The sequence below is a fragment of the Lepidochelys olivacea genome, assembly GCF_965140295.1.
Source record: "Lepidochelys olivacea isolate rLepOli2 genome assembly, chromosome: 6".
NCBI classification, from domain to species: Eukaryota; Metazoa; Chordata; order Testudines; family Cheloniidae; genus Lepidochelys; species Lepidochelys olivacea.
Genome location: NC_140416.1, coordinates 6,030,940 through 6,605,752, shown reverse-complemented (window position 1 = coordinate 6,605,752; position 574,813 = coordinate 6,030,940). Strand labels below are relative to the sequence as shown.

General features: G+C 46.4%; 11 protein-coding genes and 2 long non-coding RNA genes across 25 annotated transcripts; 6 read left to right on the top strand and 7 right to left on the bottom strand.

Annotated features, from left to right (window-relative positions):
• Positions 1 to 10,446: 10,446 nt before the first annotated feature.
• On the bottom strand, positions 10,447 to 29,208 carry LOC311522463 (uncharacterized protein). Its single transcript, XM_084631831.1, has 4 exons — positions 28,719 to 29,208; positions 27,377 to 27,503; positions 25,780 to 25,896; positions 10,447 to 13,439 (listed from the first exon to the last, which is right to left on the bottom strand). Exons 1-4 carry the CDS (start codon positions 28,740 to 28,742, stop codon positions 12,073 to 12,075), a joined length of 1,635 nt encoding a protein of 544 aa, XP_084487957.1. The 5' UTR covers positions 28,743 to 29,208; the 3' UTR covers positions 10,447 to 12,072.
• On the top strand, positions 28,960 to 45,721 carry TACO1 (translational activator of cytochrome c oxidase I). 3 transcript variants are annotated; one of them, XM_084631883.1, is made up of 6 exons: positions 28,960 to 29,072; positions 29,492 to 29,750; positions 30,491 to 30,597; positions 36,536 to 36,669; positions 43,600 to 43,777; positions 44,707 to 45,721. In XM_084631883.1, exons 2-6 carry the CDS (start codon positions 29,504 to 29,506, stop codon positions 44,905 to 44,907), a joined length of 867 nt encoding a protein of 288 aa, XP_084488009.1. In that variant the 5' UTR covers positions 28,960 to 29,072; positions 29,492 to 29,503; the 3' UTR covers positions 44,908 to 45,721. The 3 variants fall into 3 exon arrangements, with proteins under 3 accessions (XP_084488009.1, XP_084488008.1, XP_084488007.1); XM_084631882.1 differs by having other exon boundaries at positions 29,001 to 29,213; XM_084631881.1 differs by having other exon boundaries at positions 29,002 to 29,217.
• Positions 45,722 to 48,218: 2,497 nt separating this feature from the next.
• Positions 48,219 to 73,795, bottom strand: LOC311522461 (uncharacterized protein). Its single transcript, XM_084631829.1, has 3 exons — positions 73,713 to 73,795; positions 53,640 to 53,905; positions 48,219 to 53,017 (listed from the first exon to the last, which is right to left on the bottom strand). Exons 2-3 carry the CDS (start codon positions 53,893 to 53,895, stop codon positions 51,729 to 51,731), a joined length of 1,545 nt encoding a protein of 514 aa, XP_084487955.1. The 5' UTR covers positions 53,896 to 53,905; positions 73,713 to 73,795; the 3' UTR covers positions 48,219 to 51,728.
• LOC311522464 (uncharacterized protein) lies at positions 57,823 to 63,748 on the top strand. Of its 4 annotated transcripts, none has more exons than XM_084631832.1 (3): positions 57,823 to 57,977; positions 58,643 to 58,754; positions 61,018 to 63,748. In XM_084631832.1, exons 2-3 carry the CDS (start codon positions 58,682 to 58,684, stop codon positions 62,385 to 62,387), a joined length of 1,443 nt encoding a protein of 480 aa, XP_084487958.1. In that variant the 5' UTR covers positions 57,823 to 57,977; positions 58,643 to 58,681; the 3' UTR covers positions 62,388 to 63,748. The 4 variants fall into 4 exon arrangements, with proteins under 4 accessions (XP_084487958.1, XP_084487960.1, XP_084487959.1 ...); XM_084631834.1 differs by lacking the exon at positions 57,823 to 57,977 and adding an exon at positions 58,971 to 59,049 and having other exon boundaries at positions 58,655 to 58,754; XM_084631833.1 differs by lacking the exon at positions 57,823 to 57,977 and having other exon boundaries at positions 58,655 to 58,754; positions 58,971 to 63,748.
• On the bottom strand, positions 63,946 to 71,157 carry LOC311522481 (uncharacterized protein). Its single transcript, XM_084631874.1, has 2 exons — positions 71,080 to 71,157; positions 63,946 to 70,502 (listed from the first exon to the last, which is right to left on the bottom strand). Exon 2 carries the CDS (start codon positions 70,291 to 70,293, stop codon positions 69,325 to 69,327), a length of 969 nt encoding a protein of 322 aa, XP_084488000.1. The 5' UTR covers positions 70,294 to 70,502; positions 71,080 to 71,157; the 3' UTR covers positions 63,946 to 69,324.
• Positions 73,796 to 74,755: 960 nt separating the features above from the next.
• Positions 74,756 to 77,675, bottom strand: TBRG1 (transforming growth factor beta regulator 1). 8 transcript variants are annotated; one of them, XM_084631864.1, is made up of 3 exons: positions 77,544 to 77,675; positions 76,408 to 76,480; positions 74,756 to 76,321 (listed from the first exon to the last, which is right to left on the bottom strand). In XM_084631864.1, the coding sequence occupies exon 3, from the start codon at positions 76,276 to 76,278 to the stop codon at positions 75,193 to 75,195; it is 1,086 nt and encodes a 361-aa protein (XP_084487990.1). In that variant the 5' UTR covers positions 76,279 to 76,321; positions 76,408 to 76,480; positions 77,544 to 77,675; the 3' UTR covers positions 74,756 to 75,192. The 8 variants fall into 8 exon arrangements, with proteins under 8 accessions (XP_084487990.1, XP_084487991.1, XP_084487987.1 ...); XM_084631865.1 differs by having other exon boundaries at positions 74,756 to 76,318; XM_084631861.1 differs by having other exon boundaries at positions 77,426 to 77,674.
• Positions 77,676 to 79,315: 1,640 nt separating this feature from the next.
• LOC311522470 (uncharacterized protein) lies at positions 79,316 to 85,948 on the bottom strand. Its single transcript, XM_084631845.1, has 2 exons — positions 85,820 to 85,948; positions 79,316 to 84,386 (listed from the first exon to the last, which is right to left on the bottom strand). The coding sequence occupies exon 2, from the start codon at positions 84,325 to 84,327 to the stop codon at positions 82,963 to 82,965; it is 1,365 nt and encodes a 454-aa protein (XP_084487971.1). The 5' UTR covers positions 84,328 to 84,386; positions 85,820 to 85,948; the 3' UTR covers positions 79,316 to 82,962.
• LOC311522499 lies at positions 85,947 to 88,250 on the top strand. The gene is made up of 2 exons (XR_014712143.1): positions 85,947 to 86,296; positions 87,514 to 88,250. It is a non-coding gene; the product is annotated as an uncharacterized lncRNA (long non-coding RNA).
• A 20,030-nt stretch (positions 88,251 to 108,280) lies between these two features.
• LOC311522443 (E3 ubiquitin-protein ligase rnf213-alpha-like) lies at positions 108,281 to 286,937 on the top strand. Its single transcript, XM_084631781.1, has 74 exons — positions 108,281 to 108,360; positions 110,752 to 110,884; positions 113,046 to 113,188; positions 114,450 to 114,531; positions 116,896 to 117,032; positions 119,555 to 119,660; positions 124,567 to 124,644; positions 126,796 to 126,905; positions 129,077 to 129,253; positions 132,157 to 132,223; positions 143,284 to 143,393; positions 151,477 to 151,543; positions 154,563 to 154,602; positions 156,511 to 156,690; positions 158,317 to 158,537; positions 160,274 to 160,539; positions 163,562 to 163,782; positions 164,886 to 165,080; positions 167,028 to 167,226; positions 168,521 to 168,585; positions 172,232 to 172,427; positions 175,384 to 175,506; positions 175,588 to 175,686; positions 180,339 to 180,467; positions 181,738 to 181,942; positions 182,708 to 182,887; positions 183,505 to 183,636; positions 186,862 to 187,445; positions 188,725 to 188,890; positions 190,564 to 190,781; positions 197,834 to 197,971; positions 199,260 to 199,451; positions 203,568 to 205,038; positions 207,035 to 207,228; positions 207,923 to 208,078; positions 209,227 to 212,856; positions 218,061 to 218,194; positions 218,315 to 218,410; positions 219,614 to 219,729; positions 220,984 to 221,112; positions 221,874 to 221,938; positions 222,633 to 222,783; positions 227,488 to 227,629; positions 228,232 to 228,405; positions 229,574 to 229,707; positions 231,101 to 231,258; positions 231,903 to 232,106; positions 236,260 to 236,453; positions 238,801 to 238,921; positions 240,975 to 241,075; positions 242,187 to 242,360; positions 244,464 to 244,639; positions 244,937 to 245,033; positions 245,133 to 245,247; positions 246,474 to 246,657; positions 249,438 to 249,649; positions 250,705 to 250,806; positions 254,091 to 254,306; positions 256,845 to 256,926; positions 257,550 to 257,584; positions 259,946 to 260,040; positions 260,323 to 260,473; positions 260,671 to 260,836; positions 261,375 to 261,466; positions 262,411 to 262,659; positions 267,061 to 267,202; positions 269,428 to 269,511; positions 270,169 to 270,337; positions 274,881 to 275,076; positions 276,576 to 276,653; positions 278,620 to 278,820; positions 281,631 to 281,720; positions 283,412 to 283,572; positions 284,951 to 286,937. The coding sequence occupies exons 2-74, from the start codon at positions 110,779 to 110,781 to the stop codon at positions 285,120 to 285,122; spliced, it is 15,741 nt and encodes a 5,246-aa protein (XP_084487907.1). The 5' UTR covers positions 108,281 to 108,360; positions 110,752 to 110,778; the 3' UTR covers positions 285,123 to 286,937.
• Positions 286,938 to 302,107: 15,170 nt separating this feature from the next.
• On the bottom strand, positions 302,108 to 336,539 carry LOC311522715 (uncharacterized protein). Its single transcript, XM_084632202.1, has 10 exons — positions 336,350 to 336,539; positions 335,655 to 335,736; positions 334,374 to 335,309; positions 332,517 to 332,739; positions 322,647 to 322,697; positions 318,258 to 318,915; positions 314,337 to 314,523; positions 312,678 to 312,760; positions 306,690 to 306,793; positions 302,108 to 305,819 (listed from the first exon to the last, which is right to left on the bottom strand). The coding sequence occupies exons 3-10, from the start codon at positions 335,196 to 335,198 to the stop codon at positions 304,114 to 304,116; spliced, it is 3,837 nt and encodes a 1,278-aa protein (XP_084488328.1). The 5' UTR covers positions 335,199 to 335,309; positions 335,655 to 335,736; positions 336,350 to 336,539; the 3' UTR covers positions 302,108 to 304,113.
• Positions 336,540 to 351,363: 14,824 nt separating this feature from the next.
• On the bottom strand, positions 351,364 to 526,636 carry LOC311522489 (E3 ubiquitin-protein ligase rnf213-alpha-like). The gene is given in 71 exon segments (XM_084631886.1): positions 351,364 to 352,875; positions 354,237 to 354,397; positions 356,088 to 356,174; positions 357,257 to 357,457; positions 363,445 to 363,519; positions 365,064 to 365,259; positions 370,304 to 370,472; positions 371,086 to 371,169; positions 374,541 to 374,682; positions 376,899 to 377,147; positions 378,393 to 378,484; positions 380,386 to 380,551; positions 380,746 to 380,896; positions 381,169 to 381,263; positions 383,659 to 383,693; positions 384,315 to 384,342; positions 384,346 to 384,396; positions 387,468 to 387,683; positions 388,107 to 388,208; positions 389,667 to 389,878; positions 393,369 to 393,552; positions 395,525 to 395,639; positions 395,749 to 395,845; positions 396,244 to 396,419; positions 397,038 to 397,211; positions 398,602 to 398,702; positions 400,068 to 400,188; positions 402,143 to 402,336; positions 406,045 to 406,248; positions 406,797 to 406,954; positions 408,793 to 408,926; positions 410,199 to 410,372; positions 411,153 to 411,294; positions 413,549 to 413,699; positions 414,396 to 414,460; positions 415,222 to 415,350; positions 416,596 to 416,711; positions 418,043 to 418,138; positions 418,257 to 418,390; positions 420,459 to 423,911; positions 423,915 to 424,076; positions 425,218 to 425,373; positions 426,035 to 426,225; positions 427,297 to 428,767; positions 432,500 to 432,691; positions 433,611 to 433,748; positions 438,218 to 438,435; positions 439,477 to 439,642; positions 440,919 to 441,505; positions 442,259 to 442,390; positions 442,992 to 443,171; positions 443,841 to 444,045; positions 444,898 to 445,020; positions 446,580 to 446,678; positions 446,758 to 446,880; positions 462,037 to 462,232; positions 463,995 to 464,059; positions 465,845 to 466,043; positions 468,010 to 468,204; positions 469,854 to 470,074; positions 482,107 to 482,372; positions 484,195 to 484,415; positions 487,895 to 488,074; positions 489,838 to 489,877; positions 495,437 to 495,503; positions 501,350 to 501,444; positions 506,101 to 506,206; positions 509,142 to 509,260; positions 516,229 to 516,313; positions 517,437 to 517,570; positions 526,542 to 526,636. Coding segments are annotated over 71 exon segments (15,156 nt in total). The 5' UTR covers positions 526,564 to 526,636; the 3' UTR covers positions 351,364 to 352,703.
• Positions 520,343 to 522,084, top strand: LOC311522498. The gene is made up of 3 exons (XR_014712142.1): positions 520,343 to 520,411; positions 520,641 to 520,855; positions 520,965 to 522,084. It is a non-coding gene; the product is annotated as an uncharacterized lncRNA (long non-coding RNA).
• Positions 526,637 to 541,056: 14,420 nt separating the features above from the next.
• Positions 541,057 to 543,123, top strand: LOC311522714 (uncharacterized protein; the record flags this gene model as incomplete). Its single annotated transcript, XM_084632201.1, has 1 exon — positions 541,057 to 543,123. One exon carries the CDS (start codon positions 541,057 to 541,059, stop codon positions 543,097 to 543,099), a length of 2,043 nt encoding a protein of 680 aa, XP_084488327.1. The 3' UTR covers positions 543,100 to 543,123.
• Between the last annotated feature and the right edge of the window lie 31,690 nt (positions 543,124 to 574,813).

The window sequence follows — 574,813 nt, the reverse complement described above, 5'->3', positions numbered from 1 at the left end:
TGCCCCTGTCCTCCCGCCCATTGGGCCAGGCCTTCCGCCCCCGCTGGCCACAACAAATGGTCCAAAATAAAACGCATCAAGGGCCCGCAGGATGCCGAGCACAGCCGGTGTAGTGTAGGAAACTGCTCTCTGTAGGAATATGCTATTTAGGGTGCACTCAGCAGGCTCACACAAACAGAGCATGCTCACTAACATCTGCTGAAGCCACTGCCCTTCACCCTGCCCTTATTAGCCATAAGATTCTGCTGACTGCTTTTAACGGGAGTTAAAAAGGGGCAAAGGGGGGCAAATCGGAGGAAGGGGGTGGCCAGGGTCTGAGCAGGGGGTGAAACTTGACTGGTCAGGGGGGTCAAGCAGCTGGAGGCAGGGTTAGGGTAGGGGCTGAAGGCAAAATCAGGGATGGGGTGGAGAGGTGACAAGTTAAGCCCAGGGGTGAGGAGGTGCCAGAGGGTGTCAGAGGGCAAAACCCCGGCACAGGCAGAGGCAGAGGGGGTAACAGTTACCCCGGTGGACTGAGACACCAGTGTTTGCAAAAATAGGGTGGGGGGAACAGAGGGGCTTTTCTATTTCCCCTCCCACAGACTGGGCTTCCCAGGGCTGGGTTCTTAAAGGCACGGGCATTCCAATGTCTTTTCTTAAAGGCACGGGCATCCGAATGCCAGGTCACTGCAGCTCCTCTTTGACGTAACCTACTGAGGTGCTGCAGCAGGAGACTTAATTCAATGAAACCGGGCCTTCCCTACCCCCCAGAGGGCTGTACACCCCCCCTCAATTTCCCCAACAGCCCCCCCCTCCCCGCCAGTGGTCAACTAGTTACATGCAGTGTTGCCAGTTTAGTCATTGGCTCGAAACTTGAATTGAAATTGAAACATGAATACACACTTTAAAAAAAAGTCAATAAGGCTTTCTGCATGTTGATGCAATCCAGAGGATTGGAGTTTTGCAGCCTTTTCGCAGTTTGTCATTCTGCATTGGCTTTGCTGATGAAGCTGGCAAACCAAGCTCCTCCACATTTACTATATAAATCCATGGTATGCTCACATCTTGAATACCATGTGCAGTTCTGGTCATCCCATCTCAAAAATGATATACTGGAGTTGGAAAAGGTACAGAGAAGGGCAACAAAAATGATTAGGCTTATGGAACAGCTTCTATATGAGGAGAGATTAAAAAGACTGGGGGACTTTTCGGCTTGGAAAAGAGACTATGGAGCCGGGGGGGGGGCGGGGGGTCTATAAAATCTTGACTGGTGTGGAGAAAGTGAAAAGCTCCCTCACATAACACAAGAACTAGGGGTCACCCAATGACGTTAATAGACAGCAGGTTTAAAACAAACAAAAGGAAGTACTTCTTCACACAACATACAGTCAATCTGTGGAACATTTTGCCAGGGGCTGTTGTGAAAGCCAAATCTAGAACAGGATTCAAAAAAGAACTAGATAAGTTAATCAAGGATATGTCCATCAATGGCTATTCGCCAGGATGGGCAGGGATGCAACACCATGCTCTGAGAGCCTCTGTTTCCCCAAAGCCGGGAGTGGATGACCAGGGATGGATCACTCAATAATTGCCCTGTTCTGTTAATTCCCCTTGAAGCACCTGACATTGGCCATTGTCGGAAGACAGAGTATCGGGCTAGATGTTCTGACCCAATATGGCCGTTCTTATGTAAAAAATTATAATATAATAAAAATGTTTGGTACAGAAACTCCCAACACCAGCCAAAATCGATCACTTGGGCAACACAGCTCTGTCTGCTGGATACCTAGGCAGAGTAGGTGAGTTCATGTAAATACAGTCTGGTCCTGAAGCCTTCCCCCCACCCCTGGCTCATCACTAGCTGTCAGGGGAGAGCTCACTCAGACCTTGCTTACAAACCATCATTTTAAATTATAAGGTTGGCCAACATTGCCAAAACCAATGCGCCAACATTGTCAGCAAAAACAGCTGTGTGAGGAAGCTAGTCTTTGTTCAGACTTTTCAAACCTATTATACTTTTTCAGGTACAAGTATTTTATCATCCATTGTATCTGCTTTTAAAGTGTGTATTCACGTTTCAATTTCAATTCAAGTTTCCAACCAATGACTAAACTGGCAACACTGCACGTAACTAGTTGACCACTGGTGGGGGGGGGGGCCTGTTGGGGAAATTGAGGGAGGGGTGTACAGCCCCCTGGGGGGGTAGGGAAGTCATAGATGAGATTTTCTCCATTAGGATCATAGACTATCAGGGTTGTCCCGGTTTTACTGAATTAAGTCTCCTGCTGCAGCACCTCAGTAGGTTACATCAAAGAGGAGCTGCAGTGACCTGGCATTCAGATGCCTGTGCCTTTAAGAACCCAGCCCTGGGAAGCCCAGTCTGTGGGAGGGGAAATAGAAAAGCCCCTCTGCTCCCCCAACCCCATTTTTGCAAACAGTGGTGTCTCAGTCCACGAGGGTAACTGTTACCCGTTCTGTCCCTGCCTGTGCCGGGATTTTGCCCTCACCCTGGGGTTAACTCATCTCCTCCCCCACCCCCATCCCATCAGCCCCTACCCTAACCCTGCCTCCAATGGCTTGATCCCCCTGTACCTTGTGCATGGGCAGTAGGAGCCTGCTAGAGGGCAGCCAGCTCCTTGTCCTTGGGCTGTGGGGCCTCGCTGCGCCTTGGGGAGCTGGCTAGAGCAGGGCGCTGGGAGCCCAGATTCCTGGGTCCGCCCCTGGCTCTGGGAGGGGAGCAGGGACTAGTGGGTACAAGAGGGCCCAGGCCAGGCTGTGCAGTGTGTGTGTCACAGTAAGGGACAGGTCGGGCTGTGTGGTGTGTTTGTTGCTCGGCTGTGTGATGTTGGTGTGTGTGTTACAGGAGATCACACCCCAGCTGTGTAATGTGTGTTGGAGGAGCTCCCACCCAGCAGGGTGCCGTGTGTGTGTGTATATATGTGTTTGTTTCAGGAGCTCTCACCCAGTGCCCATGGCACTGCCCGGATCCATGGGGATCCCCATACAGATGCCATGTTCTGTCCTTGGTGTTGGTGCCCTCGCTGACTGCCCAGCCCCCCGTCCGGCCGCCCCTTTCCCCACCCATTGGGCCAGGCCCTGCACACCCTGGGTGCTACCCTCGCGGGCCACAACAAATGGTCAAGGTCAAAAACACCAAGGGCACCCTGGGGCCTGCGGGATGCCGAGCGCAGCCGGCTCTTCCAGAAGCTCGCCATGCTGCTGCACTTTGTGGTGAAAGACATGCAGAGGGGAGGGGGAGATGGATCCTGTGTGTTGCAAAGCCCCAGCCAGATGGGGGTGCTACAGAGCCCTGCCAGCCCAGCCTTGACCACTAGCACTGACCTTGTTGCCCATAACCCCAGCACCCCCTAACCTCTGTTAACCCAAGGCCAGCATCCTCCCTGGCTGCTGGAGAAGAGGATACTGGTCTGTGGGGTAATGTCTCTCCCATTCTCATCCTTCCTCCACTGGACCTTTCCTCTGTCTCACACCTCCCCTAAAGTGGCTGGGTCTGTGCCCCACTCTAGCAGCTGCTTCACGTAAGAGGGGGGCAGCCCAGTCCCTGTGGTTCAGGTGTCCTGAGGTAACAGCTAACAGAGATGAAGAGAAGGACAGGTGGTTTGGGGCAGGGAGGGTCACCAGGGGCCTCAGGACTGCTGGGTTCCATCCCCAGCTCTGCAAGGGAGATAGTGGGTTATAGCAGGGGGGTCTCAGAATCAGGATGCCTGGATTCTATCCCTGGCTTTGGGAGGGGAGTGGAGGCTAGTGGGTTAAAGCAGTGGGGGCTGGGAGCCAGGACTGCCCTGGAATGGGATCTCAGCCACTTTTCCCTTGTGATGCTCTTTCTGTCCTGTTGCAGAGCGGGGACCCAACCCTGATCTCAACACCAGCCTAGCCAATATCAACAAGCAGTGCCGGAGCAAGAGCATCCATTGAGGCGGCTATCAAGGGAGGGGTACGTAGCCGGGTCCTGCCAGCCCAGCTCAGGGGGCACAGGGGCTCATGGGCTGCAGCCTTGCTGCATTCTCTGGGTCAGGCCATGCCATGTCGATGGGCATTGGGAGCCTTGAATGAGGGAATGAAGCTGGCCTGGTGGCTACAGTGCTGAGCTGGGCTACAGGACTCCTGGTTTCTAATCCTAGCTCTGCACTTGCCACTCTGTGACCTTGGGCAAATCACTTAGGTAACAGGGAATTGCCAGATTGGATCAGAGCAGAGGTCTGTCCACTTCTGTGTCCAGTACCAGAGGCTGCAGAGGCAGGTTTAAGAACACTGCAGTAGCAGCTGTGGGGGATAATAATCCTATGCCAGGACACATCTTGGTCTGTAATAGTAACAATCAGCTCGAGCCCTGAAGCAGAAGGTTTAATATCCCTGCCAGAATTTGGTTACATTAACTATTCCAGCTCTGGATGTTCTTGTGGTCCATAGAAATATCCAGTCCCTCTTTGAATCTTGCTAAATTCTTGCCCTCTGTGACATCCTGTGGCAGTGAGTTACACAGGATAACCACCCATTGTGTGAAAAAGTATTTCCTATCATCAGCTTTGAATTTCCCACGTTTTATTTCACTTAACATCCTCTAGTCATTGTATTATGAGGAGAGATGATTGGGAAATAGAATGTCCATCCCGTGGGAAATTCTGACACTTCTAAATTTGTTTTCCTTCTGAATCGGATCAAAAATTGAAATGTCAACATTTTTAGTGGAAAGAAAATTCAGAAAAAAACCCAATTCAGAAACATTGAATTATTTCCTTTCACTAATGTCAAAACCTTCTAATTTAATAGAAAACATTGACTCTGCATTAAAATGAATAAAATGGAAAATTGGAATGAACTGGAACAATAGTCAAAATAAAATGTTACATTAGCAAAACAATTCTTTTAGATCATTGAAATAAACTGAGGAAATTGAAACCTCTTGATGCCACCTGGCAAAGAGGGGGTGCATAGGGATTAAAGGCATCCCCATGGTCTGATATTTACATAATGGTGTGACAGAATATACTCCTGTAGTCACACCTTACTCATTATTGTGATAAACTTTGTACAAGGCATGTCTTCGGAAGTATCATTTGAAAACTCATTCCTTGCTGAGCAGTAATACAGTATCATGGTAAAATGCATGTAGCAACGTTATAGTTAAAGTTCTGAACATAAGCTGAGAGCATGACTGACGTGTGTTTCCCAGATAAGTCTGGGGAATGGCTAAGCCAGGTTCTCAGACACAAAGGGCAAACTGAGGCCCCAGCTGGGTGCCAACAAAGCTGACGGGCAGGGCCGGTGCAACCACTAGGCAAACTAGGCGGTCACCGAGGGCGCCAAGCGGTTGTGGGCGGTGGTGGAGTGGAGGTGAGCTGGGGCAGGGGGTGCGGGGAGGGCCGACTGCAGCAAGTAACAGGGGGGCGGTGCACAGGAGAACCGCTCCCCGCCCCAGCTCATCTCTGCTCCGCCTCCTCCCCTGATATCGCTGCCCCGCTCTGCTTCTCTCCCTCCCAGGCTTGTGTGCCAAACAGCTGATTGGCGCTGCAAGCCTGGGAGGTGGGAGAAGCGGTGGTGTGCTCGGGGAGGAGGTGGAGCAAAGGTGAGCTAGGGCAGGGAGTTGCCCCACGGCTCCCCGGGCCAGGGGAGCTGCTGCACGGCGGGGAGTTGCCGCATGCGGCTTCCCGGGCCGAGGGGGGGACGGCCATGGGGAGTTGCCGCATGGCTCCCTGGCCGAGGGGAGGGAGGGAGAGAGGGGGTGGCGGGGAGTTGCCACACGGCTCCCCGGGCCGAGGGGACAGTGGGGCACCTCAGGGCGAGGGGGGTGGGTGGAGCTGCCACAGGACTGGGGGCGGGTGCAAGGTGGAAGTTTCGCCTAGGGCACGAAACATCCTTGCACCGGCCCTGCTGACGGGCCATTACCTGCCAAGAGGCCATTCTTTGGCCAGAAAGGGGGGCAGGGACAAAGAGATCTGCATTTTAACAAAGAAATACTATGAAGTCTCTTTCCTCCACCAGGCCCCCGTCTCTTGGTTCTGTCCGGTCAGACAGCCCCTGCACTGTTAAGGAGGATAAAAGGCTCAGGGAAGGAGAGCAGTCAACAGGAGCAGAGGGAAACCTTACCATAGTTGGGACCCTCCTTCCAGATGATATTGGGGTAACTCCAGTCATTAGGAAAAGACAGGTGTTAGTAATTGGAGCGTCGATCACTAGAAATATAGATAGCTGGGTTTGTGATGACCGGGAAAACCATATGGTGACTTGTCTGCCTGTTGCAAAGGTTGTGGATCTCCTTCTGCCACCAGATCCCCTGTCTCTTGGTTCTCAGCTGGAAAAGCTTTCCAAAGAGGAACTGCAAGTATAAAAAGGAGGGGCAAACACTCCAAGACACCCCTTCTCTCTCTTCCTGCCCATCTCACTCTCTGCATCTGAGAAGACAAAGGAAACAGCCATTGGATGCTGGAGGAGGGGTCCTGACCTACATGTTTGGTCAGCAATGCTGCTGGGAGCATGTGGTGAGAAACTTTCCTTTGAATCTAATATAGTTTGTTAGTAGGCACTAGACAGCATTTTATCTTTATTATTCTTGTAACATTTTCTGACTGTAATGCCTCATTGCTTGTACTCACTTAACATTTCTCTTTGTTGGTAATAAACTGCCCTTGACCCTGCTGACTCCCTAGGCTCCAGACCATTCCTTGCATTGCCCATGGCCATCACTGCCTCTCTGGGGCTCCAGTGTGTTTCAAGTGTCAGGGTAACTCCATTTATGGTAGTAAACTAGTGTATATTATTTCCTTAAAGGAATAATGGATTTCATATTTCTGGACTGTCTGGCAGAGGGTTGGGCATGGCTGGACGTACATTTCTGCAGGCAAACCAGGGATTGGAAGTGTGTTGGGGTCACCCTGCGATAATAATCCAGGCTGGTGAGAGCCAAGGAGTGGCTAGCTGGCTGGCTGCAGCACACACAGACGTAGCTGGGAGGGACCTGCATGCTGGTGGCGGCTTGTGAGCAGTCCAGGTTGGAGGCTAGAGCAGCAAAGCAGTGTAAAGGGCACCCAGGTTACAGGGCAGGGGTGACACAGCCCCCCACTTCCTGGTCTGGATTTGTACCCCGGTGTGTCACAAATGGTTCACCTGAGGGTGGCATGTAAGATTTCTAATGAAAGCTTGTGTTGCAATGAGCATCGTAATCATTGTGAAATGCTTGTACAGAGACAATGTAAGGAGTTAGATATCGATACTGCAAAAAATGTTCTTAAGGTCTGCAACTTGGGTAGCTGGTCACCAGAAAAGATGAAAACAAGGTTTTCTTGGGACAAAAGATGTTTATCGTTCTACCTGTTTACATGTGAATTGATGGGTGGGGAGCCCCAGGGAGGCAACGGGAGTCTGGGGAAATGGCTGGGGAGCCCCAAGGAGGCAGCACTGGCCTGGGGGATGGGTGGGGAGCCCCAAGGAGGCAGTGGTGGCCAGGGGCAATGCAGGGAATGGGTATGAAGCCCAGGGAGGCAGCAGGGTCAAGGGAAAAGGGGAGGTGGGGTGGGAGGAACTGGGGGAGGCAGTAGGAGCCAGGGGAAATGGGAAGATGAGGGGAATACAAGTGCAGTTCCCCTGAAACTGACAGTATTGTATTTCATTTTTTCTAAAGGCCCTCACCCGGCAGAGTACTTCAGTGGGCTTAAATCCAAGCACTTGAGCACTACCATTGATTTCATTGGGACTAATCACATGCTTATAATTGACCATATGCTTAAGAGTTTGCTGGACTGGGGCCTTAATGTTGGAATATATTGAGTAATAATTATGAACTGGAAAGTCACACTTTGTAACGTTAACGTTAATAACGTTAATAGCAAAAGGAGGTCCGTTGTGAAGCTTTGATCCAAATTCAAGTTCCTAAACTTCAGATCCAAACCCAAGTCACTTCACAAGAGTGTTGGGATTTGAGTTCTGAAATGGCCCCTCATAAAAATAAACCTGAGCTGTGAAGTTGAAATCTGCACCTAGATCTGACTTTTCTCATGTTTCGGAGCGGTCTGGATTCTGTGCCCTAGTTTGGGGTCCATCTCTAGTTAAAAGTGAACTGTAAAGAGAAAATAGAATTGTAGGCAAGCTCAGATAGGTGACTGGAACGTCCCTGCTAATGTCCCACCTTCCTGGAAAGCCTTCCTGTGGACCCAGCAAACAGACTTTCAGCTGTGGCTGTGGCGTCATGTGATCACGTCACCTGATATGGGACTCCATGATAAAATTAGTACTTTTCCACTGACCGTAGATTGGGGTGGGGATCATACTGGAAAACAAAGGATTCCAGCCATATGTAAAATCTATTTAAGGCAGGGGAGTGACATAATCAGTGTTTGTTCTTCACTGAATCCCCGCCCAAGATGTTTGCTGTGAACATTTAAGAAACAAAGATGCAGGGGGGGGAGGGGGGGAGAAGAGCTGGAAAGCGGTCTAGCCTTCGAAAGAAACATCTCAAGTTTTAAACTGCAAGCAAGAGCAGCTTTCCTTCAAGAACCTCTGCAATCTGCCCAAAATAACATTTAGGGTGAGAAATTGATGCATATAACCAGTTTCTTTAGCACATTGAGCTTAGCTTGCATGTTTGTTTTATTTGCTAGGTAATCTGCTTTGATTTCTGTGTTATCCCTTATAATAACTGAAAATTGATCTTTTGTAGTTAATAAACTTGTTTTCTCTAAAACCAGTTTGTGAAATTCATAACTGGGGGGCAAAAGCCATGCATATCTTCCTCCACATTGAGGGAGGGGGTGAATTTCATGAGCTTATGCCAGGGGTTCTCAAACTGGGAGTCAGGAGGTTATTACAGGGGGGGTTGCAAGCTGTCAGCCTCCACCCCAAACCCCCCTTTGCCTCCAGCTTTTATATATTTAACACCCTTATAAATAAGTGTTTTTAATTTATAAGAGGGGTCACACTCAGAGGCTTGCTGTGTGAAAGGGGTCACCAGTACAAAAGTTTGAGAACCACTGGCTTATGCCATATAGTTCACGCCATATAGTTCTCTATGCAGTGCAAGACTATGTAATTTTGGGTTTACACTCCAGAGGGGTTGTGCACTTGAGTGCTGAGCAATTCCTTAGTTGAAGCCTTCCCCTGCAGTGCTGGTTTCAGTGTCGGTGTCTTTCTGCAGCTGGGTGTAGCCCTATCGGTGTGTGCTGAAGGAGGCTTGAGGGCCTGGCTCAGCAGGACAGAGTAAGGGAGCCCAGGCTGGTGGAGCAGGTGGGCTCAGTGGTTCCCCAGTACATCAGGTGGCACCCGGGGGTAGGGGGAGAACCCGACACAATGACATCAAAAGTAGGTCTAGAAATCAAAACTCCTTTGGCGCTTGAGTACCTGCCCTGAACCTGCAGCGGAGCACCAGAGCCTTTACATTGTGCCCCCCGCACTGCCAGCTATTACCACTCGCCTCTGCGCATCAGACATTTTAGGCGCCCAGAGGGTGTTAACTCAGATATGAAGCAGTTCACTTAACACAACCACGCTGTCAATTCATTAACCAGTGTGTAAATATGGTTCATTAACACATATGTAAATATACAAAATGACTTTTTTTTTCCCCTACATATCTGTTGGAGCTGGCATGCAGGTGACTTCTCTAGCTCAGTTTCACCGTTGCAGTGGCTGGTTCTAGAGACGGAGAGGGAGTTCATTCAGGCGATTCACGCAAGGTGCTGTGACAGCCAGACGCCTGTTCTCTGGGTGGATTTCTCAGCAGTTGCCCAACACTTGACTTTAAAAGATGGCGTTAGTAGGGTGCTTTTCAGCAATCAGAGTGCAGTTGTTACCCAGCAGGGGGTGCTCTCCCTGGCCAGGCCATGATGGTCACACTCACCATCTTGTTCATGCAGACATTTTGACTTCAGGAAGCAACACTTTGAACAACATGGGACATTTTATACCATTTCTGCTGAGTGGTGCAGCCTGGTCACTCTGCTGGGCAAAGCTGGCCTGGACCAATCAGGAAATGACCCATACTCATGGCAAAAGCTTGGAACATCCAACCAGGATATGAGTTGTGTCCATTCTCATTGTCCAATGGGGCAATCACAATCCAAAGTGTAATCCAGACCAGTGGGGAGCAGTGTCACCGCCCGCCCTGTAACCTGGGGGGCCCAGTAACGCTTTGCTGCTGTAGCTCCCAACCCGGCCCACTCACAAATAGCCTCCAGCATTCCAGTTGTACCCCGAGTGTCTGTGTGTAGCTGCTGCCTGCCAGCCACGCTCAGCTCACACTCTGGTTTTCACAGCCTTGGTTATTACTCCAGGGTGACCCCAAAACACTCACAGTCACAGATTTCCTACCCAAAATGTGTGGCCTGTATTGTCCAGCCTTTTCGTGGACAGTCCTGATACAATAGGTCCATTGCCTCTCCCAGGGGATCAAGATATAACAGTTTCCCACCCCAAATGGAGATAGCCGCAGAGTTCACAATACTGGATTCATTTCAATTAAAAGAAGAAAAATTTATTTAATCACAAAGGTAGATTTCAAGTGAGTACAATGATGAAGCATCAAAGTCAGAAATGGTTGCAAGAAAAAAAAAAGAAAAACACTTCTTAGTACCAAACTGAACAAACTAGACTTGGGGCGAAGTGAAGTCCCTTAGAATAGGTTTCCAGGAGCATTGCTGACCAAATTTTCAGGTCAGGATCAGTTCCTGAGGTCCAAGAGCTGCTTTTCTTTTCTTTTGTTTGTCCTCTTAGGTGATAAGGAGAGATGAACAGGGAGAAATAACAAGAGCTGTTTTTGCCCCTCTCTTTTATAGTTCCATCTCCCTTTAAAATGCATTTTTCTCCAAGCAACCCCTAGATAAAGTTCACAGCTGAGTGGGGAGACGAATTTTGGTGGGGAAGAGGTTTCATGCTGTTGTTTTCTAAAATGCAGGTTTGTTTGTTCCTGATTGCCTTCCTTTCCAAACAATGGCTACCTGATAGGTGATGACCCATCAGCTTTGATGATACCTTGGCCAGAAGTGTTAACTTCTTTGTTTTTGAGAAACGGTTTTACCCACTCCCCAGACGTGTCTGGTAAACACACTTCAGTTGCGATTTCAGCTTAGACACAGTTGCTGATAGGTAGTTTGAAATGAATCACCAAAATAATTGGAACTGTGATTATATTGTGTTATTTTGACAAATAAAATATGCAGAATTTTAAAATATGGTGTGCAGAATGTTAAATTTTTTAGCACAGAATTCCCCAAGGAGTAATGCAAAAGTCTCTGTGTGCACCTGCCAGTCACATAGTTCATCAGGCCTCATAACATTTTGATTGGTTTATTTTAAAGATTTACACTTCACGTTGGCTTTTCCTATGCCATCCGAATGCATCAGCTCCTTTAATAGCGAAGAAACACCTGGTTAGACAGACCTTTGTTACAGATTAGGTATGTAGTTCTTCTTCATCACATTTGAATTTAAAGTAGACTAGCATGAGCAGTTCCTGAGTCTTCTTTCAATCTCACACACCAGGCTGTCCTACCCCCCCCCCGCCTCCTCAGACCAATCCATGCGGAGGCAGGACTGCAATCCCATCTCCAGATGTCCCCTAAGAGTCAGCCCCTGCTTGGAACCAAGGTAGGAGTGGGGGGAAGTTCCTGACACGGTCGCATCTAGATGGGGGAGGGTTGTCCTGGCTGCCTCACAGCTAGATATGTGGGGAGGGGGGGCAGAGGGGGACACAGACACCTGGGTGGACCCCAGGTAGATGCAGGGGGGCCCTAATGGAGTAGGCTGTGACCATCTGCTCTAACATCCCCCCACCTGTCTGCTCTTCCCCACACTGCTTGGCCAAGTCCCCTTCCCTGCCCCACACAGTCTCTCTGTGGGGCATCATGGGGACAGGATCGCTCCCTGGCCTCCACCAGCTGCCGCTGTGCCAGTTCCACGGGCTGCCAGAAGCCCCTCAGGCCCTGGCGGTGGCAGAGGGGCATTGGTGAGCCAACTGGTGCTGGGTGAGGTTGCCCAATTGAGCAAAGCGTTTGCCAACCAGCACAGCTGCACGGCCGCTCCCCGGTGTCCGTGCGCGGCTGGTTTGTCAGCGTCCTGGCATTGCTGAAGCTCTTGCAGCAATCGTCACAGCGAGGCGGCCGCTCCCGTGTGCGTACGCTGGTGTTTCCTCAGGTGTCCAATCTGTGCAAAGCCCTTGCCGCATTCGTCACAGCGGTAGGGCCGCTCCCCGGTGTGGGTGCGCTGGTGTATTCTCAGGCTTGAGCTCTCTGCAAAGCCCTTGCCGCAGTCAGCGCAGCAGTAGGGCCGCTCCCCGGTGTGCGTGCGCTGGTGTATTCTCAGTTTTGAGTTCTCGGCAAAGCTCTTCCCACAGTCGATGCAGCGGTAGGGCCGCTCCCCGCTGTGCGTGCGCTGGTGTGTTCTCAGGTGTGCGATCTGGGCAAAGCCCTTGCCGCAGTCAGCGCAGCGGTACGGCCGCTCCCCGGTGTGCGTGCGCTGGTGTATTCTCAGATAGGCAATCTGTGCAAAGCCCTTGCCGCAGTCAGCGCAGTGGTGTGGCAACTCCCCGGTGTGCGTGCGCTGGTGTCTTCTCAGGTGTGCAATCTGGGCAAAGCTCTTGTCGCAGTTGGCGCAGCGGTGCGGCCGCTCCCCGCTGTGCGTGCGCTGGTGTATTCTCAGGTGTGCAATCTCTGCAAAGTCCTTGTCACAGTCGGCGCAGCGGTGCGGCCGCTCCCTGGTGTGCGTGCGCTGGTGTGTTCTCAGGCTTGAGCTCTCTACAAAGCCCTTGCCGCAGTCAGCGCAGCAGTAGGGCCGCTCCCCGGTGTGCGTGCGCTGGTGTATTCTCAGTTTTGAGTTCTCGGCAAAGCTCTTCCCACAGTCGATGCAGCGGTAGGGCCGCTCCCCGCTGTGCGTGCGCTGGTGTGTTCTCAGGTGTGCGATCTGGGCAAAGCCCTTGCCGCAGTCAGCGCAGCGGTACGGCCGCTCCCCGGTGTGCGTGCGCTGGTGTATTCTCAGATAGGCAATCTGTGCAAAGCCCTTGCCGCAGTCAGCGCAGTGGTGTGGCAACTCCCCGGTGTGCGTGCGCTGGTGTCTTCTCAGGTGTGCAATCTGGGCAAAGCTCTTGTCGCAGTTGGCGCAGCGGTGCGGCCGCTCCCCGTTGTGCGTGCGCTGGTGTATTCTCAGGTGTGCAATCTCTGCAAAGTCCTTGTCACAGTCGGCGCAGCGGTGCGGCCGCTCCCCGGTGTGCGTGCACTGGTGCTGGTTCAGCGCGGACGGGTTGCTGAACCTCTTGCCGCAGTCGATGCAGCGGTGGGGACGCTGGCCCACGGGGAGTCTCTGGTGTGTAGTCACATCTGGTCTCTGGCTGAGTTTACCCCAGGGATGGACTGCGTCCTGTGCATGGATCCCTCTGTGGGATGTGGGATCCTGCTTTCCTGCCGCGCTCTCCCCACATTCAGGCTGTGCCCTCGTTCCTCCCGGGATCCTGTGCCCTGCTGGAGAGAGCAGAGGCAATCCAGGCGTTAGTTCATGGTTAAAGCTACACCTTCAACAAAGACGGAAAAATGTCACGGATGGAGCGATTTCCCCATTCCTCCATGACTGTTTTTGGGATGGGTGCCTCACTCTGCAATGGCAGCTCCTCTCCCACGGGCCTGGACCCAACACCTCACTCCGGGCACTGAGACCTGGCCTGTGGAGTTCCAGTGCCACTCAGATTTTCCCCCGCCCCCAGTCATGATGGTGGGGGAGGTGGGCCAAACTTCAGTGAAGAGCCTTGCCACCCAGATCCACTGTAGCTCACCCCTACCCCTCTACACCAGGCTGGGGTTAGGGTTGCAGCGCTAGGGGGAAGGTGCTTCTTTGGGTGGCTGGTGCCCCTTGGGCAGGGCGAGGAGGTGGGCAGGTTTTATTAAAAATCATGGAACAGTCACAGTAAATTTAAGGACTTGTGACTTTTACTAAACTTATTATAACTGCTCTGTAATTTCTCATACAAAACGCTGTGACAAATCTGCAGCCTGACTCAGGGTGATTCTACCCAATGTTGTTTGTGCAGCGCCTAGCGCCTGCTCCCTCATGCGCCATGCACCTCTTGGGTCTCGTTTTATGCTTAAATTGTAGCCTGCCCAGGATACAGGCAGTGCGTGGCACAACGCAGCCCTGGTTTTGTTTTCAAACTGATTCTCTTGTTATTTTAATCAGAGGGGTTTATTTACATGGTGCTGGTTCTTCACTTTCTTCTGTTTTACAGCGTGAGGCCTGTTCCCCAGTTTCCGTACTGTTTTAATTATATTGGTTTGAAACTAGTTTCGTTGAGGGGCTGCAATCCCCTCATGTGGACGCAGTGAGACTGGTTTAAAGCTGCTTAGAACAACGTAGTTTATTCCTGTGGGAGAGAGTCCTTTTTTGGAATTCCTTCTAAAGAAGTCATTTACCCTGCGCCTGATGTTTAGTTTTAGTTTTGCACAAAGACTGAAACTAAAATCCGCAAGAGGGTAGGGGGTTTTGGGGGGTGGGAAGTCACTCAGGGTTTGTGTGATGTAACCTGAAAAACAGGTCTGTATTGTGTCACAACCCGCTCCCTGGCACTGCTGAGCTGGAGGGGGATAATGGCTGCCACCCAGCAGGCCTCTGATCTACAGCCAGTCACAGACGAGTTCAGGCTGAGGGCTGTGCTAAGCCCGGACACTGAAGTAACGTAGGTGACAACGATTTCATACCACCAAGAGAGCAGGGGGTAGGTGACAAAGGCCATCCCACCCCCTCTCCCTCACACCCAGCCCATACACCAGGGTACTCCAAGTCATGGCCCACAAGAGCCTTTTGCCTGGCCCCCAAACATGTTCACTCTCCCCATAGCAGCAGCCTGGAACGCGGGGCAGTTTTAGAGCATTACAGTGAAACGCTGCAAGTGCCTGAAACCTGCTCTACAAAATTGCGTCCTCTACCTGGCGTGACCTCGCACTCATCATATGTGACGGATCTTGCCCGGCCCTGAGTCATTCCCAGCTTTCTCCTTGCTCGCTGGGGCAGGTTTCTGCACTCTGAGAGGTCATGTGCGAAGTGAAATGGCAGAGAGGGGGTGGGGTGGAAACCTGGAGAGGACAGCGCCTTCTCTGCCAAGGGTCAGTCACTCAGGGATGCTCTCCCAGGCTGCGAGCAGGTTTTTGCCCCTCTCTGAGCTATGTCTGGATCCAGATGTCCCAGGGCCATAAGACACCAGCACACAACTTGAGACAGGAGGGGCAGAGGCATGAAGCCCATTTGAAAAATCTCTAGGGCACCCCTGCCTTGGTATGATTTTCTGAAGTGTGGGAAGCCTAGAAGGCGGTGGTGTGGTCTATGGAACGACAGGTGTGTCTTTCCAGCCAGGTGCTTGTCTGACCCCCAGTGCCAGATCCACTGACACACACAAAAGGATTTTATCCTCACAACCCCAATGTCCTCTCCATTACAGAGCTGGGGAATCTGAGGCATGTAGTGACTCGCTTCTAGAACTGAACCAAGGTCTTCTGAATTCTACTGCATGTCCTACCCACTAGGTAAATGCAGCCCCCCTATGCTCCCCCACACCACGGAGACCTCTCTTTACTTTAGCACCCCGCAAATCCACCACCCCAGATTGTCCCATATCACAATTCCATCCCTCTTCCCATTTCATCGCAGCCCCATCTCCGATCCATTTCTTTGTTGTGGCTTAGAGACCCCGTCATTTTTAGGTCACATCCTAGAGCCAAAGATTAGCAATGTGTAGGAGAGATAGGAAGTATTGTAAGAGGCCTCCCCGGCTTAACCAGGAGATCTTCAATGACCTGAAACTCAAAAAAAAGAGTCATACAAGAAGTGGAAACTAGGTCAAATTACAAAGATGAGTATTACAAAAAAAAAACCAACACAAGCATGTAGGGACAAAATTAGAAAGGCCAAGGCAAAAAACAAAACTAAACTAGCTAGGGATATAAAGGGTAACAAGAAAGCATTTTACAAATATATGGGAAGCAAGAGGAAGACTAATGTAGTGCCCATCTTTAAAAAAGGGAAGGAGGAGGATCCTGAGAACTACAGGCCAGTTAGCCTCACCTCAATCCCTAAAAAAATCATGGAGCAGGTCCTCAAGGAATCAATTCTGAAGCACTTACACGAGAGAAAAGTGATCAGGAACAGTCAGCATAGATTCACCAAGGGCAAGTCATGCCTGACTAATCTAATTGCCTTCTATGATGAGATAATTGGCTCTGTGGATGAGGGGAAAGCAGTGAACGTGTTATTCCTTGACTTTAGCAAAGCTTTTGATATGGTCTCCCACAGTATTCTTGCCAGCTAGTTAAAGAAGTATGGGCTGGATAAATGCACTATAAGGTGGCTAGAAAGCTGGCTAGATTGTCAGGCTCAACGGGTAGTGATCAACGGCTCCATGTCTAGTTGGCAGCTGGTGTCAAGTGGAGTGCCCCAAGGGTCGGTCCTGGGGCTGGTTTTGTTCAATATCTTCATTAATGATCTGGAGGAGGGCGTGGATTGCACCCTCAGCAAGTTTGCAGAGGACACTAAACTGGGAGGAGTGGTAGATACGCTGGAGGGGAGGGATAGGATACAGAGGGACCTAGATAAATTGGAGGATTGGGCCAAAAGAAATCTGATGAGGTTCAACAAGGATAAGTGCAGAGTTCTGCACTTAGGACTGAAGAATCCCAAGCACTGCTACAGACTAGGGACCGAATGGCTAGGCAGCAGTTCTGCAGAAAAGGACCTAGGGGTGACAGTGGATGAGAAGCTGGATAGGAGTCAACAGTGTGCCGTTGTTGGCAAAAAGGCTAACGGCATTTTGGGCTGTATAAGTAGGGGCATTGCCAGCAGATCGAGGGACATGATCGTTCCCCTCTATTCGACATTGGTGAGGCCTCATCTGGAGTACTGTGTCCAGTTTTGGGCCCCACACTACAAGAAGGATATGGATAAATTGGAGAGAGTCCAGCGAAGGGCAACAAAAATGATGAGGGGACTGGAACACATGACTTATGAGGAGAGGTTGAGGGAACTGGGATTGTTTAGTCTGCGGAAGAGAAGAATGAGGGGGGATTTGATAGCTGCTTTCAACTACCTGAAAGGGGGTTCCAAAGAGGATGCATCTAGACTGTTCTCAGTGGTAGCAGATGACAGAACAAGGAGTAATGGTCTCAAGTTGCAGTGGGGTGGAGGGGAGGTTAGGTTGGATATTAAGAAAAACTTTTTCACTAGGAGGGTGGTGAAGCACTGGAATGGGTTACCTAGGGAAGTGGTGGAATCTCCCACCTTTGAGGTTTTTAAGGTCAGGCTTGACAAAGCCCTGGCTGGGATGATTTAGTTGGGGATTAGTCCTGCTTTGAGCAGGGGGCTGGACTAGATGACCTCCTGAGGTGCTTTCCAACCCTGATATTCTATGATAAGACCAAGGACAGGATAGACCCATTACTAAATGAGGAGGGAAAGACAATAAGAGAAAACACAGCAATGGCCAAACTGGTAAATGCCTCTTTTGTTTCAGTTTTCAACAAAAAGTTAGCAGTGATTGGTCGACTAACATAGTGAACATCAGTGTCAATGGAGTAGGATCTGAGCCTAAAATAGGAAAGGAAAATAGTTATGAATTACTTAGACAAGTTAGAGGTCTTCAAGTCGGCAGGGCGTGATGAAATACGTCCTAGAATACTTAAGGAACTGGATGAAGAGATCTCTGAGCCATTTGCGATTATCTCTGAGAACTTGTGGAGGATGGTAGAGAGACCCAAGGACTGGAAAAGGGCAAATATAGTACCTAGCTATAGACAGGGGAATAAGGACAACTCAGGGAATTATAGATCAGTCAGCTTAACTTCAGTACCTGGAAAGATAATGGACCAAGTAATCAAACATTCTATTTGTGAGCACCTAGAAGGAAATAAAGGGATAACTAACAGTCAGCATGGATTTGTCAATAACAAATTATGTCAAACCAACCCAATATCCTTAGACAGGTAACAAGCCTTGTGGATAGGGGAGAAGTAGATGTCACATATCTTGACTTTAGTAAAGCTTTTGATACTGTCTTACATGACCTTCTAGTAAACCAACTAGAGAAATATAGGGTAGGCAAAGTTACTATTGTTGGGAGATTATATATCTCCATGTAATACCTTATAGGCTTGTGACGAAGTGGGGATTTCCCCTTTGTCATAAACATACAGCTAAGGGTAGCATAAAATCCCTCCTTTACCTGGAAGGGGTTAAGAAGCTCAGATAACCTGGTTGACACCTGACCAAAAGGACCAATAAGGAAAGAAGATACTTTCAAATGGGGGGGGGGGGGTTGTTTGTGCTCTCTTTGTTGGTTCCCTCTCGGGACAAAGAGAGAGACTAAGCAGGTAACCCAGCTCCTACGAAATGATACTTACAATTTCTGAAATTTTAGATGTAATAGCAAGGAAATGGTTAGATTATCTTTTGTTTTAGCATGTGAATTTTCCCTATGCTAAGAGGGAGGTTTATTCCTGTTTTTGTAACTTTGAAGTTGAGCCTAGAGGGGAATCCTCTGTGTTTTAAATCTTTTTATTACCCTGTAAAATTACCTTCCATCCTGATTTTACAGAGGTGCTTCTTTTACTTTTTTTCTTTATAATAAAGTTCTTCTTTTAAGAACCTGATTGATTTTAGTGTCCTAAACATAAAGGGTCTGGTTTGTACTTTTATTAAAGGTAATTGGTTGGTATATTAGCCTCAAGCATCCCCAGGAAAGGGGGTGAAAGGGGCTTGGGGGGATATTTTGGGGAAATAGGAACTCCAAGTGGTCCTTTTTCCTGAATCTTTGTCTAAATCACTTGGTGTTGGCAGAAATACCATCCAAAGACAAGGAAAGGATTTGTGCCTTGGGGAAGTTTTAACCTAAGCTGGTAGAAATAAGCTTAGGGGTCTTTCATGCGGGTCCCCATATCTGCACCCCAGAGTTCAGAGTGGGGAGGGAAACCTGACACCCTTGTTATGTTGTACGTGAGTCTTACTGTTGAGCCTATGTGAGTTTTACTGTTTTGCATGAATAATATGTGCCTCAGTTTCCCTGTGTGCTGCACCAATATCTCAGTGGTGGGAATAGGGGTGTGTGACTTTGGCTGAGACCTCTGGGGCAGGTGAGGCTGCTCCAGCTGTCTGCATGTATGCTATAACCGGGGCCCTTTGTAACCTGAGACCCAAGAGGGGGATGCAGCCAGGTGAGGACCAGGTGACACTCTGCCCAGGAAGTGAGACAAAGACAAGGAGGAGGAGCAACAGGGGGGTGTTGGAGGTCCGGTCACTCCGGGAGTCTGCTTGGGGGGGACTGGAAGAGGGGGAGTCCAGGGCTTCTGGCCCATGACTCCCCAGGATGGACTTGGCTGAAAGTCAACGATTTCTGTGCCAACAAGACCTGAAACTCAAAAAAGTCAAAGCCAAAGCTTTGACTTTGACTTAGTGGGGCTGGTGTAAATGGAAGTTGTGATTTGACTCGATACGTGTCAGAGATTATTATAGCAGCCTCCTGTATTGGGGAAGGAGTGACAGGAAAAATGTATCATTCAGTAGAAATAGCTATACCCAGAGAGCGGGGGATGTTCGTTGTAAAGAACAAATGCTTCAGATAGATCAGGCGGCTGAGCCAGTGATATTGGGGACTCCTTTTTTGAAGAGGAATCGGTTCGTTTTGGATTTAACGAACGGAGTTCTGGGGCGTGTGCCCGGCTGGACGGAAAGCGTCCCGACAGCAGGGGACATTCCACGAATACGGGCTGCAGAAGCAGTGGAGGAGATTATGCTAGATCAACAGGATGGGGGTAAAGGAGTTTCCCAGTGTATGGATTAAGAATAAAGCAGAATATAATAAAATCAAAGCACGTGTTAAAATTGTGGGGGACAAAGCGTCACCACAGATACAATATAAATATCCTGCGCAAGCAGAGGCAGGAATTGAGAAAATAGTCGAATCATTAGAACAGGGAGTGATTGAAAAGGGGAATTCCACACACAATAGCCCAGTTTGGCCTGTATTAAAAGCCTCAGGAGATTGACAGTGGATTTTAGACAAATTAATAAAGCTACCCCGCCCATGTCACCGATAATAGCAGATCTGCTTCAGGTGACGGCAAGAATACAGGGGCCCCCTAAATGGTTCTCTGTCATAGATTTGGCAAATTGTTTGTTTACCATCCTGTTGCATCCCGATTCTTGGGCCTGCTTTGCGTTTATGTTTAAGGGACAACAGTACTTGTTTAAAAGAATTCCCCAGGGCCTAAGCTGCACTCTGGCTATTGCACACTAATATGTGGTGTGCTTGCTGGATCAGTTATCCAAAGAGGATCAGGAGAACGTCACCTCAAATGTAGATGACATATTAGCGTGGGCAGACACTGAAGAAGAGGTGGCTGAGCGGACTAAAAAAGAGTCATCCAGGAAACGGGTTTCAAGGCTAATAAAGAGAAAGCCCGACTAGTGCAAAGGAGAGTGATTTATTTGGGGGTGACCCCCAGGGAACAAGGAATTCAGGCGGATCAACAAAAGGTGAAATCATTAGTGAATTTACCAAGGCCAGAGGATTCTCATGCATTGAGGGTGATGGTAGGAGGGTTTAACTATTTAAGGAAACGTATGGAATTTTGCCACTATAACTGGACCCTTGTGGCGTTTACTAAAAAAGAAAGGAGAATGGGAGTGGGGGGCCTGAACAAGAAAAAGCTCTCTGTCATTTAAAACAAGCATTGATGCAAGCTCCAGCATTGAAATTCCCAGAGATAAACAAGCCGTTTGTGATTAAGTTGGCAGCACCCAACAAAGTCTAGCATTGGAACTAATGCAGGAAATTGACGGAAAGTTAATACCGGTAGCATACAAGTCTAGAAGATTAACCCCTATGGAGCAGTAGTTTGGGATCTGTGAAAGAGAATATTTAGCTGCTGTGTGGGCCAGCGAAGCTTTTGCTTTGAATACTGGCACAGCCCCTGTTATAATACAAACACCTCACTTTCCACTGAAGTATATTTTATCAGGTAAACTGCAGGGGAAAGGAGTATTGAATTGCAGAATGGCCCAAGGTACCTTGATGTTAACTAACACAGATGTTACTTATGAGAACAACAAACTAGCCATGATGTTACCATATGCCCTCCATACTGCAGAGACCACTTCCAGAAACCGAACCTAAGTTAGTTGAAGCAGCACCCCTGGTAGACGTTAAGTCTCGGAGAAAAAGAGGTTTGGTTTATAGATGGTAGTTCGTGCCATTGGAACTCTAAGAAACATATGGGATATGCTGCTGTACAAATTGACGGGGAAACTATTTCTGGTTCTATGAGTATGACTGCAGCTCAGGGAGCAGAGGTCAGAGCTCTTAGTGACCTGCTTAAATAGAAAAATAATGTTACGGATTGTCTTTATGTCTAAATGGATTCAGACTTTGTGGTACAAAGACTGGGATACTGGATTGAGATTTGGAAAAAGAATCCTTGGCAAACAGTCGAGGGGAAAAATTTGGTCCAAAAGGAGGATTGGAAATCTAATGGATTGGTTGAAAAAACACCCAGGAAAATTAAGAGTAAGACATATTAAAGGTCATCAAAAGAGAGAAGGGAATGAAAAATATTGGAATGATAAAGCGGATGCTTTAGCTAAATTAACAGCAAAGGAACCTTTGGGAGTTATGGAAGTTACTAGAGCTCAAGCCATAAAACAGGGAGGTTAAACCTGAGGAAAGAAGGGGAAATTGGAATATACAAGGTAACTATGCGGTGAATAAAAAAAAACAGGAGAGGTAAAGTGGACACCTGACAAACTTCAAAGAGAAGAGATTATTAACCTGTGTCACTCTATGGTGCATCAAGGAATAGAGAATACTCTCTTTAAGGTAAAACAAATTGGAATATGGCTCAGGTGCGAAATGACGTAGACAATTTTGTTAAAAACTGCATAAGGTGTGCAGCAGACGGGAATACACCAGTGAATTTGAGACCCTTGTGACACCAAAGAATTGTGGAGCCATGGAATAGAATACAGGTTGATTATACTGATAAATTGCCTAAGACTCAAAGGAGGAATCGGTATTTATTAGTGATAGTAGATTCCTTTTCTGGATGGGGGGAGGCAATTCCCACCAGAAATCATACTGCAGAGACCACTGCCAAAAAGCTGTGGGAAGTAGTGCTTAGTAGATATGGACTATTATGTGGGGGAGGTCTAGGTTGGATATTAGGAAACACTGTTTCACTCGGAGGGTGGTGAAGCACTGGAAGGGGTTACTTAGGGAGGTGGTGGAATCTCCATCCTTTGAGGTTTTTAAGGCCCGGCTTGACAAAGCCCTGGCTAGGATGATTTAGTTGGTGTTGGTCCTGCTTTGAGCAGGGGGCTGGACTAGATGACCTCCTGAGGTCTCTTCCAACCCTAATCTTCTATGATTCTATGAACTCCAAAAGTAATTGATTCAGATAATGGGCCACATTTTGTAGGAGGAGTAATTAAAAGTTTATTAAAAGCTTTAGGAATAAAGCAACAACTACATATCCCCTATCATCCTCAATCGTTAGGGACAGTAGAAAGGATGAATCAAACTATTCAACAAGCTTTACGCAAAGTAGTGCAAGAAACTGGCAAAGATTGGGACGATAAATTGCCAATTTGTTGGAGGTCATCCGAAGTAGTGATCTATTGGGTACTGGCTACCAGGCTTATCAAATTCTCTTTGGAAGGCCTATGAGATAGTGGAGCCCTTTATTGTACCCCGAAGAAGAAGAGGAGGTATCAGTTATGCAATGGGTAAGGGTGTTACCAATAGAACTTAAGAAAATGGAATTTAAACTGACTGATGCCATTGAAAAAGCAAGAGACACTGGATTCTCATGTGGCTCAGGACAGTAAATTATGGAAAATCGGAGATAGAGTAATGTATTTGAAATTATCGAAAAATCACGTCCTGGAGTCTAGATGGGTTGGACCATTTCCCATCATGAATAAAATTTCACTTACTGTAGTGCAGATTAACAAGGGGGAAAAGGGAAAGTGGATCCACACATCACAATTAAAGTTATGGCCTAAAGATTAAATAATGTTCCTTTCTTTTTCTTTTAGTTTATCTTACAGAGAGAAAGGAATGCCCAATTGCACAGGAGATTATCCTGTACGAACCTTGGATCTGGAGTGTGGATACGGTGCTACAATTTTTGTAATTGGTTTATTGCTTATGCTTGCTTTGCTTTGCATTTTGTGCTTAGTAGAAGAATTGTGTTGTGGGTGTTATATTTTAGGAAGAAAAAAAATAATACCAGAGCTCGAGTAAAGATAGAAGAGGGTTAGAGTAAGTATTTAGAATAATACGGCTGGAAGCATTGGACATTATTCCTATGGAATAATGGCCATGACTTCAATATTGAGGCTCCTAATAATTCAAAAAGGGTGGAAATATAGTTTTTGGCTTTTATGTTTTTTGAATATTTGGGGAAATGTAGGGGTACATGGATATACATATGGGAGCACCTCTAGGATGGAGGTAAGGATCAAAGGTCAAAATACATTAGACTATTCGCGGGACAGAATGGAAAAAACAGGACCAAACAAAACCAGATGTAAAAAAAACCTTTTGAGGTAAAATTTGAAATATGGCGGGAAGATGGCAAAAATGTGACACGGGAATATCTAAAGCCAAAAGATTTGATATTGAGACATTACAAGGGAAAATGTCAGCTTTGGGTAAGATTTTGGGGGTTATACAGACACATGTGAACAAAATTTTGGTGCATTATCGGAACAAGGAATAAGTAGTGTGGAACTCCAGTTGAAACAAGCCCAACCCTTCAAAATGTCTCTAAATGTAAATCTATTTGTTGTGTCTGAGATGGACAATAAAACTGTACAAGCAATAGAGGCGTACAGAGGCAAACTTATGGGATACAACAGATAGAGAGAATGGTTAATCTGTTAAGTAACGGACAATGGCCTTTTGAGTGGTTCAAAGATCCTCATATATGGCATCAGCAAATTGCAGGATGGAAGAAATATATGGCATTTAATTGGGATCAAGCCACTCTGAAGGTGGAGTGTGGAAAGGCAGAATGCTGTTACACAACACAGGGAAGCAAAGGAACGCAGCAATGGCATTGGTGCTGCCAAAAATTATGAACGAAGAGTTATGGCAAATAGAAATAAGTGGGACACACCTGATTCAAGAAGAAGGGGATTATAAATTAGTAACATTAACGAAACATTGTGAAGAGTGGGGATGAAGTAAATGGGTGTGCCCACAACTAACTTGGTCCCTAGAGGCATGTCATTTGAACCATTCAAGCAGACAATGTACCATGCAATACTTAGCCTCTCATGGCACAAGAGTGTTTGATTTAGGCAACGGTTGTATTTGTGTGGTAACCACTGAAAAACATGTATTTTGGGGAAGTATGACAGAAAAAGGCCCAATTAAGTCATGTAAATGTAATGTAATAGAGATCATTATTAATGGAATTATTTACCGAGGTCCTCTATTTTTAAAAAAGGAAATTGTTTGGGAACCAAAAGATGTGGACTGGTACTTTGATTTGAGGATACATTGGGAACAATGGGAAAAATTTATTGATGAAAGAGAAAAAATCAGGCAATATGCAAAAGATGTATCTAAGTCTGCTCAGCTAGGAAAAATAAACATTTTGAGCCACAAAGGTCAAATATTAAAATTGGGGAAAGAAGAAGAAGAATTGGCAATTTCTCATTGGTATGATATTTTCAAAGGATGGTCTCCCAGTGCCACAGCTCTTCTAAATTTAATGCTATATCCTATTGTGATATTATTTGCATGAATTATTTTGTTAACCTTTATTATGCTATGTTTATACTGCCGAATAAGAAAGCGACAAGAAGTTTTGGAGCAAGCGATATATAAAATTGAATTGCTTGTGAAATTATAAAGTGATACAATAATTAATGGCATTAATCATGTATTGAGGGGGGAAATGTTGGGAGATGTATATATATTACACACACACACATTGTGATTCATCTCTAACATATTACATGGATATGTCATTGAGGCCTGGTATGAATGACGCATACTTGACATGAATATGTGCATTGCAAGTTGGCAACCGAAGCAAGATCTTATGGTCAAGGACTGTTAGAACTATCTGTGCAAAAACAATCTTGTTATGTTCAGAGAAAAATACGGAAAATGAGCAGAAAAGGAAACTGTCAGCTGGACTGATATAAAATTGTATAAGAATTGGAGGAAATGGCACGCCTTGAACCATGGCAGCCTGCCCAGGATTGTCTCTTTGGAATTGTGTGGGTAGAAGGCCTAGTAAACAAAGGCAAAGAACCAATGACATGACAGAATGGACTAAAAATAGTTGCCTATGACTTCTGCAAATCGAAGTTATTTATTGATCCAGAGCCCCATGTGGATATAGATGTGGTTTTCGCCGGCTCCCCATATCTTATGATCGGAAGGAATCTCTACTGGCCATCGAGCCCATTCTGACCTTTGGTCTCTGGGATAGTATGTTTGGGATGTGAACGTGGAGTGACTAAGGTTTGTTTTGTAATCAATAAAGAGCATTTAGATTATTATATACCAACACTGTGTCCATTATCTATCTGCTCCCCATCCCGTAAGGGAGACTTCTACTGAGGGTCTAATACTCTTAGTGATGGAGAATCATTGTGTCCTGAGGGAAGCTCTCCCAGTGGTTCATTTCCATTAAGATAAATACGGGCCCCTAATTCCCAGCCTCAATTTGTCTCTCTTCAGCTCATTTGCCTTTGTCAAGGAGCCCTTCATTAGCACGTGTGTAAATCAGAAGGGACCGGATTATGACGACTCACCTGAGGAGGGGCTCTCAGGCCCGGAGCTTTCCCTGGAGCCCTCGGCATCCCAGATCCAGAGCTCTGCCTCCCCTACCTCGATCCGGTGGATTAAGTCTGGTTTGGAACCTGAATAGCCTGTTTTGGGGGGGAAGTTTTATTACTAAAGTTTTGGCTGCAGGGGCTCAATTATATGTTGGTGCAGCCCAGCACAACAGGGCCCCGACCTCGGTCAGAGTGTGTCTGCACAGCACCTGGCACAACGGGACACTGCTCTCGGTCGCTGCTTCAGAGGAAAGCACAAGAGATCCCAAGCAGGAGAATAATGAAATAAACCTTCCTTAGAGGAGATTTCTTCCCGTCTCCCACCAGGCAAGTTCAGTTCATACTCTGAAGCAGCAACGTCTATGACCCATCTCAATTTGCAGTGGGGGCTGAGTTTTAAATCCTTACTAGGGTAACTCCAGATGTTCCATAGAAATATCCCATGCTGCTAACACCTTGGCCTCTATGCTATCTTGTGGCACTACGTTCCATAGGACAAGTGTGTGACACAGATTTTCTTTAACGAGTTGAAACACCATTGAACACCCATTACTCTCAGATTAAGAGACAGGGTGAGTAGAAAGTCCTCAAACACCTTCTCTTTGGTCATTCACTTACCCACCTGAAAAATTTATCATGGGGGAAGATTTTGGAAGAAGGGAACTTTGCTCCTTTGCCATCTTATAGCTGTTGAAAACAGTTTGCAGTAGGTCATTATAAGGCACTGGCCACAACGTGTCATGGCAAGTGTTGCCAGGTGGCGCCGTTCAGAGCTACCAGTTCTTTCACATAGGGTGCAAGCATTGTTCAGCTGTACAGTTGTTAAATTTACTATGTTCATTCTTTGTGGGGAGGTGGGGAGCTGTTGTAACAGCAACATTTTTCCCCTGCCTTATTTAACAGGAGTCAGTTCCTGCGTGAGCTGTAGTTCACGAAAGCTTATGCTCTAATAAATTGGTTAGTCTCTAAGGTGCCACAAGTACTCCTTTTCTTTTTGCAAATACAGACTAACACGGCTGTTACTCTGAAACCTGTCATGAGGCACACTTGTTACTCATGTGACTGTTGGCTACCACTTTTGTGCCAGGACTGAGGTAGGGAATGCAAATAAACAAGTCCCACTAAGGGCTTGTCTACACTACCCGCTGGATCGGCAGGCAGCGATCGATCCAGTGGGGGTCGATTTATCGCATCTAGCCTAGACGCAATAAATTGACCGCTGAGTGCTCTCCCGTCGACTCCAATACTCCACCGGAACGAGCAGCGCAAGCGGAGTCGACGGGAGAGTATCAGCTGTCGACTTACTGCAGTGAAGGCAGGTAAGTAGATCTAAGTACGTTGACTTCAGCTACGCTAGTCACATAGCTGAAATTGCGTATCTTCGATCGACCCCGCGCGGAAGTGTAGACAAGCCCTAAGATTAGCCCCAGGCTTTATAGCCCTGATTTCTGCTCCAACAGGAAGCCGGCCTGAAAGAGGCTGGCATTTGCCACCACTCAGCCCAGGGTTGCACATGGCATCGAGGAACCCAGACATTTCACAGCTGTTAAAAAGAAGATAAATTGGTCCTTACCCAGGGAAATGAGGGCCCAATAATTCCTCAGCATCTGGTCCCGGTACAGATGCTTCTCTCGCTGGGATAAGAGCTCCCACTCCTCCCGGGTGAAATACAGAGCCACGTCCTCAAACGCCACCTGGACCTGTGGGCACAAGCGTTACAGCACCTTCCACTCCAGCCCCAGCCTGGAGTCTCAGTGGGGGATGAGGTTTCTAGGGGAGCGACTCCCAGGGAAACCCCCAGTCCAGCAGCTGTGACCCACGGAGACTCTCCCCTCCCAACCCCGCACAGCCCCCCAAGGACTTGGGGCCCTGCTGGCCGGGGACAGGAGTCACCCTTGGCTTCCTATGGGGATATGGGGTGGGACGCTGGGAAGGGCCCCAATCCCAGGGCAGGGAACAGGCTCCGCTCCTCTCCCCTCCCCAGCCGGAGTCCCCGCCTCCGCCCCAGGCCTGTGCTCAGCCCAGCTCCCACTCCTAGCTCAGGAGCCAAGAAGGCTAATGGCATATTGGGCTACATTAGTAGGAGTATTGCAAACAGATCGAGGGACGTGATTATTCCCCTCTATTCGGCACTGGTGAGGCCGCAGCTGGAGTACTGTGTCCAGTTTTGGTCCCCCCACTACAGAAAGGATGTAGACAAATTGGAGAGAGTCCAGCGGACGGCAACGAAAATTATCAGGGGGCTGGGGCACATGACTTACGAGGTGAGGCTGAGGGAACCGGGGTTATTTAGTCTCTAGAAAAGAAAAGTGAGGGGGGATTTGCTAGCAGCCTTCAACTACCTGAAAGGGGGTTCCAGAGAGGATGGATCTAGACTGTTCTCAGTGGTAGCAGATGACAGAACGAGGAGCAATGGTCTCAAGTTGCAGTGGGGGAGGTCTAGGTTGGATATTAGGAAACACTGTTTCACTAGGAGGGTGCGGAAGCACTGGAATGGGTTCCCTAGGGAGATGGTGGAATCTCCTTCCTTCAGGTTTTTAAATCCCGGCTTGACAGAGCCCTGGCTGGGATGATTTAGTTGGGGATTGGTCCTGCTTTGAGCAGGGGGTTGGACTAGATGACCTTCTGGGGTCCCTTCCAACCCTGATATTCTGTGATTCTATGAAGGGGCCGCGCCCGGCTCTGCATGTCCGCCGGGCCAGGCCCCCCCAGCCCTGGGGGCCCCAAAGCAGCTCCCCGACTCCAGCGGCCCCGGGCTGCGCTGGTGCAAAGCGGGGCCCCGGGCTCTGCCTGGCCGCGCTGAGCCGCTCCCAGCCCCGGGGTCACTAGCGCGGAAGGGACCCGGTCCCGGCCCCCCTCGGCCCCAGCCGGGACCAGCCAGTGCCCGGCCGGGGAGTCCCCGCCCCGCGTCCTACCTGCGCCGGCCCCGCTGCAGCCATCGCCGGGCTCGGCTCCGGCCCCGGCCGCTTCCTCCGCCCGGGCAGCGACTTCTCTGCCCGCTCCCCGCCCTGGGGCTGCAGCCGCGACCCGCCCTGCGCACGGGCAGGTCCGGGCTGGGACCCAGGGGGCCGGGCTGGCCCGGGAAGGCCCCGCCCCGCTCCAGCCCCGCTGCGCTCCCCGCCCCCCGGCTCAAGGGCCCCGCGCCTGCGCCGCCAGCTCCAGCAGCCCGGGGAGGCCCCAGCGCAGCGACCTTCCGGCCCAGAGCCCCGCCGGATGCCTGGGTCCCGGGTCCGGCCGCTGGAGCGCTCGCGGCACCCGGTCCCCGGGCGGTAGGAGCCCCTTGCAGGGCAGCCCGGTCCCCGCCCCTGGGCTGTGCGCGGGGCCCCGCTGCGCCCTGGGGAGCCCCGCTGCGCCCTGGGGAGCCCGGACTCCTGGGTTCTCTCCCGGCTCTGGGCGGGGAGCGGGGACTAGTAGGTACAAGAGGGCCCAGGCCCGGCTGTGCAGCGTGGGAGTGTCACGGAAAGAGACGGGTCGGGCTGTGTGACGGTGTGTGTGTGTTACAGCGGCTCGCACCCCCGGCTGCTGTGTAATGTGTGTGTGTGTGTGTTAGAGGAGGCCAGTGTATGGGTGAGCGTGACAGGAGCTCACACTTGCCTGTAGTGTGTATGTGTGCTTCAGGGGGGCTGAGCAGTGTGTGTGTGTGTGTGTGTGACAAGAGGTCCCACCCAGCTGTCTGTGTGCGTTTCAGGAGCTCACACCCATGTCCCTGCCCAGCGCCATGGGGAGGGCAGCTGCCCCATACAGATGCCGTGTTCTGGCCTCGGTGCTGGCGCCCAGGCTGGCTGCCCCTGCCCCCCGCTCATCGTGCCGGGCCCTGCACACCACAGGTGCCACCCCCGCCGGCCACAACAAATGGTCCAAGGTGAAGCACATCAAGGGCCCGCGGGACGCCGAGCGCAGCCGGCTCTTCCAGAAACTCACCATGCTGCTGCGCTTTGCTGTGAAAGGTACCGAGCGGGAGAGACCGTTCCTGTGCGTGACACAGCCCCAGCCAGAGGGAGTGCTACGGAGCCCTGCCAGCTTCCCCGTGCCCCACAGGCCCCGCTGCAGCCAGAGGGGGCATTACAGAGACTTCCTGGCCTCCCGGCACTTGATGGGGCCCAGCCTTCGCCAGAGGCTGTGGCTACAGAGCCCTGCCAGCCCAGCCTTGACCACTAGCACGACCCTAACCCCCACACCCCCTAACCTCTGTTAGCCCGAAGCCAGCAACCTCCCTGGCTGCTGGAGCAGAGGATGCTGGTCTGAGGGGTAGTGTCTCCCCTTCTCATCCTTTCTCCACTCGATCTTTCCTTTGTCCCACAGCACCTCCCCTACGGTGGCTGGGTCTGTGCTCCACTCTAGCAGCTGTTTCACATAAGAGGGGGGCAGCCCAGTCCCTGTGGTTCAGGCAGCCGGAGGTAACAGCTAACGGTGGCTGAAGAGAGGAGGGGCCTTGGGACAGGTGGTTTGGGGCAGGGAGGGTCACCAGGGACCTCAGGACTCCTGGGTCCCATCCCCAGCTCTGGAGGGGGGATAGTGGGTTAGAGCAGGGGGGTCTCAGAGTCAGGACACCTGGATTCTATCCCTGGCTCTTGGAGAGGAGTGGAGACTGGTGGGTTATAGCAGTGGGGGCGGGGAGTCAGGACTGCCCTGGAATGGGATCCCAGCCATGTTTCCCTTGTGATGCCCCCTTTCTCTCCCGTTGCAGAGGGGGGACCCAACCCTGATCTCAACACCAACCTGGCCAACATCATCGAGCAGTGCCGGAGCAAGAGCATGCCCAAAGCATCCATTGAGGCGGCTATCAAGGGAGGGGTATGTAGCCGGGTCCTGCCAGCCCGGCTCATGGGCTGCAGCCTTTCTGTATTCTCTGGGCCAGGCCAGGCTATGCAAAGGGGCATTGCGAGCCTTGAATGAGAGAGTGAGGCTGGGCTTTTGGCTATGGTCCTGGACTGGGCTACAGGACTTGTGGTTTCCATTCCTAGCTCTGCCACTTGTTCCCTCTGACTTTGGGAAGATCACTTGGGTCATAGCGAATTGCCAGACGGGATCAGAGCAGAGGTGTGTCCACTCCAGTATCCTGTTTCCAGCACCAGAGGCTGCAGAGGCAGGTGTAAGAATTCTGCAGTAGCAGATGTGGAGATAAGTTAGGTCTCAGTTTGGTCTGTAATAGTTACAGTCAGCTCAAGCCCTGAAGCAGGAGGTTTAATATCCCTGCCAGAAGTTGTTTACATTAATTATTCCAAGTCTGGATGTTCTTATGGTTCATAGAAATATACAGTCCCTCTTTGAATCTTGCTAAGTTCTTGCCCCCTGTGACATCATGTGGCAGTGAGTTCCACAGGATAATCACCCATTGTGTGAAAAAGTATTTTCTATGATCAGCTTTGAATTTCCCACCTTTTATTTTGCTGAACATCCTCTCATCCTTGTGTTACGAATAGAGATGATTGGGAAAAGGAATGTCCATCCCACAGGAAATTCTGACACTTCTAAATTTGTTTTCATTCTGAATCAGATTAGAAAATTTAGATTTTAAAATGTTTAGTGGAAAGAAAGTTCAGACACACTGAATTATTTCCTTTCACTAATGCCATAACCTTGTAATTTAATACAAAATATTAAACCTACATTGAAATTAACATAATATAATGTAAAATTGGAATGAACTGGAACAATACAGTCAAAATGAAGTGTTACCTTAGCAAAACACATTTTTTGTATTCTTGAACTGAGAAAATTGAAGTGATTCATTTTCACATCAAATTTCATTGAAATTTACAAGCTCCTGTGAAATGTTTAGATTCTAACAAAATTACCTTTTCTAATGGAAGACTGTTTTGCTACCAGTGTTTTGACCATCTGTGGTTATAGGGTGGGGAGAGCAGATGCTCTCAATCTCCTTTCTCTATCCTAACCTTCAGTTAGCTCAAGAGCATCCCTGACTTCAAGCTGCCCCATCTTGGGATTGTATAAAGGGACTTGGTTCTCAGGAACTGCCGAGGTCCCAGTCTCTGGAAGTCGTACTCCTTCATGCCCTCTCAAATTGGGGCCCCAACCCTGTTTGGGCCCAAAAATAAGTGGCCTGCCTCCATTTCCCCCTGAGTCTATTCAGCCCTAGAGTTAGGGTTGAAACATATCTGTCATAGACGCAGGACAGCCCAACAGCGAACATGTAATAAATGTGGCTTTGGTTTGTCTGTGCCTCAGTTTTCCCATTTGCAAATAGGGTCTGAGCTAATAAACCCATTCGTATTTGCCCAATCAAAAGTCACCCAGTTGCAAAACACACACACATGCACAGGGGTGAAGACTGCAAAATGAACTAGAGCAAATGGAAAAATCCCCCACCCTGCCCCGGTATTGCTACCAGTACCTTTTGATTGGTTAGTTTGGGCACACAGTACTGTTATGTTTTTCTGGGGGCTGAGGGGAATGTGCATCTAATCTTCTTCTCTTGTAAATTCATTTTTGAAAATGTCCTGGTTCAAAAAATGTGTCGGGGGGGGGGCTTCTTTCAGAGGGCGGGAAAAAGAATAGCAAAAATAATTGTGAAAGATTTAGTGAAAACTCAAGTACTATTGCACAGGAATAGTCTGTGGTGCCCATTTTCTCCACCCTGCGTCCTGTCTATTTAGATTATACGTTCTTTGAGGCAGGGACTGTCAACTACTTGGTGTATCTGTGCAGCACTTGTTGCGATGGGGGACCTGATCTTGGTCGCCGTGTATCTGTACACGCCCGGTCTGACGGGGACTTTTTCTCAGTCACCATGTGTCAGAACAGCGCCCGGCACAATGGGGACCAAATCTCAGGTCCGAGATGTCTCTGCCGTGCCCAGTGGGCCAGGGCTACGCTCTTAGTCATGGTGTGTCTGGGCTGCGTCCAGCCTCGTTCACCATGAGTCTAAGTTCCCCGTAAGCTGTGCAGCCATGCAGCAGTCTATTTAGTGCCGTGCAGGCGCTGAGGGAAGCAGCCTGGGGACCTACAGGAGGAGGGGTGCCCCTTCCCCAGCCCCAATTCACCCTGCGGCCCTGACCCGGCTGCAGCCGGATCAGGCCCAGGTGCGGGCGGGGCGGCACAGACCCAGCTGAAGCTGGATCAGGCGCGGGCAGGGTGGCACAGACCCAGCTGCAGCCAGATCGGGCCCAGGCGTGGCCTGACCCGGCCCTGTTGGGGCCGGGGGGAGGGATGCCTATCCTCCAGCCCCAGAGCTCCCGCGGCGGGGAGAGGCGCCTCTCCCCCTGGCCTCGCCCAGGTGTTGCTGTGGGGAGAGAGCACTGGGGGCGGGGGGGAGTCCTCTCTCCCCGCAGTAGCCCTGGAGCACCCTCCTGTACCCCAAACCCCTCAGCTCCACCCCAGAGCCTGCACCCCCAGCCAGAGCCCTCACCCCCTGCACCCAACCCTCTGTCCCAGCCCTGAGCCCCTCATCCCTGGCCCCACCCCAGAGCCTGCACCACCAGCCAGAGCCCTCACACCCCTGCACCCCAACCCTCTGCCCCAGCCCTCAGCTGCCTCCCACAAGAACCCCTCAGCCCCACTTCCACCACATGGATTTTGTTACGTGCACCAATATGAAGATGATGTGTCACACATCACCTCCATTTTGGTGCCCGTAACAAAATTCATTCCGCACGCTGGTGGGAAAAATTAGAGGGGCCACTGCCATGGGTACGTCTACACAGCAATGAAATATGTGGCTGGGCTCGGTCAGCTGACTTGAACTCATGGGGCTTGGGCTGCAAGGCTATAAAATTGCCACGTAGACATTTGGGCTTGGGCTGAAGTCTAGGCTCTGGGTGCTGTCAGTGATAGGAGACTGGGCTAGATGGGCCTAGATCGTCGGGCTCAATGAGTAGTGATCAACGGCTTGACGTCTAGTTGGCAGCCGGTATCAAGCAGAGTGCCCCAGGGGGTCTGTCCTGGGGCCAGTTTTGTTCAACATCTTCATTAATGATCTGGATGATGGGGTGGACTGCGCCCTCAGCAAGTTTACAGATGACACTAAGCCGGGGGTAGGGGTAGATATGCTGGAGGGTAGGGATAGGGTCCAGAGTGACCTAGACAAATTGGAGGATTGGGCTAAAAGAAATCTGATGATGTTCAACAAGGACAAGTGCGGAGTCCTGCACTTAGGATGTAAGAATCCCATCCACTGCTACAGGCTGGGGACTGAGTGGCTAAGCAGCAGTTCTGCAGAAAAGGACCTGGGGATTACAGTGGACAGACAGCTGGATATGAGTCAACAATGTGCCCTTGTTGCCAAGAAGGCTAATGGCATATTGGGCTGCATTAGTAGAAGCATTGCCAGCAGATCGAGGGACGTGATTGTTCCGCTCTATTTGGCACTGGTGAGGCCACATCTGGAGTATTGCGTCCAGTTTTGGGCCCCCCCCCCCCACTACAGAAAGGATGTGGACAAATTGGAGAGTCCAGCGGAGGGAAACGAAAATGATTAGGGGGCTGGGGCACATGACTTATGAGGAGAGGCTGAGGGAACCGGGGTTATTTAGTCTGCAGAAGAGAAGAATGAGGTGGGATTTGATAGCAGCCTTCAGTTACCTGAAGGGGGGTTCCAAAGAGGATGGAGCTTGGCTGTTCTCAGTGGTGGCAGTTGACAGAACAAGGAGCAATGGTCTCAAGTTGCAATGGGGGAGGTGTAGATTGGATATTAGGAAACACTATTTCACTAGGAGGGTGGTGAAGCACTGGAATGGGTTACCTAGGGAGGTGGTGGAATCTCCATCCTTAGAGGTTTTTGCCCATCCTTGACAAAGCCCTGGCTGGGATGATTTAGTTGGGGATTGGTCCTGCTTTGAGCAGGGGGTTGGACTAGATGACCTCCTGAGGTCTCTTCCAACCCTAATCTTCTAGGATTCTATGATCTTGGTGTTGATCCCATATGGCAAAGCCTACAATCTATTGCTCCAGAGGGCCCCCTCCTTTACCCCAGTTTCCAGGTCTGACCGGTGCTCCACTCCATACCATAAAAATTCAGAGTGTTTCTATGGCTCCAGTTTGCGGTTGTGTCCCTCATGCATGTGTGTCCAGAGAGGAAGCAGGAGCCATTCCTGGGTAGTGCAGGAGCCACCAGTAACGTATATCTGGGGCCTGCTGATGGATGGAGACTTGGCCTTTATTGTTTAACCCCAGGCCTTCCTGTTAGTATATGGGCCTGTTTGTTAGCCTGGGGCAGAATTTTGGGCTTGACTTCTGATGTTCTTATATCCTTACTAATAATTGTGAACAAAGACACTGTGTGTTACTTCTACCCAGCCAGATGGGCTTGTTAGTATAATGAGAAGAAAGAGAGTTAAAAGGGTTATTGGGTATGGTGAGGAGTATAACATACGAGCATATCCTGGATTGCCTGGCACTTCTCTCAAGCCAAGTTCAAGCAACCAGCTAGGAGGGGCAAGAGGGGATTGAGGGGAGACATAAGAAACACTGAAGGCCAAAGAAAGGCCTGGCGGTGGCCAGAACACAACACCACTCCTTATCCCTCCCATGGGATACAAAAGAGGTGATACCATGACCCCAGACTCACGACCCTCTGAAAAGGAACATGACCATACATTGTAAGGGGTAGGACCAGGGGTGTGCACTGTCGATATATTTGGGCCTGCTAAGGAGGTGGGAATAGGGAACGGGGATACAGGTAAAGGATCTGTGGCATCAGAGCCATGGATATGCTTGCTTGAAACTAACCCCAATAAACAATGCATTGCCTGCAATGTTCCCTCTAATTTTTTCCATCCATGTGCGGAATAAATTTTGTTATGTGCACCGAGGTATGTGCGGATGTGCACCACCAGTGGAAACAAAAACCCTAGATATTATATATTTTTAACAGTTACCAGGGCTAATTACTCCAGCCTGGACCGGTTAGGCATTTTAGAACTCACTACTCAAAGAATTAAATTTAAATGTAAGAGAGAAATAAAAATTATTAAATGCATAGACCACTCAAAACACTAAAATAACACACTTTGAAAGAATAAAATTACAGAGAATATATGCGAATTGCGGGAAGTACCAAGAAGTACCAACAACAATAATACAAGTATGTGTTGGGAGGTGAGTGTGAATGAGACTGTGCGTGTATATGAGAGAGAGAGACACACACACAGCATCTTTGTGTGTGTGTGTGTGACAGACTCTGGGTGTGTGCTGGCTGCTGGAGAAAGCCATGCACTGTCTCTTTAAGACACTCACTGAAAGCTCTCCTGCTCTGTCCTGAGCCCTGTTTCGCCTCCCCTGCTCTGCGGAGATGGGCTACAGGGGGAGAGGGAGAGAGAGAGAGACTGAGACTGTGAGCTGGCTGCTGGGGAAATCTCAGGAACCGTGCACTGTCTCTTTAAGAAAGGTGCCCAGACACTCACCATTCAGACCTCAGACTGCAGCAGCTCTGAGTCCTGAGCCAGGCTGTCCCCTCTGCTCTGTGGAGATGGGGTACTGGGGGGGGGGGACACCCTGACATCAGTATCCTCCTCCCTCCACCCCTAGTCTGCATAGGCAGCAGGAGGGTCTCGGGAGCAGCTGCAGGACAGAGCAATGGGAGGGGAGGGGCACCTGAACACACGTTGCTGGCTGCGCGGAGAACACAGATTGCCTGCACTTTGGACTTCCAGTCTTCTGCTTTCTGTCTGCATGGCAAGAACTGGGGGTGGGGTATGTGTGAAGGGAAAGCCCCCTAACACCTCCCAAGACATAAGCCCAGCTGCAGAGCTGAATCTGCCCCTTCTCGCTGCAGGACAAAGGGAAGAGCTCCTCGTACCTGCTCTACGAAGCCAGAGGCCCTGGGGGATCTGCGCTGCTCATTGAGGTGCTGACGAACAATGCAAAGCGAGCCTACCAGGATATCCGGCTCATCCTGAGCCGCAATGGGTCAGTCCTTCCCTGCCGAGCCCGAGAATCCTGCATTTCATTGCACAAAGGCCCTTCCCGTGCTCCATGCAATGACCAAATCCGACGCTTCTGGGTCTTAAAACATGATTGTCTCGTGGTTGAGATAAACCCAATGCATGAGTTCAAGGGCAATAGTTAGCTAATGCTCTCTACAGCCTGGCCACAAGTGGGAGACATGGAACATACAGTCTACATGGGGATCAGGGCTGGTCTGTACATGAGGTTGTAATAAGCAAGGCCTTGGGTTGAATTATCAAAAGCACCTAAGTGATTTAGGAGCCATAGTCCCATTTTCAAAAGTGACTTTTGGCCTTTAGGAGCCCAAGTCTTAGCAAATCAATGGGATTCAGGTTCCTAAGTCATGTAGGTTGTTTGGAAAATGTTACCACTGGTTAACTAGAACAGGTGCACCGGGTTAATTTAAATGGGTTTAATTAAACTGGTGCACATCTGTGGCATTAATTTAGATGGAATAAATGGGCCAAAGGTGTTAACCTAACAACATCACTGTCCAACACAAAAAAGTGTTAAACAAGGTTCGGGGTTTGATATACAGAGACCTTATGCTGCTTAGCTGCACAGCAAATACTCCACTAAAAATCCTTTTGTTAAAGATTCAGAAAAGAAGGCAAAACAGTTAAAGCCTTTGAGATGTAAAGTAGTGAGTAAGGCTTTCATTTTAACAGCTTCCCTTCTAGTTGGAGAGAGTCTTTAGACGTCAAACAAGGGTTTCTCCAGTCTCTTAGATGGTCACAAAGATGGTGATTACTGGTCTTTGTGCTAAAAGATAAGTTAGTTGAGATGAGCTGAAGCTGTTACTGCTGCTGCTAAAGTCTGATCGCATTTTATCTCATGTTTGGGGCTTTGTCTGCACTGCAAAGAGACACACCAGCCGGCTTGGGCTAAGAGGCTGTTTAACTGTGGTGTAGACATTCAGGCTCAGGCTGGAGCCCGAGTTCCGGGACCCCATGAGGGGGGAAGGTCCCAGAGCTCGGGCTCGGATGTCTACACTGCAATTAAACAGCCCCTTAGCGCGAGCCCGAGTCAACTGGCACGGGCCAGACACAGGGGTCCAATTGCAGTGTAGACATAACCTGGGATTCAGGTTGAGCTGGTAGGGGTGGTGATGTCATCTGAATCCCTATCTTTGGCCCGGTCTGGTCAGGACATCCCCGAGGATTAGGATGAAAGGGGTCTGGGTCCAATAGTCTCCATCTGTTCTTCCCATATTTTCCCCTAAATTGCTTTAAGGACCCCAGAATGTACTGATGCGTGGAATAGCCCAGCCCCTTGTTATCCTGTTCAGCAATTAGGCCTAATTTCCAATTCACCAATTTTGGTTCATTAATTTCTAGTTGTACATCTTTGGTGTTTAGCAAGGATGATTTCAATATAGCCCTTGAGTTATACTAGTCTGACTTTTTTGTTTTAAACTACTTCATTCTTTCTGTCTTTTTCATACCTTTTCCCATCAGCATTTGTTATTAGGGCAAATATAGTGCCAATCTATAAAAAGGGAAATAAGGAAAACCCAGGGAATTACAGACCAGTCACCTTAACTTCAGTACCTGGAGAGATAATAGAAAAACGAATTAAGCAATCAGTTTGCAAACACCTAGAAGATAAGAAGGTGATAACAGTCAGCATGGATTTGTCAAGAACAGATCATGTCAAACCAACTTAATAGCTTTCTCTGACAGGGTAACAAGCCATGTGGATAGTGGGGGAGCGGTAGATGTGGTATATCTTGACTTTAGTAAGGATTTTGATACTGTCTTCGATGACCTTTTCATAAACAAACTAGGGAAATACCACCTAGATGGAGCTAGGTGAGTGCATAACTGGTTGGAAAACCGTTCCCAGAGTAGTTATCACTGGTTCATAGTCAATCTGGAAGGGCATATCAAGGGAGGGTTCTACAGGGATAACTTCTGAGTTTGGTTCTGTTCCATATCTTCATCAATGATTTAAATAATGGCATAGAAGAGTACACTTATAAAGTTTGCAGATGATACCAAGCTGAGAGGGGTTGCAAGTGCTTTGGAGGGTAGGATTAATATTCAAAATGATCTGGACCTACTGGAGAAATGGTCTGAAGTAAATAGGATGAAATTCAATAAGGACAAATGCAAAGTACTCCATTTAGGAAGGAACAATCAGTTGCACACATACAAAATGGGAAATGACTGCCTAGGAAAGAGTACTGCAGGAAGGGATCTGGGGGGGTCAGAGTGGACCACAAGCTAAATATGACTCAACAGTGTAACACGGCTGGGGGGAGAGGTAGATACGCTGGAGGGTAGGGATAGGGTTCAGAGTGACCTAGACAAATTGGAGGATTGGGCCAAAAGAAATCTGATGATGTTCAACAAGGACAAGTGCGGAGTCCTTAGGATGGAAGAATCCCATCCACTGCTACAGGCTGGGGACTGACTGGCAAGCAGCAGTTCTGCAGAAAAGGACCTGGGGATTACAGTGGACAGGAAGCTGGATATGAGTCAACAATGTGCCCTTGTTGCCAAGAAGGCTAACGGCATATTGGGCTGCATTAGTAGAAGCATTGCCAGCAGATCGAGGGAAGTGATTATTCCCCTCTATTTGGCACTGGTGAGGCCACATCTGGAGTATTGCGTCCAGTTTTGGGCCCCCCCACTACAGAAAGGATGTGGACAAATTGGAGAGAGTCCAGCGGAGGGAAACGAAAATGATTAGGGGTCGGGGCACATGACTTATGAGGAGAGGCTGAGGGAACTCGGCTTGTTTAGTCTGCAGATGAGTGAGGGTGGATTTGATAGCAGCCTTCAACTACCTGAAAGAGGGTTCCAGAGAGAATGGAGCTTGGCTGTTCTCAGTGATGGCAGATAACAGAACAAGGAGCAATGGTCTCAAGTTGTAGTGAGGGAGGTCTAGGTTGGATATTAGGAAACACTATTTCACTAGGAGGGTGGTGAAGCACTGGAATGGGTGACCTAGGGAGGTGGTGGAATCTCCTTCCTTAGAGGTTTTTAAGTCCTGGCTTGAAAAAGCCCTGGCTGGGATGATTTAGTTGGTGTTGGCCCTGATTTGAGGAGGGGATTGGACTATATGACCTCCTGAGGTCTCTTCCAACCCTAATCTTCTTTGATTCTGTGACTGCTGCAAAAAAAGGGGACATTGTTCTGGGATGTAGTAGCAGGAGTGTTGTAAGCAAGACACGAGAAGTAATTCTTCCACTCTACTCTGGTGCTGATTAGGCCTCAACTGGAGTATTGTGTCCAGTTCTGGGCGCCACATTTCAGGAAGGATGTGGACAAATTGGAGAAAGTCCAGAGAAGAGTGACAAAAATGATTAAAGATCTAGAAAACGTGACCAATGAGGGAAGACTGAAAAAACTGGGTTTGTTTAGTCTGCAGAAGAGAAAACAGAGAGAGGACATAACAGTTTTCAAGTATATAACAGGTTGTCACAAGGAGAAGGGAGAAAAATTGTTCTCTGAGGACAGGACTATCACTGTGCCTCAGTGGGTCATAACTGAGAATACCAAATTCAGGACAAACTGCTGAGAAATAGAGCAGAATCACTCCAAAACTTGTGGTTATTCTTCCATAAGATAAACCGAACCAGCAACAAAATTAAACTTCTGTCTCACCACACTGGCTAACGAGAAGTTAGAACTGCAGCCTCCTTAGGCATTCCAGTCCTTTTTTCAACACCCAGACGCTCGACTTAATGAGGAGTGGTTATTTAAAACCAATTTTATCAACCAAAGGATTATTCTGAGCCCAAAGAAGGAGCCACATACCCAGGTCAATATATAACTCAGATTTTACCCAATAATCACACTCTTGCCAATCCTTTAGTATCTACTATCTAAAAGTTTATTTATAAGAGAAAAGAAAACTCTATATGAGAGTTAAAATTGGTTAAAGGAATCAAATACATACACATGTTGCAAAGTTCTTGTGTCAGGCTTGAAATAAACCGTTGGCCTGTTAAGTCTCTGGTTGCTTCCAAATGATTGGAAGGTCCTCAGTCCTTTGGATGCTCCCGTTAGTATAAGTCCATAGTCCAGAGATCACAGCAGGAAAGAGACAAAATTGAGATGTTTCCAGGGCCTTTTATAGCTTCTGCCCTATGGAGGGAAATCCATTGTTCCAAGCAAAGCCCTCAGCACAATCTGTTTAAAAGTACAGGCCGAGATGGAGTTCAGCACCACATGATCTAGTCCAGGGGTTCTCAAACTGGGGGTCGGGACCCCTCAGGAGGTCGCAAGGTTATTACATGGGGGGTCACAAGCTTCAGCCTCCACCCCAAACCCTGCTTTGCCTCTAGCATTTATAATGGTGTTAAATATATATAAAAAGTGTTTTTAATTTATAAGGGGAGTCACACTCAGAGGCTTGCTGTGTGAAAGGGGTCACCGGTACAAAAGTTCGAGAACCACTGATCTAGTCATATGCCCTTGCATGCTTCAATGAGTCATAGCAGGGGCCATGAGCAATATTCTGGCTGGAAAGTCCATCAGGTGGGGATAAGCTTCTGCTATGGCCCATTGTATTTGTTGATGGGTCATCAACTTGAATACTCCATTCACAATGTGCTGGCTAGACTGGATGTAAATACCTTGTGGGTGTTACCACAGGAGCGAACACATTTGAAATACAGGTACATAGTCAATATTCATAACTTCAGGTACTAAAACGATATATGCATACAAATAGGGTAATCATAGTCAGCAAACCATAACCTTTCCTTTGACCCCTTACATGACATACTTGTATAAGATTTATTGCAATTGTATAACCGTGGTAGCAACAATAATATACCTGATCATATTTTAATCAGATAATGTCACAAGGATAAGAAACAACGGGCATAAATTGCAGCAAGGGCAGTTTAGGTTGGATATTAGGAAAAACTTGGTAACTGTCAGGCTGGTAAACCACTGGAATAAATTACCTGGGAATGTTGTGGAATCTGCATCATTGGAGATTTTCAAGAGCAGGTTAGATAAACACCTGTCAGGTATGGTCTAGATCAGCGTTTCTCAAACGGGGGTCCCCGAGGGTACCCCTGGGTGTCCGCAGGCCCCGCTGATCAACTTCTCCCCGTCCCTCCCAAAACTCCTCCCCCTTCGTCCCAGCACCTCCTGCACGCTAAAGATCCGGGGGTGCAGTGGGGCTAAGGCAGGCTTCCTACATGCCCTGGCTCCACATCACTCCTGGATGCTGCTGGCAAGTCCCTGTGGCCCCTGGGGGGGCCAAGGGGTCTCGGCACACTGCCCCAGCCCTGAGCGCCAACTCTGCAGCTCCCATTGGCTGGGAACTGCGGCCAATGGGAGCTGTGGGGGCGGTGTCTGTGAGCAGGGGCAGCTCGCAGAGATCCCCTGGCCCCCCAACCTAGGAGCCGCTGCCAGAGGGATGTGCCGGTCGCTTTCGGGAGCCGCCCGAGGTAAGTGCCTCCCGGACAGAGCCCGTACCCCCAGCCCAGAGCCCACACCCCACATCCAAAATCCGTCCCAGAGCCCGCACCCCAAACTCCCTTGTGCACCCCAACACCCTACCCCAGCCTGGTGAAAGTAGGTGAGGGTAGGAGAGAGCGAGCGACGGAAGGAGGGGGTGGAGTGAGCTGGGGGTGGAATGAGCGAGGGGCAGGGCCTCCAAGAAGGAGCAGGGCGGGGCATGGCCTCAGGGAAGTGGGCAGAGTGTGGGGACTTGGGGATTCCTGAAAATGTTTAAATCAAAATGGGGGTTCTTGGGTTGCTAAAATTTGAGAACCGCTGGTCTAGGTAATACTTAGTCTTGCATTGAGTGCAGGGCACTGGACTAGCTGACCTCTCAAGGTCCCTTCCAGTTCTATGATTATATAGAGTACTGTGACATCTTATGAATTTTTACATTTTTTTTACAGTTGATCTCACAATTAGGGTAAATTTGCCAGCCCACTTATCACAACACATCTCTGGGTGGACTCTCTTATATCCGTGCAAGAAAGGCTTAATTGGAGGTAGCTTAAACCTCTTCCCAAACCATTTACATTGTTATGGATTCAGAGAAGAGCTGCAAGAGCAATCTGAGGGCTGGAAAACCTGCCTCATAGCCAAGGACTGAAGGAGCTCGATCAATGTAGTTTATCTCAGAGAAGGTTAAGACGTCATGTGATCCTGCAAAAAGAAAAGGAGGACTTGTGGCACCTTAGAGACTAACCCATTTATTTGAGCATGAGCTTTCGTGAGCTACAGCTCACTTCATCGGATGCTGTAGCTCACGAAAGCTTATGCTCAAATAAATGGGTTAGTCTCTAAGGTGCCACAAGTCCTCCTTTTCTTTTTGCGAATACAGACTAACACGGCTGTTACTCTGAAACCTGTCATGTGATCCTGGTCTATAAGCACCGACATGGGGAGGGGTTTTCTGAGACCAGAGGGTTCTTCAACCTTCAGACAAAAGCAGAGCGAGATCCACTGGCTGGGAGCTGAAGGGAGACAAATTCAGGCTGGAACAAGGAGCCCAAGGTTACCAGGGAGGGGAATGAACCATTGGAACAGCTCCCCAAGGGACGAGGTGGATTCTCCATCACAGGGAGTCTGTCAGTGGAGATGAGATGTCTTTTTCTCAAAGCCCTGCTCTAGCTCAGCCAGGAGTTACTGGGCTGGAGGCAGGAATCACTGGAGGAGATTCTCTGGCCTGGGTTAGGCAGGATGGGCACAATGGGCCTTTGACATCTCTGAGATAAATTCAGTACACTGGGAGCCTTCAAGCTCTCTCTGTGAGGCAGGTGATTCATTCTTGTGGCTCTTCTCTGAGCCTTTCCTCGCTCGTCTCTATCCTGTGCGAAGCACGAACCCCCTGGACCAGCATCCAGGAATGGTCTCTCATGCTGTATTGAAGTGACTCCCTGTCCCTTGATGTCCCCCTGTTCCCATGCAGGGCACAGATGTCCGAGGGGGCCCGGCACAGCTTTGACAAGAAGGGGGTGATCACAGTCAGTGGGCAGGACTGTCAGCAGAGGCCAGTGGCCCTGGAGCAGGCCCTGGAGCTGGCGATCGAGGCCGGGGCCCAGGACGTGTGGGAAGAAGATGAGGAGGAGGAGCGAGCAGTTTTGAAGGTGTGTGTGTGTTAGCCAGGGTGCCCCCGTCATAGTGGCAAGTCCATTGTGGCCCTTGCCACAGGGCCCTCCCACTGCTGCAGGGCAGATTGCTGGGAGAACGTGGGACTCCGGAGTGGGAGATACCATCAGCCAATGGGGGGCAGCGGCTGTTGTAATTGCTCAGGCACCAATCGGGGCCCACCTGGTGCTAATCTGCCTCGGGGGACAGGTGTGGAGATATGTGGGGATCTGGCTGGTTCTGATCCAGCCCAGGTGACAGGGGAGATACATGAGGGTCTGGTTGCTGCTGATATGGCCGGGGAAGGGGAGGAATCGTGGGGATCTGGCATTGCTCCGGCCCAGGGGAGGGGAGAGATGTGGGGGTCTGGCTGGCGTGGCTCTGGCTCAGGCGTATTATACACGGGATCCGTGGGAGGCATTGGGAGGGTATGCTTTGCATTTACCCTCGAGAATGCTATGGGAGCATAAGGAGGTTGTAAACCCGCCCTCCCCAGGGTCTTCCCTGGCTGGCATGGGCATCGCATGCTGCCCTCTGTCCCATTCCCTGCTTCCCCAGGGGGCCTGTGTATGAGTGAGAGCTGCCCCAAGGCTGCTCTAGCATACACCTAGGGGCTCGTCCTGTACGCCCTGTCCCACCGGAGTGACTGCATGGGCCCCCCTTTGCTGCCGTTATTCCTCGGGTGGGCGGGTTAAATCCCCTGGAGCCGCAGTGCAGGGACAGGGTGAATGTGGGTCAGACGGCGAGTTAGATGGTGGCCAGCACCAGGCATTGAACTGGCAACAGCCTGGTCTGAAGAGGCAGGCTCTACAAATCAAGCCCCGTGGGGGTGGCATGGTCTGTTCAGCGGGCACCTATGCTGCAGCCCAGGGGGCCAGCGGGCAGGTTTGCAGCCCCTCACAGCCCCTGTCCTGTCCTCTCCCCTCAGTTTGTGTGTGAGGTGCCATCTCTGCACCGGGTGCGGGAGAAGCTGGACTCACGGGGGCTACAGTCGCTCTCCACTGCCCTGGAGTTCATCCCCAATGCCAGGATGCGGCTGTCAGATGAGGAGATGGAGCGGGCATCCCAGCTGCTGGCCACGCTGGGCGACTGCCAGGAGGTGATCCGGGTTTACGACAACATCGAGTAGGGGCCAGCGCAGGGGGGTAGCAGATGGAAATCCGCCCAGATAGATGGTGACCAGGCATGTCGTTCCCAGCTTGACCTAGTCCTGGCCTAAGATCAGCCCATATGGAGGGCAACGGTTGACAGCCTGAGATCCTCTCGTATGGACGGCAACCTGTGTGTGGTTCACAACTTGGCCTAGTCCATTGGATCAGGAGGCCCTGGGGCAACCAGTTCAGGACTCTGCCTCATCCTGCCCTGGGATTGGACCCCTGAACTTCACGTGGTTTAGGGCTCAGCCCAAGATCGGGCTTAATTTGAGATTTCTTCCCAGGTTGAACCATCCCCATGGCTGTCAGGCCATTAGTAACAGGTGCAGTTCTCTAGGTGCCAGCACTGGGTGCAGTCTGGCGGCCCTCTCAGGAGCAGAAGTCCTTGCTCCTGAGGATGGGGCGTGTTCTCTGAGGCACCTTATGGCTCTTAACTCCGTCCCCTGGGATTCGTGACCTGAATGCCTCGGCTCCCCTCTTGAATCTGATCCAGCAGGCCTTCTGCAGTAAGCATGATGTTCTGGCACGTCCCCCACCCCTTGCCTCTCTCCCACCATGGTGGGTGGAGGGAGCTTCCTCTGCACCCATGCAGCACCGAATGCTCTGTGGATAAAGAGTAACAGTGTGCCAAGGCAATGACAACCTACGGACTTAACACCTCCCTGTTGTGTGACCCCCTGTTCGCACCCCCAGCAGGAGAACAATAGGGAGTGCATCCCACCCTCCAAATGTACTGTCCAGGGCGGGCTGCCTTTCCCATACACTGCTTAATAAATGGTTTGCTTGTCAGTGCTGGGGAGACTTTGTCCATAACTTGGTTCTCACTAAAGTGTTGGTATGTCCATCCAAATGCAAATGCACCAGGAAGGGCAGAGGGTGCAGCATTAGGAGAAGGGGGCCTTTTGGGGGTCACAGAGTATGGGTGTTGAATGAGCAGTTGACTGGCAGGTAAACGGGATGGTGACAAACTGTTAATGGTTCAAAAGAACCACAAGAATGATTTGAGGTCTGGAAAATCTGCTGTATAGTGAGAGAGTGGAGGAGCATGATCTATTTAGTGAAGAGAAGGTTAAGAGGTGACATGGTCTGTAAGCACCTAAATGAGGAGGGAATTGCTGACAGCAGAAGGCTGTTTAATTCCCAGACAAAGGCAGAGCAAAATCCACAGGATGGGAGCTGAAGGGAGAAAAATTCATGCTGGGAACAAGGGGCCAGTGTTTCTCAGAGAGGGGACTTCACCATTGGAACAGCTTCCCTATGAGGGGGTGGATTTTCCATCACTGGGAGTCTGTCAGTGGAGATGGGGTGTCTCTTTTTCAAAGCCCCAGTCTAGCTCAGCCAGGAGTTATTGCGTCAGAGGTGATACCGCAAAGATTCCCCAGACTTCATTTTGTGTCCCTAGCTTCCATTTTGAATAGGCAAAAGTCACTCCACCATTAGAAGCTGCAGTTCACATGGTACTTCACTGCTGAAAGTAGGCCAAAAGGTCGAAAGTTCAGCGGGGGGAGGGAAGTGTGGAATAGAATTGGTAGAAAGCCGAAAAGGTGCAGAATAACTCAGTGATAAACAACTAGCAATAAATATGCACCCTAAAGATCTGATAGCTGACAGGACAGTATAAAAGGCAAATGGTTAAGACTATTCAAACAGTTAGGAGTGGAGTGAATGAAAAGATCGAGCAGAGAGGTGACCTGAAAGGGTGGAGCCAAATGGAGTGAAGCAACCTGAAAAACCAGCAGCAGAGTCAACTCAGCAAAATCAGCAGATAAGGTGAGTCTGTTAGTTACAATTCTAGTATAGCACAGTACAGTGTAGTATTAATATGTGTGTGCGTGAGGATGTATGAGTGTTAATTTTGCTTTATATATGTAAAACTCAAAGTACATTTTAAGATTGCTGTGAGTGATCTGTTGCAGACTGGCCATCTGTAATGGAGCGCAACCACTTAGAATCATTTAAACTGTATACTGTTGCAGTTTAAATGCTCTTTAACTTGTGTTAATAAGGGATTTGTGCCTTTAGATATTAGTATATAAGGGATTATTATTTTCACCAATAAAAAGGAGCCTAGTTTTGGAAAGAATACTGCTTGTGTCAATCATTTTATCAGAAAGTTATATCTGTGTTGGCCAAGTTTTTCCCTAACTACTTTGGAGACCCAGACCGCGGGAAGGATAGATTAAGAGGGCGATAGGCAGGTTATTTAAGGGTGCCCCAACACCAGTTTCTCGGAATAACAAACTGGTGAGCCATCCAGGAGTTGTTAAGGAAAGAAGGACGATTGAAAGAGTCAGTTTAACACAAGGCAGTTAGTGGTATAGATAAATTTGTGGGACAATTGAGAGTGGCACATGACCTTGTGGACAAGGACTGTCTCAATAAAGACTTGGGGCTACTATAATCCCATGTGCGTGGCCTTGTGGATGGGGATGGTCTTGTAAGGACCAGGCACTGACACAGTCCCGTATGTATGACCTTGTGAATAAGGATCTTCCTATTAGGACCAGGCATGCATGACTGAGGAGTCCTGTGAAACTTTTATCTGTTGTTGTTACAGCATAGGTCGGGGAGGTGCAGAACTATGAGAGACAATCCCATAAGCAAGCAAGAGGGTAGGAACTAGGGGCATAAACTATGTTTCTGCTATAGTCCACTCAGGAAACTTAAGACTCTGGTATTATTACCTGGCTACGTGTGTAAAAATATCAGAATGACAGCAAAGAAAGTAGAATTAAGTACTATTAAAGACATGGTATTAGGAAAAGAGCTAAAGGATTTTGTTTTAAAATATGGAGACAGTCCTTCGAAGTGTGGTGCTTTTATCCGTCCTGATGCATATCAACTATGGAAGCAATGGGATCAGTGAGTTAAGCCTGAGAGAAAAAGAATCTTTTCAAGAGCTCCAGACAGGTTTGCAAATGGTAGCTGCAGTATTAAATAAAGAAGTAAGTAGTCTGAGGATAAGGATGCAGGAATTACAGGAGAAAGAAATAGCGAGAGAAAAGAAGTATGGTTTAAAATTACAGAAGCTAGAGGAAGACAAGGTAGCAAGGGACAAGGAATTGGCTAGTCTAAGAGTGGAGGCTGATGTGCTGAGAGTTACTATGTTAACACAAAAAGAAAAGGAGGACTTGTGGCACCTTAGCGACTAACCAATTTATTTGAGCATAAGCTTTCGTGAGCTACAGCTCACTTCATCGGTGAAGTGAGCTGTAGTGAGCTGTAGCTCACGAAAGCTTATGCTCAAATAAATTGGTTAGTCTCTAGGGTGCCACAAGTCCTCCTTTTCTTTTTTGCGAATACAGACTAACACGGCTGTTACTCTGAAACCTGTCATTATGTTAACACAGACCATAGGTGCCGACTCCATGTGTGCTCCGGGGCTGGATCACCCATAGGGGAAAATTAGTGGGTGTTCTGCACCCCTTGGCAGCCAGCAAGGTAGACAGAATGGGGGGAAGCGAGATAAAGAGGACAATAAAGGTAGAAATTTTAGTAGGAGACAGTGGAGAACCCCTGACTCATTGAAGAGTTTAGTTTGGAAACTATTGTTGAAGTATGAGAACAGGGACCAAACTGACAGGCCACCCACTGCAGAACTGCTTCAAAGGCTGGCATACCACGAAAAAGCTGCACCTACAGCTCCCCTGCCTGCCAAGAAAATAGCATAGGGAGGCTGGATACCCCTGTTTTCGCAGTATCAGCACAAGATCCTGCTGGCTTGGTGGCACATTTAGATCAGGGTACCTGATCGATTTTTTAAAAGTAGGTCTTTTCACAGATTCTGAGTGGGTACTAAGAGCTATAGTAGACTGGATGTCCCAGTGGCAAAAAGAGAAATGAGATCAGCAGGTAACAAGCCTGTTGCCCATGCCAAGAAATTGTCTTACCTTTGGAATTTAGCACAGCAGAGAGAACAGCTGGTACAAATGGGAAAGGTAAGGGGTCATAAGAAAGAGACTGAGGAGGCTCAGTGGAATAACAGTGCAGATGCGGAGGCTAAGGAAGGCGCTAACGAGGGGACATTGTGGCAACCGTAATTCCAGTTAGTTCCAGTAGCAGTAGAAGGGGATAAAACAGAACAAATAGGTCTAATATCCCTACAGGAAAAAAAGATCCAGCAATAAAAAGGCTTGTAGCTAAAGGGGAATATCAAGGGTGGAAAATTTGGCTGCATAATACAGGATTCATTTTAGCTACCAAAATGGGGAAAATGTGCCAGTAAGGGTTGTCCCAACTGAAACAAGATCTGAAGTGATAACCCTAGTCCATAATAATGGACATCTAGACATGGAGAAAACACTCAGCAGGCTGCAAGCAGCAGCTGGTGGCCAAATATGAGAACTGATATGGAGCAGTATGTAAATAATTGCTTGCCTTGTGCTGCCAATAATGAAGATATTGGACTGGTAGAAGGACCCCCCCCCCCGAGTCATCAAAGGATAGAGGGTCCCTGGACCAGAATACAAATTGATTGTATTCTTCCATTACCTTAAACCGAAAAAGGAAACCAATGTTGTCTGGTAATAATTCAGTGTGAGACAAAAGGAAAGAGTGAAGTGAAAAATGGTGTTTCTCTCCTGTCACTCGCCCCTGGGGGGTGTCTCAGCCAGATGGAGCTTTGGGACGGGCACTGAAGATGAATCCTGCATCCAAATAGGGGCCACAGGAATCAGAGAAGTCCCAGAATTGGGAAAGCGTAAGAGGACCCTGCCCTGCTCCCTGCATCATGATGCCCACTACAGAGCCCCCCCTTCCCGCTCCCTGCAGCACAGCCCCCCCTACTGAGCCCCCACTCCACTCCTTGCATCACAGTGCCCCCTACTGAGCACCCATCCCACTCTCTGCAGTGCTCCCTAGCACCACGCTGGGTTACTGGGCTAAGCAGCACTCCCATTGCCCTCCAGGCTGTGTATTGTGAGGGCCCCTGAAAGTAGGCCAGGCTCAAGGGTCGGGCAACCATGCTGGGGTGGCTGCATCGGCCGCCTTTCCCGATTCATTCCACTGCAAGTGCTCCTGGACCCTGCCCGCGGGCCAAGTTAGGGTCAGCATGGCATGCGGGGTCCCATAGCAACAGTCACCCGCACAGCAGGGGCCCACCGAGGAGCAACAGGTGGTGCCCTTCCCAAGCATCACCTACAACACAAGGTTGGACCTGAAGACAAACAATAAGCCCCGCCTTTTCCGCCATTGAACATGTGGGTTATTGTTCATAGGCGGAAATTCACTGGACTTTAACCTAACTTTGCGTGTTTGTACCACTGTGTTTTACTTAATAAAACGTATGTGATTTGGGATTTCATTTCATGTCAATATTCCTTGACCCTGGGCACTTTACAAAGTTGAGAAGTTGATTACAATGACAAACCATGACAATGCTATAGAAAAACTGGTATTTTGTTCTGAGTTTTTCCTTCAATTTATTTGAAAGTTCCAGAAAAAACAACCACCTCACAAAACAAATGTTAAAAGTACAAATATTGGGAATGCAACATTTCCATCACAGCCAGTCATCTCAATACAGCCTCCACAGCTGAGAGCATGGTAGAGGTTAACCGATTTGTTATCCACAACACAAATACGGGACGTGTGACTCTAACTCACAGCCTCCTTCACATCCCAGTGAGTGTTCAAATCTCCAAGCAGCCTGACAAGATCTCCCCAGTGGAGCTATGGCCAACTTACTCCAGCTGGGGATCTGGGCCATTGACTCTAATGAAGCTACAGACAATTGACACCAGCTGGGGATCTGGCCCCATTGACTCTGTTGGGGCTATACCTGATTTATGCCAGCTGGGAATCTAGTTTAGCAGACTATACTCCTTGTCTAGTTAGATCTGCAAGCTGAGATCTCAGAGACATAGGCTGTTACTAGTGACCCAAACTCAGTGACTGAATAGTTTAAATGTTTTGATTCCAGCCTTTCAATCTTCCCCTGGATGAAAAGTTTTTGCTCTCCCAATGCAGTTCTGCCTGGGGAAGCTCCCAGCCAGCAGATCTCTTTCTGCCTTTGTCTGTGAGATCAAAGACCCCTCAGAAATCGAGAGAAATGAATCTAGTTGGGGAGTGAGTTCTAAGTGGATTGTGGGACAAGTCAGCACAAGAAGATCTGTTTGATGTTCCCAGTGCACATCTGCCTGGGTGCAACCACAGGTTGTGTTGGCAGGGCAATGTATAGCCTTTATTGAAAAGAGCCGGTTGGAACTTTTGTGATGCCATATGTCTCCCTCAGCAAATGCCATTTCATTGAGTGGAAATACATCGATTTCAATGAAATTTCATTTAGGAAAAAAACTGGAACAAAATGCTTTGACCTTTAGCGGAACATTTTGATTTCCCATTTCCAGATGATGTTTCTTTTCAATTTTTTAAATTGCGTATTACATATATTTTAAAAATTGTATATTATGGTATATAATAAAGAATGAGAGAGTCTAACCCAGAACAAATTGTTTTTGCTAACACTAGATGTTCCCTCCCCCTCCCCCACAGATTTTGTTTTAGGGGAAGTTCTGAATTTGTTTCTTTTCATTCTGTTTTGGAATGGATATTTCCCCCCCAAAAAATCACAGAATTTCCCATAAAATGGAAAACCCATGTTCAGTCCAGATCCATCTATGAGTCCACTGTGTCGCTGCTTTAGCCCTATCAGGAGAGGCAGTTGCATGTCCAACTGTGTGTAACCCTCTGCTGCCCAGGCAGCATATTGTGGTTTGTAATTCCCACCATGTCTCTGAGTTAGCACAAACATTGGAGGCTTGTGATGTTAGACCCATAGTCCCCATGGCGAGCACCATTATGTGGGTGTGGTGGAGGGCTGCAAGGCTGTGTGGGTCCTTTGGTGCTGCAGATAGCCTGAGCTCTGCCGGAAGCTCTTGCCGCATTGGTGGCAGCGGTAAGGTTTTTCACCGGTGTGGATGCGCTGGTGGGTGAGCAGGTTGGAGTTCTGGCTGAAGGCCTTGCCACACTGTGGGCACTTGTATGGGCGTTCACCGGTGTGGGTGGTCTGGTGCTGGATGTAGGTGGAGCTCTGGCTGAAGCCCTTGCCGCATTGGTGACAGCGGTAGGGTCGCTCCCCAGTGTGGGTGCGCTGGTGGGTAACCAGATGGGCGCTGCGCCCAAAGGCGCGCCCGCAGTCCGGGCACTTGTAGGGCCGCTCACCGGTGTGTGAGGCCTGGTGAGTGATGAGGTTGGAGCTCTGGCTGAAGGCTTTGCCGCATTGGTGGCAGTGGTAGGATCTCTCACCTGTGTGGGCCCGGCGGTGCTGGGCCAGGGCCGAGCTCTGCCCAAAGCACTTCCCGCACTCACCGCATTGGTATGGTTTCTCGCCGGTGTGGATGCGAAGGTGCTGGGCCAGTGTGGAGCCCTGTGTGAAGCTGCGCCCGCACTCGGGGCACTGGTACGGCTTCTCCGCCAGGTGCACGCCTTGGTGCTTGAGCAGGGACGAGCGCTCCACGAAGACCCGTCCACACTGGGGGCACTCGTGGCGCTTGACCCCCGCGTGCACCCGCTGGTGGGTCAGCAGGTTGGCATTCTGGCTGAATCCGCGGCCGCACTGTGGGCAGCGGTAGGGCTTCTCGCCCGTGTGGGTGCGCCGGTGGGTGGTCAGGTTGGAGCTCTGGGCGAAGCGCTTGCCGCAGTCAGGGCACTGGTAGGGGCGCTCCCCGCGGTGAATGCGCTGGTGTTGGCACAGGGCTGAGCTCCAGCTGAAGCGCTTGCCGCAGTCAGGGCACTGGTAGGGGCGCTCCCCGGTGTGCGTGATCTGGTGCTGCAGCAGGTGGGAGCTCTGCCCAAAGGTCTTGTCGCACTCGCTGCACCTGAATGGCTTCTCGGCTGGCTGGGGGGCAGAGGTGAGATCTCCAAGTGCCCCATCCAGCTGAGGGGCAAGGGTGGGATCCTCAAACACCTCTTCTTTGTTGCACCGGAAGGGCTTGTCCTGCTGGGGGTTAGCAGTGGGATCCCTGGGTACTTCGTCCCCACAGCCAGTGGAGTCTGCCAGGTTCTCCCAGAGGGAGAATGGGCACAGGGAGCTGAGGGCAGAGGGGGCAGTGTTGGTACCTTCCTTGCTCAGCTTCCTGTCAACAGCTGGAATGAAGAGACAATCCAGATGAGAGTCAGTCTGTTGTTATAACATCTACGGCAGGGGCACCTATGAATGGGGATGGTGCAGGGCTTAGGGCACTGGACCGGGAGTCAGGAGATCTGGGTTCAATTTCCTGCTCTGAAACGAACTTCCTGAGTGATGCTGGGTGAACCTCTCTGGGCCTCACCTTTAGCCTGATCCTTCCTAGCCTCACAGGGGCTGCGTGTGGCTAAACTCACAAATGACTGTGAGATGCTCAGACCTGGCACCGGTGAGGCCAGATAAATAACACGGATAGATACATGTGCCAAATAAGAGCAGGGCCCCGTTGGGCCGGGCACTGCACAGACAGAGTGACGGAGAGTGGGGCCCTGTCATGCTGGGCGCTGCACAGACACCCAGTGACCGAGATCAGGGACCCATCAGGCCGGGCGATGCACAGACACCCAGTGACCGAGATCAGGGACCCATCAGGCCGGGCGATGCCCAGACACAGTGACTGAGATCAGGGACCCATCAGGCCGGGCGCTGCACAGACACCCAGTGACTGAGATCAGGGCCCCGTCATGCTGGGCGATGCACAGATACGCAGTAAGGGCGGGGGATGGAGAAGTGATTTGTTACCCGTTTCCAGGGGTTCCTCCTTTATGTCACAAAGAAGCTCACGTTGGTGTCCTGTTTCCGGGAGAGCTTGGGGCTTCTCTTTGGGGATAGAAAGCAGCTCATAGTGGGGTCTTGCAGGTTTACCCTTTCCCTCCTCCTTCTGGGATAGACATTCTGGCTGGAGCTGCGGCTGGTCCAGCTGGGAACCGGGAGATTCCCATAATGCCCCAGGGGATGCCATCTTCTCCCGGGCCACTTGTTCAACCTTCACCGGCATGCACCCTGACCTGGGGAGGAGCCGAACAGGTCACCATGGAGCCAGGGCCTGGGAGGACCCACGGGGGAGAGGGGAGACTGCAGGGAATGTGCCCCAGAGCCGGGGGAGGGGAGCACAGACCCGCGCTCAATCCCCAGAGCCAGCAGGGGGCGCTGTGGGGGCTGGAGAGGCCGGTAGCCTTGGCTGGAGCCAGGCTGGGTCTGTCGGAGCCTCCCCCAGGCACAGCTCAGCCGATGCTCCCCGGCCCCCAGCCCGCCCCCACTACCCCAGCCCCGTTCCCAGCCCATACTGCCCCGGAGCTGGCTGGGGGAGCGGGGGTCTCTCCAGGCCGGTCCCCTCCTCCCGGCAGCGGCTTCTCCCGGGCAGCGATTTCCTGCCTCCCTCCCCGGGTGCCGCCTCTCGCGGCCGCCCGGCGCCCCGCACTCACCGCCCGGCTGGGGCGATCCCCCCAGACCCCGCTGCTCACGCGCGGGCCAGACCTGGGGACCCGGGGACCGCGCGGTCAGGAAGGTCCCTCCGCTATCCTGTCCCCGTCCCAGCCGTCTGCTCTGTGAAGTGGCAGACCCAGGAGTCACTGGGCTTAACCCTTCCCACCCCAGCCATGACTCTGCATGAGCCGCTCAATGCATTGTGAGAAATGTGGCAGATCCCCCACGGGTGTAAACTGGGCTCAATGGGGGCTAGGGTGACCAGAGAGCAAGTGTGAAAAATTGGGATAAAGGGTGCAGGGTAATAGGCACCTATATAAGAAAAAGGCTCTGAAGTTTGGGACTGTCCCTATAAAATCGGCACATCTGGTCACCCTAATGGGGGCAGATCCCCAACTGATGTAAATCGGCAACACTCCATTGAGGTGACACTGATTTACACCAGCGAAGGATCTGACCCTGGGGCATCTTTGACATCTCTGTGTTAGGCAAAAATTCCCCAGAATTATCTTGCCACCCTTCAGGCCTTCTCTCTGTCCTAGCCTTTCAGCCTATTGTCTGTCTTTCCGCTATTCCTCTGGCCAAATGTCATTGCAGCCTCCACACGTGGCCTGGAAGTTTCTCCCTCAACACCTGAGAGACTAGACTCCCTCTTATACTGCTGGTGTATTCTGTGGGCAACCTCTGCCTCCTGCCCTACAGTTGTTTATAACAGCTTGGATTTAGAGTCATGGAGCTCATGGCCAGAAGGGCCCATTGTGCCCATCTGGGTCAGGCTCCTGCCTCACCCAGGCCAGAGAATCTCCCCCAGGATTCCTGCCTCTGGCCCAGTAACTCCTGGCTGAGCTAGAGCAGAGCTTTGAGAGAGAGACGCCCCACCTCCACTGACAGACTCCCAGGGATGGAGAATTCACCCCATCCTAAGGGGAGCTCTCCCAATGGTTCATTCCCCTCCCAGATAAACACTGCCCCCTAATTCCCAGCCTCCATTTGTCTCCCTTCTGCTCCCAGCCAGTGGATCATGCTCTGCAAAGACTGGAGGATAAAGAGCCCTCTGCTCTCAGCCATCCCCTTCATGTCAGTGCTTACACTGGGATCACGTCACCTCTTAACCTTTTCTCGAATAAACGAAACCCATTGAAGTCCTTTGGTACCTCACTATTGGCAGGTGTGGCAGGATTTTATTTTTTAAAATAACGTCGATGTATCACATCAGTTTGGTGTGAAGCAATTTTTTCAAAATTTATATAAATTTTCACAGTTGTGGGAAATTATAGAAGGTCCAACAAGGTGTGTGGGGGCGAGATGTCAGACAATAATTATTTAATGATGGTAGACCTCGAGATTAAAAAAGTTAAAGTTTTATAGTTACTAAAACACTAATGGTCAATGTCACATGTCAAAATAAAACAAGGCATGTAGCCTTAAATCAAACTCTAGTTCTCAAGCAGCATGTTTCTTGCTTTACCTATCTGTAAATTTTTATTATTACAGCGGAAATTGTTTTTCATCTATGGGTGTGTGTGGATGGTGAAATTGACATTTATCGGCAGTTACCAATAAAAATATAATCTTAACTATAGAGCAGGTTTTCCAGACCTCAAATAGCTCCTGTAGCTCGTCTCTGAAACCCTTCTCCAATGGTGGGAGAGCTGTGCTTTGCCATCAAAGGCCCAAATGCTGCTCTCACTTCCCTGGGATTTCCCCCGATAGACCTTTGTGAGAACAGTGCTGTGACACCAATAGACAAGGTGCCAGCTCATGCCAAGGCCCCTAGGCCTCACTGAATACTGACAGATGCATAGCTGGAAACCAGACCGGTTCGCCTGTGTGTTAGCATTGTTAAAATATATATTAGCTTCATAGAAATGTGTTCTGTGTTTGGGGACTTTATAAAATGCTTGTGAGTTGCTGCAGGCATTGATCTCAATTATAATATCTGAATCTTCTATTATAAGGTAATATTTAAGTGTTTGCTCTGTAACTATTAAAGTGTTTGCTTTGAAACTGGAAACCCTTACAGTCAGGAGACAAGCATTACCACGTGTGCGATACTCGTTTACCACGAGAGGTGTCACCTCCTGCCCAACAAAAGAAGGCCCATAGACACCAGACAAACCATTGTGGAGTGGAACCAAAATACTTTGTTGATTGTTTTCCCCACAAAAAGGGGACATGCGCTTGTCCCAGCAGGGTTTGAACTCTGGGGGAAGGGAATCAAATCCCCCTCAAGAAGAAATTGTCATCACTCTGCTGCTTGGAATGCAGAGAGGGCGATATTACTGAGTTGAAGCAAGCTGCTTAGCTCCAGAGGATTTATAGTGCTTGCACATTACAACAGATTTTTATCACCTTTTGGAACCTAAGACTGTAACTCATTTGTGTGTGTAAGTTACCGGCTTCAACTTTGTGATGTCAAAGTCAGATTCAGGACTCACATAATTTGTCAGCCCACTCTGTTTATTAGCAAAGCGCTTTGCCAATGCACCCAGATATGTGAGCCCCGCTCTGAGGTTCAAGCTAACTTATTTATACAGGTAAGCCAAAGCCAATTTAACATAAGAGACAAAAGGAAGCAAAAACTGACAAATATACATGCATATCTTATTTGCATACTAACCTTTACCAATCTCCTAGCTCAGTAGAAGCTCTAAGTTAATTAGCTTGAGGACCCATTGTCTCACACTCCTTAATGTTTCTCTTCCTGACAACTATATTTCAACAAACCCTTCAAGTAGCATTTCTTTAATGAATTATAATTTCAATATAATTCATTCTACTTTCACAGTGAACAACTCTCCTGTTTCCTTTTTTTAGTTAATAAATCTTTAGTTAATTAAAGGATTGGCTACAAGTGTTATCTTTGGGGGAAGATCTAAGGTGCAACTGACCTGGGGTAAGTGACTGGTCCTTTGGGACTGCCAGTAGCCTGAATATTGTTAAAAGGAAAGGAGGACTTCTGGCACCTTAGAGACTAACCAATTTATTTGAGCATAAGCTTTCCTGAGCTGCAGCTCAGGGCTGTAGCTCACGAAAGCTTATGCTCAAATAAATTGGTTAGTCTCTAAGGTGCCACAAATACTCCTTTTCTTTTTGCGAACACAGACTGACACGGCTGCTACTCTGAAACCTGAATATTGTTGTGATTTTTGGGGTAAGGGACCCTCTCGCACAAAAGCAGGTTTGCCCGGGGTGGCAGGCTAGCCAGAGTGCCCAGGGCAACTGCCAGTGACGCCAGTTATTCTAGGGCTTGAGGAGTTCACCTCTGACACTTGCTTGGTGACATCTGAGGTACAGAACACACAACCGGTCTGGGGTCTGGGCCCGGGCCTGCGTCCCTCTGCCCTGGGGTTGGCACCCACGTTGATGAGCCACGTGACACCCTGTGCGGACCCAGCCGCTCGCTCCCGCAGGCAGCCAGAGGCCCGAGAGGGAGAGACACCCGCCCCCTTGCCGCCTGGGGAGGGATGGGTTAAACCCACCGAGTTCCTCATCCCAGCTCAGAGCCGGAGAAGCCGGCCCGGCAGGGGGACGTAATAACTAGAGGGACCTTCCTGTGCCAGCCCCGGCTGACACTTGGGTCCCCAGCCCGGCTCCCGGCCTGTGTGTGCGCAGGGCGAGTCCCCGGCTGCAGCCCCGGGCCCCGGCAGGGCGGTGAGCGGGGCGCGGCGGAGACGCGGCTCCGGGGCGGGAGGGAGGAAATCGCTGCCCGGAGGAAGCGGCCGCAGGGCCGGGGGGGGCGGAGCTGCCCTGTGGCTGGGACCAGGCAGATTCCCGGCTCCCAGCCAGCTGGTCCCAAGGAAGCTCCAAGCTCCCCCGCTCCCGGGGCCCTCTGCTGAGCCCCCGGGGCCGCGCGCAGGGTCCCCGCTCGAGGCGTCTCCGTTCCAGCCCCTGCGGCGGAGTGTGGCTGCGCTCGGGGCACGTCCACACTGCAGGGGCACAGGGACCGCGCTGTCCTGGGAACTCCGGAGCAGAGGCGCTTCCTGCAGCGCTGGAAGGGATGTCGCTTATGCACCTCTCCCAGAGGCAGTAGCTGGGCCCAGGGAGGACTTCTCTCCTTTGAGCTGGCCACATCTGTTTTGGGCCTAACTACAGCAGGCAGCCAAGATCCCTCCTTTGATCCCCATTGCCTGTCACATTAGCGCTTCTTCCACCCAGACGTTTTGTCTTCAGGACCCCCCCCTGCTGTGCCCACGGGTCCCCTGACCCTTTTTGCCATGTCCCGCCATCATATGTCCCTCCAGTCCCTCAAACTCACAGAGCGTCCTTTGTAACAGCTGTTTAACCCAGCCCTGGTCTCCCCTCTTTTCTGTCCTCAGGGCCGGATTCCCAACCCCCAGACCAGCCGTGAGTCCCAGATGGAGCCAGAGGTAGAGCCGTGCACGCTGGATCCCCGGTGCTCCAGTGACAGCCCTGTCCCTGCAGGCACAGGTGAGAGACACTTCCTAACTAACCCTGGCTCCCCAGGACACAGTGAGCCTATCCACTCCTGCCTCATCTCGTCCAGTTCAGCACGGGAACCAAGAGCTGCCACATCAATGTGACGGGGTCAGTTGTGACTCCAGCTGGATAAGTAATCTGAGACATACTGGATGGATTTGTTTTTTCAGACACACTTTATATAGCGATTCTGTTTATAAATGACAGGTAAAGTGTTAATCACCGAGGCCCAGCTGTTGAAAGCATGGAACAGGCACGTGTGGTGGATGATTATAAGCGCTGGAAGGTGTGTAGATGGTTTTGTTCGGTGTTTGTATAGTGCCTAGGACAAGGAGGTCTTGGTCCACCACTTGGGCTCCTAAGTGCTACAGTAATACAAATAAATCAGACTAATAGTAATAATAATTATACCCCATGGGTTTCAGGAGCGTATTGAGCTGCTGGGCACTCTATCTATTCAGTCACCGTTCTTTAAGACATCGAGGAATCATTTATAGATGGAGCCTTATGATAAAGTGGAACCAACTTTTTGGGCCTTGTGAATTCTCAGATTTGTCAAACAAAATGTTTCTCAGATTTCTCCAGTTAAATAGGCACGTGTCACTCAGCCAGGAGTTACTGGGTGGAGGAAGGAATCGCTGGGGAGTTAGGTGAGGCAGGAGAACACAACAATGGCCAGACTGGTCAGACCAATGGTCAATGTTGCCCAGTATCCTGTCTTCTGACAGTGGCAGATGCCAGATGCTTCAGAGGGAATGAACAGAACAGGGCAACTTATTGAGTGATCCATCCCCTGTTGTCCAGTCCCAGCTTCTGTCAGCCAGAGGTTTAGGGACACCCAGAGCATGGGGTTGTATCTCTAACTATCTTGGCTAATAGCCATTGGAGGGTGGACTGGATGGTTATGATGGGCCCTGCTGGCCTTAAATTAATTCTTGGTTGGCAGATCATGCTAACAGTGATTGCTATAGAAGTGTACACAACTCACAAACTGGGCTACATTGGCGAGTTACAGAACCCTGTCAGGCTATCTCCATCCACGTTCATCTCTCTGCCCATCTACCCCAGGTGTACTCATCTTTTGGAGAATCCTAGGGGTTAATTCCCCTCTAGTAAACATTGGCTGTGGCCAAAGGGGCTAGTGCAATCCTTGGATGCATACACAAGGGAATCTCTAAGAGAAGCAGAGAGGTTATTGTATCTCTGTATTTGTCATTGATCCATCTGCTCTTAGAATTCTGTGTCCAGTTCTGGTGTCCACAATCCAAGAAGGATGCTTAAAAATTGGAGAGGGTTTCAGAGAAGAGCCACAAGAATGATTAAATGATTAGGAAACCTGCCTTATAGTGAGAGACTCCAGAAGCTCAATCTATTTAATTTAGTAAAGAGACGGTTAAGGAGTGACTTGACCACAGTCTATAAGTCTACACTGGGATAGAGAAAGGTCTAACACAATCCAGTGGTTGGGAGTTGAAGCTTAGACAAATTCAGGCTGGAAGGAAGGTGTAAATTTTTACCATTGAGAGTAATGAACCATTGGAACAATTTACTAAGGGTCATGGTGGATTCTCTATCCCTGACCGTTTTAAAATCAAGTTTAGATGCTTTTCTAAAAGCTCTGCCCAAGGAATGATTTGGGGGCAGGTCTTTGGCCTGTGTTACACAGAAGGTCAGACTAGATGATCACAATGGTCTCTTGTGGCCTTGGAATCTATGAAGTTATACAGCCAAGGATCTTGATACTGGTTGAAGTTCTCTGGCCTGGGTTCTCAGGCTGGACTGGATGGGCACAATGGGCTCTTCTGGCCTTGACATCCACAGGTGAAGTCCTGACCCCATTGTAGCCCATGGAATCATGGATTCCAAGGCCAGAAGGGACCACTGTGATTATCTAGTCTCTGCTGTATCACACAGGCCAGAGAATTTCCCTGAGTTAATTCCTGTTTGAACTAGGCCTGATCTTTTAGAAAAACCGCCACACTTGCTTTAAATCTTGTCATGGAGAATCCGCCACAACCCTTGGTAGGTTGTCCCTATGGTTGATTACACTCATTGTTAAAAAAAGCATGCCTCATAAGCCCTATGGGAGCTGCACTCTGGACTCCAGCACATCCTGGATTTCAGCCCACAATCCCTCTCCTAGCCTGCGTGTCATGCTGGGACACGGGCTCCCAGCCAGCTCCATCTCTAGAGGGTGGGTTGGGAGACGGTTTTTCAGCCCCGTGAGTGGTGATCTGTTTCCATGTTGTTCCAGCTGGCGACGAGGTGCAGAGCAGAGACAAGGAGGGGAGTCCTGGCCCGGAGGACGGGGCGCTGTCAAGCGGGTCCGAGTGGGAGTTGTCCCCCAGCCCCGACCAGGAATGGCCACCAATGACGCTCCCCGCTGCCAACTCAGGGAAACCCTACAAATGTGCCGACTGCGGCAAAGCCTTCACCTGGCCCTCTCACCTGGTGCAGCATCGGCGCATGCACACGGGTGAGCGCCCTTACCGCTGTGTCGACTGCGGCAAAGGCTTCGCCGACAGCTCGTCCCTAGTTAAGCACGGCAGGACCCACACGGGAGAGCGCCCCTACACCTGCCCCCAGTGTGGCAAAGGCTTTGTGGACAGCTCGTCGCTCACCAAGCATGCCCGTACCCACACAGGCGAACGCCCCTACTGTTGCCCCAGCTGTGGGCGCAGCTTCGCCGACAGCTCCCGGCTGGCCCAGCACCGACGCACCCATGCTGGGGAGCGACCTTACCGCTGCCCCGACTGTGGGAGGGCATTCGGCCGTCGGGCACACCTGATTGAGCACCGGTACACGCACACTGGCGAGAAACCCCACCGCTGCCACCAGTGTGGCAAAGGGTTCAGCCAGAGCTCCAACCTGACGCAGCACCAGAAGACCCACCTGGCGGAGAAGCCTTTCATCTGCCCACAGTGCGGGAAGGGGTTCTGTCTGCACTCCCAGTTGGCCAAACACCAGCGGCTCCATAGCCCTGACAACCCCCACCGCTGTCCCCAGTGCCACAAGGGCTTTGTGGACCGATCGCCGCTCCTTAAGCACCTGAGGATCCACACCGGGGAGCGGCCCTTCCGGTGCACTGAGTGTGGGAAGACTTTCAGCATGAGTTCACACCTCACACAGCATCAGCGAGTCCACACTGGTGAGAAACCCCACCGCTGCCACCAATGCGGCAAGGCGTTTGCCCAGAGCTCCAACCTGACACAGCACCTGCGCACCCATACTGGGGAGCGCCCATACAAGTGCCCGAAATGTGGCCGGGCCTTCAGTGATAGCTCCAGCTTCTTGAGGCACCAGCGGCTGCACAGTGGGGAGCGGCCCTACTGCTGCCACCAATGCGGCAAGGGCTTCGCTGATGGCAAGGTGCTGCGCAAGCACCAACTGACCCATAGTGGTGAGCGGCCCTTTGCCTGTGGGCAGTGTGGCCGCACCTTTGCCCAGAGCTCCAACCTGGTGCAACACCAGGCCATCCACACCGGGGAGCGGCCTCACCGCTGCCACCAATGCGGCAAAGGGTTCTGCTTTCCCTCGCAGCTGGCGCAGCATCAGAAGTTCCATGCCACTGTTATTGTGGTGGACGATGGTGATAATGAACTCCCCTCCCCACCTGCCAACTAAGCCCCTCCATTCCCTGGCTGCCCTGGGTGGGGATTGAACCCGGGACTCCTCTGTTACTTGAGTTACCAGGCCAAGAGGGTGATACAGACTTGTAATCCTTTATCCAGCCACTAGAGAGGGACAGGGAGCAGGTGTAGTGCTAGAGCTGATCAAGGGACAGAAAGAAAAACAGTTTCACTAAGTCAATTTGGTTCTGGAACAAGACACCTTTTTTCTTTTAATCAAAATTGTTGGTGATATTTTCCCCCCAAAAGTCTTGTGACTATAGGAAAATCTCAGCTTTTTAAAAAAGTCATTTTCTGATCCTCATGGTTGGGGAGAAAGATCTGATTTCTGAATTTTCTGATCCTCATGGTTGGGACAGACCCTTACATTTATGATTTTCAACATCTCATGATGTTTTTAAGCCATGATTATTCTGGGGGCTGACTCATGATTTGTGAATGCTTAGAGTGGCCAGGCTGGTGGGGTTAAATTTTGGAGGCATTTGTGAACCTGCTCCAATCCCAATGGAGTTGGTGGAATTTGTTCATGTGTCTCACAGTTGTGAAGGGTTTAGGAATCCACCAGAGGCTGAATTTATAGCCAGGATTCTAAGGCTCAGGTGTAATTCGTGGGCTTAATGCCTGTGGCCATGTCTCCCTCTAGTGCACAGCCCTGGCTACTACAACATCCCACTGCTCACTCACAGCTGGGGGAGTTACCCCTTTAGCTCAGGGTAGCATGGGATCATGCATTTGGGTTGGGATTGGGTCTAACGGATAAGAGCTGGTCAGGAAATGATTTGTGTGTCCCCATAAATTTTTTAATGAAAACAAGGTTGGGAAAAATGTGTTTCCTTGAAATTTTTCATCTAAACGTTTGTGGAAAATGTTCAGGGTTTTTGTCAACAAACCTAAAGGTGAGAAAATTTGGGTTCATAGAATATCAGGGTGGGAAGGGACCTCAGGAGGTCATCTAGTCCAACCCCCTGGTCAAAGCAGGACCAATCCCCAATTTTTGCCCCTGATCCCTAAATGGCCCCCCTCAAGGATTGAACTCACAAGCCTGGGTTTAGCAGGCCAATGCTCAAACCACTGAGCTATCCCTCCCCCTTAAAACCCAAACAGTTTCCAGGTATTTTTCAATGAATCCCATCAACCTTTCCGTGGAATGGAAATTTCTAGGGGGGGAAAATATCTGTTTTGTCCAAAAAAAAAAAAAAAAAAGGGGGTGGGGACGGGGACGGGACAGACCAGCATTTGATCAGCTTTGGAAGAGAGTCATGTGCCCAAATTCCTTCAGATCCTGTAACAATCACCTTTGGGGGCTGAGACCCCATGAGTTGGATATACAAGAATAAACAACACATCACAATGGAATTGGCTCCTTGCTTTTCAAGACTTTTTGGAAGTGTCACTCCTATTTGCTTAACCTCCCTGGTTTTATATATATTATGTATATATATTTGTAATATGAAAATTAACATTTTCCTCCATTCTTTTCCCAAAACTTTTATGTATTTAATTTTTTAGAAAACTAACACTTAAAAATAGTACTTAGGGAAGATTAGAAATAACAACGTACACTTTTTGTTTTATTTGTTAAAACACAAAACAAAAAATGAACAATAAAAACCAAGGAAAGGTTTGTTTTCCACAGGCAAAAAACTTTGTTAACTGCAGGATTCTAAGAATAGTATCACAAATTAAGGGATCATAGAATCATAGAATATCAGGCTTGGAAGGGACCTCAGGAGGTCACCTACTCCAACCCCCTGTTCAAAGCAGGACCAACCCCCAATTTTTGCCCCAGATCCCTAATGGATAGCCATTAATAACCTTAACTCCGCCTTTCAGGAAGTGTTTTGTTAAAGACTGAGCTACTGTTGTTAGGACTCCACCACTTGGATTTGGATGTTAGGAGTTAGCCTTCCCAGCTGGGATTTTTCAAAGGAGTTGAAGAGAATTTGGTTTCTAAATTCAATGGGATTAAATTAATCAGAGTGAATTGATATTTTGTAAGCAAAACATATTCCTGGCAAAAAATGAAGTTTAGTGAAAAATGGAGTTTTTCTCATGAAAACGTTATTTTCAACAAAAAATTTTGACTGGTGATCACAAAATGCACATTTTTGTTTAATTTCAAATTGGATTTTTTTTGCTTTGCTCTCCTCTCATCAAGCACGCTTTCTGTCTCACTTCTACTTTCACCCATCATTTGCAGTGAGGAAAAAAGGAGGGGAGAGAAAAATAACTCAAAAGTCCCCAAATTGAAAACTTTTTTCTTTGAAAATCCAGACCGAAATTGTGATTTGAAAATAAAATGTTTTTACATTTCTTTCTTTCTTTTCTTTCTCAAAAAAATGAAATTTTTCATGGTGAAAAATTTCGTTATTTTAACAAGTTCTAGATCAGATTTCCTGAGGGGATTTCAAGATCTTTTGTATGCTGGAAATCTGCCCCAATTCAAGACATCCCCTGCACCAATAGAAGTAATGATTTCCATAGTCTTCCTTAGGGGTTTACATTGGGACAGATACATGACGAGCAGCTGGAATCAGCACAAATCCCAATTTAGACAATGTTTGGGTTAAACTCTTCTTTCCTGAATCCTCCATAACCATATTTATTAGGTGCCACTTTAGAGGCACCTAAGAATCTCTTCGCAGATGCATCCAGGACCTGGCTGCTTCTTGTGAAGTGTTGATAGAAGCCGTAATTGCTATGATCCTTTCAGGATTGGACCTCTGTAGCCTAAAAGGTTTGGGACATCTTTAAAAGGGCTTGATTCTGAATAAAGGGTTGAGCACTTTTCTTCCCAAAATCAGGCCCCCTTTAAGGTATTGAGCTGGGGCACACACAGCCTCAAAATCTCTAGTCACTTCTGAAAATCTTGGCAGAAGGTATTAAGTCCGAACTCCCAAATATCTGCGGTATTTGTTCACTTTTAGCTACAGCATTCTAACAGTGCCATCAGAAATGGAGGGATGTGCACTCATGACCTTAACTCTGCCCTAGAGGTTGAATTTTGCTTTTAACTCAAGGACTCTAACAATGATGCAGTAAATTAAGGGATATTTGTTATTAACCTCACCTGTGCCCGTCATAGGTTATATTTATCTGTGGGTTTAGCAACAACTGCTAGCATCTGATGTAGGGTTGCCATTCTTCCAGGATTGTCCTGGAGTCTCCAGGAATTAAAGATTCATCTTTAATTAAAGATTATGTCATGATGAAACCTCCCGGAATAAGTCGAAACAAAATTGGCAACCCTAATCTCATGAGGAGGTGGGACTTGGATGTTACCAAGCTGCATTTGGAGGCTTTAATGTTTTCTACTTGCCAAACCCTCTTCCAAACTTTTTTCCTTTGGAATATCTTTTTCAGTCCCTCTTTTGTTTGCACCTTGCCCTAAATCCTGTCTGGGTCAGTTACATGTGGGTTCCTATTTTTCTCTCTTTATTCAATTAATAAGACTTGCCATTTCCATAAGCAGTTCCCTGCATTTTTGTCCTGGTTCTGGGTCGAGTTTTTATTTGTTTCTTTCTTTCTTTGGTGGTTTTTGTTGTTGTTTAACAATTTTAACTCAGACATCTTTCCTCCAAACTGCTGCTCAGTCACTTGATTTCCCAAAAGAACAAAAAAGAAGTAAACAGGTGTAAAAAGGTGTAAACAGTCCGATTCACAATCCCTCAGCAGGTTTAATTCCCAGGCCAGTGTCCTTGCGGCTAGACCACGCTGTCAAAGCTACTGAGAGAATGTGGAGCTGGTGAGGGTGCAGAGTCTGAACTCTTGGGTTCTATTCCCAGTCTAGGGATGGGAGTAAGCAGTACAGGAATGTCTGTGCAGTTGTGATCCATGCAGTGAGCTGTCAGATGCTGTGAATTCTCAGGGCATCTCCAGCTCAGGTTCCCAACACATCATAACTGGTCTCCTGGGTCTGACACGTGGGCAGCTCGTCCCCGCCCCCTAGCAGCATCGTGGCATTCAGCCAGACTGGATTCAGCTGCTCCCTTCCAACCTCAGCACAAACAGATCCTTCCCACATCGGAATGGGGCTCAGACCCAGATCTCCCCCACACGCACCACTGCTGTTCAGAGTGAATGTGCCAGAGCTATGTGCCAGCCAGACCTCACCCGCACCCCGGAGACCCCCGGAGCCAGCTCCCCACCCCCTCTATAACACTGTGCCTTCCTGCTATACTGACATTGTCTCCCTGAAAGAGCAACCCCCCAGAAATGCTCCCTGTCAGAGCATCCATTTCAGGAGCAGACCCCATCTCCATTGATCCAATTATTCCCAGCTCTGGGAAGGAAATGGGGTCTAGTGAGTTAGAGGTGGGAGCCAGGATTCCTGGTTTCTATCCCCAGCTCTGCGAAGGGAGTGGGGTCTAGTGGGTTAAGTAGGGATGCAGGAAGTCAGGACTCCTGGTTCTAGGCCTAGGTCTGCAAAGGGAGTGGCGTCTAGGGGATTAGAGTTGGGGGAGATAGGGTGGTCACTCACACCTCCCCAGAGTACTGGATATTCCAGTACTTCCAGGAATGGTGTGCACTCTCCCTGCCAGCATGACCTGGGGGGGAATTCATTCCTGACCACAAATTTGGTGAGCAGTTATACCATGAGCATGCAAACAAGGCACATCAGCTCTGAGCACTGGTCCACCCTCCGGTGTCCTACCTCCAGATGTGGTCAATCCCTAATGATACAGAGAAAGGTGAATAAAACAAATAACCCAGAATCCATTGCCCAATTGTGCCGCTGGGGGGAAAACGTCATGCCTGACCCCTGCAGGCCACTGGCGGAAGTATAAGATTGGATTACTGCCCTTGTCTTCATGCAGACCTGAGTGTTATGAGCATGCAGAGGGCAATACAGGTGACCCTGCTTGGACAGCAGTCCGGAAGGGACCACCCCAACCATCACAGAATCAAAGAACTGGAAGGGACCTCAAGAGGTCAACTAGTCCAGTCCCCTGCACTTGAGGCAGGACTAATTGTCCAGACCATCCCTGACAGGTTTGTCTAACCTGTTCTTAAAAATCTCCAATGATGGAGATTCCACAACCTCCCTAGGCAATTTATTCCAGTGCCTAACCACCCTGACAGTTAGGAAGTTTTTGCTAATGTCCAACCTAAACTTCCCTTGCTGCAATTGAAGCCCATTGCTTCTTGTCCTAGCCTCAGTGGTTAAGAAAAAACAATTTTTCTTCCTCCTCCTGGTAACCACCTTTTACATACTTGAAAACGGTTATCATGTCCCCTCTCAGTCTTCTCTTTTCCAGACTAAACAAACCCAATTTTTTCAATCTTCCCTCGTAGGTCATATTTTATAGACCTTTAATCATTTTTGTTGATCTTCTCTGGACTCTCCCCAAATTGTCCACGTCCTTCCTGAAATGTGGTGCCCAGACCTGGACACAAGTTGAGGCCTAATTAGAGTGGCAGAATTACTTCTCGTGTCTTGTTTACAACACTCCTGCTAATACATCCCAGAATGATGTTCGCTTTTTTTGCAACAGCATTATTGACTCATATTTAGTTTGTGGTCCACTATGACCCCCAGATCCCTTCTCGCAGTACTCCTTCCTAGGCAGTCATTTCCCATTTTGTATGTGTGCAACTGATTGTTCCTTCCTAAGTGGAGTACTTTGCATTTGTCCTTATTGAATTTCATCCTATTTACTTCAGACCATTTCTCCAGTTTGTCCAGATCGTTTTGAATTTTAATCCGGTCCTCCAAAGCACTTGCAATCCTTCCTAGTTTAGTACCATCCGCAAACTTTATAAGTGTACTCTCTATGCCATTATCTAAATCATTGATGAAGAACCGGACCCAGAACTGATCCCTGTGGGACCCCACTCGTTAGGACCTTCCAGCATGACTGTGAACCGCTGATAACTACTCTCTGGGAATGGTTTTCCAACCAGTTTTGCACCCACCTTATAGTAGCTCCATCTAGGTTGTATTTCCCGTTTATTTATAAGATCATGCAGGACAGTATCAAAAGCTTTACTAAAATCAAGATATACCACGTCCCCCCATCCACGAGACTTGGTACCCTGTCGAAGAAAGCTATTTGGGTTGGTTTGACAAGTGCAACGAGGATGAGCATGGCTCAGCAGGCAGCTCCGGGGCTCAGTGTGTCGGCCGACCCCACGTTTCACCTGGGAACCACGGGCTTTTGTTTTTAATATCAAGAAACCTGCTGCGGCTCAAGCGGCATTGGCTCGGGGCGGGGGGTGGCACACAACCCACGGAGACCTGCGGCACTGTGGGCAGGGCCCAGCCTGCCTGATGCCGGTCCATACAGCAAAGACGGGCAGCTCTCCTAGGGCAGGATTGCCCCTGGGGCACATCTGAGTTTGTCGCCATGGCGCAGCCCTGTGAGCAGCAGACTGGAGCCAGGGGCCAACACTAGCCCTTTCTTCCTTGGGGGGATGAAAGGAGAGAGCTCTGCCCCAGCAGGCCCGGCCTAAGTTGGCGGTAATGGTAGGAGGAGGGTTTAGGAGGCAGCGCTTCCTACTGGACGGAGAGTTCAGCACCATGGCAGGGAAGAGAGGGCTGGTGCGGCAAGATGGAGGAGCCACCTTCCCTGAGGCCATCTGATCCTGCTCCATGGGGTGTTGCTTGGCTCAGGGCTGCAGAGAATCCAGCCACTTGCTCCTGCCTTGTGCTCTGACCATCGCAGCTTACGCCTGCCATGGCCCCAGCCCCAACCCACACCCCTGGCCTTTGGTTCCACCTCAGCCTACACTTGACATGGCCCAGCCCCAACCAACCCCCCCAGCCTTTGGCTCCACCTCGGCCTATGCCCGCCATGGCCCAGCCCCAGCCAGCCCCCGCCCGGCCTTCAGCTCCACCTCAGCCTACACCTGCAATGGCCCAGCCCTGTCCAGCTCCCCTGGCCTTTGGCTTGCCCCCAGTGGCCCTAGCTTGGCCCATGCCCCCAGTGGCCCTAGCTCTGTCCTGCCTGTCCCAGCAAGGGAGTATCTCCACACTCAGTGGCCACCAGCCCCTGGTGGTGAGTCCTCTGGTGCCTGGCCAGGTTGGAGCTGACCCGGAAGGTGCGGCCGCAGCCCTGGCACTGGTAGGGCCGCTCCCCGGTGTGGACTCTCTGGTGCCGGATGAAGTTGGAGCTGCCGGCGAAGGCGCGGCCGCACTCCAGGCAGCGGTAGGGGCGCTCCCCGGTGTGGGTGCGGCAGTGCTCAGCGAAGGCAGTGCTCTGCCCGAACCTCTTGCCACAGTCAGGGCAGCAGTGGGGCTTCTCGCCGGCGTGGCTCCGGCGGTGCCGAGCCAGGGAGGAGACACTGGCGAAGACCGCCCCACACTCAGCACACTTATAGGGTCGCTCTCCTGTGTGGCTCCGCACGTGCTTGACTAACGCAGCCCGGAGCCGGAAGCGCCGGCCACACTCCGGGCAGCCGTGAGGTCGCTCGCCACGGTGGATTAGCTGGTGCCGGCTGAGGTGGGTGGCGCGGGTGAAGCCCTGGCTGCATTGGTGGCAGCGGTAGGGGCGCTCCCCAGTGTGGGTGCGCTGGTGCTCCACCAGTAGGGAGCTGCGGTCAAAGCTGCGCCCGCACTGGGCACATGAGAATGGCCGTTCCCCCGAGTGGCTGCGCCGGTGGATGGTCAGGAGTGAGTGGCTGGCAAAGCCTTTCCCACATTGGTGGCAGAAGTGGGATCTCTCCCCTACGACATGCGTTCTTTGGTGCCTGGCCAGCCCTGCGCTCCCTGTGAAGCTCTCCCCACACTCAGGGCAGCGCCAGGGCCCCTCGCCCGCTGCGTGGAGGCTCTGGTGCCGGCAGAGGTTGGAGCTCTGAGTGAAGCATTTCCCACACTGGGTGCAGCAGAAGGGACGCTCCCCCGTGTGGACCCGCTGGTGCTTCGTGAGGTTCGACCTGCGGCTGAAGCTCTTCCCGCACATGGGGCAGGTGATGGGGCTTGGGATGCCACCCACTGACCCGTCGCTCAAACCACTCTTCACGCAAATGGAGCCCAGAGGTCCAGGATCCTGCTGCCCTTCCACCCAGCCATCGCCCCCCTTGAGTCTACAGGACACACTCCCTTTGCAACTGGCTGCTTCCCTTTCATGCTGCAAAGTCTCTTCCTTGCTTCCACATGGGATCTCGGCACCTGTAAGAGGAGCCAGATGGGAGTCATTGCTGCACTGATGCCCAGAGGAGGTGCCCTGGGGCAGATCAGGAGTGGCCTGTAATAATCTATAGCCGCTCTAGATGTTTATCTGCCTAATGTACAGAAGGTTACTGCAGCATCTATCGGGTCAGTTCCATATCCTGGCAGTCAGGAACCATGGCTGGACAATAGCCCAGGTCAGAGCTCTTGAGATGCACACCCAGGACTAGCGACCTCTGCCCTCCCACTTCTGGTGAGCCAGACCCACCTTCCTAGGGCTGAGATCCAGATCCTCAAAGGTACTTCCAACTCCTAACTTCCACTGAAATCAATGGGAACCTTTGAGGATCTGTGCCTGAATCACCCCCGCCCCCATGAAGGGGGGAGGGGACAGTCAAAAGACCGACGGTGAGCGAGATGTTGAAGAGACACACACTCCCTGAGAGACTGGTTTTACATGATGGTTAAGGGGGAGAAACTGCCTCCCTGAATCTCCTGAGCTGGGAGTGTCTCAAGGAAGCTAAGCCTGCCTAGCATGGAAGATGAGGGAGTTTGTTATCCTCTCCTCCCTATTCACCTGCCAGAGTGCCAGGAGTGAAATCAAAGGATGGTCCCTCACAGATGGTCTCCGAATACCCTCACCTTCTTGGGTGCCTCTTGGCATCTCCTGTTCCTTGGAGCACTGGGGATCTGGGACTTGCAGCTCTTCCCATGGCTCCATGTGTGACACGAGGTCGGGTTTGGGAACGGGGACGCCTGCCCCTAGAACAGCAGAGAGGAGGCATTGGAGATTATCACAGCACTGAGAACTTCTTCCTGTCACTAGCAACAGTAGCACCTAGAAACCCCGGCAGAGATCAGGGCCCCATTGTGCCAGGGACCGCATGAGCACCCAACGACCGAGTTTGGGGCTCTGTTGCCCTGGGTGCTGTACAGGTACGCAGTGGAAGACACTCCCTGCCCTGAACAGCTTACTGTCTGCTCTAAATAGACAAAGTGCAGGAGTATAAACTGAGGCCCAGAGAGGAAAGATGATTTGTCCAAGGTCTATAGCAGAACCATGAATCGAACCCAGGAGTTCGGAGTCCTTGCCCAGCACTCAGCCAGTGCCAGTGTCACAAGTTAGGTCCAATAAAAGCAGGGCTGTCAATTAATTGCAGTTAACGCAAGCAATTAACGGAAAACAAATTAACTAGATTAAAAAATAGTCACGATCAATCACAGTTTTAATCGCACTGTTAAACAATAATAGAATACCAATTTAAATGTATTATAAATACTTCAATATATTTGAAAATGTAGCAAAACATCCAGATTTCAATTACAACATGGAATACAAAGGGTACAGTGCTCACGTTATATTAGTATTTTTGATTAGAAATATTTGCACTGTAAAAAATATAAACAAAAGAAATGGTGGTTTTCAGTTCACCTCATACAAGTACCGTAGCGCAATCTCTTTATTGTGAAAGCGCAACTTACAAATGTAGAGTTATTATTATTACTTTAGAATCTGCAAGTCGAAGCACGAAGGGGCATGCTAAAGTTTAGCGCATCTGGCACATAAACACCTTGCCATGCCAGCTACCACAGTACCATGAGAACGCCTGTTCTCATTTTCAGGGGACATTGCAAATAAGAAGCGGGCAGCATTATCGCCTGTCAATGTAAACAAACTTGTGTGTCTTAGCGATTGGCTGAACAAGAAATAGGACTGAGTGGACTTGTAGGCTCTAAAGTTTTCCATTGTTTTGCTTTTGAGTGTAGTTTATGTAAAAAAATAATTCTACATTTATAAATTGCACTTTCACTATAAAGAGGTTGCACCACAGAACTTGCATGAGGTGAACTGAAAAATAATATGCAGTGCGCACTGTACACTTTGTATTCCGTGTTGTGATTGAAATCAATATGTTTGAAAATGTAGAAAAACCTCCAAAAATATTTATAATACATTTAAATTGATACTCTGTTATTGTTTAACACTGAGATTAAAACTGTGATTAATCGTGCCTGTTTTTTTAATCTCGTGATTAATTGTGATTATTTTTTTAATCATTTGACAACCCCAGATAAAAGATATTACCTCACCCACTCTGTCTCTCTGAAATCCTGGGACCAACACAGCTACAGCTACGCTGTGTATCGCAAGAGACACGATGTCCTCCTAAATTGCCATTACTTGGGCACGGGATGCCCGGGGCATTGCTAATGGGTAGGGCATCTGATTTTAGGTTTTAGCTGATAAACACGAACAAAACACCCAATACAAAGAAAAGAAATCAAACATTGGAAAGGGTTATAAGGACTTGTCTAGACGGAGCAGTCATGTGCACTACAGGAGTATGATTTCTCAAATGAAGGAATGTGTTGAGCATTAATTGGTCCACATGGACCCTGCTGGTGCGCACTAGAAGCTCCCTAGTGTGCTCTAACATAGTGCTGTTTGAAACAGTGCTAGGTAAAAGCGCGTAAGGGGCTATAGCAAATAAATTCCTCATTACAATATAATATTGATAATACATTAAAGTGATAATACTCTGTTGATTTACTCAAAGTTTAAATTGCAAAATGAAGAATATTGATACAAAGGGAAAGGCCTGAAACACACCCCTCCCAAGCTTTTGGATAGCTACACAGAACTCAAAAACTGTTAAAAATAACGCCCGAAAAACTGACGTTAATGAACCCCAAAAGCAGAAGCCCCACTAACAGGGGGCCACTAACTAAGCCCCAGCCCAGCCCCTGTTCCCACCACGTGGGCATCGAGAGGAGTTGGGCAAGCCCCAGCTCCAGCTGCCACACCACAAACTAACTCACCCTTGGCAGGCAGTGTGGGCAGGGAGCAGGCAGTCATTGCTCCACCAGACACCAGCCCCCCCTTCCCTCATGCCTTCTCCACAGCCGGGTTCCTCCCCCCAGCCTAAGTCAGCCCACACCCGGGATCATCGCTGGCAGAGCCATTCCCCCGGGCAGGCCATTGCCTCGCCTGCTGCACAGCTTGCTTAACCCCTGCACTGCGGAGCTAGCTGCACAGACCCCGGGGCTGCCCAGGGATTGGGGGGGGGGGGGGGAATCTCTCTAGTCCCAGCCGCGGTTCGACTCCGATCCCCCCCCGGCCCTGAAGCCGCTTCCTCCAGGCAGCGATTTCCTGCCTCTGCGGCTGTTTCCCTCCCTCCCAAGGCCGCCTCTCCCCGCGCCCCTACTCACCGCCGGGCCGGGGCGATCCCCCGGAGCTGCAGACTGCGGCGGGAGGGCAGCTGGGCTCGGGACCCAGGTGTCCGAGGCTGGCACAGGAAGGTCCCTCCGCTATCCCGTCCCCCTCCCTGCTCCAGGCTACACGCCAGGCGCTTGGTGTCTTTAACCCATTCGTGCCCCGGCTCGCTGGGGAAGGGGGGGGTAAACGAGGAGGGAGATTCCTGGTGGGAGGATTTGAACCCGGGGCAGGGGGCGCAGAGGCGGCAGCGTGGTACAAAATCGGAGGCAGCCCATGGGTTATGGCTGCCACAGCTGGGAATAAAACCCAGCCCCCCCCTGCTCTAACCAACTAGACTCCCCTCCTCCCCCCAAGCTGCAAAGAGAACCCAGGAGTCCTGAGTTCCACTCCCCTCCCAACTCACTAGACCTCATTCCCCTCCCAGAGCCAGGGATAGCCTGGTCACCTGAGACAGGGTCTGCCCTGACATGGGGGGGGGGGGTCTGATGGGAAATGCAGTGTGTGTGTGTGAGCGTGTGGCGAGTGGGACACATTGCTTGATCTCCCAGGAGACACCGTCTCAGCACAGCAGGAAGGCACAGGGTTATAGACGGGCGGGGAGCCGGCTCTGAGGGAAGGGGAATGGGTCTGGCTGGCACATAGCTCTGGCACATTTACTCTGAAAGGCAGAGGGTGGATGTGGGTGAGATATGGGTCTGCACCCCAATCCAATGGAGGAAGGGTCTGTTTGTGCCTAGGTTGGAGAGGAGTGGCTGAGTCTAGTTTGGAGGGAGGGGGCAGCCCCAGGATGCCGCTGGGGAGGGGACTGGCTGCCCCATCTGTCCGAACCCCGCTGCCCAGCTCTGGGTGACCCCTTAGGCTCACACTCCACATGGCTGAGTGCACAGGGATGGGGATCCAGATTTGGATCCTGCTGCTAACACTGGATAAGCCAGGGAAGGGCCACAAGAACAAGGCAGGGGTAGCTCACCCGTCCAGCTTCCCCTTTGTTCCCCTCCCTCCCAGACCCAGGAAAGGGAGCAGACAGAGCCAGGGATGTGGCTTCCACCATCATCTTTATTAGTGAGCAGAGTGTTCACACAGGGCGGGGACAAGCCCCACCTGGAGTCAGCTGCACACATTCCCACAGAAAGCACCATCACCAGGGCCAGCAGTGCTGGGGGGAGGGCGTCATGCTGGGGTGGAGAGCTCCTCAGTGGGAGGAGCTGTGGGGATCATGCCAGGGGCAAGTGAGGCCCACACGGGGGGAGGGGGGAGTCAGTGCAAGGAGCTGTGGGGCCCTGCTGTGCTGGTGGGAGATGGAGGTCTCGGTGGTCAGGGCTGCCACGGATGGGGGGCTCAGTGGGAGGCGCCATGGGGGCCACGCTGGGATGGAGGGGGGGGAGGGCTCCACAGGAAGAGCTGTGCAGGCCATAACGGGAGGGGGGAGGGGCTCCATGGAGGCCACACCAGGGTCGAGGGGGAGACGGGGTCTCAGTCATCAGAGCCATCGGGGCTGCCATGGCCGGGGGACGTGGGAGGGCGGCTCAGGAACACGTCCCCGTAGGAGCGGGGGGAAGTGAAGGCCTGGGCAGGGGTCAGCCCCAGGGCGCGCCCCCCAGGCCCGCCCCCTCCGTGGTCCCGTTCCTCTTCCTCCTGGGCGCGGCGGCGGAAGGACTGGAAGTCGATGGCGGCGCAGTTGTCGGGCAGCCCCTGAGGCACCTGCCCGTCCCCGGGACGACACACCTCGAAGCGCACCCAGCGGTAGGCCCCGCACTTGCGGGCCCCGGGGCAGCTCTGGATCAGGTTGTGCACGGCCGGGTGCGAGAAGCCAAAGAAATCAGCCCCGGCTGGCTCCAGCTCAGGGTAGGGCCGCCCACGGGCAGCGCTGATGGCCGCCAGCAGCTGGGTGTGGCAGGTGTCAGCCGTGGTGCCCCCCAGGGCACTGCCCGGCTCATCCTCAGGCACGATCTCAAAGCGGGGGCCTGCCCCGCCATCTTTGATCTGGCAGGTGTAGAGGCAGCGCTGGTCAGGGCGCCGCATGCTGGCGTAGACCCGGGTGCTGCAGAAGCCCACTGGGTAGATGGCCCCCTCATCGTGGAAGCCTGGCCGGTCGGCCACGATCTCCCCCAGGCTGTAGACCGTCAGCCCACCTAGCGCGATGGGGAAGACAGGACGACCCGAGGGGTCCAGCGGCACTGGCTGCACCAGCCGCCGCACCCCCCTGTCTGGCGCTGCCCGCCGCTTGGCCGCACGCCCGTTCTCCTTGCCCTTCTTGGGCCGCTTCCCCGCAGGTGCTGGGTCATCTGGGCCAGGCGTTGGTGCCACGCTGTACCCTGCTGAAATGCCCCCCAGTGGCACGGCCGGGCTCTCCTCCTCGGCCGTCAGCGCCTGCAGCTGCAGCAGCTTGGTGAAGAGGAATCGACGCTCCTCTCTCGCCCGCAGGAATTTCTCCTCCAGCCGGGCAATCTCATCGCACAGTGCTGCATTCTCGAACACCATGGCCTTGGCCGCCCGGCGCAGCCGGCTGTACTTCAGCCGGTACTTCTCATTCTGGCTCTTCCTTGACACCTTCTTCATCCTCAGCTCACCACGCCTGGAGTGACAGCCACGTTCAGACCTGCTGGAGCAGAGAGCCCGGGCACCATCACCGCTATGGCCACGCACAGACACACACATTCATAGATTCGCTTTCACATGGGCACTCACACAAAGATCGCGGTTTCCTATCCATTCCCAGAGCTCCCTCCATTAGCTCTGTCCCTGCAAAGGCCGCTGGACTCTGAAGAACAGCACATTTCAGAAACGTTAAGGCCAGAAGAAAGGCCCATTTTGCCCCTCCATCCCAGCCCCCCCCTAACAATTCTTGCATCCTGTCTGAGCTACCGACATTTCACTTTCAGATGTTTATTGCTCTGTGTGATCTGTGCTCTCCGTGATTAGGTAAAAGAGCATTAAGGTATTAGACGTGGTGCAAAGTGTCTCTTTGTGAGTGGGACCAGTATAGTGACAGCTGTATAATTATATAGCTGTACCAGTAAATTTCCCTGTGTAGACAAGCCCTTAGCCTCTTGCTGTAAGGCAGGTTTCCACCATGACCCGTAAGCCTTTCCCAGGGCTTCTCCTTTCCAGGATACAGCCCCTCATCTATTAAGTGTAGGCTACCCCCTCTGTCCTAGATGTGTAACCATGCATTTGGCCCTGTTAAGACACACACTCAATAGGGTGGCTCTGTATAACTGACCTGCCCTTAGCGCTATTTACTGAGCTGGTGGGCCAGAGGCAGGAATCGCTGGGGGAGACCCTCCGGCCTAGATGACGCAGGAGGCCGGGCTGGATGGGCTCAGTGGCCTTGAGCATCTATGAAGAAGGCAAGTGACTGGGCCCCTCCACTCACAAGCCACCATGGCTGCTGTCTGATTGGCTCTGAGCAGGAGAGTGGCTGGCTGGCTGAGGGGTGTGGGAGAATATTGGACATGGGATCTGGGGGGGGGGGGTGTCCTGGCTGGCTCAGAGATGCGGGGAATGGGACACGGGGGGGGGGGGGAAGAAAGGGGGGAATCTCTGATCCAGCCCCAGGGGGACTGGCTGGCTGGGGGGTACCGCTAACGTGGTTGGGTTGGGGGCCCCTGCAGGGCTCAGCTGCACAGACCCCCCCCAGCCCGTGATGCCCCGGAGCTGGCCGAGTGGGGGTGTCTCTCTCTGCCCCCCGGGCTCCGATCCCCACCTCGCTCTGCCGCTTCCTCCAGGCAGCGATGTCCTGCCTCTGTTGCTGCGTCTGTTTCCCTCCCGCCCCGGGGCCGCCTCTCGCCGCGACTCTGGGTCTCCCCGGCGCCCCCACTCACCGCCGGGCCGGGGCGATTCCCCGGGGGCCGCGCTGCAGACGGGCCCGCTCCTCGCGCCCGCACGGGCCGGGAGCCGGCTCAGGGGTGGGGCCCCAGCTGCCTGGGGGCCGGCACAGGAAGGTCCCTCTGTTATTCCGGTCCCACCCAGCCCTGCCTGCGCTGCGAAGGGGAGGAGTTTTCAGCCCTTTCTCCCGGGTTAGGGTGGTGCAGGTCAGGGATAGGGCTGTGTGGATTAGAGCTGGAGTTGGGGATACAGGCGGATTAGGTCTGGGATTGGGGTGATGCAAATTCGGGTGATGCAGATTAGGGAGCCGGGGGTAGCAATGAGCAGATTGGGTTTGGAGTTAGAGCTGAGCAGATGAAGGATAGGGCTCAGGTTCTGCAGGTTAGGAAGATATAGATTATGGGTGGAGCTGTGCACATTAGGATTTGGGTTAGGGTTATGCATTTTAGCCTGGTTACCCAGGTTTTATTCCATGTAACTCTTTCTATGCCGATTTTGCACTGAGCTCGATTTTTACTCAGAACCCTGTGCTGCAGGGGGAGGGATAGCTCAGTGGTTGGTGGGAGGGATAGCTCAGTGGTTTGAGCATTGGCCTGCTAAACCCAGGGTTGTGAGTTTAATCCTTGAGGGGGCCATTTGGGATCTGGGGCAAAAATTGGGGATTGGTCCTGCTTTGAGCAGGGGGTTGGACTAGATGACCTCCTGAGGTCCCTTCCAACCCTGATATTCTATTCTATATTCTAAGTCAAAGAGCCTGTAGAAGTCAAGTCTATCATATCCACACAGTTACACAGATCGGCTAAAAGTGTCGGCTTGTTTTAAAATTATAGCAAGTTTGTGAAGAGGGTCAGAATCTAAATTAAAATACATAGTTCAGTTCAGAAGAAATGTTGAGGTTGTTTTCATGCCAAAGTTTCAAGCGATGTTTTTCATTTTTCATAACATTAATCAAAACCATTGTAAAAATAAATAGAACAGGAGGACTTGTGGCACCTTAGAGACTAACCCATTTATTTGAGCATAAGCGTTCGTGAGCTACAGCTCACTTCATCGGATTGCTGTAGCTCACGAAAGCTTATGCTCAAATAAATGGGTTAGTCTCTACGGTGCCACACGTCCTCCTTTTCTTTTTGCGGATACAGACTAACACGGCTGCTCCTCTGAAACCTGTCATTGTAAACATAGTTAGAGAAATTTTTCATTTACAGTAAACAATAATTTTCTAATAACATTTCAATAGCATTATACGTTTGATACAACATTCAATTAAGAAATGTCACAATGTTTTGTAAAAAAAAATGACATGAAAATATGAAATATTTTTTGTGTGCAAAAGATTTCATTTTTGGGAAAAGGCCATTTTTCAGCAACATTTTCTGTGAAAAATTTTTACCCTAGTCAATTCATTCAAAAAAACCATTTTGTAGAGCACCGCATACATGCCCATGACATCGCATGCACCGTCTATGTGAGGGCATGCTGTGCAGAGCAAAATGGAATCATCTGTACACTTGGGATCGGCACAACCCCAGCTGCAGTTTGGGAAGGGCTGATATAGATATATTGTTTTCTATACCGTGTTTGAGAAAAAAATTATTAAAAAGTCAAAGTTTTCACAGAAGACAAAAATGCCAATATTTTTTCACAATTTCTTTTGTTTTCAACCAAATATATTTTGTGTTAAAAAATTTGTGACCACCTATACAAGCCATGTGATGAGTTATTTCCATTAAACCATATTGGTTGGCATCAATTATATCTACATTTTCTCACTCCTCAGACAATTCTTTTAAAACTCTTGGGTGCAAATTATCTGGTCCAGCAGAGGTAGGAACATGGGTATTGCCAAACGGGATCAGAGCTGAGGTCCACCTTATCCAGTCTCCTGGTTCTGATAGTGCCCAGCACCAGATGCTACAGAGAAAAGTGTAAGAACCTAGCAGATGTGGGATAATTTGCCACCTACATAAATTTTGCTCCTCACTATGAATCTATCATTAAACCCTAAAACAGGCTTTGCAGCAAGTGCTATCTCACCCCCACTTACAATCACAAGTATTTTCGCTTTCAGGATAAAGAAGTTGACGCAACGCGATGCTGGGAAACTCGGTCCTGCTTTATTAGCTCCAGTTCAAAGTAAGAAACCAAATTAAACCATAAACTTAATTTAGTGCAATCTGATAGATAGATGTGTATGGGTATAGTCAGATACAGATTCAGTGGCCATTAGAGCTAATGGAAAGGTTCCTGTTTTATTCTATTCCTGCACGATGAGGCCAATAGATCCCAGCAAACCAGATTGGGAGTTGGGGGGTGGGGGTGGAAGGGGGGCTTTTTACCATTTTACCAAAGCCAGGCCTCCTCTAGTTCACAGCTTTTGGTTCACATTGTAATTGATGCTTAGGGCTCCAGCAAAGCATACAATGACCAGGGACCATAATGGGTACCCCTCCTCTGCCAACATCTTGTCTTGTGAGGCAGGGCACAGGGCCCGTGTCTCGGACCCATCAGTGTGTTGTCATTGTCCCCACTGCTGTCACAGGGGGTGAACATCTCCATCTAAGTCTGACAAATGCCAGATGAGCAGGGGATAGAATGGCCCAGCAGCAGGGTCTGGCTGCCAGCCAAGCTCTGACCTTGCCTCTGCAATGGAGACCACAGAACACACATTCTGACACGTGTTCTGTGTCATCAGGTGGTCTCTTTCTCTCTCTTCCCCGCACACGTCTTCTATGGTGTTAGGGGGTCTCTCTCTCTCTCCTTGCACAAGGTCATAGGTACCGAGGCCAGCAGGGACCATTGTGATCATCTAGTCTGAGCACCACAGGCCAGAGAACTTCTCCAAAATAATTCCTAGAGCAGATTTTTGAGAAAATCGTCCAATCTTGATTGAAAAATTGTCAGTGATGGAGAAACCACCACGATCCTTGGTAAGTTATTACAATGGCTAATTACTTTCACTGTTAAAAATGTTCACCTTTTTTCCTGTTTGAATTGTATAACTTCAACTTCCAGCCATTGGATCGTGTTATACCTTTCTCTGCTAGATTGGAGAGGCCACTATTAAATATTTGTTCCCCATGTAGGTTCTTATAGACTGTAATCAAGTCACCTTTTAACCTTCTCTTTGTTAAACTAAATAGATTGAGCATCTTGAGTCTATCACCATAAGGCAGGTTTTCTAATCCTTTAATCATTCTCATGGCTCTTCTCTGAAACCCTCTTCAATTTGTAAACATCCTTCTTGAATTGTGGACACCAGAACTGGACACAGAATTCCACTAGTGATAAATACAGAAGTAAAATAACCTCTCAGCTCCTACTTGGGATTCCCATTTATGCATCCAAGATTTGCATTAGTGCTTTTGGCCACAGCGTTGCAAGGGGAGCTCAGGATCAGCTGATTCTGCACAAGGGCCCCTAAATCTTTTTCAGAGTCACTGCTTCCCAGGATAGAGTCCCCCATCCTGTAAGTCTGGCCTACATTCTGTGTTCCTAGATTAAAACACATTTTGTTTGCTAGCATCCAGTTTACCAAGCAATCCAGCTTGCTCTGAATCAGCGACCATCTCTTCATTATTTACCATCCCTCAGTTTTTATGTCATCTGCGAACATTACCAGTGATGATTTTATGTTTTCTTTCAGGTCATTACTAAAAATGCTCAATGGGGTAGGGTCAAGAACTGATCCCTGCAGGACTCCCCTAATACATCCATTCAGGGATGATTCTCCACTTATTACCTTTTAACACCTATTAGTGAGTCAGCTTTCAATCCACTTAATGTGTGCCATGTTAATTTTATATCTTTCTAGTTTTTTAATCAAACTGTCATGTGGTACCAAGTCAAATGCCTTACAGATGTCTAAGTAGATTACATCAACCACTATTACCTTTGTCAATCAAACTTGTAATCCCATCAAAAATGATATCTAGTTTGACGGGATTTATTTTCCATAAACCCATGTTGATTGGCACGTATTATATTACCCTCTTTTAATTCTTTATTAATCGAGTCCTGTATCAAGTGCTCTATTATCTTGCCTAGGATCAGTGTCAGACTGACAGTCCCATATTATCCAGTCATCTCATTTATCCTATTTAGATATTGGCACAACATTAGCTTTGTTCCAGTCTTCTGGAACTTTCCCAGTGTTCCAAGACTTATTGAAAATCACGATTAATGGTCCAGCAAGCTCCTCAGCCAGCTCTTTTAAAACTTCTGGATGCAAGTTATATATTTAAAAATGTCTGACCTTAGTAGCTACAGTTTAACATCTTCCTGAGACACTAGTGGAATGAAATGTTATCATATGATATAAGACATCATTTATTTTTTCCCAAATACAGAACAGAAATATTTGTTGAACATTTCTGCCGTTTCTGCATTATTATTGACAATTCTACCATTTCCATCTAGTTATGGACCAAGACCATTGTCAGGATTCTTTTTGTTCCTAATATACTTTAAAAACTCCTTCTTATGGTCCTTAACTGTGCTGGCCATAGGTTTTTCCTTGCCTCCCTTTGCTTCTCTAATCAATTTTCTACAATTCCTAGCTTCTGATTTATATTCATCAACTTCCCCTTTCTTCCATTTTGTTATATACCTTTTTTTTTCTATTTTCTACAGTTGCCTTCACTTCCCCGCTAAACCAGATCAGTGGCCTTCTTCCTCAGTTGTGGGACTTTGGCTTTTTAGACATCTAATAAAGTGTTCTTAAACAATTCCCAATTATCAATCATATTTTTCTGATTCAATTCTTCCTCCCAATTGATTTGGTTCATAACTGTTTTCAGCTTTTTGAAATTGGCTCTTTTAAAGCACCAAGTATATATATATAAATCACTGGTCTGGACTGCATTCCGTTTGCACAGTATAAATCTGATCAAGTCATGATCACTTGTACCTAAGTTACCATTAATTTTTAGTTCTGTGATTATTTCCTCTTTATCTGTCAAGATGAGGTCTAATATAAATTCCCCCATGTTGGATGCAACACTTTTTGAATTAGGACATTATCTATAACATTTAGAAATTTCAAGGATGTTTTAGTACTGGCAGCATGAGACCTTCAGCTTATGTCACTCAGATTGAAATCCGCCAGGATCACGCAGCTTTTTTATCTACACATTATAGATAGCTGTATAAGGAGCCGGTCTCCCTGTCCCCTAGTGTGATTTGGTGGTCTGTAGCAGACACCAACTAATAACCCCTTCTTGTTCTTTATCTCTTAGGACATTGAGTCATAAGCATTCAAGATAATTTTCTTCCATGCCATGTTCTGTGCCATCAGGCGGTCACTCTCTCTTTCTCTCCCCTGTGCATGTTCTGTGCTGGCAGGGGGACTCTCTCTCCCCAAGCATGAACTGTGCCCTCAGGTGGGCTCTCTCTCCCTGCACGTGTTCTGTGCCATCAGGTGGTCTCTCCCACTGCATGCTGCCGCCGCTGATGTGCCAGGAGGTTGCCGCTGCGAGTGAATCCCCTCCCACACTGGGCACAGTGGTAGGGCCGCTCCCCGGTGTGAACCCTGTGGTGGGCCAGGAGGTTGGAGCTGAGGCTGAAGCTCTGGCCACATTGGTGGCAGCGGTAGGGTCGCTCCCCAGTGTGGGTACGCTGGTGGGTCAGCAGGTCGGCGCTCTGCCCAAAGCTCTTGGGGCACTGGGCGCACAGGTAGGGCCGCTCCCCGGTGTGGGTCCTGCGGTGGCTGACGAGGTCGGAGCGCCGGCTGAAGCACCTCCCACACTCCCCGCATGGATAGGGCCGCTCCCCAGTGTGGCTGCTCTGATGCGCCAGGAGATTGGCGCGGCGGGCGAAACCCTTGCCACACTGGGCACAGCGGTGGGGCCGCTCCGTGGAGTGGCTGCGTTGGTGGGCGAGCAAGTCTGAGCTGCGACCAAATCCTTTGCTGCACTCTGCACAGCTGTAGGGCCGGTCATTTGTGTGCAGGCTGCGGCGGTGGGTGGTCAGGCTGGAGCTACGGCTGAAGTGCTTGCCGCAGTCAGGGCACTGGTAGGGGCGCTCCCCCGTGTGCAGGCTGCGCCGATGCAGTGCCAGGGTGGAGCCCAGGCTGAAGCACTGCCCGCAGTCGGCACAGGAGTAGGGGCGTTCCCCCGTGTGCAGCCGCCGGTGCTTGGCAAGGGTGGAGCTGAGGCTGAAGCTCTGCCCGCATTCCCCACACTGGTAGGGGCGCTCCCCTGTGTGCGTGCGCTGGTGGGTCAGCAGGTTGGAGCTGCGACCAAAGCTCTTCCCACACTCAGGGCACTTGTAGGGGCGCTCTCCAGTGTGGACTCGCCGGTGCCGGGCCAACCCCGAGCTGACAGTGAAGCCCTTCCCACACTGGTGGCAGCGGTGGGGTTTTTCGCCTGTGTGAGTTCTCTGGTGGGTAATGAGGTCTGAGCTCTGGGTGAAGCCCTTCCCGCAGTCGGGGCATTTGTAGGGCCTCTGCCCTGTGTGGACCCGCTGGTGCTGAATGAGGTGGGAGCTCCAGCTGAATGCCTTCCCGCAGTCAGGGCAGCGATGGGACTTCTGCCGCAGCTGGGTTCTTTCCTGGGTCCTATGTTCTGAGCTCCCACTGGGGCTTCCCCCTGGCTCAGCCCATGTGGCTGGGTCCTCCCCTGGCAGGCTGCCATCCTGGACATTTAAACTTCTCCTGACAGGGTCAGGATTGCCATCTGCCTGCTCTTCCAACCCGCTGTGATCCTCGCGGGCTTCTCCCTGCCCAGGACTCTGGTGTTCATCAGCTTCAGAGATTCCTGAGGCGGTCCCATCTGGATCCATTGTCTCATCACCTCCCTGCTGCCGATTCCCTCCTCATCCTCGCTCTTAAATCTCAGCTCCTGCTGGGACGAGAAAGAATCTGGATGTGAGTCAGTCCCTCCGCTGGGCAATGGTGGGGGACACAAAGGAGATCTTCACAATGGGGAGTGGCCAAGGCAGTGAAAGGAATAATTGTTGGATAGATCAAAAAAGAATCGGCAGCTGGATACCCCTCAAGTTCCCAGAGGGGAAGCAGGAAGACAATACATCTGCCTCCATGTCTCTTCCAAACACCCAGGGGAAAGGTAGCAGAGCAGGGGAGCAGCTGCCAGACTTCCAGTGATGCCTGCCACAGTTGCTGGGTACAGCCTCAGCCTGGCTGAGATGGGGGCAGAGCTGTGGAAGTTCACGGCAGCTCTGTGGGATCCCAGCTGTTTCACTGCACTCACAAATACTTTGAGCTGGTTTCAATTTTTGTACCTCTCCGCTGTGCTGCTGTCTCTAGGGAAATAGATATCTAGGCCTGAAGGCCCACTGTGCCCTTCCAGCCTGGCCTCCTATCTCACCCAGGCCAGAGAATCTCCCCCAGTCATTCCTGCCTCTGGCCCAGTGACTCCTGACTTTGAGAAAGAGATGCCGCATCTCTATTTTAACAGACTTCCAGTGATGGAGAATCCACCCCATGCCCAGACCCTAGAAATCCAGGATACGTGGCTCTTCCCTTCCCTCTGTCTGGGGAACCACGTCAGATTTGCTGTTGGGAATCCAGCTCAATGTGAAGGAAAGAATCAAGGTGAGTTCAGGGCTTGATAGGTGTTTCAGGGAATGTGCCAGGGACATGGCATCACAAATGGGGAGCTAGAGGCCCGCTGGGGCTGGGTACGCGCCCTGTGGGAGGTACCGCTCACCCAGGAGTTACTGGGCCAGGTGCAAGAATTGCTGGGGGAGATTCTCTGGGCACAACGGGTCCTGTTGGCCTTGGCATCTATGAAATACGTCCTGTTCCGCGGACCCCAACAGTCTGTCGAATGGACGGAGCTAACGGAGGGAGCCCTGGGAATGGACGGGAAACTGGGACCTCCGCCTGTGAGAGTGTGGGTGGGTGCCTGAGGGTGTCTGTGTAAGTTTGTGTGTCAGACAGTGCATGTGTATGACTTGTGCGTCTGTGCGAAGTGTCAGAGTACCTATGCGTGCATGGGTCTGTGTGCGCCACGGTGCCCGAGCGCGTCAGCCTGTGGGTGTGCTAAGGTCCCATCGGCGTCGGCGAGTGTGTGCGTGCGACTGCGAGCGTGTCAGTGTGTGCAGGGGTGCCAGGGGTGGCGCAATGCCAGGGGAGCTGCTGGTAGCAGATCCCCTCTCTCCACTTGTTTCTCCCCTTTCAGTCTCTCTCTCCCTGCCCCCTCGGCGGGGAACCTCCCCTCCCCAGGGCCACGAGCTCTGCCTCGGGCAGCCGCTCTGGGCGCTCGCGGCGTCCGGCGCTGCACAGAGCCCCACCCCCTGCGCTCTCTGTCACCTGGGCTCTGGAGCTAGGGTTGGCAGAGCCCGGCGGGGGGCTCGGCCCAGCCAGCGACGGTCCCTGCCGCAGCTGGGAAGCCGCGCACCAGACCCCGCTGGGCAGCAGCGGCCAACCATCAGCCCGGATGCAGCGGCAGCGGAAGCTCAGCCGGCCCTGGTAAGCTGAGCCGAGAGAGCAGACTCCTGTCTCTTAGCCACAACCGGGGCCCTCTAGTGGCTGCAGCCGCTGGCCCCTTTCCCCACCGGCACCCCGAGCACAGACCCACAGGGCACAAAGTCAGATCTAGCCCGAATCCTTCCCTCCTTTGCAACGCCAGAGACAGAGCCCCAGGGAGCACAGGCGTTATCGTGACGGACTCAAGGAGATCAATCGCTTTCGTTGAGCAAAGAGAAGACGGAGGAGTGACTTGATCCCAGTCTCGACTCGTACCTCCAGGGGGAACAAACGAAGGGCTCTTCAATCTAGCAGAGGAAGGTATAACATGATCCAACGGTGCAAAATCAGGCTGGAGATAAAGTGTACATTTTTAACCCTGAGAGTAATTAACCATTGGAACAACTCACCCAGGGTGCAGAGTAGCAGCCAGCGTTCTCTGTGTCCGCAAAAAGAACAGGAGGACGTGCGGCACCTGAGAGACGAACCCATTTATTTGAGCATGAGCTCTCGTGAGCTACCGCTCACTTCGTCGGATGCCTGCCGTGGAAACTTTCCACGTGGCAGTTTCCACGGCACGCATCCGACGAAGTGAGCGGTAGCTCACGAGAGCTCATGCTCAAATAAATGGGTTCGTCTCTCAGGTGCCGCACGTCCTCCTGTTCTTTTCAGCCAGGGTGACGGTGGATTCTCTGTCCCTGCCAATTTTTAAATCAAGACTGGATGTTTGTTCTACAAACTCTGCTCTAGGAATGAGTCGGGGCCGGTCTCTGGCCTGTGTTACGCAGGCGGTCAGAGGAGATGACCACACTGGTCCCTTCTGTTCCTGGAATCTATGAATCGAAGACCTCACCTACCTTAGAAAGTTGTCCGGCTTTTTAACACTGCGGGTATAGCCGATGTAAGCAGTGTCAGGATGAGCTCCACCCTGACATCTGGTGGTGAGGTGTGGCAAGTTGTGGAAAAGAACTTCAGGGGCCGATCTCATTTGCATAGGCACACCCACCACGCCTAGAATGAGACCATAGCTGCCCAAATGGTCACTTTGGCTGCTGTGGGATCCCCAGTGTCTCTGTTATTGGGGCAGGAAGAATAAATTGTTATTACCCTGATTATGGGAACTGTGCTTGGAACTGTACGTGGTCTTTTGTTATGATGGAGGGATTCACCATCAACTAAGTAGCACTCGCTAGGCAAGGGTCATGGGTTCCAAAACTGTGTGAATGGAGAGAGGCTGGGGACAAGTATTAAAACTTGGTGGCATGGGCCCCTTGGTGAGGGCCTTACATACTGATTGCACTTCCTCCTCTCTCCACTGTGGAATATCAGAGCTAATTTTGATTTCATTAGAAGTCTAGTTATAGGCTGCTGAGCTCACTTTGGGCTGACAGTGCACCAGCACTGGGGCTCCCCTACTATAAGCTGAATTCACCTAAGAGCTGAAATCACTGAGTGTTGTGTTAAGTAGTGGGGGAGCCTGAAGATATATTGTGGAGCAATTTGCGGGACAGCTGGTGAAGCAGTTTGACGTGGAGCAGTGTGTGGATGGCAGGAGCTGCTTGTGGGCCGTGGAGCTGAGCGAAGGAGTTCGTGGGGCGGCTGGCGGAGCGGAGCGGAGCGCAGCTGAGCGAAGGAGTTCGTGGGGCGGCTGGCGGAGCGGAGCGCAGCTGAGCGAAGGAGTTCGTGGGGCGGCTGGCGGAGCGGAGCGCAGCTGAGCGAAGGAGTTCGTGGGGCGGCTGGCGGAGCGGAGCGGAGCGCAGCTGAGCGAAGGAGTTCGTGGGGCGGCTGGCGGAGCGGAGCGCAGCTGAGCGAAGGAGTTCGTGGGGCGGCTGGCGGAGCGGAGCGCAGCTGAGCGAAGGAGTTCGTGGGGCGGCTGGTGGAGCGGAGCGGAGCGCAGCTGAGCGAAGGAGTTCGTGGGGCGGCTGGCGGAGCGGAGCGCCGCTATGGAGCTATGGGGCGGTCAGCTTCAGATCACGTAAGGTGCCTCTTACCCCCGTCCCATTTCCACCCAGGTTGGGAGGTAAAGCTCCGCCGATAAACTTTTGAACTCTGGGGCTGCCCTGACCAGGGACAGAGACTTTTGGGGCATTGGACTTTTGGGACTTTGGGTGATTTGGGGTTGCTGGACTCAAGAACCAAAGGGAAAAGGGCATGCCCCAATTTGCCTGGGGTGGGGTTGTTTTTGCTCATGGGTTGTGTTATGAATCCTGTTGGTGGTGTTTCCCTAACATAATGCCACATTGTTTCTCTCTGTTATTAAAAGACTTTTGCTACACTCAGACTATGTGCTTGCGAGAGGGGAAGTATTGCCTCTTGGAGGCGCCCAGCGGGGGTGGTATATATTTGTCCCAGGTCACTGGGTGGGGGCTCGAGCCGGTTTGCATTGTGTTATTGGAATGGAACCCCTAGATATTGAACCCGGCCCTTGTTGCTGCCAACTCTGACGGGCAGAAGGGTTACATTTTTGGGGGCTCGTCCGGGATCGCCTGGGTCAGTACCCCTCGCAAGCACCTGTTGAGTGATCCACTACATTGGGAAACAATTTATATATTTTTTTGTTTGTGCTTATATTTTGAGGAAATTACTGTGTGTATAATGGCTAATATGTCAGGTTTGTTGGGCCCTGGCTCAGCAGCTTCTAGCTCAGAGGCTGCAGCCTCGGCTGATGATTGGACAAAAGCTCTGGGGCAAATATTGGAAAAGGTTGTGTTTCCCCATGCTGAGTCAGACTCTTGTCGTAAGTTAAGATTATTTGCTGGGGAGGAGGAGTTTGAACCCTGGTTAGAGCATACCACTGAAATGCTGCAAGAGTGGGCCGTACCAGATGCAGAAAAGCGAAGATGCCTTATAGAGAGCCTTGGCGGCCCAGCATTAGATGTGATTCGCACCCTGAAGCTCATTGACCCTGGGGTCAGTGTGAAGGACTGCCTAGAGGCCCTTGAACACAACTTTGGGAGCGTAGAGGGCCCTGAAGACAGCTACTGTAAGTTCCTTAATTCCCGACAACAAAAGGGCGAGAAGGCTTCAGCCTACATACAGAGACTGGAGAGACTGCTTCAGAGAGCTGTCATGAGGGGAGCAGTGACTGCTGAGCAGATGGATCAGACCAGACTGGCTCAAATTGTAAGAGGAACTCAGTATCAGAACCCGATTCTACTTCATCTCCGGCTAAGAGAACGACGGGAACATCCCCCAAGTTACTCCCAGCTGATAAAAGAGGTCCGAGAGGAGGAAGAAAGGCAGGCTGCCAGTGAGTTTTGGGAAGCCCAAACATCGGAGCCAGCCAGCACAACACCACTGCAAATGGCCAGTGTACTGATGGTGAGCACCAGAGAGGAACTTGCCCAACAAATGCAGGTCCTGACGGAACGGATAGCTGAGCTGCAAAGTACCGTTGACCGAGTTAAGACTTCTAGGAATAAGAAGCCTCAAACTGTGGCGATTGAGAAGCCCGCACTTAGAGCCACCATCCCCCCCAGGCGAAGGGGGAAAGGTCAATTCTTCTGCTACTGATGTGGTCAGGATGGACACAGTGCTGCCAAGTGCCGTAATGAAGAAAACCCCTCCTTAGTGTATGAAAGGCTGAGGATCAGTTGGGAGAGATCCGGTAGCTGCCAGAGGGTCTGGGGACGGGGACCCCCCAGGTCTGCAGGATTTGAAGATTCCCCCAGAAAAGACTGTCCAGCTGGGATCCCTGCAGGACTGATAGGGCCTCGAGCAGAGGTCATGGTGAGGATCGAAGGGGTGGAGTGTAAAGCAGTGCTTGACACTGGATCTCAAGTGACTATTATATTTCAGTCATTCTACCAACAGATGCTTAGGCACCTGCCTATACAGCCACTGACTGGCCTTGGCCTATGTGGCCTCAGCATGGATGAATACCCCTATCAAGGGTATGTCATAGTGCACCTGGAATTCCCAGAGGAGGTTGCTGGGGTAAGAGAAGAGGTAGACACAGCTGCCTTAATATGCCCTGACCCTAAAGGGACTTCTGATGTGTCTGTGCTGATAGGGACCAACTCCAGTCTCTTCAAGGTACTCGCGGATTACTGCAGAAGGCGGGCTGGGGACCAGTACCTGAATACCCTGATGATCCATACGCTTTGTGCTGAAGCCTATAGGAAAATTGAGAGCGCTAAAAGGGACACATCTGAGCTACCGCTTGGGGCACTGAAGTACGTGGGCACAACCCCCTTAGTAGTGCCTGCAAGGACGGAGCAAGAAGTGCTTGTCATGAGTACCTGTCTGAAAGGCAGTAAAGGGACGTTAGCAATGATAGAGCAGCCGATGGGAGGAGAGCTCCCTGAAGGAGTGCTGGTCCCCAGTGGAGTCATAACCCTACCTGCTGAAGCCCAGGAAAGGGTGACTATCCTGATTGCTAATGAAACGAGTCATGATATTTTTGTGAAGCAAGGACAAAAGATAGCAGACCTCTTTGAGCCTGAGTCGATTGTAAAACCCCAGTATGAAACTCCAGTTTCGGCAATAGACCCAGCAAAGTTTGACTTTGGAGATTCACCAGTGTCCGAGGACTGGAAAGATCGCCTGAGGAAGAAACTTTGTGAAAGATCCAAGGTGTTCTCACTGCATGAGTGGGATGTGGGATGTGCAAAAGGAGTAGAGCACAATATCAGACTACATGACTCTCGACCTTTCAGGGAGAGATCTAGGAAGATTGCTCTCTCTGAGATGGAAGATGTGCGACATCATCTTCAGGAGCTGGCTGTGAATGGCATCATTACAGAGTCCCGCAGCCCATACGCCTCACCCATTGTGGTAGTCCGCAAAAAGAATGGGAAAATCCGGATGTGTATTGACTACCGCACCCTAAACAGCCGTACTGTGGTCGACCAGTACACTATGCCTCGAGTGCAAGACGCCTTAGACGGTTTGCTGGGAAGCCAGTGGTTCTCTGTGTTGGATCTTCGAAGTGGATACTACCAGATCCCTCTGGGAGAAGAAGATAAGGAGAAGACAGCCTTCATCTGCCCATTAGGGTTTTATCAGTTTGAACGCATGCCCCAAGGGATTTCTGGAGCACCTGCCACCTTTCAACGTCTCATGGAGAAAGTTGTGGGAGACATGAATTTACTGCAAGTGTTAGTTTATTTGGATGACCTGATTGTGTTTGGAAGAACCTTAGAGGAGCATGAAGAAAGACTTCTTAAAGTGCTTGATAGGTTGGAGGATTATGGTCTGAAGCTTTCAATTGACAAATGCCAGTTCTGCAGAACCTCAATGAAGTATGTGGGTCACATTGTGTCCCAAGAAGGTGTGAGTACTGATCCTGATAAAATAGAAGCACTCACTACATGGCCACATCCAAGTAACTACAGAGAACTCAAGACCTTCCTTGGATTTAGTGGCTACTACCGCAGATTTGTGAAAAACTATGCTACGATTGTAAAGCCTCTGAATGATCTTACCAGGGGACATCAGTCCAGCAAGAACAAATCTAAGTCCAAGGATAAGGGGAGGTCCCCAAAGCCTCCTGTGCAGAGACACAATGGCCCCTTTGCACCATTTGGGCCACGGTGGGATGAGAGATGTGAAAGGGCTTTTCGAGAAATCATTACTTGCCTAACTCATGCTCCAGTCCTAGTTTTTGCTGACCCAAGCAAACCATTTATCCTGCATACTGATGCCAGTTTGGAGGGTCTGGGAGCAGTCCTGTACCAGGAAGTGGAAGGCAAATGTAAACCGGTAGCCTTTGCCAGCCGAGGATTGTCTGATAGTGAAACTCGCTATCCCACCCACAAGCTGGAGTTTTTGGCCTTGAAATGGGCCATCACTGAGAAATTTCAAGACTACTTGTATGGTGCTCAGTTCCAGGTGTGGACAGACAACAATCCACTGACTTATGTGTTAACAAGTGCTAAGCTGGATGCTACAGGGCAGAGATGGGTGGCCGCCTTGGCTAGCTATGAGTTCAGCATTCAGTACCGATCAGGGAGAAGCAATGTAGATGCAGATGCATTGTCCAGGCGTCCGCAGGCTCCAGAAGTTGCTGTGATACCCACAGATGGAGTGAGAGCTATTTGCAGTGTGAGTCGCCGAGAGCCAGAGGCCCGTGAAGACTTTCAGGGATCTGTTGCAGAAGCTTTGGGCCTGCCCCCTGAATGCATGCCTTCTGCTTCGGTGAACTATATTGCATTAGACCAATCTCCTTTGCCCATGCTCAATGCGGCTGACTGGCAAGAAGCCCAGCGGCAAGATATTGACATTCGTGATACACTACTTGCCAAAAGGGAGGGGCGAAGCCCAGCTGCGGTTGTCCCACCTAACCCGGAGGGTAAACTACTATTGAGAGAATGGACCAAACTAAAACTGATTCAGGGAGTGCTACACCGAATGACCACTGACCCTTTACAAAAACAACGAGCACAACTAGTACTGCCAAAAAAGTACAGAGCCCTGGCCATGAGGGCCCTGCATGATGACTTTGGGCATTTAGGGATGGAGAGGACCCTGGAACTTATTCGTAGTAGGTTCTATTGGCCCCGAATGGCTGAAGATGTTCGCAGGAAATGTGAGACTTGCGCTCGATGTGTTCAAAGGAAAACTCTGCCCACGAGGGCTGCATATCTCAAGAACATCACCAGCAACAAACCTTTGGAGTTGGTATGCATTGATTTCTTGTCTGTAGAGGTAGACAAGAGGAATGTTGGAAACATTCTAGTAGTGACTGACCATTTTACACGGTATGCACAAGCATATCCCACACGTGATCAGAGGGCCACCACCGTTGCTCGAGTATTGTGGGACAAATATTTCTCAGTCTATGGATTCCCGGCTCGGATACACTCTGATCAGGGGCGGGATTTTGAGAGTCACCTTCTGAAGGAGGTGCTGAAGATAGCAGGAATTAAAAAGTCTAGGACAACGCCTTATCACCCCCAAGGTGATCCTCAGCCAGAGAGGTTCAATAGAACCCTATTAGATATGTTGGGAACTTTGCGACCAGAGCAGAAGGCAACCTGGAGCCAGCATGTCGCATTTCTGGTGCATGCCTACAATGCCACAAAGAACGATGCTACGGGAGTCACCCCATATCTCTTGATGTTTGGGCGAGAACCAAGATTACCCATAGACTTGTGCTTTGGTGTATCAGAGGATGGAGATAGCTATGAAACTCATCAGCAATATGTATCCCAACTAAGAGAAAAGCTGCGGGATGCTTATCGCTTAGCTACTGCTGCGGCTCGGAAGAACGCAGACCGCAACAAACATCGATATGATGCTAGAGTGCGTTCGCAGGAGCTCCAGCCGGGGGACAGAGTCCTGCTGCGAAATTTGGGTATTGCTGGCAAACACAAGATAGCTGACAGATGGAAGGCAATACCTTACCTGGTGATGGAAAAGCTGGGAGATCTGCCGGTCTACAAGATCAAACCTGAAGACGGTCCAGGGCAAATAAAGACGGTGCATAGAAACCTTTTGCTCCCTGTGGGGGAATTGGTAAGCACCCCTTGTGAGATGGGCCACGGCAGGGCCGCCGGGCAGAACAGAGGTGCTAGACCAAAGCCGCCATCCAACACAGACAGTGGGCCCCCTGCAGCTAACTTACCCCTATTCTGCACATCTGAGAGTGAGTCTGAGGAGGAAGACACAACCCTGGTGTATCCTGGGATGGAGACAAGATTTCAGTCTCGATCAGCTGAACCAAACGAGAGTTTTCCCTCTTCCGCCCTAAACCCATTGGCGGAACTATTTAGGCCCCTTTCTGATACCCCGGTGCTGCTGATGAGACCCCCCTGTGATGACAAACACAGGTTATTGGACAATGGGGACAGACAGGTAGAGGATGTCCTGGGCACCTTGGACCCTCCAGCTTTAGAACTAGGAGTGCAGGGGCCCACGCCAGTAGCCGAGGGACCCTCCAGGGAAGCCTCTCCATCCGTCACTCAAGAGGATGTTCCCCCTACCTCGGCAACAGAGATTCTCAATAGACGAGACAGGGTGATAAGACCAGTGAAACGGTTAACTTATGATGCACCTGGGGTGACTAGTGAGGAGCCAATACATTTAGCACACAGGCTTGTGGAAGCTAAAGTGGGCTTCCTGAGGCCCTTTGGAGGAAACCAATGAGTTGGTATAAAGGGAGTGTGATTGTCGGGATGACAAAGTCTCGGCTGGGGGGAGGATGTAAGCAGTGTCAGGATGAGCTCCACCCTGACATCTGGTGCTGAGGTGTGGCAAGTTGTGGAAAAGAACTTCAGGGGCCGATCTCATTTGCATAGGCACACCCACCACGCCTAGAATGAGACCATAGCTGCCCAAATGGTCACTTTGGCTGCTGTGGGATCCCCAGTGTCTCTGTTATTGGGGCAGGAAGAATAAATTGTTATTACCCTGATTATGGGAACTGTGCTTGGAACTGTACGTGGCCTTTTGTTATGATGGAGGGATTCACCATCAACTAAGTAGCACTCGCTAGGCAAGGGTCATGGGTTCCAAAACTGTGTGAATGGAGAGAGGCTGGGGACAAGTATTAATACTTGGTGGCATGGGCCCCTTGGTGAGGGCCTTACATGCTGATTGCACTTCCTCCTCTCTCCACTGTGGAATATCAGAGCTAATTTTGATTTCATTAGAAGTCTAGTTATAGGCTGCTGAGCTCACTTTGGGCTGACAGTGCACCAGCACTGGGGCTCCCCTACTATAAGCTGAATTCACCTAAGAGCTGAAATCACTGAGTGTTGTGTTAAGTAGTGGGGGAGCCTGAAGATATATTGTGGAGCAGTTTGCGGGACGGCTGGTGAAGCAGTTCGACGCGGAGCAGTGTGTGGATGGCAGGAGCTGCTTGTGGGCCGTGGAGCTGAGCGAAGGAGTTCGTGGGGCGGCTGGCGGAGCGGAGCGCAGCTGAGCGAAGGAGTTCGTGGGGCGGCTGGCGGAGCGGAGCGCAGCTGAGCGAAGGAGTTCGTGGGGCGGCTGGCGGAGCGGAGCGGAGCGCAGCTGAGCGAAGGAGTTCGTGGGGCGGCTGGCGGAGCGGAGCGCCGCTATGGAGCTATGGGGCGGTCAGCTTCAGATCACGTAAGGTGCCTCTTACCCCCGTCCCATTTCCACCCAGGTTGGGAGGTAAAGCTCCGCCGATAAACTTTCGAACTCTGGGGCTGCCCTGACCAGGGACAGAGACTTTTGGGGCATTGGACTTTTGGGACTTTGGGTGATTTGGGGTTGCTGGACTCAAGAACCAAAGGGAAAAGGGCATGCCCCAATTTGCCTGGGGTGGGGTTGTTTTTGCTCATGGGTTGTGTTATGAATCCTGTTGGTGGTGTTTCCCCAACATAATGCCACATTGTTTCTCTCTGTTATTAAAAGACTTTTGCTACACTCAGACTATGTGCTTGCGAGAGGGGAAGTATTGCCTCTTGGAGGCGCCCAGCGGGGGTGGTATATATTGGTCCCAGGTCACTGGGTGGGGGCTCGAGCCGGTTTGCATTGTGTTATTGGAATGGAACCCCTAGATATTGAACCCGGCCCTTGTTGCTGCCAACTCTGACGGGCAGAAGGGTTACACCAACGTGGTCCCACTTCCTCCCCCCGAGTGTGGACAGAGTTATAGCAGTATAAAGATGCTAACAGCAGTATAGCTGTGCCGTCGTAGAATCATAGAACTGGAAGGGACCTTGAGAGTTCATCACGTCCAGTTCAATACAGGAAGATGAATGACTATACTGGTAAACACCACATTTATACCAGTGTAGCTGTGTCCACACTGGAATTTTTACCTGTATACCTATTTCAGAAAAAAAAAAAATCACATCTCTAACCAAAGTAGTTATACTGGTAAAACTTTTAAGTGTAGACCAGGTCTTAGGTATTTATCTAGACCCCATCACCAGAGGTGGATTAAGATTTATTGGGGCCACCTGGGCACAAAGGACATTGGGGCCCCCAACATCCCCCCTGCCATAGGGCCCCACACTCTGCTCCTCCGCTTCCTCCAAGGCTCTGCCCTCTGGTCTGGCCAGAAGCCAGGGCCAGGGTAAGAGCTATCCAGGGAGCCTGGGGCATTGTGGGGAGCTCTGGACCCTCTATCTGCCCTGGGCAATGCACTGTGGGGGACAGGAACATGGGCTGGGGGCTGCTCTTGTTTCTTGGGCACCCTGGTCCCCCACCCAGGGCACATGCAGGGCATGGTCTCCTCACAGCTGCCTGGGCTCCCTGGGTGACTTTTACCTCAGCCTAGGAGGGCACGGAGGAACATTTTGGTCACTGTGAGTGCAGTGGGGCCCAGGTCAGCTCACATGGGGGGGAGTGGGGGCAGGGAATGAATGGCACTCGTCCTTGCTCTGGCCCCACTCCAGCCCTGCCCCCAGCCTCACCTCCAGCATCACTCCCAGCCACAGCCCCACTCCTGGCCCCTGACCCCAGCCCCTGGCCCCACTGCAACCCCCAGTTCCCACTCCCGGCTCTGGCCCCAGCTCCCAGGGGTGCCCGGACCAGGTAAGGGGAGGCCCAACAAAAAAGTTTGGGGACCCCTGTTAGGGTAACCATACCTACCGTTTTGGCCCTGGATGTCCCAACTTTTTTGGCAAAACTGGATTTGTCCCATTTGCTCTTGTCAACTGATCACCAGCTGGCAAGAGCCATACAGCACAAATGATACAGTTTTGCCAAAATGGAGTTGTGGGGGGGAGTAGTGGGGCTCACGGGTGGCAAGAGGCAGGGCTCAGGCCAGCCCTGCCTAGGGCAGGAGGGGGTTTGGGCAAGTGGCTCAGGCTGGCTACACTTGGGAAGGGGGGGAAAAGAGACTCAGGGGGTGGGCGGGCGGGGGGTGGGGATATACTCATTCACTCTCTACGCAGGTGCCCGCTGTCTTCCAGCCTGGCTGGGGGCGGGGCCTCAGAGGGAAGAAGACGCGCAGGGCAGAGAAGTGGGGCTGGGGGCGGGGTGGAAGGAGCAGCAGGGGGCGGGGCCAGAGTGCCGGTGTACCTGTGGGGCCTATATGGTAATCCACCACACCCCATCACCATAATATCCTACCAATCTTTAAAGTCTTTATCCTCACAATCCCCCGGTGAGACAGAGCAGGGCCATTAACCCATTGTTCTGATGGGGAACGGAGACACAGAAGGCCAGATTTTTAAAGGCATTTAGGCATCTATTTTCTAAATCACCTGGGTGCCTACAACTCATTGATTTCATGTGTTTAATGTGTAACGAAACAGGTGCTTGGGCACAGGCCCGGCTAGCCCCAGCAGAAATTTAGCTCTGGCTGGGTGGCAGGAGAGCGCCGGCTGCTGGCCGGGCATGCTGCTGGCAGCAGTGCGGAAGTCAGGGTGCCATGGCATGGTGGATTGCCACCCTTACTTTTGCGCTGCTGCTGGTGACAGCACCGCCTTCGCTGGGCGGCCGGAGAGCATCGGCGGCTGGCCAGGCACCTAGTTCTGAAGGCAGAAGCAGGGGTGGAATAAAAAAGCGCAAATAAGTGATCTCCAGATAAAACAAGACCAGAAAACCACAACCCTCAACTTTCCAAAAATTAAAGTGGGAAACAAGCCCAATTCCGCTTATTATAAAGCGGACTTGGACAGTACTGTGCCTTTTTTCCCTTCACTTTCTTATGCCAAAGAACTTCTTTTGTATTTGTTAAATCATAGAATGAATCAGGGTGTTTGGGAGCCCAGGACCCTGGTCTATCTAACATAGTCATTTCTCCAGCTCTCCGGGAAGTTCAGACTGTTTTGCTGAACAAATCATGCCAGCAGAAAATCACGAGATTGACTTAAAATCATGAATTTTTTTTAAAAAAAAAATACTTTGGGATTGTGTTTATTTGCATGCTGGTGATGGAGTCTTTAGGATGCAGGTTTTCAAGCTTTTCTTTACAACCATGAAGGGTAAAAATTTTCTTTTTTCTGTAATGAAAGCTGAGAAATTTGTCCAGCAGAATCACAGAAGTCTGGGAGCTTTAAGAAAAATGCCAAATACTGCAAGAATCACAATTTAGTTTATCCAAGAGAAGACTAAGAGGTCATTTGATCATAGCTGACATAGACAGCTCTGTTAAGATCCAGCAGACAAAAGCAGAAGGCGAGACAATGGCTGGGAGCGGATGCGAGACAAATTCAGACTAGTAAGGTTCAAGATGTTAACAGGAGGGGAATGAACCATTGAAACATTTGCTGTGAACAGAGTGATTCTCTGAATAAATATGGAGTCTGTCAGCAAGACTGAGTGTCTTTTTAAAGCATGCTATAGGTCAAACAGAAACTGTTGGACTGGATGCAGAAATTAGTGGATGAGAATCTCTGGCCTGGGTTATGCAGGAAGCTGTGTCGGATGGGCACAATGCCAGAAAAGGGGCATCAATACTAAGTGATGCCTGCATACTGGATTTGGATCTGTTTTGTATGTTATACATTGGAAGGAGAATTGCAAATTGGTTGATTTATTCAGGGCTCTTTCTTAGTCACTCATCCATATCAGAGGAACAGGTAAGGTTTTAAAATGTATCCACTCTCTTCAAATGGATGAAACTTGCTTCATTCATCTTTCACTTGGGAGAAGTTGCCAGCTTTTGCAATTTGATCATAAATCTCACAATAGCTGGTGTTTTTATTAAAACCCCAAGTCTGGGAGTCATGGAGGTAAAGCATTGGACTGGGTTCTATCCCAAACTCTGCCATTGGCTTCCTGGGTGACCTTGGGCAAGTCACTTCCCTGCCCTGTGCCTCAGTTTCCCTATCTGTAAAATGGGGATAATTATACTTCCTTCCTTTGTAAAGTGCTTTGAGATCTACTGATGAAATGTGCTTTACCAGAGCTACATATTATTATTAGCTTTTTCTGTTTTTATAAATAAATTTCTAGCCCTCATGGCTATGGTGAAAAGTTTGAGGGCATCTGAAAGCTTTAAAACCCAACAGGCAATTAGAAAGAACCCAAAATTCATGATTATGTTTAAAACAGTTCATGATTAATCTCAGGTTTTTTGAACACTAGGGAGTTGGTAGTACAGTGAATTCAAAAGTGAAGTGAATTTCTAATCCACCAAGCTGAGCCTGGTTCTGTTATTTGATTGATCAGAAAAATGTGCCCTGGGTTAAAGAACGCAGCTGCCTTCACAAAAACCCCTTCCCTGATCTCCCTAAGTAGGGCTGATTCTCATGACTTTCAGAGAGCACTAACAGCTGGACTTCAGAAAACTCAGATGTCTGCTCACAAGAAGCACTCACTCCAATTAGCCACCACACACCCCACCCCATGGCACAAGAAACCCACATTAAAGGAGTAACAGAAGACCAGCTAGGTTATCATATTGTTCGTGGAAACCAGCAGAAGATGGAGAAAGACTGGTATGAACTCAGATTGTTCCAGGGAAAGGAGCCATGAGAAGAGGTTTAAATTTTTAATAGTGAGGATAATTAGTTAATAGAACAATTTATAAGGATCATGGTGAATTCTCCATCACTGACAATTTTCAAATCAGGACTGGAAGTTTTTTCTAAAAGATCTGCTCAAGGAACGATTTTGGGGAAGTTCTCTGACCAGTGTCACAAATGGTCCCTTCTGGTCTTGGACTCTAAGGCAGCTTGGGTTGGCAGGAAGGTGAGATGAAAGGTTCTAGAAATGGGAGGAAATGTTTCAGAGTTATTATCAGCCCCAGATTCATTCTGATTGGATAGTGTTCCTGGGATGAGGCTGCCACCCCCTTTCTGGATGTTGTTTGGGGTCGAGCAGCTGGAGATGTGGGCTGGAAGGAGCAAGCTTTAGCATTGTGGCTACTTCCCTATCTCCACCCTCACCGTGGGACCTACCCTGAGACCATTGGGCCTTCATTGTCCTGACCCTGAAAGGTGCCCTGACCAGACCAGGCCAGAGAGTAGGAACATGACATTGCCATGTCCACTGGCTCAGGGTAAATCCTGACCAACACTTGAGTTGTGAGGGTGTTTCACCTTGCACCCTCTCTTCACTTCTCTTTCTGCCTTCTGTGTAGTAAGAATCTGGATGAGTCATCAAGAAAAACTTCACTCCACAAAGCGGTGAGCCTGACTGGATAAGAAGCTAAACGCAACGCCTTAAACAGCCTGGTAAAAGAATCTCTCCTATCAAAGTGGCTCAGAGCACAATGCTGGGCTTGTTTTTTTCCAGCAGCAAGGCTACAAGTGTGAGCACCAGAGACAGGAAACTGCATTTTCTACCTTTTGACCTTTCTCTCAGAACAAGCTCATCTTGTTTTGTATGAAAGGGAACAGGATTAGACTCCAGCAGCAACAACCATCGCTCCAGATTATTGAAACTGACACTTTTCTTCCCAAAAGGACCATACCTTTAATACCATCAAATGCTGTGAAGTAGGGGTTCCCCCAAGAGAAAACACTTCTGTAAGAGAAAGGGGGTAAGGGATATTATTACAACAAAAGCTTTACTCACTGCTTTACATTTCAAACGCTTTAGCATCATTCTTATGAGTGTTTAATAAGAGTTTACCTTTTGGGAGGGTTTTTGGTGGAGGCAATTGCCCTGGTAGTCACCAGCAATAACTTGACAGGAAACTGCAGACCACACCCAAAGTGTAACATTACACCAGTAAACAGAGGGTTTACAGCACAGATAACAGCAACCCTGCTGGACTTAAAAGGTTTGTCAGTCTAAAGCCCGCTTAATGCAGATGCAGTTTACAGTGGCAGAATACTTTTGCTGGTGTAGCTTATGCCAGTTTCATAGATTCATAGATATTAAGGTCAGAAGGGACCATTATGATCATCTAGTCTGACCTCCTGCACAATGCAGGCCACAGAATCTCACCCACCCACTTAGTTCCCCAAGTGAAATAAGCTATAACAGTTAAAGTTTACGTCACTATAACTGCATCCACAGTATGGAATTTTCTAGCACAGAAATGTCGCAAAAATCACCTTCAATCAACATTGTTATACCAGCAAAAATTTCTAGTGTAGGCTCCTAATTCACTTAGGGGACATCTACAGCGCAGTCAGAGGAGTGACCGCAGCTCAAGAGGACATAAGTACATAAGCATGGCCAATTTCTCAAACTTAATTGCACCGCGATACACTTCTGACAACAAAAATTACTACACAACCCCAGCAGGGGGGATTTAAGCCTGAGCCCTGCTGCCCCCAAAGGTGGGGCCAAAGCCTGAACCCTGCCACTTCAGGTGAGGAGGCCAAACCCAAAGCCCAAGGGCTTTGGCCCCAGCAGGGGGCCTGTAACCTGAGTCCTGCCACCCAAGGCTGAAGTCCTAGGGCTTCAGCTTTGGCCCTGAGCAATGGGGCTTGGGCTTTGGCTCCGGCTCCAGGCGGTGGGGCTCAGACTTTGGCTTGAGGCCAGGGCCCCAGCAAGTCTAATGCCAACCCTGGTGACCCCAATAAAATGGGGTTGTGACCCACTTTGGGTTCCCAATTCACAGTGTGAGAACCGCTGGGCTAGTAGAAGCCAAATACCTCAGGTACATCATACGGAGGGGCATAGTGAAACCCCAGCTGAACAAGTTAGAGGTAATACAAAGTTGGCCTCAACTGCTCAGTAAGAAACTGGTCAGAATACTTCTGGGGATAGTGCGATATTAGAGCACTTCATTCCCCACTTTGGCACCAGGGCATACCCTTTGACAGATCTGATAAAGACCAGAGGCCCAGGCATGGTAAAATGGACTGGTGCAGCAGAATAAGGTTTTGCACATCTGACAGCCATCTGCAGTAAACCCAGTGCTCGTAGCTCCAAATGTTGAGAAGGAATTCAGCCTATAAATGGATACCTCTGAAGTAGGGTGGGGAGCCATACTTTCTCAACTGGAAGGAGAGGAAGAACACCCCATCTTGTACCTCAGAAAACACCTACCCAGAGAAGAAAGGTACACCGTAGTGGAGAAGGAGTGCCTTGTGGTAAAATGGGCCATGGAAACCCCCTGGTATTATCTGCTCGGACAGAGGTTTACCCTTGTTATTGCCCATATGCCTCTTAAGTGGATGCACCAGAACAAAGGAAAAAAAATGCAAGAGTAACAAGATAGTTCCTGTTGCTACAACCCTTTTACTGCAAAGTGCTGCACAGGGCAGGAGTCAGGCCCAGCAATGCTGGGAGGATAAACTGTTTCTCACAGATCCCAACCTCATAGTATTGTGTGGGAAGGAGGTGCAGATAGGTGACAGATTCAGAGCTGGTGAAGGGAGGTCTACCAGTCCTAGAATGGTGAAGGCCCTTTTCCCTATGAACTGAAAAGAGGTTACCTCGGGCTAATCAGAGACTCCTAAGTCCAATTAAGGGGCCCTGGTGACCGATAAAAACCCCCTCTTCCAACGAGAGAAGGAGGAAGAGGGATGAGAAGTGACGGCTGCAAGGTTTGGAGAAGTAGAGAGAAAGGTCCTCTGCAAAGAGCTGTTCTCCTCTCTCAGTAAACACTGAGTTGACAGGGGAAGGGCTGGCGACAAAAAGCCAGCACCTCCCACCCCCGCAGCTGCCCATGTCCCTGATGCTGGTGATGCTCTCGCTGCTCTACACACCATCAAGAGAGGAATCTCCATAGACGGGGCCAGCATTTCTCCAGAGACCACCCAGAGGGTCACCAGCGCCTCGCCGGATGCCTGCCCAGCCTCAGAAACCACCCAGAGGGACCCCAGGACCTTGCCGGATGCCCGCCCAGCCGGACCTCTCAACCCCACCCGCCCACACCAGGATAAACCGGCTAGTGATACTGCTGATGCTGCTGGAACCCCCCGCTGCAAGGCAACGAGGACACCGTCTACCTGCAGTACCCCCTCGCTGCGGACGTGCTCATCTGCCCCATCTGCTCTCCGTCCCGAAGCTTCCACCTCCTCGGTGGCGTCACCAGGCACCTGAAGAGATGCCACAGCAAGCGGGTCGCCTTCAGCTGTGCCCTCTGCAGCCTGCCCTTCGAGACGCAGAAGCAATGCAAGACGCACCAAGTCGCCTGCAGGAAACGCCTCAAGGGAACAACACAGTCTCCTGCCCCGGCTCCCATCCCTCCTGCTGCACGCTGGCCTGCTGCTCCTGGGTCTCAACCAAGAAAAGCGACCTTGCAAGCTGCCATCAAGAAGCCTGCCCCCGTCGCCAGGCCAGCGCAATGGGATGCTGTGATCGAGAAGGTACCTGCTGCCTCAGGGAACACCACCCAGGTCCTCGCCAGCAGGAGGCCCGTCTCACCCTCTCATGTCGCCAATCAAATCTCCATACTGAGACGACTCAGTGCTACCTTGCCCCCTGCCCAGCACGTCCCCGTCCCCAGAAGGATCAGCACCCCGCCGTGCCTAGCTGCTTGAGATCCTGTCGCCGGAAGAACCAGCGTCACCCTTGGGCCGCCCTGCGAACTCCAACCGCCGGAAGAGCCAGAGCCGCCCCTCAGACCGCCCTACGAGCTCCAGCAGCCAGAGGAGCCAGTGCCACGCCCCAGATCACCCTACAAACACCAGACGTTGCTGGAGGAACCAGCCCCGCAGCCACAGCAAAGCACCGGGCCTTCATCGCCAGACGGCCCAGCACGGCCCCCGAGTCCATTCTGCGGGACACTGCCTACGGGAGATCTCACTCTCCAGCAGCAACCGCCCAGACAGCAGCCACTCCTAGAAGGATCAGCGGTGTCCCAGCAACCCCCGAGCCAGACTGCGTCTCTCCGACCACTAGCAATGCCAGCATCCCGCCGGAGATCCCGCCCCAGCGCCCAATCAAAGGGAATCCTGACCCACGAGATAGACGGCAGGCCGATCCCGCAGGCTTTGAGCCTGCACTAGACGAGGTCGAGGACCACGAGGGCCAGCAGCCGATGGTGAGGGCTGCCACTCCGTGGCAGACTGCCTGGACCGAGGAGCTACAAGCGGCAGCTTCCTTTGACGACTTCGACCTCCTCCTAGACAGGCTCACCCAAGAACTGTCTGCGGAAACCGCTCCCAGGAGAAGTTTGAACCAGGAGAATGCCCCACCTGCCCACAGAAAGCCTGCTCCTGACCACAACACCACCACCAGGGGAGCCAGAAGTAGAGACGCCAGCCGCCGCTACGATCCAGCAGCAGCTTCAAGGATCCAAAAGCTGGGCAAACCGCTCCAAGGCCATGAGGGAGATCCTCGACGGGCCCTCGCCCTACTGCACGATCCCATCTGAGCATCTCTACAGCTACGTCAAGGATGTATTCGACTGCATAGTCCGGAATGAAGCGCAGCGCCCAGAGTGTCTCCGCCCCCTGCCCCGTGTCAACGAAGCAGGTGGAAACTGACTATACGCCCAAGGAAGTGATGGCCAGACTCTCAAAAACAAAAAACACAGCTCCTGGGAAAGACAGCGTCCCCTACGGCCTCCTGAAAAAGCAAGATCCCGGCTGCCTGGTCCTCGCCACACTCTTCAACCAGTGCAAGCGATTCTGCTGGACTCCCAGCTCCTGTAAGAAGGCCATGACAGTCCTGGTGTACAGGAAGGGAGAGCGGGATGACCCCAGCAACTGGAGGCCCATCTCCCTCTGCTCCACAATGTACAAGCTCTATGCCAGCTGCCTGGTGTCGAGGATCGGTGTGAGTGGTCGGTGAGTGGGGGAGCCATCAGTTTCATCCAGAAAGGCTTCATGTCCTGCGAGGGCTGCTATGAACACAACCTTGTCCTCCAAACCACCATCGAAATGGCCAGAAGGGCGCGGAGGCAGTGCATGGTAGTGTGGCTCGACCTGACTGACGCCTTTGGGTCCATGCCCCACCACCACATCTTTGCCATGCTCCAGGAGTTTGGGATGCCAGAGAACTTTCTTTGTGTGATCCGAGAGGTGTACGAGGGAGGCAGCACCACCATTCGCTCGGTCGAAGGGGAGACCGCCGAGATCCCGATCCGGAGCGGAGTTAAGCAGGGCTGTCCTCTCAGCCCCATCATCTTTAACCTCACCATGGAGCCATTGCTGCGAGCGATCTCCAATGGCACAGATGGCTTCAACCTCCACGGTGAGAGGGTGAGCGTCCTGGCTTACGCGGATGAGCTGGTCCTGACCGCGGACGACCCAGAGAACCTCCAACGTATGCTAGATGCCACCAGTCGAGCTGCCGACTGGATGGGGCTCCGCTTCAATGCAAAGAAGTGCGCAACCCTCCACATCGACGGCAGCAAAAGGGACTCGATGCAGACGACAGGGTTCCGGATCCAGGGCGAGCCCGTCATCCCCCTGGCAGAGGGGCAGGTGTACTAGCACCTTGGCACGCCAACGGGTTTCCGTGTCCGGCAGACACCCGAGGACACCATCCAGGAGGTCTCGCAGGATGCCACCAAGATCGATGTCTCCCTCCTAGCACCGTGGCAGAAGATAAACGCCCTGAACACCTTCCTGATCCCCCATATCTTGTTCGTCCTAAGGGGATCCGCCATGGCAAAGATACCCCTTAACAAGGCAGACAAGATCGTCCAGCAGCTGGTGAAGAAGTGGCTGTTCCTTCCCCAGAGAGCCAGCAACGAGCTGGTCTACATTGCCCACAGGCATGGCGGTGCCAATATCCCCTGTATGGGTGACCTGTGTGATATCGTGGTGATCACCCCTGCCTTCCGCCTGCTGACGTGTCCCGACGCTATGGTAAGGAACATCGCAGCAAACGCCCTTCATGACGTGGCAAACGCCCTTCATGACGCAACAAAGAAGTGGATCAGCAGAGCCCCCTCCAACCAAGACACCGCCAGCTTCCTGGGCGGTTCCCTGGATGGCGAATTCGGAGGGGACATCGCTTCACTGTGGTCCCGCACTCGCAATGCCACGTGTCGCCTGGGGAAGCGCATCGGCTGCCGCTGGGAGTGGTGCGAGGAGCGCCAGGAGCTGGGAGTCCTGGTGCCGCAGATCAGGTCCGACGACAACACCATCATCACCCCGAGTGCCAGGGGCCTGCTGGAGAGGACCCTGAAGGCGGCCATCCACTCACTGTACATGAAAACTCTGAAGTGTAAACTGGACCAGGGAAAAGCCTTCGAACTGACCAGCAAGTGGGATGCCAGCAACCACTTCCTCGTCGGGGGCGCCTTCACCCGCTTCGCCAACTGGCGGTTCATCCACCGCGCCCGGCTCAACTGTGTCCCGCTCAATGGAGCCGTCCGCCATGGGAACCGAGACAAGTGTTGCAGGAAGTGCGGCTACTCCAACGAGACCCTGCCCCACATCCTGTGCAGCTACAAGCCCCACTCCAGAGCCTGGCAGCTGCGCCACAACGCCGTCCAGAACCGCCGGGGAAAGCCATCGCACCGCGCCTGGGGGAGGTCGCTGTGGACTGCGCCATCCCCGGTACTGACAGCCCGCTGCGACCCGACGTGGTTGTCACTGACGAGGCCCAGAAAAAGATCATCCTCGTCGATGTCACGGTCTCCTCTGAGAACAGGACCCCGGCTTTCCGCGAAGCCTGAGCTCGTAAGCTGGAAAAATACGCCCCTCTGGCTGACACCCTGAGAGCGAAGGGCTACGAGGTGCAGATGGATGCCCTGATTGTCGGAGCCCTGGGCGCTTGGGACCCCTGCAACGAGCGGGTGCTGCGCACCTGTGGGATTGGTCGACGCTACACACGGCTCATGCGGCGCCTCATGGTCTCGGACACCATCTGATGGTCCAGGGACATCTACATCAAACACATCACCGGCCACTGTCAGTACCAGGAGGCGTGAGCCGGTACGATTTCGTGCATCCACTATGGGAAAGGGACTGAGAGACTTTTTCCATTGGACCATATGAACTGGAACCATAAACTCACTGAACATTAAATCCTACCAAATGAGGGTAAATCCATCCTCATCATCATATCCACTCATTATACTCCACACCTGAACATAGCCATTATATGAACAACATACCCCCATATCTCAATGTCTGTACTTTGACCTGTTAGACTTTAACCCCAATCGGAGAGATTTCAGATTATGTATTCCTTACACCACACGTTCCTAAACCGAATTTTGCACCCCTTGATAATCTGTACCTTATTCCCTGATAACCAGAAACTTCTATACTTAAACTCTGTACCGTTTTCTTTTTACTTCAACGTCATCTTAATAAAATTATTAGGCCTTGTCTCCACTTTACAGTGCTGAAACTTTCTCGCTCAGGGGTGTAAAAAAACCGACATGGGTCTACCCTGAGGTTTGCCTCGTAAACATCGTAAATATACCAAAGGTAAGAATTAAAAAGCTCTGGAGTAGGATGGATTTACTCCCTGCTGTACTCCAGTACCTCCCTGCTGCCAGAAGAAGAAACGCTGAGGCTGACATGGGGAAAGAGTTGCCTGGCCACTGTACATTGATTTAGTTTAATACTATAGTAGGTCTGATATGAAACCGGTAGGAAAGTGACACAAAGCTCAGTAACAGCCCCTGGTAAGAAAGGCTGGAATAGAGCTGGGTGAATATTTAACTTTTGGTTTGCTGGCCATCCCCAACACACACCTTCAGGTCAACTTGAAATAAAAAAAACCCCCACAAAATTTTCAGTAAACCAAAAAGTAAAATAAATAATTCCGTTTGCATTGAATGAAACTTTGTTTAACCTAAATCCAAATGTTTCATTTCAGCTCTGAGTTTTTATAAACATTTTTATCTTTCTAAAAATAAAATGTCATTAAGTTTTATAACAAAAAGCTGCTTTATATAAAAAAAGTGGAACCATTTCATTTTGAACATATTGAAACAAATCACTTTCGTTTTTCTTTTCTTTTTTTTACCAACTGAAACAATTCAACACAAATCTGCAAAATTTTTGGTGGTCCTGAATCTGCTTTTTTTCAGTGGAAAAATCTTTCTGTGCAAACATTTTGCACAAATGTAGTCAGGAAGTGAGATGAAATTCCACCCTGCTTCGCTAAGCCTGGACAGTAACAGATCTAAAGGATAGGTTTCAGAGTAGCAGCCATGTTAGTCTGTATTCGCAAAAAGAAAAGGAGTACTTGTGGCATCTTAGAGACTAACCAATTTATCTGAGCATAAGCTTTCGTGAGCATCCAATGCATCCGATGAAGTGAGCTGTAGCTCACGAAAGCTTATGCTCAAATAAATTGGTTAGTCTCTAAGATGCCAGAAGATCTAAAGGACACTTTTTTGAATGGTTGGTGACACTGACAACCCTGTTTCTTAGGGTTTCCAGTTTTATTGGTTACACTGTAACCAAACTGACTTCAGCAGCCTGAGCTACAGTTTCATCTTGAAGGCAGAAGTAACTGAAAACCCTGCATATGGGCCTATTGCTGTTGCAGACTACAAATGTTACTGAATTACTTTCACTTTCAAAATGAATAGTTACTTCCATAGCTCTTACAAGAAATAGAAAGAGAACAAAGAAATCACGTGTTTTGGGAAGCCAATTCAAATACAGTATATATAGGCAGACATGAAACAGATGTATTTCCTGGTGAAGATAACGTGCACCAGCAGGCATCTTTATGGCCAGGGAGTCTGCTACAAGGTAGGGTAAATGCGTGTTAAGACTTTTTAAACTGCTAAACTTGCATGATTTCCTCAGTTGATTTGTGATGGGACTGATGCCTGAGGAGAGACCGCAGGATTTCCCTGTGCTTCTGAAATTTATAACAAACCTTTAAATTAAGGGCAAACAAATAGACGGATCTTTCCTCTGTATGAGCCGTATTATGTTGAAATTAGAATGACATTTCCTGCTCTTGGTGAAATGGCATTGTTGACTAAAATGGATGATTGACCATTTATAGAAAGTTCTCTTATAAATTCTGATTCACAGGGATTATGGTATAAATTGTGATATATGCCTTTAACATAGATGTGCTTCCTTATTTACATCCTTTAAAAACTCGGATAATGACATTAACTTCTCCAGAGTCACCCTAGATTTATAATACTGGTGTCACTGAGATCACAATTTACCCTGACCCCATGGCAGTCTGTGGCTGACTCCAGATTGACTCCAGGGGAGCTGAGATCAGAATCTGGCTCCAATCCCCCTGCAGTCAGTGGATGACTCAGGATTTATCCCGAGGTCGCTGAGAGCAGAATCAGATCTAATTGCTGTACTCATAGCACATCGCTGTGATGTGTTGTGTGCAATTTGGGGCAAACCTCTCTGCCCTTCACCTTGTGCCATCATTAACACCAGTGCAAAATGAAGATAGAGCACTGGACTGGGGCCCAGGAGTTTGATTTAATGCTATTTACCTGGTATATTTTGATATGTGAGACTGACAATTTGTGTTTAAATGGTGATAAAGCTTTAACTTTTTGAATAACAACATCTGCGTCATTAAATAATTATTGTCTGACCCCCACTTTGCTGATCCCTTACCACTTCCCACACATGTGAAAACTTAAATAGATTAAAAATCTTTAAAAATTTCTTAAAAACATAATTTTGCACATGCATTTTCAGTGCAAACTTAAATAAATAAAAAGAATAAATGCGTAAAAATAAACATCAGTATTATCTGTCAGAATTATATACAAAAAATTCTGCTAGACCGAACGATAAACATATACAGATCCATTATATGTCAGCACCACCTGTTCTGTGTCACAGATGGACTTGCTAGGTGTACTGATCAGAAACGCCAACCAAAGATGGGGCCCCATGGTGCTAGGTGCTTCACTGACAAAGATAGTGGGTGGTATGTGAAATTATATGATTTCCTTTAGCTGACTATAAGTTTACTCCTGCTACTCAGTGATCCAATCAGTGTTAGGTACAAAACCACATAGAAAAGAGTGCGAACAAGTAAAGGTTTTTTTTAAAAAAAGCAAGGCCAGAGACCAGAAAGATAAAGGAACAGGAGGGGAGGGGAAAGAGGGGTTGGGGTGGGGAAAGGAGAATAACATCTCTGTTCCCACCTGCTAGGGGTTAATAACGTCGACAAATTCAATGCAATGTTGAGCTTGTAAATTGTGTGTATGTGTTTGCCTGACCAGGGCCTATGTCCATTGTGCATAATGCATTAGGAGTATTAACTGCATGAAAAAGAAAGTAAAATATTAGCAGCTGATAGTCCCAAATTACAGCCCATCTTCCACTGTCCTTTTCATGAGGAGAACAGTTTTGCGTTTAGTGGAAATTATTATTTGCTTGTCTACTGCACATGATTTATCAGTGTCACCCAATTCCATTTGTCTTGATGCTGCTGATTATATTTGACAAATATCATTTTTTGCTAAAGCTGTTGTGTTGGTAGAAGGATGAAAGAGAAGGGAGAGAGAGAATGCATTTTTGGTTTTACCTCTTCATTTTATGCCCTTTATTGTGCAAGCTGAGCTGAATTTGTTAGGTTTGTTTTCACATATGATACTTTTGACACAGCTCTGTCACTTCCAGGGATCTTCACATGAACAGCTTCTTCCTGGATAGCGTATGCCTTGAAATTCAAATCTTAAAATGAAAAGCTGGGATCAATTGTTGAGAGAATTAAGGCCGATGAAATCAGAGATTCAGAATTAATTACAATGTTAAAAAAACCCCTACCTACATCACTCTACTTCTCTTACCTGAAAAGTAAGGGGGAGGCACTAGGTTTTTAGGTTTGTAACTAATACCATGTTGGCTGCTCTCATAATTTTATTGTTTTGTGATAGTTGGTGCTTTTATAAAATCCTCAGCTCCTGGAGTCAGGTAGTTATGTAAGACTCTCAGCTTTCCTTTCAAAACAAAGCCAGATTCTATCTCTCGTCACTGGGGAGAAAAGCTACAAAACATGATCCCCAAAAGGCTCAAAAACCAGGAGGCAAAGGAAAAAAGACCCTGACATATTATTTTTTAAAAGCCTCATGATTTTTAAAGCCAATCTCATGATCTTTTGGTGTTTGTCTCATGAATCCCTGCTGATACAGCTCTTTGGTTAAGGTTAACTTTCTAGGATAAGCCATAAAAATGAAATGTGCAGAATGCGATGGCAAATGTCTGGAAGGAGGAACACTCTGTCCGGAATGTCAGCAGCCTCTGAAGGGCACAAATGGGTCGCAGCGTCTGACAGAAGGTAACGTAAAGCTTTACATGTGTTACTGGTGGGTTGAACATTCCTTGTCAGCCACTCATTTGATTTATAGAATAGGGAGTTCTTCCACCAGGAAACCCGGGAAAGTCCAAATACGTATTGAATAGAAAGACCCCGCCCAGCCTTGTTATGTTGTAAAATCTCATTATTTTCTCTCTAAAAAAAAATTCACTCCTTTTCAGTTTAAAAAAAGTGTGAAAAGTCTTCCCCTCCAAAACCGTTTCTTACTCTTTTTAGTTATTTCCCAAGCTGGAAAGAAAAGAAAAGAAGTAGATTCCTTCTCCACACACTGCCTCTCACTCTTAAAACTTTCCTCTTCCTGTGAAAGTAAAAGGGAGGGAAAACGCCAGAAGATCCCCAAATCAAAATTTTTCAGTTTCCAAAATCTCAAATAACATACCATTTTGATGCTGAAATTAAATAAACGGTCAATTCAAAATGAAAAAAAAATATTGTGACATTTTCTGCAAGAAAATTGAAAATTTTCATTTTCTTGTGAAAAATTTCATTTTTGACAAAACATTTCCACCTAATTTTTTTTGATCCATTCTAATCTTAAGTCTTTTACAAATAGATTCACGGGATTTGATTTTCTGGTGTAGAGAGAAACCCAAAGATCTTCACCTCCACAGCGCAGGCTTGTACCATTAAGCTGAAGGAGCAACTCTGTTAGCTGGAAACAACAGTAGACTTTTATCCTTTGTCAGCTAGATTTTCAAAGACATGGATGTTAGGTGCCTACCTGCAATTTGCACCTATGAAAACCTCCCCTTAAGTGGTTAAGGCACTAAAAAGGGACATGACACGCATAGCTGTCTGGTTTATACTTCTGAGCACCGTAGCTATGCCAACCTAATCCCTGGTGTAGATGCAGCTAGGATGATGGAAGAATGCTTCTGCTGAGCCACCATTGCTCAGAGAGGTGGTTTATCTACAGGCATGGAAAAACCCCTTCTGTCTCTGCAGGCTGCCTGTATACCATGGGGTTATGCCAGCATAGCAACAGCACCGTCACTATCCTGCTATAGCCCCCGTCGTACAGGCAAATCCTTAAGCCAGCCAGTTTTTTATTCTTGTGTGATGGCCACTTTCTGGGATGATACTCTGGGGATTGAACCAGGGACCTCCCGCACTAACAGCACAAGCTGCTACAGTTTGAGCTAAAAAGACTGCTCTCTCACTGCAACTGTGGGCTGTGGCAACTCACACTCCCCGTGGATCGGCATGTGAAAGGGGGACCTATAGTCCACTCAGCAGCGGGTTATACTTGTGCCTGGTGTTTTCATTCACACGTGTGCCAACGCTACCAGCAGGGAAAGCAAGTGAACAATGCTGATCTTCCTCACTTTGCAAGGCGTGGACAGTTAGCCCTGCAGAGTGGTTATCTGTAGCATACAGTAGGGAAAGGTGTTTTGTAGCAGGATTGCTGTCACTGGCTGATGGAATGCATGCCACAGTGCGGGGTTGGGGGGATATTTCTTTAGCTGTCCAATTTTAATATTAACATATTCACTGTTTTTTTTAGAGCAGCTCGATTTGATAGACTTATCAAGTTAAGACTCTGATGCAAAGCTGAGCCCCCGAGTGTGTTGTGATCGTATTTCTTTCTGTTGGACTTGCTGTGTTGTCGATGCTTTATACCAAGAGCTGTTAATATCATATTTTCCAAAACCTCATTAAAAATATTTAGGAAAGGTGAAAAGAAACCACTGCAAAAAGATTCCTACATGTTTGAACATCTTCCAGAACATCTGCTACACACATTAAGTGATATAGGGGCCCCACTGTGCCAGCGTTACACGGACACACAGTGACTGAGATCACGGCCCCGTCTTGCTGGGTGCTGCACAGGTTCACGTCCACTGAGATCGGGGCCCTGGCAGGCTGCACCAACAAACAGTGATTGAGATTTGGGTCCCGTTGTGCTGGGTGCTGCACAGATACATACAAAGACACTGGCCACACTGTGAAGAGTTAACATACTGACAACTGTATATTTCCCCATTTTACTCAGCAGTGGGGTAAAAGAGGGGAAAGACTTTTCTGGTGCTGGAGACTCTAAGACGGTCATTTAAGTGAACACTGGGAATTTGCCCTCACACTCAGTGAACAGATACTGTTTTTCTGTTTTTGACTTTTTCAGTACCAGGAGCTAAATCTTTAGAGCTAGATACAAATGAACCAAACCCTCTGAGTTCAGGACTGTCAGAAGATGCCCCTGCCGCTGAACAGGATCCAGGACCTGGACTCCAGCCACCAGCTGATTCTGCGGAAGCAGCCATTGAGGTGGGGCGTTCGTTTCCTTAGGATCAGTGGGAACTGAGCTTAGTTTTATGGCTGCTCAGAAATTTTCCAATGATTTTTTTTTGTATGAAAATGCTGATTTATTGAAACTGAAATTCCTTGCGGGACAGGAAGGAAAAACACAGGCCTGGTTTCCTACCAGCTGACCTGGCGGGGTGTTCGGGGGCCTGCCATTTCAGGATCTATGGGTTCAGTGGAGTGTAGCAGCCCTGGAAGCTGCTCTCAGGTCTTCTAGGCTTGTCACTCTGCAGCGGGGGACTTTCTGGGCAGTTTCTGACTGTGGGGGATTCCTGGGGCTGGGTGCCCCTCAAAGCATCAACAGCAGCCTAAGGAGTCCGTTGTAGGTGGGCAGCTGCTACATGTTTTGTTTTAAAAAAGTCAAATTGAAAACTGTTGATTTTCCTGGAACAAATTAATTTTTTTCCCATGGGAAATTTTGAAATTTCTAGGCTGTCCTCACTAGAAACAATTTCAATTTTCTAACCATCTCTAATATTTAGACATCTCATAAAAGCCTGATCCAAAGTCTTAGTGAAATCGTGGGGAATCTTTCCACTGACTTCCATGACCTTTGGATTAGGCCCTAAATGGTCTACTTTTCAGAAGCATTGGGCACCCAGCAGCTCCCAGTGTAGTAAGCGGGATCTGCTGGCTTATGCTGTTGGAAATCTTTCCAAACTTTTTTCTTTTTGTTGAAAAATGTGGATTTTTGACTAAACCAAACTTTCCAGAAAAGTGTCCACTTTCATTAAAATCTTTTGATTTTTGGCCATTTGGGTCGAAAATTATTTAGTTTTTAATAGTTATTGACCAATTTTTTTTAGTTTTTTGGCAATTTGGGGCCAAAATTTTTACAGATTTTGGCCAAAATTGTTTGAGTTTTTGGAGGTGTTGGGCTGAGAATGTTTTGGGGCTTAGCAGGGTTTTGACAAATAGCTGTTTTTTCCTGTGAAAAGCCCTCCCATTTTCCAGCTCAGCACATCTGAAAATGAGTCCACTTATTTAATTGCCTAAATATGGAAGTAGGAGCCTAACATTAGCCTCCTGTTTTTGAAAATGTTAGCCACAATAACCCAGCAGCTCTTAACCTGCTCAGTTAACCTGTTTCTGCCGTCGGTTAGCAGAGGAGTTGTTCATGCAGGTACCCTCACGCCTGTCAAAGGGCTGCATTTGGCCTAAATCAAGCCTCTGCTACGTTTAAAGAATCACCCCATTCATGCTTTGATGACCTTCCTTTTCCAAGGAATGCAAGGTTGGAACAGACCGAGCCACTGGAGAAGCAGAGACAGAGGAGCAGAAAGAGGGGAAAATCCCGGATAGTAGCGGTAACCATTTCATTTCCCCGTGTGATTTTTTTTTTTAGAGCTGGGTGAAAATTTTAGACAGAAGAGTTTCCATGCAGTTTTGTCCAAAATGAAACATCTCATTTAGAAAATGTCATAATGATTTGTTTTGATAATGTTGCTTTGATTCACTTTGTTTTGACTTTTATATTAAATATTAAATTTAGTATTACATGTATGATACTTAATAAAATGTATATATGCTATTAAATGTTTAATAGAATGTAAAAGTCAAAATAAAATGAATCAAAATGACACCGTTGAAATAATACATTTCAATGTTCCTGAAAATAAAAATTTTGAAATTTTCATATTTTAGGAAATTTCATCATTTCAGCTTTTCATTCCAATTCAGAACATTTTTTTGAAATGTCAGTTTCCCCCAGAATAGAAATTCCCTTTCCTGAGCAGCTGTGGTAATTCTATTTACAAGTTTTTCATTTAAAAAGATAAATGGAATCCAAAAATCTGCCCCTTCCACCGGTAAAGCCTAAAACTAAGTCTACACTACAGAAGTGAAAGCGCTGCTGTGGGAACGCTCCTACGGCAGCGCCTTGATGTGCAAGTGTGGTCACTCCTGGTAACCCCCCTCCATGAGGGGAATAGCTCCGAGCGCTGGGAGTGCGGCTCCCCATGCTCGGAGCCTGTCCACACGAGCGCTTTAAAGTGCTCAAACTTGATGCGCTTGGGGGGTGTGTGTGTGATTTTTCACACCCCTGAGCCAACAAGTTAGAGAGTTTTAGCTTACCAGTGTAGACGTGGCCTAAGCTGATGTGAACCATTACCGCCTGGGAGCAAGCGAAGATGTGTGCACAATCTCACAGAGACACAGCTAGTGCCTTAATTGGACAGCCAGAAGAATGGGGTCTAGTAGCTGGGATGGGATCACTGCAGTGTGGTCTCTGGTGGACTTAGACATGGTGCGGCTCAGGCCAGCACGGCTGGGGCAGCTGGGGCCAGCATGGCTGGGGTGTCTTGGGCCAGCCAGGGCAGCTCAGGCCAGCTTGGGGGTCAGGCCTGCTGTTGCAGGCCAGAGCAGCTCAAGGGTCAGGCCCGCTGGTGCAGGGTGGCTGGTGGGGGTCGGGGTGGCTGGGGCCTCAGGCAGATGGGGTGAGGCTGGTGGCCTAGCCCCCCTGAATGGAGGGTTCAGCCACTGCCTGTGGCTGAGAGTTTTGCTCATCAGAATATCAGCAAGGGTTTTTTTCTGGGAAAAATTTAGAGGAAAATATATTTTTTTAAAACATTTTGTTGAAAACTTAAAAATAAACAAAAAATTTCAGTTTTCAGCAGCCAGAAACTGAAAAGTTTTCAGTTTTGCAACACAAAATTTTTTAATAGACACATTCTGCAAAAATGTTTAAGATAAAGACAAAATTTTCCCTTGAAAAAGCATTTTGATTAATAATTTCTGACCAGCTCTAACTGAAATAATTTTTTTAAGTAGATATTTTTCAATTTTTACCAAAATTAGCTAAAGAAAGGGGCCAGGGATGGGGCTGGACTAAATGGGAGGCTGATAACTGAGGGGGAAAACTAGGTTTTTTTAGGACTGTCAAGCAATTACAAAAATTAATCACGATTAATCATGTGATTAAAAAAAGTATTCACGATTAATCATGTGATTAATCGTACTATTAAACAATAATGGAATGCCATTTTAAATATTTGTGGATGTTTTCTACATTTTCAAATATATTGATTTCAATTACAACACCGAATACAAAGTGAACAGTGCTCACTTTATTTTTATTACAAATATTTGCATTGTAAAAATGATAAAATAATAGTATTTTTCAGTTCACCTCAAACAAGTATTGTAATGCAATCTCTTTATCATGAAATTGCAACTTACAAATGTAGAATTATGTACAAAAATAACAGCATTCAAAAATTAAACAATGTAAAACTTTAGAGCCTGCAAGTCCACTCAGTCCTACTTCTTGTTCAGCCAATTGCTCAGACAAACAAGTTTGTTTACATTTACAGGAAATAATGCTGCCTGCTTCTTGTTTACAATGTCACCTGAAAGTGAGAACAGGTGTTCCCTATGGCACTGTTGTAGCCAGCATCACAAGATATTTACATACCAGATGCACTCCAAGATCCAAAGTGAGCACTGTACACTTTGTGTTCTGTGTTGTAATTGAAATCAATATATTTGAAAATGTAGAAAAACACCCCAAAATATGTAATACATTTCAGTTGGTATTCTATTGTTTAACAGTGTGATTGAAACTGCGATTTTTTTAAAAAAAATTAATCACGTGAGTTAACTGTGATTAATCAACAGCCCTGTTTATTATTCTTAATATTAGTGTTGTTTTTATTAACATTTGCTTTAACCAGGATCTGGAAGTTTAGAACCAGAAATAAATGAAGGAAATGAAGAAAATGAAGGAAAACCTGAGAGTCCAGGACTTTTGAAAGATGACCTGTTTGGACAGGAATCAGGACCTGGATCCCAGCTTCAGGCAAAAACAGAGGTAGGAGTTATTTCCAGATTTATGTTTTAAATCAGTTACTCCAAGATATAGGAGGTAAATTACAGCTGTGGGAATTCCTCCCATTTCCCAACAGAGTGAAAAACAAAATGTCAGGATGCGTAAGGAGATATTCTAGTGCCAATGTTACACCTTCCTATGGATACTGCATTCAGTTCTGGTCACATAGGCGCCAACTTCCCCTCTTTTCTGTGGGTGCTCGACACCCCCTCTGCTCCCAGCCCTGCCCCCACTCCACCTCTTCCATGAGGCCCCGCCCTGCCTCTTCCTCGCCCCCATTCCAACCCCTTTCCCAAAGTCCCTGCCCCAACTCCGCCCCCTCCCTGCCCCCACTCCACCCCTTCCATAAGGCCCTGCCTTGCCTCTTCCTCGCCCCTATTCCAACCCCTTCCCCAAATCCCTGCCCCGGCCCCGCCTCTTCCCCACCTCCTCCCCTGAGCACGCCATGTTCCCACTCCTCTCCCTCCCTCCCGGAGCTTGCTAACACTGACAGACAGCTGTTTGGCGATAGCCGGGTGGGAAGCACTGGGAGATAGGTGGAGGAGAGGGGACGCAACCTGCTCAGGAGAGGGGGAGGAGCGGGAGGAGGTGGGGTGGGGGGTGAGGGGAGGTTGGCTGCCGGTGGGTGCAGAGCACCCACTAATTTTTCCGCGTGGGTGCTCCAGCCCTGGAGGATCAGGGGCTTGAGACTTATGTGCGAAGAAAGATTGGAAAGATCATGATTATTATTATCTATCTGTGACAGTGCCTACGGGCACAGTCCCAGTGTGCTGGGAGCTGTACAAACAGAGAACAAAAGATGATCCCAGCCTCATAGCACTTACAGTCGAAATAGGTTTAGCTTGGAGGGGTGGTGAAGGGAGGTTAGGGTATTAGCTTAGCCCCTGGGGATGTAATGGTTCAATTCCTTGCTCCACCACTGACTTCTTGTGTGAGCTTGGTCATGCTCAGTGGTTTGAGCATTGGCCTGCTAAACCCAGGGTTGTGAGTTCAATCCTTGAGGGGGCCATTTGGGGCAAAAATTGGGGATTGGTCCTGCTTTGAGCAGGGGGTTGGACTAGATGACATCCTGAGGTCCCTTCCAATCCTGATATTCTATGATTCTATGTCAGTGCCTCAGTTTCTCATGTGTACAAGAAGCGTTGTAGCCATTTCCTACCTTCTAGGGGTATCGTGAGGATTAATACAGTAAAGGTTGTGAGATGCTCATGTATTATGGTAACAGGGGCCATCTAAATACCAGAGATAAATAAGAGGGGGCATGATGGAGGACTTTAACATAATGAATTGACTTCCATGAACGCTGTTTAATGATGCAAGAGAAAAGGACAGAATAAATTAAATTGAAAGGCAGTGAGTTTAAAACTGACCAAAGTAGCTATTTCTTTTTTGGAGAGAGAGTTAGCCTGTGGAACTCACCGACACAAAGGTATCTTTGAGGGCAAGAACTTAGTGGGAGTCCCAAAAAAGGGAATGGACATTTATAAGGATAAATTTACGCATAGTTCAAGTAAATCTGGTAAAACTTTATAATAAACATAAACCCACCTCCTCTGGGGAACAAGCCACCCATTAACTGTCTGTGGATAGGAATACGTTATTCCATAACTATCCGCATGGTGGTTCCGTCCTATGTAAGAGCTGACACTGACCATTGGAGTCTGCTGGGCTGGATGGATCATTAGTCTGACTCATGCATTAACAACGATGCTGCTTGGATCCTGCTTCTGTGTTATCGAATGCCTTGTCAAGTGTGTGGAAGGAAGGGCTTCTAGGAGCTGATTTGATACCATGGCTCCTGGAAGGAAACATGATGATGGAAAGTAGGTTTCAGTGGCTTGGTGGGTAGATGGGTTCTCACAGGTGATGTGAAGAGTCAGAAAGAATCACGGGGTGAAATGTTCTGGCCTATGATACACAGGAGGCCAGAGTAGATGATCACCGTGGTCCTCTCTCACCTTGGAATCTATGGATCTGTTTTGTCCATAGCAAGTCCCAGGAAATTGCCCTCCAGTGAATGACCTGTTCAACATAACACTCTCCTGTGTCCAGCCAACAAAAGATGAGAGGGAAAAAGTTTTTATGGATGAAATTTGCCCCAGCACAAATTCTAGGTACCGCCTCAATCCTGAAAGGACTTAGCAGCGTACAGTCCTTGTGTGCGAGAGACAGTGCACTCCCTGGGCTGCTCCTGGCCTGACACAGTGATGCATTGCCCCTTATTTGGGGCTGATGGTAAAGTTTCCTCAAGTTTTCTTCAAGCTCAAGATCTCAGAGAGCTTCCTGGGGGCCCAGGCAGCTATTTTGCCTTTGGATTTCTGTCTAGGCCTAAATTTCACCCCATCTGAATGCCTGTTACAGGACATAGAATCACAGAAACTTAGGGCTGGAAGGGACCTCGAGGTATTATCTAGTCGGAACATGTGATCTGAGGCAGGACACATTTGGCCTTTCTCAGGGCTGTATGGCCTTTATTTCCTAGCCTTTAACTTTCCTTTTCAAAGGAACACAAGGACACCAGCTCAGACAGCAACCTCGCTGAGGCAGGGAGAGGTGATGACCTGCTGCAGCAGGAAGATGACCTCTGGGTGCTGGTACCTGACAGCGCAGGTAACCAGCTTCAAACAATTTGCTTAGGAAAAATCTTTATTTAGAATTTCTTTTTCCAGAAAAGAACAACTGATCCTTTCCCACCAGTCCTGTTCTCCTGTAATGTCTTTCTTGACGCAAACCAATTCATTCTGCAGACCAGAGGGGCATGTCTTCTAGCCTTTTATGTCCAAATTGGGAGCAAAATTAAAACAACATCTGACTCTTATCATCTATCTCAAAGTGCTTGACTAAGGGGGTGCGACAGGGTACTATTAGCAGCACCCTGGTCACTGATGTCACTGCATCCTGAAGAAGACTGCAAGCTCTGCTATGATCAATTAAACACTGTTGGTGAGGATGTAGAGATAAAGTTTCTTGGCACCTGAAATTACGGCTTCTTGGAGCAGCTGGTCCTGGAGCCCACAAGGGAAGAGGCAATTCTTGATTTAGTCCTAAGTGGAGCACAGGAAGTGAATATAGCTAGTCCACTTGGTAATAGTGCCTATAATATAATTAAATTTAACATCCCTGTGGCAGGAAAAACACCACAGGAGCCCACCAAGGTAGCCCTTAATTTCGGAAAGGGGAACTACAGAAAAATGAGGAGGTTAGTTAAACAGAAATGAAAAGGTACAGCACCAAAAGTGAAATCCCTGCAAACTGCATGGAACATTTGTAAAGACACTATAATAGAGCCTCAACTTAAATGTGTGCCCCAAATTAAAAACCATAGTAAGAGAATCAAAAAAGTGCCACCGTGGCTAAACAACAAAGTAAAAGAAGCAGTGAGAGGCAAAAAGGCATCCTTTAAAAAGTGGAAGTTAAATCCTTGTGAGGAAGATGGAAAGGAGCATAAATTCTGGCAGGTGAAATGTAAAAATATAGTTAGAAAGGCCAAAAAAGCATTTGAGCAACAGCTAGCCAAAGACTCAGAAAGTAACAACAATTTTCTTTTTAAGTACATCAAAAGCAGAAAGCCTGCTAAATAACCAGTGCGGCCACTGGACGATCGAGGTGGTAAAGGAGCACTCAAGGAAAATAAGGCCACTGCGAAGAAACTAAATGCATTTCTTTGCATCAGTCTGCATGGCTGAGGATATGAGGGAGATTCCCAAACCTGAGCCATTCTTTTCTGACAAATCTGAGCAACTGTCCCAGATTGAGGTGTCATTAGAGGAGGTTTTAGAACAAATTGATAAATTAAACAGTCACAAGGACCAGATGCTATTCACCCAAGAGTTCTGAAATAACTCAAATGTGATATTGCAGAACTACTAACTTTGGTTTGTAACCTGTCCTTTCAATCAGCCTCTGTATCAGATGACTGGAGGATAGCTAATGTGATGCCAATTGTCTTTAAAGGCTCCACTTGTGATCTAGGCAAGTACAGGCTGGGAAGCCTGACTGCGGTACCTGGCAAACTGGTTGAAACTATAGTAAAGAACAGAATTGTCAGACACATAGATGAACATAATTTGTTGGGGAAGAGTCAACATGATTTTTGTAAAGGTAAATCATGCCTCACTAATCTATTAGAATTCTTTGAGGGGGTCAAAAAGCATGTGGACAAGGGGGATCCAGTGTACATAGTGTACTTAGATATTTGGAAGGCCTTTGATGAGGTTCCTCACCAAAGACTCTTAAGCAAAATAACCTGTCATGGGATAAGAGGGAAGGTTCTCTCATCGATCACTAATTGGTTAAAAGATGGGAAACAAAGGGTAGGAATTAATGGTCGGTTTTCAGAATGGAGAGAGGTAACGACGTAATTGGGAGGTTACAAGTGGAAGGAACAGGAGGCAAAGGGGAAGCTCAGAAGAAAAGCTCAGAGGGTGAGCCTGGGCTGAGGAAAGAAGGCTTTGTGGAAGTCTCCTCTTGCCATAAACCCCCAGTACACCGTTCTACTTGGCAAGGAAAGAATAAATATGCACTTCGGTGGAAGGGTAACAATCCGGTGTGTGTTTGTGACTGTGAGGCCACACAAACTGGCCAGGCCGTAGAGTACACTGGGCAGAGACTCCTGGTCTGCTGTGCAGAGCTGGGAGAGGGGGCTGATGTTGGAGTGTTCCCTTCCCCCGTCCATGTACCCAGTCTCCGCTGAGCTGCGGTTGGCACACAGGGAGCCTGTCTGTGCCTCGAACTCAGGAGTGGGAGGGGGTGAAGGAGAGGAGCGAGCAGCAGGTGGGGAGGCCTTGGGGAAAAGGGTGGAGCCACTCGTTTCCCTCCCTCTAGGCCCCCTCTCCCACCCCTTGTTGCCGCTTGCTCCTCTCCTCTGCTGCAGAGGAGAGGAGCGAGTGGTGAAGGCGAGCAGCAGGGCCTCGGGGGGAGGAGGCTGAGCGGAGACAGGTCTCTGGGGAGAGCAGGGGCGAGGCCCCGGTCTGGGCACTGGGGGAGCTTCCGGGGTTCGCACCAGCCTCCCCAAATGCCAGAGTCATGTGCCGCCCATGACTGCTGTATTGAACAAGTGTTCAGGCTTCTAAGTGCTCATCTTACAGAGACAGCGAGCTGACACACTCAGGTACACACACACTTCCCCCCAACATGCAAACTCTTTCACATACACACACTCCCCGCCACACACTCTCTTGCACACAGACACACACACTTATGTTGTTATTGTTGTTGTTACTTCTTGGTACTTCGTGTTGAAATGTGCAATGCACATATGGTCTCTGTAATTTTATTCTTTCAAAGTTCGTCAAGGATTACAGTGCTGTTATATTAGTTTTTTGACTGGTCTGTGTATTTCATCATTTTATTTCTCTCTTATGCTTAAATGTAATTCTTTGAGTAGTGAGTTCTAAAATGCCGAACCTGTCCCTGCTGGATTAATTTATCATTATTACTTTTATTACCATATTGTGCTTTGTCATTCATTATTTAAAGTGGTACAATCAAATAATAGTATCCTTCTAGAATGTAAATTTAGCTTGTACTCACCTTTTGTACTCAAACTTTTGTAGCTTGTACTCAAATTTAGCTTGTAAACTCACCAGTTTAAAAAAAAAACCACACACCAAAAAACTTAGCTAAACACATGACTTTAGACACAGTGCAGATGAAGGTCGCTTATTTTCAAATTGTATTTTTAGTTATAGCTGTAAAATAACTTAAAATCCGTACAAAACTAAATGTGGTTCCCAGTCTGATACTAAAAGCAGCGATGGAGTCAGATGTTAGTGACTCACGCACACGATTGTGATCAGGGAGCATAAACAACAAAATAATTAGAAAAACAAATCCCTGTTCTTAATAAAAGATTAAAAACCACAGATGTTAAAGTTAAATAAATACATTTTTAGGGGAGTGAAAAGCAATTGATTAAAATAGAGTGAGTGAGTGTGTCTGTTAAGCAGATTTTAAGCAAATTTTATTTATTTTGAGTTATCTCTACTAAAGATAGTGTGCAAAGTATCAAACTTGGGTTTCTGTTATCTGCGTTAAGGCTCCAGAATTGAGACGTCCCGGTTTCGGATGGGGACTATTTTGCTGTATTATCTCCTGATGGTTCTAAACTTACATCTTTCTTTTTTCTTCTTCTTTTTCCTTTATGCTGCTTTTCCTGGTGTGGGTCACGGCAGCAGCATGGAGAGAAGGGAGGACCAGACCTCCATCCTCCGCAACAAGTTCCAGCTCCTCCTGGGGGATTCCCAAACGTGCCTAGGCCAGCTGGGAGATATAATCCCGCCAGTGTGTCCTGGGTTGGCCTCGGGGCCTCCTCCCAGTAGGATGTGCCTGGTAGAATTCCAAAGGAAGCCTCCTAAGGGGCATCCTTATCAAGTGCCCGAACCACCTCAGCTGACTCCTCTCGAACTGGAGTAGTGGCTGTTCTCGGGGGCTCTCCCAAATTGCTGAGCCCCACACCCTAAACTTGCATATAAACTTAAAATACGGCTTTAATAGGTGTTTGTATATATTTTTTTCTTTCTTCATATAGGAATTAGGTACAGTGTTCCTGTCAGCTAATTTCTAAGTTGTTATCCGCAAAAAACCTAGAGTTTTCAGGTGCCTAAGTAGCCCCTGGAATCACGGTTAAAGTTGCCCCCCAAATCTGAAATGACACCCGTGCCTCCCTCCCAGAGGGGTCAGAGTGAACCCCTGGAACAAGTACCACACTTAATGATAGAACAACACTTTTATATAACCCAGGCAAAGCCAGGAACAGACCCAGGCCAGGATCTCTAGCGGGGATTTCAGACTGCCTCCCCCAGGCACAGCACACAACAAAACAGCTCTTCCTTGCCCGGCTAGACACACACAGACTTTTGACCCCGCACCAACGCAATCCCCTCCCTACCTTGGGTCAATCCAACCTCTCCCTGCAGTCTGGTGCTGGCTGGCAGGGTGAGCTCAGGACGGTGTGTTGGTAACGTGGACTCAGCTCCTGGCTGAGAGTTTACGAGAATCCCTTTTGCAAGCAGCGGGTTCTCCTCCAAGCAGCTTCCTCTCTGCCCTAGCTTCAGGCTCCTCTTTCTTCTTTGTTTTCTTTTCCAGTTTCCAGGCTTGTCTCTCATCCTGATTCCTGCCTGCTCATTCACTCAAACCCTTGCAAGGGTCAGAGTTAATGCTATGCCTTTGGCTGGCACTCCCTGCAGCCAGTCAGGTTTGTGCACAGTGGCAGGGAGGGGCAAGGGGAAGGAGCCATCATGCCAGCTCCACAGAGGTCAGTACCATCATCCCCATTCTACAGATGGGGAAACTGAGGCACAGGGAAGTGATGTGACATGCTCAAGATCATTCAGTAGCTGAACCAGGTGTAGAATTCACTGCAGCCTCTTACCATCTAAGCTGCTCTGACCCAGGAAATAAATATATTGGGTTGAAAATGACTCACTTGGGGAAAATACTCTCCTAGCCCCTTTCATTTCCTGCTTAAGCTCCTCCTGTGATCAGTTCGGTAATGCCGCCCTCCTCTAACTTTCAGATGGTGAAGATGGAGAGGCTCCTGTAGCAGAAATTAATATACAGAGAGCAGAGCAAACAGCAGCATTCTCATGCCAAGGTAAAACCCCAAATAATGGCCCAGATTCTACTCTTTTGTTCTGGACACTTTGTGCCATTCAAGTGGGGCCCAGTGGTGGAGTCTTGCCCATGCTGGAGGTCGCAGAGCTGCCAACTGGACCTTGCCTGCACCCTGGCACAGGAAGTGGAGAATGAGCATAGCTCAGGCAGACTCTGTCCTTGCACTGGTGTCTAGTGTCTGAGATGTACAGCTGATGCTGTGAGTATCATCAAATTACATGCTGAGTCTTGGGGCTGCACCTTTCACCACTCCATTTGAAGAGCTCATGCCATTGCCCCCCATCATCCCCAGGAGGGACAGGCAAGTTTTCCCACCGTACACTGTGAAAGCCATTCTAGAAAGGTGGAGCTCACACAAGCACTACAAACCCTGGCATGCATAGGTGCTGACTTCCCCTCTAGCCAGGGGGTGCTCGATCCCCACTGTGCCCCAAGCCCCGCCCCTCCACCCCTTCCCCCCAGCCCTCACCCCACCTATTTCCACCCCTGCTGCACCCCCGTGCTTCCCCATTCCAACCCTTCCCCCAAGTCCCTTGTAAAATAACTGTACATTATTTTGCATGTACAGTCGGGATTATATTTTCCAATGTGTATTACTTTGCATTTGTCAACACTGAATTTCATCTGCCATTTTGTTGTCCAGTCAACCAGTTTTGTGAGATCCCTTTGTAACTCTTCATAGTCTGCTTTGGACTTAACTGTCTTGAGTAGCTTTGTATCTTCTGTAAATTTTTCCACCTTACTACTTACCCCTTTTTCCAGATCATTTATGAATATGTCTAAGTACCGACCGCTAGAGGACACCACTATTTACCTCTCTCCCTTCTGAAAAAATTACCATTTATTCTTACTGTTTCTTTCCCATCTTTTAACCAGTTACTGATCTATGAGTGGACCTTCCCTCTTATCCCATGGCTGGTTACTTTGCTTAAAAACCTGTGGTGAGGAACCTTGTCAAAGGCTTTCTGAAAGTCCAAGTGCACTGTATCCACTGGATCACCCTTGTCCACCTGTTTGTTGACCCTCCTCAAAGAATTCTAGTAGAGTGGTGAGGCATGATTTCCCTTTACAAAAGCCATGTTGACTTGTCCCCAGCAAATCGTGTTCATCTCTGTGTCTGATTATTCTGTTCTTTACTATAGTTTCAACCAGTTTGCCCGGTACTGAAGTCAGGCTTACTGGCCTGTACTTGCCTGGATCACCTGTGGAGCCTTTTAAAAAATTTGGCAGCCCATTGGCTAACCTCCAGTCATCTGGTACAGAAGCTGATTTAGGTGATAGGTTACAAATCACAGTTAGTAGTTCTGTGACTTCTTATCTGCGTTCCTTCAGAACTCTTGGGTGAATACCATCTGGTCCTGGTGACTAATTGCTATGTAACTTCTCAATTTGTTCCAAAACCTCCTCTACTGACACCTCAACGTGGGACAGTTCCTCAGATTTGTCACCTAAAAGGAATGGCTCAGGTGTGGAAATCTCCCTCAGCTCTTCCGCAGTGAAAACCAATGCAAAGAATTCTTTTAGCTTCTCCACAATGGCCTTGTCTTCAGCTTCAAAGGAAGTTGAGAGCCTGTTTCCTTATTGTCATTAGGAATCATGTTTGTTAGGACAGTGTCTCGGGTCAACCAAAAATGTGGCCTCATTGTGCTAGATGCTGCACAGACACAGAGTGGTAGATGTCCTTGTCCCGAAGAGTTGACAATCTCAACAAACCAGACAGACCCAGGGTGAGGGAAGGGGTAGGACACACCAGCAGAGTGACCAATGGGATGGTGGCAAAACAATTTTCTATTTTCCAGAGGGTTTAGTTAGGTGGGGACCAGCTACATGGACAGAAAAGAGAAGTGAGAGGGGACCCAGAAGAGAGGCTGAGGGGGACAGGGCAGGAGAGAAGAGGATAAAAGGGGCAGGTGTGGATTGAAACGGAGGTGAAGAGACTTTGGGGAGGGGGAGGGTTGGAACAAGCAGCCAATTGGAGAAAGTCCTGTCCAAACTATAGAGAACCAAACGGTTTCCTCATTTCCTGTGTCCTGCAGGACAGCTCCGGAAAGGAGGGGCACGAGGCATGTGTGAAGGATGCTGGGATGGGTAAAAACTGGTGATCTTCACTTGTTGTTTGTTTTGCACCCAGAATGGAGAACTTCAGAACCGAACCAAGACGAAGCACGTCTGCTGGGTTCAGGACGGGAATTGGGACCTGGATCCCAGCTGCAGTGCCGTGCTGCTGGGGTAACAGATGAGGTGGGAGTTTTATTTAACCTGATCAACATCAGTTGAGCATCGTTATTCCAACAATTAGCAGGCAAGCTGGCTTGGCTGGTGGCACAGGGTGGTGCCCCAGGGCAAGATCCCAATTCACATCTGGCCAGTGTAATATTTATTTTGGTCCAAGAGGGTCTAAATTCACAGAGACTGTTATGATCATCTAAATTTGGTCTCCTACATAACCCAGGTCAGAGAACCTCACCCAACCTCACGTCAGGGATGAATATGGCACCACTCTCTGTTACCCTCAAGTGACTGCTAAATGGATGGCTTATTTTCAAACACTGGCCCAGAGTCTCTCATAGGGATGCTGCACTGGCATCCCCTTACCCTGGGAGCACCCTGCGGGCCAGCGGGCTGGGAGGTGAGGGCTGTAAAGCTGCTCCAGCAGCTCTTAAAATACCCGAGATTGCTCCTACACAGAGAATCCAGAGCAGACCCTAGAACTGAGTCTTTTAATTTTGTTTTTTAATGGCAAATGGATCTAGATTTATTACTGTTAATCTGCCTTGAGATTTCTTGCTATTTATGATTATTTCTTTCAGCTAGGGCGGGTCAAAATATTTCCATCCAAACTGGTTTTTAATGGAAAATTGGATTTTCAACTAAGTGAAGTTGAGCGTCCACACTGCATTGTAAAGCTGTGTTTACAATTGCTGGGCCTGGGTCTCACAGCCGTGCTAACACTTCCATGCTGCACTACACAGACCTTCTGACTTGGGTCTGCGTCCACACTGTAAAATGACAGTCAAGGTGGGATTCGGGCTCTGACCCATCCCCTAGCAGGGTCTGGAGTGCTGGCTGATCTGAGTCAGACTGATTTTGTGTGAACGGAAGTGGGTTTAGGCTTAAACCTGAGTGAAAGCCTGGTCTTAGTGTAGATGTACCCTAGCTGGGCAGTCAAACATGGTGCCCAAATATTAGTGGCCATTTCTGAAAATTTAGGCCGATTTGTACAAAGCATATTTATCACTGCCTGTAGGTTTTAATAGTTGTAGAAGCACTAAGTTCTACTGCCCAAAGACGCTGTACAACATAATAAAAGCCCCTTTGATACCTGAAGCCTTCACGTAAATGAAAAACCAATAGCCCACAATTCACATGCTCATCAGTTCCAAGGCCAGCAGTGCGCAATGTCTGACCAGTCTGGCCTCTGGCATAACCCAGGCCAAAGAATCTCTCCCAGCCATTTCTGCATCCAGCCCTATAACGCCTGGCTGAGTTAGAGCAGATTAACTCAGTCCTGCAAGCCAAGAAAACAGATGAGTTTTGTAATCCCTGAAGGTCAACAGATCTGGAGGCGTGAAGTGAGTGGCAAGGTTGTGAATTCCTTGCAGAAAATATCCCTGTTTGTTAAACCAGGGACCTACTAGCTCGGTTGCCTTTGCTGGTCGTAGCTGTAGAGGTATCCCATGGGGAGAGAACGGAATTTTCAATGGGAAGGTCCCAAGCCATTTTGAGCTTTCTGGGTCACAACCAACATCCTAAACTGCACTGCCAATCAGCAGCCAGTGCTGACCTTGGAGCCCTGGTATGTGGCCTAACTGTGATGCACGGCGTACCAAGAGCGCAGCCACAGCCTGCATCGACTTGACTTCATGAGCAGAGCTGAGCAAAAATCTGATTTTTCAATTCAGGGGTTGAACGAAAAAAATGTGAAGAAAAAATTCATTTTGCGTTGAAGGATTTTTCATTTAATGTTGGGTTGGTTTTAGGTGTTTTTCACTTTTTAAATTAAAAAAACAAATGGCCATTTTGAAATGAAAACTCAGAACGGTTCATTTCAAAGTGGTCAGAATGAAATAGTTCAGGGTGAAAAGTTGAAATGTTTTGTTTTGAAGTTGCCAAAAATGAACCATTTCAAGGTCTTCAAATTCTTTCCCCGTTTTTTTTCTGCCAAAACAATTTGCTGGATTAGATCCATTTTTTTAAATAGTTTTGTTGCCTCAAAAATGCATTTTTTGGCAAATATATTATTCACCTAAAAAAATGTGCCCAGCTTTATTTATGAGGGTTCTTAAGTTGTAACTCCATGAAAAGCACCTTGGATTGGGGTCATCTAGTTGTGACAAAGGCCAGGGTGACTGTAGGAAGCACCACATCCCAGAGGAAAGGCTGGTTCCTTCAATAAAATCATATTTCCCCAGCTTGTGCTGTCGCTGGGACAAGAGACCAGAATTCAACAGTTCTCTGGGCACCAGCCGGAGTCACCAAAGAAGATGGAGAGAGACAACCTCACAGGCTCCGCTTCCCAGCCAAAGGAGCAGAAAAAAAAGTTGGGTCGTAAACGTTTGGATCAGCCACATGTAGCCTCTAAATCCCAGGTAAATGGGAAATGTATTTAAACTTTCAATAACCTCGTTGATAAAGAAGCAAAGTTCTATCATGGATCAGATGTTGTCTAAAAGAAAGAAAACAAAGAGAAGGAAAAAACAGACTATCCCTGTAGTACATAAGGGAGCATCCCTTTAACTAGTATGGGAGCCCTCTAGTGGTGCTCACTGTTTTCTGTGCCAGGGACCAGCAGGAGCAGCCATGTGTATGTAGCTGGGCCTTGTCTTTGCATGTTCAGTGAACACAGTTAATTTGGATGAGGAGTGGGCGAATAAAGTTTTTTCTGGTTTACTGGAAATGCTGAAAAATTGGAAAACAATTGTTTTGTGTCAAACCCAAAACAACATTTTCCAAGTATTTTGGTGAATCAAAAAGTTGAAAACATTTCCATTGTAGATTGAACTAAACATTTGGTTTCATTTCAATTTTGAGCATTTTTAAATGTACTTTAATTGTTAAAAAATAAAATCAAGGCCATTTCAGAAGTAAAGTTTGTTTCAGTCTGAAAAATTGAAACATATTGTTTAAAAAATTAAGTGTTTCATTTTTATTATATATTCCAAAGGTTTTTTTCAACTGAAACAGTTTGGTAAAATCTATGTGAATTTGCTAAATATTTTGGTGTCACTGAATCTGAATATTTTAACTGAAAAAATGTTTAAGCAGAAAAAATTTGCCCAGCTCAATTTAAGATCAGCTGTGTCCGGGGGAAGGTTCTCCATATTGTTGGTGTTGTGTAAAGCACAAAAGACACAATTCCCAATGCGGCTATAGCTTAACTATGGAGATGTCAGAAGGGTTTGTGGGAGGAAACTGTGGTTTAAAATATTTAGTAAATATCTGGCAAGGGGGCTAAGGAGGAAGGGAGGAAAATTTTGCAGAAGTCTGTGAAGAAAATGGGTGAGACCTAACCAAGCAAAGTGAATGGGAAACACCCTGGCAGGGGAATTCAGCGATGATAAACCCAAACTAATACACATGAGAAGGAGCAATTTCAAATACACCTTACAGGGGTATATTGTAACTGTGCCAGCTCAGAAAAAGTGGATCCATTGTAGCTTAGTGAATACCTCTGCTCAAAGTGCAGCTGTGTGTAAAAAAAAAAGCAAACAAGAGGTTCAGATGCAGAAGGACAGGATGGAGAATTTTACAGAGAATGTTCTGATGCCTTTGTATAAATCGGTGGAGCTGCCCCAACTGGATACTGGGAGCAGTGCTGGGTCAACCCATCTCATGTGGGATATTGCAGAATTTGGGCAGGTCTACACATAAAACATGGCAGCTGAGCTGCTGTAGCACTTCAATGAAGATGCTACTATGCCGACAGGAGAGCTTCTCCTGTTGGCTTAGTTCAGGGGTCAGCAACCTTTGGCTCCAATTGGAGCTGCGGGAAGCAGCGGGCAGCCTGTGCCACTTCCCGCAGCTCCCATTGGCCGGGAATGGTGAACCGCAGCCACTGGGAGCTGCGGGGCTCTGTGCCTGTGGACACTCAAGGCAAACAAACTGTCTCGCGGCCTGCCAGTGGCTTAGCCTGATGGGCCGTGAGCCAAAGGTTGCCAACCCCAGGCTTAGTTAATCCACCTCTGCGAGATGCACCATAGTTATGTCGATGGGAGAAGTCCTCCCATTGACATAGCGCTGTCTACACCAGGGGTTAGGGTGTGGATTTTCTCATCCCTGAAGGACTTAGTTATACTGATGTAAGTTTATAGTGTAGACCTGACCTTAGAGAGGTTCACAGAAGGGTGATGAGAATGCTCAAGAGCCTGGAAATATTCTTCGATGAAGAGAGTTTGAAAAGACTGGGAGGGTGGTTCCTTCAGCGAGGAGATGGGTAAGAGGACACATGATAAAAGCCTGCTCTGAGTGATCTAGAGAAGGGAGATTGGTCACTTCTATTCTCCCTGCCTCATAACAAAGAAACAAGACAACATTCAATGAAATTGAAAGTGAGAAATTCTAAACTGAACAAAGGAAATACTTACTCACACAATGTGTAATTAGCTGGTGGAACTCACTGTCAGTATCCATCACCAAAGCCAAAAGCTTAGCAAGATTCAAAGAAGAACTGGATTTTTATAAAGATAATGAAAACATCAGCTGTTACTTCAGATGGGAGTACAATACATAATAGAATTAAATCTGCACGAGCCATTCTCTAAGTGCCTTTGGTAAGGAAGACATTTCCTCTGTGTTTTGTCCACACCAAATGCTAGGAACTAACCTACAGTTTAGTAGCATACAAATTGCCAGACAGAATCAGACCCAAGGTCCATCTAGCCCAATCTCCTGTCTCCGACAGTTCCCAGCACCGGGTACTTCAGGGAAAGGGATAAAAACCACCACAGTATCCTATGGGATATGTGGGATAATCTTCCTCCTATGATAGAGTTCATCGTTGTCTCTGATAACAGGACATTGGCTTAATTCTTGTGGCAGTGAGTTCCACAGACTAATCACTCATTGTGTTAAAAAGTATTTTTTAAATCAGTTTTACATTTTCCACCTTGCAGTTTCATTGTGTGTTCCTTTGAGTTCCGGGATGGGGAGAACAGATGTGATCAATCTCCCTTCCCTAATCCAGTCAGAATTTTACAAATCAAGAGTCCCATAACTTTTACCATCAAGGCTTCCCCAGGACTCAAGCCCAGCCTTCTGGCACCAAAGTGAAAATCAGATCCCCAAGATACCCATTTTACAGGGCTGCTTACATCTCCCTTTTTCAATTAACATAAAGATGACCCTCATGCAGGACTACATTCCCTGCTGCAGGAAGGCACAGAACAGGCCAATGCACTCCTTCCATCTCGGTTACATCGTAGGGCCACACTGCTGTTAAAAGGTCACCGCTTTGGCACTTTAACTGGAATGTTTTAAAACTTTCTTTTCAAAGAAGCAGGTCCCTGGCAGTGCAGTGAGAGAAGAGTCTGTGGAGCTGGAGGTGAAATCCCACAGAGCAGGTAACCATTCCATTATTTCAGTATGATCTTGTTCATCTGTCCTTGGCCCAATGCTATTCGATATCATTCTCAATGATCCAGAAGGAAATACAAAATCACTGCTGATGTGGTTCCCAGATGACACAACAATCAGTGGGCAGTGAGTGTTGGAATCAGAGCAATTCCACAGAGCATTCGGGATCAGCTGGGCCCAGGGCTGGCCTTACCATGAGGCGAACTGAGGCAGCCACCTCAGGTGCCAGACTGGGGGCGGGGAGAGTGTAGAAAATTGTGTCTGCTGCTGGTGCGTATGTATTCTCTGCTCTAGATGCACAGAGATGGTGGAGAGCTGTGCTGGAGGAAGGAGGGCACTAGAGAAAGAACAGGCAGGCAGGAGAAAAGGTGAGAGGGAATAACAGAAAGCAGCAGGAGCTGCAGGGAGAGAGAAGAGGAGGAGCCTCTTGTGCACCTCTCCAGCACTGCCAGGAGCCTGGACTGATTAACACCAGCTTCTCAGGGGGCTTCCTGTTTCCTGCTGCTTCCCTGAACCCACTTGAGGAGAACAGGCAGTAAACTGAAGTGGTAGGAGCCAGTTAGGCCCTTAAGATGCTGACATCTTCCCTCACTCAGGCCCTGCTACCAGCCTGCTTATTTGTCCCCTTCAATTGAGTGTTGAGAGCCACTATAGCTAGCACAGAACAGCAGTCATGAGTGAAAGAAGAAAACTCCCCTCTGGGGCAGCATTCAGAGAAAGAAAGAAAGCAAAGGAAGCTTTTCTATCTAAGCAGGAAGGAGCTCTCCTGAGATACATAGACACAAACGTTCACGGTGAGCCTCCTGGCCCCAGTGAGGATGTGAGTGGTGAGGAGATGCCTGATCTTCCAGTTAGTCAGAGTGCAGGTGACCTGGCAACTACTGCAGCATCCGTATCTCCATCTCAAATGGATGTAATCATGCACATTCCTGAAGAAAAGTGAAGATCAGAGAAGGGTGTGGAGGAGGTGCAAGAAACAGCTGCTGCTGAGTTTAGTTCCTTAAGTCTCGATGATCCAGGACTGTGGACCCCTTGAGGAGTAGCCTGAGGGACTTCCTTGTACTGCATGGGCCACAGCAAGTGAAAAACTTTCTGTTCCCCAAAGACAATGAAAATAGAATTTTTCATCCAACACATTTCTGGCGTGAAATCCCCAATGGTGACAAAGTGGAGAGGCCATGACTTATGTACTCAGAAACCCAGAATGTTGCATACTGTTTTTGTTGCAAACTCTTGCAGTCTAATGTTCCAGCCACATTGGGTTCTACAGGAACAAAGGACTGGAAAAATCTGGCTAAAAATCTGGCATGCCATGAGAAGGCAGCAAATCACCAGAGAGCATTCCATAGGTGGAAAGAGGTTGAGATGAGACTAAGGTTAAAAGCCACCATAGATGACCAGCCTGAAGAGAAGATTGCATCAGAGTCTCTTTACTGACAAAATGTTCTGAAAAGGCTCATTGCCATTGTGAGAATGCTTGCTGAGTTTGATGCTGTACTCCAGGAGCATCTAAGAAGAGTTACCACCCAAGAAATGTACACACACCACTACTTTGGAAAAACCATTCAAAATGAGATCATACAGTTACTGGGAACAAAAGTCAAACAGAAGAATGTGGCAGATCTGAAGTCAGCAAGATATTACTCTGTTATTCTGGACTGCACACCTGACATCAGCCATATGGAACAAATGACTTTAATGGTGCATTTTGTAACAACAACAGAACCTAGTGAAAACGTCCCTGCAATCATAGAATCATAGAATATCAGGGTTGGAAGGGACCCCAGAAGGTCATCTAGTCCAACCCCCTGCTCAAAGCAGGACCAATTCCCAGTTAAATCATCCCAGCCAGTGCTTTGTCAAGCCTGACCTTAAAAACCTCTAAGGAAGGAGATTCTACCACCTCCCTAGGTAACGCATTCCAGTGTTTCACCACCCTCTTAGTGAAAAAGTTTTTCCTAATATCCAATCTAAACCTCCCCCACTGCAACTTGAGACCATTACTCCTCGTTCTGTCATCTGCTACCATTGAGAACAGTCTAGAGCCATCCTCTTTGGAACCCCCTTTCAGGTAGTTGAAAGCAGCTATCAAATCCCCCCTCATTCTTCTCTTCTGCAGGCTAAACAATCCCAGCTCCCTCAGCCTCTCCTCGTAACTCATGTGTTCCAGTCCCCTAATCATTTTTGTTGCCCTTCGCTGGACTCTCTCCAATTTATCCACATCCTTCTTGAAGTGTGGGGCCCAAAACTGGACACAGTACTCCAGATGAGGCCTCACCAATGTCGAATAGACAATGGTGACTGTCAGAGAGCATTTTCTAGAATTTATTGACATTGATGATAGTACAGGAGCTGGTATGACAAATGTGCTTCTTAAGAGCTGGAAGATACGGGAATTGCGATAGCTGACATGAGAGGTCAGGGCTATGATATGGTGCCAACATGAGAGGAAAGAACAGAGGAGTGCAGACACGGATCCAAGAGTTAAACCCTCGAGCTTTTTTTGTCCCATGCAGTTCTCATTCATTGAACTTGGTGGTCAGTGGTGCAGCATCAGCTTCTAGTGAGGCTGCTGAATTTTCAAATGTAATTCAAAGCATCTATGTATTTTTCTCTGCATCAACTCATCAATGGCAAATTTTGAAGCAACATCTGGGAACATCATCTCTGACACTGAAATCACTGAGTGCCACACACTGGGACATTCGAGTGGAGGCGATAGAGCCTATCAAACACCAAATTGGGAAGATAGATGATACCATAGTTGCCCTTATGGAGGATAATGCTATGACAGGAGCTGTTCATGGGAGAACAGTGGCAGAGGGATGACAAATCAGATGTCAAGAATTATAACATTCATAAACCAGTCGGAGAACACTTCAATCTCTCTGGTCACGCTATTACAGACATGAAAGTTGAGATATTACAACAGAAAAACTTCAAAACCAGACTCCAGCGAGAGACTGTTGAATTGGAATTCATTTGCAAATTGGATACAATTAACTTAGGCTTGAATAGAGACTGGGAGTGGCTAAGTCGTTATGCAAGGTAACCTATTTCCCCTTGTTTTTTCCTAGCCTCCCCCCCCCCAGACATTCTTGTTAAACCCTGGATTTGTGCTGGAAATGGCCCACCTTGATTATCATACACATTGTAAGGAGGGTGATCACTTTAGATAAGCTATTACCAGCAGGAGAGTGGGGTCGGGGGAGAGAAAACCTTTTGTAGTGGCAAACACCCATTTTTTCATGGTTTGTGTATATAAAAAGATCTTCTGTATTTTCCACAATATGCATCCGATGAAGTGAGCTGTAGCTCACGAAAGCTTATGCTCAAATAAATTGGTTAGTCTCTAAGGTGAAACAAGTACTCCTTTTCTTCTTTAGAGGGAAATGGAATCACCAGAAACATACATGACTTCAAATTTCTGTGTGGCTTAGTTTTGTGGTATGACATAGTGTTTGAAATAAATGTTGTAAGCAAGAGACTCCAAGGTGTTGATCTTGATATATCTGGAGCAATGGAACAACTGGACAAAGCAAAGTCATATCTGGAGTCTTACTGGTCACATGAGGGATTTCAAAACGTTCTGAAGAGTGCACAGAAGTTGGCAGAGGACCTTCACACTGAAGCTATTTTCCCAACCATTCAAGAATACAAGAGTCACCGAAGAAGAAGACATTTTGATTATGAGGCATGGGATAATCCCATAAGAGACCCCAAACAACAATTCAAAGTTGAATTCTTTAACCAGGTGCTAGATTGTGCAATACAGTCAGTTGAAGAACGTTTCATGCAGCTCAAGGAACACAGCAGTATATTTGGGATGTTGTATGATATTCCCAAACTCCTCACTATACCTGAAGAAGACCTACACCAGCAATGCAGGGCACTAGAGACAGTATTGACACATGATGACATGTGCGATATTGATGCGAGTGATTTAGGTGATGAACTGAAAGCCCTTTCAAGATACATTTCAGCAGGATCAACTCCAAAGGCTGTTCTGGAATATATGTGCACAAATAAGATGACCACCCTCTTTCCAAATGCTTTTGTTGCTCTGCGCATACTTCTAAACTTCCTGTAACAGTTGCCAGTGGAGAATGCAGCTTCTCCAAGCTGAAGTTAATAAAAACACATCTGCACTCCACAATGACACAGGAGAGGCTGGTTGGCCTTGCAACCATCTTGATAGAGCATGAGCTGGCCCAGACTGTGGACCTTCAGGAAGCAGTTCAAATCTTTGCAACCAAGAAGGCACGGAAAGCACCACTTTGATTATTCAAACAGATAAAAATGCCAATGTTTACTATGCAGACAAGAAAAACTACATTTGCTGTTCAGAGGTTTGAAAGTTAAGAGTTACTTAAAATTTGTGAACAAGGCATTTTAAGTTGTTAGTTTTCCCTTATTGGGGTAGGTAGCAGAGCAGTACCATGAGAGGAGAAGAACAGGAAGAAGGCAGAATTGAGACCTTTCAAAGTTTTGGCCCAAGTGAGGGGGCATGGGGGCGTCATTTGAGCTCCCGGCCTCAGGTGCCAAAATGTTGTGGGCCGGCCCTGGCTGGGCCCATGGGAACACGCATTTTAATACAGGCCAGGGGCAAGGTTCAGGAACCAACAACATAGGCCGCACTTGCCAAATGGGGGCTGTATCCTTGAAAGCAGGAGCTCTGCCTGGGAAGGGCAGAAGGGGGTCTGGTAGAAACCTGCCTAACAGGAGCTCCCTGTGCGATGCTGTGCCTAAGGTGGCAAGGCGATCCCTGGAGAGAGAAGCAGTGGGATATCGAGCAGGGGCAGAGGGGCCGGGTTACTTCTGTACATGGCATTAAAGAGATTGTTCCTGGAGACTGTGGCAGGTCTACACTACAAACGTACAGCACTGATACAGCTGGGCTGCTGTAGTGCTTCTGGTGAAGACACACTAAGTGGCGGGAGAGAGCCCTCCCATCCGCTTCATAGCTCCACCTCCGCGAGAGGCGATGGCTATGCTGGTGGCAGCTCTCCTGCTGACATAGCGCTCGCTGTCCACACCGGTGCTTAGCTCGGTATAACTACATCACTCCGGGGTGTGGATTGTACATACCCCGAAGTGACCTGGTTATACTGAAGTAATTTTGCAGTGTAGACCAGGGCTGTGTTCGGATGGTGACCAACTGTTAATGGTTCAGAAAAAAGCTGCAAGGATTATTAGAGGTCTGGAAAAAACCTCGTAGTGAGAGACTCAGAAGCTCAATCTATTTCATTCATCCCATGAGACTGAAAATATCATATTGCCTCTATAAAAATCTATAGTATGCCCACATCTTGAATACTGTGTGCAGATGTGGCTGCCCCATCTCAAAAAATATATATTGGAACTGGAAAAGGTTCAGAAAAAGGCAACCAAAATGATTAGGGGTATGGAACAGCTTCCGTATGAGGAGAGATTAGTAAGATTGGAACTTTTCAGCTTGCAAAAGCTACATCTAGGGGGATATCATACAGGTCCTTAAAATCATGACTGGTGTGGAGAAAGTAAATAAGGAAGTGTTATTTACTCCTTCTCATAAGTGGAAGGTTGGACATATGACCAGGGAAGAGTATAAAAATATTGCTCGGGCATGTAGGAATGAAATCAGGAGGGCCAAATCGCTCCTGGAGCTGCAGCTAGCAAGAGATGTCAAGAGTAACAAGAAGGGTTTCTTCAGGTATGTTGGCAACAAGAAGAAAGCCAAGGAAAGTGTGGGCCCCTCACTGAATGAGGGAGGCATCCTAGTGACAGAGGATGTGGAAAAAGCTAATGTACTCAATGCTTTTTTTGCCTCTGTCTTCACGAACAAGGTCAGCTCCCAGACTGCTGCGCTGGGCATCACAACATGGGGAGTAGATGGCCAGCCCTCTGTGGAGAAAGAGGTGGTAAGGGACTATTTAGAAAAGCTGGACATGCACAAGTCCATGGGGCCGGACGAGTTGCATCCGAGAGCGCTAAAGGAATTGGCGGCTGTGATTGCAGAGCCATTGGCCATTATCTTTGAAAACTCGTGGCGAACGGGGGAAGTCCCAGATGACTGGAAAAAGGCTAATGTAGTGCCAATCTTTAAAAAAGGGAAGAAGGAGGATCCTGGGAACTACAGGCCAGTCAGCCTCACCTCAGTCCCCGGAAAAATCATGGAGCAGGTCCTCAAGGAATCAATCCTGAAACACTTACATGAGAGGAAAATGATCAGGAACAGTCAGCATGGGTTCACCAAGGGAAGGTCATGCCTGACTAATCTAATCGCCTTCTATGATGAGATTACTGGTTCTGTGGATGAAGGGAAAGCAGTGGATGTATTGTTTCTTGACTTTAGCAAAGCTTTTGACACGGTCTCCCACAGTATTCTTGTCAGCAAGTTAAAGAAGTACGGGCTGGATGAATGCACTATAAGGTGGGTAGAAAGTTGGCTAGATTGTCGGGCTCAACGGGTAGTGATCAATGGCTCCATGTCTAGTTGGCAGCCGGTGTCAAGTGGAGTGCCCCAGGGGTTGGTCCTGGGGCCAGTTTTGTTCAATATCTTCATAAATGATCTGGAGGATGGTGTGGATTGCACTCTCAGCAAATTTGCGGATGATACTAAACTGGGAGGAGTGGTAGATACGCTGGAGGGCAGGGATAGGATACAGAGGGACCTAGACAAATTGGAGGATTGGGCCAAAAGAAATCTGATGAGGTTCAATAAGGATAAGTGCAGGGTCCTGCACTTAGGATGGAAGAACCCAATGCACAGCTACAGACTAGGGACCGAATGGCTAGGCAGCAGTTCTGCAGAAAAGGACCTAGGGGTGACAGTGGACGAGAAGCTGGATATGAGTCAGCAGTGTGCCCTTGTTGCCAAGAAGGCCAATGGCATTTTGGGATGTATAAGTAGGGGCATAGCGAGCAGATCGAGGGACGTGATCGTTCCCCTCTATTCGACATTGGTGAGGCCTCATCTGGAGTACTGTGTCCAGTTTTGGGCCCCACACTACAAAAAGGATGTGGATAAATTGGAGAGAGTCCAGCGAAGGTCAACAAAAATGATTAGGGGACTGGAGCACATGATTTATGAGGAGAGGCTGAGGGAACTGGGATTGTTTAGTCTGCAGAAGAGAAGAATGAGGGGGGATTTGATAGCTGCTTTCAACTACCTGAGAGGTGGTTCCAGAGAGGATGGTTCTAGACTATTCTCAGTGGTAGAAGAGTACAGGACAAGGAGTAATGGTCTCAAGTTGCAGTGGGAGAGGTTTACGTTGGATATTAGGAAAAACTTCTTCACTAGGAGGGTGGTGAAACACTGGAATGCATTACCTAGGAGGTGGTAGAATCTCCTTCCTTAGAAGTTTTTAAGGTCAGGCTTGACAAAGCCCTGGCTGGGATGATTTAATTGGGGATTGGTCCTGCTTTGAGCAGGGGGTTGGACTAGATGACCTCCTGAGGTCCCTTCCAACCCTGATATTCTATGATTCTATGATTCTATGATAACACAAAAACTAGGGGTCGCCAAATGAAATGAATAGGCAGCAGTTTTAAAGCAAATAAAAGGAAGTATTTCTTCACAAAACACACAGTCAACCTGTGGAACTCTTTGCCAGAGGATATTGTGAAGGCCAAGACTATAACAAGGTTCAAAAAAGAACTAGATACATTCATGGAGGATAGGTCAATCAATGGCTATTAGCCAGGATGAGCAGGAATGGTGTCCCTAGCCTCTGTTTGCCAGAAGCTGGGAATGGGCGACAGGGGATGGATCACTTGATGATTACCGGTTCTGTTCATTCCCTCTGAAGCATCTGGCAATGGCCACTGTTGGAAGACTGGATACTGGGCTAGATGGGCTTAGCCCCTTTCATTTTCTGCTTAAGCTCCTCCTGTGATCAGTTCCCCTGACTTTCAGATGGTGAAGATGGAGAGGCTCCTGTAGCAGAAATTAATATACAGAGAGCATAGCAAACAGCAGCATTCTCATGCCAAGGTAAAACCCCAAATAATGGCCCAGATTCTACTCTTTTGTTCTGGACACTTTGTGCCACTCAGGTGGGGCCCAGTGGTGGAGTCTTGCCCATGCTGGCCAGCTGAGAGTTCCCCTCTCTGGGGAAGTTCTCAGCTGGTGTAAGGTCGCAGAGCTGCCAGTTGGACCCTGCCTGTACCCTGGCACAGGAAGTGGAGAATGTGCATAGCTCAGGCAGACTCTGTCCTTACACTGTTGTCTAGTGTCTGAGATGTACAGCTGATGCTGTGAGTATCATCAAATTACACGCTGAGTCTTTGGGGCTGCATCTCTCACCACTCCATATGAAGAGCTCATGCCATTGCCCCCCACCATCCCCAGGAGGGACAGGCAAGTTTTCCCACCGTACACTGTGAAAGCCATTCTAGAGAGGTGGAGCTCACACGAGCACGACAAACTCTGGCATGCATAGGTGCTGACTTCCCCTCTAGCCAGGGGATGCTCGGCCCTGCCTCCGTCCTAGGCCCTGCCCCTCACCCCTTCCTATTCCTGCCCCTGCTCCGCCCCCACACTGCCCCATTCCAACACTTCCCCCAAATCCCCGCCCCGACACGCCTCTTCCCTGCCTCCTCCCCCAAGCACTCCCCATCCCCGCTCCTCCCCCTTCCTCCCGGAGCATCCTGAACTCTGTGTAACAGCTGTTCGTGGTGGGCAGGAGGCGCTGAGTGGGGGGAGCTTGACTGTTGGTGGGAGCTGAGCATGCACTAACTTTTCCCCATGGGTGTTCCCGGAGTCGGCGCCTATGCTGGCATGCGCCTCCCCCCCACCCCGAAGTCCGAGCCACGTGTGAGTGAGCCGAGCTCCAGGGGGGCGCAGGATGTACTATAGCTACCCTTGCAGAACGTAAGAATGGCCTTACTGGGTCAGTCAATAGTCCATCTAGCCCAGTATCCTGTCTTCCAGCAGTGGCCAATGCCAGGTGCTTCAGAGGGAATGAACAGAACAGGGCAATTATCAAGTGAGCCATCCCTTGTCATCCAGGCCCAGCATCTGGCAGTCAGAGGCTTAGGGACACTGAGAGCATGGGGTTGCATCCCTAACCATTTTGGCTAATAGATCTATCCTCCATGAACTTACCTAATTCTTTTTTGAACTCAGTTATACTTTTGGCTTTCACAACATCCCCTGGCAATGAGTTCCACAGGTTGATTCTTTGTGTGAAGAAGGACTTCCTTTTGTTTGTTTTTAAACCAGCTGCCTATTCATTTCACTGGGTGCGTCCTAGTTCTTCTGCTATGTGAAGGGGTATAATAACATGTCCTTATGCACTTTCCCCTCCACCATTCATGACTTTATAGACCTTTGTCATTTGTCATCTCTTTTCAGGCTGAACAGTCCCCGTCTTTTTAATCTCTCCTTATAGGTCAGCTTTTTTGACTACTGCTGTACAATAAGTGGATGTTTTCTAGGACTCCAAGATCTTCTTCTTGAATGATAGCAGTTAATTTAGATCCCATTATTTTGCATGTACAGTTGGGATTATATTTTCCAATGTGCATCACTTTTGCATTTATCAACACTGAATTTCATCTGCCATTTTGTTGCCTAGTCAACCAGTTTTGTGAGATCCCTTTGTAACTCTTCACAGTCTGCTTTGGACTTAACTGTCTTGAGTAGCTTTGTATCATCTGTAAATTTTGCCACCTTACTGCTTACCCCTTTTTCCAGATCATTTATGAATATGTCCAAGTATCGACCACTAGGGGACACCACTATTTACCTCTCTCCCTTCTGAAAAAATTACCATTTATTCCTACTGTTTCTTTCCCATCTTTTAACCAGTTACTGATCTATGAGTGGACCCTCCCTCTTATCCCATGGCTGGTTACTTTGCTTAAAAACCTGTGGTGAGGAACCTTGTCAAAGGCTTTCTGAAAGTTCAAGTGCACTGTATCCACTGGATCACCCTTGTCCACCTGTTTGTTGACCCTCCTCAAAGAATTCTAGTAGAGTGGTGAGGCATGATTTCCCTTTACAAAAGCCATGTTGACTTGTCCCCAGCAAATCGTGTTCATCTCTGTGTCTGATTATTCTGTTCTTTACTATAGTTTCAACCAGTTTGCCCGGTATTGAAGTCAGGCTTACTGGCCTGTACTTGCCTGGATCACCTGTGGAGCCTTTTAAAAAATTTGGCAGCCCATTGGCTAACCTCCAGTCATCTGGTACAGAAGCTGATTTAGGTGATAGGTTACAAATCACAGTTAGTAGTTCTGTGACTTCTTATCTGCGTTCCTTCAGAACTCTTGGGTGAATACCATCTGGTCCTGGTGACTAATTGCTATGTAACTTCTCAATTTGTTCCAAAACCTCCTCTACTGACACCTCAACGTGGGACAGTTCCTCAAATTTGTCAGCTAAAAGGAATGGCTCAGGTGTGGGAATCTCCCTCAGCTCTTCTGCAGTGAAAACCAATGCAAAGAATTCTTTTAGCTTCTCCACAATGGCCTTGTCTTCAGCTTCAAAGGAAGTTGAGAGCCTGTTTCCTTATTGTCATTAGGAATCATGTTTATTAGGACAGTGTCTCGGGTCAACCAAAAATATGGCCTCAATGTGCTAGGTGCTGCACAGACACAGAGTGGTAGATGTCCTTGTCCCGAAGAGTTGAGATCTCAACAAACCAGACAGACCCAGGGTGAGGGAAGGGGTAGGACACACCAGCAGAGTGACCAATGGGATGGTGGCAAAACAATTTTCTATTTTCCAGAGGGTTTAGTTAGGTGGGGACCAGCTACATGGACAGAAAAGAGAAGTGAGAGGGGACCCAGAAGAGAGGCTGAGGGGGACAGGGCAGGAGAGAAGAGGATAAAAGGGGCAGGTGTGGATTGAAACGGAGGTGAAGAGACTTTGGGGAGGGGGAGGGTTGGAACAAGCAGCCAATTGGAGAAAGTCCTGTCCAAACTATAGAGAACCAAACGGTTTCCTCATTTCCTGTGTCCTGCAGGACAGCTCCGGAAAGGAGGGGCACGAGGCATGTGTGAAGGATGCTGGGATGGGTAAAAACTGGTGATCTTCACTTGTTGTTTGTTTTGCACCCAGAATGGAGAACTTCAGAACCGAACCAAGACGAAGCACGTCTGCTGGGTTCAGGACGGGAATTGGGACCTGGATTCCAGCTGCAGTGCCGTGCTGCTGGGGTAACAGATGAGGTGGGAGTTTTATTTAACCTGATCAACATCAGCTGAGCATAGTTATTCCAACAATTAGCAGGCAACCTGGCTTGGTTGGTGGCCCAGGGCAAGATCCCAGTTCAAGTCTGGCCAGCAAACTTTTTTAGTTTAAATTCACAGGGACTGTTATGATCATCTAAGTTTGGTTCCTACATAACCCAGGCCAGAGAACCTCACCCAACCTCATGTCAGGGGTGAATATGGCACCACTCTCCGTTACCTCAAGTGACCTCTAAATGGCCCAGAGTCTCTCATAGTGATGCTGCACTGGCATCCCCTTACCCTGGGAGCACCCTGCGGGCCAGCGGGCTGGGAGGTGAGGGCTGTAAAGCTGCTCCAGCAGCTCTTAAAATACCCGAGATTGCTCCTACACAGAGAATCCAGAGCAGACCCTAGAACTGAGTCTTTTAATTTTGTTTTTTAATGGCAAATGGATCTAGATTTATTACTGTTAATCTGCCTTGAGATTTATTGCTATTTATGATTATTTCTTTCAGCTAGGGCGGGTCAAAATATTTCCATCTAAACTGGTTTTTAATGGAAAATTGGATTTTCAACTAAGTGAAGTTGAGCGTCCACACTGCATTGTAAAGCTGCGTTTACAATTGCTGGGCCTAGGTCTCACAGCCGTGCTAACACTTCCATGCTGCACTACACAGACCTTCTGACTTGGGTCTGCGTCCACACTGTAAAATGACAGTCAAGGTGGGATTCGGGCTCTGACCCATCCCCTAGCAGGGTCTGGAGTGCTGGCTGACCTGAGTCAGACTGATTTTGTGTGAACGGAAGTGGGTTTAGGCTTAAACCTGAGTGAAAACCTGGTCTTAGTGTAGACGTACCCTAGCTGGGCAGCCAAACATTGTGGTGATGCCCAAATATTAGTCGGCCTCTTCTGAAAATTTAGGCCGATTTATGCAAAGCATATTTATCTCTGACTGTAGGTTTTAATAGCCTTAGAAGCACCAAGTACTTCTGTTCAAAGACACGTAAATGAAAAACCAATAACCCACAATTCACACGCTCATCAATTCCAAGGCCAGCAGGGCCCAATGTTTGTCCAATCTGGCCTCCAGCATAACCCAGGCGAAAGAATCTCTCCCAGCCATTTCTGCATCCAGCCCTATAACACCTGGCTGAGTTAGAGCAGATTAACCCAGTCCTGCAAGCTAAGAAAACAGATGAGTTTTGTAATCCCCGAAGGTCAACAGATCTGGAGGTGTGAAGTGAGTTGCAAGATTGTGAATTCCTTGCAGAAAGTATCCCTGTTTGTTAAACCAGGGGCCTACTTCGCTGGTCGTAGTTGTAGAGGTATCTCATGGGGAGAGAACGGAATATTCAACAGTAAGATCCCAAGCCACTTATGGCTTTCTGGGTCACATCCAAAATCCTAAACTGCACTGCCAATCAGCAGCCAGTGCTGACCTTGGAGCCCTGGTATATGGGCCTAACTGTGATGCACGGCGTACCAAGAGCGCAGCCACAGCCTGCATCTCAATTGACTTTATGAGCAGAGCTGAGCAAATACCTGATTTTTCAATTCAGGGGTTGAACTAAAAAAATCTGAAAAAGCCCCCCATTTTGAGTTGAAGGATTTTTTATTTAATTTTGGGTTTGTTTTACGTGTTTTTTCATTTTTTAACTCAGCTAAATTTCAAAACAAATTGCCATTTTGAAATGAAAACTCAGGGTGAAAAGTTGAAATGTTTTGTTTTGAAATTGCCAACAATAAGCTACTTCAATGTCTTCAAATTCTTTCCCTGTTTTTTTCCAGCCAAAACAATTTGCCAGATTAGATCAAATTTTTGGAATAGTTTTGTTGCCTCAAAAATGCATTTTTTGTCCAATATATTATTCACCTAAAAAAATGTGCCCAGCTCTATTTATGAGGGTTCTTAAGTTGTAACTCCATGAAAAACAACTTGGATTGGGGTCATTTAGTTGTGACAAAGGCCAGGGTGACTGGCCTTTGCACCACATCCCAGAAGAAAGGCTGCATCCTTCAATAAAATCATATCTCCCCCCAACAAGAGGCTTCTGCTATCGCCAGGACAAGAGACCAGCATTCAACACCAGCAGGAGTCACCAGTGAAGAATCATAGATCATAGAATTATAGAATATCAGGGTTGGAAGTTACCTCAGGAGGTCATCTAGTCCAACCCCTGCTCAAAGCAGGACGAATCCCCAACTAAATCATCCCAGTCAGGGCTTTGTCAAGCCTGACCTTAAAAACCTCTTAGGAAGGAGATTCCACCACCTCCCTAGGTAACCTGTTCCAGTGCTTCACCACCCTCCTAGTGAAAAAGTTTTTCCTAATATCCAACCTAAACCTCCCCCACTGAAACTTGAGACCATTACTCCTTGTTCTGTCATCTGCTACCACTGAGAACAGTCTGGATCCATCCTCTTTGGAACCCCCTTTCAGGTAGTTGAAAGCAGCTATCAAATCCCCCTTCATTCTTCTCTTTTGCAGACTAAATAATCCCAGTTCCCTCAACCTCTCCTCATAAATCATGTGCTCCAGTCCCCTAATTATTTTTGTTGCCCTCCGCTGGACTCTTTCCAATTTTTCCACATCCTTCTTGTAGTGTGGGGCCCAAAACTGGACACAGTACTCCAGATGAGGCCTCACCAATGCCGAATAGCGGGGAATAATCACGTCCCTCGATCTGCTGGCAATGCTCCTACTTTTCAGCCCAAAATGCCGTAAGCCTTCTTGGCAACAAGGGCATACTGTTGACTCATATCCAGCTTCTTTTTCACTGTAACCCCTAGGTCCTTTTCTGCAGAACTGCTGCCTAGCCATTCAGTCCCTAGTCTGTAGCAGTGTATGGGATTCTTCCGTCCTAAGTGCAGGACTCTGCACTTGTCCTTGTTGAACCTCATCAGATTTCTTTTGGCCCAATCCTCTAATTTGTCTAGATCCCTCTGTATCCTATCCCTACCCTCCAGTGTATCTACCACTCCTCCCAGTTTAGTGTCATCTGCAAACTTGCTGAGGGTGCAGTCCATGCCATCCTCCAGATCATTTATGAAGATATTGAACAAAACCGGCCCTAGGACTGACCCTTGGGGCACTCCGCTTGATATCGGCTGCCAACTAGACATGGAGCCATTGATCGTTACCCAGTGAGCCCAATGATCTAGCCAGATTTCTATCCACATTACAGTATAGTCCATTCATCCAGCCCATACTTCTTTAACTTGTTGGCAAGAATACTGTGGGAGACCATACCAAAAGCTTTGCTAAAGTCAAGGAATAACATGTCCACTGCTTTCCCCTCATCCACAGAGCCAGTTATCTCATCATAGAAGGCAATTAAGTTAGTCAGGCATGACTTACCCTTAGTGAATCCATGCTGACTGTTCCTGATCACTTTCCTCTCCTCTTCAGAATTGATTCCTTGAGGACCTGCTCCATGATTTTTCCAGGGACTGAGGTGAGGCTGATTGACCTGTAGTTCCCTGGATCCTCCTTCTTCCGTTTTTTAAAGATGGGCACTACATTAGTCTTTTTCCAGTCATCCGGGACCTCCCCCAATCACCATGAGTTTTCAAAGATAATGGCCAATGGCTCTGCAATCACATCCGCCAACTCCTTGAGCACCCTCGGATGCAGCGCATCCGGCCCCATGGACTTGTGCTAGTCGAGCTTTTCTAAATAGTCTTGAACCACTTCTTTCTCCACTTCCTCCTCCCCATGCTGTGCTGCCCAGTGCAGTAGTCTGGGAGCTGACCTTGTTCGTGAAGACAGAGGCAAAAAAAGCGTTGAGTACATTAGCTTTTTCCACATCCTCTGTCACTAGGTTGCCTCCTCCATTCAGTAAGGGGCCCACACTTTCCTTGACCTTCTTCTTGTTGCTAACATACCTGAGGAAACCCTTCTTGTTACTCTTAACATCCCTTGCTAGCTGCAACTCCAGGTGTGATTTGGCCTTCCTGATTTCACTCCTGCATGCCCAAGCAATATTTTTATACTCTTCCCTGGTCTGAAGGTGGAGAGAAACAACCTCACAGGCTCCGCTTCCCAGCCAAAGGAGGTGAAAGAAAGGTTGGGTCATAAACATTTGGATCAGCCACATGTAGCCTCTAAATCCCAGGTAAATGGGAAATGTATTTAAACTTTCAATAACCTGGTTGATAAAGAAGCAAAGTTCTATCATGGATCCGATATTGTCTAAAAGAAAGAAAACAAAGAGAAGGAAAAAACAGATGATTCCTGTAGTGCATAAGGGAGCATCTCTTTAACTAGTATGGGAGCCCTCTAGTGGTGCTCACTGTGTTCTGTGTTTTGGAAGCTGCTAGGAACCAGCTGGAGCAACCACGTGTATGTAGCTGGGCCTTGTCTTTGCATGCTCAGTGGACATAGTTATTTGGGACTAGAGCTGAGTGAATAACGTTTTTTCCCGGTTCACTGGAAACGCTGAAAAATTTGTGTCAAAGCAAAAAAAAAAAAAAAAACCTTTTTGGTTAATCGAAAAGTTGAAAAAATTTTCATTGCAGGTTGAAGTAAACATTTTCTTTCATTTCAATTTTGAGCCTTTTAAAATGGATTTTAATGGTTAAATTATGAAATTTCCTTAATTTTATATTTTAAGTAAAGTTTGTTTCGGTCTGAAAAATTGAAACATTTTGTTTAGGAAATATCAAAATGAAATGCTTCATTTTAAATATATTTTAAAAAGTATTTTTAACTGAAACAATTTGGCAAAATCTTCATGAATTTGGTAAATATTTTGGTGTCACTGAATCTGCATTTTTTAACTGAAAAAAAGGTTTAAGTAGAAAACTTTTGCCCAGCTCTATTTGAGATCATTTGTGCCTGGAGGAGGGTTCTCCATGTTGTTGTTGTTGTGTAAAGCACAAAAGACACTATTCCCAATGTGGCTATAGCTTAACTATGGAGGTGTCAGAAGGGTCTGTGGGAGGAAACTGTGGTTTAATATATTTAGTAAATATCTGGATAGGGGGCTAAGTAGGAAGGGAGCAAAATTTGCAGAAGCCTGTGAAGAAAATCAGTGAGACCTAACTAAGCAAGGTGAATGGGCAATATCCAGGCAGAGGGAATTCAGCAGGAGTGCAAGTAGGGTGGTACTCTCCAGTACGCAGTACTGGCAAGACATTTTAGCAGGTATGGGGTACTGGAAAATCTTGGAGCTAGCCCCCCGCTCTGGAGAGGTGGGGATGGGGGCTGTGCTCTGCTCCTTAAAGGAGCAGAACATGGCTAGGGAGGGCATTCATTCTTTATATGGCTTTAACAGCACAATACATATGCTAACAAACTTAAAGGCTTTGTTTAAGTTTGCTAGCATATGTATTGTGCTGTTACATTGGTCAGGAGTCCCCAAAAAGGAGGGGTGGGGGAGGGACGGAAGGTGTTTAAACAGTGCTTTTTATTCTGTTTCTCCCCCTTGGTCTGAATTATCCATGACATCCATACTGCATCACATCAAGTCCAAATCACTAGAGGAATGCCTCTGCTTGCATTGACCAGCGGATGTTTGAATTCTGATGTCAGCCCAGTGCTGCAGCCTGATGGGAATCAGGTGTTGTCCTCAGTGTACATAGAATTCTTCTTTCCAGCCAAACTAGTCGAACATGCCTTTTGTTAACTGGAACTGGAGCAGTAAAACAAAGAATACAAATGCCTCATTTTCCAGCTTTGTGTGTGAGAGAACTATAAGTGAAGATTATAATGCTGGACACTGACGGCCTTAAACCAGCTGCCTCAGGAATCTCCAAGAACTTTGCTGAAAATATGTTCCTCATCTTAGCAACGGATCTAAGACTTATCACACATCTGCCCACCTTTATTTGAATGAAGCTCCTTCTGATCTGACAGCTCAGACATTGTCAGTTTCATCCAGAACAATTTACAAACTTGGGATCTAATTCTGTAAACCCTTAATCATTTGATCAATCCCATTGAAGACAATGGGACTATTTGCATGAGTATGGACCACTTTTGTGGTAAGAGTTTCAGGAGTCTGTTCCTATAAAGGAAGTTGAATCCCACATTGAAATGCAATGTTTGGGTACAATACCATAAAGCGGTTTAGGATACAGTTCTACTTAAAATTTATCTTTTAATAAGTCATACGTATGCTGAAATGGCTCCTCACCCAACTCCCATATTCCATATAAACAAAATGAATACTACATATGTGGGGTGCAAGTGAGTAGTTAAGCATGTTGATGTTTGTATATACAACGGGGGATGTCGGAGAGGACGGGGAGAGTGTGGGGGCCCCGGGCTGGGCAGAGAGGAGTCACATGGAGGATCACTTGGGGAGGTCACGTGCCCCCCGCCTTGTGTCCCTCCCATGAGTGCCGTAATGGCAAGAAATGATTTCTACTTGCACCACTGGAATTCAGTGATGATAAAGGCAAAGTAATGGACGTTAGAAGGAGCAATTTCAAACACTGATAAACCTTACAGGAGTTCCTGTGCCAGCTTAGAAGAAGTCCTTGGGTCCATTATAGACAACTTAGTGAATACCTCTGCTCAAAGTGCAGCTGCGTTCAAAAAAGCAAACGAAATGTTCAGATGTAGTAGGACAGGATGGAGAATATTACAGAGACTGTTCTGATGCTGTTGTATAAACTAGTGTGGCTGCCCCATCTGGATACTGTGTGCAGTGCTGGGTCAACCCATCTCATGTGGGTTATTGCAGAATTAGGGCAGGTGTACACATAAAATATGGCAGCTGTGCCACTGAAGCCCTTCAGTGCAGACTCTACTGGGCTTACAGGAGACTCCCGTTGGTGTAGTTCATCCACCTCTGTGAGACTCAGTAGCTGTGTCCTCCCATAGACATAGCACAGTCTACACCAGGGGTTAGGGTGCTGATTTTCACACCCCTGAGCAACTTAGTTATACTGATGTAAATTTATAGTGTAGACTTGGCCTAAGGGAAGTTCACAAAAGGGTGATGAGAATGATCAGGGGCCTGGAAATACTCTTCTATGAAGAGAGTTTGAAAAGACTGGAAGAGTGGTTCCTTTAGTGAGGAGATGAGTAAGAGGACACATGATAAAAGCCTGCATTGAGTGGTTTGGAGAAGGGAGATTCGTCACTTCTGTTCTCCCTGCCTCATAACAAAAGAACAAGAGTACCTTCAATGAAATTGAAAGTGAGAAATTCAAAACTGAGCAAGGGAAACACTTATTCATACAATGTGTAATTAGCCTGTGGAACTCACTGTCACTATCCATCACCAAAGCCAAAAGCTTAGCAAGATTCAAAGAAGAACTGGACTTTTATAAAGATAATGAAAACATCAGCTGTTACTTCAGACTGGGGCACAATACGTAAGAGAATTAAATCTGCATCAGCCATTCTCTAAGTGCTTTGGGTAAGACAGACATTTCCTCTGTGTTTTGTCCACACCAAACCCCAGAAACTAACCCACAGTTTAGGAGCATACAAATTGCCAGACAGAATCAGACCCAAGGTCCATCTTGCCCTGTCTCTGACAGTTCCCAGCACCAGGTATTTCAGGGGAAGGGATAAAAAAACCCACAGAAACAGATGTGGGATAATCTGCCCACTATGCCAGAGTTCATCCTGGTCCCTGATAGCAAGGTTTTGGTCTTAATTCCTGTGGCAGTGAGTTCCACAGACTAATCACATGTTGTGTGAAAAAGTATTTCTTTTGATCAGTTTCGAATTTTCCATCTTGCAGTTTCATCGAACGTTCCTTTGTTCCTGTGGGGATGGGGAGAACAGGTGTGACCAATCTCCCTTCTCTAACCTGGTCAGAATTTTATAAATTAAGAGTCCCATAACTTTCACCATCAGGGTTGCCTCAGGATTCAAGCCCAGCCCTCTGGCACTACAATGAAAGCCAGACCCCCAAGACACCCATTTTACTAGGCTGCTTGCTTCTCTCATTTTCAGTTAACGCAGAGATGACTCTTATGCCAGGAGTACATTCCCTGCTACACAGAGACAGGGAACAGGCCAATGCCTTCCATCTCGGTTACACCGTAGGCCCTGCCGTTAAAGGGTCACCACTTTGGTGCTTTAACTGGTATTTATGTTTTAAAACTTTCTTTTCAAAGACCCAGAGTCCTGGCAGCTCAATGAGAAAGGAGCCAATGGAGCTGGAGGAGAAACCTCACAGAGCAGGTAACCATTCCATTATTTCAGCACAAACGTGTTCATTTGTCCTTGGCCCAAAGCTTGGCCCAAAGCAGAGTGGTTACACAGAGCATTCGGGATCAGCTGGGCCCATGGGAACACGCATTTTAATACAGCCCAGAGGCAAGGTTCAGGAAGCAAGAACATAGGCCGCACTTGCCAAATGCGGGGCTGTATCCTTGAAAGCAGGAGCTCTGCCTGGGAAGGGCAGAAGGGGGTCCTGTGGAAACCTGCTGAACAGGAGCTCCCTGTGCGATGCTGTGCCTAAGGTGGCAAGGCGATCCCTGGAGAGAGAAGCAGTGGGATATCGAGTAGGAGCAGAGGGGCGGGGTTACTTCTGTACATGGCATTAAAGAGATTGTTCCTGGAGACTGTGGCAGGTCTACACGACACATTTACAGTGGTGCTTCTGGTGAAGACACTCTAAGCCGACGGGGTAGAGATGACGCAAACCTGCTGATAGCGGGCGGGGGGGGAGTGGGGGGCGGCACAGGACTACTACATGGGTCACCTCTGGGAGGAACTTCCAGCCCCACCTCCCTGGGCCAGAGCAGCCAATCCCGCTGCCTTCTGGGGGGCTGGGGCCACAGGAGTGGGGAGCACGTGCCTCTGGGCCGGGCCAAGGGTGGGGTGTGCGGGGAGGAGAGGCTCACAACAACACAGTTTTCCCTACTCCTCAGAGCTCTGGTGCCATTGCGGACACCTCAGCAGGGGAAGGCACGCAGGCAATGTCCCTAACTTGGGCTGAACAAGAGGAACCTGCTCCTGGCACCTTCCCCAGTGACGCCCCCTCTTGGCCCCCCCAGCCTGGGGCCACTGTGCACTCCCCGCCAGAGTTACTTGCACGGGATGGGGGAGGCTCTGTCCTTCTCCTGCTGCACCTCCCCACCTGGCACATTTCCGGTTCGCTCGGCCCCTCTCCCTGGCAGCCAGGCCAGGGTGGGGAGCAGTAGGGGTGGGACGGAGCTGCTCCTCACACCGGGTGAGGGTTGTCTCTCCATGTCGCTGCTTCTGTGCACCACGGCAGCTGCCTGTGAGAGAGCCTGGCTGGGGACATGGGGGCAGCCCACCCACTTCACTGCCTGGGCCTGGCTGCCAGGGACTGGGGCCAACTGAGCTGGAAATGTGCCGGAGAGAAGTGCGGGGAGGGGGCTCCGGCTTGCTTGGCACCTCTGACTGGCAGCCAGGCCCGGGCGGGGAGACGGCTGCCACTGCCTCCCCAGCTGGGTTCTTGCAGGCAGCCACTGGGGTGACCCAGAGAGGCCACCCTCATTCAGTGTGAGAAGTGTCTCCATCCCATCCTCTCCACTCCCCACCTGGGCCCAGCTACCAGGGACAGGGGCCAAGTGAGCCGGAAACGTGCAGGGGGAGGGGGAGGGAGGGAGGTACAACAGGAGAAGGACAGAGCCCCTCTCCTTCCCCTCCCAGCAGGCCGAGCAGAACAAGCTTTACAAGGGCAGCTTGGTGCTCACAGAAATTGAGGGGGGCACATGGTCCCGCATGCCCCTCCCCCCGGCTTTCCTGTCAGCTTAATAACTCCATCTCCGCAAGAGGCGGTAGTTATGTCGGTGGGAGAAGCTCTCCCGCAGACATAGCCCTCATCTACACCAGCGATTAGGTCGGTAAAGCTGCGTCACGCAGGGGTGTGGATTATTCACATCCCTTAGTGATGTAGTTATACCAAAGTAATTTTGTAGTGTAGACTAGGGGTGTGTTCAGTGTCCACATTGATGGTGAGCGACTGTTAAGGGTTCAGAAAAAAGCTGCAAGAATGATTTGAGGTCTGGAAAAAACCTTGTAGTGAGAGACTCGGAAGCTCAATCTATTTAGTTAATCCTAAAGAAGGTTAAGAGGTAACCTGATCTCACGATCTACAAATACCTACCTGGGAAGGAGATTTCTGATAGTGGAGAGCTCTTAAATCTAGTAGACCTAGGCAGAACAAGACCCAGGGGCTGGGAGCTGAAGCTAGAAGAATACAGCCTGAAAATAAGAGGCCAATGTTTAACAGGGAGGGGAATCATTGGAACAACTCACCTAGGGAACGCAGTGGATTCTCCATCACTTGGAGTCTGGTCCCTGCTGGTGTTCAGATCCGTGAATCTGGTTTAAAAATCTGCCCAATTTTCCCCTAAAGTCTGTTGAGCTGAAACATTTCTCCTTGGGGGCACAAGAAGCCATCGCTGCGTGTGCAGTCTCACCGACACATGTCTGCAGCCTGGTTCTTACAAAGACATCCAGGACTATGGTGCCTAGCAACGAGTGCCCATAGGGAGGGGATCTCTGCTTACAAGGCAAGGCAGCTGGTTTCCAGCGGCCTCAGGTGTGGTGCGGGGAGGCATCTAGATCACGCCGTGTGCCAAGAGGTTCAGCACTAACAGCTCCTTCCCAGCTCTTCTCGTGGGGATGCCCACCTTGAAGGAGCTAAGGGATCTGTTCTTCCAAACCCTCCCTTTCTCTCAGGGACTCCTGCTCCGCATGTCTGCTCCCCAGACGAACTTTAGCTTTAGCAAAATATTTTAATGGGACTTTTTTTTTTCAATTTTACCATAATGAGAGAAAACTTTATCTGCTGCAAATGTGACAGCCAACACATCGGGGATTTAACCGGGGCCTCCCAGAGCTAAAAGCACGTGCTGCTGCAGCTTGAGCTACACAGCTAACTGTGCCCGAATGGGGCTACAACAAGCCCCACATCCTCTGTGGATCGGGCACAAATGGGAGCCTGTCTCACCCACTAGCTAAAGAAATGGAGTTGGGTGAAGGGGTAATAGGACAATTGGAGCAGCAGATGTCAAATGCATTCTACCGACTGCATGTGAGCTAAGGTGTAACAAAGTATTCTGAGGCACTTTGACCTGTGGCTAGGCCCCGTTTTTGTAATGAAGATGCAACTTCTGAGCTGTATATGTTGTAAATTGGAAGTTTCTTTTCTTTATTTTTAGCACATGAAATTTTTACTCGCCCTTTGCAAGTTTAACTGAAAGCTCTTTATTAAAAATTGCAGATCGTAAGGGAAACGAAGAGAACTCGGCATCGGAGAAGAGGTTTGTCGCGTGGTTCAGAAATGGATGTTGTGAAGCAAATGCAGTGCAAATAAGAGTGTAAAAGAAGCAGATGATGTACTAGGGATTTTACTTGAAAATCAATGAAGCTTGAGACCCGAGAGTCAAGTGCTATGTAGTGAGCTCTTGGCTATTCTTAATCGAGCCAGCTTTGCTCTAACCCTAACCCTAGCTATATCAAAACCAGCTTGGGTACAAATTAGCCATTTGACAAAGCCCTGGCTGGGATGATTTAGTTGGGGTTGGTCCTGCTTTGAGCAGGGGGTTGGAGTAGATGACGTCCTGAGGTCTCTTCCAACCCTAATCGTCCATGATTGTATGATTCTTCTATGATTCTAGACCTACATGAGCTGCAGTCACATTTCCTGACGGCAGCGTAGACGTATTCTCTGTCTTCCTTTTGTGCAGCACCCAGCACAATGGGATCCTGATCCCGAGCTGAGACATCTGGGTGCTACCATAACATAAATGTTCAGTCATAGTAATAAAATTGAGAGTCTTTAGAAAGAATCCCAAGTAGAAGCGGGCAGCGGCATCCCCTCTGTGTGCAGCATTGACAAGAGCATGACTGGATCCTGTGCCCAGTTCTGGTGTCCACGACTCAAACAGGATGTTGCCAAATTGTTAAGGGTTCAGAGAAGAGCTACAAGAACAATTCAGGGTCTGGAAAACAGGATTTAGAGTGAGAGACTGAAGTGGCTCAATCTATTCAGTTAAGAAGGTGAAGAGGTAACGTGATGCTTGTCTGTAAGCACTGACGTGGGGAGGGGATTTCTGAGAACAGAGGGCTCTCCCCAGACAGAGTCAGAGCGAGATCCACTGGCCAGTTGCTGAAGGGAGACAAATTCAGACTGGCAACAAAGAGCCAATGTTTAACAAGGAAGGGAATTAACTCTTGGAACGACTCTCCGAGAGACGGGGTGGATTCTCCATCACTCCGAGTGTGTCAGTGGAGATGGGGCATCTCTGCTCCAGCTCAGGCAGGAGTTATTGGGCCAAAGGCAGGAATTGCTGAGGGAGATTACGTGGGGGCCAGGCTGGATGCAGTCTCTGTCCTTAAAACCTTTTAACTAATGTGATAGCATGTGTAGGAGAGCTTTAATTTAACCCATAGAAATGTTATGGGGCACCAAGAGCCAATCTGCAGTTAAGCTGTGTTCACTTTTTGAATTAAAGTAGAGCTTCAGGGCCTGAGTCTCTGTGGCCTTATCCCTTGTGTACTCATTTACCACTGTGTACACTGAGTGCAAAATAGGCAGGACGCACTCCCATGCTGATCTGCTAGCCTTTTCCACCTGCTTTGCACTCTCGCAAGAAGAGAGAATGAAAAGACTGAGGTTACTTACTTTGAAAACTATGTAAAATATGGAGGAAGGGTTATTCTTCCCAGATGGGGAACTGAGCCACAGGGTATTTGTTACAGTTATACCTAGGAAACAACTAAAGTCGGAGCTCTGTTGTGCTGGAGGCTGAACAGATACAGAGTAAGAAACACCCTCTGCCCCAAAGGGCTCATAGTTGAAATAGACAGGACAGGGGAGGAGTTGGGATTCAACGTACAGCAGCGGGATGGTTGGCAAATGTCATGTTAGTGCCACATATTTTTGTTTGGGAAGGGTTGTGTTAGGAGGTGATTAGTTAAGTAGTAAGAAGAAGGCTATGGTTGGGGGACTGAGCAGAGGAAGATGAAATCTCTTGCCTAAGATTATTCAGGATCTGAAGTCAGATCCCCTGAGTCCTACTTCAGTGCCTTAATTCCAAACCATCTCTCCTCTTTTTAGGGCATAGTTGGGGAGAGGGGAGGGGCCTAGCTGCTCATGGTTTTCATGCCTGGGTGGCTGTGTGGAAGATGGTTTGGAGACTATCTTATGGCATTTTCATTTTTTCTAGTATTTTATCAGAGAATCCATATTTTTCAAGCACCATTTCCTCAGTGGAAGACACGATGACTCTGGAGTTCGTTGCCATATGGTCTGAACATTTTAAAGTTAATGAACCGTTTGACAAGATTATTGTTGCAGCCTACAGTCATCCCGGGAGATACCAAGAATTTGCTAGGATGGAAATAAGGTAAAATGACACTGGAGTTGGATTACACTGACAGGTCATTAGATCTTTCTTGGTGGGGAAGGTGGGAGGATGTGATAATGAGACATATTTCAGGCAGCAGCTGGGGAATTCCCATGGGTAGAGTCACCACTGGCCTGTAGAAAGCAACTGGGACTGGGAATGGAGTAAGGGAGGGGCAGCCATGATGAAATGCAAGAGCAGAATCAAATGTCCACCACCACAGCTCCATTTGGCACCTCTGTCGGGGGAGACTTTGGCAACTGTCATCTCAGTTTTCCCCATTCCTGGGAGCTGTCCAGGGATGGTTTGGCCCCCAGCACAACTTAGGGCAGCTCTAACTTGTGTGGGCTGGAACAATCAGCCTGGGATTTCTGGGAAGCAAAGTGACCTGCCACATCCCTATAATGGCTGCTGTGAGTAGGTCCAGGAGTCAAAATGGAGTGGCACAGAGCCAATTAGGACAGCTAGCTATATCCCTGCAGCAGGGGGAGAGCTGTATCCAGCTCCTGTGAGCCATGGGAGGATTGTAAGAGCCAACACACTGGGGACTGAACCAGGGACCCGCCAGAATGAAAAGCCTATGCTGCTACAGCTTGAACTAACACCCCATAGCCGGTGGCTGCAGCAGACTCATTTCCTGTGTGGATTGGCAGAGAGGGGACTCTGTAACTAGGGTTGCCAGATGTCCAGTTTTCGACCAGAATGTCTGGTCGAAAAGGGAAACTGGCAGCGTCCGGCCAGCACCGCTGCCCAGATGCTAAAACTCCGGTTACCTGCAGTAACCGTCCTCTACTACCGGGGAGTGGGAAGAGCAGCACCGGCTGCTGGAGCCTGGAGGAGCAGTTCTGCTTAGCAGCTGCTGCTCTTCCCGCCCCCAGCCCTGATGGAGAGAACTGGTTGTGTGTGTATCCTGGCTGTCCCCCACCCCCACCCCACTGTGCCCCAATTTCCCTGCCCCAGCCCCTCGCTCTGGGGACTGACTCCTGCTGTGCCTCGCCGGGCCCTGATTGGGCAGGCTCCGTGTCAGCTCCTCCCGGTCTGGCTCTGCAGGTGGCAGGTGAGTCCCGGGGATGGGGAAGCGAGCAACAGGGCGGAGGTTCTCCGTTAATATCATGAGAGCGGCTTAAAACTCATGAGATTTTTACAGAATAAATGTCATGGGTTCATTTTATTTATCTTCTGGTTTCTCAGCCCTTACAGGTCACATTTTCAAGCTCTTCTCCGCAATCATGAGGGCTAGAATCTTACCTTTTGTTTAAATGAGAGCTGAGATTCTCAGCTTGCAATAAATTCTGAGTGCTGGTAACTCTGGTCTTGTTGCACTGACCTCACTGCAGAATCAAGGCCTTATTTGGCTTTGATCATGAGCCCATTGAGGTCAAAGGGAGGTTGCTATTGACTTTGATTTAAAATAATCTCTTTATTCCAAATAAACTTAAATTTATTTTCTTTGATTTAAAATATTTTATTTAATATTTAATTTATTAATTAAATCCTATAATTTATATATATAAATTAAATTCTATTTAATATATAATATATTTACTATTATTTATTTGATTTAAAATAAACTCTTTATGATTTAAAATAAACAGCCAACTCTTCTGTTTTGTTTTACTTTCCTAGTTTCAAGAATAATTACGGCGTCCTTACCGTAGGCCAAGCAAAAATTCCTGTTTCGTATCTGCAAAGCAGACAACCCATCTATTATAAATATGGGATTATTGATACCTACACTGATCCGAGAGCAGTTCGAGTAGAGCATATTTATAAAACAGTGCAAAAAAATGAAAAGGCAGAGTCCCATCGAGTTCTAATTGTGCCCGATTCGGCCATCAAAGCAGGAGGTAAGAATCACGTTTAGCCCTGTGGAAAATGATGACTGAAGGTCCAGGCTTGCAGGCTCTCCAAGTATAAGTACAAGTGAATCTGATTGTAATGTCATTGACTTCAGTGGAACCATTTCTGATTTACAGCGGCATGAGAATCAGTCTGAATAAATGGAAAACGTGGGCAGTTTGTGCAGTGAGTGTTCGAGCACAGAATCTCCATGGTCATTGTTGGGTGTTAGATTGTGAGCTCTTGGGGCAGGGACTGTGTTTATACAGTGCCTAGAACAATGGGTCCCGGTCCGTGACTGGGGTGCCTAGGCAATACCATAATACACCCAAACCCAATAAGTAATCTATAGTGCCTAATGCAGTGGGATCCTGGTCCATGACTGGAGCTTTCAGGTGCTTCTACAATATAAATAATTAGAGCTGGTTAGAAAATGGGGCTTTTGTCTAAAGGAAAAAAAAAATGGGGTTTTCAGCCATAAATGTTCAGTTTTCAGGGTTTGGGTTTTCCAATGAAAATAAAAGAAAATCAAGGAAATAAGACATTTTCAGTGCATTTCGTTGTTTGGTTGACAAGTCAATTTGACATAGAAAATAAATTTAGGTGGAAACTTTTTTGAGCAGCCCAATAAGTAATGAATGATACTGTTCCGTTTAGATGTAGCCCATAATTAGGAGAGCTCCAGGAAACATTTTGGTTTGGGGAGGCAAAGTACCTCCCAGAGATTCCAGGGGCATGTGGGATGTGCCCAATTCTTTGGGTAAGTGGTTTTTCTAAAATATATGTTTTAGGAATTATTTTGGGATCATTCTTTGGCTTGTCTGACAGGAAGTCAGACCAAATGCTCACAGTGGTCTCTTTTGGCCTTGGTATCTATGAATCTGTGGGCCGGTCTACACTAGAAGAGCTACATCGGCGCAGCTGCACACCTTCATGAGCTGCAGCTTACTCCCTCCTTTATGTTAGTGCCATAATGCGAGCAGGGACATGGGAAGGAGGTGGAACTCTGGCCTGGCCATCCTCTCTAGTCTCAGGCCCTGTTCTGGTATCCACATTGTCCAGTTCTGCTGTCTGCATGTCCAAAAGGACTTTGACCAATTGGCGAGGGCTCAGAGAAGAGCTATGAGAACAGTCCGAGGTGTTGGAAAACCTGCCTTAGAGTGAGAGATTGAAGGAGCTTGATATATTTTGTTTATCTAAGAGAAAGTTAAGAGGTGATATGATCCTGGTCTACAAGCGCCTACGTGGGAAAGAGATTTTTGAGAGGAGAGGGCAGTTTAAGCTCACAAAGGCAGAGCGAGAGCGAATGGCTGGGAGCAGAAGGGAAACTAATTCAGTGTGGGAATAAGAAGCCCGTGTTTACCAGGGGAAAGAATTAGCCTTTGGATTAGCTCCCCTACAACAGGATGGATTCTGCGTCACTGGGAGTCTGTCAGTGAGATGGGGCATCCCTGTCTCAAAGCTCTGCTCTAGCTCAGCCAGGAGTGACTGGGCTGGAGGCAGGAATCACTGGAGGAGATTCTCTGGCCTGGGTTAGGCAGGAGGCTCGGCTGGATGGGTACAAAGGGCCCTGCTGGCCTTGGAATCTATTAACTGAATGGCACAAACAGCACTATAAAATGGCAAATGAAAATATTAGCTCTGTGACGATTGTGGACTGCTTGCTCCCACAGTCTGCTCCCTTGCAAGTTTGAAAGTTTACAAGCATTTATTTGAAGGTGTATACATGTTTATTTCCCACCAGGTATGTGGACCCAATTTGATGACATCTGTCAGTTTCCAGAAAAGTCCTGGTTTGACTTTTTATCAAGAGGAAAGTCCAAAGAGAAAGCTAGTGAGCCTATCCTACAATTCCTGGAAAATGAGCTATATCGAGAACTTTCTCACCGAAAGGACTTTGGTGATGTGGAAAGGAAGCTTGACTGCTACAAGGAGTGCTTGAAAACCAGCAACATCGGTGATGCAGAGCGAAAAATAAATGATCACCAAACTGACTTTGACGAGACAAAGGTAAGTGAGCAGTGCCCATCTCTCATGGCAGCTCCACAATAGCTGGAAAGGCCCCCACTGAACCTTTCTGGAGATAGCTCTACCTGTGCATGGTGCATTGACAATCATCCAAGAATCATTAAAAGCTGAACGTTACTTTTGGTGTTCTTTCCCTCTCCAGCCTCAGGGTCTGCTCATTGGAGTTACAGCAGCCCATTGGAGTTACAGCAGTCTTTCCATTGACTTCACAGGCTTTGGATGAGATCCTAACGGCCCAATCTAACTCCTGTTGAGATGGAAGGATTTCCATCAGCTTTCATGGGAGCTGGACTGGGCTGCCACAAGAATCATCTGTACCAGCTTTGGACCTGATTTCCAGAGTTTATTCTTGAACGAGCTGCCTCCATAAAAGGCAGGGTGGCTTTAAATTTGGCAAAATCTCATTCATTATGATGAGGGCTGCAGATGTGTCATGGCATTTTTTTAATCAAAAATCACAGAGCGGTCATGGTCAATATCGTAAAATTCATAGGTTTAGTGTTTGCTCCATGAATTTGACTAGATAATGCCCTGACAAATGAGGGGGCATTGACCACCCATAGCAGCCCCCTCTGCCCCAACACCACAACCCTAATCTCCGCTTGGGGAGGGGGCAAGGCCCTGCCCCGCACTCAGCCCAGGCTCAGGCAGCTCTTTTGTGTGGCTGGTCCCCAGCTCCCCACTCTGGGAGTTGTGATCTAATGCGTGTGGCTGCAGCACCATTTGCTCAGGTTTGGCCCTGCTGCCTCCCCATCACATGCTCCCTTCAGCGCTGAGCCAGGGACCCGCCTTCAGGAAGTCGCGGACAAATGGAGAAATCCTGGTATCTGTGACATTTTCTGCATTGTGACAAGCCTGCTGCTCTAATCAAGCCCTACCGTAAGGGCCTGGGGACTAGAACCCAGGCCAGGGAAAGATACAGCCAGGGCGCACTGTGGAGAGTAGGTGCCACACGAAGTACCGCCCACAAGAGCCAGAATGACAGTACCCCTGCAGCCCTCTGTTTGCCCAAGTGCCCCTTGTAATCCCAGGTGTTGCCCTAGGAATTTGTTTGGGAAACCACCCAGATCTTGGCCTGCTGCAATGCCAGACTTTGCTTTGTCTCCTGGTCTCTGACTCCAGCCTGACTTTGACCCTGATTCCTGCCTCTCGATTCCAACCTGGTACTACCTCTGATCTCCGGCCTCCGACCACAGCCTGGCTCTGACCCTGACTCTTGTTTATGGGACCTGGCTCCTGGCCTGGCGACTCCTGTCCCTGGTGGGCAGACCTCAGCTCAGCTGCGACTGCTAGGCAAGGCTGCCTGCGCCCCGGTCCCTTACATCCAATACCTAAACCAGTCATAGGGCAGAGACTGTCTGTTGTGTCCCTTGATCTTTACACAGTAACAATATGAAGAATCCAGACAGGTGGAGCTAGGTCCCAAATAGCCATGTTTACTAACTATACACAGACACACCAGTCTCAGCTACACACACCACTGCTCTGACTCGTTTCTGGGGAGTTCTAAAACATAGAACAGAGTGAGCGCTGTCACGTTGTCTGGAGTGGCTCACAACTGTGAGTGATGATCTCAGGGCAGATTGTCAGAAAACAGGGCAGACACCCCAGACTGGTGGTGTGTTCTATAATTAGATTTCGCCAAGCCAGTGACAAATGTGTATCCTGGATCATTATACTAGTCTTACCAGAGAGTCCCTTTAGACACTCCAGTCTATCTTGCCACCCAGACAACCTGGACTTTGTGATAAATTGTCCCTTAAACCAAAAATAACACATCAGTTTGCTCCCAGTCCCAAGAGACCAGTCACTTATCCCAGGTCAAATGGTACTCCAGATCTTACACCAAAGACCACCCTGGCAGCCAATCCTATAGTAAACCAAAAGTTTATGAGCTAAGAAAAGGAAATGAGAGTTATTGAGAGGTTAAAGCAGGTAAAATATATGCACATGTGAATCACAGTTTGTAATTCCAAACTGACAGTGATGTAATAAACTGCCAGTCTCCCAAAAGTCTTTCAGGGTACCCAGATTGTCTCTGGTGATCTCCGCTTTACATCTGGTACACTTCCCTGTAAAAGTCCAAACAGTCCATAGATGAAGGATCTTTCCTGGAATCTGTATTTATAGCTTCTTCTGACAGAAAACGAGCAGACAGTGTCTCTACTCATGTGGGCTTTGAAATGTTTGGGTTTTGTTCTAATTCAGAACGAAGCCAAATTTCAAAATCCTCCACAAAGCAGAGCTTCCATCCTGTCTACGGTCCTGACAAAGGCACTCGTACCATGGTGAGAAGTGGCTATGTAGACACACAGGCTCTGTCTACACTACAGGTGCTACAGTAGTACAGCTACTGCGCTGCAGCCGTTCCGCCGTAGGGTACCCACTTCCTATAGCTACAGAAGGTGTTTTCCCATCTCTGTAGTTAATCCACCCCTGCAAGAGGTGGTAGCTTGGTCGACAGAAGAATTCTTCTCTTGACCTAGCAGTGTCTACACTGAGGCTTAGGTCGGCTTAACTGAATCTCTCAGGTGTGTACACTTTTCACACCCCTGAGTGACATAGCTAGGTCAACCGAAATTTTAGGTGCAGACCAGGCCATAGTAACCAAGATGGGGGCTCCATTGTGCTGGGTGCTGCACAAACACACAGTGACCAAGTTTGGGGTCCTGTCACACAGGTGCTGAACAGTCACAAACTCAAGAACAGTCCCTGCCTTGAAGATCTTACAATGTAAATAGAAAAGTTTGAGATTAACTGACTTGACCAAGTCATACAGGAAGTCTGTAGCAAAGGGAGGAATTGAACATACATCTCCTGAATACTGTGCTAGAGCCTTTAGCCTCAAGGCCACCTTTCCACTCTGCAAGTAATGGTAAATACCTCCTCTATCATCCGTCCCCATCCACTGGCCAGTGCAGCTGAGACAATGCTGGGAGAACTGTATTTCAGGCATGTCTGATGCTTCCGGTAAAATATGCATGTTATTACTGTGTTTGTCTAGGTTTATGACTACATCCGCAAATTCATTGAAAATGTACTCGGAAACCCCAAATTTCAGAATCCTGCTATTTCAGCAATGGATGTTCTCCTCTTTGCATTATGCACAGTATTTCACCACAGTATCCATATAAGTGCAGAGGCCATGAGCAAGATTGAACAAATGGCCCAAAATGTTGGCTTGCAGGAAGGCAAATTCATGAACCTGAAAGAACCAAGAAAAAGGTAATATCTAACTCACTATATATTTAGTTTTATTTGCTTGAACTCTGTCTGTGGTTTTAAAGGTAACACATTTACTTCCCTTTAAATGCTCTGAACTGACATATTTGCAAAGCACACAGCTTGGAAAGTAGAAGACTTAATTGTTTATGGGTTTTCATTATGTATAATAGGGGCTCAGCATGGGATCACCCTCTTCAGGGTTAACCCTAGAGTGACAATTACTATAGTTTATTATTTGTACTGCAGTAGCACCTAGAAACCACAAACTGAACCAGCAAGACCAAATTTAGAGGCTGCTGTGTGGCAGGTAATGAGTCCTAGCTCTCCTCTAATGTTCGTCAGATGGAAACCTAGTCTATCCCTCAGATCTGACAGCCTTAAAGTCAATGGGAGCAGAGGGTTAGTGCTTCCAAGGAACAGGTCTCCAGTTGGCTGCTAGAGGTGCTGTCCCCAGATGGGTGAGAGCTCTGGCAGGGCTGCCCAATCTGCATTAAGCTGATTGACACAAGAGCCCAAACCTGTTTTCTGTGATGGTCTTAGGTGCAGGAGTCTTTAACCTGTGGTTTGTAGAATGCCCATTGAATCCAGGGAAGATGGACATACAGATGTGAGGGGAGGAACATCTGCCAGCTTTCCAGCTACTGCAACCTTATTATCAGAAAGCAGAATTTACAAAGTGGGACAAAAAGTCAACAGCAGGCAGCATGTCCTCCTCTGGCTGTTTTGTGGCTAGCCCTTTAAAATGCCTGGAAACAAACTGTTTTGGGTTGAGTGCCATGTTTCATTTGACCCAAAATAGACTTTTTGGATTCGTTGAAATTCGTTGGAATTTTCGCATTCGGTTCTACCTGAACCGAATATTCCCCCCCCCACAATATTTTGGAACAAAAACATCAGTTATTCACGCAGCTCTCAAAATGACCGTGGCCCTATTTGTGCAGCTGCATGTGTATCTTTGCCTTGTCACCCGTCCAGCCACCCAGTTTGCAGCTGAAGTTCAAACTCATTAAGAGATGCACTGACATAATTGTGGATACAATTTGTCTGAATACAAGGAATTTTTTTGTTTGTTTGTTTAACATTTTGCATCCCCGTCATTGCAGGGAATGTATTTTAGCTCTGAAGCATGTTTGCATCCAAAGCTCCAAAAACTCTAAGAGCGCGTGTTGGGTCTGGCTGCTTCCTTTGCTGTATGAAATTCAAAGGGAATCGTTTGAAAAGGCAGAGGACCCTTTAACTTCAGAAGACATGCAGTCTCTGCCCTTTGCTCAGCTGAGGCATGATGAAGAGAAGCAAACGTGAGTCTACAAGGGAAATATTCTGTGAAAGAACGTTGTCGTTCTTTTGTCTCGCAAAATGTAATATCATTATTTGTGGTATAATGATTTGGAAGCACTTTGCTTGCTGCCTCCAAATGGGTAGTACCCCTGAAGACTGTGTGGGCTAGTGGTTAGAGCAACTGGCCTGGGTCCTGGACATGCCATTGGTTTGCTAGGAGACCTTGGGCAAATCCCTTCACCTCCTCTGTTCCTCCATCTGTAACATGGGGATAATGATGTGGCTTCAGAGTGCTTTGGTTCATAGATCCCAAGGCCAGAAAAGACCATTGTGATCATTTAGTCTGACTCTGGTTTAACAGAGGCCAGAGGACTTCCCTGAATTAATTCCTATTCGAACTAGAGCCGACCATTTAGAAAACCTTCTAAACTTGATTTAAAAATTCTCAGTGATGGAGAATCCACCATGGGGCGGGAGTGTCTATGTTATGAATTTGCTGATTTTAGATTTTAAAGCTGAAATCTAGTAAACTAAATTTGCCAATTTGATTAATGTTACAGGCAATATTGGAGAGGGATTTCATTAGGATAACCCTTTTTATTGAGCCCAGGGAGTGTGAGCTTACTAATTTTGAGAAATTCAAGAGGGTTCAAAAAAGAGCCAGGAGAATTATTAAAGGATTGTAAAGGCCTTATAGTGAGAGATTCCAGGAGCTCAATCTATTTAGCTTAACAAAGAGAAGTTTATGAGGTGACTTGATCACTGTCTATAAGTATCTGCATGGGGAACAGCAATTTGAGAATAGAGGACTCTTCAGTCTAGCAGACAAAGGGTATGTCTACATTTGCCGGTAGATTGGTACTGCTGCAATCGATGCAGTGAGTGTCGATTTAGTGGGTCTGGTGAAGACATGCTAAATCAATGGAAGAGCACTCCCTCATCAATTTGTATACTCCAGCTCCTTGAGAAGCATAAACAAAGTCAACAGGAGACACTCTCCCATTGACACAGCGCAATGTAGCCTCCGCGGTAAATGGATCTAACAACCTCGACTTCAGTTACGCTATTCATGTAACTGAAGTTGCGTAAGTTAAGATTGATTTACCGCGGTTGTGTAGACCAGCCCAAAGGAATAACAAGATCCAATGGCTGGATGTTGAAGCTAGACAAATTTAGACTAGAAATGGCATAAGTTTTGAATAGTGAGAGTAGTTAATTATTGGAAGAATTTACCAAGGACTGTGGTGGATTCTCCACCAGTGGCAATTTACTGTATAAATCAAAACTGGATGTTTCTCTAAAAGGTCTGCTGTAATTCAAAAAGGAATCATTTCAAGGAAGTCCTGTGGTCTGTGTTATACAGGAGGTCAGAACAGATAATCACAGTGGTCCTTCTGGCCTCAGAATTTATGAATCTATTAATCTATATTTTTAATTCTAGGTTCCTTTCAGGTCTACTTTTACCTTAGACAGTGTTTCTCAGAGCTGGACAAGTAGTTATTCTTAATCAATCCACAGGTTGATGAATTCACCAAGAACCACTCCAGTCTGTAATCAGTAGTTTTATAGATGTTCAAACATCACACTGTAGACATATACAAAATACAACATGCTGTCTTGCAAGTGACTGACATAAACAGCAGCTATAGCACAGAACAGTACAAATCATCATCCATCCTAAAGAGGCCACAAACATCGCCAGCCCAATTTTTGTTTTCCTTTGCAGGTCACTGTAAAGCAACAGTATTGAGGAGAGAATTACTCCTGAGAAGTTTTTCCTGAGATTTCATCTAAATCTGCTAAGCTGTAGTTCAAACCCATTGCCTCTTGTCCTGCTCCTTGGGCCAAAACTGTAATGATAGTTAGTGTAGTTAGTGTAGTTTAAAAAAATAAACCAGTCTGCCCACAGCAAATACCTCCCCAAATGCAGACTTTTATTAACATCGAGCGATATCCCACCTGTACAGGAAAGTTCTGGCGATGATAAAAGACCATCAGACCTTCATCGGGAGCTGCGCTCCTCTGGCAGAGAAAGTCATTGAGATGCTTGCCCTGAAGAATTTTTGTAGAGAGCCTGTTCCTCACATTTATGTGCCCCTGCAGCTTCTTTTGAACAACGTCTACCAGCGGATCACCAATCGCCTAGCAGAGGGTCGCGGAATAAACGTAAGGTTGATGGACAACAAGCACGTTAATGGGGCCACCTCCCATTAATCTTTATTTCCTAAACCATATTTTCTAGCTGGTCATAAAATCTTTGTTTTTCCTATGGAAAATGTAAATTAAAACAAAATAAAGAAGGGGGCAAATATTGGGGGACAGGGGTCTAAGGGACACTAGAATTGAATCTGGGAATTTAGACAAAAACAGGAAAAAATAATTTAATCAAAATTCCTGTCAAAAATTTTGACTTTTCATCAAAAAAACAAAATCCAAGATAGTGAAATTTTTTCAGATTTCACCAAACTGAGCCCAAAATTTTTTGCAGCCATAAAGGGCCAAAAATTGAAAAAATGACCCAAATCGCAAATTTTAGAGGTGTGTGTGTAGTGTTTCTTGACAAAAAATTGGAATTGTCAATTTCACCTTTGGTGAAACTTTCATTTAGTCAAAACTACAATTTTCCATTGGAACAAAATGCTGGAGGAAAACTTTTGAGCAGCCCTAGTAATTTCCTGTAAGGCCTTGGTGAGGTGCCTTGCTTGGGTTTCATTGCTTGTTTCCCAACCCAAGCCTTCCCACCACAGCTTGTCTAACTGAATAGCATAGGGCTCAGTCTCCACCATTTAGGGTGACCAGATGTCCCATTTTTAAAGGGACAGTGCCATTTTTGGGGACTTTTTCTCATATAGGTGCCTATTACCCCCCACCCCCTGTCCAGTTTTTTCTCAGTTGCTATCTGGTAACCCTACCACTATTGAACTTAATCAGCTTTAAGTCTAGAGGTGCTGTCACACCAGTGTAATGAGAATTTGTCCATTGATTTCAATGGGAGCTGGATCAGGACACAAGCTAAATATTTTGGGCATGGAGTACATGATCCTTAGGTGTGGCTTAGCCATGCGAGGTGCAGGATCTGCAAAGTCTGGGAGAATAAAGGTGACTAGGGCTCACTGAAAATTTTCTGTCAAAACTGTTTTTCAAGAAAGTTTGGGTTTTCAACAAATCTTTGTTTTGTTTTTCCTTTTGGTGTAAAATTTTTGATTGTTCATAGGAGAAACAAATATCCAAAAGGTTTTGGCTTTCACCTGAAGACACTGGGCTTTCTTTCTTTCTTTCTTTCTTTCTTTCTTTCTTTCTTTCTTTCTTTCTTTCTTTCTTTCTTTCTTTCTTTCTTTCTTTCTTCCTTCCTTCCTTCCTTCCTTCCAAAAAGTTGAAGTTCTCCATGGAAGAGATGTAATTTGTGATGAGCTTTAAAGTTGACCCGTTTCCATGCTATGCGCTCTTTCTGTGGTTTCAGGAAAGTGATGTCAATGTAGCTTTGCAGGACATTGCCAGAAGGACAGAGGCTTGGCTTGGTACCAGGTGAGTATTTTACATCCAAACTTCTTAACAAGGTAGCAAAGAAACAGAAAGCAGCCACCACCATCATGGGGAGACGCAGGAGGAGGTGATGGTGCTGTTGCCTGATCTTTAGATTGTGTATTAATTATATAGATTACTTAAGAATCCCCAGTTATCACTTTGAGGGTTGACAGGTTCTTGTCCCAAGATCAGGCCCAGTATTATTTAAATTGTTATATAGTTGGGAACCCCAATGTGCACAGTTGCAACAACTCACACTATAGGAACTCTTTTATATTTACAAATATAGTTTATTAGTACATTTAGCACAGTCACAAACACCCCAACTTAGTAAAATAGAGATGCTACAGAATGTACATCTGCACTTCCAGATACTCACATCATCCCTTGCAGAACAACCTGAAGTGTTAGCCATCATCTTCCTCATCACCATCACCTTCCCCACCATTGCCAGTGGCCATCATTCTGGCACCTCCCAATGACTACATCTCTTTCTCCTACCTTCCCTAGGCTGGGATGCCACTTTTATAATATGTTATGCTGACACCACTATGTTAGATGCATATTTAGTAGGGGATTTCCCCCCTTTTCCTTATTTGCTTTCCTCATCTTACTAATATTGGAATGTCTTTTTCCTATAGGTTAGTACATCAGTGATCTTAACTTAGTATCATATATGTCAATTCGTTACCATGGCCCTTTTGTGGTTAGGTATCACATTTGTTGTTTCTGTCCTACTTGCTTATTTTGGTTCTTTCCAAGTTCCAAGTTGTGGTGTATCTGTTAAGTTTAAAAGGGTATGAACTTAGGAAAGCCCCTATGCTAACCTGCTTTAATGCATCCTCTATACTAAAAGTCACAGCCATACATGGACCTTATGCATTAGCTCATAACCACCTATCTAGGTGAAAGGTCCCAAATATATGTATACTCAGTGGTGAGCTGGAGCTGGTTCTCACCGGTTCTCGCGAACCGGTTGTTAAATTTTGAACCGGTTTTAGAACCGGTTGTTAACCTGCTTCCCTGCAGGGGGCGCTGAGGCTTTGATGGGCTCTGGCCGGGAAGTGATGTAATTCCTCCTCCGGCCACCAGGAGCGCTGCGCTGCAGGAGCCCTGTTGCTGCTGCTGCTCCCCTGGCCCTGGGGCTCCTGATCCCACACGCCCTGCCCTGAATTTTAAAAATTCCTCCCGGGCAAATGCGGACGTATGATAACCCTGTGGATACAAAAAATACATACTGGGGCACATCCCTTAAATCAGAACTTTTTATAGGGAACCCGTTGTTAAGATTTTGGCAGCTCATCAGTGTGTATACTAACTTTGCTATCTGGGTGAAAGGTCCCGGACATATGTTTGCTAACTTTGCCTTAGCTCAACCTATTAATAAAACAAATAGTCAAACCTATAAGAAAATAAGAAACTTATAAGAAAAGATATATAGGCAAGCAAACAGGCTAGCCTATAGGCTACATGCCCCCCTTTGTAAATGAACCCCATCACCACAGGTGCAGATGTAGATGGTCAAACATCTGTGGGAACAGTTTCAATGCCATTTTCCACCGCTTGGGGTGGAGGAAGGGTATCATGAAGATGATACTCTAGATCCTAGTGCATTTTTGGAATGGGTACCATATATATATATTTGCCATCATTAATGTTTGGTACCTGTTTAGGTTTTTTTTGCTTATACCAATTGAATTTACACTGAGTGCAACCTAAAATAAGGAAAATAATCTCTATTGCAATTCCTTGGACCGTAACCCAGTCTTTTACTTCAAAATCTACCTTGGGGATTGTTGAAGACTCATCACCTTCATTCATTAATTGGGTAATAGCTTGTTTGGCTTTATACATATCGTTAATAATTTTTATGAGGTCTCCTTACAATTGGTTACCATGCAAAATGGGCTATTTCCAGCATAGGTCACCCTCTCCATCAGAGTCTTCCACTTGGTCAGCCTTACCACACAAAACAGTGTCTGTCTCAAACACATTACATCTACAGATGTACTGAGGCCCTTAACCTTTATTTTCAGCTCCCCAAATACTTGGGGTTTTCTGTTGGGCTGTTTATTTGTGCAATGTTTATCTGTTCAAAGTTCATAGGCCTTAAGCCTTATGCTAACTTGTAGAAGCTAATGTCTTCCAGGATACAGGCCTGTAGGTTGCCTGCATTACTGCTGAATATAATGCAAAGCAGAATATAATGTAAAGCAGTAAATATAATAAAGGCAAGCTAGCCCACTGGGCTGCAGTAGCAGTGAATATAACAAAGGCCAACTAGCCCACTAGGCTATGGGTGTTAATGAACCCTTGTCCCTATTACATAAGATGAGGACTTTATCCTTAACACAATAGATAACAGGAAAATGGGAATTGCCACCTACTTAATTAGTATAGGTGTATATGTGCCTTTGGGGTTTGGCAAAAATTTAACCCTGTGATCCTGCACTCCAGTTGACCAAAAGAGTAGTTTTAAGGTATATTGCAATAATAGAATACCAGCCACTTCACTATATGTTACCCTCTACATCCAAGCCTATTGCTAGCATAGGCGCTGACTTCCTCACTTTCCCATGGGTGCTCGACCCCACTCCGCCCCCGGCCCCACCCCCACTCCACCCCTTCCATGAGGCCCTGCCCCTGCCCTGCCTCTTCCCACCCCTTCCCCACCCCCATTCCAACCCCTTCCCCAAATCCCTGCCCTGACCCCACCTCTTCTTCGCCTCCTCCCCTGAGCGCACCATCTTCCCACTCCTCCCCTCCCTCCCGGAGTGTGCTAACGCTGCCAAACAGCTGTTTGATGGCGGCCAGGGCAGAAGCGCTGGGAGGTAGGCGGAGGACCGGGGACGTGGTGCGCTAAGGGGAGGAGGGGGTGGGGCAGGGGTTGAGGAGAGCTTGGCTGCTGGTGGGTGCAGAGCATCCACTAATTTTTCCCCATGGGTGTTCCAACCTACGGAGTCGGCGCCTATGACGGCTTGGTTAGCCTGGCAGGCTACCAACGATGACAACGGATTTTATGGTACCTTCTTTCTGACCACACCGTGGTGTGTCCACCTCAAATATATTTTATCTGCCAATGTGCTGATACCCCTCTTCAGAGCAACAGGCCATCGGTGGAATTTTTCTGTTTGGGTGATAAACTACCAGATGAGATACATTGCTGCATTTATTAGAGACATTGTCTTCAAGGTGACCTACTGAGTGGGTAACTGCCAAGTGACCGAACACATTCTCACCTGGATTGAACACAGGCAACGAGGCTGTGAACAGGACACACAAGATTTTGCCATGATAATCTTAGTTAAATAAGAGTTTTAATTAGGGTGCAGTGTTACAGACCCCAGACCTGAATTGCTTTCAGTGGCACTTCAAGAATTAAACAAGTGGCTTTTCCTGTTTCCTGTTTTAAAAACAGTAATTTACAATACAATGTAGCTATTGCTAATCCTTGGTGAAATGTGGGACCTTTTCCAATCCTATAATTATAGGATGGTGTCGTATACTGCATACAGAGCTGATTTACGCCCATTGCTACACCTGGTATAGATGTACCCACTCCAGAGTTGTTGATTTGAAGATAAACCCTGCCGTAAATTATTGAAGAGCTGAGTTTTCAATGCTATTTCCCTTGCTGTATCCACAGACATCAGACAGGAAGTGCAGAGGATGCTCTGCAGCCAAAGGAGTTGGAGGATGTTCTGCAGTGCCTTAATTTAACATTTACTTTGGTGAGAAAGTTCTTGAAACACCCAAAGAAAATACCATTCAACCCCGTGATGACGTCACTGCAGATTTTTGAATTGTTCTCTGGAACAGAAGATTTACTGCAAACCAAACGGGTAAAATGAACATTTTAAGTTATTGATGAGGGATAGCTCAGTGGTTTGAGCATTGGCTTGCTAAACCCAGGGTTGTGAGTTCAATCCTTGAGGGGGCCATTTGGGATCTGGGGCAAAAATTGGGGATTGGTCCTGCTTTGAGCAGGGGGTTGGACTAGATGACCTCCTGAGGTCCCTTTCAACCCTGATACTCTATGATTTTATGAGGAATTTTCTCTAAATGTTCCAAGGTTTCTTTCAGGATGCTCATACCCTTATTAGCGGCCATGAACTTTGCTGTGCCAAAAATGTCCATTTGTAAAACCATGAATTGTCACCGAGGTGCCATATGTGATCTGGCAGAGAACCCGCATAAACCTTCTCAAATAAAACTGCTCAGAGCAGGCTAATTGGAAGCATGGCAAACATGCCAGAAACCCCCAGAGCCTTGTCTACACCAGGGCTCCCACTGGTGAACCAGTGGTAGCAATGGTGGAATCTTGTTATACAATTTCCTAGTGTGCACTCAGTGGGCCAGGTCCTCCTCTGGTTGCCACAGCTCCATTGATTCCAGTGGACCTTTGGATGATTCATACCAGCTGTGGTATCATTGACTGCAGTGGAGCTGTTGCCAATTTACACCAGCTACTGATCAACCAGCTCTGCCAGCCTGTTCTAACTAATCCCGCCACATTGTGTTAAGTGCAGCTGTACTGCGTGGTGGAGAGATTCATTGGAGCAGCTTGGAAGGGCGGTGACTGCGATCTGAGGCACAGTGCATGTGTAATGTGAGGGATCCAGGATGAGGGCTGAGGTCGTCAGCCTGTGTCAGTAGCAGTGGGGGTGGTCAGTAATCTGGTCGCACACATCCTGTGGTCTCTGAGGGGCAAGCGAAAGCAACGTCTCAGGAGGAATTCTCTGTGCACAGGTGAAGGGCAGGGAACTGTTTGCCTGTCAGGGGTGGTTTGTGTAGAGCAGGCTCAGTGTTGGGGTGTAGGCCAGGGGTAGGTAGCTCCTGTTTGCTACGCCTGACTGAAAACTGAATTTTGCTCTAGAAAAGAGAACATGTTAGACCAGAGGCGCTGAGTTTCTGAGTTCCCGGGGGCGGGAGGGGTGGGGTGCTCGACTCCCGCTCCACCCCAGGCCCCACCCCCACTCCACCCGTCTCCCAAAGCACCACCCCTGCCCTGCCTCTTTCCACCCTGCCCCACATCTTCCCGCCCCCGCTCTGGTCCCTCCCCCCAGTGCCTCTTGCATGCCACTGAACAGCTTATCGTGGTAGGCGGGAGGCGTTGCAGGGGAGGGGAAGGAGTCGATCGGCGAGGCCGCCAGCAGATGGGAGGTGCTGGGGGGCAGGAGGAGCTGGCTGCCAGTGGGCACTGAGTACCCACAATTTTTTTTCCATGGGTACTCGAGCCCCGGAGCACCCACCGAGTCGGTGCCTATGTGTTAGACTGTGTCCTACAGTGCTCACACTTTCTGTTGCATCTGTCAGGGCAGAGCGCTGATGTGTGTGTTGTTGGGGGTGTTGGGGCATACATTGCTCAAAGATTTAAGGTTGTTTTGTGGGGGTGGCCTGGACGTTAACACTGTATTTCCTGGTTTTCAGAGGTTTAAGTTTGTGTTACATTAATTCTGAAACTGCCTGGCTTTCAGAAATTTAAGTGTAGATGCTCTGGAAGGGCGCAAGAAAGTGCTTCTCAGTAGATAGTGGAGAAGCTTCACAATGTGACCTCATCTCTTGGATGTTTTGATCAGCAGTAAAATAGCTGACAATGTGGTCCTTTCAATTACAATGAGGCTTCAATTACAATGGGGAGGGATAGCTCAGTGGTTTGAGCATTGGCCTGCTAAACCCAGGGTTGTGAGTTCAGTCCCTGAGGGGGCTATTTAGGGATCTGGGGCAAAAACTGGGGCTTGGTCCTGCTTTAAGCAGGGACTTGGACTAGATGACCTCCTGAGGTCCCTTCCAACCCTGATATTCTATGATTCAGAGTTAACACCCCACTGAAATATTCTCCCTGTCACTAGCAGCTTTTAAATCAAGATTGGATTTTTTTTTTTAAAGATATACTCTAGTTCAAACAGGAATTATTTTGGGAAAGTTCTCTGGCCTGTGTTTACAGGAGGTCAGACCAGGTCATGACGATGGTCCCTTCTGACTTTTAAATCTATCAAACTATGAATCGCGCTTTGTTCACAATTCGGAGGGTTTATTAGCACCCTTAAGGCCTTAGAAGAATGACTTTATTTTTAATTAAGTTTAGATTCTGAAGCGCAAGATGGCAACCCTAAAAAAAGGAGTACTTTTGGCACCTTAGAGACTAACCAATTTATTTGAGCATGAGCTTTTGTGAGCTACAGCTCACTTCATCGGATGCGAATGCAGACTAACACGGCTGTTACTCTTAAACCTAAAAAAAGGGTTTGCTCACTGAATCACTTCAACTTGGCCCAATTTGTCTCTTGAGCTAAGTCTACGCTTAGCAGTTTAAAGCACTGCCATGGCAGTGCTTAAAGGGACAGTGTGGTTGTACGTGAGCACCGGGAAGACAGCTCTCCCAGCGCTCTAGGTAAACCACTTTGCGCTCCCAGCACTCGGATCCTGTCTACACTGGTGCTTTACAGCACTGACGCTTGTTGCGCTTGGGGGTGGTGGTGGTGAGTTTTCACACCCTTGAGCAAGAAAGTTTCAGCGCAGTAGCTTCCCAATGTAGACAGGCCCTTGGTTTCAGTTATTTTCTCTTGTAGCTCCCAGAACTACTTAAATCTGTCGTTTCTCCAGCCATCTGATAATGAGTTTTGCACAACTGAATTTTCCAATGACCTGATATTTAGGCTTCTGAATAGTACCAAATCTTGAAATGCAGTCTTGAAATTGGTGACTTTCTTTTCAAGTGTTTGATTTAATGTCTATAAAGGAGATGAAAAGCTGAGTTTACCACTTCTGTAACTTGCTTCTTTTTTTATTTTCAAGGATTTCCAGGACCTTAAGCGGACCCAGGGGCTCAAGGAATTTATGAATGTAGCAGAATTATGGATCAAGGAGTTATTCCCCAAATTGTCTGAACAGGAAAAAGTCTTTTTTGATTATATTGACGTGAGTCCAAAAAATTCCAGTGAAACTGATTTTTTCATTCCTATTAAAAATAGTCAACTGATAGGTTTATTCTGTTCTTAGAAATGGCAGCAGCTCATTTCCACTGGGCTGTTCTGTGAAGAGTGGACCCGTGACTGGCAAAAACTTATTAAATCTTTGTTTGCGGAGTGGATAAAAAGGGTGAGTTGACTAACTGAAAATCAGAAAGATGGTCTTTCCCTCAGAGAACTGAAACGGAGGTACAGACAGATGGGGAAGAGAGCAGTGGGATGATTATAATTGGAAGAATAAGCAACAGTAGCAGCGTACCATGGGGGACCATCACAGCATCCATTGTTTTTAAGGAGAGATTTAGAGGGAGATGGAGTATGAGGGACAGAGTAGGGACCAGCTGTGAAGGTCCTTGAAAGTAGAGTTGGGGAACATTTTTGGACAAAATTTTTTTGCTGAAAAAAGCAAATTCGGTGACATCAAAACAATATTGCAAGTTTGTGTTGATTTCCCTCAGTTGCTTTGGTTGGTTGAAAACAAAACCAAACCAAACAGAAAAAAAACAACATTTTTGTTTTGATATTTATCAACTGAAACGTTTCAAGTTTTTGATTTGAACTGTGACTTTTCATTTAGAAATTTCCTTTGATTTTATTTTTTTAAAAATAGTTTAAACATGCTTGAAATCAAAATGAAATGTTTGACCCAAAACAAATATTGTTCCTGATTTTTTCTGGAATTGTCAGCAAACCAAAATAACCCCACAACCATGATTCACACAGCTCTAGGCGTCATAGCATCAGTTGTGTTTAAGGAAATATTTAGAAAAAGAGAGATGAGAGGCAGGGTGAGTACCAGCAGTGCAGGTCCATGAAAGTGAAGACAAGTACTTTGTGCTTGATATGATGGAGCAGAGAAAATGCCACAGTGTTGGGTGTGATGTGAGCAAAGTGACGAGCCAGGACAATGATCCTTGTGGCAGGGTTTTGAACAGATTCAGTGAAGAAGATGGGATTTGTCCAGGCCAGAGAGGAGGAGGTTACAGCTGTATAAGCACGAGATGATGAGGGGCTAGATGAGAAGGTTAAGGGGTGACTTGATCACAGTCTCTAAGCACCTACATGGGGAACAAATATTAAATAATGGGCTCTTCAGTCTAACAGAGAAAGGTCTAATATAATCCAATGGCTGGAAGTTGAAGCTAGAAAAATTCAGACTGGAAATGTGTAAAATGTTATCTGTGAGGGGAATAAACCATTGGAACAATTTACTAAGTGTTTTGGTGGATTCTCCATCACTGGCTATTTTAAAATCAAGTTTGGATGTTTTTTCTAAGATATCTGCTCTAGTTCAAATAGGAATTAAATCATAGAATCATAGAATCGTAGAATATCAGGGTTGGAAGGGACCCCAGAAGGTCATCTAGTCCAACCCCCTGCTTGAAGCAGGACCAATTCCCAGTTAAATCATCCCAGCCAGGGCTTTGTCAAGCCTGACCTTAAAAACCTCTAAGGAAGGAGATTCTACCACCTCCCTAGGTAACGCATTCCAGTGTTTCACCACCCTCTTAGTGAAAAAGTTTTTCCTAATATCCAATCTAAACCTCCCCCACTGCAACTTGAGACCATTACTCCTCGTTCTGTCATCTGCTACCATTGAGAACAGTCTAGAGCCATCCTCTTTGGAACCCCCTTTCAGGTAGTTGAAAGCAGCTATCAAATCCCCCCTCATTCTTCTCTTCTGCAGGCTAAACAATCCCAGCTCCCTCAGCCTCTCCTCATAAGTCATGTGTTCTAGACCCCTAATCATTTTTGTTGCCCTTCGCTGGACTCTCTCCAATTTATCCACATCCTTCTTGTAGTGTGGGGCCCAAAACTGGACACAGTACTCCAGATGAGGCCTCACCAATGTCGAATAGAGGGGAACGATCACGTCCCTCGATCTGCTCGCTATGCCCCTACTTATACATCCCAAAATGCCATTGGCCTTCTTGGCAACAAGGGCACACTGCTGACTCATATCCAGCTTCTCGTCCACTGTCACCCCTAGGTCCTTTTCCGCAGAACTGCTGCCTAGCCATTCGGTCCCTAGTCTGTAGCTGTGCATTGGGTTCTTCTGTCCTAAGTGCAGGACCCTGCACTTATCCTTATTGAACCTCATCAGATTTCTTTTGGCCCAATCCTCCAATTTGTCTAGGTCCTTCTGTATCCTATCCCTCCCCTCCAGCGTATCTACCACTCCTCCCAGTTTAGTATCATCCGCAAATTTGCTGAGAGTGCAATCCACACCTTCATTTATGAAGATATTGAACAAAACCGGCCCCAGGACCGACCCTTGGGGCACTCCACTTGATACCGGCTGCCAACTAGACATGGAGCCATTGATCACTACCCGTTGAGCCCGACAATCTAGCCAGCTTTCTACCCACCTTATAGTGCATTCATCCAGCCCATACTTCCTTAACTTGCTGACAAGAATACTGTGGGAGACCGTGTCAAAAGCTTTGCTAAAGTCAAGAAACAATACATCCACTGCTTTCCCTTCATCCACAGAACCAGTAATCTCATCATAAAAGGTGATTAGATTAGTCAGGCATGACCTTCCCTTGGTGAATCCATGCTGGCTGTTCCTGATCACTTTCCTCTCATGCAAGTGCTTCAGGATTGATTCTTTGAGGACCTGCTGCATGATTTTTCCAGGGACTGAGGTGAGGCTGACTGGCCTGTAGTTCCCAGGATCCTCCTTCTTCCCTTTTTTAAAGGGAAGAAATCAGGGAAGTTCTTTCAGTGATGGAGGGTCCCTGTTGTATTTCACTGAAGGCAATGTGTGTGCACCATGCACCCAGAGTTTTTCAGTGTAGTGGTGACTGTCGGTCCATGCATGTGTCCTTACATTGCCTGGTGGTTTTGCCCAAGATGATAAAGGATGGGGTGGACTGACTGCGTCTTCAGTTCCTTCTTACTGCCGCGTGGTCTCAGTCACAGATTCTGCTGGCCTCTCATCCTTGGTGATGCATTTTCCAAATAAAATGGTTTTTACTCTTTAGTTAGGAATTTTAATGGTTTATGTAGTAGTTTCTTGTTTCTGAGAGTTTCATAGAGTTAACAGCTGGAGACACCATTTTGGCAGTTTCCAACCAAAAACACCCCTGCCCCCTCCAGCACCCATGTCTGGGTACTGCATGTAGACAGGACCTTCCATGGTGTTCAGTAGTAATTTTCTTGTTTCTGAAAGTTCTGTAAGCCTCTGAACTTCCTACCCTTGTTTGTTCTCCCTCAACGATTCCATTGTCTTCCTCACACCCCCGCCTACCTAGGTACTGCTTGTTAATTACTTGAAGAAGAAGGGGAGGTTATTTACCTGTAACTGGAGGTTCTTTGAGATGTGTGGTCCCTATCTGTATTCCAAACCCACCCTCCTTCCCCTTTGCTGCGGATCTGATAGGTCTGCAGTGAAGAAGGAACCGAAGACACAGTCAGTCCACCCCGCCCTTTATTGCCTCAGGCAAAACCACAGTGTAAGGCAATGATGGATACCAGTACTTTGAAAAGCTCCAGCTCTGGGCACCCTTCAGTGCAATACAGATAGGGACCACACATCTTGAAGAATCTCCAGTTACAGGTAAGTTACCTCCCCTTCTCTGGCCTGTATTATACAGGCCGTCAGACTAGATGATCACAATGGTCCTTCTGGCCTTGAAATCTATGACCTGATTCCTCATGGATTTGCAACCTGTGCATCATTTACATCTGTGCAAAGGGAATGTAAATTGCTACCATCAGGGGCATGATCAGGTGTCATTTCACCCCCACTTGACATTGCAGCGAATGATGTCCTCAGCTGGTATACGTTGGTGTGACTCCAGTGTGGACCTACTGATTTACACCAGCTGAAGATCTGATGACAGGGGAAGGATCACTTGATAATTGCCCTGATCTGTTTGTTACCTTTGAAGCACCTGGCATTGGCCACTCCCCCAGGAGTACAATGGTTCATCTAGCCCGGTATCCTAGGTTAGCTGAACCATTGTACTCCTGGGGGAATTCTGCGCCACTGCACAATGCAGAATTTTGCAGAAATTAATGTTTTTTGCACAGTTTCCTTTCCCCTATAGAAATGGGTTGCAGTGCTGCTGACTGCCACTAGGGGCCTCTGGACCTGGCAGAGCCCAGCTCGCACATAGAAGACACTGCTGGGAGGGAAGGGGAAGGAGCTAGAGGGTTCCTGCTGCTGTTCCCAGCATGCCCTGAGAGAAGGAGAGGGTGGTGCGCAGCAAACTCCACACAAACCTGGGACCCAGCATCAGGCTGTTTCTACCTCTGGATCCCTGTGTCCTGAGGGGCAAGGGGTGGGTGGCTGGGCTCTCGGGGGGGGGGGGGGGAAGAGGCTGTGGATATCTGGACAAGGGGGCCCCCCACAGCTGGGCTCTGCCTGAGAGGAGTTGTGGGTGTCTAGCCTCCTGGCTGGGCTCTGGCCAGGGGAGGGGGCAGAGAAACAGGAACTTGGGTTGTCATAGGGGTTTCTTTAACTCTCTACTCCTGGGGGAAAATCTTTTGTGTGTCTGTATTGTTACAGACATACTTGCTGACAGGTATTTTGAAATAAATTACCAAAATAATTGAATCTGATGTGATTATGTAGTGTTATTTTAACAAATAAAATTTGCAGAATTTTAAAATATTGTGCGCAGAATTTTTAATTTTTTGGCACAGAATTCCCCGAGGAGTACCTTTGGTCAGTGTGGCTGTTGTTATGTTCCTATCTGACTCATCATGAGCTTTAAGAAAGGTTTTTCTGAGGGTATAAAGGATGGTTGCATAACAAATGTTTCCTTGTTCTAGGTGAACCATAAACATCTGTTTGATCACTACTTGGTTTTCATTAACATTAACAAGTTCCGAGATACAGAATTGGAAAACTGCTTTTCACAACACATCATTCAGAGTATCAAAGGGCTGACAAAAAGCAAGGTATAGCAGAATCTCTCTCTTCCCTCCTGTGTAGCACCTGCCTGACCTTCACTGAAGAGAGGGACCAGAAGCCAGGAAATCCTGAGCTCTGTTCCCCACTCTGCCATGTTGGATGGTTTTGTGCATGTTTATTATACTATTGGTCACACTTTATATGAGGGGAACACTTACAAATAGATTATAAAGTGTTACTAAATGATTAATAGGTGTTATAAGGGGCAATTTTTTGGAGGGGCAAATAGTTTTTCTGCCCCCAAAATGCATTTTTTGGAGCTCCAAAGCTATTCACAAATTTGGGTCAAATTCAACAAATAGTTCTGGGGGGAAAAACTGAAAAAAATCGTAAAAATTGAACATTTTCGCTTTTTCAAAACATTGCGACTTTTCATTTTGAAATGGCATTTTATTCTCAAAGTTGGTCAATTAAAAAAAATACACATGGACCCCCCCAAAAAGTGCAAAACATCCCAAAATAGCCAAATCAAAATGAAAAACTCAAAAACAATGTCTATTCATAGATTCATAGATATTAAGGTCAGAAGGGACCATTATGATCATCTAGTCAGACCTCCTGCACAACGCAGGCCACAGAATTTCACCCACCACTCCTGCAAAAAACCTTTCACCTATGTCTGTGCTATTGAAGTCCTCAAATCATGGTTTAAAGACTTCAAGGAGCAGAGAATCCTCCAGCAAGTGAACCGTGCCCCATGCTACAGGGGAAGGCGAAAAACCTCCAGGGCCTCTTCCAGTCTGCCCTGGAGGAAAATTCCTTCCCAACCCCAAATATGGCTATCAGCTAAACCCTGACTATTCAAGTTGACTAAAATGTTTCGGTTGACTTAAATCAAATCAAAACCCTTTAAACAGTGGCAACGCTGCGGGGGGGGGGCACCTCTGGAAAAGTGTGTGTGGGGGGCTCACCGTGGGCCACGCCAACGTGCAGGCCATCATGTGACCCACTTCTCCCCTCCCACGAGTTGCCCCTGCTTTTAAATAATTAATTTTTGAGTCAACCAGAAACTGTTTGATTCAAAATGGCATTTTCTGAGTTTTAAGTTCAACAAGAAACTTAATAAAGGGGTTTTAGTTCAGCCCCTAAACCCAAAAATCCATTATTCCCTCAGCTGTAGTTATGTTACAGACGTGAGTAGTGCTTTATACACTGTACAAAAACATCAGCAGAATTTGAGAGATGGTTTTAAGCTCTGTGTGTGTGTGTGTGTAAAATATCTCTACCCATATAGTTAGAAAATATTCTTTCTTATAGAAGTCAATGTTGAAAGAAATTCTTCACAAATTTTCAAAGACAAACAAGCCAGTTCTTGCACAGATCGTATCTATTATCATTGAAAGTACATGGACTGAAGAATTGAATCAGATAGCGAATGCTAACCGGTTTGAAGAGAACACAGCCAGAGTTCTCAAATGGCTACTCAACTCCTCCATGGGCTTGGATATTATCTCAGCTGTCCGTGAGTTTCTATGTGGACATTTTGTTCCAGTGATCTCAGAATGGGTTCAACTTATTGGGATCATAGTTAAGTGAAAAGGAGTTGGCTGGGTGCCAAATCCCACTAGTCATCTATCTCCAGCTGTAGATGCCTTAAATGCGTTTGAAAATCTGGCCCTTAGAGATTTGAGACTAAAAATGGTTAAAATTTTTTAGACACAACCTTTTTTTGGCAAAAAATATAGATTCAGCATCATCGTTTTATGAATTTGTGTCCATTTCACCAAACTGTTTTGAGGGAGGGGGGGAAACAAAAAAAATTGAAATGTTTTGTTTTGACATTTTGGAAAAAAAGTTTCAATTTTTGAGTTTGAAACAACTGTTTATGTTGAAATTACCTTCAATTTTATAAAAATAAAATAAAAAAAACCATTAAAAACACACAAACGCATAACAAAATGGTTTTGCCAGGAAATAAAATTATTTCAACTTTTTGATTCACCAAAAGTTTCAAAAAATTTCAATTTTGGGTCTACTCAAAATGATTTTCCCCCGGATTTTTTTGGAATTACCGGTGAACTGATAAATCTATTATTTGCCCAGCTCTACTTAGGAGTATGCCAGGGCTTATCATAATGCAGCTGAGTTGTCCCAATGAAGTCAAGGAAGTGAGAAACTGTTAACATTTTCTGGGGTTTATTGTTAAAATAAAGAAGAAAACTCCAGTGCATTTTCTGAAATCATTCCCAGTATCTCACTATATTTTTTGTATTTTTGTATTTTGCAGAAAATTTGAAGCCCAAGGTTCAAAATCAAATCAACGAAGACGCACAACTGCTGCTTTCAAAGGTGTCTGAGTTGTTCTCCTTTGTGGGTCTTAGTGTATTTTCTGGAGACATCCCATTCGAGATGCTACCTGCCATTCTACAACACACACAGGAATTTGCCGAGATGCTGACTCTCATCGGTGAGTTTGCAGCTTCATACTTTTATCCCTAAGAGGTGCCTTAAACATATTAATTTTTTTTCTAATACAGTCAGAAAAGAAAAATGAATATAAAATGCAAACCGTATGTTATTGCAACTTCTATAGAATATCATAAAACCAGTTGTTGTTAATAAATAAAATATTCAAAGGTGGAGTCTTAAAATATGGGGGGGGGGGTAATTGAAAACCACTGTGTTAAATGTGATGGATTGACATTTTTTAAGTTAAAACACTCCTTCTTTATGAACACCTGGTAGCAGCTAGATATTTGCAGCACCCTTACCATTTATTTTAAAAATGCAGTTACATTCTAGACATTTACAATATTCAGTTTTGGCTATTTATGCTGATTATATCAGGAACTCCAATACTTCATGCTGCTTGCAAAATGTTTGTATGATTTGTAAGAAGTTGAGGGACAAAAGTTCTCTTCCAAGCTCTTCCCACAACATAAGCTCCACCCAGTAGTTCTCAGTGCTATTATCTGAGGCACTCTGCAGACTCAGGCAGATATTTGTTGTTGCATCAGTTAAATTCAGAGCACCTTCCCCATATCATAGAGATTGTCTCAAAAATCTTGTGTATCTCTTTTCCAGAGCCATCTTATTCTCAATATATAAAGGAAGTGCTGGATGTCAGAAGAAATGAGTTTGAGCAGCTGAAAAAGCAGACAGAGCAAAGACGAGCATTTCTGTATCTATGCAGCTGCATCTCGGGCATCATAAATGGTACCATCCTGTTCTGTTCTCCTACAGTACATAATAAGAGAATTTCTTACACACTTACTGGATGTGGGGTGTGATGGGTTGGATCACAGAAAACCCCTTGGGAACTGCCAACTGATGTGTTGAGATTACTTCTGCCCCTGCTTTTTTGCCCTGGCAGCTTGGGACTTCAGTGTCCTGCCTGGTTTGAGCCAGACACGCTAGCCTGCTGCAAACCCAGACCCAAGTCAGAACCATGTCCCGGAACAGCTGCAGGCTTAACTGAAGGAGGCTTAAAAAAGTGTTCCTGTCTCTGACACTCAGATGCCCAACTCCTAATGGGGTCCAAACCCCAAATAAATCCGTTTTACCCTGTATAAAGCTTATACAGGGTAAACTCATAAATTGTTCGCCCTCTATAACACTGATAGAGAGATATGCACAGCTGTTTGCCTCCCCCACAAGGTATTAATGCATACTCTGGGTTAAATAATAAGTAAAAAGTGATTTTATTAAATACAGAAAGTAGGATTTTAAGTGGTTCCAAGTAGTAACAGACAGAACAAAGTGAATTACCAAGCAATATAAAATAGAACATACAAGTCTATGCCTAATACCATAAGAAAGCTGAATACAGATAAAACCTCACCCTCAGAGGTGTTCCAGTAAGCTTCCTTTTACAGGCTAGACTCCTTCTAGTCTGGGTCCGGCAATCACTCCCACCCCCTGTGGTTACTGTCCTTTGTTTCAGTTTCTTTCAGGTATCCTTTGGGGGTGGAGAGGCTATCTCTTGAGCCAGCTGAAGACAAAATGGAGGGGTCTCCCGGGGTTTAAATAGATTTTCTCTTGTGGGTGGACACCCCTCCCTGCCCCTGTGTAGAATCCCAGCTCCAAGATGGAGTTTTGGAGTCACATGGGCAAGTCACATGTCCATGCATGACTCAGGACTTACAGGTAGCAGCCATGGCTCACATGCTACCTCGAACATCTTCAAGTAGACTTCTTATGTGGATTGGAGCCTTCCAAGATCCATTGTCCATTAAGTGTTTCTTCATTGGGCACGTAACTTGCACATTCATTTCTCAAGAAGCTGACCAAATGCTTTGCTAAGGCTACTTAAAATCAAGCAAGTACACAGCCAATATTCATAACGTTGAGTACAAAAATGACACATGGATACAAATAGGATGAATATATTCAGTAGATCATAACCTTTACAGAGATATGTAACATGACATATGTAGCATAAAACATATTCCAGTTATGTCATATTTACATTCATGAGCATATTTCCATAAAGCATTATCGGGTGCAATGTCAGAGGGAGGACTATATCCTGGAAAGCAGCAACACTAGAAAGGGGATTCTGATGGAAATCAACTGAATATGAACTCCCAGTGCAGTTCAGTGACTAAGAGGGCAAATACAGTCCTGGGTTGTATGAGCAGGGGAATATAGAATAGAAGAAGGGAGATGATATTACCTCTGTATATGGCACTGGTGAGGCCATTACTGTATACTCTGTGTCCAGTTCTGGTGTCCATACTTCCAAAAGGATGTTGCAAAACTGAAAGGTTTCAGGAAAGAGCTACAAGAATGATTCGAGGTCTGGAAAACCTGCCTCCCAGTGAGAGAGTGAGGGAGCTCAACCTACTGGGCTTATCCAAAAGAAGGTTAAGAGGTGACATGATCCTGGTCTATAAGGACCAACACAAGGAAGGAATAGCTGGGAGCAGAGAGGTCTTTAACTTCCAGACAAAGACAAAGCCAGACCTGCTGGCTGGGAACTGAAGGGAGACAAATTTTGGCTGGGAATAAGGGGCTTGTGTTTACCAGCAAGGGGAATTCACTACTGGAATAGCTGCCCTAGGGACAGGATGGATTCTCCATCACTGGGAATCTGTCAATGGAGATGAGGTGTCTCTTTCTCAATGCTCCGCTATAGCTCAGCCAGGAGTTACTGGGCCGGATGCAGGAGTCACTGGGGAAGAGTCTCTGGCCTGGGTTATGCCGGAAGCTGGATTGGAAGATCGGAATAATCCTTTATGGCCTCTGTGAATCTGCTTTACAGCTAGATTGAGAATTTTCCTCTGTGGAACGGTTACACTTGGGGCAGTTCCTCCTTTCAGAATGATTGTCACAGGGTCTCTGCAGACTCAGGCAGATGTCACAGCAGTGGTTACACATGGGTTACATTTAGATGGTCTTCTTTGTGACCCTGGGAATTTCCTAATACTTCAATACTTTGCAACTGTAACCTTCTTTCGGTGTAGCTCTCTGTATTTAATTATATTCATAATGTTTACTGTCCCACCCCCTATGACTCTGCTACACACACAGTTAGCTGCTATCCCAGATTACCATGTCATTATTTTATTAAAAGACCATGAGAATTGTGAATGTTCATATAAAAATCTAGTTGTCATGGCCATTTAAAGGGCAAATTTAAAGGATCTAGGGGTGTCAGTGGACAAGAAGCTGTATATGAGTCAACAGTGTGCCTTTGTTGCCAAGAAGGCTAACGGCATTTTGGGCTGTATAAGTAGGAGCATTGCCAGCAGATCGAGGGACGTGATCGTTCCCCTCTATTCGGCATTGGTGAAGCCTCATCTGGCGTACTGTGTCCAGTTTTGGAAACAGTCCAGCGGAAGGCAACAAAAATTATTAGGGGTCTGGAGCACATGACTTATGAGGAGAGGCTGAGGGAACTGGGGTTATTTAGTCTGTAGAAGAGAAGAATGAGGGGGGATTTGATAACAGCCTTCAACTACCTGAAAGGGGGTTCCAAAGAGGATGGATCTAGACTGTTTTCAGTAGTAGCAGATGACAGAACAAGGAGTAATGGTCTCAAGTTGTAGTGGAGGAGGTTTAGGTTGGATATCAGGAAATAGTATTTCACTAGGAGGGTGGTGAAGCACTGGAATGGGTTACCTAGGGAGGTGGTGGAATCTCCTTCCTAAGAGGTTTTTAAGGTCAGGCTTGACAAAGCCCTGACTGGGATGATTTAGTTGGGGATTGGTCCTGCTTTGAGCAGGGGGTTGGACTGGATGACCTCCTGAGGTCCCTTCCAACCCTAATCTTCTATGAAATGTTTTTCTACAAGATCTGTTCTAGTTCACACAGGATTATTTTGGGGAAGTCTTTGGCCTGTGTTACACAGATGGTCAGACTAGATAATCACACTGATTCTTTCTGGCCTTGGAATCTATTAATTACATGTTAATAAATTTCTATCCCCACACTGTTTAGTTGACATAGGTGCCATGAAACTCAGTGTTGCAATTAAACAGAGCATTAAGAATCAGATGCTGGTGAAGAAATACTCCATACATGGAAAGGAGAAAAGTGAAGGTCTGCAGTCGAACCCACTCGCTAAACACAACAACATGGTTAGAAAAGTTCATACCCTCCAGGAAAGCCAGTTCTTCCGGAAACTGTGGAAGCTGAAAGCGGACCTTGCCAAGAATGAATTCCCAGACAAAGCCCTTCTTTCCCTGGATGAAGTGCAGGAAAACGTTTACATCCCGGCCATGGAGGATTTTCGAGACACCTATCGGGCCCTTAAAGATTTTTCCATCAGCCTTGGTGACATTGAGAGTCAGTTTGGAAAGCTGCTAAAAGATGAACAGGTGCTCAGAAAGGAATTTAAAATCATGGAGGAGAGCGAGGGAGGACCTGGCAGCAAGTCTGAATGGGCTGAGGCTGCGGTGATTAAGATTAATAACTACATGAAACTCTCCATGGTGGTGAACACAGCCAAAATGATAGATGAGCTACGAAGGACACTGGGACTTGGTGGAGATTTCCAGCTCCTTGATGACCTGACCAAATATGTACGTAGGACTCTCATAAATATCATTAGGGCAATTAGTTAGACAAATGCAGTCTCATTTTACGCATCTACTCATTGTGATCTCATATACTCAGGTGAAAGCCTGGACTGACTCCATGGAAAACACTGGAGTTCCAGTGATGTAAAAATGGCATAAGCAAGATGAATTTTTTAAAAATTTTTTATATTATGCAGCTACTAGAAGCAATAACCTGAGATCAGGGCCCTGTTAGGCCGGATGCTGCACAGACTCAGTGACAGAGATCAGGGCACCATTGCGCTAGGAGCTGCACAGACTTTCAGTCTTAGATTCACAAAGCTACTGAACTTTTAGGTGCCTAGAGAACAACACTGCAATCCACATAGCCTGGGTTAGGGCCCAGGCTCCTTGTACAATGAGTGGAGAGAGATAGGTGCCTACGAATGGGGAGCAACCTAAGGTATCCAGTGGGAGATGCCTACAACAAGGGGTATGTGCTGGCTCTGCCCCTCTTTCAGACATAGGTGCCGAAGTCAGGGCTGCATGGAGGCACCTATCTCTTTCAGGGATTCACAGCTGAGAACCCTCTTTGGGGTTCGGTGACTAAGGCATTTTTGCAATAAATTTAGTCACATTAATAACAAATTTCAGAGTAGCAGCCGTGTTAGTCTGTATCTGCAAAAAGAAAAGGAGAACTTGTGGCACCTTAGAGACTAAAAGGGTGTGAGTTAGAACCAATTCAGTGGACAGTTCTTTTCTTGGATAAGAGTAGGCCAAGTCAAAAGTGACTTTAGTTAACTCAACTTTAACCACTTTTATTCCAAAATGAGAGTGTCCAACAAACAGATTTCCACCAAAATAACTAAATGAGTTCTAAGAACCTGATTTAGTTAAACCAATGCATGTTTGTGTGTAGATCAGTCCTAAAAATCCACAATAGTAAATGGCTGAGCAGATTTTTATAGACTCCCACAGGATTATATTATTAACTGTTGCCAGCTTTTGGAAGCAGAGCTAAGGTTGCATAGTGGGAGTGGCATGTACTTTAATTTTGGATTTCCTTGTTTTCAGAGGTTTATGTTTCAGAGGTTTAAGTATGGGCACTCTCCACATTCTAGAAGGGCACAAAGCAGCACTGGGCAACCTTAATGCGGCATTAACAAAGTTTTGGGGGCAAGGACAGTTTTCTTCTCTGTGTTTGTGCAGCTCCTAGTGCAACACAAACAGTAAATTAATTAAAATAAATGCTTGTCTCATTTCTTTGCTAAGAAACACAGTTCTTTATCCTGTATTTTAACAGGAAGATGAGGACTTCAAGGACAAGACTCTTGATTATATGACTGATGATATTATAAAGGTTAAAGATACTCTGAGTAACATCCCTGAGAGTGTGCTTGACTTCTTGAAGGAACTTCTTGAGTGTGCAAAGAAAGACTTTATCTCTTGGATCACAACCGTCATAAAAGGTGCGCTTTAGACCAGTATTTATAAACTAAGTAAGAATGTAGAGCCAATGGTGTAGCCCTCACGTGCTTGAGTTCATAAGTTCACAGTGGGTCGGAGATAGGTTTGTGATTGTAATGCATATGGTGAGTTTTCACGTGTTTGAATGGTAACAGTTATAAAATATCACTGAAAATTTCCCTAATTGGTCCTTCATTGTCTTTCTGAAGATCAGATTATGTTAAAGATAATTCTGGAGTTCGTTCTCACATAAGGGTTCTATTCAATAGTTCTGTGACTGTAGCTGGAAAAAAATCAAGATCTTTATGCAGCAATTTCCTTCTTTTTTTAGTAAAGGAAACTAATAATGAGACTGTGGAACTCACTGCCATGGGGGTTGTTGCTGGACATTTTTATGTGTAGTAAGAACACTTGGACAGGCATTGGTTTGGGGTAGGAAATTATGAAATGGAGCAAAATATTTTTCTCCCGCATATGTTGTAAGGTGTCCAGTAGCAGAACACTTTGTAAGGTCAGTAGGAAAGACGTTACACGTTGCACTTGTAATGTTGCACTTTCTGAGCACAGTAAGAGGTGAGCTGCCAGAGAAGGTGCCTGAACTGTTGGTAAAAAAACAACAAGGAGTCTGGTGGCACCTTAAAGACTAACAGATTTATTTGGGCATAAGCTTTTTCATGGGCAAAAAGCTTTGTCAGATGCATGGAGTGGAAGTTACAGATACAGGCATAAATATGCTGGCACGTGAAAAGAAGGGAGTTACCTTACAAGTGCAGAACCAGTGTTGACAAAGCCAATTCAGTCAGGGTGGATGTGGCCCACTCCCAATAGTTGATGAGGAGGTGTCAATACCAGTAATGTGATAGATGTCAGCAATGCCCCTCTACCATGTACATTGGCCAAACCTGACAGTCTCTACGTAAAAGAATAAATGGACACAAATCAGACCTCAGGAATTGTAACATACAAAAAACCAGTAGGGGAACACTTCAATCTCCTGGATGCTCCCTGGACACAGATTTAAAAGTAGCCATCCTTCAACAAAAAAACTTCAGAAACGGACTTAAAAGAGAAACTGCATAGCTGCAATTCATTTGCAGATTTAACACTGTTAATTTGGGCTTAAATAGGGACTGGGAGTGGCTGGCTCACTACAAAAGCAATTTTCCCTCTCTTGGTATTGACATCTCCTCATCAAGTGCCTCCTCGTTGTTTTTGTGGATACAGACTAACACAGCGAGCCCCTGATACTTTTACTGTTCGTGGAAATGAGCAGCTTTAAAACCTGGAAAAAATCTTGACTATTGGCAACCAAAAACTTGTGGTTGAAAACTGCCAAAAATCTAAAAAATGAAGAAAAAAATAATCATTTTCCCAAGTTTCTGGTTTTCCAATCACAAATAAAAAAATTCTGAGGAAAACAGAGACTTTCTACAAAAAATTTGTTTAGTCAAAAACACAATTTTATTTCTAAAAAAGTTTTGATGGAAAATTTCTGGCCACTCCTAGATCTGAGATTTTATTTGTTTGATTTAATTGATGTATCCAAATGGAGCAACAACAGGGATTTTTCAGCTTTGGAGGGCAAAGACATTGAAGCTTTTGATTAAAACTATTTGTAGATTCTTGAGCTTAGATTGCTTGTTTCACGTGCATTGCTGGATTTTTCTTCTTGCAGACAAAACGGAACTTCCTACCTTTGTGGAGCTGGCGTCCATTTCTGCAGGAGAAAACGACATGGACATTGACAAAGTGAGGTTCTTCCGAGATGCTGTCTCTGCCTCTGTGCCCATCTTATTCGACTTGACTCCCGAATCAGGATTTGAAGCTTTTTCCTCAGCTCTAAATCCCATCAGAGACGCTGTAGAAAATGACAATAACCTTCCAAAGAAGCTAGTAAGTTTTTCTGTTTTCTGCTCAAAATAAATATCTTAAAGAGACATTGTGACGTGACACTTGGTGGAATTTTAAAACAAGTAACGGCTGAAATCTAGGCAAAATTATTACAAGGTGGGTGGGTGCACAATCGGTTGAAAGACTGTACTCAAAAAGTAGTTATCAATGGTTCACTGTTACACTGGGAGGATGTATCTAATGGTGTCCTGTAGGTCCAGTACTATTCAATATTTTCATTAATGACTTTGATAATGGAGTGGAGAGTGTGCTTATAAAATTTACAGATTATATCAAGCAGGGAAGGGTTGCAAGCACTTCGGAGGGCAGGATTAGAATTCAAAATAACCTTGACAAATTGGAGAATTGATCTGAAATCAACAAGATGAAATTCAGTGAAGACAATTGCAAAGTACAACACTTAGGAAGGAAAAATCAAATGTGCAACTGTAAAGTGGGGAATACCTGGCAAGGTGGAGTACTGCTGAAAAGGATCTGGGGGTTATAGGAAATCACAAACTGAGTGTGAGTCAACAATGTGGTGCAGTTGCAAAAAAGGCTAATATCATTCAGGGGTGTATTAACAGGACTGTTGTATGTAAGACATGGGAGGTAATTGTCCTGCTCTACTCGGGGCTGGTAAGGCCTCAGCTGGATTACTGTGTCCAGTTCTGGGTGCTACACTTTAGGAGAGATGTGGACAAATTGGAGAGAGTCCAGAGGACAGCAACAAAAATGACAAAAGGGTTAGAAAACCTGACCTGTGAGGAAAGGTTAAAAAAAACTTGGGCATGTTTAATTTTGAGAAAATAAGATTGAGGGGGGACCTGGTGGTCTTCAAATATGTTATAAAGAGGACTGTAATCAGCTGTCCTCTATGTCTGCTGGAGGTAGGACAAGAAGTAATGGGCTTAATCTGCAGCAAGGGAGATTAGGAAAAACTTTCTAGCTATAAGGATATTTAAGCTCTGGAATTGGCTTCCAAGGGAGCCTATCTTTGGAGGATGGAGCAGGTTGGGCAAACGTTTGTCAGGGATGGTCCTGCCTCGGTACAGAAGGCTGGACTTGATGAACCCTTGTGGTCCCTTCCAGCCCTATATTTCTCTGATTCTATTATTAAGTCCTGGGGTAAAAGTTTCAGAAATGTCTAGTTGACTTAGGAGACTGTCACATTTTTAGAAGTGATTTAGGCACTTAGGAGCCTAATGCCTCATGGAAATTTAATGGCAGTCAGGTTCCTAAACAGAGCATGGTGACTAGTACATTAGCTGCAAAATGCATTCTGAGGGCACCAAAATGGTGAATTTGGGGTGAATTTCATGAATAGTTTTGGCCAAAAAAAAAGGAAAGGTTTTTTTTTTCAGGTTGAAATGGTGTGTTAACATTTCTATGCTTTGTTTCAGCCATTTTGAAACATTTTGTTTGGATTTTTCATTTTGAAATGGCATTTCATTTTAAAATATAGCTAGTTTAAACAAACAACAACAACAAAACACAAAAAAGGTGAAAACCACAAAAATGACCCACAATTAAGTAAACAAACAAAGTTAGAGACTAACGAATTTATTAGAGCATAAGCTTTCGTGAGCTACAGCTCACTTCATCGGATGCATAGTGATGAAGTAAGCTGTAGCTCATGAAAGTTTATGCTCTAATAAATTTGTTAGTCTCTAAGGTGCCGCAAGTATTCCTCTTTTTTTTTTTACAGATACAGACTAACATGGCTGCTACTCTGAAACAAAGTTAGTTAGTTTCAGGTCAAATGAAACATTTTGTTCAATCCAAAACGAATTTTTTCCTCCCAGTTTTTTGTTTTGATGATTGTGATGTACCCGGGTACAATCCAGACTAATGAGTACCTGTGTCACCCCTGATTTCTAACCTGGGGTGCCCTTTACATGGCTTTTCTGCTGTAGCCTCCAGCCTGGACTGCTCACAGTCTCCAGCATGCAAATCACTCCCAGCAAGGTCTGTGTGCTGCAGCCAGCCAGCCACTCCTTGGCTCTTACCAGCCTTGGTTATACTGCAGGGTGATTCCAACTCACTCCCAATCTCAGATTTCCCCCCAGAAATCTATGTCTTGTACTGCCCAGCCCTCTCCTGGACAATACAAGTTTATGTAAATTCTGTATTTCTTCAATAGAAAGTAGGGCTGTCAATTAATCAGAGTTAAATCAGGCGATTAACTCAAAAGAATTAATCGTGATTAAAAAAATAAACACAATTAATCACAGTTTTGATCGCACTGTTGAACAGTAGAATACCAACTGAAATTTATTAAATATTTCTGGATGTTTTTCTACATTTTAAAATATATTGATGTCAATTACAACACAGAACACAAAGTGTACAGTGCTCACCTTATATTATTATTTTTATTACAAATATTTGCACTGTAAAAATGACAAAAGAAATAGCATTTTTCAGTTCACCTCATACAAGTACTGACATTGTGCAATCCCTGTGTCATAAAAGTGCAACTTACAAATATAGATTTTTTTTGTTACATAACTGCACTCAAAACCAAAACAACGTGAAACTTTAGAGCCTACAAGTCCACTCAGTCCTACTTCTTGTTCAGCCAATCGCTCAGACAAACAAGTTTGTTTACATTTGCAGGACATAATGCTAACCACTTCTTATTTACATTGTCACCTGAAAGAAAGAACAGGCATTTTCATGGCACTTTTGTAACCCACATTGCAAGGTATTTACATGTCAAATATGCTAAACATTTATATGCCCCTTCATGCTTTGGCCACACTCTGTTTTACCTGCATTCTGCCAGATAGTTTATGTTCTAGCAATCTTGGATGATGACCCAGCACATGTTGTTCGTTTTAAGAACACTTTCACTGCAGATTTGACAAAAAACAAAATAAGATACGAATGTGAGATTTCCAAAGATAGCTACAGCACTCGACCCAAAGTTTAAGAATCTGAAGTGCCTTCCAAAATCTGAGGGGGATGAGGTGTGGAGTATGATTTCAGAAGTTTTAAAAGAGCAACACTCCAATGTGGAAACTACAGAACCCAAACCACCAAAAAGAAAATCAGCCTTCTGCTGGTGGCATCTGACTCAGACGATGAAAATGAACATGCGTTGGTCTGCCCTGCTTTGGATTGTTATTAAGCAGAACCTGTCATCAGCATGGATGCATGTCCTCTGGAATGCTGGTTGAAGCAGGAAGGGACATATGAGTCTTTATGAATCTGGCATGTAAATGTCGTGCAATGCTGGCTAAAACAGTGCCACGCAAACACCTGTTATCACTTTCAGGTGACATTGTAAACAACAAGGGGGCAGCATTATCTCCTGCAAATGTAAACAAACTTGTTTGTCTGAGCAATTGGCTGAACAAGAAGTAGGACTGAGCGGACTTGTAGGCTCTAAAGTTTTACATTTTTTTATTTTTGAATGAAATTATATTTTTGTACATAATTCTACATTTGTAAGTTCAACTTTCATGATAAAGGATTGCACTTCAGTACTTGCATTAGGTGAATTGAAAAATACTATTTCTTTTGTTTTTTACAGTGCAAATATTTGTAATGAAAAATAAATACAAAGTGAGCACTGTCCACTTTCTGTTCTATGTTGTAACTGAAATCAATATATTTAAAAATGTAGAAATCATCCAAAATATTTAAATAAATGGTATTCTATTGTTTAACAGCGTGATTAATCACAATACATTTTTTTAATTGCTTGACAGCCCTAATAGAAATAATATGCATGCATCTTGTCACCCCCAATAGAGTTTCCCAGACACTTTACTCTAAACACATTGGATTAGAAAAAAACAAGAAAGCAAGTTTATTAACTACAAAGAGAGAGATTTTAAAGGAGTACAAGTAATGAAGCATAAAAGTCAGAAATGGTTATGAGAATAATAAAGATAAAAACACTACTAGTGCCTAACTTAATAAATTATGTTAAATTCAAAGCAAACTTTTCTCACCGCATGCTTTCAGCAGTGTTACTGACCAAACTTCTTAGGTCAGGACCCCTTTTCCTGTTCAATGACTGCTTCCTTTGTCCTTTCTGGTGCAGTGAATCGATGGGCAGGGGGCGAGGGGTGTCTTGGGGTGCTTGTCTCTCCTTTTTATAGTATCAGCCCCTCCCTTGAGAAACATTTCCAGCAGAGACTCAGGAGACAAAGAGTCTATGGAGAAGGATGACAGGTTTCAGAGTGGTAGCCATGCTAGTCTGTATCAGCAAAAAGAAGAGGAGTACTTGTGGCAGCTTAGAGACTAACAAATTTATTTGGGCATAAGTTTCGTAGGCTAAAACCCACTTCATCAGATGCATGCAGTGGAAAATACAGTAGGAAGATCTATCTATCTATCTATCTATCTATCTATCTATATACAGAGAGAACATGAAAAAGTGGGGGTTGCCATTAGTCTAACAAGACTAATCAATTAAGGAGGGCTATTATCAGCAGGAGAAAAACAACTTTTGTAGTGATAATCAGGATGGCCCATTTCAAACAGTTGACAAGAAGGTGTGAGAAGGTGACAAGAAGGTGTGAGAACACTTCAACCTCCCTGGACACTTAATTACAGACCTAAAAGGTGCAATTCTTCAACAAAAAAACTTCAGAAACAGACTCCAACGAGAAACTGCAAAACTGGAATTAATTTGCAAACTGGACACCATTAAATTAGGCTTGAATAAAGACTGGGAGTGGATGGGTCATTACACAAAGTAAAAACTATTTCCCCATGCTAATTTTTCCCCCTACTGTTACTCACACCTTCTTGTCAACTGTTTGAAATGGGCCATCCTGATTATCACGACAAAAGTTTTTTTTCTCCTGCTGATAATAGCCCTCCTTAATTGATTAGTCTCGTTAGAGTTGCTATGGCAACCCCCATTTTTTCATGTTTTCTGTATATATATCTTGTATATATATCTTCCTGCTGTATTTTCCACTGCACAGATCTGATGAAGTAAGTTTTAGTCCACAAAAGCTTATGCCCAAATAAATTTGTTAGTGTCTAAGGTGCCGCAAGTACTCCTCGTTCTTTATGGAGAAGGATGTTCTCTGCTGCTTTTCCTCACCTGTTTGAGGTTTCTATGTCTACCCTTCCTGCTTGATGGTTCTCTTTACCACTGAAATGCAAATTAAGCAGAGCACCCATTTCTTTGTTTGAGACAGAGCTGTTTGCCAACTTCTGCTGTGGTTTGGAACATGTGTTAAGAACATTATAAAAAGAAATCTTGTAACTTCACATACAATGTTGCCACACATATTTTATTAGGAGAATATTCACCTTCAAATTATACATTTTCAGATGATACATTGCAAGGCATACTTTGTAGAAAGATTATTACAATAGTGTGTAGAGTATGGACACGGGTACATTCTGTCATAGTGACAAAAAAAATCAATTTTGATTTGAATTGAACTGAACTGAATTTGGATTTGGACTTTTCAGTTTGCTGCCCCTTCCTCCTCTCTTAACCCCCCAAAAAAAAATAAAATCAATTTTTCGTTCAGCGCTAGTCCTAAGTGCTTAAGTCTCTTTTGAAAAAGGTACTTAGGAGTTTGGTCCCTTGAAAATGATACGCTTGCTCTCCGCACCGTTTTGTTCTGTATAATTGTTTCAGTCATAGGAGTGATTTTTTTTAACCAAAATATTTAACTCAGCATAGCCCCTACCATGAGCATAGTTATACTGGTGCCCTACACTTATTCCCCTTCCAATACAGGAATAACTATGCTGGTATAAGGACAATTACATCGATTTAACTGTATCCTCACTAGGAGAGTGGTAGGTTTAATGTGGTGTGATCCTTTTTTTTTAAATGACACATGCTGGAAAGAGAAAACTTTGGCAGAGTTAAGCTGTAATGGTCTCAAGTTGCAGTGGGGGAGGTTTAGATTGGATATTAGGAAAAACTTTTTCACTAAGAGGGTGGTGAAACACTGGAATGCGTTACCTAGGGAGGTGGTAGAATCTCCTTCCTTAGAGGTTTTTAAGGTCAGGCTTGACAAAGCCCTGGCTGGGATGATTTAACTGGGAATTGGTCCTGCTTTGAGCAGGGGGTTGGACTAGATGACCTTCTGGGGTCCCTTCCAACCCTGATATTCTATGAGGTGAAGGAAAAAGAGGAGTGCAATAGTTATATATAATGTTACCGCAGTATTCCTCTAGCCCAGGGGTGGGCAAACTTTTTGGCCTGAGGGCCACATCAGGGTTGCAAAACTGTATGGAGGGCCGGGCAGGGAAGTCTGTGCCTCCCCAAACAGCCTGGCCCCTGCCCTCCATCCATCCATCCCCTCTCACTTCCCACCCCCTGACTGCCCCCCTCTGAACCCCTGTCCCATCCAACGCCCCCTGCTTTTGTCTCCTGACCACCCCCCCAGGATCCCCCGCCCCTAACCGCCCCCCTGGGACCCCACCCCCATTCAACCCCCCCCTGCTCCCTGTCCCCTGACTGCCCTGACCCCATCCACACCCCCACCCCAACAGGCCCCCCAGGACTCCCACGCCTATCCAACCCCCCGTGTTTCCCGTCCCTGACTGCTGCCCCCAGAACCTCTGCCCCATCCAACTGCCCCCTGTCCCCTGACTGTCCCCTGGGACTCCCCCACTCCCCACCCCCTTACCATGCTGGAGCCAGCCACGCCGCTGCGCTGCCCGGCAGGAGCGGTGGGCTAGAGAGCGGTGGCGCAGTGAGCTGAGGCTGCGGGGAAGGGGGGACAGCAGGGGAGGGGCCGGGGGCTAGCCTCCCTGGCTGGAAGCTCAGGGGCCAGCCAGGATGGTCCCGCGGGCCATAGTTTGGCCACCTCTGCTCTAGCGTCTTTCCCCACATGTGTTTCTGTCTATCATTTGTGCCCTTCACAACTCCTATGTGCTACCACTTCCTTTGCCATCTTGCCAATGGAAATGATTCTAACTCTTTCTCTCTGGGAAGTTGTGAGGGGAGCGAACACTCCAGCGACTGGGGTACTATGGGTATCTCAGCAAACGATGCTATAGCGTTCTGGTGTGTGTAGCTTTATTCCTTCTTCAGGAACTAACACATTAATTGTTTTTAATAGAAAGATTCCTGTCACAACAGAGAGTGGCTGCAAATGGTCCACGATTGTCACGGGTCTGTGGAGCGCTCCTCGATGTCTCAGGCCAGGGCCATCAATGGCAGTGGGATTTTTATGATCTCCACACCTCAGAAATTCAAGGTAAAAGTTCAGCAGCATTTAATACAAGGGCCCACATTTTCAGAGGGACTTTGGCTGCCCAGCTTGAGCTGCCTGAAAGAGGCCTAGTTTTCAAGGGTGGGGGCTGTGGTATATTAAAAGCTCTGTTAAAATGGGAGGCCGTCACTTTAAAAATTAAAAAAAGAAAAGGAGGACTTGTGGCACCTTAGAGACTAACCAATTTATTTGAGCATAAGCTTTCGTGAGCTACACCTCACTTCATCGGATGCATTGGATGCTCACAAAAGCTTATGTTCAAATAAATTGGTTAGTCTCTAAGGTGCCACAAGTCCTCCTTTTCTTTTTGTGAATACAGACTAACACGTCTGCTACTCTGAAACCTTTAAAAATTAAGTTTTTCCTGATCCTGCTTGCAGGCTCTAGGGAAACATGCAATCAGAGTCAGTCTGGAAAGAAGAAAAGGAGGACTTGTGGCACCTTAGAGACTAACCAATTTATTGGTTAGTCTCTAAGGTGCCACAAGTCCTCCTTTTCTTTTTGCGAATACAGACTAACACGGCTGTTACTCTGAAGTCTGGAAAGAGCCAGCCTGGAACAAGGTGGATTGAGTTGTGCCTCTCTGCCTTAGGGAGCAGCCTGTTCTCTCTCTCTCTCTCTGTTGGGATCCTTGCGTGTTATTGTTATGAATTCTAAGAAGTAAAGTAGTGTTATGATGCAAACTTCCAGCAAGAGTATTTTATATATTTATTTAACTTCTCCGTGTGTGCCATGAACATAACAGGAGCTTGGCACTGTCTGAAAATCAGCCTCTTTTAAAAGGAGCCACACTGGCTCCCAAAATCACTAGTCACTGAGTCTACAGACTTAGAATTATCCCTTTTCCCCATTCAGACCTGGTTCATACTAGAAGCTCGAGACCCAAGAGCTGGAACCTGGCCATGATTTTCAGAAGCGACCAATGATTTTGAATATCCAGTTGGAAGCACCTTAACAATGGGTGCTCGGATGGGTCTGAAAATCAGGCTCCTTTAAGATGTTTCAAGTTGGTCCCAAAAAATCATAGCACTCCAAATAGTTCATTTTGCTTCTGCATATCTTTGGTCTGCTATACATAATACCTTCAAAGATCTAGAATGATTCTTCCACCTTTACTGTCTTGCACAGGTAATGAGTAGATTTCTAAGATTAAAACCCTTGCACAATAACAGATTCTGAAATGCTTTGTATTGGCCTTGATGGGTGCACATATTGGTCCCACAGAATAAAGACACAGCAGCATTTATCTTTTTTAACTCTGTTTTCCCTCCAGCCTTCTCTCGATAATTGCATTTCACTGCTGCTACCAGGGGATATTGCTGAAAAGGCTGCTCAAGGACACCAGACAGACAAGACGGACTCTAGAACGTACAGCCTGGCTCAGCTCACTGAGCTGCAGAACAAGCTCATGCTGATAGCCACAAAGGCTGAGCAGGGGAGAGAAGAGGTGAACAGGTTCCTGGAGGTAAATCCTGATCTCTGCATTAACCAGGAAATGTGACTTTTTGTACTCCTTTATATTTGTGCTTCTTTTTGATGGGAAGTTCCCTTTCTCCAGCAACATGCCTTCCTGTTGTAGAACTGATGTTTTGGAGGAGACTGTCTCATGCCTTTAGTTCAGTGTTAGGAGGCCAAGGTAGAAACTAAAGCTGGTCAAAACTCAGAATTTCCATTCCATGGGAAATTCCAATATTTTGACATTTGTTTTCATTCCAAATAGGAACAAAAACAACAACAAAAAAGAAAATGTCAGATGAAATTAAATTTTTGAAACACAAACTCAGAGTTGCCATAGACCAGGTGCAGCTCTGAGGTTGCAAGCAGGAAGCTGGGGGAACTTGGGAGGAGGGCTGGGTGGGAAGTAATTTTCCCATCCTGAGAGAATTTTTAATATGTTGAAAAATTTTCCCTACAGGAACTGGGACAAAAAGTCAAAAAGTCAAAATGTTTCACTAACTGAAAATCCAAAGCATTTTTTAAGTTCAGGTCAATTAAAATGTGTTCTTGCAATACTGTCAAAACAATTTGTTCTGATTTTTATCTTTTTCATTTTCATTTTTTTAGTGTAAATTAAGTTAAATTTCAGAACAAAAAGTCTTTTTGAAGTAAAAAAATTGGAACTTTTCGTTTCAAAAATATAAAAATGGGATGTATCAATAATTTGGAACATTTTTTCTCTACTTTTTTTGAGTTGGAAAATTTGTCACAACCATCTCTGTTTCGTGAACAGTTTTGATTTTGACAAATTGGCATTTTTTGGTGAAAAAATGTTTTGTCAAAAAATTTCTTACCTGCTTTCTCGAGAGGTCTCAGCACTTATTTCTAGGTCCAGGGCAGCTGAACTGCGGATCCCAATGTGACGAGATCCCGAGGGTTCAGCCTGGAACTGTGGGACCACTGAGTCCCCTTAACTCTCCAGCCTGGGCTGTCTCTCACAATGCTTTGCTAGTGACCAGCAGCAAACCCCTCCAGGTGCTATCATCACTCAGCACAACTGCATATGGCGCCCCGCACCCAGCTAGATTGCACGAACGCTCCCAGAGCCACTCATGAATCACACAGAGAAATGCATCGGCTGAATCCCCCCAGCTCCCAGCCTTGCACCTCAGGAATATACCATCTTGCACTACTCAAGACGAGCCATGCAAGTTTATTAATTGGTTCACCACTTCATCAATGGAAAGTGGATATGCAGCAGCCTTTGTAAACCTGAGCGGATTTACCAAACCAAACATCTTTATTAATGATCTGGATGTAGGAATAGAGAGCATACTGATCAGATTTGCTGATGACTCAAAGCTGAGGGGACTGCCAACACTTTGGAGGATAGGTTTCAGAGGGGTAGCCGTGTTAGTCTGTTTCAGCAAAAGCAACGAGGAGTCCTGTGGCACCTTAAGGCTAATAAATTTGTTTGGGATAAGCTTTCATGGGCTGGAACCCACTTAGTCAGATGCATGAAGTGGAAACTTCAGTTTGACAGATATATATATGCATACAAAGATGGCTGTGGTACATTACTATGCGGAGGACCAGTGCTAACGAGGTCAATTCAGTCAGGGTGGATTTGGCCCACTCGTAACAGTTGATGAGAAGGTGTGAATACCAAAAAAGGAAAAGTGCTTTTTGTAGTGAGCTAGAATAAAGTGATTTTCCCTCTTTTCATATTCACACTTTCTCATCAACTGGTAGGAGTGGGCCACATCCACCCTAATTGAATTGACCTAGTTATCACTGGTCCTCCACATAATCATGTAACACACCCATCTTTGCATGTATATATATGCCTGCCAAACTGAAGTTTCCACTTTATGCATCTGACGAAGTGGGTTCCAGCCCATGAAAGCTTATGCCCAAATAAATTTGTTAGTCTTTAAGGTGCCACAGGACTTCTCGTTATCATCATTTGTGTTTTTCCCAGGTTTATTTGAGAAATCCTTAACAGATGTACTTTATATGGGATAAGATTGTTAGTCTTATTCCAACCCCCAACATGGAGAACCAATGGTCTGCACCTATCCTATCCAATGTGGGAGACTCTGTTGGCAGCAAAGCTACCGCTGGCTCAGCTCTCAGGGTCATGAGCATTCAAGCCCTTCCACCACATCAATCCCCCTCCCCTACGTCAATCTGTAGGAAGGGGCAGAGAAACCCCATTTTTAAATAAAATCCCAGCCTGAGAAATTCTTCCCTCAACCATGTATTTGTATTGCCAAGCTCCATCCTTCACCCATACAGGGCTCATCTGTTCACTGGGGATGGGCCAGGGTGGCATGTTCCCTGACAGTTCCACAACATCCCCTCCTAGGTAGAGCACATATCTTGGCATTGCCTCATGCATGGCATAGTTTGATACAAGCAAGCAAAAAGCATGGCATAACTTGGTATGGACCTGCCTCCTTCTGTTACACCAACCATCCCAACTCTTCTTCTTTTAATCCTGCGCACTCTTGGCCTCAGTTATAAATTGTGGCAATGAATGAAAAATGGTGGCATTTAAGCACCTTAAGAAAGGGAGAGAAGTTTTTATTCAGTTCCATTGACATCAATGGGAGCTATGTTGGGTTTGATCAACAAAGCACTAAGTCTCTGATTGTCAGAAGGGCTCACAAGAGCTACGTGAATGACTGATTTTGTTGTCCACTGGCTGTTCCGAAAAATAATATTAAAAAGAGTCAACGTAAAATGATTTTTTAAAATATTTTCAGCCCACCAAAAAGTTGAAGAAAAATTCATTTTGGGTCGAACAAAATATTTTGATTCACCCAAAATAAAACATTTCATTTTATTTTTGAGCTTTCAAACATGTTTTCTGAGTTTTTAAAATAAAATTGAATTTCAAAACAAAAAATGGTTTTGAATTGAAAAACAGAAAAGTTTCATTTAGAAAATATCTAAACTAAATATTGCAATTTTTTTGTCAGGGAGATTGACCAAACAATTTGACAAATTTGATTTGAATTCATGAAAGGTTTTAGTTGACCCAAAAGTGCGTTTTTTGGTGAAAAAAACTTCAGCCAAAATGTTTCTTTTCCCACTTTTAGTTGTCACTAACTTAGTTGTGTGGTCCATGCTCAGCACCTACCAAAATTAGGCCCTAAAAGGTTGGGGCTTGGCTCTCTTAGAAGTTATCTTAGTTCTGTGGTGAGATCAGCCGAGATTCTTGAGTGGAGCTGGTGGAAAAAAAAAATTTTGCTCATGGAGAATTTCAAGAAAAATGGGAGGGGGAATTGTTTTCACTGAAAATTTTCAAGGAAAACTTTGACTTTTTGGTGAAAAATCAAAAACCAGAAATTTTCAGCTGAAAACTCAAATATTTTGATTCTGAAATAATATGTAGCACCTTTTAATCAGTAGATCTTAAAGAATTTACAGTTTTTAATGTCTTTATCCTCACAACTCTCCTGTGAGGCAGGGCAGTTATCCCCATTGTACAGAGGGGGAACTGAGAGGCTGAATGATTTGCGCAAGGTCAAACTGAAAGTCTGAGGTAGACCAGGGAATTGCACCTGGGTCTTTTAAGTCCTAGGCTAGTGCCCAAACCACTGAAACATCCTTCCTCTCAAAATGCCACTGTACTGTCTCATGGGAATTGTAGTTTGGGTGACTCGTGTTCCCATTCTCCTCTAAAGGCTGGGCTCCCTAGTTGGACTACATCTCCCATGATGCACCAGCCATGTCAAGGAGAAATGGTTGCATCATGGAAGATGATGACCCGCTGAGGAGCCCAGCCCATAGAGGAGAACAGGGACATGAGACAACAGCTGAACTACAACTCCCATAAGGCGCTATAGAAGGATAGCCAAATGGAAATATTGTGATTTCCAGATTTTAGGTTTTGATGAAAAATCAAAATATTCCACAGAAAGCAGGTCCTTTTCATGTCAGCATTCTGTAAAATGTAAAATGAGAAAAGTTGGGTGTCCCAAGATGAATCCCCACTTAATCAAATGATTCAAATTACTTAGGTTAAGTTGTAAAGATCCTTAAAAGAAAGTATAATATTCATAGTGTCCTAATGATCTTGAAAACTAGCAGTATTTTATAAATTCTATTTTCCCATTATGTATTTGACACATTACAGATCCTGGAAAAAATTGAAATGGTTGGGAAGCTCTACTTGCAACTTCTCAGCGTTGGCAACATCCTTTTCATAGACTGGAAAGCTGAAATTTATTGTAACCCCAAACGCAAAGTAACAATCTACGCTGAGTTTGGAATAGCCGGAATCCTTGTTCAGACCAACAAACCCCTCCTGGAAGAATTAGATGGCATTTGCAAAGTCATGGAGCATTGCCTTGTAGAGTGGAAAAAATATCTGGAGACTCAAAGGAACAATTATTGCCATCTAAACATGTTCACTGCACGCCAACTCTTCTACTTGTGTAGCAAGTTAGCCCAACTGCATGAAGGACAAACAGACCCACAGGTTCTCAATATGCTTTCTGTTTTCAAGCATGATGTTAAAGCAGAGGATATCGGAGAGGCATTAAAGAGAGCAATTGAAACTCCTGCAGAATCCGTTGATATATCTGAGAAAGATGATCAGTCCGTGTCCTGGAATGACTACATTGTTAAATTTCCTCAGCTCATCCAAGGTCTGGTTGAGTCTGGGTATGACGAATCGGTGGGTAAGGCAGCTCTGCAGAATTATCTGCCAAACTCAGCCATCACAGAGCAAATGCTCATGGAATTTGCCTTAGACTATGCTGATGAAGAGGAAAAGATTGAAGAGCTGAGCAAATTATACGACAAGCAGAGAGAAGCCTTTCTGCAGAAGTCCATGAAGTTTAAAAATAGGAACAGAGATGTGGATCCATCCACCTTCCAAAGCCTTGCGAAAGATGAACTGGCCACTTCCTTTGAGAGTTTGCCGTCTATCCATGCCAAGGTGCATTTTCTCTGGAACGCTTACTGCAGCAAGCTCACTGGCTTGGTGTCGGACAAATACATCAGCCTGGATGTTTTCGGTGAAATGCTGAAATACCTGACGTCTCCTGAAACTGCTGTCACTGAGAGAAATTTACCAGTGGGTTTGGAAGCGGGGAAGCCTTGCCTTGTCACATGTAAAGAAGAGCAGATGTTACTTCTCCTGCTGTCAGTCTATACGCACTCTGAGGGGGCACCTCTTCCAACGTATGATGAGGTGCTGGTCTGTACCCCTGAGACAGAGGAAGAAGACATTGAGCTGATTGTGAGGAGAGCTCTTTCCCCAGACCCCAGACACAAAAAGATCTATTGCTTGCTTGGTGCAGAAAAATTAGTTTACAAAGTCTCCAAGAAACTGGAGTCCCTCTTCTTCCTCTTCGCACAATCTTGCAGCAATGCCAATTACAGGTTTCTTATCTTCTGTGACGCCAAAGCTCACAATTCTTATGTTATGACGGCCTTCGACACATACAAAGTCTCCTTTTCTTGTGATTCGGGGGTAGACATTCAGAAATACCTGAAGACACATCTGAGAGTGCCCAGTGGGGTGGCACCTGTTGCTCAGGTCTTTGAAGAGCCCTTTCAACAGAACGTGAAGATTGTATTTTCAGAGCGAGCTGGCATGGGTAGGTTTTAGTAGAGATTGAGGGCTTGGCTACACTTGCCAGTTAGAGCGCATTAAATCAGCCCCAGGCGCCCTAACTTGTGAGGTGTCCACACTGGCAAGGCACTTAGAGTGCCTGGACTCTGCAGCTGGAGCGCTCTTGGTAATCCACCTCCACGAGACGCATAAAGCTTGCTGTGCCCCGGCTGAAACGCCCAGGCGTCAGTGTGGATGACATGTTGCATTACTGCATTCTGATTGGCCTCCAGAAATGTCCCATAATCCCCTGAAGTCAAGTGGCCACTCTTCTCATTGTTTTGAACTCGGCTGCAGGTGTGCGGATATCCCCTTTCAAAGCTCCGTTTCTGACAGCCGACATGCTTATCTGCTCCGGGACAAAGCAACCATTGCTGTGGAATGCGGCTGCTGTGAGTGTGTGAGAGAGAGGCTGGGGGAGGGGAGGTCTGCTGCTGTCTGAATTTACAAGACAGCATGCTGACACACTCTCTGCCCCCCAAAACACACTGTCTCTCCCCCCAGAGACACACAACACACTCCCTGTCGCACTCCACCCCACCCCCACCCCCATTTGAAAAGCACACTGCAGCCACTTGCACACTGGGCTAGCTACCACAATGCACTGCTCTTTGTGGCGTTGCAGGAGCTGCTATTGTGGCCACGCCACTGCGCTTGCAGCTGACAGTGTAAACACACAGCAGCGTTTTCCCTGCTGCGGTCTCCGGAGGCTGGTTTAACTCCCAGCGCTCTACATCTGCAAGTGTAGCCAAGCCCTTAATCGGGATTATCGTTGTCCCGATAAATATGAATTGAATACAGATTAACGGCCTGATGATCACTTTAGATAAGCTATTACCAGCAGGACAGTGGGGTGGGAGGAGGTATTGGTTCATATTCTCTGTGTATATATAAAGTCTGCTGCAGTTTCCACGATATGCATCTGATGAAGTGAGCTGTAGCTCACGAAAGCTTATGCTCTAATAAATTGGTTAGTCTCTAAGGTGCCACAAGTACTCCTTTTCTTTTGGCTAGATTCTGCTTATCCTTTATGCACTGGGAGATGGAGCAGAATCAGTCTTCTCTGTCCCAGCTCCTCTGGCGATGCCCCAGAGTACATAGGGAACAGGTAGACCCATGGCCTACACATGGGGGTCAAGGTCTAGCTGGAGGTGTAGCCATGGGCACACTTTCCCTGTGAGGCTCCTGCGTATCTTTTGACCCTGTTAATCAAATGGGCTGTTGGGTCCAGACTTGGCTCTGGGGCTGCAGGGGGTGGCAAAGGAGCTGGCTGAAGAGAATCTACATCAGAGTGGAGCAGAAAATCTGCCCTCAGTTTTAGCTCTGCTTTATGCTCTTTATTGAGGGGGTGGGGATTCAGAGCTTGAACTGGTACCACAGTCACTGGGCCTTTACCATGTAGAAAGCTCAAGTTACAGCAAGTTGTACCATGCCTGGCCTGTGGAGCAGAGGTGAGATTTCTCCAGTGTAGAAACTTCTTTTAGCTCCCCAGCTGAAGAAAAATTATATAAAAAGGCCAGATCTTCAGCCTGTGTACATGAGCGTAGCTCCACTCACTCCAATGGCACCACACCCATTCACACCAGCTGGGGATCTGCACCATTGACTCCAGCTGACTTATGTCCATTTATACTAGCTGGGGGTCTGGCCCATTGATGCCAATAGAGCTATGGCTGATGGGGGGAGGGATAGCTCAGTGGTTTGAGTATTGGCCTGCTAAACCCAGGGGTGTGAGTTCAATCCTTGAGGGGGCCATTTAGGGATCTGGGGCAAAAATTGGGGATTGGTCCTGCTTTGAGCAGGGGGTTGGACTAGATGACCTCACAAGGTCTCTTCCAACCCTGATATCCTATGATTCTATGATACACTAGCTGGGGATCAGGTCTTCTCTGTTTCAGGGGAAGAAATGGAAACATTAAAGACAGAATCTGAGACAGCAGAGCACTGTAGAAATTGAATCTTGACCTTCTCTCTCATTTTAGGGAAGTCTTTGTTTGTCGCAAATACCACCAGAAAAGCCAAAACCCAACCAGAGAACGCAGGACTGCACCACAAAACCATTAGGCTGACAGAGTCGGAAATAGATTTTGGATTTCTCCTGGAAGAGCTTCGCTCACTGGAACAGAAACCAACTGAGGCTGGGCCCAGGATCTTCCATATTGACGTATCCCCTGTGGTAAGTGTCTCTTTACCGAGCGCAATGTCCATGCCATGATATACAGTGAAGATGGATTTTCTCATTTAAACTGTGAATGTGCCTGTCAGTGTCAGATAAATAAACTCCTTCCACTGGTAGTTATGGAAAGCAGTTAATACCATCCAATTTCTGTAACAAACAGTTAAACTGTGAACAGGGGTATCACAAAAATGTAGTTGTCTTACCAGAAGTTCCACCACAAACCAAACTCAACCCACCCACTTGTGATGCCAGAAGAAGATGATGCTCACAGTAGATTTTAACTCTGCATCACTGTGCAGTTTCCCAGGACCTGCTACTCTGTCACAATGCCAGCAAATCTCTTTGTATTGCCATTGTCTCTGTCACTGGCACAGCGACAGCCCAGCATTTACTGTCATATCAGCAGGGAGACCATACAATGGGTCAAATCCTTGGTTGGTGTAAATCGATGTAGCTTGCTTGAAGTCAATGGTGCTGTGCCTGTTTTACACTAGCTGAGGTTCTACCTGGGGTGTACTTTCATGGAGCATCTCTTCTCATTGATTTATTGGGTCTTCAATAACTTAGAAAGTTTACAAAAAGAAAAGGAGTACTTATGGCACCTTAGAGAAAGTTTAGTAACTATGGGAAGCAATGAACAGTTGACATTGTGATGAAGCAAAACTGACCACTCCTGCATCTTTCTTGACAGGTCTCAAAGGGTCTTTACAAGTTACTGATTGAGCTGTGCATTCTGAGACACATCCAAAGCCCTGATGGCATGGTCTGGAAGTGCAGAGAGTCCCATCTTTATTTGATTGAATACCTGGTGAGAGGAAAAGGCATAAGCAGCACAAGAAAACAAGAGGTACTCTCCAAATGATAGTGAATGGCAGGTTTTCTCAGAAACCTAGCAATGTGCGTGTGATAGCAGCATGTTAAAATTCAAAGTGAGAAGACCTTGATGGAACTACAAATCTTTGGCCAGTATTGTACTGTCCAAAAATAGAGAAAAATGAGTGAGCTGTATAAAATTGTTGATGGAGGAGACACATATTGTCAGTATTAGAGCTGTTTGGATACTGGAATTTCCATCCTGTGGGAAAATCTGCTATTTCAACTTTTTACCCTAACTTTGGAAAGTTCTGCGAAGTTTTGATTCAGAAATATCAAAATGAAAAATGGCAACATTTCTGACTGAAAGAAAATATTCAGACAGGTCAAAAAGAATTTTTTTTCATTTTAATATTACCAAATCAAAACCATTTTTGGACATGTGATTCAAAACAAAAATGTTGTTTTTTTTATGGAAAATTGAAAAATGTAATAAAAATGTAATCAAAATCAACCCTTTCCTGCAGAAAATTTCAGTGAAACCACATTTTTTGTCAGGAAATTTTTTCAGTCAAAAAATTTGGCCAGCTCTAGTCAGTATCCAGAGGAGCATTAGGTTGGCCACACTGTGTATGCATATGTTACAGTTAAGCATCCTGCCTTGAATCTTGTGAAGCTGTTTATACGTATATGATGCTACCATTCTAATCTAATACTCTTGTACAAATGATAGCACAAGGTGCCAACCAATGGAAAATCAGACCTCAAGATTGGTACTTAGCTTGTTTAGAGTGTCAACTACACACAGAAGTGTGCAAGAGGCAAGACCATTGGACTATATTAGAGTAAGGCTTTTTTCATAGCAAGGGTTAAAGTTTACCTAAAATGGGCTACTTCTCATCTTTAAAATCCTGTGAATTAAACACTATCATATAGGAAGATGAGATGGTATCATTTATATTTGAGGATTAGGTAAGTTACTTCAAAAATCTAAATTTGGCTGTATCAGTGAATGATATGCACTGTGTAACATGGTGCTACCTTATCCAAATTCTTTGTGCTCTGCTCATTAAGCCATGTCCTCATGAATAATATTAGTGTCAATGTGTAGATGATTTCTTCAGTTTGTGCGGGTAACTTCAGCGTTTTTAAAGCTTTAACTCCTTGTCATTTGGCTTTTAGATGACCAGTGAAATGGAGAAAGTATTTCTAGGTCTCCTTCCCGCTGTGAAATGCATATCACCAATAGAAGTACTAGAGATGCTTACCAATAACAGTTCTGGAGCTGCTGCTGAAGTGGAACAGCAGCTGCTGGACAGTGACACGTTCAGGGGTGATGGCTTCCAAAGGTCATACCAGTACATCAGCAGATACCAGCGAAAGGCTAATCTTGACAGCTTCTGTTTCACCCCTGGGAAGGTTGAAGGGACCCAGGAACAGTGTCTGAGGCTCTTGTTGGAGTCCTGCGGGAGAAAAAACCCTTCCTGGACTGAGCTCAGCAACTTCACGCGCTTCCTAAATCTCCAGCTGATGAAGTGTGAAAACTCAGTGTTCTGCAACAGCAAATTAGCCGGAGAGGAATTTAAGGGGTTTAAAGCATTTATTGTAAAATTTATGATCACCATGTCCAAGGACTTTGCCTTGCCTTCCCTAGCCATGGCAGATGAAAGCTCACCCAGTGAAGAGGATAAAATGGATGAGGACAGTGTATTGAGAGGGTACCAGTTAAGACGCAAGTGGGAGCAAGAGTCTCACCCCTACATAATTTTTCATTCTGACAACCACTCCATGGAGTTCTTGGGTTTCCATATCAATCGGAGTTTTGATGCTGTTGACGCACATTCACAGGTTGTTCTGGAGAAGAAGGTTATTGACCAACATTTATATCTCACCCTTGAGGCTCAGAAAGTCCCTTTCAATAAAAAGTTTGAAGATCTGTCCAGACAAGAGCAGCTAGAAACTCTCTGCAGCGTATTCGGTGTGAGAAGCTCCCAGGACCCAGATGAATCCTACCAGCTGACCCTGGACAATACCATGAAAATGCTGGCCATTCACCTGAGGTTCCAATGTGGGATCCCCGTGATCGTCATGGGCGAAACAGGCTGTGGGAAGACCAAGCTGGTGCAGTTCATGTGCAGCTTGCAAAGAGCAGGAAGGGATGTTCAGAATATGATCCTGGTGCGTGTTCATGGAGGCACCAGCTCCAAAATCATCCACCAGAAAGTCAAGGAAGCCACCGAGCTGGCGCGCTACAATGAAGAGACGTACAACATGGACACGGTGCTGTTCTTTGATGAAGCCAACACCACCGAAGCCGTGTTTGCAATTAAAGAGGTCCTGTGTGACCAGAGTGTGAATGGAGAGCCAATCTCCACCACTCGCTTAAAAGTGGTGGCTGCTTGCAACCCTTACAAAAGGCACACCAAGGAAACAATTGAGAAGCTAGAGAAAGCCGGCTTGGGGTACAGAGTTCGGAGTGAAGACACCCTAGAAAAGCTGGGCTACATCCCTTTGAGGCAGCTGGTGTATCGGGTGCAGCCTCTTCCACCGAGCATGTTGCCTCTTGTCTGGGACTTTGGGGAACTAAATGAAAAGACTCAGAGTCTGTACATCAGACAGATTGTTAAATCCATCGTGAAAGACAAGCTTCCCGAAGACAACATGGATGTTTTTACCTCCGTCATTTCCACCTCCCAGAAGTTTTTAAGAGAAAAGAGAGAGGAATGCAGAATCGCCAGCCTCCGGGACATAGAGCGCTGCATGGGGGTGTTGCTGTGGTTTTATAACTTAAGAGACCTGCTTTTTCCACTTATCGACAAAAAAAAGAGTGGGGCTCAACATTCACAGGACCAAGACCCATCCATTCTTGCCCTTGCAAAGGGGTGTGAGAAAGATCAGATATCTCTATTAAACAAAGCACAAAGATCTCTGGTTCTTGCAGTTGGGGTTTGCTATTATGTATCTCTCGAGAGTCGCCAAGATTATCTGAAAGAGATAGCGAAATGCTTCTCTGTGCCTGAATCCCTGCTTCAGCAAGAGATTGTCCTTTGCCAAGAGGTGTTCCTGGATAACCTCTCTGTTCCCAAGACAACAGCACGGAACGATTCCCTCAGGGAAAACATCTTCATGATGGTCATATGCATGGACCTGAGAGTGCCGCTCTTCCTTGTCGGGAAGCCAGGTAGCTCCAAATCCTTGTCTAAGACCATAGCCGCTGATGCAATGCAGGGCAGATTGTCTAAAACAGAATTGTTCAAACGCTGCAAGCAAGTCCAGCTGGTGTCATTCCAGTGCAGCCCTCATTCCAAGCCAGAAGGAATCATCTCCACTTTCAGACAATGTGCACAGTTCCAAAGGGGCCAGAAACTGGAGGAGTTTGCTTCTGTCGTTATCCTGGATGAGATAGGCCTTGCAGAAGACTCACCTGAGATGCCCCTGAAGACACTGCACCCTCTTCTTGAAGATGGTTGTGTTGATGATGAAGCCCCAGAACCGTACAAAAAAGTTGGCTTTGTTGGCATTTCGAACTGGGCCCTGGACCCTGCTAAAATGAACCGGGGTCTCCTTGTGTTCCGGACCGACCTCAACAAAGACGAGCTGGTAAAGACGGCCAAGGGAATCTGTGCTGACGAGATGCATTCTGACTTGATTGAGCATTTGTTCCCCCCCCTGGCTGACTTCTATTGTGAAGTGTTAAAGGAACAGTCCATGGAATTTTTTGGGCTCCGTGACTTCTACAGCCTCATCAAAATGATACTGTCCTACGCCAAGAACATAGAAAGCACCTCTCAAGAAAAGAAGCTTATTTCAAAAGCAATTCTGAGAAACTTTGGAGGTTTAAAAGTTCTGAATCCTTTAGAGCTATTCAGACAGTACTCACCCATATCTCTGCCTTCCAACTTAGAAACCATCCATACAGTTCGTTTGTTACAGGAAAATTTAGACAAGAAACAGATGGGGTTTGTATCTAGATACTTGTTGCTGTTAACAACAAACCATGCGGCTTTCCAGATCATACAGATGACCAAACTCATGGACATAGAGAACTGTGATATTATATTTGGCTCGGGTTTCCCACGGGACCAAGAATATTCACAGGTGTGTCGGTCTGTTAACAGAGTGAAAATCTGCATGGAGACAGGCAGGCCCGTCATTCTCTTAAACATTCACAACCTGTATGAAAGCCTTTATGATGCACTGAACCAGTGCTTTGTCAGATTAGGAGGAAACTATTATGTCGACCTTGGCCTTGGAACTCACAGAGTTAAATGCCGCGTGAAGGAGGAGTTTAGGTTGATTGTGATTGAGGAGAAGAACGTGGTTTACAAACAGTTCCCCACTCCACTGTTGAACAGGCTGGAGAAGCACTGCTTGGAGATGAACACCATTCTACACTGGCAGCAGAAGGACCTGAGGATGGACCTGGACAAATGGGCCAAGTTGTTCGTCACTATCAAGAACACGGACTTCTGCTGCACGAGGCCGGCAGACCGGGCTCCCCAGGAACATGATGTTTTCATTGGTTTCAGCGATGACACTTCTGCCACTGTTGTTCTGCAGTGCTCTCCGAGTGGCCTTCAGGGGATCTGTCTGCCCAATGAAGAGTCAGTCCTTGCAGCTTCTAAAAGCAAACTCATTGAGTGTGCAACCCCCGATTCCATCCTGCGCCTCAGATATTCTCCGCTGGAGGACGCAGAGCAGATTCAGGACCTGTACTTTGGAAAGCAGAAGCACAATGGCCTGATTGACATTCTGAGGGGAGCTGTGAATCAACAGTCAAATGCAGATGACACCAATGGACTGTGCCTGGAGGTGAGAGGTTTTATTTTAGTGTTGTTATAATGGGCCTGATTCTAAGAGGTGGGGGCAACCAGAACTCCAGCTGATTTCCGTGATAACTGCAGGTGCGCAGCACCCCTGAAAACACAGTATTAGACGACAACGACTACTGTTTTTATTTATCGTTCGTATGGAGATAGCACCGATAGACCCCAGTCACAATCGGAGCCCCATTATGCTAGGCACTGTACAAACACGTGGGAGGGATGTTGATAAATTGGAGAGGGTTCAGAGAAGAGTCATAAGAATGATGAAAGGATTAGAACACAAGCCTTATAGCGAGAGATTCACGGAGCTCAATCTATTTAGCTTAACTAAGAGAAGGTCCAAAGCTGACTTGATGACAGTCTATAAGTGGGAACAAATATTTGATAATGGGCTCTTCAGTTTGCTAGGTATAACATGATCCCATGGCTGGAAGTTGAAGGAAGACAAAATTCAGATTGGAAATGAAGCATACATTTTTAACAGTGAGGATAATTAACTATTGGAATAACTTATCAAGGGCTATGTTTGGACTCCATTAGTCGTAGTCTTAACATTGAGGTTGGATTTTTTTAAAAGTTCTATTCTGCTTCAAACAGGAATTGTTTTGGGGAAATCCTATAGCCTGTGTTATACAGGAGGCCAGACTAAATGATCACAATGGTCACTTCTGGTCTTGGAATCTATGAACTGAAGTTCTTGGCTTCAGCAAATTATTGCAGCAGTGAGTTCCACAGGCTAATTACATGTGTGAAAAATTATTTCTTTTTATCAGTTTTGAATTCCCCACCTTTTATTTTCATTGACTGTCCCCTTGTTACTGTGTTATGAGACAGGGAGAACAGATGCTCCTTATCTCCCTTCTCTAGAACAGTGAGTATTTTAAAGATTTGGATCCAGACCCCTTTTATTCATCTCCTTTCTGTGGTAACAATCCCACTCCTTCAGTCTTTCTACAGAGCAGTGTATTTCTTGGTTCTTTGACTTTGTCATTACAGGTAAAATGTTTGTGGTTTTGAGAAACGAAGAGGTTAGTTCTATATGTAAGAACATAGGAGTGGAAGGGACCTTCTGGAACATCTAGTTCCGTCCTTGCTCACATAGGCAACTCTGTCAGATAATTCCCTTAATAAATGTATCAAGTTGCATCTTAAAATCAGTTTGTTTTCTTGCCCCCACTGCTCCTATTGGGTGACTTCCAGAACTTCCTTCACCTGATGGTGAGAAACCTTCTTCTAAATTTATTCATGGCCAATTTATCCCCATTTATTTTTGTGCCAGCATTGTCCTTTAGCTTCAATAGCCCTTCTCTCACCATGGTTTTTACCCCCTGATGTATTTATAGAGAGCAATAGGATCCCCTCTCAGCCTTCATTTTGTTAGGCTAAACCACTCTTCCAGTGTCATCTTGTAAGATCAGCTCTCCATCCCCCTGAGCATCTTAGTAGCTCTGCTCTGCACCTGCTCAACTTTGAATTCATTTGTAGGTGGGTTTCTGCTAAGTGCCTATTTGCCTAACTCTCTGCGTCTTACCCAGCTCTGTCTGCATCTTACCCAGCTATCCCAACCCGGCCTAAGATCCTCCAGCCTTTTTCACTGACCCAAAGCCCAGAAAGTGAATGAGAGTCATTATTATTGTGGCCATTGCAAGGAAATTCATAGAATCATAGAATATCAGGGTTGGAAGGGACCCCAGAAGGTCATCTAGTCCAACCCCCTGCTCAAAGCAGGACCAATTCCCAGTTAAATCATCCCAGCCAGGGCTTTGTCAAGCCTGACCTTAAAAACCTCTAAGGAAGGAGATTCTACCACCTCCCTAGGTAACGCATTCCATTCCAGTGTTTCACCACCCTCTTAGTGAAAAAGTTTTTCCTAATATCCAATCTACACCTCCCCCACTGCAACTTGAGACCATTACTCCTCGTTCTGTCATCTGCTACAATTGAGAACAGTCTAGAGCCATCCTCTTTGGAACCCCCTTTCAGGTAGTTGAAAGCAGCTATCAAATCCCCCCTCATTCTTCTCTTCTGCAGGCTAAACAATCCCAGCTCCCTCAGCCTCTCCTCATAACTCATGTGTTCCAGTCCCCTAATCATTTTTGTTGCCCTTCGCTGGACTCTCTCCAATTTATCCACATCCTTCTTGAAGTGTGGGGCCCAAAACTGGACACAGTACTCCAGATGAGGCCTCACCAATGTCGAATAGAGGGGAACGATCACGTCCCTCGATCTGCTCGCTATGCCCCTACTTATACATCCCAAAATGCCATTGGCCTTCTTGGCAACAAGGGCACACTGCTGACTCATATCCAGCTTCTCGTCCACTGTCACCCCTAGGTCCTTTTCCGCAGAACTGCTGCCTAGCCATTCGGTCCCTAGTCTGTAGCTGTGCATTGGGTTCTTCCGTCCTAAGTGCAGGACCCTGCACTTATCCTTATTGAACCTCATCAGATTTCTTTTGGCCCAATCCTTCAATTTGTCTAGGTCCTTCTGTATCCTATCCCTCCCCTCCAGCGTATCTACCACTCCTCCCAGTTTAGTATCATCCGCAAATTTGCTGAGAGTGCAATCCACACCATCCTCCAGATCATTTATGAAGATATTGAACAAAACTGGTCCCAGGACCGACCCTTGGGGCACTCCACTTGATACCGGCTGCCAACTAGATATGGAGCCATTGATCACTACCCGTTGAGCCCGACAATCTAGCCAGCTTTCTACCCACCTTGTAGTGCATTCATCCAGCCCATACTTCCTTAACTTGCTGACAAGAATACTGTGGGAGACCGTGTCAAAAGCTTTGCTAAAGTCAAGAAACAATACATCCACTGCTTTCCCTTCATCCACAGAACCAGTAATCTCATCATAAAAGGCGATTAGATTAGTCAGGCATGACCTTCCCTTGGTGAATCCATGCTGGCTGTTCCTGATCACTTTCCTCTCATGCAAGTGCTTCAGGATTGATTCTTTGAGGACCTGCTCCATGATTTTTCCAGGGACTGAAGTGAGGCTGACTGGCCTGTAGTTCCCAGGATCCTCCTTCTTCCCTTTTTTAAAGATTGGCACTACATTAGCCTTTTTCCAGTCATCCGGGACTTCCCCGGTTCGCCACGAGTTTTCAAAGATAATGGTCAATGGCTCTGCAATCACAGCCGCCAATTCCTTCAGCACTCTTGGATGCAACTCGTCCGGCCCCATGGACTTGTGCACGTCCAGCTTTTCTAAATAGTCCCTAACCACCTCTATCTCCACAGAGGGCTGGCCATCTCTTCCCCATTTTGTGATGCCCAGCGCAGCAGTCTGGGAGCTGACCTTGTTAGTGAAAACAGAGGCAAAAAAAGCATTGAGTACATTAGCTTTTTCCACATCCTCTGTCACTAGGTTGCCTCCCTCATTCAGTAAGGGGCCCACACATTCCTTGGCTTTCTTCTTGTTGCCAACATACCTGAAGAAACCCTTCTTGTTACTCTTGACATCTCTGGCTAGCTGCAGCTCCAGGTGCGATTTGGCCCTCCTGATAACATTCCTACATTCCCGAGCAATATTTTTATACTCTTCCCTGGTCATATGTCCAACCTTCCACTTCTTGTAAGCTTCTTTTTTATGTTTAAGATCCGCTAGGATTTCATCATTAAGCCAAGCTGGTTGCCTGCCATATTTACTATTCTTTCGACTCATCGGGATGGTTTGTCCCTGTAACCTCAACAGGGATTCCTTGAAATACAGACAGCTCTCCTGGACTCCTTTCCCCTTCAAGTTAGTCCCCCAGGGGATCCTGGCCATCCGTTCCCTGAGGGAGTCGAAGTCTGCTTTCCTGAAGTCCAGGGTCCGTATCCTGCTGCTTACCTTTCTTCCCTGCGTCAGGATCCTGAACTCAACCAACTCATGGTCACTGCCTCCCAGATTCCCATCCACTTTTACTTCCCCCACTAATTCTACCTGGTTTGTGAGCCTCAGGTCAAGAAAAGCGCCCCCCCTAGTTGGCTCCTCTAGCACTTGCGCCAGGAAATTGTCCCCTACGCTTTCCAAAAACTTCCTGGATTGTCTATGCACCGCTGTATTGCTCTCCCAGCAGATATCAGGATGATTAAAGTCACCCATGAGAATCAGGGCATGCGATCTAGTAGCTTCCGTGAGCTGCCGGAAGAAAGCCTCATCTACCTCATCCCCCTGGTCCGGTGGTCTATAGCAGACTCCCACCACTACATCACTCTTGTTGCACACACTTCTAAACTTAATCCAGAGACACTCAGGTTTTTCTGCAGTTTCGTACCGGAGCTCTGAGCAGTCATACTGCTCCCTTACATACAGTGCTACTCCCCCACCTTTTCTGCCCTGCCTGTCCTTCCTGAACAGTTTATAACCAGCCATGACAGTACTCCAGTCATGTGAGTTATCCCACCAAGTCTCTGTTATTCCGATCACGTCATAGTTCCTTGACATCACCAGGACCTCCAGTTCTCCCTGCTTGTTTCCAAGGCTTTGTGCATTTGTATATAAGCACTTGAGATAACCTGTTGATCGCCCCTCATTCCCAGTATGAGGCAGGAGCCCTCCCCTCACAGACATTCCTGCCTGTGCTTCCTCCCGGTATCCCGCTTTCCCACTTACCTCAGGGCTTTGGTCTCCTTCCCCCGGTGAACCTAGTTTAAAGCCCTCCTCACTAGGTTAGCCAGCCTGCTGGCAAAGATGCTCTTCCCTCTCTTCGTAAGATGTTCTTCGTAAGATTCTTATGATCCACTGATGTTTGGTGTTGGTACCTCATGCTATGTCTTGTCAAAACCCATACAGCATGTGTCTGGAGGGGACATGTTTCAGAACAGGGCTTTCTCCCCTCCCAGTCAGTGCTGACTCCAATGCCCCAGTTGTGGCGCTAGAGGGCGCTGTGCTGCAGGGAGTGGGGGGGGCTCTGTGGGGGGTGCTCTCCCCTCTCAGTCAGTGCTGATCCCAATGCCCCAGTGCAGTGCTAGGGAGCGCTGCGCTGCAGGAAATGGGGTGGTTCCTGGCTTTGGTTTTTCAACAAAAAGAATCAACATTTTCCATGAGAGGGAAAAACCCATTTTCACATCAGTTCTATTGGACAACCGTTCAAAAGTCCGGTAAAGGAATGATTTTTATTGCAGTTTTCCTATGTCTTTACAATAGCAAAATCAGGTGCAAAAATCTTGCCTAAATTGACCTTCTTTTTCATAGGTTTCTACACATGATAGACTTTTAAACCAGAGAGATTTGGAAGTGGTAAGAAAGAGGCTGAACTTCCAAAATAAAATCCGCTGTCTTTTTCTCAGTCAGTTTGACACAGAACATGCATTCCGCCGGGAACTTAGGTAACGAGTTTTTTTGGTCCTACTCTTTTTCTTTTTGTTTAGTCTTGTATGTTATTTTTTTTAATGTCTTCAGTGTGATTTTTTAAAAAGTATCTAAAGAGACTTTTTCATCTTGTGCAGTAAGTTTTTCAGAGAATCGACTGAAGAGAAACTGCTTTTTGTCCAGTTCAACTTTGACGAGCCGCAGAGCAGCAAAAGGCTTCTTGCCTGTGCAAAGTAAGTAGCTTTTCTTATCATTTTAGGTCCCAATACAGTGGAGGAGTAAAGCATGTGCTTCAATGATTTGCTGAACTGGGGCCTTATAAAATAACCATGGTGGTTCTGTGCTAGTAGATCTTCCTGCTGGTGGAATTTCCAGCGCTCCACTCCATTGCAGTGTCTGAGGGAGGCTGAATGGGAAAAATAAGGCTGTCAAAAGAATCTTGGAGGCCAGCTCGGCACCCAACCTTAAACAAAAGCAGGTTTTCCCATAATCCAGCCATTTTGGGAACTGGGGCTTGGAGAAAAATCACCAGACTTGGCAAGTCAGTACCCATTGCAAACAGCAGGGATGGCTGATTGTGCTGGTATCACCTCATATAATGGCAAAAAGTCAAAAGCAGACTCAAGGTGGGTCTAAAACTTAGATCAACCTAGCTACACGTCTCAGGGGTGTGAAAAACTCACTCCCCTGAGGGATGTAGTTAAGCCAGCCGAAGTCCCAGTGTAAACAGTAGTAGGTTGATGGAAGAATACTTTTGTCAAACTAGCTGCCGCATCTTGGGGAGGTGGATTATCTATAGCGACAGGAGAATCCCTCCCATTGCTGTAGTGAGTGTCTACACTAAAGCGCTACAGCGGTGCAGCTGCAGTAGCAGTTTAAGCGTAGATATAGCTTTACTCTAGGACGTTACAGTGGAGAATGGAAACAGGGTGAAATTCTGGCTTCACTGAAGTCAGTGGGAGCTTTGCCATTGACTTCAGGATATCAGGATTTCACCCAGAGGGAAGAGACGGATGGAGAGACAAATAACACATTTTCTGTCTTGATCATGGCCTAAAGGACATACATGGGGAGGAGATTTCTGAGGGCAGAAAAAGGCAGAAGGAGATCCAGTGGCCGGGAGCTTTGAAATGAGACAAATTCAGACTAGAACTAAGGTGCAAATTGTTGACAGGGAGGGAAATTAACGGCTGGAACTGCTCACCTAGGGATGGGGTGAATTTTCCATCACTGGGAGTCTGTAAATCATGGCCGTGCATCTCTTTGTAAAAGCTCCACTCTAGCTCACACAGAAGTTATTGGGCTGGATGCAGGAATCACCAAGTAAGATTTTTTTGCCTGTGCTATCATGCAGGAGGTCAGACTGGATGATCAGAAGGTCTCTTCTGACCTGAAGATCTATGAAACTATGAATCTTACTTCTGTTGTGTTTTCAGGTACTGCATAGTGGATGAGAGAAGAAAACCAGGAACAACCAGTCCATCACACGTCGTCATCATAACCAAAGTCCCAAGGATACTCGGGGGGTGCAGCTACCTGGCATTCAGTGCTGGTAAGAATGTGCCTTGATTTGGAAAGGCTTGAAAGAAGAGGAGAAAGTAAGAGGGATTATTAACATTATTGCAACATTTGAATAATTTTAACTGTCTTAATCACTGTTTTAGGGTGGAATTTTCAATAGCATGTAAGGCCCCGATTTCTATTATTTAGGCATTGCTGTGCTCAGCATTGCACCATCTCCGTCCCATTTTCAAAAGGGATTTAGGCACTTAGGAGCCAAAATCCCACTGACAGTCAATGGGATTTAGACCTTAGGTGCTTAAATCATGTTTGACATTGAGACTTAGGCTCCTAAATCAGTTTGGTGTTGCAATGCTGAGCACAGCAACAGCTAAATAACTTTAAAGATCTGGGCCTAAATGACTTAGAAGTATAAGTCCCTGTTTCCATGGAACTTGTGTTCCTAAGTCACATGAGGGAGAGCTATCAAAATTCAACCAAAAACTGGAATTTCAACAAAAACAATAATTTTTCCAAGGAAAGCTGCTTCTTTTTGTTGGGAATTCCCCACCCCCGTTTTTGATCAAAATTTGAAGTTTTGATGAAAAATGTCACAAAAATGTCAACAATAAAAAAAAATTCTGTTAGCTCTAGTTGGGAACTCTTAGGGGAAAAGGCTGGTGGTGCTGGGTGCTCAAGAAATCGAGCTTTATCCCCAAATGATAAAAATCACACATGGACAGAATGGCAGACTGTATACGAGAAAGCAGTGACTCTGCAAGGATCTATGGGTCACAGTGGCCAAGTAGCTCAACATGAGCTCCCAGTGCAATGCTGTGACAACAACGGCTAATGTGATCCTTGGGTGTATAAACAGGAGGAGTTAGGAGCAGTAGGGAGATGATTTTAGTCCTGTATATGGCATTGGTGAGGCAAACATTAGAATACTGCATCCAGTTCTAATATTTACGTTTTAAAAAGGATGCTAAAAATTGGAGAAGGTGCAGAGAAGAGATACAAAAATTATGTGAAGGCTGGAGAAAATGCCTTACAGTGTGAGACTTAACCACTGGAACAAACTACCAAGGGAAGTGATAGATTCTCCATCCCTTGATGTCTTCAAATCCAGATTACGTGCCTGGCTGGAAAGATACGCAAGTTATTGGGCTCAATACAGGGGTAACTTGGTGCAATTTAATGGCCTGTGTTATACAGGAGGTCAGACTGATGATCTAATGGTCCCTTCTGGCCTAAAACTCTGTGACTCAATGACATTTTGTGGTCTATTCCATTTGTGCCTCTGCAGGTGAGTGGCGCACTGTTCACTTGGATGACCTGCTGCCTCCCGAGACCTTTGCAGCCAATCTGGGACAGCTCTCCAGAATGACAGTTGCTGAGATTTTCATGATCAGCACCCAGCAGGGAACCGACACAAGTAACTGACTTCTTGCTTTAAACCCATCTCTGATGTGTTGTTTTACCTTCCGCCGTTTCCCTGCCCCTATAAGGGGATGGTAACATCAGTGGAGTGAAGTTTAATCAGATAAGGAGACATCACCGTACGTTTAAAAGCGACTGTGCAAATGGAGCTGTGGGGTTCCACGCACATTCCCTGTGAGGACTCAGTAGTGATTTAGGCTACACACCTGCACAGAGACGTAAGAGGGGGGTAGGGAATCCCGTCATGCTCCTGCCTGGGTCATCCAGTCCACGGGTCCACTTGCGCAGGAGTCAGAGGCAGTCATTGGGTTTACTATGCTGGCAATGGTGCCATCGCACTGGGCCCACGCTTGGCAGGGGCTGTCACTGTGCCTCAGTGGGTCACAACTGAGAATACCAGACTGCTGAGAAACGGGGCAGACTCACCCCAAATCGGTGGTTATTCTTCCATGAGAGCTACCAAACCACTCACAAAAGTAACTTCAGTCTCACCACACTGGCTAACAAGAAGTCAGAAATGCAGTCTCCTTAGGCACTCCAGCCCTTGTTGAACCTCTAGAGTTAATGATGAGTGGTTATTTAAAACCAGTTTAATCAAACCAAGGGTTCTTCTGATCCAAAGGACCAGCCACATACCCAGGTCAATGTAGGACTCCGATTTTACCAAGTAATCACACTGTTGCCAGTCCTTAAGTATCTAATATCTGAAGGTTTTGATGCAACAGATAAGTAACATGCAATTGCTCATCATTCAAGGTTGTCCAGAGGATTCTATTGCCCCTGAAGATGCTGAAAAAGCCAATTACTCCCCAGAGGAAAATGTAAGTGTTTTATCTATCTTGCCTGCCATAAGTGAGAACTATCAAATCCAGTGTTAGCTTTTCAAATATAACAGGTTGAAATTGGGGAGGTCCCTGCCCAAGGGAGGAAAGGTTGCAGGGCATCATGCCTGGCATTTTAGAGGTGATCACCAGCCATTCTCCCTTGTTAAGTAGTGTGGCAAAGTTGGCCCTGTGGTAAGGCACTAGGACTAAGTTTCAGGACTTCTGGGTTCCATATCTGTCTCTGTCACTGACTTCCTGTGTGACCTTGGGAAAGTCACTGAATGTCTGTGGGCCTCAGCTTCCCCCTGTGACTGGGAGGGGGAATAGGGCTGCCAATTTCATGAGGATAAACTCATCGGTGTTTGTGAGGTGCTCAGATACTGCAGAGATGGGGCTATATGAGACAGATACAGGAACTGCAGACTTGAGATGCAGCACGTGCCTCCTAAAACTGCTACAGAGATAGCCAGGGAACAGCTCAGATGCTATTCTGCTGATGGCCATGAAAATGAAGAGGAAGGATGGTCTATAGTATTTTGGGTACTAGCCTGGGACTCAGAAGATCTGTGTTCAATTCCTTGCTTTGCTGCTGACTTCCTGTGTGACCCAGAGTCAATCCCTTAGTCTCCATGTCTCAGTTCCCATCTGCCCAATGGGAACAATAGCATTGCCCTGCCAAATATTTTTCCAGCTGCAGCTGATCAACACTGAATTCATGATCAAACAAAGTGTCCAGAAAGCTGTGATCCAGCTGGAGGATAAGAAAGACAACAGCCAACGAGCTACAAAAAGGATACAGATTCTCTATGATGCACTTTTTCAGTCTCAGAGCAAGAATATACGTGAGTATAAACAAAAGACCTTGTATTTGTGTGTGACTGGATATTACAAGATGTTCTGAGAACAAACTGGTTGGATTAGTGGTATAATCAGCTCGGGCACTAGTATTATATCTGTGGATTCCTAGATGAAAAAATCCCATTTAGACATCAAATGCAAATGAAAAATGAGTGTGGCGGTCTTTCATGCTGCTGTGGCTGTCAATGTTTGTTAAGTTCTACACAATTATTCAAGGCAACTGTGCAATCGTCCTTAGTGATTAAATGGGATCCAACTTTAAGCAAACAAATGTGTAAATATTTCAGACTAAGTAAATGGAAGGTGCTTTTTTCATGGAGGGAAACTATAGTCTAATGACAGGTTTCAGAGTAGCAACCGTGTTAGTCTGTATTTGCAAAAAGAAAAGGAGTACTTGTGGCACCTTAGAGACTAACCAGTTTATTTGAGCATAAGCTTTCGTAATGGCATGTCTAATCTGATTTGTCTAATCTTCGTTGCCAAAACTAAAGGAAGGAGCCACATAACTTGTCAAGAATTTACTGTGAAAACTTTCAATGGAAAATTGTATTTTTAACAAAACAATTTCTGTGAAAAGTGTCTGTTTTTCTTGGAAAATATTGACTTTTCATTCACTGAATAACCAAACAGCCAAACCCAAAACCTTTCCATTTGGAAATGCCACTAAAATGTCTCATGGGAGCTGAAGTTTGGTTACCTCAAGCCCCCATTCTCTTCTGTGGGCTGGGCTCCAAGCTCAACTGCATTTCCCATCATGCACTGTGGCTGCAGTAGTACCATGAAAGTGGGGACACCATGGTGCATCATGAGAGATGTCATCTGGTCCATAGAGAAGAATGGAGCTATAGGGCACGTGTGATAGAATCATAGAAGATTAGGGCTGGAAGAGATCTCAGGAAGTTATTTCGTCCAACCCCCTGCTCAAAGCAGGACCAACCCCAACTAAATGATCCCAGCCAGGGCTTTGTAAAGCCAGGCCTTAAAAACCTCTAAGGTTGGAGATTCCCCCACCTCCCTAGGTAACACATTCCAGTGCTTCACCACCCTTCTAGTGAAATAGTGTTTCCTAATATCCAACCTAAACCTCCCCCACTGCAACTTGAGACCATTGCTCCTTGTTCTGTTATCTGCCACCACTGAGAACAGCCTAGTTCCATCTTCTTTGGAACCCCCCTTCAGGTAATTGAAGACTGCTTTCAAATCCCCCCTCACTCTTCTCTTCTGCAGACTAAATAAGTCCAGTTCCCTCAGACCCTCCTCATAATTCATGTGCCTCAGCCCCCTAATCATTCTCGTTGCCCTCCGCTGGATTCTCTTAGTTTGTCCACATCTTTTCTGTAGTGGGGGGACCCCAAAACTGGTCTCAATACTCCAGATGTAGCCTCACCAGGGCTGAATAGAGGGGAATAATCACTTCCTTCGATCTGCTGGCAATGCTCCTACTAGTGCAGCCCAAAATGCCATTACCTTCTTGGCAACAAGAGCACACTGCTGACTCATATCCAGCTTCTCATCCACTGTAATCCCCAGGTCCTTTTCTGCAGAACTTCTGCTTAGCCAGTCAGTCCCCAGTCTGTATCAGTGCATGGGATTCTTCCATCCTAAGTGCAGGATTCTGCACTTCCCTTGTTGAACCTCATCAGATTTCTTTTGGTCCACTCCTCCAATTTGTTTAGGTCACTCTGGACCCTATCCCTACCCTCCAGCATATCTACCTCTCCCCCCAGTTTAGTGTCATCTGTGAACTTGCTGAGGGTGCAATCCATCCCATCATCCAGATCATTAATGAAGATGTTGAACAAAACTGGCCCCAGAACCGACCCCTGGGGCACTCCGCTTGATACCACCTGCCAATTAGACATTGAGCCATTGATCACTACCCGTTCAGCCCGACGATCTAGCCAGCTTTCTATCCACCTTATAGTCCATTCATCCAATCCATATTTTTTTAACTCGCTGGCAAGAATACCATGGGAGACCATATCAAAAAGCTTTGCTAAAGTCAAGATATATCACGTCCACCACTTTCCCCATATCTCATCATAGAAGGCAATCAGGTTGGTCAGGTATGACTTACCCTTTGTGAATCCATGTTGACTGTTCCTGATCACCTTCCTCTCTTACAAGTGCTTCAAAATGGATTCCTTGAGGACCTGCTCCATGATTTTTCCGGGGACTGAGGTAAGGCTGACTGGCCAGAGTCTCCCCGATCCTCCTTCTTCCCTTTTTTAAAGATGGGCACTACGTTAGCCCTTTTCCAGTCGTCCGGGACCTCCATGAGTTTTCAAAGATAATGGCCAATGGCTCTGCAATCACATCCGCCAGCTCCTTTAGCACCCTTGGATGCAGCACATCCGGCCCCATGGACTTGTGCTCGTCCAGCTTTTCTAAATAGTCCTGAACCACTTCCTTCTCCACAGAGGGCTGGTCACCTCCTCCCCATACTGTGCTCCTCAGTGCAGTAGTCTGGGAGCTGACCTTGTTTGTGAAGACAGAGGCAAAAAAAGCATTGAGTACATTAGCTTTTTCCACATCCTCTATCACTATGTTGCGTCCGCCGTTCAGTAAGGGGCCCACACTTTCCTTGACTTTCTTCTCGTTGCTAGCATACCTGTAGAAACCCTTCTTGTTACTCTTAACATCCCTTGCTAGCTGCAACTCCAAGTGTGATTTGGCCTTCCTGATTTCACTCCTGCATGCCTGAGCAATATTTTTATACTCCTCCCTGGTCATTTGTCCAGTCTTCCACTTCTTGTAAGCTTCTTTTTTGTGTTTAAGAGTTCATCAGGGTCTGTCTGTCCTGCCTATCCCAAATGCCCTGGGATGTATCCCGCCATGCCATCTGGCTGCTCTACATTTTTGCCAGTATCACAGCCTTTAGCTTGGTGCTCGCTCAGGGCCATATAAGCCAGCTGAGCCTGGCCGGTCAGACAAGGGGCTCACCGTAGTGCCCAGACTCCCTTGTCCCATCCAGTGCTGGTAGCCAGCAGCTCAAACATCAACAAAACCATATTAGGGTCATCTCCCAGGCCCACTGCACGATTTCCAGTTCTCTCACTGGAACTCACCCGCCTCCAGAGGAGCTGTTGCTGTACCCGAGACCACTTTTTAATAAACTGCTGTAACGTCTGCCGCTGCTCTATCTGCCAGCCAAGAAGTGCCTGCCAGCAGGGTCTTCTGCTTCTCTGTCTGCTGCTCAACTACATTTCCTCCTTGGCATCTGGATCCTCCTGCCCAAGCACCGGTCACTCCTTGAGTCTCCTTTTCTCAAGTCAAGAGGGATAAAACCCTGGACAAGCCCCCATGTGTTGCAGAGCGCTTCTTCAGCTGCCCGGTGTGCCATGCTGCCTAGCCTGTTTCCGTGATCCCTCAGTCATTAGCACACCCAACTTGTTTCCCTTTCACTGTATGTACCTTTAACCTTCAGTTCTCCAGAAAACAGTACATGACACAGGGACACTGCAGGAGGAGACTTCGCGAGGCCTCTCTCCTCTGCACAGCACACCCTCTTCTTGTTCCTCCCCTTTATATCCTCCCCATTACTGGTGATTTTCATCAGTCCAGCAGTTACCACCCAGGGGTTTGTAATTGCCCAGCTGAAAGTGTTTAATTGCTCCAAGCCGAGCCTTCAGCCTTTTCTGTGCTGCCGTGATGTCAGTGATCAGGGTGCTGCAGCCAGCTCTCGGTCACAGGCACACAAACGATAACTCCCATGAGGCACCAGGGTGGCATTTCAGAATCAACATTTTTCATTTTAGATTTATTTATTTTGCTAAAAAGTCAAAATCTTCCGTGGAGGGAAAAGAAGTTCTAACCAGCTGTACTTTTAAATACCAGTGGACTGCTTCAGTTTCTAGCCCGGCCGGGGGTGGATTCTGCTCTTGGTTACATTAGTACAACATGGAAGTAACTGCACTGAATTCAACAGTGTAACTACAGAGCTACACCAGAGTAACTGGAAAAAGTGAGGGTATGTCTACACTTAAAACTCTGCAACAGCACAGTTACCCCGCTGTAGAGCTTTAGTGACACTATCTGCACAGGCATGGGCGTCTACCATCAGTGCAGGTAATCCAGCTCACTGAGAGGCAGTAGCTAGGGCAATGCAAAATTTTGTCCATTGACCTAATGCTGTCTACACTGGGGATTAGGTAGGTATATCTACATCTGTGAGGTGTGTGGATTTTTCACCTGCTTGAGAGATGTAGCTATGCCAATGTAAACCCCTAGTGTAGACCAGACCTGAGAGACACATGGAACCCTCAGGTCTTACAGCTCACTTTTTTCCATGAACCCTTTATCTCAGAGTTTCTTGATTTCAGTTGGCAGGTCAGCTTGCTTAGGCCAAAGGAACTGTTTCAAAGAAGACAAATAGGAAATGCTTTTAGATGCACTGCTTGGAAAATGTTTTTCTCCCCTCCCCCATGGAAATTTTCAATTTTTTTTCCAGAAACCAAACACCTGAAAACCCAAAAAATTTTGGCCCAAAACTGCTGAAATCCAAAACATTTTTGGCTCTCGGCTGAAATTTTTCAGGTTTGGGGCTTTCTGACAAAAAAAAATCAAAAATTTGAGGAAAGCAGAGACTTTCTACCCTACTTTTCATTTAGTAGAAAACAGTTTTCCATTAAGAAAATGTTGACCAGCCCTATTGTGGGATAAGTGATTTCTTTTTCTTTTATGGCTAGTTGCCTGTCATTTTATGGAAGTGTTGAAAAGGAGAATTTGTAACCTTTTACAAGAACGAGAGAAGGTGAGCCATAAGCCTAAAGAGTGGATTTTCCGCAAAGCTCTGTCTAGCGAGTTCATACTTGAAGGAACCTCATTCAGGTAACGTATGTTCTTGTATAGTTGCATGATGTTGGCCATTTGAATTTCAAATAGCTCAAATTTTTGGAATACCAACAAGAAGTGATATGTTTGTATCACGTCACTTAAAGTATTCCTTTACGGGGCTCGGGTACAACAGTGATGAGGTGGTATAAGTACTTATATAGAAGACTAGCATATGTTTTAAAAATCAGAATTAATCAGGGTATTGGCAACAAAATCTTAGGTCATTGGACAGTTAAAGGGTCTTGTTTGTAACAAGAACAAAGAACAAGAACAAAATTGATCAGCTGTATGAAATGTGCCGAACCCTACAGATAACTTGAAAGTTTTGGAAATTCATATTTATGGTATTCAGTCACTGCAGACAGCTGACTCCCAATCTGCTTGAGAGACATCACCCAGCCAATGCTATATTTGCTCCCTGTTTTGTCCTGTGTGGATGACTATGCCTTATTTTGATTGTTGGATATTTACATAGTTGTATCTTAGGGCTCAGCCCTGCAAAGCAACCCTCATGTTACAGACACACAGAATGAGCTGGTTGAGGGGGGGAATCGAAAGAATTATTTTATAAGACATGTTTTTCCTTGCTTTTAAAGGCATGTTGTCTGGATTCATTTGGAAGACATTGTGGCAAACATGTTTGCTCAAATTCTAGCAGTAATTGATGCAAACAACAACTTGGATCATATCTCTCAGGAGACTCCTTTCTCTGACCTCTGGCTCCAGATGTTCAAAGATGAATCATTTCTGAAGATTAAGTATACCAGCAAGTAAGAAACCACTAGGAAAGCTCAGACTCTCAGGATTAGATCTGAGTGGGAAACACTGTTCCCATACTGCAAGAGTTTTTGAGGTTTCAACATTTTTTCCCCATCCTGAATTGGAATAAAAAGTTGAAATCTTGAAAATTTTCACAAACTGATAGTCTGAAAATAATCTTGGCTCCATCGTAAAATTGAATTTTTAAAATTTTTAAAATTTTTAAAAAAGGGTTTTACATTTTTTTAGTATAAATTAACTACAATTGCTAAGTGGAAAGTCATTTCAAATTATAAACCAAAACTGTTGTTTTTTCCCCCCAAAAAATGTCAAAACAGGATGTTTTAATGGTTTTGAAACTTTTTTCCAAAAATTGCTCAAATCAAGAGGCTTGGTGAAACCGACCCTTTTCCTGCAAACTGTTTCGGTTTCAATGAGTCATGATTTTCAGATGAAATAATGTTTAATCAGAAAATTCCTGACCAATCTCTATTCAGGATTGAGAAAACCAACCTCTCTCCAGATCAGCAAAGGTACAGTGCCATAGCAATGAGAGCAGTGAGAGAGTCTGGGATGGTGGAGAGTGCGTTCATTAGATGAGTAGATGCATAGTGAAGTGGGAAGGCAACAGACGTATAGAAGTTTAAGCCATGGAACTCACTGTATTGGAAATGTATGGAACTCGCTGAATCAGAAGGCAGAAATTTAGTCAGACAACTGTGGGAACAGAATTACAGGCAAAGTCATTTGTGCCAGCTTTTAAGTGCATCATTATTATAGTTGTTGTTATTGTTCTTCTTATTTATTTATAGATCCATAAATTATAAGACCAGAAGGAAGTGTTGGAATCATAGAGCCATAGAGTTAGAAGGGACCACAAGAGAGAGAACACTTAACCCCTTCCTAGCCAGGTCTGATTGACGAATAGGCTGGCTGGCCCCAGGCCTATGGCCCCTGAAGCGGGAGACCATCCTTTTACAAAGGGGACAATTGATGAAATTGAAAGGCAGCAAATTCAAAACCCGTCAAAGGAAATGTTTTTTTCACTCAACACGTAATTATCCTCTGGAATCTACTGCCACATGAAGTCACTGAGGCTGAGAACTTAGCAAGATTATATGGATATGTGTGTGTGTAAATATATATATATGATATGTTTGTTTGTTTTAAACACTAAAGGGCCCCTGATGTTAAGATATCTGTGTTATCAATGAGCGAAGACCCCAGCAGGTCCACACAGTGCTGCTTTCCTTTCAGCTGGGTTCTGAAAGCTCGCCTGGATGAGATATGGGAGACAGTCCGTCGGGTGAAAGGTAACTTCACACTTTCTGCATCTATTAAAATTAATTGCAGTGGAAGAAAATACGGGACCCAATTCTCCTCTTGCTTTTGCCAGGGTAAATCCAGATCAGGTTTATAGAAGAGCTACATGGGGAGGAGATGTCTCATAATAGAGAGCTCTGTGATCTAACAGAGAGAAGCAGAATGAGATCCACTGGGTAGGAGCTGAGTGGAGACAAATTCACACAGAAAGAAAAGGAGTACTGCCACATACTCCTTTTCTTTTTGCGAATACAGACTAACACGGCTGTTACTCTGAAATTCACACAGGAAATAAGTAGTACATTTATAACAGGGAGGGAAATTAACAGGGAGGAGTCATTGGCCCAGTTCACCTAGGTATGGGGTGGAATCCGCATCACTTGGAGTCTTGGTAGTGCTTAACTAAATTTGGTTCAAAAATTTTAGTCAAAACAGTTTGGCATCAGAAAATGCCATTTTGAGAAAACTGAAACTTTTCATCATATTTTGTTGATTTAGATGAAATTTTGTTAGAAAACAAATTGGGAAGAAATGTTCAGAAAATGTCAAGACATCGTGTTTCAACATTTTCACAAAGTTTCGTTTTTTTGTTTCTAAAGGATATTTTTTTGAAGTTTATTTTATACATGTAAAATTAAATAAAAATGGTCAAATCAAAATAAACCATTGCAAATTTATCAAAATTAATAATTTTGATTGACCCAAACAAAAAAAATCATAAGTTAATTTTGTGAAAATTTTCAGAATTTGTCTTTTTGTCACGATTTGTGACAAAAAAAATGCACAATGTCAAAATTTTTCATGGAACAAAAATCAAGTTTTCTGACCAGCTCTACTTTTAATTCAGCCAAATGCAAGGATCAAAGAATGTAGGTCACTCTTACCAGATGGCGGACGGTATCCTGGAAATCAGTGACTTGGGAAAGAAATCTGTAGATAGATCTGGGGATCTAGGTACTCTCAGCCTGGGTCTCACACTTGCAGATCAGTAGGGTCTGTGCTTAATCTTCTGCTGCTTAGAGGAGTCTTGTTGGTGGGAGCAGGAAGAGTTCCTCATTGAAGATTGCCCTATAGGACTGTCTGAGCCTTCTTGTCCTTTGTAAACCCAGTCCTTCATTCCTTGGAAAGGTAGTCAATTGCTCCTCTCCCCACCCAGCTAGAATAACCTAGAACCTCCCTACCCAACTAGAATGACCTAGAACTCTGCATCATAATTCTAACAAGTAGCCATTTATAATGGAGAAAAACAGGATTCCCATTGCCCCACCATGCTTATACTCTTGCCCCCTTTCACTTGTATATTAATAATTAACAAACAATATTTATAGTGATCTGCTATAATTGAATAAGCCTCCCTCCTTTGTTCATTCTGTGACATCCTAGGTTATCCAAAGGACCCTACTGTGGACTCTGCTGTGATGTTTCAAAGCTCTGTCTTGAACATGCCAGTGCCAGAGGGCAATAATCCAGAAATGGTTCAGCATTATGCCAGTGATTTTGTGAGGATGGCTTTTCCGGGGCAAGATGTTCAGGTTTATGAGGTAAACGGGTTTCTGAAGAAAAGCACTTTTAAACATTATCAGTCTGGATGGTTGGGGTGAGATTACCAACGATATAGTAGACATATTAGACTTAATGCAGAAAAAATAAAAACCTTACCGCCAGATCCCCAACTGGTGTAAATCGGCCCTGTCTCCATTGGAGTCAATGCGAGCAAATCCCCAGCTGGTGTCAATCAGCCACAAGAACATTGGACTCAATGGGCCAGATCCCCAGCTAATGCAGAAATTGTCTGATTTCCTTTAAAACATTTCAATTTTTTGTCGATTTTTTTTTCATATCAAAAAGGTCTTGCCTGAGTTATTTTGGAAAAAAGTTTTTGGTTTTGATTTTTAACAGTCAAAATTTTCTGCCAAAAATAAAATCACTTCCTGTCCAACTGTTCTGTATTTTGATAAATGCACTTTACAGAAACCCTGTATTTGCTCTTAAATTACTGCTAAGTGCTCTCAACTTTAACTGCATTTTAACGTCGTTTTTTTGACTTGGGTTAGAATTAGTGATGATGAAAATTTCATACATCTTTCATTAAACATGGCAGCAACAGAGAACTTAATTCTATGGGTCAATCTCTATTCTTGTGGTTGATGATGAGTTGAAATAATACTTTTTATTTTATCACCAGATTTTGTCTAATGTTCTCGTAACTGGTGCGAAACGGCTCTGCACCTCTTTGGCACATGGTGATGTGGAGTTTTCCCTGATTTGGCTGCACATTGAATATTTCTACCTACAAGAGAATTATCAGCTATTCATCAATTTAGTAAAGAATGAGGAGACTGTAGCCAATGAGCTGCAGAAAGTTTATAAAGAAGACACAACTAAAATGGTGAGCGAGGTTACCTGAACAGTGTTTCATTGTTGCTCTTTTCAACCTGTAATTGTAAATGGGAATCATCATTGAGAGGGTGTGTTTCTACTGGATCCCACAGGGACTGGTTTTAGGCCCTATGCTATTTAAAATTTTTATTGATGGTCTGGAAGAAAACATAAAATCATCACTGATAAAGTTTTCAGTGAACACAAAGATTGCGGGAATGGTAAATAATGAAGGGAACAGTCACTGATATAGAGCAATCTAGATCGCTTGGTAAGCTCAGTAGAAGAAAACAATATGCATTTTAATATGGCTAAATGTATATGTATGGGAACAAAGATTTTTGGCTACACTTATGGGATGGGGGACTATCACGGGAGGCAATGACTCTGAAAAAGACTGGGGGTCATGGTGGTTAATCAGTTGATCAAGAGCTCCCATTGAGACACTGTGGCCAAAAGGGCTAATGCGATCCTGGGATGCATAAATAGGGAAAACTCCAGTAGGAGTGGGGAGGTTTCATTACCTTTATATTTGGCACTGGGGTGGCTGCTGCTGGAATACTGTGTCCAGTTCTGGTGCCCACAAGTCCAGAGGGATGTTGATAAATTGGAGAGAGTTCAGAGAAGAGCCATGAGAATGATTAATGATTAGAAAACCTGCCTTATGGTGACAGACTCACAGAGCTCAATCTACTTAATTTAAAAAAAGAAAGCTAAGGGGTGAGTTGGTCAAGATTGGACATTTTTCTAAAACATCTGCTGTGGTTCAAACAGGAATGAATTCAGCAAGATCCTATGGCCTGTGTTATGCAGGAGGTCAGACTAGGTGATCACAGTGGTTCCTTCTGGCCTTAGAATCTCTAATTCGAAGAATCTTCCATGTATTTCCCTGCTTCCAATCTCAGAATCTGTAGAGCCATAGGGTTAGAAGGGACCACAAGGGTCATCTAGTCTAGCCCCCTGCCAAGATGCAGGATTTGTTGTGTCTAAATCATCCAAAACAGATGGCTCCAGCTTCCTTTTGAAAGCCTCCAGTGAAGGAGCTTCCACGACCTCCCTAGACAGTTTGTTCCTTTGTCTTGCTGTTCTTACAGTTAGGAAGATTTTCCTGAGATTTAATCCTAAACTGCCATGCTGTAATTTGAACCCATTGTCTCTCGATCTGCCTCTTGTTCTGTGACAAGAAAGAACAAATTTTCTCCATATTTTTATAGCAGACTTTCAAGTGTTTGAAGACCACTATCATGTCCCCTCTTAATCTTCTCTTTTCCAAACTAAACATACCCAGTTCCTTCGGCCTTTGTTCGTATGGTTTGCATTCCATCCCACTGATCATCTTTGTCGCTCACCTCTGGATCCTTTCCAGTTTCTCTACATCCTATACACAGAACTCCAGCTGAGGCCTAACCAGCACCGAGGAGAGCGGTACTGTCACCTCCCATGACTTGCATGCTCTGCCTCTGTTAATGCAACCCAGAATTGCATTTGCTTTTTTTTGCAATACCATTGCATTGTTGACTCATGTTGAGGTTGTAATCTATTGTCACTGTGTCTCAGTGGGTCACAGCTGAGAATACCAAATTCAGGACAAACTGCTGAGAAATGGGGCAGACTCACCCCAAACCGGTGGTTATTCTTCCATAAGATATACCACATCTCTAACAAAAGTAAACTTCTGTCTCACCATACTGGTTAACGAAGTCAGAAATGCAGTCTCCTTAGGTATACCAGTCCTTGTTTCATCACCAAAACACTAGAGGTAATGATGAGTGGTTATTTAAAACCAGTTTCATCAACCAAAGGGTTCTTCTGATCCCAAAGGACCAGTCACATACCCAGGTCAATGTATAGTCAGATCTTACCCAATATTCATGCTGTTGCCAATCCTTTAGTATCTAATAGCTAAAGATTCATTTATAAGGGAAAAGAAAGAGGTGAGAGTTAAAATGATCAAAGGAATCAAATACATACACACATTGCAAAGTTCTTGTATCAGATTTGAAGCAGTGATGGAATAAACTGCTGGCTTGTTAAGTCTCTGGTGGCATCCAAAAGATTGGAAGGTCCTCAATCCATTGGTTAGAATGCTCCTTTTAATATAAGTCCTTAGTCCAGAGATCAGAGCAGGAAAGATGAAAATGGAGATATTTCCAGGGCCTTTTATAGCTTCTGCCATGTGGAGGGAAACTCATTGTCCCAACCAAAGCTCCCAGCATAGTTTGTGGAAAAGTACAGGCACAAGATGGAGTTTAGGGTCACATTGCTCGTCACATGCCCCTGCATGCTTCGATGAGTCATAGCAAGAGCCATTATTCATATTCTGGCTAAAACGTCCCCAGGAAAGCCCATCAGGTGGAGATAAGCTTCTTCAATGACCCATTGTTTTACTAAATGGGCCATCAACTTGAATAGCCCGTTCACAACATGCGTGCTGACTGGATGTAAACTACCTGGTGGTAATTACTACCTAACCTTATTATTGAATTATAACATTCAAAAACCAGTCCGAGATCACTTCAATCTCCCTGGTCACTTGATTACAGACCTAAGAGTTGCAATATTACAACAAAAAAACTTAAGAAACAGACTCCAGCGAGAGATTGCTGAATTGGAATTAATTTGCAAACTGGACACCATTAAATTAGGCTTGAATAAAGACTGGGAGTGGATGGGTCATTACACAAAGTAAAACTATTTCCCTCCCCCGGCCCCCCACTGTTACTCTCACCTTCTTGTCAACTGTTGGAAATGGGCCATCATGATTATCACTGAAAAAGGTTTTTTTTCTCCTGCTGATAATAGCTCACCTTAATTGATCACTCTTCTTATAGTGTGTATGGCAACACCCATTTTTTCATGTTCTCTGTGTGTATATATCTATCTTCCTACTGTATTTTCCACTGCATGCATCCAATGGGTTTTAGCCCACGAAAGCTTATGCTCAAATACATTTGGTAGTCTCTAAGGTGCCATGAGTACTTCTCGTTCTTTTTGCTGATACAGACTAACACGGCTACCACTCTGAAACCTGTTACCTGGTGGGTGTCACCCCAGGAGCAAACACATTTGAAATACTGGTACATAGTCAATATTCATAATAACAGATATAACAATGACACATGCATACAAATAGGATAATCATATTCAGGAAATCATAACTTTTCCATTCACGCCTTACATGATATACTTTGTGTAATATTTGTAGCAATTATATAACAGTGGTAGCAACATGATATACATGGTTATATTTTAACATCACATCCACCACAACTCCCAGATCCTTCTCAGCAGTGCTGCTGCTAAGCCACGTGCTTTGTATAATATAATGTCCTTGGCATTAGGAGGTGGTCACTACAATTTTAAGCCAGCTGGTTTTGTCTGATGCAAGTGCTGTTTACACTGGACCAGGAGCTGCATTATCCAAACCAGTTTTAACCATTCTTTAAAAATGGCTTATACCTGCTATGGACCGGTTCACATTAACAAGCCAAAGCAGATTAAATCCAAGGCAGCCTGAACCAATTTAATACCATGGTGGTTAAAGGCTGGCCCCAACTCTCATTGATGTCAGTGGGAAGATGGATTGATTTCATGGGGAGTTAGATCAGGCTTAAAACTTGATAAGGTGACAAGATCCTCGACTCAGAGCACTTAGGTCCTGAAGGGGAGGGGGAATGATATTCTGTGGCACTGTTACAATCTGCACTGCTTGGAAACAAATGTGGGATTTCTCTCCCTCCTTTCCTTGTTCCTTTGCCTCGGCAGCGGGATGAGTAACACGGTGGCGCAGTAGTTGTGACTGTATCTCGACTCCTGTTCCTGTCTTGCATTTAATGAAGTTATCCCTTTAGCTCAGGTGGTGGGAGTCTTTGCCACTGATGCCGAATCACCAGAGCTCAGTCCCGGCTGATGAGCACATCTTGCGTGTGTGTGTGCATGTATCTATGGGTGTGCCTCTGTGTGTGTGTGTGTGTGTGTGTGTGTATCTATATGTGTGTGTGCAGCCACCAGTCCTTCCTTCGTAACCTGCTCCAGTTCTGTTGCTTCAGGTCTTCAGCGAGCAATACTCCTGCCCTGTTGTTTTCTCTCCTCTTTGCCCCTCACCCCAGAACACAATGGCTAGCTCAGAAACTCATGGGATTTGTTTTTAAATGTCATTTTAGTTTGTAGCTCTTGATGCCGTGAGCGTCATCCTGAAGCAGCTGCAGCCCACAGAGAAGGAGCTTCTGCCATTCAACGCCTGCCTGAGCTGGCTGAAAAGGATCAAGTCCATTAAGCACACTGTGGAGCTGATCACATCGGATGACTACCAGATGAGACTTTACTGTAACAAAGAGGAATTATTGAACAGCGTATTGTAAGTTTTACCCCTTCTCCCAAAAAACTGTGTATTTTAAAGAATATAAACATTTTTAAAGCCTATAACAGTCAAAACTTTTCTATGAAAACTTTTTTCCCCCAGACAGAAAGATGGGTTTTCCTTTAAACAATATTTTTTGCAGACAGTGTCAGATTTTCTCAGAATTTTCCAAATGCATGTAGAAAAACTTGAAAACTAAAAATTTTCCAGCAGTTTTCAGCTGGAAATCAAAAAATGTTTTGATTTTTTTTTAAACCAGAACCTTCAGTTACTGGGGAAAAAATGCGTTTTGTTTTCTCAATGAAAAGTCATAATTTTCCACGGGGTGGGGGAAAACCTTCCATGTTCCACATGGTGACTCAGTGTTTGCTGTGACCCCATTAGTGGCTGGTCTACATAGCAGATAAAAGCCCATTACTTTGCCACTGTGTTACTCTGTGTGACAGACGAGAAAGGCTGAGTCAGCAATCTCTTCCCGGCAGCTCCAATCAAGCAAGGCAGAATGGAGCTGATTAAGCAGGGCTGCGCCTGATTTGTGGGTGGGGCAGGGCAGAAAGGCTAATTAAGTCATCAGGCCGAGCCCACAAACAGGCACAGGAAGGAATTGGAAAAGAAGGAAGCAGGCAGTCAGGCGAGAGAGAGATTGCTCTCCCTTGCTTGTTCCGGGAGCTGTATATATTATGAAGATGGTGGGAATTCATTTGCACAACCTGTTGGACCAGCAGAAGGGTCTTTGAGTAGTTTGTAGAACAGAACAGAAGGAGGAGCCAGGAGGTCCTGTTACACTCTGTTAGTTCAAATGGTAAAGGAAACATCCTAGATCCCTTCACTAGTCCTTGATGTCCCCCTTCTGGGCCCTTTGCAGGGATGAAAGTTACAGTACGCAGTGCAGGGGGTGGCTCTGGGACCCCCCAGAAGGGGTGGGGCCTCGGGTGGAAGGGGCAGAGCTGGGGACCAGACTCCTTCAGCCAGCTCTTCAGTGCGGCAGCCAGGAGCCCCGGGTCTTTTAAATCTCGGGGCCTGGGGCAGTTGCCCCTTTTGCTCCCCCCTGTTGGTGGCCCTGCCCGCCATTCCCCCCACCCTATCAGCGACCCTGCTGGTACAGTCCAGCAGCACTGAGGCTGTGTATAGACCGGTACCAGTGGCCACTTCTTACCGGTACGCTGTACCAGCCCATATCGGCCCACTTTCACATCTGGCCCTTTGTGATGCTATTTACATCTGTGCAGACTGCGTGTAAGTGTCTGCTAGATCAGACTTCTCCTCTCACACCACCGGGAATGTTTTACACATGTAATAATGGGTCAGAGCACCAGTCCATGAAGGATCAGAGCCATCTTGTCACTAAAGGTCCAGTATTTTATGTCACCTGCCCACAGCTGGCTGCTTGCTTTGCTGGCACAAATCCTGCCTTTGGAAACTTGCATTTTAATATTGTAGAATTGAATGTATGCATTGGAGAGCGGCTTCCCCAGGTGGGGAAGGAGAATGAAACTGGACCAGGAACAGAGAAGAAGATGCTCAGGGGAATGGAGAGCCTGAGGACAGGAAACTAAAGGAGCTTGGCTTGTTGAGCCTAACACAAGGAAGGCTGTGCGGGGATCGGGATTGCTCACTATAAATACATTGGGAGGCGGAAGGGTGGCTGTAAATGCCAGGGAGGGAGAAGAGCTATTGAAGCTAAATGACAGTGTTGGCACAAGAACAAATGGGGACAAACTGGCCATGGCTGAATTTAGGCTGGAAATAAGAAGAAGGTTTCTAACCATCAGAGGCAGGGAGGCTCTGGAAGAGCCCCCAGTAGGATGAGGGACGGGAGGGGAGCAAACACCCTAACTGGTTTGAAGATGAAGCTTGATAAGTTTATGAACAGGATTATCTGACGGGGTTGCCAGTGATAGCAAAGACTGGATTCCACGGCCCAAGTTGTCCCTTCCAGTCCTACGTTCCTATTAAAACCCCAGGTATTAGTCCTGTTATGGTCCTTTCTTTAGAGCTTGTTCTATCAACAAATCCACTTAAAAACCTTGGGCCATAATCCCACCAAGTCTTTCCAAGCGTTACACAGACAGCAGAGGAAAGGACAAAGTTTTTTTCCCTTTGATTTCCCCATTGTATCCACTTCCCCTTCCTTTTGTAAACCGCTCTGAGCAGCGGGTAAAGGGTGTCCCTGACTGTAAGCCATCACACCTAGCCTGAGGGGATTGTGAGCCAAAGGACCTGTTTACATGTTCAGTTCCTATCTCCAGGTGGCTGCTTTTGTCCAAAGATGTGGGGAAGAATTATTTTTCCCAGCAGACAAGGCGCAGCTACTCTCAGTGAGGCAATTCTGTCTCTTTTTCAGACACCAGTGGAATTGCACCAACATTGTCTACCTGCTCATCGATCACCTGCTACATGATGAAACCAACATGAACGAGAAGCTGCTAAAGCTCGTTGTGAAGCAGTTTGTCTTCCTCTGGAATGTAGGTGTATAAAATAGCTCCCCGCTGCCCCTTTGAAACCGCATGGAACAAGAGGCTACAGCACTAAGGCCCCAGCAGAGTAGGGAAGGAGGATCGCTAGAAGAACTTTTTCATCCAAAAGTTTTTTTGGAGAAAAATGCAGATTTGGCAATACCAAAATGCTTCCTGAATTGATGTTGGTTTTGTCAGATTGTTTTGTTAGGCTCTGATACGGATGGGGGAGCAGGCAGATACCAGATACAGTGTTGGTATATAATACTCTAAATAGTTGTATTGATTACAATATAACTCCACACTCACTCCATGTTCACACCCCTTTCATATTACACCAGAGTGTGAAGATTAAAGCAAAGTCCTAATGGCCAGTCAAGGTCTGCTCCAGTCATGAGGCATGGGGAGCCTGGCACTACACATCTCTTCTTTATCAGGGCTCTGGATCGATGTCTGATTCCAAATTTCAGATATGTCAGGCAACTATTTATAGACCAGTCCATCTGTTGCGTCATTGGCTCTTTGTCTGTTTAAAGCCTTGTACCAATAACTCCAGGAAGACCGTTCCTGGCAAGCCTCCATAATACAGGACATTCCATTTCCTCCTATGGACATGACACAGTTGTTTTGCGCAGACAATCCTTGACCACTCATAACCTTAAATCCTCGCTTCAGTTGCCAAAACGCAACTCACGTACTCATGTCAAGCACACTGCATTTATACGAGGCCAAATGGCTTATAGCGGTTTATAACATATACTACTTTATATCTCAATAGTTTCAGTCAGAAAAAAAACTACAAAGAAAAAAATCAGGGGGAAAAAATCAAAACATTTCCATTTTTTGGTTCGAAATGACTTTTCCATTTCAAAAGTTCCTTTAATTTTAGTTTTTAATACAATTTTAAAAAATTAAAAATGGTTGGAATCAAAACAATGTTTCGGCTTTCTCCAAAATATTTTGTTCGATACTAAACAAATTTGACATGAAGCTAGTTTCCGCCCCCCGGCTCCATTTTTTTTGGAATTGTGAGTGAACCGAAAAATCCATTATCCACCCAGCTCTAGAGAGGATTCCTGTCCTCAGAGGATTCAACCACCCCCACCTTCACCCACATGAGACATGGTGTCCCCACAAGAGATCAGGAGGTAGCCTGCAGGTGGCCCAAGCTGCACTGATTCTGCACAGCTCCCCTACATACCGTCTCCTGCCCCTGTTACACAGTGATACTACACCCAGGCCCCCTGCAATCCTCAGCCCAGAATTAGAGCCTTACACAGGACAGAAAATCTGTTTGGCAAAAGGATACAGGGATTTGGAAATTTGGCTTAATTCCCAATTGGAACAAAAACTGAAAATTTCTAAATTTCCACAAAGAAAAATTAGTTTTGGGTTGATTCAAATGTTTTGATTCTTAATATTTTGGTATTAGACTATACAAAATATGTGGGTATTGTAGTGTAAAATATAATTTCCGTGTTTCAGAGTTTTGGTTTTCCGACAAAAAACAAGTTTTTGCAGGAACACATCCATTAAAGCTTTTGTTAGTCAATAACCCAGTTTTCCGTCAACAACATGCTTTGACCATCCTTTCTCAGCTGGTGTGCCCAGCAATGGAGACGTGTGTGTAACATCAGGCACTCAAGTTTTCAAAGTTTGGCCCCAGGTGTTTCTGAAAACCTTTGTAACCTTAATTCAGCCCCCCTGTGCTTCTGCATTATGATACAGTCTTTAATTACATGATCATGTGCCATGTGTTCTGTCAGACTCCTGGCTCATTCAGTGCACAGGATGAACAGTGAACGAGGGAGAATGTTTAAGGCTCTGGGCTGGGACTCAGAAGACTTGGGATCTAATCTGGGCTCTGCCCCAGACTTCCTATGTGATGTTGTACAAGACTATCAGAATGCATGCGCTAAAGGGGCAGAGTTAAGGTTGAATGGGCAACCTTGATGCTGGCATATCCTAACTTTTGAGTGCTTGCTTTTGCAAATGTAACTTTTTTAACACTTCTTTTGTCACTTAGAATGTAATGACATTCACTGTGCTTTATTTTCTGTAGTTACTGTACAAAATTGAAGACCATAAACCAGCAAAGATTTTTGAAGTTGTGACAAAAGTGCTGAAGAGATGCAGCAACAATGCTGCTACCGTCTACCTTGTGTAAGTCGAGCAAACAAGCAAAAAAGACCATTGTGGGTAAATTTTCAGCAAGAGCATTTTTAGCAGGCAATGTGTCTATTAATTACGCTTGCAAATTAGTTTATTTCCTGACAATATTTTTATTTCCATGTACCATGTAACTCAGCGTTCAGTGCTGTACCCACACATATGGAAAACATTTTGCATTATGTACCATAGGTCTGAACGATTCCCCCTCCCCTGAGCACCCCCTTGCGGCTGGGCACCTTCATACCAGGACTAATGTCCCACTTCTCCTCTCGGGCCCCTTAGGCCTCCCCAACAGACTCTCTTGCCTCAAAAAATACTCCTCCTTCTGGCCAACTTATTACAAAAAACTACTGCAAAGAACCCAGAACAAGAGTCCCAAAACATTGTCCATTTATAACCCGCAGCACCTATAGTCCTTAAAATCACAAGACAGCAGCAGGACATACCACTCTCTGGCATCTTCCACCACACCACAGCCCTTTGTCAGTCCTCTCCTGTCCTTCTCCCAGGAAAACCACCCCAGCCCTTCCAGCTGGAGTACAACCCTGCTCTTCCCAGTGGCAATGCCTACCCCCACTCCCCCAGCCTCTCTGCTGGGAGATCATCCTCACCAGGGGAGCATCCATCACTCCTCCTATTACGCTAACTTTTTCCAGTTCTTCTGGGTGGTGATGTCAGCAGGTAATCCCCTCTGCTGCTCCCCTTGCCTTCAGTCCTTTCTGGCCCTGGCTCTCTGGCTTGGGGAGGTCAGCCAAGGAACCCTTCTGCTGCTTCTCTGCCTTCAGCCTTTCCCCAGGAACCTCCTGCAGCCTCCTTCAGGGACTTCCTCCCTCTCTGATTCTCCCTGATCCTATATATCCCCAGGTGCTGTTCTGCATTGTAATTGGCCAAACTGAAAGCACCTGTTCTGGCAGAGGGGAGCAGGACCTGCTTTATTGAAAGAAGCCAGCCACCCTGTGCAATCGGACTTATGTATATTGCCGTGGAGCTTGGGCCCAGCTATGCAAGGCTTTATTATTATTTATTTATTAACTCTGTAAGGCACAAGGCAGCGGAGAATCAGATCCCGTGAATTGCATCTTGCTTTCGTGGTGTCTTTCAGGAAGGGCGTGAACGAGTGCAAAAGCTGCCAGAACGAGATCACTGACCCAGCTGAGCTGCCCTGTGGTCACATTTTCTGCACACAGTGCATCCGGGAGTGGAACATCAGGCAGTGCAAGATCTGCAAGGAGAGCGTCCCCAAGGATTATATTCCCACCGCCTCCCAGATCACCAGGTACTGCACAGTTGCCTGACTCTGTGATTTGGGACACTTGTTTAGCAGTAATATTCCTGCTAATCTCTGTTACTGACAGCGTGGCCGGAACGGTTGCTTTTCTTCCACACCCCTCCACTACGTTTCTTTGAGCTCTTAGAAAAACGGGCTGCTCCCTCTCCAAGACTGGTACCGGACATAGCTCCTTGTTCTGCTGAAGGATTTCCCGAGATAGGTCTGTCCGTAAACAATGACTTTAATGGGACTTCGTGCATGCAGGGTCTGCACACACTGATCCCTTTTCAGGACTGGGGGCCTGGGATTGTAAATATCTGAAGTTGCAGATTATAAAAGGGGGCTCTGGTGGCACAAAGGGGACTGAAAGCGGGTGCATCTCCCCGCATAGAGCTGATGGAGAGTAGCATTTTCCAATGTGGCTTTAGGATTTAGGAACCTAGGTCCCATTAAAAATCATGCTTTTGAAAATGGTATCTGTGCATAGGCACTGACTCTGTGGGTGCTCTGGGGCTCAAGCACCCCCAGAAAAAAATTGGGGGTGCTCAGTACCCACGGTGCTGGCCATTGATCAGCTGTGCGGTGGCCCCTGGGGCTGGCCATGGCTTCAGTGGCTCCCGCCACTTGCTCCTTTTCACCCTCAACTCTCCTCACTCACCCTTAAGGCAGGAGGGGGCAGAAAGGACCAAGCAGCAGGCAAGAGGTGCTCGGGAGTGGGGGCAGAGAGGAGTGAGTGGTGGGCAGGTGGGTGGAGCCTTGGGGAGGGGGCGGAGAGGAGTGAGCAGGGGGGGCCTTGGGGGAGGGGGTGAAGAGGAGCGAGCGGCAGCAGGGTTGAGGGGGAGCCTCGGGGGCAGAGGCAGAAAAGAGGGAGTGGGAGGCATTCAGGGGGCAGGAAGAGGCAGAGTAGGGGCGGGGCCTCTGGAGGGGCAGAGTAGGGGAGGAGCCTTGGGGGAGGGACAGAGTGGGGGTGGGGCACCCAGCGTGGGGGTGGGGCACCTACTGTCAAAAACAAAAGTCAGCACCTGTGTATCTGTGGCGAGTTCTGTGTCAAGCCTGTCCTTGCAGCTGGTGCAGAGGCCATGTATGGGGGACAGGCGGCTGGCTGCAGAACATCCAGCCCTTAGACTCATAGCCAGCTGATCCGTTCACAGGCAGCCCTAAGCTATGGTGGTCCCAGGTTCAGAAACCTGCAAGTGACCCCTCTGTGCTCCCCATCTTACCTTCACCCAGCACGCGTTGGAGGTTTGAGCCCAGGGCTCCAGTGTCAGGGGTCAGCTTCTTCTGATTTTAGGTAATTATTTTTAGATACATTTTTAGGAGCCATAAATGATTTTTTAAGCATTTTTCTGGAATTGTGTCATTATGGCAGCTGTCACCAGGTAGGGCTGTTACACACACTGTTTTTTCACAGCATGCGAGCAGGTTTCAATTCTAGGGAAGACAATGTGTGTTGTTATTTTGCGATAATGCAGAGTTTTGGGTAGGGAGAGTTGTGTGAGCAGCAGGAGAATTTGCTGTCTGCCTTGGGCTCTTGTTTAGAATGGACTGTCTCCCTGGGGACTGGGTGATTAGCTTTGGGCTGACGTTCCTGGGAGAAGGGCTGAAATGTGTGATAGAATTTGGCAACATTAACTCCCAGTGAATAAAGTTGTTTTGCCCAGAATGTGGAATAATTCATATCGGGCAGAATTATTATTGACTTTACAGGATCAAGTCCTCTTAACTTAGCAAGAGTAGTGGAGCTATGTGCATGTTTCAGCACAGAGAGATTTGAAGATTCATAGATTTTTAAGGCCAGAAGGTGCCATTAGGTCATGAGGCCAGAGAATCTCACCCAGTGATGTCTACATCATGCACATAACTTTGGCTTGAGCTATAGCAGATCTTTTAGAAACATATTCAGTCTTGATTTAAAGATTTCAGATGATGGCAAAACCACCACTTCCCTTGGTAACTTGCTCCAATGGTTAATCATCCTCAAGGTTACAATTTTTGCCTTTGTTCCAGTCTCAATATATGTAACTTCAGCTTCCAGCCATTCTCATTTTGTTTGCTACCTTATATATTAAAATAGTAACATTTAAAAAAAAAATCTTTTTCTCGCCCTAGGGAGGCAGTTGCAAATCACAACAAATTCAGGAGGAAGTGCAACTCCTTCTTTGTGGAGTTTGTCAGTAGTTACTGTTTTGGGGACAAAATCCCTCCATCTGCAGAGATCATCGAACAACTGATTAAGTTCGTGGCTTGCAAACCTTCTAACGCAGAACATCAAGGGGTTAGAAAGGGTGAGTGATGTGTGTAACACAGAAACGGCTCGATCCTGCCAATCCCAGTTGTTCAGATATCCCGAGTCAGGCCCCAAAACTCATGACAGTGACTTTAAAATCATGAGATAAAAACCCAAACAATAAATACGAGGTTTTTTTATTTGCCTTCTGGTGTTGGAGCTTTTAGGGCAATTCACACCAGCTGGGGGTCTGACCCTTTGACTCCAGTGTAGCTATGGGGGGTTCACACCAGTGAGGGATCTGGTCTTGTGCTCAGAAAAAAAAAAAGTAATCCATTCTACTCTTTGTTTTCAGTGTACAAACCAACGAGTGACTTGTCGCCCTTTGAAGAATGCATGGATCCGAGTCCTACTGTCAAGTCCTCCCTTTTGAAAATGCTGCTTCGGTGCAGGTTGGTTCTAGTTCTTCCAGTGGCTATATTAACTGTGTTTCACTCACAGATCCACGTTGGGTATATTCAGTTTTATAACTTATGTCCATTTCCTCCTAGACTAGACGATGTGAAGGAACACCTGGAAGGGTATCTCTCCAGGATGGAGGAAGTATTATCATTAAATCAAAGCAGTCGCAATGATTTCTATTTCATGGTAGTGTGCTGCTTTGAGGTGAGTCCCATGAAGAGTCTGTGGAGAAACGTAGACATTTTATTACATCCATAATAACTATGTTAAAAGAATAGTTAAGGTTGCAAAGTCAAGTACTCCAATGTTAGGAAATGCTAAAATTAAGGTTACCTGTGCAGTCTTCACTTTTGCTCTGGCATATGCTTTACAATACAGTCTGAAGTTACATAACCAGATACTATTTTTTCCACAGAATGCCTGCCTCAATCAGTATATGAAGTTACTCAATATTTATTTATGTATTTGTATTTTTGTAGCGCCTAGGAGTACTAGTTATGGGCCATTTACCCCGCATTGTACCAGATGCTGTACAAACTTGTGTGCCCCCGCCTTATTCTCTGCACACCACCCAGACCCTGCACCGAATTCAGAAGTATTAATTCTACGGTGCTCTCGCTAGAGTATCAGAGTGCCTCACAAACGTTAATGAATTCATCTTCACAATGCCCCTGTGAGAATAGGTGATATTATTATGCCCATTTTACAGCTGTTGCACTGAGACACAGAGAGATTTCTGCCAAATTGTCAGACGTCTCCACTAATTTTGGGTGCCCGATTTGAGATCCCCAGGGCTGACAAGCAGAGTACTTAGAATTTTTATAGCCTTTTATGTGTTCATAGCACAGCTCCCATTGACCTCAGTTGCAGCTGTGAATACTCAGCACTTGTACAAGTCAGACCCAGGTATCTCACGTTGGGCACCCAGAAATGGAGAAACATACAATTAATGGCCAGTTCTCCCATTTTCAGAAATAACTTTGGTACTTAGGAGCCTAAATCTCACTGACTTTATGAGACTTAGGGGAAAATTCAGCGGTGCCTAAGTCACTTAGGAGTCTAAGTCTCATAGATGTTCAGTGACTTTTGGCTCCTAAATCACGTTGGCACTTTGGAAAATTTTACCCTTAGGCTCGCAGAGAGGGGCAAAAGATGTGGGGGGATAGAAACCAGGGTGGGGAGAAGTGGACGGGAGAGAGACAGGAGCTCTTACCCCCAGGCTGTTATTTTTAATCAGTGGCATTGTTTCAAAATGACCAGAACAATTTTATTTTTTGTAGCCTTTAAAGTTAATGTCTGCTGTGTGGTGCGGGGAGAAGGGAAAAGTTGAGTCACTAAAAAAAACCTGCCCAACCAACTGCATCCCCTTTACCACAGGGGTACTGTCTGTTCACTACTGTACATTTTTAAAAATTCTCTCTCTTGAACAGGATTTTATGTATTCCTCCTTTCAAGAAGACGCCAGCCAGAATTCAGAGCACTTGTTCTCCACTGCAGATCTGTCTGCTCCCAGCTCTGTCACTCTCACCAGCATTGAAAACCTGCAGTTCATTGCTAAGCTCCGACTCGCCATCGGTAACGTTGCAGCTGTGCTTGGCAGAGAGCTGCCAAGTGGTAAGTGGAGTTTCTAACCGTTTTCCAGTTGTGCTGGACATCAGGGAAGATTGGTTAGAGAACCGTTCAGCTCCATGGATGTTGTTTGCTTTAAGGGTTGTGTTTGTCCAGAGTAATTTCCAGAGCTGATCAAAACATTTTCAGCTGAACAGTTTTCTATTGGAAAACGCTGTCCCATCCGAACTGAAATGTGTTGTGGGAATGCGTCGATTTTGATGAAATTTTTAACAGAAAAGTTTTGAAACATTTTGCAATTGAAATGAAGCGTTTTATTTGATTTTTGTCATTTTCATTCAGTTTCATTTTGATTTTTACTTTTTGTTTTAACGTTATCATTTCAGTTCAATTTTCTCATTTTGACTTTCATATATTATGTATGACGTGATCAAACTGAAATGTTTTGACATTATCAAACGTTTCATTTCAATAAGGTTGTTTCTATGTGAAACCCTTCTGCCTGTTGGAATTGGCAGCAACAAGGGCCGGGTTCAGTATCTAGGGGTTCCTTTTCGACAGTACAACACAAAACTGGCTTGAGCCCCCACCCAGTGACCTGGGACAATTACACACCACCCCCAGGGCGCCTCTAAGAGGCAGTACTTCCCCTCTTGCAAGCACTGAGTCTGTGTATGGAAAAGAAAACTTTTAATAAAAGGGTAAAGGAACCCAGCATTAATTGGGGAAAACACGACAAACATGATTCAGAAACAGATGGCCATGAACAAAACACCCACACCAGAGTACACAGGGGAGTGTCCTTTTCCTCAGTCTCTCACCTTGTGGTATGAAAGTCTGACAAACAAATGTCCCTTTAACACACCACTCCCCTGTCCCTCCACCGCACCCCACTCACAGTTGTTGTCCTTGGTCAGTGAAGACCCAGAGTTCAGAGGTGCATCTCTATGAGTTCACCTCCCATCCAGGGGATGAAGGACACCCAGCAATGCTTCAGCTGTCACTCCACTGTTGGCCACTCGCTCCACCACTGCTCGCGGAGCCATCAGCCACTTTATTGGCCGCTCGTTCTGCTGCCACTCACTCCACCAGCTCACTCTGCTGTTGCTTGCTCTGGCAGCCGCTCACTTCTATGTCAGCTGCTCTGCCATCGCTCACTCCACCACTGCCCTCTAGTGCAACCTCTGGAATGTCTTGAGGTCCCACCACTTAACACAGCTCTCAGTGATTTCAGCTGTTACAGGGGGAGCCTCATTGCTAGGGCAGGCTGGGCAGTCACTTTTACCAGAGATGCTGTCCCATAACAGCTCTAATGCTTGGACCTGGTTATCAGTGATTTCAGCTCTAGTGATCCAAAACAAAAGACTCTCAACTGAATCTTAATCAGCTCTGTCATTAAACAGTGGAGAGGGGGAAGGATAAATGTGTCGAGAACTCTTCGGCAGAGCTCACACCACCATGTACAGACACCTGTCCCCACCCTCTCACCTCTTCACTGGGCTTCAGCTCTCCTACCTCCTTCTTAGCAGGTGGAGTTCAGCTGAGGTTGAACCTCTCAGTCAGGGTATGCCAAGCACAGATCTGCTGCCCTCTATTCACACAACAAGGGTAATAAAACTGTATTACTCCTGCACCCAATACCAAAATGCAATCCAACACCAGCCAAAAGTGATCATTTGGGCAAAGCTGCTCCATCATGCTGCACACTTAGGCAGAGTGGGCATGTCTATGCAAACTAGGTCGGCTCCTGATGTCTTCTTCCCCAGTTCATCACTAGATGTCAGGGGAGAGCTCAGTCAGACTCTGCTTACAGATCTTTCTGAATCGGAATATTTCATACATGAAATATTTTGAGATTTTGACTTTTCCTCATCATTTGGGACCAATACAAATTTAGAAATGTCAGAATTTCCCACAGAACAGAAATTCCATTTTCCAGCCAGCTCTGATCATTACTGGAAAATACAACCTTAAATGACAAGATGTACAAAAGTGTGTGGTACCTACAGAAACAAATGTCCCACTTCTATATGGCCAGCACGTTTACCCAGCTGACTTTAGTGAAATGATCTTTCCCCTCAATTTCACTTGGTATGAGGTCACCAAATTAAAAGAGACAGGGTAAAATCTTCTTTAAATGAGTTTTTAAAGTATTTAAGTCAAGAATTTAAGTCTGTTTCTCAAAGCTCCACTCTAGCTCAGCCAGGAATTATTGGGCCAGATGCAGGAATCACCAGGCGAGATTCTCTGGCTTGGGTTATTCATAGATTCCCAAATCAGAAGGGATTATTATGATCATCTAGTGCAGCATAAGCCACAGAACTTCCCCCAAATAATTCCTAGAGCAGCACTTTTTATAAAAACATCCAATCTTGATTTACAAGATTATGCAGGAGGCTGAACTGGGTGGATACAATGAGCCCATTTGACCTGAAAATCTGAGACCTAAAAATGTCTGACCTCTCTGAATGCTGTAGGCTCTGCAAGACCAAACTCACTGTTGCCACAAAATTAATGGTGGCCACATTTAGTCCTACAGGATGAATTTTATCCATGAAGCAGTTTTCACTGGGAGGTGGTATTGCATTTTATACCTGTAAATCTTCACTTCAGAAGGGTTAACGGAAGGACTGTTCCTTCTGGTTCAGATGAAGTGTATCTATTCAAATGGGGTCTTTCTTGACTTTCTCCTTTTTTCCCCTTTTATCTTAAATACTATGGTAACATTACTGCAGGGATTTCATTGCATATGAGCTTTGAACAACCGTGAAGCTAGGCAGCAATATTGCATTGGTTTGGGGCTAATACTGAACTCTGCTTGGCAGCTGCAGACCAGAATACAGGGACCAGTGCTGAAACTGCAGAAAAACAGTCCCAACTTGTGAATTCAATGAAAAATCTGGTTGAAAAGGCCCAAACACCTTGGCCTCAAATATTCCTTATTAGAAATCTTTGTAATTTCTATGGGATGAACATAATGCAGAAGATTCTTCAGCGAGAGCAGTGGATTTTACCCAGAGGGATTGAGACTTCACAGGTAAGTGGCTTCCAAAGGCAACAGAATTTTATGCTTACAAACTATTCATACAGTTTCTGTATCTCCTTTCTACGGGATGGTTAATTCAAGAGACCTGTATTCACCTGAAAGCCAAGGGCATCCCTAAGGGGGTGCAGGGCCTAGGACAACACTCCCCCCCGCCTCTTCCTGCCCCCGCTCCGCCCCGCCTCTTCCCTCACCCACTCTGCTCCCGCTTCACCCCTTCCTGCTCCACCCCCATTCTGCCCCTTCCCTCCAGCCCCTGCCCCCACCCTGCCTCTTTCTGCCCCTTCCCCCAAACCCCTGCCCCACCTCTCCCCCAAAGTGTGGGGCCTGGGGCAACTACCCCAAACCGTCCAATGGCTCTGCTGAAAGCAGTTTTGTTCTTGATAAGCAAAAAGTGCTCCAAACCATAACATTGGTAAGACATGACCTTTCTGCTTTTGTGTGTTATTTTCAAAATGATGTTGGTATTTAGACTGAGAGCTCTTTATGGCAGGGACTGTCTCTCAGTAAGTGGGTGCAGTGCCTTGCACAATGGGGCTCTGATCTTAGTTACTGTGGGCAGGTTTACACTTAAAATACTGCACTGGTGCAGCTGCCCCGCTGTAGCTCTTTAATGAAGATGCCCTATGCTGACAGGAGAGAGCTCTCCCGTTGATGTAGTTAATCCTCCTCCCCGACAGGCGGTAGCTACATCTGCAGGAGAGGTTCTCCTGCTCACTGACATAACACTGTCTACATGGTTTGGTTGATATAACTACATCGCTCAGGGGGACTGATATCAGTCGCTGTGTGTCTGGGCAATGTCTGGCACTATGGGCCTCAATCAAGATCACGGCTTCTAGACACTGCCATAATACAAATAATAAACCAATAAATAAAATAAGAATAATAATTAATAATAAAATACATGAAAAACATTTTGATTAACCTTCAAATGTAACTGGTCTGATAGGATTCTTTAGCAGCCTCTTGCTGTAAAATGATGTGCCTTAAATAATACATAAACCGCTTCTTTATAACAAAAGTATAAAATATTTTTATTTCCTTAGGACATAAAAATCAGCTCCAATACACCACTGATGCTTGTGACGCTAGACAGAGCAAGAGGCCACATTAAAAACACAGAATCTGAAGAAGCCAAGCAAATAACAGTGAGTGTCTGTTTTCTATTTTAATGGAACATGGTTTGGTTTGTGATTCTGTACAAGTGAAATTCTGTACAAGTGAAATTCACCCCTGTGCAGAGAGCCAGCACAATTTACACCAGCTAAGGATCTGCCACCTGTGCAGAGAGCCAGCACAATTTACACCAGCTAAGGATCTGCCACATAGGACCTGAATCAGAGAACTAGAAGGGACCTCGAGAGGCCATCAAGTCCAGCCCCCTCCACTCATGGCAGGACCAAGCACCATCTAGACCATCCCTGACAGGTTTCTGTCAAACCTGCTCTTAAAAATCTCCAGTGATGGAGATTCCACAACCTCCCTAGGCAATTTATTCCAGTGCCTAACCGCCCTGACAGTTAGGAAGTTTTCCCTAATGTCCAACCTAAACCTCCCTTGCTGCAATTTAAGCCCTTTGCTTCTTGATCTATCTTCAGAGGTTAAGAAAAGCAATTTTTCTTCCTCCTCCTTGTAACAACCTTTTAGGTACTTGAAAACTGTTATCATGTCCTGTCTCAGTCTTCTCTTCTCCAGACTAAACAAACCCAATTTTTTCAATCTTCTCTTATAGGTCATGTTTTCTAGACCTTTAATCATTGTTTTGCTCTTCTCTGGACTCTCTAATTTGTCCACATCCTTCCTGAAATGTGGCGCCCAGAACTGGACACAATACTTCAGTTGAGGCCTAATCAGCGCGGAGTAGAGTGGAAGAATTACTTTTCGTGTCTTGCTTTCAACACTCCTGCTAATACAGCCCAGAAGGATGTCTGCTTTTTTTGCAACAGTGTTACACTATTGAATGACTCATATTTAGTTTGTGGTCCACTATGACCCCTAGATCCCTTTCCACAGTACTCCTTCCTAGGCAGTCATTGCTCATTCTGTATGTGTGCAACTGTTTGTTCCTTCTTCAGTGGAGAACTTTGCATTTGTCCTTATTGAATTTCATCCTATTTACCTCAGACCATTTCTCCAGTTTGTCCAGATCATTTTGAATTTTAATCCTATCCTCCAAAGCATTTGCAACCCCTCCCATCTTGGTATCATCCACAAACTTTATAAGCATACTCTCTATGCCATTATCTAAATTGTTGATGAACAGGACCCAAAACTGATCTCTGCGGGACCCCACTCGTTATGCCCTTCCAGCATGACTGTGAACCACTGATAACTACTCTCTGGGAATGGTTTTCCAGCCAGTTATGCACCCACCTTATAGTAGCTCCATCTAGGTTGCATTTCCGTAGTTTTGTTTATGAGAAGGTCATGCGAGACAGTATCAAAAGCCTTATTAAAGTCAAGATATACCACATCTGTTGCTTCCCCACAAGTCTTGTTACCCTGTCAAAGAAAGCTATCCGGTTGGTTTGACACAATTTGTTTTTGACAAATCCATGCTGACTGTTACTTATCATCTTATTATCTTCTAGATGTTTGCAAACTAATTGCTTAATTATTTGCTCCATTATCTTTCTGGGTACAGAAGTTAAGCTGACTGCTCTGTAATTCCCTGGGTTGTCCTTATTTCCCTTTTTATTGATGGGCACTATAATTGCCCTTTTTCAGCCTTCTGGAATCTCTCCCATCTTCCATGACTTTTCAAAGATAATCACTAATGGCTCAGATATCTCCTCAGTCAGCTCCTTGAGTATTCTAGAATGCATTTCATCAGGCCTTGGTGACTTGGGGACGTCTAATTTGTCCAAGTAATTTTTAACTTGTTTTTTCCCTATTTTAGCCTCTTCTGATCCTATCTTAGTTTCACTTGCATTCACTACGTTAAATGCCCAATCACCACCAACCTTCGTGGTGAAAACCAAATCAATGGAGTCATTAAGCACCTCTGCCATTTCTACATTTTCTGTTGTTCCCTCCTCCCACTGAGTAACCAGCCTACCCTGTCCTTGGTCTTCCTCTTGCTTCTAATGTATTTGTAGAATGTTTTGTTTTCAGCCTTTATGTCTCTAGCTAGTTTGATCTCATTTTGTGCCTTGGCCTTTCTAATTTTGTCCCTACATACTTGTGTTATTTGTTTATATTCATCCTATTTAATTTGACCTAGTTTCCACTTTTTGAAGGACTCTTTTTTTTTTTTTTTTTTTAAGATCACTGAAGATCTCCTGATTAAGTCAGGGTGGTCTCTAGCCATACTTTCTGTCTTTCCTGCACTTAGGATGGAAGAATCCCATGCACCGCTACAGACTAGGGACCGAATGGCTAGGCAGCAGTTCTGCAGAAAAGGACCTAGGGGTTACAGTGGACGAGAAGCTGGATCTGAGTCAACAGTGTGCCCTTGTTGCCAAGAAGGCCAATGGCATTTTGGGATGTATAAGTAGGGGCATTGCCAGCAGATCGAGGGACATGATGGTTCCCCTCTATTTGACATTGGTGAGGCCTCATCTGGAGTACAGTTTTGGGCCCACACTACAAGAAGGATGTGGAAAAATTGGAAGGAGTCCAGTGGAGGGCAACAAAAATGATTAGGGGACTGGAACACATGACTTATGAGGAGAGGCTGAGGGAACTGGGATTGTTTCGTCTACGGAATAGAAGAATGAGGGGGGATTTGATAGCTGCTTTCAACTACCTGAAAGGGGGTTCCAAGGAGGATGGACCTCGACTGTTCTCAGTGGTAGCAGAAGACAGAACAAGGAGTAATGGTCTCAAGTTGCAGTGGGGGAGGTTTAGGTTGGATATTAGGAAAAACTTTTTCACTAGGAGGGTGGTGAAACACTGGAATGCGTTACCTAGGAAGGTGGTGGAATCTCCTTCCTTAAAAGTTTTTAAGGTCAGGCTTGACAAAGCCCTGGCTGGGATGGTTTAGTTGGGGATTGGTCCTGCTTTGAGCAGGGGGTTGGACTAGATGACCTCCTGAGGTCCCTTCCAACCCTGATATTCTATGATTCTATGATTCCTATGCAGTGGGATAGTTTGCTCTTGTGGGCAATGGGTCTTAACTGGTGCCTACTGTAATTATAGGGAATGTGCCTTTAAGGTCTGAGCTTCCCAGACAGACAGTCAGGTGGGCTGCTGTGAATCTCTTGTTATTATAGCCAGTTGGAAACAGACAGAACAAAGCAGATCTCTTTGCAAGCTTCTATGCACTGAGCAATCACTGAACACCACACCTTGGTCTTGCGCTGGCTTCTCTGCACAGTGGTGAATTTCACCCTGATTATAAAACACAACAGACAGTGGTGTGACCCTCTGGAGTGAAATGTGCAAAGTGGAGCCCATAAACCCCTCTCTGTTTTATTTGATTGTCATTTAGGCCATCACAAAGCAAATGGAGAGGCTCCTACAGGCACCGCTGCCATCAGAAGAATCCGTGGAAAACAAATTGGAAAAGATCATGAGTGACGTGAGCAGCCAGGAAAATGCAGCCTTGCTGGAAGTGGTGCTGCATACTGCTCTCACGCTGACCCTGTCCCAGAACCCACTCACCGAGCTGTTCAAATCCATCTGCTTCCAGCCCAGCGCTGTCAAGGTGAGTCTAAAGCAAAGAGCCATTGTATTCCTCCTCGGCCCCAGCAGCTCTGTAGTGCCAGTGACCTAATCCCCTTTATGCCCCTTTCTGTCTGAAGTGTCAGTTACAGCAGCTTTTGGGTGTGGGAGGAACTTAAGATCTGTCCCTATAAATACAGATATATTTAAAATCATCCAAAATCATGGCCATCGTGCCACATCCCACCTGCACTTTTCTTCTGGTTCTCGTCTCTTTCTGTTAACTCAATCGCTAACCAGAGACTTTGGATTTTCTAGTCCAAAAACTTCCAAAGTCACTATTTGCATTTCCCCCTTTGTCCAATGACACATGCTGGGGATATGTGCATGACAGCACCTGCCTGAGGTTCTGGGGGCCCCAGGGAAATAGTACCGAAAGAATTTAAGGACAGAAAGAACCATTATAACCCCTGCATAACCCAGGCCAGAGAATCTCACTCAATTACCATTGTTTGGAGCCCTGAATTATTCGCCTCTCTGTCTGTCCGTATGTGTGTGTCTGTCTGTTTGCAGTGACTCATTATCTTAATGTCAGCTGATAAAGATAGATTTTCCTGTTGAAATCAAAAGGGAAATCAAAGTTTCCACAGGTCATTGGGCCGGATACAGGAATTGCTGGGTGAGATTCTCTGGACTGTGCTATGCAGGAGGCTGGGTTGGATGGTCAGAAAGGTTCCTTCTGGCCTTGACATCGATGACTCTTTCCCTTTGTGCTCATGTGGCTGGTTTCCCAAGTTATGGCACCAAATTCCCAGAGGAAGAATATGGTCTTTGTTTAGGCAGAGAAAGCCACACAGCACAAGGAAATGGAAACCTGTACCTGGGACGAAGGGGGAGAATTTGGCATGAAGCTGGGTTGGCGTAGCACAAACACCCCTTGTGAGAATTGATCTGGCCTAGCCAGCAGCCTGCTTTGGAGGCTGAGCACTTTTACAAGCCCATTTTGCTTTATGATTCCATACCAGTATTTTATTACTCATTCAGTGGGGGATCATTGGGGGATCAGGCACTGGACTAATACTCAGGTTTCCTGGGTTCTTTTCCCACCTCTCCCTGGGTGACTTGGGCAAGTCACTGAACCTTTCTCCTTCTTAGTTTCTCCTCCCACCTCTTGTCTATTTATTTTGTAACTCGTTGAGGCAGGGATTGTCTCATTATATGTCTGTATGGTGCTGGGCACAACAGGACCCCGACCTTGGTCGCTGTGAGTCTGTGCAGCGCCCAGCCCGACAGAACCCTGATCTCAGTCGCTGTGTGTCCGAGCCGTGCCTGGCACAGAATCATAGATTATCAGGGTTGGAAGAGACCTCAGGAGGTCATCTAGTCCAACCCCCTGCTCAAAGCAGGACCAACACCAACTAAATGATCCCAGCCAGGGCTTTGTCAAGCCGGGCCTTAAAAACCTCTAAGGATGGAGATTCCACCACCTCCCTAGGTAACCCATTCCAGTGCTTCACCACCCTCCTAATGAAATAGTGTTTCCTAATATCCAACCTAGACCTCCCCCACTGCAACTTGAGACCATTGTTTCTTGTTCTGTCATCTGCTACCACTGAGAACAGCCAAGCTCCATTCTCTTTGGAACCCCCTTCAGGTAGTTGAAGGCTGCTAGCAAATCCCCCCCTCACTCCAGTTCCCTTAGCCTCTCCTCATAAGTCATGTGCCCCAGTCCCCTAATCATTTTCGTTGCCCTCTGCTGGACTCTCTCCAATTTGTCCACATCCCTTCTGTAGTGGAGGGACCAAAACTGGACACAGTACTCCAGATGTGGCCTCACCAGTGCCGAATAGAGGGGAATAATCACTTCCCTCGATCTGCTGGCAATGCTCCTACTAATACAGCCCAATGTGCCATTAGCCTTCTTGGCAACAAGGGCACTCTGCTGATTCATATCCAGCTTCTCATCCACTGTAATCCCCGGGTCCTTTTCTGCAGAACTGCTGCTTAGCCAGTCGGTCCCCAGCCTGTAGCGGTGCATGGGATTCTTCCTTCCTAAGTGCAGGACTCTGATGGGGGCATGATGGGGCCCTGATCTCAGTCACTGTGTGTCTGTGTGGCACCCGGCACGATGGGGTCCTGATCTCGGTAACTGTATGTCTGTGCAGCGCTTGGTGTAATGAGGTTCTGAGCTTCACTCACTGTGTGTCTGGAAGGTGCCAGGAATCATAGAATCATAGAATATCAGGGTTGGAAGGGACCTCAGGAGGTCATCTAGTCCAACCCCCTGCTCAAAGCAGGACCAATCCCCAATTAAATCATCCCAGCCAGGGCTTTGTCAAGCCTGACCTTAAAAACTTCTAAGGAAGGAGATTCTACCACCTCCCTAGGTAACGCATTCCAGTGTTTCACCACCCTCCTACTGAAAAAGCTTTTCCTAATATCCAACCTAAACCTCCCCCACTGCAACTTGAACAAAACCTTATATCTCCCAAGTCTCCATCCAGCGCTCTATCCACATACTCTTCCTTCCACTCTGCCCCAGTGCTGTAGTAAAGGTGTCCAACTGTGGTTTGTTTACAAGGGGACCTACCTTCCGACCATGCCGGGCGACCTTCTCTTTGATGTGATGAATTGGAAAAACGTTGGCTTTACAAAGATGTGGAGTAAGTCTCAGAAAAACTTTATATTAATATTTTTTCTTACTGCTTTTAAGTGCACCACTGTTGTAATACCAGGTGTGCTTGCCAGGAGGCAGCCATTCCGCTTAACCCAAATGGTGCCTACATACAGAGAGGTTCCTGTGCCAGCTCCTTTCCAAGCCCCCGGGGGGAGGTGTGGCTGGGAAAAATGCGGCATGACTGGGACACAGCTGAGACCAGCTGATCCCTGCTTGGCAGAAAAGTACCCTGAGGCTATAGGAAGCTGGTCTTAAATTAGAGCAAGGTTAAAGATGGGTCTGGCAGCCGTGGTGCAAGGGATGGGTAAAGGCTGCTGAAAACAGCGACTGCATTTCAGACGGACCAGAAATCTGGTTTAGAATGTTGGTTCACAAGGTCATTTTTTACAGAAGCAGGAAATTTGGGACCAGGTCCCTGGCTGGTGTCAGTTGGCCATTGCTCCGTTGGAGTCAGTGAGCCAGATTCCCAGCTGAGGAGAATCGGTTGTCGCTCCATTGGAGTCAGTGGGGCTGTGCTGATCCACCAGCTGAGGTTCTGGTGCATTCTCATTACTGTTGTTTTTGTGACTGTACCAGTAGCTGACTGGTCTGATTCTCTCTCTCACACAGGATGCCGATGCGGGCAGCACTGGCCCATTCGAGCTGTAAGTGTCTCTTCGTAGCTGTTGTTTGTTGGGGGTGTATCTTCAGCCTCGTGCTGCGTCTCTGTGTCTCTGGGATGTACGTGTAGGATTTCTTGGGACAGGGCTACTTGCCATTGACACAAGGATCCAGAGGCCCAAGCTGACTCCTAACCTGATCTCCCTACTTAAAAACATGCACTTAAATTGCACCTAAATCTTCACGTTAGGGCTGACGTAGTGTCTGGGCTTGAGCTTTTCACTGCTGTGCATCCCCAAGCTAGTCTCCTGTGATTCGAGAGTATCCTATCCGGAGCTGTATCCACATGTAGCCCCTTCCTGGGGCACCCCTGTAAGGGTGGTAGAGCCCCTGGGTGGGGGCTGAACCTGCCTCCTCCAGAGCTAAGAGCACAAGTCTTTCCTGCCTGAGCCGAAAGACCCACCTCTCTTAGCCCAGGCTGTAGCAGGCTCATCAACCTCTATGTACGGCCCAGCCATCGCTAGAGCTGGGCAGGGCCCCACACTGGTAAGCGTGGGCTACATGTGTAGATGGGTCTGTGGAGACAGTTACTGAAGATAAAGTGTTCCATGGCATGGCCTATAAGAGCAAAACATGTGGTATTTGTAAAGTTAGTTGCTTTTGCCCTGAAAATGCCTTAGGCTCAGATTCACAAAGGGGTTGGACGTTGTGACGCTGCACGTGGCAACACCTAACTTTTAGTCGCTTAGAAAAGCGCTGGAGCAGCAGTGGGATCCACAGAGCCCGAGTTAGGCACCCAGCTCCCTGTACAATGCCTGGGCAGAGACAGGCACCGGACAGTGTGACACACCAAGCCAGCATGCCAGGCGAGGAGCTGCGTAAGCCAGCCAGTGGGAGATGCTGATCAGTGGGGTATGTGCTAAGCCCTTCCCCACTCCTTGGTCCAGGCTGCAGGGAAGCACCTAGCTCTGCTCAGTGATCCAAAGGGGCGTAGGCACCTAAGTCATTTCTGTGTCACTCTGCACAAAGATTGAGATTTTCACTGCTGTACATTCAAGCTACTTTCCTGGGACACTAGAGTTTCATCATATCCAAAGCTGCATCTGTATGAAGCCTGTGTCACTCCACACAAAACAACCGGAGGAGGAGGAGGAGGAGGTAGTGGTGGTGAGAAGGAGTCTGCAGTCCGGTGATTAGGGAGGTGGAGGACCAGTCCCCTTGTTCCAATGACTCATTGTTTAGCCTCAGCGGAACAGCATCACGAGGAGAGATTGAGGAAGCCCCATCAGAATTTCCCATAGCTCAGTGTCTACGGCTCCCTTCTGGGAGGTGGGAGCCCCTAGTTTAAATCCTTTGGGCCAAGGGAGTATTTAAACCTGGATTTCCTGGGGTGAGTGCTCTAACCACTGGCCTGAAAGGTATGAAGGATCCTCCTCCTCTGGCTAGGTTTTCAACGGGCTCCTTTTCCTGTCTTCCCCCAGTTCATGGGTTGCTCTGGAGCTGAGGCAAGAGATCAGTATTTGGACACCAAGAGTGGGGCAGCAGTGCACATGCCCAGAGGCAGAAGCCTTAGCACTGAGGGAACTTGTACCCTGAAAACAGAGGCGTGGAGTGAGTGTAGATGTCTACAGGGTTAGTTGGTAGCTGAGCAGGAGTTTTGGGGCTCACAGTGATGCCTGAAATTGGGACTTAGCCACAAAGTACCCTGGTGGATCTGGGCCTTCCCAAGTGCAGGTCTGAGTACCCTGCACCTAATCCTCCTCCTCTGTTCTAGCAACATGGTTTTCAACAGTGACCGATCTGGTTTTGCCTTGCCACTAGCAGTCATGCTCATTCTGCGTACATTTGGTGAGACCACAGCTGTATACACTCAAAGGGAGCTGCCCCCTCCCCCCCGAATTTCAGTGTGTTTGGGGAGCCTGGGGGCTTGTCTACGTGTCCATTTGTGTGTGCGGCAAGCCGGGGTGTGAACTACAGCACACTGTCCTGCACATTGTCACCGTGTGGACGCTGCTGCCTCTTGTGCACTAAAAGTTCCGTCTTGCACTTGGATGTCCTGCTGATTCACTAGCATGTGCTGGAGCAGGTGCCATGCAGACAGTTGGTGCGTGTACATTCACACCCCAACCTCCCGTGCACTGAGGGGCTGTGTAGACAAGCCCTAACTGCACTAGGCTAGTCTGAGAAACATGATCCTACACACAAAGCCAGTATATTGCACACTCACTGTCTTTCCTGTTCACTGTTTTGAACATTTCTGCCTCCAGTGGTTTGTGCAACGTCTGTTTCTTGCTCCGCTGCAGAGTGATGCTGTCTGGCTAGCAGCTGAGCAATCCATTGTACAATTGTTGCATTGCTGATTCTTTAAAAAATGACTAAAGCTGGCCTTATCCCTGTGACAACAGTGCGGACTGCCCATGGAGATTATGAAATGTGTGTGTGGCTCCGAGGTCGGTGGGACTGATCACAAACCGGTGAAGGGATTTGAGGAAGTAGATGTGTAAGTTTAAAGTCATTGCATGTAATGTAAAAGGAATGAATGAGACTGTGTCAACGTAAACCCACACAGCTGTCTGGGAATTGTCTACTGGGGTGAACTATAGGTGCCAATTTTAGGGGAAATTTCATTGAAAGTTCAAAATTCCAATCATTTTCCCCACCCCAGTGTGACTCCATGGTCACTATAGTTGTGAACTGATTTGGGTGAAACACCAAAAAGTACACGGTTTGGGAGAAAAGTCTGACCTCTGACTGTCAGATAAATTGTGGTTTCTTAATACAGCACGAAGGATAAAACAGAGAGAGGCTACGTGCTGGGGAGTCCGTCCTCACGGAACAATGAGACCGAGAGGGATCTGCCTGCAGCCTCAGTCTCCATCGCCAGAGCACTGCTCCATTCTTCAATGCTACTGGGGACTTTTACCGATAGACAGGTGGGAAAACAAATGCCCCCGGCAAAACATCTGTCTGTCTGTCTGCAGTAACTGATCAGTGTTACACACCACTAACAGGCTATAAATTGTAATGGTAATTTTGTCTGACTTATACATTGCCTTTGTGGAGGTGTCTGTACAATTAAGAGGGGAAATGCTTCCTCAGAGCTAAGCTATGGAAATACTTTGCCTTCTAGTCCATTTTGGAGCTAATGAAAGTGAAGCCCCAGGACGCAGAAAAGTTCTTTTGTGACCACCTTGAAAAAGACATCCAGTTCCTCGCAGAGTCACTAAGTGGAAACATAGACGATGCAACAATGACAGTCCACCTCTTCCTCAGATACATCCTCGACAGCACAGCAGGTAAAGGAACGCCTCGTTTTAGGGGCTGTTATTTTTTCTTTTGTTTTGTTTTTTGCTGCTGTATTTATGACAAATTCAGACTAAAATTAGGTTCAAAATGTTTAACCGAGAGGGGCATGATCCATCAGGACAGCTCATGTAGGGATGAGGTGGATTCCCCAGCACTTGGAGCCTTGACATTAAGAATTGATATTTCTTTCTAAAAGTCTGCTATAGCTCAGACAGAGGTGATGGCCATGGTGTAGAAATCACTGGGTGAGGTTCTATGGCCAGTGTTATGCAGGAGGTAGGACTAGATGATCATAACGCTCTCTTCTGGCCTTACAGTCTATGAATCTATCAATAAACTGATTTTTAACTGGCTAATATTTTAATGTGTTCCTATATCTTATGACTCAAGAATCCAGTTGCCTGGTAACATTGTAATTCATTTCACTATTTTGAACGACAATATTTACTGCAACTCCTCTACTTTAGATCTGCTCGTTATTTTATGTTAAATGATGAAAGCTTACGTGTAATTGTATATTTCTTACAGACACAAACATGACTATTAAATTTATGCATGAAAAAGCAGACAGAGTACAATGGGAAAGCTGCTTAAAAGCCGTAACTCAGTCGTTCTTCCAGGTATGTGAGGACTGGTTTTCTATACATGGTAAATATCACAAATATAACCAGCTGTTTACTCAGGGTAAGAGAGAGAGCCAGAAAAAGCCCACCTGAGACTTCCATGCCACAATATGAAACCAGAAGTCACACAAAACATTTCTAAAATGCCATTTTTTTGCCTCCAAAGAACCCCTTGGTGCTCAGGTGCCACAGTGATGGGCGTGTTATAAGAACCTGATAGAACAACATAGACTATATTAAGCCTAGCTCACTTTTCCAATGCAAAACTTGTTCATTGTGTTCAGCGTACTAGAGAGGAAAACCCTGTGTGTTTGAGTGTCTACAAACCTGGTATTAAACGGCCTGCCACTCTGTATTTCCAAGAGTTCTGTTGGCATTTCATTATTATTAATTATTATTATTATTATTATCATCACAGTAGGGCCTGTTGGCTTAAACAAAGATCAGGGCCCCATTTTGCCAGGCAATTCACAGACACACACAAAGAGTCTCTTTGTGCTGGGCATGGGGGCCAGGGAGCCATGGCCCTCTGACTTTTTACCAGCAATAAGGGCGAGCAACAGTGGGGAGGGGGAGGAGAAGAGCAGGGGTCCAAGTCCTTGGGGAGAAGGGGTTAGGATGGGGCTATGTTTTGGGGGCCGGTGGCCCCCCCCACTCCTAGGGAGCTTCCATCATCCCTAGCTGGGTGCTGCACAGACACACAGTGAAAGACAGTCCCTGCCCCAAAGGGCTCACAGTCTAAATGGACAAGGGCAGGATGATTGTCCCTTTTTACAGATGAGAAATGGAGACACAGAGTCATGAAATAGCTTCTCTGAGATCACATAGGGAGTTGGTGGCAGAGCCAAGAATTGAACCCAGATCTCTAGTCTTGTGCCTTAACCCTGAGCTGGCCCCTTTATAACAAGACTCGATTGCTAACTGACATCTCACTTCCACAGGTGCTGGAGCAGAAACTTGCTTCTGCAAAGCAGCAGATCGTAGAGGAGGGAGCTCACAGTTCAAATGTTCTCCTGAAAGTAGCCTATGGCCAGTCCCCGCCTTTCAGCCACCTGCCGAGCTGCGGGCTGATCAACATGCCCTGCATGTGGAGATTTGAACAGAGGATGACACTCCAACGCCTGACCCATCTGGTGCAACAAGAAAATGGAGCAGACCAGTTCCCTGTGCTCCTGGAACTACTGTCCAAGGTGCTCTGGGATGATTTGAACTAATGTGTACACACAAACGGCACATGCGTTAGAACAGCACACACACACACACGCACAGATGTGAATACATTGTAACCCTTTTTCAGCCCAACAGGCTAGTCAAAGTTTGGGGCCTTGTGGATGTTCCAGTTGGAAGTAGAAATTGATGGAGTCTGGTATTTTCTTTACTGCAGTTTTGTTCATTTACAAAGAATATACAGAGTCCTGTCTCTCTGAACACAGGGGGAATCAACTAGCAGGAAACAGCTTTTGTTGCTCACAGGACCAAGAGCAATCTTAGAGCCTGCACCTGACCTCTTCCCAGGTTTCTGCCACTGGCTTGCAGCTGCTCCCTCCTTCTCTGTCTGTTCTTATCTGTTTCTGTGAGCTCGTCTACACTACAATGCTGTGCCGCTGTAGCACTTCAGTATAGATGCGCCCGACGTCAACAGGAGGGATTCTCCCACTGGTGTAGGTAATCCGCCTTCCCAGCCCTCTGTGATCTCTCTTCGCACAAACAAACACAGCTACCCAAAATAATACTCAGTCAAAAGCTCCTGGGCCGGTTCACACATGTCTTTTGTCTTAGCTGGAGCTTTTACTTACAGTTATGTTAACTGAAGGGTGAGTTCACACCTATCAATCTCAGTGGGGTTTTAACTCCGCCCGTAATAAGGTTTCACCCAGCTCATAACAATACTCATTTATAGTTAGAGTAATAGGAACATTAGGACTAGAAGGGAGCTCATAGATTCCAAGGCCAGAAGGGACCATCTAGTTTGACCTCCTGTCTAACATAGGCAAAAAACTGCCCCCAAAATAATTCCTAGAGCAGAGCTTTTAGAAAGACATCCAATCTTGATTTTAAAGTGGTCAGTGATCGAGACTCCCCCATGACCCTTGGTAAATTATTCCAATGGTTAATTACTCTCATTGTTAAAAATATACTCCCGGGTCATCGTGTCCAGTCCCCTGCTGTTGTTCATCATAGAAACTTCTTCATAGCTTATCAATGATGAGATAACTGGCTCTGTGGATATGGGGAAAGCAGTGGACGTGATATACCTTGACTTTAGCAAAGCTTTTGATATGGTCTTCCACAGTATTCTTGCCAGCAAGTTAAAAAAGAATGTATTGGATGAATGGACTATAAGATGGATAGAAAGCTGGCTAGATTGTTGGGCTCAACAGGCAGTGATCAACAGCTCGATGTCTAGTTGGCAGCCGGTATCAAGTGGAGTGCCCAAGGGTCGGTCCTGGGGCTGGTTTTTTTTCAACATCTTTATTAATGATCTGGATGATGGAATGAATTGCACCCTCAGCAAGTTTGCAGATGACACTAAGCTGGGGGCAAGTATCAGAGGGGTAGCTGTGTTAGTCTGTATCCGTAAAAACAACGAGGAGTCCAGTGGCACCTTAAAGACTAACGCATTTATTTGGGAATAAGCTTTCCTGGGCAAAAAGCCCCCTTCATCAGACGCATGGAGTGGAAATTACAGATACAGGCACGAATATACAGGAACATGAAAAGAAGGGAGTTACCTTACAAGTGCAGTGTTGACAAGGCCAGTTCAGTCGGGGTGGATGTGGCCCACTCCCAATAGTTGACGAGGAAGTGTCAATACAAAGAGAGGGAAAATTGCTTCTGAAGTGAGCCAGCCACTCCCAGTCCGTATTCAAGCCCAAATTAATGGTGTTAAGTTTGCAAATGATTTGCAGCCTGCAGGTTCTTTGAAGTTTGTTTTTGATGTTTTTTTGTTGAAGGATGGCTACTTTTAAATCTGTTACTGAGTGTCCAGGGAGATTGAAGTGTTCTCCTACTGGCTTTTGTATGTTACCATTCCTGATGTCTGATTTGTGTCCATTTATTCTTTAAGGTAGAGACTGTCCAGTTTGGCCAGTGTACGTGGCAGAGGGGCATTGCTGGCACATGATGGCATCTATCACATTGGTAGATGTGCAGGTGAATGAGCCCCTGTTGGTGTGGCTGATGTGGTTGGGTCCTATGATGGTATAGTCTTTAAGGTGCCACCGGACTTCTCGTTGTTTAAGCTGGAGAGAGAGGTAGCTGGAGGGTAGGGATAGGGTCCAGAGTGACCCAGACAAATTGGAGGAGTGGGCCAAAAGAAATCTGATGGGGTTCAATAAGGACAAGTGCAGAGTCCTGCACTTAGGACGGAAGAATCCCATGCACCGCTACAGGCTGGGGACCAACTGGCTAAGCAGCAGTTCTTCAGAAAAGGACCTGGGGATTACAGTGGATGAGAAGACAGATATGAGTCAACAGTATGCCCTTGTTGCCAAGAAGGCTAATGGCATATTGGGCTGCATTAGTAGGAGCATTGCCAGCAGATCGAGGGAAGTGATTATTCCCCTCTATTCGGCATGGTGAGGCCACATCTGGAGTACTGCATCCAGTTTTGGGCCCCCCACTACACAAAGCATGTGGACAAATTGAAAAGAGTCCAGCGGAGAGCAATGAGAATGATCAGGGGGAGGGGCACAGACTTATGAGGAGAGGCTAAGGGAACTGAGCTTTTTTAGTCTGCAGAAGAGAAGAGTGAGGGGGGATTTGCTAGCAGTCTTCAACTACCTGAAGGGAGGTTCCAAAGAGGATGGAGCTCGACTCTTCTCAGTGGTGGCAGATGACAGAACAAGGAGCAATGGTCTCAAGTTGCAGTGGGGAAGGTCTAGGTTGGATATTAGGAAACACTATTTCACTAGGAGGGTGGTGAAGCACTGGAATGAGTTACCTAGGGAGGTGGTGGAATCTCCATCCTTAGAGGTTTTAAAGGCCCGCCTTGACAAAGCCCTGGTTGGGATTATTTAGTTGGTGTTTGTTCTGCTTTGAGCAGAGGGTTGGACTAGATAGCCTCCTGAGGTCTCTTCCAACCCTAATCTTCTATGATTCTATGAAACTCCATCTTAAAACCCAGTTAGTGTTGGGCTCCACTCCTTCTGGGAGGTTGTTCCAGACCCTCCCTCCTCTGATGGTTTCCAGCCTACATTTATTCTTGGCCAGTTTATCTCCATTTGTTCTTGTGCCAACATTGTCCTTCAGCTTCAGTAGCTCTTCTCCCTCCCTGGCGTTCGCCCCCCCTGAACTCATTGTTCCACCGTAATGAAGCGATATTCCAGGTAAAAGAAAAAATCTAGAATTTGTCGATTTTGAGGCCAGAAGGGGCTGTTATAATTGTCTATAGTCTGGCCTCCTGTGTAACCCAGGCCAGAGACCCTCACGCAGTGTTTTCTGGGTGACCTAGAATGGATATTTTAGAAAGAGACTGAGGTCTTGATTTAAAGACAGGAGATAATTATGCTAGGTTTCCCATCATGTCTGTATTTAAACATGAACATACAGGTTTAAATTATGCCCGTAAATTATGCACTGACCAATGTGCAAGTGAGTCATGTGACAATGGCTGTTTTCTTCACACACTGAACAAGGAACTTTATTAGAATAAAAGGTTTCAGAGTAGCAGCCATGTTAGTCTGTATTCACAAAAAGAACAGGAGGACTTGTGGCACCTTAGAGACTAACCAATTTATTTGACCATAAGCTTTCATGAGCTACAGCTCACTTCATCGGATGCATTCAGTGGAAAATACAGTGAGGAGATTTATATAAACACCCATTTTTTCATGTTCTGTGTGATCATACACACTCACTTAAGATGAGCTATTACCAGCATAAAGAATACTAGAATAAAGAAACTCACAGTTTCCCTGTAGCCCGCTGTCTCTCTCTAATCCTAATGTTCTTTGTCCAGACTAGGAAAAAACCTAGTGTAGGCAGGTTTCACATGTCTTATGAACAGCACTTAATACATTTTAGCTGACTCTAAAAAAACACCATTTTTTCCTACTTTGAACTCCTCCCCTTCTAACAGGCTTCCTGCTACACATGTAAAGAAATAGGACAGCTATCCTCACAAGGGGGTTAATTTACACCATTATGTTTACACCTCTTAATCTGGCCCAAAGAAACAAGGCAGGTGTGATCTGCTACTTCCATTCCAGTCAGGCAGCTTTATTTGATTGCAGTGCTTGCCTATGGACAATTTTGAGTTTGTATTACAACAGGTGTACTAGCAATGACCAGTATGAAAGGCCAGGGGGTTGGCAGGTAGCAGGATCTTTGTATAGCTTTCCTAGGGTCCAATAGAGAACTGTAGGGGTAAAGTAGGTTACTATTAAAAAGTCCAAAGGGGCTTGGAGCCAGATGGACTGGTCCCCGCCTGCTGTTTTGCACTGCTCCAGTAATGCAAAGCAGCCAGATACCCACATAACCATGAAGTTTGCAGGAACATCAAAACCACACGACGCCCTTCCCAGTAACCTCTTTTCTCTCCCACTGAACACAGACATCACGTTAAAGAGGTGGCTACTTTTTTCTTACAGCACCAGCACATCCGACACGTGCAGCACCTGCCCGAAATTCTCGCTCTGCAGCGCTCTCTGATCCACTTTTTCCAAAACGGCGATATCCACGAAGGTGAAAGGCTTTCTGTGAGAAAGTTCTTGGAACGGGATGACCTCTCAGGTACACGTCATACTTCTAGGGTTATGGTACCAAAACCACCCTTGGAACAGTTGTGTTGGAGTCAGTGGGGCCAAATCTCCAGCTGGTGTGAATCATTACTGTGCGCTGGCCCTATAAACCTGTGGAGTCCTCAGTGCTGCAGGGATCTTCTTGTGGCTTTAGGGCAGCTTTGCATTGTGGGGACAACCCCTGTCAGCCTCAATGCGCCCAAGAATCTGTATGACCCTATTTCTTGAGCATCCATAAAGAACCCAAGGAACTTCATGGCTGAGCTAGGCATGGTCTCTGTACAAGGGATAATACTGACATGCCTGGGGCTTGAGCCAGATAGTGTAGAGATCAAGGGAAAAACTCCCATTTGCTGCAGTGGGCTTTGGAGCAGGATCAAAGAGAACACCTGCAGTTCTGCAATTATTTGCAAATTATAAACACCAGTCAAAGAAGCCAATGAGAGCAATCAATCAAAATGCTAAGAGCCACTGGCTTTCCATAAGACGGTGGGCAGGTCCACAGTACAGACATTTGACAGCATGGCCAGGCTGGTCAGGTGTGATGAGATGCAATTTTGTGATTGATGGAGCTTGATGGCAAAAGCTCCTAGTGCAGAGACAGTTCTACCAGCTGCACTGTGCTTTTGCCAGGACCACTTATTTTGCTCAGGGAGGCAGGAATAAGCCAAACCGGCAAAAGTGCTTTGGCTGCTGTACACGGTGTCCACACTAGGAGCGCTTTGCTGGAACAGGATACTGGTATAGCCACGCCGGCAAAGTGCTCCAAGTGTAGACCTGGCCTTGATCTTCTCAGGGCTAGATCCGCAAAGGGGACTTAAAGTCAGCATTGCAATGCCTGACAGCTACACACCAGGCTGCTTAAGGGAATCCACAGATTAATACTTACCCTGATTGGGCCAGAGAGAGAATGGCTTTGTAGCCTGGTGATTAGGTTACGCACCTGGGAGAGCCCGGCTCCAGTCCCCCTGCTCCAGCTAATATTTAAGTAGTTTATACAAAGTGAAGCAGGTTCAACAGGAGAGATTGAGAGGATGCTAGCCCAGAATACCCAATAGTCCAGTGGTTAGGTCACTCACTTGCAATCCTAGGGACCCTGGGTTCTAGTCCCAGCTCTAAGTAAGATAGATGGGGGTTTTCCAGGGAGAGTGCTCTAACCACTGATACAAGGGCACCATCACTACCTCTTCTGTCTCAGCTCTGACTTGGAAGCAGGCCTCTGAGAATGCTTACTGGGTTGGGCTTCTGCAGATGAGATAGGTGGAGAGATGTCTAGTTCATAGACTCATAGAAATGTAGGGCTGGAAGGGACCTCGAGACGTCGTCAAATCCAGGATCGAGTAAACCTAGATTATTTCTGACAGGTGTTTGTCCAGCATGTTCCTAAAAAAACCCCACCCCAATAATGGAGATTTTACAACCTCCCTTGGAAGCCTATTCCAGAATGTATGGAATGTGTAACCTAAATCTCCCTTGCTGCAGATTAAACCCATTACTTCTTGTCCTGTCTTCATGGAGAACACTCGATCTCTGTCCTCTTTATAACGGCCCCTAACATATCTGGAGACTGTTATCGGGTCCCCCCCTTCAGTCTTCTTTTCTCATGTCTAAACATGCCCAGGTTCCTCCTAGGTCAGGTTCTCTAAACCTTTTATCATTTCTGTTGCTCCCCTCTGGACTCGCTCCAGTTTGTCCACATCTTCGCTCATGTGTGGTGCCCAGAACTGGACACAGTATCCAGCTGAGGCCTCCGCAGTGCCGAGAGGATCGGTGACCTCCCATGAACCCTGCTGGGGCTTGGGTGGCGTCAGGATTTTGAAGGTTGTGTACATGCCGCCTAGCAGACATTTAGGCACCTAGCGGACTTTACCAGTGGGAGTTTAAGCAACTGCAGAGTTAAGTGGCAGCTGAGTGGTGATTTTAAATATCTAAATTTTGGCTTCAGGTGCACAAAATGACAATTAGGTGCCTAAATCCCTTTGTGGATCTAGCCTTCAGTGCCTAAATCTCTCAAAAATCAATGTCAGGCTCCCAAAAAACATAGGCACTTTTCAAAATGTTACCTCATACCTGTTGGTAAATCTTTTTTAATGTTGCAAGGTATGTTAACATTTCAATTAGTCTTTTTACTATGAGAAGTATTTTTGCAAGAGGGAAACTGTTTCTTTTTCCTGGAAAACATATGTTGATAAATGCCATGTTCTCTTCCAACTTCAGATGATCAGCGTTTGACTTTCAAAAGAGCCATACAAACTGTTCGGAAAGTCTGGAGCAATATAAGATCAAGCCTCAGAAGCTCAGGTATTTTGTCTTTCATGGTATTTTACTTTCCTTTACTCTACTTTACTTTCCTTACTCTACTTTCTAGATATTTTTCTATCATGTAACAAACAAACGATTCAGTTGTGAAGCTGAGTATGAGTCTACTCCAGAGTAATTACCAAGTATTCCCTGACACGCAGCTGGTCCCAAATTACCCCCTATCCTGCAAAGACATGAACATCCTTAACATACTCTGAGTGGTTCCACTGACTTCACTGGGGCTACTCGAAATGTCTAAAGCTCAGCATGGATGTAAATCTTTGCAGGGTTGGTGAGGAAGGGAGCTGCGTACTGAAAGGGCAGTGATAGTCAGGTTGCCCAGTTGTGTAAGCTAACTGAGCATTTTTGCATATGGAAATTGCTAGCTAGAAGTGGGGGTGACTTTTAATTTTTTTCTAACTGTTGCAAGTTTTTCACAACTTATTTTTTCATAAAACACTTGCTGGGTTTTTTTCCAGCCAGTTGGTTGAATTTTGTTTATTTATTTAGATTCAGTTTGAAATTTTGACAAAAAGATGGCATGGAAAATGTGGAGAATAATTTTGTGAAAACCATTTTCTTTCTCCCCTGCCACTTGATCCCCTGGTTCCTGTGATTCCGTGCACACAGTGTGAAAGATTCTTTGCTTTGTTACAGAAATCAATATCCCTGAGGAACTGTGGTGCAAGGAGATCAACGCTGACACTGCCATACTGGACCTCCTGCCAACCACTCCATCCATAACTTCCATTGTTACGAGGTTCTTAATACAGCTCCAGAACAGCTGCATTGACACCGCTGCTCAACTCACTAAGGAAAAGCAAAGGTATCTTTCAATCCTCGCCCCTAGAGGTGAACCACTCTGACTAGGTAACTTTAGTTACCCATAAATCAACAATTCAGCTTAAAACATAGATCCTGAGTCTCATCTCATTTCAGCCATCTGTGTGAGAGCCAGGCCAGACTTCTCCAAGAAGAAAACATAACTCTTGCGACCTTGTGCAATGAGGCAGTTAGGGTGAAGCTGTACCAAGGTGTGCTCAGGTGGCGTGTAAAGTTGATTTGGTCTTATTTTAGTGTCCCAGACAGGGGTGCTGGAACTAGGGGTGCAGGGGGTCCTGTAGCACCCCTGGCTTAAAGTGACAGGTTTCAGAGTAACAGCCGTGTTAGTCTGTATTCGCAAAAAGAAAAGGAGTACTTGTGGCACCTTAGAGACTAACCAATTTGCACCTTAGAGACTAACCAATTTATTTGAGCATGAGCTTTCGTGAGCTACAAAAGTGAGCTGTAGCTCACGAAAGCTCATGCTCAAATAAATTGGTTAGTCTCTAAGGTGCCACAAGTACTCCTTTTCTTTTGGCTTAAAGTGGTTTCCATTCTATACAGGGTTTACAGGTTTGTCCAATAGCTTTCAGCACCCAGCACCCTGGTCCCAGACTTACCTTAGGGTAGCTGAGATCCGAATCCAACCCTGACCCTACAGCAATCAAGGGATGACTCCATACTGACCCCAGGGTAACTTGTCATGTTACTATAAGGACGGACTGAGGAGCACAGCAAGATACTTATGGTCCCAACAGGGAACTGCCTTTTTACAGCCAACCTGGGCATGCCACAGACATTCAGCGGCATATAATCCAGAGTGTGATCGCAGCTGTACTAGTATGAAGATGTTGACAGCAGTGTAGTTTTCCCATAAATTTGGGGTAATAAGTTATAGTGGTGACAGGTATCAGAGGGGTAGCCATGTTAATCTGTATCCACAAAAACAAGGAGGAGTCCAGTGGCACCTTAAAGACTAACAGATTGATTTGGGTATAAACTTATGCCCAAATAAATCTGTTAGTCTTTAAGGTGCCACTGGACTCCAAGTTATAGTAGTGTAAGCGTCTTTATACCAGTGCAGCTGCACCCGGCTAGGGGTTGAACCAATTAATCTATTTAGCAAAAAAAAAAATCTCGCACAACCCAAAAAATAGTTAAACTGGTACAAAATCTATTGGTAGAACACGCTAGCTCAACCGATATACTACAGCTGCAAACGGATATAAGAGCATCCACACAGGGGTTTGCACCAGTGCGACTACATTGATTTTTTAAAACCGATTTCAGCTCAAGGAGCGCTTGATTTCAGTTCAGCTGGTACAACCACAAGAGCAAAACTTCCACTGGCTTTAACAGGGCAGGTTGAAACTCTTAGGGCCATATTCTTAGGGATTTACAACGGTGTTTAGGCACCTGAAGGTGCAAAGAGGCACCTCGTGGGATTTTTCCAAAGTGCCAAGGCAGATTAGGCTCCAAACTCCCATTGTTTTCAATAGTTGCAATGGGAGGTACTATAGGCTAGTGGACACAGAAGACCTGGGTTCTAATCCTGGCTCTGCTGGGGCATGTTGGGTGAGTCCATTGCCTTCCTCTGTGCCTCAGTCTTCCTAACTGTAAAATGGGGATAATGGTACTTAGTTCTAAGAGCTAGAGGTTATTACTTCTTATTATCTGCATCTGTAGGTGCCCAAAGACCGTTGTAAAGCTGACCTTTGATCCTTTAGCTCACACAGCGAAGGTGCTCAGTGCTGGAGATTGCATAGTCTCTCTTTGCTTTCCCCTTGTCTCATCTCTCTGGATGACTGTGCTGCCAACTCACCCTGTTTTACTGCCAGTCTCGCTTCCCTGTCCATTTCTGGCCTTTGTGGCTGTGGGGAAAAGCCTGGAAATGTGGTCCCCAAGTCTGCCAACTCCAGGAGGTGAATAGAAATGCCTCAGAACATAATAGTCTTTAAATCTTAAGCCAGCTGCATGATTGTTGGAGCCCAGCATGTGTGGGGTTGGCCAAACTGACGGGGTGTTGTGCTGTCAGGGTAAACATCGCGAAGGTTCATGTTCAGAGTTTAAAGACAGAAGGGACTCTTGGATCATCTAGTCTGAGTTCCTGTATAGCACAGGCCATTAGTATCAGCCAGTTACAAGCTCTAAGACCAACAATTTGTGTTTGGCTAAAGTATCTTTCAGAAAGGCATCCCATCTGGACTGGAAGCCACCAAGGGATGGAAAATCCCCCACTTCCCTTGGCAGTTTATCCCAGGGTTAGTCACCTTCACTGTCAACAGTTGGTGCCTTATTTCCAATTTGAATTTCTCAGGCTTCAGCTTCTAGCCATTGGTTTTTGTTCCCTGCTAGATTAAAGAGCCCTTTAGTACCGGTGATTTTCTCTGTGTACAGGTATTAATATAAGCCAAGGGCTTTTTTCACTCAGCAAGCGACACAGCCAGCCAGTGCTGTTTCCGCACGTGGCAAGAACATCAGCCTAGCAGTGCATCATTAAGAGCAGCTTTGGGCTCTTCCTCCACCGACTCCCGTGGAGCTACTGCGCTGATGTGACGGAGAGTAGCGTTTGGCTCACTGTCAGCAGCTCTGCCAAGCATGAAAAAGAACATGAGTCCACCCCCCAGAAATCATAAGATTCCTCAAAAGTCACAAGATTTTTTAAAAATACTGTTATGCTAGAAGGTGCCATCAAGCAGATCTTTGATCTACAGACAATCACAGACTTCCTTAAAGCTGATGACTGTAGGGAGCACCTTTATTTCAGGCTGAATGGAAGGAGCGGTTTACTACCCCTGTGTATAATGATACATGGAAACAATAGAAGACACCACCCCAGGCACTAGGCCACATGTCTAGGTGGCAGCCGGTGTCAAGTGGAGTGCCCCAGGGGTCGGTCCTGGGGCTGGTTTTGTTCAATATCTTCATAAATGATCTGGAGGATGGTGTGGATTGCACTCTCAGCAAATTTGCGGATGATACTAAACTGGGAGGAGTGGTAGATACGCTGGAGGGCAGGGATAGGATACAGAGGGACCTAGACAAATTGGAGGATTGGGCCAAAAGAAATCTGATGAGGTTCAATAAGGATAAGTGCAGGGTCCTGCACTTAGGACGGAAGAACCCAATGCACAGCTACAGACTAGGGACCGAATGGCTAGGCAGCAGTTCTGCGGAAAAGGACCTAGGGGTGACAGTGGACGAGAAGCTGGATATGAGCCAGCAGTGTGCCCTTGTTCCCAAGAAGGCCAGTGGCATTTTGGGATGTATAAGTAGGGGCATAGCGAGCAGATCGAGGGACGTGATCGTCCCCCTCTATTCGACATTGGTGAGGCCTCATCTGGAGTACTGTGTCCAGTTTTGGGACCCACACTACAAGAAGGATGTGGATAAATTGGAGAGAGTCCAGCGAAGGGCAACAAAAATGATTAGGGGACTGGAACACATGAGTTATGAGGAGAGGCCGAGGGAACTGGGATTGTTTAGTCTGCAGAAGAGAAGAATGAGGGGGGATTTGATAGCTGCTTTCAACTACCTGAGAGGTAGTTCCAGAGAGGATGGTTCTAGACTATTCTCAGTGGTGGAAGAGGACAGGACAAGGAGTAATGGTCTCAAGTTGCAGTGGGGGAGGTTTAGGTTGGATATTAGGAAAAACTTTTTCACTAGGAGGGTGGTGAAACACTGGAATGCGTTGCCTAGGGAGGTGGTGGAATCTCCTTCCTTAGAAGTTTTTAAGGTCAGGCTTGACAAAGCCCTGGCTGGGATGATTTAATTGGGTATGGGTCCTGCTTTTGAGCAGGGGGTTGGACTAGATGACTTCCTGAGGTCCCTTCCAACCCTGATATTCTATGATTCTATGATTCTAAGGCCAATCAGAGAGTAAGCCATGTTGGATGAGGGGTTTCCCTGAGACTGACTGCAAATGTAAAAGGCTAGTGGATTGTTTCTCACACTGTGTGTATGTGTGAGAAGAAGAAAGACAGGGGAAAAAAAGCCAGCAGAAAACGAGAGAAGTGGTGGTGAGCATGGTCCAGAGACATGGCAGAGACAGAGAGCCTCCAGACTGGAAATGGTGAGCCAGGGACCTGCCTCCTGCTTGTATGTTTCTGCTGTGTTCAGGGAACCAGGACTTCATGTGCATTCTGTAAATAAATAGGGTTGCACCAAAGAAATACCTGACCTGTATCATCCATTTCTCCTCTTAATGGAAACAATCCCACAAGGCCCTAAATGCTGGCTAATTTCTTGGGTCAAAGGGTCAACAATAATAAAGATGGAGGTGCTTTTATTTTCCTCTCAGGGTCAAGATTTCAAGCTTTTCCCTGCAGCTACCAGGGTGGGAAACGTGCCTTTTTTTAAAATGGGAGTTGCTTTTCTCCCATGACTCCAGGAGCTGGAACCACAAATAGCATGAGACTCCCAAGAGTTGGCAACTGAGCGTAAGGCTGGAGAGATGTGCTAAATGGCCCACCAGGGCTTGTTCCATCTTAGATTTTTTTTGGCAGTAAAGAAGAAGACCCCTCATGTTATTCTTCCCTTTTCTCCAGGTCTGTTTCAGCGGAAGAGGTGAAGCACGCCTCTGTGTTAAGTGTTACTGAGAGCGACTTGATCACCATGGCGCTGTTGAACTTCCAGTATGTGCTCGAGGAAGATGGAACCAAGACCACCCACTATAACTTTCTGACTCTGCAGGGGCAAGCGATTCACCGATTCATCAGCGGGAAGCCTGTCGTGAAAGCCCAGGTGAGTTCAGGATGAAATCATGGAGGCGGCGCTTTGCCATAGACTTCAGTGCAGCCAGGATTTTACTCTCAGTGCTTGCTGCTCGGCCGCCTGGCACCTGTGTGGAGTCATTCACACCTGAACAAAATGGGTGCAAACCACAAACAATTCAGAACGCATAGGTAGAATGGTGATGACCGGTGAAAGACCTGATCCACTATGGCCTTTTCCAGATTTACACCTGTTTAGCTCCATTGATTGCAGTGGGGTTACATTGATGTAAATTGGGGGTAGTGCATTGGCAAATCAGCCCCACTGTGTTTAGACTTAGGTTAAAATATTCAAACATGCCTAAGTGACTTAGGAGCCTAGGACCCATTTTCACAAGGGACATAGGAGCAGAGCTGGTTGGGAATTTGCTGACGCAGTTTTGTTGTTGTTGGAAAATGCCAATTCATCAGGACCAAAACTTCCCATGGGAACATGCTGATTTTGACAAATTGTTCGTTTAAATAAAAAAGAAAATTGGAGAAATGTTTTGAAAATATCAAAACATCTCATTTCCTCATTTGATTTCTGGTTTGAAACAATTGTGTGTTTTGAAATTAGAGTTATTTATTAGTTTAAATTTTAAAAATAAAAGTAAAAAGTCAAAATCAAAATTAAACATTTTTGAAATTATCAAAACAAAACATTTCAATTGACCCAAACCAAAACATTTTTCTGTTTGTGAAAATTTTCAAGATTTTGAGTTCCCATATCAATTTGTAAGAGAGAAGTTTTTGAACTCTCAAATTCTCTCAGGATAGCAAAACCATTTCCCTCCCAGGTCTGCTTAGGAGTCTAAATCCCATTGACTTGCAATGAGACTTGGGCTCCTAGGGGCCAGATTTTTTAAATTATTTATCAGAGGGGTAGCTGTGTTAGTCTGTATCCACAGAAACAACGAGTAGTCCAGTGGCATCTTAAAGACAGATTTATTTGGACATAAGCTTTCGTGGGTAAAAAACCCACTTCTTCAGATGCAAGGTTTTTCTTTAGATTTTTTACCCATGAAAGCTTATGCCCAAATAAATCTGTTAGTCTTTAAGGTGCCACCGGACTCCTCCTTTTTTGAAATTATTTAGGCATCTAGGGGCCTATTGGAATTTTCAAAAGCACCTGAGCAGGTTAGATGCCTAAGTCCCACGGCAAAACAATGGGATTTGGGCACCCAAGTGACTAAATCATCTTTGAAAATGGTTCTTACATTCCAAAATCACTTAGGCAATTCTGAACACTTTAGCGTGAACTCCCATTGATTTCAATAGATGATTTTTTAAAATCACATTGGGCACTTTTAAAAATCCAGCCTTAAGAGCCTAAGACACTTTTCAAAATGGGCTATAGGCTCCTAAATCCCTTAGGTGCATTTTGAAAATTATGCTTTAACCCTTGGAGTGTGCTTCAGGTTTTTTTCTGTACTGAACAATGCTGTACTTCATAAACCAGTTATTAATCACTAACATTTTCATTTTCAGACAACTCCGTCCATTACGCTGAACAATGTGAAGACTCTGTACTCCACGAAAGATAACGTTAAAGAACAACTGCGCCAGGTGAGATCAAAAACAACCCTGGGTTTTCCCGCAGCTTCAGACTCAGATAATCCTCTCTCTTTCCCCCACTGTAAATAGCTTTCATAGCCACTATAGGGTCAGAAGGTTGAGTAAATATCCCAAACCTACAGTATGTCCACTCATCCATTAAGGGCACCATTCTCTAAACACTCCAGTCATTTCTGGGTGCCTCCAGGATTTGAGTGCTCAGCTTGAGACATTGGAGCAGCACAAAGCGGCCGTAGAGTAGGCCAGAATCAGGCCTATGATGAGCCAAGTGGCCCATCAAGGTCTAGCTTTAGCCACTAAGAAGCACATTTTTGTACAGTTCCTTGGCCACTTGGAGTCAGGGGGGCTGGTTCTCTTCCCTCGTATGCCAGCTACACAACAGTTTTATTCCATTGACTGCCCTGATTTTACTCCTGAATTACGCTGATGTAATGCTCTCATTATTGGTTCAAACACATTTTGAAAGAATTCCCATTATAAAATAATTATTTAGAGAAGGGTGACTTGAGGGCTGTTTGTTCTCCCTGTCTCATGACACAGGAAAAACAGGATTTTCAATTAAATTAAAAGGTGGCAAATTTAAAACTGATCAAAGGACATACTTTTCCACACAATATGTGGCTATTCTGTGGAACTCATTGCCACAAGAAGTCACTGAGGCCAAGAAGTTAGCAAGAAATGATTGGACATTTCTGTAGATCACAGAAATATCCACAGTTAGCAATAATTAGTGATGACAAAAATTTTTAAACCTCCCACTCTAGGGTGTGAGCCGGTCTCTTACTATCAGAGATCAGATGGGGTCTAGCATGGGAGCAGATTATTTTCCATCTGGGGCGGGAGGGCATTTCCTATGCCTTCCTCTGTGGCATCTGCTATTGCGTGTTGTCAGAGACAGGTGACTGTACTAGACGGACCTGGCATTGATCCCGTCTGGCAATACCCATGTTCCCTTCTGGTAAAGTCCCATAGAATTTAGTACTGATGAAACCAAAGGTCTCTGTAGTGTGATTCCATAGAAACTGGTCTCTAAATCTTTCCAGTTTCATAGAGAATTATATCCTTTTTCCACTGAATGCATCCGATGAAGTGAGCTGTAGCTCACGAAAGCTTATGCTCAAATAAATTTGTTAGTCTCTAAGGTGCCACAAGTACTCCTATCCTTTCTATAGTTTTTGTCACCTTCCCCTAGAATGCCAAGCAGGAATAGAATTCTCACTTGAATTATATAGCAAAATCATCAAACGTATAGCACTTACATTCTATAGGAGTTTTGCTTAGAGGGTCACCTAACTTTACAATCTTAACTATCAGAATGAGATAAAATACGTCATGAAAGTATTTGTGTATTATTAACACGGCATTATTAACACATCTTAACGATGAGGTGACTTGATCACAGTCTAAGTACCAACATGGGGAACAAATACTTGATAATAAAGGGCTTTTCAATCTAGTAGACAAAGGTAAACTGTGATCTTGTGGCTGGAAGTTGAAGTTAGACAGGAAATGAAGTAACATTTTTAACAGTGAGAGTAATTAGCCATTGGAATAATTTACTGAGGGCTGTGGTGGATTCGCTCTCACTAGCAATTTTTAAATCAAGATTGGATGCTTTTCTAAAAGACCTGTACTTCAAACAGAAATTATTTTGGGGAAGTTCTGTGGCTTGTGTTACACAGGAGGTCAGACTCAGTAGACCATCACAGCAGTCACTTCTGGCCGTAGAATCTATTAATTTAATATTCATTTGTCTTATATATGGCATCTCTAACAAAATTCCTCATAGGTTCTTCACACATTGTATACAATCCCGTAGACCATATAAGGCCAGTGTGGAAACACTTAAGGCTGAGTTTTTCAAAGTTGCTTAGGGGATTTGGATGCTATTGATTGTAATGGAAATTGGATGTGGAAATCCTACAGACAGCCTTTCATCTCCTGTTGCTATCCATAGGAACCCCTGAGCATGAGTCTAATGAAACGCATTATGGAAGAGGCCAGTTCAGTGAACGACATTTCCAGAGCACTCTCCACCCTGAAAGTGGCTGCAGAGTTCCTGGCCGTGACTGGAGGGGACCCAGAGCGGCTCCTGACTGAGTATGTCAGAAATGACCTGAAGATGGAGGCTAATGCAAAGCAGTTCAGAGACTTACCAGTAAGAGATTAACTTTGGTTTGAATTCACAGCAATGAAAACGAAGCTCTTTATAATAAATATTCTTTGTTTTCATGCTTTCTACTATACATTCTGAATATATGAATATAGAGTACAGTTTCTTTCCAAAACTATTGTTTGAGCAAAAAATTGTGGTTTTGACTAAATGAATATTTTTGCTTTCTATGGAAAATTTCAACTTTCCATCAAAAAAGAAAAATGAAAACTTTTGAGTTTCCCCCAAAAATGGAAACAAAAACATCAATTTTCAGGTTTCTAAGGAAAGGTTGAAATTTTCCACAAAACATTTCATTGAAATGTTCTGTGGAAGAAAACCCGTTCTCTAACCAACCCTACTGTATAAATTCTAGAGTAGAGTAGATTTTTCTGTCAGAAAATGCCGACTTGATTAAACTGAAACAATCTGCAGGAATTCAGCTGACTCCTACCTCCCCAGGTTCTTCAGCTCCTCCATAGCCCCAGGTCAGAATGGGAGGCTCCCAATTCATTTAGACACTTCTGAAAAGATTACCTTGCATTCGTTTGCAGACATGCATTGTCTCTTTGTTACAACCCAGCACATGGTGACCGGTGCCTTTTGACACTATTGCTATACAAATAAATAATACTAATGAATAATCCACATGGGCACAGTTTCTGAAAATGCCTGCCAGGTACCATAGAATCATAGAATAACAGGGTTGGAAGGGACCTCAGGAGGTCATCTAGTCAAACCCCCTGCTCAAAGCAGGACCAATCCCCAACTAAATCACCCCAGCGAGGGTTTTGTCAAGCCTGACCTTAAAAACTTCTAAGGAAGGAGATTCTACCACCTCCCTAGGTAACGTATTCCAGTGTTTCACCACCCTCCTAGTGAAAAAGTTTTTCCTAATATCCAACCTAAACCTCCCCCACTGCAACTTGAGACCATTACTCCTTGTTCTGTCATCTGCTACCACTGAGAACAGTCTGGATCCATCCTCTTTGGAACCCCCTTTCAGGTATCATAGAATCATAGAATATCAGGGTTGGAAGGGACCCCAGAAGGTCATCTAGTCCAACCCCCTGCTCAAAGCAGGACCAATTCCCAGTTAAATCATCCCAGCCAGGGCTTTGTCAAGCCTGACCTTAAAAACCTCTAAGGAAGGAGATTCTACCACCTCCCTAAGTAACGCATTCCAGTGTTTCACCACCCTCTTAGTGAAAAAGTTTTTCCTAATATCCAATCTAAACCTCCCCCACTGCAACTTGAGACCATTACTCCTCGTTCTGTCATCTGCTACCATTGAGAACAGTCTAGAGCCATCCTCTTTGGAACCCCCTTTCAGGTAGTTGAAAGCAGCTATCAAATCCCCCCTCATTCTTCTCTTCTGCAGGCTAAACAATCCCAGCTCTCTCAGCCTCTCCTCATAAGTCATGTGTTCCAGTCCCCTAATCATTTTTGTTGCCCTTCGCTGGACTCTCTCCAATTTATCCACATCCTTCTTGAAGTGTGGGGCCCAAAACTGGACACAGTACTCCAGATGAGGCCTCACCAATGTCGAATAGAGGGGAACAATCACGTCCCTCGATCTGCTCGCTATGCCCCTACTTATACATCCCAAAATGCCATTGGCATTCTTGGCAACAAGGGCACACTGCTGACTCATATCCAGCTTCTCATCCACTGTCATCCCTAGGTCCTTTTCCGCAGAACTGCTGCCTAGCCATTCGGTCCCTAGTCTGTAGCTGTGCATTGGGTTCTTCCGTCCTAAGTGCAGGACTCTGCACTTGTCCTTATTGAACCTCATCAGATTTCTTTTGGCCCAATCCTCTAATTTGTCGAGGTCCCTCTGTATCCTATCCCTACCCTCCAGCGTATCTACCACTCCTCCCAGTTGAGTGTCATCTGCAAACTTGCTGAGGATGCAATCCACACCATCCTCCAGATCATTTATGAAGATATTGAACAAAACCGGCCCAAGGACAACCCTTGGGGCACTCCACTTGATACCGGCTGCCAACTAGACATGGAGCCATTGATCACTACCCGTTGAGCCTGACAATCTAGCCAGCTTTCTATCTACCTTATAGTCCATTCATCCAGCCCATACTTCTTTAACTTGCTGGCAAGAATACTGTGGGAGCCTATGTCAAAAGCTTTGCTAAAGTCAAGGAACAACACATCCACTTCTTTCCCCTCATCCACAGAGCCAGTTATCTCATCATAGAAGGCAATTAGATTAGTCAGGCATGACTTGCCCTTGGTGAATCCATGCTGACTGTTCCAGATCACTTTCCTCTCCTCTTCAGAACTGATTCCTTGAGGACCTGCTCCATGATTTTTCTAGAGACTGAGGTGAGGCTGACTGGCCTGTAGTTCCCCTGATCCTCCTCCTTCTAATTTTTAAAGCTGGGTACTACATTAGCCTTTCTCCAGTCCTCCAGGACCTCCCCCAATCGCCATGAGTTTTCCAAGATAACCAGCAGGATCCCAACTTTTCAAACCAGAGCTTGGCCATTCTACTCAATGAACTATTCATTGAACTGAACTAGTTGAATAAACTGAAACAAAGAAAATATCTTCTCTGTGCCGACAAAAAGCTGTCAAAAGCTGGTTTTGCTCTTCAGCAAACTCTGGTTCCAGGTGCTTAGCCAGTGACTCCCACCAGCTCAGTGGTTTGACATTCTTTAAAACTTTGGCAGTAGCAAGGTAACTGTGAAACAAATATAGAATGTACTCACTTGCGCGATGAGGATTTCAGTAATGGTGTAAAGGCTTTCTGGGTGCCAAGGTCTGGGTAAATCCCTGTCTGTGTTGTTTCATCCCAGGTTGTCCCACAAACCCGGCTGAAGCACATCCTGTCTCTGTGGCAGATCCTGTCAGCAAAGAGATCAGCGCTACTTGTACAAATGAACCAGGTAATGGAGGAACCCACCCCAGTGAGTGCCTGGGATGGGGCTGTGACTAGACTGAAAACTTTCTGTGCAATTGTTTTTAATCAGAAAATTGGGTTTTTGACAAACTGAAGTTTTTCCACAGAAAATTTTGACTTTGCTGCAAAAAGTAAAACATGAAAACTTTCCAGCTGAAAACCTATTCCTCTTTTGGACATGTTTCTGAAAGCCAGCTGCACTGTGAAGTGGGTGATTTTCAATTGCTTGTAACTCCACCAGATCTGAACAGAGTTTCTTGATCACAGCAAATGGCACCTGCCTGGCCCAAGGGCCATCCCACTGTCAAATGTCATGCTGCAAGCCACAGATACAATTATTTTAGTTATTGTTTTGTTTTCTGATTAAAAGTCAAACTTTTGTGCAGGAAAATATCCCAACATTTCCCCACCTGCTCTAGTTATGACCAACGTTCTCTGCTCACTTGCTGTGCAGTCCCTCCTCTGCTGCTGTCAGGCTCCATCACTTGGAGTCTGTAAATCTAGGTGCGTCGTCCCTTTCCCAAAGTTGCACTCTAGCTCATCCAGGAGTTATTGTGCCAGAGGCAGGAATCTCTGGGGGAGATTCTCTGGCCCGGATTTGGCAGGAGGCTGGGCTGGATGGGACCTGATGGCCTTAATACTGTTGATAAATTGCGTAGACAATTGTTTGTCCACATCTTGGTTAGTTATGAAGTATATTCAAGAGATCAGTCGGGTTTATTGCTAAAAGTCAGGAAGAGTATAGAGAGATGTCTGTTGGTCTTTCCCTGACCTGAAGAAGAGCTCAGTGCATCTCAAAAGTGTCTCTCTTTGAGCAACATACGTTGTTCCAGTGAGAATACCTCACCCACTCATCTCTTTAATATCCTGGGACCAACATGGCTACAACAACACTGACAATAATAGCATAGTACTGGAAGAAAGGCTTTGTAATATAGCCGTTTCCGTGAAGCTGTCTTGTGCTGCTGTTCAATTCACTTTACACAGAAGGTGTGCTCCCAGTTACATATTTCAGCAAATAGTATTTATAGGATGGTTAACAAGTTACAAAATGCTTTATACGTCACAAAAATCCAGCCCATCAGCTTGTGTCAGTTCCTTAACTCGTTGTTCTGTGTCTTCCCTTACTTTGTTTTGGATACTAGTGTTCCAGGTACTGGTCCAGCTTGTACTGGGCACAACATTAATGTATTTTGTGTTTGGCAAGTTTCTTATTTTCTAATGCCAAAGCTGACTTCAGTTTTGCAAAGTGTTATGGGATACTTAGCACAAGAGAACAGGGTTATAAAAAGACAGACAATTCAGGCAATTGCTAGAAATTTATCTACAATATAATGTTCTATTGATATTGTGTGTTTAATGCATTGTGGTATCAATATTGATTATGTGAGATGGATGGACAGACATTAGTCAATAAAAGCTATGAAAGTTTTGCTGGCTACAGGGACTGCAGCACTGGCCTGAGGTCATGTGCAGAGCCACCTGCTCCATCCCACCCCAGGAGCACCCCCTATGCATAGGGTAGAAGCAAGAGAGTCACCAGGCTACACCTACTCTGAGCCAAATGAGGAGACTCTTCCATTAGGTACATCCTCAACTGCTCTGTGCATGGGGCATCCAGCCACTCCTGCAGCACCTCTGCACTTGCCCCCACTGACACTGTGCTTCTCATTTCAGAATCCCTTCTTCCTGATAGACAAGGGCTTCCATGACGAGCTGGCTGCCCAGGAGCGGGAGGAGCTGACAACTGCGCTATCCACTGTCAATATTGAGTTCTTTATCATTGAGCTGCACGAAATGATCACAGTGACATTGGAAAGCTACGAAAACAGTTGGGGGTAACAACATGTTTCTCTTGTCTGTGAATATGGGAAGGGCCTCTGCACGAACATTTAGATCCAGATGAAAAAAAATTTTTTTTTTTTTACTTTTAATTTGGAGCAGGCACAAACCACTTTAGATATGATTCCCTATTGATTTAAGAGACTTTGTGGGTATGTTTGGTTGTTTTTTTCTTTTAAATGCAGGTTAAAAGATCAAGGCAAATGTAGGGGAAGAAACCCAGCCTCTTAAAATTGCTGGTATATTACTCGTATGCTGTATTAAAAGGGAAAGGTCAAATCATATCACGTATAAAAGGTCTTTTTCCCTAGATCTCCAAGTCTTTAGAATTGGATAACCTGCTTGGCTAGAGATTCTCAGGCTTTCCATACTGCAGAACTAGAGGGGCTTAGAGAAGAGCAATGAGAATGATCAGGTTTGTGGAGAAACTACTATGAAGAGAGACTGAACAGATTGAGGTTGTTACCTAGGAATAGAGGAGATTGAATAATGGTCTATAAAATACTGACTGGTCTAGAGAAGGAAGATCAGGAGGCATCTGTTCTTCCACTCCCATAACACAAGAACAAAGGGATGTTCAGTGGAATTGAAAGGTAGGAAATTCATAGGAAATAGTTTTTTACATGGCTTGTGGAACTCACTGCCACATGAAGTCACTGAGGCTGAGAATTTTGTAAGACTTAAGAATGGATTAGGCATGTCTATGGATAATAAGAACATCCGTTGTTGTTGATAAAAATTCCAGCAGGGATATTAAATCTCATTCTTTAGGTAAGGGCTGGAGTTTTGGAATCTTCTATTCCTTATGACCCTTTAATGCCTTGTTTTCTTCCCCAGAATTATCTCCAGTACTGGATAATTTCACCCACTGCTGTTTAAGAGCACACTGTTTTGCTTAAAAATTGATGGAAGGAAACGTTACCTCTTGTCTGACAACTCTTGAATATTCACTAATTGAGGCTTTAGAAACGTTACACGTAGGGCTTTTTTGAATGAAAAATTGAGTTTTGGATTAAATGTAAATTTTCTCAGAAAGCATCTGCCTTCCTCAAAAAAATTTAGTTCAGAAAACCAGAAATTTTTAGACATTTTTCATTTATTTGAGCCATCAACATTTCACTTTTCAGCAGTGTTGAGCTGAAAATGTTTACTTTTCAGTTGCTGAAAACCAAACTATTTTCAGATTTGGGGGGGTTCATTTTTTGACAAAAAGTCAAAACTTGCTGCAGAAAAATACCCTACTTTATACCATCTGAAGTGACCAGCAGTGTGAAAAGAGAACTCAAGAAACTGGGTGTGCCTGTCAGACTTGGCACTTAGCCTTTCCGAACCAGTGTCCTGTACATTTACAATCTGATTTTCTTTTATGAACAGGATAGTGGAGACCTTTCAAGAATATTTAGAAAAAGAGGGAAAAGAAGAAAATTACATTATGAATCTGACCAGCGCTGTGAGCCTGGACCTTCAGCTGAAGAAGGTCATTTCAGTGTGGAAAACTGCCGTGCTAATCAACAAAACATACGCCCGCTCCTACAGCCAAGAGTGAATGGGTCCGTGAATTGTTTCCTGTGGATAGCAAATCCAATTACTGCGCCCCGCCTGTAATCCGCAGAGATTTAGGAAGCAGAGTTTCTTTAAGAAGTGAGTCTCAAATCACCAGGCCGATGCATCACTTGAATCAATCAGATTGAAGTGGTGCCTAGGCCCAGGAATTTGAGTGGAGATGTTACGGGCATGACCAGCTCTGCAAGTGTTGCTCTGCGTGTTGCTCTCTGCAAGCGAGTGAATTTCACCCACCGAGAACTACAAATGATGGGCATGATTCTCGTGCCACTTGGGCCTTGTCAACACATAGTGCTTTAACGATAAGGGGAATAAGCGATACCTCTGTAAGTGCATTTATCTGTAAGGGGAAGCACTGAAGCCTGGTAACTAGGGCTGGGGAATGGGACTCAGGCCTTGGCTACACTTGCACGTTATACCACAACAAAGCGCCCAGAGCCCTCTAACTCACTCCCCGTCCACACTGGCAAGGCACATAGAGCGCTCTGACTCCCTGGCTAGAGCGCTGCTGGTACTCCACCTCCCCGAGAGGGATACGGTTTGCTGCATATTGGGTGAGACGCTGCAGCGTCACTACAGCGCTCTGACTGCCCTCTGGAAACCTCCCATAATCCCATTAACTGAAGTGGCCTCTCTTGTCTTTGTTGTGAACTCCGGCAGGAATGCGGAAGTGGCCCTTTCAAAGCTCCCTTTCAAACAGCCAGCTGCTTATCAGCTCCGAGAAAAAAACGAACAGCTACTGTTTGCTTTGAGTGAGTGAGAGAGGCGGGGGAGGAAAGGGGGGTCTGAATTTACAAGACAGCATGGTGATGCACTCTCAGCACCCCAAAAACCCGCTCTCTCTCCCCCCACATACACACAACACACTCCACCCCCTTCCCATTTGAAAAGCACGTTGCAGCCACTTGAGCGCTGGGATAGCTGCCCATAATGCACTGCTCCCAATGCCGCTGCAAGGCCTGCAGATGTGGCCACGCCAGTGCGTTGGCAGCTGTCAGTGTGGACAGACTGGGGCGCTTTCCCTGCTGCGCTGTACGAAGGCTGGTTTAACCCAAAGCGCTCTACAGCTGCAAGTGTAGCCAAGCCCTCCGGAGACCTATGTTCTGGTCAGTAAAGTGGGGGAAATGATACTGATCTGTTACATAAAGTGCTGTGGCATCTGCAGATGAAAAGCGCCAGGTGCTATCATACAGGGATAACTGACCCCCGTCTAGGGCATTTTGGTAAAATGATCACACTCCTCACGGACATGGTCAGGCCAACCCAATTTCCAAGTGTAGGCCAGGCCTTGCACTGGAGTCAGCAAGGCTGGTTCTCAGCCTGGCTACTACTGCTGTCATTTGCGCCTGAGCAAAGCGCGTGTAAAATACCGCCAAATCAGAAAGGTCCTTTGCAGCCACGGTGCCCTCTCTTGGTGCAAGAATGACACAAAGTGCAAAGCAGAGGAGGAGAATTCCCCATGGATAACAGAGCATTAGGCCCCTAATTTTTAAAGTCTGTGGTGCATTATCTCAGACTTGGTCCGAATCGCCCTCCATTGTATTCTAGCTCTTTACTTGGGCTTTAGCAGATGAAATCGTCAGTTCTTTTTGCAGTGTCATGGCATGCGCCGTATCACAGACTCTGTGATCACAGTGGTCCCTTCTGGCCTTACAATCTGTGAGCCTCTGCTCAGTGTTTTGCAGCTATGTGAAATTTAGGTGTTAGAAAAAATATTTGCAGGTATCGTTTTCCGCCTGGCTTTCAATGCAGACATTTCCCTGTGCCTCGCAGTAAACAATGGAACAAGAAAGTGTCACATTCGTCTAGTTATTACCAGGTTTGAAGACTTTGTGAAAGTGAGAATGTGCAAGCGAACCCTGTCCGTGTCTATGCGTGTGTGCACTTTTAGGTGTGGGCATTTGGGAGAAAATTATCTTTTCATTCTAGTGAAATGAATTGGACTAGGAATTCTTTTAATAGCGTTTGCCCATTCTGTGAATATTTTCAAAAGATTTTTCAAAATTTCCCCCCACCTTGAATCAGGACAAGACGACGAAATCCCCAAAATATTCACAAACTAAAAAAACCTTGTTTTTCCATTTTGGGTCAATTGAAACATTTCATTGTGATAGCTTTGAAATATTTCATTTTTTCTCTTTTTAACCTTTTGTTTTCAGTATAATCAGCTTCAATTCTGAAACAAAAAGTTATTTTGCACCAGAAAACAATTTTTTCATTTCGAAAATCTCCAAACAAAATGTCTTGACAATTTTGAAACATTTTTCTCAAAAAAAAATTTTTTTTTTGAGTCAGGAAAATTTTTGAACCCAGTCCCATTCTTGGTTCAATGAATCTGCATTTTAAAATGAAAAAAAAATTATCAAAGATTTCTTGGTTCCACTTTTTAAGCCTTCTCTATATAACCCACCGTTACACAGGATACCATCTGTCTCCCTCCTGCCAATGGTTGAACCAGACAGGTAAATGAGCCTGCTACTGCGTTTGGCTATAGAGGTCTTTTAGCTCACGTAGGAGAGGCTCATGCTTTTAGCTCTATATATAATCACAGGTTCAATCTACTGCCGCTAGGGCACATTACACCCACACAAAGAAACTGGATCAGTTTAATTTAAGTCAGTTTAAGGCTGAGCTCTTCCACTGATATAAATATGTTTTATATCAATTCATCTTAAACCAGTTGGGAAAACATTTAAGCTGAACCAAAACAAGGCCAGTTTCCTTTTTTTTTTCCAGTAATTTTTGCAGTAATTTAACTAAATTGATTTTAAAGGTGATTTCAGGCCAAGTCCGCTTTCAAACTTCCACTGGCTTAATTATACTGTTTAGTTAAACTAGTTGAAAATCCTGTGTGAATACTCTCATTTCAGTGTCAGAGTGGCTTATTTCTGTTTAGCTTAACCCAACTCCTAGTCAGCTTAACCAGAATGTCAGCCTTAGCCTGGAATAAAGATGTCCACACAGGAATTGAAACCAATTTAACATAAGCAGTTTAAAAATCACATCACCGCAAGTTTCTGATGCAGACAGGCCCAAAACTAAATTAGCTGAAGTTGGATTTAACCAAAATCAATTTTTATCCCTTTTAAACCAAAATCTGAGGCCTGGTCTACGCTACAAAGTTAGATTGACGTAAGGCAACTTACACTGAGTGTCTATACTATAAAATTATAAGTCGTCCACTACACCAATCTAATAACTCCACCTCCACAAGAGGCATAATGCTTCAGTCAATATAGTTAGGGCAACGCAGTGTCCAAGTAGGCACTGCGTTACTTACTTTATTGCCTGGCAGAGGAAGCACCGGGCCTCCACCATCGAGTAGTGGACCCAGTAATAGGCCCCCTAGTAGTGCAACAGGAAGGACGCCCTTGAGCGCTGCCCTGTCACGGGCCACCGGTGGCAGTTGGAGTTGCACCAGCCGGCAGAAGGACAGGACGTGACGGAGGGCGGGGTCCTTGCAGCCCAATGGGAGAGGGCTGATGACGGACATGGTTTCCCCCAGGGTGGAGAGGGAAGGCAACAGGACAGCACTGGGGAGGAAGGATGGGACAGAGGTCAGTACCATCCATACGCCCAGCTCCTCCACCCCCACTGTAAGGCCCTTCTCCACCGCCTCCTGAGTGGCAGCCTCCAATGCCAGGAAGACCATGACCTTCCCATACATTTTGGAGGCTGCCACGATGGCCTTGGGCCCCACCATCCGCGCCAGCACCCGCACGTAAGTTTCGACATGGAGCGAGGTGGACACCAGGAGGCAGCGGACGCCGTGCCTCCTAGTCAGCGAGGGGATGGGACCCCAGCCACCAAGGATGGTACCGGAGGTGGCGGTCAGGGTAGGTGGCACATGGAGGGGCTCCATGCCTCTCCCCCAGCCCCCCCACAGCAGCAGAGGCTACCGCCCTCCCAGGACCACAGGTGTTATAGTCACTCAGTCCAAAAGCAGAAACAAACCCCCTCCACAGTGCTGCCCCTCGCAGCAGCCTTCCTCCTCCTCCTCAATGAGGGCAGCAGGCTCCAAGACAGAAGCAGCAGCAAGCAGGTGGCAGCCAGCCAAGCAGGAGGGACCCAGAAATGGTGGTGGGCTCTTCGCTTCTCCCTCCATAGGATGGGGTACGCTGGCTGTGCCCCCCCCAACACACATACAACAGCAGCAGTCCAGGGAGGGCTCCAGCCAGCCAGCAGCAGCAGCCCAGGGAGGGAAGAAGCTCCAGCCAGTATAGCAGCCAGAGAGATGACACCTGCAGTGGTCTTATTGGAAAAGCCTGGGAGGTGCTTGTGCCCACCCACATCTAAAGGCCCCTCCCTTAGCCTAGCGGCTCGAACCCTGGACCTGGGTTCCAAATGAGTACTTGGGACCACCAATGAAAAACAGGTTTGGGAGTGATGGTCAGAGGTTCAAAATGTGGGATCCAGATGGAGACACAATCATGGACAGCGCCCACTGCTCCTCAAAGGTGTCTAGGGAGCCAGCGGATGCTGCCCAGAGGAACGCTGCCCGGAAACATGAGATCAGGGAGGACCGGAAATAGGCCCCACAGTCTCAGAGCACCCCCTTGTCTAGCATCCTCCTCCTGGTGTTTTAGATGGTGACCTTGGCTAAGTCCAGGGGGAGATTGACGAGGAGGTCTCGCGACTTCATGGGGACATGGATAGGGTGTGCAAAAATGAACAGGCGTGGGGAAAAGTGCAGCCAGAACCTCAGCAAGAGGTTCTGGAGGAGCTGGAATAGGGGCTGCAACCTGGTGCATTCAAGCTAGGCTTGTGCCAGGTTCTCCCTCATGCTGCAGAAGGGGCAGGCCTCGGGTATGGGGGTGAACCATGCCAGGTACATGCCCGTGCTCACGTCTCTGCAAAGGAGCCACCCACTGATGGCCCCAGCGGGCCATGGGAAGAAGGTGGAATATTGGCTGGTGGAAGGTAGCCCCACCATTTGGTGTCAGGGGGCGGGACACGAGGATGAGGAAATGCAACGTGTGGCGCACGAGCGTGTACAGTTGGTCCCTAGGCACGGTTCGGAAGCGAACTGGCTGCAGGGTATGCAGCCGGCTTGAAGTGTGACAGGGTGGGTGCCGGGGGAACTCGTGGAACAGGAGCCCAATAAAAAGGTCCGGAGGGCCTGGGGTGAGGGTGGGCAGGGAGCTCCCTCTCGCAGGGCCCGCTGCAGAAAAATGAGAGAAGTGGGCGATAAGGCTGCCCCCACCTCCTGGAGCATGCACAGGGGAGTCAGAAGGGTGGAGAGCCCCATGAGCCGACCGAGCACCCAGGGGTCCACCCAGTCCCCCCCCCGTCGTAGTCCAGGAGGTCTCCAACCCTGGTGGTTTCTGCCAGTACCAGCCTCTGGCGCAATGAGGGAGACTCTGCCACCTGCACATAAAGTTGGGGGTTGTGTAGCAGGGGCTCCATAAGGAGGTCCACCCCCTCCATGGCCACAATGGACCTGGTCACTGAGACCAGGTTCCAGGTCTGGAGGAGGTCCTGGTAGAAGACCGGCAGCTTGGAGACATCTCGTGGAAGATTCCTCGGGTGGAGAAAAGGAGCTGCTGATTGTATTGGAGCCCTCAAAGGCGGCAGAGGAAGGCGTGTGCCAACGTGCTCCATGCCTGACTACCTGCACCATAAAGGAGTCTCTGCAGGGCCTGGAGGCAGAAGATGTGGACCTGGCTATGAAGGCAGACCAGGCCCTGTCCTCCTTCCTCCGGGGGAAGACTCAGGACCCCTGCAGAGACCCAGTGCAGTCCTGGCCAGAAAAACTCCAGAGCTGTTCTCCGGAGCTGGGCCAGGATCCCCGGGGCTGGGCTCAGGGTGTTGAGCCAGTGCCAGACCATGGACAGGAATAGCTGGTTCAGCATCAGCGCCCTCCCTTCCAGGGAGAGACTCCAGAGCAGTCCCGTCCATCTCTGCAGCTGCTCTCCCACCCTGGCCACCAAATTGTGCCAGCTCGCCGGTGGAGAAGGATGCATGGCAGAAAGATAGCCGCTGAGATAGAGCAGTGGACCCACGTGCCACTGGATGGCTTGAAGCCCTGGTGGGAGGGAGCTCACCTGCCACCCGTCCCCAACCACCAGGCCAGAGCTCTTGACCCAGTTGACCCAGGAGGAGGAGGCCGCCGAGTAGATGGCCTGGCAAGCCTTCACCTGAACCAGGTCGCCCGGATCCTGGACCACGAGGAGCACATCGTCGGCATACGCCGACAGAACCAGCCGCATCTCCGGCTCCCAAAGCACCAACCCCGTCAACCGCTGGCAGAGGAGACAGAGGAAGGGCTCAATCACCAGAGCGTACAGCTGGCCCAAAAGGCCCACCTCTGCCGTACTCCCTGCCCGAAGCTGACTGGCTCGGTCAGGATCCAATCGAGCCTGGCCAGACCCTCCAGGTCAGTGTACAGCACCTGGAGAAAGCCCACGAACTGGGGCCTAAAGCCGAACACCCCCAGAGTGCCCGGGAGATACCCATGGTCCATCCTGTCAAACACCTTCTCCTGGTCCAGGGACAGGAGGGTGAATGAGCGCCAAGAGGTCCTGGACCAAGTACAGATTATCAAAGATGGTCCAGCCCGGGACAGTGTAGGTCTGATCAGCATGGACCCCAGCTGCAGCGAGATGGCCTTCGCTATGACCTTGTAGTCCATACTGAGGAGTGAGACGGGACACCAGTTCTGAAGGTTGCGGAGGTCCTCCTTCTTCGGCAACAAGGTGAGCACGGCTCACCTGCACAAGAGAGGGAGGACCCCACTTTCCAAGTAGTCAGCCCAGAGGGTGACATGGTCTGGGCTGAGGACGTCCCAGAACACGCGGTAGAACTCCACAGTCAGCCCGTCCATGCCAGGGGATTTATTAGTGGATATGCGGCGGAGGGCTTCCAAGAGCTCAACCAGAGTGAGAGGCAGCTCCATATGGTCTCAGTCGCCCACACTGACCATCAGGAGTTCGGTCCAGAGCACCCTGAAGGCTTTGGCTTCAGTTGGATCCAGGGAGAAGATTCCTGGCCCTTCCACACATCTCCTCCGGATCCGTGAGGGGGGTGTCGTCCTCCGCCAGGAGGCAGGCGATGTGCTTCTTTGTCCCCTTCTTTTTCTCCAGGGCATAGAAGAAGTGGGAGCCATGATCCATCTCCCGCAGGAGACAGATGCGGGATCAAATGAAGGCACACTGGGCCCGGCGGTCTTCCAGGGCCTGGAGCTCCTCCCACTTCTCCTGGTACGCTGCGCAGAGGGATGGATCCTCAGGGCTGGTGGTCAGACGCCTCTCCAGCTCCAAGACCTCCCGCTCCAACTGCCCTATCACTGCATCCCTCCACTGGCTGGTGCCCCGTGTGTAGTCATGGCAGAAGAGCCGGGCACGCACCTTCCCCACATCCCACCACCACCACACCAAGGGAAAGGCACGCCTCTGCCCTCACCAGGCCAGCCAGAACTCCTGGAAGGACGCCATGAAGCCCTTGTCCTCCAGCAAGCTGTTGTTGAAATGCCAATAGGCCGGCCCCAGCCTCTCTGAACTCAGAGAGGCTGCCATGGCTGCCAGGTGGTGGCCCAAGAATGGAGCCAGCCAGATGCTGGAGGAGTGGGCTCATGTCAGATGGAAACAAGATAGATAAATATGGTCCTCCACCTGGACACAGGTAAAGGTGGTATCATTGTCCAGGTGGTGGTCGTGCCAGACATCCACCAGGGAAAGATAGATCACGATCTCCCTGAGGACGCCCATGGTGGCCTCGCAGCTCTCAAGTCCTGAGTGGTCCCAGTCCTCAAGGGTGGTGTTGAAGCCCCTGACCAGGACCAGCCAGCCAGGTGAGGACCCAGATAAGTAGTGGCAGCGGTGGTGATGATAATGCTCTCCCTCCGGAGGGGTGGGGATGGGGGGGCAGTCCGGCAGGGCCCCCTTTCCCCACAACAGTAGCAACAGCAGCAGCTTATGGAAGGGGTCCCAGCCAACCGCAGCAGCACAAGGGAGAAAGCTCCAGCCAGCAGGGCAGCCAGAGAGGCGAAACCTGTCACAGTGCAGTGGCCCGCTCCAAAGGGGGAGGGGCAGAAGCAGCCAGGGAGGCTGCACAGAGCTGCAGCCAGTCCTGACAGGGCATCAATCAGGAAAGGGCCTGCTAGTGCAGCCCAGATATCAAGGGCTGCCCAGCAGAGCAAGAGAGATCAGTCTCCCTGCAACCAGCAAGAGAGGAGGACCGGCTCCTGGTAGAAGGAACAGCACCCTGGACAGAACAGTGCTGGGCAGCGTAGCAGGGCAGCGGGAGCTCTGGCTGACCCCTGCTTGACTGCAGGCCTTGAAACAAGGGCTGACTGGGTGCTAGGGCTACAGGAAAGTGTCCCAGTGAAGGCAGGCAGTAAAGGGGAGTGGAAGAAGGAAGCAAGCGGCTGCTGCTCAAGGGTCCCTGGACCACAGCCCAGAGCAGTGGGTGGGCCTGCGTCTCCCTCACCTTTGCCCCACTGGCCACTGGAGGGAGTGGCCATATAAAGGACTTGGGAGATGGGCTACACTAAGTAGCTGCAGTTCACCACTGCGGTGGGACTGAACTGAGGACTGCTGATTCCCCCTGAAGTGGGAAGAACTGAGTTGGGGCAGAACTGGAGGGCTGTGCTCTGAAGAGGATGCTGCGCTCCAAGAGCAACGTGGGTCCCAGATGGTGGAGAGAGAGCAGAATGGGCGAGTCACCACCTGCAGAGGGCATTCCAGGACTGGACTGAGCTAATTCCCAGGAGCAACCAGCAGGAGGTGCGCTTGGTGAGTCCCAACTTGCTACATGGTTGTATATCCAAAATGTCAAGTCCAGTTTTCTCATAATACTCCCCTCCTCGAAGGTCATAAAAGTACAATTAAGACATTCACACATGCACATACACAGTCACACAAATTCAGTGGATTACTAGTGAGACCCCAGCATGGGTTCAAGGCTTTCAGTTGAGACCAAGTGAAGATCTTCTCACTGGCACCCTCAGCTTTCGCTCCTGAGTTTACCTCATCAGTGACCAATCTTCATGTAATTGCCCCTGGGAAGTGCCATGGTCTGTAGAGGCACAAGCTTTGCAACCGATTGAATTTTCTCTGAATCCAGCATGTCAGTGCTAGGCAGGGGTGAAAGTAAGTTAGAGGACTTACCGGTACGCCGGAGTCCTGAGCAGGGGGCATGGCCTCAACCGGAAGAGGCGTGGCCTTAAATCACCAGGCCCTTTAAATCTTGATTTAAAGGGCCAGGGCTCCAGCTGCGGTAGTGGCGGCTGGGAGCCCAGGGCCCTTTAAATCACCCCCGAGCTACCAGCTGCAGAGGCGGCTGGGAGCCACGGGGCTCAGGGGTGATTTAAAGGGCCCAGGGCTCCAGCTGCCACTACCGCAGCGGAGCCCCGGGCCCTTTAAATCACTGAGGAGCCCTGGGGGCTCCCGGCTGCCACCTCTACCCCGGGGCTCTGGACTCTGGCAGAGCTTTAAAGGGCCTGGGGCTCTGCTGTGCTAGCGGCTGCTGGAGCCCCGAGCCCTTTACATCCCCACCTGAGCCCTGCTGCCCGAGCCCTGGGGTAGCGGCGGCCGGGCTCTGTCGGGGATTTAAAGGACCCTGGGGCTCCAGCCACCGCTACCGCCCCGGCCCTTTAAATTACCCTCCTGGGAGGCCAGTCTACCATACTGTGGTGTTTACTGTTGGGGCTATGGGCAGGGGCTTCTGCAGCTCTTCCAGTGTTTGGAGCAAAGAGCCATATGGGGACTACCTGAAAGGACCCAGGAGAAACTCATTAGAGTTATCCTTCTCATAGCATTAATAAGGAGGATGAAAATCAGGGCCTTCTTCTGACTCATCCCCCCTCCCTAGACTATGAGACCTTCTGATCGCAGCCACTATTCCCCTCTGCCCTCCCAGCTCCACTCTGAGGGCATAAATCTGACTCTTACATTCCCCATGGTCTGCCTGGGTCTTACTCTGGGTATTCTTCAATAAGACTCTAACCACTGCCTTGCTGTTCTCTGTTTTTTCAACTCGCATACTTCCTGCTCCACTCTCTCATGGTCACACACTTGCTTCTGCGTTGCCACTATCTATGGTGCCTGAGTGAGGGTCGTATCCCTGAGGGTGTCTGACTCTGCCTTTAGGCAAGTTGTTTCTTTTTCTCTCCCAGCTTTATCTGTGTCTAACTCATCCACTCTTGCCTTTAACGTATCTATCTCTGTATCTAATAGTATTGCTACCACACACAATCCCTGTAATGCAGTCTTTTTCTTCGCCTTAAAATTTGGAGTTTCCCATGCTGACCCACATTTCCCATTTTTTAAAGAATGCCATGGGACTGGTAGAAGCTTCAAGCTTCCAGAGACCATTACCATATTCTGTCAAGCTGCACCGCAAAAGCATTTCCAACCTTTCCAGATGTTCCCTTTCCTTCTGTCATATTTTCTCCCTTGACCAGGCTACCAACCTTAGTCCTAAGTCCCCATAATGGAATATATCCGTAAATTTACTTGAAGACGAAAACATGGGAATTACAGGTTGCGACCCTGTCTCTCCATCCTCTAGTCCCTATTGCAACAAACCAGTCCTGGGTGGCTTGCCAAATCTGTCACCTGGGAGTATCTGAACCCAAACCTATGGTAATTTACAATTATCTTTCTAGGAGATTTCAGTCAAGGGGGAGGTCACAGCTCCTCTGGCTGATAAATGAATGGTACAAAAAAGAGTGCTTTCACCCAAAGCTCCTTCTTCATTGAGTCTTAAGCACACAAGCATATGCAATAGGATAGAGCACCCCAGATATAGTTACCAAAAGTCTGACATGGTTTTGAGTGGCAACAGCAGGTTTCAGGTGACCAGCCTTCTTCCTAGCTGCTAGGGAGTAAGATGTCAGCTCCTTGCTTGTAGAAAAGCTTCTTCGAAGTGCTCCACGTTGCATACTCTTACTTATCTTTCAATAGACTATTCAAATAAACCACATAACTTTTAGTAACCCCCAGTGGGCTGACTATTCTCCTAGCATTAGCAAAAACAACTCATAATTTTATTTATTAGCAAAGCAACTTTTAGTCATAGCAACAGCAATGAACTCACAATCAGAAGCACCCAGCTTCAAGATCAGCTCTCCACACTCCTTCCCAGTCTCATGAATCTGTTACTTTCTCTATTCTTATTAGCAGAGTTGCAGCTGTGCAGCTGTTTTGCCTGCTTATGCAAATACAAATGATTCCTGACTGAGATGTTCCCGCTTTTAGTCAATAGTGGCTGTATCCCAAAATGTCTCCAGTTATGTCAAGTCCAGTTCTCTCATAACAGGGTGACCTGGCCTCAATTTTTTTGCTCTGCACAGGACTCCCTTTTGTGGCACTGGGCAGGTGACCTGGTCTTTCTGTACCTCAATTCCGCATCTGTAAGGGACAGGGAATTTCTGAGGATAAATACAGTAAAGAGTGTGAGGCACTCAGATATTCAGAAAAGGGGATGGGTACAAAGGTATAGAGGGCTATAAATGCAAAAGGAGGGATTGCTGGAGGGGGATTGTAATGGCGTGTCATCTAGTCCAACCCCCTGCTCAAAGCAGGACCATGTAAGTGTGAGAATGGTCCTGCTATTGTGAAGAACTTTCCTGGCTTCTGCACTACCCCAGTGGACTAGGATACCAAAAGGATGTGAGTCCTCACTCCACCTTGTTTTACCTGGAGGCCTGCTTGACCTCAAGGATTCCCCTTCCACTCTCCTGTGAGGCAGAGTCCTCGTAACCCTGACAAGGCTGGGCCCATGATTCCTGGAAAGCTTAACCTCCAGTCTTCTCATGGTCACTTAGAATGGGGCTAGGGTGTCCCCACTCCAGGGTGCTTTCTCCACACCAGGCATTTCCCTGACCCACTGACCACTACATTAAGCTCAAAGCAAATTTATGAAACCGCAATTGTAAGAGGAATAAGGGGAAATGGAAAAGGTTAAAGGACCAAAGAATCTGCCCTAGGGGCACAGGGAACACAATAGAAAAGTTCATAGTCTCTTCGCAGCTGTGCAGGAGGGGGTCACTGTACGGGGAGCTGCTCCCCAGTCTGTCCAACCCCCAGGCACCTGGAGTCTGCCTGCACTCAGACATCTCTGCCCAGCCCCACCCTCCTGCATCCAGACCTCTACCCCCTGCACACAGACCACCTCCCACTTAGTTCCCCCATATTCAGACTCCCACCCCAGTGAGCCCCAACCAGCTGAACCCAGACCCCCGCTAACCCCCACCCTCCCCCACACCCAGACAACCCCTGCTGAGCTACAACCACCTTCACCTGGAACCCCTCAACAAGTCCCTGCACATCCAGATCTCCCTACCACACCCAGACCCCTGACTGAGCCACCCACACCCAGCTTGCCCCACACAGAACCCTCTCATCCCACATTAAGTGCTGCCCCCCTCACCCCCCCGCCACACACACACACTTGGATCCTGCTGACCTGAGTCTGTTTGCTCCACACCTGGAGCAGGGTCTGTGGCTGGGCATGTAGGAATGATATCAGGAGGGCCAAATCGCACCTGGAGCTGCAGCTAGCCAGAGATGTTAAGAGTAAAAAGAAGGGTTTCTTCAGGTATGTTGGCAACAAGAAGAAAGCCAAGGAATGTGTGGGCCCCTTACTGAATGAGGGAGGCAACCTAGTGACAGAGGATGTGGAAAAAGCTAATGTACTCAATGCTTTTTTTGCCTCTGTTTTCACTAACAAGGTCAGCTCCCAGACTTCTGCGCTGGGCATCACAAAATGGGGAAGAGATGGCCAGCCCTCTGTGGAGATAGAGGTGGTTAGGGACTATTTAGAAAAGCTGGACGTGCACAAGTCCATGGGGCCGGACGAGTTGCATCCGAGAGTGCTGAAGGAATTGGCGGCTGTGATTGCAGAGCCATTGGCCATTATCTTTGAAAACTCGTGGCGAACCGGGGAAGTCCCGGATGACTGGAAAAAGGCTAATGTAGTGCCAATCTTTAAAAAAGGGAAGAAGGAGGATCCTGGGAACTACAGGCCAGTCAGCCTCACCTCAGTCCCTGGAAAAATCATGGAGCAGGTCCTCAAAGAATCAATCCTGAAGCACTTGCATGAGAGGAAAGTGATCAGGAACAGCCAGCATGGATTCACCAAGGGAAGGTCATGCCTGACTAATCTAATCGCCTTTTATGATGAGATTACTGGTTCTGTGGATGAAGGGAAAGCAGTGGATGTATTGTTTCTTGACTTTAGCAAAGCTTTTGACACGGTCTCCCACAGTATTCTTGTCAGCAAGTTAAGGAAGTATGGGCTGGATGAATGTACTATAAGGTGGGTAGAAAGCTGGCTAGATTGTCGGGCTCAACGGGTAGTGATCAATGGCTCCATGTCTAGTTGGCAGCCGGTATCAAGTGGAGTGCCCCAAGGGTCGGTTGGGGCCGGTTTTGTTCAATATCTTCATAAATGATCTGGAGGATGGTGTGGATTGCACTCTCAGCAAATTTGCGGATGATACTAAACTGGGAGGAGTGGTAGATACGCTGGAGGGGAGGGATAGGATACAGAAGGACCTAGACAAATTGGAGGATTGGGCCAAAAGAAATCTGATGAGGTTCAATAAGGATAAGTGCAGGGTCCTGCACTTAGGACGGAAGAATCCAAAGCACCGCTACAGACTAGGGACCGAATGGCTAGGCAGCAGTTCTGTGGAAAAGGACCTAGGGGTGACAGTGGACGAGAAGCTGGATATGAGTCAGCAGTGTGCCCTTGTTGCCAAGAAGGCCAATGGCATTTTGGGATGTATAAGTAGGGGCATAGCGAGCAGATCGAGGGACATGATCGTTCCCCTCTATTCGACATTGGTGAGGCCTCATCTGAAGTACTGTGTCCAGTTTTGGGCCCCACACTTCAAGAAGGATGTGGATAAATTGGAGAGAGTCCAGCGAAGGGCAACAAAAATGATTAGGGGACTGGAACACATGAGTTATGAGGAGAGGCTGAGGGAGCTGGGATTGTTTAGCCTGCAGAAGAGAAGAATGAGGGGGGATTTGATAGCTGCTTTCAACTACCTGAAAGGGGGTTCCAAAGAGGATGGCTCTAGACTGTTCTCAATGGTAGCAGATGACAGAACGAGGAGTAATGGTCTCAAGTTGCAGTGGGGGAGGTTTAGATTGGATATTAGGAAAAACTTTTTCACTAAGAGGGTGGTGAAACACTGGAATGCGTTACCTAGGGAGGTGGTAGAATCTCCTTCCTTAGAGGTTTTTAAGGTCAGGCTTGACAAAGCCCTGGCTGGGATGATTTAACTGGGAATTGGTCCTGCTTCGAGCAGGGGGTTGGACTAGATGACCTTCTGGGGTCCCTTCCAACCCTGATATTCTATGATTCTATGTGTGTAAGACTTTGTCCCTCTTGCTTGCTATCTTGTTGTGCCTGGCGTGGAGGGGCAGGCCCAGTCCTTGCATTGTGTCACGATTGGGTGCAGCCTCACCCCTGAGTCCATGTCCCGGGAGGGGCGGGGGACTGCAGGGTGAGCGCCCACCTCCATGCAGCCAGTGTCCTGTGCTCCCCACTGCCATACTGTGGGGATTTATTTATTGATAGACAAATACAATATGCAGAATTTTGCAGAATTTTAAAATAGTGTGTGAGAATTTGTATTCTTTTGGCACAGAATTCCCTCGAGTATTTTTACAAGGGGGCACTGGAAGAGCTTGTCTTGTTTAGCCCAATAAACTGCAAGCGGCGGGGGGGGGAGATCTGATTGCTTTCTATATATACACTAGGGTGGCAAACACCAGGGAGGGAGAAGACCTATGGAAGCTAAAGGCACATTGAGTCAAGAAGACATGGGGCTAAACTGGCCATGACTAAATGTAAATTGGAAATTAAAAGGTTTCTCACCATCAGAGGAGTGAGGTTTTGGAACAGCCTCGCAATAGGAGCAGCAGGGACACGAAACTGAGCTGGTTTTAAGATGGGAGTTTGGATTATATGACCGGGTTGCCAGCAAGAGCTGGGGACTGGCCCTCATGACCCACAAGCTCCGTTCTAGTCCGTTGTTTGTTCCTCCACTGAGCCTGGGATAAGGCTCCTGTTGGCAGACGAGCACCAACCTGCACATACAGCAGAGACAAGCACAGAGGGGCGATTCTGCAAACTGGGCTGGACCTCAGACATAGCCATCAGACATTTGCCATCAGACATAGCACCCTCAGCGTGTTAACAGGAAAGGGCACCAGTCAATGGAGACCCAGGACCAGGGTGTGTGGATACTATCACGGAAAGGGAATTATAGGATGGGGAAATAAGCATGGGGGTGGTTGATGGTGGCTCTCCATTGGATGGGATTTTAATCCAATTCAGCCAATCCAGTTTAAATGCAACCTCTTTAGTTAATTTTGATTAATTTTCCTGAGCGTAGACAAAGCCTTCGGAACTTTGGACAATCCCACTCACATGGATGACAGCAGCGCCACTGTATTGCTCATGGCTGGGGAGGAGGGGGGACTCTTGCCCTACTTCATGTGGCCCTAGCTATGCAATGAGTTCTGGATGTCTGCCAGGCAGAGAGAAGGGTTTTAGCTGCTCCTGAACAGAGGCAGGGAGTTAGCTGGGCGCTCCATGGGGAAGCCAAGAGATACCACACTCAGGTCATGCTGCTGCCTGCCATAGCCCTAGCCATTCTCTCTAGGCAGTGGACGCATAGGGATCACAAACATTTTGTTCACACCGGTGCTAGCTGCATACAGGAAGCACCTGGGCTACAGCACTTTTGTCCTTGTGGAAGTAATGTGGTCAGTAATCTGGCCAGTTAGTTGTGTATACAGGGCTGTGGGAAGTAAAACCTGTGGATGAGACAGTGATGTCACATCTGAGGACTCAAGGACCATATGGGTCCAGCTACTTAGTCTCAATGTCTCCCTACCAGTTCGGAGGGGACAGGACCAAGCAGCTTCTGAGAAGAAAATCAAGACTGGGATCAGAAGTAAAGGAGAGTAAAGGGGTCACCTCTACTTGAATAGTAACTGAGTTCATTCATGGGTTTTTATTAACCAAGTGCAGAGTGGCGTTGTGGTGACTGGGGGTTTGTGGCTGTGGCCTTCAAAAAGTACCAACCATACTTATCAGTGAGTCCCCCACTCCTTGGGACAGCTACCTGGGGTGTAGGAACTCTGAGGCCATACAAGTTCTTATCATCCCTTCCTGACCCGTCATTCAGGAAGCTGTTGGGTTTGGATACAGCATAAAACTTTCTCACTAAATCTTTTTCTTTTTTAAACTACCAATGTTGCTGTTTGCATGTAACCACTTCTTCTTAAAGCACAAACCGCTCTGGCCTGAGCTAAAAGACTTCCCTGTTAATCAAGGCTGGAGCAGGTTCATCAGCTGCTGCATGGGCCAGTTACCAGTAGAGGGGGCCAGTGTGCTGCACTGAGCAGATGGGGGTCACACTTATTTGAAAACCTAAACATCAGTGGGGTGTGTGTGTGTGTGTCTGTCAGTGGAGATGGGGCATCTCTTTCTCAAAGCTCCACTCCAGTTCAGCCAGGAGTTTTGGGGCTGGAGGCAGAAATCAGTGTGGGAGATTCTCTGGCCTCAACATGTTTTTTACACCCAGGACTCAAGAACTGGGGCCAAAGCATGCTGGGTTGAGGGGATCCAGCTGAGGAATGAATGGCCAGAGGGGACTAAGTGAATGCAGAGTGTGAATGTCTCCAAGACATGCTGCCAAACATTCCTCTGTGAAAAGGCCTTTACACCATAAGAATGATAATTGCAACCCTGACCCTGTCTATTCAATAAGACCCAGATCTGACCCTTCTATCCCCAAATCCCAACACTAACCCCCTTTCTACCTAATAAACCCCAGAACCTTGTGACATCTACTGTTGGCCTTTTTGCAACATTAAAATAGACCATTTTCCCTCCCTTTTGTTGCTGCTCCAGGACGGTACTTTGCCATTCATCCTTCAGAGCCTCTCATGAAGTCTCACGGGCCAAAGCCTTTTTAAAAGTTCAAGAAATGACATCCATGACTTCTCCTTTAGTCACTATTTTATTGACACACTCAAAGAATTCTAATAGGTTAGTGATGCATGGTTTCCCTTTGGGGAGGCCATGCTGGTTAGACACTAGCATATATCACTATCTTCTAGATGTTTGGTAACTCTATTTTTGTTTATTGTTTCAACCGGATTTAACAGATACGGAGAGGTAGGGCTCACTGGTCTGTCATTCCCGAGATCGCCCCTAACAGCTTTGGTAAAAATCACTTGCAAAAGACATACATAAAAGAGAATCTTTCGCCCCTACACTCTGCATTGATGTAGGGATTTCTAGTTGAGGAACTCAAAAGCTCTTTACTCATAGATGAATCCTCACTAGCCCAGATGGACAGGGAGAGGGGAAGTCAGTGGAAGGGCTGCTGAGAGAACCCAGGAGTCCGGGCTGCCCAGCTCCTGGCCTAATCACAAAGATGCTGCCTAGATTATCGTGTTAGAAAATAAAAGCTTTTCCCAGAAAGCGGTTCATGCTTACAGTGAGGGTGTCTGCATATCTGTCTCAGAGCAGAAGGAATGAATATCATTCCCTGCCTGTGTCTGCTCTACAATATTTTGTGTAGCCTAGGTGCTCTCATTATAACTGCATATTAGTGACAGGAGCACTTTCAAAACTGGGACTGCCAGACTGTATCGAACCAGGGATTCATCTAGCCCAGTGTCTTATGACACTGGACTGGCACCAGATGCTGCAGAAGAAAGTGAGAGGAACCCATGTTTGGGATCATCTACCCACATGAACGTCTCATCCTAAATCATAATAGCTAGAGATCACCTTAAACCCTGGAACTTGAGGTTTTATATTCTTTCCAAACCTGCTTCTTTATCATTTACTATCATACAGGTCTTGTTATCCACATAAACAACCAGTCCCTCTTTGAATCTGGCTAAGATCTCAGCTACAGCAGCAACCTGTGGCAGTGTGGAAGAGTCCTGAGGAATTGGTGGAGGGCTGGAACCTAGTTTTGCAAAAGGACGAAGATGGACATGCAGGTGGCAAAAAAAGGTGAGGGACTAGCTCGAAAAGGAGGCTAGGCACAAAGATCAAGTTTCCAAAAAAAATCCTCTAAGCTTAAAGGTCTCTAGTTTCCCTCTATAGCTCTTTGAATACAGGAAGAGGCTCTCAGTCTTTGGCAGCCTGGTGATTAGGGCTTTGCTGTCTTCCTGAGCCAATCGTGGGTTTGAAGCTTGTGGAAACTGTCCATTTCTTCCCACAATTACTTTCCTGTCTCTTAGCTCCTTTCTGATTCACAATAGCACCTCACCTTTCACCCTGTGGTTAACAAAATTACTTAGCAGTCGTCTTAGTTGTATTAGACCCCAAAGCACAATCTCTCATTTCCGCATCCTTCTTAATAACAAAACTCCAAAGGAGTCAGCAAAATGAGAAGTTTAGTTTCAGTGTCATCAAAGATTTGCTAAAGACGAGAGTTGTACAATGGTCACCTAACAGAGAAAGTGAAATCTCAGCCACTAGGGATATGCAGAACAAGACTGGGCCAATACACTGTTTGATCAGTTCTGCATTGGACAGGGAGGCAATGGACAGCAGTACATGTAAGTGATGTAAACCAGAGACTGTGGTTGACTGTGTCTGTGCAGCACTGGGTGTGACAGGGCCCTGATCTCAGTCACTGTGGGTCTGTGCAGCGCCCGGCATGACGGGGCCTGATCTTGGTTTGCCTCCATGTGCCATGGCTGCATCCTGCTTCCCTGATGGAAAGGAACAACCAGGGCCATCCTGATGCAAGATAGCCTGGGTTCTCCAGCATGTCCATGGGATGTCCTGGTGGTCTCTTTATAGGGTCCCCTTGCTCGGAGGGGAGAGGGGGGAAGCAGGGAGGGGTCCCAGTGTTGCCTTGGCTCCTGGGGATCCCCATATGGGGTCCATAATAGGAGATGGAGCTTGGTGATCCCCATATGGGGGGATCCGAGAGTCCCAATACAGGGCCCCAGGCTCAGGTAGGTCCCAGCACAGCTCCCCTAGCTGAGATGTGTCCTCTGGTGTTTGCTGAAGGCTGAGCTCCAGCAAAAGCTCTTGCCACACTGGCCGCACTGGTAGGGGCGCTCGCCGGTATGGGTGTTCTGGTGCTCTAGCAGGTTGGCGCTCTGGCGGAAGCTCTTGCCGCACTGGGGGCAGCGGTAGGGGCGCTCACCAGTGTGGGTGCGCCGGTGTTTGATGAGGTGCGAGTTCTGGCAGAAACTTTTACCGCACTGGGGGCAGGTGTAGGGGCGCTCGCCAGTGTGGGTGCGCTGGTGCTGGATCAAGTTGGAGCTCTGCCGGAAGCCTTTGCCGCACTCGGTGCAGCGGTAGGGCCGCTCCCCAGTGTGGGTGATCTGGTGCTTGGCCAGATAGGAGCCCAGGGCAAAGCTCTTGCCACAGATGCCGCAGCGGTGGAGTTTCTGGCCGGCGTGCGTGCGCCGGTGCTCCGCCAGATTGGAGCTCTGGCTGAAGATCTTGCCGCACTCAGGACACTTGTAGGGTTTTTCACCGGTGTGAGTCACCTGGTGCCGCAGAAGCTTGGAGCTCTGGCCGAAACTCTTGCCGCACTCGGGGCACTTGTAGGGCTTCTCAGCCATGCGGCAGCTGCGGCGGTGCTCAGCCAGCCGGCAGCTCCACAGGAAGCTCAGGCCGCACTGTGGGCAGCGGAAGGGTTGCTCTCGCTGGTGATGTCGCAGGCCAGCACTCTGGGCATAGCCCTTGCCGCACTCAGAGCACTTGAAAGGTTTCTCCTCCCCGTCGGCGCTGTGCCGGGTGCGACGGTGCCGGGCCAGCTTGGCGCTCTCCAGGAAGCACTCCCCGCAGTCGGAGCAGGTGAAGGCCTCGTCGCCGGCATGGGTGCGCTGGTGCACCAGCAGCGTAGCGCTTTGGTGGAAAGCCTCCCCGCACTCGGAGCATCGGTAGGGCTTCTCGGCACCATGCTGGCTGGCTCGATGGGCAGCCAAGGCGGCGCTCCAGCCAAAGCCCTCCCCGCACTCCCCACAACGGTAGGGGCCTTGGCCGCCGGTGTGGGTGCGCTGATGCTTGGCCAGGTCCGAGCTGACCACGAAGCTGCGTCCACACTCCAGGCAGTGGTACGGCTTCTCTCCGGTGTGGGTTCGGCGGTGGGTCACCAGCGTGGACTTGCGGCCGAAGCTGCGCCCGCACTCGTCGCAGCGGTAGGGACGCTCCCCGGTGTGGGTGCGCTGGTGGTGCACCAGTGTGGAGCTCTGGCTGAAGCGGGCGCCACACTGGTGGCAGCGGAAAGGCTTCTCGCCGGTGTGGATGCGCTGGTGCTCCAGCAGGGTGGAGCCACGACTGAACTTCTTCCCGCACTCCGGACAGCTGTGGGGCTTTTCGCCAGCATGAGATTTCTGGTGCTCCAGCAGCGATGAGCTCCAGGTGAAGGCCTTGCCACACTGGTGGCAGCGGTAGGGCCGCTCCCCGGTATGGACCCGCTGGTGTTTGATCAGGTTGGAGCTCTGGGCAAACCCTTTGCCACACTCAGAGCACCGGAACGGCTTATCCTCCGCATTGCAGGCCTGCTCTCCCGCACCTGCATCACGCCATCTACCCTGTGGCCTCTCAGAGCTCCCGCAGGAGTCGTCCCCTTCGGAGCGGGCTGAGAATGGCCCTTCTGGCTCCCCATCATCCTCGTCCTGCTCCTGCACATCGTCCGCCTCCTCGTCCTCACTCAGGGCGCCGTCATCTGGCGGAAGGAAAAGAGAAAGGGAACCCAGACACACGTCAGTCATGCCAAGGGGAGGAAGTATCTAATGGGGAGGGAGGGCCCTGCACTGAGTCATAGGTGTCAAGGCCACAACAGCCCACTGTGCCCATCGAGCCCGGCCTCCTGCCTAAACCAGCCCAGAGCATCTCCCCCAACCATTCCTGCCTCCAGCCCAGTAACTCCTGGCTGAGCTAGAGCAGTGCTTGGAGGAAGACACCTCTAGGGTTGGTCAGGAACGCCAGAATGATTTTTCTGACGGAAAATAACTGTTTCTGCAAAATTTAAAATTTGCTACGGGAAAACTTCAATTTTCTGTTACAAAAATTGAAATGAAAGCTCCCGCTCAGCAGCTCTTTGACACTCACAAGGTAAAGGTGCAGACCCAGGGCTCGTAGGCTCCCTGGAGGAGCTGGCAGCTACTTCAGTACAAACAGTAAATAATAAAAAGGGGTCATGCAGTGAAAGTGAAAGGCAGCAAATTCTAAACCTTTTTCGTATGGTGTATAAAACAGCCCATGAAACTCATTGCTACCAGATGTAGTGGAGGCTGAAAGCTTAGCAGGACTCAGAGCAGTCCTGGCTGTCTATGTGGATAACAGGAACATTCAGAGCTACTTAATGCTAATGGCTTGAGCCGATCTCTAACGATTAGAAACCACGATGGGATCGAACATGGCAGCAGATTAGCCCCAATCTGCTACTGCAGGTTCTCCCACCTTCCCCTGCAGCATCTGGTGCAGGCCACTGTCGGTAACAGGAGACTGGGCTAGACAGACCTGGGTGCTGATCCGGTCTGGCAACTCCCTACGGTCCTGCTTCCACTGCAGGTTCTCTTCCGGAATTCCTCACCTGTCAGGACAACTCTCAGCTCCTCCCGCTCATCTGAGTCGGCGTCACATAGCTCCTCTCCTTGCTCCATCCATGAGAACTCGGCTGAGTGTGCCATCGGGAAGCTTGTGCATGGGAAAAGAAGACAGGAGACAGCCATTGGTATGGGTGAGACACTGGACCCCAGTTCGAGGCTGGTCCCCGCAGGGGGGAGCTGACAAAGTTAACACATTTTTATTGCGAGCCATAAATCAGTGCCAGCTCAGACCTTGAAACCACCCTTTCACAGGGCGGCTGCCTCTTTAAAGGGAGATAGGTCTTGGCCCCACCCAACTGTCCCAGGAGGGTGGGGAAGGAGGAATGGAAAATGCCATGTAACCCAATCAGGCCTCTGGGGCAGATAAGGAAGAAGCCTGGGAGAGTCAAGGCAGGAAGGCATGGGAGGGGGATTGGCGGGGCTGCAAGCAGTGAGAAGGACCCTGGACTTCAGAAAAGCAGACTTCGACTCCCTCAGGGAACAGATGGCCAGGATCCCCTGGGGGACTAACTTGAAGGGGAAAGGAGTCCAGGAGAGCTGGCTGTATTTCAAGGAATCCCTGTTGAGGTTACAGGGACAAACCATCCCGATGAGTCGAAAGAATAGTAAATATGGCAGGCGACCAGCTTGGTTTAATGGTGAAATCCTAGCGGATCTTAAACATAAAAAAGAAGCTTACAAGAAGTGTAAGGTTGGACATATGACCAGGGAAGAGTATAAAAATATTGCTCGGGCATGTAGGAATGATATCAGGAGGGCCAAATCGCACCTGGAGCTGCAGCTAGCCAGAGATGTTAAGAGTAACAAGAAGGGTTTCTTCAGGTATGTTGGCAACAAGAAGAAAGCCAAGGAAAGTGTGGGCCCCTTACTGAATGAGGGAGGCAACCTAGTGACAGAGGATGTGGAAAAAGCTAATGTACTCAATGCTTTTTTTGCCTCTGTTTTCACTAACAAGATCAGCTCCCAGACTGCTGCGCTGGGCATCACAAAATGGGGAAGAGATGGCCAGCCCTCTGTGGAGATAGAGGTGGTTAGGGACTATTTAGAAAAGCTAGACGTGCACAAGTCCATGGGGCCGGACGAGTTGCATCCGAGAGTGCTGAAGGAATTGGCGGCTGTGATTGCAGAGCCATTGGCCATTATCTTTGAAAACTCGTGGCGAACGGGGGAAGTCCCGGATGACTGGAAAAAGGCTAATGTAGTGCCAATCTTTAAAAAAGGGAAGGAGGAGGATCCTGGGAACTACAGGCCAATCAGCCTCACCTCAGTCCCTGGAAAAATCATGGAGCAGGTCCTCAAAGAATCAATCCTGAAGCACTTGCATGAGAGGAAAGTGATCAGGAACAGCCAGCATGGATTCACCAAGGGAAGGTCATGCCTGACTAATCTAATCGCCTTCTATGATGAGATTACTGGTTCTGTGGATGAAGGGAAAGCAGTGGATGTATTGTTTCTTGACTTTAGCAAAGCTTTTGACACGGTCTCCCACAGTATTCTTGTCAGCAAGTTAAGGAAGTATGGGCTGGATGAATGCACTATAAGGTGGGTAGAAAGCTGGCTAGATTGTTGGGCTCAACGGGTAGTGATCAATGGCTCCATGTCTAGTTGTCAGCTGGTATCAAGTGGAGTGCCCCAAGGGTCGGTCCTTGGGCCGGTTTTGTTCAATATCTTCATAAATGATCTGGAGGATGGTGTGGACTGCACTCTCAGCAAATTTGCGGATGATACTAAACTGGGAGGAGTGGTAGATACGCTGGAGGGGAGGGATAGGATACAGAAGGACCTAGACAAATTGGAGGATTGGGCCAAAAGAAATCTGATGAGGTTCAATAAGGATAAGTGCAGGGTCCTGCACTTAGGACGGAAGAACCCAATGCACAGCTACAGACTAGGGACCGAATGGCTAGGCAGCAGTTCTGCGGAAAAGGACCTAGGGGTGACAGTGGACGAGAAGCTGGATATGAGTCAGCAGTGTGCCCTTGTTGCCAAGAAGGCCAATGGCATTTTGGGATGTATAAGTAGGGGCATAGCGAGCAGATCGAGGGACGTGATCGTTCCCCTCTATTCGACATTGGTGAGGCCTCATCTGGAGTACTGTGTCCAGTTTTGGGACCCACACTACAAGAAGGATGTGGATAAATTGGAGAGAGTCCAGCGAAGGGCAACAAAAATGATTAGGGGACTGGAACACATGAGTTATGAGGAGAGGCTGAGGGAGCTGGGATTGTTTAGCCTGCAGAAGAGAAGAATGAGGGGGGATTTGATAGCTGCTTTCAACTACCTGAAAGGGGGTTCCAAAGAGGATGGCTCTAGACTGTTCTCAATGGTAGCAGATGACAGAACGAGGAGTAATGGTCTCAAGTTGCAGTGGGGGAGGTGTAGATTGGATATTAGGAAAAACTTTTTCACTAAGAGGGTGGTGAAACACTGGAATGCGTTACCTAGGGAGGTGGTAGAATCTCCTTCCTTAGAGGTTTTTAAGGTCAGGCTTGACAAAGCCCTGGCTGGGATGATTTAACTGGGAATTGGTCCTGCTTCGAGCAGGGGGTTGGACTAGATGACCTTCTGGGGTCCCTTCCAACCCTGATATTCTATGATTCTATGATAAGGCTGCTGCAGGGGACACCAGGGGAGAAGAGACTCCAGCTCAGTAAGGGGGATTCCAGGCAGAAGGCCTGGGAGCGGCTGGATGAAGAGTCGGGAAGGATGGAAATATAAACCTCAAAGTATATCAGCTTCCGACTTGGACTCTCAGGGCTTTATTTTGTAGCCGTTTATGATAACAAACCAGCCCAATACGGGTGTTACTGGTTATGAGAAAGCCTCTGAGAAATTACTGAGGAAAGAGAAACTATGGCTGCAGGGCCAACCATGTCTCAAGGGGGAGCTGTGGAGGCAGAAATCATTACATCCCCCTACAACGCAGTCTGATCCATTATTATTGTAATTTGTGTTATAATTGCACACAGCCCCTGCCCAGAAGAGCTTACAGTCAAAACAGACAAAGGGCAGGACAAGAAACTAGGCACAGAGCGGGAAAGTGACTTGCCTGAGGTCACACAGCAAGCCAGTTTTATAGCTGGGAGTGAACCCAGGTGTCCTATGCCCTAGGTCTAGGGCTCTAGCCCACACTGACTCAGTGGATTAATACAGATGGATGCTCCACCCTGCACTGGGCCTGTTATTTCGAAGCTGGGTCCACCCAGGTGTAAGGGTCAGATCACATGATCAGGGCCCACACCTGTAGTTAGAACCTTTCCTCTGTGACTCAGGCTTTAGCTACACTGGGGCTTAAGCAGCAATTCCAGCCCTGGTGCAAATCTCCCATGTAAACAGGGAAACAAGTTGTTTCCATAAACCACCAAGATTTGCATCAGTTTAACTCTGCTTCTGAGCAGGCTCCATCAGTGCAAATAGAGGGCCACTGTCCACATGGGATGAGGGGCAGATCGTGCACTTAACAGCAAGTGCCTTACAATGAACATTTGATCCCTGAGCTGGGAGGCTGCTTTGGCCTGGCCCTAAAGTTAAAGATGACTGAAGAGATTATTGCTCTTCAAATCCTTGCCCTGAACAAGATAGCACTGACCAGCCGCTTTGCATGGTTCCCACGCAGCCTGCGGCACTGGAACAAGGAACAAATTGCAGCGATCAGGACAGGAAAAAATGGGGAAGAACAAATTGTTGGCTGTAAATAAGTTGGCCCACAATTCTGCCAACCCAAAGAGTTCAAAAAGACAAGTCAGGCCCCCAAAATATCAGAGCATCTTAAAAATGAGATTATTTTTATATAGCTACATTTTTTTAATTCTGCTTTTGGAACCTTTAGGACCCCGCCCCTCCAAACCACAAGGGCTGGAAATATACTCCCCCCTCCCCCCCCAACATAAAAGCTGAGATTTTCCCATAAATACAAGGACCCAGTTGCTAGGGCTTTGAGGGGAAAAAAACAGGTAAATATCCCGACGCTTACAGTAAAAAAAAAATCACCAGAGCTGACAACACTGGGTGAACGAGTTATTTGATGCTAATAAATTTGCCCAGCTATAGCACATAGGGATTACTGGACTGCCTCAGCACCATGGTCTGTCTAGCCCAGGACTTGATACCGCAGAAGAACGAGCAAGAAACTCCACCGTTTATAGATTCATACATTTTAAGGCGAGCAGGGCCCATTGTGCCCATCCAGTCCAGCCTCCTGCCTAACCCAGGCCAGAGAATCTCACCCAGTGATTCCTGCCTCTGACCCAATAACTCCTGGCTGAGCGAGAGCACAGCCTTGAGTAACAGACACCCTATCTCCACTGACAGGCTCCCACTAATGGAAAATCCACCCAGTCCCTAGGGGAGCTGTTCCAACCATTAATTCTCCTCCCTGATAAATTATTTCTTATTCTTAGCCTGAATTAGTCTCCCTTCAGCTCCCAGCTATTGCACCTGGCTTTGCCTTTGCCTGGATGTTAAAGAGCCCTCTGCCCTCAGAAATCTCCCCCCATATTGGTGCTTAAAGACAGGGATCACGTCAGCTCTTAACCTTCTCTGAGTAAACCAAATACATTGAGCGCTGTTAGTCTCTTCATGGATGACAGGTTTTGCAGACCATGAATCATCCTTGTAGCTCTTTTCTGAACCGTAACAATTTCTCAGCATCCCTTCTGAAGTGTGGGCACAGTACCCAATAGTGGTCTCAGCAATGCCATAGAAAGAGGTACTCGATATTCCCCTGCTTACATAGCCAAAGATCAAGTTTGCCTTTTCAGTACAGCATTGCACTGGGGTCTCCTATGCCAGATGTTTTCACCTGTCCTTTCTAGAGTCACTGCTTTCCAGGATACAGGTTCCCATCCTGCATGGGTGACCCATATTCTTCATTCCCATGTGTGACCATGCATTTGGCTGGGTTCCAATGCACATTGTTCACATGAGCCCAGCTTACCAAGCAACATGGGTCTTTCTGTATCCCCACCACTAACTACCACTCCCACCTATACTTGTGTCACATTTTGTCAGCAGTGATTTTTATATTTTCTTTATGATTCATGTTCCAATTAGATTTTCAGTTAGAGGATACAGGGACAGACGCCTCCACTCCTTGCTAATAATGGAGAGCACAAGCAGATTGCGTAAAGATGCCCATATTATTATTATACTGTGGGTGCCTGTCCAGCACCCACAATTGGAAGCGGGTTTTCCAGGCAGTTAAGTCAGTGGTTAAATTTCCTAGAGCGCTAAGCACGCAGCAGCTCCCACTGAGAACAGTTAAAGTCCCCTTGGCCCTAGCATTTTGCTTGTATGTCACCTGTACTTTACTGTGTGCCTGGTGTGACTAGTTAGACTGTAGGCGCTTCAGGGCAGGGACTCTCACTGCATGTCTGTGCAGCGCCCAGCACAACTGGATCTCACATTCGGTCACTGTGTCAGCCTGTGACATGCCTGGCGTAACAGGGCCCTGATCTTGGCCACTGCGCATCTGTGCAGCGCCCAGCAAGACTGGGCCCCCTATGTGGTCACTGTGTGCCTGTGCATGACAGGGCCCAATCTCAGTGGAGATTTAGACTACACTGTAAAACAGATATCTAACAACAAAAAGATTGGCTCTTGCCTCTAAAAGGTATGCAGAGGACTTACAGATTATTCATATTTACTACTGATATCATGATACCACCAAGAGACCATAACTGAGGTCAGGATCCTGTCACTGCTAGCATTGCACAGACTGGGAATCGCTGGCCCAATAAGGGCTCCCTGCGCAACCAGCTAAAACCATTCTCCTCACTTTACTGTTGGAGAAACTCAGGCCCAGGCAGAGTCCATGACTTGTTTGAGGTCACCCACAAAGCATGTGGCAGCAGGAACTGAACCCGAGTCTCCACAGTCCCAGGCCTAGACCTTAACCCCAAGGACACCCTGGCCAAGTAGTAAGACCATCACGTGCTCAGCCCTATAAGGGGCAAACAGGCTTGGGCCATTACCTCTCCTCGCTGGGATCCTCCAGTGGAAAGGGGCCATTGCTCTCAGTATCAACCAGAAAGTCAGGGTACGTCACAGACTCCACCTAAGACAGGAGAGACAAGGGAGTGTGGAGGGATTTACGCTGGCCTGGTGGGACAGGGCAGCCCAGCTGAGATGTCCCACTGAGCCAGCTCCTCAAAGAGAGAAAGGGGTTGCTCCCAGCTCCAAGAGCCTCTGTGCTGGAAAGGCCCCCACACACCATAGGCCCCTGCCCCATAGGGAAAGTGAACACACAGGGTCCAGGGTAAATATCACAATCACATGCACATACACATAGACCCTTCCTCCAATATTGAAGGATCACACACACAAGCATTCTGGGATAAGTTACACACACTGGGGGCTGAGGCAAATCTCACACACCTGCACATACACACACTAGCATCTGCATGGATGTGCACACACACACAGGTCCCACGGTAAATCTCTCTCACACACACACAGGTCCCAAGGTAAATTACACACACTGGAATCCTGGGGGTAAACGACCCAGGCATGCGTGCAGACACACTGTGGTTCCAGGAGTAAATCACACAGGTGAGTGCACACAAGGGTCCCAGGAGTAAATCACACACACAGGTCCTGGGGGCACAGCACAGACAGACACACACACACACACGGGTCCTGAGGGCAAATCACGCTCTCTCACACGCGGAGGTTTACAGGGACAGATCTCTCTCGCGCACACACACACACCCTGGTGTGGGGCAGGCGGGGGGACAGACGGGTCCTGTCTCCGCCGCAGGCCCCGGCCCCGGGCAGCGCGACAGGCTCCAGCAGGCCGCAGGGCCAAGCCAGCCCCGGGCCCCTTTGTCCATCTGCGCCTGCCCCGCGGCCTCCCCGCCGCGCACCCGAGCCCGGGGCGTTCCCCACCCCGCCGCGGAGCCTGGCCCGGGGCGCCCGCAGTGACAGGCCCGGGGTAAGACCCTGGAGAGACGAGAAGAGCGGGGCTGGCCTAGCCTAGCCCCCCACCCAGGCCGATCCCTTAGTGCACCGAGTCCGGGTGCGGGTGTCTCCGCAGCTTCCCCGCTACAGCCCTGCACCCTGATCCCGCTGCACATGCCCCCACCCCCCGCACTCAAATCGGGGCGTCCGAGTCCTCGTGTCTCCCCCTGCACATGGGCCCCTCCCCGGTGCCCTGAATCCAGCCGCTGAGGTCGTGGCATCTCCCCCCCCCCCAGCGCCCCGCTCCCCTCCTTCCCTGGGGCCCTGAACCTGGGCGCTGAGTGCGTGGGACTCACCTTCTCCATCTCCCCCCTGTGCCCAGCGCCGGGGCCCACCGCAGCCCGCGAGGGGTTAAAAATCCACAGACAATGCTGGGGCTGGGAGGAAGGAGGTTGTGTGGGGTGGGGGTGGGGGGGGAGGAAGAGGCGCCTCCTCCCCGCTCATGCCATTGGCAGATCTGCCGTCCCCATCAGGAGCAGGCAGAGCGATTGATTTGCCTGCGTAGCGTGTGTCTGCTCCAACGCCCCCATTACCCAGGCTTCTTGCCGTGGGCCTACCCCCCCGACATTTCTGGGAGATCAGTGAGCTCCCAGCGCCCACGTGAGACGGTGTCCCCTCCCTTTCAATAACTGGGGTACTGGGTGGGGACACCCATTTCCAGCTCTGCCACTGACCTGCTTTGTGACCTTGGACATGTCACTTCCCCTCTTTGTGCCTCCATTTCCTCTCCCACTCCTTTGTCTGTCTGGTCTGTGAACAGTGTAAACGCCTAAGGGCAGGGATTGTCTCGCCCCACGGGGCCTAGAGCCTCTAGGCACTTCCGCAATACAAACAACCGATGCCTTCTGCACAGTCCCCAGGCTCAATCACGCCAGTGGCTTCTCTACAGCCTTACAGGCTGTTTGTTAGCACTTGCTGGCTGGCTGAATTTAATTAGCGCCTGCCAAAACAAATTCAAACCTAGAGTTAATTAGATTGAGCTCCATAATTCTATGTATCATTTGCACCTTTAAAGCGTAGTCTAGCCAAAGCCATAAACTCACTGTGTCCCGCCTCCAATCCACTACTCTGAGCTACAGGCGTAGAGTTAGTCTACTCCAAAATATTCTCCTGTCTGGTCATTAACCAAGGTAGTGATCTGTCTCTTTTTTGTTTCTAGATGCATGTGCAATGGTTAACCACTAGCCAGGACCTAGAGATACCTAAGTTCAAATCTCTACTGTATTATAGACTCCCTGCGAGACCTTGTGCAAGTCACTTAGAGCAAGTCTATGCTAGAAACTGTTTGCTGATATAGCTGTAATAGCAGACCCTCATACTATAGACCCAATCTTCTGACAAATAAGTGCTTTTGCTGGCATAGCTTATATTGGTTCCATGAATGAAATAAGCTTAATTGACAAAAGCATTTTTATGCCAATATAACGGTGTCTAGACTAGGGCTTTTGCTTGTACAGAAGTGTTGTTTTTTAAATTGCATCCTTAACTGGTGTTACTATGCCAGCAAAAGTTTCTACTATATACTTGCCCTCAGTTTCTCTGTGCCTCAATTCTCCATCTGTAAAAATAGGAATATCTCCTTACCTCAAAAGAGTTTTGTGAAGATAAACACATTAAAGATTTACTTAGTTACTATGGTGAAGATACCTATAAAGTATCTGAGATCGACAGACATGAAAACTACATTCTTAAGATTGCAAAGTCAGATACACAAACATTAGGAAATGCCAGAGTTAAGGTTACCTGAACTTTAACTCTGCCCCTTTGTGCACGTGCATTAAAGTGCAATCTCTCCAAGGTGCTCCCAGCATTTATACTTCTTGTGACATGGACTGCCACTTACATCTGTCTGTACAGCACCTAGTGCGAATGCAACAAATAGATAATAATTGTAATGGGGCCCAATGTGATTGAGGCCTTTAGGAATTACCACAATATCAATGTTAAATAAACCAACAAACAGCAATAGTTGAATTTTTTCAAGCAAAAAAAATTTTTGTGAGAAACTGCCTTTTGAAATATAAATATTTTGTGAAAAGTTGACAGTCAAAAATGTTCTTTTGGTGCAAAAATACTCTTTCCTTTTAATTTTTATTTTAAAAATTATTTCAACATTTTTATCAAAACACTGATTTTGTTTCCCAAAAACTAGGCATTTGGTAAACAAAAAATTTCAGTACTATTTTTGATTTAAAAAAATTGTAAAGAATTCATAATAAATTGCAAAAAATACAAATTAAAATTAGATCAGTTTTAAATACTTTGAAATAAAAAATTGACATCTTTCCTTAAAATGGATTTTTTATCAGTCCTAGTTGTTAATCAACATTAATATTCATTCTATTAATAACATATTAATTGCATCATATACTTTTTCCCCAATTGGGGCAGAGTCAAGGTTGCACAGACAACTTTAATTCTGATATTTCTTAATTTTTGAATGCTTGACTTTGTAACTTTAAGAAAATCCATTTAATACAGTTTTGCAGTATAGCTGGGGGATATAGTTTCCTAGATTTTTTTTAGAACAATGACACAAAACTACCCAGAAATTCCAACATGTGGAGTTGTAATGACCCCAACATCTCCAGTGGAATTTGAATCCAGGCTTTGAAATAAATATCTAAGTGTCAGCTGAATGTTATTTACTTTGATGTGTGTGGTCCTAATAGTGATCTGCTGGTTTCTTTTCCTTGTCTAAGGTAAACAGGACTCCTGGGTTCTATTTGTGGCTCAAGGAGGGGAGTGGAATCTAGTGGGTGAGAGCAGAGGGGTAGGGTGCAAGTCAGGATGCCTGAGCTCCCAGCTCCCCTCTCTGTGCCTCAGTTTCCCCTTCTATAGAACAGGGACAATGATACTCCTTGTAAAGTGCTCTGAGGCCCTAATGCCTGCAGATTATTACATTTGTGTTTACCACAAATCTCAGTAACTGCTGGATATGCTGAGTAAGGAAAACAAGGCAGCTTTGAGTCCATCACTTTATGAATCCTATTGAGCAGGTGCTCCAGCATAGTGCATATGGGGAAGGATACCTCCAGGGTTTGTACTAACCTTGCTTTCCCTGCAGACGAGGTGAAGATGCAGCTGTAGAAAGCTCAGCCTTCATCCTCGGAGTCTGTCTTGGGGTTTGTAAATGTCCTTGCTGTTACTGATTGTCCCAGTTGTTATGCAGACAGATCGGGTGTGTTGGGGCCAGTGACCAAAACATCAGACAGGTGGGATTTCCAAGGAGGGGCATCTTTGTGTATTCCCAATGATTAACATTTATTTTTTTCCCAATGTATTAACATTGTTTTCCTTGTCCCTCTCTGACAGCTGGGACTCTATGCACCACACCAGCTTTTTCCAAACCAACCCGCTGACAAATATCACCCAAAGTGAAAGGCCAGGCACTGAGCGGGATAAGGAGACCTGAGTTCTGTTCTTGGCTCTACCACTGAACTGCTATATAACCTTGGGCAAGTCCCCTCTGTGGTCAACTATTTGTTTATTCAGACAGTGAGCGCTTTTGAGCAGGGACTGTATCTCACTTTGTGTCTATGCAGCAAGGGGGCCCACATCTCAGTCACCGTGGGTCAATGCAGCACCAGGAAAAATGAAGCCTTAATCTCGGTCATGGTGCGTCTTGGCAGCAACAGAGCCAACATATCATTTGTTGTGTGCTTTGCAGCCCCTGGTTGTCGTGTGCCTGTGCCCAGCATGGCCGGGCCCTGATCTCTGTCACCACGCAAAGCGCTCAGATACTACAGCGATGGGTGCCATATGTCCCTCAGATAGATGTGTCTGTGCAGGACCTCACATGACAAGGCCCCAGTCTCCATGGGACCTTTCAAAAACTACTGTACTATAAATAATAGCAATCATAAATTAAGTCTGCCACCAGTCAACCTCCCGCAACCTACTCAGCTGTAGAAGCCTGAAAACAAAAGCTTTGAAAATCCCATAACAATCCTGTTGGTGCACTGGGCTGGAGTCTCAACCAGCCAGGATCGTATCCAAGCTCGTAGTCCGCTTAATCTATCTGGCAGAATGACCAGAATGAGATTCAGGGCAGGTGAATGCCTGGAGTGTGTTAAGGGGTGGATGGACAGGCAGAGGGGTGAGATGTATGGGGAGAGACAGTTAGATAGGTGCATGTGGTGATAAAAAGATAGAGGGGCAGTACGGGGATGAACAGGTAGAAGAGTAGGGCTAAGGAAAGACAGACAGTGTAGTGTTTATGGGGATGGGTGGATGAATAGATGGAGGGACTTGTTATGTTGTTATGGAATGGATGGATGGACAGACAAAGGGATGGTGTGTATAGGGAGTGATCAATGGGGAGAGAGAGAGAGGGAGAACATATGATTAGATAAAACATGTCTGGGGTTCGATAGAAGAACAATGCTAAGGTGCGACAGACAGAGTAGTGTTTTTGGAGATAGGTAACCTGTTTCTTCTCTATCCAGGAGAACAATGCAGTAGTCCCATCATCTCTGCATTGCAGTACTGTTGTTAAGTTGTGGCACTGGGGCCATTCCCATCTCACATGTACTGGGAACCCCCAGCTGCATCACAACCCCTTGTTACAGCAGACTCTGCCTCTTGTCCCCAACTAAGCTGGCGCTGTGCGCTTTCTGCAAGCCTCTGGCCTCTCCTTCTTGCTGCACCGCTGGTGAGAAATGAGTAGCCCCCTGCTGCGGAAGGCCTCCCCGCATCCCGCACACCGGTAGACCCTCTCGGCCGCATGGAGCCTCTGGTGCCTTGTCAGATTGGAGTTGCGCCCAAAGCTCTTGCCACACTGGTGGCAGCGGTGGGGTTTCTCGCCAGTGTGGATCTGCTGGTGTCTTGTTAGGGTGGAGCTCTGGCTAAAGCTCTTTCCGCACTCACTGCACGTGAAGGGGCGTTCACCACGGTGAATCACCTGGTGGATCAGAAGGTGGGAGTTCCGGACAAAGCTTTTCCCACACTCAGTGCAGTGGTGGGGCCGGTCCCCCCGGTGGATCCGCTTGTGTCTCAGCAGGTCAGAGCTGCGGCAAAAGGTTTTCCCACACTCAGGACATTTGAAAGGCCTGGGCTGGGGTTCGGGCTTCCCCAAATCTGGTAGGGGAGGGGCTGGTTCCACCTGCCTTTTCCCAGTGGGGCTCCCATGTTGCCTCCCCACCCTGCGCTGAGTCCGTGACGCCTTCCCTTTGTATCTTCCCAGGGACACCCTGCGTGGCCCTGCCATCTCTGTCTCCTCCTGCTGGGGACTTGCGCTCAGCACCACATCACCTGATGGAATGAGAGGAGAGAGAATCCAGAGGTAAGTGGGGGGCGGGGGGAAGATGTGTTGCCAGCTTTCATGATATTTGCTCTCAAAGCGCCCAGTTCCTGGAGTCATGTGATTATTGGAAAATCATCACATTTTTTTTAAGTGAGTCAATTCCTAGCCCTACTGTTTGAGGAGCAAACCTGGAAAATTTTAACCCCTAATGGCTCAAAATCCAGAAGGTGAATAAACAGAACCCAGAATGTACTAGTATTTTTTAAAAATCATGTTTTTTAAGCATTTTGGGGTTTGTGATATTTGTAAAGGAGACTGCAACTGTTACAGATCTGAAATCTAGAGCCAAACTCACTCCCTCCTCCCCACCGCACACATACTGAACCCTTTTCAAAGAGAAGGGAGCAATTTAGCTATTCCAAAACTCAGTGGGGGTTGAGTGACTGACTCCTTCAGGGTCCATCATTAGTAAGTATTTTCATAAATGACTTGGATAATAGAGGAGAGAGTATGCTCATAAAATCTGCAGATGACACCAAGCTGGGAGGGGTTGTAAGCACTTTGGTGAACAGGCTTAGAATTCAAAATGACCGTAACAAATTGGAGAATTGGTCTGAATTCAACAAAATGAAATTCAATAAAGATAAGTACGAAGTACTTCACTAAGGAAAGAAAGATCTACACACAACTACAAAATGGAGAATAACTAGCTAGGTAGGAGCACTGCTGAAATGGATCTGGGGTTATAGGGGATCACAAATTGAATATAAGTCAACAATGCGATGCAGTGGCAAAAAAAAACACTAGTATCATTCTGGGGTGCATTAACAGGAGTGTTATATGTAAGACACAGAAGGTAATTGTCCTGCTCTACTCAGCACTGGGGAGGCCTCAGCTGGATCCTGTGCCCAATTCTGGGCTCCACATTTTAGGAATGATGTGGACAAAATGAAAAGAGTCCAAAGAAGAGCAACAAACACGATAAAGGAGTTAGAAAACCTGACCTATGAGGAAAGGTTAAAAAACTGGTCATGTTTAGTTTTGAAAAAGCAGAGGGGAACCTGATAACAGTCTTCAAATATGATAAGGGCTGTTATAAAGAGAACTGTGATCAATTCAGTGGACATGGAGAACAAGTAATGGGCTTAATCTGTATGAAGGAAGATTTAGGTTAGCTATTCGGAAACTTTCTAACTATGAAGGTAGTTACATTCTGGAATAAGTTTCTGAGGGAGGTTGTGGAATCCCCGTCATTGGAGGTTTAAAAGAACAAGTCGGACAAACACCTGTCAGGGATAGTCTAGGTTTATTTGGTTCTGCCTCAGCACAAGGGACTGGACTTGATGATTCTCAAGGTCCCTTCCATCCCTACATTTCTATGATTCTATGAGTTTAAGGGTTTGCTCTGAGAATTAAAAAGGAATTTATTTGTAGATTTTAAGGCCACTATGTGAATACCTTCACCTACAGGTCAAAACCCAGAAGTCTTATCATTATAATAGGACAGTGCCATCCTAATGTATCTGAAGAAGCAAGGAGGTATTACCCATTCCTGACACTCAGAGCATGTGAATCTCCCATATAACTTATATCCCAGACATTGCAAGGTATTTACGTGTCAGATATGGTAAACATTCATATGTCCCTTCATGCTTTGGCCACCATTCCACAGGACATGCTTCCATGTTGGTGACGCTCGTTAAAAAAATAATGCATTAATTAGATTTCTGACTGAACTCCTTGTGGAAAATTGTATGTCTTCTGCTCTGTGTTTTACCTGCATTCTGCCATATATTTCATGTTATAGCAGTCTCAAATGATGACTCAGCATGTTGTTTGTTTTAAGAACACTTTGACTGCAGATTTGACGAAACGCAAAGAAGGTACCAATGTGAGATTTCTAAAGATAGCTACAGCACTTGACCCAAGGTTTAAGAATCTGAAGAGCCTTCTAAAATATGAGAGGGACGGGGTTTGGAGCATGCTTTCAGAAGTCTTAAAAGAGCAACACTCCGATGCGGAAACTACAGAACCCAAACCACCAAAAAAGAAAATCAACCTTCTGCTGGTGGCATCTGACTCAGATGATGAAAATGAACATGTGTTGGTCTGCACTGCTTTGGATCGTTATCAGGAAGAACCCATCATCAGCATGGACGCATGTCCTCTGGAATGGTGGTTGAAACATGAAGGGACATATGAATCTTTAGCGCAAATGGCACATAAATATCTTGCAACCCTGGCTACAATAGTGCCATGTGAATGTCTGTTCTCACTTTCAGGTGACACTGTAAATAAGAAGCGGGCAGCATTATTTCCCGTAAATATAAACAAACTTGTCTAAATGATTTGCTGAACAAGAAGCAGGACTGAATGAACGTTCAGGCTCTAAAGTTTTACATTGTTTTGTTTTTGACTGCAGTTATATAACAAAAAAAATTCTACATTTGTAAGTTGCGCTTTCACGATAAAGAGATTGTGCTATGGTACTTGTATGAGGTGAACTGAAAAATACTAATTTTTTTGTTTATCATTTTTACAGTGAAAATCTCTGTAATAAAAATAATGTAAAGTGAGCACTGTACACTTTGTAGTAACTGAAATCAATATATTTGAAAATATAGAAAAACATCCAAAATATTTAATACATTTCAATTGGTATTCTATTGTTTAACAGTGTGATTAAAACTGCATTTAATCATGATTAATTTTTTGAGTTAATTGCGTGAGTCAACTGCGATTAATCAACAGCCCTACTTTGTATATTTTGACATGTGGATAATTTGTATTTTAACTGTTATAAGCTTTAACTTTTTGAATCTTTGTGTCTATTGTCATTTAATAATTATTGCCTCCTGCCCAAGTTGTCTGATTCCCTCATAATTTCCTGTAACTTTGAAAATTTAAATCATTAAAAACAAAAAATGCTTAAAAACAAACTGATATTATCTGTCTACATTATAAAAAAAATGAAAATCAAATTCTGCCAAGCTTAATTATAATACAGTCTTTAATTACATGATCACATACATTTTTTTCCACAGGACCCCTGTCTCCTTTAGTGCATAGGATGGTCTGTGTCATGGGGATGAGTCAGGGTTTTGTAACAAAGGCGGCTGTACGACAGTTAGCTCATTTGTCGCTGAAGTCGGAAGGTGTACAGAGAATGAGGCAAGGGATTGAAGGAAGAGGTCTCTTGGTTGAGGCAGTTAAATGCCGCCCTAGAGAAATAGATTCTGTTCTTGCCTCTGCCATAGAGTTCCTATGTGATGCTAGGCAAGTCACTAAACCAAATTTTCACAGGTGGCCATTGTGTGTTTCTCATTTTCTGGGTCCCCAACCTGAGTCACCAGGGGTCAGAGCTGCAGATGTGCTGAGCACTCCGCTGTAACTTAGATCAATAGCTGTGCTTTGATAATATCCAGTGCTATAAAAATGCTAAGTAATCTGGGCCTGGCAATCTCAAATTTGAAACCCAAATTTGGTAGAGACTTTTTGATAACTTTGACCTTCATTCCATAGATCTAAAGTAGGGATAATACTATTTCACCTCACAGGGGTTTATGAAGAGAAATGCATTAATGTTTGTAAAAAACTAAGATATATGATGAAAGCAGCATAAAAAAGTCCATGAGGAAATTAATAATTCTGTATTCAATGCAGGGTTTGGATGGTGTGCAGTGAATAATGTCTGAAGCCCCACTCTGAAGGTGAAGGATAAAAAGAAATATTAACCTACCCATCATCCTGTGTTCACCATCCATTATGTGCTCTGAATGAGGCAGGGGGCCTGTGGAAAAAAACAGTATGCAACAATGTAATTAAAGAGCGTATCATCATGCGTATGCATGAGGACAAATTATAGGTTAATTGATTTTAAGTCTTGGAGTGACTGTTATGATTATCTGGTCTGTCCTCCTGCATAACCCAAGCCAGAGAATTTCACCCTGTGATTCCTATATTGAATCTCTGTGCATGTGAATCTCTAGTCAGCATGTTGGGGGCTCAGTTTCTTACATCAGATGCTGTGGATGCCTCCCTTGTAATCTGGGAGCTTGGTTTGAGCAACTGCTGCTCACTTGGGTTTTAACTTTTCCTCTCTAATTTTTGAATAGTGATATAAATCCCGCAGACGTTAATGTTTTTTCCTCATAATGAAATATTGATCCTAAAATCCCCTCAAATTCCTCTCATTGTCTAATTATTAAATATTGATAGAAAAATCTCAAAATTCACATTTTCCCTCTCTAATTACTGAAGGAGATGAAATCCCCTCTGTTCGTGAGGGAAACTGTTGCTCTGGTTTAATTATCCCAAAGTGGGGGCAGAGGGGCTTAAACTCCCTAAGGATCAACTTTTTCTCTTATCTTCGAGGGAGGGTCACAAGAAGAGAAAGGGAAAGCAGGTGTCCATGAGAAGGGATTGGCTACCCAAGGAGTTATTCCAGAATACTTTCTGTGGAATACTCTTATTCCAGAAAAAGAGTACCTTGACCCGCTATAGTCCAATCCACCTTTGAAAATGGCTTAAGCTAAACAGGAACAAGGAGGCACTCTTCTCTGGCGTAACAGTGTCCACAGAAAGAGTTATTCTGGAATAGATTTTCAAGTCACTCCCTGTCTTAATCCCAATTAACTTTCAAGTATAAAGAAGCCCTGATGAGTCTGCCCAGCCCCAATTTAATCCATCCTAGCTGCTCCTCAGACCCCAACGACCCAACCTAGCTCCCCACCTCCACCTGCCATTCACTCACCCATCCCCCTCTGATATCCCCTCCCAACTGCCAGAGAATTCTCCGGAACTTTTAAGGTCCCTTCTAGCCCTACATTTCTATGATTGTACAATGCACTCCCCCCACCCCCGAAATACACCTCTCTCAAAGCACAGGACTCCTTATTGCCTATATCAATGACAGGGCCAAGCCACGGTGGCAGGGGATGGGGTAGGGACTGTCTAGCTATTGACTGAAATCTCCATGGGGACATGGGAGATCAGGTGGAGAGTGATTTCATCCCCTTTTCCTCTAAGTATCAATGATTGTTGGAAAATCTTAATTTTCCCCTCAGATTTTTCCATTTCTCTCTAATTTTGAATATTGATAGAAAACTCCCTCTAGTCTGACTTCCTGTACGTTGTAGGCCACAGAACCTCCCCCGGCTTCTCCTGTAATAGAACCTTAATCTCTGGCTGTGTTACTGAAGGCCTCAAATCAGGGTTTAAAGACTTCAAGTTACAGAGAATTCACCATTTACACTAGTTTAAACCTGCAAGTGACCTGTGACCCATGCTGCAGAGGAAGTCAAAAAACAAAAACAAAACCCCAGAGTCTCTGCTAATCTGATCCAGAGAAAAATTCCTTCCCAACCCCAAATATGATGATCAGTTAGACCCTGAGCATGTGGGTAAGATGCACCAACCAGACACCAGGGAAAGAATTCTCCGTAGTAACTTAGAGCCCTTCCAATCTAGTGTCCCATCACTGCCATTGGGGATATTTGCTGCTAGCAGTTGCAGATTGCCTACATGCCATTGTAGGCAGTCTCATCATACCAATTCCTCCTCCAAATTATCAAGCTCAGTATTGAAGCCAGTTAGATTTTTTGCCCCCACTGCTCCCTCTGGAAGGCTCCCTCTGATGGTTAGAAAGCTTCACTTAACTTCAAGCCAAAACTTGTCGATGGCCAGTTTATATCCATTTGTTCTTGTGTCCACATTGTATTTTTGTGGCACTTAACTTAAATACACTAGAACCTCAGAGTTATGAACACCAGAGTTATGAACTGACCAGTCAACCACTCAGCTCATTTGGAACTGGAAGTAGGCAATCAAGCAGTAGAGACCCAAAAAAGAAGCCAATACTGTACAGTACAGAACTGTGTTAAATGTAAACTACTAAAAAAATAAAGGGAAAGTTTAAAAGAAAGATTTGACAAGTAAGTAAACTCTTTCTGTGCTTCTTTCATTTAAATTAAGATGGTTAAGGCAGCATTTTTCTTCTGCATAATAAAGTTTCAAAGCTGCAATAAGTCAATGTTCAGTTGTAGACTTTTGAAAAAACAACCATAATGTTTTGTTCAGGTTTACGAACATTTCAGAGATATGAACATTTCAGAGTTACAAACAACTTCTGTTCCCGAGGTGTTTCTAACCCTGAGGTTCTACTGTAACTTCTCTCTCTCCCCCTGCTATTTATCCCTCTGATGTATTTATAGAGAGCAATCATATCTCCCCTCAGCCTTCTTTTGGTTAGGTTAAACTCTTTGAGTCTCCTCTCATAAGAAGTGAGCTGTAGCTCACGAAAGCTTATGCTCTAATAAATTGGTTAGTCTCTAAGGTGCCACAAGTCCTCCTTTTCTTTTTGCGAATACAGACTAACACGGCTGCTACTCTGAAACCTCTCATAAGATAGATTTTCCATTCCTCGGATCATCCTAGTATCCATTCTCTGCACCTGTTCCAGTCTGAATTCATCTTTCTTAAACACGAGAGACCAGAACTGCACACAGTATTCCAGATAATGTCTCACTAGTGCCTTGTATGATGGTACTTCCCTGTCTCTACTGCAAATACCTAGCCTGATGCATCCTCACACTGCATTAGCTTTTTCATGGCCACATCACATTGGTGGCTCATAGTCATCATGTGATCAACCCACACAACTAGGTCTTTCTCCTCTTCTGTCACTTCCAGCTGATACGTTCCCAGTTTAGTAAAATTTCTTGTTGTTAGTCCCTAAATCCATGACTTTGCACTATTAAATTCCATCCCATTTCTTTTACTCCCATTTTCAAGATCATCCAGATCTTCTTGTATTATATTCTAGTTCTTCTTCTTATTGGTAATACCTCTCAATTTTGAGTCATCTGCAAATTTTATTAGCTCACTCCCAATTTTTGTGCCCAGGTCAGTAATAAAAATGTTAAATAAGATTGGTCCCAAGACCAATCCCATAGGAACTCCATTAGTAACCTCCCTCCAGCCTCACAGTTCACCTTTCAGAATGACCCATTGTAGTCTCCCCTTTAACCAGTTCCTTATCCACCTTTCAGTTCTCATAGTAATCCCCATCTTCTCCAATTTAACTAATAATTTCCCATGTGGAACTATATCAATGCCTTACTGAAATCCAGGTAGATTAAATCTATTGCATGTCCTTTGTCTAAAAAATCAGTTATCTTCTCAAAGAGATCAGGTCAGTCTGGCATGATCTACCCTTTGTAAAACCATGGTGTATTTTATCCCAACTACCTTTAAGCTCTATCTGCTTAACTACTTTCTCTTTCAAAATTTGTTCCAAGACCTTGCATACAACTGAGGTCAAACTAACAGGCCTGTAGTTTCCCGGATCACCGTTTTTTCCCTTTCTTAAAAATAAATACTATTTTTGCAATTCTCCAGTAATAGGGTACCACCCCCAAGTTTACAGGTTCATTACAAATCCTTGCTATTGGGCTTGCAATTTCATGTGCCAGTTCCTTTAATATTCTTGGATGGCAATTATCCAGGCTCCTTGATTTTGTCCCATTAAGCTGTTTGAGTCTGACTTCCACCTCGGATGTGATAATTTTTACTTCTATATCCTTATTCCATTAGCAACCCTGTCACTACCCCCAAGCTCTTCGTTAGCCTCATTAAAACCAGAGGCAAAGCATTTGTTTGGGTTGTTGGGCCATGCCTAGATTATCCTTAATTTCCACCCATCCTTCGTGTTCAGCCCTCCCACATCTTCTTTCCTTGTTTTCTTTTTCTTTATATGGCTGTAGAACCTTTTTACTATTGGTTTTAATTCCATTTGCAACGTCCAGCTCTGATTGGCTTTCAGCAGTTCTCACTTTATCCCTACACTTTCTGATCTCCAAGAGATAGCTCTCCTTGCTGATCAATCCCATCTTCCATTTCTTGTAGACTTTCTGCTTTCTCTTGAGATGCTTGCTCATCCAGGTTGGTCTGCAACCTTTCCCTATGATTTTTTTTCCCTTGCTTGGGGTGCAGGCTTCAGATAATTTCTGTAACTTTCACTTAAAGTAATTCTAAGCCTTCTCCATCTTCAGATCCTTGAGTTCTTCAGTCCAGCCCACTTCCCTAACTAATTAGCTTAATTTTTTAAGGTTTGCCCTTTTGAAATTAAGGACCCTAGTTGCAGTTCTATTTTTGTTTATCCTTCCTTTTAGTTTAAACTGAATTAGCTCATGATCACTCAAACCCAGGTTGTCCTCTACAACTAGTTCTTTGGAGGTCCTCAGTACTCACCAATACCAAATTAAAAATGGCATCACCTCTTGCGGCTTCAGCAATTATTTGGTGGAGAAATCTGTCAGTTATCACATCCAGGAAAACCCAGGCTCTACTATTATTAGTAGCACTTGTCCTTCAATCTAACTTCTTGGAAGTTAAAGTCTCCCATAATCATACAATGCCCAGTAGTATTTAATTAAAACCATTAAAAGGTCTCTCTCTATATCCAAATCAGATCCCGGGGTCTGTAACACACTCCAAGTCCTATTTCAGGGAAAACTTTAGTAGCTTTCTTCCCCAAAGTGATTTTGGCCAAAACTAACTTTCTTATCCATTCCATCACTTCTAATTTCTTTACAGTCTACCTCATAATTAGCATACAATGCTACTCCACCACGTTTGTTGTCATTTCTGTCTTTCCTGAACAGCCCATACCCTTCAATCCCTGTACTCCAGTCATGACTACTAGTCCATCATGTTTCTGTTATCCCTATAATGTCTGGTTTCTCTTCTTGCACCAGTAGTTCTAGTTCCTTCATTTTGTTACCCAGGCTCCTTGCATTGGTGTAAAAACATCTTGACTGGTGTTGCTGCTGTTCCCTCATTGCTGCCCTCTCCTAACTGTCACAGAACCTGCCATCCTCATCTCCCAACTGCCAAACAACTGCCCTTCCACCACCGCTTCCCTCTTCCAACTGTCATGGAACCTTCCAGCCTCATCTCCCAACTGCCAAACAACTGCCCTTCCACCACCGCTTCCCTCTTCCAACTGTCATGGAACCTTGCAGCCTCATCTCCCAACTGCCAAACAACTGCCCTTCCACCACCGCTTCCCTCTCCCAGCTGTCATGGAACCTTCCAGCCTCATCTCCCAACTGCCAAACAACTGCCCTTCCCCCACTGCTTCCGTCTCCCAACTGTCATGGAATCTTCTGGCCTCATCTCCCAACTGCCAAACAGCCCCTTTACATGCTGCTGTCCCTCCCAACCGTTTTCCTGCTCCATCCTCCCCACCCTTCTCCTGTCACAGCCATTTTGCCCTGTGCTCCTGGCTGCCTGTGCAAATGTTTGGTTGGGAACAAACCCTCACTTTCTCTAATTATCAAACGGATGTACAGTCTCCTCATATTTTACCACATTTCTATATCCCCCTTTTTAACTTCTGGTTTTAGAGGGAAACAATTGCCCTTAGTTGACATATCTTTTAGCCTGTCAACTTTCAAATATAAGACTTACTATGTGACAAAGGTCCAAAAGCATTAATAGAAATATACTATTAATTTAAATTAATAAATTATTAATATAAATCCCCTGGGATTTTACCCCTTGCCTCCCCCATCTAATTATCCAGTACTTATGGAAAATCTCAATTTCCCTCTCAGGTTTTGCCATTTTTGTCTAATTCTTGAATATCAATAGAAAATCCCAATGTGCTTTTCTCTAAGTAATGACCAAACATTGATCAGATTCCTCAGATCCCCCCAATAATTAAATATCAATATAAAGTCCCCTCAGACTATGCCCCTCTACATATCAATCAGTTATGTGACATCTCCTCAGACTGCCATTTTCTGTTTAATTATCCAATATTCATATTTGATATGAATAGCAAAGCTCTTTCAGATTTGGGGGTTTCCCACCCTTTTAAAGTGCCATAAATTCTCCTTATTTTGGAGGGGAAATGTTGCCTTGAGTCATTACCTCAGTTCTCCTTAGCTACCTGCTTCCCTAGATTGGTGGAGTCCCTTGACACCCTTGAACAGGCAACCTTAATTTCAGCATTTCCTAACTTTTGCTGCTGGACTTTGTAATTTTAATGTTCTTTTAACGTAGGTTTTTTAATGTTATTGATTAATACATGCTGCCTAGTGTATAAATATACATCATGTAATGTATTAAGCACCATTAAGCACAAATATTGTAACAATGATATAGCCTAAACTGACCTATACCATAATCTTGTACACTTATGCTAAGTATCCCTAACACCTTGAATTAGCTGAAGTAAACCTTGGCTTGAGTAGATAGAAAAACCGTCAGTATCCAGACAGATGATTACATCTTCATGACGGTAGGAAAGGAGTTACACACAAACCTAGGAGGTGCTTTCAAGTCCCTTAGTACTTGGAATGCATGTGCTCAAAACAAAAATAATGGTGCATCGTGACCTGAAAGACATAGGGTGACCAGATGTCCCAATTTTATAGGGACAGTCCCGATTTTTGGGTCTTTTTCTTATATAGGCTCCTATTACCCCCCACCCCTTGTCCTGATTTGTCACATTTGCTGTCTGGTCACCCTAGAAAGACATGGGTTCAGAACAAAAGATAAAGGAGTAAATCTGGTATCAAAACCAAACAAGGTAGAAAGCTGATTAATTAAATCCAGTTTCAAATGACGTATGTGATGCCTTTTACTGGTAAAAAAGTAGGGTACAAAAGAATGGCTTTAGGGGTGTAACTCTGGGAGGACACCTGTGTGAGATTAATATAACTTCGCTGCATGGGACTGATCCTCAGAAACTGGTATCATATAGTACCTTTTTCCTGTACCATATTGATAAACCTGCCTGACATGTAATATTTGGTCTCGGGAGTATATTTCATAACACAATAACAAGCCAAAGTATAGTCAAGCAATTGACTATACAATTTATCAACAGTGTAATAAAAAAAAAAACAGATCAAGCTTCTTGAACCTCCCACTGTAAGACATTTTCCAGACCTCAAATAATTCTTACAATCTTGTATTCCTTTTCTTACACTTGTTCTTGTAGTTCTTTTCTGAATCCTTTCCAGTTTGTCAAAGTCCTGTGTGAAGTGTGGACACCAAAACTGACACACAGTATCCAGCAATGGTCTCACTAATGCCATACACAGAAGCAACATCCCTTTCTCGGTCCTACTTCATATTCTCCTGCTTATACATATGAAGGCTGCATTCAGCCTCCCAGCTACACTATTGCACTGGGAGCTCATGTTCATTTGTTTACCTATCATGACCCCTAAGTCCTTTTCAGTATCGCTGCATTCCACGATACTATCCCCATCCAGGGAATGTAACCTACATTTTTCATTCCTAGATGCGTGATCATGTATTTAGCTGTATACACATGCATGGTGTTCAAATAAAACAATCCAGATTGCTATGTATAAATGGCTTGTCCCCATTGTTATTTGCCACTCCACCTAATTTTTGTGTCATCTGCAAATTTTACTACCAATGATTTTGTATTTCTTTCCAGATCACTGATAAAAATACTGAATATCATTAGGCCAAGAACAGAGCTCTGCAGGACCCCACCAAAAAAATAAACACCCACATGCACATGAGGAATCCTAACTTACAATTACTTTCTGAGATCTAACAACTAGCCAGTTTTCACTCCATTTAATATGGGTGCCCTGGTTTTGTATGGTGCTAATTGTTTAATCAGAACGCTGTGTGGTACTAAGTCAAATGCCTTACAGAAGTCTCAGTACATCATGTCAAGAGAGTTACCTTTGTCAACCAAACTTGTGATCTCATCAAAAAGTGACATCAGGTTTATTTGACAAGATCTATTTTCCACAAAACCAAACTGACTCACAGGCATTAGTTCTTTATTGATTGCAACCCATAGCAGCTGCTCTGTGATCTTCCCCAGTATTGATATCAGGCTAAGTGACCTAGAGATACTCAGGTTTACATTTTTAAATATTGGTTTGACACTGGGGAGTTCCAGAGGACTGGAAAAAAGCTTGGTGTTCCAGGATTTCTTAAAAATCACAATTATTCTCACAAATCTCCAGAGGAGTGAGAAACAGGGGAGAGGGGGCAGAGATGAATGGTGGGGGATATGAGCCTGGGGCTTGGGAAAGGGAGAAAATGAAGGAGCAGCCATGAGAGGGGGAGATAAGCAGGAGCAAATAAGATGCAGAAGACTGGAGCACTGAGCTTGATTAATGTGTATGTGACTTTCCAGGGACTTCCATATTACATTCAAAACCGTTATGTAAAACACAGTGTTACGGTTGCAAAGATGAACACTCAAAGGTTGGGAATGCCAGAATTAATCTTGCCCATGCAACCTTATTTCAGCTTCCTTGTGCATATGCATTATTATAGTCTTTAATTACATGATCACAAACTGTTTTTTCCTCATTCAGAGCACAGGATGGACAGTGTTCATTGAATGGTAGCTATTCAACAACCCTTTTTATCCTCCACATTGATCGTGTGGTCCCATGCGTTATTCACTGCACACCATTCAAACCATGCACTGAATACAGAATTAATGATTCCTCATGGGCTTTTCAATGCTGCTGTCATCGTAGTATCTTAGTTCTTTACCAACGTCAATGAATTTATCTTCACAACAACCCTGTGGGATATGGCGTTATTATGCCATTTATACACAGGGAACTGAAACACAGAGACGAAAGCCAAAATTGTCAAAAATGTCTTCTAATTTTGCATGCCCAATCAGAGGTGCTGAAAACCTGATTTTTCAGAGTACTTAGTATTACATAGCACCATATCTGTTCAAAGCAGAGCTTCCTTTGACCTCATTCACATTTGTGGTGCACAGCACTTCTGCAAATCAGACTCCAGGCTCTCAGTTGGGCACCTGGAAAATGAGGAACACACAGAGTGTGTCTACACTGCAATGTAATCCCAAGGTGAGAGGGACTTGAATCAGTTGACCCATGTTAGGGAAGCCTGTGAAAAGTTCGATTTAAGTGGCTTGCCCAACATCATATAGAACTGCATGGCAGAGGCAGGAATATAATCCAGTTCCCACACAGTTGTCAGAGAAAACTCCCCATATAGAATCATAGAAATATAGGGCTGAAAGGGACCTCAAGAGGCCATCTAGTTCATCCCCATGCACAGAGACAGGATTAAGTATCCTAAATGATTCCTGACTGGTCTTTAACTTGTTCTTAAAAACTTCCAGATATCTTTGCCCCAACTGGCATCTAACAACATATGAAATGCTGCTGGTCAAAGATTTGGGGAGGGGTGTATGTGAAAAATGTTGAAAGAAAATTAACAGTTTCATTCAAAACTTTTCACTTCCCCCTTCATTTTTTTAAGAAAAAAAAGCACAGTGAAATTTTTCAGTTAGAAATATTTTGTTTATATTTTTTTCATTAAAAAGTTTGGACAGAAAAAGGGGATAAAAATCTGTTTTGAAATTTTTTTTCTATAAAATTTCAGTTTGTATTCTGAATATCGCCTGTATTTCTCTCCAACACTGGAAGTGGACGGGGGTTTTCATATTCCATCGCTCCCCACCCCCAAGCAAGCCAGTACTCCCTAGTTCCCGCAAATGTTCAGCCCTGGGTGCTCACCTCTCTGCTGCCCCCTCAGCCCCGCACCTTCCCCATACCTGGCTTATTATTTATTTCCTGGAGGATCGGGGGCTCCTCTTTGGGGACACAGAGTGGTTCATACTGGTGTCCTGGGGTATCAGCTCGTCCCACCTCCTCCTGGGATACACATTCGTGATGGGGCTGCAGCTGCTCTAGCTGCGAGCCGGGAGCATCCCATAATGCCTCAGGGGAAGCAATCTTCTCCGAAGTCACTTCCTCAACCTTCACACGCACCGTGACCTGAGGATGAGCCAAAGACATCACAGTGTAGCTGGTCCCTGGAACCCACAGGGGAGAGTGGAGTCTGAGAGGGGAGCCTTCGGGGAACATCCTCAAGAAACACAGAGATGGTGGAAGGGACCACAGACCCAAGCTAGATTTCCAGGCTCAGCAGGGGGCACTGTGGAGGGCAAGTAACAAAACAGAGACCCTTACAGTAACACAGGAGCATAAGGAAGAGAATGCCCCTTGAACACACTCTGTGCAGGGCCTGAGGCACCATGTCAAAAAGCCAATTAATAATAAGAATAGTAATAAGCTAAATGAAGTGATGCCCACGCAACCAGGTTCTGCCAGGTCAGACAAACAGATTGTCAGAGGCTTGTGAAATTAGGAACCCAGGAACTGCCAGACTGGATCAGACCAGTGGTCCATCTAGCCCAGTATCTCATCTCTGACAGTGGCCAGCACCAGACGCTTGAGAAAGAGGTGTAAGGACCCCATCATTATGGGGAAATCTTCTCCCCAGGAAAGATCGCTCCTGATCCCCAATCTCTAGAGGTCAGCTGAGGTAGGTGAAGTTGGATATATACTACAGGTTGTACCTTGCTGGCCCGGCACCCTCGGGACCTGACTGGTCCCGAACCAGGGAACTTGCTGGGCTGGGGGGGGTCAGGTCAATGCTGGCCCCTCTGCTGCTGCCAGCCGTGGGTCTGTGCTCCGGCGGCAGCAGAGGGGCTGGCACTGACGGAGCAGAGACAGGGTGGCACTCCGGGGAAGAAGTGGGGCAGCTGCAGAGCCCTGCAGCCAGGGGCCCAGAGTGGAGCCCCGCAGCCGGCAATGGAGCCCAGGAGCACTCCTGGCCCCCGGACACAGGGCTTCACAGCTGCTTTGCTTCATCCCCTGAGCACCACCCTTTCCCCTCTCCTCTCCCTCCCTCCCCGAGCTTGAAAGCGGCAAATCAGCTGTTTGCAGTGCTCCAGAAGCTCTGGGAGGGCGGGGGAGGAGTTTCTAAGCCTGGGGATGTTGGCTTTTCCCTGTGATTGCTCCAGCCCCGGAGCACCCACGGGGTCGTAGAGGATGCTGGACCACAGATGTTGCTGGACAAGGGAAATCCAGATTAAAGAGGTACAACCTGTAGTATAATCCTGGAAAGTCCTTCTATCCATAAATATATCCAATCCATTTGTTGTACCCTGCTCCATTCTAGGCTTCAAATAGCATATTGTGTTGTGTGGAAACGGACTTGAAATTTTACAGTTTGCTTTATGCCTAGTGGCTTGCCATCCCCTTATTCATGTAATAGGAGACAGGGTGAATAAAAGATCCCAGTTCAATGCCTCTATGATATCCCTTCTTATTCTTCTCCTTTCAAAGGTATGCTGGATCCCTTTCTTCCTCTAGCTCTGATCATGAACCAAAGAGAATCTTGCAGCCCTTCAGTACCAGCTCCTACATCCAGCCATCACTCCCCGCCTAATAGGAACAGCCTTTGCTCTCTGCTTGCTCTAGGGAGAGGGACTGGATGCTGAGTTTACAGCACAGCAGTCTGGTCTGTGAGCATCCAGTCCCATCTGGAGCCTGTCTATATATTTGGCCTCTTCTTTCCCTCCCCACCAGTCTCCACTGGGATTATCAAATTAAAATATTCTTACCTGCTGCTCCCATAATCCAGCCTCTGGCTGCCTCAGTTGGAACCCCTCTGCCAGGGCCACCGCTTGGGCGCAGTTCTCTGGGCCACGTTCCCAGACCCAGTTCTGCATTTCCTCTGGCAGGATGGTCAGGAACTGCTCCAGGATCAGCAGCTCCAGGATCTGCTCCTTGGTGTGGCTCTGCGGCTCCAGCCAGCGATGGCAGAGTTCCTGGAGGCGACTGTAAGCCTCCCGGGGCCCCTCGGCCTCTTGGTAGCGGAATTGCCTGAAGCACCGGCGCCGTGTCTCCAGGCGGGTGTCCTCCCCTTGCAGGATGGCAGCTTTCACCTTCCCATAGTCTCTGCTGTCTCTAGCCTCCAGGCTGCTGTAGGCCTGTCGGGCTTTTCCGCTGAGTGCTGGCACGAGTCGCGTTACCCACTCTCCTCTCGGCCACTGACAGGCATTAGCCACATGCTCAAAGTTGGCCAGATAGGCCTCGATATCGTCCCCTGGTGCCAGCTCAGGTAGCTGTAGTGTCACTGGGGCCGGCACAACTTCAGGAGGGGTCCATAGGGCCTGCAGCACCTCCTGCCACTGGACTTCCCAGCGCTGGGGCGGCTCGTCCTGCCTCTGAGGCCTGGACTGTTGTGGAGCCGCCCATCTCAATAATTCCCCGATGGTCCCAGAGCAGACAACAAAGGGAAGGTTCTCTCCTTGCTCCACTCCTTGCCCTGGCTCGGGGCCTGGTGTGTCTTGTTCCTCCCTTTTTACTGGGGGCTGCACCCCCTGCTCTAAAGGCACCTGTAATTGGAGACCCAAATCTGCACTTGTACCCAGGTCTGTGGCCATGGTCTGTCTCCGGAGCGGCTGCACTTCGAGCTAGGGCCTGGACTCTCAGACGCCAATCTCAATAAACATGAGTGGAACCTGTCGGGAGCATCCAGCCTCCTCCTTCGCAGCCTGCAGCAAAAGATCCATATGAAACACTACATTAAAAGTATGGTACTTAGGTTGAAAAGCCAACCACTGGAATGTTAGGACATTCCAAGATTTGCCCATTCAGCATTAACTCTGCCCACTTGTGCATCCCTCTGGTGCCCTGAGTGTGTCCTGTGGAAAAAAATAGGATGAAACTATCTAATTAAATTAATGCAGATGAATAAAGCAGGCAACCGTGAATCTACCATTTCCTAACTTATGGGTGCTGCTTGACTTTGCTACCTAAACAATGTTCTTTTAACAGAGATTTTTGTACGTAATTTCCAAATATTTTTTATTTTAATACAGACATTCCCAGTACCGTACCTGCTGCTATTGGGTCATTGAGAGGCCAGCCTTACAACATTTCGGTGTTCAGCTATTATTTTGGCAAGCTGCTGACGTTTTCCTGAGGAACAAAATCAAGAGGAGGGAAATGGCAATTTTTAGCAGTTTATAACTCAGTAGGGTGACCAGGTGTCTTGTTTTTGGGGAGCTTTTCTTGTACAGGTGCCTATTACCCCCCACCCCCGTCCCGTTTTTTTCACAGTTGTTATCTGGTAACCCTAAAACTCAGCCAAATCTGAACAGAATTTCATGGGACAAAGAAGAGGCACTTCTCCAGCCTGCTGCAAAGAGCAGAGGAATGGGAGCGTCTCAAAGAAAAAGTTGCAAGAATTTTTTGTACAGAAAAGTGTTTGGTGACCTAAATACTAGAGCCCCCTGCAATAAATGTAGTGAGGGCAAGACCCACGACTTGTACCCCCAGCTCACTGTCCCCCTCAGCACAGACAGGTCCCTCCTTGACCCTCCCTCCCCCCCCCCCCCATCTCTTGCGGTGGGGGCTCTTGTTCCTCAGGTCCCAGAGGGAGCTGCAAAGAGAAAAGCCCCCACCGGGGGGACATGTCCTGAATGGGCATGTCCCCCTGAGCATCGGGGTGATGGAGGACTCCCCATTGACCAGGGCAGGAGGCAGGGGGCGGCAGCCCTTCTCCCTTGTGGCTCCTGCAGTGGGGACGTACCTGGGGCTGGGGTTCCTGTTCTTCCGATCCAGCGCCTCCGTCTGCTCTGTTCTCTCTATGTATCCAGCAACTGCTGAATCCCCGCCCCGGAGCCCGCAGGTGTTGGGGAGCTGGGACACTGGGAGGGGGTGTCCCTGAGCAGGGGAGCCCTAGACGATGCTGAGGGGCTGGTCCTACCTAGGAAGTGACAAGGATGCTGGAGAAGGGTTAATCCCACCTCTGCAAAACCAGGACTGGCTGGGCTTGCTGTCAGTCCGGGCGAATCCCTCCCCTGCCTTGACGGCCAGCCCCTAATTGGGATTGGATCATGTGGGAGTATTGAATGTCCAGCACTCCCCCAGGGCAACAGCTGCAGCCTCTTGTGAGGAAGCCTGACAGACCATCCCCTCACACAATACTGTAATACAGTGGTGAGTCTGAGTGTACTATCAGAGCCCCCCGGGATAGAATAGAATAGACTAGAATAGCCCCTCACTGTAATGCCACAGGACCAGTCTGGCACAGAGACATTTAACTTCAAATCCGCATGTTCTGCGGTAATTGGGGGATGCTGCACAGACACACAGTGACTGAGATTATTGTGCCAGCAGGCGCTGCACAGACATTCAGGGAGAGACAGTCCCTGGGTTGAAGTGTTTGTAAACTAAATAGGCTAGAGAGGCAAAGGGTGGGAGAAAGAGCGTATTGCTCCCATTTTACAGATGTATGGATTCTAAAGCCAGGAGTGATCACTGGATTATCTAATCTGACCTGCCTAATCTAAACCACATAATGAGATCTCAGGCACAGAGATTGAGTGACTTGTCTAAAAGAAAGAGGAGCAGAAGAGGCAATTGGGCAGAGGCAGAGTGGCTTGGTGGGTAACGGTGCTAGACAAAGATCTGGGAAACCTGACTTCTGTTTCTAGCTCTGTAACCGAGTTCCTCTTTTCCTCTCTCTGTGCTGCCTCTGTTTCCTTTCCCATTCTTTATCTATCTGGTCTATTTAATGTGTATGCTCTTCAGGAACGGGATATTCTGTCACAGGATGTCTGTACAACACCTGGCACAACGAGTGCTGATCTCAGTCACTGTTTCAGAGTAGCAGCCATGTTAGTCTGTATCCGTAAAAAGAAAAGAAGTACTTATGGCACCTTAGAGACTAACAAATTTATTAGAACATAAGCTTTCATGAGCTTGCGCTCTAATAAATTTGTTAGTCTCTAAGGTGCCACAAGTACTCCTTTTCTCAGTCACTGTGTTTCTGTGCAATGCCCAGCACAATGGGGCACCAATTTCAATCACCTTGTGTTTGTGTAGTGCCTGGCACAATGGGGCACTGATCTTGGCTGCTGTGTATGTCAATTTCTAAATGTTTCTACACTACATCCAAAGAACCCATGTTAAAAGAATGTTAACATTGCAAAGTCAAACACTCAAAAGTTAGGAAGCACCAGAACTAAGGTTCTCCATGCAATCTTATTTCAGTTCCCTTGTGTGTATGCATTATGATTACAGTCTTTAATTACATAATCACATAATGTTTTTTTCCACAGGACCCCTGCCTTATTTAGAGCACAGGATGGACTGTGCTCACTGAATTATGGGTAGCTGCTCAATAATATCCTCATCGTTCAGTGTGTGGCCCCAGGCCTGACTTACTGCAGACCATCCACCCCCTGCTCTGCTCCCACAGTTATTGATTCCTCCTGGGCTTTTGTATGATCTTTTTCCATCTTCCCTCATAGGTCATGTTTTCTAGACCTTTAATCATTTTTGTTGCTCTTCTCTAGACTCTCTCCAATTTGTCCACATCCTTCCTGAAATGTGGTGCTCAGAACTGGACACAATACTCCAGATGAGTCCTAATCAGTGTAACCCTTCTGCCTGTCAGAGTTGGCAGCAACAAGGGCTGGGTTCAGTATCTAGGGGTTCCATTCCAATAACACAATGCAAAACCGGCTTGAGCCTCTACCCAGTGACCTGGGACAAATATATACCACCCCCTCTGGACGCCTCCAAGAGGCAATACTTCCCCTCTCGCAAGCACATAGTCTGAGTGTAGCAAAAGTCTTTTAATAACAGAGAGAAACAATGTGGCATTATGTTGGGGAAACACGACCAACAGGGTTCATAACACAACCCATGAGCAAAAACCCACCCCAAGCAAATTGGGGCATGTCCTTTCCCTTTAGTTCTTGAGTCCAGCAACCCAAAATCACCCAAAGTCCCAAAAGTCCAACAACCCAAAAGTCTCTGTCCCTGGTCAGGGCAGCCCCAGAGTTCAAAAGTTTACCTGCAGAGTTTTACCTCCCAACCTGGGTGGAGATTGGGGGGTGGGGGGTTAAGGGGCACCTTACATGGTCCAAAGCTGATGGCCCCACCTCTCCATGGGGCTCCACTCTGCCAGCCACCCATGGGCTGCTCTAGGCATCCAACAAACTGCTCCGCTCCACCAGCCGCTCCGCTCTGCTCACCGTCCCGCAAACTGCTCCACTCCGCCAGCCACTCCGCTCTGCTCGCTGTCCCGCAAACTGCTCCACCATATATCTTCAGGCTCCCCCACTACTTAACACAACACTCAGCAATTGCAGCTCTTAGTAAGTTTAGCTCTTTTGTGATTTCAGCTTGTAGTAGGGGAGCCTCAGTGCTGGTGCACTATTAGCCCAAAATAAATTCAGCTCAGCAGCCTGTAACTAGACTCCTAAGGGAATCAAAATTAGCTCTAATATTCCACAGTGGAAAGATGAGGCAGCTACAATTGGCATATAAGACCCTCACTAGGGGAACTATACTACCAAGTACTAATACCTATCCCCAACCTCTCTCAATTCACAGAGTTTTGGAACCCACGTCCCTTGCCTAGCGAGTGCTACTTAGTTGATGGTGAGTCCCTCCATCATAACAAAAGGCCAAGTGCAGTTCCACTGTCCTTGATTCCCATAATCAGGGTAATAACAATTTATTCTTCCTGCCCCAATAACAGAGACACTGGGGATCCCACAGCAGCCAAAGTGACCATTTGGGCAGCTATGGCCTCATTCTAGGAGGGGTGGGTGTGCCTATGCAAATGAGATCAGCCCCTGAAGTTCTTTTCCACAACTTGCCACACCTCACCACCAGATGTCAGAGTGGAGCACATCCTGACTCTGCTTACATCAGCATGGAGTAGAGTGGAAAAATTACTTCTCATGTCTTGCTTACAACACTCCTGTTAATACATCCCAGAATGATTGCTTTTTTTTTTTTGCAACAGTGTTACACTGTTGATTCATGTTTAGCATGTGATCACTATGATTCCCAGATCCTTTTTCACAGCTTGTTCCTAGGCAGTGATTTCCCACTTTTTGTGTGTGCAACTGATTGTTCCTTCCTAAGCTTGCATTTGTCCTTATTGAATTTCATCCTATTTACTTCCGGCCATTTCTCCAGTTTGTCCAGATCATTTTGAACAAAAGTAACATAAGTACAGCCATACTGGGTCAGACCAAAGGTCCATCTAGCCCATTATCCTGTCTCCCAACAGTGGCCAATTCCAGGTGCCCCAGAGGGAATGAACAGACAGATAATCATCAAGTGATCCACCCCCTGTCGCTCATTCCCAGTTTCTGGCAAACAGTGGCTAGGGACACCATCCCTGCCCATCCTGGCTAATAGCCATTGATGGACCTATCCTCCATGAATTTATCTAGTTCTTTTTGTAACCCTGTTATAGTCTTGGCCTTTACAACATCCTCTGGCAAAGAGTTCCCTGGGTTCACTGTGCATTGTGTAAAATAATACTTCCTTTTATTTGTTTTAAACCTATTAATTTCATTTGGTGACCCCTAGTTCTTGTGTTATGAGAAGGAGTAAATAACACTTCCTTATTTACTTTCTCCACACCAGTCATGATTTTATAGACCTCTATCATATCCCCTCTTAGTTGTCTCTTTTCCAAGCTGAAAAATCCCAGTCTTATTAATCTCTCCTCATACGACAGCTGTTCCATGTCCCTAATCATTTTTGTTGCCCTTTCCTGAACCTTTTCCAAGACAAATATATCTTTTTTGAGATAGGGTGACCACATTTGCACACAGTATTCAAGATGTGGGCATACCATGGATTTATATAGAGGCAATATGATATTTTCAGTCTTATTATCTATCCCTTTCTTGATGATTCCCAACATTCTGTTAGCTTTTTTGACTGCTGCTGTACATTGAGTGGATGTTTTCAGAGAACTATCCACAAGGACCTCAAGATCTCTTTCTTGAGTGGTGACTGCTAATTTAGACCTCATCATTTTATATGTATAGTTGGAATTATGTTTTCCAATGTGCATTACTTTGCATTTATTGACATTGAATTTCATCTACCATTTTGTTTCCCAGTCACTCAGTTTTGTAAGATCCTTTGTAACACTTTGCAGTCTGCTTTGGACTTAACTATCTTGAGTAGTTTTGTATCATCTGCAAATTTTGCCACCTCACTGTTTACCCCTTTTCCCAGATCTTTTATGAATATGTTGAATAGTACTGGTCCCAGCACAGGCCCCTGGGGGACACCACTGGTTACCTCTCTCCATTCTGAAAACTGACCACTGTTTCCTATTAACCAGTTACTGATCCATGAGAGGACCTTCCCTCTTATTCCAAGACAGTTTAACATGACATGAATTTTAATCCTATTCTCCAAAGCACTTGCAAACCTTTCCAGCTTGGTATTGTCCGCAAACTATATAAGTGTACTTTCTATGCCATCATCTAAATAATTGATAGAGACATTGAAAAGAACCAGACCCAGAACTGATCCATGCGGGACCCCATTCGTTATGCCCTTCCAGCATGACTGTGAACCATTGATAACTACTCTCTGGGAATGGTTATCCAACCAGTTATGCACCCACCTTATAATAACTCCATCTAGGTTGTATTTCCCTAGTTTGTTTATGATGTTGTTGTCCTCTTACTTCTTTACAGACCTTAATACATTTATGTCTTCACAAACCCCCTGTGAGTGTAAGGAATAATTGTTTTCCCTATTTTACACCAAAATTAAAGCCAAAATTGTTAAAAATGCCACAAATTTTGGGTGCTCAACTGGAGATGCCTAGGGCCAGATTTTTCAGAGCACCGAGCATTTTTACAGCACTTTATATATTCAAGCACAGCTCCCATTGACCTTAGTTGCAGCTGTGTGTACTCAGCACCTCTGTAAATCAGACCCGGCTATCTAAAGTTGAGCACTCAGAAAATGAAGAACATACACTATCTAGTGGCTACCTATGACAAGTTGAATTTAAGTGACTTGCCAGGTCAGCATTCAGCTTCTTTAATCAGAAGACCTTCATCTTCCACCTTGTTGACTACATGCCTTCTATCAGAAGGGTAGCCATGTTAGTATGGATCTGTAAAAGCGGCAAAGAGTCCTGTGACACCTTATAGACTAACAGACATATTGGAGCATAAGCTTTCATGGGTGAATACCCACTTCGCCGGATGCGTATATTCACCCACGAAAGCTTATGCTCCAATACATCTGTTAGGCTATAAGGTGCCACAGGACTCTTTGCCGCTTTTACATGCCTTTTGACACCCTGGTAGGCCAGTCTGTACTCCACTCTAGTTGCACATCTTGCTGGGGATATTAATTGGTGGCTCCTCCATGGAGCTGTTACTGGTGTGGAGTTTGCCTCTCTGCACAGTTAGCATAGCCTAACCAAGACAAAAGGGATCATTTTAATCTTTTAGAACTTTATAAGGGAAAAACATCAAAATTGTACCAGGAGCATAAATACTGTAGAACATTACCAAAGACTTACTACTTATACTAATAAACCATAGGTTACCAACTCATTAACCTTTGTGAGCTTGTACCTGCTGTGCAGTTAGTACCAAATGCATTGTTATGAACAAGAACAAGAGTTGACTCTCTGATATACTGTGTCACTTCGGAGAAGAATCAACTTTTCCTCTCCTTGGCTGTAGGTCCAGCTCCACTCTTGCTGTCCTGTTCTTTGCTTCTCTTCAGCCTGAAGTGCTCCGAAGAGTCGATGTTCCTGTGGCTGTACATCTTTGCACTGAGTTTATCCACAAGCGGGGTTTCTTCACCTAGTGGGCCCTCACTTCTCCATTAGGCACCTTTGAACTGTATTCCGTCAATAGATGTTCACACCGCCATTCTCTTTGCTTGTGTAATTTAAGTCCTTTGTGGGTGGGCATCTTGTTTTCCCTTTTCAGGATCTCTTTGCATCTAACACAGATCAATCCCCCTTTCCCTCAGTCGCAGTTCCTTCCAGTTTTTCCCTTGATCCTCTCTTTCTGAGTAAGTCTGTAGATTTTCTTTCTGTCCACTTCCCTTCTCTCATAGTGCCTGCTTGTGTACCCAGGTCTGTTTTTTTTCTTCTTCTCATGGCTCAACACCTTTCCTATTTTCCGTCTTTCACTTTCCAGTCCCTCACTTTTATTCTCTTGTTCTTTTTTTAAAAAATCACCTCCCCTTCTACCTAAGCTCCAGTTCATCCGCTAGCTCCACATCTCGATTCTTCTCCTTCTGTTCCAGCTTTTCCCAGCTGCCCCTTTGAGTGCATTCCCAGCCCCCTCCCCAGCTCAAGCTGCCTCCTCGCTGGCTGTCTCTCTCCCCAGGACAGCAGTCTGTGCTGCTGCATCACAGCTGGATGGTAGCAGCAAATTCCATCCTCTGTTCTGGTTTTCTATACATAGGCAAAGCTCATTCCAGAGACAAAATAGCTCCATTATTTTGTATTTCCTGAAATGACAACCTAGTCTGAGCTGAGTCATGGCAGGATAGTTCAGATTATTCCTACAGTGTCCCCCATGGTCGATTGTGCAGTGTAGCCTTGTATAATGGGCTTAGTCGTGTTGTTACGCGGAATAGTAATAATCACAGAGCAAACACTTTTCAAAAAAGTACTGAAGAAAAAAAAAGTACTTTTACAAGCCTAATTTAACCATATTTTTTACTTTAATTTTTCTTCCCGAGTAGACTTTGTTCTCATGATAGAACAATGTTGTTTGGCTCATTATACTTGCATTATGTTAAAAAAAAATCCACCACCACCACAACCTTGAGAACAATACAGATGCAACCATGCAATGGGAAAAGGGGAGGGAGGAGAGCGGCGAGTGACGGGGGGGAGAGGGGATGAGGAGTAAATGGAGGGTGGGGCCTTGGGGGAAGAGGTGGACCAGGGGGTGGGGGGAGGTACCAGCACTCCTGCTGTACTGTCCAGTTTTGGGAAATTGGAAAGTTGGCAGCCCTAAGGCCATCACCGGCCGCCACTCTGCCAACATATACAGTTGTTTTGGGGGGGCAACACCCCCTCATTTGCCCCCAAACTCCACCTCTGGCAGACCACCTAGGACTGTGTTGTGGCTCACCTTTGGGCCACAGCCCACAGTTTGGGAACCCCTGCTCTAAGACACCAGTCAGAAAAGACTCCAGCATGGTAGGGGAGACTCCGGGCAGAAGGCCTGGGAGTGGCTGGATGAAGGATGGATGTATATAAACCTTAAAATATATCAACTTCAGACTTGGACTTTGATGGTGTTATTTTGTAGCCGTTTATGATAACAAGCCAGCCCAATATGGGAGTTATTGGTTACGAGAAAGCCTCTGAGAAATTACTGAGGAAAGAGAAACTGTGGCTTCAGGGCCATCCCATGCCTCAAGGGGGTGCTGTGGAGGCCATTATACACCCATACAATGCAGCCTGCAATTTGCGTTATAGTCGCACACAGCCCCTGCCTGGAAGAGTTTATACTCAAAATAGACAAAGGGCAGCACAAGAAACTAGGCCCAGAGCGGGACGGTGACTTGCCTGAGGTCCCAGCAAGCCAGTTTTAGAGCTGGGAATGAACCCGGGTGTCCTGTGTCCCAGTCCAGCATGCTAGTCATTAGATCCCATTGACTCTCAGTGCTGCATGTGGATCAATACAGGTGGATGCTCTTCCCTGTGCTTGGCCCTAGTCATTCCAAAGCATCAGCTCCATACAGGTATAAGAATCAGATCACATGATCAGGGCCCAAACATGTAGATTAGAGCCCTTCCTCTGTGACTCAGGGGAACAAGTTGTTTCCATAAACCACCAAGATTTGCACCAATTTAACTCTGCTTCTAAGTAGGCTCCATCAGTGTAAATAGAAGGCGTCCGTCTACCCGGGATGGAAGGCAGGGGGTAGATCGTCCCACAGAGCACTAAACAGCAAGTGCCTTATGATTAGCATTGATCCCTGAGCGGGGAGGCTGCTTTGGCCTGGCCCTAAATGCCAAGATGACTGAAGAGATTCTGGCTCTTCAAATCCACGCCTTGGACAAGGTGGCACTAACCAAGTCCTTTGCACCAACCGCACAGGGTGGGGTTCCCACACGGCCTGCAGTGCTGGAACAACAAGGAACAAATTGCAGAGAATAACGGGGAGGAACAAATTGATGGCTGCAAATAAATTGGCACATAATTTTGCCAACCCAGAAAGTTAACAAATGATGAATATCAGAGCATCTTAAAAATGAGATTATTTTTAAATAGGTACATTTTTTTAATTCTGTTGTTTTAATCTTCAGCGCTTATCTCTCCCCCACCCCCACCCCAACCTCTAGGGCTGGAAACATACTATTATTTCCCCAAACATAAAAGCTGAGATTCTCCCATAAACGCATGGCCTCAAGTGCTGGGGCCTTAAGGGAAAAAATAGTTAAGTATTACAAAGCTCGTAGTAAAAAATCACCAGAGCTGGCAACACTGGGCGTGAACAAGTTGTTTGATGCAAGTGAATTGGCCCATAGGGATTACTGGACTGGCTCAGCACCGTGGTCCGTCTAGCCCAGTCTCTTCTCTCTGACAATGCCCAGCGCTTGATACTGCAGAAGAAGGTGCAAGAAACCCCACAGTTCACAGATTTGTAAATTTTAAGGCCAGCAGGGCCCGTTGTGCCCATCCAGTCCTGTCTCCTGCCTAACTCAGGCCAGAGAATCTCACCCAGCGATTCCTGCCTCTGAGCCAGAGCTGGAGCGGAGCTTCGAGAGAGACGCCTCATCTCCACTGACAGACTTCCAGTGATGTTTAGGTTTTCAAAAAAGTGTGCCCCCCCCCCGCAACACTTGCTCAGTGCAGCACACTGGCCCCCTCTAGTGGTAACTGGTAGCCGTACAGCAGCTGATGGAGCTGCTCCAGACTTTGTTAACAGGGAGGTCTTTTAGCTCAGGTTGGTGAGGCTTGTGCTTTAAGAAGTAGTGGTTACATGCAAACAGCAAAACTGGTACTTTAGAAAAAAAAAGATTTAATGAGGAAAGAAGAAAGTAACAGATTCATGAGAATGGGAAGGAGTGCTGTGGATAACTGACCTTAGATTTGGGTTTCTCTGGTGAGTTCCTTGCTGTTGCTATGACTAAACGTTGCTTTGCTGATAAATAAAATTATGAGTTGTTTTTGCTAATGCTAGGAGAATAGTTAGCCCACTTGGAGTAACTAGAAGTTATGTGCTTTGTTTGAATAATCTATAAAAAGATAAGTAAGAGTATGTAATGTAGATGAGTTCAGAGAAGTTTTTCTACAAGCAAGAAGCTAACATCTTACTCCCCAGCAGCTAGGAGGAAGGCTGATCACCTGAAACCTGCTGTTACCACTCAAAATCATCTCAGACTTTGGGTAACTATATCTGGGGTGCTCTAGACTATTGCTATTGCATATGTGCTTAAAACTCAATGAAGAAGGAGCTTTGGTTGAAAGCACTCTTTTTTGTACCACTGTGATCGGGTCTGCTTACCCCCACACTAGCCCAGACAGGGTTAATCCCATATTATTGACAGCAGAAGTCCTGCCTCCCAGGTGGGACTGGGCATGCTCCAAATGCTATAGCAGTATAAAGGGAGGAAGCTCAGCTTATTCTAGGCAGGTGGCCATAGGGGGAAGGATCAGTCTTGGAAGCACCTGTGGTGGACTCGCTACAGCACCTGTACATGCCAGGGACCAGAGCTTTGCTGGACCTGCTTGAACCCTGGCAATCAGAGAAGCTGGCAGCAGCAACTTGCACAGCAGACCATGGAGGAGCTGTAGCCTCATGGGGAACCTTCATGTTGATATTGGTAGGAAGTGACCCAGGGAGGGTGTTGGACTGGTACCTCCCACCTGAGAACACTCAGCATGTTTTGGTAGGACCTCTTGCCACCCCTGCTGAGCCAGTGGCAAATTACTTGGCCACTGTTAGGGCCCTGGGCTGGGGCATGGTGGAGTCAGGTGGACCTGGGCCCCCCTACTGGGGCCACCATGTTCATAGAATATCAGGGTTGGAAGGGACCTCAGGAGGTCATCTAGTCCAAACCCCTGCTCAAAGCAGGACCAATCCCCAACTAAATCATCTCATCCAGGTCTTTGTCAAGCCTGACCTTAAACACTACTAAGGAAGGAGATTCCACCACCTCCCTGGGTAACACTGTGTGAGTGACCCCCTCCTGTGGGACTCCCCCTCCATGCTGCCCTAACCCCAGGGGACATTGCTTGTGTTTCAGGCCTCAGAACCTGACCCAATTGTCTGAGAAGCCTGGGGGTGGACTTGTAGGTGGTGCCCCTCCACCCTTAACACCTGTCGGTGCGAGGAGGTGGACACACAGCGCCAAAGCCACTCATTTATCAACCAGTGGCACTGAGACATCCCTCCCCCTGCACTTGATTGAAATCGCCTAGAGAGAAAATTGTAAATTACTACAGATTCGGGCTCAGATAATCCCAGGTAACAGATTTTGTGAGCTAGCCAGGAGTAGTTTGTTGCAATAGGGACTAGAAGATGGAGGGAACAGGGTCGCAACCTGTAATTCCCATGTTGTAGTCTGCAAGTCAGTTTACAGGTGTAGTCTATTATGGGGACTTAGGCTGGTAGCCTGGTTGAGGGAGAAAATATGACAGACATAAAGAGAACATCTGAAAAAATGAAAAGGTTGGAAATAGTTTTGGGTAACAGCTTGATAGAATATGGTAATGGCCCCTGGCAGCGTGGAGCCTTCACCAGTCTCAGGGCATTCCCTCAGCTCTGTAAGCAGTGGGAAACCTGAGTCAGCATGGAGAGAGCTCCAAATGTTAAGGTGAAGAAACGGGCCACATTGCAGGGTTTGTTGTATGGTAGCAATGGCATTAGATAAAGAGCGAGATAAGTTAAAGGCAAGAGTGAACGAGTTAGAGACAGATAAAGTTGAGAGAAAAAGAAGCAACTTGCCTAAAGGCAGAGTCAGACATGCTCAGGGCTATGACCCTGACTCAGGCAGCACAGATAGTGGCAATGAGGAAGCAAGTGTGTGACAGTGAGAGAGAGGGGCTGGAGCTGGGGCAGTTGCCCCACACAGGCCTGGAAGGGGTTAATAGCAGCCCTTGAAGAGGCTATGCAGAAAATGGCCAATCAGGGCCAGGCTGGGCCCTATAAGAAGGCTGCAGAGCTGAGAGGAGCTCAGTCTCTCCTGGGAGCTGGAGGGAAAAGGACAGACTATCTAGAGAGATTTCAGAGTAGCAGCCGTGTTAGTCTGTATTCGCAAAAAGAAAAGGCGTACTTGTGGCACCTTAGAGACTAACCAATTTATTTGAGCATAAGCTTTCGTGAGCTACAGCTCACTTCGTCGGATGCATTCAATGGAAAATGCAGTGGGGAGGTTTATATACACAGAACATGAAAAATCGGGTGTTATCATACACACTGTAAGGAGAGTGATCACTTAAGATGAGCTATTACCAGCAGGAGAGTGGGGTGGGGGGAAGAGAACCTTTTGTAGTGATAATCAAGGTGGGCCATTTCCAGCAGTTAACAAGAACATCTGAGGAACAGTGCGGAGGGAGGTGGAGGAGAATAAACATGGGGAAATAGTTTTACTTTGTGTAATGACTCATCCACTCCCAGTCTCTATTCAAGCTTAAGTTAATTGTATCCAGTTTGCAAATTAATTCCAATTCAGCAGTCTCTCGTTGAAGTCTGTTTTTGAAGTCTTTTTGTTGTAATATTGTGACATTGGTAGATGTGCAGGTGAACGAGCCTCTGATAGTGTGGCTGATGTGATTAGGCCCTATGATGGTGTCCCCTGAATAGATATATGGACACAGCTGGCAACGGGCTTTGTTGCAAGGATAGGTTCCTGGGTTAGTGGTTCTGTTGTGTGGTATGTGGTTGCTGGTGAGTATTTGCTTCAGGTTGGGGGGCCGTCTGTAGGCAAGGACTGGCCTGTCTCACAAGATCTGGGAGAGTGATGGGTCATCCTTCAGGATAGGTTGTAGATCCTTGATGATGCGTTGGAGAGGTTTTAGTTGGGGGCTGAAGGTGACGGCTAGTGGCGTTCTGTTATTTTCTTTGTTGGGCCTGTCCTGTAGTAGGTGATTTCTGGGTACTCTTCTGGCTCTGCATCAGATGAAGTGAGCTGTAGCTCACAAAAGCTTATGCTCAAATAAATTGGTTAGTCTCTAAGGTGCCGCAAGTACTCCTTTTTCTTCTGGTTCTGTTAGCCACACTATCAGAGGCTTGTTCACCTGCACATCTACCAATGTGATATATGCCATCATGTGCAGCAATGCCCCTCTGCCATGTACATTGGTCAAACTGGACAGTCTCTACGTAAAAGAATAAATGGACACAAATCAGATGTCAAGAACTATAACATTCATAAACCAGTCAGAGAACACTTCAATCTCTCTGGTCACTCGATCTCTGACCTAAAAGTCACAATATTGCAACAAAAATTTCAAAAACAGACTGCTGAATTGGAATTAATTTGCAAACTGGATACAATTAACTTAAGCTTGAATAGAGACTGGGAGTGGATGAGTCATTACACAAAGTAAAACTATTTCCCCATGTTTATTTTCTCCCCCCCCCCCCCCCCCCCGGTTCCTCAGACGTTCTTGTTAACTGCTGGAAATGACCCACCTTGATTATCACTACAAAAGGTTTTCTTCCCCTCACCCCCCCGCTCTCCTGCTGGTAATAGCTCATCTTAAGTGATCACTCTCCTTACAGTGTGTATGATGATATCCATTTTTTTCATGTTCTGTGTGTATATAAATATTCTCACTGTATTTTCCACTGAATGCATCCGATGAAGTGAGCTGTAGCTCGTGAAAGCTTCTGCTCAAATTGGTTAGCCTCTAAGGTGCCACAAGTCCTCCTTTTCTTTTTCCCTAGAGAGAGTAGCACCTCAGACAGAGCAGTGCTGGGCAGGCTCAGGGGAGCAGACGTGAGGGAGCTCCTGCCAGACTGAGGTCACTGACTCAAAGGACTGAGGAGGCAGTAAGAGGCTGCCATTCGAGGGTCCCTGGGCTGGGCCCCAGGTTAGTGGGTGGGCCTGCCCACCCCCTTTGCACCACTAGCTGCTGGAGAGAGTGGCCAAGCAAAGGACTGCGGCTTGCCCCTGAGCGAGGGCCTAGGCTTGGGACTGCAGGTCACTGTGGCATGGGGCCAGACTGAAGATTGCCGGTTCCCCCGGAAGTAGGGAGAATGGAGTTGGGGGCACAGCCGGAGGGCCATCCTGTGAAGAGGACGCTGCAAGCCAGGGAGCAACATGGGTCCCAGATGAAGAGCAGGAGCAACAATGGTGCGACACCACCAGAAGGTGCTAATTCCCAAAGTGACCAGCGGGAGGCACCATGGGGTGAGTCCCAACCTTGCTACGGTTGTACTGCGGAGATCAGGTTGGTTAAGGTTAGAAATTCTCACAGCAGAGAGAGCCCATTGCCTCAGGAGAATTGAAGTAGGTTCCAATGAACTGTTAGGGTTGGGGTTTTTTTGTGCATTTATTTGGAGGCTTAACTTAGTAAAGAGAGCTACTGTCTGGTCAGTGGAGACTAATGCTGCTTGCTGTGTTGGTGCTTTCAGCAGGCAGTCATCCAGGTACAGGAATTTCACACCCCTGAGCCAGCAAGTTAGAGCACTTTAACTTGCTAGTGTAGACCTGGCCTAGGAGCTGGGCTAAGCTAAACAGAAATAAGCCAGTCTTAACCCTGTGAGAGTACTCTCATTTCAGTGTTTCACTAGTTTAACAAAATCAGTATAATTAAGCCAGTGGAAGTTTGAGAGCAGACTTGGCCTGAAATCACTATTAATATCAATTTAGTTAAATTACTGCAAAAGGCCATGTGGACATCACATAATATATCCCATTCATGGAAACCTGGTTTGTTTTGGTTCAGCTTAAACATTTTTCCCAACTGGCTTAAGCTGAATTGATATAAGAACTTAAGAATGGCCATACTGCGTCAGACCAAAGGTCCATCTAGCCCATTATCCTGTCTTCTGACAGTAGCCAGGGCCAGGTGCCCCAGAGGGAATGAACAGAACAGGTCATCATCAAGTGATCCATTCCCAGCTTCTGGCAAACCGAGGCTAGGGACACCATCCCTGCCCATCCTGGCTGATAACCATTGATGGACCTATTCTCCATGAATTTATCTAGTTCTTTTTTGAACCATAAAACAAATCTCTCAGTGGAAGAGCTCAGCCTTAAACTGAGTTAAATTAAACTGGTCCAGTTTCTTTGTGCAGGTTTTATGTGCCCCACCAGCAGCATGGATTGAAGCTGTGATTATTTAACTAACAGCAGGAGCCATTCCTACCTGAGCTCTCTACTAGTAAAAGGCAGGAGCAGGCTCCTTCACCTACCTGGTTCCCCCATTGGCAGGAGAGGGAGGAGGGAGACAGATGGCGACAGTATGTAAGGGTGCATTATTTTGAGAAGGCTTAAAGTAGAACTGAGATTTTTGATAAATTGTTTGCTTTTTTTCATTGATAAAGGCAGATTCATTGAACCAAGAATGGGGTTGGGTTCAAAAAATTTCCTGGCTCAAAAAAAGCTGAGGAAAAATGTTTCAAGATTGTCAAACCATTGTTTTGAGACTTTCTAAATGAAAATTGTTTTCTGGTGCAAATGACTTTTTGTTTCAGAATTGAAGCTGATTAGACTGAAAGCAAAAGGTTACAGCTTTGAAATATTTTATTTTTTTCCTATCAAAATGTTTCAACTGATCCAAAATGGAAAAACAAAGTTAAGTTTGAATATTTGGGGGATTTTGTTTTCTTGACCTGATTCAAGATGGGGGTGGGAAAATTTTATCTTTTGAAAATATTCATACAATGGAGAAATACTATTAAACTTCCTATGCCAATTGATTTCACTAGAAAGAAAATTTTCTCCCAAATGTGCATGCATGCACATGCCCCTCCCTTTCAGTCTTCAAACCTGGTAGTAACTAGAAGAATTTGACATTTTCTTGTTCCATTGTTTATTGAGAGGCACAGGGAAATGTCTGCACTGAAGCAAGGCAGGAAACTATAGCTGCAAATATTTTTTTCTAACACCTAATTTTCACGTAGCTGCAAAGTACTGAGCAGAGACTGAGACTGTAAGGCCAGACGGGACCACTCTGATCACGTAGTCTGTGATACAGCATATGCCATGACACTGCCCGAAAGAACTGGGGATGATTCCATCTGCTAAAGCACAAGTAAAGAGCTAGAAAATAATGGAGAGCAATTTGGACCAAGTCTGAGAATCCCTGGTTGAGAATTATCAGACTTTTAAAAATTAGGGGCCTAATGCCCTGTTATCCATGGGGAATTCTCCTCCTCTGCTTTTCACCTTGTGTCATTCTTGCACCAAGAGAGGGCACCGTGGCTGCAAAGGACCTTTCTGATTTGGTGGTACTTTACACGTGCTTTGCTCAGGCGCAAATGACAGCAGGAGTAGCCAGGCTGAGAACCAGCCTTGCTGACTCCAGTGCAAGGCCTGGCCTACACTTGGAAGTTGTGCTGGTCTAACCATGTCAGTGAGGAGTGTGATCATTTTACCAAAATAGCTATATTTAGGCTGGGGTCAATTACACAAGTACAATAGCATCTGGCTCTTTTCATCTGCAGATGCCACAGCACTTTATGAAACCAATCCGTATCATTTCCCCCACTTTACTGAACAGAACATAGGTCTTCTGAGTCCCACTCCCTGGCTCTAGTCACTAGGCTTCAGTGCTTCTCCTTATAGTTAAGTGCACTTACAGAGGTATAGCTTATTCCCCTTCTCTATACTGGTATTGTTAAAGCACTACGTGCTGACAAGGCCCAAGTGGCACGAGAATCATGCCCATCATTTGTAGTTCTCGGTGGGTGAAATTCACCCACTTGCAGAGAGCAACATGGGCATGACCAGCTATGCTAATAACATCTCCACTCAAATGCCCAGGCCAAGGCACCACTTCAATCCGATTGAAGGCCTATTTTGATTCAAGTGATGCATTGGCCTGGTGATTTGAGACTTTAAGAAGAAAGAAACTCTACTTCCTAAATCTCTGTGGATTACAGCAGGCTGGGTGCAGTAATTGGTTTTGGTATCCACAGGAAACAATTCACGGACCCATTCACTCTTGGCTGTAGGAGCGGGTGTATGTTTTGTTGATTAGCACGGCAGTTTTCCACACTGAAATGACCTTCTTCAGCTGAAGGTCCGGGCTCACAGCGCTGGTCAGATTCATAATGTAATTTTCTTCTTTTCCCTCTTTTTCTAAATATTCTTGAAAGGTCTCCACTATCCTGTTCATAAAAGAGAACGAGATTGTAAATGTTCAGGACACTGGTTCGGAAAGGCTAAGTGCCAAGTCTGACACACACCCAGTTTCTTGAGTTCCCTTTTAACACTGTTGGTCACTTCAGATGGTATAAAGTGGGGTATTTTTCTGCAGCAAGTTTTGACTTTCTGTTGAAAAATGAACCCCCCCCCCCAAACCTGAAAATAAGTTGCTGAAAACCAAACAAAGTAAACATTTTCAGATCAACACTACTGAAAAGTGAAATGTTGATGGCTCAAATGAAAAATGTCTCAATTTTTGGTTTTCTGAACCAAATTTTTTTGAGGCAGGCAGATGCTTCCTGGGAATTTACATTTAGTCCAAAACAATTTTTCATTCAAAAAAGCCCTACATGTAAAGTTTCTAAAGCCTCAATTAGTGAATATTCAAGAGCTGTCAGACGAGAGGTAACGTTTCCTTCCATCAATTTTTAAGCAAAACAGTGTGCTCTTAAACAGCAGTGGGTGAAATTATCCAGTACTGGAGATAATTCTGGGGAAGAAAACAAGGCATTAAAGGGTCATAAGGAATAGAAGATTCCAAAACTCCAGCCCTTACCTAAAGAATGAGATTTAATATCCCTGCTGGAATTTTTATCAACAACAACAGATGTTCTTATTATCCATAGACATGCCTAATCCATTCTTAAGTCTTACAAAATTCTCAGCCTCAATGACTTCATGTGGCAGTGAGTTCCACAAGCCATGTAAAAAACTACTCCCTATGAATTTCCTACCTTTCAATTCCATTGAACATCCCTTTGTTCTTGTGTTATGGGAGTGGAAGAACAGATGCCTCCTGATCTTCCTTCTCTAGACCAGTCAGTATTTTATAGACCATTATTCAATCTCCTCTATTCCTAGGTAACAACCTCAATCTGTTCAGTCTCTCTTCATAGTAGTTTCTCCACAAACCTGATCATTCTCATTGCCCTTCTCTAAGCCCCTCCAGTTCTGCAGTATGGAATGTCTGAGAATCTCTAGCCTAGCAGGTTATCCAATTCTAAGGACTTGGAGATCTAGGGAAAATGACCTTTTATACGTGATATGATTTGACCGTTCCCTTTTAATACAGCATACGAGTAATATACAGGCAATTTTAAGAGGCTGGGTTTCTTCCCCTTGATCTTTTAACCTGCATTTAAAAAAACAACAACCAACCAACCACCAAACATACCCACAAAGGCTCTTAAATCAATAGGGAATCATATCTAAAGTGGTTTGTGCCTGCTCCAAATGAGAATTTTTTTTTTTACTTTTAATCTGGATCTAAATGTTCGTGCAGAGGCCCTTTCCATATTCACAGACGAGAGAAACATGTTGTTACCCCCAACTGTTTTCGTAGCTTTCCAATGTCACTGTGATCATTTCGTGCAGCTCAATGATAAAGAACTCAATATTGACAGTGGATAGCGCAGTTGTCAGCTCCTCCCGCTCCTGGGCAGCCAGCTCGTCATGGAAGCCCTTGTCTATCAGGAAGAAGGGATTCTGAAATGAGAAGCACAGTGTCAGTGGGGGCAAGTGCAGAGGTGCTGCAGGAGTGGCTGGATGCCCCATGCACAGAGCAGTTGAGGATGTACCTAATGGAAGAGTCTCCTCATTTGGCTCAGAGTAGGTGTAGCCTGGTGACTCTCTTGCTTCTACCCTATGCATAGGGGGTGCTCCTGGGGTGGGATGGAGCAGGTGGCTCTGCACATGACCTCAGGCCAGTGCTGCAGTCCCTGTAGCCAGCAAAACTTTCATAGCTTTTATTGACTAATGTCTGTCCATCCATCTCACATAATCAATATTGATACCACAATGCATTAAACACACAATATCAATAGAACATTATATTGTAGATAAATTTCTAGCAATTGCCTGAATTGTCTGTCTTTTTATAACCCTGTTCTCTTGTGCTAAGTATCCCATAACACTTTGCAAAACTGAAGTCAGCTTTGGCATTAGAAAATAAGAAACTTGCCAAACACAAAATACATTAATGTTGTGCCCAGTACAAGCTGGACCAGTACCTGGAACACTAGTATCCAAAACAAAGTAAGGGAAGACACAGAACAACGAGTTAAGGAACTGACACAAGCTGATGGGCTGGATTTTTGTGACGTATAAAGCATTTTGTAACTTGTTAACCATCCTATAAATACTATTTGCTGAAATATGTAACTGGGAGCACACCTTCTGTGTAAAGTGAATTGAACAGCAGCACAAGACAGCTTCACGGAAACGGCTATATTACAAAGCCTTTCTTCCAGTACTATGCTATTATTGTCAGTGTTGTTGTAGCCATGTTGGTCCCAGGATATTAAAGAGATGAGTGGGTGAGGTATTCTCACTGGAACAACGTATGTTGCTCAAAGAGAGACACTTTTGAGATGCACTGAGCTCTTCTTCAGGTCAGGGAAAGACCAACAGACATCTCTCTATACTCTTCCTGACTTTTAGCAATAAACCCGACTGATCTCTTGAATATACTTCATAACTAACCAAGATGTGGACAAACAATTGTCTACGCAATTTATCAACAGTATTAAGGCCATCAGGTCCCATCCAACCCAGCCTCCTGCCAAATCCGGGCCAGAGAATCTCCCCCAGAGATTCCTGCCTCTGGCACAATAACTCCTGGATGAGCTAGAGTGCAACTTTGGGAAAGGGACGACGCACCTAGATTTACAGACTCCAAGTGATGGAGCCTGACAGCAGCAGAGGAGGGACTGCACAGCAAGTGAGCAGAGAATGTTGGTCATAACTAGAGCAGGTGGGGAAATGTTGGGATATTTTCCTGCACAAAAGTTTGACTTTTAATCCGAAAACAAAACAATAACTAAAATAATTGTATCTGTGGCTTGCAGCATGACATTTGACAGTGGGATGGCCCTTGGGCCAGGCAGGTGCCATTTGCTGTGATCAAGAAACTCTGTTCAGATCTGGTGGAGTTACAAGCAATTGAAAATCACCCACTTCACAGTGCAGCTGGCTTTCAGAAACATGTCCAAAAGAGGAATAGGTTTTCAGCTGGAAAGTTTTCATGTTTTCTTTTTGCAGCAAAGTCAAAATTTTCTGTGGGAAAAACTTCCGTTTGTCAAAAACCCAATTTTCTGATTTAAAAACAATTGCACTGAAAGTTCAGCCTTATCACAGCCCCATCCCAGGCACTCACTGGGGTGGGTTCCTCCATTACCTGGTTCATTTGTACAAGTAGCACTGATCTCTTTGACAGGATCTGCCACAGAGACAGGATGTGCTTCAGCCGGGTTTGTGGGACAACCTGGAATGAAACAACACAGACAGGGTTTATCCAGACCTTGGTACCCAGAAAGCCTTTACACTGTTACTTAAATCCTCATCACAGAAGTGAGTACATTCCGTATTTCACAGTTGCCTTGCTTCTGCCAAAGTTTTAAAGAATGTCAAGCCACTGAGCTGCTGGGAGTCACTGGCTAAGTACCTGGAACCAGAGTTTGCTGATATGTGAAACCAGCTTTTGACAGCCTTTTGTAGGCACAAAGAATATTTTCTTTGTTTTCAGTTTATTCAACTAGTTCAGTTCAATGAACTATTCATTGAGTAGAATGGTCAAGCTCTGGTTTGAAAATCTGGGATCCTCCTGGTACCTGGTAGGCATTTTCAGAGACTGTGCCCATGCGGATTATTAATTAGTATTATTGATTTGTATTGCAGTAGCGTCTAGAAGCACCAGTCACCATGTGCTGGGATGTAACAAATAGACAATGCATGTCTCCAAATGAATACAGGGTAATCTTTTCAGAAGCATCTAAGTGAGTTAGGAGCAATGTTCCTTCTAATTATTTACATCTATGTGTGGAATGAATTTTATCAAAAGTGACTTGGGGGCTGTGGAGGAGCTGAAGAACCTGGGGAGGTAGGAGTTGGGTGAGCTGAATTCCTGCAGAATGTTTCAATTTAATCAAGTCGGCATTTTCTGACAGAAAACTTGACTATACTGTACTACACTCTACTATAGAATCTATATTGTAGGGTTGGCCAGAGAATGGGTTTTTTCCACAGAATATTTCAATGAAATGTTTTGTGGAAAATTTTCAACCTGAACAAAATGATGCTTTTGTTTTTTTCAGAGCAAAGTTTTCCATTTTTGGGATGAAACTCAAGTTTTTTCATTTCTTTTAATGGAAAATTTCAATTTTCCATGGAAAGCAGCAACAACAAAAATCCTTTAGTCAAAATCCCAAATTCCTCTCAAAGAACAGTTTTGAAAGAAACCTTACTCTATATACAGAATCTATAGTAGAAAGCATGAAAACACAAAATATTTATTATAAAGAGCTTCATTTTCATTGCTGTGAATTCAAACCAAAGTTAATCTCTTACCGGTAAGTCTCTGAACTTCTTTGCATTAGCCTCCATCTTCAGGTCATTTCTGACATACTCAGTCACGAGCCGCTCTGGGTCCCCTCCAGTCACGGCCAGGAACTCCGCAGCCACTTTCAGGGTGGAGAGTGCTCTGGAAATGTCGCTCACTGAACCGGCCTCTTCCATAATGAGTTTCATCTGACTCACGCTCAGTGGTTCCTAAGGATAGCAACAGGAGACAAAAGGAGTCAGGCTGTCTGTAGGATTTCCACATCCAAATCCCCTAAGCAACTTTGAAAAACTCTCAGCCTTAAGTGTTTCCACACTGGCCTTATATGATCCACGGGATTGTATACAATGTGTGAAGAAGATATGAGGAATTTTGATAGAGGTGCCATATATAAGACACATGAATATTAGATAAATAGATTCTAAGGCCAGAAGAAACCACTGTGATGGTCTAGTGAATCTGACCATCTGTGTAACACAAGCCACAGAATTTCCCCAAAATAATTCCTGCGTGAACTACAGCAGCTCTTTCAGAAAAACATCCAATCTTGATTACTAGTGATGGAGAATCCACCATGGCCCCTAGTAAATCATTCCAATGGTTAATTATCCTCACTGTTAAAAATGTATACTTTATTTCCAACGTGAATTTGTCCAGCCACTAGAGCACAGTATACCTTTTTGTCTACTAGATTGAAAAGCCTTTATCAAATATTTGTTCCCCATGTAGGTACTTAAAGACTGATCAAGTCACCTTATTGTTAAGCTGTGCTAATAATGCTGTGTTAATAATGCACAGATACTATTAAGTATTTTATCTCATTTTGGTAATTAAGACCGTAAAGTCAGGTGACTCTAAGCAAACCTCCGACAGATTGCAAGCGCTATACATTTTTTGATTTTGCTATAGAATTCAATTGAGAATTCTTTCCCTGCTTGGAATTCTAGGGGAAGGTGACAAACTATAGAAAGGATATCATTCTCTATGAAACTGGAAAAGTTTGGAGATCAGGTTCTATGGAACCACATTAAAAGATCTTTCATCCTTACTAAATTTTATGGGATTTAGGAGAAAGGTACATGGGTATTCCCAGATGGGATCAACACCAAAGCCCATGTAGCCCAGTCACCTGTCTCTGACAACACCCAGCACCAGATGCTGCAGAGGAAAGTGTAGGAACCCCACAGTATCAGATGGGGGATGATCTGCCCCCCCCAAGCTAGGTCCCATCTAGTCTCTGAGATTTGGCTCAAACCCTAAAGCAGGAGGTTTACACAATTTTTGTCATCACTAATTATGCTAACTGGGTATTCTTGTGATCTACAGAAATGTCCAATACTTCCTGGAATCTTGCAACTTCTTTGGCTCTGACTTCCTGAGGCAATGAGTTCCACAAGATGATCACATATCATGTAAAAGTATTTTATTGGATCAGTTTTGAATTTCCACCTTTTTAACTTCATTGAATGTGAGAAGGTTACTCACTTGGTGCACCAACTGAGGTTCTTCAAGATGGTTGTCCCTTTGGGTGCTACACTTTAGGTGACTATTGAGCAGTGCTCTCAGTGGAAGGGAGTGGCTTTGGAGTTGTGTTGTGGATGGTGGATAACACCATGAGTACAAAGCGAACATCTGATCCTGACTGTTGTATAGCAGAGTGTTTTGTGAATGGATGGGCTGATCCCCAAGTTTCTGCTCTGCAAATGCTGATAATAGGAACATTGAGAAAAGCTACGGATGCAGAAAGTGTTCTGGTAGAGTGTGTAGATGCCCGTTGGGACTTGTAAATGGAAGTTTTGATAACAAAGGTGGATACATCCTGATTGATCATTCTGTTAGAACAACAAATCTTGATGAATTTCTAAATGGTTTTGCTCTTTCAATGTAGAAAGCTAGAACTCTGCGAGTGTCCAGTGTGTGTGAAGTGATGCCTCCCTTCCATCTGCATGTGGTTTTGGGGGGGGGAAAAACAGATAAGTAAATGGGTTGATTCAAATGAAAGAGGGAGGCAACCTTGGTAGGAATTTGGGAGGTGGTCTTAAGGCAACTTTGTCTTTAAAGGAAGTTTGCTATTAAGGCACCCAGTTCTCCCACCCATCTGGCGGACATGATGGTGATGAGGAATGCCAGAGTACCCAGAAGTCACCTACTACAGGACAGGCCCAACAAAGAAAATAACAGAACACCACTAGCCATCAGCTTCAGCCCCCAACTAAAACCTCTCCAACGCATCAAGGATTTACAACCTATCCTGAAGGACGACCCATCACTCTCCCAGATCTTGGGAGACAGGCCAGTCCTTGCTTACAGACAGCCCCCCAACCTGAAGCAAATACTCACCAACAACAACACACCACACCACAGAACCACTAACTCAGGAACCTATCCTTGCAACAAAGCCCGTTGCCAACTGTGCCCAAATATCTATTCAGGGGACACCGTCATAGGGCCTAATCACATCAGCCACACTATCAGAGGCTCGTTCACCTGCACATCTACCAATGTGATATATGCCATCATGTGCAGCAATGCCCCTCTGCCATGTACATTGGTCAAACTGGACAGTCTCTACGTAAAAGAATAAATGGACACAAATCGGACGTCAAGAATTATAACATCCAAAAACCAGTTGGAGAACACTTCAATCTCTCTGGTCACTCGACTACAGACCTAAAAGTGGCAATTCTTCAACAAAGAAACTTCAAAAACAGACTCCAACAAGAGACTGCTGAATTGGAATTAGTTTGCAAACTGCATATGATTAACTTAGGCTTGAATAGAGACTGGGAGTGGATGGGTCATTACAGAAAGTAAAACTATTTCCCCCGCTCCCCCCCCCTTCCCCCCACTGTTCCTCAGCCATTCTTGTCAACTGCTGGAAATGGCCCACCTTGATTATCACTACAAAAGGTTCTCCTCCCCTGCTCTCCTGCTGCTAATAGCTCACCTTACCTGATCACTCTTGTTAGTGTGTATGGTAACACCCATTGTTTCATGTTCTCTATGTATATAAATCTCCCCACTGTATTTTCCACTGAATGCATCCAATGAAATGAGCTGTAGCTCACGAAAGCTTATGCTCAAATAAATTTGTTAGTCTCTAAGGTGCCACAAGTACTCCTTTTCTTTTGTGAATACAGACTAACACAGCTGCTACTCTGAAACTAATCATTTTTGTTGCCCTCCGCTGGACTCCTTCCAATTTTTCCACATCCTTCTTGTAGTGTGGGACCCAAAACTGGACACAGTACTCCAGATGAGGCCTCATCAATCCCAAATAGATGGGAATGATCACGTCCTTCGATCTGCTGGCAATGCCCCTACTTATATAGCCCAAAATGCCATTGGCCTTCTTGGCAACAAGGGCACACTGACTCATATTCAGCTTCTCGTCCACTGTAACCCCTAGGTCCTTTTCTGCAGAACTGCTGCCTAGCCATTTGGTCCCTAGTCTGTAGCGGTGCATGGGATTCTTCCGTCCTAAGTGCAGGACTCTGCACTTGTCCTTGTTGAGCCTCATCAGATTTCTTTTGGCCCAATCCTCTAATTTGTCGAGGTCCTTCTGTATCCTATCCCTACCCTCCAGCATATCTACCACTCCTCCCAGTTTAGTGTCATCTGCAAACTTGCTGAGGGCGCAGTCCACGCCCTCCTCCAGATAATTAATGAAGATATTGAACAAAACTGGCCCCACGACCGACCCTTGGGGCACTCCACTTGATACTGGCTGCCAACTAGACAGAAGCCATTGATCACTACCCATTGAGCCCAATGATTTAGCCAGCTTTCTATCCACCTTATAGTCCATTCATCCAGCCCATACTTCAAGTTGCTGGCAAGAATACTGTGGGAGACAGTATCAAAAGCTTTGCTAAAGTCAAGGAATAACACATCCACTGCTTTCCCCTCATCCACAGAGCCAGTTATCTCGTCATAGAAGTCAAGTAGGTAGTCAGGCATGACTTGCCCTTGGTGAATCCATGCTGACTGTTCCTGATCACTTTCTTCTCCTCTAAGTGCTTCAGAATGGATTCCTTGAGGAACTGCTCCATGATTTTTCCAGGGACTGAGGTGAGGCTGACTGGCCTGTAGTTCCCTGAATCCTCCTCCTTCTCTTTTTAAAAGATGGCCATTCCATTAGCCTTTTCCCAGTCATCTGGGACCTCCCCCGATCGCCATGAGCTTTCAAAGATAAGGGTCAATGGCTCTGCAATCACATCTACCAACTCCCTTTAGCACCCTTGGATGCAGTGCATCCAGCCCCATGGACTTGTGCTCGTCCTGCTTTTCTAAATAGTCATGAACCACTTCTTTCTCCACAGAGGGCTGGTTACCTCCTCCCCATGCTGTGCTGCCCCATGCAGCAGTGTGGGTGCTGACCTTGTTTGTGAAGACAGAGGCAAAAAAAGCATTGAGTACATTAGCTTTGTCCACTGGACAGAGTGGGGGCTGACCTAGAAGAAATATTCAAGTGGCTCAGTACAAAGCTGGATGAAGTATCCTCGGTACCAAGTAGAGGGGATTCTAGTGTTGAAGAGACTATTAGGTCCACATGTCTCTCGAACTGTTGTGGAACTGTGAGCTTCAGTACCCGGGACTGTGTTGCTGGCAGTCCAGGAGTGTGAATTGTAGCCGCCAGTGCCAAGGGTTTTGAGCTGTGTGGCACAAGTACCGCAGGTGGCCCCATTTTGTCAGTCAGTGCCGAAGTTTTTTTGGCTCTCTGGGTGCTCATGTTGAGGGTTTCGTTTTGCTTTGCGAGCCTCCATTCGAGCTTGTCTTCATAGGGTCTTTCACTCTCTGAACTCTCAAAACCGGACAGTCCTGGTGTTTCATGATCCGACACACGCGGTGCTGTCAGTACCAGAGTAGACTTTTTTCAGTCAGGAATCGCTTTTTCTTAACCAATTCCCAGTGCAGAAAAGTCTGGGAATGCTTTTTGGTTGCCTTTCTTGGGTAAAGGATCCTTTGTGGGTACTGCTGGGACAGAACCTCTGTCAAAGGCTGTCGATGGCAACAGTTGGCCCCAAGGTGTCCTGGACTTGGGGTCTGAGGCTAGCCTGAGGGATTTCTGCATCATAAGGTGTTTGTGTTGGAGATTCCTGGTTTTTCTTGCCCTGGCCATGAGGTTCTGGCAATATGGATACTTTTGAGTAATGTGCATCTCACGGAGACAGCAGACACTCTGTGTGTGCCTGTCAGAAACCGGGATTGACAGTCTACAAGTCAGGCAGCATTTGAAGCCCAGTGATCCAGGCATACCCGAGAAAGTCTGTCCCCCTACAAAAAAAGAGGGTAATAATCCTACTGGAGCTAAACATATCTTTCTACTGAGGGGAATAAAGGTACGTAGGGAAGAAACTTAAAAAATAAAAATAGGTATAAAGGGTAGAATATCTAACTACTGCTTATACTATAAAGCATCTAAAAGCTAATCTTATCTAAGGTAAGAGAGGGTGTTGCTGATCGCTCTGACTCCTGCCAAAGGCAGGAGAAAAGGAACTGAGGGACAGTTAGTCACGCAGTACTATGTAACCATCTGAAGCAGCGCAAGATGGTAACAGTACATGCGCGACCCAACCGGGCACTGCTACCAGAGATCTCCAATTACAAGCGCAGGGCATCAAGACACCTAAAATGGAGCACCCACAGGCACATTCCTAAGAAGAACCACCTCTTGTTCCTGTGTTATGAGACAGGGAGAACACCTTTCTCTAGATCAATCATTGTTGTATCATGGGAATTATTTCAAAATGTGTTTGAAGTTTCATAAATGTTACATCAGTGTAATTCAGGAGTAAAATCCAGGCAGTCAGTGGAGTAAAACTGGTGTACAAGGGAAGAGAAACAGCCCCCCTGACTCCAAGTCGCCAAGGAACTGTACAAAATGTGCTTTTTAGTAGCTAAAGTTAGTCTGATGCTCCACTTGGCTCAGGAGCCTGATCTTGGTGTACTCTACAGCCACTTTGTGCTGCTCTGATGTCTCAAGCTGAGCACCCAAATCCTGGAGGCACCCAGAAATGATTGGATAGTTTAGAGAATGTTGCCCTTAATGGGCGAGTGGACGTACTGTAGGTTTGGGATATTTACTCAACCTTCTGACCCTATAGTAGCTATGAAAGCTATTTACAATGGGCAAAAGAGAGAGGATTATCTGAGTTTGGAGCTGGGGAAAACCTAGAGTCGTTATTAATCTTACCTGGCACAATTGTTTAACATTAACTTTCGTGGAGTGCAGAGTCTTCACATTGTTCAGTGTAATGGATGGAGTTGTCTGAAAGTGAAAACATTAGTGATTAATAACTGGTTTATAAAGCACAGCATTGTTCAATACAGAAAAACAACAACCCTGAAGCCCATGCCATGGGTTACAACATAATTTTCAAAAGCACCTAAGGGATTTAGGAGCCAAAGGTCCATTTTGAAAAGTGGCTTAGGCTCTTAGAACCAGATTTTTAAAGTTGCCTAGTGCGATTTTCAAAAATCATCCATTGAAATCAATGGGAGTTTAGGCTAAAGTGTTCAGGGCAGTCCTATTTTTAAAGATGATTTAATCGTTTGGGTGCCTAAATCAGGGGTGACATAAGGCAACTAAAAGAAAAGGGGCCATGGGCACCAGAACTGTGACCCTGCCCCCTCACACAGACCCTTCCCCCAAGGTCCTGCCTTTGCACCGCACCTTCCTCCTGAGGCCCTGCCCTCGCACCACCCTTCTCCCCAATGCCCTGATACCACTTGCTCCTCTCTGCCCCCTCCCCCCATCACTTACACTTATGGCTGGTAAAAAGAGGAGGGGCCATGGCGCCTGTTCTGGTGCCCCTGGCCTAAATCACATGATTCCCATTGAAAAACAAGGCACCTAACCTCATTAGACATTTTTGAAAATTCCACTAGGCCCCTAGATGCCTAAAGACGTGGGGTTTTTTTTTTGTTTTTTTTGTTTTTTTTTTTTAATCTGGCTCCTAGGAGCCTACGTCTCTCTGAAAGTCTGTGCAATTTAGGCTTCTAAGCAAAGCTCTAAGGCAAATAGTTTTCCTATCTTGCAAGAATTTAAGAGTTTAAAAATTTTTCGCTTCCCAAATCAAGATGGGCACTCAAAATCTTGAAAATTTCAAAGACCAAAAACCTGAAAAAAAATCTTTGGTTTGGGTAAATTGAAATGTTTTGATAATCTCAAAATGTTTAATTTTGACTTTGACCTTTACTTTTATTTTTAAAATTTAAACTAAAAGAAATAACTAATTTCAAAATATACACCCGTTTCAAACCAGAAATCAAAACATTTTGTTCCAAAAATGTGGAAATGAGATGTTTTATACTGTATTTGCAAAACATTTATCCAAATTTTCCATTTTTTTAAAGTGAACAATTTGTCAAAATCAGCATGTTCCCACGGGAAGTTTCGGTTTTGATAAATTGGCATTTTCCAAGAACAAAATTGTATCAACAAATTCCCAAACCAGCTCTTCTCCTAAGTCACTTAGGCTCTTTTGAAAATTTTAAAATAAGTCTAAACACAGTGGAGCTGATTTGCCAATGCATTTATTCCCAATTTATACCAGTGTAACCCCACTGAAGTCACTGAATCTCAAAACGTATAAAGCTGGAGTAAGGCCAGAGTGGATCAGGTCTTTCACCTCCCATCACCATTTCCACCTATGCATTTTTAATTTGTTTGTGGTTTACACTCATTTTGTTCAGGTGTGAATAACTCCACACAGGTGCCAGGCGGCAGAGCAGCAAGCACTGAGAGTAAAATCCTGGCTGCACTGAAGTCTATGGCAAAGCACCACCTCCATGATTTCATCCTGAACTCACCTGGGCTTTCACGACAGGCTTCCCGCTGATGAATCGGTGAATCACTTGCCTCTGCAGAGTCAGAAAATTATAGTGGGTGGTCTTGGTTCCATCTTCCTCTAGCACATACTGGAAGTTTGACAGCGCCATGGTGATCAAGTCGCTCTCGGTAACACTTAACACAGAGGCGTGCTTCACTTCTTCCGCTGAAACAGACCTGGAGAAAAGGGCAGAACAACATGAGGGGTTGTCTTCTTTACTGACAAAGAAATCAGAGCTTGTTCCATCTTAGATGGGCCGTTTAGCCCATCGCTGGGCTTCCAACTCTTGGGAGTCTCGTGACATTAGGGGTTCCAGCTACTGGAGTCATGTGATCACAGGAGAAATGCAGCTTGCGTTTAAAAAAGAAGTAAATTTGCCACCATTGTAACTACCAAGAAAAGCTTGAAATCTTGACCCTGGGAGGCAAATAAAAACACCTACACCTTTATTGTTTTTGATCCTTTGGTCCAAGTAGTTAGCTAGCAGTTAGGGGCTTGTGGGATTGTTTCCATTAGGAGGAGAAATGGATGACAGGTCAGGTATTTCTTTGGTGAAACCCTCTTTATTTACAGAATGCACATGAAGTCCTGGTTCCTGAACACAGTAGAAACACACAAGCAGGAGGCAGGTCTTTGGCTCACCATTTCCAAGTCTGGAAGAACTCTGTCTCTGGGCCGTGCTCACCACTGCTTCTCTCATCTTCTGCTGGCTTTTTCCTCCCATCTTTCTGCTTCTCACACATACACACAGTTTGCCAAATAATCCACTAGCTCTTTACATTTGCAGTTAATTTCAGGGAAATCACATGGCTTACTTTCTGATTGGCCTTACCATGTGGCCTAGTGCCCTGGGCAGTGGCTTCTACTGTTTCCATCTATCATTATATACAGGGGTAGTTAATCACTCCTTTCAGTTAGCCAGAAATAAAGGTGCTTTGCAAACTCATCAGCTTTAAGGAAGTCTGTGAGTAACTGTAGATCAAAGACCCACTTGATGGCACCTTTGAGCATAACAATATTCTTAAAAGTATTCATCATCTGGACCCATGGGAAAGAAGCCCCTGAGGAATTCCACCATGATTTCAAGTATCAGGGGGTAGCCTTGTTGTTTTTGTGGATTCAGACTAACATGAAGTCCGGTGGCACCTTAAAGACTAACAGATTTATTTGAGCATAAGCTTTCTGAAGAAGTGCAGTTTTTACCCACAAGTTTATGTCCAAATAAATCTGTTAGCCTTTAAGGTGCCACCAGACTCCTTGTTGTCACCATGATTTCAACAATTTCCCTCCCATCATCAGCCTCAGCCTGGACCAATCCACACAAGCGGTCCATTTCCTGGACACTACTGTGCTAATAAGCGATGGTCACATAAACACCACCCTATACCGGAAACCTACTGACCACTATACTTACCTACATGCCTCCAGCTTTCATCCAGGACACACCACACAGTCCATTGTCTACAGCCAAGCTCTAAGATACAACCACATTTGCTCCAACCCCTCAGACGGAGACAAACACCTACAAGATCTCTATCAAGCATTCTTAAAACTACAGTACCCACCTGCTGAAGTGAAAAAACATATTGACAGAGCCAGAAGAGTACCTAGAAGTCACCTACTACAGGACAGGCCCAACAAAGGAAATAACAGAACGCCACTAGCCGTCACCTACAGCTCCCAACTAAAACCTCTCCAGCTCATCATCAAAGATCTACAACCTATCCTGAAAGATGATCCCTCACTCTCTCAGATCTTGGGAGACAGACCAGTCCTCGCTTACAGACAGCTCCCCAACCTGAAGCAAATACCAGCAACCACACACCACAGAACAAAAACACTAACCCAGGAACCCATCCTTGCAACAAAGCCCGATGCCAACTCTGTTCACATATCTATTCAAGTGACCTCATCATAGGACCTAATCACATCAGCCACGCCATCAGGGGCTCATTCACCTGCACATCTACCAATGTGATATATGCCATCGTGTGGCGGCAATGCCCCTCTGCCATGTATATTGGCTAAACTGGACAGTCTCTATGCAAAAGAATAAATGGACACAAATCTGACATCAGGAATCATAATATTCAAAAACCAGTAGGAGAACACTTCAACCTCTCTGGTCACTCAGTAACAGACTTAAAGGTAGCAATTTTGCAACAGAAAAGCTTCAAAAACAGACTCCAATGAGAAACTGCTGAACTTGAATTAATATGCAAACTAGATACCATTAACTTAGGCTTGAATAGAGACTGGGAATGGCTGAGCCATTACACAAATTGAATCTATTTCCTTATGTTAAGTATCCTTACACCTTCTTGTCAATTGCCTGAAATGAGCCATCCTGATTATCACTACAAAAGTTTTTTTTCTCCTGCTGATAATAGCTCATCTTAATTAATTAGCCTCTTAGAATTGGTAGGGCAACTTCCACCTTTTCCTGTTCTCTGTATGTATATATATCTTCTTACTATATGTTCCATTCTATGCATCTGATGAAGTGGGCTGTGGCCCATGAAAGCTTATGCTCTAATAAATTTGTTAGTCTCTAAGGTGCCACAAGTCCTCCTGTTTTTTTGCGGATACAGACTAACATGGCTGCTACTCTGAAACTTAAAAAATCTTGTGACTTTTGAGGAATCTTGTGATTTCTGGGGGGCAGACTCGTATTCTTTTTCATTCTTGGCAGAGCTGACAGTGAGCGAAACACTATGCTCAGTCACATCAGCATAACAGTGCCACAGAAGTCAGTGGAGGAAGAGCCTAAAGCTGCTCTCAACGATGCGCTGCTAGGTTGAAGTTTCACATGCAGAAGCAGTGCTGGCTGGCTGGCTGTGTCACTTGCTGAATGAAAGAAGCCCTTGGTCCTCTCTAAAAATCTGTACACATTGAAAATTATGGGTACTAAAGGACTCTTTAATCTAGCGGTGAACAAAAACCAATGGCTGGAAGCTGAAGCCTGATAAATTCAAACTGGAAATATGGCATCAAATGTTGACAGTGAAGGTGATTAGCCCTTGGAGCAAACTGCCAAGGGAAGTGGTGGATTCTCCATCCCTTGATGGCTTCCAATCCAGATTGGATGCCTTTTTGGAAGATACTTTAGCCAAACACAAGTTATTGGGCTTAGAACTTGGGTAACCGGGTGACACTAATGGCCTGGATGGAGCTCAGACTGGATGATCTAAGAGTCCCTTCTGTCTTTAAATGAATATGAATCATTGTGATGTTTACCCTGACAGCACAACACCCCGTCAGCTTGGCCAGCCCCACCGCTGGGCTCCAAATCATGCAGCTGGCTTAAGATTTAAAGAATATTATGTTCTGAGTCCTTTCTATTCACTTTCTGTAGTTGGTAGGCTTGGGGACCATGTTTCTAGTCTTTTCCCCACTGCCACCAAGGCCAGAAACTGACAGAACTGATAGGAAAGCTGTAGAACAGTGAGAGTTGGCAACACAGCAACAGGAAATCAGAACGGGCTGGGTCCCTATCCACTGAGAGGAGACAACAAGGGAAAATCAAGGAAAGACTCTGCAATCTCAAGCACTGAGTACCTTTGCTGTGTGAGCTAAAGGACCAAAGGTCAAAGATCAGCTTTACAAAGGTCTTTGGGTACCTACAGATGCAGATAATAAGTAATAACTTCTAGGTCTTGCCTCTCAAAGAGCCAAGTATCATTATCCCCATTTTACAGATGAGAAAACTGAGACACAGTGAAAGTAAAATTGATTTGCCCAGCATCAGCTACCAAAGCCAGGATTAGCCAGTTCTTCTGCGTTTTCGTGTTGCACTCTGTCCACTAGCCTGTTCTACCTCCCATTTCAGCCATTGAAAACAATGAGAGTTTGGAGCCTAACCTGCCTTGGCAATTTAGAAAATCCCATGAGATGCCTCTTTGCATTTTCAGGTACCTAAACACCTTTGTAAATGTGGCCCTAAGAGTTTGAACCTGCCCCATTAACGCCAATGGGAGTTTTGCTTTTGAATTCAATAGGAACAGGATTAAGCTCTATACACAGTGGTTGCATCAGTTGAACTGAAATCAAGTGCTTCTTGGCCTTTTGGCTAAAATCAAGTGCACCAGTTGAGCTGAAATCAGTTTAAAATCCATGTATTTGCACTGGTGCAAACCCTTGTGTGGATGCTCTTATATCCGTTTGCAGCTGACTTGTATGGGTTCAGCTAGTCTCCTCTAGAGACAGATCTTCTACTAATGTAACTATTTTGGGGTGTGTGTGATTTTTCTTTTTTTTTTTAGCTAAATAGTTACATTGGTTCGACCCCTAGCCAGGTGCAGTTGTACCGGTATAAAGATGCTTACACCACCATAATATATTCCCCTAAATTTATGGGAAACTACACTGCTGTCAACATCTTCATACTGGTACAGCTGGGATCACGCTCTGGGTTATATGCCACTAAATGTCTGTGGCACTCCCAGGTTAGCTTTAAAAAGGCACCTCCCTGCTGAGATCATAAGCATCTTGCTGTGCTCCCCAGTCCTTCCTTATGGTAACATGAGAAGTTACCCTGGGCTAATTTGGAGTCATCCCTTGATTACCGTGGGGTCAAAACTGGATTCTGATCTCAGCTCCTCTGGGATCAATCCTGAGTCACCTCCTGACTGCAGTGGGATCAGGGTCGGATTCTAATCTCACCTACCCTAAGATAAGTCTGGGACCAGGGTGCTGAGTGCTGAAAACCATTAATAAAACCAACAACTGTAAATCCTGTATATGATAGAAACCACTTCAAGCCGGGGTGCTGCCGCATCCCCAACACCCCTAGTTCCAGTGTCTGGGACACTAAAATAAATGAGGATCACTGAACTTCCTAAATTGCAGTGCAGTTGATCAGTCCTTCAGGCATTAGATATAATTCAAGCTTATTCAAAGTATCTCCCTGAACAAACTAAATCAACTTTACACCCCACCTGAGCAGACCAGGCCTTGAGATGGTCTCAACCTAACTACCGCATTGCATGAGGTCATAAGAGTCATGTTTTCTTCTTGGAGAAGTCTGGCCTGGCCCTCCTCGCGTATATGGCTGTACATCAGGAGTAAAACCATTGACATCAGTGGAGCTATGCCTGTTTTATACCATCTGAAGTGAGAGGAAACTCAGGATCTATGTTTTAAGCTGAATTGTTGATTTATGGGTAACTAAAGTTACCTAGTCAGAGTGGTTCACCTCTAGGGGCGAGGATTGAAAGATACCTTTGCTTTTCCTTAGTGAGTTGAGCAGCGGTGTCAATGCAGCTGTTCTGGAGCTTTATTAAGAACCTCGTAACAATGGAAGTTATGGATGGAGTGGTTGGCATGAAGTCCAGGATGGCAGTATCAGCGTTGATCTCCTTACACCACAGGTCTTTAGGGATATTGATTTCTGTAATAAAGCAGAGAATCTTTCACACAGTGTGTATGGAATCACAGGAACCAGGATATCAAATGACAAGGGTAGAACTAAGGGGGGGACGGGACATTTTCCACAAAATAATTCTCCACATTTTACACACCTTTTGTCAAAATTTCAAATGAAATCTAAATAAATAAAATTCAACCAAAAAACCCCCAGCAAGTGTTTTGTTTAAAAAAAAAAAAAAAAAAAGCTGTGAAAAACTTGCAAAACTTATTTTTTTCTAAGTCACCCCCAGTTCTCGCTAGCAATTTCCACATAATGCTCAGTTAGCCTACATAACAGAGTGATCTGATTATCATTGCCCTACTAATAAGCAGCTCCCTTCCTCGTCAACCCTGCAAAGATTTATGTCCATGTTGAGCTTTAGACATTGGGAGTAGCCCCAGCGAAGTCAGTGGAACGACTCAGAGTATGTTAAGGATGTTTGCAGGATAGGGGTTACTTTGGATACTTTGTGTATCAGGGAATACTCGGTAATTACTCTGGAGTGGACTTGTACTCAGCTTCACAACTGAATCGTTTGTTGCGTGATAGAAAAATACTTAGAAAGGAAAGTAAAACACCATGGAAGTCAAAATACCTGAGATTCTGGGAGTTGATCTTACATTGCTCCACACTTTCTGAATAGTCTGCATTGCTCTTTCAAAAGCAAAACGCTGATCATCTAAAGTTGGAAGGGAAGATGGCATTTATCAACAGATGTTTTCCAGGAAAGATACCCGTTTCCCTCTTGCAAAAATATTTCTTATAGAAAAAAGAACTAATTAAAATTTTAACATGCCTTGCAACATTAAAGAAGATTTACCTACATATGTGAAGTAAAATTTTGAAAAGCGTCTAAATTTCTTGGGAGCCTAAGACTGATTTTCGAGAGATTTAGGCACCGAGGGCTAGAGCCACAAAGGGAATTGGACACCTTATTGCCACTTTATGCACCTGAGGCCAAAATTTAGATATTTAAAATCACTCAGCTGCTACTTAACTCTGCAGTTGCTTAAATTCCCACTAGTAAAGTCTCTGTGGTTCCCAAATTTCTGCTAGGCAGCATGTACACAGCCATCAAATCATGATGCCACTTAAGCCCCAGCAGGATTCATGGGAGGTAACCACTCCACTCAGCACTGCGGAGGCCTCAGCTGGAGTACTATGTCCACTTCTGGGTGAAGATGTGGACAAACTGGAGAGTGTCCAGAGGAGAGGAACAGAAATGATAAAAGGTTTAGAAAACCTGACCTATGAGAAAAGGTTAAAAAAACCTGGGCATGTTTAGACATGAGAAAAGAAGACTGAAGGGGGGGACCCAATAACAGTCTCCAGATATGTTAGGGGCTGTTATAAAGAGGACAGGGATCAAGTGTTCTCCGTGAAGACAGGACAAGAAGTAATGGTTTAATCTGCAGCAAGGGAGATTTAGGTAACATATTAAGAAGGGTCATTAAGCTCTGGAATAAGCTTCTAAGGGAGGTTGTAAAATCCCCATTATTGGGGTTTTTTTTGTTTGTTTTTTGTTTTTTAAGAACATGCTGGACAAACACCTGTCAGGGATAATATAGGTTTACTTGATCCTGGACTTGACGAGCTCTCGAGGTCCCTTCCAGCCCTACATTTCTATCATTCTATGAACAAGACATCACCCTTCCTATCTCATCTGCAGAAGCCCAACCCAGCAGGCATTCTCAGAAGCCAGCTTACAAGTCAGGTTACGTTAGGAGTCTATGTTAGGAGCACTTTGCCTGTCTGGCTATACCAGTATCGTGTTCCAGGAAAGCGCTCCTAGTGTGGACGCAGTGTACAGTGGCAAAACTGCACTTTTGCCAGTATAGCTTATTCCCACCTCCCTGAGCAAAATAAGCTGTCCCAACAAAAACACAGTTCAGCTGGTCTAACTATGGATGTAAGCAGGGTCTGAATGAATGCATCTCTGAACTCTGGGATTGGTCCTGCTTTGAGCAGGGGGTTGGACTAGATGACCTCCTGAGGTCCCTTCCAACCCTGATATTCTATGATAATGCTTCCCTGACAGCTAGCTGGGAGGGGGAGAGAGACTCTAGGTGTGGTTATGTAAATACAGTTTGCTCCTGCTTTGTTTAGGTATGCTTAGATATTCAGCAGATGGAGTGGTGTTTTGCTCATTGTAATCAACTTGGCTGGTGTGGAGTCACAGATCACATTAGTACTGAATGCAGGGGTAGTGAAATGCTGTTATCAATGTTGTGATTATTGTGAGAATACAGGGAAGTAGGACTGTGCTTAACCTGTTCCAAATGCGGGGGTCACCCATAGTGGAGAGGACCTTGTTGAGCCAGGGGCTTGACTGGCAAATCCCTGGGAAAATAAGAGGCGGTGGGACAGGTGTGCTGGTCAGGAGTCTGCACAAACTCCCTCCAGCCCCCCGCCCCCGTTCTCTCTAGACTGACTTAACCTGTTCTTCCCTGCTGTTCAAAGAATATAGCTAACTAGGCTTCATTAGGAGCCCCTTTTGTTATTTTAAGTGCTCAATCAGAACAGAGACCAGTTGTGGAACTGTGTTTCTGCCCTGCCTGCTAAGAGCTAAAATCACTGAGAGCTGAAATCACTTGAGTTGGGGCAATGTTTCTGTCCAGCCTGCAAAAGAGCTGAAAACAACTGAGAGACTGATGTGCAGAGGTCACAGCAGAGAGGCAGAAGGTGACTGACAGTTAGCTGGTGAGTGAGCAGCCAGCAAGGCAGTGGCGGAGAGGCGTGGTGAGTGGCCAGCAGGGCAGTGGCAAAGAGGCATGACAAGCAGCCAGCAGAATGGCTGGTGGAGGGGCACGGTGAGCAGGTGGCTGGTGAATGGCCAGCAGAGCGAAGAAGCGAATAATGCCTCTTTACCCCCCCCCCCCCACAGGGTGGGAGGTGAACTCTGCAGATGCATCTCTGAACTCTGGGTCAGCACTGACCAAGGACAGCAACTGTGAGTGGAGTGCAGAGAAGGGTTGGGCATGTGAAAGGGACTTTTTTTGTGGCTGGACTTAAGAACCTGAGAGGAAAAGGACCTCAGTAGACCCAACCAACTTAGGGGTGGGTCTTTTACTCATGGTTTATGTTTATGAACCATGTTTGCGGTGTTTTCCCAAATTAATGCCGAGTTACTTCCCTCCTTTTAGTAAAAGTTTCTTTTCTACACTCGGACTCTATGCTTGTGAGTGGGGAAATACTGCCTCTCGGAGGCGCCCAGGTGTGGTGTGTAATTTTCCCAGGTTAGTGAATGGGGACTCTAGCCAGTTCTGTGTTGTATCAATGGAAAGGAACCCCTAGATATTGAACCCAGCCCTGGTTGCTGCTGGCTCCATCTGGCAGAAGGGTTACATCTCTGTACTAGGAGCTTTTGCCATGAAGCTCTGTCAGTCACAAATTGCACCTCATCACACCCTGACCAACCTGGCTATGCTGTCAAATGTCTGTAGTGTGGACCTGGGCCTCAGTCTTATTGAAAGCCAATGTCTCTTAGGCTCCTCAGTCACTGAGCCATTTTGATTAATTGCACTCATTGGCTTGTTTGACTGATGTTTACAATTTGCACACAATTGCAGATCTGCAGGTGTTCTTTGTCCACGGGCCTGATCCAAAGCCCACTGCAGTAAAAGGGAGTTTTTCCCTTGGTCTCTGCAGTATCTGGCTCAAGCCCCAGGCATGTCAGTATTATCCCCTGTATAGAGACCACATGTAGCTCAGCCATGAAGTTCTTTATTGCTACTCAGGAAATAGGGTCGTACTGACTCTTGGGAGCGCTAAGACTGCTGGGGGTTGTCCCCACAGTGCAAAGCTGCCCTAAAGCTGGTGGATCTGGCTGCAAGAAAATCCCCGAAGCACTGAGGGATCCACAGGTGAGTAGAGCCAGTGCCCATCTGGCTCTGATGGAGTGCACATCTGGTACCAGCTGGAGATCTGGCCCTATCGACTCCATTGGAGACTGAAGCAATTCACATCAGCTGGAGATCTGGCCCCACTGACTCCAATACCGCTGCATCAAGGTTAGATTTGGTACCATAATCCTAGAAGTATGACGTGTACCTGAGAGGTCGTCCCATTCCAAGAACTTTCTCACAGAAAGCCTTTCACCTTCATGGATATCGCCGTTTTGGAAAAAGTGGATCAGAGAGCGCTGCAGAGCGAGAATTTCGGGCAGGTGCTGCACATGTTGGATGTGCTGATGCTGTAAGAGAAAAGTAGCCACCTCTTTATCGTGATGTCTGTGTTCAGTGGGAGAGGAAAGATGTTATGGGGAAGGGCGTCGTGTGGTTTTGATGTTCCTGAAAACATCATGGTTATGTGAGTGTCTGGCTGCTTTGCATCATTGGAGCAGTGCAAAGCAGCCAGCGGGGACCGGTCCATCTGGCCCTGAACCTCTGTGGACTTAATAGTAACCTATTTTATCCCTGCAGGTCTTTATTAGACCCTAGGAAAGCTATACAAAGGGCCTGCTAACCCAACTCCCTTGCATATCACACTGGCAATTGCTAGCACACCCGTTGTAAAGCAAACTCAAATTGTCCATAGGCATGTGTTGCAGTAAAATGAAGCTGCCTGACTGGAATGGAAGCAGTAGATCACACCTGCCTTGTTTCTTTGGGCCAGATTAAGAGGCGTAGCATAAACAATGATGTAAATTAACCCCCTTGTGAGGTTAGCTGTACTATTTTTTACATGTGTAGCAGGAAGCCTGGTAGAAGGGGAGGAGTTTAAAGTAGGCAAAAATTATGCTTTTTGTTTTAAAGTTAGCTAACACATATTAATTAATTAGTTTTTTTTCCTAGTCTGGGCAAAGAACTTTAGGATTATAGCGAGACACTGGGTTTTAGGCGAACTATGGTTTTCTTTATTCTAATAAAGTGTCTTGTTCAGTGTTTGAAGAAATCAGCCATTGTCACATGACTCCTTTACACATTGATCAGTGAGTGTGAGTTGACTTAGGAGAGTCCAAATGAGAGTAAGGGAGTAAATCTTACACATCACCTCAGAATCTGGCTTTATGGGCATAATTTAAACTTGTACATTTATGTTTAAATACAGACATGATGGGAAACCTAGTATAATTATCTCCTATCTTTAAATCAAGACTTCAGTCTCTTTCTAAAATATCCATTCTAGGTCACCCAGAAAACGCTGGGTGAGGGTCTCTGGTCTGGGTTACACAGGAAGCCAGACTATAGACAATTGTAACAGCCCCTTCTGGTCTCAAAATTGATAAATATTAGATTTTTCTTTAACCTGGAATATCGCTTCATTATGGAGGAACAATGAGTTCAGGGGGGCGAACGCCAGGGAGGGAGAAGAGCTGAAGGACAATGTTGGCACAAGAACAAATGGGGATAAACTTGTCAGGAATAAATGTAGTCTGGAAACCAGCAGAGGAGGGAATAGCCTCCCAGTGAGAAGGGGCCCAACACCCTAACTGTTTTTAAGATAGAGCTTAATAAGCTACGAAGGGGTTTCTATGATGAATAATAGCATGGGACTGGACACAATGACGCAGGAGCATATTTTTAACAGTGAGAAAATTAACCACTGGAACAATTTACCATGGGTCATGGTGCATTCTTCAAAACTGACCATTTTAAAATCAAGACTGGATGTTCTTCTAAAAGCTCTGCTCTAGGAATTATTTTGGGGCAGTTCTCTGGCCTGTGTTATGTGGGAGGTCAGACTAGATGATCATAATGGTCCCTTCTGGCCTTGGAATCTATGAGCTCCCTTCTAGCCCTAATGTTCCTATTACTCTAAGGCTCTGTCTACACTAGAGACCTTACAGTGGCACAGCTGTACTGAAGTAAGTTAAGCTGACCTAAGGCCCTGTGTAGACAGTGCTACGAAATGGAAGAATTCTTCCACCAACCTAGCTACTGCGTTTTGTGGAGATGGATGAGCTACGCTAGTGGGAGAGTCCCTCCCACTGGCATAGGTATCATCTATACTGAAGTGCTACAGCGGCGCAGCTCTGCCTCTCTAGCAATTTAAGCGTATTCAAGCCCACAGAAACAGAGGTCAGACAAGATCAGACTGAGAGGGAGAGACTGCCACAAGGAGGGAGCAGCTGAAAGCTCAGTGGCTGACTCTGGCAGAAACTTGGGAAGAGGTCAGGTGCAGGCTCTAAGATTGCTCTTGGTGCTGGGTGCAACAAAAGCTGTTTCCTGCTAGTTGATTCCCCCTGTGTTCAGAGACACAAGACTTTGTACATTCCTTGTAAATAAACAAAACTATAGTTAAGAAAATACCAGGCTCCATCAATTTCTACTTCCAACCAGAACATCCACAAGGCCCCAAACTTTGACTGGCCTACTGGGCTGAAAAGGGGTTACAATGTATTCACATCTGCGTGTGTGTGTGCTGTTTGTTTGTGTGTACACATTAGTTCAAATCATCCCAGAGCACCTTGGACAGTAGTTCCAGGAGCACAGGGAACTGGTCTGCTCCATTTTCTTGTTGCACCAGATGGGTCAGTCGTTGGAGTGTCATCCTCTGTTCAAATCTCCACATGCAGGGCATGTTGATCAGCCCAAAGCTCAGCAGGTGGCTGAAAGGCGGGGACTGGCCATAGGCTACTTTCAGGAGAACATTTGAACTGTGAGCTCCCTCCTCTACGATCTGCTGCTTTGCAGAAGCAAGTTTCTGCTCCAGCACCTGTGGAAGTGAGATGTCAGTTAGCAATCGAGTCTTGTTATAAAGGGGCCTGGCTCTTCTAGTTGGTCTGAGAGGCAGCCTGGGCTGGCGCAGGTTTAAGGCACCAGACTAGAGATCTGGGTCAGTTCTTGGCTCTGCCGCCGACTCCGTGCGATCTCAGAGAAGCTATTTCGTGACTGTGTGTCTCCATTTCTCATCTGTAAAAAGGGGACAATAACCCTGCCCTTGTCTATTTACACTGTGAGCATAGATGGCCCTAGACCAAATGGGGCCTTAGGTGAGGAGCATCTTTGGTACCTCTCTCCCTGCAATTTGTTAAACATTTGAATATCTTCTGTATTGCATTTGTAGCACGATTTGCATGCATGATTTATCCCTCTCATATGAGATGATAAATTTGCTAACAAAAACAGCATCCTAAGCCTGGCGCTCACCCATGACCGGCAGCCCAGGTGGTTGTTGCCTGGGTTGCCAGCCTCTATATTTGGCCCTGACTATGAGCTCTTTGGGCCAGGGACTGTCTTTCACTGTGTGTCTGCACAGCACCCAGAATGACCGGTCTTTGACCTTGGTTACTGAGTGTCTGTGCAATGCCCGGCACAACAAGGTTCTGTGGGTCTGCGTTAGCAGCACCCAGCACAACTGGGTTCTGAGGGTATCTGTGTGCAGCGCCCGGCACCATGGGGCCCTGCACGTGTCTGTGTAGTGCCCGGCACAATGGGGCTGCGTTTGCGTGTGTGCGTCTGTCTGTGCAGTGCTTGGCACAATGGGACTGCATTTCTAGGTTGTGTGTGCGTGCAGCACCTGACACAATGGGGCCCTGATTTCAGTTAAGGGCAATAGGCCCTAATGGAAAAATAAAATAAATAAATAAATGCCAACAGAACTCTTGGAAATGCAGAGTGGCAGGCCGTTTAATACCAGGTTCATAGACACTCAAACACACAGGGTTTTCCTCTCTAGTATGCTGAACACAATGGACAAGTTTCTGCATTGGAAAAATTAGCCAGGCTTAATATAGTCTATGTTGTTCTATTCAGGTTCTTATAACGTGCCCATCACTGTGGCATCTGAGAACCAAGAGGCAAAACAATGGCATTTTAGAAACGTTGTGTGTGACTTCTGGTTTCAGATAGTGGCATGGAAGCCTCAGGTGGGCTTTTCCTGGCTTAATCTCTTATCCTGAGTAAACAATTGGTTATATTTGTGATATTTACCATGTATAGAAAACTGGTTCTCACATACCTGGAAGAATGACTGAGTTACGGCTTTGAAGCAGCTTTCCCACTGTACTCTGTCTGCTTTTTCATGCATAACTTTAATGGTCATGTTTGTGTCTGTAAGAAATATACACTTACACATCAGCTGTAACATCATTTAACATAAAATAACGAGCAGATCTAAAGTACAGCAGTTGCAGTAAATATTGTTACTCATAATAGTGAAATGAATTACAATGTTACCAGAGAACTGGATTCCTGAGTCATAAGATATAGGAGCACCTTCAAATGTTAGCCAGTTAAAAATCAGTTTATTAATAGGTTCATAGGTTATAAGGCTGGGAGAGAGCGTTATGATAATCTTGTCTGACCTTCTGCATAACACTGGCCATAGAACCTCACCCAGTGATTTCTACACCATGCCCATCACCTCTGTCTGAGCTATAGCAGATCTTTTAGAAAGAGATATCATATCTTAATGTCAAGACTCCAAGTGCTGGGGAATCCATCTCATCCCTACATGAGCTGTCCCGATGGTACATTCTCCTCTCTCAAACATTTTGAACCTAATTTTAGTCTGAATTTGTCTCACTTCAGTTTCCAGGTATTTGATCTTGTTTATTTTTCCAGATTAAAGAGTCATCTACTTTTAGAAATCTCCTTCCCTGTGAAGGCACTTTTAGACCAGGCTCATGTCACCTCATAACTTTCTCTTGGATAAACTAAATAGATTGAACTTCTTCAGTCTCTCACTATGAGGCAGGTTTTCCAGACCTCAGATTGTTCGTATAGCTCTTCTCAGAATCCTTAACCAATTTGCAAGATCCTGTTTGAGGTGTGGACATCAGAACTGGAGACAGTCTCCAGCAACTGTCTCACCAGTGCTGTGTACAGAGGTAATGCCATCTCCCTTCTGCTACTTTTATATATCCAGTGGTTGCATTAATTCCCTTAGCAGCAGCACTGCACTGGGAGCTCATGTTCAGTTGGTTTCCACCATGACCCTATGTTCTTTTCAAAGTCATAGAACCATAGAAGATTAGGGTTGGAAGAGACCTCAGGAGGTTATCTAGTCCAACCCCCTGCTCAAAGCAGGACCAACCCCAACTAAATCATCCCAGCCAGGGCTTTGTCAAGCCTGACCTTAAAAACCTCCAAGGATGGAGATTCCACCACCTCCCTAGGTAACCCATTCCAGTGCTTCACCACCCTCCTAGTGAAATAGTGTTTCCTAATGTCCAACCTAGACCTCCCCCTCTGCAATTTGAGACCATCACTCCTTGTTCTGTCGTTTGCCACCACTGAGAACAGCCGAGCTCCATCCTCTTTGGAACCCCCTTCAGGTAGTTGAAGACTGCTCTCAAATCCCCCCTCACTCTTCTCCTTTGCAGACTAAATAAGCCAAGTTTCCTCAGCCTCTCCTCGTAAGTCCTGTGCGCCAGCTCCCTGATCATTTTTGTTGCCCTCAACTTGACTCTTTCCAGTGTGTCCACCTCCTTTTTGCAGTGGGGTGCCCGCAATATTCCTGATGTGGCCTCACCAGTGCCAAACAGAAGGGAATAATCACTTCCCTCAGTCTGCTGGCAATGCTTCTACTAATGCCCCTCAATATGCCATTAGTCTTCTTGGCAACAAGGGCACACTGTTGACTCATATCCAGCTTCTCGTCCACTGTAATCCCCAGGTCCTTTTCTGCAGAACTGCTGCTTAGCCAGTCGGTCCCCAGCCTGTAGCGGTGCATGGGTTTCTTCCATCCTAAGTGCAGGACTCTGCACTTGTCCTTTTGAACCTCATCAGATTTCTTTTGAACCAATCCTCCAGTTTTCCAGGGTACAGACCACCACCTGGTAAGTCTGACCTAGGCTCTTTGTTCCTAGATGTGTAACCCTGCATTTAGCTGTGTTAAAATGCCCCTTGCTCAAATTCACTGTACATTTTGTCATAACTTCAGCAGCAGCAACAAAAAACAAACCCAACAACAACAAAAAAACAGCCCCTAAAACGAGGCGTTTCTTTACCTGCTGTGCTGTCGAGGATGCATCTGAGGAATAGGTGGACTGTCATCGTTGCATCGTCTATGATTCCACTTAGTGACTCTGCTAGGAACTGGATGTCTTTTTCAAGGTGGTCCAAAAAGAACTTTTCTGAGTCCTGGGGCTTCACTTTCATTAGCTCCAAAATGGACTAGAAGGCAAAGTATTTCCATAGCTTAGCTCTGAGGAAGCATTTCCCCTCTTAATTGTACAGACACCTCCACAAAGGCAATGTATAACTCAGTCAAAGTTACCATTACAAATTAAAGCCTGTTAGTGGTACATACAATGCTGATCGGTTACGAAGACAGACAGAAGTGTTACTGGGGGCATTTGTTTTCCCACCTGTCTATCGGTAAATGTCCCCAATAGCATTGAAGAATGGAGCAGTGCTCTGGCGATGCAGACTGAGGCTGCAGGCAGATCCCTCTCGGTCTCTTTGTTCCGTGAGGACGGACTCCCCAGCACGTAGCCTCTCTCTGTTTTATCCTTCGTGCTGTATTAAAAAACCACAACTCATTTGACAGTCAGAGATCAGACTTTTCTCCCAAAATCTTGTATTTTTTCAGTGTTTCACCCTAACCAGTTCACAACTGTAGTGACCAGTGGGTCAGACTGGGGTGGGGGGAAAGCATTGGAATTTTGAACTTTCAATGAAATTTCCCCTATAGTTCACCCCAGTAAACAATACCCAGACAGCAATATGGGTTTAAGTTGACACAGTCCCATTCATTCCTTTTAGGTTACATGCAATGATTTTAAACTTACATATCTACTTCCTCAAATCCCTCCACAGGTTTGTGATCAGTCCCACCGATCTCGGAGCCACACAGACACTTGATAATAACATAGGGCCGTCCGCACTGTTGTCACAGGAATAATGTCAGCATTAGTCACTTTATAAAGAACCAGCAATGCAACAGTTGTACGGTGATTTGCTCAGCTGCTAGCCAGACAGCACCACTCTCTGCAGCTGAGCAAAAAACAGACGTTGCACAAACCACTGGAGGCAGAAATGTTCGGAAGAGTGAACAGGAAAGACAGTGAGTGTGCAATATACTGGTCTTGTGTGTAGGATCATGTTTCTCAGACTAGCCTAGTGGAGTTAGGGCTTGTCTACACAGCCCCTCAGTGCACGGGAGGTTGGGGTGTGAATGTACACGCACCAACTGTCTGCATGGCACCTGCTCCTACACGCTAAAAGTGCTGTTGAATCAGCAGGATGTCCAAGCGTGATACAGAACTTCTAGTGCACAAGAGGCAGCAGCGTCCACACGGTGACAGTGTGCAGGACTGTGTGCTGTACAGTCAAACCCTGGCTTGCTGCGCACAAAATGGCCATGTAGACAAGCCCCCAGGCTTCCCAAACACACTGAAATTTGGGGTGGGGGGTGCCTAGCTCCCTTTGTGTGTATAAAGCTGTGGTTTCACCAAATGTACGCTGAATGAGCATGACTGCTAGTGGCAAGGCAAAACCAGCTCGGTCAGTGTTTAAAACCATGTTGCTAGATGGGAGGAGGAGGATTAGGTGCAGGGAACTAAGGCCTGCAGTCGGGAAGGCCCAGATCCACCAAGACACTTCATGGCTAAGTCCCAATTTCAGGCATCACGGCGAGCCACAAAACTCCTGCTCTGCTATCACCTAACCCTGTAGATATCTTCACTCACTGAGCGCCTCTGTGTTCAGGATACAAGTTCCCTCAGTGCTGAAGTTTCTAACCCTGGGCACGTGCACTGCTGCCCCGCGCTAGCTGTCCAAATACTGATCTCTTGCTTCAGCCCCAGAGCGACCCACGAACTGGGGGAAGACAGGAAAAGGAGCTGGTTCAAAACCTAGCCAGAGGAGAAGGTTCCTTCACACCTTTCAGCCTAGTGGTTAGAGCACTCAGCCCCGGTGTGAAAAGCCCAGGTTTAATTGTCTCCTTGGCCCAAAGGATTTGACCTGGGGGCTCCTACTTCTCAGGAGGGTGCCCTAGTCACTGAGCTATGGGATAATCTGATGGGGCTCCCTCAATCTCTCCTGGTGACGCTGTTCAGCTGTGGCTAAGCAATGAGTCACTGGAACAAGGGGACTGGACCCTGGGATCTCCCACCTCTCTAATCACTGGACTGCAAACTCCTTCTCACCACCACCTCCTCCTCTATTTGTTTTGTGTGGAGTGACACAGGCTTCATACACATACAGCTTTGGATATGATGAAACTCTAGTATCACAGGGGACTAGCTTGGATGCACAGTAGTGAAAATCTCAATCTTTGTGTGGACCCAGAAACGACTTAGGCACCTAAGCCCCCTGACTCTAGGGGAGGGGTTCCCTAGCACTAGGCAGAGCTAGGCTGGTGCCTCCCTGCAGCCTGGACCAGGCACCTACCTCTGTGAGGGGGGAAGGGCTTAGCACCTACTCCACTGATCAGCATCTCCCCTTGGCTGGCTTAGGCAGCTCCTTGCCTAGCATGCTAGCTTGGTGTGTCACATTCCCATGTCTGTTTCTGTCCATGCATTGTATAGGGAGTGAGGCGCTTAACTCGGGCTCCTATGGATCTCACTTCTGCAACCAAAAGTTAGGTGTTGCGACGTGCAATGTCACAACGCCTAACTCCTTTGTGAATCTGGGCCTAAGGCATTTTCAGGGCAAAAGCAACTAACTTTACAAATACCACATGTTTTGCTCTTATAGGCCATGCCATGGAACTCTTTATCTTCAGTAACTGTCTATACAGACACATCTACACATGCAACCCACACTTACCAGTGTGGTGCCCTGACCAGCTCTAGGGATGGACAGACCGTACATAGAGGTTGATGAGCATTCTACAGCCTGGGCTAAGAAAGGTGGGTCTTTTGGCTCAGGCAGGAAAGAACTGTGCTTTTAGCTCTGGAGGAGGCAGGTTCAGCTCCCATGCAGGGGCTCTACCATTCTTGTGGAAGTGTGGGGGGGGTGCCACAGGAAGGGGCTACATGCAGATACGGGTTTGGATATGAAATTCTTGTATCACAGGAGACTAGCTTGGATGCACAGCAGTGAAATTCTCAAGCCCAGACACTACATCAGCCCTAACGTGAAAGTTTAGGTGCAATTTAAGTGCATATTTCTATGTAGGGAGATCAGGCTTGGAGTCAGCTTTGGCCTCCGGATCCTTGTCTCAGTGGCAAGTAGTCCTGTCCTGAGAAATCCTACATGTACATTCCAGAAACAGAGACGCAGCAAGAGACTGAAGATACATCTGCAACAAACAATAGCTACGAAGAGACACTTACGTCTTCAATGCGCCAGTGCTGCCCACATTGGCATCCTGTGTGTGAGAGGGAATCAGACCAATCAGCTACTGGTACAGTCACAAAAACAACACTAATGATAACGCACCAGAACCTCAGCTGGGGTGGATCAGCACAGCCCCAGCGACTCCGATGGAGTGACAACCGATCCTCCCCAGTTGTGGATCTGGTCCCATGGAATTGGAGCTACAGCTCATTTACATCAGCTGGGGACCTGGTCCCAAACTTCCTGGTTCTGTAAAAAATGACTTTGTGAAACAACATTCTAAACCAGATTTTTGGTCAGTCTGAAAAATGGTCAGTGCAGGACCAGACTGGAGGGACATAGCTGGTTTTAACGAGCCATTACCCAACCCTTGTGCCAAGACTGACAGACCCTGCCCCAACCTTGCTCTAATTTAAGACCAGTTCCTACAGCCTCACAGCACTTTTCTGTCAAGCAAGACTCAGCTGTGTTGCAGCATTGCCCTGTTTTGCAGTGGCTTGGAAATGAGGTGGCATAGGAACATCTCCATATGTAGACACCATTAGGGTTAAGCCAAATGGCTGCCTCTTAGAAAACATACCTTGTATTACAATAATGAGGCATTTAAAAGCAGCCAGGGAAAATATTGATATTAAGTTTTTCTGAGACTTACTCCACAGTTTTTCTCCAGGATTGTGTTTCTAATTCGTCATATCAAAGAGAAGGTCGCCCGGCATGGTCGGAAGGTAGGTCCCCTGGTAAACAAACCACAGTTGGACACCTTTACTACAGCACTGGGACAGAGCAGAAGAAAGAGGTCATGGAGCAGGTCCTCAAGGAATCAATTCTGAAGCACTTAGAGGAGAGGAAAGTGATCAGGAACAGTCAGCATGGATTCACCAAGGACAAGTCATGCCTGACTAATCTAATTGCCTTCTATGACGAGATAACTGGCTCTGTGGATGAAGGGAAAGCAGTGGACGTGTTGTTCCTTCACTTTAGCAAAGCTTTTGACACGGTCTCCCACAGTATTCTTGCCAGCAAGTTAAAGAAGTATGGGCTGGATGAATGGACTATAAGGTGGATAGAAAGCTGGGTAGATTGTCGGGCTCAACGGGTAGTAATCAATGGCTCCATGTCTAGTTGGCAGCCGGTATCAAGTGGAGTGCGCCAGGGGTCGGTCCTGGGGCCGGTTTTGTTCAATGTCTTCATAAATGATCTGGAGGATGGTGTGGATTGCACCCTCAGCAAGTTTGCAGATGACACTAAACTGGGAGGAGTGGTAGATATGCTGGAGGGTAGGGATAGGATACAGAGGGACCTAGATAAATTGGAGGATTGGGCCAAAAGAAATCTGATGAGGTTCAACAAGGACAAGTGCAGAGTCCTGCACTTAGGACGGAAGAACCCAATGCAGAGCTACAGACTAGGGACCGAATGGCTCGGCAGCAGTTCTGCAGAGAAGGACCTAGGGGTTACAGTGGACGAGAAGTTGGATATGAGTCAGCAGTGTGCCCTTGTTGCCAAGAAGGCCAATGGCATTTTGGGATGTATAAGTAGGGGCATTGCCAGCAGATCGAGGGAGTGATCGTTCCCCTCTATTCGACATTGGTGAGGCCTCATCTGGAGTACTGTGTCCAGTTTTGGGCCCCACACTACAAGAAGGATGTGGAAAAATTGGATAGAGTCCAGCAGAGGGCAACAAAAATGATTAGGGGACTGGAACACATGACTTATGAGGAGAGGCTGAGGGAACTGGGGATGTTTAGTCTGTGGAAGAGAAGAATGAGGGGGGATTTGATAGCTGCTTTCAACTACCGGAAAGGGGGTTCCAAAGAGGATGGCTCTAGACTGTTCTTAGTGGTAGCAGATGACAGAACAAGGAGTAAAGGTCTCAAGTTGCAGTGGGGGAAATTTAGGTTGGATATTAGGAAAAACTTTTTCACTCGGAGGGTGGTGAAACACTGGAATGCGTTACCTAGGGAGGTGGTGGAATCTCCTTCCCTAGAAGTTTTTAAGGTCAGGCTTGACAAAGCCCTGGCTGGGATGATTTAGTCGGGGATCGGTCCTGCTTTGAGCAGGGGGTTGGACTAGATGACCTCCTGAGGTCCCTTCCAGCCCTGATATTCTATGATTCTATGAAGGGCTTGTGGATAGAGCGTTGGATGGGGATTCGGGGGATATAGGTTTGGTTCTTGGCACTGCCCAAATGCACAGTGGCTAAGATCAGAACCTCATTGTATCGCACAGACATGAAGTGACTAAGACTGGGGTTCTGTTTGGGGAAGGCGCTGCACAGGTGCCCAGTGACTAAGATCAGAACTCATTGACCAAGCGCTGCACAGACATACAGCAACCAAGATTGGGACTCTGTTGTGCCAGGTGCCCACAGACACATAATGAGACAATCCCTGTCCCAATGAGCTTACAATATAAATAGACAAGAGGTGAGAGGGGAAACTAAGGATAAGAAAGGTGCAGTGACTTGCCCAAGTCACCCAGGGAGTCTGTGGCAGAGCTGGGAACAGAAACCAGGAAACCTGAGTCTTAGTCCAGTGCCCAATCCCCTCGATGACACCGCCCCTCTGAATGAGTAATAAAATACCGGTACGGAATCATAAAGCAAAATGGTCCTGTCAAAGTGCTCAGCCTCCAAAGCAGGCTGCTGGCTAGGCCACATCAATTCTCACAAGGGGTGTGTCTTATTTCCCTTTGAGAGACAAGCTGGGTGGCATAACATCTCTTATTGGACCAACTTCTCTTGGGGAGAGACATGATTTTGACTTGTCTTGTTCACCAACGGAAGTTGGTCCAATGCAAGATATTACTCCACCGACCTTGTACAACTTACTTACCTTTGATATGCGACACCCCTCTATGGCACTTTGTCAATAAAAGAAGCTGTTTGTGCTACATCAACCTAGCTTCTTGCCATATTCTCCCTTTTCGTCCCAAGTGCAGATTTTCATTCCTGTGTGCTATGTGGCTTTCTCAGCCTGAATAAAGACAGTATTCGTCCCCTGGGAATCTGGTGCCAGAACTTGGAAAGCTGATTAGATGAGCTCAAAGGGAAAGAGTCATCGATGCTAAGACCAGGAGGGACCTTTCTGATCACCCAGCCCGCCCTCCTGCATAGCACAGGCCAGAGAATCTCATGCAGCGATTCTTGCATCTAGCCCAGTGACCTGTGCAAATTGTGATTTCCCATTTGATTTCAACAAGAAAATCTAATTTTATCAGGTGACAATAATATAATGTTTCATTGCAAACAGACACACACAGATGGTCAGGCCTGCAGGCAGCTAATCCAGGGCGCCAAACGGGTAACTGTTTAAGATTCTCTGGCTTGGGTTATAAGGAGGTCAGACTAGATGGTTATAATGGTCTCTTCTGGCTTGAAATTCGATGAATACTATTTCCCTGGAGCCCCCAGAACCTCAGGCAGGTGCTGACATGCACATATCCCCAGCATTCGTCATTGTAGAGGCGGGGAAATGCAAATAGTGACTTTGGCGGGGGCTTGGAACAGAAAAGCCAGTCTCTGGTTAGTGACTGAGTTAAGAGAAAGGGATGAGACTCAAAAGCAAAGTATGGTGCAGGTGAGATGGCCATGATTTCAGATGATTTCAAACATATCTGTATTTCTAGGGACTGATCGTAAGTTCCTCCTACACCCAAAAGCTGCTGTAACTGACACTGCAGACTGACGTAGCCCCCAGCCGGTGCTAGGTTTAGGGCTGGTGGTGTCAAGAGGATAAGGTGCCACAGAGCTGCCGAAGCAGAGGAAGGATACACTCACTCTTTGCAGAAAAAGCTTTTGACTCACCTTGACAGCGCTGGGCTGGAAGCAGATGGATTTGAACAGCTCGGTGAGTGGGTTCTGGGACAGGGTCAGCGTGAGAGCAGTATGCAGCACCACTTCCAGCAAGGTTGCGTTTTCCTGGCTGCTCACGTCACTCATGATCTTTTCCAATTTGTTTTCTATGGATTCTTCTGATGGCAGCGATGCTTGTAGGAGTCTCTCCATGTGCTTTATAATGGCCTAAATGACAAACAAATAAAACAGAGAGGGGTTTAATGGGCTCCACTTTTCACATTTCATTCCAGAGGGTCACACCGATCTCTGTGGTGTTTCATAATCAGGGTGAAATTCAGCACAAGACCAAGGTGTGGTGTTCAGTGATTGCTCAGTGCATAGAAGCTTGTTCTATGTCTGGTTCCAACTGGCTGTGATAACAACAAGAGATTCACAGCACCTCTCCTGAGACTCTGTCTGGAAAGCTCAGTCCCTAAAGGCACATTCCCTATAACTACTTTAGGCACCAGTTAAGTCCCATTCAGATCCTACATGGCAGATCCTCTGCTGGTGTATAAATTGTGCTGGCTCTCTGTACAGGGGTGAATTTCACTTGTACAGAATCACAAACCAAACCGTGTTCCATTAAAATAGAAAACAGACACTCACTGTTAGTTGCTTGGCTTCTTCAGAGTCTGTGTTTTTATTGTGGCTTCTTGCTTTTTCTATAGTCACAAGTATCAGTGGTGTATTGGAGCTCATTTTTATGTCCTAAAGAAATAAATACTTTTGTTATAACAAAGCTGTTCATGTATCATTTATGTACTTATTTATTAAGGTACATCATTCTACACCGAGAGGTCACTAATGAATCCTATTACACCAGTTACATTTGAAGGCTAATCAAAATGTTTTTCATGTATTTTATTATTATTATTCTCATTTTATGTATTGTTTTATTATTTGTATTATGGCAGTGTCTAAAAGCCCCTGTCTTGATTGGGGCCCATAGTGCCAGGCATTGCCCAGACACACAGCGACTGACATCAGTGCCCCATTTGCATTGGGTGCTGCACAAATACAAAAGTCTGGACTACACTATAGACCTAGATCGGTATAACTATGTTGCTCAGGGTGTGAAAAATACCCCCCCATAGCGACGTAATTATGCCGACCTAACCCGCCATGTAGACAGCGCTATGTCAGAAAGAGAGCCTCTCCTGCTGATGTAGAACCACCTGTTGGGGAGGTGGATTAACTACACCGACGGGCTCTCCCGTCAGCGTATAGCATCCTCATTAATGTGCTACAACAGAGCTGCAGCTCTACCGCTACAGAGTTTTAAGCGGAGACCTGCCCACAGGAGTTGAGATCAGCACCCCATTGTGCGAGGTGCTGGACAGACATGTACTAAGAGACTGTCTCTGCCAGAGCCGTCCCTTGGGTATGGCGAATTGGGGCGACTGCCCCGGGCCCCACGCTTGGATAAAATCATGAGAAGGCGGGCGGAGAGGTGAGGTGGGAAGCGGGCGGACGAGCAGGGTGAGGAGGCGAACGGGGAGGCGAGCGGCAGGAGGACAGCTGGGAGGGGGGTGAGGAAGCAGGCAGTTGGGGGGGGAGGGTAAGGAGGTGAGTGTTGGCCAACCCCTTTCAGAACCTCCCCCTTTCCCCAGTATCTCCTGCCCGCCGGCGGGCCCCAGTCAATCAGTGCCTCCCTCTCCCTCTCAGCGCCTAACGCGGATCAGATGTTTCACCCATGGCGTCAGGAGGTGCTGAGAAGGAGGGGAGAGGTGCAAGGGCGAAGCATGCTCGGGGCCGGGGGGAGGGGGTAGGGACTGGGCAGGGAAGAGGTGGACCAGGGGTGGGAAGAGGCAGGGCGGGGTGGGGTGGGATCAGGAAGAGGCAGGGCAGGGGGAGCATCCCCCAGCAGATTAGAAGCTCAGCGCCTATGTCCCGGGCCCTGCATCTCCCTAGGGACAGCCATGGTCTCTGCCACAAAGAGCTCTCAATCTAAATACCAAAATCATTTTGAAAGTAAAACTCAAAAGCACAAAGGTAATATTTTAGCAATTCCGTGTGTGGGAACATTTTTTTGCTTATCAGGAAGTACAAAATTGCTTTCATGTGAATACAAAGTTCTTGAATTTACCATCCCATAGAAAGGAGATGAAAACCATTCATACAGTTTCTGTTAAGCATAAAATTCTGTCACCTTTGGAAGTCGCTTACCTGTGAAGTCTCAATCCCTCTGGGTAAAATCCACTGCTCTTGCTGAAGAATCTGCTCCATTATGTTCATCCCATAGAAATTGCAAAGATTTCTAATAAGGAATATTTGAGGCCAAGGTGTTTGGGCCTTTTCAACCAGATTTTTCATTGAATTCACAAGCTGGGACTGTTTCTCTGCAGTTTCAGCACTGGTCCCTGTATTCTGGTCTGCAGCTGCCAAGCAGAGTTCAGTATTAGCCCCAAACCAATGCAATATTGCTGTCTAGCTTCACAGTTGTTCAAAGCTCATATGCAATGAAATCCCTGCAGTAATGTTACCATAGTATTTAAGATAAAAGCGAAAAAAGGAGAAAGTCAAGAAAGACCCCATTTGAATAGATACACTTCATCTGAACCAGAAGGAACAGTCCTTCCATTAACCCTTCTGAAGTGAAGATTTACAGGTATAAAATGCAATACCACCTCCCAGTGGAAAATTGCTTCATGGATAAAATTCACCCTGTAGGACTAATGTGGCCACCATTAATTTTATGGCAACAGCGAGTTTGGTCTGGCAGAACCTACAGCATTCAGAGAGGTCAGATACTTTTACAGAGTCACCAATTCTTAGGTAAAAAAGGCCCATTGTGTCCATCCAGTCCACCTCCTACATAATCTTGTAAATCAAGATCAGTTATTTTTCTTAAAGCTCTGCTCCAGGAATTATTTGGGGGAAGTTCTGTGGCTTATGCTGTACTAGATGATCACGGCTGCTACTCTGAAACCTGTCATTATGCAAGGCACTGCATTTAGCCGTATGGAGTGGAAATCTATCAACTGCATGAAAAAAACTTGTACAGATACAAATGAAGGGATAAACACCCATTTTTTCATGGTCTGTGGGTATAAAAACTTCCTCACTGTATTTTCCACTTTATGCATCCGATGAAGTGAGCTGTAGCTCATGAAAGCTTATGCTCAAATAAATTGGTTAGTCTCTAAGGTGTCACAAGTACTCCTTTTCTTTTTGAGAATACAGACTAACACGGCTGCTACTCTGAAACCTGTCATAGATGATCACAATAATCTCTTCTGATCTGTGAATCTATGAATAACCCGGGCCAGAGAATTTCCCCCAGTGATTCCTGCATCTGGCCCAATAACTCCTGGCTGAGCTACAGCAGCGCTTTGAGAAAGAGAAATCTATTCTTGATGTAAATACTTTAAAAATATTTAAAGAAGCTTTTACCCTATCTTTTAATTTGGTGACCTCATACCAAGTGAGATTGGGAGGAAAGATCATTTCATGAAAGTCAGCTGGGTAAATGTGCTGGCCATACAGAAGTGGGACACTTATTATTGTAGGTACCACACACTTCTGTACATCTTGCCATTTAAAGTTGTAATTTTCAGTAATGATCAGAGTTTGTTGGAAAATGGAATTTCTGTTCTGTGGGAAATTCTCACATTTCTAAATTTGTATTGTTCAAATCATGAAGAAAAGTCAAAATTTCGAAATATTTCATGTATGAAATATTCCGATTCAGAAACATCTGTAAGCAGGGTCTGAATGAGCTCTCCCCTGACATCGAGTGGTGAGTTGGGGAAGAGGACTTCAGGAGCCGACTTTGTTTGCATGGACACACCCACTCTGCCTAGGTGCGCAGCATGATGGAGCCGCTTTGCCCAAATGATCAATTTTAGCTGGTGCTGGGTTGCAAATCACTTTGGTTTTGGGTGCAGGAGTGATAAAGTGTTGGCATCCTTGTTGTGTGCATAAAGGGCAGAAGATCTGTGCTTGGCATACCCTGATTGAGGGGTTCTCCCTCAAATGAACTGCATTTGCTAAGCTGTGGGTAGAGGTGCCAAAGCCCAGTGCAGAGGTGAGAGAATGAGGACAGGTGTCTGTACATGGTGGCTTGGGCTCTAAGGGTCCTAGACACCATTTGTCCTTCCCCCGCTCCACTGTTTAATGACAGAGCTGATTAAGATTCAGTTGAGAGTCTTTTGTTTTGGATCCCTACAGCTGAAATCACTGATAACCAGGTCCAAGCATTAGAGCTGCTATGGGACAGCGTCTCTGGTAAAAGTGACTGCCCAGCCTGCCCTAGCAATGAGGCTCCCCCTGTAACAGCTGAAATCACTGAGAGCTGTGTTAAGTGGGGGGACCTCAAGATATTTCAGAGGTTGCACTAGAGGGCAGTGGTGGAGTGAGCGATGGCAGAGCAGCTGATATAGGAGTGAGCAGCTGACAGAGTGACCAATAGTGGAGTGAGCTTGCGGAGTAAGCGGCAGATGGCGCACTGAGCAGCAGCAAAGTGAGTGGCTGATGGTGGAGTGATAGCTGAGGCATTGCCCAGTGCCTTCTGCCCCATGGGTGGGAGGTGAACTCATGCGAATGCACCTCTGAAATCTTGGTCGTCAATGACCAGGGACAACAACTGTGAGTTGGGCACCCAGAGGTGGTGTTAGGATATAGATATTCAGGCCTGTCTGTAAAGGCCTGTACTCTAAGAATTTAGGTGTATTCTTATCACTTGGCTAGTTATAGAGGTACAAAAGAAAGAATCAAAATCACTGTCTGCCAGTGTAAGGTCCTTCTCTTACTGTGACAGTCTGAGGCCCTGTTCTTTGGCTAACGCCTTTGGCTAAGCAACAGAGGTAGCCATAAGATGGGAAGCGACCGGTCATATCCTCACATTCCAAACTAGTCACATTGAAAGAAGGTGCTATTGGGCTGTTAGGAATACAATCCTGTCCTGATAGTGCCTGTCACCTCCAGAGAAAGGGAAGTGCCTAGAAGATGTAAAAGGAAACTTAGTTTGATAGCATCCTGTCTGGCAAGAACTCACTTATCAATAGCTGGGATGTGAAATCCTCACTTCTGTATTGTTCTGTCATTATAGTTCCCACTTTGCTATTGTTTGTCTGTATAATCTCTGTCTGGTTCTGGGATTGTTTTTGTCTGCTGTATAATTAATTTTGCTGGGTGTAAACTAATTAAGGTGGTGGGATATAATGGGTTACATAATCATGTTACAATATGTTAGGATTGGTGAGTTAAATTTCAGGAAAATGATTGGTTAAGGTATAGCTAAGCAGAACTCAAGTTTTACTATATAGTCTGCAGTCAATCAGGAAGTGGGTGGGGGGAAATGGGAACAGGGAATGGGGGTAAGGAAATTGAAATAATGTTTTGCTAAAGGGGGAACAGGGAATGGGGGTGGGGAAACTGGAATCATGTTTGGCTAAGGGCAGGAATGGGAACAGGGACACAGGTGTAAGGCTCTGTGGTGTCAGAGCTGGGAAGGGGGACACTAAGGAAGGAAACTGGAATCATGCTTGCTGGAAGTTCACCCCAATAAACATCAAATTGTTTGCACCTTTGGACTTCGGGTATTGTTGCTCTCTGTTCGTGCGAGAAGGACCAGGGAAGTAAGTGGGTGAAGGAATAAGCTCCCTAACAGGTGGTGTGTAATTTTCCCAGATTCCTTGGTGGGTGCTTGAGCCAGTTCTGTAATGTATCATCAGAAGGAAGCCCTAGATATTGAACCTGGCTGGCCCTTATTGCTGCCAACTCCAGCTGGCAGAACGGTTACACGTAGAAATTACTCTGGACAAACACAACTCTTAAAGCAAACAACATCCATGGAGCTAAATGGTTCTCTAACCAATCTTCCCTGATGTCCAGTACAACTGGAAAACAGTTAGAAACTCCACTTACCACTTGGCAGCTGTCTGCCAAGCACAGATGCAACGTTACTGACGGCGAGTCGGAGCTTAGCAATGAACTGCAGGTTTTCAATGCTGGTGAGAGTGGCAGAGCTGGGAGCAGACAGAACTGCAGTGGAGAGCAAGTGCTCCGAATGCTGGCTGGCGTCTTCTTGAAAGGAGGAATACATAAAATCCTGTTCAAGAGAGAATTTTAAAAAATGTAAAGTAGTGAAGAGATAGTACTTCTGTGTAAAGGAGATGCAGTTGGTTGGGCCATCTGTATTTTTGTGACTCAACTTTTCCTTTCCCCTCACACCACACAGCAGACAATAACCTTAAAGGCTACAAAATATAAAATTGTTCTGAACCTGATCATTTTGAAATAATGCCACTGGATTAAAAATAACAGTCTCCCATCTGCCTCTCCCCACCTTGTATCTACCCCGCCATCTTCTGCTCCCGCCCCTCTCCCCGCTTCCCAGCTCCTAAGAGCCTCTGGGTAAAATTTTCAAAAATGCCAACGTGATTTAGGAGCCAAAGGTCACTTAAAGGCTGTGGGACTTAGGGTCCTAAATGACTTAGGCACTACTGAAAAATTCCCCCTAAGTCTCTTTGAAAGTCAGTGAGATTTAATCTCCTAAGTACTAAGTTATTTCTGAAAATGGGAGAACTGGCCATTAATTGTGTTTCTCTTTTTCTGGGTGCCCAACATGAGGTACCTGGGTCTGACTTGCATAAATGCTGAGTGCTCACAGCTGCAACTGAGGTCAACTGGAGCTGTGTATGAACTGTGATAAAGTTCCTCCTCTACCTTGGTGGGTCCTGCGCTTATTGGCAGATTTTGCTCGCCTCAGAGATTCACAGTAGCCCTCAGTTTGGCCACTTTCATGGCTCAAATCTGCCATTCACTCAGGTAACCTCATCACTGGCTAGCATGGGGGAAAAAAAGAATAAGAACAACCCTCGCAGTTTCTGATAATCCACCTTATGGGTTGGGGAACAGCCCAGAGAACTTCCCCTCTGGTGGAAGCTCCTGTGTTGGATCAGGAGTTGCGAGGTTTAGGGGTAACTCGGGCCCGCTCTCTACCCTGGTTTCCAGCCCAGGACCCCGCGGACTACAGCTATCTAGAGTGCCTTCTGGAACAGCTGTGCAACAACTACAGTTCCCTGGGCTACTTCCCCATGGCCTCCTCCCAACCCCTTCTTTGTCCTCACCACAGGACCGTTCTCCTCATGTCTGTTAATGCTTGTATTCCTCAGTCCTCCAGCAGCATGTCCTCTCACTCCCAGCTCCTTACACACACCTCACTAACTGGAGTGAGAGCCTTTTTAAACCAGGTGTCCTGATTAGCCTGCCTGCCTTAATTAGTTCTAGAAAGTTCCTGAGTGTTCTGGAATAGTCCCTGTTATTTTACCCAGGGAAAAGGGACCTGCTTAACCCGGAACTAATGTATCTACCTTCGACCACTCTCTTGTAGCCATATGGCCTGACCCTGTCACACAACATATAAAATGCTATAAAAATGCAAAGTACTCTGCTTGTCAGTCCCTGAGGATCTAAAATTGGGCACCCAAAATTAGTGGAGATGTTTCACAATTTGGCCTTAATCTCTCTGTGTCTCAGTTCGACAGCTATAAAATGGACAAAATAATATTACCTAATCTCACAGGGGTGTAGTGAAGATCAATTTTGTGAAGATCAATTCATTAATGTTTGTGAAGCACTCTGATACCATAGTGAGAACACCTCAGTAGTAATAATTTTGTATTCAGAGCAGGGTCTGGATGGTGTGCAGAGAATAAGCTAGGGCACCTAGTACAATGGGTCATAGTCCATGACTAATACTCCTAGGCACTACAGTAATACAAATAAATAAATAAATACATAAATAATAAGAAAAATATTGAGTAACTATTCATACAGTGAATGAGGCAGGGATTCTGTGGAAAAAAATAGTATGTGATTATGTAATTGCAGACTATACCATAAGGAATATGACAGAGCACATGAGGATCAAGTGAAGACTGCACAGGTAACCTTAGTTTTAGCATTTCCTAACATTCAAGTACTTGACTTTGCAACCTTAAGTGTTCTTTTAACATAGTTATTATGGATGTAATAAAACATCTACATTTATCCACAGACACCCCACTCATGGGACTCACCTCAAAGCAGCGCACTGCCATGAAATAGAAATCATCACGACTGCTTTGATTTAATGATAACGCTTCCTCCATCCTGGAGAGATACCCTTCCAGGTGTTCCTTCACATCGTCTAGTCTAGGAGGAAATGGATGTAACTTATAAAACTGAATATACCCATCGTGCATCTGTGAGTGAAATATAGTTAATATAGTTCATCTGGCTGGGAGGAAGCGCTGGAACTAACCTGCACCGAAGCAGCATTTTCAAAAGGGAGGACTTGACAGTAGGACTCGGGTCCATGCACTCTTCAAAGGGCGACAAGTCACTCGTTGGTTTGTACACTGAAACCAAGGAGTAGAATGGATTACTTTTTTCTTTTTGAGCATGAGACCAGATCCCCATCTGGTGTGAATCAGCCACAGCTACACTGGAGTCAGTGGGTCCCCAGCTGGGTATGAACTGACCCTATCTACACTGGAACCCATGGGCCAGGTCCCCAGCTGGCGTCAATCGTCCGAAGCTCCATTGGAGTTAATGGGGCTAGACCCCCAGCTGGTGTGAATTGCCCTAAATTCTCCAACACCAGAGGGCACATAGAAAGAACCACATATTTAGTGTTTGTTTTTTTCAGTCTCATGATTTTAAAGTCACTATCATGAGTTTTGGGGCCTGACTCAGGATATCTGAACAACTGAGATTGGCGGGATCGAGCCGTTCCCGTGTTACACACATCACTCACCCTTTCTAACCCCTTGATGTTCTGCGTTAGAAGGTTTGCAAGCCACGAACTTAATCAGTTGTTCGATGATCTCTGCAGATGGTGGGATTTTGTCCCCAAAACAGTAACTACTGACAAATTCCACAAAGAAGGAGTTGCACTTCCTCCTGAATTTGTTGTGATTTGCAACTGCCTCCCTAGGGCGAGAAAAAGATTATTTTTTAAAATGTCACTGTTTTAATATACAATGTAGCAGACAAAATCATAATGGCTGGAAGATGAATCTAAATATATTGAGAGTGGAAAAAAGACAAAAAAAATTAACCGTGAGGGTGAGTAACCATTGGAACAAATTACCAAGGGAAAAAGAAGTTTTGCCATCATATAAAATCTTTAAATCAAGACTGAATGTATTTCTGAAAGATCTGCTATAGTTCAAGCCAAAGTTATGTGCATGATGTAGAAACCACTGGGTGAGATTCTCTGGCCTTATGATCTAATGGTCCCTTCTGGCCTTAAAAATCTATGAATCTACAAATCTCTCTGTGCTGAAACATGCACATAGCTCCACAACTGCTGCTAAAGTTAAGAGGATTTGGTGTGTGTACCGAGAGTAGACTTCTGTTCTGCAAACAGGGCCTTGCCATAGAACAGGAGGTCCTACAAGGAGCTTGGCGAGCACGCACACCTATTGTGGAATACACATGAGCAATCACCCGAAGAAGCAGCAATCATTCTGGACAACTGTCAGTAACTCAGATTAACAGTTGCTAAACAAGTGTCCCAAATCACAGAGTCAGGCAACTGTACAATACCTGGTGACCTGGGAGGCGGTGGGCATGTAATCCTCGGGGACGCTCTTCTTGCAGATCTTGCACTGCCTGATGTTCCACTCCCGGATGCACTGAGTGCAGAAAATGTGACCACAGGGCAGCTCAGCCGGGTCAGTGATCTCGTTCTGGCAGCTTTTGCATTTGTTCACACCCTTCCTGAAAGACACCACAAAAGCAAGATGCAATTCACGGGGGTCTGATTCTCCGCTGCCTTGTGCCTTACAGAGTCCATAAAATAAATAATAATGAATAAAGACTTGCATAGCTGGGCCCAAGCTCCACGGCAATATACATAAGCCTGACTGTCACAGAGTGGCTGGCTCCTTTAAATGAAGCAGGTCCTGCGCCGCTCCACCAGAACAGGTGCTTCCAGTTTGGCCAATTAAAATGCAGAGCAGTATTTGGGGCTACAAAGGATCAGGGAGAATCAGAGAGGGAGGACATCCCTGAAGGAAGCTGCAGGAGGTTCATGGGGAAAGGCCAAAGGCAGAGGAGCAGCAGAAGGGTTCACTGGCTGACCTCCCCAAGCCAAAGAGCCAGGGCCAGAAAGGTTTGAAGGCAAGGGGAGCAGTGGAGGAGCTTACCCACTGACATCGCCACCTACGAGAGCTGGAAAAGTTAGTGTAGTAGGAGGAGTGATGGATGCTCCCTTGGTGAAGATGATCTCCCAGCAGAGAGTCTGGGGGAGTGTGGGTGGGCATTGATACTGGAAAGAGAAGAGTTGCACTCCAGCTGGAAGGGCTGGCGTGGTTTTCCTGGTAGAAGAACAGGAGACAACCAACAAAGAGCCCCAGTGTGGTGGAAGGTGCCAGAGAGTGGTATTTAAGGTCTATATGTACTGTGGGACTCTTGTTCTGGATTCTTTGCACTAGGTTTTTATAATAAATTGGCCCCAAGGAGGAATACTTTTGAGGCAAGAGAGCTGTTGGGGAGTTGTAAGGGGCCTGAGGGGAGAAATGGGGAAATAAGCCTGGTGTGAAGGTGCCCAGCCACAAGGGGGCACTGACAGGAGGGGGAGTTGTTCACATCCATGGTACATAATGCAAAATGCTTTGTGTATGTGTGGGTATAGCACTGAATGCTGAGTCAGGTATCCCATGGTATGTGGGAGGCTGCAAGCAGGTTTCAGGGGGTCCTCCAAGCAGGGACAGTGTTAGACTCGCTGGGGCTCAGGACAGAAAGCCGAAGCCCCACCACATTGGGCTGAAGCCTGGGACCCTAACTCTGCCACCCAGGGCTGAAGCCAAAGCCTGAGCAGCTTGGCTTCCCGGGGAGCCCTGTGGCATGGAGACCCAGGCAATCGCCCTGCTTGCTACCCCCTAATGTCGGCCTTGGCTTTTATATGCAGAAAACAAGTTATTGTGGCACAGGTGGGCCATGGAATTTTATAGCATGTTGTGGGGGGACCTCTGAAAGAAAAATGTTGAGAATCCCTGACAATATTTTTGTTAACTTGCAAGTGTAATTAATAGACACATTGCCTGCGAAAGATGCCCTTATTGAAAATTTACCCACAACGGTCTTTTTGCTTGTTTGCTTGACTTACACAAGGTAGGTGGTAGCAGCATTGTTGCAGCATCTCTTCAGCACTTTTGTCACATCTTCAAAAATCTTTGCTGGTTTACCATCTTCAATATCGTACAGTAACTACAGAAAATAAAGCATAATGCATGTCATTGCATTCTAAGTGATACAAGAAGTATTTAAAAAGTTACATTAGCAAAAGCAAGCTCTCAAAAGTTAGGATATGCCAGAATCAAGGTTGCCCATTCAACCTTAACTCTACCCCTTTAGTCTTGTATAAGATCACATAGGAAGTCTAGGGCAGAGCCCAGACTAGATCCCAGGTCTCCTGAGTCCCAGCCCAGAGACTTAAATACACTCCCTCATTCACTGTTCATTCTGTGCACTGAATGAGGCTGGAGTCTGACAGAACCCATAGCACATGATCATGTAATTAAAGATTATATCATAATGCAGAAGCATCGGGGCTGAATTAAGGTTGCAAAGGTTTTCAGAGAGATCTGGGGCCAAACTTTGCAAACTTGGGTGCCCAATATTACACACACATCTCCATCACTGGGAACACCAGCTGAGGATGGCTGGTCAAAACATGTTGTCAACAGAAAATTGGCTTATTTACTGAACAGAAACTTTAATGGGTGTTGTCTGTGTTCCTGAAAAAAACTCGTTTTTTTGTCAGAAAACCAAAACCCGGAAACCTGGAAATTATATTTTACACTGTAACACCAAGATGCTATTTTGTGTCATCTAATACCAAAACTATTGAAAATCATAACCAAAACGTGGAAATTTTGAATTTTTCAGCTTTTGTTTCAATTTGGAATGAAGCCAAATTTTCAAATCCTGTGCCAAACATACTTTCTGTCCTGTGCAAGGCTCTAATTCTGGGGTGAGGACTGCAGACAGCCTTAGTGTAGTGTGCACAGGAGATGGGGACGGTAAGTGGGGGAACTGTCCAGGGTCAATGCAGCTTGGTCCACCTGCAGGCTACCTCCTCATCCCTTGTGGGGACACCACGTCCCATGTGGGTGAAGGACAGGGTTGGGTGAATCCTCAACTGATGTGTGAATAATGGATTATTCAGAGCTAGGTGAATAATGGATTTTTCAGTTTGCTGGCAATTCCGAAAAAATTGGGGAAAAATGAGCTTTGTGTCAAATTTGTTTGGTAAGGAACAAAACATTTTGGAGAAAGCCGAAATATTTTGTTTTGATTTCGACCATTTTAATTGTATTAAAAAGTAAAATTAAAGGAAATTTTGAAATTGAAACAAAAAAATTGAAATATTTTGATTTTTTCCCTGAAACAATTTGGAAAAACTGACATGAAGCATTTTGGTATTGCCAACTCTGCATTTTTCTCCAAAAAAATTTTGGATGAAAAAGTTCTTCTAGTGGTCCTCCCGATCTCAGCTGGGTCCTAGGGGGCTGTAGCCTCTTGTTCCATGCGGTTTCAAAGGGGCAGTGGGGCACAATTTTATACACCTACATTCCAGAGGAAGACAAACTGCTTCACAACGAGCTTTAGCAGCTTCTCGTCCATATTGGTTTCATCGTGTAGCAGGTGATCGATGAGCAGGTAGACGATGTTGGTACAATTCCACTGGTGTCTGAAAAAGAGACAGAATTGCCTCACTGAGAGTAGCTGCGCCTTGTCTGCTGGGAAAAATAATTCTTCCCCACATCTTTGGACAAAACCAGCCACCTGGAGATAGGAACTGAACATGTAAACCGGTCCTTCAGCTCATAATCCCCTCAGGCTGGGTGTGATGGCTTGCAGTCAGGGACTGTTCAACTGTTACTAGCTCTTCAGGGAAGCTTACAAAATGAAGGGGAAGCTGATACAAGGGGGAATCAAAGGGGGAAAAAACCTTTTTCCTTTCCTCTGCTGTCTGCGTAAAGCTTGGAAAGCCTCGGTGGGATTATGGCCCAGGGTTTCTGAGTGGATTTGCTCTATCTTTGTGGCTAGAACAAGCTCTGGAGAAAGGGCCATGACACGAGTAATATCTGGGGTTTTAATAGGAATGTAGGACTGGAAGGGACAACTTGGGCTGTGGAGTCCAGTCCCTGCTATCACTGGCAACCCTGTCAGATAATCCTTTTCATAAATTTATCAAGCTTCATCTTCAAACCAGTTAGGGTGTTTGCTCCCCACCACTGCCTCTATTGGGGGCTCTTTCAGAACCTCCCTTTCTCTGATGACTGGAAACCTTCTTCTCATTTCCAGCCTAATTTCAGCCATGGCCAGTCTGTCCCCATTTGTTCTTGTTCCCACACTGTCCTTTAGCTTCAATAGCTCTTCTCCCTCCCTGGTGTTTAATGTCACCCCTCCCACTCCCAGTGTATTTATAGTGAGCAATCCCGATCCACTCCCAGCCTTCGTTTAGTTAGGCTCAAGAGGCCAAGCTCTTTTGGACCTGGTCTACATTGACGCTGTAAGTTGATCTAAGTTACACTAGTTAAGTTACGTAAGTAATGTAAGTCGACGTACCTTAGGTCAACTTACAGCGGTGTCCACACTATGCTATGTTGCTGGGAGATGTTCTCCTGGTGACATAGCTTCTGCCTCTCATTGAGGGGGATTACAGACGTTGACAGGAGAGTGCTCTCCCATCAATTTAGCATATCTTCAACAGACCTGCTAAATCGATGCCGTTGCATCGATGGCAACGGAACCGATTTAGCATGGCAGTGAAGACAAGCCTTTAGTCTCCTGTCCTCAGACAGGTTCTCTATTCCCCTGAGCATCCCCTTCTCAGTTCCTGGTCCAGGTTCTTGTCCCAGCTGGTGAAAGCACTCTCCAGCGCACACACCCAATTCTACAATATTAAAATACTCATTTCCAAAGGCAGGATTTGCACCAGCAACACAAGTAGCCAGCTGTGTGCAGGTGACATAAAATATTGAACCTTGAATCACAAGATGAGCCTGTTCCATTAATGGCTCTGATCCTCCATAGACTGGTGCCCTGCCTCATTATTTACATACGTGTAAAACATTCCCACTGGTGTGAGGGGGGAGTCTGATGTAGCAGACGTTTACATCCAGTCTGCGCAGGTGTAAACAGCATCACAGAGGACGAGGAAGGGGGACATCAGGGACGAGTGAAGGGATCTAGGATGGTTACATTTGAACTAATAGAGTAACGCAGCTGGCTTTTATCTTCTGTGCAGGCCGGCCACTAGTGAGGCCACAGCAAACACTGAGCCACCATCTGACAGAGTTGATTGGAACATGGAGGTTTTTCCCCCGTGGAAAATTATGACTTTTCACTGAAAAAACAAACCCCCCAATTTTTTCAGTAACTGAAGTTTTTGGTAAAAAAAATTGCAAAAAAATCAAAATTTTTTAAATTTTTAGTTTGCAAGTTTTTCTGTATAAATTCAGAATATTTGGAGAAAATCTGACACTTTTTGCAAAAAAAATTGTTTAATGGCAAACCCATCTTTTTGTCTGGGAAAATAAAGGTTTAACAGAAAATTTTTGACTATTATGTGTTTTAACAAAGTTTATATTCTTTAAAATACATAGACATGATTTTGGTGGGAGGGGGGTAACACTCACAATACGCTCTTCAATAATTTCCTTTTGTTACAGTAAAGTCTCATCTGGTAGTCGTCCAATGTGATCAGCTCCAGAATGTGCTTAATGGACTTGATCCTTTTCAGCCAGCTCAGGCAGGCGTTGAATGGCAGAAGCTCCTTCTCTGTGGGCTGCAGCTGCTTCAGGATGATGCTCACGGCATCAAGAGCTACAAACTAAAATGACATTTAAAAACAAATCCTGTGAGTTTCAGAGCTAGCCATTGTGTTTCAGGGTAGGAAGCATAGAGCAGATAAAATGACAGGGCAGGAGTATCGCTTGCTGAAGAACTGAAGCAACAGAACTGGAGCTGGTTACGAAGGAACGACCTGTGGCTGCCCACACATATATATACACGCACACACAGGCAAGACATGATCATCAGCAGGGAGCAGCAAAGACCCTTACCATCTGAGCTAAAGGGATAACCCCATTAATGGCAAGAAAGGAGTAGCAGCCGAGATAAAATCACGACTGCTGCACCAGTGTGTTACACATCCAGCTGCCGAGGCAAAGGAACAAGCAGTACCTTAGTGGAACAGAGGGAGAGAAATCCCACACTTGTTTACAAGCAGTGCACACCATAATGGAGTGCCACAGAATATCATTCCCCCTCCTCTTCAGGACCTAAGTGCCCTGAGTTGAGGATCTTGTTACTTAACCAAGTTTGAAGCCTGATCTAATTCCCCATGAAATCAATCCACCTTCCCACTGACATCAAGGGGAGTGGGAGCCAGCCCTTAACCATGTTATTAAACTGGTTCAAGCTGCCTTGGATTTAAGCTGGTTTGGCTTGTTATTGTGGACAAGGCCAGGGCAGGGATAAGCCATTTTTAAAGAGTGGTTAAAACTGGTTTGGATAATACAGCTTCTGGTCCAGTGTTGACAGCACTTGCATCAAACAAAACCAGCTTAAAATTGTAGTGACCATCTCCCAGTGCAATGAACGTTATATGATAAAAAGCACATGTGACTCGGCAGCAGCACTGCTGAGAAGGATCTGGGATTTTTGGTGGATCACAACCTCAACACGAGTCAGCAGGGTGAAACTATTGCAAAAAAAGCAAACGCAGTTTGGGGTTGCAGTAACAAAGGCATAGCATGCAAGTCATGGGAGGTGATAGTACCGCTCTACTCAACGCTAATTAGGCCTCGGATGGAGTAGTGTGTCCAATTTTGGTCACCAATGCATAGAAAGGATGTAGAGAAGTTATGACTATTGGCTCTATACCTGGATTTCAAATGTTTGCTTCTGGGGTAAGGCCCACAAGGTATTTGCCTACACATCTTGGAAGGGCTATTCAAATTGAGTGGCCCATCAAAAGAACATTTAACTCACAATGGAAGATGCCCATCTACCTTGAATGGACTTTCCTGTGAATGTGCTGTTTGAGATATAGGTAATGGCTTCTACTGCATCCAAGCAGAATCATGCATGGACATGTGACTTGCCCATGTGACTTCAAATACTATCTTGTCACCTGTGATTTTCCACTAGCTGTGCTGAGGGCTTTGTTTGAAACAAGGGGTTTCCCTCCACATAGCAGAAGCTATAAAAGGCCCTCCATTTTGCCTCTTTCCTGCTCCACCCTCTGGACTATGGACTTATACTAATGGGAGCATTCAAACCAAGGGAATGAGGACCTTTCAAGGATTTGGAAGCAACCAGAGACTTGACTTAGACCAGCAGTTTATTCCATCACTGCTACAATCCTGAACCAAGAATTTTGCATTTATTGTATGTATTTGATTCCTTTAACCAATTTTAACTCTCACCTTTCTTTCTTTCTTTTTATAAAAAAAACCTTTTGATTTTAGCTAACAAAAGATTGGCATCAGTGTGATTTTTGGGTAAGATCTAAGTTATATATGGACCAGGGTGTGTGGCTGGTCCTTTGGGATCAGAAGAACATTTTGTTTGATGAGACTGGTTTTAAAGAAATACTCGTCTTTAAATCCAGTGTTTTTGGTGGTAATACAAGGACTTGTATTACCACCATACAACCCTGATATTCTATGGTTCTATGATTAAAATACCTAAGAAAACTGCGTTCCTGACTTGTTGTTCGCCAGTGTGGTGCAACAGAAGTTTACTTTTGTTGCTGGTTTGGTATATCCTATTGAAGATTAACCACCAGTTTTGGAGTGTATCTGCCCTATTTCTCAGGGGTTTGGCCTGAATTTGGTATTCTCAGTTGTGACCCATGGAGGCACGGTTACAGGCTGCCATAAAAAAAGACGGAGAAAAGTTGTTCTCTCTTGCCACAGAGGGCAGGACAAGAGGCAATGGGTTCAACCTATAGCATATCAGATTTAGATCAAATCTCAGGAAAAACTTCCTAATTGTAAGAACAGTAGGACAATGGAACAAACGGCCCAGAGACGTCCTGGAAGCTCCTTCACTGTAGGTTTTCAAAAGGAGACTGGATCCATCTGCCTTGGATGGTTTAGGCACAACAAATCCTGCATTTTGGCAGTGGGCTAGACCAGTGGTTCTCAAAGCTGGTCCGCCGCTTGTTTAGGGTAAGCCCCTGGTGGGCCGGGCTGGTTTGTTTACCTGCTGCGTCCGCAGGTTCGGCCGATCACGGCTCCCACTGGCCGCGGTTCGCCGCTCCAGGCCAATGGGGGCTGCGGGAAGGGCAGCCAGCACATCCCTCGGCCTGCATCGCTTCCCGCAGCCCCCATTAGCCTGGAGTGGCGAACCGCGGCCAGTGGGAGCCGCTATCGGCCGAACCTGTGGACATGGCAGGTAAACAAACTGGCTCGGCCCAGCCCGCCAGGGGCTTTCCCTGAACAAGCGGCGGACCAGTTTTGAGAACCACTGGGCTAGACTATATGACCCTTGTGGTCCCTTCTAACCTATGGTTCTACAGATTCTATGATTGGAAGCGGAGAAATACATGGAGGATTCCTAGAATTAGAGATTACCACTGTGATCACCTAGTTTGACTTCCTGCCTAACACAGGCCATAGGACCTTCCTGAATTATTTCCTCTTTGAACTAGAGCAGATCTCTTAGAAAAACATCCAATCTGGATTGAAAAATTGCCAGTGATGGAGAGTCCACCATGACCCTTAGTAAATTATTCCAATGGATAATTCCTCTCACTGTTAAAAAATTATACCTTATTTCCAATCTGAACTTGTCTAGCTTCAACTTTGAGCCACTGGGTCTTGTTATACTTTTATTTTCTAGACTAAAGATCCAATCATCAAATATTTGTTCCCCATGTTGGTACTTATAGTCTTTACTCAACTCACCCCTGAGCTTTCTCTTAATTGAGCTCCTTGATTGTATCACTCTATCACCTGTGGACACCAGAACTGGACCCAGTACTCCAGCAGCAGTCACACCAGTGCCAAATATAAAGGTAATGCAACCTCCCCACTCCTACTCAAGATTCCCCTGTTTATGTATCCTGGCATTGCATTCGCTCTTTTGCTAACAGCATCACACTGGCAGTTCATGATAAGCTGATTAATCACCATGACCCCCAAATCTTTTTCAGAATCACTGATTCACAGGATAGAGTCCCCCATCCTGTAAATATGCCTACATTCTTTTTTCCTATACATATGCATTTAGCTGTATTAAAATGCATATTTTTTTCTTGCACCTACCTTACCAAGAAATCCAGATCGCTCTATATCTGTGACTGTTCTCCATTATTTACCACTCCCCCAATCTTTGTGTCAACTGCAAATTTTATCAGTGATGATTTGATGTTTTCTTCCAGATAATCAATAAAAATGTTGAATAGCGTACGGTGAAGGACCAGTCCTTGTCGGATCCAGTAAAAACACCCACTTGATGATGATTCTCCATTTACAATTATATGTTGAAAAGATCTACAATGAAAAACTATTCAGATAACCTCGCTCACCATTTTAGTTGTGTCTTCTTCATAAACTTTCAGCAGCTCACTGGTTAGAGTCTCCTCATTCTTTACTAAATTGATGAATAGCTGATAATTCTCTTGTAGGTAGAAATATTCAATGTGCAACCAAATCAGGGAAAACCCCACGTTGTCATGTGCCAAAGAGGTGCAGAGCCGCTTCGCACCCGTTACGAGAACATTAGACAAAATCTGGTGATAAAATAAAAAGTATTATTTCTACTCATCGTCAACCACAAGAATAGAGATTGACCCATAGAATTAAGTTCTCTGTTGCTGCTGTGTTTAATGAAAGATGTATGAAACTCTTACCCCAGTCAAAAATGTTGTTAAAATGCAGTTAAAGTTGAGAGCACTTAGCAGTAATTTAAGAGCAAATACAGTGTTTCAGTAAAGTGCATTTATCAAAAAACAGCAGAAGCGGACAGGAAGTGGTTTTATTTTTGGCAGAAAATTTTGACTGTTAAAAATCCAAAACCTTTTTTCCAAAAAGCTGAGGCAAGACCTTTTCAATAAAATAAAAATCTACAAAAAATTGAAAATATTCTGCATGAGCTGGCAATCTGCCCCCAATGACCTCAATGGAGTAAGGACTGATTAACACCAGCTGTGGATCTGGCCCTAAGTTTTTTATTTTTTTCTGCATTAAGTTTAAATTGTCTGCTATACCATTGGTAACCCCATCCCAACCATTCAGCCTGGTGATATTTAAAAGTGCTTTTCTGCAGAAACCCGTTTACCTCATAAACCTGAACATCTTGCCCTGGAAAAGCCATCCTCACAAAATCACTGGCATAATGCTGAACCATTTCTGGACTATTGCCATCTGGCACCGGCATGTTCATGATAGAGCTTTGAAACATCTCAGCAGAGTCCATAGTAGGGTCCTTTGGATAATCTAGGATGACACAGAATGAGCAAAGGAGAGGGGCTTATTGAATTATAGTAAATCACTATAAATATTGTTTAGTAATTATTAATATGCAAGTGAATGTGGGACAAGAGTATAAGCATGGCAGGGCAATGGGAATCCTGTTTTTCTCCATTATAAATGGTTACTTGTTTGAATTATGATGCGGTGTTCTAGGTCATTTTAGTTGGGTGGGGAGGCTCTAGGTCATTCTAGCTGGGTGGGGAGTGGAGCAATTGTGATTTCTTCAAGCAATGAAGGACTGGAGTTCGCAAAGGACAAGGAAGTTCGGACAGTCTAATAGGGCAATCTTCAATGAGGAACTCTTTCCCCCACCAGCAAGACTCCTTTAAGGAGCAAAAGTTTAAGCATAGGCCCTACTGATTTGCATGTCTGAGAGTACCTACATCCCCAGATCTATCTGCAGATTCCATTCCCAAGTCACTGATTTCCAGGATACAGTCCACCATCTGGTAAGAGTGACCTATATTCTTTAATACTTGCATTTGACTGCATTACAATTAGAGCTGATTGGAAAATCAATTTCTGTCCCATGGAAAATTTTGACATTTTGCATTTTTTGTCACAAATCATAACAAAAAGCCAAAATCTGAAAATTGTGACAAAATTAAGTTATGATTTTTTTGGTTTGGGACAATCAAGATGATTAATTTTGATAAATTTGCAATGGTTTATTTTGATTTGACCATTTTTAATTTAATTTTTTATGTATAAAAAACAAAAACATCAAAACAATGTCATTTAGAACCAAAAAAAAAATGAATGAAACTTTTATTCTGAAAACGTTGAAACAAGATGCTTTGACATTTTCTAGGTTTCAGAGTAACAGCCGTGTTAGTCTGTATTCGCAAAAAGAAAAGGAGTACTTGTGGCACCTTAGAGACTAACCAATTTATTTGAGCATGAGCTTTCGTGAGCTACAGCTCACTTCATCGGATGCATACCGTGGAAACTGCAGCAGACTTTATATACACACAGAGAATATGATACAATACCTCCTCCCACCCCACTGTCCTGCTGGTAATAGCTTATCTAAAGTGATCATCAGGTGGGCCATTTCCAGCACAAATCCAGGTTTTCTCACCCTCCACCCCCCCACACAAATTCACTCTCCTGCTGGTGATAGCCCATCCAAAGTGACAACTCTTTACACAATGTGCATGATAATCAAGTTGGGCTATTTCCTGCACAAATCCAGGTTTTCTCACATCCCCCCCACCCCCATACACACACAAACTCACTCTCCTGCTGGTAATAGCTCATCCAAACTGACCACTCTCCAAGTTTAAATCCAAGTTAAACCAGAACATCTGGGGGGGGGGGGGTAGGAAAAAACAAGAGGAAACAGGCTACCATTTTCTAGTTTTCCCCAATTTGTTTTCTAACAACATTTCATCTAAATTAACACAATTTCATGAAAAATTTCAGTTCTCAAGATGGCATTTTCTGACACCAAACTGTTTTGATTAAAATTTTTCAACCAACTTTACTTAAGCGCAACCAAGACTCCAAGTGATGGACATTCCACCCCATACCTAGGGGAGCTGGGCCAATGGTTAATTTCCCTCCCTGTTAAAAATGTACTAATTTCCTGTGTGAATTTGTCTCACTTCAGATCCCATGCAGTGGATCTTGTTCTGCTTCTCTATGCTAGACTACAGAGCTCTCTTTTATGGGAAATCTCCATCCCACGTAGCTCTTCTAGAAACCTGATCTGGATTAACCTTGGCAAAAGAGAGAGGAGAATTGGGTCTCATATTTTCTTTTGCAGTTAATTTTAATAGATGCAGAAAGTGTGAAGTTACCTTTCACCCGATGGACTGTCTCCCATATCTTGTCCAGGCGAGCTTTCAGAACCCAGCTGAATGGAAAGCAGCACAACATGGACAGGCTGGAGTCTTCACTCATTGACAACACGGAAATCTTAGCATCAGGGGCCCTTGCGTGTTTAAAAACAAAGAAACATATACACACCCACATACACATTTATATATATAAAAGAGAGAGAGAGAGAGAGAGAGAGAGAGAGAGAGTTAAGCAATTTAGAGATGTGTCTTATTCCCCTCAGTCATCTCTAGACATGTTCTTCATTTAAAAGATAAACATGCCTACAAAGGAATTCAATAAAAAAGAGAAACTGCCAGGTGGGATCAGAGCCAAGGTCAGTCTAACTCGATCTCCTCTCTCCAACAGCACCAGATGCTGCAGAGGAAGGTGTCAAAACCCACAGGAGTAGATGGGAGGTAATCTGCCTCCCACATTAGGTGTCTAACAATTAGAAATTGGTTTAAGCATTGAAACATAAGGTTTAATATCCTTTCCAAACTTTTTGTCAGCATTCAATATGTTAACTCTGAATATTCTTGTGATCCTTAGAAATGTCCAGTCCCTTTTTGAATCTTGTTAAGTTCTTAGCCTCAATGACTTCCTGTGGCAGTAAGTTCCAGAGGATAATTACATGTTGTGTGGGGGAAAAAATATTTCCTTTGATTGGTTTTGAATTTGCTGCCTTTCAATTTCATCTATTGTCCCCTTTGTAAAAGGGTGGTCTGCCCCTTTAGGGGCCATAGGCCTGGGGCCAGCCAGCCTATTGTTCTATCTGACCTGGCTAGGAAGGGGTCAAGTGTTCTCTCTAAAGGGCTGAGAGTACTCAGTCAGCGAAGAGGCTGGCTCCTGTGACTTACTCTGCAGCAGACAAATGCAGAGTGAAAGGCCTCTGGGCCCTTACAGCAGGGGAATAACTTTGTTTTGTGTTAGTTTGTGAATTAATAAACTGTGCCCAGGGGGAGGGGCCTGAAAGAGATCAGTGATTAGGACTAGATGACCCTTGTGGTCCCTTCTAACCCTGTGGTTCTATTATTCTAAAACTCCCTTCTGATTTTTAAATCTATGGATCTATAAATACTCCTCCTCCTCCTAACACTAATAAATAATGATGCATATAAAAACTGGCAGGAATGACTTTGCCTGTAATTCTGTGCACATATTTGTCTGGGATTACTTGTGTTTAAATAGAACTACTAAATTTCTGGCTTCCAATACAGTGAGTTCCATACAGTTCTGATACAGTGAGTTCCATGGCTTAATTCTTCTATACATTTGTTGCTTTCCCACTTCCTTGCGCATGTACTTATTTAATAAACACACTCTCCACCATGTTTCCCACTCAGATCTAATCCTGAGAGTCCGAGCTTTCCTAGTGGTTTCTTACTTGCTAGTATACTTAATCTTCAGAAATGATTCATCTTTGAACATCTGGAGCCAGAGGTCAGAGAAAGGAGTTTCTTGAGAGATATGATCCAAGTTGTTGTTTGCATCAATTATTGCTAGAATTTGAGCAAACATATTTGCCACAATGTCTTCCAAATGATTCCAGACAGCATGTCTTAAAAACAAGGAAAAACATATCTTATAAAATAATTCTTTCACCTCCCCCTGCTTAATCAGCTTATTCTGTGTGTCTGTAACATGAGGGTTGCTTTGCAGGGCTGGGCCCTAAGATACAACTATGTAAATGTCCAACAATCATAGTCATCATAGAATCATAGACTATCAGGGTTGGAAGGGACCTCAGGAGGTCATCTAGTCTAGGCCCCCTGCTCAAAGCAGGACCAATCCCCAATTTTTGACCCAGATCCCTAAATGGCCCCCTCAAGGATTGAACTCCCAACCCTGGGTTTAGCAGGCCAATACTCAAACCACTGAGTTATCCTTCCCTCCCTCCTTCCCATCCACACAGGACAAAACAGGGAGCAAATTTAGCATTGGCTGGGTGATGTCTCTCAAGCAGTTTGGGAGTCAGCTGGCTGCAATGGCTGAATACCATAAATATGAATTTCCAAAACTTTCAAGTTATTTATCTGCAGGGTTCGGCACATTTCATTCAGCTGATCAATTTTGTTCTTGTTACAAAGAAGACCCTTTAACTGTCGAATGACCTAAGATTTTGTTGCCAGTACCCCTGATTAATTGTGATTTTTAAAACATATGCTAGTCTTCTATATAAGTTCTTATACCACCTCATCACAAACCCAAGCCCCTTACAGTAATCCTTTAAGTGACGTGAAACAAACATATCACATCTCTTTGGTATTCCAAAAAAATGGAACTATTTGAAATTCAAATGGCCAACATGATGCTGCTATAGAAGAACATACAACGTTACCTGAATGAAGTGCCTTCAAGTATGAACTCACTAGACAGAGCTCTGCAGAAAATCCACTCTCTAGGCTCCTTACTCAGCTTCTCTCGTTCTTGTAAAAGGTTACAAATTCTCCTTTTCAAGATGACCATAAAATGATGAGCAACTAGCCATAAAAGAAAAATAAATCACTTTATCTCACAATAGGGCTGATCAACATTTTCTTAATCGCAAATTGTGTTTTCAACTAAATGAAAAATAGGGCAGAAAGCCTCTGCTTTCCTCACATTTTTGATTTTTTGACAGAAAACCCAAAACCTGAAAATTTTCAGCCAAAAACGTTTTGGATTACAGCAGTTTTGGGCCAATTCTTTTTCCAGTTTTCAGGTGTTTGGTTTCTGGACAAAAAGTTGAAATTTACCATGTGGGAGGGGAAAAAATATTTTCAAGGCCACTCTCCTAAAAACATTTCCTGTTTGTCTTTTTTGAAACAGTTCCTTTGGCCTAAGCAATCTGACCTTCCAACTGGAATCAAGAAACTCTTAGATAAAGGGGTCACGGAAAAAAGTGAGCTGTAGCAACTGAGGGTTCCATGTGGCTCTCAGGTCTGGTCTACACTAGGGATTTACATTGGCATAGCTATGTCTCTCAAGCAGGTGAAAAATCCACACCTCTAAGAGATGTAGCTATACTGACCTATCCCCTGGTGTAGGCAGCATTAGGTTGATGGACAAATTCTTGCGTCGACTTAGTTATTGCCTCTCAGTGAGAGGGATTACCTGCACTGATGGTACCCATCGGCGTGGGTAGTGTCTACACTAAAGTGCTACAGCAGTGCGGCTGCGCAGTTGCAGCGTTTTAAGTGTAGACAAACCCTCACTTTTTTTCAGTTACTCTGGTGTAGATCTGTCATTATACCATTGAATTCAGTGCAATTACGTCCATGTTGTAGCAAAACCCACTCCCACCTGGGCTAGAAACTGAAGCAGTCCACTAGTATTTAAAGGTACAGCTGGTTAGAACTTCTTTTCTCCCCATGGAAGATTTTGACTTTTCAGTCAAAAAAAAATCTAAAATGAAAAAATGTTGATTCTGAAATGCCACCATGGTGCCTCATGGGAGTTATCGTTTGTGTGCCTGTGACCGAGAGCTGGCTGTAGCACCCTGATCACTGACATCACGGCAATACAGAAAAGCCTGCAAGCTTGGCTGGGAGGAATTAAACACTTTCCCTTGGTTGATTACAAAAACCTGTGTGGTAACTGCTGGATTGATGACAATTAGCAGGAATGGGGAGAATATAATGGGGAGGAACAGGAAGTGGGGGAAGAGCTCAGAGGGTGAGTTGTGCAGAGGAGAGAAGCTGTGTAGAAGTCTCCTCCTGCAGTGTCCCTGTGTCATGTTTTGTTTGCTGGAGAACTGAAGAATAAAGGTATACATGATGAAAAGGAAACAGCCTGGGCATATTTGTGTTTTAGGGACCGTGGAAACAACCTATGCAATGAGGCACACTGGATAGCTGAAAAAGCATCCTGTGTTTTAGGGACCATGGAAACAACCTATGCAATGAGGCACACTGGATAGCTGAAGAAGCGTCCTGTGAAAAGTGCCCCATAGCTCCATTCTCCTCTATGGGCCAGGCAACTCAGCCAGATGACATCTCGCACGATGCACTATGGTGTCTCCACTTCCTGAGGCACCAAGATATATCATAGGACTCCCATAGTCAGAGAGCATCATGGGAAATGTAGTCCAGCTGGGAGCCCAGCCCGCAGAAGAGAAAGAGGGCATGGATGTAATCAAACTACAGCTCCCAAGAGACATTTGGGTGGCATTTCCAAATTGAAAGGTTTTAGATATTGGCTGTTTGGTTGCTCAGTTTTTCGATGAAAAGTTAACATTTTCCAAGGAAAATGGACACTTTTCAGTGTCACCTGACACAGTGGTTCTCAACCTGTGGCCTGCGGACTGCTTGTGGCTCAATCAGCACAGAACAGCAGCCCATGTGACATCCTCAGAGCCGTATAGGTTGTATTGGATGTGGCCCACAACTGTAAATAGGTTGAGAACCATTGGGCTATAGTTTCTCTCCATTAAAAAAAAGCACCTTCCATCTACTTAGTTTGAAATATTTACACATTAGTTTGTTTAAAGTTGGATCCCATTTAATCACTAAGGACGATTGCACAGTTGCCTTGAATAATTGTGTAGAACATAACAAATGTTGACAGCACAGCAACATGAAAGACCGCCACACTCATTTTTCATTTGATGTCTAAATGGCATATTTTTACCCAGGAATCCACAGCTGTAAAGCTAGTGCCCTAGCTATTGTACCACTAATCCATCCAATTTGTTTTCTTAAAAGTTCTTGTAATGGCCAGTCACACACAAATGCAAGGCCTTTTATTTATACTCACATCTATTTTTGCTCTGAGACTGAAAAAGTGCACCACAGAGAATCTGTATCCTTTCTGTAGCTCGCTGGCTGTTGTCTTTCTTATCTTCCAGCTGGATCACAGCTTTCTGGACACTTTGTTTGATCATGAATTCAGTGTTGATCAGCTGCAGCTGGAAAAATTTTTGGCAGGGCAATGCTATTGTCCCCATATGGCAGATGGGAACTGAGACACTGAGAGACCAAGGGACTGACTCAGGGACACACAGCAAGTCAGCAGCAAAGCAAAGAATTGAATGAAGGTCTTCTGAGTCCCAGGCTAGTGCCCAGAATACTAGATAATCCTTCCTCTTCACTTTCATGGCCACCTGCAGAATGGCATCTGAGCTGCTCCCTGGCAATCTCTGTAGCAGTTTGGGGAGGCACGTGCCGCATCTCAGGGCTGCAGTTCCTGTATCTGTCTCATGTTGCCCCATCTCTGCAATATCTGATCACCTTACAAACACCAATGAGTTTATCCCCATGTCGTTGGCAGTGCTATTCCCCCTCCCAGCCACAGGTGGGGAGCTGAAGGCCAGAGACATTCAGTGACTTTCCCCAGGTCACACAGGAAGTCAGTGACAGAGCCAGAAATGGAACCAAGAAGTCCTGAAACTTACTCCTAATGCCTTTCCCACACTACTTAACAAGGGAGGATGGCTGGTGTTCTCCTCTAAAACGCCAGGCATGATGCCCTGCAACCTTTCCTCCCTTGGGTAGTGAAACCGGAGAAGCAGGGACCTCCCCAATTTGGACCTGTTGTTTCTGAAAAGGTGAGACTGGATTTGATAGTTCTAACTTATGGCAGGCAAGATAGATAAGACACTTACATTTTCCTCTGGGGAGTAATTGGCTTTTTGAGCATCTTCAGGGGCAATAGAATCCTCTGGACAACCTTGAATGATGAGCAATTGCATGTTACTTATCTGTTGCATCAAAACCTTCAGATATTAGATACTTAAGGACTGGCAACAGTGTGATTACTGGGTAAAATCGGAGTCCTACATTGACCTGGGTATGTGGCTGGTCCTTTGGATCAGAAGAACCCTTTGTTTGATTAAACTGGTTTTAAATAACCACTCATCATTAACTCTAGAGGTTCAACAAGGGCTGGAGTGCCTAAGGAGACTGCATTTCTGACTTCTTGTTAGCCAGTGTGGTGAGACTGAAGTTACTTTTGTGAGTGGTTTGGTAGCTCTCATGGAAGAATAACCACCGATTTGGGGTGAGTCTGCCCTGTTTCTCAGCAGTCTGGTATTCTCAGTTGTGACCCACTGAGGCACAGTGACAGCCCCTGCCAAGTGTGGGCCCAGTGCGACGGCACCATTTCCAGCATAGTAAACCCAATGACTGCCTCTGACTCCTGCGCAAGTGGACCCGTGGACTGGATGACCCAGGCAGGAGCATGACGGGATTCCCTACCCCCCTCTTACATCTCTGTGCGGGTGTGTAGCCTAAATCACTACTGAGTCCTCACAGGGAATGCGCGTGGAACCCCACAGCTCCATTTGCACAGTCGCTTTTAAACGTACGGTGATGTCTCCTTATCTGATTAAACTTCACTCCACTGATGTTACCATCCCCTTATAGGGGCAGGGAAACGGCGGAAGGTAAAACAACACATCAGAGATGGGTTTAAAGCAAGAAGTTGGTTACTTGTGTCGGTTCCCTGCTGGGTGCTGATCATGAAAATCTCAGCAACTGTCATTTTGGAGAGCTGTCCCAGATTGGCTGCAAAGGTCTCGGGAGGCAGCAGGTCATCCAAGTGAACAGTGTGCCACTCACCTGCAGAGGCACAAATGGAATAGACCACAAAATGTCATTGAGTCACAGAGTTTTAGGCCAGAAGGGACCATTAGATCATCAGTCTGACCTCCTGTATAACACAGGCCATTAAATTGCACCAAGTTACCCCTGTATTGAGCCCAATAACTTGCATATCTTTCCAGCCAGGCATGTAATCTGGATTTGAAGATATAAAGGGATGGAGAATCCACCACTTCCCTTGGTAGTTTGTTCCAGTGGTTAAGTCTCGCACTGTAAGGCATTTTCTCCAGCCTTCACATCATTTTTGTGGCTCTGCTCTGCCCCTTCTCCAATTTTTACCATCCTTTTTAAAACATAAATATTAGAACTGGATGCAGTATTCTAGTGTTTGCCTCACCAATGCCATATACAGGGGTAAAATCATCTCCCTACTGCTCCTCACTCCTCCTGTTTATACATCCAAGGATCGCATTAGCCCTTGTTGTCACAGCATTGCACTGGGAGTTCATGCTGAGCTACTTTGTCCACTGTGACCCCTAGATCCTTGCAGAGTCACTGCTTTCTCAGATACAGTCTACCCTTCTGTCCATGTGTGATTTTTATCATTTGGGGAGAAAGCTCACTTTCTTGAACATCCAGCACCACCAGCCTTTTCCCCTAAGAGTTCCCAACTAGAGCTAACAGAATTTGTTTTGATTTTTGACATTTCTGTGACATTTTTCATCAAAACTTCAAATTTTGATCTAAAAGGGGGGCTGGGGTGAAGAATTCCCACCAAAAAGAACAGATTCCTGGGCAGGGGGGGAGGGGAGAATTGTTTTTGTTGAAATTCCACTTTTTGGTTAAATTTTGACTAGCTTTCCCCCATGTTACTTAAAGCACAAGTTCTATTGAAATGGTAGTTATGCTTCTAAGTCACTTAGGCCCAGATCTTTAAAGTTATTTAGGAGTTGCTATGCTCAGCATTGCAACACAGAACTGATTTAGGAGCCTAAGTCTCAATTTCAAATGTGATTTAAGCACCTAGGAGCCTAAATCCCATTGACTGTCCTGCGTGCCTAAATCCCTTTAGAAAATGGGACTTAGACATTGCAATGGTGAGCACAGCAATACCTAAATACCTTTAAAACTCCAGGCCTTACATGCTACTGAAGATTCCACCCTGAACAGCAATTAAGATGGTTAAAAATTATTCAGAATGTTGCAATAATTGTAACAATCCCTCTTGCTTTCAATTTTTTCCAAATCAAGACACATTCTTACCATCACTGAATGCCAGGTAGCTGCACCCCCCAAGTATCCTTGGGACTTTGGTTATGACGACGACATGTGATGGACTGGTCTTTTTTGGTTTTCTTCTCTCATCCACTATGCAGTACCTGAAAACACAACAGAAGTAAGATTCATAGCTTCATAGATCTTCAGGTCAGAAAAGACCTTCTGACCATCCAGTCTGACATTCTGCATGATAGCACAGGTGAAAGAATCTCACTTGGTGATTCCTGAATCCGGTCCAACAACTTCTGCGTGAGGTAGAGTTGAGTTTTTAGAAAGAGATGCCCGGCCATGATTTACAGACTCCCAGTGATGGAGATTCACCCCATCCCTAGGTGAGCTGTTCCAATGGTTAATTCCACTCCCTGTCAACAATTTGCACCTTAGTTCTAGTCTGAATTTGTCTCATTTCAGCTTAGGGTGACCAAACAGCAAGTGTGAAAAATCGGGACGGGGGCGGGGAATAGGAGCCTATATAAGAAAAAGACACAAAAATCGGGAGTATCCCTATAAAATCTGGACATCTGGTCACCCTATTTCAGCTCCCAGACATTGGATCTCATTCTGCCTTTTTTGCATTCAGAAATCTCCTCTCCACGTAGGTCCTTTAGGCCACAATCAAGACAGAAGATGTGTTATCTGTCTCTCTAGCAGTCTCTTCCCTCTGGTTGAAATCCTGATATCTTGAAATCAGTGCCAAAGCTCCCTTTGACTTCAGTGAAGACAGTATTTCACCCTGTTTCCATTCTCCACTGTAACGTCTGAGAGTAAGGCTATGTCTACCCTTAAACCGCTACAGTGGCACAGCTGCACCACCGTAGTGATTCAGTGTGGATACTCACTAGAGCAATGGGAGGGGTTCTCCTGTCGCTATAGATAATCCACCTCCCCAAGAGGCAGTAGCTAGGTTGACAGAAGCATTCTTCCATCAACCTAGTACAGTCTACGCTGGGGCTTAGGTTGCCTTAACTACATACAAGGGTATGAGTTTTTCACACCCCTGAGACTTGTAGCAAGGTTGATCTAAGTTTTAGACCAGCCTTGAGTCTGCTTTTGACTTTTTGCCATTATATGAGGTGATACCAGCACAATCAGCCATCCCTGCTGTTTGCAATGGATACTGACTGTTGCCAAGTCTGGTGATTTTTCTCCAAGCCCCAGCTCCCAAAATGGCTGGATTATGGGAAAACCTGCTTTTGTTTAAGGTTGGGTGCCGAGCTGGCCTTCAAGATTCTTTTGACAGCCTTATTTTTCCCATTCAGCCTCCCTCAGACACTGCAATGGAGTGGAGCGCTGGAAATTCCACCAGCAGGAAGATCTACTAGCACAGAACCACCATGGTTATTTTATAAGGCCCCAGTTCAGCAAATCATTGAAGCACATGCTTAACTCCTCCACTGTATTGGGACCTAAAATGATAAGAAAAGCTACTTACTTTGCACAGGCAAGAAGCCTTTTGCTGCTCTGCGGCTCGTCAAAGTTGAACTGGACAAAAAGCAGTTTCTCTTCTGTCGATTCTCTGAAAAACTTACTGCACAAGATGAAAAAGTCTCTTTAGATATGTCAAAAAAATCACACTGAAGACATAAAAAAAAATCACATACAAGACTAAACAACAAGAAAAAAAGTAGGACCAAAAAACTCGTTACCTAAGTTCCTGGCGGAATGCATGTTCTGTGTCAAACTGACTGAGAAAAAGACAGCGGATTTTATTTTGGAGGTTCAGCCTATCCCTTACCACTTCCAAATCTCTCTGGTTTAGAAGTCTGGCGTGTGTAGAAACCTATGAAAAAGAAGGTCAATTTAGGCAAGATTTTTGCACCTGATTTTGCTATTGTAAAGACATAGGAAAACTGCAATAAAAATCATTCCTTTACCGGACTTTTGAACGGTTGCCCAATAGAACTGATGTGAAAATGGGTTTTTCCCTCTCATGGAAAATGTTGATTCTTTTTGTTGAAAAACCAAAGCCACGAACCACCCCATTTCCTGCAGCGCAGCGCTCCCTAGCACTGCACTGGGGCATTGGGATCAGCACTGACTGAGAGGGGAGAGCACCCCCCACAGAGCCCCCACCCCACTCCCTGCAGCACAGCGCCCTCTAGCGCCACAACTGGGGCATTGGAGTCAGCACTGACTGGGAGGGGAGAAAGCCCTGTTCTGAAACATGTCCCCTCCAGACACATGCTGTATGGGTTTTGAGAAGACATAGCATGAGGTACCAACACCAAACATCAGTGGATCATAAGAGTTTCCTTGCAATGGCCACAATAATAATGACTCTCTCTCACTGGCCCAAAGCCCAGAAAGTGAATAAGGCGGGAGGATCTTAGGCCTGGTTGGGATAGCTGGGTAAGATGCAGACAGAGCTGGGTAAGATGCAGAGTTAGGCAAATAGGCACTTAGCAGAAACCCACCTACATATGAATTCAAAGTTGAGCAAGTGCAGAGAAGAGCTACTAGGATACTAAGTGCAATGGAGAGCTGATCTTACAAGATGATACTGAAAGAGTGGTTTAGCCTAACAAAATGAAGGCTGAGAGGGGATCCTATTGCTCTCTATAAATACATCAGGGGGTAAAAACCATGGAGTGAGAAGGGCTACTGAAGCTAAAGGACAATGTTGGCACAAAAATAAATGGGGATAAATTGGCCATGAATAAATTTAAAAGAAACTGGTTTTAAGATGCAGCTTGATAAATTTATTAAGGGAATTATCTGACAGAGTTGCCTATGTGAGCAAGGATGGGACTAGATGTTCCAGAAGGTCCCTTCCACTCCTATGTTCTTATATATAGAACTTACTTCTTAGTTTCTCAAAACCACAAACTTTTTACCTATAATGACAAAGTCAAAGAACCTAGAAAAACACTGCTCTGTAGAAAGACTGAAGGAGTGGGATTGTTACCAAAGTAAGGAGATGAATAAAAGGGGGCTGGATCCAAATCTTTAAAATGCTCACTAATCTAGTGAAGCAAGATAAGGAGCATCTGTTCTCCCTGTTTCATAACACAGTAACAAGGGGACAGTCAATGAAAATAAAAGGTGGGGAATTCAAAACTGATAAAAAGAAATCATTTTTCAAACATGTAATTAGTCTGTGGAACTCACTGCCGCAAGAATTTGTTGAAGACAAGAACTTCATAGATTCCAAGGCCAGAAGTGACCATGGTGATCATTTAGTCTGGCCTCCTGTCTAACACAGGCTATAGGATTTCCCCAGAACAATTCCTGTTTGAAGCAGAACAAAACGTTTTAAAAAATCTGACCTCAATGTTAAGACTGCCACTAATAGAGTTCAAACACAGCCCTTGGTAAGTTGTTCCAATAGTTAATAATCCTCACTGTTAAAAATGTATGCTTCATTTCCAATCTGAATTTTGTCTAGCTTCAACTTCCAGCCACGGGATCATGTTATACCGAGCAGACTGAAGAGCCCATTAGCTAATATTTGTTCCCACTTATAGACTGTCATCAAGTCAGCTTTGGACCTTCTCTTAGTTAAGCTAAATAGATTGAGCTCCGTGAATCTCTCGCTATAAGGCTTGTGTTCTAATCCTTTCATCATTCTTATGACTCTTCTCTGAACCCTCTCCAATTTGTCAACATCCTTTCCACATGTTTGTACAGTGCCTAGCATAATGGGGCTCCGATTGTGACTGGGGTCTATCGGTGCTACCTCAATGCGAATGATAAATAATAACAGTAGCAGCAGTCGTCGTCGTCGTCTAATACTGTGTTTTCAGGGGCGCTGCGCACCTGCAGTTATCACGGAAATCAGCTGGAGTTCTGGTTGCCCCCACCTCTTAGAATCAGGCCCATTATAACAACACTGAAATAAAACCTCTCACCTCCAGGCACAGTCCATTGGTGCCATCTGCATTTGACTCTTGATTCACGGCTCCCCTCAGAATGTCAATCAGGCCATTGTGCTTCTGCTTTCCAAAGTACAGGTCCTGAATCTGCTCTGCGTCCTCCAGCGGAGAATATTTGAGGCGCAGGATGGAATCGGGGGTTGCACACTCGATGAGTTTGCTTTTAGAAGCTGTGAGGACTGACTCTTCATTGGGCAGACAGATCCCCTGAAGGCCACTCGGAGAGCACTGCAGAACAACAGTGGCAGAAGTCTCATCGCTGAAACCAATGAAAACATCCTGGGGAGCCCGGTCTGCCGGCCTCGTGCAGCAGAAGTCCGTGTTCTTGATAGTGACGAACAACTTGGCCCATTTGTCCAGCTCCATCCTCAGGTCCTTCTGCTGCCAGTGTAGAATGGTGTTCATCTCCAAGCAGTGCTTCTCCAGCCTATTCAACAGTGGGGTGGGGAACTGTGTGTAAACCACGTTCTTCTCCTCAATCACAATCAACCTGAACTCCTCCTTCACGCGGCATTTAACTCTGTGAGTTCCAAGGCCAAGGTCGACATAATAGTTTCCTCCTAATCTGACAAAGCACTGGTTCAGCGCATCATAAAGGCTTTCATACAGGTTTTGAATGTTTAAGAGAATGACGGGCCTCCCTGTCTCCATGCAGATTTTCACTCTGTTAACAGACCGACACACCTGTGAATATTCTTGGTCCCGTGGGAAACCCGAGCCAAATATAATATCACAGTTCTCTATGTCCATGAGTTTGATCATCTGTATGATCTGGAAAGCTGCGTGGTTTGTTGTTAACAGCAACAAGTATCTAGATACAAACCCCATCTGTTTCTTGCCTAAATTTTCCTGTAACAAACGAACTGTATGGATGGTTTCTAAGTTGGAAGTCGGAGATATGGGTGAGTACTTTCTGAACAGCTCTAAAGGATTCATATCTTTGAAACCTCCAAAGTTTCTCAGAATTGCTTTTGAAATGAGCTTCTCTTCTTGAGAGATGCTTTTGTTCTTGGCGTAGGACAGTATCATTTTGATGAGGCTGTAGAAGTCACGGAGCCCAAAAAATTCCATGGACTGTTTCTTTAACACCTCACAATAGAAGTCAGCCAGGGGAGGGAACAAATGCTCAATCTTGATAACATGCATCTCATCAGCACAGATTCCCTTGGCCGTCTTTACCAGCTCGTCTTTGTTGAGGTCGGTCCGGAACACAAGGAGGCCCCGGTTCATTTTAGCAGGGTCCAGGGCCCAGTTCGAAATGCCAACAAAGCCAACTTTTTTGTACGGTTCTGGGGCTTCATCATCAACACAACCATCTTCAAGAAGAGGGTGCAGTGTCTTCAGGGGCATCTCAGGTGAGTCTTCTGCAAGGCCTATCTCATCCAGGATAACGACAGAGGCAAACTCCTCCAGTTTCTGGCCCCTTTGGAACTGTGCACATTGTCTGAAAGTGGAGATGATTCCTTCTGGCTTGGAATGAGGGCTGCACTGGAATGACACCAGCTGGACTTGCTTGCAGCGTTTGAACAATTCTGTTTTAGACAATCTGCCCTGCATTGCATCAGCGGCTATGGTCTTAGACAAGGATTTGGAGCTACCTGGCTTCCCGACAAGGAAGAGCGGCACTCTCAGGTCCATGCATATGACCATCATGAAGATGTTTTCCCTGAGGGCATCGTTCCGTGCTGTTGTCTTGGGAACAGAGAGGTTATCCAGGAACACCTCTTGGCAAAGTACAATCTCTTGCTGAAGCAGGGATTCAGGCACAGAGAAGCATTTCGCTATCTCTTTCAGATAATCTTGGCGACTCTCGAGAGATACATAATAGCAAACCCCAACTGCAAGAACCAGAGATCTTTGTGCTTCGTTTAATAGAGATATCTGATCTTTCTCACACCCCTTTGCAAGGGCATGAGTGGGGTCTTGGTCCTGTGAATGTTGAGCCCCACTCTTTTTTTTGTCGATAAGTGGAAAAAGCAGGTCTCTTAAGTTATAAAACCACAGCAGCACCCCCATGCAGCGCTCTATGTCCCGGAGACTGGCGATTCTGCATTCCTCTCTCTTTTCTCTTAAAAACTTCTGGGAGGTGGAAATTACGGAGGTAAAAACATCCATGTTGTCTTCGGGAAGCTTTTCTTTCATGATGGATTTAACAATCTGTCTGATGTACAGATTCTGAGTCTTTTCATTTAGTTCCCCAAAGTCCCAGACAAGAGGCAACATGCTCGGTGGAAGAGGCTGCACCCGATACACCAGCTGCCTCAAAGGGATGTAGCCCAGCTTTTCTAGGGTGTCTTCACTCCGAACTCTGTACCCCAAGCCGGCTTTCTCTAGCTTCTCAATGGTTTCCTTGGTGTGCCTTTTGTAAGGGTTGCAAGCAGCCACCACTTTTAAGCGAGTGGTGGAGATTGGCTCTCCATTCACACTCTGGTCACACAGGACCTCTTTAATTGCAAACACGGCTTCGGTGGTGTTGGCTTCATCAAAGAACAGCACCGTGTCCATGTTGTGCGTCTCTTCATTGTAGCATGCCAGCTCGATGGCTTCCTTGACTTTCTGGTGGATGATTTTGGAGCTGGTGCCTCCATGAACACGCACCAGGATCATATTCTGAACATCCCTTCCTGCTCTTTGCAAGCTGCACATGAACTGCACCAACTTGGTCTTCCCACAGCCTGTTTCGCCCATGACGATCACAGGGATCCCACATTGGAACCTCAGGTGAATGGCCAGCATTTTCATGGTATTGTCCAGGGTCAGTTGGTAGGATTCATCTGGGTCCTGGGAGCTTCTCACACCGAATACGCTGCAGAGAGTTTCTAGCTGCTCTTGTCTGGACAGATCTTCAAACTTTTTATTGAAAGGGACTTTCTGAGCCTCAAGGGTGAGATATAAATGTTGGTCAATAACCTTCTTCTCCAGAACAACCTGTGAATGTGCGTCAACAGCATCAAAACTCCGACTGATATGGAAACCCAAGAACTCCATGGAGTGGTTGTCAGCATGAAAAATTATGTAGGGGTGAGACTCTTGCTCCCACTTGCGTCTTAACTGGTACCCTCTCAATACACTGTCCTCATCCATTTTATCCTCTTCACTGGGTGAGCTTTCATCTGCCATGGCTAGGGAAGGCAAGGCAAAGTCCTTGGACATGGTGATCATAAATTTTACAATAAATGCTTTAAACCCCTTAAATTCCTCTCCAGCTAATTTGCTGCTGCAGAACACTGAGTTTTCACACTTCATTAATTGGAGGTTTAGGAAGCGCGTGAAGTTGCTGAGCTCAGTCCAGGAAGGGTTTTTTCTCCCACAGGACTCCAACAAAAGCCTCAGACACTCTTCCTGGGTCCCTTCAGCCCTCCCAGGGGTGAAACAGAAGCTGTCAAGATCGGCCTTTCGCTGGTATCTGCTGATGTACTGGTATGACCTTTAGAAGGCATCACCCCTGAATGTGTCACTGTCCAACAGCTGCTGTTCCACTTCAGCAGCAGCTCCAGAACTGTTATTTGTAAGCATCTCTAGTACTTCTATTGGTGATATGCATTTCACAGCTGGAAGGAGATTTAGAAAGCCTGTCTCCATTTCACTGGTCATCTAAAAGCCAAATGACAAGGGGTTAAAGCTTCATAAACACTGAAGTTATAAACTGAAGCAATCATCTATAAATTGACATTTATATTATTCATGAGGACATGACTTAATTAGTAGAGCACAAAGAAATTGGATAAGGTAGGACCATGTTCCACAGTTCAAATCATTCACTGTGATACAGCCAAATTTAGATTCATGAAGTAATTTACCTAATCCTCAGATGGTACCATCTCATCTCCCTAAATGATAGTGTTTAATTCACAAAACTTTGAAAGATGAACAGTTGCCAATTTTAGGTAAACTATAAGCCCTGCTATGAAAAAAGCCTTACTCTGATATAGTCCAACAGTCTCGCCTCTTGCACACTTCTGTGTGTAGTTGATGCTCTAAAACAAGCGAAGCACCAACCTTGGGGCCTGATTTTCCACTGTTTGGCATCTTGTGCTGTCATTTGTACAATAGTATTAGATCAGAATGGTAGCATCATATAGGTATAAATAGATTCACAAGATTCAAGGTAGGCTCTAACTTTATTTATACATATATAATGTGTCCAATTTAACGCTATTCTGGATACTGACTAAAGTTGGCCAAAATTTTTTGTCTGAAAACATTTCCTGTCAGAAAATGTGGTTTCATTGAAATTGTTTGTAGGAAAGGATCAATTCTGATTACATTTTTATTACATTTTTCAATTTTCCATAAAAAAAATACTGAAACAAATTTTTTTTTGTTTTGAATCACATCAAAAATTGTTTTGATTTGATAATGTTAAAATGAAAAAAATGCATTTTGACATATCTGAACATTTTTTTTTCAATTAAAAATGTTGCCATTTTTCATTCTGATATTTCTGAATCAAAACTTCTCAGAACTTTCCAAAGTTAGGATGAAAAGTTGAAATAGCAGACTTTCCAACAGGATGGAAGTTTCATTTTTCAAGCAGCTCTGGTACTGATAATATGTATTTCTTCCAACAGCAATGATTTTATACAACTCACTCATTTTTCTCTATTTTTGGACTGTACAATACAGGCCAAAGATTTGTAGTTCCATCAAAGTCTTCTTACACTAAATTTTAACATGCTGCTATCACACAAGAAAATCTGCTATTCACAGTGCAGAATTCACATTTGGAGAATACCTCTTGTTTTCTTGTGCTGCTTATGCCTTTTCCTCTCACCAGGTATTCAATCAAATAAAGATGGGACTCTCTGCACTTCCAGACCATGCCATCAGGGCTTTGGATGTGTCTCAGAATGCACAGCTCAATCAGTAACTTGTAAAGACCCTTTGAGACCTGTCAAGAAAGATGCAGGGCTGGTCAGTTTTGCTTCATTGCAATGTCAACTGTTCATTGCTTCCCATTTGTTACTAAACATTCTGAATTAGTGACGACCCAAAAAAATCAACAAAAGAGAAGAGATGCCCCACAAAAGTACATCCCAGGTCAGAACCTCAGCTAGTGTAAAACAGGCATGTCTTCACTGACTTCAAGCAAGCTACACTGATTTACACCAGTCAAGGATTTGACCCATTTATGGTCTCCCTGCTGACATAATAGTAAATGCTGGCCTGTCGCTGTGCCAGTGACAGAGACAATGGCAATACAAAGAGATTTGCTGGCATTGTGACAGAGTATCAGGTGCTGGGACACTGCACAGCGATGCAGAGTTAAAATCTGCTGGGAGCGTCATCTTCTTTTGGCATCACAAGTGGGTGGGTCGAGTTTGGTTTGTGGTGGAACTTCAGGTAGGACAACTAAATTTCAGGTAAGACAACTGTTCACAGTTTAACCCTTTGTTACAGAAACTGAAGGGTATTAACTGCATTGCAATTCTACCTACCAGTGGAAGGAATTTACTTATCCGACACTGAAAGGCCATTTTGAATGAGGCCCTGGAAAATCCATCTCCACTGTATATCATGGCCTGGAGATTGCTCTCGGAAAAGACACTTACCACAGGGGATATGTCAATATGGAAGATCCTGGGCCCAGCCTCAGTTGGTTTCTGTTCCAGTGAGCGAAGCTCTTCCAGGAGAAATCCTAAATCTATTTCTGACTCTGTCAGCCTAATGGTTTTGTGGCTCAGCCCTTTCTCTAGTCGGGTTTTGGCTTTTCTGGTGGTATTTGCTACAAACAATGACTTCCCTAAAATGAGAGAGAAGGTCAAGATTCAATTTCTACAGTGCTCTGCCTTCTCATAGTCTGTCTTTATGTTTCCATTTCTTCACCTGAAGCAGAGAAGGCCAGATCCCCAGCTAGTGTAAATCAGCCATAGCTCCATTCACATCAGTGGGCTAGACCCCTGCTACTATAAATGGGCATAAGTCACTTGGAGTCAATGGTCCAGATCCATTGGAGTGAGCCATTGGAGTGAGTGGAGCTGCGCTCATGTACACAGGCTGAATATCTGGCCTTTTAAAATAATTTTTCTTCAACTTGGGAGTTAAAGAAGTTTCTACACTTGAGAAATCTCACCTCTGCTCCACAGGTTAGGCATGCCACAACTTAGAACATAAGAATGGCCATTCTGGGTCAGACCAAAGGTCCATCTAGCCCAGTATCCTGTCTTCTGACAGCAGTCAATGCCAGGTGCTCCAGAGAGAATGAACAAAACACACAATCCTCAAGTGATTCATCCCCTGTCACCTCTTCCCAGCTTCTGGCAAACAGAGACTAGGGATACCATCCCTGCCCATCCTGGCTAATAGCCATGGACCTATCCTCCATGATTTTATCTAGTTTTTTTTTAAACCCTGTTATAGTCACTTGCTGTAAAATGAGCTTTCTTAATGGTAAAGGCCCAGTGACTGTGGTACCAGTTCAGGTTCTGAATCCCCACCCCCTCAATAAAGAGCATAAAGCAGAACTAAAACTGAGGGCAGATTTTCTGCTCCACTCTCTTCAGCCGGCTCCTTAACCACCCCCTGCAGTCCCAGAGCCAAGTCTGGACCCAACAGCCCATTTGACTAACAGTGTCTAAAGATATTCAGGAGCCTCACAGGGAAAGTGTGCCCCTGGCTACACCTCCAGCTAGACCTTGACCCCCCTATGTAGGTCATGGGTCTACCTGTTCCCTATGTACTCTGGGGCATCGCAGACTGATTCTGCTCCATCTCCCAGTGCATAAGGGCTAAGCAGAATCTAGCCCTTAATCTGTATTCAATTCATAATCATCAGGACAAGTATAATCCAGATTAAATCTCTACTAAAACCTACCCATGCCAGCTCGCTCTGAAAATACAAACTTCATGTTTTGTTGATAGGGTTCTTCAAAGACCTGAGCAACAGGTGCCACCCCATTGGGCACTTTCAGATGTGTCTTCAGGTATTTCTGAATTTCTACTTCCGAATCACAGGAAAAAGAGACTTTGTATGTGTCAAAGGCCGTCATAACATAAGAATTGTGAGCTTTGGTGTCACAAAAAATAAGAAACCTGTAATCAGCATTGCTACAAGATTGTGCAAAGTGGAAGAAGAGGGACTCCAGCTGTTTGGAGACTTTGTAAACTAATTTTTCTGCACCAAGCAAGCAATAGATCTTTTTGTCTCTCGAGTCTGGGGAAAGAGCTCTCCTTACAATCAGCTCAATGTCTTCTTCCTCTGTGTCGGAGGTACAGACCAGCACCTCATCGTATGTTGGAAGAGGTGCTCTCTCGGAGTGCCTATAGATTGACAGCAAGGAGAGTAACATCTGCTCTTCTTTACACGTGACAAGGCAAGGCTTCCCCGCTTCCAAACCTACTGGTAAATTTCTCTCAATGACAGCGGTTTCAGGAGACGTCAGGTTTTTCAGCATTTCACCGAAAACATCCAGGCTGATGTATTTGTCTGACACCAAACCAGTGAGCTTGCTGCAATAAGCGTTCCAGAGCAAATTCACCTTGTAATGGATAGACGGCAAACTCTCAAAGGAAGTGGCCAGTTCATCTTTCGCAAGGCTTTGGAAGGCGGATGGATCCACATCTCTGTTCCTGTTTTCAAACTTCATGGAATTCTGCAAAAAAGCTTCTCTCTGCTCATCATATAATCTGCACAGCTCTTCAATCTTTTCCTCTTCATCAGCGTAGTCTAAGGCAAATTTCATGAGCATATGCTCTGTAATGGCTGAGTTTGGCAGATAACTCTGCAGAGCTGCCTTACCCACTGATTCGTCATACCCAGACTCAACCAGACCTTGGATGAGCTGAGGAAATTTAACAATGTAGTCATTCCAGGACACAGATTGATCATCTTTCTCAGATATATCAACAAATTCTGCAGGAGTTTCAAGTGCTCTCTTTAATGCCTCTCCGATATCCTCTGCTTTAACATCATGCTTGAAAACAGAAAGCATATTGAGAACCTGTGGGTCTGTTTGTCCTTCATGTAGTTGGGCTAACTTGCTACACAAGTAGAAGAGTTGGTGTGCAGTGAACATGTTTAGATGGCAATAATTGTTCCTTTGAGTCTCCAGATATTTTTTCCACTCTACAAGGCAATGCTCCATGACTTTGCAAATGCCATCTAATTCTTCCAGGATGGGTTTGTTGGTCTGAACAATGATTCCGGCTATTCCAAACTCTGCGTTGATTGTTACCTTGGGGTTGGGTTCACAATAAATTTCAGCTTTCCAGTCTATGAAAAGGATGTTGCCAACGCTGAGAAGTTGCAAGTAGAGCTTCCCAACCATTTCAATTTTTTCCAGGATCTGTAATGTGTCAAATACACAATGGGAAAATAGAATTTATAGAATACTGCTCGTTTTCAAGTTCATTAGGGACTTTCTTCTAAGCGTCTTTACAACTTAACCTGGGTAATTTGATTAAGTGGGGATTCATCTTGGGACACCCAACTTCTCTGTTTACATCAGGTAACCAGAATGCTGACATGAAAAGGATCCGCTTTCTGTGGAATGTTTTGATTTTTCATCAAAAAAATGAAACCTCTCGAAATCACAATATTCCCATGGGGATATGCTTCTACAGTGCCTCATGGGAGCTGTAGTTCCGCTGTTGCCTCATGTCACCGTCCTCCTCTATCGGCTGGGCTCCCCAGTGGGTCTCCACCTTCCAGGATGCCACCATTTCCCCTTGCCATGGATGGAATCACGGTGCATCATGGGCAGGGGTGAAAGTAAGTCGAGTGACTTACCGGTACACTGGGGCCAGCTCTGGCCCCTGGAAGGGGCAGGGTCTAGGGCAGAAGGGGCAGGGTTGAGGGGGTCAGAGCCAGCCCCAGCCCACCCTGTAATGTAAGTGTCCCCCCGTGGGTAGCAGCAGCAACAGCCCGGGGCTCCGGGGGCTATTTAAAGGGCCTGTGACTCCTCTCTTCTACTGCTCTGGCTGTTTAAATAGCCCCTGGAGCCCTGGGGTAGTGGTGGGGCTCCAGCTGCCTCTGCTGCCCTGGTCCTTTAAATAGCCGCTGGAGCCCCGCCGCTTCCCCAGGGCTCCGGGCGCTATCTAAAGGGCCCGCGGCTCCCCTGCTTCTACCTGGGGAGGCAGTGGGTCTCCAGCAGCTATTTAAAGGACCGGGGCTGTAGAAGCAGGGGAGCCACAGGCCCTTTAAATAGTCTCCGGAGCCCTGGGGTGCTGCTGCTGCTAGCCGGGGGGGACACTTAGCCCTGCAGCCACTGTCCCAGGGCTCCAGCAGTGGGGCTCTGGAGGCAATTTAAAGAGCCTGGGGCTCCAGCCACTGCTGGGAGCCCCAGGCCCTTTAAATTGCCCCCTGGGGAATCCAGGCTGCCCCAGTACAGTGCACCGGCTCTTGCCGGGTACGCCATACCGGGGCTTACTTTCACCTCTGATCATGAGAGATGTAGCCCAATGAGGGAGTCCAGCCTATAGAGGAGAATGGGAACATGAGGCACCCAAACGACAACTCCCGTGGGGCAGGACAGTGGCATTTTGAGAGAAAGGATGGTCCAGTGGTTTGGGCCCTAGCCTAGGACTTAGAAAATGCAGGTGCAAGTCATTCAGCGTCTCAGATCCCCCCTCTGGACAATGGGGATAACTGCCCTGCCTCACAGGAGAGTTGTGAGGATAAAGACCTTAAAGACTGTGAAATCTTTAAGATCTACAGATAAAAAGTGCTATCTATTATTTCAGAATCAAAATATTTGGATTTTCAACTGAAAATTTTTGATTTTTTCACCAAAAAGTCAAGCTTTTCCCTGGAAATTGTCAGTGAAAACAATTCCCCCTCCCATTTTTGTTGACACTTTCCAGGGGGGAAAAATTGTTTTCCCACCAGCTCCACTCAAGAATCTCGGCTGATCTCACCACAGAACTACTATGCTTCTAAGAGAGCCAAGACCCAACTTATAGGGTCTGATTTTGGTAGATGCTGAGCATGGACCACACAACTGGGTTAGTGACAACTAGAGCTGGGAGAAGAAACATTTTAGCTGAAGCTTTTTTCCCCAAGAAAAAGCAGTTTCAGGTCATCTAAAACCTTTCATGAATTCATGTCAAATTTGTCAAATTGTTTTGGTCAATTCCACCCGCCCCAAATCCTAAAACCGAATTCTGAAAAAAATTGAAACATTTTGTTTAGATATTTTCTAAATGAAATTTTTCTATTTTTCAATTCAAAACCATTTTTGGTTTTGAAATGTACTTCAATTTTATTTTAAAAAAATAGAATACATTTTTAAAAGCTCAAAAATAAAATGAAATGTTTTATTTTGGGTTGATCAAAATGTTTTGTTTGACCCCAAATGAAGTTTACTTCAACTTTTTGACTCCATACGGCTAAATGCAGTGCCTTTTTGGTTGGCTGAAAATTAAAAAAATATTGGGTTGACTTGCAAGATTCTTCTTTTTAATTTTATTTTTTGGAACAGCCAGTGGACAACAAAATCAGTCATTCACGTAGCTCTTGTGAGCCTTTCTGACAATCAAAGCATTAGTGCTTTGTTGATCAAACCCAACGTATTTCCCATTGACATCAATGGAACTGAATCAAAACTTCTCTCCATTTCTTATGGTGCTTAAATGCTGTCAGTTTTCATTCATTGCCACAACGTGTAACTGAGGACAAGAATGTGAAGGATTAAAAAAAGAAAAGTTGAGATGACTGGGGTGACAGAAGGATGCAGGCCCGTATCAAGTTATGCCCTGCTTTTTGCTTGTCTATACCAAATTATGCCATTTTGTGCCCTATGTTGAAAGTCAGTTTAATCTTTTAAATGTATAACTGGTGGATGAGGCAATGCCAAGACATATGCCTTGCCTAGAATGGGGTGTTGAGGAACTATATCTTGGCCCATCCCCAGTGAACAGGTGAGCCCTGCATGGCTGAAGGATGGAGCTTGGCAATATAAATACATGGCTGAGGGAAGAATTTCTCAGGCTGGGACTGGATTTAAAAACAGGGGGCTTCTCTGCCCCTTCCTACGGATTGATGTGGTAGAGGGGCTTGAGTGCTCATAATCCTGAAAGCTGAGCCAGGGGTAGATGTGCTACCAACAGGATCTCCCAAGCAAGATAGGATAGATGCCAGACCAAGGAGCAATCCATTGGTTCTCCAGCTTGGGGGTTCTGAATAAGGCTAACAACCGTATCCCATAAACGGTGCATCTGTTACGGATTTCTCAAATAAACCTGGGAAAACCACAAATGATGATATGGATAAATGCCCTCAGTGACGGAAGGAGGACTGGATGCTTCATGGAATGTTTTGAGCTTATATAGGCCAGGAGCCCTCCAAAATATGGCAAATACACATGACATCCCTGCAAGAAATCAGATGACTGGGAAATAGATCAGAGGGCTGGGCATGTAGTTAGGATGATGGGAGACAGACCAGCTAAACATCTCTTGGAAGGACACTCGTATGGTGTCTGACCAAGGAGAAGATGGAGTGATAATACTGAACAAGGCCTAAGAACACTTAATGAGAATCACCATCAATTGGAAAAACATGCCTGAACTTAAAAAAATAAGTTTTGGATTTTCAGTAAGTGAAAAATTTTGACATTTTGACTTTTTGTCCCGATTCAGGTAGGGAAAAAATTTCAAAATGTTAAAAAATTCTTACAAGATAGATTCCCACCCAGCCCTCCTCCCAAGAGCCACCAGTTGCCTATTCACACCCTCAGAGCTGTACCTGGTCTGTGGCCACTCTGAGTTTGTGTTTTGAAAATTTAATTTCCTCTGACATTTCCTTTTTTGTTGTTTTTGTTTCTATGTGGAATGAAAACAAATTTCAAAAAATTGGAATCTCCCATGGAATGGAAATTCCAAATTTGGACCAGCTTTAGTTCCTATCTTGACCTCCTAGGACTGAACTAAAGGCATGAGACAGTCTCCTCCAAAACATCAGTTCTTCATCAGGAAAGCATGTTGCTGGAGAAATAGAACTTCCCATCAAAGGGAAGCACAAAAATAAAGAAGTGCAAAAAGTCTCACATTTTCTGGTTAATGCAGAGATCAGGATTTACCTCCAGAAACCTGTTCACCTCTTTTCTCCCCTGCTCAGCTTTTGTGGCTATCAGCATGAGCTTGTTCTGCAGCTCAGTGAGCTGAGCCAGACTGTACGTTCTACAGTCCGTCTTGTCTTTCTGGTCTTCTTGAGCATCCTTTTCCTTGACATCCCCTGGCAGTAGCAGTGAAATGCAATTATCAAGAGAAGGCTGGAAAACAGAGTTAAGAAAGATAAATGCTGCTGTGCCTTTATTCTGTGGGACCAACATGTGCACCAAACAAGGCCAATACAAAGCATTTCAGAATCTGTTATTCTGCAAGGGTTTTAATTGTAGAAATTTACTCATTTAATCTTACCAATGCAAGACAGTAAAGGTGGAAGAGTCATTCTAGATCTTTGAAGGTATTATGTACAGAGGGCCAAAGATATGCAGAAGCAATGGATTATTTGGAGTGCTATGATTTTTTAGGGACCAACTTTAAACATCTTAAAGGAGCCTGATTTTCAGACATATCCGAGCACCCATCATTAAGATGTTTCCAACTGGATATTCAAAATCATTAGTCACTTCTGAAAATCATGGCCAGATTCCAACTCTTGGGTCTCAGACTTCTAGTATGAACCAGGCCGAAATGGGGAAAAGGGATAATTCTAAGTCCATAGACTTGGTGATTAGTGATTTTGGGGGGCCAATCTGACCCTTTTTAAAAGATGCTGATTTTCAGACAGTGCTGAGCTCCTGTTATGTTCATGGCACACACAGAGAAGTTAAATAAATATATAAAATACTCTTGCTGGAAGTTTGCATCATGACACTACTTTATTTCTTAGAATTCAGAACAATAACACACAAAGATCCCAACAGAGAGAGAGAGAGAGAGAGAGAGAGAAACAAACAGGCTGCTCCCTAAGGCAGAGAGGCACAGCTCACTCCACCTTGTTCCAGGCTGGCTCTTTCCAGACTGACTCTGATTGCATGTTTCCCTAGAGCCTGCAAGCAGGATCAGGTAAAACTTCTGAAATTTAAAGTGACAGTCAAACTAGGTCTCTTTCAGGCAGCTCAAGTTGGTCAGCCGAAGTCACTTTGAAAATGTGGGCCCTTATATTAAATGCTGCTGAACTTTTACCTTGAATTTCTGAGGTGTGGAGATCATAAAAATCCCTTTGCCATTGATGGCCCTGGCCTGAGACATCGAGGAGCGCTCCACGGACCCATGACAATCATGGACCATTTGCAGCCACTCTCTGTTGTGACAGGAATCTTTCTATTAAAAACAATTAATGTGTTAGTTCCTGAAGAAGGAATAAAGCTACACACACCAGAACGCTATAGCATCGTTTGCTGAGATACCCATAGTACCCCAATCGCTGGAGTGTTCGCTCCCCTCACAACTTCCCAGAGAGAAAGAACTAGGATCATTTCCATTGGCAAAGATGGCAAAGAAGGCGGCAGCGCACAGGGGTTCTGAAAAGCATAAATGATAGATAGGCGTACATTTTGTGTAAGGGGCTAGAGGAATACTGAGGTAACATTATATATAACTATTACACTTCTCTTTTTTCTTCACCTCAGCTTAACTCTCACCAGAGTTCTCTTTTCAGCATTTATCATTTAAAAAAAGGATTACACCACATTAAACCTACCACTCTCCTAATGAGGGCACAGTTAAATCGATGTAATTGTGCTTATACCAGCATAGTTATTTCTGTATTGGAAGAGGAATAAGCTGTACAGGTGTAGGGCACTATTATAGAATATAGAATATCATAGAATATCAGGGTTGGAAGGGACCTCAGGAGGTCATCTAGTCCAACCCCCTGCTCAAAGCAGGACCAATCCCCAACTAAATCATCCTAGACAGGGCTTTGTCAAGCCTGACCTTAAAAACCGCAAAGGAAGGAGATTCCACCACCTCCCTAGGTAACCCATTCCAGTGCTTCACCACCCTCCCAGTGAAAATTTTTTTCCTAATATCCAACCTAACCTCCCGCACTGCCACTGGAGACCACTGCTCCTTGTTCTGTCATCTGCCACCACTGAGAACAGTCTAGAACCATCCTCTTTGGAACCCCCTTTCAGGTAGTTGAAAGCAGCTATCAAATCCCCCCTTATTCTTCTCTTCTGTAGACTAAACAATCCCAGTTTCCTCAGCCTCTCCTCATCAGTCATGTGCTCCAGCCCCCTAATCATTTTTGTTGCCCTCCGCTGGACTCTTTCCAATTTTTCCACATCCTTGTTGTAGTGTGGGGCCCAAAACTGGACACAGTACTCCAAATGAGGACTCACCAATGTCGAATAGATGGGAACGATTATGTCCCTCGATCTGCTGGCAATGCCCCTACTTATACAGCCCAAAATGTCATTGGCCTTCTTGGCAACAAGGGCACTCATATCCAGCTTCTCGTCCACTGTAACCTCTAGGTCCTTCTAGTCTGTAGCAGTACATGGGATTCTTCCATCCTAAGTGCAGGACTGTGCACTTGTCCTTGTTAATCCTCATCAGATTTCCTTTGGCCCAATCCTCTAATCTGTCTAGGTCCCTCTGTATCCTATCCCTACCATCCAGCGTATCTACCTCTCCTCCCAGTTTAGTGTCATCTGCAAACTTGCCGAGGGTGCAATCCATACCATCCTCCAGATCATTAATGAAGATATTGAACAAAACCAGCCCCAGGACTGACCGTTGGGGCACTCCGCTTGATACCGGCTGCCAACTAGACATATTATAACTATGTCCATGCTAGGGGCTATGCTAAGTTAACTATTTTGGTCAAAAAAAGAATCACACCCATAATCAAAACAAGTATACAGAACAAAAACAGTGTGGAGAGCAAGGGTATCATTTTCCAGGGACTAAACGCCTCAGTGCCATTCTCAAAAGAGATTTAAGCACTTAGGTCTAGAGCTGAATGAATACTTGATTTTATTTTTGGTTAAGAGAGGGGGATGGGAAGCAAACTGAAAAATCCAAATAAAAATTCAGTTCAGTTCTAACCAAAATTGAATTTTTTTGTTCCTGTCACTGTGACCGAAAGTACCCATGTGTCCACACTCTACACATTGTTGTAATGTTTGTACAAAATATACCTTGTGAGGTATCATCTGAAAACTCATAATTTGCTGGTCTATACTGTCCTAATAAACTATGTGTGGCAAAACTGTATGTGAAGTTACAAAATTTCATTGTATAATGTTATTAACACATGTTCCAAACCGCAGCCGAAGTTGGCAAACAGGCCTGTCTCAAACAAAGGAATGCGTGCTCTGCTAAATTTGCATTTCAGCAGTAAACAGAGTCATCAAGCAGGAAGGGTAGTCAACGAAACCTCAAACAGGTGAGGAAAAGCATCAGGAAACATCCTTCTCCACAGACTCTTTGTCTCCTGAATCTCCTCTGGAAATATTTCTCAAGGGGGGGCTGACACTATAAAAAGGAGGGACAAGCACCCAAAGACACCCCTAGCCCCCTGCCCATCGGTTCACTGCACCAGAAGGGACAAAAGAAGCAGCCATTGAACTGGAAAAGGGTCCTAACCTAAGAAGTTTGGTCAGTAAGACTTCTGAGAGAATGTGGTGAGAAAACTTTGCTTTAAATTTAACAGTTTGTTAAGTTAGGTACTAGTCACGTTTTTATCTTTATTTTTCTCATAACCATTTCTGACTTTTATGCCTCATTACTTGTACTCATTTGAAATCTCTCTCTTTATGGTCAATAAACTTGTTTTATTGTTGTTTTTTCCCCCTAATCCAATGTGTTTAAATTGTCCGGAAACTCCATTGGGAGTAACAAGATGGGTGCATATTATTTCTATTAAAGAAATACAAACTTTATATAAATGTGTATTTCCAGGAGGGTGCTGGCTGGGCAGTACAAGATATACATGGGGGATGGGGAGGAGAGCGAGAATCTTAGACTGGGAGTAAGTTGGAATCACCCTGCAGTATAACCAAGGCTGGTAAGAACCAAGGAGTGGCTGGCTGGCTGCAGCACACACAGACGTAGCTGGGAGTGATTTGCATGCTGGAGGCTGTTTGTGAGCAGTCCAGGCTGGATGCCACAGTAGCAAAGCAGTATAAAGGGCACCCCAGGCTGGAGGGCAGGGGTGACACAGCTACTTATTAGTCTGGATTGTACCCTCATGTCACAGTCACCAAAACAAAAAAAAATTAGTTTTGGATTGAACAAAATGTTTCATTTGATCTGAAACAAATTTTGTTTGTTTGTTTTGCTTAGTTTTGGGTCATTTGGGGGTGTTTTCTACCTTTTTTATTTCAATTAGCTAAATTTTAAAATGAAATGTCATTTCAAAAGGAGAAGTCAAAACAAAATGTTTCAAAATGGCTGAAACAAAACATAGAAATGTTAAGACCATTTCAATTTTTAAAAAAACCCTTTCCTATTTTTTTGGTCAAAACTATTCACCAAATTTAGCGCGAATTCACCATTTTGGTGCCCTCAAAAATATTTTTTTCAGCTAATATTGCCATGCTGTATTTAGAAACTTAAATCCCACTGAATTTCAATGTGGCATTAGGCTCCTAAGTACCTAAATCACTTCTAAAAATGTGACAGTCTCCTAAATCAATTAGACATTTATGAAAATTTTACCCCAGGAATTGATAGAATCAAAGAAATGTAGGGCTGGAAGGGACCTCAAGCGTTCATCAAGTCCAGCCTCCTGTGCTGAGGCAGGACCATCCCTGACAAATGTTTACCAAACCTGCTCCATCCTCCAAGGATGGGCTCCCTTGGAAGCCTATTCCAGAGCTTAAATATCCTTATAGCTAGAAAGTTTTTCTTAATATCTAACCTAAATCTCTCCTGCTGCAGATTAAATCCATTACTTCTTGTCTTACCTCAAGCAGACATGAAGGACAGTTGATTACAGTCTTCTTTATAACACATTTGAAAACTGCTTTCAGGTGCTCCCCGCCCCAGTCTTATTTTCTCAAGACTAAACATATCCATTTTTTAAAACCTTTCTCACAGGTCAGGTTTTCTAAACCTTTTATAATTTTTGTTGCTGTCCTCTGGACTCTCTCCAATTTGTCCATCTCTCCTAAAGTGTGGCACCCAGAACTGGAGACAGTACTCCAGTGAGGGCTCACCAGCGCTGAATAGAACAGGGCTGTTACCTCCCATATCTTACATACAACACTCCTGAATTATATTAGCCTTTTTTGCAGCCGCATCACATTGTTGACTCACACTCAATTTGTGATTCGCTATAACCCCCACATCCTTTTCAGCAGTCGTACCATGTTGCTAATTATTCCCCATTTTGTAGTTGCGCATTTGATTTTTCCTTCCTAAGTGTTGTACTTTGCACTTGTCTTGACTGAATTTCATCTTGTTGATTTCAGACCAATTCTCCAATTTGTCAAGGTTATTTTGTTTTCTAATCTTGTCTTCCAAAGTGCTTGCAACCTCTCCCAGCTTGGTATCATCTGTACATTTTATAACCACAATCTCTACTCCATTATCAAAGTCATTAATGAAAATATTGAATAGTACTGAACCTGCAGGACCTCACTAGATACAACCTCCCAGTTTGAAAGTGAACCATTGATAACTACTTTTTGAGTACGGTCTTTCGACCAATTGTGCACCCACATCATAGTAATTTCATCTAGCCTTCATCTAAAGTTACTTGTTTTAAAATTCCACCAAATGTCACATCACAATGTGTCTTTAAGGTATTTACTTTGAGCAGAAAACAGTAAAAAACTTACTAGCTTCTTTGGAAGTTTATTGTCATTTTCTACAGCGTCTCTGATGGGACTCAGAGCTGAGGAAAAAGCTTCAAACCCTGATTCGGGAGTCAAATCGAATAAGATGGGCACAGAGGCAGAGACAGCGTCTCGGAAGAACCTCACTTTGTCAATGTCCATGTCATTTTCTCCTGCAGAAATGGACGCCAGCTCCACAAATGTAGGAAGTTCTGTTTTGTCTGCAAGAAGAAAAATCCACCAATGAGTGTAAAACAAGCAATCTAAGAATGCTCCAGAATCTATAAATAGTTTTAATCAAAACTTACAATGTCTTTGCCCTCCAAAGCTGAAAAATCCCTGTTGTTGCTCCATTTGGACATGCCAATTACATCAAATGAATAAAATCTTAGATCTAGGGGTGGTCCATCAAAACTTTTTTTAGAAATAAAATTGTGTTTTTGACTAATCACATTTTTTGTGGAGGTCTCTGTTTTCCTTGGAATTTTTTTATTTTTTATTGGAAAACCAAAAACTTGGAAAAATATTTTTGTTTATTTTTCATTTTTTAGATTTTTGGCAGTTTTCAGCTACAAGTTTTTGGTTGCCAAAAGACAGATTTTTTAGCGGATATTTATTTTCCATGCAGGAGAAAATCCCAACACTTTTCAAACATCTCTTCTCATTTCCACCAACAGTACGGGCACCTTCTCTGGCAGCTCACCTCTTACTGTGCTCAGAAAGTGCAACATTACAAGTGCAACGTGTAACGTCTTTCCTACTGACCTTACAAAGCGCTCTGCTACTGGACACCTTATGACATACGTGGGAGAAAAATATTTTGCTCATTTCATAATTCTCTACCCCAAACCAATGCCTGTCCAAGTGTTCTTCACAACACATATAAATGTCCAGTGACAACCACTGCGTGCCACAGTCTCATTATTAGCTTTCTTTACTAAAAAAATAAGGAAATTGCTGCACAAAGATCATGATTATTTTCTAGTTAAAGTCACAGAAATATTGAAAAGAACCCTTACATGAAAACAGAACTAACTTTAAGATAATTTGATCTTCAGAAAGACCATGAAGCACCAATTAGGGAAATTTTCAGCAATATTTTATAACTGTTACAATTCATACACGTGAAAATCACCATAGACATTACAATAACAATCCTATCTCCGACCCACAATACGATGACTTACAAACTCTAGCAAGTAAGAGCTACACAATTGGCCCTACGTTCTTTCTTAGCTTATAAATAGTGGTATAAATTTCACCTTTTATGACAGTTTTGATCCAAGAGGTAAAGCCTTTCTTTGCACACTCAAGAAGTTCCTTCAAGAAGTCAAGCACACCCTTGGGGATATTACTCAGAGTATCTTGAACTTTTATAATATCATCGGTCATATAACCAAGAGTCTTGTCCTTGAAGTCCTTGTCTTCCTGTTAAAACACAAGATAAAAAATTATGTGTCTTAGCAAAGAAATGAGACAAGCATTTATTTTAATTAACTTATTGTTTATGTTGCACTTTGAGCTGTACAAACACAGAGAAAAAGACTGTCCTTGCCCCCAAAACTTTGTTAACGCAGAGTTAAGGTTGCCCAGTGCTGCCTTGTGCCCTTCTAGAATGTGGAGTGGCCAAATTTAAATCTCTGAAATGCAAACCTCTGAAACCCAGAAAATCCAAAATTAAAAGTACATGCCACTCCTACTACACAGTCTTTAACATTGCTTCCTAAAGCTGGCAACAGTTAATAATATAATCCTCTGGGAGTCTATAAAAGTCTGCTCAGCCATAGTTGGATTTACTATTGTGGATTTGTATGAGATAATAAGGACTGGTATACACACAAACATGCACTGGTTTAAATAAATCAGGTTCTTAGAACCGATTTAAATATTTTGGTGGAAGTCTGTTTGTGGACACTCTCATTTTGGAATAAAAGTGGCTAAAGTTGAGTTAGCTAAAGTCACTTTTGACTTGGCCCACTATTATCCAAGAAACGAACTGTCCACCGAATTAACTGAATTGGTTCTAACTCACACCCTTTGTTATTAATGTGACTAAAATTATTGCAAAAATGCCTTAGGCACCGAAACCTCTAAGAGGGTTCCCAGCTGTGGATCCCTGACAGAGATAGGTGCCTCCATGCAGCCCTGACTTAGGCACCTATCTCCGAGAGAGGGTCAGGGTCAGCCCACACCCCTGTTGTAGGCATCTCCCATTGACTAGCTTAGGTAGCTCCCCATCTTGTGTACTGGCTTTTGTGAATCATATTCATAGGCGCCTATATCTCTCCACACATTGTATATGGAGCCTGGGCCCTAACCCAAGCTATGTGGATTGCAGTGTGGTTCCTGTGATTTTCTAGGCACCTAAAAGTTCAGTAGCTTTGTGAATCTAAGACTGAAAGTCTGTGCAGCACCTAGCGCAATGGTGGCTAGATCTCTGTCACTGTAAGCCTGTGCAGCATCCGGCCTAACAGGGCCCTGATCTCAGGTTACGGCTTCTAGTAGCTACATAATATGAAAAATTAAAAAAAAAACCAATTAATCTTTCTTTTGCCATTTTTACATCACTGGAACTCCACTATTTTCCATGGAGTCACTCCAGGCTTTCACCTGAGTAAATGAGATCAGAATGAGTAGATGTGTAAAACGAGACTGCATTTGTCTAACCAATTACTCTAATGATATTTATGAGAGTCCTACATACGTATTTTGTCAGGTCATCAAGGAGCCGGAAATCTCCATTGAGTCCCAGTGTCCTTCGTAGCTCATCTATCATTTTGGCTCTCTTCACCACCATGGAGAGTTTCACGTAGTTGTTAATCTTAACCACTGCAGCCTCAGCCCACTCAGACTTGCTGCCAGGTCCTCCCTCACTCTTCTCCATGATTTTAAATTCCTTTCTGAGCACCTGTTCATCTATTAGCAGCTTTCCAAACTGTCTCTCAATGTCACCAAGGCAGATGGAAAAATCTTTAAGGGTCTGATAGGTGCTTTGAAAATCGCCCGTGGCCGGGATGTAAATGTTTTTCTGCACTTCATCCAGGGAAAGAAGGGCTTTGTCTGGGAAATCACCCTTGGCAAGTTTAGCTTTCAGCTTCCACAGTTTCTGGAAGAACTGGCTTTCCTGGAGGGTATGAATTTTTCTAACCATGTCGTTGTGTTTAACAAGTGGGTTCGACTGCAGACCTTCACTTTTCTCCTCTCCACTTACGGAGTATTTCTTCACCAGTATCTGATCCTTAATGCTCTGTTTATCGTCATCAACACTTCGCTCCATGGCACCTACATCAACTAAACAGTGTGGGGATACAGATTTATTAATATGTAATTCATAGATTTCAAGGCCAGAAGGGATCGCCATAATTATCTAGTCTGACCATCTGTGTAACACAGGCCATAGAACTTCCCCAAAACAATCCTGCTAGAGCAGATCTTTTAGAAAAACATTTGCCCATTAAATGGCCATGACAACTAGATTGATAAACACTGGCCCCTTATTCCCAGCCAAAATTTGTCTCCCTTCAGTTCCCAGCCAGCGGTCTGGCTCTGTCTTTGTCTGGAGGGTAAAGACCCCTCTGCTCCCAGCTATTCCTTCCTTGTGTTGGTCCTTATAGACCAGGATCACATTACCTCTTAACTTTCTCTTGGATAAGCCAAATAGGTTGAGCTCCCTCACTCTCTCACTGTGAGGCATGTTTTCCAAACCTCGAACCATTCTTGAAGCTCTTTTCTGAACCCTTTCATTTTGGCAACATCCTTTTGGAAATATGGACACCAGAACTGGACACAGAGTATCCAGTAATGGCCTCACCAGTGCCATATACAGAGGTAATATCGCCCTGCTCCTACTTTACATGCCCCTTCTCATAACCCGGGACTGTGTTTGCCCTCTTAGCCACAGAATCGCACTAGCAGCTCATGTTCAGCTGATTTCCATCAGGACCCCAACCCCTTTCTAGTGTTGCTGCTTTCCAGGATGCAATCCAGTGAGTGTGTAAGTAATTCCATTATTATGTACTACAGGAGAACAGAACAGGATGGTACCTTTTAGGATGTCCGTGATGCAGCCGCACAGACGCAGAAATGCTCGTCTTTCCTCTGTTTGTTTTTTCAGCTGCTCCAACTCCTTTCCCCTGACATCCAGCACTTCCTTTATATATTGAGAGAAAGATGGCTCTGAAGAAGAGATACACAGGATTTTTGAGACAACTGCTATGATATGGGGAAGCTGCCCTGGAGTTTAACTGATGCAGGAACAAATATCTGCCTGAGCCAGCAAAGAGCTTCAGACAATAGCACAGAGATGTAGGTGGAGCTTATTTTGGGGGCACAACTTGGAAGAAAACTTCTGTCCTTCAGCTTTTTACTAGTCATACAAAGATTTCTGCAAGCAACATGAAGTATTGAAGCTTCTGATGAAACCAGCATAAAGAGCCAAAACTGAATATTGTAAATGCTTAGAATTCAACTGCATTTATTAAAATAAATGGTACTTCAAATATTCAACTGCTATCAGATGTACATAAAGAAGAGAATGTTTTAATATTAAAAGTCAATCCATCACATTTAACACAATTGATTCCAATTAAAAAAACATATTTTAAGACTCTGCCTTTGAATATTATATTTACCATTAATAATTGGTTTTATGTTCCATAGAAGTGGTAATAATGTATTGTTTTGCATTTTATACTCATTTTTCTTTTCTGACTGTTACATAAAAAAATTAATATGTTGGGTGCCTTTTGGGGTCAGAAGTATGAAGCTGCAAATTTACCAATGAGACACAGCATCTTGACAAATTCTTCTGTGTGTTGTAGAATGTCGGATAGCATGTTGAATGGGACGTCTCCGGAAAATACTCTGCGACCCACAAAGGAGAACAACTCAGATACCTTTGAAATCAGCAGTTGTGCATCTTTGCTAATTTTAATTTGACCTTTTTGCTTTGATTTTTCTGCAAAATACAAAAAATATAGTGAGATATTGGGGACGATTTCAGAACACATACTGGAGTTTTCTTCTTTGTTTTAACAATAAACCCAAGAAAATGTTAACCTGTTTCTCACATCCTTGACTTCATTGGGACCGTTCACCTGCATTAAGATAAGTCTTTGCATACTCAAATTTTTTTGAGTAGATCCAAATTTGAATATTTTTGAAATTTGTGGTGAATCAGAAAGTTGAAAAATATTGTTTTGATTTTGGGCATTTTAATGATCTTTTCAATTTTATTTTTATAAAATTGAAGGTAATTTCAAGACATACAGTTGTTTCAAACTGAAAAATTGAAACTTTTTTTTTCAAAAATGTCAAAACAAAACATTTCAATTTTTTCTTGTTTTCTTCCTCCACCAAAATAATTGGTGAAACAGACACAAATTTGTAAAATGTTGAGTTATTGCTCTATTTTTCTCTGAAAGAAAGTTGTGTCTGAAAAGTTTCAATCAGCTTTAGTCCTAAGTCCCTAAGGGCCAGATCTCCAAAGGCATTTAGGCACCTACAGCTAGAGATAGATGACTAGTGGGATTTGGCACCCAGCCAACTCCTTTTCACTTAATTATGATCCCAATAAGCTGAACCCATCCTGAGGTCATCAGAACAAAATGTCCATACAGAAACTCACGGACAGCTGATATAATATCCCGGCCCATGGAGGAGTTGAGCAGCCCTATGAGAACGCCAGCTGTCTTCTTTTCAAACCGGTTAGCATTCGCTATCTGATTCAATTCTTCAGTCCACATCTTTTCAATGATAATAGATAGGATTTGTCCAAAGATTGGCTTGTTCGTCTTTGAAAATTTGCTAAGAATATCTCGCAACTCTGACTTCTGTAAGAAAGAATATTTTCTAACTACATGGGTAGAGATATTACACACACACACACACACACACACACCATCTCTCACATCTGCTGATGTTTTTGTACCCATGTGTAACATACTACTCATGTCTGTCACATGTCATAAGTAGAGCTAAAGGAATAATGGATTTTGCGTTTTAGGGGCTGACCTTAAAAAAAAATTGAGTTTGATTTGGACTTTTTGTTTATTAAATTTCTCATTGAATTCAAATCTCAAAAAATAACATTTTGAATCAAATAATATGTTCCTGGTTGGCTCAAAGTTTATTTTTTTAAGGTACATGATTTGTTTTAAGTCAACTGAAACATTTTAGTCATCTTGACTAGACACTGTTTTTGAGGTTTTCATTTTGGTTTGGCTGTTTTGGGGGTGTTTTACACCTTTGTGTGCATGTGTGGTTTTTTTAATTGGCCAAATTTAAAAATAAAAAGTCGCAATGTTTTGAAAAAGTCAAAATGTTTCAACTTTTATAATTTTTTTCAGGTTGTTGTTTGTTTGTTTTTGTCCTAAACTACTTGTTGAATTCAATCCAAAATTGTGAATAGTTTTGGAGCTCCAAAAAATGCACATTTTGGCCAAAAAAATCTATTCATCCCCTCCCCCAAAATTGCCCAGTTCTACTAACAACATCTATTAATCATTTAGTAACCTTTTAGAATCTATTTGTAAGTGTTCCCCTAAAGTGTACAATAAGTACGCACAAAGCCACCCAACATGGCAGAGTTGGGAACAGTGCTCAGGATTTCCTGGCTTCTGGACCCTTTGTTCAGTGAAGGTCAGGCAGCTCCTACACATGAGGAGAGAGAGATTCTGCTATACCTCGCTTTTTGTCAGACTTTCGATCCTCTGAACGATGTGTTGTGAAAAGCCATTTTCCAGTTCTGTGTCTTGGTACTTTCTAATAAAAGTCAAGTAGTGATCAAACAGGTGTTTATGGTTCACCTAGAACAAGGAAACATTTGTTATGCAACCGTCTTTTGTACCCTCAGAAAAACCTTTCTTAATGCACATGCAGAGTCAGATCCTCAGCTGGTGTAAATCAGCAGGGCCACATTGGAGTCACACCAACGTATACCAGCCGAGGAGCTGCCTATCATTATTTTGGTGTGTAAGACAGGGGTAACGTGGTAGTAAATCAGTCCCTTAAATATTATGGAGCTCATTCTCTCCTGCTTGGTGCTGTGGGACATCATTTGCTTCAGTTTCAAGTGGGGGTGAAATGACACCTGAACATGCCCCCTGATGGTAGCAATTTACATTCCTTTTGCACAGGTGGAAATGACGACACAGGTTGAAAAACCACGGGGAAGAAGGTCATAGATTCCAAGGCCAGAAGGGCCATTGTGATCATCTAGTCTGACCTTCTGTGTAACACAGGCTAGAGAATATCCCTGAATTAATTCCTATTTGAACTAGAACAGATTTCTTACAAAAAACATCCAAACAATTTAAAAATTGCCAGTGATGGAGAATCCACCACGGTCCTTGGTAAATTGTTCCAGTGGTTAATTCCCCTCACTGTTAAAAATTTACCCATTATTTCCAGTCTGAATTTGTCTAGCTTCAGCTTCCAGCCATTGGATTGTGTTAGACCTTCCTCTGCTAGACCGAAGAGCCCATTATTGGGTATTTGTTCCTTGTGTATTGTGACAAAGTTCCTCCTCTGCCTTGGTGGGTTCTGTGCTTTCTGGCGGATTTGCTCGCCTCAGAGGTTCACAGCAGCCCCCAGTTTGGCTCCTTTTGTTAGTGGCACAAACCTGCTGTTCACTCAGCTAACCTCATCACTGGCCAGCATGGGGAAAAGGAGGAGAACAGTCCCCACAGTCTCTTCTGACCCCCTAATGGGTCGGGGGACAGGCCAGGGACCTTCCCCTCTGGAGGGACCCACAGTCCAGGTCACCTCCTCTTGTATCAAATAGGGAGTAGGGGGGATGGGGGGAACCTGGGACCGCCCTCTACTCCGGGTTCCAGCCCAGGCCCCTGTGGATTGCAGCTGTCTATAGTGTGTCCTGTAACGGGGGAGCATTGCGGGGGGTAGATTTTTTGTTTTCAACCAACCAAAACAATTTAGTGAAATCAACATGAATTTGCAAAATTGTTCTGGTATCACTGCATCTGTTTTTACAGTAAAAAAAAATTTTCACCACAAATGTCCCTCAACAATACTTTCAAGGACCTTCACAGCCAGTCCCCATTCTTCTCCTCACTTCGCATAATCCACCTTCCTCTAAATCGCTCCCTTAAAAACAACTGATGCTGTGATTGTCACCCATGGACAGGTAGCTGGTGCGCTGTGACCGTTGCTTATTATTTCAGTAATAATAATCTCACAGCTCTCTTGTGCTTCCCCAACTCTCTGTGTCTCCATCCTGTTCTCTCTTGCCTTGTGCATAGATTTTAAGTTGTCTGATTTGTATCTGTGCAGCACCCTACACAAGGGGGCCCTGGCCTTCTCAGGAAAAGAGCTTGCCCAAGGTCTTTATTGTAATTAGTCAACTCACCTTTTTTATCCACTCTGCAAACAAAGATTTAATATGTTTTCGCCAGCCAAGTGTCCACTTATCACAAAACAGCCCAGCGGAAATGAGCTGCTGCCATTTCTAGGAACAGAACAAACCTATCAGTTGACTATTTTTTAAGAGGAATAAGAAATCAGTTTCAATGGTTTTCTGGACTCACATCAATGTCATGAAAAAAAGCATTTTCCTGATCATGTGGTTTGGGCAATAATTCCATGATCCATGATTTTGCTATATCCACAAATTCCTCAAGCCTGCTGGTCTGACTAAGGTCCTGAAACTCCTTGAAGATAAAAAAAGAGCAAGTTACAGAAGTAGCAAATCCTGCTTTTAATCTCCTTTATAGACATTAAATCAAACACTTGAAAAGAAAGCCACCAATTTCAAGACTGCATTTCAAGACTTGCTGTTATTCAATAGCCTAAATATGAGGTCACTGGAAAATTCAGCTGTTTAGAACTCATTAGCAAATGATAGAGAAATTATAGGTTTAAGTAACTCTGGAAGCTACAGGAAAAAATAACTGAAACCAGGAATCAAATTGGGCCAAATTGAAGCAATTCAGTGAGCAAACAATTTTTTAGGGTTGCCATCTTGTGTTTCAGAATTTAAACTTCATTAAAAAATGAAGTAATTCTTCTAAGCTGTTAAGGGTGCTAACATAACCTCCAAATTGTGTGTGATTCATAGATTTAAAGGTCAAAAGGGACCACTGTCACCATCTGGTCTGATCTCCTGTAAACACAGGCCAGAGAACTTTCCCAAAATAAATTCCTGTTTGAATTAGAGTATTTAAAAAAAAATCCAATCTTGATTTAAAAATTGCTAGTGATAGGGAGAATCCACCACAAACTTTGGTAAATTGATGTGACATCTGCCTGAGTCTTCAGATTGCTTAGGCCATGCTCCTCACTGTGGTATCAGAGCTCTCAGAACCATTAGCATGCCATCCCAGTCACACAACCACTCTCAGGTGAAGGTCCTTGGGAACTGTCTCTCTTGATGTTTCAGTGGAGTGTTAATACTGAAGCCTAATCATAATTGAAATGTCCACATTGTTAACTATTTCACTGTTGATCAAAACATCCAAGAGATGAGAGAGGGGGTCACATTGTGAAGCTCTCCACTATCTCCTGAGTTGCACCTCATTTTGGAGTCACAAGTGCATGAATAGAATTTAGTTTATGGGTGAAACTTGGGGAAGGATCACTGCCCCCTACCCTGTTTTGCCCCAGTTTGACTTGCGTCTAAAAATTAAGTATGAAGAAAAAAACGGTTACTCACCTTCTCGTAACTGTTGTTTTTCGAGATGTGTTGCTCATGTCCATTCCAATCAGGTGTGCGCGCATCACATACATGGTCGTCGGAAACTTTTTCCCTTAGCAGTTCCCATCGGAACTTGCTGGAGGATTCTCTGCTCCTTGAAGTCTTTAAACCATGATTTGAGGACTTCAGTAGCACAGACATACGTGAGAGGTTTTTTGCAGGAGTGGTGGGTGAAATTCAGGGGCCTGTGTTGTGCAGGAGGTCAGACTAGATGATCATAATGGTCCCTTCTGACCTTAATATAGATGAATCTATGAATCTATGAATTGGATTGGTTGGGGAGCCCCTTGGAGTGACACCTTCATGGCACTCAATATAAAACCCTGCCAACCCGACTCCACTTCAGTTCTTCCTTGCCGGCTACTCCGACACAGTGGGAGGAGGTTGGGTATTGGAATAGATGTGAACAACACATCTCGAAGAGCAACAGTTTTGAGAAGGTGAGTAAGAAGAAGTTGTACAGGAACGATGGTTCTTCGAGATGTGTGTCCCTGTGGTTGCTCCATTCTAGGTGTCTGTGCATCCCTGCACCAGAGATCAGAGATTTCTCGCAGCAGTACTTGGTCGGGAGAAGGGCGCACACAGGAGTCGTCTTGTGCAGCCATCGTCACCTCCTGTAGCGCGCGCATCCCCGACCTTCCCCTCCGTTCCTTCTCTACCGCAGAGCTCGGTGGTGTGAACTCCGAAGTAGAGGGGAGGAGGGTGAGTAGTAGAGCACCCACAGGGCCACATGTCTCAAAGAACCATCGTTACTGCACAAGGTAAGACAAGGTTACTCACCTTGTGCAATAACTGAGATTCTTCGAGACGTGTGTCCCTATGGGTGCTCCACTTTAGGTGTTCGTGCACCCCTGCGCTCATAATTGGAGACTTTTAGTAGCAGTGCCGGTTGGGTCGCATATGTGTGGTCCGTGTCTCGCGCTGCTGCAGGCAGTTAACCGACACTGTGCGACCAACCCCCACTCAGTTCCTTCTCTACTGAAGAGACTAATAAGGAAACTCTGAAGTAGAGGGGAGGAGGGAGGGTAGTGGAGCACCCACAGGGACACACATCTCGAAGAACCTCAGTTACTGCACAAGGTAAGTAACCTTCTGTTCTTCGAGTGCTGTCCCTGTGGGTGCTACACTTTAGGTGACTTCAGAGCAGTGCCCTCTGATGGAAGGAGGGGCTTCGGAGTTGAAGTCATGACCTCCGATAGCAGAGAGCATCCAAAGGAGGTATCAGATGCTGCCTGTTGCTCTAAGGCATAGTGCTGTCTAAAGGTATGGGCTGAGGCCCAGTCAGCAACTCTACAAATGTCTGTGATAGGTACATTATGCAGGGAAGCCATGGAGGCTGATAAGGCTCTAGTGGGACGTGAGTGAATCCCCATGAGGGATTGGCAGTCACACTGATGATAGCAGGGTTTTGTGTGATTATGGATCTACATGGAAAGTCTTTGTTTAGAGATGGTGCTCCTTTTGGAGCATTCAGTGATGGGTAGAAACAGTCTGGGTGATTTATGGGATGGTTTAGTCCTGTCTATATAAGAAGCCAATGCCCTCCGAACATCAAATTATGGAGTGTGTAATGTGTTCTATCTGTGTGAGGTTTAGGGGTGTGGTCTGAGGGAGGCTTTATCCTCAAAGAAGACCATGTATGGGGGTTCCGCCATGAAAGCCCACAGTGCTCCCACATGTTTTTCATAGATACTAAGGTCAGAAGGGACCATTATGATCATCTAGTCTGACCTCCTGCACAACGCAGGCCACAGAATTTCACCCACCCACTCCTGTGAAAAACCTCTCACCTATCTCTGAGCTATTGAAGTCCTCAAATCATGGTTTAAAGACTTCAAGGAGCAGAGAATCCTCCAGCAAGTGACCTGTGCCCCATGCTACAGAGGAAGGCGAAAAACCTCCAGGGCCTCTTCCAATCTGCCCTGGAGGAAAATTCCTTCCCGACCCCAAATATGGCGATCAGCTAAACTCTGAGCATGTGGGTAAGATTCACCAGCCAGTCATTATAGAAAAATTCTTTCCTGGGTAACTCAGATCCCACCCCATCTAACATCCCATCACAGGCCATTAAGCCTATTACTAAAACCATGTTATCCCATCATACCATCTCCTCCATAAACTTATCGAGTTTAATCTTAAAGCCAAGTAGATCTTTTGCCCCCACTGCTTCCCTTGGAAGGTATTCCAAAACTTTACTCCTCTGATGGTTAGAAACCTTCGTCTAATTTCAAGTCTAAACTTCCTGATGGCCAGTTTATATCCATTTGTTCTTGTGTCCACATTGGTACTGAGCTTAAATAATTCCTCTCCCTCTCTGGTATTTATCCCTCTGATATATTTATAGAGAGCAATCACATCTCCCCTCAACCTTCTTTTAGTTAGGCTAAACAAGCCAAGCTTCTTAAGTCTCCTTTCATAAGACAAGTTTTCCATTCCTCAGATCATCCTAGTAGCCCTTCTTTGTACCTGTTCCAGTTTGAATTCATCCTTCTCAAACATGGGAGACCAGAACTTAAACATGGGAGACCATGTCTGACAGATGTCATTGCCACAAGAAATGCTACTTTCGTAGAATGGTGTAGCAGTGATTATGTCGTCCTGGGTTCACATGGGGAAGAGGTGATGGTTCGAAGGACCAGGTTCAGGTCCCATGGTGTAGTAGGCTCACGTAGTTCAGGGTAGGCATTATTGAGTCCTCTGAGGAAACATTGGGTCAGTAGATGGGTAAAGACGGGATGGCAATCCACTTTGGGGTGGAATGTTGTGATGGTAGGTAGATGGACTTATTGAGCTCATGGATAGGTCTGACTATTTGAGTTCTAATAGGTAATGAAGTATAGAGGGTAATGTCCTGGGATGGAAGTCATCCATTTTAGTTGGCACCAGGCCTTAACTCATCTCACCCTTTAGGGTGTATGGGCAACAGTTCATTTCTGTTCAACTGTGTAACTATATTTTGTACTGCCTCTGAACAGGTCAGTTCAGGTTCCATGAGCCATGGAGGAGCCAAGCTCTGAGATGGAGTTTCTGTGGATGCAGGACACGGCCTCAATCCTGGGACAACGTGTGAGACAGAAGTGGGAGTGCGATTCATGGATGCATGGTCATGCTGAGGGGGTAAGGATACCATGGTTTGGTGAGATCATCATGATAGTAGAATTACTGTGGACCATCCAGCATGATCTTGTGGATCACTCGGTTCAAGAGAGAAATCGGAGGGAAGGCATAGAGAAGGGGAGCGTTCCACTTGAGGAGGAATGCATCGCATAACAACTGCACACCGAGACCTGCACCGGAACAAAAACGAAGGTGTTTGGTATTTTGTGCAGTTAATAAAAGATCTACTGTGGGGAACCCCCAGTGCTGAAATACATGCTGGATTATTGTGTTGTCGAGCTCCCTTCGCGGTCCTGAGAAATTTGTCTGCTGAGGGTATCTGCTGTGGTGGTGTGGATACTGTGTCTGATGCACCATCGTCAGGGTTTTATGGCTTGCACGCAGAGGTACTGTGAGTGTGCTCCCCTTGTCTGTATATATAATACATACAAGCTAAGGCTTCAAATAGCCTTGTCTGTGATGAGTGGCAGGAACTGGGAGCAAGAGTTGGGGACAGCTTGAAGTTCCAGTAGGTTTATATGTCGAAGGGATTCTGCAGGGGACCAGTGGCCCTATATAGAATGTGGGTGCAGGTGTACTCCGCATCCCAGGAATGAGGCATTTGTGTCTGAATGAAGGATGCCCCCGTGCATACGATGGTCGGTTTTGCCCACCAGAGAAGGGTGGGCCCTTTATTTTGCCCGATATTGTGGGGTGCTTGTTTATGCTGTGCCTGTGTGGAACAAAGTTGATACGTAGCCTTCCTTGTAGACAACGGATGTTTAATCTGGTGTGTCTGACAGCAAATGTTGTGGCTGCCGTGTGGTTAAGGAGTTGGAGGAAAGTCCTGGCAGATACCTGTGGGCTATTTCATGCAGTGGGTATGAGGCTGGTGAGAGTGAGAGAATGTTGTCTTGGTAGTGAGGCTATAGCCTTGATAGAGTTGAGGTGGGCCCCAATGAAGTCCAGCTCTTGCACTGTTGTGAGAGTGGGCTGGCCAGTATTTATTAGGAAGCCCAGATTCATGAAGAGGGTTACCACCTCTTCGGTGGCTTGCAATGCTGTCTGCTGGGTTGACACTTTTAGCAGGCAGTTGCTTATAGTGTATAGTATGACCATTTTGAATCATTGTGTTTCTGACAAACTTGTTGAATTATTGGAGGTCGAACATTGGTCTCCAACCACTGGAATTCTTGTTAGGGGAAGTTGATGGTTGGGATGCAGCAACTTGAGAAGTAGATTGTTGTCCCCTCAGGGCCTGTGTCTGCGACCCTGTGAATCAAATCACCACTGTTGTTGTGAATACATTGGTGGATGGTATCATTGGGATGTAAAGTAATTCCTCTGTTTCCTCTTCGGTTTGGGGTTATAGGTTCCCAAGGATCGGAGAGTCGCTCGTGAGTGAATGGAGTGAGTCGCCTGTCTTTTTGGCGAATAATTTGGGCTGGCAAGTCTTTCACCGTGAATTGCACCTCTTCGGGGAAGCCAGAAAGATAGAGCCATGAGGCACTTCTCATTACAACCACCGTCGACACAGATGTTGCAGCCCTGTCCTCAGAATCAAGTGCTGTGAATTGTTCTCCCTTGTCCTTGGCAATAAAATTAATCAATTCGGACATTTTTGTGTAGTTTGTATAGTTGTATTTTGTTAGTAATGTCGCATAGTTGGCTTTGCGGAGGTGAGGGGTAGCCAAGGAGTAAGCCTTATTGCCAAAGCTGATCAAGTCTTTTCCAGTCCTTATCATGAGTTGTGTTTCAGGGCTGTTGTTGCATGCCACCTCACTGGACTGTGTCTATCACTAAGAAATTAGGCACTGGATGCGAAGTCCACACCCTTTGTTGGTATACACCTCCTGTCGGACCTCCCGACAGCTGGAGGGGCAGCCGCAGGGGTCCACAGAATGACCCCTACAGGGTCCATCAGTGCCTCATTCATGTGAAGGGCAACTTTTTTTTTTTAACAAAATGGATGTATGCAAAAAATCCACTAGCCCATGCTGTATCATGGGGACCTCCTCAAGGGAGATGTCCAGAGAGGGCCACTCTCTCAAATAAGCAATGGAACAGTTTGAAATCATCCCCTATATTGGGGGGGAGGCATAAAAGTGTCCTCTGTGGACAATGATGGCAAGTGGGTAGGTGATGTCCTCTGCAGGGGCGGAGATGTTCCTCCTCTTTCCCCGGTACCACTGAGGATATTGGTACAGAAGCTGTTGGGAATTACTGTGTGCTGGGTCTGGCCGTGGCGGGCAGTCCCCCCTTGTGTGGGGCATATGACCCATGGAGGCCAGTATGCCCATGGGGATGGGAGCAGCATAGAGGGTCCCCATACCACTGTAAGTACCCGGAGACAGCATAATATGCCCCAGGAGAGACTCCTGGGTTGACTGACTCCTGATGGATAGGAACCGAGGGGGGAATACTCCCTGTTCTTCCTCATCTTCCTCCTTCAAATAAGGAGCGAGACAGCGAGTGATGCTGGGGACGCAGGGAGACTTGGTGCCGAGGGTCTCATGCTCGTATCGGTACCGCGAATAGAGGGATCAGGGGCAGAGCCGAATACCAGAACCCTCTGTCTGAGGAACTGCTGATGTGCTGGTTTGATTGGCCCCTGGGGCTGCCTCCTTGTCAGAGCCAGGGCTGCGGAGGAGAAGGTGGTGCTGCGTGTTGGGTGCACCTTTGAAGACGCCGCCTTTTGTAGCAGTGCAGAGGCACAGGGTTTCGGTTTCCCCTTAGTGCCTGTGTCGGAGCCGGCTCTTGTAGCGTCTCTGGCTCTAGCGGTGCCGGGGTTTTCCACCACCGCGGCTCCTGGCGCTGACAGCATAGCTGGTGCCGGCACTGGATGCCTGCCTGTGGAGCGACTGTGGATTGCGGCATGGAGGCACGGGGCTCTGAAGTCTCTGTCTGCAGCAGCGCTGGAGCTCCCAGCCACCGAAGCGCCAGACGCTGACAGCACAGCCGGTGCTATTATTATCCACGGGACGGCTGTGGGTTTTTTTTTATTATTATTATTTCTGCGGTGAGGACCCAGGTGCTTTCTCGAGTGACGCCCGGCAGGGCACTCCAATGTGGGGCTGGAGAAAGCACTTCTACGAAGCTGCCGCTGGCGAAGTGAGGGGCAGCGGGGTGGGGGGTGTCTCAAGCCTCATGCCCTGACGCAGGTCAGAGAGACCTCTCCACTCCCTGGCTTTCTGTGAGCCTGAGGCAACGCAACACTTTGTTACTGCCTGTGTTGGAGGCACTAACATGCAGGCAGCAAACACAGCTGTGGCTCACGAAAGCTTCTGCTCAAATCAATTGGTTAGTCTCTAAGGTGCCACAAGTCCTCCTGTTCTTTTTGCGAATACAGACTAACAGGGCTGTTACTCTGAAACCTGTCAGGGACAGGCACTCCAAGCCTAGAGGCAAGGCGCTGAGAGCCCAGGAAACTGGGCATTCCCATTGGGGGGCTAGGAGGGCTTTCACCCTCAAAACGGCTCTTTTTCTGAAGTTCCTGGCCATGAGGTTTCTTTTTTTTTTTCAACAAGGAAAAGAGGAAAGGTAAACAAGCTAAGTAGCTGCTAATAAGGAAACTAAGTAAGTGACCGTAACTAATTAACTACAAAGTAGTGAGGCGCTGCTGATTGCTCCGACTTGTAGCCAAGGGCGGTAGAGAAGGAACGGAGTGGGGGCTGGTCGCACAGCGTCGGTTAACTGCCTGCAGCAGCGCAGGGAGGCAGGGACCGTGCATGTGCGACCCAACCGGCACTGCTACTAAAAGTCTCCGACTATGAGTGCAGGGGCGCACAAACACCTAAAGGGGAGCACCCACAGGGACAGCACTCTAAGAAGAACTTCTTCGAGTGTAACGAACAGGAGGACTTGTGGCACCTTAGAGACTAACCAATTTATTTGAGCATGAGCTTTCGTGAGCTACAGTGAGAGAATAAAAATGTGTACTCCTTGGAGGGGACAAAGTATTTCCTCTCTACTCCCCTGGCGGTGGGTGGGATGGAGGCTGGAGTCTGCCACAGGGTTTTGTTATTGTTTTGTATGGTTTTTATACTGGGTAACACTACCCTGGAAGGACCCTCTAGGGTGAGAATATTGACCACTGGGTCCTCAGATTCAGCCACTTCCTCCACCTGAAGACCCATGTTCTGGTCGATGCGGTGGAGCAGGTCCTGACGTGCCCTATGGTCAATGGATGAAGGACCTGAGGCTGAAGCCTCTGCGACTACCTCATCAGGCAATGATGATGAAGAGGCCAGTGGGGGTACCGGGTCCTCCTGGTCCTGCAACTGCTCGGGAAGGTCCTGTGCTGAACTAGGGTCCTCCACTGGCCCGACCCAATCTGATGTGTCCTGGGGTCATGGGTGGTTCTGGAGCTGGCTCTGCCAAGTCCTCTGAAGTGTGAGGGGGCAGCCTGCAGAGGGTTGCTTCTGCAGACCGAGGAGCAGGCCTGATCACTGAGGACTGGGAGGGAGGGTGACTGGAGGCCACCAACCTGGAGGTTCTAGAGGGGGTACCCTGTGCCTGACGGTAAGCCCAGGGGGTCTAGAAGGGCCACTGTTGGTGCCAGGCCGCTGTCACTTCTGAACGGCGCCTACTCGAGCGATGTCTACTGTGCCTAGAGCAAGCAGAGTCATCCTCCAAGTCTGAGGATCCCGAGGGCGATGACCTCAGCGGCACAGATGATCCTTGCACAGGGGATCAGTGCCGTGAGGAAGGTGGCGGGGATTGGTGCCTCGATGATCGAGTTGGTGTCAACCATGACCAGTGCCGTGTATCTGGTACCCGTGAATGGGTGTTGCGCCTCCGTGCCAGTTCTGTGAAGAAGACCTGGATCAGTGCCACCCTTCCAGTACTGGGGAAATGGAGCGACATTCCTTCGGTGCCGGGCACTCACATGCCAGTGTCGCGGTGACGGAAACCGGGATCGGTGCCGGGCTCAGTGCCGGTCCGGTATAAGGGAGCGCCACATCATTGTGAGCTTACCTCTCAACTGAACGAACCTAGGGGGTGCTGGAGGCTTTTCTCTAATGGCCGGGGGCTGAGGCTCGGTGATCTCTATGAGGTTGTTAGCTGCCTCAAAAGTGTCCAGGGCGGAGGGGGGCTCCAACATCTCCACCAGGCACTCCCCCGCTGGAGAGTCACTAAGAGCTGGACTCAACGGTGCCTGCTGGGGTGCCGGAGTCAACAGCCTGAGTCTCTGCTGCTTGGGCGCAGAGTCCTTTCTCTGGTGCAGCAAGGTATCTCCCAATGGTCTTGTAGCTCTCTGGGGAGAGTGCCCTCTCTCCACCTTCTTGTGGTGCTTTAGAGACACCGGGCATGTGGAGCGGTGCTGGGGTGCTGCTCCATGCTGCGGTGCCAGTGATCTTTGGTGCTGAGGGTCTCTAGCTCAAGAGTCTTTCCTCGGCACCGTTTCTTGGACTGACGCCGGAGTGTTCCGCATTGAGTTCGCTCCCAGGCCCTGGTGGTCAGGTGCCGCTGGACGAAGAGCAGCTTCTGTCAGCAATTGTTTACGCCTGAAGTCATGCTCCTTCCTGGTCCTAGGTTTGAAAGCCTTACAGATCCTGCAGCGCTCTGACTGATGCACCTCCCCAAGACACCTCAGGCACGAGTCGCGGGGGTTGCTATTAGGCATAGGCTTCCAGCATACACCGGAAGGCTTGAAACCTGGGGCTGTCAGCATGCTTCGAAGCCCAGGGCGGGTGAGGGGATGTGGACCATCCCGCCCACCAATGTCTCTACTAAGAACGAACTATCTGTTAAGCTAAGGGAGACTTACAATCAGCAAGCGAGACACTGTTCCAATGTCACCATGGATGGTAAGAAGGAACTGAAGGAGGGTTGGGCCAGCAGGGTCATATATTGAGCACCATCAAGGCGCCACTCAAGGGGGCTTCCCAGCCGACCCGACGGGAGCTGCTGGAAAAAATTTCTGACGACCGTGCGTGTGATGCACGCACACCTGTTTGGAATTGATGTGAACAAGCACTGGAAGAAGAATAAAAAGTGCTTCAGATCTGGATTCAATGTTGAAGACAAACTACCCAAACATTTTTCAGAACCAGATGAGTTAAGTCGGGTGCCAGGACTGGGCATGTGCAATGTGTTATGCCTCTTGCCTTCCAGCAACTGATTTGTGAGCATCAGAGCCAGAGGTTCTAATGCTCCGGTCTGGTTGAGACGTGTTCAGTGCAAGTCCAGAAATGGGTAATACCAGAGGTTGCTTTAAACAAGCAAGCCCCTGTTCCTTAGGGGTAGTGAGTGAGCTCTTGAGAGTGTGTTTGTCTGTCTGCTTGCTGATTTGTTTTCAGTTTGCAAAATCTAATAAGGGACAGTGTGCTGTGACAGAAGCAGTGCCAATGATTGCAGCTGAACCTTGATTAAGGGGCAGGGCTTCCCTCATCAACAGTTCTATAAAGGCAGCCAACTGGCCAGCCAAAGGCACAGGAGCCAGAAAACAGAGCTAACACCAGAGAAGTTTGGGGAAGTGAAGGGCAGAGGCAGACAGTAACAGAAGATGGGAGAGTAAGGAAGAAGAGAAGAGAGCTGGTCCTAGAAGAAGAAGGTAAAAGACAGTGGAGATAGTCAGAGTTCAGCACTCCGGGAGGATAGAGGATGATGCACAGAAGATTGCAAGTGAGAACACAAGACAAGAGGACTTTCAGACAAAAAGAATAGAATTATGAGGGCCAGAGAATTGCACCAACACCAGGAAGAGGTAGGTCACCAGAGATGGTCTGGAGAACAGAAGAGTGTGCTGTTTGCCAGGAGCTAAGATACAGGGTGTTGATCTGAGGCTGAAGAGATTCTAATGGGAGCTGGAAAGTATCCACTGATTGCCCTTCATGTAGGAACAAATGATACTGCCACATTCCCACTGGAACACATCAAGGAAGACTAGGCCAAGCTGGGAAGAGATTTAAAGAAATGGAGGCTCAGGTGATCTTCAGTGGGATTTTAACTGTCCCTAGAGGAGGAGAGAGAAGACGAGACAAGATTATGATGATCATCAGAAGGCTCAGGCAGTGGCAGGACTGGCTCTAGGCACCAGCAAAGCAAGCACGTGCTTGGGGCGGCACAATTCCAGGGGCAGCATTCCGGCCATTTTTTTTTTTTGCTTGGGCAGTTGCACTCTCGGAGCTTGGGGTAGCAAATTTTTTGCCTGGGGAGGCAAAAAACCTAGAGCCGGCCCTGGGCAGTGGTGCTATCAGGAGAGCTTTGGGACGTTTGACCACTGGGACACATTCATGGACAGAAGACTATTCTCATGGGATGGATTCCACTTGAGTAGGGAGGGAAATAGACTTCTAGGATGGAGGCTGGCACAACTGATTACAAGAGCTTTAAACTAGAAATGCAGGGGAGACAGTTGGGAGATGCTCATGGAATCACCACTCCTGATTTTAACACTGAGCGGGAAGAAAATCAAGTAAAAGAGGATACAGCAATGGAGAAAGGAACAACAGAGTGTAGGATAAAAATGGACAAGAAAAGATGGTGCCGATGACAGTGACAATAACAGTCAGGTAGGTGATACCGGCAGTCAAATGACTGTAACTATTCAGATGAGGAATCTGGGTAAAGCCAAGGAGAAGCAACTTACATGTCTATCCTCCAATGCAAAGAGCCTGGGTAACAAAAATGGAGGAACTGGAACTACAGTGCAGGAAGCGAAACCAAATATTATCGGAGTGTAAGCAGAGTCAGGATGAGCTCCCCCCTGACGTCTGGTGGTGAGGTGTGGCAAGTTGTGGAAAAGAACTTCAGGGGCTGATCTCATTTGCATAGGCACACCCACGCCGCCTAGAATGAGGCCATAGCTGCCCAAATGGTCACTTTGGCTGCTGTGGGATCCCCAGTGTCTCTGTTACTGGGGCAGGAAGAATAAATTGTTATTACCCTGATTATGGGAATCAAGGACAGTGGAACTGTACTTAGTCTTTTGTTATGATGGAGGGACTCACCATCAACTAAGCAGCACTCGCTAGGTAAGGGACATGGGTTCCAAAACTCTGTGAATTGAGAGAGGTTTGAGATAGGTATTAGTACCTGGTGGTGTGGGTGCCTTTGTGAGGGCCTGAAACACCAGTTGCACCTCTGTCTCTGTGGAATGTCAGAGCTAATTTTGGGTCTATTAAGAATCTTGCTACAGGTACTGTGCTGAATTCACTTTGGCCTTATGGTGCACCAGCACTAAGGCTCCCACTACTATGAGCTAAAATCACTGAGCACTGTGTCAAGTAGTGGGGAGCCTGAAGATTTAGAGTGCAGTGGTGCTGTTTGTGGATAGGCTGGCAGAGCGTTCGTGAGATGGTGACCAGGGTGGAGCCCTGTGGGGCAGTCGGCTTCAGGTCACGTGAGGTGCCCCTTACTTCTTCCCCCCCTACGCCAGGCACATTTTTACCCAGACTGGGGAGTAACACTCTGCAGATGAACTTTTGAACTTTGGGGCTGGACTTTTTGGACTTTAGGTGATTTGTGGATTGCTGGACTCAAGAGACGTTTGGGTTGTGGGACTCAAGAACCCGAGGGAAAGGACGTGGCCCAATTTATTGGGGTGGGTCTTTGCTCATGGTTTGGTTAGTAAACACTAGTTGTGGTGTTTCCCCAATTTAATGCTGATGTAGTTTACCTCATGTTATTAAAGATTCTCTGCTACACCGAGACTCTGTGCTTGCGAGAGGGGAGGTATTGCCTCTTTGAGGTGCCCAGGGGGTGTGTAAGATTTTTCCAGGTCACTGGGTGGGGGCTCGAGCCAGTTTTGCATTTGCTTTGGTGAGAGGGAACCCCTGTGTACTGAACCCGGCCCTTGCTGCTATCAACTTGGCCTGGCAGAAGGGTTACAGGAATAATGAAAACATTATTGGAATAATTGGTGGAAATGATGGAAATTGGTGGAATAACTGGAGTACAGGTATAGAAATTGGTGGAATAACTGGAGTACAGGTATAGAAGGGTATGTGTTGTTCAGGAAAGACAGTAATAAACGTACAGGTGGTGGAACAGAATTGCATGTGAATGACAAGGCAGACTGTAAAGAAACTGGAAATCATTGCATGGATAAAACAGAATCTGTTTGGGTCAAAATCAGTTTGGGGAAGAAAGGTAACAGAGGCTCCACTGGGTTAGTGCTTGGGGTCTGCTATAGAACCTTAGGATCCGATCTGGATATGGATTGAGACCTTTTTAATAGTTGTGATTAAATAAATGCTACTGAGCATTGTTTGATTATGGGAGGCTTTAATTTCCAGATGAAGGACAAGTGCCACTAATAATGGTGATAGCTGACAGATTTCATCACCAAATAGTCACCAACGCAACAAGAGGGGATGCCATTTTAGATTTAGTATTGGTAAGTAGTGAGGATCTCATACTGTTGGTTGTAGGGGATACCCCTTTTTCGAGAGATCATAAACTAAACTAAGCTTAAACTAAACGAAGGATAAACAAAAATACGTCTGCAACTAGAGTCCTTGATTTCAAAAGGGAAAACCTTAAAAAACTAAGGGAATTAGAGAACATAAGAATGGCCATACTGGGTCAGACCAAAGGTCCATCTAGCCCAGAATCCTGTCTTCTGACAGTGGCCAATGCCAAGTGCCCCAGAGGGAATGAACAGAACAGGTAATCGTCAAGTGATCCATCCCCTATCGCTCATTCCCAGCTTTTGGCAAACAGAGGCTATGGACTCCATCCCTGCCCATCCTGGGGAAGTGGATTGGACTGAAGAACTCAAGGATCTGAATGTAGAGGAGGCCTGGAATAAGTTTCTGCAACTTTGACTTAAAGTAATTGAAGTCTGCATCCCAAGGAAAGGGGGGAAATCATAGGAAATGTAACAGACCACACTGGATGAACAAGCATCTTAAACAGGTTAAGAGAAAGAAGAAAGCCTATAAGGAATGGAAAGCAGAAAGCCTACAAGGAAAGCTACCTCTTGGAAATCAGAAAGGGAAGAAATGAAAACTGCCAAAAGCCAAGCAGAATTGGACCTGACAAAGGAAAAGAAAAAAATTCTTTAACCGTATAAATAAAAAGAAAACAAGGAAAGGAGAAGTGGGACTGAAATTGCAAACCCAATGGCAAGGATTTTTAATGAATCCATACACTCAGGGGTCGTATCCAATGACTGGAGAACTGTATTTTCTGTTCTCCAGTCACTGGGTACGACCCCTGGGTTTATGAATTCATTAAAAATCCTTGCTATTGGGCTTGCAATTTCATGTGCCGGTTTCTTCAATAGTCTTGGATGGAGATTATCTGGGGCCACAAAATTTGGACACATTAAACTGTCTGAGTTTGGCTTCCACCTCGGATGTGGTAATTTCTACTTCCAAATTCTCATTCCCATTAGCTACCCTGCCACTGTCCCCAAGGCCCTCATTACACTTACTAAAAATGGAGGCAAAGTATTTGTTTAGCTCTTGGGCCATACCTACATTATCTTTAATCCCCACCCCACCCTCAGTGTTTAGCAGTCCATCATTTACTACAGTAGCTTTCATTGTGTTCAGTGCACTGTACTAAATGATGGAGGGATTTGTTGGAACAGGTTGGCAGAGCTGCCTGATCTCTAGATGACGTAAATCAGCCACAGCTCCACTGCAGGCAATGGGGCCAGATCCCCAGCTGGTGTCAATGGTCTGTAGTTCCACTGGAGTCAATGGAAGTTGTGGCAATTTACACCAGAGGAGGACCTGGTCCACTGAGGGCACACTCGGAAATTGTGTAACAAGATTCCACCATTGCTACCACTGGTTCACCCTGGTGTAGACAAGGCTCTGGAGGTTTCTGACATGTTTGCAAGGCTTTCAGTTAGCCTACTCTGAGCAGTTCTTTTGAGAAGGCTTATGAGGGTTCTCTGCCAGGTCACATGTAACACCTCGGTGACAATTCATGGTTTCACTAATGGACATTTTTGGCACAGCAAAGTTCATGGCTGCTAACGAGGGTATGAGCGTCCTGAAAGAAACCTTGGAACATTTACAGAAAAATCCTCATAAATAGCTTGAAATGTTCATTTTACCCTTTTGGTTTGCAATAGATCTGCTGTTCCAGAGAACAATTCCAAAATCTGCAGTAACATCATCATTGGGCTGAATGGTATTTTCTTTGGGTGTTTCAAGCAATTGTTGACCAAAGTGAATATTAAATTAAGACACTGCAGAACATCCTCCAACTCCTTTGGCTGCAGAGCATCCTCTGCATTTCCTGACTGACGTCTGTGGATACAGCAAGGGAAATAGCATTGAAAACTTGGCTCTTCAATAATTTGTGGCATTTTAACTTTAAAATATTTCAAAGCAAGCAAAATATGGGACTATTAGCATATTAGCCAAGCACTGCACAGACACACAGTGACAAAGATCAGGGCCTCCTCGCTCCAGGAGCTGAACAGACACACTGTGACTAAGATCAGGGCCCTGACACACAGGGTGTTGCACAGACACACAGCGAGAGACAGTTCCTGCCTTAAAGAACTCACTGTCTAAACAGACAAAGGAAGAATTATTATCCACAGGTTACAGATGGGGAGGTGGGGCCCAGAGAGACTAAGTGACTTGCCCAAATCACTCAAGGAGTCTATTGCAGAGATGGGAACTGACCCCAGACCTCCTGAGCCCTAAACCTCGTCTACACTGCAGATTTGCCCCTGTTCTAACCATCAGTGGTCAAAAGCCTCACAGCTGACAAGAACCTGGGCCAGTGCCTTAGCCACACAGCTTTCTGTCTCCTCTGAGCGGTAAACTACCCTAAACAGAGCCTGATTCTCCATTGCCACGGACCTGGTGGAGTTGTGTAGCATGGCTGTCAGATTCGGCTCTTCTGACCTGGTAGGATTGACACCTACCTGGCACAGGTGTAAACAACAAGGCACAAGGCAGGGGAGAATTAAATCCAATGTGTGAATATTGGCGGGTTCTTAGTTTTCAACAGCAGAAACTACACAGGAAATCTAACAGAGCTTAGACACGATATTTAACCAGTCGGCTGGCTCTGTGATCAATGTGGACAAGGAGCAGCTGTGTTAAGCATTATGCCAGCTAATCGTGAAATCCCACTGGGCCCAAGGTTTAACTGGAACTAGTTGGCATGACACTGAAGGTGACTTGCCTTAGGGTAAAATTTCCAAAAGCGCCTAAATGACTGAGGATACTGAAGTCGCACTTTCAAAAGTGATGCAGACTCAGACCCTCAAAGGTATCTCAGAGCCTAGAGATGCAGATGGGCACCTAGTGGAGTTTCAAAAGCAGCATCTGGACACCTGACTCCCATCGAAATCTTCCCTGATCGCGAGGAGAGCAGGGAGGATAAACCCATTAAAGACTGTGAGGTGCCCAGATATTAAGGCAGTGGAGACCAGATAAGTACCTGAGACAGACAGAGGTCAGTTGGGGTCAGAGGTAACTCAGTGCCTCTCTGTGAGGGCCCAATGTGAGTCATTCAGGGCCTAGTTAAGCACTAAGTTACACACAGCTCCAAACAGCCTTGATCCTCTACTCCAACTAGGGAGAGCTCAGAGTATTACAAGCAGGGGCCAGCAAGTGCTACGCATTATGGGATGTCTCAGGTCACACCTCGTAGCAGTGTAGGACCACATTCAGACACGAGGAAGCAGAGGGCTGTCAGGATCAGACCCTGGCCCTGCCTGAATCCCCACCTCCTGGCCCCATTCTTCTCCAGCAGTGGGCGCTCCTCACATGGATCTGTGGATCAAAGTTCTGTTGGCCCCCAGGGACACCTGCATGCCCAGTACCAGGTCTAAAATTCGTATGGAGTTGCAACTAATTAGCCCCTGGAGCAGTCCTGGGAACTTCTAAGTGCTGGGGCCTTTCAGGAAATTGCCCACTAGGCCACACCTGCTCCATGGTGTTATCTGGGCAGCAGGACACCATGACCTCCTCCTGCTTCTCTCCGTGATGGTGGTGGCTCCTTTCTGTTTCTTCACTACCTTGTTGAGAAGTCTCAGTGTAGACTACTCACCTAGCACCAAGCCAAATCTTTGTCCTTCTGGCCATGTCCCCCAAAACTGGATTGACATCATTTTCCTGAAAGGACAGAAAGAGTGCACAACATGGAAATGGGTCAACTTTAGAGCTCATCAAAAATTACATTTCTTTTCCACAGAGGACTTCAACTTTTTGTCCAAAGAAAGAAAAAACCAAAACAGTTTTGATTTTTGGATATTTGTTTCTTCTATGAAGAATCAAAATTTTTACACTAAAAGCATAAAAACACAAAACAAAGTTTTGTTGAAAACCCAAACTTTCTTGAAAAGCAGTTTTGACAGAAAATTTTCAGTGAGCCCTAGTCACCTTTATCCTCCCAGACTTTGCAGGTCCTGCACCCCGCATGGCTAAGCCACACCTAAGGATCACACTCTCCATGCCCAAATATTTACCATGTGTCCTGATCCAGCTCCCACTGAAACCAATGGACAAATTCTCATTACACTGGTGTGACAGCACCTCTAGACTTAAAGCTGATTAAGTTCAAGGGTGGGGATTGAGCCCAATGCTATTCAGTTAGACAAGCTGTGGTGGAAAGGCTTGGGTTGGGAAACAAGCAACGAAACCGAAGCAAAGCATCTTGCCAAGGCCTTGCAGAAAATTACTAGGGCTGCTCAAAAGTTTTCCTTCAGCATTTTTTTCCAATAGAAAATTGGGTTTTTGACTAAATGAAATTTTCACCAAAGGTGTCTGCTTTTATGAAAATATTCCAATTTTTTGTAAAAATCAACACACACAAAATCGGTTGTGCGGTGTACCCTCTAATTTTTCCCATGCATGTGCAGAATGAATTTTGTTATGTGCACCAATATGGAGATGATGTGTGACACAACATTGATGTGTGACACAACACCCCCATATTGGTGCACATGACAAAATTCATGTGATGGGATGGAGCTGAGAGGTAAGGAGTGCGGGAGGGGGCTCAGGGCTGGGGCAACGGGTGCATGGGGGTGAGGTCTCTGGCTGGGTGTGCAGGCTTTGGGGTGGGGCTGGGGATAAGGAGTTTGGGGTGTGAGAGGGAGCTCAGGGCTGGGGCAATGGGTTGGGGTGAGGGCTCCAGATGGGGGTGAGGGCTCTGGGGTGGGTCTGGGGATGAGGGGCTCAGGGCTGGGGCAGAGGGTTGTGATGCGGCAGGGGTGCAGCTCTGAGGTGGGGCTGGGGATGAGGGGTTTTGGGTGCAGGCTTCCGCAGAACTATGGCAGAGAGAGAGAGAGAAAGCTCCCCGCAGCTCTCTCTCCCTGCAGCAGCACCTGGGCTGGGGTGGAGAGGCACCTCTCCCCTGGCTGCAGCAGGTTCGGGGCTGAGGGAGAGGGATCTGTAACCCTGAGTGCTTGTGCAGAGCTTAATAGACTGCTGCGTGGCCGCACAGCTTAGAGGGAACATAGGATTTTGGCTCCTTTTTTTTTTTTTGTTAAGTGTTGGGGGCTCAGTTGCTGATTTCTGGAGGGAAAAAAATCAATATTTGGGTTTTTGTTTTTCCGATGAAAAGTCAAATTTTCTGCTAAGAATTTTGACTAGATTAATTTTTTTCTTGTTTTTGTCTAAATTTTCAGGTCTAGTATTTAAGTGCAACACACTAAGTTCCCCCCTCCCTGCCCATCCTCTCTCCACCACTCACTTCCCTACAACAATTCCCAGATTCAATTCTAGTGTCCCTTAGATCCCTGTCCCCCAATATTTGACCCCTACCTTTATTTTGTTTTAATTTACATTTTCCGTAGGAAAAACAAAGATTTTCTGACCATCTAGAAAATATGGCTTAGGAAATAAAGATTAATGGGAGGTGGCCCCATTAATGTGCTTGTTGTCTGTTAGCCTTACGTCTATTTTGCAACGCTCTGCTAGGCGATTGGTGATCCGCTGGTACACGTTGTTCAAGAGAAGCTGCAGGGGCACAGGTATCTGAGGAACAGGCTCTCTACAAAAATTCTTCAGGGCAAGCATCTCCATGACTTTCTCTGCCAGAGAAGCGCAGCTCCCGATGAAGGTCTGATGGGCTTTTACCATCTCCAGAACTTTCCTGTACAGGTGGGATAGAGCTCTATGTTAATAAAAGTCTGCATTTGGGAAAGCATTTGATGTGGTGGAGTGGTTTATTTTTTTAAAATACACTATCATTATAGTTTTGGCCCAAGGAGCTGGTATCCAAGGCATAAGGATAAGTAATTCTCTCTTCAATACCTTTGCTTTACACTGATTTGCAAAGGAAAATAAAACTTAGACTGGCGATGTTTTTGGCCTCTTCAGGATGGATGGTGATTTGTACTGTTGTGTGCTATAGCTGCTTGAACTCAATGCTGTTTATGTCAGTCACTTGCAAGAAAATATGTTGTGTTTTGTACATGCCTAGAATGTTACATCTGAACATCTATAAAACTACTGATTATACACTGAAGTGGTTCTTGGTGAATTCATCAATTTGTGGATTGGTTAAGAATAACTACTTGTCCAGCTCTGAGAAACACTGTCTAAGGTAAAAGCAGACCTGAAAAGAAGAGAAGGTTACTCACCCTGTACAATAACTGAGGTTCTCTGAAATGTGTCCCCCTGTGGGCGCTCCACTTCAGGTGTCGGTGCAATGATTAACTACCCTCACTATTCAAAACGTATGCTATTTCTAGTCTGAATTTGTCTAGCTTCATCGTCCAGCCATTGGATCTTGTTATTCCTTTGTCTGCTAGACTGAAAAGCCCTCTATCATCAAATTGCTGATACCAGGCAGATATTTATAGACTGTCATCTTGTAACCTTCTCTTTATTAAATTAAATAGATTGAGCTCCTGGAATCTCTCACTACAAGGCCTTTATAATCCTTCCATAATTCTCCTTGCTCTTCTCTGAACCCTCTCCAATTTCTCAAAATTAGTAAGCTAACACGTCCTGGGCTCAATAAAAAGGATTATCCTAATTAAATTCCACTCCAATATTGCCTATGACAGCTATCAAATTGGCAAATTTAGTTTCCTATATTTCAGCTTTAAAATCTAAAATCAGAAAATTCATAACATAGACACTCCCCCCATTCAGCACAAAATCTTAACAGTGACTTCATAAGCCTTATGACTTCATGACATTCATGACTGGCACATCTGACTTGCACTTGGCCTATGCATCTGTGAAATGATTCTGCTGTAACACTGCTGAACTCAAAAGAAAATGAGACAATTCACCAAAAGGGATGAGATTTTTCTCTCATTATTCTCTGTGTCAATACGTTATTCATCAGTTCACCATGAAAAATTCAAATAGTGCTCAAAGTTTAGAATTTGTGTTTGTTTTTTCCTGTTAATCTGAACTCTACCACCCAGCCTGAACCACGGTGCAGCTACCTCTGAAAATCCATTAATTAAATAAATTCATGAAAAATATAAATACCGAAGAAACCCAGATAATACTCCCTAGCTCTTACATAGCACTTTTCATCTGTAGATCTCTGACTGGAAATAAGGTGTAAATGTTTAACAGTGAGAGTAATTAACTTTTGGAACAATTTACCAAAGGTTGTAGTAGATTCTCCAGTCACTGACAATTTTTAAATCAAAATTAGAAGGTTTTCTAAATGATCTGCCCTAGTTCAAATAGGAATTAATTCAGGGAAGTCCTGTGGCCTCTGTTATACCAGAGTCAGATTACATGATCACAGTTGTCTTTTCTGGCCTCGGAATCTATGAATCAAAGCACTTTGCCAAGAGGGGCCACATCTTCACCCCCATGTTACAGATGGAGGAACTGAGGCATGAGGAGGTGAAATGATTTGCCCAAAGCCTCCCAGCAAACCAGTGGCATGGGCAGGAATAGAAGTCCAGGTCCTCTGGGACACACACCAGTTGCTCTAACCACTAGCCCACACAGTCTTCAGTTTTACTACTTCATTTGGAGCCAGCAAGCAAAGTGCTTCCAAGTTATACCACAAATAGCTATATTAAAATTTGCTAGACGAAAGAACTACAACATTCTTCTACGGAATATTTCTCTTGTAGACTCACGTTTGCTTGTCTTTATCCTGCCTCAGCTGAGCGAAGGGCAGGGACTGCATGTGTTGTGAAGTTAAAGGGTACTCTGCATTTTCCAATGGTTCCGTTTGAGCTGCATACATCAAAGGAAGCAGCCAGATCCAGCACATGCTATTACGGTCTTTGGAGCTTTGGATGCAAACATGCTTCAGAGCTGAAACACACTTCCTGCAATGACAGGGATGCAAAATGTTAAACAAACAAAAAATTCCTTGTATTCAGACAAACCCTGAATCCACAGTTATGTCTGTGCAGTTCTTGATGAGTTTGAGTTTCAACTGCGATCTGGATGACTGACTGGACAGCAGAGTGAAGACATTGCATCCAGTTGTACAAATAGGCCCAAGGTTTTTCTGAGCGGTGATGAATAATTGATATTTTTGTTGCAAAATATTGTAGGAAAAAAAAACTCTGGTTCATGCTGAACCAAATCCAAAAATTCAGAAAAATGTCAACGAATCCAAAAAGTCCATTTTGGGTCAAATGAAACATGGTGCTCAACCCAAAACAGTTTCCAGGCATTTTCAAGGACTAGTTTCTCAAAATGATCAGAGAAGGATGTGCTGCCTCTTTTATAACCATTAGTCCAGTTGTGAGGGCACTCATCTGCGATGTAGGAGACCCAGCTTTGAATCCACACTCTGGAAGGGCTCCCCGGTGAGTGCCCTAACTGCTAGGCAATTCTGTGATGACGCTCTCTATTAGAAGCTTTGTATAAAATACTTGAACAGTCACTGGGCCAGATCATGCACACAAGAAAGAATGATTCTATAGCCTGGTGGTTAAGGCATTCACCTAAGATGTGGAAAATCTGTATTCGAGTGCCCCTGTTCCAATGTTTCCTGTTATAATAGGGGTTTAGCATCATACTCCTTGAAAATTTAAAACCCACTTTGCTTTAAATTAACATTTGCACTTGAAATGTCATTTAAAGTCAAAATGTTAATTTAAAAAGAACATTTTATTGAAACTTGACTTTTTAAAATGAAAAATGTCATCTCACATTGTTAAAACATTTTGTTTCAATCAGAAAATGTCAACATTTTCCATTGTGACATTTCCAAATAGAAATTGTTCAGAACTTTTCATTGCATGAAAATTTTCAAGATGTTGACTTTTTGTCCTGCGTTGCAAATTCTGTTTTCTGATAATAAGATTGCAGTAGCTTGAAAGCTGGCAGATGTTCCTCCTCTCACACCTGTATATCCATCTTTTCAGATTCAATGGGCATTCTACAAACCACAGGTTAAAGACTCCTGCACCTTAAGACTATCACAGAAAACTGAGGTTTGGGATCTTTTCTGTCAATCATTCACGTCTTCATGCAGATGGGGCAGCCCTGCCAGAGCTCTCACCCATCTGGAGGTAGTACCACTAGCAGCCAACTGGAGACCTGTTCCTTGGAAGCATAAATCCTCTGCTCCCATTGACTTTAAGGCTGTCAGCTCTGTTGGCTAGTCTGTTTCCATCTGATTAGCATTAGAGGAGAGCTAGGACTCTCATTACGTGCCACACAGCAGCCTCGATATTTGGTCTTGCTGGTTGGTATCACAGTTTCCAGCTGTTACTGCAGTACAAATAATACATTATAGTAATTGTCACCCTAGGGTTAACCCTGAAGAGGGTGATCCCACGGTAAGCCCCTATTATATATAATGAAAACCCATAAATAATTAACTCTCCTACTTTCCGAGCTGTGTGCTTTGCAAATATGTCAGTGCATAGCATTTAAAGGGAAGTGAATGTGTTACCTTTAAAACCACAGGCAGAGTTCAAGCAAATAAAATTACATATATAGGGAGTTAGATAGATATTACCTTTTTCTTGGTTCTTTCAAGTTTGCGAATTTGCCTTCCTGCAAGTCAACCTTTTTGGCTATTTTTTCGATCTTGCTCATGGTTTCTGCACTTATATGGATATTGTGGTGACATACAGTGCATAATGCAAAGAGGAGAACATCCATCGCTGGAATAGGAGAATTCTGAAATCTGGAGTTTCCGAGTACATTTTCAATGAATTTGCGGATGTCATCATAAACCTAGACAAACAGTAAGAATGTTGTACATTTTACCGGAAGTGTCTGACATGTCTGAAATAAAGTTCTCCCAGCATCATCTCAGCTACATTGGCCAGCGGATGGGGATGGATGATGGAGGAGGTATTTGTCATTACTTGCAAAGTGGAAAGGTGGCTTTGAGGCTGAAGGCACTAACATGGTGTTCAGCAGACTCATGTTCAACTCTGCCCTTTGCCACAGACTCCCTGTGACACCTTGGTCAAGTCAGTTAATTGTTCAACTTTTTCTATTTAGATTGTAAGATCTTCAAAACAGGGACTGTTCTTGAATATGTGACGTGTCAGGGCCCAAAACTTGGTCACTGTGTACCTATGCAGTGCCTGGTGTGACAGGGCCCCAATTTCGATGGTTGTGCATTTTTGCAGCACTAAGCACAATGGAGCCTGGCCCACACCTAAAACTTAGGTTGACCTAGCTATATCACTCAGGGATGTGAAGAATCCACACCCCTGAGAGAGATAGTTAAGCGAACCTAAACCTTTTTGTAGAAACTGCTAGGTCAACAGAAGAATTCTTCCATCGACCGAGTTACCACCTCTCAGAGGGGTGAATTAACTAGAGATGGAAAAACACCGGTCTTTATAGGAAGAGTCTACCCTATGCTGGCATAGCTACAGTGCAGTAGCTGTGTACTGTAGCATCTGTAGTGTAGACAGAGCCTATGAGTCTATATAGCCACTTCTCACCATGGTATATGAGTGCATCTGTTAGAACTATGCAGAGGATGGACGTTCTGCTTTGCGAAGAATTTTGAAATTCTTTGTTCTGAATCAGAACAAAATCCAAACGTTTCAAAGTTCTCTGCAAAGGGAAATTCTGAAAAAAAATTATTTTGGGTCAGACATTTCAATTTCAACATTTTTTAAATTGTGTTATATTATAATATATACACACACACACACACACACACACTATAATATAAAAATTTTAAAAATTCAAAACAAAGTCATTTCAAATAAAAAAATCAAAAGGTTTCATTCTGAAAATGCCTGAATATTTCCTCCCATTTTTCAAGATGAAATTCCAGCTTAATCAACCTGATTTCACAAAGCCTTTCAATTTTGATGGTACCACAGTTTCGCCAACCAGCTCTGGGCTTTCTGATTTACTTATCTGCAGTTTCCACAGTATCTAGCTCTCTCTCTTTCTGACCCTCTTCTTTCATTTACAAAAGCATTGCATTGATTTGTATTTTGCTGTTTTTCAAGCACAAGATTAACTTTTGCTGGGGTACAAAAGTATATTGTATATTGAACAATATACTAGATCGTATATTATTTGCAATGTTGTTGTAGCCAGTTGTTCTAATGCAAGATATTACCTCACCTACCTTGTCTCTCTGATAATCATATATTATCAGTAGTTAAGACTTGGTTGAGTTTTTATGTGGCTTGAAAGTCACCTCTGTGCAGAAGGGCCCAGCAGAAGATCTACTTGTAACTTAATTCCTCAAAATAGGAAATAAGTGCAATTTAAGAGGTTCACATGCCTGTGGCTGGACCTTCTACATGGGTGGGGTGGAAGTGGAATCAATGGGAAGATTCAATGCACTTTGGATCAGGACCATAAAATCAGGCGTAAGCCTGTTCATCAGTTAACAAAATATTTTTTTTTAAATGGGAAAGCTAAGAAATTTGTCCTGGAGCATGTCATCTTTTTTGTAACACCTTTTAACTAAAAATAAACTCAGACCCACAAAACCAAAGTTCTCATGCAGCCGCAGCCCGAAAATTCCTTTTTTTATCATAACTGACTGCCCTTTTCTCCATCATGATTACAACTGGCTGGGAAACGGATCTCTCTTCCTGCAAAATCTTGCATTTAAAAAAAGAAAAGAAAATCAATCCTGAACCAGGACGAAAAGTCAAAGCCACCTAAAGCCACAGGGTGGGATTTCAAGAATATTCTCTGTTTCAGGAGACCCTACATGGAATTTTTCAGCTCCCTTGCTATCTGCCTGAAGAGCTCTGTGTGAGCTTGAAAACTTGTCTCTCTCACCAACAGAAAGTGGTCCAATAAATATATTACCTCATCCACCTAACCTTGCCTCTGGAAGGTTCTCATCAATTTCACTGAACTTGAGAGCAAAACTGAAAAGAGCCTCCCAGTCTGGCTGTTGGAGAGACAGAGAGCTCAGCTACTCTTTCCCCTGTTATGAGGGTGGGGACGAGTGCCGCACCTCTCTGCCTTTCCAGCCCCGGAGCTGGGGAGAGGCAGGGAGAGTGACAATACATCTACACTGCAATAAAAACCAAAAACAACCCTGTGGCAGTGAGTCTTAGAGCCCAGGTCAACCTACCCAGGACCCTCCCACCTTGCTGGGTCTCAGAGTCTGGGCTCCAGCCCAAACAGTAACAAATGGCTGTCCAACATCTTGACAGATGAAAGGAAATGTCAGTCAGTCAATGATGCTTGACAGCAGTGTAGGAGAAGAGCCCAATATGCAAGTAGCAGACCTTCCCACAGTGGTTATAGATCCACTCACCAGATGGAGGTTGAAGTACACTCTTCTTCCTGGCTCACCTGTGGGCCTCAGCCTGGGCTCTCTGATGGCTGTCTGCAATGACTGCACCAGCCTTGACCTAGCTTCTCCAGACTGAGTGGGCAGGGTTCTCCCATTTGTCAGTGGGAATGCTGAATTTCTTGAGACCATGCCTGACCTTGTCACTGTATCGGAGGAGATTTGGCCTTCCTCTGCATCATGGGCAGTTCTTGAATTGGACACAGAACACGGCCTTTAGCAGATGATCTTGAGGCTTATGCTCCACGTGTCCAGTATAGTCTGCATAGACTATAGGCCAGCTCTCTCAAGGATCTTTTTGTTAGTGATCCATTGGTCGCTAGTGACGCCAAGGATTTTTCTAAGACAGCAAAGGTGGAAGCTGTTCAATTTCCGGTCCGGCTTAGATTATGTGACCCAGCTTTCACAGCTGTAAAGGAGGGTACTGAAGACACAAGCCTGATAAACAGACTTCACGGTTAGGAGCTTCTTGTTCCAGACATATGAGGTAAGTTTGCCAAAGGTGACAGAGACTTAGCCTTGATAGGGAACTCGATGCGAGAATTGGCAAAGTGAGCTGGTTACAGTTGAGCCAAGATAGCAGAAGTGATCCAGGCTGTCCAGAGCTTCATTACTGACCTAGATTTTAGGTGGGATGTTGATGCCCTGCGACATGACAACTGTTTTCTTGATATTGATTACCATGCTGAACTTGATACATGTGTCAGAGAACTTATTCATCATGATCTGCAGTTCATCAGGTGAATTAGAGATGAATGTAATGTCATCTGCAAAGAGCAGATCCTGAATAGTGAGCGGGATGACATGCCTTTTGTTCTGAAATCATCTGATGTTGAACAATCCTTGATTCAATTACTACGCCAGATGGATTGTCTCCAAAAGCATATTTAAGAAGAATAGAGAAGAAGATGCCAAAGCCAGTGGGCACTAAAGCGCAGTTTGCTTCATGCCAGTATCAATGCTAAATTCAGATGATGTTTCAATTTCATACTGGATGGTTGCCTTCATTCCCTCATGGACCTCCTTATATAGGGAGAGCACTTTTTGTGAACAGCCAATTTTCGACAGGATCTTATACATGCCATTCCTTCTAACCATGTCAAAGGCCTTTTGTAGGTCAATGAACACTACATAGAGAGGTGCCTATTGTTCACAGCTTTTTTCTTGCAACAAGCGCATTGTGAAGGACATGTCAGTCATAAAGTCTCCAGCTGTAATACACACTGTCTCTCAGGGTGAATTCTCTCAGCAAGAACTTGGAATCCTTTCAGCAGGACCCCTGCAAGCACCTTGCTGACCGTGTTAAGCAGAGATATCCTTCAGTAGTTGTTGCAGTAGCAGTTTATTTCTGTATAAAGAAATGATGTTTGCATCTTTCAGATCCTGGCGTATGTGGCTTTCTTCCCAAGTGCGTGGATGTCGCTCACAAGTTTTCTCCCCCTACCTTTAGGAGCTCTGGAGGTATCTGATCATTGCCTGCTACTTTCCCCAAACGCAATCTCTTTGATAGCTTTCTCTAAATCTTTGAGAGCTGGTGTTTGGTCCAGCTCCTGCATCGTTGGCAGCTGGGGAATGGCAGCTGTCATAAATATAAAGGGAAGGGTAAACACCTTTAAAATCCCTCCTGGCCAGAGGAAAAACCCTTTCACCTGTAAAGAGTTAAGAAGCTAGGATAACGTCGCTGGCACCTGACCAAAATGACCAATGAGGAGACAAGATACTTTAAAAAGCTGAAGGGAGGGAGAGACAAAGAGTCTGTCTGTGTGATGCTTTTGCCGGGGACAGATCAGTAATGGAGTCTTAGAACTTAGTAAGTAATATAGCTAGAGATGCGTTAGATTATGATTTCTTTAAATGGCTGAGAAATTAAGCTCTGCTGAATAGAATGGATATTCCTGTTTGTGTGTCTTTTTTAACTTAAGGTTTTGCCTAGAGGGATTATCTATGTTTTGAATCTAATTACCCTGTAAGGTATTCACCATCCTGATTTTACAGAGGTGATTCTTTTTATTGTTACTTCTATTTTACTGTTTCTTCTATTAAAATTCTTCTTTTCAAGAACTGAATGCTTTTTTTTATTGTTCTTAAGATCCAAGGGTTTGGGTCTGTGGTCACCTATGCAAATTGGTGAGGATTTTTACCAAACCTTCCACAGGAAGTGGGGTGCCAGGGTTGGGAAGATTTGGGGGGGAAAGATGTTTCCAAACAATGCTTTCCTAATAAAATAAACCCGGATAAACATTTGGTGGTGGCAGTGGAAGTCCAACGGCAAAGGGTAAAATAGTTTGCACCTTGGCGAAGTTTTAACCTAAGCTGGTAAAAGTAAGCTTAGGAGGTTTTCATGCAGGTCCCCACATCTGTACCCTAAAGTTCAGAGTGGGGCAGGAACCTTGAAAGCTGCTAAGGCAGTATCACAGATAATAACATCCTTTGAGTAGCATTCTTTGTAATGCTCAGTCCATTGGTCAAGTTGTTCTTGCCTGTCAGTCCGGATGATACCATCTTTCACTTTCAGGTTTGCAGACTTTTTACAAATTGGACTAAGTGCCTCTTTGATTCCATCATAGGTACCACAAAGGTCCCCTCTTTCAAAACAGGTCTGAATCTTTTTGCACAGGTCTTGCCAATACTCCTGGGCTAGGGTGACCAGATGTCCTGATTTTATAGGGACAGTCCCGATTTTTGGGGCTTTTTCTTATATAGGCACTTATTACCCACCACCCCCGTCCTGATTTTTTACACTTGCTATCTGGTCACCCTATCCTGGGCACATTCTCTAGTGGCTTTCTGGACTGCAGGCTTACCTTCTTTGAACTTAAGAGATCTGGACTTAGATAGTTGTTGAAGTAAAGTTAGGCAAGCTTGCTTTTTCTTTTCTATGAATGGGAGCAGCAGATGTTCAGATGCTGCAGACCAGTCAGGTTATTTTTTCTTTGTTGTTCCAAAGACATCTTTGCAGTAGCCAGTGTCTTATTCTTGAAACTTTCCCACAAGGTGTCAGAAACAGGGGAATCATGTTGATCATTTTCAGACATACGCTCAAGAGCGTGTTGAAACTTTGCTTAAGTGTCAGAGTCCTTCATGTTAGTAAAGCTGAGGCAACAAGGGCATGGTCAGTGTTGCAATTAGTGCTATGCATTGATCGAGCATGCAGTACATCACAAATGTTTCTGTGATGGATCAGGATGAGGTCAAGCTGATGCCAGTGTCCAGAGTGAGGGTGCCTCCATGTGACACTGAGGCTGCTACTGCCAGCAAAATAGGTATCTGAGACTATCAGCACACACAAGAGGCGCAAAGCTCAAGCACACATTGGCCATTTTCATTGAGGCTACTATGTTGGCTAATGCTGTGTCCTCAGTGCTCCCAGTCCCTACCCACATGGGCATTGAAACCATTGAGATCAGCGTGACTGTTCCTTAGAGGGACATTCTTGATGATTTGTTCCAGTTGAGAATAGAACTCATCTTTTTGCTGTTTGGAGCACAGTTATTTTTAGCCCTGTAGTGCGACCCCAAGTTAGTTGACTCAAGCTCTGAGACTCGCTGGGTTTTTTCTGCAGTGTAGACTTACCCAGAGAGTCAGAGCATTCTGCCTCAGCCATAGGCAGAAAATGAAATTGAGAAGAACCTTCCTCACAGGCAGCTGTGGAGTCATCATGAGGCTTGTGTGTGGGAAAACAGGGCCCAATTGTGCCAGTTGAGGTACACAGCACTTTGCAAATGACAGATTATTCCATTCACTGTCAGTTGCAAACAATTGAACAAAAATATTCATTATGGGTTGAAATGAAAGCAAAATTTTCAGAGAATCAGAAAATTTGAAGGAAAAAAAAACACCTCATTTAGGGTCCAACTAAACATGTTGTTTGACCTGAAACTGAATGTTTCCTTTGGATTTTGGGTTTAACTTTTTTTAAATTTTAAAAAATAAATTTGAAGGAAATTTCTAAATGAAAAATAACTTCATATTGAAAAATTGAAATATTTTGACTTCTTCAGCTTTTATTTCCAACCAAAACAATTTGGTGAAATTGACACAAATTTGCATAGTGTTTTGGTATCACCAAATCTATATTGTTTGCCAGAAAAAAGGTTTGGCCAAAAAAATGTGCCCATATACATATACGTAAGATTTTTGGGTGTTGGAACTTAGCAGTGAGCCACTGAGAAGTTACTACAGGGTTTTTCCAGCATGCACAGTTACTTGGTCATGGGAGCACCTCAATTGTTCTGTAACAATTTTCCAAGGGATGTGGTAGATTCTCCACCCCTGGCCATTTTTAAATCAAGGATGGATGCTTTTCAAAATGATCTACTCTAGTTCAAACAGGAATTAATTTGGGGAAATTTCCCTGGCCTGTGTTATACAGGAGATCGGACTAGATGATCACAAGTGGTCCCTTAGAATCTATGGGAAACTTCAGAAGGTTAGGACAGCAAGACTGTCTGAGAATGTGAAATTTTCAAATTCTCAGTTATGGATAGTGGCACCCCTGCTTCCACAACTGCAAAATGTGTCACCGCTACATTCCTTTCTGGGAATGGTCAGTTATCACCATAGGTGCTTTTCAAAAACAGCTACAGTGTTACAGCCTGTCATAAATATAAAGGGAAGGGTAAACCCCTTTAAAATCCCTCCTGGCCAGAGGAAAAATCCTCTCACCTGTAAAGGGTTAAGAAGCTAAAGGTAACCTCGCTGGCACCTGACCAACATGACCAATGAGGAGACAAGATACTTTCAAAAGCTGGGAGGAGAGAGAAAAACAAAGGGTCTGTGTCTGTTTGTGTGATGTTTTTGCCGGAGACAGAACAGGAATGGAGTCTTAGAACTTAGTAAGTAATCTAGCTAGGTATGTGTTAGATTATGATTTCTTTAAATGGCTGAGAAAATAGCTGTGCTGAATAGAATGAATATTCCTGTCTGTGTGTCTTTTTTGTAACTTAAGGTTTTTCCTAGAGGGGTTCTCTATGTTTTGAATCTAATTACCCTGTAAGGTATCTACCATCCTGATTTTACAGAGGTGATTCTCTTTTTACTTCTATTAAAAGTCTTCTTGTAAGAAAACTGAATGCTTTTTCATTGTTCTAAGACCCAAGGGTTTGGGTCTGTGGTCACCTATGCAAATTGGTGAGGATTTTTACCAAACCTTCCCCAGGAAGTGGGGTGCAAGGGTTGGGAGGATTTTGCTGGGAAAGACGTGTCCAAACTACGTTTTTTCAGGAACCCCGATAAAGTTTGGTGGTGGCAGTGGAAATCCAAGGGTAAAATAATTTGTACCTTGGGGAAGTTTTAACCTAAGCTGGTAAAAGTAAGCTTAGGAGGTTTTCATGCAGGTCCCCACATCTGTACCCTAGAGTTCAGAGTGGGGAAGGAACCTTGACACAGCCCCTGAATGAACTGTTACACAATGGACAGAAATGGTGCTGCTCCACACACCGAAGCTTATAGCATGTGGAAAGGTCCTTACCCTACACTGCATCTTTGCCTGTAAAGCTAGTTGGTGTCACTTTCCCAGATGGCACTGGAGCAGTAGTGTCTAATGTGGTAGCATCCCTTTCAATAGTTGGTGAGCCCTAGTGGTGCTTGTAACCCTGGCTGACCAGGTGCCAGCTCATGCCAGAGCCACAGGCCAATTCACTTGTGTGTTAGTAGATCAAAGTGGGTATTAAATGAGTAAGTGTGTATGCAGTGTTGAAACTTAAACTTAATGAAATCTAGTGGAATGTCACTTGCATTGCTTTTATATACCTGTATCCTGTTATAACAGCAAATATTTACATTGTGTATGCCCCGTAACTAAATAACCAATCAAACGCGAATGAAGCTTTGTGGAATGCAAATGAAAAAAAAGGCCAATTTCAAAGCAAGTGGTCTGTGTGTGTGATGATCAGAGATCAAGGACCCAAAATGGATTCTTCGCTCTCCATCATCAAAGGAAAAGACCACATGAGTATAGACACTGTCAGCTTGCTTTCTGTCAGAAGAAGCTATGAATATGGATTCAAGGAAGGATCCTGCATCTCTGGACTGTTTGGACTCTTATTGGGAAGTTTACCAGATGCAAAGCAGAAATCCCCAGAGACAGTCTGAGTACCCTGAAAGACTTTTGGGAAACTGGCAGTTTATTACATCACTGCCACCATTTGGAATTACAAACTGTGACTCACCTGTACATTTCTTTTACCTGCTTTAAACCTCTCAATAACTCTCATTTCCTTTTCTCAGCAAATAAACTTTTAGTTTACTACAGAATTGGCTGCCAGCATTGTCTTTGGTGTAAGATCTGAAGTACCTATTGATCTGGGGTAAGTGACTGGTCTCTTGGGACTGGGAACAACTTGATGTGATGTTATTTTTGGTTTAAGTGACCATTTATCACAAAGTGTAGGTTATCTGGGTGGCAAGATAGACTGGAGAGTCTAAGGGGACTGTCTGTGACTCCATGGTAAGACTGGTATAGTGATCCAAGAGTTCACATTTGTCACTTACTTGGTGAAATCTAATTGTAGGACACACCACCAGTTTTCTGCCCTGTTTTCTGACAGTCTGTTTTGAGGTCATCACTCACAGTTCTGAGCCATTCCAGACAACGTGACAGTACTCACTGTGTTCTATGTTTTCTAAACCCCCAGAAACTAGTCATAGAAGAAGAAGATTAGGGTTGGAAGAAACTGCAGGAGGTCATCTAGTCCAACCGCCTGCTCAAAGCAGGACCAACACCAACTAAATCATCCCAGCCAGGGCTTTGTCAAGCTGGGCCTTAAAAACCTCTAAGGAAGGAGATTCCACCACCTCCCTAGGTAACCCATTCCAGTACTTCACCACCCTCCTAGTGAAATAGTTTTTCCTAATATCCAACCGAGACCTCCCGTACAGCAACTTGAGACCATTGCTCCTTGTTCTGTCATCTGCCACCACTGAGAACAACCTAGTTCAGTGTTCTTCACTGCAAGGCCTGCGAGCCAGTGGCAGATCCCATGGACCTAAAGTTCGGCTCCCTGTTGATCATGATCTCCGGCGATCTCCAGCAGCACAGGTTCCCTGAGGCTCCCTGCCTGCCCCAGCCCTACGCCACTCCCGGAAGCAGCCATCACACCCCTGCAACCCTGGGGTGGGAAGCAGAGGTCTCCATGCACTGCTCCTGCCAGCAAGCACCGCCCCTCCAGGGCTCCCATTGGCCGGGAATGGGGAACCGTGGCCATTGGGAGTTGCAGGGGCAGTGCCTGCAGAGAGGAGCAGAGTGCAGAGCCACGTGCTCCCGCAGGGGCCACAAGATGAGTTGGCCCCTTTCAGGAGCGGTGTGGAGCCAGGGCTGCCTGAAGTAAGTGCTGCCCGCTCCTGCACCCCCACCTGGAGCCAGCACCCCATATGCCTCCTGCACCCTAAGCCCTACCCTGAGACCCCTCCCAGAGCCAGCCCCTCATACCCCTTCTTGCACCCCAAGCCCCTGCCCCGAGCCCCCTCCCAGAGACAGCACCCCATACCCCCTCCTGCATCCTGTACCCCTCCTACACCCTGTACCCCCTGTGCCAGCCCTGACCCCCCTCCCAGAGCCAGCACCCCATGCCCGTTCCTGCACTCCAACCCTCTGCCCCAGCCTGGAGTCCCCTCCTGCACCCAATCTCCCTCCTAGGCTGTGGTTGGAGACTGGAAATCAAAGGTAGTACCAGGTTAAAATGGTGAGGCAGGAATCAGGGTCAAAGTCAGGCTGGAGTCACAGACCAGGAGACAAAGCAAAGTCTGGCATTGCAGCAGGCCAAGATCTGTGTGGTTTCCCAGACAAATTCCTAGGGCAACTCCGGGGTTAATAGGGGCACTTAGCCAATCTGGGGGCTGCAGGATACTGTCATTCTGGCTCTTGTGGGCAGTAAGTCCTGAGGCACCTACTCTCCACAACTCTCCCTGGCTGTGCCCTTGCATGGCCTCCTAGTGGTACTGTGGGAATATCAGCTGACCCAGGCTCTGCAGACCTAGGGTCTAGTCCCCAGGCCCTTACATTAGGGCTGCAGGTTTGTTACAGTGCAGAAAAAGGCCCAGACACCGTGATTTCTCAGTTAGTCTATACCTTTCTGAAGGTGAGTCACTGGCTCAGCACACAATGGGGAGGCAGCAGAGCCAAACCTGCGCAAATAGTGCTGCAACCAAATGCACTCATGGGCAGCGAGTTGTATGGGCCGGTGGTGCCCGTGCTCCACCAATATTTAGAGCACAGGACCCAGCTCCACCAAAGTTCAGTATGGGTCTCTCCCGCAGCCCCGCCTGCTGCCGCCCTTGCGTGCCTCCCCCGGACCCACCTGCTGCCCCCGGGTGATTTTCGCTGCCACCACTGGCAGAGTAGCGAGGCTAAAGCGGCTTCCTGCCCACCCACTCCGCTCCAGGTGGCTGCGGCCCTTGGGCAGGGTGTGTGTGTGGTGTCTCTGTGTAGTGCCCCCACCCCAAGCGCCCCTGCGGCCAATGGGAGCTGCGGGGATGGTGCCTGCGGGCAACAGCGTGCGGAGACCCCCTGCCCCACCTAGGAGCTGCTGCCGGGGGTGGGGGGTCACTTACGGGAGCTGCCCCAGGTAAGCGCCACACTCCTCCTGCAGCCTGCTCCCGCACCCAAACTCACTCGCAGAGCCCACACCCCAATTCCTTGCCCCAGCCCAGAGCCTGCACCCAAACTCCCTCCCACAGCCTGCACCCCAATACCCTGCCGAAGCCTAGAGCCCGCACCCTGCACTCAACTCTCTCCCAGAGCCTGCACCCCAAACCCACTCCTATACCCAAACTCCGCCCAGAGCCTTGGGGGTGGGACTTGGACCCGTTCTAGGCACCACCAAAAATTCTACAAACCTGCCACCCTGAATGCACTAGCTCAAAACATCCAGAGTGACCAGTCACACAGGAGCTGCCTTGGCTGAGTGTAGGACAGGCTCATTTTTCCTTCCTCACTGAGCTGAGATTAGGGTTGCAGTGCTGAAGCAGAGAGGGCTGCTATAGGTGTTCAATGCCCCCTCATTTGTCAGGGCATCATTTATCCAAATTCATGGAGCAAACACTAAACCTGTGAATTTTATTAAATTTACCATGACTGCTCTGTGATTTTTGATTAAAAAAAATGCCATGACACATCTCCAGCCCCCATCAGGTCCCAATCTGGTAGAGATGATCCCAGTGGCAGTCCAATCCAGCTCCCATTAAAGCAGATGGAAATCCTTCCATTTCAACAGGAGCTAGACTGGGCTGTTAGGATCTCATCCAAAGCCCACAAAGTCAATGGAAAGACTCCCATAACTCCAGTGATCTTTGGAGCAGGGCTCAAGGCTAGAGAAGGAAAGAGCAGTATATATATATATAACTCCCAGTTTTTAATGATTCTCTGATGATTGTCAATGCGCCATGCGCATGTACAGCTATCTCCAGAAAGGTTCAGTGGGGGCCTTTCCAGCCATTGTGGAGCTGCCATGAGAGATGGGCACTGCTCCCTTACCTTTCTCTCGTCAAAGTCAGTTTCACGATAAATTATTTTTTCCTCTGCATCACCGATGCTCCTGCTTTTGAAGCACTCCTGGTAGCAGTGAAGCTTCCTTTCCACGTCACCAAAGTCCTTTCGGAGATAAAGTTCTTGGTATAGCTCATTTTCCAGGAACTGCAGAAGAGACTTGCTATCATTCTCTTTGGACATTCCTATTGAGAAAGAGTCTTTCCAGAACTTTTCTTGAAACTGACAGATGTAATCAAATTGGGTCCACACTCCTAATGAGAAATAAACATTGTAAGCCTTCAAATAAATGCCTGTAAACCTTCAAACTTGCAGGGGGCAAGATTGTGGGAGGTAATAGTCCACAATCTGTCAGAGTTAATGTTTTCATTTGATATTTTATAGTGCTGTTTGCACCATTCATTTAATAGATTCATCGATTCTAAGGCCAAGCAAGGCCCATTGTGCCTATCCAGGCCACCCTCCTGCCTAACCCAGGCCAGAGAATCTTCCCCAGCGATTCCTGCCTCCAGCCCAGTAACTCCTGGCTGAGCTAGCGCGGAACTTTGAGAGGGAGACGCCCCATCTCCACTGACAGATTCTCAGTGATGCAGAATCCATCCCGTCATATGGGAGCTGTTGCAATGGCTATTTCTCTTTCCTGGTAAACACTGTCCCCTTATTCCCAGACTGAAATGGTCTCCCATGAAGTTCCAGCCAATGGATCTAGGTCTGCCTTTGTTTGTGAGGTTAAACTGCCCTCTCCTCTCAGAAATCTCTCCCCCATGTAGGTGCTTGTAGATCAGGATCATGTCCTCTCTTAACCTTCTCTTGGATAAATAAAATCTCTCATGCTAAGGCAGGTATTCCCAGACTTTGAAATGTTCTCATAGCTCTTCTCTTGTGCCCTCTCCAATTGGTCAAAATCCTTTTGGAAATGCAGACACCAGAACTGGAAATGTGGATAGCACAACAGGACTTGAGTCTAGAGAAGATGGCCAGGCCATAGTTCCATCTCCTTCCCATGTCCCAGCTCGCATTATAGGACTAACACAAAGGAGCGAGTAAGCTACAGCTCAGGAAGGTGTGTAGATTCATAGATTCATGGATTCCAAGGCCAAAAGGGAGCACTGTGATCATCTAGTCTGACTTTCTGTCCAATACAGACCAGAGAGCTGCCCCAAAATAATTCCTAAAGACATAGGCATGGGAACTATGGGTGTGTGAATGGAGGTGGGGGGGTACCGCAGCACTGCCAGCTTTTGTGCAGATCCCACCCACCACTCCACGTCCAGGGTCCCAGCACTGCCGGCTCAGTATCCAGGGCTCTTCTCCTGGCCCCACACCTGGAGTCCCTCTGCTCCTGATCCCGCGCCCAGAGGCTTAGCTCCTGGCTGCCACCGACCCCATGGCCAGGGCTCTGTTCATGGCCCCACACCTGAAGTCCGAACACAGGGTCCCAGCCTTGGCCCCCTCACCCCTGTTCTCATCCCCCTGTCCCCAGAGCCATGGCTGTGCTCCTGGCGGCCCAGCTCTGGGGAGTGGGGGGCATTGACAGGAGTAAGGGGGTAAGGTAAAAAGTTTGGTGGGAGGACTACTGGCTTTCAGCTTCCCCCGCCCCACACGCACACACAGTAAAAAACATTCCAGAACCATTGCCTAAAGAATATATTTTTTCGGGAAAAAAACCTAACCCAAAGGGTTGGGCACATCCCACGTGCCCCTGGAATCTCTGCTAGGTACTGTCTCCCCAAACCAAAATATTCATTACTTATTGGGCTGTTCGGAAATGTTTCCGCCTAAATTTATTTTTGATGTGAAATTGGGTTGTCAACCAAACAAAAAATTGCACTGAAAATGTCTTATTTCCCTTGTTTTTTTTTTTTTTAATTTTCATTGGAAAACCCAAACCCTGAAAACTAAACTGTTATGGCTGACAACCCCAAATTTTTCAGATTTCAGCTTATACAGAATGAAAAATTATTTTTTCTTGAGACAAAAGCCTCATTTTCCAACCATCTCTAATTATTTATATTGTAGAAGCACCTGAGAGCTCCAGTCATCATCATTTATCGCAGTGCAAAATGTGATTCTTACCTCCTGCTTTGATGGCCGAATCGGGCACAATTAGAACTCGGTGGAACTCAGCCTTTTCTTTTTTTTGCACTGTTTTATAAATATGCTCTAACTGAATTGGTCTTTTACTACTGTGCATGTCAATAACCCCATATTTATAATAGATGGGTTGTCTGCTTTGTAGATCCGAAACAGGAACTTTTGCTTCACATACCGTAAGCATCCCATACTTGTTGCTGACACTAGGAAATTAAAACAAAACAGAAGAGTTGGCTGTTTATTTTAAATCATAAAGAGCTCCAGTTGACCTCCCCTTGCCCTCAGTGGGATCATGATCAAACCCCAATAAGGCATCGATTCTGCAATGAGGTCAGTGCGACAAGACCAGAGTTACCAGCCCTCAGAATATTATTGCAAGCTGAGAATCTCAGCTCTCATTAAAACAAAAAGTAAGATTCTAGCCCTCGTGACTGCTCAGAAGAGCTTGAAAATGTGACCAAGACCCCTGTAAAGGCTCAGAAACCAGAGGATAAATAGAATGAACCCATGGCATTTATTTTGTAAAACTCTCATAAATTTTAAGCCAATCTCATGATTTTTGAGGACTTTCTGATTATTTATTAGCTGAGAACCTCAGCTTTCTTTTCTTTTTTAACATACGCTTCTAGCCCTCACAGTTGCTGAGAAAAACATGACAATGCTGATTCTAAATGCTCTGGCACCAGGAAGCAAACAGAAACTCCAGATTTAACATTTTAAAAAAAAATTCATGATTTTAAGCCAATTTCAAGATGGGGGGGGGAGGCTTGTGGGAACTATGGTTTTAAATTGAGTTGGGATATTAGCATAAGCAATGGGCCCGAAGTATGTGTCCAAAAAGAATGAGATCTTGAGAAAGAAGAGTTTTTGTGTTAAACTTGCAGTGAGCCTTCGAAATACCGGTGTTATCCTATTTAAGGTTTGGGTTGAAGTAAGAGAAATAAAACATGGTTTTCTGGGTACCAGATGCAATAAATAATTGGCTACATAAGTTTGTTTTACGTATTATAATAAAACTGCTTCATCTGGCCTTAGCTAAGATCGGCTAATGGCCATTGACATCACTTGTTTGTTAAAGTATAAAAAAGTAAAACTCTTGAAGGGCTCTTTGCTCACACCTGCCCGACCAAGCTGGAGCTGATCGATATGGATCTAAACACCCCTAGGTCCAGTCCATTTGTAAGTATCTTGATCAAATGCTCATAAATGTTTAGTTACTATTTGGATATAGTACATTTCTTATTATTTAGGTTTTTAAGGCATGTTTAGAGGAAACATATAGGTGTCATTTGGCATTTGGATTTAATAAAGGAATTTATGGTTAAATTAGTATCGTGGTAACACCCTGCATAAACAACAACTCCAACAGGTTTTTGATTCTTTAAAGCTTGGTAATGGTGATACTGCAAGATTGAGGCCTAATTCAATCAACTTGGTAATGATAAAGACACATATACAACGAGCCTGATTATTCTCTGTTAAACCAGTGTTACTCCATTACTCCAGTAACTTTAATGGGCTTCTTTGGATATGCACCATCATGGGCTGAGTGCAGGGTTTGTATCTGGAATGTTCAGCACTCAGACCATAAGCCTCTACCACTCGAACTGAAGGACTCAGGGGCAGATTCTTACAGGTATTTAGGTGCTTGACGATGCAGATTTTCAAAATCCATCTGGGTGCTTATCTGCATGGTTAGGGCCAGATTCTTACAGGCACCTAAGTTCTGCTCTCCATGGAAAAGTTGCTCGAACTGAACTAAAGTGTGTTACCTCGTGACAACCACACACTGGAAAGAGGCAGAGCAGGCTGAAGGAACTGGTGATCAGAGTGCACTCAGAGAGGAAACATGTCAGACAAGAACTTAGGAGAAAGAAGATCTGTCCCCGCAAACCAGGCCCCCACCCATTAGAAAAAGGAATAAGCAAAAGAACATTCAGATGTTCAAATTTCACTGTGTTTGAAACCTTGTGAAAAACATTAAGGCCCAGTCCCCACTGTATGCCGTGTGGATGGCTGCTCTGAGAAAATCCTTGATCCCCAGGCCAGTTTTATGCCAAGCCTGGTGGTGTTTAGAGCAACATGGGTAATTCCTTTATTTCTCCTTTTTTAATTCTGCCTTTCTCCAGCTGCTGCTGCTATTTCTTTTTTGTGTGGTCTCCCTCTCACATTGGAGGTGGACGTTTGGCATTTTTGCCAAAACCTTCCTTATCAACCATGTGCAACGGGGCCAAGAGATATAGTGCTTAGGGGTCAAGCTGTTAAAGTAACCCACAAATTCATAGATGTCAAGGCCAGCAGGGCCCATTGTGCCTATCAGCCTGGCTTCCTGCTTAACCCAGAATCTCCCCCAGTGGTTCCTGCCTCCAGCCCAAAAACTTCTGGGTGAGCTAAAGCAAAGGTTTAAGAAAGAGAAACCCCATCTCCGTTAACAGATGCCCAGTGATGGAGAACCCACCTCACTCCTATGTAGTTGCATTGACTGCCCTCTAGGTATCAGTATGTCCTGGAGTCTGGCTTTCCTGGCGCATCTGACATGTAACCTTGATTAACCCCCCCCAAGCTAAAGTTGTCAGATGCAGCCTCTGATTGTGAGCGTCTCCGTTTTGGGGGAAGTGGAGCTGACATGAGGCACCTTGGGCCTGATTTACAGGGCAGGGTACGAGCCCCTGCAGCCCCCACTGACTGTAATTAGGGCTGTGGGTTGCAGCCCCTCTGAATATCAGGGCCTACAGGCCTCAGGCTAAGCCCACCCCACAGCAACTGAGGCACTTGCGCTCCAAGGCCATTTTGCAAAATGTTGGCCGCAGATCAGTGGATTATGTAGAGGCCAAATCCTCAGCCCCCATCTCCTTCCTGCTGTATAACCCCATGGTGAGCGAGTGTTAGTGTCCCCTCTCTGCCAATCCACACAGGAAACGAATCTGCTGCAGCCACCGGCTATGGGGTGTTAGTTCAAGCTGTAGCAGCATAGGCTTTTCATTCCGGAGGGTCCCTGGTTCAATCCCCAGTGTGTTGGCTCTTACAATCCTCCCATGGCTTGACAAAGCCCTGGCTGGGATGATTTAACTGGGAATTGGTCCTGCTTTGAGCAGGGGGTTGGACTAGATGACCTTCTGGGGTCCCTTCCAACCCTGATATTCTATGATTCTATGATTCTATGGCTCACTGGAGCTGGATACAGCTCTCCCCCTGCTGCAGGGATATAGCTAGCTGTCCTAATTGGCTCTGTGCCACTTCATTTTGACTCCTGCACCTACCCATAGTGGACACGAAAGGGGGTGTGGCAGGTCATTTTGCTCCCCAGCAATCCCAGGCTGGTTGTTCCAGTCCATACAAGTTAGAGCTGCCCTAAGTTGTGCCAGGGGTCAAGCCACCCCAAGACTGCTCCTAGGAGTGGGGGAACAGAGAGGTGACAGTTGCCAATGTCTCCACCTGGAGGGGTGCCAAATGGAGCTGTGGTGGTGGACATTTGATTCTGCCCTTGCATTTCATCATGGCTACTCCTCCTGAGTGATGGAGTAACATTCCCAGTGCAAGTTGGTTTCTACAGGCCAGAGGTGACTTTACCTGTGGGATTTCCCCACCTGCTGCCTGAAATGTGTCTCATTATCACATTCTTCCCCGCACCAAGAAAGATCAAATGACCCGTCAGTGTAATCCAACTCTGGCATCGTTTTACCTTTTTTTCATCCTAGCAATTTCTCCGTATCTCCTGGGACCCATGTAGGCTGCAACAACAATCTTGTCAAGGTTTTCATCAAACACAAAAATTTTAGACCATATGACAACAAACTCCAGAGTCATCATCTCCTCCAATGCGCATCTTGTGTTTGTAAAATATGGATTTTCCAGTAAAATGCTAGAAAAAAATTAAAATGGCATAAGATAATCTCTGTGCCATCTTCCACACAGCCCCCCAGGCATGAAAACCCTCAGCATCTGGACCCCTCCACTCTCCCCAACTCTGCCCAAAAGAGAGGAGAGATGATTTGGAGTTAAGGCAGGGAAGAGGGGCTTAGGGGACCTGGGTACAGATCTTGCATAACCTTAGGCAAGAGATTCCATCTGCCCCTGCCCGCCCCTTGCCCCCTTAGCCTTCTAAGTAATCACTTCCTAACAAAACCTACCCCAAACAAAAGCACGTGACCCTAACGTGACATTTGCCAACCATCTCTCTGCTGTACATGGCATCTCAACTCCTCCCCTGTCCTATCTACTTAAATTATGAGCCCTTTGGGGCAGGGCCTGTCTCTATCTGTATAGCACAATGGAGCCCAACTTTGGTTGGTCCCTACATACAGCTGTAATAAATAATAATACCCTGTGGCTCAGTTCCCCATCTGGGAGAATAAACCTTTCTCTGTATATGTATTTTATATACTTTCACCGTGCCCCTCTTCCAGGTCTCCTTTCCAAGGTAAGCAACCTGAGTCTTTTCATTCTGTCTTCTTGTAAGAGTGCAAAGCAGGTGGAAAAGGCTAGCTGATGGGCATGGGAGCATGTCCTACCTATTCTGCACTCAGTGTACATAGTGGTAAATGAGTACACAAGGGGCAAGGACATGGGCAATCAGGCCCTGAAGCTCTACTTTAACTCAAAAAGTGAACACAGCTTAATTGCAGATTGGCTCTTGGTGCCCCCATAACATTTCTGTGGGTTAAATCAAGGCTCTCCTACACATGCTACCAAAACTATTCAAAGGTTTAAGGACAGAGAATGCATCCAGCCTGGCCCATGTAATCTCGCGCAATGATTCCTGCCTCTGGCCCAAAAACTCCTGCCTGAGCTGGAGTGGAGATGCCCCATCTCCACTGACACACTCCCAGTAATGGAGAAGCCACACCACCCCTCAGGGAGCCATTGCAAGAGTTAATTCCCCTCCTTGTTGAACATGGTCTCCTTACTGCCAGTCTGAATTTGTCTCTCCTCAACTCCTAGCCAGTGGTTCTGGCTCTGCCTTTGTCTGGAGGTTAAAGACCCCTCTGCTCTCAGAAATCCCATTCCCATGTCAGTGCTTGTGGACCGGGATCACATCCCCTCTTCACCTTCTTAACTGAATGGATTGAGCTGCTTCAGTCTCTCACTCCAAGGCAGGTTTTCCAGATCCTGAATTGTTCTTGTACCTCTTCTCTGAAACCTTAAAAATTTGGCAGCATCCTGTTTGAGGCGTGGACACCAGAACTGGACACAGGATCCAGTCATGGTTTCACCAATGCCATACACAATGCCCCTCCCTGCTCCTACTTCATATTCTTTCACAAATGACTCAATTATGAATATTATGGGTGACCATTTATATTATGGTAGCACTGAGATGCCTCACGGGGTCCCATTGTGCTGGGTGCTGTTTAAAAGGAAGACAGAGAGGCTATGGCTACGCTGCAGTCAGGAAATGCAATTGCAGCTTACGTAGGTGTACCCAAGCTAGTTTTGATATAGCGAGGGTTAGGGTTAGATCAAAGCTGGCTCAAGTAACAATAGCAGCGCAGTGAGAGCTCACTATGCAGCACTTAACTCTCGGGTCTCAAGCTTCCTTGATTTTCAAGCAAAATCGGCTTCTTTTACACTCTTATTTGCACTGAGTCTGCTTCACAACATCCATTTCTGAACAATGCAACAAACCTCTGATCCGATGTTGAGGTCTCTTCATTTCCCTTGCGATCTGCAATTTTTATAAAGAGCTTTCAGTTAAACTTGCAAAGGGTGAGGAAAAGTTTCACATGCTTAAAACAAAGGAAAGAAACTTCAAAGTACAAAAATGGGGCCTGGTCACAGGTCGAAGTGCCTCAAAATACTTTGTTACACCTTAGCTCGCATGCGGTCAGTAGAATGCATTTGACATCTGCTGCTCCAATCGTCTTGTTGCCCTTCACCCAACTTCATTTCTTTAGCTAGTGGGTAATCCACTGGTGAGTGTGAGAGACAGGTCCCAATTTGTGCCCAATCCACAGAGGATATGGGCCTGTTGTAGCCCCATTCAGGCACAGTTAGCTGTATAGCTCAAGCTGTAGCAGCACGTGCTTTTAGCTCTGGAGGGCCCCAGTTAAATCCCCAATGTGTTGGCTGTCACATTTGCAGCAGATAAAGTTTTCTTTCATTATAGTAAAATTGAAGAAAAAAAGTCCCATTAAAATATTTTGTTCACACTCTCAGCTAAAGCTAAAGTTCATCTGGGGAGCAGATGAACAGAGTAGGAGTCACTGAGAGAAAGGGAAGGAGTACTTGTGGCACCTTAAAGACTAACCAATTTATTTGAGCATAAGCTTTCGTGAGCTACAGCTCACTTCATCCGATGCATTCAGTGGAAAATACAGTGAGGAGATTTATATACACACAGAACATGAAAAAATGGGTGTTACCATACACACGGTAAGGAGAGTGATCACTTAAGATGAGCTATTACCAGCAGGAGAGCGGGGGGGAGGGGGGAGAAAACCTTTTGTAGTGATAATGAAGGTGGGCCATTTCCAGCAGTTAACAGGAACGTCTGAGGAATGGGGTGGGGGGAGGAAATATGGGAAAAAAGTTTTACTTTGTGTAATGACACATCCACTCCCAGTATCTATTCAAGCCCAAGTTAATTGTATCCAGTTTGCAAATTAATTCCAATTCAGCAGTCTCTTGTTGGAGTCTGTTTTGGAAGTCTTTTTGTTGTAATATTTCGACTTTTAGGTCTGTAATCGAGTGACCAGGGAGATTGAAGTGTTCTCCGACTGGTTTTTGAATGTTATAATTCTTGACGTCTGATTTGTGTCCATTTATTCTTTTACATAGAGACTGTCCAGTTTGGCCAATGTACATGGCAGAGGGGCATTGCTGGCACATGGTGGCATATATCACATTGGTAGATGTGCAGGTGAACGAGCCTCTGATAGTATGGTTGATGTGATTAGGCCCTATGATGGTGTCCCCTGAATAGATATGTGGACACAGTTGGCAATGGGCTTTGTTGCAACGATAGGTTCCTGGGTTAGTGGTTCTGTTGTGTGGTGTGTGGTTGTTGGTGAGTATTTGCTTCAGGTTGGGGGGCTGTCTGTAGGCAAGGACTGGCCTGTCTCCCAAGATTTGTGAGAGTGATGGGTCGTCCATCAGGATAGGTTGTAGATCCTTGATGATGTGTTGGAGAGGTTTTAGTTGGGGGCTGAAGGTGATGGCTAGTGGCGTTCTGTTATTTTCTTTGTTGGGCCTGTCCTGTAGTAGGTGACATCTGGGTACTCTTCTGGCTCTGTCAATTTATTTCTTCACTTCAGCAGGTGGGTATTGTAGTTGTAAGAATGCTTGATAGAGATCTTGTAGGTGTTTGTCTCTGTCTGAGGGGTTGGAGCAAATGCGGTTGTATCGTAGAGCTTGGCTGTAGACAATGGATCGTGTGGTGTGATCTGGGTGAAAGCTGGAGGCATGTAGGTAGGAATAGCGGTCAGTAGGTTTCCGGTATAGGTGTTTAGGTGACCATCGTTTATTAGCACTGTAGTGTCCAGGAAGTGGATCTCTTGTTTGGACTGGTCCACGCTGAGGTTGATGGTGGGATGGAAATTGTTGAAATCATGGTGGAATTCCTCAAGGGCTTTTTTCCATGGGTCCAGATGATGAAGATGTCATCAATATAGCACAAGTAGAGTAGGGGCATTAGGGGATGAGAGCTGAGGAAGCATTGTTCTAAGTCAGCCATAAAAATGTTGGCATACTGTGGGGCCATGCGGGTACCCATAGCAGTGCCGCTGATTTGAAGGTATACATTGTCCCCAAATGTGAAATAGTTATGGGTGAGGACAAAGTCACAAAGTTCAGCCACCAGGTTTGCCGTGACATTATCGGGGAAACTGTTCCTGACGGCTTGTAGTCCATCTTTGTGTGGAATGTTGGTGTAGAGGGCTTCTACATCCATCGTGGCCAGGATGGTGTTTTCAGGAAGATCACCGATGGATTGTAGTTTCCTCAGGAAGTCAGTGGTGTCTCGAAGATAGCTGGGAGTGCTGGTAGCGTAGAGCCTGAGGAGGGAGTCTACATAGCCAGACAATCCTGCTGTCAGGGTGCCAATGCCTGAGATGATAGGGCGTCCAGGATTTCCAGGTTTATGGATCTTGGGTAGCAGATAGAATGCCCCAGGTCGGGGTTCCAGGGGTATGTCTGTGTGGATTTGTTCTTGTGCTTTTTCAGGGAGTTTCTTGAGCAAATGCTGTAGTTTCTTTTGGTAACCCTCAGTGGGATCAGATGGTAATGGCTTGTAGAAAGTGGTGTTGGAGAGCTGCCGAGCAGCCTCTTGTTCGTATTCCGACCTACTGATGATGACGACAGAATCTCCTTTGTCAGCCTTTTTGATTATGATGTCAGAGTTGTTTCTGAGGCTGTGGATGGCATTGTGTTCTGCACAGCTGAGGTTATGGGGCAAGCGATGCTGCTTTTCCACAATTTCAGCCAGTGCACGTCGGTGGAAGCACTCTATGTAGAAGTCCAGTCTTTTGTTTCGACCTTCAGGAGGAGTCCACCTAGAATCCTTCTTTTTGTAGTGTTGGTAGGAAGGTCTCTGTGGATTAGTATGTTGGAAATATTCCTTGAGTCGCAGATGTCGAAAATAGGATTCTAGGTCACCACAGAACTGTATCATGTTCGTGGGGGTGGAGGGGCAGAAGGAGAGGCCCCGAGATAGGACAGCTTCTTCTGCTGGGCTAAGAGTATAGTTGGATAGATTAACAATATTGCTGGGTGGGTTAAGGGAACCATTGCTGTGGCCTCTTGTGGCATGTAGTAGTTTAGATAGTTTAGTGTCCTTTTTCTTTTGTAGAGAACTAAAGTGTGTGTTTTAAATGGCTTGTCTAGTTTTTGTAAAGTCCAGCCACAAGGAAGTTTGTGTGGAAGGTTGGATTTTTATGAGAGTATCCAGTTTTGAGAGCTCATTCTTAACCTTTCCCTGTTTGCTATAGAGGATGTTGATCAGGTGGTTCCGCAATTTCTTTGAGAGCGTGTGGCACAAGCTGTCAGCATAGTCTGTGTGGTATGTAGATTGTAATGGATTTTTTACCTTCAGTCCTTTTGGTACGATGTCCATCTGTTTGCATTTGGAAAGGAAGATGATGTCTGTCTGTATCTGTACGAGTTTTTTCATGAACATTATAACATTATAACATTCAAAAACCAGTCGGAGAACACTTCAATCTCCCTGGTCACTCGACTACAGACCTAAAAGTCGAAATATTACAACAAAAAGACTTCCAAAACAGACTCCAATGAGAGACTGCTGAATTGGAATTAATTTGCAAACTGGACACAATTAACTTGGGCTTGAATAGAGACGGGGAGTGGATGTGTCATTACGCAAAGTAAAACTTTTTTCCCATATTTCCCCCGCCCCCACTCCCCACTATTCCTCAGACGTACTTGTTAACTGCTGGAAATGGCCCACCTTCATTATCACTACAACCGGTTTTCTCCCCCCCCCGCCCCCCGCCCCGCCGCTGTCCTGCTGGTAATAGCTCATCTTAAGTGATCACTCTCCTTACCGTGTGTATGGTAACACCCATTTTTTCATGTTCTGTGTGTATATAAATCTCCTCACTGTATTTTCCACTGAATGCATCAGATGAAGTGAGCTGTAGCTCACGAAAGCTTATGCTCAAATAAATTGGTTAGTCTCTAAGGTGTCACAAGTACTCCTTTTCTTTTTGCGAATACAGACTAACACAGCTGCTACTCTGAAACCTGAGAGAAAGGGATGGTTTGGAAGAACAGATCCCTTAGCTCCATCAAGGGGGGCATCCCCAGGAGAAGAGCTGGGAAGGAGCTGTTAGTGCTAAATCTCTTGGCACATGGCGTGATCTAGATGCCTCCCTGCACCATGCCTGAGGCCACTGGAGACCAGCTGCCTTGCCTTGTAAGCAGAGATCCCCTCCCTATGGGCACCAGTTACTAGGCCCTACATTCATAGATGTCCTTGTAAGAACCAGGCTGCAGCTGTGTGTTGGTGAGACTCCACACACAGTGACAGCTTCTTGTGCCCCCAAGGAGAAATGTTTCAGCTCAACAGACTTTAGGGGGAAACTGGGCAGATTTTTAAATCACAGATTCACAGATCTGAACACCAGCAGGGAGCAGACTCCAAGTGATGGAGAATCCACCATGTTCCCTAGGTGAGTTGTTCCAATGATTCCCCTCTCTGTTAAACATTGGCCTCTTATTTTCAGGCTGTATTCTTCTAGCTTCACCTCCCAGCCACTGGGTCATGTTCTGCCTAGGTCTACTAGATTAAAGAGCTCTCCACTATCAGAAATCTCCTTCCCATGTAGGTATTTGTAGATTATGAGATCAAGTCACCTCTTAACCTTCTCTGGGATGAGCTAAATAGATTGAGCTTCTGAGTCTCTCACTAAAAGTTTGTTTCCAGACCTCAAATCGTTCTTGCAGCTTTTTTCTGAACCCTTAACAGTTGGTTACCATCTGTGTGGACACCAGAACTGAACACAGCCCTGGTCTACACTGCAAAATTACTTCAGTATAACCAGGTCACTTCGGGGTATGTATAATCCACACCCCGGAGTGATGTAGTTATACCGAGCTAAGCACCGGTGTGGACAGCGAGCGCTATGTCAGCAGGAGAGCTGCCACCAGCATAGCCATCGCCTCTCGCGGAGGTGGATCTATGAAGCGGATGGGAGGGCTCTCTCCCACCACTTAGTGTGTCTTCACCAGAAGCACCACAGCAGCCCAGCTGTATCAGTGCTGTACGTTTGTAGTGTAGACCTGCCACAGTCTCCAGGAACGATCTCTTTAATGCCATGTACAGAAGTAACCCGGCCCCTCTGCCCCTGCTCGATATCCCACTGCTTCTCTCTCCAGGGATCGCCTTGCCACCATAGGCACAGCATCGCACAGGGAGCTCCTGTTAGGCAGGTTTCTACCGGACCCCCTTCTGCCCTTCCCAGGCAGAGCTCCTGCTTTCAAGGATACAGCCCCCATTTGGCAAGTGTGGCCTATGTTGCTGGTTCCTGAATCTTGCCCCTGGGCTGTATTAAAATGCGTGTTCCCATGGGCCCATGGGCCCAGCTGATCTGGAATGCTCTGTGTAACTGCTCTGCTTCCACCACTATTCACTACCCACTGATTGTGTCATCTATGAACGACATCAGCAGTGATTTTGTATCTCCTTCTGGATCATCAAGGATGATATCAAAGAGCTTTGGGCCAAGGACAGATGAACAAGTTTGTGCTGATATAATGGAATGGTTACCTGCTCTGTGGGATTTCTCCTCCAGCTCCACTGCCTCCTCTCTCATTGAGCTGCCAGGGCTCTGGGTCTTTGAAAAGAAAGTTTTAAAACATAAATACCAGTTAAAGCACCAAATTGGTGACCCTTTAACGGCAGGGCCTACGGTGTAACTGAGATGGAAGGAGTGCATTGGCCTGTTCCCTGTCTCTGTGCAGCAGGGAATGCACTCCTGGCATGAGAGTCATCTCTACATTAACTGAAAATGAGAGATGCAAGCAGCCCAGTAAAATGGGTGTCTTGGGGGTCTGGCTTTCATTGTAGTGCCAGAGGGCTGGGCTTTAATCCTGAGGCAACCCTGATGGTGAAAGTTACGGGACTCTTAATTTATAAAATTCTGACCAGGTTGGAGAAGGGAAATTGGTCACACCTGTTCTCCCCATCCTGTAACATAGGAAACTGCAAGGTGGAATTTTCAAAACTGAACAAAAGAAATACTTTTTCACACCACATATGATTAGTCTGTGGAACTCACTGCCACAGGAATTAAGCCAAACTCTTGCTATCAGAGACCAGGATGAACTCTAGCATAGTGGGCAGATTACCCCACATCTGTTACTGTGGGGTTTTTTATCCCTTCCCCTGAAGTACCTGGGGCTTGGACTGGGCAAGATGGACCTTGGGTCTGATTCTGTCTGGCAATTTGTAGGCTCCTAAACTGTGGGTTAGTTCCTGGGGTTTGATGTGGACAAAACACAGAGGAAATGTCTTTCTTACCCAAGGCACTTAGAGAATAGCTGATGCAGATTTAATTCTCTTGCGTATTGTGCCCCAATCTGAAGTAACTCCTGATGTTTTCATTATCTTTATAAAAGCCCAGTTCTTCTTTGAAACTTGCTAAGCTTTTGGCTTCGGTGATAGATGGTGACAGTGAGTTCCACAGGCTAATTACACATTGTATGAATAAATATTTCCTTTGTTCAGTTTTGAATTTCTCACTTTCAGTTTCATTGAACGTACTCTTGTTCTTTTGTTATGAGGCAGGGAGAACAGAAGTGACCAATCTCCCTTCTCCAAACCACTCAGTGCAGGCTTTTATCATGTGTCCTCTTACCCATCTCCTCGCTAAAGGAACCACACTCCCAGTCTTTTCAAACTCTCTTCATAGAAGATAATTTCCAGGCCCTTGATCATTCTCGTCTCCCTTTTGTGAACCTCTCTAAGGCCAGGTCTACACTATAAATTTACATCAGTATAACTAAGTCGCTCAGGGATGTGAAAATCCACACCCTAATCCTGGTGTAGACTGCACTATGTCAATGGGAGGACTTTTCCTGCTGACACAGATACCAAATCTCACAGAGGTGGATTAATTACGCCAGCAGGAGCTCTCCTGTAAGCATAGTAGCGTCTTCACTGAAGAGCTACAGCTCTGCCATGTTTTATGTGTAGACCTGCCCTAATTCTGCAATATCCCACAGGAGACTAATTGACCCAGCACTGCACACAGTATCCAGATGGGGCAGCCACACTAGTTTATACAAAGGCATCAGAACAGTCTCTGTAATATTCTCCATCCTGTCCTACTACATCTGAACATCTCGTTTGTTTTTTTGAACACAGCTGCATTTTGAGCAGAGGTATTCACTAAGCTGTCTATAATGGACCCAAGGACTTTTTCTGAGCTGGTACAGTTACAATAAACTCCTGTAAGGTGTATCAGTATTTGAAATTGCTCCTTCTAATGTCCATTACTTTGCCTTTATCATCGCTGAATTCTCTCTGCCGGGGTATTTCCCATTCACCTTGCTGGGTTAGGTCTCACTGATTTTCCTCACAGGATTCTGATAATTTTGCTCCCTTCCTGCTTAGCCTCCTTTCCAGATATTTACTATATATTTTACCACAGTTTCCTCCCACAGACTCTTCTTTTACCACAGTTTCCTCCCACAGACACCTCCATAGTTAAGCTAGAGCAATGTTGGGAATTGTGTCTTTTGTGCTTTACACAACAAACAACAACATCAACAACATGGAGAACCCTCCTCCAGGCACAGCTGATCTCAAACAGAGCTGGGCAAAAGTTTTCTACTTAAACATTTGTTCAGTTAAAAAAATGCAGATTCAGTGTGTAGGGAGCCAGGATGGCTTCCCTCCGAACCAGAGGGAAAGAGCCACCCTCTCACCCTGAGTGGGCGGGGCCAGACCCAGCTTCCACCAATCCCCAGAAGGGGAGGGGTGGGACAGGAAGTACAAAGGGCGGGGCCCTTTGCCCAGCGACGAGAGCACCAGGGAGGGAGACGGACGCAGGCTGCTCCCTCGCAATCCTGCTGCCAACCCAGGGGAGGCCCTGGGCCAGGAGGAACCTGACCGGGAGGAAGGCCTGTCGCGACCAGGACTGCCAGCCGCTGAGTACCCGGAGGGGCCTGGCTGTAGCCCGGGCCGGCGTGAGTCCGACACAGAGGGGGAGCTGGAGCTGCCAGCCGTGGAATACCCGGCAAGCCGGAGGGACCGGAGAGACGCGCCAGAGAGACCGGGTAGGAAGTAGCCCAGGGGCAGAATTGCACCGTGGGGGGGGGGTGTTTGGTCAGCGGGCGCAGATGGCCCCCCCGCTGACCCAGCGGCAGGACCTTCGCCTCCCGCCACTGTCAGGGCCCTGGGCTGGAACGCAGTGGAGTCGGGTGGGCCTGCGTTCCCCTACCCCGGCCAACCCGCCTTGGGTAGCAGGACTGTGCGCTGCAGACTCGTCCCGGCGCGCCCCTGCCCGCTAATTCCCCAGCACCCGAAAGGTGTGACTAAGGCCTGCCAGTGGGACCATAGCTCTCCATCGCCCCCTAGGGGCTCGGAGGACCGACTGAAACCTGTCACACAGTGACACCAAAATATTTAGCAAATTCATGTACCTTTTGCCAAATTGTTTCAGTTAAAATACTTTAAAAAATATATTTAAAATGAAGCATTTCATTTTGATATTTTCTAAACAAAATGTTTCAATTTTTCAGACCGAAACAAACTTTACTTAAAATATAAAATTAAGGAAATATCATAATTTAACCATTAAAATCCATTTTAAAATGCTCAAAATTGAAATGAAACAAAATGTTTAGTTCAGCCTGCAATGAAAACTTTTCAACTTTTTGATCCACTCAAAAAAAATTGAAAAATGTTGTTTTTGGTTTGACACAAAACAATTGTTTTTCAATTTTTCAGAATTTCCAGTGAACCGGAAAAAAAACGTTATTCACTCAGCTCTAGTGCCAAATAACTATGTCCACTGAACATGCAAAGACAAGGCCCAGCTACATACACATGGCTGCTCTGGCTGGTTCCTAGGAGCTTCCAAAAGACAGAACACAGTGAGCACCACTAGAGGGCTCCCATACTAGTTAAAGGGACGCTCCCTTATGCACTACAGGAATGGTCTGGTTTTTCCTTCTCTTTGTTTTCTTTCTTTTAGACAACATCTGATCCATGATAGAACTTTGCTTCTTTATCAACCAGGTTATTGAAAGTTTAAATACATTTACCTGGGATTTAGAGGCTACATGTGGTTTATCCAAACGTTTACGACCCAACCTTTTTTTCACCTCCTTTGGCTGGGAAGCGGAGCCTGTGAGGTTGTCTCTCTCCACCTTCACTGGTGACTCCTGCTGGTGCCCAGAGAACTGTTGAATGCTGGTCTCTTGTCCCGGCAACAACAGAAGCCTCTCGTTGTGGGGAGACATGATTTTATTGAAGGATGCAGCCTTTCCTCTGGGATATGGTGTTTGCTACAGTCACCCTGGCCTTTGTCACAACTAGATGACCCCAATCCAAGTTGTTTTTCATGGACTTACAATTTAAGAACCCTCATAAATAGAGCTGGGCACATTTTTTTAGGTGAATAATATATTTGCCAAAAAATGCATTTTTGAGGCAACGAAACTATTCAAAAAATTGGATCTAATCTGGCAAATTGTTTTGGCTCAAAAAAAAAAACGGGGAAAGAATTTGAAGATATTAAAATAGCTTATTTTTGGCAATTTCAAAACAAAACATTTCAACTTTTCACCCTGAAACATTTCATTTTGACCACTTTGAAATGAACCGTTTTGAGTTTTTGTTTCAAAATGGCCATTTGTTTTGAAATTTAGCTGAGTGAAAAAGTGAAAAAACAAACCCAAAACAACCCAAAATTAAATGAAAAATCCTTCAACTCAAAATGTGGGGTTTTTTCCAGATTTTTGAATTCAACCCCTGAATTGAAAAATCAGGTATTTGCTCGGCTCTGCTAATAAAGTCAATGCAGATGCAGGCTGTGGCTGCGCTCTTGGTATGCCATGCATCACAGTTAGGCCACATACCAGGGCTCCAAGGTCAGCACTGGCTGCTGATTGGCAGTGCAGTGTAGGATTTTGGTTTTGACTCGGAAAGCCCTAAATGGCTTGGGATCTTCCCGTTGAAAATTCCGTTCTCTCCCCATGGGATACCTCTACAGCTACGACCAGCAAAGGCAATCAAGCTAGTAGGCCCCTGGTTTAACAAACAGGGATATTTTCTGAAAGGAATTCACAATCTTGCAACTCATTTCACGCCTCCAGATCTGTTGACCTTCAGGGATTACAAAACTCATCTGTTTTCTTGGCTTGCAGGACTGAGTTAATCTGCTCTAACTCAGCCAGGCGTTATAGGGCTGGATGCAGAAATGGCTGGGAGAGATTCTTTGGGCTGGGTTATGCTGGAAGCCAGACTGGATGGGCACATTGGGCCCTGCAAACCTTCGAACTGACAAGCGTGTCACTTGTAAATGAAAAAACAATAACCCACATGAAGGCTTCAGGTATCAAAGGGGTTTTATTTTGTTGTACAGTGTCTTTGGACAGAAGTACTTGGTGCTTCTACAACTATTAAAACCTACAGGCAGTGATAACTATGCTTTGTACAAATCGGCCTAAATTTTCAGAAGAGGCCACTAATATTTGTGCGCCACCACAATGTTTGGCTGCCCAGCTAGGGTACATCTACACTAAGACCATGCTTTGACTCAGGTTTAAGCCCAAACCCCCTTCCGTTCACACAAAATCAGTCTGACTCAGGTCAGCCAGCACTCCAGACCTTGCTAGGGGATGGGTCAGAGCCCAAATCCCACTGTGACTCAGATCCAAGCCCTGTCATTTTGCAGTGTGGATGCAGGTCAAGTCAGAAGGTCCGTGTAGTGCAGTATGGAAGTGTTAGCATGGCTGTGAGACCCAGGTCCAGCAATTGTAAACACAAGTTTACAATGCAGTGTGGACACTCAACCTCATTTAGTTGAAAATCCAATTCTCCATTAAAAACCAGTTTGGATGGAAATATTTTGACCAGCCCTAGCTGAAATAATCATAAGTAGCAATAAATCTCAGTGCAGATTAATAATAATAAATCTAGATCCATTTGCCATTTAAAATTAAAACAAAATTAAAAAGCTCAGTTCTAGGGTCTGCTCTGGATAGAGCTCTTCTGCATCCTCTCTGCGTAGGAGCAATCTCGGGTATTTTAAGAGCTGCTGGAGCAGCTTTACAGCCCTCACCTCCCAGCCCGCTGGCCCGCAGGGCACTCCCAGGGTAAGGGGATGCCAGTGCAGCATCGCTATGACAGAATCTGGGCCAGTGTTTGTAAATAAGCCATCCATTTAGCAGTCACTTGACGGCAATAGAAAGTGGTGCCATATTCCACCCTGACATGAGGTTGGGTGAGGTTCTCTGGCCTGGGTTAAGCAGGAGACCCGATTTAGATGATCATAATAGTCTCTGTGAATTTAGGCCCTCTTGGTCCAAACTACAAAAGTTTGCTGGCCAGACTTGAATTGGGATCTTGCTCTGCGGCACCACCCTGTGCCACCAGCCAAACTGACATGCCTGCTAATTATTGGAATAACTATGCTCAACTGATCTTGACTGAGTTAAATAAAACTCCCACCTCATCTGTTACTCCAGCTACATGGCACTGCAGCTGTGATCCAGGTCCCAATTCCCGTCCTGAACTCAGTGGATGTGCTTTGTCTTGGTTCAGTTCTAGGTGCAAAATAAACAAGTAGTGAAGATCACCAGTTTTTACCCATCCCAGCCTGGTAGCATCCTTCACACATGCCTCGTGCCCCTCCTTTCTGGAGCTGTCCTGCAGGACACAGGAAATGAGGAAGGAGTTTGGTTTTCTATAATTTTGACAGGACTTTCTCCAATTGGCTGCTTGCTCCAACCCTCCCCGTCCCCACAGTAAACTCACCTCAGTTTCATTCCACACCTGTCCCTCTTACCCTTTTCTCTCCTGCCCTGTCCCCCTCAGCCTCCCTTCCCTTCTGTGTCCCCTCTCACTTCTCTTTTCTGTTTGTGTAGTTGGTCCCCTCCTAACTAAATCCTCCAAAAACGTTTTGCCACCATTCCACTGGCTCACTCCGCTGTTGTGATCTACCCCTTCTCCCACCCTGGGTGTGTCTGGTTTGTTAAGATCGTCAACTCTTCGGGACAAGGACATCTACCACTCTGTGTCTGTGCAACACCTAGGACTATGAGGCCCCATTCTTTTGCCCTGAGGCACTGCCGTAACAAACATGATTCCTAATGACAATAAGGAAACAGGCTCTCAACTTCCTTTGAAGCTGAAGACAAGGCCATTGTGGAGAAGCTAAATGAGCTCTTTGCATTGGTCTTCACTGCAGAGGATGTGAGGGAGAATCCCACACCTGAGCCATTCCTTTTAGGTGACAAATCTGAGGAACTGTCCCACACTGAGGTGTCAATAAAGGAGGTTTTGGAACAAAATTTTCAAATTAAGCAGCAATTAGTCACCAGGACCAGATGGTATTCACCCAAGAGTTCTGAAGGAACTCAAATAGGAAGTTGCAGAACTACTAATTGGTATGTAACTTATCACTTAAATCAGCTTCTGTACTAGATGGCTGGAAAATAGCTAATGTGATGCCAATTTTTAAAAAGGTTCCAGAGGCAATCCTGGCAATTACAGGCTGGGGAAGAGTCAACATGGCTTTTCTAAAGGGAAATCATGCCTCATCAATGTATTCAAATCCATGAGATGGGGGTAAACAAACAGGTGGACAAGGGTGATCCAGTGAATATAGCATGCTTGGACTTTCAGAAAGCCTTTGACAAGGTTCTTTGCCAAAGGTTTTTAAGCAAAGTAAGCAGTTATGGGATAAGAGGGAAGGTCCTCTCATGGATCAGTAACTGGTTAAAAGAAAGGAAAACAAAGGGTAGAAATAAATAGTAATTTTTCAGAATGGAGAGGTAAATAGCAGTGACTCCCAGGGATCTGTACTGGGACCAGAACTGGTCAACGTATTGATAAATGATCTGGAAAAAAGGCTAAAGAGTGAGATGGAAAAGTTTGCAGATTGTACAAAACGACTCAAGACAGTTAAGTCCAAAGCAGACTATGAAGTTACAAAGGGGCCTCACAAAACTGGGTGAGTGGGCAACAAAATGGCAGATGAAATTAAATGTCGATAAATGCAAAGTAATGCACATTGGAAAAATAGAATCCCAACTATACATACAAAATAATGCAGCCTAAATTAACTGTTATCACTCAAGAAAGAGATCTTGGGGTCATAGAGAACATCTGCTCAATGTGCAGAGGCAGTCAAAAAAGCTAACAGAATGTTAGGAACCATTAGGAAAGGGATAGATAATAAAACCAAAAATACCATAATACCACTATATAAATCCATGGTATGCCCACACCTTGAATACTGCAGGCGCCCCATCTCAAAAAAGATGTATTAGAAATAAAAAAGGTACAGAGAAGGGAAACAAAAATGACTAAGGCTACGAAACAGCTGACATATAAGGAGAGATTAAAAAGACGGGGACTGTTCGGCCTAGAAAAGAGACAACAAATGACAGAGATCTATAAAGTCATGAATGGTGGGGGGAAAGTGAATAAGGAAGTGTTATTTACCCCTTCACATAGCAGAAGAACCAGGAGTCACCTAATGAAATGAATAGGCAGCAGGTTTATAAACAAACAAAAGGAAGTCTTCTTCACACAAAGCAGAGTCAGCCTGTGGAACTCATTGCCAGGGGATGTTTTGAAGGCCAAAAGTATAACTGAGTTCAAAAAAGAATTAGATAAGTTCATGGAGGATAGATCTATTAGCCAAAATGGTTAGAGATGCAACCCCATGCTCTCGGTGTCCCTAAGCCTCTGACTGCCAGATGCTGGGCCTGGATGACATGGGATGGCTCACTTAATATTGTCCTGTTCTGTTCATTCCCTCTGAAGCACCTGGCATTGGCCACTGTTGGAAGACAGGATACTGGGCTAGATGGACCTTTGGTCTGACCCAGTATGTCCATTCTTACATTCTTATGTTCTGTAATGCTGGATTTCAACCAGTCACTTAGAGGGTACGTCTATGTTTCACTAAAAGACCCATGGCACTGCCAGGGTTGGCCCGGATCAGCTGACTCAGGCTCAAGGGCTCAGGCTGCAAGGCTATAAAGTCGCAGTGTACATGAGGGTGGGTCTTAGACCGCAGGCTCCAGCAGCTACGGTACAATTTTTGGTCCCGCAGCCTGAGCCCTGAGAGCCCGAGTCAGCTGACCCAGGCTCTAAACTTGGTGCCAGAGGTTTTTTATTGCAGTGTAGTCGTACCCTCAGGGTGTGTCCATGCTCTAGACTCTAGTGATCCACCCTCACGTTTCTTCTCTTCTGTTAGCCACACACAGCCTCTGAAACCCACGTTAGCCTGTCTTGTGGGAGAGCAGCCACGCTACAGAACAACAGCGGAGGTCTGCAAGGGTAGCTATAGTACATCCTGAGCCCCCTGGAGCTTGGCTCGCTGACATGTGGCTCAGAGTTCTGGGGCTCCACGCCAGGGTTCGTAGCACTCGTGTGAGCTCCACCTCTCTAGAAAGGCTTTCACAGTATACAGTGGGAAAACTTGTCTGTCCCTCCTGGGGGTGATGGGTGGCAATGGCATACAGAGTGGTGAGAACAACGAGGAGTCCTTGTGGCATCTTAGAGACTAACAAATTTATTTGGGCATAAGCTTTCGTGGGCTAAAACCCACTTCATCAGATACATGGAGTGAAAAATACAGTAAGCAGAATATATATTATAGCACATAAAAGATGGGAGTTGTCTTACCAAGGGGGGTGTCCACCTTAATTGAATTGGCCTCATTAGCACTGACCCCCCCCCCTTGGTAAGGCAACTCCCATCTTTTAATGTGCTCTAATATATATACTGCCTACTGTATTTTTCACTCCATGCATCTGATGAAGTGGGTTTTAGCCAATGAAAGCTTATGCCCAAATACATCTGTAAGTCTCGAAGGTGCCACAAGGACTCCTCGTTGTTTTTGCTGACACAGACTAACACGGCTACCCCTCTGAAAACAGTGGTGAGAGTTACAGCCCCAAAGACTCAGTGTGTAACTTAGAATCATAGAATCATAGAATATCAGGGTTGGAAGGGACCCCAGAAGGTCATCTAGTCCAACCCCCTGCTCGAAGCAGGACCAATTCCCAGTTAAATCATCCCAGCCAGGGCTTTGTCAAGCCTGACCTTAAAAACCTCTAAGGAAGGAGATTCTACCACCTCCCTAGGTAACGCATTCCAGTGTTTCACCACCCTCTTAGTGAAAAAGTTTTTCCTAATATCCAATCTACACCTCCCCCACTGCAACTTGATGATACTCACAGCATCAGCTGTACATCTTAGACACTAGTGCAAGAGGCAGAGTCTGCCTGAGCTATGCTCATTCTCCATTTCCTGTGCCAGGGTGTAGGCGACGTCCAACTGGCAGCTTTGTGACCTTACACCAGCTGAGAACTGCCTTGCATAGGGGAATTCTCAGCTGGCCAGTATGAGCAAGACCTCACCACTGGTGAACCCGCTACTAGAGATCCTGACCTGGATCTGCTCCTGGCTTTGCCTGGTTTAGATAAAAGTGTTATCCTATTGTTAAGTGTGGTGCTTGTCCCAGGGGTTAATTCTGACACACACACCCCGAGAGGGAAGGTTGGGTTTTTGCAGAGGTGCATGGATAGGACCTGGGACCCCTCTCCAGACTATAGAAATCCCCCACCAGACACCCAATTACAAGGCACCTCTGCCACTGCCCAGTATACTGCCCTGGCCAATTTGTGTGGCCCCTCAGTCACAAACACACACCAGATTGTTACCCATTCACCAAAGTGTGTATTTATTCTTTCCTTGCAAAGCATAATAGTGGACTAGGGGTTTACGACAAGCAGAGGCTGCCACACAGCCTTCACTCCTCAGCCCAGCTTCAACTTCTTAGCTTCCCCCTTGCCTCCTGTTCCTTCCACTTGTATCCTACCAATTACATTGTTAGCCCGGCAATTACCACTCAGGTGCGCATAATCCCCCAGCCGACAGTGTTTAATTGCTCACAGCTGAGCTTGCAGCCTTCTTCATGCTGCAGCGACATCAGTGACCAAGGAGCTACTAACAGTCCCCGTCACACACCCCTTTTGTCAAGCACTTAGAGATAAAACAACATCTAACTCTTATCTGTGTAAGAGCCCTGGATGTCAGTTTTGTTCCCAAAATGGTCATAAAAGGGTAGGAGATGCCCCTCTGGTCTGCAAAATAACAAGACAGACATTACAGGGGAGACGGACTGGTGGAAAAAGAAAATCTAAACAAAGATTTTCTTAAGCAAATTGTTTGAAGCTGGTTACCTGCACTGGGGCGTAGAATCACCCAGGAGGAGTTATCCCGCAACTGCAGGTCATCACCTCTCTCTGACTCAGCGAGGTTGCTCTCTGAGCTGGTGTCCTTGTGTCCCTTTGAAAAGAAAAGTTACAAGCTAGAAAATAAAGGCCATACAGCCCTGAGAGAGCTCAGTAAAGCCCGGAGAAAGACCAAAGGTGTCCTGCCTCAGATTGGGGGTCTAGACTAGATGGTCTCTTAAGGTCCTTTCCAGCTCTACATTTCTATAATTCTGTGTCCTGTAACAGGCAACTAGCTGGGGTGAAATTCATGCCTAGACAGAAATCCAAAGGCAAAACAGCTGCCTAGGCCCCTTGGGAGCTCTCTACGATCTGGATCGTGCAGAAAACTTGATGTAACTTTACAATCAGCCTCAAATAAGGAGTAAGGCATACCTCTGTCAGGCCAGGAATAGCCCAAAGAGCGCGTTGTCTCTTGCACACAAGGACTGTATGTTGTTAAGTCCCGTTGCTTTCAGGATTGAGGCGATGCCCAGAATTTGTGCTGGGGTAAATTTCATGCAGAAAAACTTTCCCTCTCATCTTTTGTTGGCTGAACACAGGGGACCTTTATATTGAACGGGTCATTCACTGGAGGGCAATTTCCTGGGCTTTACTATGGACAAAACAGATCCATAGATTCCAAGGCCAGAAGGAGCCACTATGATCATCTATTCTGACCTCCTGTGTATCACAGGCCAGAACATTTCACCCCGTGATTCTTTCTGACTCTTCACATCACCTGTGAGAACCCATCTGCCCACCAAGCCACTGAAACCTACTTTCCATCATCATGTTTCCTTCCAGGAGCCATGGTATCAAATCAGCTCCTAGAAGCCCTTCCTTCCACACATTTCACAAGGTGTGCGATAACACAGAAGCAAGATCCAAGCAGCATGAGGTCTGACTAATGATCCGTCCAGCCCAGCAGACTCTCCCGCAATGGTCAGTGACAGCTTCTCCATAGGAAGGAACCCCCATGTGGACATTTATGGAATAACTTATTCCTATCCACAGTGGCTGGCTCATTCCCCAAAGCAGGTGGGTTTGTTTATTATAGTGTTTTACCAAATCTACTCAAACTGTGCATAAACTTATTAACCATATAAATGTCCATACCTTTTTATTGGAATCCTAAGTTCTTGGCCTCAAGAATACCTTGTGTCGGTGAGTTCCACAGGCTAACTATCTCTCCAATAAAGAAATAGCTACTTTGGTCAGTTTTAAATTCCTTGCTTTTCAATTTAGCTGAATCTGTCATCTGCTCTTGCGTCATGAAACGGCATAAATGGAAGCATCTGACTGACCTCCTCTCTGCCATTCATTATTTTAAAGTCCTCCATCAGGCCCCCTCTTATTCTATCTCTGGTATTTAGATGGCCCCCATTACCATAATATATGAGTACCTCACAACCTTTGCTGTATTTATCCTCACAATACCCCTAGAAGGTAGGAAATGGCTACAAAGCTTCTTGTACACTTGAAAAATTGAGGCACTGACGTGACCAAGCTCACACAAGAAGTCAGTGGGGGAGCAAGGAAATGGACCATTACATCCCAAGGGCTAAGCTAATACCCTAACCACCCTTCACCACCCTTTCAAGCTAAACCTATTTAGACTGTAAGCTCTGAGGCAGTGATCATCTTTTGTTGTTTATTTGTGCAGCTCCCTGCGCACTGGGCCTGGGTCTGGGCCTGTAGGCACTGTCACAGATCAATAATAATCCTGATGTTTCGAATCATTCTTCATATATAAGTCTCCAGGCATTGATCCTTCTCATTGCCCGATTCTCACATCCTTTCTGAGATGGGGTGACCAGAACCGAATGCACTATCCATGGGAGGGCATAACTCTGGCACTAGTATATCACAGAATCATAGGACTGGAAGGGACCCAGAGAGCTCATCTAGTTCAGTCCCCTGCACTCATGGCAGGACCAAGCACCATCTAGACCATCCCTGACAGGTGGTTTGTCCAACCTGCTCTTAAAAATCCTCAATGATGGAGATTCCACAACCTCCCTAGGTGATTTATTCCAGTGCCTAACCACCCTGACAGTTAGGAAGCTTTTCCTAATGTCCAACCTAAACCTCCCTTGCTGCAATTTAAGCCCATTGCTTCTTGTCCTATCCTCAGAAGTTAAGGAGAACAATTTTTCTCCCTCCTCCGTGTAACAACCTTTTATATACTTGAAAACTGTTATGTCCCTTCTCAGTCTTCTCTTCTCCAGACTAAACAAACCCAGTTTTTTCCAATCTTCCCTCAAAGGTCATGTTTTTTAGACCTTTAATCTTTTTTGTTGCTCTTCTCTGGACTTTTTCCAGTTTGTCCACATCTTTCCTGAAATGTGGTGCCCACAACTGGACAGAGTAGAGTAGAAGAAGTATTTCTTGTTTTTTGTTTACAACACTCCTGTTAATACATCCCAGAATGATGTTTGCTTTTTTTTGCAAGAGTGTTACATTGTTGATTCACATGGGTGGCGGGTATAATAGGCCAGGGGAGTTTAAGTCTCCCCTGATCCAACCGCCACCCCGCCGCCTTTCAGAGTGCAGATGCCAGGGCTATGGCCCCTCGCTCTTCTCCCTCCCCACTCCACCTCCCACCCTCCCCTCGCTCCACCCCTTCCCTGCTCAGCCCCGCTGCTTGCCCTTACCGCCGAGGAGAAGAGGAGCGATGGAGAGCGGCAGGCGGGGGGGGGGCAAGTGGGGAAGGAGCTGAGTGGCTCCGCCCATTCCCACTCAGCCCCGCCGCTCACTCCTCTTCTCCGCAGAGGACTCCTCCTATATCTTGGAATAACTGATTTAAAAAATAAAGCTTGAAGGCAGAAAAGACACATGCCTGCTGATAGTAGGAGGGCAGAGTGAGGGAAGCCAGCTTCAGCAGTGTTACTGAGCATGCCCAGTCTGTGTAAGCATGCTCAGAACAAGCCAAGCAACAAATCTGGGGGGACACGTGACCCCACATACTGTCCCACACGCATCGCCTCTACTGGAAATGACACTCCTACCTCTGTTTTTGCCTGAAGCTGGGATCCAGATCCTGATTCCTGCCCAGACAGGTCATCTTTCAGAAGTCCTGGACTCACAGGTTTTCCTTCATTTATTTCTGGTTCTAAACTTCCAGATCCTGGTTAAACCAAATGTTAATAAAAATAACACTAATAATAATTAATAAACAGTTCTCCCACTCACTTATCAGCCTCCCATTTAGTCCAGCTGAATCCCTAGCCCCTTTCTTTAACTAGTTTTGGGAAAAATTGAAAAAATATCTACTTAAAAAAATTAAACTCAGAGTTAGGGCTGGTCAATATTTTTTTAATCAAAATACCTTTTCAAGGGAAATACCTTTTCATTTTAATCTAAACAAACATTTTTGCAGAATGTGTCTTAATACATTTTTCATGGCAAAACTGAAAACTTCAGTTTTTGGCTGCTAAAAACTGAAATTTGTTTTGTTTGTTTTCAAGTTTTCAACAAAATGTTAAAATATATATATAAAATATATATTGTGACAGGGTCAGGCCAGATGGCTACAGGAGAGTGATAGAAGGCAGATATATTAGCCCCAGGTTAAGTAGGTCCCTTTTCCCTGGGTAAGGTAACAGGGAAGGTTCCAGAACAATCAGGAACTTTCTGGAAACAATTAAGACAGACAAGCTGATTAGAACACCTGCAGCCAATCAAGAAGCTGCTAGAATCAATTAAGGCAGGCTAATCAGGGCACCTGGGTTTAAAAAGGAGCTCACTTCAGTTTGTGGGGCGCGTGTGAGGAGCTGAGAGTGAGAACGCGTACTGTTGGAGGACTGAGGATAAAGAAGGTGTTGGGAGGAGGCCATGGGGAAGTAGCCCAGGGAGTTGTAGCTGTTGCACAGCTATTCCAGGAGGCACTCTAGACAGCTATATTCCACAGGGTCCTGGGCTGGAACCTGGAGTAGAGGGCGGGCCCAGTTTCCCCCCAAACCTCCCAACTCCTGGTCAGACCCAGGAGGAGCTGACCTGGACTGTGGATTCACGAAAACGGCCAAACTGAGGGCTGCCATGAATCTCCGAGGCGAGCAAATCTGCAAATAAGCGCAAGACCCACCAAGGCAAAAAAAATTGGGGATTGGTCCTGCTTTGAGCAGGGGGTTGGATTAGATGATCTCCTGAGGTCTCTTCCAACTCTGATAGTCTATGAGTCTATGAGGAGGAACTTTGTCACTATATATATATATATATATATATTTTTTTTTTCACCTAAATTTTTCCCAGAAAAAAAAAACACTCACTTTCTGACCAGCAATATTCACAGCCTCCTGGGGAAGAGACTAATGAGTCAATGTGACAAAGGGATGGTTCTGAAAAACAGAACCCTTAGCTCCATCAGGGTCGGGATTCCCAGAGCTGTTAGTGCTGAACCTCTTGGTAAATGGCATGATCACCTTGGTATCAACCTTGCGTTGCATCAGAGAAAATGAAGACTTTCTGGACAGAAGTCAGCATTTGGTTCTGGAGGTACAACATGCTGAAGAATCAGAGAGTGCAGCGCAGAATGGGGAATCATAGAATATCAGGGTTGGAAGGGACCTCAGGAGATCATCTAGTCCAACCCCCTGCTCAAAGCAGGACCAATCCCCAATTTTTGCCCCAGATCCCTAAATGGCCCCCTCAAGGATTGAACTCACAACCCTGGGTTTAGCAGGCCAATGCTCAAACCACTGAGCTATCCCTCCCCCTGAAGAATATTGGCAGCATGTGACCTCCAGAAGAATGAGGAGAACCCATGTACCCCCTATGCCAGGGGTGGGCAAACTACAGTCCACGGCCCACATGCGGCCCGTGGGACTTTCCTGCCCGGCCCCTGAGCTCCCGGACAGGGAGGCTACCCCGGCCCCGCCCCTGCTGTTCCCCATCCCCCGCAGCCTCAGCGCGCCGTGCCGTCGGCACAATGCTCTGGGCGGCAGACTGCGAGCTCCCGGGCCAGCGTGGCTGCAGAGCTGCAGCCTGACCCGGTGCTGCACAGTGCATAGCTGCCTGTCCTGGTGCATCCGCACCACCAGCCACCCGTGCTCCAGGCAGCACAGTAAGGGGGCGGGGGGGGGGGTGGATCGAAGGCAGGGGAGTTTGGGGGGTAGTCAGGGGGCGGGAGTGTGGATAGAGGTTGGGGTGGTCAGAGGGCGGGGAACAGGGGGGTTGAAGGGGGCAGTCAGGAATGAGAGGAGGGGTTGGATGAGGCAGCAGGGGGCAGTTGGGGTGGGGGTTCTGGGGGAGGTCAGGGGACAGGGAGAAGGGGTGGTTGGATGAGGCAGGTGTCCCGGGGGGGCGCGTCAGGGAGGAGAGGAGAGGAGTTGGATGGGGTGGCAGGGGTAGTTAGGGGTGGTCAGGGGACAGAGAGTGGGGGTGGATGGGGCAGAGGTCCCGGGGGCGGCCATCAGGAAGGAAAAAGGGGTTTGGATGGGGCAGGAGTCCTGGGGGGGCTGTCAGGGGGCTAGAAGCAGGGGGGGTCGGATAGGGGGCGGGGGCCTTGCCACGCCTGGCTGTTTGGGGAGGCACAGCCTCCCCTAACCGGCCCTCTGTACAATTTTGAAAACCCAATGTGGCCCTCGGGACAAAAAGTTTGCCCACCCCTGCCCTATGCAGATAGAGGTAAGAAACTGTTTTCAGGCTTTCTGCACACATACTACTGAGGAGAATGATTTGGAAGAGCCATCTGAGGGAAGGGATCAGAAGGAGACCCCATCAACTAGAAGGCATGAGATGCATTGTCCTAGGGATGGGGGTTCCATGACCACCACTCCCAAGAGGAGGAGACGGGTGGTGGTGGTGATCGAGGACTCCCTCCTAAGGGGGACAGAGTCATCCATCTGCCAGCCAGACTGAGAGACTCGAGAAGTGTGCTGCTTGCCTGGAGCTAGAATTCAGGATGTGACTGAGTGTCTGCCGAGACTGATCAAGCCCTCAGACTGCTACCCTTCTCCACATGGGCACCAATGATACTGCCAAGAATGACCTTGAGCACGTCATTGCAGACTATGTGGCTCTGGGAAGAAGGATAAAGGAGTTTGAGGCACAAGTCGTGTTTTCATCCATCCTCTCTGTTGAAGGAAGAAGCCCAGGTAGGGACTATCGAGTTGTGGAGGTGAATGCATGGTTATGCAGGTGGTGTCAGAGAGAGGGCTTTGGATTCCTTGACCATGGGATGTTGTTCCGGGAAGAAGGATTGCTAGGAAGAGGTGGGATCCACATAATGAAGAGAGGGAAGAGCATCTTCGCAGGCAGGCTTGCTAACCTAGTAAGGAGGGCTTTAAACTAGGTTCGCTGGGGGACAGTGACCTAAGCCCTGAGGTAAGTGGGGAAGTGGGATCCTGGGAGGAAACACACGGAGGAGGGTGCAACGGGAGTGTGGGGGGTGAGCGTCTGATTCATACTGAGAAAGCAGGGCAATTGGCTAGTTATCTTAGGTGTATGTACACGAACGCAAGAAGCCTGGGTAACAAGCAGGAAGAATTGGAAGTCCTGGCACAGTCAAAGAACTATGATGTGATAGGAATAACAGAGACTTGGTGGGGTAGCTCACTGGAGCAGTGTCATGGATAGGTATAAAATGTTCAGGAAGGACAGGTACGGGAGGAAAGGTGGAGGAGTTGCACTGTATGTAAGAGAGTGGTATGATTCCTCAGAGCTCCAGTATAAAACTGGATAAAAGCCTGTTGAGAGTCTTTGGGTTAAGTTTAGAAGCGAGAGCAACAAGGGTGATGTCGTGGTGGGCATGTGCTATGTGCATCCAGAAGGAGGAGGTAGACGAGGCTTCCTTCGGACAATTAACTGAAGTTTCTAGCTCACAGGCCCTCGTTCTCATGGGGGACTTCAATCACCGTGGCACCTGCTGGAAGAGCAATACAGCAGTGCACAGACAATCCAGAAAGTTTTGGAGAGTGTTGGGGACAACTTCCTGGTGCAACTACTGGAGGAACCAACCAGAGGCCATTCTCCTCTTGACCTGCTGCTCACAAACAGGGAAGAATTGGTAGGAAAAGTAGAAGTGGGTGGCAACCTGGGCAGCAGTGACCATGAGATGGTTGAGATCAGGATCCTCACAAAAGGAAGAAAGGAGATTAGCAAAATATGGACCCTTGACTTCAGAAAAGCAGGCTTTGACTCCCTTGGGGAACTGATGGGCAGGATCCCCTGGGAGGCAAAGTTGATGGGGAAAGGAGTCCAGGAGAACTGGCTGTATTTTAAAGATGCCTTACTGAGGGCGCAGGAACAAACCATCCTGATGTGCAGAAAGAATAGCAGGCAACCAGCTGGCTTAACAGTGAAATCTTTGGTGAGCTTAAACACAAAAAGGAAGCTTACAAGATGTGGAAACTTGGTCAGATGACTAAGTAGGAGTATAAAAATATTGCTCAAGCATGCAGGGGTGTAATCAGGAAGGCAAAAACACAACTGAAGTTTCAGCTAGCAAGGGATGTGAAGGGTAATAAGAAGGGTTTCTACAGGTATGTTAGCAACAAGAAAAATGAACAGGGGAGGCAACCTAGTGACAGACGATCTGGAAAAAGCTGAAGTACTCAATGTTTTTTTTACCTTGGTCTTCACAGACAAGATCAGCTCCCACACTACTGTCCTGGGCAACACAGTATCGGGAGGAGGTGAGCAGCCCACAGTGGTGAAAGAACAGGTTAAGGACTATTTAGAAAAGGAGTATTTAGAAAAGCACAAGTCCATGGGTCTAGATTTAATGCATCTGAGGGAGCCGAGGGAGTTGGCCGATGTGATTGCAGAGCCATTGGCATTATCTTTGAAAACTCGTGGCAATTGGGGGGAGGTCCCGGACAATTGGAAAAAGGCAAATATAGTGCCCATCTTTTAAAAAGGGAAGAAGGAGAACCGGGGGAACTATAGACCGGTCAGCCTCACCTCAGTCCCTGGAAAAATCATGGAGCAGGTCCTCAAGGAAACCATTTCAAAAGCACTTGGAGAAGAGGAAGGTGATCAGGAACAGTCAGCATGGATTCACCAAGGGCAAGTCATGCCTGACCAACCTGATTGCCTTCTATGATGAGATAACTGGCTCTGTGAATATGGGGAAAGCAGCAGACATGATATATCTTGACTTTAGCAAAGCTTTTGATACAGTCTCCCTCCCACTGCAGTCTTGCCTAAAAAAGTATGAATTGGATGAATGGACTATAAGGTGGGTAGAAAGCTGGCTAGATTGTCGGGCTCAACGGGTAGTGATCAATGACTCCATGTCTAGTTGGCAGCTGGTATCAAAGGAGTGCCCCAAGGGTCGGTCCTAGGGCCGGTTTTGTTCAACATCTTTATTAATGATCTGGATGATGGGATGGATTGCATCCTCAGCAAGTTCACAGATGACACTAAGCTGGGGGGAGAGGTAGATACACTGGAGGGTAGGGATAGGATACAGAGGGACCTAGATAAATTGGAGGATTGGGCCAAAAGAAATCTGATGAGGTTCAACAAGGACAAGTGCAGAGTCCAGCACTTAGGATTGAAGAATCCCATACACTGCTAAAGGCTGGGGACCGACTGGCTAAGCGGCAGTTCTGCAGAAAAGGACCTTGGGATTACAGTGGATGAGAAGCTGGATATGAGTCAGCAGTGTGCCCTTGTTGCCAAGAAGGCTAACGGCATATTGGGCTGCATTAGTAGGAGCATTGCCAGCAGATCGAGGGAAGTGATTATTCCCCTCTATTTGGCACTGCTGAGGCCACAACTGGAGTATTGTATCCAGTTTTGGGCCCCCCACTACAGAAAGGATGTGGACAAATTGGAGAGAGTCCAGCGGAGGGCAACGAAAATAATTATGGGCCTGGGGCACATGACCAAAGAGGAGAGGCTCAGGGAACTGGGCTTGTTGAGTCTACAGAAGAGAATCATAGAATATCAGGGTTGGAAGGGACCTCAGGAGGTCATCTAGTCTAACCCCCTGCTCAAAAGCAGGACCCATCCCCAATTAAATCGTCCCAGCCAGGGCTTTGTCAAGCCTGACCTTAAAAACTTCTAAGGAAGGAGATTCCACCACCTCCCTAGGCAACGCATTCCAGTGTTTCACCACCCTCCTAGTGAAAAAGTTTTTCCTAATATCCAGAAGAGTGAGGGGGGAGTTGATAGCAGCCTTCAACTACCTGAAAGGGGGCTCCAAAGAGGATGGAGCTCAGCTGTTCTCAGTGGTGGCAGATGACGGAACAAGGAGCGATGGGCTCAAGTTGCAGTTGGGGAGGTCTATGTTGGATATTAGGAAACACTATTTCACTAGGAGGGTGGTGAAACACTGGAATGGGTTCCCTAGGGAGGTGGTGGAATTTCCTTCCTTAGAGGTTTTTAAGACCCGGCTTGACAAAGCCCTGGCTGGGATGATTTAGCTGGGGTTGGTCCTGCTTTGAGCAGGGAGTTGGACTAGATGACCTCCTGAGGTCTCTTCCAAGCCTAATCTTCTATGGTTCTATGTCTGAATCCACTAGAGACCACATTGCGGTGACCCCATCCCCGCTGCCAGACCACAAATTTCTGGCTGTCCATTTAAGGCACTAACCATGTCTCTGTGACATTGTGCACACAACGTCTTCACTTGCTCCCAGGTGGTAATAGTTCACATCAGTAGAGACTTTACAGGTGGAAGGGGCAGATTTTTGGATTACATTTATCTTTATAAATAAAAAACTTGTAAATAAAATTACTAGAGCTGCTCAGGGAAGGGAATTTCTATTCTTGGGGAAATTCTGACATTTCAAAAAAAAAAATGTTCTGAATTGGTATGAAAAGCTGAAATTATGAAATTTCCTGAAAATGAACATTTCAGAAATTTTCTTTTCAGGAATATTGAAATTCAGTGGTCATTTTTACTTTTATGTTATATTTAAATGTTAAATATCATATATACATATTATTAAATATCATACATGTGATACTAAACTTAATATAAAAGTCAAAACCAAAGTGAACCAAAACAATATTATCAAAACAAAACATTTTGACATTTTCTAAATGAGATGTTTCAATTTGGACAAAACTGCATGGAAACTCTTCCATTTAAAATTTTCAAACAGCTCTAAAAAAAAAAACACACACAGGGAATTAAATGGTTACCTGTACCATCTGCTGTGTTCCCCTCCTTCTGGTTCTCTGTCTCTGCTTTGCCAGTGGCTCGATCTGTAGCTCCGACCTTGTGTTCCTTGGTAAAGGAAATGAATCAAAGCATGAACGGGGTGACTAAACACAGCAGAGGCTTGATTTATGCCAAATGCAGCCCTTTGACAGGTGTGAGGGTAGCTGCATAAACAACTCCTCTGCTAACCGAAGGCAGAAACAGATTAACGGAAAACGTTAATAACAGCCGGGTTATGGCTCAGATTTTCAAAAACAGGAGCCTCCTACATCCATAGTTAGGCAATTAAATGAGTGGACTGATTTTGAGATGTGCTGAGCATCCAGCAGCTGAGCTGATTGGAAAATGGGAGTGGGAGTGGTTTTCATAGGAAAAAAGCAACTATTTGTCAAAAAGCCGCTAAACCCAGAACTCTTCAGCCCAACAGTTCCAAAAATCAAAATAATTTTTGCCAAAAACTGTAATAATTTTGGCCCCAAACTGCCAAAAACCTTAATAATTTTGGTCAATAATAATTAAAAACAGAATAATTTTTGGCCAAAACCTGCTAAATAATAAAAAGATTTTGAGGAAAGTGGAGACTTTTCAGGAAATTTTGGTTTAGTCAAAAAAAATTTTCCACCAAAAAGAAAAAGTTCTTGGAAAGATTTCCACCAGCGTAAGCCGGCAGATCCCATTGACTACACTGGGAGCTGCTGGGTGCCCGATGATTCTGAAAATTAGATCATTTATGTCCTGATCCATAGCCAGTGGAAGTCAGGGAGACCCCCACAGTAAGGAGCAGCCCAGACAGTCCCCCGCTGCACATTGGGAAACCTAGAACACCTGAGAGCACCAGATCCAGCCAGGTTGCCAAGAACTTCCAGAACTGTTACACTCAGGTCTTCATGGCAGGAAGCCTGGAAGCCCTAGGGTCTCTGCCCAGTTGCAGTCCGCCTGGTGAGGTTGCCCTGAACCCATGTATTCTGTAATGCCAGGCCCCTAAGCACACCACCAAGCGAGCTGGCAGGAAATCAGGCCTGTGTTTTGGTGAAACTTTATTGAAACTGAAATGTGTCCGCAAGGAATTTCAGTTTCAATAAACCAGCATTTTGTGACAAAAAAACAACAACATATCATTGGAAAGTTCCTGATTAGCCATAAAACTAAGTCTCAGTTCCCATTGATCCTAAGGAAACGAACGCCCCACCTCAGTGGCTGCTTCAGCAGAACCAGCTGGCGACTGGGGTCCAGATCCCGGGTCCTGTTCAGCAGGGGCATCTTCTGACAGTCCTGACCTCAGAGGCTTTGGTTCATTTTTATCTAGTTCTACATAGTTCGTTCCTGGAATGAAAAAAAAATCAAAAACAGAAAAACAGCATCTGTTCACTGAGCGTAACAGCAAATTCCCAGTGTTCATTTAAATGACCATTTGAGAGAGAAACTATTACAGTAAGTTTCGATCACAGGGAAAGTATTTTCCCCATTTTATTCCACTGCTGAGTAATATGGGGAAATATACATTTTTCAGTATGTTAACTCTTCACAGTAGGGTCAGTATCTTCGTATATATCTGTGCAGCACCCAGCACAACGGGACCCAAATCTCAAGCCCTCAGCAAGATGGGGCCGTGATTTCCATCACTGTGTGTCTGTGTAGTGCCAGCATGATGGGGGCCCATCTCAGATAAGGTGTGTATTATTATTTATGGTAATGTTAAGGAAAAGTTAGCACATGTGACTCCATTTTGGTTTGGGGCCCACCATTGTCTAAAAGCAAGCACATCATGCACCAGGAGGCGTGTTCCTTAGACATTGCATTCCTGTGAAAATCCTCCTCCTTGTCTCCAGCCTGCCTTGACTCCCAGTATCTGTTTTTTTGTCAGTCCCTAACTCCCTATCTCCTGGCCTTTGATGTGAGGCCTCCCATCCTGATAATAAAAGTTCCTGATGCATGGCTTTAGGACCATGCTGTGTAATTAACATACTGGTTTAGCACGAGGAATGAACCAAGCAGGGATAGGTGGTAGATAAGAAAAGGGTTTGTTTATTGGCTAAGGTTTCCGATGCACGAGGGCAACATGCTTTGCTAAAAAGTATATAACCTTTGTATAATCTGTATTCGGGGTCCCCTCCTGGCTAGCAGGGGGGCACCACGCTCAAGCGTAATGAACTTGGTGTTTTTTGGGAACTCTGCAGTTGTGGACTTTGTTTATGTACCTCAGCCTAGATTTGAACTGTGCATGACCTACCAGGTATAATTCGTAGCATTTGTGTGCGTGACCTACCAGCTGTAATTCGTAGCATTTGTGTGCTTCTCCTACCAGGTATAATTCGTAACAGTAATAATTATTAATGATAATAATTAAGTGGAGTGGCAAAACCAATAAATGTTCAGGAAGATGTTCAAAGATGTAAGAATGTTTTTGCAGAAATTTTGTGAACATTTTCTAAATATTTTAATGAGGTTTGGGGAAATATGACGTTAATAGCTATTGGTAAAGTATCGACAAAACAGAAAGCAAGTGCAAAAGAAGGAATTAAGATCACAACACACTTGAGGCCTCAGCTTTGGATCAGACTCTTAATTTGATAATTCTGTCAAATTGAACTTCTCTAAAGAAAACCAATGAATATGTTAGTATTAAAATGGACAGCTTCGGAGAAATCTAGGGGTGCTAAGAGCCACTGAACCAAAGAATAAACCCTATATATAATGGCAACCACTTCAAGCCAGGGAGTGTGGCAGCACCCCTAGTTCCAACACCTACGGAGAAATACCCCCGCCCCAGCATGCATGTCATTAGCAAGAGACAGAAATCCTGCTATAAAACAACTTTCCCTATTGTATGCTATAGATGGTCAGCCCTGCAGGGCTGACCGTCCTTGCTTTCACTGGTGGTAGGGAGTCACACACACTTTGCACAAGTGTGAATGATAACACAAAGTGCAAGTATAACCCACCGCTGAGTGGGCTGCAGGTGCCCATCTGTGCCAATCCACAGGGGATGTGAGTTGCTACAGCCCCCAGCTGCAGAGGATTGGCTTTTTAACTCAAGCTGTAGCAGCTTTTGTTGTTTGCTCTGGAGGTCTCTGGTTCAGTCCCCGAACACTAGCTTAAGGGTTTGTCTACACTACAGGGGCTGTAGCAGTATAGCTGCAGTGCTGTTGTAACCTCACAGTATAGAGGCAGTCTACAGAGACAGAAGGGTTTTTTCCATGACTGTAGGTAAACCAACTCCCTAAGCAATGGTAGATCGGTTAACAGAAGCATTCTTGATTCTTCCATCATCCTAGCTGTGTCTACACCGGGGCTTAGGTTGAAATAGCTACGGTGCTCAGAGGTACAGACCAGGCCTATTGTGTCATGTCCCTTTCCAGTGGCTCAACCACTTAGGGGGAGATTTTCATAGGTGCAAATTGCAGTTAGGCACCTAACATCCATGACTTTGAAAATTTAGCTGATCGAGGATAAAAACCTACTATTGCTTCCAGCTAACAGAGTTGCTCCTTCAGCTCAACTGGTACAAGCCTGCACTGTGGAGGTAAAGATCTGTGGGTCTCTCTATACAGTGGAGAATCAAACCCTGTGAATTTAGTTTCAAAAGACTCAAGATCAGCGTGGATAAAAAAAATGGCAATTCCAATGAAAATTTTCGATTTTGAATTGACAGTTCATTTAATTTCAGCTTCAAAATGACATTTTATTTGAGATTTGGAAACTAAAACATTTTGGTTTGGAGATCTGGGTTTTTCCTGCCCTCTTTATCCCCACCCCCACCTTTTACTTTCACTGAAAGAAGGGGAGGAAAGTTTTTAAAAAGTGAGAAGCAGTGTGTGTATGGAGAGGGAATCCACTTTCTCCCACTTTCCCCCGTCCTCATTTTTTACTCTTTCCAGCTTGGAAAATAACTAAAAAGTGAGAGAGTTTTTTTGGGGGTGTCATAAATATAAAGGGAAGGGTAACCACCTTTCTGTATACAGAACTATAAAATCCCTCCTGGCCAGAAGCAAAACCCTTTCACCTGTAAAGGGTTAAGAAGCTAAAATAACCTCGCTGGCAGCTGACCAAAGTGACCAATGAGGAGACAAGATACTTTCAAAGCTGGAGGGTGGAGGGGAACAAAGGGTCTGTCTGGCTGTGTGATGCTTTTGCCAGGAATGCTCTTCATAACTCCTTAAGTTAGTAAGTAATCTAGCTAGAAATGCGTTAGATTTCCTTTTGTTTAATGGCTGGTAAAATAGCTATGCTGCATGGAATGTATATTCCTGTTTTTGTGTCTTTTTGTAACTTAAGGTTTTGCCTACAGGGATTCTCTATGTTTTGAATCTGATTACCCTGTAAGGTATTTAACATTCTGATTTTACAGAGAATTTTATCTTTTTCTTTGTCTCCTGGTTTTTGGGCCTTTTAGGGATCATGTTGTGTAGCTTTTCTCCCCAACAACGGAAGATAGGATCTGACTTTGTTTTTAAATGGAAGCTGAGTCTCACGTAAACACCTGACTCCAGGAGCTGAGGATTTTAAAAAGCACCAAATATCACAAAACAATAAAATTATGAGAGCAGCAGCCAACATTGTATCAATTACAAATCTGAAAAACAGCAGTGCCTCCACCTTAGTATTCAGGTAAGAGAAGTAAAGTGATGTAGGTAAGGGTTGTTTTTTTAAAAACATTTTAATTAATTCTGAATCTCTAGTTTTGTTAGCCTCAGTTCTCTTCAACACTTGATCCCAGGTTTGAATCTCAAGGCAAAAACTATCCAGGATTTGAATTTCAAGGTAAAAGCTATCCAGGAAGAAGCAGTCTGTGTGAAGATGCAAGGAAGTGAGAGAGCTGTGTCAAAAGTTGAAAACAAACCTAACAAATTCAGCTCAGCTTGCAAGGTTGGAGTGTAAAGCTTTTCATTGAAGACACAAAATGAGGAAGTAAAACTGAAAATGCATTCTCATGCTCCCCCTGCCCCATCCTTCCATCAGCACAACTGCTTTAGCAAAAAATAATATTTGTCAAATCTAATCAGCAGCATCAAGACATATTAAATTAGGTGACGTTGATAAATCCCATGCAGTAGTGCATAGACAAGTAAAAAATAGTTTTCACTATATGCAAAACTGTTCTCCTCATGAAAGGACAGTGGAAGAAGATGGGACTGTCAGATGGTAATATTTTACACTCTTTTTCATGCAATTAATATTGTTAATGCATTATGCACAATGGAACATAGGCCTTGATCTGGCAAACACATACACACCTATGTAGGGGTTTACAGGATGGAGGCCAGAATCATGGGAGCTTTCTCTTGTGCATTTCTGAGCTACAAGCATTAAATTTTCAAGCACAACATTGCAATTAATTTGTAGCACTTATTAACCCCTAGCAGATGGGAACAGAGGTGTTGTTCTCCTTTCCCCCACCCCAATCCATCTCTTCCCTCCCCTCCTGTTCCTTTATCTTTCTGTTCTCCTGCCTTGCTTGCTGTCGTCTTAAAAAAAAAAAATTACTGCATTCACTTTCTCTTTTGTGTGATTTTATACCTAACACTGAGATTGGCTCATTGAGTAGAAGGAATGAACTTACAGTCAGCTGAAAGAAACCATGTCATTTCATATACCACCTGCTATCTGTCTGTCTGAGCAGCACCTAGCACCAAGGGGCTTCATTCTTGGTTGTCCAACTGGCAGTTGTGATTATTATACCCAGGGAGTCTACCTGTGACACAGAACAGGGTTGCTGACACAATCTATCTGTACATGTTTTTTCATTATGTCCGGCAGACTTTTATATATAATTTTGATGGATAATATTGATATTTATTTGTAAGCATTTTTTCTATTTTAATCTATTTACATTTTCACTGTTGTGCAAAATTATAGGTTTTAAGCAATTTTTAGATTTTTATCTATTTAAATTTTCATATTTGTTGGAAATGAAGAAGGGTCAGACAATAATTATTTAATGATGTAGATGTTGCAATTCAAAAAGTTAAAGCTTTTTAACCATTAAAATGTAAATTGTCACCATCACATGTATTTAAATAGCCTTAAATCGAACTCTGATAAGTTCTCAAACAGCATTTTTCTTACTTTGCTCATCTGTAAATTTAGATTATTATTGATGGAAATATTTTTTCCATCAGTTTGTGGGTGTACGGTAAAAATCAATGTTTAGGGACATTTATAGATAAAAATATATTTCTTTTGCAAGCCTATTTATCATACAAATTCTTGATTGCTGGACAATGGCTGTTTTGCTGATCTAATTGTCATAACTGTACTTCCCCCTCTAGATTTGTGATTTTGTGTTTCTCCTACTTGTGAGGGGGAGGGAAAAATCTATAAAATGTAAATAAAAAATAAATGTGTTTACATTCAGTTCCCTTGTTTTAGCACACAGGTATAGGACAGCATCCATGTAAATACTTTGGGACCCCTCCCATGGCACTCACTGTGTTCTCTGCTTTAGAAGCCAGTCGAACTTTCTCAGAACAACAGTAGCTGGGCCTGGTGTGTCTGTGTGTAGTTAGTAAACATAGTGATTTGGGGCCAGCTGAGCCCAAGAGAATCTAGGGTGACCAGATGTCCCGATTTTATAGGGACAGTCCCCATTTTGGGGTCTTTTTCTTATATAGGCTCCTATTACCCCCCCACACACACACCCTGTCCCAGTTTTTCACCCTTGCTGTCTGGTCACCCTAAGAGAATCCTTCAGATTGTTTTTGTTGTGTAAAGAGCAAAAGACACAAGGTTTTTGAAAAAGCCAACTTGCCCTCTACTGGCAGATTTTGCTCCAAAGTGGAAATGCAGTTAAACAGAGGAAGAGCCCCCATTCTCTAGTTCTTATCATCTGTAGATCTCCAAGCACTTTACAAAGGTGACCAGTTTCATTATCCCAGTTTACAGATGGGGAAACTGAGGCACAGACCCTTGCCCAAGGTCACCCAGCAACCAGAGCCAGGCCTCCTCAGCCCCTGTCCAGTGCTCTACCCTCATTTTCCACTGGTGTTAATGATGGCACAAGGTGAAGGGCAGGGGGATTCAACCCAAATGGCCAAGCCTATGGTGTTTCTTTGCACACAACACATCACCGCAATCTCACATTTTTGTCAGTACAGATATCGGACCTGATTCTGCTCTTAGTGATCTCAGAATTAATCCAGAGTCACCCACTGACTGCAGGGCACTTGGGGCCAGATTCTGATCTCAGCTCCCCTTGAGTCAATCTGGAGTCACCCATTGACTGCAGTGGGGTCAGGGCTGGATTCTGATCTCAAAGCCCACAGGCCAAGTCCGGGGTCTCCACTTGCACACAACACATCATGACAGTCTCACATTTTTGTCAGTACAGGTGTTAGACCTAATTCTCCTTTCAGCGACCTTGCTCTAAATTCAGTCACTCGCTGACTACAGTGGGGTCAGGGCCAGATTCTGATCTCGTTTATCCCAGGGTAAATCCAAAGTGACTGTGATGGAGTCAGTGCCAGATTCGGATCTCAGCTCCCTTGAGGGTAAATCTGGAGTCAGCCCTTAGTGCACTGGAGTCAGGGCTGAATTCTGATCTCAGTGACACCACCACTACTGTAAATCTAGGAGACTCTGAAAAAGTTAATGTCATTATCCCAGTTTAAAAAAAGACGTAAATAAGGAGGCACATCTATGTTAAAGGCATATATCAGAATTTATACCACAATGTATCAATTCCTGTGAATCAGAATTTAGAAAAGAATTTCTATAAATATTCTATCCTCCATTCTAGTCATCAATGCAATTTCACCAAGACAGGAAATGTAATTTCCGTGTAATACGGCTCATGCAGAGGAAGCGGCAGCTATCTGTTTATCCTTAATCTAAAGATTTGTTGTGAAATTCAAAAAACACAGGGAACTCCTGCCGGCTTAACTCAGGCATCACAAACCAAGTGAGAAAGCCAGTTAAAAATATCTTAACATTCATTTTCATAGATTCATAGATACTAAGGTCAGAAGGGACCATTATGATCATCTAGTCCGACCTCCTGCACAACGCAGGCCACAGAATCTCACCCACCCACTCCTGCAAAAAACCTCTCACCTATGTCTGAGCTATTGAAATCCTCAAATCGTAGTTTAAAGACTTCAAGCAGCAGAGAATCCTCCAGCAAGTGACCCGTGCCCCATGCTACAGGGGAAGGTGAAAAACCTCCAGGCCTCTTCCAATCTGCCCTGGAGGAAAATTCCTTCCCGACCCCAAATATGGCGATCAGCTAAACCCTGAGCATGTGGGCAAGATTCACCAGCCAGATACTACAGAAAATTCTTTCCTGGGTAACTCAGATCCCACCCCATCTAACATGCCATCACAGGCCATTAGGCCTATTTACCATGAATAATTAAAGATCAATTAACTACCAAAATCATGTTATCCCATCATACCATCTCCTCCATAAACTTATCGAGTTTAATCTTAAAGCCAGATAGATCTTTTGCCCCCACTGCTTCCCTTGGAAGGCTATTCCAAAACTTCACTCCTCTGATGGTTAGAAACCTTTGTCTAATTTCAAGTCTAAACTTCCTGGTGGCCAGTTTATATCCGTTTGTTCTTGTGTCCACATTGGTACTGAGCTTAAGTAATTCCTCTCCCTCTCCAGTATTTATCCCTCTGATATATTTATAGAGCGCAATCATATCTCCCCTCAACCTTCTTTTAGTTAGGCTAAACAAGCCAAGCTCCTTGAGTCTCCTTTCATAAGACAAGTTTTCCGTTCCTCGGATCATCCTAGTAGCCCTTCTCTGTACCTGTTCCAGTTTGAATTCATCCTTCTTAAACATGGGAGACCAGAACTGCACACAGTATTCCAGGTGAGGTCTCACCAGTGCCTTGTATAACGGTACTAAAACCTCCTTATCCCTACTGGAAATACCTCTCCTGATGCATCCCAAGACCACATTAGCTTTTTTTCACAGCCATATCACATTGGAGGCTCATAGTCATCCTATGATCAACCAATACTCCAACGTCTTTCTCCTCCTCCGTTACTTCTAATTGATGCGTCCCCAGCTTCTAACTAAAATTCTTGTTATTAATCCCTAAACCTTACACTTCTCAGTATTAAATTTCATCCTATTACTATTACTCCAGCTTACAAGGTCATCCAGACCCTCCTGCAGGATATCCCGGTCCTTCTCTAAATTGGCAATACCTCCCAGCTTTGTATCATCCGCAAGCTTTATTAGCACACTTCCACTTTTTGTGCCGAGGTCAGTAATAAAAAGATTAAATAAGATTGGTCCCAAAACTGATCCTTGAGGAACTTCACTGGTAACCTCCCTCAAGCCTGACAGTTCACCTTTCAGTAGGACCCGTTGTAGTCTCCCCTTTAACCAATTCCTTATCCACCTTTCAATTTTCATATTGATCCCCATTTTTTCCAATTTAACTAATAATTCCCCATGTGGCACAGTATCAAATGCCTTACTGAAATCTAGGTAAATTAGATCTACTGCATTTCCTTTGTCTAAAAAATCTGTTACTTTCTCAAAGAAGGAGATCAGGTTGGTTTGGCACGATCTACCTTTTGTAAAACCATGTTGTATTTTGTCCCATTTACCATTGATTTCAATGTCCTTAACTACTTTCTCCTTCAAAATTTTTTCCAAGACCTTGCACACTACAGATGTCAAACTAACAGGCCTATAGTTACCCAGATCACTTTTTTTCCCTTTTTTAAAAATAGGAACTATGTTAGGAATTCTCCAATCATACGGTACAACTCCTGAGTTTACAGATTCATTAAAAATTCTTGCTAATGGGCTTGCAATTTCATGTGCCAATTCCTTTATTATTCTTGGATGAAGATTATCTGGGCCCCCCAATTTGGTCCCATTAAGCTGTTTGAGTTTCACTTCTACCTCAGATATTGTAATATCTATCTCCATATCCTCATTCCCATTTGTCATGCTACCATTATCCCTAAGATCCTCTTTAGCCTTATTAAAGACTGAGGCAAAGTATTTGTTTAGATATTGGGCCATACCTAGATTATCCTTGACCTCCACTCCATCCTCAGTGTTTAGCGGTCCCAGTTCTTTTTTTGTTTTCTTCTTATTTATATGGCTATAGAACCTTTTACTATTGGTTTTAATTCCCTTTGCAAGGTCCAACTCTACTTGACTTTTAACCTGTCTCACTTTATCCCTATATGTTCTGACCTCAATAAGGTAGCTTTCCTCGCTGATCCCTCCCATCTTCCACTCCCTGTATGCTTTCTGCTTTTTCTTAATCACCCTTCACCTCTCTGAGATGCTTGCTCATCCAGCTTGGTCTACCTTTATCCTACCTTCTATTGGATTCCCAGCCATAAAGATGCCTTCATGTGCCTTTGTCTTCACCAGGAAATAACATCTGTTTCGTGTGTGCTTGTATATACTGGAGTCAAACTGCCTGCCCAAACCACATGATTTCTTTGCTCTCTGTCTTGTAAGTAATATGCATTCATTCTGAAAGTGAAAGTAATTCAGTAATATTTCTAATCTGTGCAAAAGGCTAATATTGTACGTAGGGTTTTCAGTTACCCCTATGTTCCTAACATACTTCTGGGCAAGTCTACACCACAAACTTACATTGGTATATCTACATCGATCGGGGGGTGAAAAATCCACACTCCTGAGCGACAAAGTTATACCGATCTAATCCCCGATGCAGAAAGCGCATAGCTACGGTCTCTCACGGACATGGATTAACTGCACTGTCAGCAACTCCACTGAAGCATTACACCATCACAGCTGCACAATGCAGCTGCGCTTCTACAGTGTTTTAAGTGTAGATCTGCCCTCAGTCTTCTGAAATGAGGGAGGTTACAGTGTAACTAATAAATATGGAAATATTAAGAAACAGGGGTTTTCAGTATCACCAGCCATTCAAAAATCATGGGGTTGGCTTAAAAATCACCAGAGTTTTAAAAAATAATAAATTGGGGGAGGGGGATCTTTACTTTTGCTTTCTGAGCCTTTAGGGTCACACTCAGGACATGTTTTTAAGCTTTTCTCTGGAGTCAATAGGACTAGGAGCTTTTTAACTGAAAGCTGAGTTCCTCACGTAATCCTGTGACTTCAGGAGCTGGGACTTTAGAGGAGAGACCTACCATTATGGTAAAATTGCCAAGTTGGTAATGAATTTATTTCTTCTTAAGGTGCAGCTCTGCTTTGGAGTCTCCATCTCTTGATATCTTAATATTCAGATAAGATGTCTTTTTTGAGGATATTTTTGCCAAACACAAATTTTTGGGTTCAGAACAGGGGTGATAGGTGAAATTAAATGCCTTGTGATATACAGGATGTCAACTAGATCAGAGGTTCTCAAACTGTGGTCCGAGCTCCATTCAGGTGGTCCGTGGATAGTTCCTTCTAAGCCTAAGAGTATTTCCATTGACTCTTAAGTAGCAAGCAGCACTAGGTTTGGTGGGGGTGCTGCTGGGTGTTTTGTAGGATAAAGACCTTATTTGCAAGCTCCCTGAAGCAGGGATCTGTCTGCAAACTCCAAGTCATGTGTTAATGAATTCCAGCACTCATAAAAACTCAATGAGTGCACTGTGAGTTTCTGAGTTGGTGACACACAACACAATGTGAAACCAGGAGAACTTTGTCTGTTTCTACAGGGCTCTGGTGCATTTGCACAGGGTGGGTCCTAAACCCTCATTTAAAATACCCATAACCCACCACTTGATATTTTCCTTTCCTTTGTATTTTTGTCACTTGGTTTGGTTTTCCTGTTTGTGTCACTTTATTACTTAATTTTACTGTTCTCTGCGTGTGAAGTATTAATCAAATTTAGAGTGGATATCTCAGAGAAATTGCATAAGCCTGAGCGAGTGCCTTTTACTCTCCTTTCCAGTCTCAGAAAATATTGTCGCAATGTTTGCAATGAGAGCCTGCCTATTTCTAGTTGACTCATAGATTTGTTTAGAAGCGTAAAGCTGAGCTATGTGCACAGATAATATGCGTGCAAGAGGGACAGTTAATTATTAAGGGTTTTTTTATATATAGCGCTTTTATCCAAAGTGCTCTACGATAATTAGCTAACGGTGCAAACAACATTTGGAAAGATCATGAAGTGGTCCGCCGAGACCCTCTGCAATTTTCCAGTGGTCTGAGGAAAAAAAAGTTTGAGAACCACTGAACTAGATGATCTAATTGTTCCTTCTGGCCTTGGAATCTTTGAATCTCTGAGAGTGACTGTGTAGCAATGGTCCCATCTTACTCACCATATGCATCCTGGTAAGAAATGCTGTCCTTGTGACATTTCCCCCCCCCCATTTCCTTTTTCACTCTTGTGATCCACACCAGCTCAGAGACAATCCAGTCTTTCTAATTCCTGATCAACAGGATAGTGTTCTGGGAGAACGGTAAGAACCAGAAGAGAATTCAATAGGGCCAGATTCCCTGCACCTTCCTGAAATTTACAGTGGTGCAAACTGGGTGAGAAACCACTGACTAGTAACTGATGCAAGAGTCTACAGTCTCAAGAAATCAGCACAGGTTTGGGAACTAGGATTCTTGGGTTCTATTCCTGTCTCTGCTCCTGAATTCTATGTGTTTTATCATTTCCGTGGAGTGGACTCCCAGAAGCCTCTCACTCCCAGACCAGGTCTTTGGCTACAGCCCTCTGCTCACCAACCAACTAATTGGCCTCAACCCCTTCAGGAATGGTGATGAGCGGTTAATACTGTCATGAGGCAGCCTTCTTAAACTAAAGTATTATTAAACCCTAACAATAGGAGCACAGAACAGCACATGAGAACAAGACAATAGTCCACATGCATGTCTCACTTCCCTAAGCCTCACCAGACTCCTGGAAGTTCACCAGTTTCTGACCTTTCTGAAGGGTCTGCCTTATCTGTGTCAGTCTGCTCCATGACAGTTGCCTCCCTGGACAGAGTTTTGTGTCCTTTTAATCTGTCACTGTTCCCAGCCTTAGCAAAACAGCTGTTGCTGGAGCCTGAAATTAGCATCTTCACAACTCAGAGATCAGGTATTGTGTCTCACCTCCTGACTACAGCTGGGCAAAAGGTTTCACCCGGAACTTTTTTCCCGCAGAAAAAGGCAGATATGGGCCAACTGAAGCATTTAGTAAATTTGTATTGAATTTGCCGACTTCTTTGTTGGAAACAAACCCAAAATAAAAAAAAAATCCAAAAGAATCAAAATGGTTTGTGTCAGTGTGTTCAAAATGAAATATTTTATTTTTTAGTTGAAACAGCTTTTGGTCACAAAACTTTTTTTTTTAAACAAAATGGAATGTTTTTAAAAACTCAAAACTGAAATGAAACGTGTTTCAGGTCAAACAAAAAGTTTAATACAATCCAAAATGAATTTATTTACTTTTTGGGTTACTGAAAAATTAGACTTTTTAAATTTCAGGTTAACCCAAAAAATTTGGGGGGAGGAGAGGCCCCAGTTGTATGACCAGCAAACCAAATATCAAATATTCACCCAGCTCTCTTCCTGACTTTCTTTCCTACTAGTTTACTAACAGCCCTGCTATTAAATTAAATACTGTGGCAAGGCACTTCTTTTGCCACCTCAGCATTTCTCCCTCTGCAAGGGCCAGTATGCCAGAATAAATCAATCATATTCCAGAGATCCTTAATGCTTAACTTTGGTATATTTACAAGGTGGACCTCAAGATAGGCCCAAGTAATTCTCTTAAGCAAAAGACCACCCGCAACACAAAAGACATACATTCCTTGTGTAAGGGGACTGTTGCCCCCTTACTAACATTCAGTGGGGGTGTTTTGGTTGGCTAGCTCCCAGTACTAAAAAGGGGGAAGGGTCGATGAGGAATCAGGACCATGAGACTGACAGCCCCCAGGAACAATGGAGAGAGGCCAATGCTCCAGGTCAGCCTGAATGACAGGGGGGGCAGGCTAATCAGGGAGGTCCCGTCCTCCGTATGAGCTGGATTTGCCTGGGTCAGACAGAGTGGGAGCTGAGCTAAGGAGAAAGCAAGGGCCCAAGGTAAGCTGGGGAGCAGAGCTGTGCCAGATCCAGAGGGGCCAGAAAAGCAGCCCAGGAAGCAGGTCAGTGCTGGGAGCAGAGTCACAGAAGCAGCCTGCAGAGCAGACTTGCCCTGGGAGCAGAGCTGCAGCAACCTTTTTCTGCGGAAAAGGACCTAGGGGTGACAGTGGACGAGAAGCTGGATATGAGTCAGCAGTGTGCCCTTGTTGCCAAGAAGGCCAATGGCATTTTGGGATGTATAAGTAGGGGCATAGCGAGCAGATCGAGGGACGTGATCGTTCCCCTCTATTCGACATTGGTGAGGCCTCATCTGGAGTACTGTGTCCAGTTTTGGGCCCCACCCTTCAAGAAGGATGTGGATAAATTGGAGAGAGTCCAGCGAAGGGCAACAAAAATGATTAGGGGTCTAGAACACATGACTTATGAGGAGAGTCTGAGGGAGCTGGGATTGTTTAGCCTGCAGAAGAGAAGAATGAGGGGGGATTTGATAGCTGCTTTCAACTACCTGAAAGGGGGTTCCAAAGAGGATGGCTCTAGACTGTTCTCAATGGTAGCAGATGACAGAACGAGGAGTAATGGTCTCAAGTTGCAGTGGGGGAGGTTTAGATTGGATATTAGGAAAAACTTTTTCACTAAGAGGGTGGTGAAACACTGGAATGCGTTACCTAGGGAGGTGGTAGAATCTCCTTCCTTAGAGGTTTTTAAGGTCAGGCTTGACAAAGCCCTGGCTGGGATGATTTAACTGGGAATTGGTCCTGCTTTGAGCAGGGGGTTGGACTAGATGACCTTCTGGGGTCCCTTCCAACCCTGATATTCTATGATTCTATGATTCTATGAACCAGAGCCAGAGAGGTCAGAGAAGCAGCCCAGGGAGCTGGAGGCAGAGCAGCAGCAGTGCAGAGACAGAGTGGTGGAGCTGGGTGCGGTGAGCAGCTGGGGAAAGTGGGGGGGACCCTGGGCAGCGGGCCTCTCCCTGTGCTGGGCCCGCTGCCCAGGGTCCCCCTCGCTTTCCCCAGCTGCTCACCACACCCAGCCCTCCAAAGAGACATAAACTCAGTGTTTACTGAGGGAGGAGAACAGCCCTCTATGAAAAGCCTTAGTTTCCTGCTTCTTCTAACCTTACTGCAGAGCACTGGGAGAACTCTCTCCCCAGCGCTGGCATCCATCCACTCTGTCACATTAAAGTGCTACTGTAATGAGACTGGCAAACCTTTTAAATCCAAACCTGGTCCAATTCCAATAGGATTGTTGTCAGTCACAGCTCTTTGAAGAATTTGGCTGTGTTAGAGAGGTGTCTCATGCACTGCAAGGGACAAGGTGTCATTAAACACTCTATTTCCTGTTGTAACTGAAAACCCTGGGTGTGGTCTGCAATTTCCCGTCAAGTTATTGCTCGTGGCTCCTGTGGAAACCACTTTCTAGGAAAAAAAAACCGTGAGCTCTTACCAAACACAAACAGGAAAAAAAAACAGCTAAAGAGTTTGAAATGTAAAGCTTTCATTGCAACAATATCACTTACTCCCTTTCTCTTAGAGAAGAGTTTGATAATATTAACTGTCCTTTTGGGGAGAAAAGTGGCAGCTGCAATGATCTGGAGTGATGGTTGGTGTTGCTGATGGGCAGCTGCAATGATCTGGAGTGATGGTTGGTGTTGCTGATGGGCAGCTGCAATGATCTGGAGTGATGGTTGGTGTTGCTGATGGAGCTGGATCCTGTTCCCTTTCATAAAAAACAAACTTGTACTGAGAGGTCAAAAGGAAGAAAATGCAGTCTCTGTTTCTGGCGCTGACTCATACTTATAGCCTCACTGCTGGAAAAAGAAGCCCAGCACTGTGCTCTGATCAAACCACTCTGAGACCTGACAGACTTTTACCAGACTCGGGCAATTTGAGGCATTGCTTTTAGCTTCTTCTCTGGTCACAGGCTCACAGCTTTGTTGCAAGGAGTGGAGGTTTTTTGCTGACTAATCCAAACTCTTACTAGATAGAAGGCAAAAAGAGAGAGGCAGGGAAGAGAAGTGAAAAGGGGACACAAAGTGACACATGAAGGAGTGTGTGGGAGCAGGAACTCAAGTCTCTCACATCCCAGCTGTTGGTCAGGAGTTACCATGAACTGGTGGCCATGCAGCTGTCATTGGTTCCTTCTCTCTGGTCGGGACACCTTCCATGCTCAGGACAATGGAGGCCCAATGGTGTCATGGTGGATCCCAGGGTCCCAAGGTGAAGTAGGGGTAGAGGTAGAAGAGCAGCCATGATGCTGAAGCTTGCTCCTTCCAGTCCATATGTCCTGCTGCTCCATTTAGGGACTCCCAGATTAACAACATCCAGAAAGAGGGTGGCAGCCTCATCCCATAACCAATCAAATTGCATTTGGGGCTGATTATAACTGAACATTTCCTCCCATTTCTAGAACCTTCCATCTCACCATCCTGCCAACCCGAGCTGCCTTTTTCATAGATTCCAAGGCCAGAAGGCACCAGTGTGATCATCTAGTCTGACCTGCTGTGTAACACAGGCCAGAGAACTTCCCCCAAATAATTCCTACAGCAGATCTTTTGGGAAAACATCCAGTCTTGATTTGAACATTGCCAGTGATAGAGAATCCACCACTACCCACAGTATTGTTCCAAAGGCTAATTACCCTCGCTTGTTAAAAAAGGAAAACCTCTTCTCCTGGCTCCTTTCCCCGGAACAATCTTAGTTCATACCAGTCATTCTCCAACTTCTGCTGGCTTTTATAAACAATATGATAGCCTAGTTGATTTTCTGTTACTCTTTTAATGTGGGTTTAATGTGTATGGTGGCTAATTAGAGTGACTTGCTTGTGAACAGATACCTGAGTTTTTGGAAGTACAGCTCTGTTAGCTCTCTCTGAAGACCATGAGCATGAGCCCTCCTTATGGAGCTCAGGGAAGGGGTTGCTCCCAGGGCAGCTGCGTTTTTTAACCCATGACACACTTTTCTGATCAAACAACAGAACCAGGCTCAGCTTGGTGGGTCAGAAGTTCACTTCACTTTGTAACTGTACTACCAACTCCCTAGTGTTCAAAAATCCTGAGATACGATTTTTAAGCCAGAGACGTTTTAAAAATAATAATGAATTTGGGGTTCCCCTTTGGGACGTTTGATATATGATGAGTTAACCATTTTGCAGAATGTAACCCTACAGGTGATATGGATGCCAAGCTGGAAGAACACAATTTTAAATTGGCCACAGCCTGAAGCTGAGAATATTCCCCGACATGCAAACGGATGGGAACCATTGTGGGAGCAGGTTCAGCCAGCGCTTTTCAGTGTGTCCTTTCACTCTATTACATGGGTCGTATGCCGCAAGGGATGGTGGGTGGACTAAATTCATCCCAGCTGTAGTGCATACAGAAAAGGATTGAAACAACAACTTGATTGGTGGGTGAAGGGGCGCACCTGGAATCATCGTTGGAAAAGGGGATTGTGGGCAGCAGGGAACACTGTGCTGGGTACATGGAATCTGAGGGGCGAATGGGTAACCAAACAATTGATAAGCCAAAATGTGAGATTTCAACAATGAATGAATGGCACAGCAACTCTCGGCAGATGCCACAGGATGGAGGACGACAGTAGAGGTGAACCTGCGGTTAACTCATTGGGTAGGAGACCTTGTGACATGGGTGGGGGATGGCTTCAGAAGGCTAACATGGGGAGAAGTGTGTGTAGATATACAAAATGCTCCATTAATAATGTTAATGGATATCATGAGAGACGCTTGGTCAGAACAATGACCTATGGTATTAAATCGGGATGCTGACCCATATTTATCCACACTTGCGAAAACATACCCATCATCCTGGAAAATAATATCCCCTACCTGTGGGGCCAGTTCTTGTGTAATTGTTACCATGATACTGTGGGAAGGGAATGCAACTAAGGTGGTCCCCCGAACCCTATCGGAGTAACGAGAAAAGGAGGCGTTTGTTGGGAGCCTCTGGGAAATAGATGGGGAGGGTGGAATGATGTGAATGGACTATCATTACGTTAAGCAATTGTATACCCAGAGGAGGCATCTGGGTGTGCCCCTCTCCTATGACTATGGAGGAGCAGGATCAATGGCTTCTTGCAAGGGGGGGATATTTAGGTGTAATATATAGGGGTGCGGGGTATGCTGTTGGGAATGTATGCAATCCTGTAATATAACACTAGGAGGCAAAATCATACCAGCATATGACCAAATTATAAGTTTCTATACATTGCCAGCTGGACTATGGTGCACGAATGGATCAGTGGACCTAAGCATTGTAAACAATCGAACTCGCACCTATTACCCCATCCCGTAACAAGTAGTCGAATTGGTGTGGACAATACCGAATTTCACTGTGGATATTCAATGGGCATAAAATATGGACAAGAGTACACAAAGATTACAGGAGCAACTCACCGTGGCCGCCAATAGTTGGACACACTTCAGGATGGCGCTGACAGAATTTTAACCCTATCGAAGGAGGAGAAGCAGTGTTTTTGGTGGTGGCCAGGATCTTGGACTATACTACAGTGGTCAGAAGTCTCAGTGTTGCTGTGGATTGTCATGGAGGCTGGTGTATTGTTAAGTATACTTGTGTTACATTGCATATGGAAGCCTTCAAGAGAGGCACAACTCTTTAAAGAACAGCCAATAATTATAATCCATACGTAATACAGTAAGCCCCCCACCCCACGTACTAGACAACCCGGACTCAAACTTCTTGGGCCCACTATAATGGGAAGTCTGGAACACTAATTGGAATAGGTGTGGTATGCCCAGATGAGCGAAGGTGCAGGGCATGGTACTATACAAGGAGCAGTGGGACAGATGGAGCATCGACACATTCCACCTTGATGCCTGGCCCTATCAGGAAATGTGTCACCATATGTCCTATGCCTTTCCAGGGATACCTGGGCAGGAGGATCCCAAAAGAAAAGAAAGGGGTGGACTGTTAGAATATAGATATGCAGGCCTGCTTGTAAAGGCCTATACTTTAAGAACTTAAGTGTATTTTTATCACTTAGCTAGTTATAGAGGTATAAAACAAAGAAGCAAAATCACAGTCCACCTGTGTATGGGTCTTCTCGCACTAGGATAATCTGAGGCCTGGTTCTTAGGCTAAGGGCTTTGGCTAAGCAGCAGAGGCAGCCATAAGCTGGGAAGCGAACAGTCACATCCTCACATTCCAAACTAGTTACATTGAAATAAGGTGGTATTGGGCTGTTAGGAATACAATCCTGTTCTGGTAGTGCCTATCGCCTCCAGATAAAGAGGGTTAAAGAAAACTTAGTTTGATAGCATTCTGTCTGGCAAGAAATCACTAATCAATGGTTGTGGTTGTGAAACCCTCATTTCTGTATGTTTTATCTTTATGGCCCACACTTTTCTATTGTTAATCTGTCTGGTTCTCTAATTGTTTCTGTCTGCTGTATAATTAATTTTGCTAGGTGTAAGTTAATTAGGGTAGTGGGATATAATTGTTAGAGAATTATGTTACAATAGTTTAGGATTGGTTAGACAGATTTCAGTAAAATGATTGGTTAAGGAGTAGCTGAGACTGTTACTATATAAACTGAGGTCAAAGAGGAAATAGGTGGTGAAATTAGAATCATGCTTGGTGGAAATTAACCCCAATAAACATCACATTGTCTTCACTTTGGACTTCTGGTCTTTTGCTGCTTGCTGTCTGGGTGACAAGAACCAGGGAAGTGGGAGAGTTGAGAGAAAGCCCTTTAACAGTCTGCAATTTCCTGTCAAGTTATTGCTAGTGACTCCTGTGGAAACCACCTTCTATAAAAAAAATGGTGAGCTCTTATCAAACACATACAGAAAAAAAAAACAGCTAAAGAGTTTGAAATATAAAGCTTTCGTTGTAACAATATCACTTACTCCCTTTCTCTTAGAGAAGAGTTTGATGGTATTAACTGTCCTTTTAGGCAGAAAAACGTCCGTTTCAATGATCTGGAGTGATGGTTGGTGTTGCTGATGGAGTCTGATCCTGTTCCCTTGTACTGAGAGAAAGGTCAAAAGGTAGAAAATACAGTTTCTGCCTCTGGTGCTGACTCTCACTTTAGCCTCACTGCCCAGCAAGCTAAAACAAGCCCAGCACTGTGCTCTGATCAACCACACTGAGACCTGACAAACTGTTACCAGACTCAGGCGATTTCAGGCATTGCTTTTAGCTTCTTCTCTGGTCACAGTCAACATGGATTCACCAAGGGCAAGTCATGCCTGACCAACCTGATTGCCTTCTATGATGAGATAACTGGCTCTGTGGATATGGGGAAAGCTGTGGACGTGATATATCTTGACTTTAGCCAAGCTTTTGATACCATCTCCCACAGTATTCTTGCCAGCAAGTTTAAAAAGTATGGATTGGATGAATGGACTATAAGGTGGATAGAAAGCTGGGTAGATTGTCGGGCTCAACGAGTAGTGATCAACGGCTTGATGTCTAGTTGGCACCCGGTATCAAGCGGAGTGCCCCAGGGGTTGGTCCTTGGGCTGGTTTTGTTCAATATCTTTATTAATGATCTGGATGATGGGATGGATTGCACCCTCAGCAAGTTTGCAGATGACACTAAGCTGGGGGGAGAGGTAGATACGCTGGAGGGTAGGTATAGGGTCCAGAGTGACCTAGACAAATTGGAGGATTGTTCCAAAAGAAATCTGTTGAGGTTCAACAAAGACAAGTGCAGAGTCCTGCACTTAGGACAGAAGAATCCCATGCACCGCTACAAGCTGGGGACCGACTGCCTCAGCAGCAGTTCTTCAGAAAAGGACCTGGGGATTACAGTGGATGAGAAGCTGGATATGAGTCAGTAGTGTGCCCTTGTTGCAAAGAAGACTAATGGCATATTGGGCTGCATTAGTAGGAGCATTGCTAGCAGATCGAGGGACGTGATTATTCCCCTCTGTTCGGCACTGGTGAGGCTACATCTGGAGTATTGCATCCAGTTTTGGGCCCCCCCACTACAGAAAGGATGTGGACAAATTGGAGAGAGTCCAGAGGAGGGCAATGAAAATGATTAGGGGGCCGGGGCACATGACTTACAAGGAGAGGCTGAGGGAACTGGGCTTGTTTATTCTCCAGAAGAGAAGAGTGAGGGGGGCTTTGATAGCAGCCTTCAACTACCTGAAGGGGGGTTCCAAAGAGGATGGAGCTCGGCTGTTCTCAGTGGTGGCAGATGACAGAACAAGGAGTAATGGTCCCAAGTTGCAGTGGGGGAGGTCTAGGTTGAATATTAGGAAACACTGTTTCACTAGGAGGGTGGTGAAGCACTGGAATGGGTTACCTAGGGAGGTGGTGGAATCTCCATCCTTAGAGGTTTTTAAGGCCCGGCTTGACAAAGCCCTGGTTGGGATTATTTAGTTGGGGTTGGTCCTGCTTTGAGCAGGGGGTTGGACTAGATGACCTCCTGAGGTCTCTTCCAACCCGAATCTTCTATGATCCTATGACATTTTGTGTTCCTCATGGTGGCATGGGGTTTGGTTAGTGACCCAAATTTAGGGCCTTTTGAACAAGCGGCTCACAAGATACTGGCCCTCCACACACACACATGAGCGCGCGCGCCAGACTAAAGTTGACATGTTTTGGCAATGATGTTTTGCATAGGGATAGAGATCAAAACAGGGCTGAGGTCATCGCACCAGGCTCTCAGTCATTTGAAAGTTCCCCCAATGCATGTTATACACCAGCCCTTTGGGAGAAATCAAATTACAGTGTTATCCGCCAAAGAGTTTGGTTCTTCTGTTAGGTGTGTCACCATGCCTTGGGTCACATGCCAAATAGAGTACACTGAGCATGCACAGACAGTGATTATAGACTACACGTTTAATTGCAGCAGGATAGCCCAAGGCTACATGTAGGTAAGCCTTTAAACAAGACCCACCTCTCCCTGTCCATTTAAGTCCCGCGTTTGGCAGAAATCTGGAAAAAGTTGGAGAAAAAAATCTGTTGCTGTCCAGGATTTTTATTATTTTATTTGGAGGCAAAGTAATCAAAGTATTTTTGTAAAAAACTTGTCGTGAATTGGGTGGAGGAGTGGGGGGAATGGGGGGGAGAGAGTTTGGGGGCTGCACTGAGGGGACTGGGTATTGTGGGAAGGGGGATAAATGGGGATGGGGTGGTGAGAAGGGTTGGGGGACTCAGGTGAGGGGGAAGGACACAGGGAAGAAGGAATATGGGGTGAGTGGCAGGAAAGCTGGAGGAGAATAGTGGCAGGAGTGCCTGTCAAGTCAGCCTCATATTTCCCCCTTCTGTGTGTGTGCTAAGACCTGGGGGGCCTAGCCCCTCTTCCTACCTTTGCGTGTGTGCCAGGATCTGTCCCAGCAATGGCATCTGAGCCCCTTTCCTGCCCCCACTTGTGAGCTGGGATATAAGGGGCCTGGCCTCTCTGGGGGTAGCTGAGTCCTGCTCCCTGCTCCTGTCTATGTGTGCCAGCGTCTGGGGCCCCTCACCCACTTGTGAGAGCCTGACCACCACCCCCAACCGTGCAATCCCCCACGTAGCTGGTTCTGGAAGGGCCTGAGCCCCTCTCCCTAACCCTTTATGTGAGTTGGAATCAGGAGGTCCCTGCTGACCCCTAATGCACCCCACAACTCTCCGACACCTGCTCCCAAAACATCAAAGCATTGACAGGCCAGAAAGCACATCTAGGGGTGAGGAGACAGCTAACCCCGGTGGGATCACACACAGGACCCCAGGACTGTAGCCACTGGACTGTGTGTGCTTCTAACCACCCTGTGTGACAGGGGACATTGCTAGAGGAACCGAGAGTGGCAAGGATGACAAAGGACAATCCCTTCCTGTTCCCATTTATCTCCTTGCCCAGACCCCAGTCACTCCTTCCGCAGTTAATAATAACCCCCACAATCTCCTGATGCAATTAGCCCATGCCATGCTGAGAGGCTGTAGAGCTGGGATCCCTCACCCACCGCTGAGACAGAGCTGCTTCTCCAGTGGGTGGTGGGGGCTGTTTATACTGGGATCACCATCTGCCATTAACACAGATTTGGTGTGTGGAATGAGGGCTATTTTATAAGGGAATCTGTCCCCCACCACTGAGATGCAGCTGCCTCTGGTGTGGGTGGCTGGGGCTATTTACATAGGGATCTCTCACCTCACACCAAGAGACAAACAAAGAGACGGTTAAGGGATGACTTGGTTACCTCTATAAGTACCTGTATGGGCAACAAATCTTTGATCATGTGTTGTTCAATCCAGCAGAGAAAGGTAGAACAGGATCCAATGGCTAGAAGTGGAAGCTAGACAAATTCAGACTGGAAATAAGGCCTCAATTTTGCATGGTGAGAGTAATTAACCACTGGAACCATTTACCAAGGGTCGTGGTGGATTGTCCATCACTGACAATTTATAAATCAAGATTGGATGTTTTTCTAAAAGCTCTTCTCTAGGAATTACTTTGGGGCAGTTCTCTGGCCTGTGCTTTACAGGAAGTCAGACTAATGGTCCCTTCTGGCCTTAGAATTTATGAATCTAGATGCAACCACCTCTGGGGAAGGGCACAACGGCAGTTTATAAAAGGAACTCTTGCCCAGTGCTGTAATGCAGCTGCCTCTGGGGTGGGACAGCTGGTTGTACAACCATCATTTGCCGGGCAAGATGCATCCCCTGCCAGAGTATACCTGCTATCTGTATGGGGATCCCTTGCCCGGTTCTGAGATGCAGTTTCTGGAGTGGGGCAAGAGTTTATGGAGTGGATCAGAAAGCAGTGTGTAATCTGGCTGGACTCTGATGTGACCTCTAATGGAGGCTTTTAATGCCTTGAAGGTAGGAATGCGGGAAGGAGGGTCAGTGTCTCTGTTTGATGTCACAGGAAACCACATACCCAACCCCCAGCAGCTGCCGAGGCTGATATGAGGGGTTGGACTCAGGATCCCTGATGCAGTCAGTCAGCCCAGTGGGAAAAGCTGCCCCCAGAGCAACCTCTCAATCCACAGCTGGGAGTGTGGGAGACACAGGTAGGAGAGCAACCCCAGCAGAGACCCCCGGTGAGTCCATAGGGACGGGTAATCATCAGTGAGATGCAGTCACCTCTGGGGTGGAGCAGCTGTTTGTATAGGGAACTCTGGGTGGGGGGAAGCTGTTTAATCCGGGGATGTACCACTGATGGCATGGGGTGCAAGGGCTGTTTATACAGTGATCCCTCACCCGGTGCTGAAGGCACTAAATGCCAGATGTTTTAATCATGCTCCCCTCACGCAGATGGCACTGGGGGACCTAGTTGAAGCAAGAGCAGGGGATACAGGCAGGCGGGGACTGGACGTGGTAATTACCTGGGGGGGGGAGGTGGCATCTCCTCCTGACTGGACCAGCTGCTGTGGGTGTAAGGGGAGCAGAAGATACAGGGTTGGGTGGAAGGAAAACTACAGGGATTGATTCAAACCCTTTGAGTTTAGTCCAGTCTGCGGTATGGGGAGCAGGTGTGAGGGCGTCAACTCCTTGTAAGTGGTGTCAGCTCCCTGACACTGTTACAGCACCAGAAGGGTTAGTGTAAATGGTCCCCAGCGTGGTCAGGATGCAGGTGCAATGATCTCCTGCCTGATGGGACAGAGAGCACTGGGCAGCAAGGGAGCCCTTGTTCTTAGAGCTAGTATCTGCTCAGGGGACCCAACGCTGTTGCAGCACCAGCCGCCTTAGTGTAGATGGGACCATTGTGGGATATCCCCCCTAGAGTTGTCCCCCAGCACTCCAGACTGGGGAGTCATAAACCTCAGTTAGTGTTCACAGGGTTGCTGTATTGTTGCAGTCTGAGCTGGTTAGTGTAGACATGCCCTGTGATGTCAGTGCCCTGAGCATGCTCTTGGCCTCCCCTGCAGACCATGCTGTGCCCCACCTCACCTCACCTAGCCCTCCTGGCCCTGGTCTCTGTGGCTGGCGCTGTGGGTCCGGGGGAGCCATGCCAGTCCGAGATGAACCTGATCAAGGACCAACTGCAGGTCAACTGCTCCGGGCAGGGGCTCAGCATGGTGCCACCTTCCCTGCCCAAGAACACCGGCATCCTGCTGCTCAGCACCAACCGCCTGGCGTCCGTCTCTACTGCCTCCTTCCAGCACCTCCCTGAGCTGGCTGAGCTGGACCTGTCAGGCAACGGCCTGGGTGCGCTGCACACTGGGCCCCCCCTGCCCTCGCTGCAGGAGCTAGTCCTGTCCCACAATGCCCTGGGGGTCCTGCCCACCCTGCAGGGCCTGCCTGCCCTCACCCGCCTGGCCCTGGCTCACAACAACATTTCAGCGCTGCTGCCAGGGGCCTTCCGGGCTGTGGGGCAGCTGAAGGATCTGAATCTACGGGGGAACCAGCTGCGGACGCTGCCAGAAGAGGTCTTTGAGGGCCTGGCCGGGTTGAAGGACCTGGATCTGTCTGATAACGCCCTGGACGAGCTGCCACAGGGGCTGTTGACTGGGCTGGAGCTGGAGACACTGAGGCTGTCAGGGAACCAGCTCCGCACTCTGCCCAGCGGCTTCTTTCCCGAGGAGCACATGTTCGCCTTCGTCTTCCTGGCAGGGAACCCCTGGCGCTGTGACTGTGGCCTGGCCTATCTGCGGGGCTGGATTGCGGACAATGACTTCAGCGTCTACACCCAGGAGCAGAGGTCAGAAGGGCTGCAGATCGAGAATGATCCCCGCAGCCCCGTGTGCGATGCGCCCCTCAGACACCGAGGGAGCCCCGTCCTCGAGTTCAAGCAGGCCTGCGGCAAAGCAGGGGACGCGGACTTGGATATTGATGGGACAATGACAGAGGAGGGAATCCCTGTGCCCTCCGCTACTGCCCCCTCCGCCACCCAGCCCCCAACCACTCCCGTGCCCCTCACTACTGCCCCCTCCGCCACCCTGCCCCCAACCACTCCCGTGCCCCTCACTACTGCCCCCTCCGCCACCCTGCCCCCAACCACTCCCGTGCCCCTCACTACTGCCCCCTCCGCCACCCAGCCCCCAACCACTCCCGTGCCCCTCACTACTGCCCCCTCCGCCACCCTGCCCCCAACCACTCCCGTGCCCCTCACTACTGCCCCCTCCGCCACCCTGCCCCCAACCACTCCCGTGCCCCCCACTACTGCCCCCTCCGCCACTCTGCCCCCAACCACTCCCGTGTCCCCCACTACTGCCCCCTCCACCACCCTGCCCCCAACCACTCCCGTGCCCCCCACTACTGCCCCCTCCACCACCCTACCCCCAACCACACCTGTGCCCCCCACTACTGCCCCAGAACCTGCATCCCCAGCACCCCCACGGCTCCCCAGCACCCCCATGACTCCCACCACCACCACCCTTATCCCCTCGCCTCCCTTCCATACCAGCCCTCTCCACATCACCCCCTGCCACCAGCCACCCCCTCCAACGGGGGCTCCCCGCCTCTGCGTGTGTCCCACCCCACCCCCAGCGATGCCCGTGGCTGGGAGTCAGCAGGGCAGGGAGGGCCCAGCGTGGGGCCACTGGGTGCTCACCCACTGCTGCCTGCTGCACCTGATGCTCTACCTGGCCTCCTTGCTGCTGCTGCTACTGCCCATGGTGGCTCTCATGGGCTGGATGAGCTGGGTATATCTGAGCTGGTATCGCCCAGCTCTGAGGGGTCCCCCGGGGGCACGGCTGGTGCGGTACCAGCTGCTGAGAAAGGGGGAGCTGGCAGCGCCCACCATCATGCATCTCAGCAGCTTCAAGAGCCCCACCGAGCCCCCGACCTTCCGCACCACCAGAGAGCTGCAGATTCACCGTGACCCCCCTGTGCCCTCCTTCCGCCGTGTTACCAGGAGGCTGCTGAGTGTGGGGGGGCTGGGCCCCTGGCGGGCTCCCTCTGCCTACAGCCTAGACAGGGGGGAAGCAGCTATTGGGGCTGTCAGGGTGAAATATGCAACCACCACCCTCTAAGGGGGGCAGGACACCTGGGTTCTATTGCTGGGGCTGGGGAGGAGGGTCCTGTGAGCTAGGGCAGGGGGTGCTGGTCGCCAGGACGCCTGGGTTCTAGTTCCGGTTCTGTTGCTGTGACCATACCCACTGTGCACCGGGGACAAGATTCCTCCCACTGCTGCAGTACCTGGGAGGCTCCCTTAATATATGTAGAACCCAGGAGTCCTGACTCCCAGATGCCCCTCCTGTCTCAGACCAATGGGACCTTCTAACCCTGTATCTCCCGCACGCACACACCTGTTGCAGAGGCCAGATCTGGAATAACTGTCCAGAAGGACAGTTTGCCCCTAAAACCAGGCACTTCAGGGCTGGCTTGTGCCCTGGCAGAGCCCTGTAGATATTTCCTCCACTCTGTATCAAGTCTCTGGTTGTTCTTATAATACACATAAATGTTGATCCTACTCTGAATCCTGTGGCAGACAGTTCCATTGGCTAATCACAGAATAAAGACCTTCCCTGGATGCATTTCAACTAGGTCACAGTTCAAAAACACTGGGTCGCTAGTTGTCTTTGCCGGAAGTGAATAATGGTGCTCAGTTTATCAACTGGAGCTGACAACCTCTAGATGGGAAAGGCCCCATATCATATGCCCTGACCTGTGTGGGCCAGCCAATTCCCTTGCCTTGTGTGTGGTTCAGAGACAGCACCCTCTAGAGCAAAAAAACCCCATATCCCAATCCCCACCACTCTAAGCTAGCTAGATCCCCTACCCTGGGGTCACATCAGCTGGTGCCCCCTAGAGGAGAAATGCCCATCTGCCACCGCCCTAAGCCAGCCAATCTCCCACCCCGGGGCTGGATTGGAGCTGGCACCCCCTACAAGGGAAAGGCCCCATGTCCTACTCCCCACCCCCATCAGAGGGCCAATCCCCTGCCCTGAGGCTAGATTGAAGGTGGCACCTACTAGAAAAGACAGGCTGCATGTCCCATGCCCCGCTGCCCTGAGCCAGCCAGTCTCCTGCCCTGGGGACTGATGGGAAGCGAGGACAGTGCCCCCTAGAGGCGAAATGCCCCATCTCCCAGTCCCCAGCACTCTGAGCTGGCCAGTTCCCCCACCTTGCAGCTGATTTGCAGCAGCATCTTATAGGAAGGAGAAGAGTGGGTAGTTGTATGATTGTTTGATGGCTTTAAGTTCTGGCTTTATTTCCCATATCATATTTCCCAGTCAAGTGTCTGATTTCCCACATCATTCCAATGCACTAAGCTGCGGCTGGAACACTTTCTAATTTCTATTTCCTCTGTAACTAACACACAATATATATATAATCCAAACCCCATTTCATATGGCAATGCTCCTTGAGAGTCTTAAAGAGAAATCACAGATGGTTTTGTGGAGATGTGAGGAGTCTAAAATTTTCCTGTCTTTCAGTTTCAGAGCTTGTCATAAAAATAAAGGGAAAGGTAAACACCTTTAAATCCCTCCTAGCCAGAGGAAAAACCCTTTCACCTGTAAAGGGTTAAGAAGCTAAGACAACCTCACTGGCACCTGACCAAAATGACCAATGAGGAGACAAGATACTTTCAAAGCTGGAGGGGGTGAGGGGCAGGAAACAAAGGGTTCTCTCTGTCTGTGTTGTCTTTTGCCAGGACCAGAGCAGGAATGCAAATCAGAACTCCTGTAAAGGGTTAATAAGCAATCTAGTTAGATATGCGTTAGATTCTGTTTTGTTTAAATGGCTGATAAAATAAACTGTGCTGAATGGAATGTAGATTCCTGTTTTTGTGTCTTTTAGTAACTTAAGGTTTTGCCTAGAGGGATTCTCTATGTTTTGAATCTGATTACCCTCTAAGGTATTTACCATCCTGATTTTACAGAGGTGATTCTTTTACTTTTTCTTTCATTAAAATTCTTCTTTTAAGAACCTGATTGCTTTTTCATTGTTCTTAAGATCCAAGGGTTTGGGTCTGTGTTCACCTGTACAAATTGGTGAGGATTTTTATCAAGCCTTCCCCAGGAAAGGGGGTGTAGGGCTTGGGGGGATTTTGGGGGGAAAGATGTTTCCAAGTGGGCTCTTTCCCTGTTATTTTTGTTAGATGCTTGGTGGTGGCAGCAATAAGGTCCAGGGACAAAAGGTAAAATAGTTTGTACCTTGGGGAAGTTTTAACCTCAGCTGGTAAAAATAAGCTTAGGGGTTTTTCATGCAGGTCCCCACATCTGTACCCTAGAGTTCAGAGTGGGGAAGGAACCTTGACAGAGCTAGAGCAAATTACAGTCCAGGTTTTTAAGGGACATTGCTATAGTGTAGGGTCACATCCCAAATCTGTCCGAATAACACAAGAAGGGATCCAGTTAGTTTAGCAGCCAATGTCTGTAACCACACAACTCCTTTGGAAGGAAAAGAAAGCATTTACAGTATGATGAGAAGGGAAGATCAAATCAAAGAACTGGCAACAAAAGTTTATCTGGCATGAATTAAAATTGGAGACGGGAAATATTTTGTATAATCAGATTTAATTCAAATTTTAGAAGATAGTTTTCTCTAGTTCTATGGGAGAATGAGATTTCATGATTGATACTTGTCTACACCACAAGGGACATAAACCCACAGGTGGTTTCTCTAATGTAGTTGTCATAAATATAAAGGGAAGGGTAAACCCCTTTAAAATCCCTCCTGGCCAGGGGAAAGCTCCTCTCACCTGTAAAGGGTTAAGAAGCTAAAGGTAACCTCGCTGGCACCTGACCAAAATGACCAATGAGGAGACAAGATACTTTCAAAAGCTGGGAGGAGGGAGAGAAACAAAGGGTCTGTGTGTCTGCCTATATGTTGGTTCCGGTTCTGGGACTGGTTCCGTCTGGGTCTCTGGGACTGGATCCACTACTGCTGTTGCAGACATTGGCCTGGGGTCCGGGTCCATCACCTCTGACCGGGTCCTGATAGAAGTTTCCGGAACAGAGCTAGGCCTCACGGCTTGTTTAGCCTGGCTGTGGGTGACCGTTCCCACCCTCTTGGCCTGTTTCACATGATTGGCCAAGTCTTCCCCCAACAGCATGGGGATGGGATAATCATCATAGACTGCAAAAGTCCACATTCCTGACCAGCCCTTGTACTGGACAGGCAACTTGGCTGTAGGCAAATCGAAAGAGTTGGACTTGAAGGGTTGAATCGTCACTTGGATCTCTGGGTTGATTAAATTGGGGTCCACTAAGGAAGCATAGATAGCTGACACTTGTGCTCCAGTGTCCCTCCACGCAGTGACCTTCTTCCCGCCCACACTCACAGTTTCCCTCCGCTCCAAGGGTATCTGGGAGGTATCTGGGCCTGTGGACCTCTGGTGTGATTCCGGTGCAATGAACTGTAATCTGTTGGGGTTCTTGGGGCAGTTGGCCTTTACATGCCCCAGCTCGTTACATTTAAAACATCGTCCAGCTGACGGGTCACTGGGGCGAGGAGGGTTGCTGGAGAACGGGGTGGTGGGACGATAAGGGGTCTGGAGGGTTCTTTGGGAGGTAGGTGGGGCTTTGGACGGCCCCCGGTAATAGGGTGGGGTCTGGGGTTGTCCCTTCTGGTCTCCGCTCCAACTGCGACGAGTTTTCTTCTTCTCTGCCACCTCCACCCATCTGGCTCCAATCTCTCTCAGTTTTGTTCAATATCTTCATAAATGATCTGGAGGACGGTGTGGATTGCACTCTCAGCAAATTTGCGGATGATACTAAACTGGGAGGAGTGGTAGATACGCTGGAGGGGAGGGATAGGATACAGAAAGACCTAGACAAATTGGAGGATTGGGCCAAAAGAAATCTGATGAGGTTCAATAAGGATAAGTGCAGGGTCCTGCACTTGGGACGGAAGAACCCAATGCACAGCTACAGACTAGGGACCGAATGGCTAGGCAGCAGTTCTGCGGAAAAGGACCTAGGGGTGACAGTGGACGAGAAGCTGGATATGAGTCAGCAGTGTGCCCTTGTTGCCAAGAAGGCCAATGGCATTTTGGGATGTATAAGTAGGGGCATAGCGAGCAGATCGAGGGACGTGATCGTTCCCCTCTATTCGACATTGGTGAGGCCTCATCTGGAGTACTGTGTCCAGTTTTGGGCCCCACACTTCAAGAAGGATGTGGATAAATTGGAGAGAGTCCAGCGAAGGGCAACAAAAATGATTAGGGGACTGGAACACATGAGTTATGAGGAGAGGCTGAGGGAGCTGGGATTGTTTAGCCTGCAGAAGAAAAGAATGAGGGGGGATTTGATAGCTGCTTTCAACTACCTGAAAGGGGGTTCCAAAGAGGATGGCTCTAGACTGTTCTCAATGGTAGCAGATGACAGAACGAGGAGTAATGGTCTCAAGTTGCAGTGGGGGAGATTTAGATTGGATATTAGGAAAAACTTTTTCACTAAGAGGGTGGTGAAACACTGGAATGCGTTACCTAGGGAGGTGGTAGAATCTCCTTCCTTAGAGGTTTTTAAGGTCAGGCTTGACAAAGCCCTGGCTGGGATGATTTAACTGGGAATTGGTCCTGCTTTGAGCAGGGGGTTGGACTAGATGACCTTCTGGGGTCCCTTCCAACCCTGATATTCTATGATTCTCCTGCCTCGATTACAGTTTTGGGCTTCCCATCTAGGATGTATCTTTCTATTTCCTCAGGAACACCCTCTAAGAATTGTTCCATTTGCATTAGGAAGGGCAAATTTACTGGAGATTCAACATTTGCTCCTGATATCCAGGCTTCCCAATGTTTCACAATGTGGTAGGCATGTCGGGTAAATGACATGTCTGGTTTCCACCTTAGGGCTCTGAACCTCCGACGAGAATGCTCGGGTGTTATCCCCATTCTGACTCTCGCCTTCGATTTAAACAGTTCATACTCATTCATGTGTTCTCTAGGCATTTCAGCCGCCACCTCAGCTAAGGGTCCACTGAGCTGTGGCCTCAGCTCTACCATGTATTGGTTGGTAGAGATGCTGTACCCAAGGCAGGCCCTTTCGAAGTTTTCTAAGAAGGCCTCAGTAGCATCACCTGCCTTGTAGGTGGGGAACTTTCTGGGATGGGAAGTGGTACCTGGAGAAGGATTGCTAGGGTTTGTTGGTATATTCTGCTGAGCCTTTATCTTCTCCACCTCCTCCACATGCTTCCTCTCTTTTTCTTTCTCCTCCTCCACATGCTTCCTTGCCTCCATTTCCCTTCTGTGGGCAGCCTCCTGTACCTCCTTCTCCAGCCGCATGAGTTCTATCTGTCTTTCCTGTTCCCTTTGTTTTTCCTCAGCCTGAAATGTGGCTAATTCCAGCTGTAGTCGAGCCGCGGATTTTGTCATTCTAGCCTCTCTGTTTTTAACTAACTTTACACCCGAGGTTTAGAAATAAACAAACAAAACTTGGCTGTAAAATTTTGCTGTGCTGGAATAGAATACCTATTCTCTGATAGTGATTGTCAGCCTACAGAAAAAGATAATTCCCTTGTCTCTGCTCTGAGCCCAAATCAAAGCAAAAAACCTCCAACTACTTGGAAACCTGCTTACCCAGCCCAAAGAAAAAGCAAATGGGTAGAACACACACCCCCTATTTACTTTTAGGAAGAAAAAAAAAAAACTCTGGGTTGGAAGACTGTGAATTTCCCTGCAGGAGTTAAGTACCCTGCCTCCAGGCAAAGAAAACCTGCAATTCACAAAGATAATCCCCTTTTGTCTCTGCTTGGCCACAAAGCAGAGAAAAAACAAGCTGCTTTCAGTTTCAGCTGCTTTCTGGACTTCCTTTCCAAAGGAAAAAAAATTTCCTTTTTAAAATCTGTATTTCTAGTTCAAAAAATCTCAACTGGATCTCAGAATGATTTCAGGTTAATCCCACCACTATGCCACCATGTCAAGGTTCCTTCTCCACTCTGAACTCTAGGGTACAGATGTGGGGACCTGCATGAAAAACCTCCTAAGCTTATCTTTACCAGCTTAGGTCAAAACTTCCCCAAGGTACAAAATATTCCACCCTTTGTCCTTGAATTGGCCGCTACCACCACCAAACTAATACTGGTTACTGGGGAAGAGCTGTTTGGACGCGTCTTTCCCCCCAAAATACTTCCCAAAACCTTGCACCCCACTTCCTGGACAAGGTTTGGTAAAAAGCCTCACCAATTTGCCTAGGTGACTACAGACCCAGACCCTTGGATCTTAAGAACAATGAACAATCCTCCCAACACTTGCACCCCCCCCTTTCCTGGGAAATGTTGGATAAAAAGCCTCACCAATTTGCATAGGTGACCACAGACCCAAACCCTTGGATCTGAGAACAATGAAAAAGCATTCAGTTTTCTTACAAGAAGACTTTTAATAAAAATAGAAGTAAATAGAAATAAAGAAATCCCCCCTATAAAATCAGGATGGTAGATATCTTACAGGGCAATTAGATTCAAAAACATAGAGAACCCCTCTAGGCAAAACCTTAAGTTACAAAAAAGATACACAGACAGAAATAGTTATTCTATTCAGCACAATTCTTTTCTCAGCCATTTAAAGAAATCATAATCTAACACGTACCTAGCTAGATTACTTACTAAAAGTTCTAAGGCTCCATTCCTGGTCTATCCCCGGCAGAAACCAGCATATAGACAGACACACAGACCCTTTGTTTCTCTCCCTCCTCCCAGCTTTTGAAAGTATCTTGTCTCCTCATTGGTCATTTTGGTCAGGTGCCAGCGAGGTTACCTTTAGCTTCTTAACCCTTTACAGGTGAGAGGAGCTTTCCCCTGGCCAGGAGGGATTTCAAAGGGGTTTACCCTTCCCTTTATATTTATGACAGTAGTGATTAGCATCTTGGTCTAACATCTGACAGGTCTCTGGTTTGAAACAAAGCAGAGATGATACATTTTCCTTATTTTGTTCAATTGTTCTTGTTTTAAATGTAGTCTAATATTTAATGTTTTCCCAGCTCATTGGGGTCTGTCATAAATATAAAGAGAAGGATAAACACCTTTAAAATCCCTCCTGGCCAGAGGAAAAACCCTTTCACCTGTAAAGGGTTAAGAAGCTAGGATAACCTCGCTGGCACCTGACCAAAATGACCAATGAGGAGACAAGATACTTTCAAAAGCTGGAGGGGGGAGAAACAAAGCCTCTCTCTCTGTCTGTGCGATGCTTTTGCCGGGGACAGAACAGAAATGGAGTCTTAGAACTTAGTAAGTAATCTAGCTAGATATGCATTAGATTCTGGTTTCTTTAAATGGCTGACAAAATAAGCTGTGCTGAATGGAATGGATATTCCTGTTTTTGTGTCTTTTTGTAACTTAAGGTTTTGCCTAGAGGGATTCTCTATGTTTTGAATCTAATTACCCTGTAAGGTATTTACCATCCTGATTTTACAGAGGTGATTCTTTTTACTTTTTCTTCTATTAAAATTCTTCTTTTAAGAACCTGAATGCTTTTTCATTGTTCTTAAGATCCAAGGGTTTGGGTCTGTGGTCACCTATGCAAATTGGTGAGGATTTTTATCAAACCTTCCCCAGGAAGGGGGGGGGTAACTTTTGGGAGGATTTTTGGGGGGAAAGACGTTTCCAGACAGACTCTTTCCTAATAATATACCAGTTAGACGTTTGGTGGTGGCAGTGAAAGTCCAAGGGCAAAAGGTACAGTAGTTTGAACCTTGGGGAAGTTTTAACCTAAGCTGGTAAAAGTAAACTGAGGAGGTTTTCATGTAGGTCCCCACATCTGTAACCTAGTGTTCAGAATGGGGAAGGAACCTTGACAGGGTCAAAAATCATATTCACATATGGGAAGTGTCATGACTATCCTAAATGGATGGACAATACATTAGTCCTTCTTGCTCCGCTTATGCTTTTATTGTGGCCAGTAGCAAGTTGAGTGATCATGATAGGTGACTGTAGATAATATTTCCTGGTCGTGTTCCCATTTTGACATTCTCAGATGACCAACATCCTCCATCTTTGGAAGGAATAAACTGCTAACATTTGGACCTGAACTTGGAAACCCAGCCTTGAATAACATGAAGCTCAAGTTTGGAATACATTTTTACAATTTGTATAAGATTCAATTATCCTTCAACCTAATGTCACAATAACTGAAATTGCTTTATCCTTATAGAAAAGGAGTACTTGTGGCACCTTAGAGACTAACCAATTTATTAGAGCATAAGCTTTCGTGAGCTACAGCTCACTTCCTCAGATGCATATCGTGGAAACTGCAGCAGGCTTTATATATACACAGAGAATATGAAACAATACCTCCTCCCACCCCACTGTCCTGCTGGTAATAGCTTATCTAAAGTGATCATCAGGTGGGCCATTTCCAGCACAAATCCAGGTTTTCTCACCCTCCACCCCCCCACACAAATTCACTCTCCTGCTGGTGATAGCCCATCCAAAGTGACAACTCTTTACACAATGTGCATGACAATCAAGTTGGGCTATTTCCTGCACAAATCCAGGTTTTCTCACATCCCCCCCACCCCCATACACACACAAACTCACTCTCCTGCTGGTAATAGCTCATCCAAACTGACCACTCTTCAAGTTAAAATCCAAGTTAAACCAGAACATCTGGGGGGGGGGTAGGAAAAAACAAGAGGAAACAGGCTACCTTGCATAATGACTTAGCCACTCCAAGTCTCTATTTAAGCCTAAATTAATAGTATCCAATTTGCAAATGAATTCCAATTCAGCAGTTTCTCGCTGGAGTCTGGATTTGAAGTTTTTTTGTTTTAAGATAGCGACCTTCATGTCTGTGATCGCGTGACCAGAGAAGAGTGGTCAGTTTGGATGAGCTATTACCAGCAGGAGAGTGAGTTTGTGTGTGTATGGGGGTGGGGAGGATGTGAGAAAACCTGGATTTGTGCAGGAAATAGCCCAACTTGATTGTCATGCACATTGTGTAAAGAGTTGTCACTTTGGATGGGCTATCACCAGCAGGAGAGTGAATTTGTGGGGGGGGGTGGAGGGTGAGAAAACCTGGATTTGTGCTGGAAATGGCCCACCTGATGATCACTTTAGATAAGCTATTACCAGCAGGACAGTGGGGTGGGAGGAGGTATTGTTTCATATTCTCTGTGTATATATAAAGCCTGCTGCAGTTTCCACGATATGCATCTGAGGAAGTGAGCTGTAGCTCACGAAAGCTTATGCTCTAATAAATTGGTTAGTCTCTAAGGTGCCACAAGCACTCCTTTTCTTTTTGCGAATACAGACTAACACGGCTGTTACTCTGAAATTTATCCTTATAGTTTGCCTAGCATAGAAATAAATTGTCTTTAAATATAACGGAGTTGAGTTAAATCACTTTTCAGAGTCAATAGTTATTTATTCATTTACTTAGCATTTGTGTGTTCATCGAGCCAAGCAGTCGCATTCTCAGTGGCCAAGTGGAGCTCTGAATTTGGTTAGCGAGCACTCGACAATGTGTATCATTGCTTGATCTGCGCCACAGCTGCAGCTTGGGTTGTCTCGAAGACCCCAACAGTGCTGGTTGGCTGCACATAGGCCTTGCCCTGTCTGGAATTGATTAGAAGGACCCAGTGATGACATGGCAGGTTGAAGCTGAGCGGGTGAGCAGCAGGGTCTGTGATGAGGAACTGATTGGTGGTTGTTTTTAAGCACTACTCTTCCCACTACAGGGACTCTGTCACTTCCTGGCTTGGCAGCCTCGACCACAGTGGGTGTTGTGATGAAAGACATGTGGCAGGTGGGTTAAAAAGGTTGTTGAAGAAGGGCAAGCTTGGGTTGGCACATACCTTCCCAAGAAGCTTGCCAGCTGCAATCTCCCTCCTGATGTAAGGTGTGGGCGATGTGGCTCAGAACTGGAAGCCATGGAAGATGAGTTGGTTGGAGAGTTCCTGTGATGATGCACACTGCTGAGTTGAGTTGCATATCAACCAGTTTGGTGTATTAAAGATGTGTGTTGTTTTTCATTTCTTAGGTTCTGGTGCAATGCATGGCCATTTTGTCTCATTCCTTTCTTTTAAAATGTTAGTGATTTCCACAGAAACATTACTTCTTTGAGAGAGACTATGTTCATTTAATCTACGCCCTCACCCCTCCAAAAACAGAGAAAGATTGAAATAGTCAAATCTCAGTAGAGCCAATATTTTGTCAGATTTCCCTCCATGAAGAAGCATGGAGAAGTCAATCCTGCTGTGTTAATGCTCCATAGCATGCAGTGAATATGTTGTAAAAATAACAAGATCTTACCAATTTCAGACCATTCTTTCCCATATGCTGATAACTGATCTGAGAGCAGATTAGAAACCATCGTTTCTGGGCATGTTATAAAGGGACCTGGGTTTGGATGGGTTTTTAGCACCCTGCCCCCTGTCATGGCCAGCAAAAGTTATATGACTTGCCAAGATCATTCTGTCCTCTGCAAAGGGAAGGAGCAACTAAGAGCTGGCTAGTTCCTGGGGTATGAGGGTGCTGGACAGGGCAAAGACGTCCCTGTCATGGAGACACCAGTCACCTCCCACCAACATCCCTGTGCCAGGCCCGATGGCAGCCATCTGAAATATGCTGTCCATTGATCTATGCAGAGAAAACAACAGACTGGACTTCTACGTAGAGTGCTTCCGCCGACATGCACGGGCTGAAATTGTGGAAAAGCAGCATCACTTGCCCCATAACCTCAGCCGTCCAGAACACAATGCCATCCACAGCCTCAGAAACAACTCTGACATCATAATCAAAAAGGCTGACAAAGGAGGTGCTGTCGTCATCATGAATAGGTCAGAATATGAACAAGAGGCTGCTCAGCAGCTCTCCAACACCACTTTCTACAAGCCATTACCCTCTGATCCCACTGAGAGTTACCAAAAGAAACTACAGCATTTGCTCAAGAAACTCCCTGAAAAAGCACAAGAACAAATGCGCACAGACACACCCCTGGAACCCCGACCAGGGGTATTCTATCTGCTACCCAAGATCCATAAATCTGGACATCCTGGACGCCCCATCATCTCAGGCATTGGCACCCTGACAGCAGGATTGTCTCGCTATGTAGACTCCCTCCTCAGGCCCTACGCTACCAGCACTCCCAGCTATCTTCGAGACACCACTGACTTCCTGAGGAAACTACAATCCATCGGTGATCTTCCTGAAAACACCATCCTGGCCACGATGGATGTAGAAGCCCTGTACACCAACATTCCACACAAAGATGGCCTACAAGCTGTCAGGAACATTATCTCTGATAATGTCACAGCGAACCTGGTGGCTGAATTTTATGACTTTGTCCTCACCCATAACTATTTCACATTTGGGGACAAAGTATACCCTCAAATCAGCAGCACTGCTATGGGTACCCACATGGCCCTTCAGTATGCAAACATTTTTATGGCTGACTTAGAACGCTTCCTCAGCTCTCGTCCCCTATTGCCCCTACTCTACTTGCGCTATATTGATGACATCTTCATCATCTGGACCCATGGAAAAGTAGCCCTTGAGGAATTCCACCATGATTTCAACAATTTCCATCCCACCATCAACCTCAGCCTGGACCAGTCCACACAAGAGATCCACTTTCTGGACACTACGGTGCTAATAAGCGATGGTCACATAAACACCACCCTATACCGGAAACCTACTGACCGCTATTTTTACCTACATGCCTCCAGCTTTCACCCAGACCATACCACATGATCCGTTCATTGTCTACAGCCAAGCTCTACGATACAACTGCATTTGCTCCAACCCCTCAGACAGGGACAAACACCTACAAGATCTCTATCAAGCATTCTTACAACTACAATACCCACCTGCTGAAGTGAAGAAATAAATTGACAGAGCCAGAAGGGTACCCAGAAGTCCCCTACTACAGGACAGGCCCAACAAAGAAAATAACAGAACGCCACTAGCCATCACCTTCAGCCCCCAACTAAAACCTCTCCCACGCATTATCAAGGATCTACAACCTATCCTGAAGGATGACCCATCACTCTCACAAATCTTGGGAGACAGACCAGTCCTTGCCTACAGACAGTCCCCCACCCTGAGGCAAATACTCACCAGCAGCCACACAACACACAACAGAACCACTAACCCAGGAACCTATCGTTGCAACAAAGACCGTTGCCAACTGTGTCCACATATCTATTCAGGGGACACCATCATAGGGCCTAATCACATCAGCCACACTATCAGAGGCTCATTCACCTGCACATCTACCAATGTGATATATGCCATCATGTGCCAGCAATGCCCCTCTGCCATGTACATTGGCCAAACTGGACAGTCTCTGCGTAAAAGAATAAATGGACACAAATCAGATGTCAAGAATTATAACATTCATAAACCAGTTGGAGAACACTTCAATCTCTCTGGTCATGTGATTACAGACATGAAAGTCGCTATATTACAACAAAAAAACTTCAAAAACAGACTCCAACGAGAGACTGCTGAATTGGAATTAATTTGCAAACTGGATACAATTAACTTAGGCTTGAATAGAGACTTTGAATGGATGGGTCATTACACAAAGTAAAGCTATTTCGCCATGTTTATTCACTGTCCCCCCCACCCACTGCTCCTCAGATGTTCTTGTTAACTGCTGGAAATGGCCCACCTTGATTATCACTACAAAAAGTTTTCTCTCCCCCCTCCCCGGCTCCCGCTCTCCTGCTGGTAATAGCTCATCTTAAGTGGTCACTCTCCTTACAGTGTGTATGGTAACACCCATTTTTTCATGTTCTCTGTGTATATAAATCTCCCCACTGTATTTTCCACTGAATGCATCGGATGAAGTGAGCTGTAGCTCACGAAAGCTTATGCTCATATAAATTGGTTAGTCTCTAAGGTGACACAAGTTCTCTTTTTCTTTTTGGTAATAGTGACTCTCCCCAGGCAGGCAGGGAGCAAAAGGAGAAGCCAGTGGCTAAGGTGGCCCAGTAAAACATCTGTGAATGGCCTGGAGGGTGAACCAGATTTAATAAACAGTTGACAGAATTTGAAAAAAGAAATTAATTTATAAAACCCCAAGAGTGTTCTGGGCTAATTTGAGAAGAGGAAAACTGGCCAAATACTGGGGCGAACTGATTTCCTCTGTCCAGTTTGAACCATAGTCCTTTAGCATTAGAAAGAATTTATTCAGGTCAATATTTTCCGATCGGAATATGTGCTGTACTGCCTGGTTAGTGCAGCTGGTAGCACATGAGACTTCTACTCTCAGGCCCGTTGGTTTGAGGGCTCCCCCCCATTGGGATATGCCTTAGTATTTTTAGGCTGATACAAACTCCCACTAAGGGATGGAACTGAAAACTTTTTTATTCCACATAGCAGAGAGCTGTTTCCTACCTATTTGGCTGGGGATTATTCGTGGGAAAGATAGAGAAATCCCCTAAAAAAAATCTTTGTCTATGTTTAAACTGCCTCAACCCGAAACTACCCCTTTTTGCCTCGGAGAAAAAGAAAAGCACCGGCCTCTCTGAGAGCGATGTACCCCCCGGGCTCTGTCAGTAATGCTGAAAGTTGTGCCACTCCGTGCATGTGTTCCCACCTCTCTCCAGAATTGTGGCCAGAGCTCACATCTCACGAGACATCAGAGGACCCACACGTCTCATAACCATGGGCATAGCTGCACAGCAGGTCCTGAGCAGCTGCTGCCCCACAGCAGCCCCATGGTAGGGGATCTTGTGGCCTAGCATGTGTCAGGTATCTGGGCCTCTGCCCTGGTCACACAGATATAGAATGGGAAAGGATTAGGGAGAAATGTAGGGAGCACTTTCCTGGGGTGACTGACTGCTGTGAGGAGGGATGTGATAGGTGATCACAGTGAGAAGCAGATATGGTCTTATGTACCAAGAGGTTGGGGCGGGGGTGGGCTGGGAATTCTGTTCCCAGCTCCAGGAGAAGTGTGACATCTAGATTTGGAGCAGGGACTGTCAGCTGGGAGATCCTGAGGTCTGTTCTTGAGGCTACAGATATGTTTTCTCCCCATGCCCACACCCTTTATTTGTAAAAGGCTTTTGGCTCCCTGGGTGGAAACACTGTTAAGTAGTAAAAAGTAAACAGTGTCTTAAGGACAGGGATGCATTTGCAGCCAATAAGAATGGCCAAACTGGGTCAGACCAGAGGTCCATCTAGCCCAGTATCTTGTCTTCCAACAATGGCTAATGCCAGGTGCTTCAAAGGGAATGAACAGACAGATAATCATCAAGTGATCATTTCCTATCACCCTTTCCCAGCTTCTGGCAAACAGGCAACAGACACCATCCCTGCCCTTCCTGGCCAATAGCCATTGGTGGACCTGTCCGTGAATTTATTAAGTTATTTTTTGAACCCGGTTATAGCTAGGGCTCACCATCCATCTTGGAGCTGAACGCCAGATGTGAGCTGATAGATTGTCCTTGGCGGGCAGTGTTCTGTGTGTGACGGAGCTGTGTGCCAGAGAGGGCCAGGAGCAGATGCACCACGCCTGGCCAGGACCGGGCTAAACAGCCTGTAATGCTAGGTGAGTCAAACCACAGCCACAATACAGACACCCTGGGCATCCATGGGGACTGAATCTGGGCCCTTCACTACCAAGAGCACAACTCATTTAAATTTGAGTCACGACAGTGGTGACCCCTGCCAGCCCCTCTGAGGTGGGTCATTATTATCCCTGTCAGCTGGGGCATACGGATAGAAAGCAACTGGCTGCAAGGTCACACACAGCGTCACTGACAGAGGCAAGAAGGAAGCGTGGTACTGATACCAGTCCAGCGCCAGCCACTAGACTCCTCCACCCACTTCCAAAGTCAGAGAACCCAGGAGCCCTGACTCTGACAGCTAGGCCTTAAATGACAAGACCAACCGCTCTCCCACTCAGGAAGCCATAGAAGGGACCATCTGCTGAGCTCCCCTTTGCAATGCCACTGTCGAGACCATTGCTAGTGGGTGCCAAGTGACTGAGCAGGGAACTCCTTGAGAGCCTCCTAGAGACTCACAGGTATTTCACTGGGACCCTCTGGGAGCCGTGGAAAGAGTGCTGCATTGAAGACACTCTCCTGCTCTAACAAAGGATTTCTGTTCTCCAAGACAATCAGCCAGTGAGGCCAGTTTGCAGAATGTGGAAGAGCCCTTTGGCGATGGGTTGGGGGATTCACCTTGTGGGTGTCAGCAGCTGCAGTGCCTGGGGTCCCCATGGGCCAAGCCTCCCCTCCTGACACTCCAGGCTAATCTCCCACTGCTCTCAGTGGGGCTTGGCTTTAGCTGCGGGGCCTGTGTGCCTAGACAGAGGACTCAGGGATTTCCATCAGGCTGCTCAATGGCAAATACGGCCACCCAAAGAAGTGAAGAAGAATGGAAGTAAAAGAGCAAAGCTGGACCATCCGCTGAGCTGCTGCAATCAAGTGAGCGGAGGTGGGGAGAGAAGAGGGAGAACTCGAAGGTGGCTGGCGGCATTAGGGAGCAGAAGCCGTTTGGGAGCCAGGAGAGTAGAAATAAATAGTTAATGACAAATACTGCAGGCTTTGTCCTGTGTGGTGAAGGGTTGAAAAGGGGTCTCTTTACTATCACACTAAACTTTAAAATAGCTGTGTATGGTGAAAGGGCAGGTCTATAAAGATAAGAGGTCACTCTAGGGGCTTGAAGTCCCACATTCTGGCACTATTGCCTGCTTCTACCAGCTGATCTCAACCCAGCAAATCCCTCAGGTGGTAGCAGTCGTGAGCTCTCGTCCTCCTTTTCTGGACTAGCCACCAGAGAAAGGACACGGTACATGTGGCCAAGGAAATAGAGAGGCAGTGTTGCCTGTTAATATGGTTCTTGTGGGGGAGCACGGCAGGTTACTTTGGACTAGGTAGGAGCCACATGTCTCCAAACCTGCACATCCCGAGGCTCCAGAGACCTCTCTCCCGATCCCAGAGTTTCCTCAGAGTCCTAAAGAGCCAGATGGAATCTGGCCTCGCTCCCCGCACCTCAGCAGTCCAGAAAAAGTTAGTTGTAGACATGTTGTGTGTCCTCTCCTGCCACACTCCCCTGTTCGTGACTAATGCAGTCCCAGAGTCCAGGCTCGGTGTCATGCATTCCTCTGGGCTGTGACAAGCAGGAGAACGTGAGCTGCAATGGATCCTCCTGCGTATGGGCTGAGTGGGCAACGTCTCTACTGCCATATCTGATTTCCAGCCCACACGCACTAAGGAGGAAGTGATGGACTTACCCCAAAGGTGGGGGTGGGAAGAAGCAGAGTAAAGAGGTGATCAGAGAGCCATCCCCTAGCATTCCTCCTGGAGTCACTCCAACAACCACCTGGCTCCTTCCTGCCGTAGGCCGCAGCCCCTAGATGCCACAGAGAATTTCTGAATTAACTCTCTAGAAAGCTGCCTCTGGCTTTCTACAAGCTCTCACACAGGCCTGTCATGAGAGGTAAGGAATAAGGTCCTGCCTCCCTCAACTGCTTGGGGGAATCCTCTCAAGAGAATCAGTGCAGGGCTTTATGCGTCTCTACGAACAGATCACTTGGCGTGGTGTTGTCAAGAAGCTGCACACCCCTTGGCAGCTCTTTTTAGAGCAACATTAACTCCCACGGGGATTTCTGCTTTAAATGCTCCAGGCCTGAGGGAAGGATTCTGTGGAAAACAGGCCTTTCCCTTGCTCCAGTCCAGGCTCTGCTGTTCTGATGCTGCAGAGGCTTGAGGGTTCCTGGAGAGCATGCTGCAACGCCAGCAATCCCATGCTGCTTCAGCCCTGGGGACACGTTCTCTCTCTCCCTCAGCACCTTGCAATGGAGGGAAGAAAGGGACACGTGAGATGGAGTCTCTCCCTGGCTTACAGATAACCCGTCCTGTAGTAACACAAGGGTGGACTCAGGGGAATGCTGTGCTGCGGTCAGGGGTGGCAGGTTTGTAGAAATTTTGGTGGTGCCCAGAACCTGCCCCTGGCCAAACTCTGCCCCGTACCTGCCCAAGGCTCTGTGAGGGAGTTTGGGTCGGGGAGGAGGTCTTAGGTGCAGGCCCTAGGCCGGGGCAGGGGATTGGGGTGCAGGGTGCAGGCTCTGGGAGGGAGTTTGGGGATGGGAGGGGGTGCAGAGGGAGGGGGTGCAGGTTCTGGGAGCGAGTTTGGGGATGGGATGGGGGGCAGGGCTGAGGGCTGTGGGGTATGGGAGGGGCTCAGGGCAAGAGCAGGGGTGTAGGGGGAGAGGGCTCTGGGGCTGGGAATGAGGGGTTTGGGGTATGGGAGGGGCTCAGGGTGAGAGTAGGAGTGTGGGGGGTGAGGGCTCTGTCTGGGGCTCGTGGCTTTTGGGGGTTTGAGAGGCTCAGGGCTGGGGCAGAGAGTTGGAGTGCAGGGGGATGAGGGCTCTGGCTGGGACTGGGGATAAGGTGTTTGGGGTGTGGGAGGGCGCTCAGGGCTCAGGCAGAGGGTTAGGATGCGGGGGGATGAGGGTTCTGGCTGGGGCTAGAGATGAGGGGTTTGGGGTGTTAGAGAGGCTCAGGGCTAGTGCAGAGGGTTGCGGTCTGGGGGGTGAGGGCTCTGGCTGGGGCTGGAGATGAGGGGTTTGGGGAGTTGGAGGGGACTCAGGGCTCGGGCAGAGGGTTAGGATGCAGGGGGATGAGGGTTCTGGCTGGGTCTGGAGATGAGGGGTTTGTGGTGTTGGGGGGGCTCAGGGCTGGGGCAGGGGGTTGGAGTGCAGGGGAATGAGGGCTCTGGCTGGGACTGGGGATAAGGTGTTTGGGGTGTGGGAGGGGCTCAGGGCTAGGGTAGAGGGTTGAGGGTGCGATGGTGGAGTGAAAGCTCTGGCTGGGGGTGTGGGCTCTGGGATGGAGCAGGGCTGGGGATGAGTTTGGGGTGCAGGCAGTCTGCTCTGGGACAGGGGCCAGAGAGGAGGATTCCCCCAGCCCTTTCCCTGCCGGCAGCAGCGAGCTCTGTGGGAGGAGCCCCCCTTTCCTGCCCCCCCAGCAGCACACTCATCCCCACCACTGTCACTGCATGTGCTCCTAGGGCCTTCTCAGGTCCAGGAATTTCGCTCGCCTCCCCCATGGTGGGTGGTGGGGGGTGCTGCGTGTACCTCCTCCCCTGCCTCCCATTGGGCTCTGACCCAGGCCACTTTGAGGGCAACACAAGGTGGTGACACTTCCTACCACCCCGCTATTGTCAAAAGTTTGCAGTTTATCGCAGGAAGCTCTGAAGGGTGTCAACTCGCTGCTTGGCACCTCTTCACGGCCAGGCGTGGCATGGCAGCTTTCTTCTTCTTGGGGTGGCAGCTGCCTGTGTAAGGCTGACAGATCCCGGTCGTCGGTGGGCGGGATCGAACCGGGGACCTCTGGAGCTTAGTGCATGGGGCTCTACAGCATGAACTAAAAGCCCCCTGGCTGTTAGCGAAGGCTGTAGAGAAGACTCGTTTTATCTCTCCCTCTAAGTGGTCTTGGTGCCACTAGCTGGGACACACACTGCACCCAGAAGGTGTGTGGGTTACATACTTCCCCTAGCTGCGGAAGCGCGTCCTGGGAAGTCTCTGAAGCTCAGTTGTAATCCTGGACGACCCCTGTAACAATGCGGCCTCTGGCGGGACACTACTGAGAGTATCAATTCAGGACAAATTGCTTGGAGCAGGGCAGTCACAGCCCAAGGCTGGGTGTCCTTTACTATTAAAGCACGCCAAACCAGCCATACAGAGAGGACTTTGGTTTTACCCCACTGGCTAATCGGAAGTCATAAAAGCAATTCCCTCAGATATTCCAGTTCCCTTGTATCACCACCAGCACCACTCCTTATGGGGATGAATGGTTATGAAAACCAATACCCCAGTAAAAGAAAAAAAGGTTCTCTCAAAGGACCGCAAAGGACCAAGCCCCAGACCCAGGTCAATATACAAATCAGATCTTACCCACAAATCACGCTGTTGCCAATCCTTTAGAATCTAAAATCTAAAGGTTTATTCATAAAAGGAAATAAATATAGATGAGAGTTAAAATTGTTAAAGGAATCAATGACATACAGCAATGGCAAAGTTCTTGGTTCAGGCTTGTAGTATCCACAGGTCAGATGGGTCATTCAGTCCTTTGTACAGAGCTTCAGTTTGTAGCAAAGTCCCTCCAGAGGTATGAAGCAGGACTGAAGACAAGATGGAAGTGAGGCATCAGTCTCTTGCAATGTGGTCTTTGCTTTCTTTGTCCCAAGGACACTCTATCCAGCACCTGGCATAGAAAAACCTTAAGAGTTCTGTCCATAGGCAGGTCCCTGCATACCTTGCTGAGTCACAAGGTGTTTATGCCTTCTCTCAGTGGGTTGATTGTATCGCTGATGGTCCTTAATTGGCCATCAAGCAGGCTAGGCAGAGCTAACACCAAATTGTCTGGGGTGTTCCCCGGAAGCAGAGCACAAGTTTGAAATACAGACAGTATAGAGCCAATAGTCATAACTTCAACTACAAAAATGATACATATACACAGACAGCATAATGAGAATCAGCCAATCATAACCTCTCCGCAGACCCCTTACACGACAACCTTTATACAATAGGGGCTGCAAATATATAACAGTGGTCGCAACAGTGATCTATAGAGTTACAGATTATGTCAATAACCTCACAGGAGGTGACACGGCATCAGTGAGACTGATATTGGAATACTGCCTCCAGCTTTGGTGTCCTCATTTGAAAAAGATGTTGTGAAATTGGAGCTGGGGCAGCAAAGTGCCACCAAATGTTCTGCGAGCTGGAGAAAAATGCTTTCTCGTGAGCTATTGAAAGAGCTCAACCTGGTTAGCTTATCAAAAGAAGACTGAAAGGGGACTTCATTGAAGTGTCTTAATGGAGAGAAGCTATTGGGTATTAACGGGCTCTTTAATCTAGCAGAGAAAGGCAAAACAAAACCCAATGGCTGGAAGGTGAAAAGAGACAAATTCATATTACAAGTAAGGCACAAATATTCAACAGCGAGGATGATTCACTACAGGAACAAGCTACCAAGGAAAGTGGTGGATTCTCCATCTCTTGATGTCATTTAATGAAGACTAGATGCCTTTCTAGAATGTGTTTGCCCAACAAGTAGCTATTGTGTCATACAGGAGGCCAGTGATACGCAGGGGGTCAGATTAGACGCTCTAATGGTCTCTTCTGGCCATAAAGTCTACTCATTTCTGAAAAACTGAGTGGAGCATTGCGAGCAGCGTCTGATGTTTTACTGTCTATCCAGCTTGCTTCCGAGAATGAACACTCATTGAGTGGGCTGATCCACAGGGAGTAGCTCAAACCTCCAAAGTGCCTGTCCAGCGGCAGGACATTAGCACAGCAAGGGAGGGGTGTGGCAGTGACATCACAAAGGCCTTTTGCAGGACCTCAGACTATTGGTCCAAGGTGGTGAGGAGGTGGTGACCTCACAGAGAGATGCTGACATCAGCCAGGCAGGACAGGGGCGAGGGGCCAGGGAAACCTCACAGACCTGTGTGGCTTTGCTTCAGCAAGTCTCCTTCTCGAGGTCTCTCTTTGAGGACTGAGAGAGTATTAGCGTTCACGTATGTGAGTGGAGGAGGAACCTCTTTTGAGTTTTCTTCTTTCCTTTTACTGATTTGACTAGAAAACAGACATCCCTGTTTAGAAGGTAAGAGCCTCCTCAAAGTTTGAAACCTGCTCAGTCTGATCCCTCTGGTGACAGTTGAATTCTAGGCGTGGAAAACATGAGTTTAAGGAGGCAGAATTTTATTCCACACCTAGAATTTTGTCCCTTAGAATCACTAGGGACATTAGGGTTTGTCCTTTTTGTTTCACCTTTTCCTCCATCCCTCCCTCCTTTCTCTTCTTCTCTTGCTTCTTTTGTCCTTTCTCCTGTTCCCCTCCCAACACCAGGAGGTGTGTCTGTCACGGGGGAGAGCTCTGCAGCTCCCATTGTGGGAGGTCCCCCCAAAAATGTGGGGCTGAAATAGTGCTTGGGCAGTGATCCCCACCAGTGACCTGGGCCATCCTTTGGGCTCTCTGGTGAGAACCCTCAGCCTTCCATCCTCAGTCTCTACCCTGATTGGCTGAGCAGGGGGTTATTGACAGGGAGGAGACTCAGGTCATTGTTGTTCTCTTTTAAGACCAAGTAAAAAAGTCATAACCAGTCATATCTTTGATGAATTTTGCTGCTTTTTGGCATTAATTGTCTCTGAGCAGTTCATGCTTCTCTCTAACATTCCAGTTCTCCTAAAATACTTGCTGAATAATTCCTGTGTAGTGTTGTTGGTCTGGAGCTCATTTGAGAGCACTTTATTCACGTCATTCAATCTATGAAATTCAAGATCCGAGGGTTAGTTTGAAAATCAAGGCTCTTGGGTCTTATTCCCAACTCTGCCACTGACTGGCTGTGCGACCTAAGACAAGTCAATTCTCCTTTCTCAGCCTTAGCTTCTCTCTCTTTCATGTAGGGACAATAATGATCCTCTCCTACCTACCTCACGGTGGCTGGAGGATGGGGATCCATTGGAGAGTTTCACTACGAGAAGTGCGTAATATGAGGTTTACTCAGATCAGATTATGACATCATAGAATAGCTGAAATAGTCTATTTTATTTGTATTTTTTTATTTTGAAATTGTTAAGAGCAGCAACTACTTAGCTCAGACTGAAGCATCTCATCTAATCTTCGAGATCTAAGTGTCTCCTGTTTGTGTGCGATGAGACAATTTAACACACTCTGATAAACAGGAGGTGCTTTTGTTTTGCAACAAAATATTTTTTGCAAGAACTTTCATCCCGCTTGTTATGATTTCAAGAAACAAACTGGTGTAGTCTGAATGGGATTTTCTGACAGAAACGGTTTCAATGAAATTGCCCCACCATTTCAATTCCTGGACTCTATCCCTACCTCTGGGTGGTTTGTTGTTCGTTAGAACAGGAGTCAGGACTGGTGGCTTCTCTTTCTGGCTCTGCCACCACCTTGCGGCGTAGGCCCTTGTGTAGATCACTTCCCTTCTCTGTACCTCAGGCTCCTCCCCATCTGTGCAATGGGAACAGGGACAATTCTCTAATTCTGGGCAGTCATGAGCCCAAGTGAGATAAGGGGCGTTAAAGCCCTCTGTGAAGGAGAAATGGGAGTTTCACAGTGTTTAGCACCAAGGAATTCTAAAGTTTCCTAAAATGTCTAGTCTGCGGAAACAAGAAATGGTTGGGGCCAAATTTTGTAACCCTGGCCTTTTTAAAGCCCATTCAGGGATGTGAGTCCCTGTCTTTTAGGTACCTGGGGTTCTTTGCCAGCAGGAAAGAAGAGGTTCCTGCCTCCATTTTTGTGGCCCTAACAAATCAGGAGCTGTTCCCCAGCTTTCATCTGAGATCCCTGAAAAAGAACATCTTCCCATCCATTAACAAGACAGGACCTATCTTTAAAAGGGGAACAAAGAGAACCCTGGGACTTACAGACTAGTTAGCCTCACTTCCATAGCTGGAAAGATACTGGAATACATTCTTAAACAATCAGTTTGTCAGCACCTACAGGATAATTTCGTTCTTAGGACGAGTGAGCATGGATTTATCAAGAACAAATCATTCCAAACCAATCCTATTTCCTTCTTTGGCAGGGTTACGGGCCTGGTGGAGGTGGGTAAACAGTAGATGTGATCTATCTTGGTGTTACTAAGGCTTTTGACACAGTCCCATGGGACATTCTCACAATCAAACGAGGGAAATGTGGTCTAGATGCAATTAGTGTAATATGGGTGCTGAGCTAGTTGAAAGCCCATACTCCAAGAGCCCTTCTCCATGTTTGGCTGTCCAATGGAGAGGATGTACATAGTGGGTCTGGCAGGGATCAGTCCGGGGTCCAGTACTATTCAATATTTTCCTTAATGATTTGTAAAATGAAGTGGAGAGTATGCTTCTAAAATTTGCAAATGACACCAGGCACTTTGGAGCACAGGATAAAAGTTCGAAACGCCCTTAACAAATTGGCGAATTGGTCTTCTTGAGCCAAACTCCATGGCTGGGCCCCTCTCTACAGACTGGGCTGAAGTGAAACCCCAGAGCCAAACACTCCTCCTCCTGCACAGTGCGCTCCGATCTCTAATGGTCAGATGCTGCTTAGCATTGTCAGAGCAGCTTTTGCTGAGGGATTCTCCCAGCACTTTCCAATAGCGGGAAAGTATTAAATTCCTATTTGACTGCTGGGGACAGAGCCATAGACGGGGGAGCATCTTGCCCAAAGTCCCACAGGAAAAGGAAAACAACCAGCAATGGATCAAATAGGAAACCCAGCAATGGAACTCAGGAGTCCTGACTCCCAATTCCCTGGTCCAGTCACTCCAGCGGAGCACACTCCCTCTGAAAGGCAGAGGGAGCGGACATGAGGGCCTGGTTGTAATTGCCAGCTGTGGGAGGGAGTGTGTAGCAGTGGTTAGTGAAGGGGCCTGGAAATAAGGACTGCTGGGTCCCATCCATAGTTCTAACACTTGCTGTGACTCTGAGCCAGTAGCTTCCCCTCCCCAGGCCTGTTTCTCACGAGTAGGGTTGAGGTCGCAATCCTGACAGCCCAGAGGGTTTGGGAGGCTTCAGGAAGGTGTGTAAAGTGCTGGGATGTCAGGATCCTGGAGGCGCTGTCACCCGCGCACTACGGCAGTGATCTGTACCCCCTGCTGCAGGCCGAATTTCTCCGTCCCTTGGCAATAAGACAGACTCTTGTTTTCACAGCCAGTTGATTGCCCAGTGTCATCGCCCTGCCTGCTGGCTGGGCAGGGTAACTACTCAGGTCACCACCCTCTCCAGCCTGCCTTAGCTTGGAGAGTGAGGAGAAGGGCGAGGGACGACACTGAACATCCTCCATCCATCGCTCCATCACCAAGAGCAAGTGAGTGGCACTAGGGTTCCTCTGTGGTGTTCTCTGTCTGTCTGGGGAGAGGCAGAAAGAGGGGGAGAGAATCTCTCCCAAAGGAGATTGGATTTGCAAACAGCCCCCAGGAGCCCCTCGCTCTCAGACCGGGGAGGGGCTTCTCCAGAGATGTCTCCAGTATGTTTGGAAAGGTCCCAGCAATGGGGCTCCCAGCCCTTCCCTTGTGGGAGACAGTTCCCCAGGCTGAGAGTCTCTGAGCTGGGCCAGACCCTGTGAGCTGCTGAACATGAAAATCAGTGGGAAACAAGGGGGCCCTGGTCTTGCTCAGCCTAGGGACTTTGAAGTGGGGAATGGTTTCCCAGGAGAAGTCCGGACTCCTGGGTTCTGTTCCTTCTCTAACCTGGGCAGGGGGAAGTGTGGCCTGGGATGGCAGGAGGGAGCTGCTTGTCCAAAGTGACCGATGGTCTTGTCCAAAGTGACCGATGCCCAGTGCTCGAAAAGGATGAGACTCACCAGTTATTGCAGCACCAGGGATGACGAGGGGGAACGCTGGGAGTAGATCATGCAACGAACTCCTGCTTGCACTCCCTGCACCCTTGTGGGGGGAGGAGGAGCTGCTCTGGCTGGGGCAGGGATGGGGAGGGACAAATAAGGCTGGTTCATGAGAGGCTGCCTCGACCCCAGACTCACGCCTACTCCCCGCTTGGTTCCAGGATGGCCAGGCTCCTGAGGATGTTCAGGAAGAAGGCTCTGCAGGTGGAAGTAGCTGCCATCTTCCCCAGGAGCACAGTGGCCCCTCCATCCCCGCTGGTGGGGAAGGAGCCCCTAGCCGGGCCAGGAGGTGGAAGTGCCCAGCCTTCTGGCAGAGGAAACCCACTCCTGGCGCAGGTGCCGAGGTGGGAGAGGCAGTGGCCAGGCCAAAATGGAGTGGAGCCAGGATGCGGCTGGGCAGGCAGGACCCAGCCCAGGAGCAGAACCGGGCAGGGTGGCTCTGGGGCTTGTTGTGTGGGCAGCAGTGGCCTCAGGAGCCGAGCCCTGATTTCCAGCAGGAGGCATCGCCCTGCCAGGTCCCTGAGGACCTTCCAGCCTTCCCAGGGCAGGAGGTGGAGGATCCCTGTCCCAGCACCAGCAGCTCGGCCCATTCCCTATGGGACAGCCGCAGCGCCTGGGACTCGGGCAGCAGTGAGGCCGATGGACGCTTCTGCTTTGTTCCAGGTGAGGAGCCAGGCTGGGCTCAGGTTGGGGTGAGGAGCGGGCTGTGAACCTGCTGGCCCAGGCCCTCGACCAGTGCTATGGGGGTGGGTCCCCAGCCCAGGTGTCTGGCCTGAGCCACGTAAACCCCACTGACACTAGATGCTGCCACTTTGGTCCTTGGTGCTCCATTGGGCGGGGGTGGAGGGTGGAGGCAAATCCCAGGGAGTCCAGGAGAGTGGGTGGGAGGGGTGTCTCTTTGCTGTGGTCTTGTGAAGGGGTTGGGGGCTGAAGGCATCACTGAGGCAGGGGGGAGTGTGGGGCCCAATCTGCCCTTGGTCCCAGAGGTGGGAAGGGGGCACATTGCCCCACCATGCCCCTGTCCTTCCCCCAAGTAGCAGCAGGAGTCACCCTGTCCCCTTCTCTCTCTTGCGCAGGGACCGCCAGGGACTCAGAGGACGATGAGGAGGAGGAAAGGGTGGACGTGGTCACAGAGGAGGCTGCTCTCAAAAACATCCGAGATCAGCTCCAGGGCTGAGAAAAGGTACAAACGTCCCCCAGCTGTGCTAGAACCGAGATTGTCCTGCTCCTTCCCAGCATCCCAACCCCCTGCAGAGGGTCTTGGCCCTCATGAGCCACCACCCCTAATGGGGACCTTTCTCCTCCATGATCTAGGACCCCCAAGATAGGGGTGTTTGTCACACACCAGCCGGGGTCTCCTCCCCCACAGGCACTGTCCCAGTTCCTGACCCTGCTTGTGTAGGAGTCGTGGGGGATTTGGACAATGGGCGGGTCCCCACTATCCCCCATTCAGGCCTAAGTCCTGGAGCTGGTGTGGCTGGGGCAGGGAGGTCCCTGGCTAACTGGCTCTGTCTCCCCTAACCCCACTCCTGGTGGGTGCAGGATGAGGTCCAGGAGCTCCTGTTCCTGCACACCATCCACCCCGCGTGTCTCGCTGCACAGCAGAGAGGGCAGGACACACTGGAGCCGCACTGCTGCAAGGCGGCTGTGGTGGAGAGGATTGTGGTGAGCGAGACAGGGCGCCCGGCAGCTAGAGGGTGGACAGAGACATGGGAGGGGCAGGGGTCTCCCCGGGCTGATGGTCGGGGGATGGCTGGTGCTGGAGGGGCAGCTGAGGGCAGGGATTGCTGGGGCTGAAGATTGCGGAGAAGAGATGAGAGAAATAGTGGGCAGGAATCGGAGGAGCGGGAGGCAGGTGGGGGGATCCTGCTGCCTGTGTGGGGTACTGGCTGTGTAATCTCCTCATTGGGAAGCGTGAGTGAGGCCCAAAGCTCACATGCTCCTTTGGGTCTCACAGGAGCTCAATGAGGAGCTTCCCGATGACTCTCCACCCAGCGCTGTCCTGGCCAACTCTGTAACTGCTGTGGGCAACCTCAGATACCAAGACCCTCTTGCCCGGTTCCCCGAACCTCAGTGCTGCTCAGGCCCATGGCTGGGAGTCACTGCCCCTCCCACCTCACAAGGGTGGCTCCTCTGGCAGAGGTGGCAGAAAGGTTCACTCTCTCTCCTGGCTGCTCTGATCTTTTCCCTCCAGTAACATTGCAATGGCTTTGGGGAGAGGCTGACTCACAGGATTAGATACAGGAGGGGCAGCAGGGTCCAGGGAACAGGCACCATTCCTGCCCTGCCACTATCTGTCTGGGAAACCTTGGCCTTATCATTCCCTGGCCCAGTGCCTCAGTTTCCATTCTCACCAGCCTCTACCTATTTCCCTGCAGCTTCACGTCCGTGTTGGTGCCAGTCCCACCCCTGCACTGCACAGTCTAAAACTGGCTCCTCTCTCTTGCCAGCACCATGACACCTGCCCTTGAGCCAGAGCTGGAGACCCACCTCCTTCGAGCTGCCCTGCATGCAGTCTTCACCTTGGGCACAGAGAAGGACACCAGCCAAGTCCAGGTAGATCGTGCTAAATCCTGGATTGAAGAGCCAGCTGTCATCCTGCCATGAATCCTTGCTAATTGTCTGCAGTGGGATGTGAATGAGAGAGGCCAGGATATGTGTTTGGGGGTCTCACCAGTGCTTCCCAGAGCCCCCCTCTTCCCATCCTGTGGCAGGTGTAGCCCCAGTTTCCCTAACTCTGACCCACAACTCTCCCTTGCTTTGCAGGATCTGCATAGGGTCTTGCCAGACCTCCTGGATGCCATGCTGGGGAACCTGCTGGCAGAGTCCCCACACACCAACAGGCTCCACTACACCTTGGAGGTGAGCCTGATGAGAGGGGTGGGGGCAATTTTCCCTTAACTCTTAGATCCCTTTTCCAGTCTGTCCTCCTAGCTGGGCCCCCAGTGGGCCATCCTTGGTCAGGGCAGTCAGTGCAATGTAGTGTCAGGCCCTTCCTCCTTGAAGGACAGAGGAAGGAGCTGGGACTTCAAGCCAGAGCTCTGCCTGGTTCTGTTGAGCACTAACCATGGGGCCCTGGCTGGCTTGGGGAGTGAGAGTCTGAACCCCTCCTGTGAGATCCAGAAGATGGTCCTCAGAGAAGAGTCACAAGCTCGTTCCTAGAGAAATAGGAGGACCCCAGAGAAGCAGCCCTTGTCTCTGATGGGCCCCGAGATTCCTGGGGGGATTGTGCTCACACTCAGTTCCTTCACCCAACCAAGTACTTGAGGGAGGGAGGGGTGAGGGGTCTGTCTCCTTCCTGGTGAGCTGTTCAGGAATCAGGAGTTCAGGGAGGATGGGACCAGCCCTGACACCGAGTATTGTCCCAATGTAAAGAGACAATGACAAGCTGTGTCCTACAAGCATCATTCTGGGCACAACAATCCCCTTCTAAAGCTCTGCGATCAATGAATCAGATATTCCACCCCGCATACAATGTCTCAGCCCCCTGGGGATGGGGAGGGGCTCATTAGCACAACACATGCACCTGCCCATTGATCCTGAGCTGCCGCCTTTCCCCACAGCACATTAACTACTGGATCGTGTCCAGGGTGTCACGAGAGAGAGCCTGGGCCATTAGGAGCAGCACGGCCCTGCTCAGATCCACCATTACCCTCCCTGAGTTCGACGTAAGTGGCCTCTGACCCCAGCTTCCTGACTCCAGATATAGGTGGGCTGGCTCCTACAGGCTGTTGGATCCGTTGCTGCAGGGGCTGTGGGTTAGGAGTGCTCCTCTTGGGGAGGCAGAGTCGAAGCAGAGAATGAGCCTGGCTTGAGTCAAGTTCTTCTTGTCCTGGTTAAGTGGCGACTCTTGCTTTTGAGGGGACCATGCTCCAGATTCATGCCTTCCTGTCATCCTGGAGCAGCTGGGGAAGCAAATCCTCATGGAGAGCCTTGCCCGCATCCCTGTGCTCCAGGCTCCCTCGTGGGCAGAGACAATTAAGGATCCTATCTTCTAGCATCTCCTGCAGAGGGGCTGAGGGGAAGGAGAGTCCTGGCCCAGGCGGGGACTGGGAGCTGACAGGAAAATGCTGATGGAATCCCCTCTCCCTCTCCCTTCCATTAGAACTCAGCCGAATTCCCCAGGATGGGTCACCATGTGGCACAGCTGGCTCTGTTCATCGGTGACCCAGCCAAGGACATCACCCAGCAGGCCAGGGAGGCGGTTTACCGGCTCTACCAGCTGCTGCTGCACCAGAGGGGTAAGGAACCCAGCTGGGAAATGGCACCCAAGAGAAGAGTGAGACTGGGACCCCAGCCAATTTCTCTCAGACTGACCCTGGCTGGAAGATGAGTCTCTCTCTCTCTCTCTGTCTTCTACACCACCCCCTGCAATTGTGTTGGGCCAGGCACACAGCAAGGACTCTGCCCACTGTGCAGCCAGCAATAGGATTGGAAGGACACAAACACTGCAACCAGAACGACAAATGTGTGTGTGTCTCTTTCCCAGGCCTGACCGTCCATGAGGCCGAAGACCTGTGGGTCTGGGACTGGCACCAGGACTGCAGGCTCCTGGGCTACAAGAACACAGCCAGGGTGGGGGAGGTAAGGACACTCTGCCAGGGCATGACACAGCTCTGGCACTGCGGGTGGCTGCCTCCTGGAGCCACTAGACGGAGATGCCATTCTAGTCCAGGATTTGGAGCCTGGCTCTGGGCTATCTGCTGAAGCCTCACATCCGGTTTGTTTAGGTCTTCGGAAAGTTCTTCTCAGAGGGGCAGAGAAGATTCTTCCTGCGGACGGCAGTGCTGGCCATCCAAGACCCCCTGCTGTGTGTCAGCCAGGCTGGGCTGCTCCTCACCTACTCCCTCCTGGGGGAAGCCCAGCAGCTGATGGGGGACAAGGTAAGCAGCTGCATTAGACTCAGGAGATTGTGGCGGGGCCCAGGTCTCATTCCCATCCTATGGCCATTCCCTGGCCTGGCAGCAAGGAGACTGGTGGGGAATGAGAGTGAGAGCAGGTGCTACTGGAAAGGGAGATGAATTCACCTCCATGAGCAGGAGGGAGCCAGCTTGTCCCAGGAGCAGCTCCAACCCTGCTCTTTAGCAAGGCTAATTAATGACCAGCATTGCCTCATCACGGACTTATGTTCTTGGGAAGGGCAGCAGAGTCCTCTAAGTGCCCCCTGCGAGCCTCTCCTGTCACCTGAACCACCACACAGAGTTGCTCCCATCACTGGCAGCCTGGGAGGCCAAAGACTGATGGGTGATGGCGGCTGACCAGGCAGTTCTGAGGCACATGGGTCAGGGAAGCTTGTCCTGCCGCTGGCAGGGCTGGACCTGCTCTAGAGAGAACGGGAGGATTCAGTCAGCAGGGGCTGCTGATCTGCCCCATTCACCAGGGCTCCATCCTGCGGCTTCAGCAATAGTGGCTGGGATGACTTGGGGAAAGGTCTCAACCTCCCCACTTCCCACTTCACTGCTGCCAGAATCCCTCCTTCTGCCCCCCTCCCCGGCTAGAGCCCCCTCCCTGCCCAACGTGGGTGGGGGTGGAGGAGAGGGGTCTGAGAACTTGAGCTGCGGATTGGAGGTGGAACAGCTGTCAGGGGCACTGAGGGGGAAGTGGCAAGAGCTCACCCTACAAGGAGGGGCGTTGGCACTGGAGGTCACTAGAAAGGACAAGAAGACTCCATTCTGGGGGTCAGGAGGGGGAATCCATCCCTCAGAGGTGGGCGGGTGCTGGGTGGAAATGCTGCTGGTTCCAGGTGCCCTGATTCCGCGGGGGCGTCTGAGTCTCTGACAGGTCCTCGTTCCCTTGCAGCAGGAGGGCGTCACGGCCAATGTGATGCGCCAGCTCCACATCATCCGGCACTTGTGCCAGGTGCCTGAGGGGCTGCAGGGGCTCTGCCTCTGAGGCCACCAGCAACTCCCACTTCCTGCTGCAGGTACTGCTCTGGCTCCCTGTGAATGGGGAGTGAGTGGAAGGGGAAATGGAGCCCTCTGCCACTCACAGAAACTCTCCCCTCTCTGTGGAGCAGGATCCTTCCTTCTGCCATCCAAATTCCTTCATCTGGGGCAGGAGCTCTTTCCCTCACACCCATTCCCCCTGCACCCAGGCAGAGCTCTGCCTGCCCCATATGGTGCAGGAAGGCCATTGTGTCAGGGCCACTGAAGCTCGAAAAGCTCCACTTTTGAGGAGGTGGGGGTGGGACAGAGGCTCAGGGCTAGCTTCACCTCCTGCCCTTTATTCTCCCCTTGGCCCCAGTATGGGGTCTCTGGGTGTGAAATGAATAGGAGCCTCCTTCCCAGCTGTCCTCCAGGCCCTGGGATCCTGCACAGCCTCCCAGACGGCACATCGTGTAGCTGAGCCACGTCAGGGAGCAGTGGGGACAGGTCACCTCATCCCATCCAAGCAAGCAACACTCGCTCTAAAAGAGGCTTAGATGGAAGACCCCACTCCCCCATGGAGCTAAGAGCCATGGGGCGGGTGGATCTCTTGGGGGAGAAATGGCATCCTCGATGCATAGCCTGGCTGGGAGCTTCCCCTGTCCCTGGCTCCCAGCTCTGGGACAGAGACGTCTCCATCATCTACCACCCTGGTTTTCTTCCTAGGAAGGGGCTCCTCGGAGACGTCCTCGAACCTGGACTCCTGAGAGTGTTTCTGGCAGGAGGCTCCAGCCCCTCGGGCAGGAACAGAGCATCAGGTAGTCTTGTTCACATGGCATCTCCGGTCTCCAGCTCCACTTCCCGCAGCAGAGCAAACGAACCCATCAGCTCCCAGAATCCCAACTCTTTGACTTCCTTCCGCTCAGCAGTGGGGTTTCTCCAGCCCCCTCACCACACCCGTCAGCCTCTGAATGATGAAGGGTCTGAATGTCAGAGTCACCAGAAAAAGCAAACTTCAGGTCCAGAAAATGGGGCCTGTGTGTACTCAGCCCCTCTGGAAACCAGGTCTGAAATGGGGAGCAAGGACTCCAGGCCAATAACAGTAGGAGTGGGCAGAGCAGGCCTGTAACAGGGTGCTTTCCCCTGGGCTGCAGAGCCTGGGGCCTAGCCAAGCTGATTACAGAATGAGCCCTAACTGAGAGGCACCAGGTACCTCCCCCTAAAGAGCCAGACTTCAGTGGTGACACAGCCCAGCTGGGGTATCAACAGGAAGGAGAATGAGGTCGTTCAGAGCAGCAAGGAAACTTGAGAAGAGAGGTAGGACGTGCCCAGGGAAACCTGCAGCAAAGAGAAAGGAGCAGACCTAGCTGTTGGGTACAGGGCCCTGGGCTGCTACCAATGTCAGGGTGGGACTGGGTTCCCCTACTGGCCCCAAGAAAGGGGGTGTACACACACCCAGAGAGGGTTACGAAGCCCAGCAAGGGGGTTGCAGGCTGAGCAAGAGCCCCAGCTATGGGAGAAGGACTTCTTTCTGTGGAAAGACCTCTTTGGACTTCTAGTGTGAGACAAGCTGCGCCCCAGAAGGGTGGACCAAAGGTGGTAACCTGGCTGGAGGGCTGAGTTACCAGGCAG

Coding starts and splice junctions, on each gene's coding strand:
- LOC311522715 (XM_084632202.1), bottom strand. CDS start 335,198: ATGGCCACAGACCTGGGTACAAGTGCAGATTTGGGTCTCCAATTACAG. Junction 332,740..334,373: donor CTGGATTATGGGAGCAGCAG/GTAAGAATATTT, acceptor GCTCATCCTCAG/GTCACGGTGCGTGTGAAGGT. Junction 305,820..306,689: donor GCTGAGAGTTGTCCTGACAG/GTGAGGAATTCC, acceptor TCCTTCCGCCAG/ATGACGGCGCCCTGAGTGAG.
- LOC311522443 (XM_084631781.1), top strand. CDS start 110,779: ATGAAATGTGCAGAATGCGATGGCAAATGTCTGGAAGGAGGAACACTC. Junction 175,687..180,338: donor TTGCGGAGTGGATAAAAAGG/GTGAGTTGACTA, acceptor TCCTTGTTCTAG/GTGAACCATAAACATCTGTT. Junction 197,972..199,259: donor CCACACCTCAGAAATTCAAG/GTAAAAGTTCAG, acceptor TTTTCCCTCCAG/CCTTCTCTCGATAATTGCAT.
- TBRG1 (XM_084631864.1), bottom strand. CDS start 76,278: ATGAAGAAGGTGTCAAGGAAGAGCCAGAATGAGAAGTACCGGCTGAAG.
- LOC311522470 (XM_084631845.1), bottom strand. CDS start 84,327: ATGGATCCAGATGGGACCGCCTCAGGAATCTCTGAAGCTGATGAACAC.
- LOC311522481 (XM_084631874.1), bottom strand. CDS start 70,293: ATGTGCGGGAAGAGCTTCAGCCGCAGGTCGAACCTCACGAAGCACCAG.
- LOC311522464 (XM_084631832.1), top strand. CDS start 58,682: ATGGAGCCAGAGGTAGAGCCGTGCACGCTGGATCCCCGGTGCTCCAGT. Junction 58,755..61,017: donor CCCTGTCCCTGCAGGCACAG/GTGAGAGACACT, acceptor ATGTTGTTCCAG/CTGGCGACGAGGTGCAGAGC.
- TACO1 (XM_084631883.1), top strand. CDS start 29,504: ATGTCCCTGCCCAGCGCCATGGGGAGGGCAGCTGCCCCATACAGATGC. Junction 29,751..30,490: donor GCTGCGCTTTGCTGTGAAAG/GTACCGAGCGGG, acceptor CTCCCGTTGCAG/AGGGGGGACCCAACCCTGAT. Junction 36,670..43,599: donor CTCATCCTGAGCCGCAATGG/GTCAGTCCTTCC, acceptor GTTCCCATGCAG/GGCACAGATGTCCGAGGGGG.
- LOC311522461 (XM_084631829.1), bottom strand. CDS start 53,895: ATGCCGGTGAAGGTTGAACAAGTGGCCCGGGAGAAGATGGCATCCCCT. Junction 53,018..53,639: donor GGAGGAACCCCTGGAAACGG/GTAACAAATCAC, acceptor TCTTCATTCCAG/CTGTTGACAGGAAGCTGAGC.
- LOC311522463 (XM_084631831.1), bottom strand. CDS start 28,742: ATGGCTGCAGCGGGGCCGGCGCAG. Junction 27,504..28,718: donor CTGCAGCGGGGCCGGCGCAG/GTAGGACGCGGG, acceptor TTGTGCCCACAG/GTCCAGGTGGCGTTTGAGGA. Junction 25,897..27,376: donor TTGGGCCCTCATTTCCCTGG/GTAAGGACCAAT, acceptor CCCCCAAAACAG/GCTATTCAGGTTCCAAACCA.